The sequence below is a fragment of the Ambystoma mexicanum genome, chromosome 6q (genome assembly GCF_040938575.1).
Source record: "Ambystoma mexicanum isolate Mex_15411 chromosome 6q, UKY_AmexF1_1, whole genome shotgun sequence".
Lineage (NCBI taxonomy): Eukaryota > Metazoa > Chordata > Amphibia > Caudata > Ambystomatidae > Ambystoma > Ambystoma mexicanum.
Window position 1 is genome coordinate 990,071,817 of NC_090937.1, and position 487,587 is coordinate 990,559,403.

Consider the following 487,587-nt stretch of genomic DNA (forward strand, 5'->3'; position numbering starts at 1 on the left):
GTAGGACACTTCGCAGGGGCACAAGGGAGGACAACGGGAGGACTTCGATGAGTGCATTGCCCCCATCCAGGTGGGATAGGCCCAGTGTTCGAACAGTGGATCTAAAGCTGTCCGGAGGGAGGAAGGGCTTGACTTTTCCCAGGAGGGAGAGTTGATACCAAGCTGTCTGAGTTCTCTTAGATATGTGTGTCTTGAAGGAGAGGTGTTTGTCGATGTGGAACCCGAGGGCTTGGGTTCCACAAAAGTTGTTGTACATTTATATTGACTGATTTGTATTGAGCTTGGGTGAGAAGCCCTCAGAGTTCATGGTTGATAGCCAGATCTGTATGTCTGGGTGTTCGGTAATGTTGGTGAGGAGTAGGAATTTGTACTGGACTGGATAAGCGAGAGGCAGGTTTTGAGCCTAAGGATGTCCTTGATGCAGTTGATCTTGAGGTATAGGTGTGTGCCATCGGCGTATTGGTGGATGTGGATGTTTTGTGTGGCTAGGAGGCTCCAAGCGGATTCATGCATAGACTGAGGATCACTGGGGAGAGGATGGAACCATACTGGACTCCACAGGTGACGGGTAACATTGGTGATCTAGAAGAGTCCATCTGAACAAACTGCTGGCAGTTGGTGAGGTAGGATGGAACAAGCGTAGGACTAGGTTGCTGATACCCATGCGCCAATGTAGGGTGTTCGTAAGCACCTGGTGGTGTACTGTGTCAAATGTGGCCGAGAGGTCGAGTAGAGCCAGGAGGCAGGGGTGGTCGTCATCAAGGATGTTGAAGGTGTCGTCGACCACCTTTATGGTTGTTCTCTGTGCTGCATCTGGGTCTGAAACCGGATTGGTAGGTTTGGAGGAGTTTGTTGGTGTCGATGTGTTGCTGCAGTTGTGGGGCCACAGCTTTCTCAATTATCTTACCTAGGAAGGGAAGATGGTTGATGGGGCGATAGTTACCTAGGTTGTTAGGATCCAGAGTGGGTTTCTTTATAAAAGAGGGAGAATGTGTCCTATTTGTAGGGTCGATGGGAAAGTGCCTTGAGTTAGGAAGCTGTTGATGATCTCCAGGTAGGGAAAGGGAGCTTCTGTGGGGGGGTCTTGAGGATGGATGCAGGGGGGATGTCATCTGTATACAATGTGGCTTTGAGGGCGGCCAGGGTTACTACAAGGTCCTCTGTCGAGAGTGTCTTGATTGCTGCAATTTAACGAGGAGGGACGTGAGGTGGGTCTGTAGATGCAGAGCATGTGTCTGTGTGCTGGTGAATCTTGCTGATTTTGTCGATGAAGGTGATGATTGCGGTGGATTTTTTCGAGGAAGTATGGTATAGCAGGGGCAGGTAGCGGGTTGATGCAGTGCTCGACTGCTTTGAAGAGGGCTCTGCTTTTGTTGTCGGTTTCTGCTATGGTGTTCTGCTATTAGGAGGCCTTGGCTGTTTTTTTTGTTTTTTTTAATGCAACATTTTTTATTACTTTCATCGACAAGACAAAAAGGAAAAATAACAAGAACATTATGAACAAAATCCTCATTGCTTGACATAGTGACACAAACAAGTTGATAGAAAATAAATTGCTGGACGTTCTGTGGAATTCCGGCGAGAACATTGGATACAACTTTTCGGGCATCAGTATCAGCCCGATAACCGGTTCTACTCACCACCCCTCTCCACCCATTTACCCCCAAACCTTCATAAACTTTGCAAGACACCCCCTGGCATTATACACCTGTTTTTCCAGGGCCATACATATGTCCATCTCGTCTCCCATCGGGCCATCAGAGGCCTGTCCGGGGAACCCCACACTGAAGCAATAACTTTCTTTGTTAGTCCCACTGCTACTGCCAGGAATTTCCTTTCATGCTTAGAAAGCCCCTCCTCACCCCATATTCCTAGTATTACACATGTTGGGACCCTAGGAACCTCCACATTCAGTATGTTCATCCCTGTCTCCCACACCGTAAACAACAATCATTGTCAGCTCGCCCCCACCTGCACAGCTTGGAAGCGGAGTAGTAGACCCTATGCAAATTCTTAAACTGTACAAGACGAAGCTTGGCCAAAATACAAATCTCCCATGGGAATATCAACGCCTCCACCCATTCCTCGGACTCCATGGAGCCTACATCCATCTCCCACCTTTCCCTGAGGTGGGACAGTTCCTGAGCCCCATATGCAGATATTACTTGATATAGCGTTGATGTACCTTTGTCTCGAGTCACACAGAGGGAGTAGGTTTGCTTCCAGTTGGGAACACTGTGGGATCTCGCTCAAGGCTGGAAACTGGGCTCTCACCAGATGCGACCACTGCATATACCTAAAGTGTTTGCCACCGCCAAGGGAGAACCTCTCCTGCAACTCCCCAAAGGGAAGGAGACCATCCCCCTGCACCACATTCACCAATTTACGAATCCCCAAGTTCTCCCAGTGTCTAAAGTAACCCACCTTGAGGAGCTCTGGGAGATGTGCATTGCCCCATACGGGTTGACTTAGAGTTGGCCTCCCCCTCCAACCAATATGCGCATGTGCCTCCTCCCACACCTGTCGCACATGCTTTGACCTAAGTGGAAGTACCCCTCCTCTCTTCTTGTCTCCAAATAGAACCTGCACCGGGGTCCTCCCACCCATCCAACCCTGTTTAGGTACAATATGAGGCAAACCGGGTTCACTGTGCAGCCAGTCGTTCAGGACTCCTAACTGCGCCGCCCAATAATATTGCTGCAGACGGGGTAGGCCAATCCCTCCCTCCCAAACTGACCGCTAGAGAGTCCTAAGGGCAATGCAAGCTTGTTTATCCCCCCCCCCCAAAGAAGCCCCCTAAGCACCCCATCGATCCCGCATGACAGAATACTGCTGGGGCACCCATATAGATCAGTAGGCCATCTGCGTATAAAGATACTCTCTCCTTGCCTCCCCAGGGCCACCTGAAGCCCACCCACTCCAGGCTTGACCTAAGCTGCACTTCCTGCAGTTCCACTACTATGGTAAAGCACAGGGACTAGAGGGGGCAGACAGGAGCCACAGAATTCTGGTGGCTCACCCGGCTTGGGAAGAACTACTATACGCGCCTTCCTCGGATCATCCGGCAATACATCTCTTCTGCACTGCAGAAACAGCCTATGGAGTGGCCCAACCACTGCCTCCCCCAGTCTCTTCAAAACTTCCACAGGGAAGCCATTGGGGCCCAAACACTTTCCAGACTGCATTTGGGAGATAGCTGCCGGACCATCATCCTCCACCCACATTTCCCTGTCGGCAAGACGGGGCACTGTATAATGTAGGGGAGGCATGGTATTACATGTATGACACTGACACAAAAGATATAAGAGAAAAGCGAAAATTGCCATTTTGAAAGCATCAAGAAATCTGGAGAAATATGGTCTAAAAGTCTATTCAAATATGCCAATGGAGACTAAAGTAAGCAAGATTCAAATATGGGACAGCCTAGAAGCCCTTTGTCCAGGGGAACGACTGAACTTGGAGAAAACTGACTCAGTCACTAGAAAACCTGCTGTTGGAGGCCCAGTCCAGGAAAATGTCCTGGCACGTATCCCAGAATTACTCTCGCACATTTTGCAGAAACTGGGGGTGGGAGCTCAGCCACTTTAGTAAGAACACCTTAAGAGTGGCAAGTTGGAATACGCAGGGTCCCAGCATCTTTAAATCTAAACTTGGGAGAGAGTATTTTCACGCTAAATTACATATTTTGCTCCAGGAAACCTGGTTGGTTAATCCAGTGGAAATTGAGAGATAAACATCTTTCTGCCTTTCTGCATTACAAAAAGCAATGGGCAGACCATCAGGGGGCTTATTGATGGCTTTTAAAAGTCTCTCATTTAAAGACATAATCCCTTTCTTTAACAATGCAATAAGAATCCAGGCGTGTAAAGTCCATCTAAATTATGTCATGCCAGACCCTGCACTAATTACTATTAACATCTACTGGAATCTCGCCAGCTCCGAATCTGTTTTTTTGGACAATTTTGTCCTCACTATTGGAACTAACCAAGCTGAACTATACTGTCGCCAACATAATCATTGCAGGAGACTTTAACACTGATTGTTCACCCCAAAAAAGGTTGACAAAGAAGGGTCGAATTTGGCTTGATTTCCTGGACTCTTGGGGGTTGAAAATGTTTAATATGTCATCAGAGGGAGACTTGGGTGCCACTGTCACGTGGCATCGCCGTCAGTCCTCATCACATCTTTGTCTCCCCAGGCCTGTATTCCCGGCGTTCCCTTCTCGTCATCAAGCAGGACGACATAAGCGACTATTCACGCTTAGAGCTACTCTACAGCTGATAGTAGCAGGTCACGGAAGAACAATATCCACGAAAAATAATAGGTACCAACTAAGGCAAAGTACGTTTGGCTAAATATAGGCAATAAGGGAAAAAATTAAACAATGGGCTGACGGGAATACCTGGATCCATCCTATTAGATTACTGCTCTCCGGAAAACTTTGTCAAATCAATCTGGTCAGTCCTTCCCCCCTGCCCCCCATCCCCCACGTGAACCTGGGAAAGGCAAACAATGTAATCATGTACATTGTTTTGACAAAGAAACCCGGGATAGGAAGAGAGCCCTTAGAATTAAAATCAGAAGCCTCAAAACTTTGCTCCTTAGTCCGTGTCATTACAAGGCAGAAGTTAAAAAGGCACGGCAAACATACAAAAACTGGTCCAAAGAATGCTTTGGATGCACCAAGATGGAGAACACGTGCTGAGGTTAAGTGAAAGTAATACCAGAAACTTTTGGTCTGTGATTGGACAGATGGAGAAAAACCGCAGTAGGACGCTCTGTAATTTAGTTCCCGAATCAAAATGGGTGGACCATCTAACCAAATCATTTACCCAGGCCAACAGGCAGAAATCGCACAACCTAATGTTGCATGGCATCTGTCGTTTGAGGAAGATGATATCAAGGAGATTATAGCTAAATCCTCAGTTTCCAGAGCGGCCGCCCCGAATGGCCAGACCTATCAGGTACTTAAAAATTAACCAGAATTATGGTCCAGACTCATGTATAGTCTTTTTAAGGAAATACTTAACTGATGTCAACTTCCCCCCTCATGGAAGATCGCAATAATTATACCTTTCTACAAGGGGGGGGCGACAGATTAGACCCGGCGAATTATCGCCCTCCTTGAGATAGAAAGTAAAATCTTTATGAAACTGCTATTGAGGGAAGTTACCAAATGGGTAGACACTGCGCAAATCCTTTCTTGCCATCAGACAGATTTTAGGCGGGGCATCTCTACCACCTTGAACGGCCTTATCCAGAATCTGGTGAATGAACGAACAATGGCCAAGGGAGAACTGCCACTCTATGGTGCCTTGTTAGATCTTTCCATAGCTTTCGATCAGGTGGATAGAGCTCTCTTGTGGAAAAAATTGAGGGAATTGGGAACCTCTGAATCACTCCTTGCAATGCTAATTGAATTTCATGGGGAGACTTCGTGGACACAAGGTGGAGACAGATGTGGAGACAAAGATTCTTCAACACATTCCCCAGATGAAGAAGATCTATTATAAATACTGTCGGTTCTCAATTCTTCCCCTCATAGATACTACAGGGCAAAGGTGATTGCAACTATTCTTTATGGCTTAGAGGCCAAGCCGTTACTTTGGACTTCAAACTGGAATAAATGGGAATCACTCGTCTGGAAGACAGTTTTGTGTCTGCCATTTAGTACACCGTCCTGGAACTTGAGGTTTGAACTGGGCCTGAATTCCCTAGATTTTTCGGCAAGTTGGAAGTTGGTATCACTATCCCCTGACAATAACAGCAGATCGCAATTCATTGTATGGGGACGTCAAGGCTCATTTGGAATGCTTAAAATCTGAACTCCTAATCCATCTGGAAAGTAAAAGATTTTCTGTTAGAACATGACTTAAAACTCAAGACCTTGATTAATATACCCCAGAAAGTGAAAGTCTCTGGTGAAACAAGTAATTGCATAAAAACAATTGCAAAGTTCAGAAATGCGAATAGACCAAATGTCTTCCCATCTGTGGACAAAAAGTTGGGGTTCCTAGCGAGATACCTCATACAATTTCTAGACAGGCAGGTGTGAAATGTTCTTAGGGTAAGGCTAAACCTTTTACCAATTGGGGAAGTACTGGTACAGAGAAGACAAGGGGAAGACTCGAAGAAACGATTCCATGTGTTAATATCCCTGCAAAAATATCACCATACAATAATATCGGCATATTTTTGCAGTGATATTAAGCCATGGAACCTGCGGGGGACACCCCCGCAACTCCCATATTATTTTAAAGGGAACGGGGGACACCCCCACAACATCTGCTCCCAAAAACCCCAAATATTATCCCCACTAAAAATATTGCCTATGGCCGTTCCCGACTACCATATATATGGTGATATTTTTGGTGGGGATAACATTACCTGATACCGAAGAAACTATGTAAAGTGTGTGAGAATCCCTCAAACCAGTCTCTGAAACACCTGCTAATGGAATGTGAAGGCACCTGGAAGCTGAGATATTTGCTTCTCAGGAAATACGTAGAAAAAGATGAAGGGCTGATCTCCAATGTCTTTTGGAACAGAATTATTTCCGGTCATAAGACCCTTTTGACATTCTCTGTAGTTGATTTACTAAAAATGTTGGATTCATACAGTAGGCCTTTTAACATCCATGGCTAAGGACCCTAAAATTAAAACTAAGTAAATACTGGAAAGACAGACACTTAATACTCAAAAACAGCTTAAGGTACGATTATTGTCTCCAGAAGGGTTCATGGAAAAATTGACTACAGACTTTGTTTGGCACTGCCGTTGGTGCATAGGCAGAAGAACTGTTTTTGATATGAATAGTTTTATTGTGACAATTTGAATTTTATGTTTTGATTTCTTTCTTTTTTTTGGTGCTCATTTTGTAAAGGTTTTGTAAAACCAACACAATCAAAAAAAATAATAATAATTGTAAAACCTTTATTAACTTTGGGGGGGTTGGAAAAACTCCTACTTTGCCCTATAACTAAGATGGGAGTCGTCTGGACCATCAAATAATAATTAAATCAGTCTAAGTCATGTCTGTCAAATCAAAATGGGCTGTGCTAACAAAAACCTAATGCCTGCCCTATCTCTTGTACAAAAAAGTGTGTAAAAGATGTATGTATATAAAAGGAAAGTCAGTGTTAAACAAAGAATAAATGTGGCTGAATCAGCTCTCCTCCCCACGTTTAGACAGCACAGAATAAGCCAGTCTCTGTAGGCAGGATGACACACTCTGGCTCAGGCTTTAACGCTGAAACAGTTTGGAACATGGGTCGAGGCCTGCCTGGCCTTCACAGTTAAAGGCTCCTGTTCCCCAAATCTCTAAACACCGGTCTTCCTCAGTCGGGCTCAGACCTTTTCAAAAGAAAACAAAAGTTCAATGTTGGTCCCCCTCTGCCGGGCTCAGACCTTACACAGTTCAACAACACTTGCCAGAGCTCTCTTCCCGAAGTCTTTTACACTTCGGGTCTCCCTCTGCTGGGCTCAGACTGCTTTTCGAATGTTCAGGGCTTCTTCTACTGCCCACTGCAGGACGACTTCGACTCAGTATTCAATCCTTAGCTTTTTCCTCTCCCTTTCTGTATCAAACAATGTACCTTTCACAGAGACTTTCGAGTGGGCTACTCCTTTTCGCCTGACCAATCCGTTACTCAGTATCGCTGATACCACAGCTGTTCTTGATTTAAAGTTCATTCGCAGGTCTGCCTTTCCTTGCACCTCATCCACACGCGTGCAGCCTTCATTTGCAATATTTTGTGGCAAACTTCAATCTTTCTTAGCACACACCGGTCTCTCAGGTCACTTGCCAACTCACCGGCTGTGCGAGGTTCTTTTGCTTTTTTGATTTCAAATTCACGAGTCAAGGTTAGAACCATAGGCTTGGCCTCACCTCCCAAACTCTGTCCTTCACACGGGAGGGTTGCTAATGTCCTTGAAACACAATGCAGTCTTCGATATTGGGATCTGGCCTTCTCCACGATTCTTTCGTGGCCTTGTGGAGGCAATTGCCTCCTGCAGGGAACTCTTGGGGTTTTCGGCCTGCTGCTCTCATCCCCTGGTCCATCGCTCTGCTCCAATAGGTTCGCCTTTGCCCCGAAAGTTCTGATAGTACTCGTCTTCCACCTCCCTCAGAGTGTCTCTCTAGGTTCCTCCTTTTAACAATGTGAGTAGAGCTAGTTGGAATCGGGTGTATGAACTTGAAGTCAAGTGCCTGACCCGATTAGCGGGACATGTCCAGTACGCTATATGAGTTAGTCTGTCGCCCTCTTCCTCGGCCTAGTGTTTGTGCAGAAAGGCGGGGGTGTTGGGACATCGGATCCTACAAAATAGGAGGGGTTGGCTGTGCAAAAAAGGAGGGAATACTGCATCTCCCCATCGGCTGTCTCACCCCCACTTCCCGAAGACTCCTCACCCAGGTGATCCTCTCGCAGTGGTCCACCCCAAAGGTCTGGATCCAGAGGCGATGGCCGTACCCTGGCCACCTGAGAGAGATCTCACAATAGGGACTCGTAATACCCTGTGAATGCCTGCGCGATATCAGCGTCTCATCACCACCTCACCGGTATCATTGTGCAGGGCTCTCACAAGTCTGCTTCCCCTTTCCCTGCGCTCCAGCCTTGCGAGAATCTTCCCTGCCTTGACAACAGCCTCATGAATCTGGCAGCGCTTGAGCCAGTGTGCCTGACTCGCGTTGTCTAATGCTACATTTCTGGGGGTTTCCTGGGCTGTCCACAAATTGAGTTGTGCCTCTGGGGGCCCAGATGTGACCACGTCCGCCTACGCTCTCGCTGAGGCCGCCTCTGTCTCCCCCCACGCCAAGATTCTGTTTAGGGTGTGAGAGTCTTTGCTGTGGTTGCCTGTGAGTGTTAGGAGAATTTGAGTGTCATTGGCATAGTTTGTATAGGAAATACCGATGGAGACCAGGAGGTTGGAAAGGGGCTTGGCGAAAATGTTGTATTGTGTCGGGGACACACAGGATCCTTGAGGCACCCTGCAAGATATGGGGGATGGTTGGGCACAGGCAACGTCGGAGAAAACTCTGATAGATCTGCCAGCCAGGAAGGAGACGATCCAGGATGTGACTTGAGGAGAGAAGTTGGCAGCTTAAGATAGGTGATGGCAGAGCGTTTTGTGGTCCACTAGGTCGAAGGTGGCCGATAGGTCTAATAGGAGGAGGAGGGTGGGCTTGCCTTCATCTTTAATTTTGTGAAGTTGATTTTTGAGGTCTAATAGGGCTGAGTCTGTACCGTGACCTGGTTCGAGCCCTGATTGAAGTAGACCTAGGATATGGTTGTTCTCCAGAAAATGTTGGATTTGGGTGTAGGCGGTTTTATGTAAGATTTTTAGCAGGAAGGGAACTGTGGTAAAGGGCCAGTAGTTACTAGGGATTGCTGGGTCTAGCATAGGTTTCTTTAACAAAGGAAGAACCCAGGCTTCTTTGAGAGAGGCAGGGCCACGCTTGAGGTGAAGGGAGGCATTGATGAAACTCCTGATAAATGGAGTGAGGGCTACAGCACAGTCCTTAATGATGGGGGCTAGGCAGGCGTCCCCTTTGCATTTGCATTTTGAGGGCTTGAGGTTCTTGAGGATGGCAGCCACCTGTTTCTGATACTTGGTGAAACTGGAATGAGGTGGGAGGGTGAACAATATACAGATTGTTCCGGTGTATCTAAAGTTAGAAAGTCTGAAGAATATATCATATTATCTACAGATCTTTCATATATGATTTTTTTACATACATACATTTATTTTGGTAATACTATAAAACATATATATTAAAATGTATAATACATTATTAGATTTCACCAGTTAAGACACCAAATTCATGATTTTCAATCAGGTATTTAAACGACCATGGACCAATATAAAGTGCCTAGTACAAGTGCGTACATTAGATACAATATTATCCTCTCAATAATTCAACCATGTTTATTAATATAAATTACCATTTTCATTAACCCTACTTCAGGTCAAGTCTAGAAATTGTACAATTTCATCATTTATAATGCGTAATTAGACCTCACCAGTTAAAATACACAATACATGATTTTCGAATTATAGTAAAGACCATGGACTGATATATCATAAAGGGCTTAGCGCAAGTACATACATTAAATACAATAGTATCAGCTCAGTAATTCGAGCATGTCTGTTACAATAAAATGCAATTTTCATTAACCCAATTCAGGTCAAGATTGGATTTCATAAAGTAATAAAGAAAAAACTATATTAAAAAAAAAAAATCTCCCATATTACTAAATTCGTTAAAACAAGAAGTCATCCGATATTTAATTTCAGCATTCGGACCAGCCAAAATAGTAAAAAACTCAGAGAATACTTGAGCTGTTTCAATTAATGCCACTATACAAACCTTACTAGAGAAATTCCTACTAAGTATAGAGCTGAATACTATATAGCCGCACTAGTGTGACACCAGAGATATATATTGTATTGTTTATTTTCCAGGCTGCTTCCAAAAGCAGGGCTACACCATATTAAAATCCTTTGTAACCTTGCAAAGGCAAATTGGTCTGATTCTGCTTGCTTTAAGCAGTGGTTTGAGCCATCTCTCACTCTACTTTCTGTAGAAAGGGCACAACAATAAAAAGCGAACTACTGTTTCGTCATGGATTAAACAATATTTGCATCTTTCAAACTGATTTCTTGCCCACTTGTTTGTAAAAGCTTGCAGAGCGAGGATCCCAAATAGAAATGTAATTAAATGCAAGTGTTCATTAGTTTACAAATTATAGAGGTAGTCCTGAAATCCATGTCTACACGTCAACTCCAGATAATCACTAGATAGGCGGGCACCAACACCACTTGACCAGGACATTTTCATTGTCTACTTCTTGTACACCCCCTTAGTCACCAATTTAGCACTTGTTCCATAGCATTGTGGAATATCCCACAGTTCCGGAACACGGATATTGCTTAACATAGATTTAATATAGAGGAGCAGGTCAGTTGACCAGCACCTGCCGTCGGCATCCGGTCTTGAACAGATCCGCAATACACCCCGAGATCCACACAGTTCCAGATGTTTACCCAATATATGAGCAATTTTAATCTCAGGGTGTATGCTATTCCATTCAATCTCAACTCCATTGTTGTCAGTAGCGATGGAGAACTATATTGAAACCCCAACACCTTTCTTAAGGAATTTATTCTTTTTGATTTCCTGCGTTTTTATATTACTGTGACCACATAATGCTGCTCCATATGCAGAGGCTGCTATTGCTTGCTGTTTATAAACCTCAAAGGCACTTGAAATTGCCATGTCAACATTTTTTATTTTATTCCTGCTTCCCCGCCTGTTTATAAGGATGTTGCTTTCCAGCTTATTGCATTGTCTATTTATATCCGTAAGCAGTCATAGATAATGGTTTGTCGTATTGACTGCCAATTTGGTCGACAAACTCTCTCTCTCTATCTCGATCTCTATCTCGATCTCTCTCCTCAGTTGGCAGACCATGGCTTTTGATTTTACTAATGTTCTACTAAAGCCCTATTTTCTTTGGTAGATCATTAAAATGTAAATCTGTCGCTGTCGGCCAATTGGTATTTTTGATATTAAAATAGCATCGTTGGCAAAGAAGAGGGCTGCTAGTTTCCGCCCGCTAAGGCTCAGTGCATTAGTATCAAAATTAGCAATTTTCTCCAGCACGCCATTAAGAGATGCTGTATGCATCTGCGACTGCTTGTGTGAATAGTGTGATTGTGCATATGAATGGTATGAATCTGAATGTGTATGTGATTGCGTGTATCTTTTCTGGTGGGTGCCATATAAATGGTAAGAAAACATATTGTTGCTGGCTGCATGCAGTACACACAGTCGGCAAGTGCATGTTTTCTTACTATGGAATGGCATTTTTCTCTTGGCATCTGTGATAAAGAAAACATGATCAAGTGCTATTACGTGACTGGACTGGCATATTTTGGTGCAGTCGGTCTAGCTATGATTTCTTTCTGTGGCACGTCTTTTTTTTACTGGGCATCAATGGTAAAGCAAGCATGGTAAGTGTTATTATGTGCCTAGACTGGCTTACTTTCATGTATAAACTTTGGACTTTTTATTTTATTTTCGCATAGCGTTTTAATTGGCAAAGCCAACAGTAGTATTTAGTATGAGGGGATACTGGCATTATTCGCAAATAAAACGGGAGTATTTTCTTATATGGAAATTGTTAGGAAAGATTTTCTTTTTGCAACTTAACCTCTATAGGTTCCCATGGAACCCCATTCATTTTGCTCTGTTTTTGATCCCGTCCTGACTTTTTGAAGTGAAGTAGAACCTTCAACTTCACTGCCCTTGCCTGTTGCTCACATGGTATGGAGAAACTAATCAGTCCTTCGAGCTTTCAGTACTGGGGAACTTGTACACTTTTTAATTCTTGTATTTGTACAATTCCACACAGCACCTTGCAGTGCAGTGGAATGGGGATACCTTTGTATCCCCCTAGGTTTTTACACAGAGGATTTTTGGTTACTTTTATATGTGCCTAAAGACAAACTGGTGGCAGCAGTTCAATTTTGACAGTTTTTGTCATTATTTTTGGTATGCACATTCGCGCTTACCCGCGTATGGCTACTAAACCTGGCTAATGCCCTAAAATAGCCATGCCATAAGATTTTTGCTTGTTCTTTAACCATATTGTGGTTTGGCCTTTTTCCGGCCCTCTCAGTCCTTATAAGATCCTGCACTTGCCCGGTAAAGCTTCTGCTTTCGGGGGCCAGTAAGCATTTGTGTATGTGTGGTCCAGAAAAGGGGGTGGGACTGTCTAGTCCAGGGTTTTCCAACTCCGGGGCTCGAGGGCTGGGATCCTGATGGGTTTTCAGGATATCTATCATTAATATTCATGAGGAAAGATTTGCATACATTTAGAATCATTAAGTGCAAATGTATCTCATGAATATTGATGAGGGGTATCCTGAAAACCCACCATGGATGCGGTCCCCGAGGCATGCAATTGGACAACCCTGGTCAAGTCCTAGTTCACATCTTTGGTGCCAAAAAGTCTGCTTCTGGGGCGGATGTGAAACCAGTAGATGTCCCTGATTGGACAATTAATGGTTGTTTGAATGGTGCAGATCGTTAACATTCCAACTTGGATAAGAGGAAGACCTCTGCAGCTATTCTGGAGATATACGTTGAAGCCAAGAATCCCCAGACCACTGATGACTCCATTGATGACTTTGATGTGGCCCAGCATCCCATCTGGCACGGTGAAGCCCTGCTCCTCTGCTTGATCTCTGAAGACACTCGGCGGTGCTTCAGCCCCCTGCACTAGTCGGGCCACACCTTCTCGAGAATCCAACCCTTCAAAGCCTTCAGAAGTGTCCCTGGACTGCCCGGTGGACTGATCAGCTTTCTCGTGGGCTACCTCACAAGAACCATCGCCATTACGAGTTGAAGCCCAGAACTTTGGTATTCACCAGCCTGTGCCACAAGTCCCCTTCTCCCTGAATTCCAGCTTCCTACCTTTAAGGGAACCTGTCGTGAAGCAGCTGCTGGGACCGCGACTGAAACAATGCCTGTCATCGCCTGCAAATGGAAATGTCGCTAGAACTTGCCTTCCACCATCCAGTGAAGCGTAATAAGGAGGTCAGCATCATTGAAATCTGCATTTCCTCACTGCCAGGGGTTGCATCTTGCATTTCCATCTGACCAGATAAATCCTTGAACCCGCAACACCTGGGCACCTCTCACTGGAACAAATGGCAGAAGATCGAGCACACAGCGACCTCACAGATGATCCACAAAGAAGACATCTGGGAAAATCGGAGTCGGGGGGGGGGGGGGGGGCGGGTATGTAAGCAACAGTGTGCCTATCCTGTAGGATAACATTGGGAACAAGTTCCTTTGTTGCCTATCTCCATTCCACTCACCTTTGGTTGTCGAACCTGGGTTGGGTATCCTGGCCCTGGGTTAGCTTTGGGTCAGGAAGAAAGGAGACACTTACCCTTCCTTAGGTAAATTGCTGTATAACTATTAAATAGTTTGAAACGTATTACCACCACAAGCTTATTGCATCCTTTCTGAAGAGAACCCGTACTGATAAGAAACACTGTGACTTTTGGGCACAAGGCCCTGTTCATGTCCGGGGTTGGATTTCTAAAGCTAGAATAGTGTTCTTGGGATTAGTTCCCAACATTAACTGCATGTAACCTACTTAACTGCACTGCTGACTAAGTTTTCTGATGTCTATTGAGTGAACCCAATGGTGATTGTATATATTTGTATTATAGATGATTGTGTGATAGTACTACCTGCTAGTTTCACTTTTCAGTGTGTTTTCAAAGCCAAAAATAAATAACTGGATTTTTATAATGGGTTGTCTAAATTGAATGATGTTGTGCTATTCTGTGTGGGTTCATTGAGGACCCCTGACCCCACTCACATTCTCCTGAGACTAAGCCTTGACTGCTCATCCCCCAACCTTGATTGGGTTTTAGCTAACCTCCTCAAAGCTCAAAGGAATTAGAAAGCCCCGCCCACCTGGTGCCTTTCTGGTTGCTGCTCTTTTTCCCGACTGAAGGAGCCATCCAGCCTCTTTTCCTTTGCAGATGGGGAGCAGGTGCAAGTGGATCTAGGTCACCTGGCCTAAGCACCGCCCACCTTCTTAGACCTGCCTCTTCCTTCCTGCTCTTAACTCTTACATCAAGTGCGTCTCTCGCCCGGGTGTCCGAAGGGAAGGGCAGTCGAAGAAAAGGGCAATTTCTGTTTGGCACTGTTCAGTCCAGGAGGACCCAGGGCCCGAACCCCTGCTCAGACAACAGATAAGCATGCACCAACATGTGTTTACTCCCTCTGTCCCCACAGGCCATCACCACCCCTCTGGTACCCCTGTGATGTTTACTTGTGCCCCCCCCTTCTTGCACACATGTTTTGCTTGATTCGTCTACCCTGCTCCCCTTCCCTCCCTCCAGCCTACTTCTGCATGAGTCTGTCCTGATGCATCATGGTTTCACCATCATCGTGGCCAATGCTGAATTTGACTTTTATGGACTTCATTGATTCAGGGTGTGTCACCCTTTCTCATCTTCAACTTGTATCCAGGCTTGCAACATTATGTGCTACTACTGACTTCTGCATTTGTGTTTGCTCTCCTCTCTTGCTTCTCCACTCTTTTGACTGCTTACTCTCTGTTCTCTCCTCCTATCCCTTTCTCCCTTTTCCTATCTCCTACCCTCCTCCCCTTACTTTCTTCTATGCACTTACTCTATCAGAATTGTCCCTGGACCTAGTATGATAGCAACCTCGTCTGTCTCGTCCCCCTTCCCTTACTTGTTTCCCCCTCACCCCTCATACTCCCTCCAGCACTATCTGAAATGTTGTCAGGCCTAGTACGATAGTCGCCTGTTTTGTTCCTTCCCTCACCTTTTGTTTTCTCTGGCTCTACCCGAAACATCATCAGGCCTAGTACGGTAGTCGCCTGTCTGTTCCCATCTGTCTGTTTCCATTTCCTTTCCACTCTCCTCCTCCCTTCCTTATCTATGTCTTAGCTCTTGCACTATCTGAAATGTCGTCAGGCCGAGTACAATAGTTAATTTCACATCCTTGTTCCCTCCCTTGCCTTGAAGCCCTTTGAAGCACATTGTGCTATATAAATAAACTATCATATCATAGCACAGTCAGGGTGACAATGTTTTTTATATTGGCACATATTGTGGGGTTAAGGAATGAAAATACCTTGCCAAAAAGGTCCTGTGACTTTTAAAGGGTGCTGCATAATATGCCATTTTAACCCATTATTCAAAATTATTTCTCATGAAGATAAACCCCCTTGGACCCTCTTGGTTTGTTTGAGGTCCTGCGCTAAGCACGGTTGCTCTCTCAGGTTGTTGCTATATCTATCGTTCCCTCTTTTGCCTTCTCAGAGGGGCATTGCATAGCTGTCCTCTTATGGGGGCTTTCTCCTCTGATGTCATGGCCATCCCTCTCTCCTGGTCAGATCACTTTTCTCCACAACGCTTTCTAGACGAGGAAAAGTTTCACAACGCTCAGAGCACTGCCCTTCAAGATAGTCCCATGAGACATGTTATCACAATACATTTAGTTGACACCTTCCACAGTTCCGCCCTCTCTTTGGGGAACCCAATGGATGTCCTCTCTTGCTGATACAATGGGATCACCAGATTTGCAAAATGATCCTTGCTAAATGAACTGGTGTGACACACAATATGCAATTTTGAAAAGAAAAAGAAACTTTAAGGACTATATCACAAGACTTGCTTACAAGAAGACAAAATTAATTGCTTACGGCTCACAAGAGGATGCCCCTCCACCCTAAATCATAATACGAAAGCCTGCTTCATAATCACATCATGCAGGCCCACAATTATGTCTGCAGAATTGTTGAAAATCTATAAAGAACTGTGTTCCCTGTTTGCTCCACTGTGCACCTGAAAGCTCATCAGTCCCCCTTGCCCCCCAAAAGCTGGCTGACAACCTATCCTCTTTCTTCTAGGAAAAAGTGAAATTAATTCAAATCAGCATTTAACATCACTTGCGCTCTGCGGATCCTCAGCTTCTTACCACGTCCCCAGAATCCTACTTTGCACCCTTCAACCAAATGACACTCCAGACATCATCAGGACGATTCGGAAAACAAGGTCCTCATCCGAGTAGTGCCACTCCTGCTCTGAAGCCACAAACAAAGATAATATCGAGACCCGGGCAGCACAGATTAAAAGCCTCAGGTCATGTATTTCCTGCAAGCTCCCAAAAAAACCTGCATCAACCCACTCCTAAAAAGAAATCCATTGGGTGGCCCTGCTGTCCTAGCTAACTGCAGACCACTTGCTATCACTCCCTTCCAGGGGAAAATCATCATGAACGTGGTACAACTTATGACCTACTGCACGATTGGCAATCTGGGTTTGAGGCCTACCAGTGAAAATCTCCACTACTTTATGAAGGATGAACTGCTACACTAAAAAAAAGGCATTTGTGCAAACCTCAGCCTCCTTGACCTTTCAGCAGCATTTCACACTGTGATCCTCTCCATGCATATCATCTTCCCATGATTTTGCAAGTGAGATCCGACTCTTTACTTTCCAGGCTATTTTTCCTGAATTGTGGAATACCACAAAGCTCTGCCCTATCACTGTGGCTGTTTGACACCTACCTTAAAACATTTGCTGACCTGATCACTCCTTACTTCACTTCCTCCTGGACTGAATCTAGGTAGACCATTGAATGGCCTGTTTTTTTCTTTATCCCTCTCCAGATGTCACCAAAAAATATCATTACCGTCTCCACATGTTAAAATGTATCCTGCCTTTCCTCAATTTGTGACACAAGGCTACGACGGCAAGGACTTTGGACCTCTGCTGCTCTCCTTATTGAAACAGCCTCTATTTAAGTCTCCCAAAAAACCTAACTCACCAGTATTAAATCATCCACAACAAAGCTACCTTATGCCCTGAAGGCTAGAAAACCTATTGCGCCAGCTGTCAAATATAAATATCTTTTATAATCTTATGCTTCCGTCACTATGCCTCCTAGGTTGGAGGCCTAGGTAACATTAGCCAGAAAATCACCAAGTACTGACCCACCACGTCTTTAAGATGGGCCAACTCCTCCTCCCTTACTCTGGCTCTTGCTTAGAAAAAGGACGGACATTGGTGGATGGCTGTAGAATACTGCAGGTGCATCCTTAAGTAACAACCTCCATATGGTCTTGCGGTCCATGGACAATCCTCGCTTTTTCAAGTATGCCTTTGCTAACCCTTGAGGAAGTTGCCCCCTGGTACATTGACGCTTAAAGACACTGAATCCTGTGCTTTTGATGAACTCACAAGAATAAAGCACAAGAACGGACACACTTCAAATATTATTGGAGTGTTTTTCTTGGCTTGTACAGCCCTTCCCTCTCCCTTGCACTTACATGTTCCTAAATGTTCAGAGACATCTATAGATCACGGTCCTCCACAACTCATTGTCCCTTCCACTTGGGGTGCTACAAAGTGACTGTGCTCGTGGTTCGCAGCTTAATTCATGCATGATATCTTAAAGGTGATGTGGCCTTTGAAGGTTAGCAAATGAAGTTCCTTGGGGATGTGTGTAATGTGGGCATATTTCTTTGTTCATTTAATTAGACAATCTGTGGCATGCTGGATAGTTCTCATGTGGTCATAGTGGCAATGGGGACATCTGTGAGGATGCTGTTGCCACAGTGCAGGTGGGAGAGGACAAGAGCTTCAATCATGGTTCTGAGGTCAGTAAGCAGGGATGAAGGTCTTGATTCAGTAGAGGGAGATGGTACCAGGTGTAAGGATTCCGAGGATGTTATCACTCCTTTCCCTGGGATAGCCTCCCACTATGTGGCATGGGGACGGCTGCCGCTACCTGATCCTGATTCTGGGGGCGGCTATATGAGGGAGAACCACCTGGGGGGAGGTGACTTTTGGGGAGATTTGTTGACATTGTTGAAGAAAAACACATACCCTTCTTTTCCCTTCAGGGATGTCTCTTGAGTCCCTCATGCCTTAATGGCATATTGTCACACTCATCCCCCACCTCGGTATAAGGCTAGTGTGTCTAAATCCCAAACTCCGATTTGGGAGAATATATTGCTGACTGGGACGCGGAAGAGGCAGGGAGTAGTGAAGATCACTCGCCGGGAAGCTCAGTATCCACTTGCCCCAAGTCATTCAGAAACCAATTACAGAACAACTGACACAAGGAAGAGTGACCGAGCAATGATGATTATAAAGACTGGGAAGCGAGCGCCGCAGTCTAGTTGTTGGGAAATGAGTAAGCCGACCGGGAAGTTTAAATACAGGCAGGTCGTAGCTGACAGCAGGCAGGAGAGAGGAAAGCTGCAGATGCCAACTCACCTTGGGAACTGTAACCTTGCTGAGCACTGCATTGAAATCGGGGACACCATGGCAGATGCAGAGAGGCAGACCCAACAAAGGAGCGGAGAAGCCAAGGTGTGGTCGATCCACAGCTAAGAGAGCGAAAGCTGTGGGATCCACGCTTCCTGAAGACGTGCCAGCACAAGACCGCAGCGCTGGATGAAGCACACGCAAAGGCAGTAAAATAAGGTGGACCAAGGTGTTTATGATATAATAGTCCTGTCAGGAGAGTATACCAGGAGAAGGTTAATCTTTAAGTAATTAAGTCCTGGTAGGAAGGTGCACCAGGTGAAGGTGAAACAATTGTGTAATGTGACCTGGCAGAAGTATGCCCAGGTGGAGATAGATAAAGACCTGCAAAGGAAAGGTCCTTAGTTTAATGAATTATTGGGGGAAACTGTAAAGAGAAGAGGGAAGTCCTTAGGAATAGATATATCCCTAAAGGACTGTAAAATATTAAAGGAAGAGAAAGCTTCGGGAAGGGAACTAATTTCCCAAATGAAGTGAAAATACTGAGGGGAGAGAGTAACCCCCCCCCCCCCCCCTCCGGAAGTTGATTAATCTTTTGTTGCCCTGATGAAGGTTTATCTAAGGAGCATAGGGAAGAAGGCTAATTTCTGGGAGGAGGAGCATTGTTCATGTGAAAAGCCTTTTTGGTTGAGTTGGAACTTTTATGTTGAATTTGTAATTTGAGTACTTGGCGAAGTCAAGAACACATTGTTCACGAAGAGTGCCTTTTTGTTGGATTTGAACTTGTGTTGAACTTGAACATTTCAGCACTTGGAAAAGTCAAGAAACAATCCCATATGCACCTTTATAATGTATTAAGAGTTTGACGGCCAGATTAGGATTACAGATAAAGGACAGATCGTTTCTTTGGACATCTTGACACTGGACAGACGTCATAGTTTTGGTTTGAGGTAGGAAAACCACTACTAGAATAGGGATGGTGAGGCATTTTCCAACCCTAATTATTTTAATAAAAGTGTATAACCATAAATATGCCTCCTCTGTGTCAGTTTCTCATTCCTGGCTCCTCACATAGGCTATTGTCTTTTCTTGATTGTGCATCATTGGAGACAGATAGCCGTTGATGGTTAATGAAAATGATTTTGTACTGGGTGTAAGTTGAGTAGTAAATCTGTTACGCTCTGTTATGTTGGGCAGTTTTTTGCCTGGGTGTGCTTGGTCGTGTTCTTATGGTCGATGAATTCCGTCTTCATGGAGGGTTTGCTTTAAGTAGGAACTGGGTCATCCAGGCACGTATAGGGGAAAGAAATTGTTTTGGACACTGTGTGTCATCGATGAAGTTTGCCTTTAGGTTGAACTTTGTGAAATAAGCATATTCATTTATATTGATTGAGAATGTGGGCACAAGCTTCTGTATATGCCCAGTTACTCCATGTAGGGTTGAATGTGACCTTTGAGAGGATGGAATCCTTTGCGATTCTACATTTCAAAGGTGATGCAGGGACTTGTTGGTGCCCTTGCACTTGCGCGATCTGAATGACACCTAGCCTAGTAGGATCGTTGTCTGTCTCCCCTTGTTTCCCCCCCCGCCTCGTCGCACCTTGAAACACTTCTGTATAGGCGTGTTACAAATGCCATATCATATCATATATCATACCATTTGGATCGCCTGGACAGTCAGCAAGGTAGATTGTGAAATATTGCAAGACTGATATGTTGAAGGCCAAGTAGGTGGCGAAGATATTGAGGTGTGCTTTGTACCATGAAAAAGGCAACAGAGAGGTCAAGGGGGAACAGCACGCAAGTCACCCTTGTCCAAGATGTGGTGGGTGGTATTGACGACGAGGTTGGTTATTATTGACTTCATTTTAGATGAAAGCTAGTTCGGTAATTCCCTAGGAGATTCTGATCAGTGATTGTTTTTTCTTTTATTTTTTTCAGCAAAATGTCATGGTTTTAGTGATGATCTCGAATTGTAGGCTGGTAATGGCATGGTAGTTGTCCAGATTCTCCTGATTGAGAGGAGGCTTTTTCTTCAAGGGGACGACATGCCTTGTATCCACAATATCATGGAAGAGGACGTGTGTGAGAGAGGTGGTAAAGATATTTCGTATTTCCGTAAGTGTGTCCCCCCCTAAGTTGGTTTGACATGTTCGTAGGAGGTGGACTTGATTGCAGGTCTTCGAGGCCTATGGTTTTGAACTTGGTCCATCTTTGGGCATCATGTGAGTGGATGATTGCCGGTGGTGAGCCTTAAACTGTGATGAAATGATTATTCCTCTGCAGTACTACAGGGATGACAAGTGGTTAAAGTGCCTACTCAGCCCTACACTACACTACTAAACCAGCAGTGGTCTCAATCATAAAGGTGAAACAAACACAGCACAACAGGTATACCTCCTTTGCCTTTTTGGTAATCTGGCCCGAGGCCAGGCAGTAGTCTTTAGCAGGGGTGTGAGCTGGTACAGATGCAGCACAAACAACAATAGTACGGTGGCACTAAATAAAAGAATGCCCATCCAAGATCTTATAACAAAAATAAGAACTTTAGTAAAGCTAGCAATGCACCCAACTAATTAAAACATTAAAGACCCACCCCTATAAAGGAAACACAGGCAATGCAGACTTTGAGGGCAAAGGGAGCACCCTAAGTGGAGACAGGGGTGCAGGCAATTAATGTGAACCGCAAAGGCCAAATATACTTGCAAGCGTCATGAAAAGGCAAAGAGTGGGGTTTTATAAGTCACCAGGGCCCTTCACGGCGGACCAGGTAGAGGGGACCACTACAGAACCTTTATTGCTTGTCTTGGTGGCTCGACAGTATTGCGCCAGGCTTCTTGCCACTTTTTTGTAGTCAAGCTAGTGTTGAGACATTCGCTGTTCCATTGACGAGTTGGCTTCAAGACTAGGCCCCTTGAGGATCGCTTCAGGGTTGGGTTGAAGACTAGTCATGTCGATGGCTCCCAAAGGGTCTGGTTCAGATAATGCTTCTGCTAGGTTGAGTCGACACTCATGATGGGGCGAGTCAGGTGCTTCCACAACGGCAAGGGCGGTCGAATCGTGGTGCTGATGCACTTCACTGGGTCAAGTCAGTGTCCGGACAGAATGAAGAAGCAGGTAAGTGGTCTGATGTTCTTAGTGGCAAAAGCAGCAGTGCAGATCCAGTAGTAGATTCAGGTGCGTCGAAGGCTTGAAGATGGCTTGAGGTGGTAAACCGGGTTCTAGGCAGCTTCTGAGTTGCTGCGGCCCAATTCAGGGTCTCCAGGGACAAGGTGAGTCCTTTGTTTCTGCACCTCCACTCCAAGAAGCTTGTCTGGCACCTTCAGGGTTCCATTAACTCCAGTGAGCAGGATCCTGGTTTCAGTGCACAGGCAGCAGAGAAACCTTAGTTCCTAGCAGTTTCACCCCACATATGCCATTGAAGTGGTTAGGGAGAAAAATGTTCCTCTTTCTTGAAGCCTTCCGTATTCACCTCTTCTGCAGAGGTCTTTGGAATAGACCGTATCCTCAACAAAGTTGCAGGTGAATCCTTCTTCTCTTAGAATTCAAAGATTAATCCATTATGGGTGGTGTGCCCCTACCCCCTTAAAAAGGCAAAAGACTGCAGAGGATTGGTCCATTGCAAGCCTGTTTTCAGTGGTCCACATCAGGCTGCTGTATCAAGTGTCCTTCAGATGTCATCCCCAGAGAGCTTCGTCTGCCTGAAGTGGAGAGGGTGCAAGGTGTTTTTAGAGCCCCAGCCAAATCCAAGATGGTGGAACCCCTCTCTGGACTAACCCTCTATTTGAGGCTACTCTTATTCCACTCCCTTCCTGTGGCTGCCTATTTTAAAAGGACTCTAGTGATGAGCACTCTGGTGTTGAAAGGCCATTGTCATGTCAGGACTGTCCTTGAAGCACTCGGTTCCCAGGGGATCAGCCAATAAGGGTTCCTGGGTGCTTAAGGAAGGGGTAGCCTTCCTCAGGGTATCAAAGGAGCAGTTTTATGGGTAGGGCACCACATGGTTGTTGTCGGTACACCAGAGCCAGGCGGCTAGTACACATCGAACACTGTCACGCACAGTACTATTACATCCAAATGCTGTGGTTGTATAATTGTGTAACTGTAGCAGCCACCATCTCATAATTAGACATGGCTTATAGTTAGTTTACTGTGCTGCCAGGTGGCTGTGGTATACAATTATTATCTTTTGAACCAGCAGCGCGATGATTAAAAAGCAGCCTCTGTCTGTTGGAACTTTGTGCTCCAGTTGCTGTCATTCATCCCCATGTGAGCTTTGACCCTGCCCTTCTGCCTCAGCACGGCAGTGGCTGGAGATACCCGGAGACGGTAATGGCAAAGTCACATGAGTGCACTGATTTTGGCATGCAGCATTATGAAAGGTGGTCTGATTAGCAGGCCACCCTTTCAGAAATAGAGTTTATTGCAACATGTTATATCTAAAAAATCAGAACAGCTCAGGCTATTCCACCCTCACCAGATGGCATTCTGTCACCATTTGGTGGTCTGATGTTAGCTATCTTTTCCTCACTGATAACGGTGTGCTTGTCTATTAATTGAAGTACTGCGTTGTTAGGCAAGATTGTATGCCGTACTCTTTGGGTGCACCACAATAACCCTGACTGCCTGGCAATAGGGACACAACCTAGGTTGGTAGTGTGGCTGAGCAGCAAGGCTTATCTCAAGAGGGGTCAGCGCGAGCAGTAATTTTGTGACAGAGTTTCACAGAACAGTTATCCAAATAAACACTTACACTCAAGGTTTCTTGATAAAACAGTTATTCATTTATTTCACAGTCAGTTGTATAAGCCTTCTTCAGAAGGGAGCAATATATATGTAACAATTAAAATACACTTCAAAACACACTCTTAGTTTCTCTAAATCAGATGATACCCATTGGGATGGCACACAGACACGTCCTACACCCTCAGGTGACTTAAATAGCTAGGACACTGTGGACATTGATATCACTGGTACATTTAGAGCAATACTGGGTTTGGTGAAAAGGATAGAATAGAGGAATAAAACAAGGGTTAACAAATAATTCATAAATAGGTAAGTACTTTTGAAACCTTCCAATGTTCAATAGATTAACCCTTTCCTGGGGAAAAGGTAAAACACAGAGTCAGAGGTAAAGTAGAGTCTCTCAGGGCCAGGACAGCCAATGTTAATTGCACAACGTCAAGGGGAGCTGAAGATCTTCTTTGCAGATAGGTAAAAAGTCTTGCACAATGTTTTTAGAAAATGTTTGTGGAAAATAGAACACTTGAAGGGCTACAAGCTGAGAGGCTTGTGAGGGGCAAAGCTTTATCAACTCTGCAAGGTAACCTAGACAGGTATCAACTGAGAGCAAGTAAGGCTACACAACAAGAGTTAAGTTCTCTTAGACTTTACAGTACCTCTGGTTAGAAGAAATGGTTCCAGCTGGCTTCTTTTTCTGTACAGCTCTGCAGATCCTGTTGTTTCTGAACCTCAGTCGTGGGGACAAGAGGGAGGACGTTTGGGGACTCCTGCTCTGCAATGGGATGGTCAGCAGCAGCAATGTGCAAACTTCAATTCAGCGGTCCTTCAGTGTTTCAGCTCCTCGTGTCTGACAGCAAATAGCAACACCACAGCTCTCGGATACCACTTCAGACCCTCCTTGCCTCTGGTGTCCAGCACTCTGTTGAGGTGGCTCAGGCTTGGTCAGTCCTGCATCTGGGAATCCGGAGGATCTTCCTAGCGCTCGGGTCTGACTTAAAAGCAGCGCACACAATCCGGTGTTCCTCTCCCTGGCTCTTCGGTTCCAGCAGCAGCAGTGGAAATGCAACCAGTTTCGAGAGGATGTCTAGACGGGCTTACTTTGGAGTTGATTGGTCCCACTAACTCAAATGGAGAAGTCGTCCTTGCAAGGCTTCTCTGGTCGAGGCAAATTTGGAGCTTCAGCACAGCAGCAGGGCTTCCCTGGGCAAACCAATGGTCCAGGAGTTGTAGCAGGCGTCTCTTCCAAGTTCTTCTTCGGGTTCCTTCGTCCAGTGGTCGAATCTGCCTTCCAAGCCAAAAAGCCTCGCCTTTTATGCAGGTTTCTCCCATTCATTCCATCCTAGCTGTCAATCACACAGCAGGGTGGCTGTCCTTGCCGGACAGCCAGCCGTCCATTCACATTTGAGTGCATTCCTGTAACCGAGGGGATTAAGCACAGGGGGTTTCAGACACCTCCCTCCCTTCCTGCCCTTGCCAGACATACTGGAGCTAGAGGCGGGCTTCACTTGTGAATCCCGCCAAAGACAAAATAAAAAAAAGGATCAAACCTGGTTTGGCGCGCAGAGTAAATCTCAAGAAGGATCTTTCCAGCAAGAAATGGTGAAAAAAGACGGCCAGGGCCATTTTGACGAAATGGGCACCCGTGGGGGCCAATCTGTGGCTGCAATTTCACGTCACTGCTCTTGGAAACAGAAGTTTCACCAAGAGAAGGTATTTAAACCTTTGGGAAATCTAAGAGACTTCCCTGTGCCACTGCACTGAAGGTGCTGTGTGACAATGTAAAGATGATGCCTATGGAGTTTGTCAGACTCCAAAGTCAAAAGAAACGTAGAGAATAAACCACATTAAAATTACATGAGAGATGAAAAGTTCTTAAGTCCAGCAAAAAGAGCTGGCAGTCTCTAAGGTAGAAGGGAATTAGCACATTTCTGAGAATTCTCCCTAACATGCATGTTCATGTAGCAGGCCGTCACCATGTTTGACAACCTTGAAGAGGACTCTGCTTTTCTTGGATGCCTTTACAATGTTTCAGTAATAATGTCTTTACTGAGTTTTATACCTGTGGATGATGCATTTACTGTCAATTATTGTTTGTGTATGCCATGGTAAAGCGGGCGTTGCCGGTGTATGGATGTTGACTGTATCCAAGTGGGTGGTATTGGGAGCAAGGTGTTGACATTTCAAGAGGTATTGAAACTGGATGTCGGAGACATTATTTCTTCTAGTGCATCTTTCACCCCAGAAGAGTAAATGGTGCAGATCTTTCCAAGGACCTGGCACCTCCAGTCCCAATATCACTGGTGGTGTTCAGGTCCATTGTGTACACTTGGGATTGTGAAGGCCCTTCTTCCTCCTCCCACCTCAACACACTCAAGAGCATGCGCCTGGGGGTCAGAAGACGGTCTTGGTGATGCAGCGGCTCTTACGATGATCTAAGTGCTTATGCTCCATTGGCATCTATCTCGGCTCCATTCTCTGGCTTCTTCTATTTGCTTGATCTGAGGGTCTTGTAATGCTCTTGGCTTCCATAAGTCAGTCTCCCACTGGGTTTGAGTGAATCTTTGATGAGTAAAGCCATCCTATCCCATTCAGCTTTTAGACCCTGATGTCATGTGATCCAGGTGGCCCGCTTCAGAGTTATGTACCTAAAATACTAAGATTGTCATTTATTACACATTCTTGGTTGCACTCTTATTCTTTAACTGTTTCCTTTATGATGAGCAGTATGTCTGTTTATGGCTAAACACCCCTCATCCTCAAGAATATAAAGAGGCAAACATATTCTATGTTTCATTACTGTTCATTCTAAAACATCAGGGTTGCTAAATCCATGTTTTCACCCCACAAAATGTTCATATGTGTTTCCCGAAATATAAAATACACAAACATTTAATCCTAGAAACTCTATCAAACTACAGTGAAAATACGAATCCACGTATTTCTGTAAAACATAATACTTCTGCGCATGCCATGCTTACTGTGCAGAATTTATTCTCAGATTTCATCAGTGGAGGCATCAAGGTTTTGGTTTGCACCTCCTTACGTGACATCTTCAGTGTCTAACATGAAACAAAAATATCAAGGTAGGACCGAACATGCTCATTAAGATTTGGTATTAAGATTTGGTATGCTCAGAAAATGGCATTCCTAAACAATTTCCTTTGTATGCAAGCCCACATGGTAACTTTAATGAAAAAAATATTAATTAAGCATAATATATGGTATAACGTACAGCCAGCGTTTTAATTACTAACAAAATACCTCAATTCAATGTGATATTCTGTTAATGAAGTGAGCCATAACTGTCTTAATACACATACAAAAGGACAAAAATGATGATAAAACAAACCAAATTGACTAAATATAATCACCCTGTATCAAAAATTCATAATGATCGATTAAATTAAACTTAGTCAATTCAACAAGTGCCTGCTTACAAGCTTAATTCCATAAGAAATTTCGGAATGCTCCAATCTTCGTTCCTTTTCAAGAGAAACATTTGAAGTCTATGTATTCAGTAGTCTCCTCTACACAAGTTTTTTTCTCGATTCCCTTCCCTTGGGTGCTTCTCAATGACTTCAATATTTTGCAATCTCAATTGACTGATTTGGTGTCTAGCTTCTATATAATGTTGTGCTATTATTTTGAGTTTGTTTTTCTTATGTGATGTTGATGTTCATCTATACGTTCCTTTGTAGCGCACATTCATTCACCTGTGAAAACATTCCCACATTGATATTTAAGAAATTACACCGTGAATTTAGTGCTTCATGTATATTATTTTAAATATATTCCTTCACCTTCTGGCCCGTTGATAAATAATTGATCCACTAATGACATTACAATGAATCAATTTCAACATGGGTACGTTCCTATTTTCGGTGTCACCAGATAACAGCAATCAGTGGTAGCTAGTTGGGTCTTATTAGTTTACCACTCATTGTTTCTGGAGAAACACATTTAGGTGATGTCTGAATGTTTGTTGGAAGTCATATCAGGGTTAGAACATGTTTCAATTACTATGGATAATGTTCTGAATATCCTATTCTTTAGGTGTATAGCTGGTTATAATAACAGATCATATTATGTCTTCAATTTTCTTGTAGTTAACAAAATTGTTTCAGAAATTTCTGTTTCATTACAGTGAAGATCTTTACACCATATTTACAAGTTAAAAATCTTTCAGTTTTATGCATAATCTTTACATCTTAATAATTGCAGGTATAGTAGGTCTTCGATAGATGCTTGTGGGTGGAAAAAGTCCCTCCTCAAAAATGTATTAGTCAATGGCTTTATGAAAACTTTAAAGACAAATTGTTTTCCACTGATAGTTATTGTAATATCCAGATAATTATTGTTGGTTTAATTAATTTCACCAGTACATTTAATTGTATGCTCTAATGATTTATATGTTCTAACAATACTTCTGATGTATTTATGAAATGTGTGCCAGAACTGAAACACGTTGTCAATACATCAAATATCCTCTAGTCTTACTAAGATTTTTCTGCCTTTATTCCGGTAAAAATTGATAATATTTTTTCTTCACTAAATAATTTAAACTCAGACTGCTTCTGTGTTCCCTGATTGTTCCGTTTCTTTGCTGGATGATCGTTCCGGCCCTGTTGAGTCTCCCTCTTCGTCCTATTCTCCATTGTCGCAAGGTGATATGGCTCTGATTTCGCGCACACATCCTACCACCGCTCCCTCTGATCCTCTTCCAACTTCTTTGGTTAAGTCTATTTTTCCAGCTCTTGTTCTGATTCTTACTTATTTGTTTTACTCATCTCTGTGCTCACTACATCTCACCCCTCTGAATTCCAGCCCATTTCTTTGCTTCCATATCTTTCTAAACCGTTAGAACAATTTTTTCATGTGCTACTCTCCTCTTATATTCTTCATAATTGTCTTCCATCTCAACAATCTGGCTTTTCTATGGACACAACACTTCTGTCTGTTTCTAACTACATTCTTCACGTGTGTCATCATAAGCTCTCCTTGCTACCGATCTTGCTTGATCTCAGTGCCACATTCAACACTGTTGATCGTTCTTTTTTACTTTCTACTCCTTGGGTTTTCTGGTACTGTTCTAAAATGGTTTTCCTCCTATCTTTCCAATTCATCCTGTGCTGTTTCTTGGAAAGTTCGTTTTTCACACTTTTATTTCTCCCTCATGGTGTTCCTCAGAGGTCAATCTTAGCCCTGTTCTATTCACGGCCTATACTTCTCTTGCTTCTTTAATCTCTGACTTTGATTTTCAAATACATCTTTATGCGGGCACCACTCAGATTCTTTTACCTTTTCCTCCATTTAATGTATCCATACATCACTGTCTTTCGTCTTATTTTATAGCTATTTCTTCCTGCTTTCTTTGTCTTAATTCTAAGAAAACAGAAAATATGTTTTCCTGCCTCTAAGTTTTCTCCTCCTTTAACAATTATCTTTTCCCTGCTCCATCTGCCTATGTCATCTTAAAAACGTAATTTAGTTTATTTTGATTGATCCTTCTTTTTCATTTCAGATTCAAATTACAACAGTGGTTCATTCCTGTCGTTTATTCGATATTAAGAAAATGTCCTTTGCTCACTTTTTCTTCTGCTAAAACATTACTTCTATTCCTGGTTCTTTCATGGCTATATTATTGTTGGTCACTTTCCTGGTCTTCCTAATTATGTTTTTCTTCCTTTACACTCGCTTTTACACTCTGCTGTTAGGCTTCCTTATTCCGTACCTCCTGCTACCCATATTTCTCCATTTGGGGCCCGTCTCAATGGCTAGCAGTTCAGAGCCATTGTGAATTTCATTTTCTTTGTCTAGTCTTTAAATGCATTCATAGCCTTGCCCCTTCCTTTCTCTGTGCTTTGATTTCACTTTACCTTCCATCTCGTACTCTTGATTATAACCTTTTTAATTACTGTACCTCACCCCCCTTGTGCTCCTCTCGTTTCGGTTCATTTCAACTTCTCACACCCAAATTGTGGAATTGTTTACCCATTGACACTCACTCCTTCATGCTCTACTCTTACACAATTTAAAAAGCACTTTAAAAATCATTTACTATTGATCTTCTTTCCGAATAATGTCTTTGGATCCCAACATATTTCCAATGTCTTGTGTACTTTTGTTACCTCCTTGTTAAGTGCTTTGCATAAAAGCACTATATGAATTCTGCAAATACATATAACATATCCATAATGAGCAACCTATTTTTCATTCATGTAATGTCCAAATCATTTGTTATTGTAGTATCTGCATGGTTATACTGGCAAAGGTGTCAAAGTGTACTCCCATCAACGTTCACTTGGTGAACTTGTTTCACTTGCTTAGTGTAAACATTCTTTGATAGCAAAAAACACTTTCAGATGTGGAATATTTGAATAGAATGGTAACATCCAATTGATGCCTCGATATAATCTTTTAAAAATGAGAAGTTTTCTAATAAAATTATATAATTAATGGTGTCTTTCACGTAGTGGGGCTCTTTAATCAAAAGTATTGCAGTATATCATTGATTTAACCACATACTTCATCAAATAGTGAATCATTTAGTGCTACTTTTGGTCTCCCTGGGGAGTTGGCTAAATCCCTATGAATATTCAGAGTACACTAAAAGAGGAATGTTCCACTCATTACTAACTGCAAAATTCAATAATCTCCGAGAACCTTGAGTGTCCAATGTAGGAACATGGTCCAGAGGTTGGTATTTTGTGGCATTATTCAATTGTCTGAAACATTCCTGTTGGTAGGTACACATTATTGTAATCCCCCCTTCCTTACCAGCTTTTTTAATGGTTAGGTTATTGTTTGGTTATTTGGTAATGGTAATCTGTAATGCTGGTAATTATATGTTCAGAATGAGCACGCTTTACGTTCTCTTCTTTATAAGGGGGGGTTCATTCATGTATTGCTCTGTGGTTGTCACAAGATGAGGTTTCAAATGTAGGAAACTAGCAATGACACAAAACAAGCCAAGTCTGTTAACTAATCTTTTGTATTCATAGATTGGGGGTTGGGGAAAATGTCTATCAGTACAAGGGGAATAATCTGAAACTAATATGTTTATGGGCGGCTGCACCCGATGTATAGAACGTAACTTCCCCTACCTTTTCCAGGCTTCTCCATTACCTCTTGTCTTTATCAGACAGAAAGATTATTTCTCCCTCTTTGATCTGGGTCTTTTATCAGACAGTCGATATTCTCACCCTCTTGCAAAGACTTTCTTCTCTGTGTTTCTTCTTGTGCATGCTTCCCGTGGGAGGACACAATCCTCCGGCCTTCCGACTGGTATCTGTGACAACACTACTTTGGGTACCACATCCTGTCCACCATGGGTCCTTAATGATGGTGCTTCTGTATTGTATCTGATATTTGCTCCAGTACTGCTTGCAGATGGGTTATCTCTGTCCCTCTGTTTCTCCAGGGCGCTGTGAGCTGCATATTTGCTTCATCTTCGCCTGTATTGATGGTTTTCCCTGGCTGTTTTTAAAAACACCTGTGCAGCGGGGTTTTGACTAAGCTCCTCTGACATTGGTCTGTCCTATGATTGACCTATCTCAGGTCTTTTGATTGACCCTTTCTCCACTGATCCTTTAATTGGTTTGTAATTACACTATTGCTACCCTCTTCATATTGAATGAAAGTTAACTGGACTCTATAGTTGTCAATATCCTGCTCTGGGGCTTTTGAAAATTTACCATGACCTCTGCATCATTTTGAAACAACTGTGTTTGTTTGCAATTACGCTGTACTCCAGTGCTGTCAGCGTATGCAGGGAGAGCTGGTGTGGCATTTTCACCTGAACCCGTGATTAATCTAAATTTTTACCAAACTTCTTCCTGAGATTATTTGTTAATTAATAACTGTTTGTGTTTAAAAGCCTCAATTAACCCCTTAAGAGCCAAGGACGAGTATGCTCGTCCTTTTTGCATAGACTTGCATAATAGCCTGGCACTTAAGAGGCGAGATGTACAGGCACTACAGTGAGAGGAATCAGTGCCTTTTGTTTTTGGTGCATAAGGAACTACAATGTTCTTTTGTTCCAGTAGGTTTCGATCCCTTTCATTTTCGCCATGCGGAACTCAGATAACCTGACAGTTACACATCATGTCAGGGTCTTAACCTCTCCTAGATGCTTACACTTAACATTTACTCCCGATGCAGATGTCCAATCCCAACAACCTCATTGTTCTAAATGGGGACTACTTCCAGCCCCAAATAGGTTTTATAATCTCAGCTGGTTGCCATTCAGAATTAATTCCCACTGGACTTCTCCGACTTATCCATTCCAGACATGCATGATCCCATCAGTTCCAGTTTAAGTAAAGTGTCAAAACGAGTCAAAGTGCAAATTAAAATGGACCAGTGATCGCACCTGTAAAGTGTTGCTACTGCATTCATATTTGGAAATACGAACCCTATGTTGGGTGTTAACATTTGAATGTACGGCACATCCACGGAAGAGTCTCATGACTACAGTTTGTGATAACCTATATATTGATTCTTTTAAGCATAGAAGATAAAATGCATACATGTGGAAATTATCCCCTCCCAGCTATGATTGTGCATGTAAGAGTGCTTGTAAAAGTTCACCTTTTAGAAGTAATAGAAACGAATTCACCCAAGTTTATTTATTTTTTCTGTTTTGTACCTGTTTCAGATGTGTTCCAGAACCTTGTTGGACAGCAGAATGCCCGGCATGGGATCATTAAAATCTTCAATGCATTGCAAGAAAATAAAGCTAACAAGCACCTGCTCTATGTAAGTAACATGCAGGGCACTTCATGCATTTTGTGTTTTTGTTTGTAGATTATTGGTTATGAGCAAAGCAGTACTGCCAGTAATGGAAGATATGGCATGTGTCCTTGAGGTTTCTGATCTGGTAAAACCTCTGAAAAGAATAGTTACATGTATAAGTAGTTGGACAGGAGAACATACCCATTGTTGAAAAAACGGTAAGGTTAGAAAGGTGAAATACGTTTATTTATACATAGCATTCTAACAGACTCCATCTATAATGCATTGCGAGTGCCTATTTTGCCTGGGGGAATGGCAGGGTTTCCGTTTGATGCAGGGGCTACCCGGATGCTAGAAAATGTTGTAACTAACGCTTCTTGGGGATAAATAAAAGAGCAGCACTCTCCAGTCGCTCTGTGCGGGATGATGATTCCAAAAAGAATTTGGCAACCTTAATATACCAGTGAATGATAAATGCATAGGGATGTAGTTATGGGGCAGTGTTCTTTACCTGTTCATCCTGAATAAGGGGAACCAAGCTTAATGGATTGGGATCTGGACATGGGGCCTGCAAAGGAAACACGGACGCACATAGATCTCAAACCTCACACTGGAGCAGCTAGAGGGAAAAACCAGGTAAGAGCCCTGCAACAAGTTATCAATGCAGATAACTGCCCCCTCCATCTTACACTTCAAAAAGGATCTGAAGACTATCTTGCTGATCGCTCCATTCAACCCTATTTCTAACCCTCTGGAGTTCCACTCTCCCCTCCGTTGCTCCCCGTACCCATCCCAGCTCTTCTGCTACCCCTTACTTTAACCCCCTTTGTACAGCGCTCCACTGCTTCCCAGTTTAGGTTTACGCTTTATTAATTCCATAGATGCATAAATACAGGAAAGCACAGTAAACACTGCAGTGTAATAACTGATGTGTGTTCTACACTGCAACCAACTAAATATATATCTGCAGGACTCAAAAGGTCTGGCATGGATTAAGATATTAAGAACCTAAATCTTTCTATTCATAAAATTGCTTGAATCAAAGTCACACAAAATATGTTAAATTCAACATTTTGCTTAAGGAATATGTGACTGCTCAGCAATAGAGGAAGAGCAAATCGTTCTATTCAATTCATTGGGGGTTCTTTAAACAAAGGCTTAAACTGATGATCCACTCTGACACAAAGTAATTTCTCTTTTTTCTTGGCAGAGGATGGTCACTTCTTCGTAGACTAGCCCATAATCCTATGAAACCTCCAAAATGAGATAGGAAAAACATAGGTTTTTGATCTTAGCAGGAGGTAGCCACCACACTGAGTACAGGCTCAGTGAAGAGCGATCTTTAGCATCTCAAAAGGCGGTGCGCAATCCATAGCAGAGATAGATTGTGGCCAAACCAGCGCCAAGACATATGGCAGTTTCTTTTTAAAGCAATTTGTTCGGCGCTTGCTAATAGGTACTGTACAACTCTATCCAAGCTAGTATTGTCTATGACTTTATTTGTGCACTCTTTATTTTGACATATTCGGTATTTTGGAATCTTTAATATGACCCATCTCATTTTCAAATCAACATTCGAGGGGATTGTGTCCTCCGACGTATTCCAGATCTATGACAGGTAATGTCCACAGCTGTACTGCTTTGGAATATTTTCGGCAGAGGGCGTCCTGCGTCGATAGCGTTGATCCCATGTCCCTCGAGGGCCTCCGTCGAGGGGTGACGTCACCGGTGGTTATATATCAAGGACGCACAGCGCCTGTAGCCTCAGTTCTGTTTTTTCCGCAAACGTGTTTGCTTTGGAATCTCAGCACGTTCAATTCTTCTCTTCGAACGATGTCTTTGCCTTCCTCTACTAAGCCGAGGCCGGGCTTTAAGAAGTGTCGGGACTGCAGGTCGAAAATGTCCATCACGGATCTGCACAACATCTGCCTCTGGTGCCTCAGCGAAAGCCACGCCACCAATGGGAAATTGAAGGTAGGTAGGGGGTCCAAACCCCGTAAATCGAAGTCTGCTAGGCTTTCGACCGATGATCCGAGAGGCGACTCTTGGTGTCGGTGAAAATCCAGGGGGTCTCGGTCTAGGAGTGGTTCCTGCCATTCCTCTGCCTCGAGGAATTCTAGAAAACGCCGGCACCGGTCGCCTTCCCCGTCCTCGTCAGAGGAGGAATCCGCCAGATGGTTGACTTGTCCCACCAAGTCTTTGTCGCCGGCCGAATGGGATTAATTCCGCCAGCAGAAGTTAGCAATTTTTCTGTCGCAAGGCATAGTTCCGTCCGCACCTTCGAAGGAAGCCAGCAAGGAACGGGCTCGGTCCACCACTACGCCTTTGAGCTCGGGAGGTTGGCACGACCATCGGGAGCCGTCGCGGACCCGATCGGACAAGAGAGATTGCCATAGCCGTGCCAGGTCCAGGTGCCGGTCCTCGACGCTATCGAGGCCGTCAAAACCTGTGAAGCCTTCGAAGAAGGCATCAAAGCCATCGGGGCTGTGTCCGTCGATGGACGATCTTGAGGTTCCGACCTCAAAGAAGTCGTCGGCGCCATGCCCGTCGAGGGACCCTCTCGGGACTCCGCCCTCGAAGAATTCGTCGGCGCCTCGGTCGACGCCAATTCCCTCAGTGCCCTCGACGCCATTTGTGGAGGATTTGCCAGGGGTGCCCCTGAGGGCTGTGGAACTTCAGAGAAAGACTCTCAGTAAGTCTGTGAGGCCTGTTTGTGAGCCCAGGTCTGTTCCTCCTCCTAGATTGGATTTTTTCCAACCTTTGCAAGAAATTTCAGAGGTTGATGAACTGCCTGTACAGGAGTTGGGCTTGCCTGTGCATCGTGACGTACCTGATGACCTTTTATCTGGGCATAGTCAGATGGAGGAACTCCATCAGTCATTGCATGACGCCAGTGGCCTCAACACCTCTCCAGAGGTGGAGTTTGGACGGCCTGAACCAGGGGCGCATGCTGAGTCTTCCTATCGGCGTCTCATGTCTAGGGTGACGGAGTAGTTGGGGTGGTCGGCCCCGCCAGTGTAGTTTGATCAGGATGACTTGACTGATATCCTGGATCAGGGTCCGTCCACTGACCCGGTGTTGCCGTTTCACATGGATTTGCAAAAGAGGGTGGCAGCGGCTTGGACTGCTCCGGAGAGTCTGTCGGCAGTTAACAGGTCGTTCCCGAAAAAAATACCGCCCATCAGTAGTGACCCCTGCTACTTATCGTCGCACACTACTCCGGAGAGTTTGGTGGTGCAGGTGCCTACGACCTCCTTGAAGCAGGCTGCGCACCCTACCATCCCTCCTGATAGGGACGACAAGCGCTTTGATGGTTGGGCAAGGAAGGTATTTTCTGCTGGGAGTATGGCGTTGAAGTCGGCCAACTCCACTTGTACCTTGGCAAAGTTTACACACACTCTGTGGAACTGTGCGTCTTTGACGGCTGAGCATATTCCCGAGGGGGATGAAAGGGATGGCTTTCTGGCCCTCATGCAAGACGGCAAGGATGCTATGTGCGAATCCCTTCAGTCGGGTTTGGACACGGCAGATAGTGTCAGCCGGTCCATGGCTGCGAGCACCGTGATACGCAGGATTGCGTGGTTGCGGAAGTCGGGTTTTGCTCTGGTATGCAGTATGCAGCTCTGGTTCTGGGCCATCGAACAAGGTCTTTCGATCTTGGCAGTTCATCTGGCCGGAGACGAAAACGTGGCAGCGGATGCTCTGAGCAGGCAAAACGCAGTCTCTCACGAATGGGAGTTGGCTCAGTAAGTCCTTCTGGAGATCTTTGCCCTTTGGGGAACCCTGCAAGTGGATCCCTGCGCCACGAGTGTCAACGGGAAGTGCGAGAGATTCTGCTCAAGGGAATTTCCTCCGAGTGGAGCCTTAGGAGACGCGTTCGTGGTGGATTAGTCATTCCCGCTGCTGTACATGTTTTTTCCAGTCCCTGTCATTCCTCAAGTGTTGCGGAGGTTGCAGAGGTTCGGGACCGGCATTATCCTTGTGGCTCCGGATTGGGACAATAGAGCGTGGTACCCGGACCTTCTAGAATTGTCCATCTGCCCTCCACAATGTCTTCCTTACCGAGAGGATCTTCTCTCGAGGGAGGGGGGGTTCAGGTTCTCCATCCAGAGGTCAGGACTCTCAACCTTCACGCTTGGTATCTGAAAGGTTGAGATACAAGGATTGGGACCTCACGGGTGACGTGATGGAGGTGTTGCTTTCGGCCAGCAACAAAGTCCCTGTACCGTTGCTGTAGGCGCAAGTTCTGTGACTGGTGCAGGAGACAGAATGTTGATCCTTTCCAATGTTCCATTCCTATGGTTTTGTCTTTTCTGCTTTCTTTAGCCCACAAGGGCCTTCAAGTGGGTATCATTAAGGGTTACCTGGCGGTGCTGTCCATATTTAAGCGCTCGTCTAAAGAGTGTTCTTACTTTAAGATACCTTTGATTTAGCAGTTTCTAAAAGGGCTGACTAATTTGTTTCCACTGTCCCCTTTCCAGGTGCCAGTATGGGATTTGAATTTGGTTTTTAAGTTTCTGATGGGTGCTCCGTTTGAGCCCTTGCTCTCTTGTCCTTTGAGACTGTTGTCTTTCAAGACAGTGTTTTTAGTTGCGGTTACTTCCGCTCGCAGAGTGAGTGAGTTGCAGGCACTTTTGGCCAAGCCACCCTTTACTGTTTTCCATAAGGACAGGGTTGTCCTTCGGGTGCGGCCTTCTTTTCTGCCGAAGGTCGTGTCTGATTTAAGCCAGAAGGTAGCTCTTCCGGCGTTTTATCCTCCTCCGCATCCTGGCAAGGATGAGTAGAGGCTCCATAGGTTGGATCCTAGGAGAGCTCTGAGCTTTTACATTTCACAGATGTCCCGGGTCAGAGTGGACGATCAGCTCTTTATCGGTTATGCTGGACACCGGTTGGGCCATGCTTTTACCAAACAGACTTTGTCCAGGTGGATTATCCTCACTATAACTGAGTGTTACCGTTTGGCGGGTAAGGACCCTCCAGTAGGATTACGTCCTCACTCTACTAGGGGCGTAGCTACCTCCACTGCCCTTCAGCAGGGTGTTCATATTCGGAATATTTGTGAAGCAGCCACATGGGCTTCTTTACATAGAGAACAAGGAAGTTTACAGCTTGGTTACATACATTACAAGTTACAGGTTACAGAGCATGTGGAGTGGCCATTACTTGACTTTACAAGGTAAAACAAGTGCAGACAATCAATCAAATCCAAGGCGAGCGAGCAATATAGCAGGTCGGTAGTGAACGAGCAATATAGCAGGTCATTGCGTGTCAGGTGAAATGTGAAGTACATGTGGAAGTGCAAGGGTAGAGAGTCATTTAAATCTCATTCTCAGTAAGCCATTTTATGGAGTTCTTTCTGAAGTTGTTGAACGTTTGGTTAGCTCTGAGTGCATGAGGTAGGGCGTTCCATAGTTGCGCTGCCTTGACTGGGAAGCTGGATCCTCCAATAGTGGCTAGTTTAAATCTGGGCACTAGTAGGCAGTTAGGGCTGACTGTCCTTGTAAGTCTAGTGGGATTTTTTCTGTTGAAGCGTTCTGAGAGGTAGCGGGGGGCTTTGTTGTTTAAGCATTTGTGGATAAGGGAGGCAGATTTGAGGTTGATTTTTTTCTTGGGTGATAACCATTTGTGTTTACGTCTTATTTCTGAGATATGTACTCTTCTAGGGATACTTAGTGCCGCTCTAAGTGCATTGTTTTGGAGCACTTGGATTCTATTGATGATTTGTTTGGTTGTCCCTATGTAAAGGGCGTTGCAATAGTCTAATTTTGATAAGATGAGGGCTCTAGCTAGGATAAGACAGCTGTCATCTGATAGGAATTGTTTCCCAGCTCGTATTAGTTTGCATGTATAAGCCGTGGATGAGGCCAATGCGTTCACCTGTTTGGTAAAAGATAGTGTCGCATCAAGGTAAAAACCTAGGGTTTTTACTTCTCTAGCGACTTTGATGGTGTTACCATCGATGATGAAGGCTGAGTAATTTTGGTTGAGTTTGGAAATGCGGGCTGCCGTACCTAGGATAATGAGCTCTGTTTTGTCATTGTTCAAGCATAGGCCATGGTTGGCCATCCAAGCTTGAACGATGCTGTAGACTCTGTTCACCAAAGCCAGATCTTCAACGTAATCCCCAGTGAGTGGTAGGAGAATCTGGGTATCGTCTGCGTAGTTGGTATAGGTGATACCCAGATTATCAAGATCGTCCAAGAGTGGCTTAGTGAAGATATTATAGAGTGTCGGCGAGACACAGGATCCCTGGGGCACTCCGCAGGTGATGGGAATCGGGTCTGCTGCCGCTGCGGGGGAAAACACCCTCATGGTCCTGTCACTAAGGAATGACTGTATCCAGACTATAGCTTCCCCTGAGAAATGGGCCGCCGAATCCAGGTGATTGCATAGGACTCTGTGGTCCACCAAATCAAAGGCGGCAGACAGGTCTAGGAGGAGGAGGAGAGCTAATTTGCCCTGATCTCTGAGTGAGTCTATTTGGGCCTTTAAGTCGATAAGGGCAGTTTCTGTGCCGTGTTGTGGACGGAAACCGGATTGGCGGGTGCCAAGGAGATGGTTCATCTCAAGGAAGTTCTGGATTTGGGTGTATGCTATCTTGTCTAATATTTTTAGTAAGAAAGGCACCGTGGTGATGGGTCTATAATTTGTAGGAATGTTGGGGTCCAATGTTTGCTTTTTTAGAAAGGGGAGTACCCAGGATTCCTTTAGATTACGAGGGATGGTGCCCGTAGTGAAGGAGGCATTAATAAGTTTTGTAATGAAGGGGGCTAGATCTCTAGCCGCGTCCTTGATCAGTTGTGCAGGGCATTGGTCACCTTTGCAATTAGAGGGTTTAAGAGTCAGGATGGTCTTCTCTACCTCAATTACCGAGACCTTGGAGAAGCGGAATAGGGTAGATTCTTTGGGTGTGGGAATTTTGTCCAACGGAGGTTGAGTTGGTAAAGAGGCTTTCTTTAGGGCAATTTTGGTTTGGAGGTTGGCCACTTTGTTGGTTAGTGCCAGTTGTATGTCTGTACACCAGGTTTTATCTTTGATGGAGTCATCCTGTACTGCGATAGGGGTTTCCAATTCTTTTAAGATGGAGAATAGCTCCTTCATACTGGAGTTGGCTTGGGTGATCCTGTTATTGTAAGTTTCTTGTTTGGCCAGGATAATATCTTTTTTGTATTGCGAAGAGATGTTTATTAGGTTGGTTTTATTTTCAGCGGTCGGGTGCCGGTTCCATGCTGTTTCGCATTTTCTCTTCTGTAGTCTTAAGTTTTTTAGGTGGGGTGTAAACCAGGGGTTCAGGTGCTTTTTTGGTTTACTGTTCCTAAGTTTGAACGGAGCAACTCTGTCAAGAGCAGAGGACATGGCATTATTGAATTCATCCACTAGGGTGTCTGGGTCAGTGTGATCAGGAAGAGAATTCAGTTTGGGTAGGATATAGGGCAAAATATTAACAGCTGTGATGTTTTTCTTGTTTCTGGTTAAGGTGGGTATGGCGGGCGTGGGTGTAGAAACTGTGGGTCTTTTAGTATTGAGGGTAAAGGAGATAAGATGATGGTCTGACCATGTTTGGGGGGCAATGTCTGTTATAGAAGGGTTACAGTTGTGACTGGCAATCCAGTCAAGGGTTCTTCCTTTGGTGTGTGTGGGAATATTCACGATCTGCGTGAAACCTAGTTCCGAGAGGGTATTGGCTACAGCAGTAGCCTGGTGGTCATTGAAATCGTTGAACCCTAGGTTGAAGTCACCTAACACTAAGGTTTGAGAGGAATTTTTTAGCTTCTCAGAGATAACAGTGGTGATATCTTCATTGAAAGTGCTGATGGGGCCAGGGGGTCTATAGAGGAGGTAGATATTTAGTGTTTGAGAGTTGGCGGTGGGTAGTTTGATGGAGAGAAGCTCACAGGATTTAAGGTAAGGTGTGGAGGTGATTCGCATAGAGAGATCAGATTTGGCGATAATTGCTATTCCTCCACCACGTGCGTCTGGTCTGTCAGCTCTGAGGATGGTGTAGTTTTCTGGGACTGCCAGAGTGAGTGCCGGACCTGCTGCCTCGTGAAGCCATGATTCGGTAATGGCGATGAAGTCAAGGTCATTTTCCCGTATGGCATCTGCTATGTCGATAGCATGAGCGACTAATGATCTGGCATTGATTAAGGCAGCTTTTAATTCAGGTTCTGGCAGCAATGAGAGAGGGAGATTGGCAGTAGGTTTGTGAGTTTTATGGTAGAGTTGGCTACTGGGAGGGGCGGTGGCTGCCAAAGGTCGAAGTAGTTTGGGACGAAGGTGTTCCAGGTTGATATTATATTTAATGATAGGTTCGAATATTTTGGGTAGTCGAGCACGGAGTCTAAGGTTCCTCTGTGCTAGGTTGCAAGGTTTGGAGATAGGTTGTATGTAGGCTCCTGGGCCCTCTGTGGGCAGAAGTGTTGGCATGGTCATAAAGATAATGGTGAGTATGACTGTCAGATTGGTGAGCGATGCTTGGTGGGCTGGGTTAGGCAGGAAGGAGTACATAATGTTGCTACTAGATAAACTAGGGAGACTAGACTTGGATGCCGTAGTTGGATGCTGGGCAGAGTGGGCTAAGTGCAGTCATCAGATACTAGACGAGATAAATGCAACAGTCAAGAACTAGGCTAAAAGCAATAGTCAGATACAAGTCTAGAACTAGGCTAAAAGTCTAGAACTAGGCTAAAAGCAATAGTCAGATACAAGTCTAGGGCAGCAGTCAAATACTAAATGAAGATAAGGCTAAATACAGTGATAGGAGTATTTGTGCTAAGTGCGTCAATTGGTGGTGCAAAGGGGTATTTGAACAAAAATCCTATCCTTTTCTAAGCCGCTCCTGGACGGCTAAGAATGGGCACTCTTTACGAGAAGGGGCCTGCATTGAGCAGGATTTTAACAGAGAACCATGACTTCATCATTTACTGATAATCACCTTTTAATGTGATTTCTCCTCTTCCTCTTGAAGTGTATATTATCTAGACAGCATGACATGACTTGTGTTATGTATTTCGTTTGTGTATCCGAAGGGAAATAAGAGTTACCATTCCTTTGTGGACATAGCCAGTACACACCATCTTCCAGGAGCCAAAAGCTACAGTATCATTTATAGCTAGACTGGACGAGCAGACTGCTTTAACATTGTTTTAATTCAGCAATGCCTTATTCCACAAAATGACAATCTTCAACTGTACAGGTCCATTTCGCAATTCTGTAGACAATGTAAGTAGCTGCAGATGTATAGATTGTATCCAACACTTGTTTGGACCATCTACTTTCCCTTTTTTTTTTAAAAATGTGCTAAGCACAATTATAGGCTGTTTTATACAGTTATTCTGTGGTTTTATAAAAGTAAATTACTACATGGGTAACTTTGTCAAAATCACTATGTTGAGGAAGTAAATAAATACATGTTTTTAGGGTTGGGGGGATTTCTACTACAACATCAGAAATGTGAAGGTGATCGTTACGGTCTAAACCCTGAATGTCAGGAGACTGAACTTTGCAAATAAACGGTCCGGGGTGCTAAAATTCCTGAAAGACGCAAACCTAGATTGTACTTTAAAGAGGAACACATCTTTTAAAGAGTGACAAACATACACCAAAATGTAGAGCTATTCCATTTCAGGTTTTTACCTCTGGGACAGTCAAAACAGTAAGAGTGCAATCCTTTTCAAATAAAATTCCTTGTTGGTGTACTGGTGAAAGGCCTTCCTGAGGGAACACTGGCAGTAGGCGCCATGTATGCCCCAAACTTGGGAAAAGAAGAATGTTACTTGACTTTCTCAGAAAGAGATTTTTTTTTTGCAAAAGGAGAGCTAGTTCTTTGGGGGGGTTAGGGGATACTGGGGTGTATCTTAATATTTTGATGAATAAAACCGTAACCACTCAAAAGGGTCTTCTGCAGGCCAAGTGTAATTCTGAGGTGGTAAAGGTTAACAGATAGGGGTAGAGGACATATGGCGATCTTTACATAAAACAGAAAATGACTTGTACTCTTCACATGTACCTTTCTCATATACCCCAAACACTTTTTTTTACTTCATTTACATTACAGTAGTGTGTGGTTGAGGTGAACATTTGAAGCTTTACCATCTCTGACCATTGTCCCATTACACTCTGCTTGACATTCACATAGAAGGCCTTGTCCCAGAGGGAAGTGGGTCTTACCAAAACACATTTTAAGGTCTGCTGATCTCTGGTGTAATAATTGTGCAAATAAAAGGATGGTTTCACTACTGATACCTTTTTCTTTGCAAATTGGGACATGTTTAAGGCAGTCTTTAGAGCTAAAATACTAGTTGAGGGTTCAAATGTATCCATATTGATCTCCCGGGGAGTAGAGAAATGAAGAGAAGAACTTCGGGAGCTGGAGTCCAACGATAAGGAAAGTCTGGAGGATATTATAAAATGGATCTTCATGCTTTACTGACTGCATAGATGTATTGATTTGCTCTCTGACTAGACTGACTCTGCCTTCTGACTAGAGCGAGTCTCCACCATAGCGATCAGTGAAGCATAGAGATCCATTTGTATATCTAAAACAAACATATTATGAAAAAGTAACAAGATGTACACCTTCTTCCTTCACTACCTGAGGACCAAATATACCACATGCATTTGTTCAATCGAAGGTGGTTCAGGGTGTCAGCGAATAGATGAGAGCTTTCTATGAATAATATAGTAAACTTTGGAACCACGAAGTGATGAACTAAGAGGAGCAAACAAGATTTAAGATATTGGAGGGGAAAATAAGGTTCATAGATTGTCCCATCCAAAAGGAACAAGTGGTCAAAGCTGTCAGTTTGTTATATTATATTCTTTCCCCTTTGCCTCCTGATTATTCTTTCTTAGTCACTTTCTGCTTCTGACTTTGCCTCTTTTCCTCCAAAGTTACTTTTCTTTGCTCCTCTATTGCCCTTTCTTTCTCCTCCTCCTCGTCCTACACTGAGGCCTCTTCTCCTCTTATGTCTTCCTTTCTTTCTCTCTCCTCCTCTGATATCTCTTCCTTTCTTTCTAAAACCAACTCTATGGCTGCTTGTTCTCATCCTTTACCTTGATTAGCTGTAAGGTCTATCCCAGTCTCTTTCCATACCTGGCCTCCCTTTTTATTTTTTTTCCAACAGTCTTCTAGCTTTCTTTCCTAGTTTAAACATGCTACCATTCTCCCGATACTTAACAAACCCTCCTTGGTTTTTTCTCTCCCTTCCAACTATCGTATAATCTCACTCTTATCTTTCCTTTCTAAATGACTACAATGCATCATCTACTCTCACGTTTCCTCCCATATTAGACTGCTTCTCTGCTCTTTTTTCTGTCTGTGGCTCACTTCTTTCTGCTCATCACTCTCGTCAATCTTCTCTCCTGGTCTTACTCGACTTATCAGCCATCATTGACACTGTCGATTACTCTTTCACTCTTTTTCTGATCTTGGTTTCGGTGGTCCAGTCTTAAATTGGTTTCACTCCTATCTCACTAATCGCACTTTCTGTTTCCTGTGCTGGTCTAACTTTCTCTGTTCTCCTGATGCACTATGGTGTGCCTCAGGGCTCGGGTCGTGGCCCCTGCTCTTTTTTCTTCTTTACACCATCCCTCTTGGTTTTCTCTGATCTCTTCTTTTGGCCTTTCCCATCAGTTCTATGCAGATGATACACAGCTCTGTGTTTCTTTCTCCTTGTTTACCCCTTCTATTAACTCAACTCAGCTCTTAAAATATCTCCATACTATCCAGTCTTGGATATCGGCTCACTGCCTACATCTAAACCCATCTAAGACCAAAGTTTTCTTTTTTCGTGCTATCACTGGGCCTCTTCCTCTGCCCCTCCTTCTATCTCATTCCCTCCTACTCCTCTCCCTATCTCTGTAATTTCAACATTATCCTTGACTCATCTCTTGCATTCTCTTCTCATATCTCTGCCCATGCCCATTCCTGTAGTTTCCAGCTTTTTAGTATCCGCAAAGCAATTCCTTTTCTTGTCTTTACTGCTACTAAAATTCATATCTCTTCCCTTGTCTTTTCCCGTCTGTTTTACTAATCGTCTCTTCTTCTTGGCCACACTGCTACCCATCTTTCTCCTCTCTGTCTTCAATGGCTCCCCTTTGAGCCACGCTTGCTATTTAACTTTCTCTGATTGGTTTTTAAATGCCTTCATGGCCTTGTTCACCCTAATCTTTCTTCCCTTATCTCCTTCTATGTCCTGTCTCGATCCATTTACTCTCAATCCCCTTTCTTGCTCACTGTTGTTCCTCCCCCTGTGCTAAATCTTGTTTCCACTTGTTTTCCTTGTCGGCCCCCAAAGTTTGGAACACCCTTCCTCTGTCTCTTCCCTTCCGCTCTTTTGCTCATGTCTCAAAGCTCACTTGCTCAACTGCTGATTTGTTTTGCTCATTTTGTTCTGTATGATTTGTACCATCTTTTTATTTTGTGTACAGTGCCTTGATGTACAGCACTATATAAATCAAATCAAAATTGAATAATGCACTGTGACTTGATGGCTTTACTGCTCAATTTAATAATGAATCTGCAGTACCTTGGCAATTTGGTAGGCCCTCGGACCAAGTATCAGGAAGAGTAACACAGTGAATGAGTCAGGCTAATCATGTGATAGGATAGCTAAAGGAAGGACGGATATGAAGAAATGTGGGTCTTACAGACCCACAGCATTTTTAAACGGGACTATAATGTATTCATCAAAGTACTGGTGAATGGACTTGAAAGCCTACTCCCGATCCTAATCAGACAGGATTCATTGTGTGCAGAGACTTTCGATAACATCAAGCAAATCTAACTAGATAAATCCCATCCATCCATCCTGTTGCCGATAGATGCTGGAAAAGCATTTGACAGGGTACATTAGGACTTCCTCCGTAAATCCTTCAAAGATATAGGCATAGTGGATTGATTTCCAAAATGGATCCTAGTGATTTATGCAAATCCCTCATCAAAAGTTGAAGGAAATTGGGATTTTTCAAGAGGTAAAGATGGGAAGAGGCACAAGCACTGTCTCCCCTGTTGTTTGCCATGATTATAGAGCCATTGGTTTGAAGAGATAGGGCTTATGATGACATAAAAAGCGCATAATTTGGTGGGTGCAAGCACAGGCTCTCAATCTGTGCAGATGATATTTGTATATCCATGTTGAATCCTGTTACTCAAGCATATCAAAATGTATTAGGCCTCAAAGAGAATCATGAGAAGTCTAAAATACTCCCACTGTCTCTTACAGAGGGGAAAATAGCCTCCGTCAGATATCAAATGAGAAGCTAACTATCCACATTTGAATGAATCCAGTAAACAAATTGTCAAAATGGAGAAAATTGTCCCTTTAGTGGCTTGGGAAAATTAATAGTCAAAATTGTAGGTTTGTACTTTTTTTAGTTCCTGCTAAGACATACTTCAAGGACAACATCTATACAGATTACAAAGGGATGTTGCTCGCTTTATCTTGTGAGACAAAAGTGCTAAAGTGCATACAAAAACTCTTTTGGTGCAATGTGTTGGTCTCACCGAGAGTGTGGTGCAAAATAGTTGGATAAATACTGATGGCCCATGCATTAGGCAGTAAGGGGTTGAGGATACTATGGCTACCTGAAGGTTTACGCCGGCCCTCGCTCTATAAATTGATTCAGTTACAAAATCAATATTGAAGGTTTGGGATGAGGTTGCTCTGTGCCTGAATCTCAAATGTTTCTCTTCACCACATACTCCAATCCTGATTTCTCCCCAGCCAAAGTGATACATTTCTTCCTGAAATTGAGAGAAAATACAAGGTGATGTATATTGGATTTGTTTAGAAATGAGCACTTAAAATAGTTCCAAGAATATAAAAGTTCTTTTGGTCTCGAAGAAATAAATGGGTTTCAATACCTTCAGATACACCACAGGGTAATGCATGGGCTCTACAGAGAAGTAGCCATGCGGTCCCCCACACTTTTGAAAACTGTCTTGATACTAAGACATCCCCCATGGGCCTCCTCTCAGGTGATTTAGAAGTATATTCTTTGGTCAAAGGGGCAGCATCATGGAGATGCATGGCAAAATGGAAAACCGGCTTGGGTTGGACCTTATCTGATGAATACTCTGAAGACGTGGGATCACAGGGCAAGAATTGTATCAATATATCAAATACAGAGAATGTTTATACTGAATGGTTCATAGACCTTATATGAATCCACTCAGTGCGTCGAAGCTTGGACCACAAAATGTGGATAGATTTTGGAGATGATGTGGGGAAATACTTGCCTTAAAACATATAAAGTGGCCTTTTCCGAAATTTAAGGCAATTTTGGATCATTAAGGAGATCTTGGAAGCATTAGGTGTAGCCCTTCCTTGGGATCGAAGGCAGGTTCTGCTGGATTTACCTTTGAAATGGATATATCCACTACACGCTCCTAGTGAAAATGTCAACACCACTGTGCTCTTAGCGGTAATGGAGTTAATAGGAGCATCATGGCGTACAGTGTAAATGCCCCCATAGTAAGCAACTGTGGCAAAAGATGTGGTTCCTCTTGGCCATTGAGCAACTGATGACAAACATCACTGATACAAATATGACATTTACACACCATTGGAACCAGGTCTTAAATGATTTAGCTAAAGATAATGGAGAGATGTGGTACCGAACACACCAGAGGGAATTAAATCAGATTGATCTCCAAGAATTTGTATAATAGGGCTGAATTACTAGACATCCAATGTCTCTTCTGACCTGCGATTAACAGTTAAATCATTTTAGAAGATTATCTTTGTAGTACATCCACAATGTATTTGAAATGCAAGGAAAACCCTCTAGAACAAGCCTGTCCTTACCCTGATGATTTAAGCATGTTTCTAACAGAATAGGGAGAGAGAAGAGTTAAGTAGTTAAGGAATGTTCGAGTCAGCAACGCCTTAGTCAGTTTGAAAATGCAGAATATATTGTATGCATATATTATGATATATTTTTTAAACTTTTGGCAATATGTATCTTAATGAAAATACCAGTAAAATGTCTTTGGATACAACAAAGCTGTCATTCATCCTGGGTCAATTATTTAACCCCAACACCATCGTAAACAGACTATTGGTTTGGTGGTCAGCACAACCTACTACTATCCAATGGGTGCTAAGCAGTAGTGAGAACCACCATAAATTGCACATCGGGTTTGGCTTTGCCTACTCTTTCTGCATTGTCTCTTACACCAACTTTCCTTTATCCGGGTGATCGATATCACTGTGGGAAGACTGGTACCTGAGAAGACCAGACTGAATTTTACCAACACTAAATTCAACACGCTGCCTTCTCATTAGCCTCTCTAATGCGTTTAAGCCCTCCACATCATCCGCAAATGCAGTGATGAAAAGCTAGAAGAATACAAGTGGACTTGGTAGTTCATCTATGTGTTACCCATTTGCAAAGTACCTGCATGTGAGCTGCAAGACCCACAGCCCAAATGCCACTATGCAATCGTGAAATCCTTCATGGATGTATAGTCATCCCTGTGCGAAACCCCCCACCTCTCCTTTTCCCCACCTTCCCTACCATCCTCCCCCCAGTTTTTATTCTGCCCCTTTTGTCTCCCCCAAGTCACTTCCCCCATCATCCCATCCGACTTGAAACTCTTGCAGGATTAAAATGTCATACAGTTATGTATGTGAGGGTTGTGCAAGACTTTCTGTATGGATTCTGTTATATGATGGTTAACAGCTGCGAGATGATGATATGGTTTTGTTCCCTAATGTGGTGTTGCTGAAATCAAATAGTCTTATTCAAAAAGAAAAACTCATCACACAAAAATAAGCTACAAGTGAAGTATGGCTCAGACGCTTTGCAATCCTGGAAATTTCAACACATCTACAATGGACCAATGATCCGTCTTCAAAAGAAAATCTAAAAATTACAATTTCCCAGTCTGTCTGCCATTCTAGAAGGAAGTGCCCATTCAGTTTGCAAAGTCTTTGATTCAGGACCTTCCTGTCCCTGCCAGTCAATTATAGATGGTTAAGTGGGACAAATAACATAAACAGGAAAGAATTTGAAATGTATGATGACCTCTCCCCATTTTTCACAATTGTTGATTGATTTTGCACATCATGTTAAGTGTATTTGGAAGTTTGCTCCTTAATTTTAAGCTTTTCCGTTTCAGTAGAATGGTCGCCATTTCGTGATCGTGACTTTACAGCTGTAGCCTGTTATGCATGATGAAAATAGGTCTGTGGTCCTCAGGATTGTAGCAGCTGAAACACCATTGCATACGAGAGCAAGTCTGCAGCTTGTGGACATGTGAATGAATTCTTATTCAGAACATTTGTATAAACTAGCACAGCATTCTTGGAAAATCCAGATTCTACAGAAATATTGAGGGAAGGAAACCTCTTTCATCTGTGGATTTCAAACGAAATATCCTACAGCACCTCAGTGGGCTTGCAAACTTCCTGTTCAATATCATCTTTGTTGCAAATGATCATAGAAGATCTGAGTTACTTTCATAGAGAGGATCATGAGATTAGGTCAGCCCAGCACCTGACGTAGGGTGCATCCATGTGAACATGTTTTGCCTGTGTTGGTCTGACGCTCGCTCTTCTTGTTTTGTATTACCTCAGGTGCTGATGGAACTGCTGCTAATAGAACTGTGCCCAGAGCTGCGGTCGCATCTGGATCAGTTTAAGGCTGGTCAAGTTTTAGAACGCACAACATGAACCACTACTTATATGTCTATGGCTACAAATAGACATGGAACTTATTTTCCTCTTTTCGTGGAGGACTGATCGAAGACTACTGATTTGTAACCTTTTGGTACATTTTTCCTTTCGTTTCATGTGAAGTATCCAGACTTGGAAAAGACTTGCTGTCGTGTATCTGTGTAGAAATGAAGGAAACAATGCTGCATAGTTGGTAGTTTATTTTTAACTGTTAATTGAATACACATTTGTGTTCATAATGTTGGTTGAAATCCCGATGTTAATATGAGTTGTCAGACTGTACAAACTATTTTAAGTGTCTTTAAAAGCCAGAGTTTTTGTTTGACATTGATGAAACAAACGAATGTTGTACAGATATTTTCCTCATTGAGGACCTCGAACATTCCTTTATCCATTCCTGTGTATTATTGAAAAACCTTGTTGTGCAATACTTTCTGTAATGTTCTTTTTGTGTGAAAGTTTTACTGTTGATTGATTTTATTTTGACCAAAGATCTCCCGTTGTTTGAAGAACATTTGTAAGCAATAAATGACAAAAATGGATGGCAGTATTTGACAATTAGGGTATATTTATAATCCAGCCATAGCCGGTTCTAGGGCAACGTGGGCGGGCCAGAGGGTATAAAATTGATGCTACCAGGGGGAAATTTAGAAAAATTGCCCTTTAAGGAGACAGCAAAATTTCACTTTTCCTAGGCTCGCAAACATTTGTGCACCTGCCCGGAATCCGGCTTGGTGCCTCTGCGATACATATATACTAGTAACAGACTAAATCAATTTACTCAGTGTACAGATGGGTCCTAGCTCAGACATATCTGGATAAATGTCGATTCAAGATAATCAGTGATTGTAAATAGCCCATGGATGAATTTAAATTGCAAAGTTCTTAATTGCACTCTACTCAGGGCATAGCACACCACTTTGTATAACATCCTGTCTTGTGAATGACTCCTGCGCCACCCTGAATTTTATATTAAAGAAACAAATCTAGAAGTACAGTTTCTGCACTGTCTTTTTAATTCATCATGTTTGTTGTGTAAAACCTATTGCAATCAATGAAATGTGACTTGCTTACTTTTAAGACAATTCAATACTTGGATACCTGGATGTACATGGAACTGTTGATTGGTAGTACATTTAACAATGACTCTACAATTATTTGTTTTACTATTCCTGTTCTGTGAATTTAGGTGTTGCAAATTACAAATGGTTAGAACCATATTCATTCATAGAAAGAAATTGCTTAATGAGGGTTACTCAATGGTTTAATTTGTCATCCCATAATGTTATTTACAGTAAATGTCTCCAATTGCTGTAGGTCATTAAATTGCTGGAAAAACAGCTTTTAAAAAGAATCACAAAACTTCAATTACATTTAGATAAACAACGTTTAGATACGTTGTGCCACCTAGTGGTTGACACTTATGGCATAAAAAGACAGTTAAACAATATATAGAAACTCATTCCAGACACCTTTTATTATATAATTTGTCTAATATAGTACCTATTATTTTTGACGGATACCCCACAATCCCCCCTTACAGCTCCTCCCCTCACACTGCAAGCCCCATCCTACATCTTTACTGCCCCTTCCCAAACCACACAACCCAACGCCTTTACTTGAGAATGATATCCACCCATATTATTGTTGCTAAACACAATATTACAATGTTTTTTTTCAAAAGAAATGTTTACAAAATGATATTTTTACACTGCGTTTTCCAAATAAAGATTTTTTCCACCGATAATGTGACTGGATACCACAGGGACTTACATTGTGCAGCCTACCAAAGCCTTAGTTCCCTTTAACACTCTTTGAAACGCTTTAAGGAATGCATTCTGCTGGAGCTTTTCCCTTGAACCTCCGTTTAACTAAACTCTGAGTTGTGGATATTTTCTGCACCAATTGTGTGGTTGTCTCAGATGTCTCACTGTTATTGCAAAAAGTCTCATTCCTTTAATGCACTCTAAGCCAGTTGGAGGTGGAACCTCATGAGAAACTCATTGAAAAGGTATCTCTGAATGCCTCTGTGAATTTTAAATGTAACTGTGTTGTAAACATGTTTTTTTTATAGCATGCCCATGCAGTTGGATAATTGCTTCATTGTGTTGGAGTCAGCAAAATGGGAAGGAATGGTAGGATGAGGAAACGCAGACATTAAAATGCATGCAAGAAAAGGAAGGGTCTTGAGGGAACGTTCTGAGGCAACAGCAATTATCTTCAGAGATGGGACGGCAGTGAGTTCCAAAGAGTAGGGAGCTTGAGACTGCTTCCCAATCATTGTTTAAAGAATCTCACAATATTTAGGAGGGTAGAGTTTGATTGTGGGGAGTCCTGCTGATTGGTAGGTCTTGAGGAATGACTTGAGATACACAGGTCCTTGGTCGTGGTTAGCTCTGTGGAACATGCAGAGAAGCTTGAATTTGAATTGGGGGCAACAGGGAGCTACTAAAGTTGCGCGAGAGATGGATGGAGAATTCAGGGGCTGTCGAGTATGATCATGCAGTTTAACCCCTTAAATGCTGAGGGTTTTCCCTCTCAGTGCTGAGCCCTTTCTTGGAGATTTCTGTATGTCAGATTTAATCCCTTGAAATATTTTTGTTACAAGAGATATCTCGGCCAAATTTGGCCCCTTTTCTTCCCACATTTAGGCACTCATAACACCACCAAGGAATCCGACCTTGTTATAGGGGGTGAAAGAAAAGAACAAAAAAAAATGGCACATTTTGTGTTTTTTCAGAAAATGCCAATAAAATGATGTACAAAGAAGCCTGTGTTTTTTTCCTTGAAAGAGCTAGGAACCAAATGGTTTCCTGTTATTGAAAGCTTGAAAAATTGTGAATTCAGAAGAGGTTGCGTGGAAATAAAAAAAACATTTTTATAAGGTTAACATCAGTTTTGTGAGAGGTAGGTGATTTTGGCATCTTTTAACAATAGGACATGCACGGATGGAATGGAAGAGGAGGGTAGGAAAGCTGAATTGGAAGACAGACAAGCATACATTTCTGAAAGGTAGACACAATTCCAAGTTTAGGAAGAGGTGATTTACACAGGTCAGGCAACAAGTATGTAGGTAAAATTCCCATAGTTCGGAAAAAATTGGAAAAATGACAGAAAAAAGGTATGCGCTGGTCATGTTTGGACCTATAAGGTCAAACGCTTGTGTGAGTATTGAGAAAAGCAATGTACCACTATAATCTCCAGACTCTTCTAGTTAGGAAATCTCTAATTTTTCGTAATGTTTCACAAAACAAGCAATACCACAAGCCAATAACAGCCATGGTACACAGGATTCTTATGCTCACGGCCTAAACAGACGTACTTAGCATTTGAAAATAAGGAAAACAAATGTGGTGAGGAATGGCAAGCATACTTTTTTTTGAAAAAGCACAGGTAGATCTTTTGAAGGATAGGTGACTTGAGCAGGTTACAAAAGGGTACAGTGCCTAAAGCAGTGACTAAATATAGGTTACATTTGGGAAATGAAAGGGTTGTGTAACTAAGTGCGGTAGCAAATGTATGAAAATGTTATCAAAACCAAGAGAAAACAACAAATGACCTACCTTTCCACATTCCCATAGGTGTCACTACGAAAACGGTACCTCACATGTGTGGGTGTGCCTACCTGGGTGCAAAGGGAGAAGGCTAATGCACTGGTACATCAAATGCCCTGTGGAAGACTGGATTTGGCTTTGTGGATAACCCACAGATTTGGGCTTGGGCTGTCGCAGCCACTAAGGAAAATGGGGAACCCCATGCATTTCTGAAAAGACACCCATGGGAATCCAAAGAGGTCTGACTTGGGCACATTTTCAGACATTTGCCAGCAGGAAACCACTGAAACACACCGGCAACAACACATGTCCTACTTTCCCACATTTCCACAGGTGTCACGCTGAAAACAGTACCTCACATGTGTTGGTGCCCCTACCTGGGTGCAAAGGGAAAAGACTAAACCACTGATATCCCAAAAGGTTTGGGAAGAGGACATTTTTAGGATTTTGGTCTTCTGGACAACCTACAGATTTGGGCCTGGGGTGTCGCAGCCACTAAGGAAAACAGGGAACCCCATGCATTTCTGAAAAGAAGACACCCGTTAGAATCCAAAGAGGTCTGACTTGCGTGAATCACCCTAGAATTTATTACCCACAATACCTCACAAATTCCAAAATGTAGGGAACACGACAAAATTTCTCAATCATTTGCCACCAGGAACCCATTGAAATATAGCAGCAACAACACATGTCCTACCTTTCCACGTTCCCACAGGTGTTCCGATGAAAACGGTACCTCCCATGTGTGGGTGTACCTACCTGGGCGCAAAGGGAAAAGGCTAAGCCACTGGTATCCCAAAGGGTTTGGGAAGAGGACATTTTAAAGATTTTGGTCTTGTGGACAACCTACAGATTTGGGTCTGTTGTGTCGCAGCGACCAAAGAAACCGGGGAACCCCATGCATTTCTGAAAAGAAGACACCCGTGGGAATCCAAAGAGGTCTGACATGCGCAAATCGTCCTAGAATGGATTACCCACAATGCCTGGCAAAGTCCAAAATTTAGGAGGAAAAACTAAATGTTGAGACATTTGCCACCAGGAAACCACCGAAACACGCCGACAACAGCACATGTTCTACCTTCCGTATGGGAGGCATGGTATCAAAGCAAGACAGACACAAGTGATCACAGTTAAAAGGTGTTTATTAAACTGTAACAATGAGTGAGATAAACGCCTAATCTAAACCTAAATCTAAGATGGGAGCAAGCTACGACCATCAACTAATAATAATACATTCCTAGTGGAGTCTAGTCAAATAGGGCATATACTGAGAAAAACCTATTGCCAGTCCTTACCTCTAAATACAAAATAGCGTGGGATAATGTTCACATAGAAAGAAAGAAGTGTTCTCAAAAGGATAAGTCAGGATGTAGTAGCCGGGGTCTCCCTTCCCCACTTTTGAAGCAAAGGCAGGGTTTGTGAGCATAACACACTTCTAGGCTTCTCCAGCCTGAGTTCACAGTTCCTTTTCTTCTAGTAGGCCTTCTGTGCCCAAGTCTCTTTATGCAAAGTCTCTTGCTTCGGAGGTCCTGATGCATCACAAACAAATCCTTCTGTTTCTTCACATTGGGTGATTACTCTTCACCCAAGGATTCCCCCTCAGCTTGGCTCCAATCCCTTTCACAACGTCAGCCTCCCTCAATTGTGCTCAGACCAACAACTCACTGTGGACATCCTTCAGTCTTCACGTTTATCACCACAATGCAGTTCACTTGGCTTTTCATTTCCCCACGTGTCAGACTTTCGACTGTACAAGGGGTTTTGACTTGACCCTTGTATGACCACTTTGACCTTGCTTGCTGGACTCCCCTGGGGTCTATTGGTTCTTGTAGTTTTCTCAGTTCAACATATCCTCCTTGTTCAGGAGCGGGGTATTTGTTTGAGTCTTTCAAATGAGCGCCCACGCAGCGCCGGACAACTCTTAACTTTAATACCTCGGTTTCACAAAAGACCTTATTCTATTATCTTCTTTCCTTTAAGTAAATGTTGCCACTGCAACCTTGAGCTTAACTACATCCGGTCTACTATTAGTTTCTTCCGACTCACCAGCTGTGCTGAACTTGTTTGCTTTTCTTCCGCTGGAGTCAAGGACGGTACCACAGCAGCAAGATCTTTTCCCCGCCCTGGCTTTCATTGCAGGAGGGCCCTGTATAGAGAGATCTGCCACAACAATCGCCAGCTGCAATTCCCGGTCTTAGTGTTCCTTTATCGAAGGCTTTGTGGGTCTGGGTTGAAAAGGGCAATAGTAATTCCCTCCTTGTCGTCCTTTTGGTTTCTTTCGCCTTCCTCTTTCGTTTGAACTGCCATCCAGGAATAGCTGCTTCCTCATGCTTTCGGCCTTGCTCAAAGTGTGCTCTCGTGCTCTGCATTTTATCCCTGTGGGGAAGGGAAAGGGCCGTCAGGTGTGGTAGTTATCGGCAATTGCCTGACTCTGCCTGACCCTTGTGTTGGGACATGTCAGGTAAACGGCTCTGGTGTTAGTCCCTTGTCTTCTGCGGTGCAAGAAAGTGTTTGTGTAGGAAAAGTGGGGGTAGAACTTTTGAATATCCTGCGGGGTAAGATGGGGAAAAGGCGATATAAGGTATGGGGTACTGTGTCTCACCCATTGGTGTCTCACTTCCACTCCCCGAAGACCCACCCCATTCAGGTGATCCTCCCGCACTGGTCCACGCCCAGGAACTGGAGCCAATAGCAATGGCGGTGTCCTGGACACATAGATGACAGATCCCTGTGGACTAGCGGTTGAGACACCTTCAGGTTTCTCACACTTCCCACATTCCCAAAGGTGTCCCGACGAAAAAGGGACCTCACGTGTGGGTGCACTTACCGGGGCGCAAAGGGAAAAGGCTAAATCACTGGTATCCCAAAGGTTTTGGGACGAGGACAGTTTTAGGATTTTGGTCTGAAAAGAAGACACCTGTGGAAATCCACAGAGGTCTTACTTGCCCAAATCACCCTAGAATATATTCCCCATAATGCCCAGCAAAGTCCAAAATTGCCGGGACTCACTGGGACTGCTGCAGAACTTGAAGACGGTCGACCAACAAGGGATACAGGTGCCAAAGGCCGGGGCCATCACTCCCAACCGTCCTGAAGCTCTGGCTAGGCTTTGTTACAGCTCTTACCTCTGAGGAGTGATGAGGACCTTGCTGGGGCACCCTGGGACCACCGCAGAACTAGGACGGTCGACCAACAAGGGAGATAGGCGCAAAAGGCCAGGGCCATCACCCCTAACCATCATGAAGCTCTGGCTAGGTTGTGTTACAGCCTTTCCCTCTCTGAGGAGCGATGGGGACCCTGCCAGGGCTCCTTGGGAGTGCCGCTGGGCTTGGAGACGGTCGACCTACATGGAAGACAGGTGCCCAAGGCTAAGGGCAGCAGCCCCGACCATCCTGGAGCTCTAGCTGATCTGCGTTACAACTTTTCTCTGCAGGGAGGAATTGGCACACTGCCAGAGCTCCCTGGGACCGCTGCTGAACTAGGGGACGGTTGACCAACACAGGAGACAGGTGCCCAAGCCGGGAGGCAACACCCCCAGCCGTCCCAGCGCTCTGGCTGGGCTCCGTTACAGCTTTTCCTTCCAGGAAAGGACAGGGACCCTTTTGGGGCTCCCTGGGACCGGCGCTGAACTTGGGGATGGTCGCCCAACATGGGACACAGGTGCCAAGGCCGGGAACATTTCCCCCAACCATCCAGGAGTTCTGGCTGGCCTCCGTTACAGGTTTTCCGTCCAGGGAGGGATAGGGACGCTACAGGGGCTCACTGGGACCGCTGCTGAACTGGGGGATGGTCGACCAACAAGTGAGACAGGCGCCCAAGCCTGGAGGCAACACTGCCGGCTGTCCCGGAGCTCGACTGGCCTAAGTCACAGCACCCTGCCGGGGCTCACTGGGACTGCTGCTGGACTTGGGGACGGTTGCCCAACATGGGAGACAGGTGCCCAAGTCCAGGAGCAGCAGCCGTGACCGTCCTGGAGCTCTGGCTGGGCTGTTAGCTTTTCTCTCCAGGGAGGCATTGGCACACTGCTAGGGCTCCCTGGGACCACCGCCGAAGTTAGGGACGGTCGACCAACAAGGAAGACAGGCGCCAAAGTCTGGGGTCATTACCCCCGACCATCCTAGAGCTCTGGCTGGGCTGTGTTACAGCTTTTCAATCCGTGGATGCCTTGGCACACTGCCAGGGCTCCCTGTGACCGCCGCTGAACTTGGGGACGGTCGACCAACATGGGAGACAGGCGCCCAAGGTTGGAGCCATCACCCCCGACCATCCTAGAGCTTTATCCGGGCTGCGTTACAGCTTTTCCCTCTGGGAAGGGATGGGGGACCCTGCCAGGCTCACTGGGACCAGCGCTGGACTTAGGGATGGTCACCCAACATTGAAGACAGGTGCCAAAGGCCAGGCACTTCACCCCGACCATCCTGGAGTTCTGTCTGGCCTGTGTTACAACTTTTCCCTCTGGGGATGGATGGTGTCCCTGCTGGGGCCTCCCTGGGACTGCTGCTGAACTTGGGAATGGTGGACCAACAAGGGAGATAGGTACCCAAGTCCGGGAGATCACCCCCGACCACCCTAGAGCTCTGGCTGGGTTGCGTTACAGCTTTTCCCTCTGGGCAAGGACAAGGACCCTGCTGGGGCTCCCTGGGACTGCTGCTGGACGTGGAGACGGTCGGCCCACATGGGAAACAGGTGCCCAAGTCCAGGGGCAGCAGCCTGACCATCCTGGAGCTCTAGCTGGGCTGTGTTGCAGCTTTTCTCTCTGGGGAGGCATTGGCACACTGCCAGGGTTCCCTGGGGCCACCACTGAAATCGGGGACGGTCGACCGACAAGGGAGACAGGAGCCCAAAGCCGGCGGCAGCAGCCCTGACTGTCCTGGAGCTCTGGTACAGCTGTGTTACAGATTTTCCCTCAGGGAAGGGATGGGGACCTTGCCTGGGCTCTCTGGGACCACCGCTGAACTTGTGGATGGTCGACCAACAAGGGAAGACAGGTGCCCAAGCCATCCCAGAGCTTTGGCTGGCCTGCCTTACAGCATTTTCCTCCGGGAAGGGATGAACACCCTGCCGGGCTCAATGGGACTGCCGCTGAACTTGGGGACCGTCACCCAACATGGGAGACAGGTGCGCAAGCCCAGAGGCAGCAACCCTGGCCGTCACAGATCTCTGGCTGGCCTGCCTTACAGCTTTTCCCTCTGTTAAGGGATGGGCACTTTGCTGGGGCTCCCTGGGACCGCTGCTGAAGTTCGGGATGGTCAACCAACAAGGGAGACAGGCACCAAAGGCCAGGTACATCAACCCGACCATCCAGGAGTTTTGGATGGCCCGAGTTACAGGTTTTCCCTCCAGGGAGGGATGAGCACCTTGCCGGGGCTCACTGGGACCGCCGCAGAACTTGGGAACGGTCGATCAAGGTAGACAGGTGCTCAAGGCTGGGTCCATCACCCCTGACCATCCTAGAGCTCTGGCTGGGCTGAATTACAGCTTTTCTCTCTGGGAAGGGATGGGGACCCTGGCAGGGGTTCACTGGGACTTATTGTAATTGTGGGAGAAGCCCAGTCTGTGAAGAGAGTGGTGGGTGACGTTGAGATCATCCAGGACTTGTTCGGGAGAATGCACCCTGATCAGCCAATCGTCGAGGTAGGGGTAGATGTGAATCCCACCCACTCTCCTGAGACTCGCTGCCATCACTGCTATCAGCTTGGGGGAAACCCTCGGGCGGAGGTCAGCCCGAATGGCAGAACTCGAAACTGATAATGAGAACCGCCAACCGTGAACCTCGGGTATTTTCTTGTGATTGAGATGGATTGGCAAATGAAAATAAGCATCCCAAAGGTCCAATTACACCATCCAATCCTGGAGGTGGAGGGCCTGAAAGATCAGAGAAAGTGTGACCATCTTGAACTTGTCCTTCCTGAGGAACTTATTCAAATATGTCAAGTCCAATATCCATCTCAGTCCTCCGTCCTTCTTTGGGATTAGGAAATATGGTGAGTATCATCCTTTGTTCCTCTCTGCTACAGCAACTGGTTCTATAGCACCTTTCTATAGCAGGGTCAACATTTCCTGCAAAGGAGCAGATCTGGAACCCTCAAAAAATGGCTGCCGGTGGATGGTTCTGAGGTCTCTGAACGAAGGGAAGGCAGTAACCTTGGGCTATGGTTTTCAACGCCCAAGCCTCCAAAGTAATGACTCGCCCTTCTTTCAGATGTTGAGACAGCCTGCCTCCCACTGGTGTTTTGTGACTCAAGACCTCATGGAGGTTTTTGGGAGGCTGAAGCAGTGGCTGTTGGTAAGGCCATTGCTTCAGCAGGCTTTGCACCTCTTCCTCCACCACGAGGGAAACTACTTAGGCCGCTTTGACCAGCCATTCCTCTCGCTCTTCCAACGGAGGAGTAGTAGCGAAAAGATCTACCCCTCCACTGGGGCGAAAGGGCTGAGACTACCTAATAGCAGCACCTAAAGATTTGGCTGCCGCCTTCGAGGTCTGCAACTTCTCAAGGCTTTTGTCAGCCTTGCTGCCAAAAAGGTGACACCCACAAGAGTCTGGACTGCACAGCCGGCGCAAATCCAGACTTCCTCAACCACACATCTGCATATTACGGTGCTTGTTGCCATGGCTCTGCTGATGCTGTCAGCAGAATCCAGACCCGACTGAAGAGACTCACACATGGCTTCTTTGTCATCTCTAACAATAGCCAAGAATCTGTCTCTTTCCTCCCCCTCAGGAATGTGCTCAGCCGCCATGGAAATACAGTCCAATAGAGTGAATGAAAACTTTGCTAAGGCACATGTGGAGTTGGCCGATTTAAGAGCCATGCTCCCTGCAGTAAATACTTTCCTTGCCCGTGCATCTACTCTCTTGTCATCTCTATGTGGAGGGATGGTTGCCTAAGCTGCCTGTTTGGAAGTTGCCGCAGCTGCCTGCACCACCAGACTTTGTTGGGTGGGGTGTTTTGAGAAGTAGTTAGGGTCACTAATAGATGGGCAGTATTTTCGAGTTAGGTTTTTGTTTACTGCCAGACTTGACTCTGGCATTTACCAATTTACTGTCACCGTTTGCACAGCAATGTGGAATGGTAAAATGGGATCCATTTGTGGACCTTTATCAAGGATGTCTGTTAAATCATCCTGCTCGAAGGGGGAGAGTAGGTCTACTCCATCCCAAGAAATCTACAACCTTAGACATTAACTGTCTATATGATGCATCTGCATGCTCACCAGCTTCAGGTTTACCAAACTCTTGTTCTGGTGAAGTGTCCACTCCACTGGCTGTTTGCAAGTTGGCATAAAGATCTTTTAGTCTTGACTCTTCTGATATACATCCTTCAGGCACATTTGATGTATGTAGCCCCAATGGGGCATTGTTATCCAGTGGCTCATTTGCCTCATAAGTTGGGGTTAGTGATTTGAAATAATAGTTTCTTGGTAAAGGAGTGTAAGCCTTACCTGTAATGGGCATGAAAGGCTTCAGAAATGTTGAACTCAACTCTCGAGGAGTCGTCGATAAGTGGTTTTTCAGCATCGAAGGCTTTGATGGTGTCGAAGGTGCCAATGGTGCCATTGGTGTCGATGGTGCGGCTAGCGTCTATGGTGCAGTTGGTATCGATGATGCCGCCGGTGTCGAGGCCGCCGGTGTCGAGGGTGCAGTTGGCACTGATGATGCCGGCGGTGTCGAGGGCGCAGCCGGTGTCAAAGGCACAGCTGGCGTTGATGGTGTTCACGACCTCGATCTCGACTTATGCTTCGATTTATGTCTCGAAGGATCCTTCAATGATTTCTCATTGCATCGAGGCGTCGACGGCTCTCGATGAGGATCTGGCCGTTGTCCCAGGCTCGAGGGCACATGGGAAATGGTCGAGCCCTTTCCTTACCGGCTTTAGAAGGCGCAGTAGGAACATGGCTTTTTGAGTTTTTTTGTTTCTCGAATATTGTTAGCATTTCTAACCTAAATGCTTCACATTTGGCAGGAGTGGAGGCCTTTGTGGGACAGGATAAAGCTCTATCCGGAGAAGAGTCTGACAACAAAGTCGAAGAGGGTGGCCTTTGGTGCCTCTTTTTCGACTCCCTCGACGACGATGAGCAGTGGTGGGAGCCACTCCTCAACCTGGACTTTTTACCTTCTTCCTTCGAGGAGAGTCGCCTCTTGCATCGTCCGAAGAAGGTTTTGTCGATGGGGATTTGGTGGAGTTTCTACCTACCGCCAATTTCCCCTTTCGCCCCTTAAGAGCTTTTCTGGTATTCGACTGGCATTTCGAGCAGGCCGAGTTCATGTGCTACACGCCGAGACACCACAAGCATACCCAATGTGGGTTGGTTATCGACATCTTGGAGCCGCAGTCCTGACACTTCTTGAACCCGGTCTTAGCGTTAATGGATGTCGAGGACAAAGACATTTTCGCAAATAAACAATAGAAGCATGCCGTAGTTCTCGAAGTGTAAGCTTACTCTGAAAAACTGAACTGAAACCAACGGGTGCTGCGCATGCTATATGTACCTTCAATGATATCACCCTCGAGACTGAGGCCCTCGAGGGACATCAATGGACTGCATTGACGCACAGCACCCTATGCCTAAAATGTTTTCCAAAGCAGCGTAACTGGATATCGTATATCAAAGATGAGGAATATGTGGGAGGACACAATCAATTCAAAGTGTGTACCAACCAGCTACAGTTACCCAGATAGAGCATCAGGTTCAAAGATAGTGGAGACTTTGACTCCCACAGTAGTGGTTCAATACATTGCAAAAGTATATCTTTGGCTTTTCTTTCATCCTCAATTCATTTGACTCTACCAACCAGTCAAGCCACTAATGCTTTTTTTCTACATGCACCCAGTGGACCACGCCCTCCCTCTGTTTACCTGCCTCTTGCTCGATCATCTGGAGGAGGTTAGGGCGGGGCAAGTGCTTTACCATGGCATCAACTGTAACTTCTCATCCAGCTCGCACCTACAGATTGAGGTCAGGCATTTCAAGCAGTATATCCTTGAATTCCTCATTTTGTCTTGTCTGTTCTGCCCAAGTGGCACCACACTCTGGCTCTACTAGTGCCAAAAGGGGGCTGAGCTGCTAGTGGTGGTAAAGTTGATTATGCCGCTGGTTCAGGCTGTGCTCGGCCAGACATTCGGAGGAGGGATTTTTGTAGAGTAGTTTGGTTGGCCTGGCCTAGAGCCAGGGAGGATGAAGGGTGCTTAATAGAGCATAACAGGTGATGAGCTGGCATGTCATTTGGTACTCCTTTGCAGCCGTCACAACTGCAGGAGAGTGGTACGCTAGCTGCATCTGTGCACATATGTGCTCCTTGAAAACAGCATTTGCCACTGCCTAAAGCGTTTGCCCATCAAGGAGGTGCCCCATGTACTCGTACTTGAGATACCCTAATTAACTGTCTTCTAGTAGAGGCTGCATATTACACTGCCTGCCTCTCCCTGACAGTCAGACCCTCTGGGAAGCTGAAGTAGTCGTACACCCATGACCAGATGGGATGGTACTATTATGGGTGAGTATACCTTCTGAGCAGACTCCACACTTTTGAGGAAAACCCAAGCCCACCTTTCACCCTCCACACAAACGAACAATAGTGCAGTGGCCCAGTCTCCTCCTAAACCTGCTTGGAGACCATCTCTGGCTCTGCCACATGGTGCTCATAAGTCCCCTACAGCACCACCACCTCTCCCCCTCTGTCGCCTTGCGCCTCTGTGGCTAGCTCTCCCTGCTGCTCTTGGAGTACCTCCTGCTTCCCGCCAACCTTGTGCAGGTACCCCTCAAGTGACAATGCAGGCACTACATAATGCTCCAAATCAGTAGCCATATCCTCCTGCTCAACCACCGTTTCCCATTCCTCCATAACTGTCTTCTCCTCAACTGTCTTACCTTCTTAACACTCCATCTCAGTATACTTGAGCTTCTGACATAGAGGAAGATATGTACTCGAGGCTCTCATTTTCTCCCCAGTGCACCTACAAATAAAACAGGTTGCCTAAGGTATTAATGTACACAACTCAAATTGCCTAATGTGCATAAAGTGCCAATGTGCAAAATAAGTGACAAGCAAAATAATTCTGGGAAGACTCAAACTTGGGAAAGGGTTCTCGAGACACAAACAGTAGGGAAGGTGACTGATCAGAGCTTAGGAAGACTTCTTGTGTTCACACACAAAGGTTTCTTACAAGCATAGCAGGAAAGGTGTTAGGAAACTATAATTGTATTATAATTTCTGTTGCACAAAGGTAACAGGGGAAGTACAAGAGGAACGTTGGGGGTGGAGAGATTAAAAAGATGTTTGTTTGAAAACGGAGTAAAGGTCAAAAAGGAGTATGTGGGGAGGGGGTGGAAGCCTAAAGAACACACAGCCTGACAAAAGGGGATAAGACCGGGATCAATGGACACCAAAAACTAACAAACCCCTCCAAAACACTCCTAAAATTGCCAAAAGCAGCAGAACGCCTCAAACTACCAATTTGTGACCTTGTCCTGCTTACTCTTAACTTGACAAGGAAGCAGGAATTAAGCTGGGCCTTTTTAAGGCCCTCAAGCCGGTTTTACAATGGGGCCTCTGATTGGCTGGTCAATCTCCCCCCTCAATTCTCACATCTTGCAATTGGATGGTGGGCCTCTAAGAAGACCTGTCATAGGGTTTGACCTTGGGTAAATCCTTTAGGAATTCCCTAGAATCTGCCCAGTAAAGATGGACCTTCCTGTGGGGGCACATTATATCACCCCTAGGTGGCAGTATTTTGCATTGTGGAACTTGAAGTTTTTTTTTATAGTGTGGAAAATTGTAAGCTGGATGGTGGGGCTGTAGCCCGCGTGAGGTGGGCTTCAATAAAGCAGTTGTACTTTTTGTACAGTTTATCTGCAATGCGCGTGTGTGGCAAACTAGTAATGCTGTGTTTCTATTAAATTCCAAGCTGCCCGCTCTGACCTGTGGCGTTCCCAAGGAGAAGTAGGTGTGTCACAAAAGCGTGGATCAAAACAGGCGAGGACTTCAACATGCTCTTCAGGGATGAAACATCTGTCTCGTTTGAAGCAACAACCAGATGGCGTATTGGAAGCGAGGGCACCTGGCACATAAACTACAGTCAAAGCACCCAGCGAAAGACCACGTCTGTGGGGGCATCTGCAAGAATGGCTCAGGACCCATCATCATCATCATCTCTGAGGACATAATGGACACTCTCTTCTTCAAGTACCTCATTGTGTGTGGGGCGCATGGTAATAAGTATTATGCCCAGGACTGCCAAAAATGGAGAACAATACAGGAAAATTAACCCAAAATTCCCATGATGCAAGATTTAAAGCATGCCACTGTCATTTTTTGATATTAGACTCAGCCTGAGGCTCTGGAGTAAAATCAGATCGAAATGGTGTGGGCACACTTCAAGGGATATTTAATGTGGGTGCATAAACCCATGAGCAAGCGAGTACTAATGGAGAGCTAATTGACAGCATCTACAGGATTTGGTAGCAAGGACTTACACAAGACATTTACTAACGTTCAATTGCCTATAATAAAAAGGTGCTTCAAGTGGGCATCAAATTTAAAGGGGGCTGGGACGAATGTGTAACCGCTAATGTTTGTGTATTATTTAAACGTTACAAAATGGAATTGGGTTCATCCAGATAAAACAGGAAGAAGAAAAAATTATACAGCATACCGAAAAGTACAATAGAAGTATGAGTATTCACAGCCGGTATCCAGTGATGTAATCGCTGGAAAAAAACATTGAGGGTGACTAGATTATTTATTTTAAGGCACTATACATCACTTATTCCAAATATTCTAGCACCGTAGTTTGTTTATATAATTGCACCAGTCCTAAAATATGTTGGGATGGGTGTTTAGTGCCTTTATACCCTTGATGTATTTTCCAGAGATTATATCACATATAGGCTTCACAACCCTGTGCCTACAGGCAGAATCAAGCACTAAAAACATAACCGTTGAAAGAATCGATAACCCCATTGTTCTCGCTAGCCTCCTTCCAGGTACATCATAGTGTACTCCACTATCTTGGTGCACTAGTAATTCCCACAGCCCCCATCATACTGCATCAAAAAACTAAATACAGGCAAGACAACACATTTTTTTTTTTTAATGTTATGGTTGAAAACAATTCAACCTTTAATATATATCACATTACAATACAATTTAATACACAAATAACGTTTTATATAATAATAATAATAACTTTAGATATAAAATAAAGTCCATAAAACGTCACACATTTCAATTCCACAAAAATGACAGAATCATCTTAATGAGTTTATAAACAGAAAAAAAATGGATTCAACATTCGCCCTTTATCCAGAAGCAGCAATCTCTACCAATGTCAGTGCATTAATAAATCCTACAGCTGGTACCACTGTAGCAGTGGTGCACCGAGCTAAGCACATGGTCCACAGTTGATTAGTTAAATCACACAATGAAAAAAGAGACTTTTTTTAGATACAGGGATCTTAACCCAGTTAGTGCCTCACATTCAATTAACCAGTGTCTAAGTGTCTCCCTAATTCCTACCGAATTCCATAACGGCAGGCATTTGTTCAGGCGCAGTCTGAACCTCACTAAAATCTGTTTTGACAAGATCAAGTTCCAGCAGAATCAGAAAAAAAGTAGATTGTGTTCATTTATGTAGATGGCTAACCAAAAAATGGTGCCAGTATTCCCAGCTTTTTGTGTTCACCCTAGAGATGTACCAGCAAAGAATAAATATGCATGGACTTCTGTGTTCTAATCCAATTGATTTGGGCTAATGTACTTTTTACTTTCGTTGGGACATAGATCAGATATGGGAAAGAGCAGCCAAGATTATCCAAGATATTAGTATACAGTTCCTGGATTGCTTTAATCCAAACGCATCCCTCTTGTAAATAAATAGAATTAAAATCTACATACAAAGACTTACTGGGAGGAGATATAATTTTTGACAGAAATATCCAGTGTGCTTGCGCTCTTAAAGAGACAATTCCCAATTCATATCGAATTGCATCCATTGGGAGGGATTTTGGTGCTCTCAAGGTCTTCTCCCAAATACTTTCCCCTCCAATGCCGGCAAATCTTCTAACATTCTTAGAGGATAGGTCTCAATGCCGTACAAGAATTTAGGGCCAATTTTGGTTTCGTAGTAATGCACCACAGGTTTCAAATTGAACTGTCCATATCTTGTTTCCACCCTAGTTAACTGATTAGCAGCAGCAGCTGAAACAGGAATATGTATCAATACGGCCTATGCTCTGCATCCTTTCAGAAGCCTGGTATAAACTAAAAAGAAAATGTTCCTAGGCAGTTGCGAAATAAGGTCCTTTTTAGTGCAGACAAACTCCATGCCCCAGTGCTCTCACTCATCTACTAGCTTGTATTTCATAGTTCAGGGTTGCCTTCCACTTATGTCATAGCCAGTCCCACATATAACATGTACCTTTTTCCCAGGCATGAGGTTAAGAAATGTAGCAACCAATTTCGGAGGAGATTTAAACAGTCAACACAGCTCAGGTTTCCTCTCTAGAATTTTGTTTGTCATCTGTAGCCTGTGGACCAGTAGATCTTTCAAGATATTATATCTAGTCAATCGCAACCACGCAAATTGAATCTCTTCCACAGCTGTCACAATATACCCAAATTTCATCATATTTCTGGAAACCCAATTTTTCCAGTACAACATTTTAGTCCTGATCTGTAAGGCCGGGTTGTACCCCAGCAGGGACTAATGCACCCAAAATGTATAATTTTCCTCTAACCATTTGACTAGAGTTTTCTGCCAAACTTTAACAGGGGGGAGCATTTTCCCAGCATGGGGGAGCCGGTATCCGTACAAAATCTTGTAAAGAAACCAGAATCGACGAACATGACGAATTTGGCACTGGAAAAATGAGCTAATTCCCATGATGTTGATTAAGGGAAGCGGGGGACACCCCCGCCACACACACTCCCCTTGATTGACATTATGGAACTTTGTGGGTGGCGGGATGTCCCCTGCTTCCATAAAAAGGAAAGTGAGGGGGGAAAACAAAGTGTAAAAGAAAAGGAAAAGGACCCTGCAGCGCTGGTTCCCAACCACGTAAGTGAAGGGAACTGGCTCCCAGGGAGAAGGGGAGTCGGCGGCACACAGTGAAGTGTGCCGCCAAAAGGTAAGTAAGGGAGGGGGAACGGGTTAAAAGTGTGGCATTTTTCTGCAGGTGATGTTTGAGATTATTGCGATTTCGAAAATGTCAAATTCGTAATTTTTGAATTTGAAATGTTCGTAATTGAAATAATCATAGACATCTGGGGGAGTCTGCCTAATGAATACAAGTAACTCAGACTAAATGGTTGAACTGAGTGAGCTTCCATGTCCACCCAGTATGGTTTATCCATTGCAACAGAACCCAGCCATTTGCAGGCTTTCCTGAGCATGAATCCTCTGTGGTATCTCAACATCTAGATCTAGCTATTCAAACCTGCCCTCCTTGATATACTACGCATGAGAATATTTGAATATCTTATCCATCTTTTTAAAGATATCTTTACCAAATGTCAGGGTGAGCGACTGAAATGTATTGAGTGCTTATGGTAGAAGTGTCATTTTAATTGCATTTATCTTAGGCTGGTGAAAATGTGTTCAACCTCCCAACAGCTCTCTCCATGCTCCCATTCAACTCACTGTCTTCTTCGGGCGGGTCTCAGACCAGCTATACAGCCAAGTACTCCACCCTCCAGTTCCTCCCTCCGACTACGGAGGGGTTTGACAGCGCTCATAAGGATCAGAGTCGGATCAGACTCGGACATCCGCATATGTCATTTTGTATTCTACCTCCACGCACATAATTCACTTTGCTGCGCCATCTTGTCTTATGTAATCTGCAAGTGGCTGGGACGCAATATTATAATGTCAAACGGGACATCCTTGTCTAGTTCCCCTCTCTAAATTAAATTCATCCAACATTACCTCATTAACTTAAGCCCTTTCCCCTGCACCACTATACAGAGAGTTGAAGCTTACTCTGGAGCATTTTCCAAATCACAACCTATGCGGAGTGAACGCTAGAAACCTCCAGTTGACCTTGCCTGTTGACTTCTTAGCACTGGAAAAAAATCAATGCTGCGGCTGGCGTATACTTAAGTGTTAGCAACCCGTCAGTCAGACGCTCATTGTCATGCCCATAACACTGCCCAATGAAGCCGCTTTCTGAACAGCGATTTATCTTAATTATACTGTCTTCTATCCTATCAGCAAATACTTTAGCAAGTAGCTTCATTAAGCAAATATGTGGTGCTAATTTTTGCATCAACTTTGATACCTATCGGGCTTCAGGGTCCACATTATCAGTAACTCTCCGCATATGAAATGAGGTAGGCAAACAACTGGCACAGGACAAGGGAAAGGCAACCCAAGAGGGCCTGGTAAAACTCAAATGATATCCAATCAAGACTCAAGGACTTGCCAGTATTCAGTTGACCAAGTGCAGCAATAACCTCCTGTAGGCCAAACTGCTCTTCCAATTGAACACTTTCATGCAGAGTTAGATGTGGGGATCTCAGTGTCCAGGTCTGATGTGGTCGGCATCATAGCCTCCGGGTAAAGTGCCTTATAGTAGGTCTGAAAACATTCACAAATGCTATTCAGAGAATCATTACCATCCATAGAAGTCTTCTATTTGTCTACATTATCACATCTCTACTAGCCACCTAGCTTGCTGCCTACCTCCTCTGTCCGCTGCTCCTAGAAGGATTGCCTAATATAATAAAAGAAAGAAATAATGAATGAATAGGAAATAACAGTAGCTGAGAGATACTGTACTGTATCATTCCCTTATTTTGGGGATTTGTGGTAACTCACTGTGGTAGATGTTTTTCCGTATCAATTTTATGGGCCGGGGCAGCTTCTCATAATCATATTTTACCCCTTTACTCCCTGTTTTACTACTCTATGACCCATTAGAACCCAGAGAAATGTAGTATAATATCCCTTCCTTAAATGCAGTGAACTAGCCATGGTGATTTGGAGGGGTACTGGTTATGGGACAGAGTCACAAATATCAAAATGAAAGACTGTCACTTCAGTGGTCACGAGACATAGGAAAGAATCACAGGTGCTTCCTTCAGAGAAAGTAAGTATTTCTTACAATGGGGGAAAGTCAAGTGTGAATGGGTGGTTAAGGGTGGCAATGGGAGGGCAGGTTTAGCTCAACAGGTATTTTGAAAGAGCTGTTGCTGATAGAACGTCTGTTGAAGTGACAATGATCTAGGTACTGCTTAAAACAAACAAAAGATTCCAGGTCCTACCTCTACTGCTGGTTCAATTTTAAACAAAGTATTGGGCCTGACCCGATTTGTTAATGGCCATGATCTCCTAATGGGTGCAAAACAGGAGAGAATGTGACCCTAAAGACCAAACCTAAGAGGAAGAACCAGGTCCCTTTAATTACAGAGGTTAGGTTACTTTACTCTGCAGAACCGGTGTGTGTCTTCCTATTGATGTTAGTATATATTCCATTCTTTTTTTCCAATATAATTATTATAATTATAATTGTTTTTTTATAGCACGCTTTAAACCAAGAGGTTTCTAAGCACGACCGTCATCTTGCTTTCAAGATGAGTATGTTGCCACTGAGCTATAATACCTGCATAGGCTTTAGAAGGGTTTTCTACGATAGTGTGTGTTTTGTCCTTCCCATTTTAGAGTTCGTCATTCCTTTTAATTGGCTTTCAAAGACTTTGATATGTAGTTACATTACTGTTTGTTGTCTTTTGGTGATTTCCCATTTGTAAGGGATCATGCCACTAGCATGCTGCATGTTTGTTTTCTTTCACGGCAAATGGAGCCAAGGACTAGCCCCCTAAAGCAAATTGATAGTGAAAACATGTGCTGCTTCTTTTTAATGTAGCGTGTTTTGGAAACTTAATGGAAACATGTTTGAATACAAAGGAGAGTAGTTATCACCTTATATAATGAACAATGCCCAACGAGAGATGTGGAGATACCCCACATACTGTTTGAGAATAAAAACTCACCAGGAACAATCACGGAATCAAGCCCAAAAGGGAAGGGAATTGTAATTATTTTGAACTGCAACAACAGAAAAAGCCCATTTTGCATTCAAATGAACCAAGGCCCGGGGTGAGAATGACTATTTAACTAAATAATGCAATCCGTGTTGCAAGAAATGAACTGGAAAAGTGTGAAGATTGAAATAAATCATTGTGATTTAATGGGAAGTTGCCCTTTCAGAAACCAAGTTAATAACAATATGCACTTGTAAATTCTAAAATAACATATTTGCTTTCAACTGAAACACAACTAAAATGATAAGTGGATTGCATCTTGTAATGTATTTCATTTAATGCAGGTGAAATAATGTTAAAAGAAAAGTTATGCAATGTTGAAGGAAAGAAATGCCATTTAAGACCAGATGTTTGTCATTGAATAATCTTGCAGTGACTTCACTAGCATAAATCCGGAGACCACCTGTGTTTGGATTGACTTTAATTTTCTTTAAATACATTTGAGTTTTACAAACACTGTCTAATTCTTGCCTGGAATAATGGGGTGGGACTAGATTAGCATGGCATGTTAGATTGGAGGTGTCCACATAATGTAGAATCTATAGTTTAAACCAAATATATGTGCCAAAACCTTGGCTGCAAGGACCTTTAAGCTCCAGCCGCTCGCTGGGCTGAGCATGTGCCAAGAGAATTATCAATGGATTGTGTCGCAAAGAAGAGTCATCTGCATATCATAAGAACCAAATTGTGCCTTTTAAATGTAACTGTCCAAAACTGCATGGTGAGTTGGCTGCACAAGTCAATTGGCTACTAGAGGTTTAAGACAGGATATGGATATATATATATATATATATATATATATATATATATATATATATATATATGCTGTTGTATGTTATCATGAGCCAATTTCAGAGACAGTTGCAGAGACAGATATATCCATTATCCATATTATTCTGCCATTCGTATGCATTTGCTAGAGAAATAGGCTTGTTATATGAAGAGACATGTTTAGACATATGTTATTATGTATGCAATTAGACATGCATGGGGGTGTGCACTTAGTATGTACATTGAGCCATTATGTAGCGCTTGGTTTGAGTGAGTGAATGTTGTTAAGCACTATAGAGAAAGAATGGAACTGGCATTCTGAAGCCATTCTGACACAGTTAGCAGCTCCTCTTTGTACGCGGAGACATTGTTTTGAGTTACACTGCTACATGGAATGTCAACAGTTTCTTGGCAGGAAGGTTGTAACTCTTGGCCGAGCAGAGGGAAGAGGGCCTGGCTTTATCAGCATCTTGGAGGCCTTGTGTTCGCAGAGTGCAGACAGACAGAAAGGTGGGAGAGAGTGCTGCCTTGCACAGACACAGAGCGGTGTGGAGAGAGAAAGGGATTTTAGCTTGCAAAGAGCTGACAATGGATCAGAGCATGTTTTCGTAACACACAGAGGAGAAGGCCATTGGACATGTACAAGATATGCTCTGAAATGTCACGATGACTAGAACACACTGTACCAGAGAGAGTACAACATTGACGTAACAGACCTTCAGGCGCTGTCCGCTTTTAGAAATGCTGGTTTGACAGAAAGAGTGACGTGATTTGACACTATAACTGGGAGCCTGAAATGAGCAGTAAGAAGAAGTGTTTTGTTACGCTCACCTGATATCCACTGGGACTCCACCCAGCCAGTTGGTCATTGGTGCCCTTCCCAATGATTCCCTGGTGTGGTCTCGGTGTCGATGGGATTCCGCCTGGTTGTCGGAATTAGTGGGCTCTCCGTCCTACTCTCTGGGCAGGGGAGCGTTGTCTTTTGTGGGCGCGGGCGGTCCAGTTACTTCACTGACTGCTGCCCTTGTAGTGTCTTTCAGGTAGGTCTTATTGCGATTGATGGCATCGTAATTCTTGCATGCCTTTTCTCTGTTCTAAATGTCTTTTTTTTATCTCCCTAGAAGCGCAGCGTGTCCGCTTGGAGAACTGGATATGCTGGTTCTCACCGGGAGATGATGGCGCGCTATAGCGCTATGATGCGGTAAGGAGGCACTTTGCGTAGTGCAGCGATGTCTTGTCCTCACTGACCTGTGCTTTTCTCTTTTCGTAGGTCGCAGTGAGTTCCCAGCGCAGATGGAGTTCCGGAGCTATGCCGGCCGAAAAGCAACCAACCAGGTAAGTCTTTAAGCGCTTTGTGGTTGTAATGTCTCCACTACCTCCTTTAATGATGTCTTCCTCCTTTTCTCAGGTCCTTCGATCCGGGCGGTGAACTCCACCAACAGAGCTGCTCAGGAGCTGCGAGCAGTGAAGGATGATGAATGCAGGTAAGATTCTGCTGCTAACGATGTTCTTGGTTTTTCTGCAGGTCCGGAATTCACCAGGCTCGTGAGAAAGCTGGACACGGTGAGCGTCACGTTGCTAGAAGCAAAGTAACACGAAGCGTGTTGTCTTGTTCGGGTGTGGTTTAAATAGCGACTGTAAAGTAGTCCAGGTAAAGTAGTCCCTAGGCCAACACACCCAAAACACTAGACCGCATAGCTTGGTTCTAGGAATCAAGCTATGTGGATGCCTCCAAGTTGGCTGAAAGCCTAAATAAAGTAGTTCCTCAAGCAGATGTCTTTCCTTACTGATGAGCCTGGCGCCAAAGGCGCCAGGACTGGCCCCAAGAGGGCCTGAGAAGTGGATGCCAGGCCTTATTAGTGATCCGAGCCCTGATTCCACCTGGCCAATGGGCTTGCCAGTGGGGATCAGAGCTGAAGGTCGTGACAGCACTCCCCCCGCCCCCCAAGGCCCACCCAAGGTGTGTCTCCGGCCTGGTCCAGGTTTAGTTGGGAAGTTCTGATGAAACTTCTTGATCAGACGTGGTGCATGGATGTTCTCACTGGGTTCCCAGGGTCTATCTTGAGGCCCAAACCCCTTCCAATCGACGAGATAGTACAACTTGGCTCTAGAGTACTTAGAGTCCAGGATGCCCTTGACTTCAAATTCTGGTTCTCCATCTATTAGTATAGGTTGAGGTGGTGTCTTGATTCGTGTACCGGGTTGCATTGGTTTTAAGAGGGACACATGGAATACCGGATGGATTTGAAGATTAGGTAGTAAGTCCAATTTGACGGCTGCTGGGTTGATAATTGCCTTGATGGCATAGGGTCCCAAATATCGAGGATGGAAGGTCCGGGTCCCTTTAATGGGTACGTATTTGGCGGCTAATCAAACCTGGTCTCCTACTTGATAGTCTGGGGCCTTTTTCCAAAGCTGGTCGGCGAAGTGCTTTTGTTTTTCTTTAGCATGTATAAGATGTTCCTTCGCCTTTCTGAATGCCTGAGTGATGGTTGTATAACGAGTCTTTTCTGCAGGCATTTCCATGCTGCCGGGAAGATCAAGTTCTGATGTACGTGGATTTCTTCCATACAAGGTGTAAAAAGGTGTTTGGCCCGTGCTAGAATGTACAGAGTTGTTATATGCGTACTCGGCTATCCACAGTAAATCCTTCCAATCTCTCAATTCATGGTGCAGCATGCACCGTAAATATTGCTCGAGGGTCTGGTTGGTCCTCTCGGTTTGGCCGACCGTCTGGGGGTGGTGACTGGTGGATAGCCGGACGTCAATCTGTGCGATTACGCCACATTTTCTCCAAAAATTGGATACAAATTGGCTGCCTCGATCAGAGACCAGAACTGATGGAAAGCCATGCAGCTTGACAATGTTTTTCAGAAATACTTCTGCTAAGGTGGATGCGTCCGGGAGACCCTTGAGAGGAATAAAATGTAAGTACAAGGCAGAGACCCAGTTGGCTACCCTTGGATGTAACAATAGTCGGGGACTTGTAATCAAACCAGTAATGTGGAAGAAACCATCTTTCTAAACATATATCAAAGACGGTAGAAACCGGAAATATAGAAAAATACAATTTATTCGGACAACACACCCAGGGTCCTCAACCTGGTCGAGATTGCTAAGCGAGACTCTCGGAAACTCGCCCTGCTGGCTCTGGACACGACCAAGGCCTTCGACAAGGTAGATTGGTCGTGCCTTCGTCTTACCTTGGAAGCGTTCCGTGTCGGGCCATCCTTCTCGAAGCTTGTCTTAGCGAATTATCAAACCCTGGTGACTCTCCTCCGAGTGAACGGCCTACTGACCGGCCCGATCCCCCTAACATGCGGCACCAGACAGGGGTGTCCCCTCTCCCCCCTCCTCTTTGCCGTGGTTCTGGAACCCTTGGCCCAGCGGATTCGCCTCAGTGCCAGAATCAAAGGCCTCCAAGTGGGCCCTACCCAGCATAAGATCGCGCTATACGCCGATGACGTGATGCTGACCATAACAGACACTTCCCGGTCCCTGAGGGCCTCCCTAGTGGAAATCCATAGATTCGGAAAGGTCTCTGGATTTGCCATCAATTTTGCGAAATCTTCAGCCCTTGGGATAGGCTTAGACCAGAGAGATAAGGAGTCCTTCAGGTCCCAGTGCGCGATCCCACTAAGCGAAAAGTCTATCCTCGGGGTGCAGATCCCCGCTTCTCCTGCAGACACCTACCGGACAAACTTCCCGATTCTACTTAGCCTTAGAAAAAGACCTGGACAGTTGGCTCAAGCAGGAAATCTCGCTAATAGGTTGCATTACGGCTTGTAAGATGAATTTACTACCACGATTTCTTTACGCCTGCTCGGCCCTCCCCATTATAGTCCCTCGTCCACCACTACAGCGACTTCAAAGGAAGATATTCCGATTTATATGGAAGGGGAAGAAAGCCCGCATCCCGAGGAATACCATGTTACGTGCCCCGATCCAGGGAGGCCTCGGGGTCCCCGACCTCCAACGGTATCAGATGCCAGCACAGATAGCTCACACTCGGGCCTGGACTATTGCCTCAGGGCGCCCCAAATGGATGGACATAAAACAATCCCGATTACCTCTCCCCCTGCGCTTTCTCCTACACCTTCCTGCCTCTCTGCGGCGCACGTGGCCGTCCATCCTATCATCGACCAAGCAGATATTAAAGGCATGGGATTGGGCACGCAAATCCAGAGGCATCCCGAGGGACCTGAGCCCGTCAGCCCCAGTGTTCCACAACCCGGCCTTTTCCCCCGGATTCTCCCCCTCGAACTTTATAAACTGAATCGCTGGAGGCCTTAGCTCCCTGAGTCAGCTATTCGAAGGCACCCAGCCGCTAACGTTCATCCAATGCAAAAAGAGTCTTTAATCTCTCGGAGTCAGACAGGTTTTCGTATATCCAACTCAGGCACTGGTGCTCACATCCCCAGACTCGGTTGGCGGCCACACGGGAGCTTGATGGTCTGGAACTAACTGCGGCTGACCACCCAGCCAGAGGGCGTATTTCAACGTTGTACCGTCTGTTCCAGGCAAACCCATTGGCACCTAAAGCAACATATATGTCGTAGTGGGAGAGAGACCTGGGACACCCGATCCAGGATCAAGACTGGACTGACATTTGGTCATGCACGCATTCGTCCTCTTTCTGCATTACCAATTGGGAATGCGCGCATAAACTTCTCTTGAGATGGTACTACCCGCCGATCCGACTGCACCACTTCAATCAATCCCTGGACCCGCAATGCTGGCGCCGCTGTGGCTCACCAGGCTCTTACCTACACATGTGGTGGACTTGCCCAGTGGCGGTGGACTTTTGGACTCAGGGCATGGCCACCATTACAGACATTACCCAGATCACGCTGCCACTAGAGCCGGAGCCACTCCTAATGGGGACCCTGATCCCAGGCATCATTCCAAGATCAGGCCCGCTAGCGGCCCTCATCACACAACTCCTCCTGGCTGTGAAAATCACAATAGCCAGGACATGGAAATCCCCAGAGGGCCCCCTAATGGTACTGTGGTGGTTGAAGCTCTGGGACATCTTCCACATCCACAAGAGAACCATGAAATTTGAAGTCATTAAAATGCAACACAGTCACCATGATATGGTAAAATTGTCTTTCCTTCGTCCCTGTTCGGGCGAGCAGAATTGTTGGCCATTTGCGGTGTGCACTGGGACCGGTAGAATACGTCTAAACCTTTTGGACACTGAAGTAGCAGCCATTTATAATGCCTTTCAACACACTGCTAATTCTCTGGAATACCAAAATCTCCTGTCCAGCTTTGAAGAACACAAACGAAACCTAAAACACGTTGAGTTTCGCCCAAAGCATAAATTCAACGTGTCTATTCTTCAACGCAAAAGAGAGATGAGACAAGAAATAAGAAAACTAAAAGGTCCGTACACCAACAATATGAGAGAGAGCAAAAGAGTAATCAAGTCCAAATATCGAAATTGGCTTAAATCACATGCAGTGATTATGCTACAAAATGATTCAGAAGAGATGCTGCATAAAATGGCTGGTAAAAACTCAGCAGCATACTGGAAACTGTTAAACAACACTATGGCTCCACAACAAGCCCTGCGGGCAAATGCAGTTACTGAAGCTGAGTGGTCGACGTTCTACACAAATCTCTTTTGCAGAGACAAACCTGTACCACATTGGGTACCCTTGACGTCGAATAAGTGGGATTTGGTGTTTGACAGAAGCGACATCTTGGATATAATCAAGAATGTGCACGACTCCAAAGCGCCTGGCCCGGATGGCCTAACTAACTACACACTGAAAAAAACCCCAGCCTTATGGGCAGATTTCTGCGTTATTCTGTTTGATCGGGTCATTGCGAGCCGATCAACCCCCAAGTCTTGGAAAAGTGCTGTGGTGGTCCCAATCTTCAAAAAGGGAGACCGCTTAAATCCAAAAAACTATCGGCCCATAGCGCTTCTCGACGTGTTGGGGAAGATTTACGCCATCCTTCTGCAACATAAACTGTTAAAATGGGCGACAGACAATAATCATGTAGACCCCAGACAAGCGGGGTTTGTAAAGGGAGTCGGCTGCAGCCTGAACTTGTTGGGATTGAACCTCTTAAAGATGGAGGCAATCAGAACCAACACCAGGATCTATCTGGCTCTGATTGACCTGTCCTATGCGTTCGATAGCATAGACAGAGAGCTGTTATGGAAGAAACTCATTAGATGGAATTGCCCTCCAAGCCTAGTGAAAGCCATCCATGAACTACACACAGATACCACTATTAAGATCTGCATGGACACTAAAGGCACGTTATCCGCTCCGATCATTACACAGAAAGGTGTGAAACAAGGCTGCCCTTTGGCAGCCATTATTTTTAATCTCTTTATATCTGACATAAAAGAGGGATTTAATGGTACAACAATGTTTCCTCCGAAACTACATGGATCGCCTATCAACTATCTGGTCTATGCGGATGATCTTATTCTGTTTGATCTGACCCCCATAGGTCTTCAGCGGAAACTAAACTGTCTTGACACCTATACTACAGATAACGGCCTTAGAATCAACAAACAAAAATGTGAAATCTTAATCCTGGAGAAACTGCAAGGGTGTAGCTCTCGACAAAAGAAGACCAGATGGTATCTTGATAAAGAGCAACTTCAGATCGTAAAACACTCGACATATCTGGGCATGAAGATCAGTGCCAGTAGAAATGACGCACCATGGGCAGAATTGGCAAAGAGCAAATGCCGTCAGATGGCTTGTCAAGCGATCCTAATTAACACAAAATTTGGAAAATTCAGTTTAAAACCAGTAATTGAATTTTTCCAACAAAAAGCGGTACCAGCATTAATTTATGGCGGTGAAAACGCGTTTGGCTGTTCATGTGAACTGTGGAACTCACTCGAGAACATATTTTGGACGCAAGTTCTACAGCTTCCCAGGGGCACCTCGACGGTCTGTATCCGCTATGAACTGGGCCTCATCTCGATAAATGCAAGAGTCACCTGGAACCTATTGAGTTTGTTTAGGAAAACAATGACAAAAGATCCAGCGATCCAATTTAAAATACTCCACAAGCCGGATACTGCCAAACAATACACGATTCTCTTTCAGTGGAATCTCCTCTGTCAAACAATTCTAAAGGAGTTTGATATTTCCACTATAATGCTAACTGAGAATCCTGAGTTGGCAAAGACAAAAATCTAGAGATCTGACTGGATCAAAACTTGCGATTTAAGAGCCAAATCAACCCTAATGCAAGAGGTCCCAGGAGAAGCTAAAGCATACCATCAGAGACACAATTATCTAACCCTCCTGCCAGATCAGCATGTAAGATCCCTATACATGCGCTTCAGGTTAAACATGCTAGAAACAAAAGAGCGTATGAGCAGTTGGGTGAAGTGTGCGGATTCTGATCTAAGGTGTAGATTCTGCAGCAAAAACAAGGAAACTTTAAAACATCTAACGCTGTATTGTGAAACATTTCAACATCAAATCCACTTTGGAGTGCTGATTAATGAGCATCGATGTATGACGGTTGACGATTGTTGGGCAGCTTTATTTGAGGGATCCAACAGAGCAGTCTTATTTGCACTAATAAACCTTCTTCGTGCAGTAAAAGGAGGTCTGGACGACCAAAAAGTAAATCTAATGAAACCAAAGAGATGAAATCTCTAGTAGCTCATGGACCTAACCCTAACATGACTTGATGAATGTGCTAACACAGCTGCCAAAACGATAAATGGGGGAGGGAGGGATGGAGGGAGAGAAAAAAGATAACTTGTATGTGATGTAGTCTTGTGTTTGTTTTGGTTGATTTTGCTGTTTTATTTTTTTTTAAAGGTTGAACAAACCAATAAAAAAATAATTTAAAAAAAAGAAGCTCTGGGACATCTTCATCTCCGAGAAAATCATGGTGGCAAGCAGAGGCCGCCTCCACCGCTTCACAAATGTGGTCTCCGGTGATAGACTATGACCAACGCTTTCCAGCCCTGACACATAAACCACCTCTGGTGTCGAATGCACTGCGGGCAGCAGACCGGAACAGGACTTCATTGGTCGATGAGCAGGTCCCAGAAGGTAGCCAGAACTAAGGGGTGGGGGGCGGAAGCTCAGAGACACATGAAAAGGACCTAATGAGGTACATGACTCGGAGGGCTGGAGAGCCGGTGTTTGGACTCAATTGGCGAGGGAACAGGCTTCTGGGGACAGCCAGTAACAAAGTACGGGGGCGGGTACAGGGGGATGCACGTTTATGAGTCAAAGTTGTAAAGAAGTGCTGATTTGATGTGATACTTTGTTTTCCTGTGTGCTAACTAAAATAAATGTTAAAAAAAAAAAATACAATTTATTAAGAAGCAAAATAAAAAGCCACCATAGAGTGGTCTTCAAAAAAGGATCAATCGGAGAAAATCAAACCAATATTTCATGTGTGATCAAATATACAAGGGACACACCCATTATTTTCATTTTTGTATGGTTGATCATATCATACAGTACTGTTCATAGTTCGTGGACGACACAATCAAATTCTTGTCAAATCCCACATCTACAAAAGATGTGGGATTTGACAAGAATTGGATTGTGTCGTCCACTGGTTTGATTACAAGTCCCCGACTATTGTTACATCCAAGGGAAGCCAACTGGGTCTCTGCCTTGTACTTACATTTTTTGTCCTCTCCCTGGTTGGCCCCCTATAAAAAAAGAGGATCCCCCCTATACATGCTTGTTTAAGCTATCTACAAGGAATAAAATGTGCCATCTTTGAGAACAAATCCATGATTACAAGAATGGTGTTAACGCCTTGACTCGGTGGCAGATCAGTGATAGTCGAGGGAAAGAGTGTGCCATGGAGCGGGAGGGATGTCCAGTGGTTGTAGGAGACCCGATGGTTTCTGTTTCTGTGATTTATTTTGTGCACAGATGCCGCAGGACTGAACATACTGGGCAATGTCCTTACACCAGGTAGGCCACTAAAAGTTATTTTTTACCTTGGCTAATGTTTTAGCGATTCCAGGGTGTCCTTCGATAAGAGAGTCATGATAACCTGAAATAATATGCTGTTGTAACTCCTTCTCGGGTACATATAGCCGGTCCCTAAAATAAGGTAACTGATCCTTAATGCAATATTGTTCTCCTTGAGTTTGCCATGCGAGGAAAGCATCCGGGTTCATTGACTGTCAAATTTTGTTTTGTAATTCGGCTTGTGATAACGCTGTTGTGATACCCAAGAGTTTGTCTTCAGGTATGATGGGTACCGGGTCTGGAGTTGTATACACCGTTTCATCGATGCCCATTCGAGATAGGGTGTCAGCTTTCCCATTGCAATACTGGAAGCATCAGTTTCTGCGACATAAGAGAGGTCTGGACGCGGGTGCCGCAGGATTGGAGCGGTGGTGAACCTTTGTTTCAGTTCCTGAAAGGCTCTTTCTGCTTCCTCAGTCCAAGCAAACTTTTTATTGCTTTTTCATAGCAGTACTGTGATCGGGTGCACAACCTGAGAGAAGTCTGTAATAAACTGGTGGTAAAAGTTTGTAAAGCCTAGCATTCTCTGTATCCCCTTCAGAGATGTTGGTGATGGCCATTTTAGAATAACGTCAACCTTATGTACGTCCATTCTGATGCCTTTCGGTGAAAGGATGAAACCAAGGAATTCTACTTCGCTGACGTGAAAAAAACATTTCTCCAGCTTTGCATACAAACGATGTTGGCGGAGCTTGGTGAGGACTGAACGAACATGCCTGATATGATCTTGTTTTGAGGCTGAGTAGACCAAGATGTCATCAATGTACACTAAGGCGCAAACGTCAATCAGTTCTCTCAAGACCTCATTCATGAAATATTGAAACGCTGCGGGAGCGTTACATAAGCCAAAAGGCATGACTTGATATTCAAACAAGCCATATTTGGTACGGAAAGCAGTTTTCCACTCATCTCCGCTTCTGACCCGGACCAGGTGGTATTCTCCCCGAAGGTCTAATTTGGTATAGATCTGGGCATCTTTGACTTGGTCTAGCATTTCCGGGATAAGAGGCAAGGGGTAGCGGTTCTTCACGGTTATCTGGTTTATTGCGCGGTAATCAATACAGGACCTCAAGTCCCCTTCCTTTTTCGGTACGAAGAACAAAGGACTGGCTTCTGGGGACTTAGATGGGTGGATAAATCCATTTGCAAGGTACTGGTCCAAATAGGATTTCAGGTGAAGGTTTTCTGGTTCGGTAAGAGCGTAGAACTGCCGCAAGGGATTTGTGCCCCAGGAATAGAGTCAATTTGACAATCATAAGGCCTATGCGGCGTCAATGTGTTAGCCTGGTCTTTTTGGAATACGTCCTGAAAGTCACGATATTCATCTGGCAAAGTATTAGTTACTCCCAGAGTAGAGGCTCTAGTATTGGAAGTCTTGGAGACACAGGAGCCGGGTTCGGGTCAGGAGAGTAGCAAGTTAGGGAGCAGTTGCTGGAGAAGGTTAATTTTCGTGCCCGCCAGTCTATCAAAGGGTTGTGAGCAACCAACCATGGCATCCCTAGTATCAACCAGAACTGAGGTGCCTTTATAAGATCGAACAAAATACACTCCCGATGTCCATCCTGGCACAGCAAGGTTACTACTGCTGTGCACTGGGTTACTGGTCCGGAGGCGATTTCTGTCCCATCCACGGTAGTCACCTTGTCCCTGGTAGACTTAGAACACAAAGGGAGCCCCATCTCTGCTGCCAACTCTTGATCTATATAGTTCCCAACTGCTCCGCTGTCGATGTACGCTTCTACGGCATGCATGCATGTTTGACGATTGTTGGTGATTTATTAAGATCACGGGTATCGCAAAGTGTGAGATCAGTGGCTCTTTGTCACCACTCGACAAACTGACCTCTACGGTTGCAGAGCCTGGTAGATCTGTGGCACCGACTGTCCTCCTTGGGGGTTTTATTGGGCAGTATTTCAGAAAATGTCCTGGTTTTCCACAATACAAACAAAGTTGCTGTTGTCTTTTTTAATCCAGCTCTTGTTTTGTTAATGGAGGTCGTATCCCTCCAATCTGCATGGGTTGTATGGCGTTGTCTGGCCCCCGTGGTGCATTGTCTTTAGGCTGAACATAAACTACTTGAGAGTCTGCTTTGGACCGGTCTGCTTTTCGTTCCTGCAACCGATGGTCTAGCTGCACGACCAGATTTATGAATTCGGTACAGTCTCTGGGGGGGATCAACTACCTAGGCCAAGACGTCCTTTAATTCGCCTCGTTAACCTCGATGGAATAATGTGGTTCTTTTGTTTTCTGGCCACCTGGCTTCAGCAACCAGTCTATTGAAGGTCGCAATGTATGTTAACAAGTCTTGGTTCCCCTGCCGGAGGGATAAAAGCTCGTTATCCACTGCTTGTTCCTGGGTATGGCGAGCAAACAGTTTTTTCATTTCTCTCTGGAACCCCCATAGTCCTATAACAACGGATCATTAGGGGTCACCAACGGCACCGACCAATCCGCTGCACTTCCACTCAAGTATGATAGGATGAAAGCTACCCGAGCTTGGTCATTTGGAAATGCCCCAGGGCGACAAAGGAAGTGAAGGCGACACTGATTTATGAATGCTGCATACTTCCGTGGGTCGCCCGAAAAACTTTCTGGTGTTGCCAGGGGAACTGTTCCAGGCAGCGTGATCTGTACTGGTGTGGGGGTATAAGATGGTGAGATAGGATTTTGCATCAGTGGATTTCCTCCAGGCAGAGGAGTCTGCCCTGCCTGCGATTGCAAGAATTGTCTGATGATTTTATCGGTGTGCTCCTTGGTCACTATTAGGTCTCTCCATAGTGAATTAGTCTCTTGTCGGGCTGAATGAACATCAGCACGAAGGTCCCCCAACAATTGAGCCAATTGGTCTATTTCTGATGTTTCCATGGTGCCCAGATGGATTATTTATGTGAGGCTTCGCATTCTGTTACGCTCACCTGGTATCCACGGGGACGCCAGCCAGTTGGTCGTTGGTGCCCTTCCCAATGATTCCCTGGTGTGGTCTCGGTGTCGATGGGATTCCGCCTGGTTGTCGGAATCGGTGGGCTCTCCGTCCTGCTGTCTGGGCAGAGGCGCGTTGTCTTTTGTGGGTGCGAGCGGTTCAGTTACTTCACTGACTGCTGCCCTTGTAGAGTCTTTCAGGTAGGTCTTATTGCGATTGATGGCGTCGTAATTCTTGCATGCCTTTTCTCTATGATGCGGTAACGAGGCACTTTGCGTAGCGCAGCGATGTCTTGTCCTCACTGACCTGTGCTTATCTCTTTTCGTAAGTCGCGGTGAGTTCCCAGCGCAGATGGAGTTCCAGAGCTATGCCGGCCGAAAAGCAACCAACCAGGTAAGTCTTTAAGCGCTTTGTGGTTGTAATGTCTCCACTACCTCCTTTAATGATGTCTTCCACCTTTTCTCAGGTCCTTCGATCCGGGGCGGTGGACTCCACCAACAGAGCTGCTCAGGAGCTGCGAGCAGTGAAGGATGATGAATGCAGGTAAGATTCTGCTGCTAACGATGTTCTTGGTTTTTCTGCAGGTCCGGAATTCACCAGGCTCATGAGAAAGCTGGACACGGTGAGCGTCACGTTGCTAGAAGCAAAGTAACGCAAGCAAAGCGTGTTGTCTTGTTCGGGTGTGGTTTAAATAGCGACTGTAAAGTAGTCCAGGTAAAGTAGTCCCTAGGCCACCACACCCAAAACACTAAACCGCATAGCTTGGTTCCAGGAATCAAGCTAAGAGGATGCCTCTATGTTGGCTGAAAGCCTAAATAAAGTAGTTCCTCAAGCAGATGTCTTTCCTTACTGATGAGCCTGGCGCCAAAGGCCCCAGGATTGGCCCCAAGAGGGCCTGAGAAGTGGATGCCAGGCCTTATTAGTGATCCGAGCCCTGATACCACCTGGCCGATGGGCTTGCCAGTGGGGATCAGGGCTGAGGGTCGTGACAGTTTTGGGTGCAGCAGATTTGGATGGCTTTGGGAGATCGGAAGCATTTTGGGATGCAGATGAGAGCAGAGTTCGAGAGCGTTCTGGGAGAGCAGTTGGCAGGCGATCAGATGAGCTTTGCAGAGGCTTGAGGCAGTTCAGGTGGCTGTTCGAGGGAGCTGGAGAGGAGCGAGAGGTCTGATAGATGCAGATCGTTGGGGGCTACCTGCAGTCCATGCAAATGGGGAGTATTGCTGATTGAGACTTAGGCCTAACTGATTGACTGGCTTGTTGGGACATGGGAGATTTGCACACACATTAGATGGGGTGTTGACATATGGAGGGAAGGGGAGATCAGACAGAGATTGTTTTATGAGAGAGAGAGCTGATGTGCGATGTGTGTGGTGATGGGAATGAGAGCTTGCTGACAAATAGCTTGCCACACTTTGTTATTAGCATTGTTACTAGGCCGCATTGCTGTTATTGGGATACAATGCATGTAGAATGGTAATAGGTTGCTATGCACAGAATTTGCATTATAGTTAGAACCCATGTAGAAAGGGTTACAAATTCGCTTTGCTAATACTGATTGTAATGTCTTGTTATGAATAAAAGTGTGTTTATTGTTGAATAGATTAATGTGTTTTCTTTGTGTCTTATGTTATTTCATCTTGTGTCTATTCTTAGCATTAGGGTATGTTTGTGTGTCTATAGCATAGCAACTTGGCAGTAACACAGTGCACAACCGCCCTGAGATTTACTTGTAGGAGGGCCAGAGTGGTCCACCCCTCCTGAGGTAGAGTTGCAGTTTGACAGAGGGGGAACCAAAGGAGCAGAAACCTACTACTTCTCATCCAGCCCTCCATGCAATTAACTCCACCTCCGCCACATATCAAAACAGTCATCCAAGTGCCGACCTTTATTTTATTCATTTGTATACAGCAGAAACAATGCTCTTTTGATCACAAAATAATATACCATAGATAAGAAATCAGATTTGATGGGAAGCCGTGAGGTTCTTACAATGGGGTGAGTTTGAGGGAAATTCTGACTAGGTTGTAGAGGGGTTAAATGGAACAGTCACCGGGGACAATACATAAGTAAATTAAGGATAATGAAAATTTTACATTTTTAAGTGCAGGTAGGCGGTACAGCCAGCTGTGCGCGGGATGCTACCATGATGGGTGAAGTGCTAGAGTGGAGGCAGAAGAAGTGGGGACAGAGGCAGGTTAGAGGCGAGGCAAAAATGTTAACCTACCTCATCTGCCTGCGAGCTAAGAGGGTAACTCGGAGGCGAGGAGGTAGGGTTTTAGTTTGATTTTAACAAATACATGTGTACTGTTTCTTGGATGTCTGTAGGAAGATAATTTCATGCAAGTGGGGCAGGAAGAGAGGAGGTGCGGAAGTGTGAGGAAGCACAGGGAGGATGAGGAGCCACAAAGGTAGTAGATGAGGTAAAGAGGAGATTAAGAGAAGGCTTGTAGAGTTTGATAGAGGATATATACAGTGGTGCCTTACCATGGATAGATTTGTAACCAGGAGAAGACGTTTAAATCTGGCCCTGTTTTGCATCATCAGCCATGCAGCCTAGTGACGGTATGAGGAAATAGGTGTGAATTGAGAGTCCATGGTGAAGTTAAGGATCTTGTCGAGAGGACAGAAAGCATAGTTGGGGAGACCAAAGAGGATGCTGGCAAAGTAGTCCCGTTTAGAGAAGACAAGAGTGGTTAAGAGATGCTTGGCAGTGTTGAAAGGAAGGTGATGCCTGATTTGCCTAATGTTTAGGAAGTTGAGGCGAGCTGATTTTCCAGTTTTGGAGATGAAAGTAGAGAAGGTGTGTGAACGGTCATAGATGACGCTGAGTTTTCTAGGTGAAGAAGAGTAGGTGAGAGTGTCAGATGGGAATTGGTTAGGCAGAGGAAGAGAAGAAAGAGAGCTTTTTGCAGGGAAGAAGAGCACCTCTGTTTTGGTAGAATATAACATCAGGGAGTGGGAAGACATTCCAATATTTAATGGCAGAGAGACAGTTGGATATTTTGATCAGAGGAGAATTCTGAAAAGATAAGATCTGCGATCAGCTCCATGAAGAGTTGGTATGAGAACCCAAAGGAGATTAGTGCCCCAAAAGCAGAGGTGTAGATTGTTCAGAGGAGCGGACTCAAGACAGAGCCTTGTTTATGTTTATTGAATTTATGTAGCGCTTTACGCCAAAGTGCTTGTGGAACACCTACAGTTGGAGGATTGAGTTGAGAAGTGTTGTTACTCTAGGAGATGGGAATTGGCGAAGTGCAAACTAGGATTGAATCCAGGCAGGGCTTGATCGTGAATCCCAAGAAGAAAGAGAGTATTAAGGAGATCAGGGTGATTAACAATGTAAAAGGCAGCACACAGGTCAATGAAAATTAGGATAGAGGATAGGTTAGAGTGCTAAGCAGAGGCAATGAAGTTTGAGCAGTTTCCGTGGAGTGACAGGAGCAGAAACCTGCTTGTAGGGGGTCTTGAAGGTTGTGGATGTCTAAGAAATTGGTAACATGGTTGAACACAACCCTTTTGAGCACTTTAGAGTAGTGCGGAAGGAGAGAGACGGGGCGAAAGTTAGCCAGTAGGTTTGGGTCAGCCCCTTGGTTTTTTAGGAGAGGGATGACCGTGGCTGTTTTGAAACACAGGGAAAGCAAGCTGAGTCGAAGGACAGGTTGAAGAGTTCAGGGAGTGAGAGGCCACTAAAGGGGCGATTGGCTTGACTAGCTGAGGAGCAGGAGGCTCCGATGTGGCACATGAGGGGATAGCTTTAATAAGTAGAGATATCACTTTGTCTGTATTAGTGTGACTAAAGTGGGAGATAGAGGCAGAGGATGGTAGAGTAGGCGGAATGAAACATGCAGGAGGAGAGAATGTGAGGAAGGTTAGGAGAGAGTCTCTAATTTTAGAAAGTTTTGCAGCCAGTCAATAGCTGTGAGAGTGGAGTTGATAGTCATAGACTCAGGAGGAGTGATGAGTGAGTCTAGGGTGCACTGCAGCTGGCGAGGATGGATGGAGTGAGTGTCAATGCCTATCCTCAACATCCTGCTAATGACTTCTACCTCAACACTGCAAGCCCTCAACCCCAGAACCCTCCAATAACAATGGCAGTACTCCTCACACTGCGCACCTCCCATTAGAATGTACACTATGTAATTATATACTGCTTGAATTTCAGGATGCATCAATATATTTACAGTAAATTAAACATAAAACAAAAGGCTAAACTATGTGTGTCTGCGTTTATGGTTTTCCATACACTCAACTCCTGCAACTCGTAGTGCTATTCACCATTCCATCGTGCAGGTCAAAATGCTGCATTGCCAAAGCCCTTCCATGACCCACTCCCTCGCACTCACTCATAACAGCACCAAAGTGAGAACAACATACAGTATGGAAAAAAAGATCACATATTCGTAGCTGTCCCATTCCGTTCAACGACCACAGGCACAAGATGAAGAAATAATATATGTAGCTAATCCTGAACACAGTCACCTGGAACCCATGCTTATTTTCTGAACCGCAAAAAAAATTGAGTATGTAAAACCACAACCAATAAAAATCAATTGATGAGGCACACACCAGTTTCAAACATTGGTATCCAATCGATCAAGGGTACACAGGTAAGCACTCATCCCCACTCTTGCAGAGATTGACGGGAGCTTGAAAGCCTACGTGCTTGGAAGGATTGCCTACGCCACACTCCAGAAACAGCATTACCTCCACGTCCACTCTTCCTCGTCCCAGTACTTACCTCATGAGGCACCCGCCTCCGACACAGGACCTTCTTCTATTTCTTCTTATTTCTATAACTCCTCCCCCACACCCACGTTACTTAGTTTAATTTTTCCTGCCTCTGGCAGGTTGGGCTTGTTTTTTCTTCCCGGCGCGGGGCGCTGGGGAGCTCCGAATGCTGGCCCCCTGATGGGGCTGTGTGGCGGGGCCTTCGGCTCCTTCAGGTGTGGCAAGACTCCTGGGTTCCCTGCGGGGCTTGGGACCCGGTTGAGTCAGGCTGCCTTGCCTGGTTTCTGCTGGGCTTTGGCCAGCGCAGGGCATCGTGGCCCGGGTTCTAGGAGAACGGACCCGGGTTAAGGTAAGGAGAAGGGGGGGCATGTTTTTCCTGTTGCATGGCCATGCGGCATGGGCAGCTGTGCACGGATTGGCGGCTCCTTTTTCTTGTTTGAGCCACGTGCTCCGGAGGAGGGTGGGCTCCTCCTCTGGTGCTGCAGGCATGTTGCCATAGGAATTAATTGATGTTGTTCCTATTGGTTGTTGTTCTTTCTGGCCTCTATTTGAATGTGGGAGAGGCACGTTAGCAATTGTTTGTATGTGGAGCCTTGATTCGGTGTACAGGGGTCTTTGGTGAAGCAGGCTTCCTTGGTCACTGTTTTTGAGCTTACTCAACATGGGAAAACATTCTGCAAAGAGCAGGCATCTGGGCCTGTCTTCTTCTTCTTTGTCTTCCTCTTCTCCTGATTTACACAGAAAGAGAAAGAAGAAGGCTAAGCGTTTTTCCCTGACCAGAAAGGAGTTGAAGAAGCTGCTTAAGCATCATAGAGGGAGTCGCACACGTGCTCATGGACACAAGCGCAGGTGTGTCTTCCTCATCCTCCTCTTCTTCTGGCGCTGAGTCATCGGCCTCTTCTTGTTCCTCTTCGGCTGATGCTGAAGGGAAGTATCTGGACAGAGAGGGAGTGGAGGAGCTGCTGGCTCAAGTTGGGGATTGCATGGGATTTTCAGAGCCCCTGGTGCCGGTGGAGGGGGCCGACCCTTCTATTCGCCAGTATAGGCATACACCTAGGGAAGGGGTTGCCATTGGTATCCGATATCCGGGAAAAAATCCTCCGGGAATGGCATGACCCGGAGAAGATTGCAATGCCCGCTTCATGTCCAAACTTTACCCTTTGAAGGGCGAGACTTTGCTGTCTGATCCAGTTGAGGTCGACGATATCCTCGCCAGCCTGGTGGGTCGCTCCTCTATGTCGGCCGAGGAGACGGCCGTCCAGGATCCAGTGGACCGCCAAGTTAATTCCGGCCTTAAGAAGGTTCATGCAGGGGCGCATCTGGCCCTTCGAGCAAATATCTATGGTTCCTACACAGCTGAAACAGTGTTGAATGGTTTCAGGGAGTTGAAAAAGGCTGTCAATGAAGGCTCTGATTGTGCCCCTTTGCTTACAGACATGCAGAGACAGGTTGAGTTTTTGGCCGATTTGGCTTTTGATGGGGTACGTCGTTCAGCCATGGCCATGGGGGCTGGTATATCTGCCCGGAGGCATTTGCACCTAAGGGACTGGAAGACTGATGGGTCTCAGAAGGCGGCTGCCCTGAAACTTCCTTTCACTGGGTCCAGGCTTTTTGGTGATTGCCTTGAGGATAAGGTGCACAAAGTTTTTAGGGCGGACAAACATGCTGACAAACTTCGACGCAAGCCTCCTTCAACGGCCAAGAAATCTTCCTCTGGCGCTGGTCCAGTGACCAGCAGGTCTTTTCCTGGCTCCTCATCACATTCTTTTCGGAGAGCTAGGCGGGGGTCGGGGTCCTCCACGCTCTTCACGTCCTGGGCCGGCACCTAAGTCCTGACGGTTTGGAATTGCCGGTGGGCGGGCGGCTCTGGCAGTTTTTTCCAGTATGGGAAAGGTGGTGTTCCGACTCATGGGTTCTGGACACAGTACAATGGGGGTATCGAGTGCATTTCCTCTCTCCTCCTGTCCAGCATTGCATGGTTCGGACTGTGGTTCCCAGGTCTCGTCTCAAAAGGTTGGCCATGGACGCCGCGCTCTCCGAATTAGTGCTGAATGCGGCCATCATGCCCGTTCCTCTCCCTGTGCAGGGTCAGGGGTTCTACTCACAGGTGTTCCTGGTCCCCAAACCTTCGGGGAAGTACCGTCTAATTCTGGACCTCAAAGCCCTGAACTGCTTCGTCCAAAAGGAACACTTCAAGATGGAGACTTTACAGAACATTCTTCCGATGTTATTAAAGGGGGATTGGATGACATCTCTGGATCTCCAGGACGCTTATTACCATGTGGCTCTCCGTCCCTGGCACATGCAGTTCTTCCGCTTTGCAGTGGGATCCCGACATTTTCAGTTCAGGGTGCTCCCGTTCGGACTGCGATCTGCCCCCAGAGTTTTCACCAAGCTGGTGGCTCCCCTGGTGGCGCACTTACATCTGCGGGGCATTCAGATATTTCCCTACCTGGACGATTGGTTGATCAAAGCGTCCTGCCGGCAGACTGTCATTTCTCATCTCCGATTGGTCTGCCAGGCATTGCAGGACTGGGGTTTCCTGGTGAACTGGCAGAAGTCACAACTGGAGGCTTCTCAGGATCTAGTTTTCATTGGTGCACAGGTTTGCACCAGGATGGGGAAGGTGTTCCTGTCCCTGGAGAGGGTCCGTCGCTTGCTGACTGTCCTGGGCAGGGTTCTCGGGAGGCAGTATGTCCCGGCCCGCCTATTGCTGAAATTGCAGGGGCACATGGCTTCGTGCGTGTTTCTAGTTCCCTGGGCCCGTCTTCATCTACTACCGATGCCAATGGAAGGGGCTGGGGAGCTACGTTGGGAGTCCTCTCTGCTCAGGGGTTGTGGGATCTGGAAGAGAGCCATCGGACATCCAATTGGCGAGAGTTGTGTGCAATTCTCCGGGCTCTGGTGTACTTCAGGAGGTTGCTGATGGGCCGGGCAGTTTTGGTCCGGACGGACAATACGACAGCTTTGGCTTACGTCAACCGCCAAGGGGGTTCCGGCCGCTCCTTAAATGCCCTGGCAGCTCAGATAGGTGCTTGGGGGGGAATCACATCTGGTGTCCCTGGTGGCTTCACATATCAGGGGGTGGACGATGTTCGGGCGGATCTACTCAGCCGCCGGTTTCCCTCCTCGGTGGAACTGGTCCTCTCGACCCAGGTTTTTGCAGAGATCTGTGTCAGGTTCGGGACCCCTATTCTGGACCTGTTTGCGTCTCCAGCCTCAGCAAAAGTTCCCCTCTTCTGCTCTCGTTTTCAGACAGAGGGTGCGTGGGGGGTGGACGCCCTCTCTGTGCAGTGGCCTCAGGGTCTCCTTTATGCTTTTCCACCTATTCCTCTTCTGCCTCGGGTGGTTCAGCGCATCAGAATATCCAGGGTGACTGTATTGTTGTTCGCTCCGTACTGGCCCCGCCGGAGTTGGTTCCCCTCTCTGTTGGAGCTTTGGTGTCAGGAGCCTTGGCTGGTTCCGAAGTGGCCTTGTCCCCTTCTGGGGGAGCTACGGTTGGGGGTCCGCCAGATACAATGGGCAGTGTGGATATTGCACGGGCTAGGCTGATATCTCAGGGGTTTTCTGGTCCTGTGGTGGATTCCATAATGATTGCTCTTAGACCCTCCACTCTGAAGGCTTACGGCAGACATTGGAGCCATTTCCGGGACTGGTGTAGGCGGTCTGGGATACCCCCCCTGCGTTCTGGCCTCCCCGCTATCCTTCAATTCCTCCGGGATGGGTTTGACAAGGGCCTGGCGGTTTCCACGCTTTGCTCTCAGTGGGCCTCCATAAAATTCCTTTTGGGGGACTCTGATGGGCACTTGGATGGGGAGGTGTTGGTGGGGAAGTTGCTCAGGGGTTTTTCTTCTTCCAGTCCCTTCCAGTCCTTGTACTTATAAGGGGCTTCCTCCTTGGGATCTCCCTCTTGTCTTAAAGTTTCTTCAAGGGCCCCGCTGTGAGCCCATTTCCGAAATTGATATGAAACATCTGACGCTGAAGACTGCTTTTCTGATTGCCATAACTTCTGCCCGTAGGCTTGGGGAGATTGGGGCTCTGTTATGTCACCCCCCTTTCCTGAGGGTTCTGCCAGACTCGGTGGTGCTGAGGTGTGATCCGAAGTTTCTCCCTAAAGTTGTTTCTCGTTTTCACACCTCTCAGGATCTGGTTCTCCCTGCCTTTTTTCAAAATCCGCAAACGCCAGAGGAAGTGGCTTGGCATAACATTGATGTGAGGCGGGCGGTGTTGGAGTACTTGGCTAGAACTGCCCCTTTCCGCCGCTCTGACAGTCTTCTGATTACTTTTGGCCCGGCTGGGGCTGGGCGTAAGGCATCTGTAGTGTCCATTAGCCGATGGATCCGTCTTATGGTCTCCATCCATAGCCTATGTGGCTTCGGGCGGTCCACCAGAGGTTTGGCGGCCTCATGGGCCGATGCTAAGGGGGTTTCTCTACAGGAGATATGTAGAGCTGCCACTTGGGCTGGTCAGAGCACCTTCATCAACCACTATAGGTTGAATGTCTTCCACTCGGGGGTTGGTTCCTTCGGGGTTGGAGTTTTGTCTGTGGGGATGTAAAATTGGAGTTATTAAAGGTGTGTGTTTCTGCACTGTTTTGACTCTGTCTCTCATTGGGACCTTTTTCCCCGTTTGTTGCTTTGGTATACCTCATGAGGTAAGTACTGGGACGAGGAAGAGTGGACGTGGAGGTAATGTTCTGATTACTTACCAATAATCTTCATTACTCCTAGTCCTACTCTTCCTCGTCACAGTACTGACGACCCTCCTCACCCTCCCTGCGGGGAAGGTCCCATGCTACGGCTTGGTAATATGAAACTAAGTAACGTGGGGGAGGAGTTATAGAAATAAGAAGAAATAGAAGAAGGTCCTGTGTCGGAGGCGGGTGTCTCATGAGGTAAGTACTGTGACGAGGAAGAGTAGGACTAGGAGTAATGACGATTACCGGTAAGTAATCAGAACATTAGAGTGCTGTGGCGCCAAAATGTAAGATGCACCACTTAGCATTCAGCCATATGTGAACTGGTGGGAGAGCGGAGGCATGGGGATGAGAGCAAGGGAGAGCAGCGTGCTGCTGATCAGCACTTTTGAAAAAGCTGTTGCTATGGGGCTGGAGGTCTTTTTCTGTGTACACTGTGATGCCGTCACAAACGCCTCTACAAGCTCCATTCAGGATGTGTAATGTGTGCTGTAAATACCAATAATGCCTCGAGCATATTGGGACCTGCAGTGCTCTAATGGGGGAAAAACAGAAAAGCAATTGTGAGAGTGTCTCTCATAAAAACAAGAAATAGTAAATATGCTAATACTATTTATGTTAAAACATCAGAGTATGAATACAAATAAATGGTAAAACACACTGCATACGTTAGCCGAGGCTTATTTTTAGCACCCAGACCAAATAGCTGAGCATACTTTTAAAATAATAAATAAACATATCATGCATTAAACCTGGGCCCCAGTGATTTAGGGCTCATCCTGTTGATGGGGTTTTCATCAAGTTCAAAACCTAGTCCCCAATCTACTGGGGAGTACACCAGGTAGGCTTCAACTCTTCACCCACCACTTGAAAAGAAGGTCACAGTAATTTGTCAGGGACAATAAATGGCAAGACTGTGCTATGTCAATGAGCCACCAAGTGGTGAAATGATGAACAGCATCTTTGATGCCTATGTCCAAAATTGGGTCCAATAAAGTGCTGAGATGTGTATGAGGAATGGCTGATTCGTGCGACAGATTGATCTGTACAAATGTTGCTCTCAAGTATAGTACAGTGATTTAAAAAAGCTAAAGAAAGGCATATCCACCAGAAATGTAAATGTGTTCAAATATCAAATCCATTTTTTTTTACTTTATTTACATTTTTCATAGTTACAACAAGCCAAGAAAAGAGAACAAATTAAAAATTGATAATCAAAATATCATGAAAACAATAATTTAACATCAATAAGTTCAGGCAATAAAGAATAAGGTAACTAAGATATAATCAGCAACAATCTGACTATCAAACAGTATGTAGACATCATATCAGCATAAGTATATACATTATATGCAAAAACAAAAGACACTAGACATGACGAACATCAACCCCCCCCTTACTCATTCCCCCCTCAATTGGAAATTCAAAAAATAATTAAAATCCACTCTGTCAGAATTCAAGCATAAAACTCATTGAATACACTCCATTGTTCTTTATAAAATTCCTCTCTATGTAGTATCATATTTGATTTTTGCAAAACGTGAAAGAATCTGCACCTGCACAAGCCAATCTTCTACACATGGCTTTTTTCTAGTTTTCCAGAGACGCAAGATTTGTCGGCTCGCCACCAGAAGAAATTTATTGACCAAACATCCAATCATTTTATTTTCACAAAGTGCTATTAATTGATGCACTAGCAGATGCATAACATATATTATCCAGCAGAAGAGTCAAATATAAATATTGCTTTGGGTTAGATATTCCAGGGTTTTATTGCATAACCCCTCAAATGAGGTTCCCTGGAGATAGGCATGGCTACTTTGTGCTGGCTTTATTCAATACACATCACCAAAGTTTTTATGAAATGAATAGGCGTGGAGAGTGCAGCAATACCTTTTGGTTTCTAATGTAAAAAAAAGAAAAACACTGGTTTATGAAGACATGATTTAAATCAAAACCATGATCAGTCACATCCCCAGACTCATTGCAAAGTAACCTTCCTAATGAAAGTTGTGCTTCAGAAGAGGGAGAATGGATGGGACGTTCTAAATTGATCCATAGACCACTTCCAACTGAAGATCAGCCGCTACATCTGCATCCAGGTGGAAGGCCTACAAGCAAACAGAGAGAGTTTAGGAAAGAATGAACATCAGAACACATTGTTCTTCTAAGTGAAGGGCATGAATACTGACAGAGCATACATTTTCAAAACCAGTTTACAATGTCAAATGTCCTCTGCATAAAATGTAAGAATATGGTCTTTTAAAGGAAACACGAGGTTCAAGATGTGACAAAAGGCATCTTTTGTGGTAGAAATCCACCAAACTGTGAAATATATGTGGACACACATTAATAAGGCACCTATTGAATATTACATTCCAAAGTCATTGAGCACCCTCTTCTTATTGTTAGATTGCTGTTTTAACGTAAACATCTAGACTGTCAAGTATGTGACATGGAGACAAATTTATCTCCAATCTACTTAAACAATAGAAAACTGATTCTGTAAGGTGGGTTACATTGTTTATATAACTGATATCTCTTGGATCGGGCAGATCACCACAGAGGTGAAGATTAACTTGATTCCCAAGTTTCTTTATCACTGCCTGTCGTTCCCTGTGAGAATCCCCAAATCCATTGTTCAGGGGCTATAGAATAAAATCTTCTTGTTCATTTGGGGGTGGGGTGGCGGCAGGAAGCCAGAATCCTCAAAAAAATACCTCTTCTGAAGTGCAAAATTGGGAGGCAAGGGTATCCCTGACACATACAAGTAGAATCTGGCAGCACAAATATCACAAGTACTATGCTCCTCTGGGCAACAAGCTGACTCGCTTATTAAATGGAGGCAGACGGAACAAGCAGCATCTTGGCCTCCCTTCCCCGATCTCCTTAGTCCCAGAGGGACACACCGTCTCCCTTGACCATGACTCGTAACACATTATATTATTGGAACAAAGCGACAACGAGATGAGGGACCGCATCCGGCCCTGGTCTGCTTTCCCCATTCCTAAATAACCCTAAGTTCCAGCCGGGCACGGTTGAAAGAAGATTCATGGGTTGGAGGTCTCGAAACCCTGCATCAGGTATATCACAATGACACTCCCCTGTTGTTCGCTGAATCAAAAACCAAATTCCAGCTGCACGAATCAAGACAGATTTCAATACATACAATGTAGGCATTAGATTACGTACCCCAGGGTTAAACTCTATAACACCAGACCACTGAATGTTTGCAAGCTCACCTTGCAAGCGAGCATACCAAAGCTAGTGACGCCACCCTATACAGACTTCTAGAACGCTCATACCCCTCTGACAAACCAGATGGGAGGAGAACATAGGAGAACCCCTGGACAAAGATAGTTGGGGTCGCAAATGTTGCATATGCATAAGTCATCCAGATGCACCACAAACAATGTGTATATAAGCTGTGCTGTAGGTGGTAATTGCCCTCGACCATACTCCCTAAAACTAAACCTGCTAATTCGCCAAATTTCTGGAGGGGATGTTCAGACCCTGCTACAATATTCCACATGTGGTAGTCAAGCCCTGAAGCAGTCCTCTTTTGGAAAGCGGTCTTATTACATATTAATGTTGCAATCAGGGTCACAAATACCATAAGACCCGCCTAATTCTGGGCATCAGGTGACCCTCATTACTCACCTCCTGGTGGCAGCCAGGCTTAAGAACGAACGAAACTGGAAAGCTGCGGAAGGTCCATACCCGCAGATATGCTGGGGTACCGTGTGGGACATCCTAGTGGCAAAGAAATCTCAGTTCTGATCTTAAATCAGTACAGGAAGGTTGTCAACAAATGGCTTCCTTTCATTTAATAAACACTTAGCTATTCTCAAATTGCACGGAGACCGATACGTATTGCATACATTGACTTATTGTAATACCACCCCTTTCGCCCTTCGCGGGTCCCCTTTGTGATTAGTTAAGTGATAGCTCTAAATTCAGTACCTAGAATTATGTGTACCTTTTCAACTATACACTGAGAACTCATACTCACCTCTGGTTGAAATTAATGTGCATGCTTTTTCTACCCTGCATCGATTATACTTGAAGCTGTAATCAATGGCGATCGTGGATTTAAAATGGTTTTAAAAAAATAAATAAAAGAACCTCTGTGCGCTGCTAATGGCAATGTCTTGGATGTCTACCGATTGCCAGGCTTCGTGTTTACTATTGGCTGCAGCCTGGAAGGTTGCTCAGAAGGAGATTCCTGCCCAGGACAGAGGTGTCACAGAGATCATCTTTCGGCATGAAATGGAGGACCTCAGCAGGCAGACTGACAGTGCAGGCACATCAGGCAGCGACCAATGCTGATAATGGTATCTCTAGGATAGGCTATAGAGGAACATGCTGCTCCCAGTTATCTGCTTGAGGAGTCAATCTGAAAGCATATTTCCCTAATAAGGCGGCCTTTTTCCTGTAATTAACATATAGACATAGACAGCGAAAGCAGAAAAATACCATAAGGCATAGAGAGTTGGTCCATCAAAAAAAGTAGAACTTTTTTTCTGATTGGATGTTAATCCAGTGTTTTACGTTTTGTGCCAAGCCATACCTGATGTGGACGCAGAACCCCCAGAGTTTCTTAGGCCCATTTCTCATTACAATTAGGAACTGAATCCAGTAACTGGTCAGATAGCACAGTAGAGCGCTCGCTTTGACATCTGTGCAGAGCCTGGCGACGCAGGTTCAAATCCCGGTAGGGCCAAACTCAGCCTTTCATCCGATAAATGAGGACCACACACCGTGGGTAAAAATAAACAGCACTCAGATACCTGACGGTTCGTAGCGCTATATAAATGCTAAATTATTATTATAGTGCTGGCAGGGTTTCCACCATGTTTGAGGTCACTGCGGCTTCAGATCAAATTACAGGGAACGATGTTTACAGACGTCGCCTCTGTGAGGTCAGTGTTTACCACACTTTTTCATATTTTAAAGACTTATAGGATACGATTTGGGCTAGGTTTGGAGCCATAGACTTTTTGCTTTCAATTGCAGGATTACTACATGAATGAGAAGACAGATTCTTATACCCACACTTATGTGTTCTTAACCCCCAGTAGATGGACACTTGATAAGGTACAATATTTGAATATCTGGGCAACAAAAGTTTACATACTACAGACTGATGGATCAGAGAGAGAATTGACGTTACAATTTGTGATTACATACGCCAGGGATGGTCCCAGTGTTACCTTTCATTTAACTATGATGTTATCTGATTTACAGGGTACATTATGTTATAGTGCTACATGTCTCATAGGTGGACACTAATGTTAGTTTGTACAAAATTACAGTTTTAGTAGATGATGTTAGAGAATGTTTGACAACGTCCCTTTTGAAGAAATGAATTGATTTAATTAATTATTTTATAGATTTAAAAGTACTTGAAGACTCCTGATGAAGTGTATAAAGCTCGAGACGCGTTTGGTCGCCATTTGTTATTGCAATAAAAACATTTATGTTCAATTAAATTTGTAACGCTTGTTTTACATATATCCACGAAACTGGTATTTCATGAATATTGAAAATATATTGTACAGATATTAGATATTTAGATATCGACAACTGTTTGGCTTTTTGATAAAGCCAGTGATAGAGTGCAGGGGACTGGAGTTCCCTAATCCTTGGGAACTTTATTCGTTTTATAATGTTTCGCATATCCATGTACCAGGATCAATCTTTCTCCCCTGCACCTTGAATTCCATTGGACTATTACAAGTAAGAGCAAGATCAAACCTCTTTTTGTTACTATTATTTCTTAGGTAGTGCACTGTGGGATATTTTGTATTGGGCTTCAGGTCAAAGCCAGAACATTGTGTTAGGATCCCTGCTAGAAATGGCAGCACCACATGCTCTCGTTTCACTATTATTAAAGACAAAAACACAGCATAGGGCAAGTAAATTATTTCCAATACCACATGGACTAGGTACCCTGAATCAAAGCCAGCCTCTCTGCCCCAACAGATGGTACTCCATGTCACTGTGTAGCTATTACAGATTGTCTATTGATTCCCTGCACTGACATCACAGATGTACCACTGCTTTTAGATCAAAATGGCAGATTGGTATCTGGATACGGAGTATGTGCCGCCAAGGAAGTGGTGGAAAACAGAAAATTACCCAGAGTCACCTCAGCTCAAGTGGCAGAGTTGGGAGCCCTCACTAGAGCCTGTTTGGCTGCATAGCAGTCAGTCAATATATATACCAAATCAAAGTATGCCGTTGAGGGGCCCACAACCATGGCCAACCCTGGAAACAGTGAGGAAGGATTTTTTAAATCAAAAGGCACATCTATTAGGAATGGGCATTATGTAAAAGTATTGCTAGCCTCGATCATGTTTCCTGAACGGATAGCCATTATTAAGCATGCAGCTTATGAATCCCTAATTGATCCAATAAGTTGCAGAAATTATTTTACAGGAAAAATGGTCAAATTGGCTGCTTCACTGGAGTCAGAAGATGCCTATATACTTCCTGTTAGGGTGATCAGTCTTACTCTTACGTCCAGTTCCCTTTCCTCCATCCTTGTGAGCATCCGTCAAAATGGCGGACAATTTAGTACACATGCGGGGGCGCGGCCACACTCCCCAAGACCCTGCGCTCTGGTCCCTCGCCCTGGTCCCTATCTCCGCACGGACGGTGTCGGACCTGGCAGCTACGTACTGAGACTTTTTAACTTTCCATTTGTTCCTGGTTATTGTTTTCATTTTCAATCTTCTTCACCTCCCTTCGGTGCCTCCTCTCCCCTGGCGCATGTTGGCTGCAGGAGGATTCACGAGATGTGCGTCCTGCAAGCGCTCCTTCCCGGTTTAGGACCCCCATGCACTCTGTGTTGAGTGCCTGGGGCCCGACAACCGCTGTGACGCATGCGCAGCTTAAAGCTCTCTCCGTCAATGGGCATTGAAGAATCGTCTTTCACACCAGAGGGAGATCTTCCATGCTTCTCTTCCAGGTCATCTTAAAGAATTTGTCTCCAGGACCCCACATCATGACAAGGTAGGCCTTTATTTTAATAAAGCTCCTCAGCGCAGCGACTGCTTCCTGGGGCGTCCACGTGGAAGGGTACATTACACTCTGGTTCTTGCAGTTCGAAGGCCGCTAAGGCTACCGGCTTCCAAGCCTAGGGATCCGGGGGCTCTTCTGGGTGATCTGTTGACAGACCTGAGGCCGTCATGGCTACCGGCTCTCAAGCCGAGGGATTTAGGAGCTCTACCGGACATCCACGAAGGGGCGATTAAGTTTGTCCTCCTTCGGCCTCAGTGGGCAAGGGATAGTCGTGTTCAAACTGTAAGAGTCAGTCCTTAGCACGATCCAGCACGAATACCAGCTCTGTTGGTGAGGGTGCACAGCCTACCGGAGCCACCTCTGAGGTCGTGGGTCAGGATGATTCGACTACCGGCCAGCAGGCCGAGGGTACTGAGCCTACCAGAGCTATCTCTGTGGTTGACACTTCTGTTTCAGGTTTGAGGGCCATGTCTGAGCCAGCACATGGCACGGGTCCTTGGCACCCTCCCACCCAAGGCATGCCGCAAGGTCCCAAGATGGTGGACAAGCACGTGGCTGAGCCTGCTAGCTTGGCAGCATTCTTGGATTCGGGTCAGAGCCTACCCGGTCCCTCGCTCCATTGAGTGGGCCATGCATGAAGGTTCCAGTCCCCTTCCCTTTGGGAATCAGTGGCAGACTCTATGGTAAAGGCAGTTGGTCTTCACAGCAATACATCTACCAATCGCAGCCTCACAGCTACACTCCACAGCTGCCCCAGTGCTTCAATCGGGAACAAAGACCCAGCGCTGCTGAGGGCCGTCCCCCTTGGGATCTGGCTGCTTGCGAGGACTGCTTCTTTGAGCGCTTCCACCTCATGCGCTCCCCGCAGATGACAGGGCTCTTCAAGGATATAGTCAAGGAAGTGATACCACAGGTCATGCCTCCTAGGCCTCTGGCGGTGCCACTGCCTGTTCCTTCTATGGTCCAGGCCCTACTGGCTCTTCAAAACCCTCGGCCTCCTCCTGTACTGCCAATGCCTGCCCTGCAGCAGCCACTGGATCCACAGCCATCTTCGGGTCAGGATCAAGGAGGGACCCCTCTGGCGTCTCGGGACGCAGACTCCCCTCCATCTGGAAAAATGGGGGGAGGGGACGATGACAGCGATGATGAGGACACCCAGGATGATGAACACTTGGCATCTGTAAAGGCCTTTCATGACCGCCTGCAGGGCCTTGCAGAATTTGTGGGGGTCCCCCAGCCAGAGGAGTCAGGAGTGCTAGCAGGGGGTTTGGACAGGTGCACCACGAGCCGCTCAGGCATTCTGCTCCAGAAGGATGTCCTGCAGGGGGGTAAACAAGCCTGGGAGAAGCCCGGGGCCAACACCCAGATGAACAAGAAATTGGACAGCTGGTTTAGGCTTTTGGATGGGGAGCCAGTCTTACTGGCTTTTCATCCCCAGCCTCACTCTTCAGTTGCTTAAGAGATAGGCGCTGGCAAATGTGAATACGCTGTCACAATTGAATTTCACTGCACAGAAAGCTAAACAGAGACATGTAGCATTCAGTGTTGATATTGAAGAGGACTGGAAAACGGTATCTACTCTGAAATTCTTGAAACTGTTCTTTACACTGAGACAAGTCAATCTGCGAGGAGGTGAAGTATGTACATTTTCATCACCGGAAATTCATGATGATACTTATAAACATACTCCCCTTAAATGCACTTATTAAATGGAGGTCGGGAGCATGGTCAATTACCTGTTTTTGCAACATGGCCGCTCAGGAAGACTTATGTCATTTCCTATTGATTTGTAAGTGTTTTATGGACTTATGAAAGAAATTGCTAAAACCGCATTTCATCACTAATATGATTCGGTATTGCGGGGAGGCTTTGCGGCTTATTATGAACTGTAATGATGCTGATTTTATTCATGACTTGTGCGATTATCAAGTGTGTTATGTTATGCCGTGCTATTATTATGCATGCTTAAGTGGATTTATTACAGGGTTTTCCTAGAACAAGTTTCAGATGAGTTGTCTGATGGTTTGTATGATACTGTGTGGGTGGAAGGGCTGTTTAATAGATTTGTTTGGTTCTATTGGGTGTTTTACTGACTTGTATTGATTGTATTTGGTATTTTATTTGTTTTTATTGTTTGTATTTAATGTTAATGGAGAAATCCAACTTAATAAATAACTCATTCATTCACTCTTCAGTGGTGGCTGCAGCCTCGCTGTATTCTAAACCATTGTCTTTGTCTTCCTCTGTTTGAGCCACCTCCAGTTGTCTGTCCACGTCATCTCAGGGTTGCATTTGCGGCAAGCTAACGCAGACGCCCTCCTAGCCGTGGCAAACCAGAAGCTGTGGTGAGAGTTCGGGGAGTTTCTGCCTGATATCCTTCTGGAGAGGCAGGCCTCCTTTAAGGATGGCCTGGCGGAAGCCCGGGCAGTTAAGCAGGCCCTTATGGAGTCTTCGGTCTCCCACATTGACACAGCCAGCAGAGGGCGAGATGAGAACGACGGCGTAGATGCATGCCACTAAATTCACATCAGATGTGCAAGAGCAGATCCTGGATCTTCCTTTAGAGGGCTCAGGCCTTTTTCATTTGTCCACCGATGGCGAGCTGACAAGAAGACCTCTTCACAGACCACCAAGTCCTTGGCCATCATGACTAAGGCAGGGCAGAAGTCCTTCCCTCAGTCTCAGAGCAGGACTGAGTGCAAACTCTGCGCTTTCACTGGTTTCAAGGGGTTTCGAGACTGTGGTGCACGGAGACCTGACAGGTCGCCCAGTGACCACCGGAGGAAGCATCAGAGAACTTCATACAATTAATTCTGCTTCCTATCCTCCGCTCCAACCTCAGTGATGTAACGGTCAGGGAACACAGCTGGCCTGTAGGGGGCCAGCTTGCTCTCTTCCAGTAACGCTGGAAGTGTTATTTTGAGAGTCCTTGGATCCTTTCTATAGTCACAGGCTTCAGTCTTCCTCTTCCTTTTCCTCTACCATCCTCTCCTCCCCTACGTCAGATAGGCTCCTCGGCCCTTTTACGGGAGATCCTTTCTCTTTTGGAGATGTATTCAGTGGATCTGGTTCCTCAGACAGGAGCTCCAGCTTCCTACTCCAGGATTTTTGTGGTACCCAAGAACAACCAGGCTGGCCTCAGGGTAGTCCTGGACCTTTCATTTCTCAAACTGTTTTTACCGTTCAAATGCTTCAAGATGATTACTCTCGCGCACATAGCAGAGCCTCTGTGTGCAGGGGACTGGATACGTTCCCTAGACCTCAAGGATGCGTACCTTCGTGTCCCCCATCTACCAGCAACATCGGAAATGCTTGTGGTTCACGATTGTCGTACCACTTCCAGGACAAGGTGCTACCTTTCAGGGTCAATTCGGCTCCTCCTGTTTTTGCAAAGCTGATAAATGCAGCGGCTGGTCTCCGCCTGCAGGGCCACCACCAATACCCTTACCTGGACGACTGGCTGGTCAGGGCGAGCTCACCTGAGGGGGCGTTGCACTCATGCCAACGGCTGGCAGACGTTCTTCACCAGCTGGGCTTTTCCCTCAACCGGCGAAAGTCGCAGCTGACTCCCGTCCCGGATCTGGTTTTCTTTGGAGTGCTCTGGGACACGGCTGTGCAGCAGGTGTTCCCCACGCCCGAAAGGATCCTTTACTCCGCAAGGCAATACGGCACTTTCTGGCCAACTTTACCACCTCTGCATGGTGGTTCCAGCACATTCTAGTCGCTCAAGGGAATAGGGTGAGTACATGTTGACTTTTACTCCTATCCCTGTGAGCTGGTTTAGCTCTGTATTATAATCGCTGGTCCAACACAGCTAACATGGCGTTTCAACACGCCCCTTTTTTGCCTTTGTGTCACTCTTATTTCAGAGACACATAGCTCAGACGAGTACCCAGCTATCTAACGGCGGCACGCTGACTTTGATATGTGTTGACTTCAGTGCCCAGATAAGCTAATTACTACAGGTACAGACCTCTCTAATCTATTTTTTTACTTCAGCTATGTATCCCAAGTACATTTGTCAATTTTTGGAACTCTGGATATGGATTTCAGAGATATATCCATTTTATGTGACATACATTTGTGTTTCTCCCTAGATAAGTGAAGTGCGTACACACGTGACTGGGCCCTCCGGTTATCAATATCTTCCGGAATACAGATATTATTCAATCTGGTAACACTGCATGTGACTTCTGACCCTTGTTCGATTGCCCCAGTTGAGGTAAAGATATCCCCTTGATACTGAGTACAAGATTTTAACTTAGTGGTGAGATCTCACCAGCGGGTGCCACAAAAATGTTCCCATATCTGACTCTACTCGGAACTTTTGGTTCTAATATTCATATCTATTACTTCGTCTTACTCTACGATCTGGCCTACGATTGTTTCTTGCTTAATTTATTATCTACACACTGTAATATCCCTTCACGGTGCTGGACTATGCACATATATTGTATCTTGTCATGAACAACATTCTTTAATATTTGGTTCATGACTCTGTGATGGGATTGGGTGTCTTCTTTTCTTTTCTCTTTCCTTTTCTTGCCTGGCTTTTTTCCTTTACATTTATTATTTGAATAGAAACTGGCACGTTTCTAGCTTTTTAGCAGTCGCATTAGGTTGGACTTTTAATCTTCCTAGAACTCCCCTTAACGTTATTTTTTGTTTCTCTTTCTTGTCCTCCTTGTTTTTGCTTGCTTTCATAGGGGCTATAATTCTTACACATCTGACTTTTGGTCCTGAGGAAGGCGTTTTCTATCCAGATCTCCACGCCGAAACGTATTTCAACTACATCTGCCTGACTCTCTTTGGCCGACAATGTTGACCACTGGACCTACATCAGCTAGGCCAGTTTGTATATACGTAGACCTGAGCAGTACTGTAAGAAACAGTAGTCTAGTGTGAATACATAAGTTTAGTTGACACTAGCTATCTATTCCTAAACCCCATAAAGGAACAATAATTGGTTTTTGTTTTCCTTTGTTTGGGGTCTCTTGGCGAACACATATGTGGATTTTCAGAACCACAACAGGTTGAAAACTAAGTAATGTAAAACCAAAATAGGGTGAAAACCAAGTAATGTTATAATATCCCTCTGCCACAGGAATAGAATTTACTTTTTGTGTTATTCATAGTTTTTGTTTAAATGAAAACTTTGTCTCATTGGATCTTCTTGTCAAAAATGTTTGTATGGTTTTTTTGTTTTATTTGTACTTAACCTTTTATTGCTTTCTATGGCGCATGATTAATTCAAATGCTGACACTCTGATCGAAAGATCATATTCAAATTAATGTATCTTTTGAGAAATAATAATTTTTGTGCAAAATGTCACTGAAGTTTTTGCACCAAAAGTTGTTTTATGTTTTCTATTAAAATAATGAGAATTATAGGCAAGACTCTGGTCAATATTTAAGTGTTAAATGTATAGCAATGATGATATGACCACTTGCTAACCAGAGGTAAATCACATAGAGCCAGAGCCAATTAGGATACTCTTTGGAATCAGCAAATAGTAGACCTAAGTGAGAGTGATCCCTCAAGGGAAACCTTGTGCTAGACCTGTTGACTAGTCTGTGGCATTTTTTCTTGTATGCTACAGTGTTGTATATCAGCTTGTTTGCGTTTTGAGGTTTGAAAAAGTGAGGTGAGTATCGTTAATTGGTATACCACATCACCTGTATTTTACAACCTGTGGGGTCATTATTGTTTGCTTTTTGTTGCATTCTGGGGCTGATGGCATCTTACGTGCTCAGGGTTCAACATGTCCGCCTGAAGATGAGATGCCTCCAGCTCCACCTGGCGGCCAATTGGGACCAGGAGACGGGGTCTCAATCATACAGCATCCGAATACACCCTCTCCTCCTCCTGGACCGTTGCTGGTGGTTGATGGATGACAATGTGGCAGTAGGAGCCCCTTTTACCTGGCCGGCGTCAACTATGGTGGTGACGACAGAGTCCTCATTTTCTGGCTGGGGGAGCTACTCAGGAGGGCTCCTCCATTCATGGTGCATGGTCCAGGGAAAAGACACTCCTGCATATCACCTGCTCAAACTCAGAGCAGTGGGCCTGTTGCTCAAGGCTTTACTGCCTCTCATCAGGGACATATCGGTTCTGGTGAGGACCGACAATTCAACAACATTTTACCTGAACAAGCAGGGTGGCACCCGTTCTCCTTCTCCTGTGCATGAGGGCAGAGATCTGGGAATGTGCCCTTACGGAAGGGATTTGGATTTCCTCAGCCCACCTCCGGGGAACAGCAATGCTGAAGTGGACGAGCTCAGCCGCTTATGGTTCAACACCTATGAGTGGGAGTTACACATCAACTCCTTGTTGCCCTTGTTCCAGAGGGTGGCGGTTTCCAGATGTGGACTTATTTGCATCTCCTCTGAACTTCAAGTGCCCCAGGTTTGCCTCTTGGGCGGGCCAGGGGTCTCTTGGGTCTCTTGAAGCTACAAAACCATTATATTAAAAAAAGACAGTCACAAGGGGGCTCTGCTGGCTTGGCCGCTGGTACTATGTGTTTCCTCCACAACCGTTGCTCCAGCAGACCCTCCGTAAATTCCGGATGTCGGTGTGGCTACAGCTTCACCCTGATCGCCCTGCACTGGCCGTCGAGGGGGTTTGGTTCTCAGATCTACTGCAGTTGTGCTCCCAGGGACCGGTCTGCCTTTTGACCCCCAGCAGGGGCTTCCTGACGCAGCAGGACAGAGGAGCACCCGAACTCGGCCAGGCTGGCCCTAGCGGCCTGCTTCCTGACCAGCTTACACTCCACAATGCTCAGTTCTCTGAGGCCGACTGGGGCATAATTCAGGAGGCTGTCTACACGGGTGCAGTACAAGAGAATGTGGACAAGATTTTACCACTGGGCTTCCGACAAGGGGCGTGACCCCGTTACCTGTTCCATGAACGATGTGCTGCCTTTTTCCGCACATCTAGCTCGTTCCAGCGTTCAGGTTGATACCTGCCGCACGTAGCTGGTGGCCATTGGTGCCTACAAGAATTCCCTGGAGCACGTTTTTTCAGTGGCCAACCCGGTGGTTAAGGCCCACCTGAAGGAAGGCCCACCTGAAGGGGTTGTCCAGGCTTTTTCCTCCAGTGCACAGGCCTCATCCGGTCTGGGACCGCAACGTGGTTTTTGCGGCCTTGCAGCGCAAAGCCTTTCAGCTGATGGCCTTGGTGGACATCAGGCTGGTGACACTGAAGACAGTGTTGCTGGTGGAGCTCACCTCGGCACGCAGGGTCAGAGAGCTGCAGGCCATGTGATTATGCAAGCCTTTCACCACATTTCATAGTGACAAGGGCATCTTGCGCACTCACACTAATCCTTTGCACAAAATGCTCACTCCATTCCATTTGTTTCAGGAAATCTGGGGCATTGTTCGTCATGTTTGGGGGCAAGTCTCCCGGCACCCAGGCTTCCAAAGCTTCTATCACCCAGTGGATGGTCAAGGCCATTTCCAAGGCATATACAGCCATGGGCAAACCAGTTCGTTGAGGTCAGAGCTAGGACCACGGCTGTAGCTTTTCAGAGACATGCTTCCTGGGATGTCATCAGCAGGGCAGCTACTTGGGCCACTCTGCGTGCTGTAAGCACTATTCCCTGGAGACCAGCTGCAGGCGAGATGCAGAGTTCGGTCCTGCAGTTCTGTAGACCGTTTTTGCTCTGTCCTATATATGAGGCAGGTTGTCACAGCTCCACGCTATGGTCTTTTTTGGTGGAATCACCCACTAGGATGTAGGAAAGAGTTACTCACTGTAGAGACTATTAGGTTCAGGGCTGGGATGTTGGTCGTCTATTGAAAAAAACGATTTATGTATAGAAAAGAAACCTTTGCCTGTTCATTCCAGATGACTAACACGACTCGTTCTTGATTCCAATGATACCGAGATCACAAAACAAAAAGATTCTGGCACAAATCTAACTTCTTAGCATGCCTGCACAGAGAGAACAATAGAAGTATATATTATTATTTCTTATAATTTAGCAAATGGCTGAAAATAATACATGGTATCAAGTGCATACAAATAATTGGAGTTTAAACATCTTACTGTCTCCCTTTTCTAACCGCACTCCTATCTAACCCCAACTTCACCTTTCAAAGTTACACCTGTCATTATGGTAGTCCCAGAAAATTGCCTTGAGCTTTAATGGGCAACTTAAAATATTTAGAAATCCCAATCTCGAAAAAGGCCTATCATTTGCACTTCTGCCTAATGGAAGTTTCAAAGATATGCATATACATTCATTCCAATCTGGACACAAGTTGAAGCTCAAACATTTGCTAAAAATATGACCATCAGGCCCCACCCAGAACTACCTGTGCCAAAACAAATCAACAATAGGAACGTAAGATGTGCATTGAGTACATATCTAACATTCCTAGAAAATAATGCACCAGCTGTTCCAACATTGTTAGATGACAAGGATAGACTGCTTTCCAGCATAGTCAATTTAAAGTAAAATCCAAAAGAATACCGCCAAATACAAAAAATCCCCAGATTCACACATTCACATTGGCAGTTACCAAAGATCTCCATAGATTAGAGGACAATAAAAAACCATTGTCCAGAAACTATAAAAAAGTAGGTGCTGTAATTATGCTACTACGCAATCTTATGCCATCACGGGGACTCTGCAATGGAACAAGGTTGACAATTACGTGTCTACAAAGACACATAATAGACGAACGTGTATTAGATGGATTAAACTCAGATACTGTTTTTAAACCGCGCATACCTCTCATTCCATCTGATACAAATATGCCTTTCAAGTGCAAAAGGAGAGCGTTTCCTATACGTGTAGCTTTTTTAATGACCATCAATAAGTCACAGGGACCTAAGTCTCCTTCCTGGAAGCGATCAGTGGTGAGTCCGAGATTTAAGAAGGGGGACAGTAGTGACCCTATGAATTACCGATCGATATTGACCTTTAAGATATGCTAGAACGGCGTATGTTACACCGGGAACAGCTAGTGAAATGAATGTTTCTCTAAATTGCTTTTTTGATTTATTTTGCGGGTCATTTATAAATATTCCTGGCGCACTAGTACCCTTTATTTGCACAATTGTGAGAACACAAGGTACCGGTCCAGTTTGATTGAAAAATGCATCTTAAGTATATGCTCAGCTAATTAAAAGGGAAGAGTATATGTGTTATGATGGATGATCGTTTCAATCACGGGAGGATAACTCGGGGGCAACGCGCTCGTCTTGAAAGCAAGACGACGCGGAGCAAGACAGGTTCAATCCCTGGGTCCGCGCTAGGTATTAAGCACGTTATAAATAACCCATTACAATTACATATTCTGTTGCATGTATGATTTTTATTTGTGATACCTATTAAAATGTTTTATACTTTTATGTGGCTTTGTCCTAATTTCTAATAACAGTTGAAAATGGACACGATATTGTTCATTGTTGTGTGATGTTATAGTGGTGTAGGGGATCGATATAAAGCGACTTGTTTAACACAATGAATACTTGAAACATGCATTATCATTTGATCTTGATACTGTTGATCCCATATTAGTTAAAGACTCCATTTACAGAGATTCATTTCACATAATGAACGTTGGAAACCGTCATCAAAAAGCTTTCTTAGGGTGTCATGTCCCCCAAAGAAGACATTGCAAAGACGGGATTGGCTTGAATTGCACTTTTGATCAAGTAGGTCCGCTCTGTGCAAGTGTACTCCTTTCCACCACTTAGTGAACAAGTAAAGAGTAAAACAAAGGCAAAATCACTTTCCTCTTCACTTTTCCACTACGTGTTTGGAAAAGTGCAAATACCTCATGCAGTTAATGATTGCAGGAGACATTTACGATGGATTCCTATCGAATCTGTCTGTTTTTATCAGATGATCTATTCATGCAGATTCCATGGGAATCCATTGATTCACTTTCAGCATGGAAATCTCATGCTAATGGGAAACACAGTGGATTTTTCATGTGCAGTGCAAAAGGAGTTTCCCCCTCCATTCCCCAACTCAGTCTTACAAAACCTACAAAATGCCCAGGATCAGATTAGTGAAAGTGGCAGGGAAAGTAGCAGTAATGAATACCAACACTTTTTAGTAATCCAAGGGTTTGGATAAATGACCCATGTAGTGATTAGCAAAACTAGTTTCCTTCAACAAATGTAATTTCTTTCATGATATCCACTTCAATAACTTAAATTAAATTATGACCATGTGAATGTTGCAATCAGTGTCACTTCTGGCCATATATAAAGCATATATACATGACGTGCCACTTTGTCTGTTATCACCACACTAATGTAAATTACATCTTTATCAAATAGGTCACATTTACCTACCACAAATTTGGACGAACAAAAGTTTATAACATTTTATTCGTTGATGACATTGATTTTATTTCTCAATAAATTAATGTGGAAACCTGGGAATAAAACCAATATGCAACTGAGTGAGCAAAGGTAAAGTCAGATTTTCTTTCCATACAGTTGGGCAGAAATGGACTGGTAAACTTGTAAAGTTTCGCTGGCCCAGAAATGTGGCCTTTAAGCTCGCAGGCCTCAGCGTTTCACAGGGTTTTACACAATGGGGCTCAAACAGAAAATCAGTAAGATACATTTGGTTGGTTACATTAACAATGAGTTTCCTAAAAGATATCATCTGGCTTTAAAATTCCCTACGAGACCTATACAATTCAACTCAGCTTGCCACGTGCCATAACATCCACCTGTAGCAGATCTTAACATTACAGGTAACAGAACCTAATCTGGTGACTAGCACCCACTTGATTGCCGTTACGCTTCTAAGTGGAGAAAACCTTGCCTTCATAGGTGACTTCTCATGTGTCGCCTGTCTTGCCAGCATCCCGGGCAGTGACTAAAGTCATGGCCACCAGGCCACACAGCCTTATGGGCTTCTCATTTTGTGTTAGCCAATCACAACTGCTTAAACTTTTAATGATGTTATCTCCCCAGCTAGGGCTGCGATATGGCTCTGCTGTGGCTCAGAACATCTGGGGGCCTATGAAAAATACAAAATATGATATGAGATGGCATTCATAACGCGCCCATACATAAGTGTTTCAAGGCGTGACGAGGCAAGGGAGGGGGAACAAAGGGAAGACCGAGACAACGATCTTACTAGGCCAGGTGACATTGAGATCGCGCAAGTGCAGGGGAGAGGGGTGGGGAAAAGTGCGAGGGGAAAGGGGAGGGGACAGTGCAGTACATGGGATCAAACAATAAAAGAAGTGCGGCTAGCTGGTGGCAAGTGCAAGGGTAGGTGCACACAGCAGGTGTCCAAAGTGCAGATAGGGGGTGTGATGCTGGAAATGCATCGGAGGGACAGGGCCTCCGTATCCTTGTCCTTTATTGCTTTTTATTGTGTGTTCTATCGTGTTTCCCGCGCAGGAGTTCATGTGGGACTCCTGGCGGTGCAGCTCTCTCTTTTGGTTTGGTGAACGGTCCCGTGGGATACCCTTATGGCACCCATGGGTGGGGTTACAACCCTGTGCCCCTAGTGTATGTTTTTGGGCACCTGTGGGTGGCCCACAGAGCAGGGTATGGGCTGCTGGCAGCTCCATGCTGAAATCGACAGGTGCGCGGAATATCCTCCATTTTGGGATACCCCGGCCCTGCCATTGGGATCAGTTGATTCCTGATGGAAAACCAGATGGCCCCTGTGGCCTCTTGCTTTCTATTACCCATTAGCTTGTTTTCCCAAAGTCCTGGGAAGCCCTGACTCTGTCCCTTCCCCCTGACTGGCTGTTGGATGGAAGTGCCATATATGGTGTTGTTGTGAAGGCCCGGCCAGACTAGCTGGAGCCTTCCCGGTGATGTATGTTGTGGGTACCTCCTGTGGGTGGGACCTGGGTGAATAGAGTGTGTGACGAATATGCATTCTGTGTGGTGGGTGTCTAGTATCTGGTGGTTGACACAATGACTGAGACAACCCTGCCCGAAACCGGTATGAATGCAGCTTGGAGTGTTGAATGGCTCGGTACTTGTCCCAATACTCATAACCTGTTGTGAGTGTCTGGAGAGAAGTGAATGGCCTGAATACCTTGTGTGCCTGATTGGCTGCCTGCCTGCATGAATGCCCGTAGTCGTATATCTGGGGACCTCGCACTGCTAGGACTCGTGTTCAGAAGCTGAAGTCCACTACAACGAGTAACTGGAGTAACTGACGCTTGACCTTGAAGCCCTGCTGGACGTGAAGAATTGCTGTTGCTCTCCTTCACAATCTGAAAGCTGTTGTGCCTCCAAGGACTGACCCAGAGAGGACCTGGTAAGGCGCCCTCTTCCCGAGCTACGAGGGACCATCGTGCACAGCTGATCTTTGCCAACGCTCCCTGGTAGACAGACCTTCGACAGGCTGCCGACCCGATACGGGGACTGCTGCGGAACTCCAAGGAGAAGCACTCGGACTGTTGTCCGCCACTGTCGACGACTGCCGTCGCCGACCGGAGCCGCCATGCTCCCGTTTGCCTAAGAACTTCAATTGATCATCGGACGCTCTCGCCTGCATCGTCATCCGCTTGTCTCCCGCTGGAGAAGGCCCGACCGTCGACGTGCCGAGGAGCATCTACCGGTGGGTTTCCCACCACCTAAGGACCACAGAGACGCCGACGACTCGACGCCCTTGCTGGGCCACAGTTCTTCATCATCTCTTTGCGGTCCAGAACTATCGTCACCGAGGTGCCCCGCACGCCTCTTCCTTGCAGGACGCCAACGCTCTGTCGTCCACGAACACCGCTTGGAACAAAGCTGCCACTTCCCTGCCGTAGTTCACCCTGTTCACCGTCGGACGTTCGACGACCCGTGACTCCTACCTGAAAGGGAGGGCACTCAAGAAGGGCCGTCGATTCCCCGACACCGAACGCCAAGTTACCTGACACCTCTCGACGATCCGTGGCTCCTGCCTGAAAGGGAGGCACTCAAGAAGGATCGGTTGATGCATCATCGGAGAACTCTACTCCACCAGGTACATTGGGGGGGTAAAACCTTAATAGGAAGAAGTGAGACCATTGAACATATGGACTGGGCTTGTGCGATATATCTTATTTTACAGGTTGCCCCGGTGGGGGGATCTCCACACAGAACTGTGTCTAGGTAACGGGGCCAGCATTCTGCCTATTGTTTCAACCATCTTACGTTCCTGCCTATCTCTATTGCTGGTTTCCTCGTTATTAATCTGTGTGACATTTTAACTGTACAGTTAATGCACTTTAATGAGATTGGATAACATTAGTGGTACCACTTTAGAATTGTATATATTTATCATTATTGACTGCCGAGTACAAAGTGCGTTATTGTGATCGTGTACATACCTTTGAATATTAATTATATAAAAACTGTGTTTTCGGTAATACAGTGTGTGGACATTCCTTTGTGGGGTTCGGGGACTACCAGCCCGCATAACCTCCTGAGAAGCTAGGCCTTGATTGCTCGTCCATTGCTACTTTATAGAGAATCTTAGCTGGGGTCTTCTGTGCCTCTCCTCTACCATATAGAGAGCAGACGTACAGACACCCCCTACCAGTCTTTACAGGGGGACTGTAGGGTTACAGATACAGACCCAACTGCAAGGGCTGCCAGGGGGGCATTGCATGTGTGCAACTGGCGGGGAGGGTTCCTGGGCCCGAGATCGGAGGGTAGCCAGGTGACTAGTGCAGTGTCAGGAATTCAGCAGGGGAGAGGAAGAGAGAAGGCAGAAGCAAAGAGGAAAGTCTTGAGGTGCTTCCGGAACTGGAGACGGTTCTCCTTAAGTTTCAGAGGCAGAGAGGCTGTTCCAGAGGGAGTGCCCAGCCGAAAAAAGAGATCTACCAACCACCTGTTGCTTGGAGAAGCGACTGACTCTGAGGGAGTTGGAGGCGAAGGAGCAAAGAGCTCAAGTAGGAAGATATTTACTAAAAGAGAGTTGGAGTTACTGAGGCCCCAGAAGGCCTTGTGGACAATACAGAGGGTCTTGAAAATTAATCCTCGCAACCACTGGGAGCCAGTGCAGAGATTTCAGTGCTGGAGAGATACAATCCCTGGGCTTGAGGCCAAGGACAAGTCTCGCAGTCCTGTTCTGGATGAGTTGCACAGGGCGGAGAGTAAAAGCAGACAGATTTAGAAAGAGGCTGTTGCAGTAGTCCAGCCTAGAGAGAACCAGAGCTCTGGAGACAGTGAGCTTCTGGGGGAAGGAGAGGAAAGGTTCATTAAGTAGTGTGAATTCTTCGAGACGTCAGAGATGTGAGGAGAAAAGGAGAGTGTGGAGTCAAAGATGACCCCGAGGTTCTTGGCCTGAAAGGCGGCAGCAGGAAGAGGGCCAAGGGAGGACGGCCAGAGAGTGACAAGAAAGGATGGAGCAGGTGTGCCGATGAGGAGAATCTGTCTTACTGGCATTAAGGCAGAGATCGTTGGTGGCACACCACTCCTGGATAGCAGATAGACAGAGATGAGAGAAGGAGAAGGGGTAGCAGAAGGGAGCCTGAAATCCGCATAGCACTGAAAGTTAGGGCAGAGAGCGGCAATGTGGTGGGCAAGAGGTGCCAGGTATTGGTTAACAGCCAAGGAGAGATGTTAGACCCCTGGGGAACACCACAGGTAGAGAGAGAGATAGAGGAGAGGAAGGACCCTAGTTGTCCCTGGGAGTGTCGATCAGAGAGGAAAGAGGCCAGCCAGGCCAGGGCCTGATCGGTGGTACCCAGGTTATCACGGAGCCGGTTGAGCAGGATGGCATGGTTGACCAATTCAAAGGCAGAAAAGAGATTGAGTAAGATCAGGACAGTAGGGGTATTAGAATCAAGGTTGGAGAGCAGGTCTTCACGGATGTTCAGGAGAGCAGTTTCCGTACTTATGGCTGCTCTGAAGCCAGACTGATGATCTATTTCTTGAATTCAACCACACCATGAATTCATCCAGGGCGACTAGGTCGCCTGTGAAGATTGTGAAAATATCATCAATGTATCAAGTCCATACTGCGATGTTAGGCAGGAATGGATTGGTCAGAGGAGAGTGAGAGTCAAAGGCTACCCTAGTCATGGACGTAAAGGGAGGTCACTTATGTGGTGGCAGCGGAGCTAGATGGTTGCTAGCTCAAAGGAGATCACCGTGAGACGAAAAAATATCATAAAGAGAAAGTTTTATTCAGACTAACACGAGAGAAGCAGAGAAATGCTGCTTCTTGAGTACTGATATGACCTTCACATGCTGCTTCTTCCACAATCCCTGTGATCAGAGTGCAGAGAGTTTCAGTGGGATCACAAGATAATGTGTCCTATTGTCTAGGAGTTTAGTCACCATCTGTTCACAATCAGTGATGGAGATGTTCTGAAAATTAATTTCTTCATTTTCTTCTATACTTTCCAGTTTTTTCATGATCGCCTTTTCAAAGGTGATGGATTCAGCAGTTATATTCTCTGGGTAGAAACTCGATTTTGGATGGAGTCCAGTAGTATCCTTCTTTCTGTTGAGATCGTGTTCAGTATCGTGTTCACCAAAATGTTGTCTTAATCGAATGTTTCTCATGAGTTTCGCTGGATCAATCCTTGTTTGGAATGCATCATGTCGTGCCTAGAGATACTCTAGTTCATTCCTATCAGGAACCAGGTGACAGCACACAACAAACCACACTATGGGACACTACACCCACAGTTGGACACTCGCCCTGTGGTCACTGCAATGTGTGTACCCTCACTACACGCACAAAAACCCTGGATTTGGGCCTCCGTACAGAATGGAGACAAAACTCACTAACAACCTGCAATGCGGCAAATGTTATATATATGATCACATGCCCCTGTAACCTCATCTATATAGGGATGACCAGCAGACCAATAAAAAAACAAATACAAGAACACATGTCTTGTATAAGGACAAAACGAGAAAATGCCCCTCTGGTGGCACACTTCCTACAAGAAAAACATACAACACATTATATAAGATGGAATATTGTGGAAAAGGTTAAATGCCCAAGAAGAGGAGGAGACGTTCCTAGCATGCTGTTAAAATGCGAGCAGAATTGGATTTTCCGTCTGAAAACAGACCTTGGTGGACTCAACGAGTGCATCCCGTGGCAAGCAGTGTCTGTCATAGCAGAAACTTTCATCACACTTGCTAAACAGGATAAGAAATAACTAACTTTACCCCTCAATAGTGTAGGTGCCCCTTAATCTGATTGCACTGGTATATGCAATAATGGGTCCTTCAAACTTGACCCCATGAGCACAAGTAATAATAAGGGATCACCTTATAATAGATTATAATATTTACAACATGACATCTGTTGCATAGACGCTCGATTTATCAATTTTCTAATAAGGAAGGCTTGCCAGACTTTTAGACTTTCATTGTCTGTGCAACATCTAAGTGCATTCACCACACTGCCTGACCTGCCTGGTTGACCTCAGATCGACTAGGCAGTATCTTTTTGAGACAGCTCTTTTGGGTCAGTGAGGACGCCAGCACGCAAATCACACGCAAACATGTGACTGATACACGTGACCCGTCGATCCTGATGTACATCTGACTTTCAGAAACCGGTGCGTACAGCTCCGGATACCGTGGTGATCTGCTCATCGGTTCATCTTGACAAGCAAGTAAGTACCTTCACCGGCACCGCATGATCGAGTGTGTGGTGTCTTTACCCTCGCCCTCCCTCTCTTTGAACATACATCTCCGCCGCCCCTCACAGCAAAACACATGTAGGTGCTTCCACAGACGTATTGTCAATATGCAAAACAGTCTATGTAAAAAAACGTATTAGACCGTTGTTTTTGGCAGTGCTACAGTCATTTTGCAATCTAACCTCACTAGACATCCTCCGATCATATCCGGACTATGTACCATTGCAATAAGGGTCAGAATGGCATCACTATGGATATCGGCAAGTTCGAGTTGGGAGTCCCTGCCCTACTTGCACTTCGCCTGATCCCATAACTTAGGTAATAATAATAATAATCGCCCTAGGTGTCGCCCTATGAAGACAACAGACACCTAGATATTAATATAGATCTTCTATATACCAATTTGGGTACTGTTAGCCTGGACTTATAATGATATTTTAAGAGGGAAGGGGATTCACACCAACCCGGGCCACACTTCTAGTGACTCTATTCCTCGTTTTTACAGTAACCTTACCGTGATTTTTTCACTGAACGAACGCGGACAACTGTTCTCTCAGATTTTTCTACAAAAAACGTGACGCATGGCAGATGGAAGGTCAGTACACTATTACACCTATTGTACCTTGACATCTCCATCCACATAGATGAGAGAACAAAAACGCACATGTTGGTAGCCTTGTACACGTGCCTTTTTCATCTTGGTTTCCATTTGAGCTACCTTTAACTATTTGAACTAAATATGTGGATGTGTCTCATCCTCACTGAACTATTTAGAGATACATAACTTATACTGTATTCTCTAAGCATCTGAGCCTGTAGCAGTGATTGAGGAGTGACTATGGATTATCTCTGTTTGTCCATAGGTTCTTCTCTTGAACTTCCCTGCATATGGCGATGAGAAGCATGGTAAAATATACACCCTGTGGCAAAACTGGTGATTGATTGCTTAAAATTACCTGTATCTTTTTAAAGAAGACTGTCTTGAAGAAAGTGGTCTCACTCATGTTTACACCACTGAAACCGGTAGACAGTGGTTGTGACATGGTGGAGGTCAAAACCAAACCTACCCATACCATGAACAACCTTTGTATGTTTTTTTTACTTTCCCATACTCTGTCGAATACTCAGCATCTTCTAGACGGGTGTTGTGGGTTGTTATCTGTTTGTGTTTGTCTAAAAAGCTCACCCAGATAGGGAGTGCCCGTTACATCTCTTTCATAGCAACCCGCTGGAGGTTTGAGCTACTAGTTCTTAAGTTGAAGCTACTCTAGGACTGTTCAGCCTGTCTACGGGATATTAGAACACTGTGTACCCTAAGTAGAAGGTTGACCATTGTTTGCCTTAGATGTTGACTCTTTTTAAACACTTACTCGCCCATATCTATCCAGTAGGATACCAGTGACCTGGGACAGACAGGAGTATAACAATTCTCTGATTGTTATGTTTTTAAAAAAATGATTTCTCTTCATCCTCTTTTCCTGTCCCTTTTAGATAAGCGGTCCATCAGCGCTCTCTAGGGATGTCTTTCCCCTAGGGACCAGGCAGGGATAGTGAGTTTCTCCTATCTATCCTTCTGTCTATTCAAAAAATTACGAAACAATGGCAGATGTGTTCCTATGTTCCTGGCCACCTAATCAAACATATAGCAGGTGTTAAAATCCATGGCGCTAAGGGACCTTGTTGTTAATTACACCACCGTAATTTACGGTGGCGTAATTAACGCCTTCCCCACTCCCATTATGCCCTATGGGGTAAAAATGGGAATGGGGAAGGGTAAATGGGGATTGGGGACTTACCGCCCCGCCAACCTCGGAATGGGGCGGTAAGTCCGCCAACCACCATGGCGTAAACGTAGTTTACGAATGAGATTTGTACATAACTGGGTTGCAGATGTTTAAAATATACTCATATGTTTGATTAGGTGGCCAGGAACATAGGAACACATCTGCCATTGTTTCGTAATTTTTTGAATTGATATAAGACTCTGTTAGCTTCAATTACTTAATGTATAATGGAGGGATGTGTCCAAAGAATTTCCTTGAGATGTACAGGTGATACTCCTCATCTTCCTAAAATCGCGTACAGAATCTACTGTGAAACAGTCCACTCTAACGAGATGGACACCCCTTTAAAATAAATACTGCAGTTCTGATTATAGGTCTAGCGCCTATACAGTTGACTTATAGAACTACATATATGGGTATTTTTTTTTCTTCCGCACTACATTACCCAGAATCCGGACGCGTGCGTCAACGTGATGACGTCGCGTAGATGTTGGCCCACGGCGTGATGACGTCATCACGTCCGCCGCGAGTGCGATCCCGGGATTAAAATTTTTTAAAAAACAGCTCTTGCTATAGGCATACCCCGGATCAAGCTACTGGCCAGTTTAAGAGTTGCTCAGTGAGTATTTTACAAAATAAGTACTTTTGTTTTTCCTCATGGTTAAAAGACCAGTTGGCCTCATGAGGTTTCTTTGTGTTTTGTGACTTTACAGCTACCTAGAACGAAGAGGATAACTCCATTTGGGGAGTGCCTAATTTGAAAATAACAACTAGCCTTATAAGCCGGGGGTTTTGGATACTTTCCTGCCTATACTGTGTGACAAGTAAATGGATGCTTTTAATATAATAAGCACACTAGCTTAAAATTTCTTGAGTGGACAAACCACTGAGGGGAGTTTTTTCTCTATAAATTATATATTTCAGGGAACAGACACCTACTTGGAGAAGTAAACCCTTTTTCTGAGAAGTAGGAACATACCATGTTTGGATAGAGTGACACTTGGATCATGTGTTTATAATAAATGGTAAGCCCCCTTGTTATGGAACCAGGATATGGTAACACAATATATCAAGCTACTATAAGTCTAATGTCAATATATGTTGTACACTAGGACAGAAGATTGAGGAAACAAGGCATCTATTTCTATAGTAATTGGAATTTTGCCAGTACGAGAACCAATCAAGGTTAGAGCAGACTCCAGGATATTGAGCCCTCGAGTTAGAGAAGTATGTAAATCAATAGCATTCTTTTCACCCTTATGGGGATAAGGGGTACACAACTAGTCTAATTAATGGATTAGGATTGTGACATTAGGTAGTAACTCAGCGCCTCCTTTTTATTAACAGGGTACATCGTCTTTGCAAGAAGACGGAGGTTTGGTAATACAGTTTCATCTTGAATAGAATCGACACAAGATACTTCACACCCCCGAAGAATGTCCTACATTGTTGTGCTAATGGGACAGAACTTGTACAAGTTGGGAATCTACAAATTCAAAATACGCAATAGCCATTAACATCTAAGGCTAAGGGATCTCAGTGGAATTAGACTACACAGGTTGACCCAAGATTGAATTCATGAATAGAACCCATTTAGGTTGATTCACTTGTGTTGTTTTACAATAGACTGATTGTTTTACAGAATATGATCATTTTTTATGATGATTTTTTTAATTATTTCGTATGGCAAATAAAATTTGTATTTTTTGAGTATCATAGCATTACTTAACCACCAGATAGGATACCCATGTGTGTTTGGCACCTTTTAAGGAATTGAACTTCTTTTTGTAGATAACCGATCTCAGTATATACCATGGAAACACGCTGACAAGGAGAATGTGAAGTGCAGCCTACCCTCATTAAGTGTGGGGGTGGGGAAAGGGATTTATGAGATGGAAAGGATGACAGGGGGAAACAGGCTAGCAGTGGGAGACATAAAGGGACTACTAGTGGTGATCCTCGGGGACGCTGCTGATGACGTATGGAAAAGGGCAGGGTTCCCTGGAGTGGCAACACAAAACACGGCGCACAATGGTTCGCTGTTTGCAAACTGGAGAGCTGCCGTATGGCAAGCATTAAGGACACAATACCCAGACACCGCAGACATTGGAGCAATTATCTCACGGAAAATGAGGGAAGATGAAGACCCCTTACAGTATATTCAGAAGATTCAAGAGCTTTGGCACCTTGAAACTTGACAGCTGTGGGATAAAACAGTAGCAATATTCTATCATATACTAGTGGAGGGGCTACCAGAGCCCGTCCAGAAAAATCTAAAGAAGTTGGTAGGAATGGAAGCAAGAAGATGGACAGAAATACAACTCGCGATAGTTCACCATTGTAGGCTATGGCAGGAGAAGCTTAAGAAAAAGGCAGAGAACAAGAAGATAGACGAAGCGAAACTAGTGCAGAAAAAACTATCGAAGTACGCACTGGAAGGGGCGGTAGTAACCAGTCCCACCACACAGGAACAGCAGCACCAACAACCACAGCAGTTTGCACCGCCCACAGGAGGAGGGTTCATGGGGTGGGGAGAACACGCCACAAGAGTTTTGAGGAAGAGGGGGCAACTGAGAGGACGCAGGTTTGGACCACAGCTGCATCATAACCAATGGAGGGTCTCTGGGATTTGGGCAGCAGATGCAGCAGGGCCCAGGAGATTTGTCAGGGGGGTTACAAGGGCAAGGAAGGGAACAACCACAGTGTTGGACGTGTGGGAATTTAGGACACATTTCAAGAGTGTGTAGCAGCCGCGGGGGATGCATCAGAATTGGGGAGCATAGGGCCAGCAGCCCTATCAAGGGGACCAGGACGATTATTATAAACAGGACCAACAACAGCAAGGACAAATGCAGGGCACCCACCAGCAGATAGTTTAGAAGAAAAGTAAGGTAGCATTACCTTACTAAAGGCTAGAGCTCTCAGTTGACCCTTGGCAGGGTTGCGAAATTTTATTCAGATATACAATCAAGTATTAAATATTGATTCAAAGATATGAAATAGTTGTAGTGAATTCTTCAACAAGAAATGTTTTATTCACATTTCTAGGTTTAGTATCGCCAATTCGATTTTCATATAGTGAGGCAACTTCGAAAAACATAGGTAGTTTCATCAGTAAGCACATATGCCAATGCATTTCGGTCTATGACCATCGTCAGGGGCATGCTTTAGTGAATATACCAACAACTAATCATTCATAGAACAATACAGTATTTCAACACAAAACATATATCAATGATTCAAGGATAATGCAAAAACAGATAAAGCACATACCCCCAGGTGGATCCGTGTGAGTGAACAAGGGAGAAAATAAATGGAAAGTATGTCAATATTGTTAAACAACTAAGTGTTTCCAGTGTTTAACTATTCCCAACGTGCGGCAGTCTGTACCTGCTTTAAATTGGTTGTCCTCTCGTATCGGTATTCTCAATAGTTGTCTCCAACATTCCTGTTGATTAACAGTAGGAGAGTCTGAGTACTTCTATCTATTCATTTACATATAACCAATATCTCTGCACTAAAGAGAATCTTACCTTTGTGCGCGGAGCTCGCACGCAGAACCGATCGCGTTGAAAGCGAAAGTGTAATGCGCGCGAACCCAGACGCTATCTAAGATCGCCATGGGAACGCGGGCGGGGCGACGCTGAGCAGCGCGAGCACTGCTGCACGTACGCCTCGGGTCCCACCTCTCTGCAGAGCTGCAGAGGGGCGGGATTGTTGCCACGGCGATCCGTGTTATAGAGCGTTAAAGAAAAAGTGTATTTTACTGTGCGCAAATGTCAGGTACAACAGAGACCCCCAACAGAGATAGAGTGCCTTTTTTAGGAGAAGGAAGAAGAGAACACGAAGGGGCAAGAGAAAAACAAAAAGGAAAACCAAACACGAGATTACAACAGAGGAAAATATAGTGATTAATCTATCCTCTAGAACTTTGACCTCAAGTGAGATCACAACGCTACAAAAAGGACTAAGTTTTGTTCCCACTTACGATAGCACTCTGTTTGATTCAAAAATTGAATTATACAAACTAGTTCGTAAAATGAAATTGAAGGTGTTTTTCAGCGAATTGGAAGAAAGCAATCCAAGAGATATAGTGGACTCAGATCTCAAAGAATTCAGAGGCAAGAGTAACTTTATACCTCCAATATCTGTCCCTTCCGTGGACATCTTTCAAAAACAGGTCACAAGAGACCTAGAGAAGGTGAAATTTAAGCAATCAAGGAATCATAATATGAAACCCCATGAACTTAAACTCATCAAGAATCTGTATGGAGATGATAAAATAACAATAAGGTCCGCAGACAAAGGAGGAGCCCTAGTATTACTGAACACAAGTGACTATGAAGAAGAGTGCCTTAGGCAACTCAGTGACAGTAACACCTATGCCATACTTGAATCAGATCCCACAGAAGAAATCCGTTGCAACTTGGGAAAATTCCTTGAAAGGGCTGAAGAACTCGAATGGATTAGTCACAACACAAAGAAATTTTTGATGAACACACATCCTAAGATTCCACACTTCTATACTCTCCCAAAGATCCATAAAGATATGCAAAAACCTCCAGGAAGACCTATAGTAGCGGGGATCAACAGCATTCTTGAACCACTCGGCAAATGCATTGATTATTTTTTACAGCCATTAATTCAGAAAACGAGCACTTACATCAAAGACTCTACACATTTCCTACAGTATTTACATAGCATCGCATTTGGCAACAACAACATCTGCTTCACGGTGGATGTGAAAAGCCTATATACTTCAATTCCCCATGATCTCGGCAGAGAAGTAGTGGAGTGGATGCTTTTGAAAGAGGGAGATATAGCTGCACAAAAAGAATTCATCATGGGACTTCTTGAATTTATTAGTAATAACTCATACTTCCAATACAAGAATTCATATTATCTACAAGTCGCAGGTACGGCCATGGGGGCAACCATGGCCCCTTCATATGCGAACTCATTTATGCATAAATTCGAAACAGAATATGTCCTATTAAATCATCTGTGGTATCAAGATCTTATTATTTGGATCAGATATATCGATGATATTTTTGGCATTTGGAAGAACACAGAAGTACGCCTCTTAGAATTTTTCGGATATATCAACAGTATAGACCCTCGGATACAGTTTACATATGAATACTCACAGAAATCTATCCACTTTCTAGATGTGGAGATTAACATCACACAAACTGAATATCAGACAACAATCCATCGGAAGAGCACAGACAGGAACAGTCTGTTACAACGGCTCAGCTTTCACCAACCAAGTTTGATTAGAAATCTACCCCATAGCCAAATGCTTAGAGTTAAAAGAATTGTCAGCAACCAAAGTGAATACGAAGTAGCTGTTAAGGCAATGGGCAGCAAATTTCTTGCACGTGGCTACTCACAGGAAGAAATTGCATCGGCAGAAGCACGGACAATTACACAAAATCGAGAAGATCTACTCAAACCAAGAGAAACCAAGAAAGATACTTCACCTCCACTAGTCTTTGTTTCCAAATATTCACGCCAAAGTAATCGCAGTAAGGAATTATAAAGAAAAATTGGAACACCGTCACATGCAATAAAAGGGTTGAACATCTATTTAAAGAAAGTCCCACGTTTGCCTACCAAAGAAGCTCCAACCTCAAAGACAGATTAGTTCACATGAGACCACCACAGAAAAAGAAGAACACAGACCGAATAGGTAGTTTCCCATGTTTGAACTGCAGCAACTGCAGTTATATCATGAAAGGAGAAACAATCAATCACCTCTATACTGGAGAGAAGATAAGATTAAAATGCTATGCAACATGTGACACTCCAGGAATCATATATGGGATCAAATGCCCATGCGGATTGTATTACGTTGGACAAACGCAACATACTGCTAAAATAAGGTGGAACGAACACAGATCGTGTATTAGGAACAATACTGTAAGCTCGGCGGTGGCAAGACATTGGCAGAACAAACAACACAATTTGGCACAGATAAAATTTGTGATCTTAGAGAGGGTCCAAAGAAGAGAAAAACATGAAGATTTACAGAAAAGACTGGATCAACGTGAGACGTTTTGGATTGATAGATTGAGTTCTCTCACCCCAAAAGGAATTAATGAAGACATCAATTATATGTGTTTCCTGTAATAAACATAACCAGATGTTGCTTCGGGACGGATATTCTGGGAAGCAGTATCAATCACATGTGTTTTCTCTAATTTAGATAACAAGTGTATGTCTGTAGCTCCCAACTGTAGCACTGCGAACCAGAACATTGTGGACGCAATTTTTTGCAAAGAAATTTTGTTCCATACACAGCATAAGGACATTATAATAACGTACAGTAGATGTATTCCGGATATGGCTATACGTTCTTTCCTTAATTAAGATGTTCCTTTTGGATTAGCATTTGCATATGGTTTAAACATTAATATTCTTCTTTCTTATTTCTTATGTCTAACTTTTTATTACTGGATCCAGGATCCAAGATCAAAGAATGAAGTGATCGTATATACACTGACATTTGCGCACAGTAAAATACACTTTTTCTTTAATGCTCTATAACACGGATCGCCGTGGCAACAATCCCGCCCCTCTGCAGCTCTGCAGAGAGGTGGGACCCGAGGCATACGTGCAGCAGTGCGCGCGCTGCTCAGCGTCGCCCCGCCCGCGTTCCCATGGCGATCTTAGATAGCGTCTGGGTTCGCGCGCATTACACTTTCGCTTTCAACGCGATCGGTTCTGCGTGCGAGCTCCGCGCACAAAGGTAAGATTCTCTTTAGTGCGGAGATATTGGTTATATGTAAATGAATAGATAGAAGTACTCAGACTCTCCTACTGTTAATCAACAGGAATGTTGGAGACAACTATTGAGAATACCGATACGAGAGGACAACCAATTTAAAGCAGGTACAGACTGCCGCACGTTGGGAATAGTTAAACACTGGAAACACTTAGTTGTTTAACAATATTGACATACTTTCCATTTATTTTCTCCCTTGTTCACTCACACGGATCCACCTGGGGGTATGTGCTTTATCTGTTTTTACATTATCCTTGAATCATTGATATATGTTTTGTGTTGAAATACTGTATTGTTCTATGAATGATTAGTTGTTGGTATATTCACTAAAGCATGGCCCTGACGATGTTCATAGACCGAAATGCATTGGCATATGTGCTTACTGATGAAACTACCTATGTTTTTCGAAGTTGCCTCACTATATGAAAATCGAATTGGCGATACTAAACCTAGAAATGTGAATAAAACATTTCTTGTTGAAGAATTCACTACAACTATTTCATATCTTTGAATCAATATTTAATACTAGATTGTATATCTGAATAAAATTTTGCAACCCTGCCAAGGGTCAACTGAGAGCTCTAGCCTTTAGTAAGGTAATGCTACCTTACTTTTCTTCTAAACTGTTCATCGAGATCCGGATGCCATAGGATCTTTTTTCAGACTGGCAGCTCCAGGTTAAAACATCTATAAAAATCACGGAATAAGCAATATATTGTCATTGTAGCAGAAATCCCTGTGGTGCCCGCCGAAACTCTGTACACCCACCAGCAGATGCCACACAGATACCACAGATGCCAGCACCAGTAACACAATATTTACAAGCAACACAGGCTCGCGGAAACACACAGCAATTGGCACAAATACAGACATATGAAGCAGCAGCACACATGGACTCCATGGCAACAGTTCCCGTTAGAGAACTGGGAGGAGTTACCATGGTGGGGAACAACCCCTTTACAGGCAATGGGATGTCCTTATACCCTCAATAGGACAGCCCACAGAAGAACTTGATGTGTCCCATCCTGTCGATCACACCCAACCTCGCATATGGGTGGCGATAGGTGACACAAAGTTTTCCTTTCTTGTTGACACAGGGGCGACTAGGTCCTGCATTAAGGAAGGAGCATTTAAGTTGTCAGGCGATGCCATTAACATTCAAGGATTCTCTGGGGCACGGAAAGTGTTTCCTTTCACAGAAAACATTTCACTCTCTATAGGAGATCACGATTTATCACTGATTTTACTTTTCTCCCGACAGACACCTGTAAACATACTGGGACGAGACATTATGAACATGACCATTTCATTCACAGATAAGGGAACAGTGTGCTCCACGCCAGGAATACACATGCTCAATGCAAGACAGATTGTTCAAGCTTATTGTGGACGCAAGGTACAGAGGGGGTGCCAGTGGACGCAGAAATGTCCCAGTATGGGACTGACATTGTTAGTGCAAGTATTCCAGGCATTGGAGGCAAGGTGTGGCGGATTCCTAACTAATACCTATTCAGGCCTGAGCTTCCGTTGAACGAGGAAGAGGGAGCCATAGTGCCAATAGAAAAAGAGGCAGTGGTCACAAGAGAGGACTGAATAGCGGTGCATGGGATGGATGACACAGGCCGAGCATGGAAGGCACTGATCACAGTGGTAGAAGGGTGCAGGTTGACCACAGTAACAGACAAAGAGCTATTCAGGGAAGAGAGATTAGAAATAGAGATGGTGTTTGAGATGAGTGTGACTTAATGGTTAAGGGTACACTACAGGGAGGTGCCACAGAGGAGGGCCATGCCTCGAGGTGCCACACCCTCTTTGTGAGGAGGACCTGGCCAAGGCACCCAGCACCCTATGGACAGCAAGTCCCCATGATGTGGGTCACATAACGAGCATTAGGGCAGTGAAGATCAAGCTGCAGCCAGGAGCGATTTTAACAAGAGTGAAACAGTACCCACCAACAAAGGAGGCGGATGAGGGCATTTATGAGACAATCAGAGCACTGATAGAGAGAGGCATTCTTGTATCATTAGAGTCCCCAAGCAACACCGCAGCGTATGTTATGTTAAGATCATTTATAAAGTGCACGGTCACCTCAGAGCATCATGGCACTGAGAGGGAGGGAATCAGCTGGCAGGCTCCATCTAAAACAAATAAGTCTTCGGAGAACTTCTGAATACAAAATGATTAAGCAGATATTTTAGCGAGAGCGGCAGATTGTTCCACAGCTGGGCTGCAGCCACTGAAAAGTCTCGGCCACCCATGCGGGAACGGCGGAAAGGCAGCACACAGAGCAGACCGGCAGAAGCAGATCGCAATGTACGGTTCAGGCAGTAGCGGGTAAAGTTGACCCGCAGATATTCTGCAACTACATCATTCAAGGCACGGTGAACCAAGCAGAGTGCCTTGAATTTTATATTTTGGGCCAGAGGTATCCAGTGGACAGAGTGTAGAACCGGCGTGATATATGTCCCATAAGGGGATCCCCTAGCCACTCATGCAGCCAGATTTTGGAAGCGCTGGAGCCGCTGGAGAAGGCCCTTTGGCTGAGCCAAGTAATCCTGATGGCTCACAACCAGAGCTGCTACCACCGGGGGCCTAAGCTCCAAAGGTAGAAAGGGGAGTACCTTACGTAGCATTCTAAGATGGTAGTTGCCAGATTTACAGACAGCAGACACCTGTGCATCCATTGCCAGATTAGAAGAGATAACCACTCTCAAATTTTTAACTGTGGCAGCTGGAACAGGAAGTGGGCCCGGGGAAGACCCTAGTGAGGAAGGCAAAGGGGGGTCATGGCATTTCATACAGGATTTAAGGCATTTTAACCGCATTGTAGAAGCAGAATATCCCTTGTTTGCAAACCCAGTGACGATTTTGTGCAACATTCCAGCATAAGCTTACTGTTTCACAGTCAATGATTTGAAGAATGCGTTCTTCTCAGTACCACTACACCCAGACTCAAAGACTTGACCAGCTTTATGTATAGAAACCAGAAGTGTAAACATACAAGACTTCCCCAAGGTCACCATCTATCTTTAACAAAGTGATACAGATGGACTTGAGCAACATACAGATGGAGAGTACAGTTTTGCAATACGTAGATGACATTTTGATTTGCAGCCAGACAGAAGATCCGTGTAGGCAGGACTCAGAGGGAGGTGCAATGCATTGGACAGACAATATCCCAATTTGGCTGAAAGATCACCCCAGAGAGAGCAGAGACAATACGCAAGACACCTAAACCCAAGACAGTGAGATAAATTCAACAATTCTTAGGGTTATGCAACTACTGCCGAGCATGGGTCTTTGACTACAGCACATGCACGAGGCCCCTACTTGGCACCCTGAAGGAAGCACAGAAGGGACACAATACACTGACATGGACAACAGAGATGACGGATGCATTTGACATGTTGAAGGAGGAAATATGCACAACACCAGTGCTGGGGATCCCAGATTACAAAAAGGAATTTTTCCTGTTCTCACACACTGACGGTGTAGTGATGAAGGCAGTATTGACACAGAAGACAGGCATGGGATACAATCCAATAGATTACTACAGTGGAAAGCTTGACCTAGTAATGAGAGGACACTATCAGTGAAAACAAGCTTTGGCAACTGCCACATTTCCAGTGGAGATGTCAGCAGCAATACCCATGGGGTGCACTATCACTCCTTATGTGGAGCATGCCCCCTTTGCGATACTGCAGAAGCAAAAGAGCACACTGACCAGACAAAGAGCATTAGGGTATGAGGTGATATATCAAATTCAGTGCTGAAGATAGTGAGGTGCAGACTTGTCAACCCAGCAATATGCCTATCGGATGTTTTACAGGAAGGAGACTATGCGCATGACTGCACAGAACATCTAAAGATGTTCAGTGATACATGCTCTACATTGACGGATCTTCAGCCATTGACCAGACGGATGGGGTCAGGCATCCAGGAAGTGCAGGTATAAGACTGAAGGAAGGTGGGACGAGTGAGGTAGTAGCCAGTGCATGATTAACATCCCATTATTCAGCACAAGCAGCATAACTAGTGACCCTAATAATAGCACTAATAACAGCATAGACAAGGAGGTGACAGTGCACTCTGACTCCGCCTATGTGACGTTCACAGTGCACTCAGGACTCATGGCTCAAAAGAGGATTCAGGAGGGAGGACGGGACACCAGTACATCTATTAGGCAGACTGATTGAAGTTATTAATTACCCAGCCTGGATAGCAATAGTGAAGTGCCAAGCATCTCAAGGGGAAACGAAGCAGCTGATTTTGAGGCAAAATGTGCAGCATATTTTGAAGAGCTATTTGAAATGGAGACAGCTACACATGCTCGAGAGTGCACCTGGAATATGGTGCTAAAGGAAAGGTACAATGTATTGCAGATGCACATATTATGACATCACTACATACATGGATAGGCTTAGAGACCTCACAGGATGAAGGAAGGGGGAGACAGCCATGGCATGCTCAAGGGGAAGGTTAACCAGGAGATATGACGACACGGTTCAGGTTCCTATATTTGAACCAATAGATGTATGCACATGCATCAAAAGTGAGAGAGGGGAAAGGCAGGTCAGGCTGACTAGAGGCACATGGGGAAGGAGGGGTTCACACAGATGCCCTTACTGGAGAGAGAAGAAGTACGATCTCAGTATATACCATGGAAACACGCTGACAAGGAGAATGTGAAGTGCAGCCTACCCTCATTAAGTGTGGGGGCGGGGAAAAGGATTTATGAGATGGAAAGGATGACAGGGGAAAACAGGCTAGCAGTGGGAGACATAAAAGGACTACTAGTGGTGATCCTCAGGGACGCTGCTGATGACGTATGGAAAAGGGCAGGGTTCCCTGGAGTTGGTTCGCTGTTTGCAAACTGGAGAGCTGCTGTATGGCAAGCATTAAGGACACAATACCCAGACACTGCAGACATTGGGGCAATTAAGTCGCGGAAAATGTGGGAAGATGTAGACCCCTTACAGTATATTCAGAAGATTCAAGAGCTTTGGCACCTTGAAACTTGACAGCTGTGGGATAAAACAGTAGCAATATTCTATCATATACTAGTGGAGGAGCTACCAGAGCCCGTCCAGAAAAATCTAAAGAAGTTGGTAGGAATGGAAGCAAGAAGATGGACAGAAATACAACTCGCGATAGTTCACCATTGTAGGCGATGGCAGGAGAAGCTTAAGAAAAAGGTAGAGAACAAAAAGATAGACAAAGCAAAATTGGTGCAGAAAAAACTATCGAAGTACGCACTGGAAGGGGCGGTAGTAACCAGTCCCACCACACAGGCACAGCAGCAGCAACAACCACAGCAGTTTGCATCGCCCACATGAGGAGGGTTCATGGGGCGTGGAGAACACGCCACAAGAGTTTTGCGGAAGAGGGGGCAACTGAGAGGATGCAGGTTTGGACCACAGCTGCATCATAACCAATAGGGCTTTCCAGGAGGGTTTCAGGGATTTGGGCAGCAGATGCAGCAGGGCCCAGGAGAATTTTCAGGGGGGTTACAAGGGCAAGGAAGGGAACAACCACAGTGTTGGATGTGTGGGAATTTAGGACACATTTCAAGAGTGTGTAGCAGCCGGGGATGCAGCAGAATTGGGGAGCACAGGGCCAGCAGCCCTATCAAGGGGACCAGGACGATTATTATACACAGGACCAACAACAGCAAGGACAAATGCAGGGCACCCACAGCAAATGCCACAAGCACAAGTACAAGCACCACAGATGCAAACGCAGATACCACAGATGCCAGCACCAGTAACACAATATTTACAAGCAACACAGGCTTGCGGAAACACACAGCAATTGGCACAGGTACAGACATATGAAGCAGCAGCACACGTGGACTCCATGGCAACAGTTCCCGTTAGAGAACTGGGAGGAGTTACCATGGTGGGGAACAACCCCTTTACAGGCAATGGGATGTCCTTATACCCTCAATAGGACAGCCCACAGAAGAACTTGATGTGTCCCATCCTGTCGATCACACCCAACCTCGCATAGGGGTGGCGATAGGTGACACAAAGTTTTCCTTTCTTGTTGACACATGGGCGACTAGGTCCTGCATTAAGGAAGGAACATTTAAGTTGTCAGACAATGCCATGAACATTCAAGGATTCTCTGGGGCACGGGAAGTGGTTCCTTTCACAGACAACATTTCACTCTCTATAGAAGATCACAATTTATCACTGCCTTTACTTTTCTCCCGACAGACACATGTAAACATACTGGGACGAGAAATTATGAGCAAACTGAACATGATCATTTCATTCACAAACAAGGGAACAGTGTGCTCCACGCCAGGAATACACATGCTCAATGCAAGACAGATTGTTCTAGCTTATTGTGGACGCAAGGTACAGAGGGGGTGCCAGTGGACGCAGAAATGTCCCAGTATGGGACTGACATTGTTAGTGCATGTATTCCAGGCATTGGCGGCACGGTGTGGCGGGTTCCAAACGAACACCTATTCAGGCCTGAGCTTCCGTTGAACGAGGAAGAGTGAGCCATAGTGCCAATAGAAAAAGAGGCAGTGGTCGCAAGAGAGGACTGAATAGCGGTGCATGGGATGGATGACACAGGACGAGCATGGAGGGCAGTGATCACAGTGGTAGAAGGGTGCAAGTTGACCACAGTGACAGACAAAGAGCTATTCAGGGAAGAGAGATTAGAAATAGAGATGGGGTTTGAGATGAGTGTGACTTACTGGTTAAGGGTACACTACAGGGAGGTGCCACAGAGGAGGGCCATGGCGCTGGAGGTGCCACACCCATTTTGTATGGAGGACCTGGCCAAGGTACCCAGCACCCTCTGGACAGAAAGTCCCCATGATGTGGGTCACATAACGAGCATAGGGGAAGTGAAGATCAAGCTGAAGCCAGGAGCGATTTTAACAAGAGTGAGACAGTACCCACTAACAAAGGAGGCGGATGAGGGCATTTATGAGACAATCAGAGCACTGATAGAGAGAGGCATTCTTGTACCATTAGAGTCCCCATGCAACACTGCAGTCTATGTTATGTTAAGATAATTTATAAAGTTCACGGTTACCTGAAAGCATCATGGCACTGAGAGGGAGGGAATCAGCTGGTAGGCTCCATCTAAAACAAATAAGTCTTCAGAGATCTTATGAACACAAAATGATTAAGCAGATGTTTTAGCGAGAGCGGCCGATCGTTCCACAGCTGGGCTGCAGCCACTGAAAAGTCTCGGCCACCCATGCGGGAACGGAGGAAAGGCGGCACACAGAGCAGACCGGCAGAAGCAGATCACAATGTACGGTTCAGGCAGTAGTGGGTAAAGTTGACCCGCAGATATTCTGCACCTACATCATTCATGGCACGGTGAACCAAGCAGAGTGCCTTGCATTTGATATGTTGGGCCACATGTAACCAGTGGACAGAGTGTAGAACCGGTGTGATATGTGTCCCATAAGGGGATCCCCTCGCCACTCATGCAGCCAGATTTTGGAAGCGCTGGAGCCGCTGGAGGAGGCCCTTTGGCTGGGCCAAGTAATCCTGCCGGCTCACAACCAGAGCTGCTACCACCGGGGGCCTAAGCTCCAAAGGTAGAAAAGGGAGTACCTTATGTAGTATTCTAAGATGGTAGTGGCCAGCTTTACAGACAGCAGACACCTGTGCATCCATTGCCAGAGTAGAAGAGATAACCACTCTCAAATTTTTAGCTGGGACAGGAAACGGGCCCGGGAAAGACCCTAATGAGGAAGGCAAAGGGGGGGGTCATGGCATTTCATACAGGATTTAAGGCATTTTCACCGCATTGTAGAAGCAGAATATCCCTTGGTTGCAAATCCAGTGACGATTTTGTGCAACATTCCAGCATAAGCTTACTGTTTCACAGTCAATGATTTGAAGAATATCTTCTTCTCAGTACCACTACACCCAGACTCATAAGGCTTGACCAGCTTTATGTATCAAAACCAGAAGTGTAAACATACAAGACTTCCCCAGGGTCACCATCTATCTTTAACAGAGTGATACAGATGGACTTGAGCAACATACAGATGGAGAGTACAGTTTTGCAATACGTAGATGACATTTTGATTTGCAGCCAGACAGAAGGTCCGTGTAGGTAGGACTCAGAGGGAGGTGCAATGCATAGGACAGACAATATCCCAAATTGGCAGACAGATCACCCCAGAGAGAGCAGAGACAATACGCAAGACACCTAAGCCCAAGACATTGAGAGAAATTCAACAATTCCTAGGGTTATGCAACTACTGCCGAGCATGGGTCTTTGACTACAGCACATGCACAAGGCCCCTACTTGGCACCCTGAAGGAAGCACAGAAGGGACACAATACACTGACATGGACAACAGAGATGACGGATGCATTTGACATGTTGAAGGAGGAAATATGCACAACACCAGTGCTAGGGATCCCAGATTAGAAAAGGATTTTTTCCTGTTCTCACACACTGACGGTGTAGTGATGAAGGCAGTATTGACACAGAAGACAAGCATGGGATACAATCCAATAGCTTAATACAGTGGAAAGCTTGACCTAGTAATGAGAGGACACTATCAGTGAAAACAAGCTTTGGCAACTGCCAGATTTGCAGTGGAGATTTCAGCATCAATACCCATGGGGTGCACTATCACTCCTTGGGCCTCATTCCGAGTACGGCGCTAACCAATGGCGCTATTAACGCCTTGGTTGACGCTGTACCCGGACCGGCAGCGCCTTGGTGGATGGCGGAATTACCGCCCCATTCCAAGGTTGGCGGGGTGGTAATTCCCCATTCACCAAGGCTCTTCCCCATTCCCAAATGAGCCCCCAAAGGGCTCAATGGGAATGGGGAAGATGCAAAAAACGGTGACCGTTCATTACGTCACCGTTTTTGGCTTGGAGGCCCTTTTGCGCCCTCGACTTTAACACCTGCTCAAAGCAGGCGTTAAGGGCGAGGGCGCAAAGGGAACTCGGAGTATGGCGGTAAGGGATCACCGCCACCGGTCTCGTTACTGGTGGCCGCTATCCCTTACCGCCATACTCGGAATGAGGCCCCTTATGTGGGGCATGCCCTCTTTGTGATACTGCAGAAGCAAAAGAGCACACTGACAAGACAAAGGGCATTAGGGTATGAGGTGATATATCGAATTCAGTGCTGAAGATAGTGAGGTGCAGACTTGTCAACCCAGCAATATGCCTATCAGATGTTTTACAGGAAGGAGACTATGCACATGACTGCACAGAAAATATAAAGATGTTCAGTGATACGTGCTCTACATTGACGGATCTTCAACCATTGACCAGTCGGATGGGGTCAGGCATCCAGGAAGTGCAGTTATAAGACTGAAGGAAGGTGGGATGAGTGAGGTAGTAGCCAGTGCATGATTAACATCCCATTATTCAGCACAAGCTGCATAACTAGTGGCCCCAATAATAGCACTAATAACAGCATAGACAAGGTGGTGACAGTGCACTCTGACTCCGCCTATGTAACGTCCACAGTGCACTCAGGACTCATGGCTCAAAAGAGGATTCAGGAGGGCGGACGGGACACCAGTACAACTATTGGACAGACTGATTGAAGTTATTAATTACCCAGCCCGGATAGCAATAGTGAAGTGCCAAGCATCTCAAGGGGAAACGAAGCAGCAGATTTTGAGGCAAAATGTGCAGCATATTTTGAGGAGCTATTTGAAATGGAGACAGCTACACATGCTCGAGAGTGCACCCGGAATATGGTGCTAAAGGAAGGGTACAATGTATTGCAGATGCACATATTATGGCATTGCAGGGAGCTGCACCCAGGGAAGAGAAGGAGGTATGGATAAAAAGGGGATGTACAATATCTCTGACAGATGCCATATGGCGCCAGAATAACACAGGGAAGGTGGTTATGCCACTAACATTACTGAACACTGCACTGACACATTTGCACCCTCCAACACACATGGGAAAGGAGGTAATTGCAGCCCGAATTGGAGAAACATGGTTCTGTCCTAATTTGGCAGAACACATGGCTGAATTTGTCAGTAATTGCTTGACATGCGAACAGTTTACAGCAGGACATACCTTGAGGGTTGTGATAGAAGCCATACCTTGGCCAGTGAGCCCATTCCAGCATTTACATGTAGATTACATTGACATGATCCAAGTGTGTCAAGGATACCGCTACATGATAGTGGTTGCATGCCCTTTCTCCAGGAGGATTGAGGCAGGCCTCTGTTCACATGATGACACTCTCAGAGCAGCAAAACTCTTGGTCAGGGAAGTGTTCCCACTATGGGGCGTGTGTGAGGTCCTGCGGTCTGACAATGGCCCTCACTTCGCCAATGAGATGTTCCAGCGCATCAGCACACTACTTGGCATTCAAAGCACATTTGCCTGTGCATACAACCTGCAAGTGAATGGGGTGTGTGAACGCCTGAATGACCTTCTGGAGTCCATAGCCAAAACACAGCAGAGCATAAAAAATATTTGGCTTCACTGCTTACCTCTCGCCTTGTTTGCATTGCGCAATAAGCCTGTCTCCGACCACCGTTTAACGCCCATGCGGTGGTGATGGGACGGCGCATGTATCTCCCACTGGCTTCTCTCACAAGAGCACTGAAAGACTGTGAGAATAGTGCAGATGTGTTAGGACAAGAAATGCATTTGTACATTACTTCCTTGATTGATAGCGCCTCTTTTATCTCTCGCCAGATACAACAAAACCGGGGAGGCCCAGAAGACGGCGAGAACAACTGCAACAGCGCCACACCACAAGACTCCGGATTTAAAAACCCAGGGAATGTAGGGAATAGTGTACTTTTAAGGTACTTTGTGCAACGCTGGAATGCGCACGATTTACGGGACCCCATATCTTCGGGCAGGTGGCAGACCGTGCTGTCCAACTGGAGGGGAAGTCGGACTGGAACCACCTTGCAGACATCAAGACCTACAAAGCAGCTGCCTCACCTGGCAACGTGATCCAAAAATCCAACGTTCAGCAACTGAAAGAGATGGAAGCGGACTTTGAGCGTACATGGCCGATTGGAGGACATCCAATGCTTACTCGTTCACGGGCAGCAGAGTTAGAGACAGAACTTTTGATCAACTTAGAGTGAGGAGACACTGTCTGTTTGTTGTTTCATCTACTATGCACTTTCAACAAGTAAGCCGATGTAATTGTTTATAATTGTTCATTTTGCCCTATGCCCATCACCCAGATGCTTTCTCAAACCAATTTGTCCATACTGTGAGAAGTCCCAATAGATTTCGAGCACGATCCCCTGGAGAATACTACCTTGCCTTTATAGAGTATCTGGCCCAAACATACCCACAGCTTGAGCATGGCAATCTCCCTATCCTCACCACACTGAGAGGCGCGTCTGTAAGAAAAGTGTGGGAAGAAGTGTTTGCATTCGCGATAAGCGATTACTTGGTCCGCGGAGCTTAGGAGTCACTCACTATACTAAAACAGTAAGGCTTTTCTTCGCGCATTCCAGGCGGGCAACTATATCTCCAGGCTGCAGGAGGTTCGGCAGCACAGGTAAAAATGAACGACATATTAAAAAATGTAATGGTTCTGTTGGACTTACTTATTCCTAGCAGTGTTATTGTGTTTGTATTTTGGAAGATTACCTGCGTTTCGAGTGCTACTGCTGTACCCTCTACTAATATTCCCCCGCCCCAAGCAGGTGGAACGACCATGGCACGCGGACAGGAGAAAACTGCAGTAACGGTTAGGAGAGGTAAGCACAGTGTTGACACAGACATGAAGGGGGTAGACATGTATCTGACCGACACTGCTAGAGTGTCTAATAACATGTGGTACAAACACATGACCAATGTAGGTAAGGAAACCACTGGGGAGAGCTGTTATGTCTGCTCGTTAATCCCCTATGCAACGCCTGCCTCCCTAGAACATTCATAGCTAATGAAATACCTGCAGCAAGAGCACAATGCTTAATGTATCTCTCGATGGTGACAACTCGAGTAAGGTTTCAAGGGAAGACAGCGACATTAGGATGGATGTCCAGAGCAACCTTCCCTTATGAAGATAATTACATAAAAACATTAGACATGATGAACAATTATTGGCAGCTAGATGAGGCTGTACGGTACATAACTGACGGGCCTGACAAGGGAGAAATAAAGACTATCACCCGAAAGGAATTGCCTTTTCCCTGGACGAGAGTGAAGGAAACAGGAGGGGAGCCTGGCTGCTGGGAAAGACTGCAGATACTTGTGTATGGACAAGTGTACACGGAAGATGGATGGAAGGATGGAGTGGTAGGAGCAAGGCACTGACACTAGCACAATCACCAGTAAACAAGGTGCAAGAAGAAAAGACAAGTGCCTTAAGGAGTGAGAGGTGAGTGCAAAGTTACTGACATGGGTGGAGAATGAAGCGGCAGCAATGCCGATAATACCCCTGAAGACACCAGCACTCTGCTATCAGAACAACAGTGAAGTTGAGGTTATCGAGAATGTTGGGTGCAGAAGCATTGAAAAACATGCAGCTATGAAGTGAGGCACAGCAGTACTGATGAGCGTGCGGATCAAAGGCAAACGAGAAGCTGCCATCCGAATGGGGAGGAGTTTGTTCGTTGGTACACATCAATATGCCTTCATTGGTCGTGCCTTGCAAGGTTATGAAGCTCGATGAGTTCCCGAAGATGAACAATAGCAAAAGGAAGAAGTCGGTGCAAGGGGAACCGACAGCCAAGACAGAGAAGCAAGCTGAACTGAGCAGAGTAAAGAGAGGAGGAATTTACTTCTCAGAGACAGCATTAGATGAAATTCAAGCTGAACACAGACTATTCAGCAGGACACAAATGTTCTTCGCCTCAGTAATACCATTTGTACAATCATACATGAATGCAAAATGGCTACAGAATACCCACTGGGAGCTGATGGTCACAAACTCCACAGTGAATGGGTTCAACACAATAAAAGAAGAACTCCGAGCAGTGAAGTTGGTGGCACGCCACAATTGATACATTTTGGATCTGCTCACAGCTATGGAAGGAGGAGTTTGCACAAAGATAGGGAGTTCCTGTTGCACGTTCACACCTGCCAACGATGAACATCACAGTACCCTGTCAGAGGCGATGTACCAGTTAGTTCAGATGCATTCCAAACTGGAAGAAGAAGCAAAGGGGACAGAAAAGGACCAGAGCTGGATAGCGTACATATGGTCATGGATGCCGTCATGGCTATCAGGTGGCCTAAAGGTGATAATGGGAGCACTTGTACTGGCATGAGTGTCAACGTGTGGAATAAAAATATGCCTCACCAGGTGTAAAAAGACGGCGGAAGAAGCTATCAGCATGCAGGTCCTGATGGATGTAAATATAGGAGGAGCAAAGGACGAGATTGTGGCAGAAAGAAACAAGATAAGTGAGAGAATAGCAACATGTTGGCTGTTCCCGCTAGGGTCAATCTAGTTGGACAACCCATTTGATGCAAAGTACTATGAAGGAAAGTGGGTGTGGTGCAACCCCGAAGGAGTGTGCTGTTCTATTAACTGGTCCTTCGATGATCATACAAACTACTATGGACACCTCGGAGGGATAAGGTAGAGATGGCAGCCAAGAGCAAAAGGACTGTTGTATAAGGATGTGGTCGACAGGACGACCAGAAGGGGGGGACTGAAGAAGGAGTTGGGATCCTGCCACCACCCCCGTTGAGAGGTATGCCCTCAGCCAGCTGTACAGACCTCTGTTCCCCTTCCACTCTGCACTGCCTCTTGCACCTTCACCCTTCTTGCCCTCTACCGCTGGAACACCCTACTGCCTGATATTAGGATCATATGCAACGTACAGCCTCCGACACTGCACCTCCTACACACAGAGGGCACACCACAAACCTCCAGTGACATCACTCCCCTCTTTCCAATCCACAACCTTGCCCACCATGGCACATGTATTTAAAAAGTGGGTTTTGTGGTCTGTGATACCTTCAGTCCATGTTCCTACTTGAATCAACCCCCTCCAAACGCCCTAACCATATTCTTCTCACTAATCACTCTCGACCCTTGTAAAGAAGGCGATAAAGGGATTGCGCCACTCACTGGTAATAACATCCTTTGTTAGAAGTGATCCCCTGTCTTTCCAATAAATTCAAAATACATGTAGCTGTTCTGCACCCCCTGCAAATCCACAATTGCCAGAGAATACTGATTTGGTCATCCAGGATGGAAACCCTCTCTGCATTCTGCTGCTTGACTTCAGTGGCTGATGAAGGTAATGAACCGGTTCCTTTATCCAGATGCTTAAAGGTGTTCCCTTTCTCAGCAGAGAATGTATGACCCTTACAATATGAAAAATTTAAGTTCCACAACAACATCTCTAGTATTTTGTCACTTTCCCAATGCCACAATGTGACCTAGTTTGTATTATTAATAATATTGATTGTTCAGAAATCTCTGTAAAGGTCTGGGAGTTGATAAGTCCTTTGGTCAGTGGTACTAATCTCTTATGAGAACATAACAGCCATAACCCAACAGCTGAGCTTGCACTGAAGGCTCCACAACTAAACTGGAATTCCTTTCTGCATCGGTTGAGGCTGGGAGCAAGAGCCCCACCGGCTGACATGCTGGTGTGAAATGTATATCACACAGTACTTCTATTATGCCCCCCATCGTTGCACTTGCTGAAGCAGATGAGCTGATAGAGTACAGTCACACAAATAACTCCCCTACAACCAGGGCTTGGGTAGGGAAGTACCACTGAAAATGCCCTAAATTATGTGATATCTATCCAAAACAGAGGGCCTTTCTAAATATTCTCCACATTCCACAGGTCTTGCTAGGTCTATTAGCCAGGGATTACACATCTTGCCCTGGGTGTCCCGACAAAAGGCCCATAGCCGCCCTCCCCATATACCTGTATGTGAACACAATTATGTGCAAGCCAAAGTGAACTAACATTTTGCAGCACCCTCAAAGCCAATTGAGGTCACGATTTGCTACCTATATAGGTAATCTGACAAGCAGATGCAGTTGGTCCCCTAGGTGGCTGTCTAGTCTTCCACTGTCCAACCCTACAACGGACCACCACCGACTAAAATACAGCAACACTTATATTATTGCCCAAAATGCTGTGAGACACCCCCACAAGAAAATAAATCAAAGCCCCTATACAAACGACCTTGAATTAAAACCAATACAACATTAGTAAGGGAAGTCCTCTTTTATGCCCTTTTCCCTGCTAGGTTACCTTACAGCACAGCTGTGATCACCTTGTTGATCCACTAATCTTACCATGTAGCATGGGATTCCCTAAGCCAGAAGGACGTCTATGGCCACTGCGGTTACAGTAGGGAGGTGTTCCCTCCACATTCCAACCTAGTAACCCCAAAAAAGCTGATACCAATTAGCAAAAGCATTTTTAATCCAAACGATTTAAATTACTTTGTAAGAAAAAAAAGAGGATGGCGAGGCGCGCACTCTGGTTCCCAGTCAAAATGTACCTGATGCAAAAAGTAACTGGGTTAGATCCCAAAAACAAATTAACAAGTATTAACATGGTTGGATCCCATCTGCTGTTCAGTTGCTTTGTTTTTCTTCTCCTCCTAGCGCTTTCTTGTCACAAACAATCAGTCGGTTCCTGGTCACCTGATTTGGAAACATGTTAACACTACAGCTACCAGAATCCGTAGAGACCAAAAGAGCTGCTAATTGGAATCACCTGGATGATTGTTTGTGACGAGAAAGCGCTAGGAGGAGAAGAGAAACAGAGCAACTGAACAGCAGATGGGATACAACCCTGTTAATACTTAGTAAAATATTTTTTTGGGATCTAACCCAGTTACTTTTGCATCAGGTCTATTTTGACTGGGAACTGGAGTGCGTGCCTCGCCATCCCCCCTTTTTAAAAAAAATTAAATTACATGTTCACAGCTTTTCACCAATCGCAGCCCTATGTTTCTTAAAAGCAGATATCCTGGGAAGTCTAAGGTGCTATGAATAACACTGTCCTTTTTCACTTCCATACATGTAATATCCTTGGAGAAAACCATTTTAAGTCATCGCATTCCTCAAGATGAAAATTATAGCATGGCCTGAGCTCGAGCAATTTGTATGTTTTAGATACTACACCCAAATAGACAAAGAGTCCACAATTGATGGACACTCTCTTAATACGGGTTACTGCCAGTCAGCAATTTTGAGAGATTTGTGATGATTTGATTTATGTCAGTAGTTGTCATTCTGATACACGATCATGTAAGAAATACATGTTTATGTAAATAAACAGTATTTTGACAATTGATATTTTTTAAAACAAAGATATGTTCAACAATACATTTAGGTCAACACGTTTCGGGAAACTTATATCCCCTCATTAGAGGAAAATAAGTGTTAAATTCATTAAATTAAGCAATGATTCTTCAAACTCCAAAATCATCTACAATGTAAACAAAGAATTTGTATCAGTGAGTTGTACAATAGTTACTATGTTTGACAATTTGTGTTGAGGTAGGTAGCAGCTTCAGAATTCACCTGTATAGTAGAATGTCCCCATGACTAATGTACATCTGTTGCATAAGTCCCACTTTTGTTAAGTCTATTCCTGGAAGATTGCTCTGTCTGTTGGGTTGGTAAAAGAAGTAAAGAAACAGTTGTTTCATTATGGTAACATAGAGCTAAATTGAAAGTATAGGGAATCGTAGGATTTGAATGACACCTGGCCTAGTAGGATCGTTGTCTGTCCTCCCTCTGTTCCCCTCCCTTGCCTCGTCGTGCCTTGAAACACTTGAGTATAGGCACGTTATAAATGCCATATCATATCATAGGAGTGACAGGGAACAAATACCTCATAGGTAGTGATCACTTGGAACCCAACATGCTTGTCCCGATGTAGCCTGATCTGTATTTAATGCACAATCTATCTCATTGTAATATTCGTCTATGGAACACTGATTGGATGCCGTCTGTATGAGTATACATAAGAAAATGTCCGAGTATGTGGTCAATGAGATGATTTTCCTTATTGAACACTGGTTCAGTGAGAGGATTCTTACCCCGATCTGTCATGGACGAAGGTGCGTTGTCAGGGGATGTGACGCTGTGCACCAGCTTCGGTGTTGTGTAATTGAACGGGAGATGTCATTTTGAGTAAGGGTAACGTGGTCCTCTATGTCAATATGTCGGGTGTGAGGTTGCCAACTTACATGAGCGGTCGTTTTCCACAGTGGTCTGTCTAGGTTACAGCAAGAACAGCAGCGTCCTAGGTTACGGCAAGGGAAGAGGCGTTTAGGAAACATTGAGAGTGGTTCACTAATGTTGTGCATGTTTTAGTTGTCTAGGTCACTAAAGGTCCCCGGACTGTGTATCAGGCTGAGAAGGATCTCATTGTTTTGTATTACAAGAGCCATGAATGATGTTGGTATACTCTAAGTGTATGTGTATATGCCATCAGTACATGTATAATCACTAGTATGCTATACTAATTAGATTATGGCATGAGGTCTTTTGCTCAATTGTCAACGTAAATCTCTGTGGTTACAGGGATACTCTACATTTCAGAGGAAGTTTGAAAAGTTAGAATTGGAGCAACCCTATTGTTTTACTATGTACTATTCTATATATATAGCAGGTTCGTCTAAATCTGTGAGTTGATATTAAATAAGTCACACAAGAAATTAACAAGACATCCAATTTGTCACAAAAGAAATTGCCAAAACAAATACATTCGACATTTCACTTATGATTAGAAACAACTCAGAGATAGTTAATCTAACAGTTGAGTAGAGGTCGTCTACTTACATACATAATTACTCCCACAGCAGATGGTGGTTTTGAAGTACAGAGCACATGCATGCAATTTTACTGCATAGACGATATCAAAAGAAATGTTGGATCTTGTCAAGACAACATCATGCTCAATTCTCTCACGTTGAACAGTGGTTTATCTCTCTGTATGAGGACGATGTTTATCTTTTGTCCTGTATTTGGATGTCTAATGTGTTCTCTTTTCGGAACAATGTTACCGTCACTACAGTGTAAACATGGGAAGGTCCCAAATTTTGGTTTGCCCAAAAACATTGGTCTCTCACAGGATACTCTCACACCCTTTACCAGATTGTCTTTGACGTTTCTCCCTCTGGTGCATGTCATCATTGGTGGTTTGGGAAATAGTTTACATAGTTGTGGATCCAACCTTGCGATTTTCCAATTATTCTTCAGGAGTCGGTTTATATTATGACTCTGTTTGGAGTATCTGATTAAGTGCACAAACGGTGGATCTGTGTCATGAATTTGGTGTCAGGAGCTTAGTTATTGATTGTCCTGATCATCTATCTTTTGCGTGTTCCAGTATATTGTCTGGGTAGCCTCTTTTATTGATTCCTTTGATCATTTTCCCCATATTTGTGTGGTATGTCTGATCTCCTGTGTTGAGTCTGCGTATTCTTACAAATTGGCTCAGTAGTAAATTATCTTTCAGATGATCTGGATGAAAGCTTGTGTAGTGTGATGTATTATTTACGTCTGTTGGTTTTTGGTACATGGAGGTGGTGAGAGTATTCCCACTGGGCGTGATTAGTAAATCTAGCAAATGGATGGTCGGTGTTCCGATTTCCATAGTAAACTTGATCCTTCGGTGGTGTGTATTTCGGTAATTCAGAAAGGTGTCCAATTCTTCTGTGGGATCTCTCCAGATCCCAAAGATGTCGTCAATGTACCGTTTCCGTAGGCCTAGTTTAAATTTCCATTGGGGATGTGCCAGTATGTTATCTGTCTCAAAGGCGTACATAAACAGGTTAATGACACTTTGTCTATTTGCAATTAGCCTTATGACTTTTAGTGTCAGAGTGGTTTTTTCTCCCCTGCACCCTAGAATTGCATAACCTTATCTACTCTTTACACAAATCATTACTAATCCCATAAACTAAGGTGTGAACTAGTCTATCTTTGTTGCGTTTGTTAGATAGTACACCCACCCAGATCCCTGTTAATTAAAATGTTTCCATTGTAGCCCTACCCTGGTAAGTGCATGGTCTGCATAAGAACAGGGAACAGCAGGTTGAGTTTACATGGAGCTGGGATAAATTAGAGTTTGAACTGATCGCATGAACCTCCTGCATTACAGAATGAATGTATAGGTTTGTGGTAGGCTTGATGACTGCACCCTTCATTGGCACTATGCACCCAGACTCGGAATGGCCAACCGGGCCAAATTAGGCCAGTATTACGAGTTACTGCATTATGAAGCTGGTAGTTTTAAACAATGCTGCTGCTGTATTTACAGCCAACGTTAACAAAAACGCCCCTTAAGTAGTACTCAGTATGTCTTGAAAAGTAAGGAATAGTTGTTTGCGAGTCACTTACTTACTTGTGCACAGCCCTGATCTATGTCCCTTCATACACCCACCCTCTCTGCACTGCGAATTTGTACTTACCCTGACCCAGGACAAGAGGCTGGTTAAGGGATGCAGAATGGCATGTTTGTTGGGTGGTCTGCCCCAGCAGAGGATTTGATTGGTGTAGAAGACAGGTCAGTTAAGGATTCCATTAGAAGATACTGGTTGAATGTAAAAGTGGGGGGTAGTACTTGAAGTACTTCTAGTATTACATCCCTCCCCCGGTCCAACCAGATGCTGTTATAAATCACAGGATCCATGTGTAAAGGGGGAGAATAATGAAAGAAAAGGACAAGAACTAGGTACCCACTGAAATTGGAGCTGCAATGACTTAGAACCAAATATTTGTATTGTTTAAAAAGCGTATAATTAACTCTCCTTTTGTACATATGCATAATGCACCAATGTTCTCAAAAGGAAATACTTATATTGTTAAACAATAGATCAGTCAAAACAACACGCTTTGCTTTCATAATCATAAGCCTACAATTCTGCTGCTAAAAAAAGGTTTGCAAAATGACAGTAAAATTAAATAAAGCACCACAGGAAAATAAAGAAAAAACTAGGATAAAAATTAAAAACACATTAAAAAGGGAGTGAAAAACAAAGTGGCAATGGATGGATGAAAACAGTGAGGACCTCCCCATCTCATGTATCCCCATCAGGACCATGGGAGGTACTGCCAATAAGAACACTAAAAGCACACAAAGCAAAAAAGCACATGGACATGGTATATTGTGTTATTTGGGCCAATGATTGCACACGTCATGTCACTGAATGGTTGCACCCTCCGACACAATAATGATTTGTTATTTATATAGCACTTGCTATAAATATTGTTAAGTATACTAAAATAAAAAATGTATCAAAAGAGGTCAACAAAAATATTCCTATTTTAAATTATTTAATCAGTAACACCACATTTGATGTAATTATTGATCTCATTGGTGAAGTCATGTATGGTGTAATTAGTGATGCCACCAGTGATGTCATCATTGTGGTCAGACACTGCACAGCAGGGGGCACATAGTTAAGGTAGACTTGCTCGAAATGCGATTGCTGAATTTCAGGGGTTTTGTTGTGTTAAATCTGATCACCATTACTCCCTCTTAAACAAGGTTTTTCTGACTGAATTTCAAGGGTTTTGTTATACTATAGTTTCTTCGAGGCCCACTAGTCATGTCCTTCTGCCATGGCCATTGTCCACGGCTTTCGCACTTGGCCACTGTACATGTTGCACCAATGGGTTTCTTTGGGACCCACTAGCCATGGCCTTAAGCCATGGCCATTGTCCACAGCTTTTGCATGTGGCCACTGTACATATTGCACCAATTGGTTTCTCTGGGGTCCACTGGCCATGGCCAAATCAATAGCGTTATATGGGGCCCACTGGCCATGGCTGAACCAATAGCCTTCTTTGCGGCCCACTAGAAATGGCCTTAAGGCAAGGCCAGTGCCCTCAGCTTTCAGCCATGGTCACTGTACATGTTGCATCAATAGGTTTCTTTGGGCCCACTAGCCATGGCCTTCAGTCGTGGCCACTGTACATGTTGCACCAATAGGTTTCTTTGGGGCCCACTAGCCATGACCTTCGGTTGTGGACACTGTACATGTTAAACCAATAGGTTTTCTTCTGAGCCCACTAGCAATGGCCTTTGGCCGTGACCTCTGTACATGTTGCACCAATAGGTTTCTTTGGGGCCCACTAGCCATGGCCTTCGGCACAGAAACCCATTACCCCCTACCTAGAAGATGTGATCAGTATAGGTGTAAATATCCCAAAAAAAGGTAGCAGGAGCTCCTCTCCAGAAAGAACATGGCATGATAACCTGTTCTGAGATGAGAGTTTGCAGCACACGCTTTTTGCTCACTCTACCTTTCACAGATGGGAAATACCCATTTGCATATCAGTCTTTGTCCCGCCCACATGGGCAGTCCAGCACCGAAATGCTATGGCAATTCCTCTCTGAACAGGAGTCCCAACAGCAACCCCATACACGTGTTTCAGCCTTGTTGGGACTCATCAATGAGGTGAAGCTGTGCCTCTCTGAGCACAGTGAGCCGGGAGTCCACATCTGGTTGCCCCCAGGCAACTCAGGGTGACCAACCCCAAGTTCCTTCCTTGTTCAGAAAGGAAAGCGTGTGCTGCAAACTCTCATCTCAGAACAGGTTATCATGCCATGTTCATTCTGGAGAGGAGCGCCTGCTACCTTTTTTTTTTTAAATATGTGCAAGGAACTTGGGGTTGGGCACCCTGAGTTACCTGGGGGCAACCAGACATGGACTCCCTGCTCAATGTGCTCAGAGAGGCACAGCTTCACCTCACTGATGAGGCCCAACAAGGCTGAAACACGTGTATGGGGTTGCTGTTGGTACTCTTGTTCAGAAAGGAATTGCCATAGCATTTCAGTGCTGGACTGCCCATGTGGGCGGGGCAAAGACTGATATGCAAATGGATATTTCCTATCTGTGAAAGGTACAGTGAGCAAAAAGCGTGTGCTGCAAACTCTCATCTCAGACCAGGTTATCATGCCATGTTCATTCTGGAGAGGAGCGCCTGCTCCCTTTCTTTGCAGTATAGGTGTAAAATAACGTTTTTATTTCTCACTCTCTCCCCATTCCCACGGTATTCTCCCGATAACGGCAATGACCTACACATACAGCAGTATTGAACTACCCATGCCTGCAGGATTCCTCCGGTATTCCCCTGATTACTCTCGAACATCCTTACAGGCACTTACCAAGTACCCCCTCTCCTCTTTCCATGGTCCCCCCCACTCCCTTTCATAGTTATTTCCTCCCTAGCCTTCACCCCCTATCACTGTTTGGTTTGTGTGATGAAGTTTCTTCTGAGATGGACTTGATAAAAATGCGTGTGGTAATTTTCAGGGTATTTGTTGCGTTAAATCTGATCTCCTTAATGAATGGTGTTTCACTGAATGTCAAGGGTTTTGCTCTACCTTAGCTTTTTCAGGGCCCACTAGCCATGAACTTCAGCCGTGGCCAGTGGCCACAACCGAGCATGTTGCATAGTTTCTTGAGGTCTCACTATTTTTGAACGTGGCCGCTGTACGTGTTGCACCAATATCTTTCTTTTGGGCCCACTGGCCATGTCACACCATTAATTTATTAGCAAACACCCATTGCATGATATAGGCACTGCAGATGTCAACCCTTTTTTTTTTCTAGCTCCTTATTCCCGCGATCATTTCACGGTAATAATTTCCAATAACAGAAACTTCTGCGGTAGAGTGGCGGTTCACTGATTCCCACGATAACATGAAAAATGACTCTGAATTAAAAGATATTCCACTTCCTCACAGGCATTCAACAGGTGTCCCCCCTCACTCCACTCAATTTCTTTTTCCCTGCCTAACCATTCCCATTACACCCTAGCACTCATCGCTTCGTGAGATGCAAAAATAATTCGGAGTGCGTAATCTCGTGAGATTCACATGGCCTTCCCCTGATAAACCAAAAATGTTCTACCACTTACTGGCTCCCCAAATCCCCAACTTCACTTATCTTCTGTCCGACTCCGACCTCTAGCCTGACGTGATTGCAATTGCTATCAGTATTTGCATAGCGCCTATGGCCAAGCCATCCAAGTGCTGTCGTTCAAAACAATTATGGTTCCAGTTGGAGTGATTACATAAACAGAAGAGTTTTGAGTCTCGTTCTGATGGTGAGAACGTTATTAGACTCTGTAAGGCTGTGGGGGAGTTCATTCCAAAGTTTGATGGCATCCTTTTTCCTCCTCCAAATAGTGTTTTGAGTTCTTTCATTTCTGGCTTCTCCCGGTAACATTGCGGGAATCACTTGCATCGAGCAAAAAAAGTAGCTTTTCATTTCTGAAAATCATTTCACCCTCTCTCTGTTGCAAAACACGTAGGCTGATATATATATATGAAGGTTTTTTTAATTTTTTTTATTGTTTATGGTTAAAAAAACCCTTTACAATTAAAGTCAGTAAGACAACACAATTAATATAAACAAACATTTACAATTATATATAATCAACAACCATAATTAAAACAACTGTATCAACGGATACCTATATACAATTATTCAAAAACATACATTCTTAAATTCATTGAGTAGTTACAGACAACATTATTGGAAATCACAGTTAATCTTAACAATTCATAAATAAAATTTTCCAAATTCAATCATGATCATCTCATTATTTACAAAATCAATAAACATAACAGTACATAAGTTAAGAGTAATAGCAAGAGTAGTAAGAGAATTTACACCAAACAACAACTTATAATAAACACGTCCCTGATCATTGTTCACTTCATGCTAATTCTGAACCAGGGGTGACTACTGATTTTTCCAGTATTTTACTTTCAAGAATTATCAGAAAATTAATTAGACTCAAAATAAGACTTTGAGACTTGCCCCACATGCATCTTTGCCATAAATTCTCCCTGCTCACATTTGATTCTGAGTAGAGATACTCTCCAAACATAACTTTCCTTTTAGGTTCAAAATACCCACAATAAACAGTTAGATGTTTCAACGATTCATTAATATTATTAGTTTTACAGAATCTACAGTACCCCCTATTGGTCTTACTTTTATATTGGTTCCAATGCATCAATTTTTCATTTGTTTGTAGCTGGTTTAAACGAAATCTTAGATATTGTGTCCTGGCTAAGTGACATGGAAAGATTTCATGATACTTCGGACGATAGCCCCACTGCTTTGGAAATTTAGCATATTCAGAGAAGGATTTATAGGTATTTATTTTATCAACCAAAAGACACCAGTAGAAGCGACAATATTTGAGTTTACCTGAGGGGAGTCCTAATATCAGGTCCTCATGACTAATCATGGTGGCAGATAGTAATTCCTCCATCTTAGTTCTAAATTTCAAAAAGGAAGGTGGATAGCCATGGGCAATCATCATCCCTAGATCTACATATAACGAATCTTTGGGAGGCGACAACATTTTACCATAATTTACAAGTAAACGCCAATGCCATTTGATGGATAATGGCAGCAAACCCAACTCATGGCAGATGATTGCATTTGGCGTAGACAGAGCCAGGCCTAAAACTCTCTTCCACATTTTACCCTGGATTACGTCTAATGTTCCCTCCAAGTGATAAAGACATATATCTAAGGCATAAAGTAGAATCGGCTCCACTTTTTGTAAATAAGATTTAAGAATTGGAAGCAGAGAGAATTTCCCCAATCGATTGTATATTATTTTCATCTGTGCAGTCAACGGTTGCACTTTGTTGTCTATGATAATCTTCCAGCCATCAAGAGAATATGTACTCGATAGGTGGTAACCCAGATATCGAATAGAGGATGACTTTGGAATCGAGATACCATTAAGGCACCAATTAAAATTTGGCCGATCTTTTTCGACCTTCAGCAAAAACAACAATGAAGGACTTTTCAGGGTTCAATTGTAGGTTATGTTTACTAGCAAAGGAATAAAATAAACCCAGCTTTGTCTGTAGCCCAAAGGGGGTCCGATCGAAAAACAATAAGTCATCGGCAAAACTTAACCAATTCAGAGACAAAGCTCCCAATTTTACGGGAAAAATACAAGCCTCCTTCGATTCTTCATCTAGATCCAATAGATATAGATTAAATAGTACTGCCGCAAGATTACAGCCCCGTCTGAGTCCTATTTCCGTGAGGATAGGCTGGGTCAGTGCATCAGCCTTTGTCAGCCGAATCCTATAAGTAGTTTGTTTGTGCAGAACTGCAATCGTTGCAACCAATTGGGCAGAAAAAACATATTTAATCAATTTAGCCCACAATATTACTCTAATAACTGAGTCAAAGGCCGCAGTAAGATCAAGGGCTGCCATATAAATTGGACCGGAAGTAAAGAACCTAGCCAGCTGATATAAATGAGCAACTACGGTAGCATTTAATTGGCAGCCCATGTGACGGCGGAATCCTATCTGAAACTTGGGCAACAGATTATGATTACTGATGTGTTGATGGATAGATTGTAATATTAATTCCGTAAAAATTTTAGCAGCAGAATCCGTAAGTGCTATGGGCCTAAAATTGGCTGTCTCGTTCATAGGGCCCTTCTTATAGGCCGTCATAATAATGGTCGAACACCATGAAATAGGAGTTCTTCGTAAGTACTGAATAGAATCACATTTGATAAAGGTTTTAAGGAACAGGGGGCACCCCCATGTCTTTGTCACATATTTTTAAAACAAATGGATGGATTTAACCCAAACCAGTCAAGGAAATTAAGTCAATGCTTTGTGCCCAAATTGTTTCTTATTTGATCAAAATCTGCACAGCGGTTTTCATGCTACGGCTGGTCAAAAACAACACTTTTTCTCTATTGGACAATGAATGGGAGCAGGCTGAAAACTGTGTTTTTATGTTTTCTTAATAATTTTTCATTTTATACCATATTGTTGCCAAAGTTTGCAGTTAGGAGGGACCTTCACAACCTTTTCTGTTTGGAAACATTCATCCAAATCCATCTAGTAAGTCCAAAGTTATTAGCCTCTCTGCTGCAAAGCACGAAGAACGGTATAAAGGTTTTAAGGAGCAGGGGCACCCCGTTCTCTGTTGAATATTTTTAAAACTACTGGATGGATTTACCCCAAACCAGTCAAGGAAATTAGGTTAACACTTTTTACTTAAATTGTTTCTTATTTGGTCCAAATATGCCAAGCGGGTTTCATGCTACGGCTGTTCAAAAACTGCACATTTTCTCTATGGGGAAAATAAATGGGAGTAGGCCGAAAACTGTGTTTCTATATTTTCTTAGTAACCTTTTCATTTTATAATGTACTAGCAAAAGTAGCTGTTCTCTGAACGGGTTCTGTAGACAGACATGATAACACTCTCTTTAATTGTTGAAAATTAATAATCCTGTAGGTGGCTGTTCCAGCTTACCCTGGCGTGGTGCAGTTCGTTGTGGTGCATTGCCGTGCAAATATCTTGAAAATTGTGCATCCTAGGGCCTTGAAACTTGTTTTTGGAGTTTTGTCCCTCCCGCCAGGACCGGTTGAGAAACAAAAATGTTCTTTCCCTTCCCGGTGGACATGGTTTACGGCTTTGTCAGCAGGCACCATCTCGCAGAAATCCTCTGGAAAAGTAATTTCTCCTGATGCAGCAAACATTTTTGTTTCCGTTCCCGGTGAACATGGTTTTGAGTTCTGAGAGGAGGGGGTTGTGATCTAGTTCTGAGAATTGAACAAAAATTGATTTTCAGATTAGACTCCGTAAATAAAGGTTTAAATACAATGATTGAATGGAGCCTATTTATTTGCTAACTGAGGTAAGGTACCAATTGATTTAAGGTATGGCAGTGTGGAGTATTATCCTAGTTTTACCATCTTATATGGATAAGATCTATCATCAAATCTATTTAGTGCACTGATTGTGTATTCCGTAGTGCCTGTGGCATAGCTCACTGTTGAATAAGTATACTGTTGTTTCTAGTGAGCAGTAAGTGGTGCAAGGTATTCCTATGTGTGTTTTAAATAAACTGATGGAAGAATGAGTAAGTCCCTTCTGAAACCTTTTTTCTAAATCCTTTTTTCTGACAGACTGTGAAACAACAAACATCTAGAAACAGCCCTGTGAGTTCAATGCCCCTGGCATAGCTTACTGAATATATATTGTCATTGAGCAATACTAAGAAGGGGGAGGTATCGATCTCTTAAAAATGGCTGAGCAAACCCGCCTAATGGTTGGTCAAATAAAAAACAACATCCTGGAATGATCAACATTATAATGCTGTTTTCAAATATATTTAAGGTTAAGGTTTTTTTTATATAAATCTGTTCTCAAAGAATTTCCCAAATTCTTTTTGCAAATATGTTTTGGTGTGAACAAACTAGGTTTAAAAGATATAGCAAAATATATAATTTTGCTGAGTTAAGAGCAGAAAACCGCTTCATTTGAATATAGAGCAACACGCTCTTGGATTTCTTTTAAACATGGCGGCTGTGATGGTGAGTAAAGAGCTGAATTAAACCAAATTCACATATACGTGCAGGTACATAAGTAGCAGTGTTTTGTCGCTGCCACTTCTCACACCTGCCTGACAAGAATCGGACCGGGCGATACTCAGTAGAAACCATAAGTATATACAGTTTTTGTCATGGTTTCTCACTAATTTGTTAATAATAACCATGTTCATAGGTACGTTGCATGGTCAAGTAAGATCAGAGACATAATTTCGGAAAACACTGCAAAAAAAAACATGTTGGTTTTAAACACGAGAAGTGTGTTACATAGTTTAGCAAAATTATGTATGATTTCAATACAAACATAATATCAGTACAAAACCAATTATGAAATCATATTGCGCAGGCATTATTCCATCATGCCGCAACACGCGTGTATACATCACAATAAAAGTAAAAATAAAATGATAAGATGACAGAAAAACAAGGATTGGTGAGAGGGAGGATTCAAGGGTGTGGAGAAAAACACATTATGTATGCACATTATTCCAAAATCAAAGACATAAAAAAGACAGATCAAAGGGAAGAAAAATTTAAAACATAATCAATAACTTGGTTCAAGGGTAATTGGTCCATAATGGTGTATGGGAGCGAGGGGTCCTCAGGCCCCCTCACATCCTACGCTCCTCAGTACAAGGCTTGGACCGCGTGCCTCCGGTAGTGGTATTGTCCCTTGCCCTTATGTAAAGTTAACCACGGTTGACTGCTACATAGATGGGACTACTGAGCAGGACACGGGACATCCATCTTTTGTGCTCCCTTTCGACTCCATCTTGGGTAAACAGGCCTCACTGCGATAGTATAGCAATGCTCAGCTCCCCTTTCCACCGCAGCAGCCAAGGACAGAGACACACACACAAGGCGCGCAGGCAGCTGGCTGGCCCCCACCCTTGCACTCCCCCTGCGAAGGAAAGCTCTGCGCTTCCATTCTCACGCTGAAGCTGGAGAAAGTTGCAACAATCAATATGCTACAGTTTTCTTCCTCTGAGATCACTGTTCATCTGAGAACCGGCATGTGAACCAGGATGAGCTAAGCACTTTCTGCTTGATTCGTCCTCATAAACGTGCAAGCCACCCACCCCCATTAGAACAATTTATTGCCATCCTGACCCTGTACCCCCTGTAAGGTATTTCTTTTAATTGCCAGACCCTCGCCTGTGCTGCGAAACCCACCCAACACACCCATTACTAACCTTAAGCATTTTTATTATTATATATGCTTTTACTTGCACTAATGAGTTTGAAACCTAGGAAGAGATGCGAAACATAGCCTGATTCTTTTACATGCACAATAAAGGTCAAGGCCTTCAATTAAAGCCACAAATGTCCCAATTGTACTGACAATGATGATTGTGTGTGACTTACGTAGAAATGTGACAAGTAGCATAAAATGTTTTAAATAATTTGTTATTTAGTATGTAACATTTTAGCTTAGGTAGTGACCACAGTGACCAGATCCTGACCTGCATGGAGCACAAGATGTTTGACGTCCGTCAGCTACTCAGCCAACCAGGAGGAAGAGATGCTACCCACACCTACAGCACCTACAGCACCACACCGTCTGGCCAATCGGGTCCATTTAGTATTTTTTGTTAGAGTTACTTTAACTAATATAAATGTTGGCACTGATGTAATGTGGTAGAGGTTTTTTGGGTTATTTCCTAGCTGGAGAAATAAACCATCCTTTGAACTCTTGCAGCCGGGTCTCAGTGCCTCTTTCCCCAACAAGGGGTTTTGTCTGCTATTTTATTTTTTCTCTCTCGCTTGGTTGGGGGACGGACCTGAGCGAGGTCCGGCCGTGAGCGGTGACCCTCGGAGTACCTGACTGAACACGTTGAGTCCCGGTTGCAAAGACCCCAAAGGAAGGTAAGGGGAAATACGGGAAGAAGGGACTTAGCAACAAAGGGAAGGTAGCCAAGAATAGGGTCTGCGTGAGTGACAGTGAGGCTTTTCTGATGTATCCTTTATATGGCCATTAGGTGTTGGAAGAAGTGAGAAGAAGAAGAGAAGTGGTATCCTAGCCCGTAGGGGGTAGAAGGCGGCGCCGCGTAGCATTTGTCCCGACCAATTGCAGAATAGAGATAAAGAGAAAAATAGTAGGGGTCTCGTGTAGGCTCGGAGTAGTTTTTAGAATATTCTTTTTCCGTGGAAGTAAGAAATCTTGAGACATAATAAAGGTGAAAGAGGTAGGGAGTGAATGCGAAATAGTAGGTAGTATAGGGAAGAAGAAGAAAGAAAAAAAACAGGGACAGTAACGGGAATAGGGAAAGAACAAATGCGCGCAGGCAGTGCATGTGTATATCGCATGATTACATGTTTGTCGGTCTGCTTTTATATATATGACTTGTTGAACACGCTAAAGTATTTTAATACAAGTAATTTGTGATTGATATAAGGTAAAGCAGAAGAAATAAACTGTGAGGGGTGATCAGGTAACACCTCCCAAAAAGCTAATGTGACATATGGTAATTGTGAGCATTGATAAAGAACGTATTATTTCTACATATTGTAACTGATATACCAAGTTAGAGGTGGGATGAGATTCAAAGGTACTGGAATGCACAAGAAAGGAAAAGAAACATTGCCATGGGGGGAGTAACACCACTGGCACATATTTGCCAGCACCTTCCACTTTATAGCGACCGAAGTATCACGATCAGTGGATTACTGAGATAAAGGGAGACGGGGTTACACCAATTTGGCCAGAAGGAGGATCATTTGACAAAAGAGTCTTGGACCTAGTATCAACACATTTGCTAGCGCGATAGAAAGGGAAACAGTTACAGAACCGGAGAGAAGTGTTAGATTTATGGCGAATGTTTGAGGAAGTTTCCCCCACGGCAGAGGTAGGTACAAGCCGAATGACAGAAAAGCAGAAAAACCCTGAAGTAGTAGGTGGGACACCAAAAGGGGAATGCTCAACAACTACAACCGAAAACGAAGTAACAAAAATCCATCCCTTAATGACTGTGCCAGCGGTAGCGTTTAGTGAACCCCTGTATATACCACCCACCGCCGCTGCCCAGAGCGGGGCAACAGCCCCCGAACCTCCACCATATGGCAAAGGAGGCCTGTATGGCCCCACAAGTGCAACTCCTGTGTAAATAGCACGTTTAACAGGTGATTTGAACCGTCAGCTAGCACACGCACAAATGGAAATAACACGGTTAAGAGCTTTATGTGACAAAGGGCAAATGCTGTCAGGGGGAGGGGAGGTACCCCCGCTGTCACTGGCAGATCTCACACCTCCGATCGGGGCAGCAAGCAATGCAACCCCAGCAGCCTCGGTATCAGGGCAGTCTATAGTATCGCAAGGGACGTCATCGCAGCAGAGGCAAGAACAAGAGTGGCAGTCAGGACAGTTCCTGTTCCAATTGAATAACAAGCCAGTGAGAATTATACGCCCAGATACACCAGAGAGTCTACAAAGTGGAGACCAGGGTGAAAGACAAGAAAGTGAACCCAAGGAAAACTGGGAGGATAATAACGAGTTAGAGTCAGAAATAGAAGAAATGTGGGACGATTTAGATGAATACGAAGAGGCAGCTTCCGCGGAGCGTTCTCCACTGCCAAACCGCTGTTACCCAGATACACTATCGCCACCATTATGGCAAGGTAGATTAAGACAACGAACAGGGAGGATAGGAAACATATTGGTAAGTAAAACGAAAAAAGGGAAGACAAGCAGAACGGGAAAGAAACAAAAACTACAAATGCCACTGATACATAAAGGAGCAGGTAGGCCAAACTACATTCCGTGGGCCCAAATGGACAAAACCAACTTGTTAATACTCCTCCCCCCGCTGACGGGAGGGGCAGGTAAGTGGATACATGTATTTGAGAAGAATACGGCAGGCGTGCCGTAAGCTATAGGTGATGTAAAAAGTCTATTAGTTTCAGCAATCGGGGACCAAGCAGACACAATCTGGGAAAGGGCAGGGTTCCCAGGAGTAACGATGAGCTGTGACCGACACGACGGATCACCATTTAACAATGTTCGAGCACAAGTATGGGATGCATTGCGGTGTGCATTTCCAGACGTTCCAGATTTACATGCAGTGATGCAGTGTACAATGGAGGAGAACGAGGATCCTGCGCAATTCATTTTGCGAGTGCAAGATTTATGGAGAAGCGAAACTGGTACGGCAAGGAATCAATCAACATCTTTATTCTATTTTATTATTAAAAAGGGGTTGCCGAAAGAGGTGCAGAAGGCCTTGGACAAAATAGCTGGGATCGAAGCCAAAGGGTGGCCTGAAATTCAGAGCATAATTGTACACCACTGGAGGAGGATCAAAGAGAAGGAAAAGGAGGTCGCGCAAAAGAGACTGGCTGACGAAGCAAAATTAGTAGAGACAAAATTATTGAAGGTCGCTGCCAGTACAACAGCAGACAGAGGAAACGAAGGAGAGGAAAACGCGGGAGGAAGGCCCGTTGGGATAGCAGCGCAGTGGGTTGGAGAAGATCAGGGACAGTGGAACGGAGAGGAACAGCCATGCCAAGGATCGCAATGGCAGAACAGGAAGAGGTGGGTATCGCGGGCAAAGGGGAGGATACGGAGGAATGGGAAACAGAGGGTATGGTGGGCAAGGACCAAGGGGAGGACAACAGGGGTCGTGTTGGAATTGTGGAAGATGGGGACATTATTCACGAGATTGTAGAATGCGACCATCAGGGTATTTTCAACAGCAGCAGCAACAGCCCGTGTACAATGAACAGGGGTGGGCTGCCCACACCCAGGTAGCCCTTTTGGAGCTCCAATGGGGAGGGAGGGACAACAGGATCAATACTGCTATGACCCCCAAATGCAACAGAGACAGCCAGCCCCACAACAGCAGCAACAGCAGCAGCAGCCACAACAGCAAAACGCACTACAGCCCATGGCGAGACAAAACCCAGTAGGGAACATAAACAATAACCCTTTTGCAGCGGCCGCAAACGGTGCCCCTGCACCATTCCGCAGAGTAACGGTCGTGGGTGACAATGTTTTTTCAATGCCAGGTCAGCAAAGATACCAAGACTAGGACAGCCCACAGGGAGCACTTGCGTGTCCAGTCCTATCCACCACACAAAGTGCAAATGAGGAACCACTAGTGGCGGCAGAGATAGGAAACAAGCAGTTTATCTTTATGGTAGACTCTGGAGCAGAAAAATCATGCCTCACAGAAGGGCAGTTTCAGCTCTCGGGAAGAAATTTGGAGACGCAGGGGTTCTCTGGGGCTATTTTAAAAGTTCCTTATACAAAAGATCTTGATGTAACAGTGGGGGGAAAAACAGTGCGTGCACCCTTATTGTATTACGAAGACGCGCCAATCATTTTGATGGGACGAGACCTACTCAGTAAGTTAAACATGACCATAGCCTTTACTGAAAGAGGAATAGTGTGCTCGACGCCAGGGGTATGCCCCGTACGGGCACTCTTGATAATAAGCACGATTACAAAGGAAGTTGCAGTAAGAGGGATTCCCATTGACATGGACATGCTCGTCTAAGGAATACAGGTATTAGCCTGAGTAGTGCCTGAAATAACACAAAAAGAGTGGAGAATACCATCCGACTTCATATTCCGCCCAATCACACCAACAGATGTAGTGCCAGGCACAATGATGTCTGTAGACATTGAGGCAGTTCAAGTTTCCAACAAACGCATTGTGGTCATAGGCCTGGACACGCAAGGACGCGAGTGGAGAAGTGTGCTATGTATAGAGCCAAAAACAATGCTAAAAGATATTACTGATGAAGAATTGTTTACTGATTATGAAGGGGATGGAGAAATAATAATGGAAATAAGCATACCATGTGACATTATGATTCAATACAGAGAAATACACAACCCACTCATGGCTAACATAAAGGCCCCACTGACAATATTTGAAGAAGACATGGCCAGGGTAGCACCTGAAATTTGGACTACAGGACCACACGATGTAGGATTGTTGCATGAGGTAACTCCCATAAAAATAAAACTGAAACCAGGTGCCCTCCCACCCAGAGTGAAACAATACCCAATATCCAAAGAAGCAGAGGAAGGTATTAGAGAAACAGTGAATGCACTCCTAAGCCAAGGTATCTTAGTGCCATCAACTTCCCCATGCAACACAGCGATTTTTCCGATTAAGAAAGCAAAAGGAGGGGCGTGGAGAATGGTCCAGGACCTCCGCCCACTCAATGACATCATCCAAAAAGAGTTCCCTTTAGTGCCTAACCCGTCATCAATATTGTGCATTATACCAAAAGAAGCAACTTGCTTCACTGTCATTGATCTGAAAAATGCTTTTTTCTCTGTGCCACTCGCACCAGAGTCGCAGTACCTTGCAGCTTTTACATTAGGAAACAGCAGATATGAACATCGCAGACTCCCACAGGGGTATTGCGAGAGCCCAAGCATTTTTAACAGAGTACTACGAGAAGACATTGGCAACATAGATGTAGGGAGCACCATTATACAGTACGTAGATGATTTAATCGTCTGCAGCAAAACAGAAGAAGAGTGTAGAGAAGACTCGATAACACTGCTTAACGTATTGGCTGCCAAGGGATACAAGGTGGACAAAGGAAAGTTACAATACTGCCTTGCTGACGTTGTGTATCTTGGCCAGCAAATATCTAAAGATGGAAAAAGAATACTACCAGACAGAGCAGCAGCCATTCGACACATTATCATACCAAAAACAGTGAAGGACATGCAGAAATTTCTTGGCATATGTAACTATTGCCGAGCGTGGATCCTCGATTACGCAGCATACACACGGCCAATGCTACAAGCACTAAAAGAAGCACAAAAGAACAGAGCCCCAATAAAATGGACACAGGAGACAATTGCTCAATTCTCTCGATTAAAATACCTTATTTCAGATGCCTCAGCCCTTGCAAATCCAGATTATGAAAGGGAATTTTTCCTGTTTTCACACAGCAATGGAACATTAATGACAGCAGTATTGACACAAAAGACATCGCTAGGCCACAAACCATTAGCGTAATACAGTGGAATATTAGACCCAGTAATGCAGGGACATTTCGCTTGCGAACAGGCCCTCGCTGCAGCGGCCTTCGCCATTGAGAAAAGTGCCACGATCGTAATGGGATGTTCAGTGACGCTATATGCGGAACACTCGTTATTTGCCATCTTGGAAAGATCAAAATCTACCCTCACAACACAAAAAGCCTCTGCTTATGAAATAATAATATCAAGTCCAAATGTACATGTGGTCAGATGCAAGACAATGAACCCAGCTACTTTCATTACAGAGCTATGCACAACTGAGGATTTACAGGAACATGATTGTAGCACATATGAGGGAGAGGGTGATGACATTCCCAAAGCAAGCGAAAACGCCCTTACAGAAGGAGAAATGTATTTCATAGACAGGTCAGCATCCATAAACTCAGAGACAGGAGAGGAACATGTGGGGATGGCGGTAGTGCGCATGGAAGAAGACATATACGAAGTGATTGTTCAAAAACGCCTCCCCTCACACTACTCTGCACAAGCAGCCGAACTGACTGCGCTAATCAGCGCGTTACACACAGCCAAAGATTGTGCCGTGACCATATATTCAGATTCAGCTTATGTTACCACCACAGTTCACTCAGGGCTATCACGTTGGCGAAGGAGAGGGTTCAGAAGAGCAGACGGGTCCCCTGTACAACATGCCACGTTGCTAAATGAACTAATAGAAGCTTTAGCAGAACCATCGGTAGTAGCGGTGGTTAAATGCCAAGCCCATACCCATAACACAGACGCCGTCTCATTGGGGAACGCGGCAGCCGACGCGGCAGCGAAAGAAGCCTCGTACTTTAATAAGACACCAACATCAGAGTACATTGTAAAAACAACCACAGCAGAACAACCAGCAGATGCATACAATAACACCCCCATAGCACAATTGATAGAACTCCAGAGAAGGGCCCCACCGGAAGAGCAGGAGTTGTGGGGCAAACGAGAGTGTAAGCAATCAGCCACAGATCTCATTTGGAGACAGGAAACGACAGGCAAGGTAGTGATGCCTGTGGAATTATTAGAAGTAGCATTCCAACAACTGCATTTTCCAGCTCACGTTGCAAAACAACACATTGCCTCAGATATTCAAGAGGATTGGTTTGTTCCTAATCTACACAAATACTTGTCTAAATTTGTGATTGAATGTACTACATGCCAAACTTACAATTCAGGAATGACATTACGAACCCTGTGTGGCACTTTGCCACGCCCTACAGGTCCATTTAGAGAACTACATATCGATTATGCCGATATGGGAGAAAGATGTAACGGAGCAAGATACTTGATTGTGGTGGTATGCCCTTTTTCACGGTGGGTGGAAGTGGGCCCCTGTCCCCATCCTGATGCAAAATGTGCTGCCAAGTTCCTTGTGCGAGAAGTATTCTCACGGTGGGGAATCTGTGACGTGATTCGTTCAGACAAAGGCACGCACTTTGTGAATGACCTCTTCAAAGAAGTAACCTCCCTTCTGGGGGTGAAACACAAACTATGTTCGATTTATCATCCAATGGCCAATGGAGTTGTGGAGAGGATCAACGGGCTGCTCAAAAGCAATTTATCGAAATTATGCAGCATGTTGAAAAAAATTGGGTATATTGTCTGCCCCTAGCACTGTTCCAACTCAGAAACCAACCATGCAAGGATCATCATTTAAGCCCGCACAAAATTGTGTCGGGAAGGAGAATGCACACACCGCTCTCCCCTGTTAGGAGGGCGTCTGATGCGCACAGGGCTGCCACAGTGCTGGGAGAAGAGTTTAAGGAATACCTAACACAGCTAACGCGTGCAGTACGCAGCATAGCAAAACAAATTGTTTCACCATTTACTGAAGATGTATCAACAGACACCTCCATGCCGACAGCAGACAGCCCGGAGGGGCCTTTAATGCCAGGGGAGCAAATTCTTGTCAGAAACTTTGTAAGAAGGTGGAATTCACCAAGATTTCATGGTCCTTACACAGTGGTGTACAGCACCCCAACTGCAGTTAAGGTTACAGGGTTAAAGTACTGGGTGCACCTCTCAGACGTAAGAAGGGCACACAGTGTTACACCTTCCCCAAAATAAAACTGACTGTGTGGATGCCATCACTGGCACAGGTTGACATGATGAAAATTGCAACTTAGACAGGGAAAGAAAGTATAGGGGAAAAGCAAAGGTTTTACATATTTTGTCTCTCTCTCTCTCTCTCTCTCTCTCTCCCCCTCACTTTCTTTTCTTTTCATATAAATCGTGTTGTTTTTTCTATTTTTTCCTCATTATTTGCATTATGAAATGAAAAGGAATTGTTAAATGCCTAACTGAGTAAAGAAATGAAAAAGAATGAACAATTGCAATTATGTTTCTTTTCATATGACTTAACGAATTTGTCTCGCCCACATAGGTTCAACATGAGCCAATGCGACGAAATGGCTGAGCAAGCTGAAATGTTAGATAGAAATAGGGATGCCACTAGGGCCAGTAGATTAAATAATTTGGAATGTGTTATAAAATATGCTGCCATACGATTTGCAGTCATGATGTTTTATCTTATTTGGTATAATGTTGTTTTATATGTGGCAAATGAAATGAACAAAGGGGGGAGCAGAACTGATATGACAAAACCAGGGTCTAAACTAATATGGACTGAAGCAACGGCTATTTTGAAGGACACTTATAACATTGAATTGAATGATAAAAATATAACTTTGCCCCTTGAACAAATGCACGTAAACAAACTGCTATTCCATTGTTGAATAATACTGGAGCCAAGGAAATAGAGCTTGGATGGCATGTAAATGATGATTACTATTGGTTAACTAATTCCAGAAATACAAGCATGCGTACACACACTGCACCAGAAACCACTACTGAATACACACATGTCACCATGAACAATATAGATGAAGCATGCTCTAGAATATTCCCACTGCAATATCCACGAGTTGGCACCCAATTAAAAAACAGAAGGAGGAGAAAAAGGGGGGTGGGAAAAAACAGATACAATATTTATCATAACCTGGGGTTAGATGAAATAGAGGACCCCCGACACCCTGACCAATCAAACAAATGGTATTCAGACATGAGCGCCGCAGCAAAGCAAGCAAGTAACGAAAGTTGTTACGTGTGCTCACTTATTCCTCACGCAACTGTAACCCCAAAAATGTTAATCCCACAGGAAGTTCCCTTGTCTGAGGCCCAATGTTTGATTCATCTGATGCCGTGTAGAATAAAAAAGACATTTCAAGCACACACAGTCACTATGGAAAAATTGAAAAACGAACAAACTTGCACCAGCAGACGACAAGGAGTAATCTGCCTCCAGGAGCCATTTTTCGTTATAAAAGGGACAAGATATGCAGATGACAAGTGGCATGATGAAACGATTGAATGCAAAGCGGAGGGGCTTCGAGGGCTGCCAGATGAAACATACGAATGGGCAAAAGCAACATGCATCCCCATTTGGACACAGCATATCACCAAGCTGACATGGGTCACACCCCTGGAGAGACCCATAAAGATTCAGAAGGAAATACTGCACGAACTTTGCTTCCATGGAGAAGGGAAGGTGAACATGGGAACCGTGCGGCAGTGCAATAAGACTTTAATAATGCCAGTCATGAAAAAAGGCACTGCTGCATTAATGGACATGTACTGGATCTGTGGCAAACGAGCTTACCTGCATCTCCCAGCATCCTGGAGGGGCACTTGTGCCCTAGCCACACTTCACTCAGCACTAATGGTGATACCAGAGAGCCACGTCCAGTTTACAGCAAGGCCTTCGGCTGACACATTGGCAGCAGGGCAATCGGCTGAACCATCGACAGCGCCCGATGAGACAGTCACAGAGCCCCCAGCATACAAACTATTGTCAGAAGAAACTTTGAAAACCAAGTTGTCACGCAGCAAAAGATCCAATTATATTTCGTCCAAATCATCAGAACTTCTTGCTGAAATCCCACAACAGTACAAGCTTTTCTCATCTGAAGAAACATTCTTTGCATCGTTCCTAGCAGCAGGCGTTCAAGCAAGGGCAAACGCGAAATGGCTGCAGATAACACGCTGGGAGCTCATTCAGCTGGCCAACGACACTGAAGAAGGATTCAACATCATAAAAATAGAGCTCTGTGCACTGCGCCTGATGACGATGCAAAACAGATATGTCTTAGATCTTATCACAGCGATGGACGGTGGTCTTTGCAAAATAATTGGGGGGGCGTGTTGCACGTTTGTACCAACTTCCGATGCTGATAACGGGACACTGTCACATGTGATAACAGCAGTGCATAATTTAGGAGAAAGAATGAGAGCAGAAGGTGGAGTAGACAACACGTGGTTGGACGATCTGTTCAGCTGGATACCATCATGGGTGAACATCGCAGCAAAGATACTCATTCCCATCATAGTCTTTCTTCTCCTAATATTCTGTGTGTGCCAACTGGGACTAAGATGCTGTTAAAATAATATGCCTAATTCAGCAATGATGATGGTAACAGTGGGCCGACAGACAACGGTGGCTACCATGATAGATGCCCAAGTACAAACCGGAGAATACACCACACCACAATATAGGATGACTGCCATCTATAGACAGTATGGGGACGTGGTCGATAATCGACATTACACTACCATTAGAGAACCAAAAAACTTGCTGTGGTATAACGAGGTATGGATAGATTTAGATGGGGATGGTGGGATATACTTAATGGTCACCCCAGAAGAATACGCAAGAAGAGGTAAGAGCTTAAGAAGTGTGTGTAAAGCATGGATGCCAATAAAGGGTACACCAGCTTGGGATGAGGCTGTGGTTGAAGCTGAGCGCTACCGAAGGGAGAACGGAAAGAACGAGATAAAGTAGTTTGTTACTTTAGATGTAACGAAAGGGGGGAATGTATGGGGGCGAGGGGTCCTCAGGCCCCCTCGCATCCTACGCTCCTCAGTACAAGGCTTGGACCGCGTGCCTCCGGTAGTGGTATTGCCCCTTGCCCTTATATAAAGTTAACCACGGTTGACTGCTACATAGATGGGACTACTGAGCAGGACACGGGGCATCCATCTTTTGTGCCCCCTTTTGACTCCATCTTGGGTAAACAGGTCTCACTGCGATAGTACAGCAATGCTCAGCTCCCCTTTCCACCGCAGCAGCCAAGGACAGAGACGCATACACAAGGCGCGCAGGCAGCTGGCTGGCCCCCACCCTTGCACTCCCCCTGCGAAGGAAAGCTCTGCGCTTCCATTCTCACGCTGAAGCAGGAGAAAGTTGCAACAATCAATATGCTACAGTTTTCTACCTCTGAGATCACTGTTCATCTGAGAACCGGCATGTGAACCAGGATGAGCTAAGCACTTTCTGCTCGATTCGTCCTCATAAACGTGCAAGCCACCCACCCCCATTAGAACAATTTATTGCCATCCTGACCCTGCACCCCCTGTAAGGTATTTCTTTTAAGTGCCAGACCCTCGCCTGTGCTGCAAAACCCACCCAACACACCCACTACTAACCTTAAGCATTTTTATTATTATATATGCTTTTACTTGCACTAATGAGTTTGAAACCTAGGAAGAGATGCGAAACATAGCCTGATTCTTTTACATGCACAATAAAGGTCAAGGCCTTCAATTAAAGCCACGAATGACCCAATTGTACTGACAATGATCATTGTGTGTGGCTTATGTAGAAATGTGACAAGTAGCATAAAATGTTTTAAATAATTTGTTATTTAGTATGTAACATTTTAGCTTAGGTAGTGACCACAGTTACCGGACCCTGACCTGCATGGAGCACAAGACGTTTGACGTCCGTCAGCTACTCAGCCAACCAGGAGGAAGAGATGCTACCCACACCTACAGCATCACACCGTCTGGCCAATCGGGTCCATTTAGTATTTTTTGTTAGAGTTACTTTACCTAATATAAATGTTGGCACTGATGTAATGTGTTTTTTTTTGGGTTATTTCCTAGCTGGAGAAATAAACCATCCTTTGAACTCTTTCAGCCGGGTCTCAGTGCCTCTTTCCACGACAAGGGGTTTTGTCTGCTATTTTATTTTTTCTCTCACACGTAGTAAGACGGGGAAAGGCACCTACAATGATCAACTGACCGACATATTATCCCAATGATATTTCGAGCAGGTATGCTTACCCTTAATGTCTTGTAATATATCCATAGGACTGTTGTACCTGTAGTAATAACTGGGTATAATCCCCAATAGGAAGTCGGAAATCAAGTTAATATAGGATCAGATCTCTGGTGATATGGATATCGGCTGGACACTAAGGCCCTCATTACAACTCAGGCGTTAAGGGTTAACGCCACCGGTAACCCTTAACGCCTGATTCTGATTTTAACGCCTGCTTTTAGCAGGCGTTAAAATCCATGGCGCTAACCCGCCATGGTGCTAATTACGCTGCCGTAATTTACGGCGGCGTAATTAGCGCCTTCCCCACTCCCATTATGCCCTATGGGGCAAAAATGGGAATGGGGAAGGGAAAATGGGAAATGGGGATTTACTGCCCCACTCACCTTGGAATGGGGCGGTAAATCCACCATCCACCATGGTGTAAACTCCGTTTACACCATGGTGGTAAAGTTGGTGCACTTAGCACCAAGGTCGTAATGACCTCCCAATTCTTAAAATGGACGTAGTTAACCTCTCTCCTCTGTGACATACGTACTAAGCATTGCAATTCAACTTGTTTCTTATTCCAAAAGTGTCCATGCAATATAACTGAAATCCCTCATCAAGTGCGTTAGGCTAAGTAGAAACCCCAACACCAAGCTAATATAGTGTAAAATCACACATCGAATCCTAAAACCATGTTGGATTACGTGTTAGTAAAAACCAACATTATTACCATACTACGCTCTACCTAGACCGTTGGATGCAAGCGGTCCATCGAGAGTTGCTCACGCTTACGTGATTCCTACGGACTGAAAAATAACACGCGTCGGCAGAGATACAGCGCCATCTGCGTCCACCATTTTGATAACTAAGTTGTACACAGTAGCCATGGCAACGCGTGAAGCGTCGCATGGTGATCCGTGTCTGATGGCACGTTGCGAAACATCCGCCGTCATTCGCGCAATTATGACTGCCATCGTGTGTTCGTAGGCCGCCATTGCTAAATGGTTCTTACGCCCATAGAAGAACAAGTTACTTCTTACCTTGTAACGTTCTTTCGACGGGATGTTCCTCCGACGTATTCCTCATCTTAGATATCTCCTTCCAGCTCTGCTGGCCTCGGAAATTTTTTTCTCTAGAGGGCGCTGCGCGTCGACGTCCTTCGAGTCGATGTCCCTCGACAGCCGCCGTATCGACGTTCAACGTCATCCTGCCTATAAAGGCCGCGCGCAGCGTCCGTTGCTCAGTTCCGTTTTGTAGCCCACAGTATTACTGTCTGGACTAGACTAATCACCCTGAAGGAGCGTAAGCTGCAACAACAAGGGAAGTAGAACTGCGGGGATGGATGGGAGGGTCGATGAGGAATACGTCGGAGGAACATCCCGTCGAAAGAACGTTACAAGGTAAGAAGTAACTTGTTCTTCGAAGGGATTGTGTCCTCCGACGTATTCCTCATCTTAGATAGGCTCCCATAGCAGTATTCTATATTCGGAGGAGGGAGTACTGACTTCACGCTGTCTTCTATTGATGAATAGAATGCAGTACAGCCCTTCCAAACCTAATCTCTTGACTGGAGGAGGAATCCAGATTGTAAAAACGTGTAAAGGTATGGACAGACGACCATGTAGCGGCCGCACATATGTCTTTAACCGGCACGCCTCTTTTGAGGGCCGATGAAGCTGCAATACCTCTGGTCGAATGAGCCCTAAGGTTTTGAGGGGGCTCTTTCCCTGCCAGTTTATAACATTCCAGAATGGCTAGAATGATCCATCTGGAAATGGTCTGCTTAGTTATTGGTAACCCCAGCTTGTGACCTGTGTAACCTACAAACAGCTGGTCTGCCTGTCTTATCCTGGCTAGTCTACTAATGTAAAAACTTAAAACCCTCCTAGGGTCTAGTCTGTGTAACCTCTCTTCCTCTTTCCCCGGGTGAAGAGGAGGATAGAAAGATGGTAGGGTAATCTTCTGAGTGATATGGAATTCAGAAACCACCTTTGGGAGGAAATTAGGCTTCACTTGCAGGACAACTTTGTCTTTGTGAAAGATTGTATGAGGGGGTTTACAAGAAAGAGCTTGTAATTCGCTCACCCTTCTAGCAGATGTAAGTGCTATTAATAAAACAGTTTTAAGGGTAAGGAATTTTAACGAACAAGAATGGAGAGGTTCGAAAGGTGTACCCATCAGCAAAGTTAGTACTAAGTTTAAATCCCATAGGGGAACTTGGAATGGTCTTGGGGGATAAACATTGGTTAACCCCTTTAGAAACTGTATTACCAAGGGTAATTTGAAATAGGATGGTTCTTCCGCAGTACGCTTAAAGATGGATAGCGCTGCGAGATAGCCCTTAATGGTGCCAACTTGAAGGCCTGAATTTGCCAAATATAGTAGGAAGGACAAAACCATTGGTGTACCACATGAAAATGGGTCGATATTCTGTTCTCTACACCAGCTGCAAAATCTGTTCCAACGGCAGCGGTATAAAGACTTTGTTGCTGGCCTCCTTGCCGAAAGCAACACCTCCATAACATCATCAGGGAGGTCCCAATCCTTGTACCTCAGCCGTTCAGAAGCCAAGCGTGAAGGTTGAGGGTTTTGATGTCTGGATGGAGAACCTGACCTCCCTTCTGTGAGAGTAGGTTCTCTCTGAGTGGAAGTCGAATTGGAGGGCAGATGGACAAGTCTAGAAGGTCCGGGTACCACGTTCTCCTGGCCCAATCCGGGGCAATTAGGATCATGGTTCGCCGGAATCTTCTCAACCTCCTGATCATTTGAGGAATGACAGGGACCGGTGGGAACGCGTACAGAAGCGGAAACTCCCAGTCCACTATGAACGCGTCTCCCAGAGCTCCTCTTGGAGGAAATTCCCTTGAGCAGAACAGGTCGCATTTCCTGTTTAGGCTGGTGGCGAACAGATCTACCTGAGGGGTTCCCCAAAGGGCGAAGATCTCTTGAAGGACTTCCTGAGCTAGCTCCCACTCGTGGGACACTGTGTTCTGCCTGCTCAGAGCGTCCGCTGTCAAGTTCTTCTCTCCGGCTAGGTGAACTGCCGATAGAGAGATTCCTTCTTGGATTGCCCAAAACCAGAGCTGCATCGCCTCTCTGCACAGGGGTAGTGATCCTACGCCTCCTCTTTTGTTTAGGTAATGCATGGCCACCGTGTTGTCCGTCATTACCAGGACGTTCTTCCCTTGTACAGCTGGCAGGAAAGCCTTCAGCGCAGGTCTGATGGCTCTCAGCTCTAACAGGTTGATGTGTAGTCTGGACTCCGATGGAGATCAACGACCGCTGATGGTCAAGTCGTTGGCGTGGGCTCCCCACCCCGTGAGTGAGGCATCCGTGACTACTGTTATCTCCGGCCAGGGTTGCCAAAACTGTTCTCCTTTCAGAATGTTCTCCTGACAGGCCCACCACTGAAGGTCTTGAGCCACCCTGCCGGGAACCTGAAGAAGATCTGTCATTCTCCCTGAGAATTGTGACCACTGAGTCCTCAGTGCCCACTGGAGGGATCTCATTCTCAGGCGAGCCTCTGGCACAAGGAAAATGCAGGATGCCATGAGGCCTAGCAACCTCAAAAAGTCGAAGGCTGGGAGACGTTGGGCATGCTGGAACTTGGTAACCATCTGTAGAATATCTTGAGCCCTCACCTCTGGTGGCGAGGCTTTTCCCAGGGAAGTATCCAGGATCGCTCCTATGAACTGGAGTCTCTGCGATGGTATCATTTGTGACTTCTTTAAATTGAGGGAGAAACCCAGTCTGTGAAGAAAGTGGCACACGTGATTTAGCTGGATCTGAGCTTGTTCCGGAGAAACAGCCCTGATCAGCCAATCATCCAGGTAGGGGTAGACGTGAATCCCTTCCCTCCTTAGACTTGCAGCCACTACCGACATTAACTTGGTGAAGACCCTCGGGGCGGAGGTCAGCCCAAAGGGCAGCACTCGAAATTGATAGTGAGAGTTGCCAATTGCGAACCTCATGTATTTCCTGTGTTTGAGATGGATAGGCACATGGAAATAAGCGTCCTGAAGGTCCAGAGATACCAACCAGTCCTGGAACTGAAGGGCCTGGAGGATCTGAGAAAGTGTGACCATCTTGAATTTGTCTTTTCTGAGGAATTTGTTCAATTCTCACAAGTCCAAGATGGGTCTCACTCCTCCGTCTTTCTTCGGAATGAGAAAGTAAGGGGAGTACCAGCCCTTGTTCCTCTCCGCTACAGGTACCGGTTCTATGGCACCTTTCTCTAGCAGGTCCAAAATTTCCTGCAAGAGGAGCGGATCTGGAGCTTTCTGAGAGCTGATCCCCGGTGGATGACTCTGAGGTATACGTAGGAAAGGCAGGCAGTAACCTTGGCCGACTGTTTCCAATGCCCAAGCATCTGACGTGATAGCCTGCCATACCGTCAGATGTTGAGTCAACCTGCCTCCTACAGGTGTCCTGTGAGGGGAGTCCTCAGAGTGGTTTTGGGGCGGCTGATGCAGATGCCGATGGTAAAGAGGCACCTGCTGTTGCTGCGGCTTTAGAATATCTACCCCGTCCACCTCGGGTAGTTCTTCTTTGACCCCTTTGAGTCGGTCGTCCTCTACCTCTTCCGAATGCGGAGTAGAAGCGAAAGGACTTGCCCCTCGCAGAGGTTCCAGTGGGACGAAAAGGAGTCTGATGGATTGCAGCTCCTAGGGATTTTGCTGCAGCTTTTGAAGTTTGCAGTTTCTCTAAACTGTCATCCGCCTTTTTCCCGAACAAAGAAGAGCCATCGAATGGCATGTTCAAGAGCCTGGCTTGCACATCTGGGGCAAAACCCGACTTTCTCAACCAAGCGAATCTCCTGGTTGATGTACTTGCCGCCATTGCTCTGCTGATACTGTCAGCCGAATCAATGCCCGTCTGGAGGGATTCGCACATAGCATCTTTACCGTCCTGTATAATATTCAGGAACGCATCCCTTTCTTCTCCCTCCGGGATGCAGTCAGCCGCTGTAGAAGCACACTCCCAAAGTGTATGGCTGAACCTAGCAAGGGTGCAAGTAGCATTAACAGACTTTAACGCCATGCTACATGCTGAAAAGACTTTCTTTGCCATAGCATCATATTTTTTATCGTCCCTGTCCTGTGCGACTGTAGGATAAGCCGTCTTGACATCGGTAGAGGATGCTGCTTGTACCACCAGATTTTCTGGGGATGGGTGTTTAGACAAAAACTCTGGGTCTGTGGAAGATACCCTGTACTTTGTAGACAGTTTTTTATTTACTGCTGGTATTACATCTGGGGTTTCCCAGTTTGTCATGATCTTTCTCTGAAGAGCTTTATGAAAGGGCACCACAGGATCCTCTTGTATGCCTTTGGCAAGAATATCCGTGAGGTCATCTTGTTGGAAAGATTGTGAAGGTGCAGACCACCCCATGAACTCTGTAATCCTGGCCATTAAGGCTCTGTAGGGGGTTTCAGCATGCTCCCCCGGGTCTGGCTTAGCAAACTCCACCTCAGGGGAAGTGTCTAACCCACTTGCCTCATGTAAAGAATCATGAAGATCCTTTAATCTGCGCTCTTCAGAGGAAAATTCCTCTCTAACTGGGGTTACAGGTCCCTGTAACTCAAATGTGTCTTGTTCAGACAAATCACCCTCTTCTAAAATTGAGGATATAGTTCTCAATTGTTCTGAACTCATAAAGGGAGTAAATCCCATTTCCAAGGCAGAGGGTGCCGAACTTGTCATTATTGGCCTCGAAAGCGTCGATGTCGTCGACGCCGACGTCGAAGGCTTCGAGCGTGGCATCGAAAACAGAGGTGGAGGCCTCGAGGACCTCGACAGAATTGGAATTCTACTCGACAATATCGAAGCCATCGACGTCGAGGGCCTGGGGATAGTCACTGGATGTGTGGTAACCGTGACTTTTCTTGGCGTCGACGCCGGTGTCGAGGCCGGCGTCGAGTCGACAGACCCGTGTGTCGAAGGTCCCCTCGACAACGGCGTCGAAGACATCGACTTCGACGTCGACGGAACCTTCGTCGACGGCGTCGACGGAACCTTCGAGGAAGGTTTGGAGGTCATAGTCCTGCTCGAGGGTTCGAAACGCGCTCGAGAGGTTTCTTTCGCCGGGTACTGCGACTCGCGGCGTTTTTGACCTTCGGGTCTTTCGACCAGAGCATCGCTCTCGGCAGTCTTCGAGGGGGTCGAGGCCGCTTTCTCGAAGACGCTCATCATATTCTTTCGGAATTCCTCCCATTCAGCCCGGGAACTATGTTTCGTGGGGCAAGGGATTCTTTTTGGCGAAACAGAGGAAGAGGAAGACGGAGAAGGGGATCTTCGATGTCTCCTCTTCGAGTGCTTCGATCTCGAGGAGTGATGAGACCCACTCCGAGACCTGGAGCGCGAATGGTGACGAGGAGACGAATGTCTCGACTTCGTCGACGAAGAAGAAGCTTTAAAAGTCTTACCTTTCTCCAGCTTCCCCCTACGCTCCTTCAGGGCCTTAGCTGTCATGGACATACAGTCCTCGCATTCCGAACAATGGTGTTCAGCTCCCAAGCACCACAGACAAATTCTGTGAGGATCGGTCAACGACATCTTTTTCCCACAATCTCGACATTTTTTGAAGCCGGATCGAGGAGTTGTCGGTTCCGACGAGGAAGCCATCGAGTACGGATCGAATAACTCGAGGTAAATAGGATTAATCTGACTAAGAACTGAGCAACGGTATTCCGAGGCACTGAGTAAGCGCGGAAAAACGGAACTGAGCAACGGACGCTGCGCGCGGCCTTTATAGGCAGGATGACGTCGAACGTCGATACGGCGGCTGTCGAGGGACATCGACTCGAAGGACGTCGACGCGCAGCGCCCTCTAGAGAAAAAATTTTCCGAGGCCAGCAGAGCTGGAAGGAGATATCTAAGATGAGGAATACGTCGGAGGACACAATCCCTTCGAAAATGCCTTACTGCCTTTCAAGTCTCTTTGAGATTCTGCTTTAATGATCAAGTTTAATCAAAAATTAAGAATTAGCTTTTCCCGGAGAAATTTTTATGTGTAAGTACGTAAAATTCCCGTTTTTATTAAAGTCTTAATACGTGCTCTCACCCAATAATAACATGTCATGAGACTAGCAAGTATCCTTGGGTAATATCTGAGTGGAAATACATTACAATGAGACTACGACTAATTGCACCTATTATGTTGCACTTCCGACAAACGAAAAACCTCTTTAAAGCTGAGCGGTACTACAGGTACTGTCGGGACTATGTTACAATGGGCTAACACTACAAGAATGACACCATTTCACTGTCACTGTTGAGACCTGTGACAGTCGTATTGAAATAACAGATAGCTCGTGCTTCAGCTTGTCTTAGAGCTTTTAACCTATCCCCACCCCTTTTGTTCAGAGTCACTTGTTGTAGACCAATAAATTTGATCTCGGATTTGTTATGCAGTTGATGCACCTGCTGCCAATGATCGGCTAGTGGGATTGATGAGTCCTGGCTACCAATTTTCGCCAGATGCTCACGTATTCTGATTCTCAAGTCTCTCTTCGTGCTCCCTATATACAATTTCTTGCATACACAAACAATACTGTAAACAACTAATTTAGTCTTACAATTTATCCCTTGTTTAATTGACCAATGCTTGCCGTTAATGTCTTCGAATTCAGTAGTTTGCTCATATGCATATTTACATTGTGGGCAAGTACCACATTTTCTGAAACCAAATTCTTTTTTGTTTAGCCATGTACCTCGACTGTCCCTTGCTGTGTCCGGCAGAAGGGATGGACTGAGAATAGACTTAAGTGTACTGGCTCTTTTATACGTTAAACGTGGATGGTCACCCACGAAATCGCTAATGTGATCATCCAGTTTCAGCAGGTACCAATGTCTTTTCAATATTTTCTGAATTCTCTGGTGATCAGAACAGTATTGAGTGATGAAACGTATTGCCCTGTTCGAATCTGGATTAACCTTGGGTCGGCATCCCAACGTGTCTTGTTGATTCATCAGTCTGGTTTTCTTGTATGCAGTTCTTATGGATTTCTGAAGAAATCCATAAGATGGATTTCTGAAGAAATCCATAAGATTGCCGACCCAAGGCATTTTCTATGGGCGTAAGAACCATTTAGCAATGGCGGCCTACGAACAGACAATGGCAGTTATAATTGCGCGAATGACGGTGGACGTTTCGCAATGTGCCGTCAGACATGGATCACCATGGCGACGCTTCACGCGTTGCCATGGCTACTGTGAACAACTTAGTTATCAAAATGGTGTATGCAGACGGCGCTGTATCTCTGCCGACGCGTGTTATTTTTCAGTCCGTAGGAATCAGGTAAGTGTGAGCAACTCTCGATGGACCGCTTGCATCCAACGGTCAAGGTAGAGCATAGTATGGTAATAATGTTGGTTTTTACTAACACGTAATCCAACATGGTTTTAGGATTCGATGTGTGATTTGACACTATATTAGCTTGGTGTTGGGGTTTCTACTTAGCCCAACGCACTTGATGAGGGATTTCAGTTATAGTGCATGGACACTTTTGGACTAAGAAACAAGTTGAATTGCAATGCTTAGTACGTATGTCACAGAGGAGAGAGGTTAACTACGTCCACTTTAAGAATTAGTGTCCAGCTGATATCCATATCACCAGAGATCTGATCCTATATTAACTTGATTTCAGACTTCCTATTGGGGATTATAGCCAGTTATTACTACAGGGACAACAGTCCTATGGATATATTACAAGACATTAAGGGTAAGCATACCTGCTCGAAATATCATTGGGATAATATGTCGGTCAGTTGACCGTTATGGACCAATTACCCTTGAACCGAGTTATTGATTATGTTTTCAATTTTTCTTCCCTTTGTTCTGTCTTTTTTATGTCTTTGATTTTGGAATAATGTGCATACATAATGTGTTTTTCTCCACACCCTTGAATCCTCCCTCTCACCAATCCTTGGTTTTCTGTCATCTTATCATTTTATTTTTACTTTTATTGTGATGTATACACGCGTGTTGCGGCATGATGGAATAATGCCTGCGCAATATGATTTCATAATTGGTTTTGTACTGATATTATGTTTGTATTGAAATCATACATAATTTTGCTAAACTATGTAACACACTTCTGATGTTTTGCTGTGAAATTATAAGTAGCCCAGATTTGAAAAAGGCTCAGCAGAGCCGAAACATGTTATCGTTTATGGGCTTTTGCTCAAGAAGAGTGAATATGTGACATAATTAAACATACACACATTTCTGATGGTGCTGAGTCCTGGAGTCTCTTCTATTTTACACTTTTTATGGTGACGGTTAGGTTTTATTACCGTCCGGATCCAGTGACCTGCGACATCCGTAATCTCATCCTATGCTTGAAGACACAGCATTATATGGCCAATTCAATACTGATATTTATATAAGGGATTGTGAGGTGTCGCCCTACAGAGCCACTTTTTCCAAAGCCATTTTCTTCCGTTTGGTTTTAAACACACTACACGGTAATATGTGTCTCTATTTGGTTCAGAGCCTCGCCATTTCATATTAACCTAATAGTTGGCCTGCCGAATATGGTGTTTTCAGGGCTCCTATCACGGGCGAATTTCTGAATGTTCAGGCTTTCCTAGAAATGTCTTCAAGGTAGCTAGTATGTTGAGCACATAAATAAGTTTATGCAGTGCCAGTATTCCAACACAGGCATGATACAAAATAATATACTTAGAGAAATAAATAGTTAAAGAGATCAAAGTAGCAAGCCATCAGCAATATGCTACAATAGGAATATATGTCGATACACATGCAGTGTCAGTTTGGACAACGGACATTACATGAATCAATATATAATGAAAAGTCAATGACTTCTGGGACAGAATGAGTGACTGATCAGTAAAATGTGAATGTAAAATAAATGCTGAGGAAGATTATACAACATAGTGAACCAACTATAGACAGCTTTCCGATTAAAAAAATCTTTGTTTTCTTTGTTTTCTTGACAGAGTACTGGCAGTAGTCAAGAAATAAGAAAATAAACAGAAGAAAGACATTAGTAGTGGTTGGATGTAGAAAAGAAGGTAAATATAACTACTAACACACACTGTATGGCTCTACAGTAAAGGTTTCGCCCCTAAAAACAATAGAATAACAGATGGTGGATCGGATGTGTATGTCTTATAAGAAGCAAGAAAATATTGTTGGCGCGCTTGATTCTACCATAAGAAGAAGTCATATATATAAAAAATTGCCCTACACATGCGTAAATAGGAAAGAGGTTAGTGTTGAGCTATGTTTTTTAGCTCTGATTCGTCCTTGTTGTTTGTGTCTTTCACAGTTCTCGACACAAGGAAAAAGTGTTTTGAAAAACGATAAAACCCACATCCACAATTAGAAATGTTATGTCCTGATGAAGGCCCAGTTGGTGATCAACTGAGAATGTCTTGTTGGACAGACATGTTTCATATTAGGGGCCGAAACACTATGTGCCGACCTACAGTCTGACTAGATATACACAGTAGTCAGTTTTCCTATTTGGTTGATTCATTCATGCCCACAATGTGCCGTCTCTCTGTACAAGATAAAAATTCGAGTAACATTGAGAATGAGTTTTAGAAAACATCCAGAGACCATGATCTGAAAACCCCAGTTTTGGTACATGAGAGATGTCACGTGTGGTTGGTTCTATTTTGTGTTTTCAGTAGAACCATACTTTTGTTGTGGTATTAAAATAAGAGAATATTGACACTATCTGTATACTAACCCCACAGTGTGATTAGTTTTAAATGTGTCGGGTGTATATGCAAATTGGCAAGTGGACGTTACCCATAATGTGTTTCATTGTTATGCGAACAGTTTTTTATAACTAAGAATGAATTATTAAACTGTATTTAACAGATTTCTGGTGTGTTTGCTAATATTAAAAGCATGGAAAAGGGAGGGGTAGCCTGTGTCCTTTTCTCTGTTCTCGATTGTATTGCCTCTTCCCCTCACCACACAGGCCCCCGTTATCAAACAAGGTGGGAAGTACCCATAGTATATTCTATGTGAAAATCATTATCAAAAAGGCACATGTAAACATTAAGTAGTACAGTGGAGAGCACAGGCAATAGGAGGTGAGGGGGACTACAATATTTTGCAATATAGTTGTTGCTTCCCTCCAACAAGTAAGGATTTCAGCCAGCATCTGTCAAGTGCACTGTATTCTGAAGGTCGTTGTCAATAAATCAGCCGACCTTGAATGGTTCACAGCATCAAATGCTCAAATAGTTAGAGCACTAAAGTATTCCTCCATTATCCTGGTTTTGCTCTTTCAATAACTATTCACTCGGCTCCATTCTGTGTATGAGCAGAATTTATATTGATAGAGGTGCAGATGTTGCTTGTGTGCAAAATACCTATTTTGTGACCAGTTTTCCAGGACTTTGGAGTTGCATGAAATGTACAATGTAGGCTTATAATTCACTAATTGAGCTGCGTCACTGAGAGCTTCTCAGGTAGGACTGAACCACTACATGCTTCAGGGCCTAACTACCAGACTTTGTGGTCAGGTTTGACGACCTATGCTTGTAAACCATGGGTCGTGTGCTCCAGGCAAGCTTTGATTCCAGCCATTTCACATGAGCCGTAAGTGGAGGCTACAGACTATGTTGGTACCATGACCTGCTCCATATCTTCTGGATTAAATGAAGATCAGATGCAGTTCCTTGGAGTATGAGCAGTGTCTAGGCTCAAGTCACACATTTATTTAGCATTCAGCCATTGTGTAAAAGCATGTTAAAAAAACTAAAAAAAGGTTGTATACCCAAAATAACGCAGTGTATTTGTAAAGCTTCCCTAGGTCTGCAGTCGTCTACTGTAAAAAAAAAGATAATCTTTGCAAAGCTCTTGTGACTCCAGTGTGGTGGAATTAATACTGACTGTATTATTTTAAATGTGTTGTGTCATTGTAAGCCTCTGCTTTCAGGGTTGAAAAGTTAACAGTTATAGCTCCGAGTATAGCCCTCTACAACATCTGGCACCACACCTTATCAGCTGTCTACTTTGTCCACAAATCTACCCGATGTCCCTTAATCAATTTAAAAACCTTTTGTTTGTGCTTTGTAGAGTTCAATTTGAGCATTCTTTTTGTTACCATTTTCAAGGGTCTCAAGCAATCCTACAAATCAAAAGCTGGCCTGGTGTTTACATCTGGTAGATCCTGTAGATTAACCATGTTTTACGCCAGACACACCCTCGATGCTCTCAGAGTGATCAGCTTACAATTGCATGCCCAGGGTTTTGCCAAGGGCAACCCATCAGATAGTCTTATGGCAGGACCTGGACAAAAGGATAACGATTCTAACAACAATGTTTAGGCTCCATGTTATGACCAGGTACAAAGTCTGACCTGCTATGCGCATGCTCTGAGTGTTAAACTGGAAAAAGCTATAAATTGTTCACAAAAGTAAAAAAGATCAGATGGTCAGGCCATTGCTGGAAGTTGGTAGCAGTCTGGCCATCAGGTAGTCAAATAAACATACAATGCTAGGCAAGGAATGACTGTCATCCATCACACGGGAGGGAGAATAAATCACTTGACATATGGTTACAGATGAGAGCTTCAAGCATCCTATCCCATGATAGGACCACCAAGAAAACAAAGGTCACAAGCTATGGGACAGCACACAATGTTCGTTTAAAGTGACTCCCACGGCTATAATGCGTACATAGACACAGAACATATTATGGGATTTAGCCAACATTCAACCATTCACACTAACATCTGTTAGTGTGCTATTCCTTTGCTGGCAGTGCGTTTCCCAATACATCTATTGATTTTACTCCACTGTCTGCATTTGTAGGGGACCATGCTGCATCTCACAGTAGAGATGGGTGCTGTAGGGAGAATGTCTTTCCACGCAGGTTGACAGAGGAGACCACCACCATCTCCTAGTTTCCAATGTAACCAATAACACCCAGTTTAAAGATGCCATACCAATGTGAAAAGTAGCTGAATAGGTCGTGGACACTGCAGCAGAAGGGGCATTCCCAGCTTGTAAGTTGAGGTTGGGAATGCAGGCATCCTGGCATTGGTGAGCGACAAAAATCTGCAACATCTCAAACTGATCCAGAAAGTCCTATTCAGAGTGTTTAATCTCCCACGAATGGGAAAGCAGTTGAGCAAATAATGTTCAGTGAAAGCGAAATGTCAAAGGTGGCTAAAAGGGTTGAGTAACCCATTAAATTTGTATTTCAATTACGAAATCAGGGGTATGCGTTTGGAGCAGCGGTCTGCAACCTTTGGCTCATCAGATGTTTTGGACAACAAATCCCACCAGTCTGAGCCAGGATAGACAATGGTGAGCCTCCTCCGAAGGATTGAAAAATGGGCTACTAACGAAAAGGTTTATTCATTGTCTCAATTCGGTTTGGGAAAGGGTATTGGTACACTAGCAGGAGGAATGTATCTCCTTGCTGCAAGAATTGGATTGGCAAAAGGGCGCAAGTCCGGTATATTTGGCGAGCATGGATCTGTCCCTCGCCTTCGATAGAGTGAATCGAATTACTCTATGGAAGAAGTTGGCCTTAATGGCACTCCCGAATGACATCTTGGATACCCTGATCCATTTACATGAAGGATCAATGATCCAAGTCAGCTTGAGCAACGACGGGCGGCTTTCAGAGCCAATCAAGACATTGAATGGACTCCGACAGGGGTGTATTTTTGCCCAGACATTATACAATCTATATACATCTGATATAGGCCCAGCACTCGAGAACGCTGCATTTATACAACCAAATTTAGAAGGCAAGAAATTCTGCTGGTGCTCATACGCTGATGACTTTCTGTTATTTGATAGATCACCGGTAGGACTCCAGCGTATGTTAGGGGCATTTGCTAACTATATGACAAATAACGGCCTAGTGGCCAACCCATTAAAATCACACATTCTATGCTTCAGCGGAAAAAGATCTTCAATCTCCAAAAGCTGGTACTTGGACAAATCCAAATTAGTTATTAAAAATGCAATGATTTATTTGGGTTTCTTTGTAAATGCAAAAGCAAATAGTGCTCAAATATTAAATCACTATCTATCAAAAGTCAAAGTTTGTAGCACCCAACTGCGAGTAGTGGACCACAAATTCAGAGGATTTTCTTACACTCCTGCCATGAGATTTTATAAATTAAAAGCTTCACCGAAAATAAGTATGGGAGTGAAATCCCTTTCATTATGGGTAAACTGGATGTGAGCAGGCTAGAGTCAACTTTGCTCAGAAAATCTATCTCCTGCTTACCCAATTGCGTCCCAATAGTAGCGATCCGTTACGAATTTGGACTCCAATTCTTCAAAAGTATTGTGGAGTGGAAATGCTTACAATTATTTTGGAATTTAATTGTACAAACAGAAAACAATCTGTATAATGATCTCTCAGTAAGGTTGAAGCAAGGTAGTCCGAAATCAAAATTTCTATTGAAATTGATGGAAATATGGAACACATTGCTGGCAGGTGTATCTTTGATAACACCTATGGTGAATCCAAAAAAAAAGTAAAACAGCTTTTACAAAATATTGATTGGGCAATGACAGTCCAAAAACAAACCCAATTCAAGCTATATGCTCATATGGTCTTGTACTATAACTATATGGGGCCTATGGAACTATACTTGTATCTTTTTCTCAATAGAGGGTGGAGAAACTGTTTCTTAAGATTCAGACTCAATGTCATGCTCTCAGGAGAAATCGTCGCTGTAAGAACAAAAACAGTGAGCTCCATAATAACCTGCAGACACTGCAATGTAGATGCGTTGTTGCTTGAGTGCCCCACTTTATTGTCAAGGAGATTGTCTTATTTTTCTAGATTTGTATCAGATGTATCTAATGTGGATCTAGAACCAGTCTGGAAATGGATATTATTCGATAAGCAAGTTCCGCTGCAATTGGCAGTAATCAGATTCTTGAAAGACGATGTGATTCATCATAAAATGGTTATATAAGTGGACAGTCTTTTTGTAGTTATATTAATTACACGTCTAAAAGTCATGAATCTTCTCTTTAAGTTATGAAGTTTGTACTCTGAGTATTTTGTATATTTTGATATCTTGAATTGTTAAACTGTTTATATGGAGGATTTTAGCTTGTCTGCTATGATACAGTTTGTATGACATTGCAACTAAATATTAATATATTAGAATGATTTTAAATAATGTAGTTCGATATTATTAGTTAATCGCGAAGTACCAGGAAGTACCTCTTGGCCTCGGCACGCTGATCCCTTGATCCTGGACACTGCACTACTACTGTTCGAGATATCCATTTGGATGAACTTTTGCTTGGACTAACGCATGCTATCAGTGAAGCCACGCCTACTTACCAACTCCGCCTATTTAATTGGTGGCTCATGCGCACCAGCGCACGAAGTACCAGGAAGTACCTCTTGGCCTTGGCACGCTGATCCCTTGATCGACCTTGATCTGAATGATTCTGTATTTTCAAATAAAATGCTACCTGAAAAAGTATCTCAATCCCCGATGATGTTCACTGAGGCATCGCAGTCAACAATTGAAACTGTTTCCTCTATTTCAGTTATAGAAAGTAGTAGGATACAAACCACCACACATGGTACAAATATATCAGTATGTGTACGCCACACAGAAACTTGAATAGATGTTGCTATGCATGCTATAAACTTGGCTACCCAAACACTGGGGAATATATATCAAACAGTGGACAAATGATTAAGAAATCGAGAGACGTTAATGAAGCAAGTGTTAGCAGCTTGTGAGATGACAAAGCTTGAAGTGAAGCAACTTATAACAGCTGTCGTGCCGCTCAGAGCCATCTCACGCTCTGTAACATGCCAAACCGACAAAGATGTAAAACGAAGACCAGTTGGAATAATCCCGATGAGAAATGACGGGCAAAATGGGCTCACGTCTGTTTTACCTTGCATCGACTCGATTATCTATGACCCATTATCAAATCGTAATCCACATTCGCAGCAGTTGAGCACAGAAATGCATATTGAACCAGTTGTGGGTTCTCAAAAGAATTATTATCCCATGTTTACTACTGCCACTGCGCATTCCAGTAAAAACGTAACGTCACCAAGTGCAGAGGGAACCCAACAACCTATAAATAAGGAAAATTAAAAAAAACCAAAAACAAAATAAATGCTAAGATCCTTGATGGTAAACTATCTAAAAACAAAGCTAGTGCAAAGCACACGGGAGGCTTGTCAACAAAGCAATTCTTTAAATCGATAACTTTACCAAATAAAAATAATAATAAGGTGATGGCCTCCCAGGCAATCAAGGAAAAGTATTTGATGCAAATGCACACTAAAAAGAGAATGGGTTCTCTGAATTTTCAGGCTGCACATCCATTAAACTATCCCCCATTAGATGAACTACTCAAGATGGTGACGCAACTGATCTCAACACCTCCTAGCCATGTTGGCGATGTTGCAGATAATAGTAATCTTGCTCAAGGTAAGGTGCAGACTAGTAATCCAAAGAAGGTACCGGATAATAGTCAAAACAAAGACGCAATAAGACAGGCGGTTGATGCGTACATGTCTGGCCGCTCACAACTGCCTATTGAGGTCCCAAAGATAGCATGCAATCACGCTCAGCCAGTACCTGTAACTGGTTCCGCTTGTAATGAGAATATGATCACTCAGAAATTACATTCGGAGGGAGGTGACCCTAAAACAGCTTCAAAGTCAAAAGAAGTTCAGAACACACTTGAGATAGGGCTTGAATCATCTGGTCAGAATGAATGCCCCTGTGATAAGATCATAGGCGTGAGCGGAGGATACCCTGCCCATGAGTGATCTTTCAGGGGTGGTCATTCGGCTGATAGAGTGCGCCTTGGGAAATCTCAAATTTGGCAATTCCCTTAACCCACGACTGGGTGAAACAGAAAAACCTCAGATTGAAACATCGAAAAAAGTGATACCTGACAAAGTTAAATCCTGCTCCATACTCCTTAATACTAGCGTGCAATCCAGCTCCCTGCACTCAATATGATCTAAATCGCAGGGCTGTGATGGCAATTTTTTCAGAAATTCAACAGTTGGAAGACATTGTGTCGGCCGACGTGCTCTAGTTGAATTCATCAACGAAAACAATCTAAATGCAGTAAAAATATGGGTACACTCCAGAGTTGTGCAGAATCTGATATGGAAGGCAAAGGATTCTTTGTTCAAACTAAGTTTTGATTTAAGCGTTGATCACTCCAATACGCAACTGGCCGTAACTACCTGCAATAACAGCCATTTAAATATCGTAACAGCCGCTAAAGGAGCTCATGCAACACCCACAGACACGCAATGTGGCTGTCACTGCAATGTACAGCAGAGATAATTAGATTCATCATCAAGTTCCCATATCCTTTCCCTTGTTAGTTGGAATTCGAGAGGACACAAGCACTTGGTAAACAACTATCAACAACATTTCATTAACTACGATGTCCTCTTGCAAGAGACGTGGCTAATTGTCCCGCCCATTTTGGGAAGGATATGAAGTGTACTTGAATGCTATCGAATCAGCAGTGGGAAGACCAATGTCAGGGCTTATAATTGCTGTGAAAAGGCATTGTGGCTTAACCTCAACATTGTGGGCGGCCCCTAACAAATTTATGATGTTAGCTAAAGTTGAGACGCAAAATGCTGGTTACGCTGTCTTGAATGTGCATTGGAATACTGCAGTCTTGAGTGATGAATGCTTCTTTAAAGACTTGAATCTCCTATTAGATCTGGAATTGGAAGAACAGCACATCAAATTCCTCATACTTGCTAGTGGTTTGAATTTGAGGTGTATGGATGACATCAGTAGACCCAACGATCAGAGATTAATGTGTTGGAAAAATCTGTATATCATAGAGGTTTTCATGTTCTTAATAGTGCCTTCTCATCAGACATCTCTCCTCTGCCAACCTGGCATAAAGGTCAATTGGCAACCACCATTGACTACATATATGTGAATAAGTCATTGTGGCCGGATGTGCAAAAATTAAAAGTCATTTCTTCAGATGCCAGTGATCACAACATGTTGGCAATGGAATGGGGTGCTCAGATGACCCTTAACTCGATCATTAAACAACCCAGAAAAGGATGTCTGGTGGTTAATACAGGTGGAAACCATCTCTGATGGTAAGAGGAAGCTTTAATTCATTTTATGGAGCTATTAGGAAAATCGAATATGCGGGAGGACTATGCACTAGAAAGTGTTGGCATTGTCTACAGCAATGCGATACAGGCCTTTCATCAAACAAAAATATTTGATAAGAAAAGGAAAAATCATATACATACATTTGATAACATAATTTGATTAAAGAAAACTATGTATTGCGCTGAATTCCTCCTGCCATCAGATCGGTAGAATCCAAAAAACTGCGTAACAACTACACGAACTGGATAAAAGGTCATAGGATGTTGCTCTATCAGCGAGATGGAGCGAATATGTTGAGCACTTTGGCCAGTAAAAACATATCCAAAATGTGGGCGGTAATGAATCAAGCAATGGGTCAACATCAGATTTGTTCACAGACTTCTGCAGTCAACCTGCATCTTTGGGTCACACATTTTAACCAACTATACGCAGCCCCTGCCCATATTACAAATGTAGATGAATTAAACATGCCAGTCGCCTTTGAATTGCTTTTTGACAAAGGCGACATATTGTGCTTCATAAAAACTGCCAGCAAATCCAAAGCTGTTGGCCCTAACGGGATATCAAATTTTGTTATGCAACAACACCCTGAGCTCTGGTCTACCATCTTATTTCATATATTCACTGCTGTTAATAATATGGACCTAGGCGATAACTGTCGCAATTTATAAGAAAGGTGATCGGCAAGTGCCTGACAGTTATCGCCCAATTTCATTACTGGATGCACCTGGAAAAATGTACTGCAGGATGATACTCAAAGAACTGAAGACTTGGGTCGAAAAAAATTCATTATTAGACTGTTTTCAGTCCGGTTTTGTAAAGGGATTAGGTACGATCCGCAACATATTTACAATTACCATGATTCAAGCCCACAAACTGACTCAAAAGTGCCCCTTATATCTGGTTTTTGTAGATTTCAGAGATGCATTTGACTCTGTTGATCGTTCGTCGCTGCTAATGAAATTAAAAAAAACACAACTGTCCTGACTTTCTATTAGCATTAATAACACTGTTTCATTCAAACACAACAACGCGTGTACGTGTCTCTATAGACGGAACTCTTTCACCAGCGATAGCAACGCACAGAGGTTTGAAACAAGGTTGTGCACTAGCCTCTTTTCTATTTAACTTCTACATCTTGGACATAGGTGACTCTCTGAGAGGTTGTGTTGGCGATCCCCCAAACATTGGAATACAACAAATCCCATACTTGTTATATGCGGACGACTTTGTCCTTTTGTCCCAGACTCCAATGGTTTTACAGAACATGTTAAATCAACTCGATGTATATGCTCAAGCTAACCATCTAAGCATAAACACTGACAAAACTCAAATAATGATTTGCAATCCTAGTCAGAAGGCCAAGATCCACAATCACAAATGGTATTTACAGCAGCATCAATTGGTCAATACATGTCAGTATAGATACCTTGGTGTGCCGATCCAACATAGAAAATCTCAAGCGAAGTACACGTGTGAAGTGAAAACAAAATTGTTATCTTTGGTGTCGCAAACCAAAATACTCTGTAAGAAATTTGGAAAATTATCTATGACACATACCATCTTTTTTTTATAAAATGAAAGTTACACCAATCTTGTTGTATGCAGTGGAAGCCACGATGCCGAAGAAGCGCAAGTTCTGGGACAATATCGAATCCATTTATTGGAAAAGAGTGCTGCAGTTACCGAATAGCACACATTTAGCGTTGATTCGGTATGAGTTGGGACTTACCTCACTCTACTCTCATGTAATCTGGAAGCAATGTGCTTTTTTTTTGGAAAGCACTAGAGGGCTTGGACAAACCTTCCATCCTGCAAACTGTAGTGTTCAGTCTAGCTTTGTCAAAAAATAATTTTCCAAGAATATGGCGGGAGCATGTTATTGATGCCATGAGTAATGCAACTGTAACCATACCACTTCTCATAGAAAACCCAGGTCGAGCGAAAATTAAGATTTTTCAGCATGATTGGGTAGAGAATATCACAAAGTGCATGTTGCACAAAGACTTTGATATCTTTCTGTTTGGTCACAAAAGGCACGGGGCAGTGGCAGCTTACTTGGAAAAGTATCCTTGTTCGACTCTTCATAGTAAATGCATGAGATTTAGGCTAAATTTGTGGCCCACTCGTGATATTTTGAATAGGACAGGAATGATAACTACTGAGCAAAATTACTGTCGCTATTGTTTGAATATGAAACAGGCTGAAACTCTGCAACATCTATTGGTAGACTGTGAAGCTGTGAGAAGTGTAAGAAGTAGGTGTTTTAAGGACAAACTAGTGTTTCAGAAACATGTGACCCAGTACCAAAAATGGCAAAAGTTTTTTTCTAACCCAAGAGTCGCAATACAGATTGCAATTGTACAGTTTTTGGACATTGTTTTACCACACTTAGCTTGTGACGAATAGTGTAATGGTAAACTATGTTTGTGTATGCATAGCAAAGTTGTAAAGGAAAAGGCTTAGAATGAAATTACTTTCGTAATGCGACAACCATATTGATATTGGGGATAAAACTTGACATATAGATGATGAAGTTTAGTGGAACAATAATGAAATGATAATTTTTGTTCAATTTGAAATGGTTGTATACTTTTTTCTGTTCATTTTATTTTTCCATTCCTTTTAAAATATCTGTGTATGAAATTTGATGAGAATTTTTAAACACCTATAATGTAATGTAATTGGTATTATAAAACATTTTGTATTGTTTATTTGAAAAGTTGATGTGTCAACTAAGCAAATTAATAATAATAATAAAAAAAAAACAATGGTGAGGAATCTTGGGAGTTTTAGTTCAAAACAGCTGGAGAGAAGAAGGTTGTGGACCTCTGGCTTAGAGTCGCGTGATTCTTATGCAAATGTTTTACCGAAATGGATCATAATGATGCCACATTTATACATTTGCTGGAAAACAAATTGGTCGTTTTTGTGAATGCCTCTTTGGGGTTCACAAAAGGTTAATACATCTGCACCATGTCTTGTGCCTTTTCAGCACATCCTGTTATACAAATCTACGCATACTTTTGATTACCATATTGTGAATCATGAGGCTTACCTTAGAATAATATTTGTGTGCTGTTGCCTGATCTTCTCTTACACCTAGGCCAAGCTGAAGACATCTGGCTAAGTAAAAGTTAGCAATGGCAGCACCTTTAGCTGTATATAAAGGGAGGCAATCTGTCACCTTAGCTACCATGGGGATGTTATCCAATGGCACAATCCTGTAATGAAAGAGCAGAATAAGGCTCTGTAAAATGAAACTCCTAGACTAAGTAAACCACAAGGTGCAATTATCAATGTTACACAATGAAATATTAAATTACCTTTACACGGTCTCTAATACTATTAGTACATCTCCAATTATCACCTGGAAACTGCTCTTGAACATATTCAATCATAAGCTTTAATGTGGTGTCATGTGTAAAGTGCACAGGGTCCTAGATGAAACTAACCACACGTGCCATTTGGTAGGTGACAGTTTAAGACCCAGCATCTATGGCAAGATTGATGGCTAAGTGTACTTCTTTCCGACCCGACTCAGAGATACCCTGTTACTACAAGTCCAGCCTGTAGACCAGAGTTCTACTATGAAGCTCAGAGCTCTTCTTAGGTGATCTGCATAGGAGCCTGATTCTAGGTTTTACTCTTCTTTTTTGGGGATGTATACAGCACTACAGACTTCTTAACAGCAGTCTCAGAATACAAGGGACTGCTGGAGGAAGACAAGGGGAAGTTGCAGGGAGGTCCGTTCCGAAATCGATTGCAATCACCATTGCAGTGGACAGAAGATGGCACAGTCTGTTGGCATGAACTGTGCTTATGTGTCCATTGGTTGTGGGGAGAGGTGGCAAAGACTTGCTGTAGATGAGACCATGGATGGTCAACACGTAAACAGGTGTTGGGGCTAAGCATCTCACCAGTTTGATGCACCAACGTGCTGGGGTATAAGCATCCTACAGCTATAGCAATGTAATTCGATGGAAGCTCAATCAGAATTCCACAATTGGACCATGGCAGTCTTGTGAAATTAGATCTGTTCACTGTACGTTTGACAGAAGCGGATGGCCTTTAATTCCTTCTGGAATCTGAGATGCCTTCTGCTCACAGCTGTAGTTTTAGGGCATTACAGAGAGTAGAGCCCAGAGTGCTTAAAAATCTGCCACCAAATCTCGTATTATTTGGATTGATGTGTGGTAAGTTCGGGTCGGCCAATCTCTGGTGGGATGATAGGGCAAGAACGACATGGAGAGGTAACCCGTGAGGGATTGATTTGTGAATAGACTTAGGGTCTTAAAATTAGCCTTCTATTATATTGGGAGTAAAGCATCAATGCTGGCATTCTGAGGTCCCAATAATGAAGGCTGAATACAACCTGCCTGCCACCCTTCCCGAAAAAGGAGGAATACACGAGAGTAGTAAACCAGTTTATAAATTGGGGGAATACACAACAATAGTCAGACGATAAGCGCAGTATGTTTAAGCTAAACTTAAAGCATTATATGGAGTTTAACAAACTTTAGAGTACATTCTATGTTTACTTAATATAACTATTTAAACCATCAATCCATAGGTCCAACACAAATGGACAATAAGAAAACAGAAAAAATAGAAGTTATGACAAACAGTTTAATTCAAATTAACTTTTACTTATGATAAAATGGCATACTTTATAGAAAAATAATTTTCGTTTCATATTAAAATTCTTTGGACAGGTCACGAGGGAAAGGCTTCTCTTTTGCAATTATATACATTTAAAATAACATGAAATGATAGCATGTGTAAGTACTTACAGTTTGGCAAGTTCTGCAGCTTTTCTGTACATCTTTCGAGCATAGTAAAACTTCACAAGATAGCCCTGGGCATAGACATTTCCGCGTGCCGCGGCTTCCTTCAGGCACTCTATGGCAGATGCTATATTCTTCCTTATGCCGTAGCCATGCAGATACATAACACCAAGGGCCGCCTGGGACTCCAGATTGCCATTACCGCAGGCCTCCGAATGCCAAAAGAATGCCTATAGGAAAAAGCAGTTCCCGTTAGCAGCACTCTGCTACGAATAAAAACCTGTTCAGGTTATACATCATTCAGCAATGCCTATGCAAATCTCAAGTTGCCCGAGGTCACTGATGGCCAAGTGGCATGATGTGTTATTACTAAGGCTTCCAGTTTTCCGTTTTTACTGATTTTTATACATAAACGCAGAGGGAAATCAATGTGCTTTCTGTCTGTATTTATTTATAAAAATTTAAAAAAACAGAAAAACAGGGCTTTCTGTCTGGTTCTCTATGATGTCAATCATGCATCACAGGCCAATCATATTGCAGATTGGCGGCATGGAGAGTGTAAACGTTGTTTAAAAGTAGCATTAAGGTTCTTCAAATTGCTGACAGCATATAGCTTAAGGAAGCAGCAGTCACAGGAGCAACCATTTGTTGTTATGGAAAACTAAGCTAGCATTTCTTTTCCTTTATAGATGCATGTGTACTTTAATACATGATTTTTTTTATTAGAATACATTCAGAAAAATACTGGTTGCGAATTATCTTTTTATATGACAAAAAATAAATCTGGATAAATACAGACGGAAATGGCAGAAAAATAAACACCATAAAACCAGAAGCTTGAGTTATTATCATTCCGTGTTCTCAAAATAGACCTAAGAAAGAACAAAACTGCGTTTTGAAAGAACAAAACACTATGTTGACAGGCTATCTGCAAGTATTCATCATGTCATTACTAATTTGTACTGCTGTGATCTTTGGCCTTGAATTACACTTGCCGAATACAACATGTTGATCTATTGTTTATTACAATATCTCCCTGTTGAAGTGCATACATTAAAAAAACTAAAAAAAAACAAAAAATGTAATGGAAATGTGAAAAAGCTCAGTCTATGCTTTTGTTTTGTTGGTGAGAGGCTATCAGTTGTTCTGCCCTAAGAAATAGCATGTGTGAGCCTCTCTCTGCCATTCCAGAAGTGTGCTCAACATAAGCAAACCAGACCAACCATCCCTCAAAAGAAGCATTCTGCTCAAACAGCTGGGCCACGTTCCTACTGCACTTGAGTAGTAGTAAATCATTTTTATTCGGCCGTAGCCTTAACATATGAAACGATAAAACATACAATATAAAAACACACAAAAGAAAGACACACCATCCCTAGCCCCAGTTATAAATCATTATGATCTAAAACTGTCCACCATAGCTTTAAAAAGCTGCTTTTACATAAATCTGGTATACAACTAATATTATCACAATTCATCAGGAGAAACATGGCTTCCGTGGTAGCCCTAACGTTTGTAAGTAAGAGTAAGACTCTGACACAGTGGCATCTTAAGTGTTGGTTACAGACTTTTATTTATCACAAAAGAGAAATGGATTTGGAGAAATCCCTTGCTCTAAAAGGGGTTTCCCTGCCTCAATAAATCTAAGGCACATCTGTGTCAGGGTGTGTTAACCGAAAAGCGTCCTCCGTCCTGTGTCCAAAATCCTAAGCTGACCCTTTACATGCTAAAAACTCAATGTAATGTGCAAATCGGATATTTCTGTAAGCTATACACCAGTAGCTTTCTTTAAAAGTTCCAAACAAAGTTCCAAGGTGCAGAAAAGAAAACCAATAAAGTTCCACCAGAAAAGGGGTCTTCCCTTTGCCTAAATTTCTCCTGGCAGTTCGAATGCCACTTTAACACATTCGAAGTTTACTTAAGGGGGATGATTCTTCCCTTGAGTCCTCTCTCATGCCAGGACTTTTCTGTTCACCATTTACTCTCCTTTGTATCCAGGTAAATAAAGCTTTTCATGCATTGGGTCACCAACCCTTTCTCAACAATGTTTGTAACAATTGTTGCAGTTCCGTTAATTGGGTTCTCTTGCGTTATCAACAGTACGCAGCATTTTCCCTAAAGCACCCTAGTATCCCACTTGCTTTCCCTGGGCTGACCAGTCTTAATCGGCGGTTTTGGCGTCCCTCGCTTCTCACTGTCTCCTTTGCTCTCGCCCCACTGCTGGAAGTGCGTTTTGTAAGCCCCTCGGTTCTTGATTTGCCTTCCCCGTCATTCAGCAGCTCCAGCTGCCCGTGCCAATTATGCAGCAGACTCCTCTTGGATCAACCTTTCTGAACGCCGTTCTCGTCAGCCTCCTCACTGCACCCTGCAGTCTGCTCTCCTCCCATGTCCCAACCACCATCAGGACAGGTCAGTCTCTCGTACTATTCAGCTGTGTAGGTTTTGATCGTCCAGACATTGATTAGCATTTTCCATTGACTAGAACGCAGGATGGGCTTTTCCTGCTTCTAGTCATCCTCATTACTCCATCCCTCTTTTTCGTCTTAGTATTATTGAAGTGGGGGGGTAAGTTTAAAAAAGGTTGATGGGTAGGATGACCTGGGAATTCTTTGTCTACAATACAATAAGCCATACAAGAATGTTGAAAAGGCCAATGGGCATCACTAAGAAATGCAGATGAAGGATTATGCCGATACAGTGTTTTTATTCGATCTCCCTGGAGTTTGCGATCCCCTACGTGGTCTTTCCGCAAATAGCCACCCAACCAGGTCGGAGTGGGTAGCTTCTACCTTTCCCTGACCACATAAGAGATGCTTCCCTCCAGGGAATCAGTGACGATGTTGCTAGATTCATCACATGTTATAATGGATAACATTTCTCCTAAACCAGAACCTCCTCAAATCAGTGAGAATATTACAACACCATAAAATGGTTTAAGTATTCCTCAAAATGTGATCCAAAAGCACAGGCCTTAATGCCTCGAAGTCAACTCTTCGAGCCCTTCAACGATAAGATATTCAGTCTAATAATAAGTATGATCCTCCCATGCTCGTGGTGGGGGGGGGGGGTTAAACATATTATGGCACTTTCACCAAGTACAAACGGCTGGGAAGCTGCACAATATTTCAAAGATGTTAAATTGCAGAACTGCTTCAACGTAGCAGCACGATCTAAACCTTTCGTCCTACTTTTAAGTACTGGCCTATTTTGGCTACCATTAAGGACCTGCTTATACTCAAAACCCCATTTCCTCATTAATTCTTCACCCTTTTTAAGCCATCAATATTTAGCCTGCGTTGATGACGACATTTTCCCTACTGCATTTGTAATATTAGGGTTTTAAGCAATTAAAAAGAAATCTAAAAATGTGAACTCGGCCACAAACTTCCAATTCAAGCCTCAATGCCTCACTACGCGTATGGGACAGGCTTGGGGAGTTGGTGTACCCCCATATTTCACTGCCTTAGAGAGCGAAAAGTGCACTTTATACTCAAGCATCTCCATTCTATTACTGCCAAACTTGTAATAAAATCCTAAGTCTGGCCTGCACCCTTTTTTGTTTTGTCACATACCAATGTAAGGTGTTCAGCTACAATTCTTAGAGAACACAAGGCCAAGATAACTATAGGAATCCTGGACTTATTAATGGACCACACATATTTTTGGACTTCCTTCCCAAAAACCACAATACTGGTTTCTGACAGGTTCAGATCTAGGCCATGCCTCAGGAATGTAGCTGCGTACAGCAGACTATGTTCTAGACCACTATAGGTGAGGTCTATTAATACCATGTCATCCGCATACAGTAAGGAGGGATAACTGACCCCTTTGAAAGCTGGTGGGTGTATTCGTGTTCAAGCATTTAGTGAATTAAAATCTGCAAGAAAAATAATAAATAATAATGGTGCTAATGGGCAACTCTGCTTGACTCCCTTGTTTGTACTAAAAGTAGTGTACAAACCATGTAAACCGGCACAATGGATCGAGGCATAGGTTTCCGAGAGCATGCCTACTATAAAATGTAAAAGCCCTTCAGGGATCCTCAACTTGTGCAATTTCCGCCAAAGAACCGCTCGGTCAAGGGAGTCAAAAGCTTTGGCCAGATCCAGAAAAGTAGCACAGTGTCTGGAACCTCTACATTAAGTCCTTCTTGGGAGCTGCTGAACCCCACAGTCCCTCTCTGACTGCTCTGTTGCTTACTGATTTTATCTTCCAGCAAGACTCAGGTCTTGCTAGAAACTATTTTATTTAATTTATTTATTTATTTATTTAAATGAATAAGGCACACAACAGCCCTTGGGCATCGTGGCGCTGTTACAGTATGCTTACTTATTTGCAGTTGGATGACAGTGGAGACAATAATTACAACAGGAGAGAGGACATTGCAGGTTCCTTGGTTACAGTCGAATAAGATAACAAGACGGGTCCAGGGTTACAGTGGAGCCGGGACAAATGACAGAGACAGTTATTAGTGATAAGTTATTAACATTACATAGGACTGCCGGAGCTGTTTAACATTAGATAGGGTGGTGGCAGGTCTATATAGCATGATTATTTGAAGAGTTTGGTTTTCAGTACTTTACGGAAGACTGTATAACATATTTCATTTCTGAGTGCTGTGGGAAGGGCATTCTAGTTTTTGGGTGAAAGATGTAGGAAGCTGCAGCCTCCAGCTTTAGTTCTTTTGAAGGAGGGGATGTAGATCTGGTTAGAGTAGTGTGTTCTAATGGGTCCGGATGATGTGGTAAGGGGGATCTTTTCATATAGATGGGGGGCAGTATGGGAGAGGCACTTGTGTGTGATGGCCATGGTTTTGAATAGGATGCACCCTTTGACTGGCAGCCAGTGCACATGCACATCTCTTCTAGCCTGAGAAATGTGTTCCCTTTTACGGATGCTCAGTGCTGCTCCGAGGGTGTTGTTTTGTGTGACTTGCAGCTTATTAAGGTTTTTGGAGGCGGCGCCCAGGAAAAGGGAATTACAGTAGTCGAGTTTGGCACTGACTGTAGCCCTGGCTATTGCAAGGCAGTTTTTGGTTGACAAGAAAGGTTTGACTGCGTTGATGATTTTAGTGGTGAGTGCTGCCGAGGAGGCAATGGCACTAACTTGGCACATAATGGACAAGGAGGAGTCAAGGAATACCCCTCGGGTTTTGACTGAAGGTGATACAGTGATAGGTGTATTGTCAATGTTGAAGGTACTGTATTGGGGGTTGAGTTTATTCTATTCAGCGTCTCTTTGGAGCCTACTAAGTGGATCTCTGTTTTGTCTCCATTGAGACAAAGGCCATTTGCTGACATCCATGTCTGGATGGCTGTGTAAATTCTTGCTAGGGCCTCTGAGTCTTGTTCGTAGGAGCCGGTTAGGGGGAGTAAGACTTGGGTGCCGTTGGCATAGTTTGTGTAAGCTATGCCGCAATCGTCCAAGTCATTGAAGAGTGGTAAAGTGAAAATATTATATAAGGTGGGTGCAGTGCAGAAGCCCTGCTGGTCTCCACAGTGTATGGTAGTGGGTGCCACGCAGGCAGTGTCCGAGAAGACCCTCATAACTCTCCCTTTGAGGAAGGATGAGATCCTCGCTATGGATTCGGTAGAGAAGTGGGCAGCATTTTTGAGTTGTTTATAGAGGGTATCATGGTTAACGAGATCAAAGGCAGCCGATATCTCTAGCAGGTGGAGAAGTGCCGGCTTGCCTTTGTCCATAATGTCACAAGCTGTATCTTGAGATCAGGTAGGACGGATTCTGTCCCATGACCCGGGTGGAAGCCCGATTGCCTCTTGCCTAGGATGCTGTTTGCTTCAAAGCTGGATTGGGGTATAAGCAACTTTGTCCAGGATTTTCAGCAGGAATAGGACGGCAGTTATAGGTCTGTAGTTGTTGGCTATCTCAGGGTCTAGTGAAGGTTTTTTCAGAAGTGGGTGAACCCATGCCTCTTCTAGCCATGCAGGGACTGTGTTAGAGTTGAAAGAGGCATTAATGAAACGTTTAAGGAATGGGGCTAAGGTGTCTGCACATTCTTTGACCAGCATGGCTGGGCAAGCATTGCCTTTGCAATTGGATGGTCTGATTTTCCGCACGATATCCAGTGCTTCAGACTCTGTTACTTCCCTACACAAGAAGAGTGTTTTCTCTTTAGTGTCCTTGCTAGTGGTGTAAGGTGCTGTCATGTTATATTTGGAGAGGTCCTTGTGATGATCATTGATCTTTTTCTGTAAGAGTTCAATTTTATGAATCAGGGCTGTTTGTACACTGGTGCATCAGGCTTTGTCTTTGACAACTTCTTGTGAGTTGGTGACTGGTGTGGATAGTTCCTTAAAGATGGCAAAGAGCTCTTTAGATTCTGAGGTAGCGTTAGTGATCCTGTTGTTGTAAGATGAGGATTCTGCTAGGACTATGGCTTTTTTGTATTGAGGGGCTTGAGTTCTATAGACAGTTAGCGTGGAGTTCTGTGGGGATCTTTGCCTGTTGCTTAGGGCTTTGCGCTTGAGGGCACGTAGCTCTTTCAGTTCGGAGGAAAACCAAGAGTTAGAGTGTTTTCTTTTTTTCGCTTTTTTGTTCTCGGGTGTTGCTATGGTGTCAATAGCTGTTTTTAGCGTGGTATTGTAGATATTAGCCAACACAGAAGGGTCTGATGAGAGTGGGTGCTTGACAGCTGGAGAATCTAGGTAAGGATGGATCCTTTCTTTGGTTAGGTTGTGTGCACATCTAGCTAGAGCAGGTGGGACAGGCAGTGGTGTTTTAGGTGTGTTGGAGCTGGTCGGGATAAGGAAGTGGATAAGGTGGTGGTTGGTCCAAGGGGTCGGAGTATTGGAACTGATATCTACACCGCAGTTATGGTCTACTAACCAATCTAGTGTGCGCCCTTTGCAGTGGGTGTGATTTAATTTTTTTAGGTGAAAGCCAAGTTCCTGTAGAGCTTTGGCTAAGACCTTTGATGGTTTATCTTTCTGATAATTGAAGCCCAGATTGAAGTCTCCCAGAAGAACGGATTTAGAGGTGGTTTTCAATTTTTCACCAAGGTGATGGATTAGGTTATCATGGAAGTCCGCTATTGGTCCTGGCGGGTCGGTAAGCTATGTGAATAGCAATGGTGGTGTTGGGAGAGATGGAGATCTTGACTGCAAGGGAGTCGACGTTCTCTCCGAGATGTGAGATGGTTTGTCTTACTGCTAGAGTCTCCTTAACTATGAGGGCTACTCCCCCACCTTTGGTAGTAGGTCTATCTTGTTGGAAATTGGTGTATCTTGGTGGCAGGGCTAGGGAGAGGGCCAGTCCCAAGGCTTCATGGAGCCATGTTTCCATAATGGCAATGGCATTAAGGTCCGAATTGGTGATAAGGTTGTGAATTTCTATGGCATGTGCTGGGAGGGATCTAGCATTAATCAGTGGACATTGCAGTGGAGAGGGCGTGGGACTGGATTTAATGTTGCCTTTGTATGTCTGGGTGGTAATAGCGACATTTGTAGCTTTGGGCGGGGCAGGTGTCATGGCTTTGGTAGTTCCAGGCGAGGCTGGTGTCTTTGTCACAGCGTGTTGTGTACGTTGTAGGCTTTAGTCGGGACATATGGCAGCAGAGACATAACGGGAGCGCTGACCTAGGAGTTTGTTTCTGGTTTGGATAGATCTAGGGTGTTTGTGGAGATGGATTGTTTTGATGAGGCTGCCAAACCTGTTGAGCCTAGTATTTGAGGAGAGAATTGTTATAGTTTCCACTTATTCGGCGTGTGTGTAATTTCTTATGCTGGGATTTATCCCATTGTCTTTTTCTGCGTTTGAAAAATGTAGTTCCACAAGGTTTGTGATTTTCATTTTTTCTAACCTTTTATTGTCTCGAATTCATCAATTGATGATATAACAGGTGGTGCCGACACATGTTTCGACCTAACAGGTCTTTTTCTAGGCTGGTAGGTAAGATAGAGGGATTGTCCTGGTTCCTGCTTGTTACACTCCCCAGTTGTACTTGAACTCGGAGGCAAAAAGATACAACTCGAGAGGTATTGACCTCTGCTAAACCAGGCACTGGGCGGACTGAGCCCTTGCTATTACCACTACCCAGTAACTAATTGACCTACCTGCAACAAGCAGGAACCAGGACAATCCCTCTATCTTACCTACCAGCCTAGAAAAAGACCTGTTAGGTTGAAACACGTGTCGGCACCACCTGTCATATCTCGAGACAATAAAAGATTGGAAAAAATGAAAATCACAAACCCTGTGGAACTACATTTTTCAAACGCAGCAAAAGACAATGGGGTAAATCCCAGCATAAGAAATTACACACGCGCCGAATGAGTGGAAACTATAACAATTCTCTCTAGATACACACAATAGGCACCACGAGCACGGGCCTTTTTACAAGTTTCCACCAACTGGCTGCTAGTGCACCGATAACAAAGATGGAGGGCGCGGCAACCCATGGTCCCTGGTGCTCTTAACGCAGCTGGTATTTGAGGAGTTATGGTGGTGCATGGTCGACCTGCAATGTGGGGCGTTTTAGTTAAGGGGTTTGGAGAAAAAAGAAAGTAGGAAGTGGGTGTGGGGAATGTCCACTAATTTGGGAAGTTCCATAACCACCCTGATAGGTTCCATTGCGAGAGGTCAGCAGTGAAAGATTGTTAGGAAGCTGCTGTGCTATCTCATGTGATGTGTGACACAGCATAGTCAAGTTACTGTATCTGGTTATGGTACGGGTCTATGCTCAGTGGGAGCAGTACAGTTTAATGATGAGCCAGTGTGATGCCCGCAGACAAAAAGCCACAGCGTACTGTAGTTGAGATACTGGATTTTTGTGCAGGTACATATTGATAGCGTGCAGAACAGATCAAACCCAATGACCATTACCTGATAATGAGATAGGGCTCACCAATGTAAACAAAATGACAGGCTGGGCTAGTACATGCATATAGATGACAGAGCAGTTTTAGGAGCATATATGCTATGGCAGTAATATTCTTCAGACATTTTACTTTACATTATCCAAGTGAAACATTTTTAGAAAAACAAATTAGTATGAGAACAGTGGACTATTGAAACAATTGAAAAATAGGATTGCAGTGATAGGGCGTGTTAGTGTATGGTGTCACAGTCTATCAATTTCACAGACACGCACATTCTTTCTTCCAGATCTCAGTACAATGAGGAGTAAGATTGCAGCACACAACTCCTTTCTACGAGCTCTGGACCGAGTGAAACAATGAGGGGTTGACGCAGTAGCATTGCCCCTGCAAATGGATGAGCCAAGGCTTGCACAAATTCTGATGCTCACACTACAGGATTATTTCACATGCAATGGATTCAATGCATACAATAGTTGCAAACCAATTTTTTGTATGGGGTTAACAAATAACATTTTGTTAAATTCCAAGTTGCTGCTTTTCACAACATAAAATAAACATCTCCACAGTTTGTGTTCTAAGCCAGCAGTGCATGCCTTCAGTGAGTAAGGCTGGGGGCGTCATTAAATGGTGAAAATGTTATTTGCAGAAGAAGGCACAGTTAGGAAAACCTACCAAGAATTAAAACTACATTAAAGAAAAAAGGATGTGGACACAGTAGGCTCCATGCTAGTAAACCACATGTCTGTGTTGTGGAGGGGGGTAGAACTTTGGAAATTCGTCAGAATAAATGCAGAACTGGAGACTAAATGGAGTACCTGGTGTTGCTGCAAGCATATAAATGAACAGTTAATATGTACATGACCCATGCTTGCCATAGTTACCTATTAAGCAAAGAATATTTCCTATATATTTAAGAGGTCAGACAAAAACATAGCATGACACTAGGTAGGGTGTAGGTTTTTCTGTCAAAAAGCTGATTAGATGGTTTGTTAATCTATACTTAAGTAAACATTTAGTTATCTCTGAATTCATGATATATAATGTAAAAGCCAAGACGGAGATTTAGACTATTGGATGATGGTGTTATAGGCAAGGAACTGTGCAGATTAGGTAGGGCCTTATTGTAGTCTGTGGATGTTTGTCATCGGTTGGTGAACAGGAAAAGAGTCTGATGAGTGAAAGAGGATAGAGACGAGATTCAGATAACTCACTGTTGTGGTCACCTGGCTCCCACAGGGGCGTCGTTCGGACCCGGACGAAGGGCAGCGATGATTGACTGGATCTGCCCTCCTAATCTTGTCTGCTTTGCCCGTAGAAATATTCTCCTACAAGTGGAGAGATAGATTTAGCCACTTGTGGATTCAAGTGATAGCACCCCCACTGTCCTCCCCACTAATCACCTCTGAAGCACCCTCAGCAATCTCACCTTATATTCTTGAAGGATGAGCCCTCCATCCTGCGAAGCACGCAGGGGCGCGTTGATGACCAGTTACTTCACTGGCCTGAAGATATTGGAAGAGTTGTAGACGAATCCTAACTCCAAAAGGTCCTGGCGAAGAGACGTAAGTATATAGTTCGTAAGAGTTCAAAATGTCTGGAATTCACTCCTATCCAATTCCTCTTTTATCTTGCAGCTTTGACCCAATAAGAAGATTGACAGCTGAAAGCGCTCCGGTAAAAGTCTGTGTTACCCGAAACTGTCCGGTAAATAATGCCAAGGGTTAAACTTGCTGCTTTCTCCTTATCTTACAGGTGCGGCATTAGAAGATGTGGCGTGCTGATGAATTATACCTCCGGCGGTAAAATCAGGTAAGCACATGGCGGCTAAAGAGATTGTCTCTGTCTGTTCTCTCTGCTCACCTTGTTGTTTCTTGTCCCCCTTAGGTGCCGGGATTCGGCGATGTAACGATGGAGACAGCACCTAATCGAAGAGATGCTGCCTGGAATGGTGAGTGTGGCGCGGCGCTGCTGCTGGCGAGGCGACGTGTTTAAAACAAAGTCTTTCCACTGGTTTGAAGATGCGTTGAATCTGGAATCAGGTAAGAAATTAGGTAATATTCTTGTTCTAACCTTTGCTTTGTCCTTCTTTCTAGGTGCTCGAGGCGGCCGTGGCAGAAGGCTGGATGCTGCTGCTGGCACGGTGAGCGTTACAATGCTGGATGCAGAATAACGCGAAGCATGTGCTGCTCTTCGGACGTGGTTTAAATAGCCTCCAAAGTAGTTCCAGGTAGGTATTCCTCCCCGACCACACCCGAGTAACAAAATAGTCCCTAAGGTAAAGTAGTCCCTTCCAGGCCTCACATGGGCTTGGATCATCTTGCAGCATGGTCTGCATCAGGTAAGTGTGCACCTATGAGCCTGGGCCTGTGGCGCCTGGACTGATGCCCCATATGAGCCTGGCGCCATAGGCACCAGGACTGAACCCAGATAGCTCCTAGCAGGGGTTGCTGGGTTTTCTCAAGGCGACATGATGCCCGGGGGTATGCATCATGACACTCACTGCTATGGAGCTCCTGCAACAACGGTGTGTGTATGTATTGTAGAGAAGTCTCCACTGAATATAGGTGGTACCTTGAGGAGACAAGATGCGGGCTGCAACATGTTCACAGCAGTTTGAAAAAAAAACACACATGCAAGCAAAAGGTGTCATTTTCAGAAATAAAGCATCAGGACTAAGGAATCTTCAGATGTTAAGAATATGGAATGTTGATAGGCGTTTGATAGGCCAATACATTATAAACGGTGGTGTTTTATGAAAGTAGGCACATTAAAAAGATGCAATTGTGACTAAAACTAACTTTAAATGGAGCCAGCACTGAATTCTGACATATGGGAATCCGTTCAACTCACAAAGATCCTCAACCCCCACCATACAGGATGGGAGGACAGATAATTTCGCTTCCCAAGCTAATAAGCTCTTGGAAGCCTGGCAATTTCAGATAAGGATGATCCTGCAAAAGGGTGAAGCAAACCATGTTGAGTTATAGAGTTAAGTGTTGAATTTTACTACTTGCTCTGTGTGTATGTTACATTAAATTCATACAGATCATATGAGCCAGGCCTGTGTCAAAAATAGCAGATTTTCAGTGCTGACTCAATAGAAAAAGACATTTGGGGTTTGAAACCCTTCACACTCGCATCAGGTACAAAATCATCAATGCGGTCAAACCTATAATTAAGGTGAGAGCATGTTCTCTCTAATAATGAATAGGAAGTTGCTGGTTTTTATGGGTGCAACAAGTGTTTATTTGTGTAGCTGACACGTGTTTCGACCTTCAACCTTCCTTGTTGTATGAAGGAAAATGCCTTTTATATGTACATTACATTGTTGATATTACTTGTATCGCTGAAACCAAACCTCTTATAGAACTCATTTAGGTATTGAAACATTCAGCTGCACATTCTCTATTAGATGGAGCAAAACAATTTTATTAAATGTAGTTTTAATATGCAAATGTGAATTTTGTTGCATAGAAATGATGCATGCCAGTAGTTCAGGTAGCCTAGCATTCGCAGTGACAAGACTGCTATTTTGAGATGGAAAAATCATTTGTACAGATAGATATCTATAGGTTATGAGCCAAAAAAGGAGTTGTATGTCAAGTAATTGACTATTTATGCTATTATGATAAAAGTTGCAACATTTGATTCGCACCAGAGAGAGGCATCTGGTGAGCGAATTGGGGAAAGTGGTCATGTGTGGAATTCATTATATAAGAAAAGGCAACATGTAATGCAAGAAATTCCTGAAATCACATCACATTAGAAGGGAGGCAAACTGAATTTAGAAGTTACTCCCATCAGACTGCCCTCTTCATTAATATGCCAATGACAGTGTGGGCTATGTCTACTATGATGCCACTTTGGGAACAATGTCCAATCATATACATTGACCAATTAGATTGGGCAAAGTATACACACCTCAAAAGGTGGGGTTACTGTTGTATATATGATTCAAAACACATTCACTCAACAACAAAACAGGACAAAATGAAAGGACAGAAGCAGACAGAGAGACACAGACAGACTCGCTCACTCACTGACTGATGGGGAAGAAAGAGAGAAAGGAGGATCAAAAACAACCAGCAGGAGATTGAATAGTTTGCTCTCTTTTTGGACCCTTTTGGATTATCATCAGAGCCCTGAAAGTGAGGCCTAGAAGGAGTTAAAGTCCCAGGCCTTTTTCAGTGCAAGAGAAAGCAGGCAGGCTGTGGAGAAAGGCTTGTCCTATCTTACTGGTTTATGCCCACCTGTTCCTGGAGGGTGAGGATTGAAGAAGTCCTTAAGAGGTGGTGCCCGCCTCTCTGTGATTCAGCCAAATTAAATCCTGATGTGAGTATTATCTAAATGTAACCAACAGGGCAAGGGTTACTATATCACAGACAGCTCTGTGGATTGAGCACCTGGTAGCACCTGTGAGCACCTCGAGATCTGTGTAAGCTGCAAGTCACAGGCTCGCAGCTCCTTGAGATTGCAAAGGGTGCCTAGCCTACTAAGATGAGGATCCATGTGATAATATGTGATAACTGGCTGCTTATATAGTGCTTTATCACCCAATGCTTAAATTGCTTTAATAACAGGTTTTACAATTATCCCATTAAATGATACACATTTTAATGACAGTGGAAGAATAAAAAGCTGAGTTGACCCTCTGAGATTTGAAACCATGACCTTCTACCTATAGACAAATGTCTCTAGTGAATTCATTAGTCTACAGAACTATAATTTTTAATGTCACTGGAAACTGCAGTATTGAATAGCGGATATATGATCCAATCATATCTGTAAGAGGAGGGAGGAAATATGAAGGCATGGGTTAGTTATTAGAAGTGGGGGTTGGTAATCCAGGTCCTTGTCTGGGGCGGTAGGTCCTTGGAGACGATTAAAGGTTAAGTAGGTCCCAGGTTCCTCAAGATGTTCTGGTGGCTACTATCAATAGTGTTATGCAATTTAATTGGTGAAGGTGGTGTCTGTTCTTCCCGTTCTTGCCAAATTGTCATTATCAGGTATTTAAGGTTATTTGACCCATTTATGGGTATCAGTATCTGGCTTACTTAATGGCCAATAAGACATCACTATCCTGATGGGCGATGTACCAGGGGGAGCGTACACATTTCCCCACTTGTTGATAAACAGTCATGGTTCTATTATGCTTATTTAATCTTGTTTCCAGCTGTCTGAGGTCACATCATCATTGAAAGTGGAAAACTGAGGTCAATTCTCAGTTACTAGACACTTTTCATGTGTCAGACTTTTTTTAAGAGCATTCTCTGTGTTTATGTATTACTTGGCCATGAATTTCTAGCACTATCCACTGACTAGGGCTTCCTTAATGCCCAGCAGTAAATCAGAGTCCGGATTGGGAGGGCAAAGGGGGTGTGAGGTGAAGGGTAGACCCAGAGAGACCCAAAAAATATTCTATATTGGCAGAGAGGCCACCTCGATAGTGTCTGGTGGCGTGACACACAAACTGTTATTGTCATACCAAAGCACCTAAGTAATAAATAAACACAGGGACTGCTCTTAAAACAGTCCGACACATGAAAAGTGTCTAGTAACTGAGAATTTACGTCTGTTTTCCACTTTTCTCTCCCTAGAGGACGGAGACACCGCCTGATCCTTCATAGCGGACCTTTCACGGAGCGACGCCCAAGATAAACCACCTGGTCCTGAAGATGACCCTAATTGGAGTGGTCATCGAAACCGATCTACCGTAGGTTCATGAGCTCTCTCATGGCCATGATGAGGTTCCAATCAGTCAAAGTGAACACGCTAGAACAATAAGTAGCCCTAGTAGGGTTCATGGCTACTAGGGGCTCCCACACTGTTTTTGTGGGTGTTTGCTGTTTTAACGATCCAGTACTAGGTCTGTTGTTGAGAAGGTCTTGAATTTATTGGTGATTAAACATTATAGAGACATTCCTACGAGAAGTAACCTCCCATACGAAATAACACAAAAGAGATATGATCTAATGCTAACATTCTCTATTGGTGCTTTTTAATTGTTTGTGATTAAGTACAATGTGATCTCTAGATGAGGGAAAGCGCTCTTGCTATCCCTATTAGATAGGGGGCACACCACCGGTCTTTCTAGGGAGTGTGCGCCCTGGCAGGGTCAGGGTGTGCTTCCGAACAGGGACACTCTTTATGTGTGTGTGTTTTTTGACAGCCACTTTGTGAGTTACACTTATCATAGATATATACTCCACTGCCCGTTTTTTTGTGATGAAATATGCCGACCATAATGGGAGGAATATAATAGAGGTGTATTACGCTTGTAGTTTTGCCCTAGGTGTTTTTGAGTACAAAATAAGCAGCACCATTAAAACAGGCCTCAAGAAATCTTTAAAATCGGATTAAACATGCAGGTTGTGTAAAACTTATTTCATCTACTCGACTGAAAAGAAATTAACATGAACGACAAACTTGATGGCATACTGTTTTTGTACTGAAGAATCATCGTGACACATGAAGAAAAACATTACCAGCAAACTGGTGCAGAGATATATTATTATGACTAACAGAGCATAACAGAGCATGTATTTATTTAAAGAGTTAATCCTTTCTACCCTCACAATGAAGCCGCTCACCAATTATATGTGTCCTATTATACAACAGAATTGAAAGAGGCACTCAGAAGGGACTACAGTCTGCTGCCTACTGTCGCCTTAATATACATTCATAAAAAAAGGGATGAGCAGAGCCATCCATGAATACAGATGAGCCTGAGAGTCGGCTGCTCCAATCTAACCACACTCGAAGAGCCACAATGTAATCATCTATTTTGATGCTCAACATTTGGTAACTCGTGTGCCCCCTTCCAGGGTAGGGGCTGGGTGGGTTGTGGGCTGCAATAGCCAGGGAAGCCAGACTTGCTGGACTCCATTGCAGCTACCACTCCTCCCCAATCCCTCACTTAAGATCTGTCCTATTAGGATTGCTTTGTTGGGATGCACGTACAGCATCCCATCCAGGCAAAAAGCTTCAGGCTGAGAACAACCTATTATCACGTACAATCGTGGGAGCAGACTAAGGTTTGCACTGCAGAAGGTGCATGTGTTGTTTTAGTTAGGTTTGACACATATTAGCTATTCACATATAGCAACACAGAAAGAGCAACAAATGTATTGATGTTGTGGTTGCAGAGATCATAGATAGGGCAGCATTATAGGCCATGTGTTTTGTTGTTATATCCCTAGTTATGTTGTGTAGTAAGATTTGTGGAAAGAGTTGAAACAGGTGGAAGATGGAGTCAGAAAGGTGCTGTGGTAGAAGCAAGGTCAGTGTGTAAATATGGCAGAAAGGTTGTCATATTGGATGTTAAGGCCTAATACACGATGAACAGAATAGAGCGGAGGCCCTGATATGGAGCTGCAGCTCTGTTTTAGCTCAGCTCCAAAAACAAATCCCCATTCCCATTCCCCAGTAGAAAAGTCGAGGTTAGAGGGACCCCTGGTAGACAGATAAGCGCTAATTACATCCAGCTGCAAGGTCTGAATGTGCTTGGAATAGATTGTTAGTTGAAAGAAGAACAGGAAGGGATGCGCCTTTTAAGAGCAAATTCATGAGAATAGGGCATGAGGTCTTGTGATGCCAAAAGGCCAGGCAAAGAGCTAGAGTAAGACTGCCCCTACCCAAGAGCGTCATCCCATTGGAATTACAATCACATGTACAACCAAATACCAATAAATCCACGAAATTCAGACTTGAGAGCGGTCCCCTGGTCACATCATTATGGGGCACTTGGGTTGGAAGGAGATAGGGGGACCCGTGTCTGGAACATTCAGTGATTTGTGATAGGAAGAGCAGAGGGGATGCAAATTGATTTAGTACAAGGTTGGGGGTGCAGCTTGTGTGAGTCTGTAGTGGAGGGGTGCACATCACGTGACTATCTCAATTTATTAGTGTGTCAATACGTGAAACGGACCAATCCCGTACCTGCATTTGCTAGTGACGATGTAGTAGGCCACGCATCTAGGGAAATCGGTTTAGATTATATGGGGCCAATCGGTCAAGGGACTATGGGCGTATTACCATGTTCTGTAGGTGGTAGCCAATGTGGGCAGTGGGATAACATTGTAACCTACTTATTCAAATCCTGCGGTTTTGCGCTATATAACCTGTAACTTCTTGAGATGTGACGAGATCTGTGTCAGTTTGGTCCTACAGGACCATCTGAGACCCTTTTGCATGTAATAAACCTTGTTTTCCCTTGCAAAGAGGTGCAGTGGTTATTTGGCCTTTTGGATTATTTTTACTGTTTGGTTTTTGGGTTGCTGTTTCTCTTTACAGTATAAAAAACATATGCCTAATGTCTATGTTGACAATGCAATGTTCTTACCACTTCCTCAGATTTCTTATATTCTCCATATTGCACAGTACTTTCACTGGAAACTCAGCAAGCCTCCACTCTGGGTCCTTGCTTTCCACACTGAACCTATAGTGATAGTTTTGGTGCTTGCTGCTGAAGCTTCTGACCTTTGAGCCTGGGGAGCTGAGGTTGTCACTCTCTCTGCCTCACTCAGGGTTTGACAGGTGCCACCTAGACTGCTGCTGGCAGCAGCTGTATCTAGCAATACATTGCCTTTCATAGACACATCTGACTTCATTGTCCGACACAATCCTGAGCTTTGGCCTTTCCCAGATACACTACCCTTATCACAATACCAGTAAGTAACTCTTTTACGGACAATTGCTAATTTTTCAGAACCCAATCAATGCTTCCCTTCAGCAACACCAGAGTATGGGCCACAAAGCCTGCTGCAGTCTTGGGTACAAGCTTAACAACTCTAAATATACATAAATTCGATAGCGAATTATTTTCCTGACTAATTATCAATGCTATAATAAGACACAATTACAAAATCAAATTAATCATGAGCAGGCCTGGAGCATGTAACCAAAGACTTCATTCAGCAAGCTGCAGTGTGGACATTTTACAGGGTCTGATGTGCAGTATATTGACATACTGGCTAGCTCAATGTAATATCTTTGTCGTAACACACGAGTTCTAGGCCATATGAATACTTTTTTGTACTAACTAGTTACAGGTCTCAGTGACCGATTCTCTCTGATCTCTTTTTAAAGAAAGCAATGGCTTAAAATTAAATGTGGTGTGACCTTGCAGGTTTCGAGCAGTGCCGTAGAGACCATCCATTCCACATTGGTAGAATTCAGTGATCAGAATGAGAATGAGTAGGTGTACATTTGCTTTGGGGACAATGTTTAGAAATATCTGGCTCTAGTATATGGCAAATTTGCTATAGGGATGTGATGTTAAATCGATATTATTTTTAACCAAATGAATAGAAGCGAAGATTGGCAGTGCAGCAATAATACATTTTTTACATTTAATTAATTATTCATGGAAAAAAGGTCTATGGAAAGCGTCAATGATTAAGAAGAAGGCTGAAGGATGTAGTTAGTACAACCAATGAAATATAGGTAAGCCATTCATGAAATAGTTGTTTGGATAATAGAATTTTATAAATAGTGCGTCAGGTCTCATAGTTGGGGATAGGTTTAAGACGAGAATGATATAGGTTTTAATAGTGAATAGGAATCTTAGCTCTGTGAGGTAAAGTGTTAGTAATATATGTTTCTTTGTTATGCCATGCATGATCACTTCATCTAGTACCGGTCAAAGTAGAGAATAAGAATGTTAGCAATGTGAAGTGAAGTTCCACATGAAGATGAGTTGATTATAAATCCATGTTTGTACTGTAATGCAGAAGCACTTTAGTTTTATTAACACTTTATCTGTCTTTGTAAAACTTGTATTTATTGTACTATTGTAAAATAATGTGTGGTTAATATGTAAGAGATTTGGAGGGAATAATTTAATATGTTGTATAGGGACTGAGGTACATGCAGTCACTTTATTTGCAAATATACATATATAGGGGCTCATAATCAATGTTCAATTAATTTTACCTTTGCTTGTTTTAATAAAATATAAGTGTTTTGTGTGAGGGTGAGAATTAGTTTTGATTGATAACCTTCACCCCGTTGCTAAATTATGGAATAATTGAAAAGGAAAATAATTGGATAATTAAGGGGTTATGTTAATTTATCCCATCTTGAACACACATGTGTTCTTAAGTGTGTATTGTCCTTGCTTTCGATGAGCGTTTGGGATTGTTGGAATCCATAGATTTTTTCATGTGTTAGCCTTGTCTATGACGTGCCAAGTCAGCCCAATTGCTGCATCTGCAGCTCTCACCACTAAAATCATCAATGCGGTCAAACCTTATTTGTCAACCAAAAACTGCCTCACAATTGCCAGGGCCACCATCGGGGCCAAACTGGACTACTGTAACGCACTCTTCATGGACACCTCTGCCAAAAACATCAACAGGCTACAAGTCACTCAAAATAATGCCCTCAGAGCCGCGCTGAGCATTCCTAAAAGAGAACATCTTTCACAAGCTAGAAGAGATGCGCACTGGCTGCCAGTTCCAGAGCGCATTCTAGTTTAAACCATGGCCATCACACACAAGTGCCTCGTTCGCACTGCCCCCCCTTACCTAGCAGAGAAAATAATACAGTTCACCACCTCCAGACACATTCGTGCTCACCTCTCCAACCAGATTTACGTCCACACATTCAAAAGAAACAAAACGGGTGGTTCCAGCTTCCAGCACATGGCGCCAAAAAATTGAAATGCCTTGCCTACTTTACTCAGAAATGAAGCTTCCTATACCGCTTTCCGTAAAGCACTCAAGACAAAACATTTCAACTAACACTAGCGTGCTATTCCATCCTGACTAGACCCCTGGCACTCCACCTGTTCCATTGTGGAGCATACTTCTCATAATTATAGGTGCAACACCCTTATTATGTTACTTTACATCTTATGTCCTCCTATCTCTCTCCCTGCATTGTATCCCTCCACCTCATTAGCCACTACGATCTTATTCCACTGTAACCAAGGAACAGCTCGCAAACTCTAACATGCAATTGTTTCTCTCACTGTATTTACCAACCTTAATTGTTAGCTATCACCATCTTGTATTCCTACAGCAAATAAGTAAGCATACTGTAACTAACTGTACATATTCACTGTGACTGTGTACTCCTCCAGCAACTAAGCAAACCTTCTGTAACAGCGCCACGATGCGGAAGGGCTGTTGTGCGCGCTATACATTTAAATAAATAAATAAATACTTATAGAATAGATTATAAATGCTTTGCTTTCTACCATATTTTTAACAAAAGGTGTGATGTGAAATGCAAGATTGTATTCCCTGTCATCCTCCACATGCCCCACCAACAACCTTGTTTGGCCTCCTTCGCTACGTTTATCTCTTGCTCAATACTGAGAAATATAAGTGTTGTTATATATGCCTTTAAACATTTGTGAAAGAGTTTGCAATATTGTTCCACTCTACGTCCGGATTGGGCACTAGGCCCTATTTGATTCCTGCGTCCATGCAGCCCCTCTGCCCGTGCAGCCCCCTCGCGGCATAGGGCCCTGAAGGCTAAGGGCGACACCTGAAGCAGCTCCTGATGGTGTCTGCCGGTGTCCGCTGCAGTAGCGTAGGTAGTGTGAGACCTGCAGCCGTCAACCTGCAGCAACTTTCCACGTAAACTGAATCTCTGTGTTTTGCACTGTGCTGTGTTTAAAAACTGAGCCTTTTTCCCCTTTCTAGGAAAGTTGAATATGGGTGGTTTGCACTGTGCTGTGTTTATAAACTGAGCCTTTTTCCCCCTTCTAGGAAAGTTGAATCTGGGTGTTTTGCACTCTGCTGTGTTTAAAAACAGAGCCCTTTTAATCCTTCTAGGAAAGTTGAATCTGGGTGTTTTGCACTGTGCTGTGCTTAAAAAATAGAGCCTTTTGCCCCTTCTAGGAAAGTTGAATCTGGGTGTTTTGCATTCTGGTAACTGGGGCACTGTCACTGGGTCTCATTATGCTCTCTCCCACCATTGATCTCCCCCACATGGTGTGCAATCCCTTGCTTCCCTAGCCGCGTGCTCTCCCTCGCATCGTAGGTCCCTGCATCCTGTTTTGTCCCCCCCCCCTGCGTTTCCCTTCCTTACTCTCGCATTTCAGCCCTTCCCTCTTCGATCTATTGTGTGCTCTTCTCGCAATGTCTCGTGCTCCACTGTTATTTTGGCATTACTTTGCACGGCCTGCATTCTTCTTCTAGGTTCCTGTTGTGTTCTGTGCCTTGTTGACTGTACTGACTTCGTGTTTGCTCTCTACGGTTCTTGATATTGTGTTGGTATCCACGGTTTGTGGCACACATTGCAATTACCTGCATTCTTCACTTCTAGGTTCCCTGCTTATCTCTGTGTTTTGCCTTTGGTCCTGTATTGCATCTGCATTCTTTACTTGCAGGTTCCCTGTTGTGCTTTGTGCATTGCCTTAGTTCTGTACTACAACTGGTTCCCCGTTGTGCTCTGTTCTTTGCTGAGGGTTCTGTACTGCATCTGAGTTGTAGGTCTGTTCTTGTTCTTTGTTGTACACCCCCTCCCATTTGGGCCCCACCTGTGCCTCCCTCCTGTCTGCCCCCCAACACAACTTCTCCTCCAACCCCCCTCCCTCTCCCCTGCTTGGGCTCCCCTCTCCATACCCCCCTCTTTCCTTCCCACACCCCCTATGGTGCCCTCTGTCCCACCTATCTTTTCGAATTGCTTTTCTATTGACTATCCTATCTCTCGCATTAGGTCTGGCAGGAAGAAGCTCAAAAGGGACATCCTGGTCTCCAAGCCAGGCCCCTCTATCACTGATACCTATATCGCTTCCTCCATACAGACCCTTACTGACATACTCTGTCGTTCCCTCTTCAGGCCTATGTTGGCACTCGGTGGGAGACCCTCCGGGCCCCTTTCCACTCCTCTAAGGCCAACATTAATGTCTACTTAAATGGCACAGTCTTGGTCCAGGGCCCTCAGCCTAATCTCCTCCTCGTTGTTAGACGCTTTCCATGCCTTATCGACTTCCTTTCCTCTCCTGCTATCCCTTCCTACCCCTCTCTGGCTCCTCTGCCTCCTCCTTCCTCTGCCACCTCTTCGGCACCCCTTGCTGCTTCTTTGGCCACCCTGTTGCCTCCCTCCTCCACCACCCCTCTGGCACTCTCTTCTCCCTCTCCGACTACCCAGCCTTCTCTTGCTTCCTCCTCTGCCCATCCTCAGGCACCTCCAACACTTCCACCGGGTGTACCTCTGGCCTGTACCCCTCCCCTGAAGTCCTTCAAATGTGCCAACCTGCTCCACATCGCTACTCTCAACTCTTGTTCAGCTATCAAACACTTCTCTGACATATGCCGTCTCTTGGAAGAGCTTGATTTTGATGTAATCGGTCTCACCAAGACTTGGTTCATGGCCAGCTCTGTCACAAGTTTCAACACTCTCCTTCCCAATGGCTACAAGATCCTCTCTGAACCAAGAACCAACTGTCCCGGTGTGGGGGGGGCGGGTGCAGCCTTGATTTTCCCAGAGTGGATCCCTGCTTCTATCCTTCCAATGCAGTACTACTACTCCTTTGAATGCCTGTTCTGCAGGCTCGCTATCTCTCCTGACAACTATCTACAGGCCGCCCTCTTCCTCTCTGAGTGGGCTGATCTCTCCTCCTCGCTCCTTGCCTCTACCTCTCAGCTTCTCCTCCTCTGAGACTTGAACATACACCTGGATGCGACCAGCCCTTCTTCTGGACTCTTTCGCAACCTCTGCGATTCTCTCTCTCTCTCTCTCTCTCTCTCTCTAGTCTTCCCTCTGGCCCGACTAACTCTACAGGGCATACTCTGGACAGGGCATACCCTGGATGTTCTGATCTCCTCAGACCTCCCCTTCTCTAACCCTCTCACCACTCCTCTCTCTTGGAGTGATCACTTTCTCCTTTCTTCCAACCTTTCTCTCTCTTCCCCGCAGGTCAAGCAGACTGCAGCAGTGCCCCCTACCTTCCCGGTCATCTGACCCATGAAGCATGTATCAGTTGAGGCTTTCGCCGCTACTTTCTCTCTTCCTCCTGCACTTTTGGCTGACTCACACCCTGACACAGCCCTGCCTAACCTTCATCTTACTATCTCTAACACTCTGGATGCCCTTGCCCCTGTCATGAGGATCCGCTTGTAGCCCAAGTCCAAGTGCAACTCTTGGTATGATTCCGACCTTGCCGCCCTTAAACATAAGTGTAGGGCGGCGGAGAGGAAGTGGGTGGCATCGGGTGCACCCCCTGACAAACTGGCCTGCCGCCTGCTCCAAAGGCAGTACAGTCTCTCTATGACCATAGCCTACATCTAAGCCTGCAACTCTGCGGCATCTAAAACCTCAGCAGAACTTTTGAAAATCTGCAAGTAGATGGCCAATCCTGCTGCAGCCTTGGCCTCTCATTTCACCACTAAACCCAGGATACCCTGTCCACCCTCTCTTCCTCTACCTCCTCTTTCTCCTCCTCTACCACTCCTGGCCCATCTGAGGCGTCTCTCCTCCTTTCTTCTTCTTTCCCCTGTTAACCCCTCACGATGTTTCTAGACAAGTTCGATCTATGAAAGTCTTGTCAAAGCAGGTTCTCCCCTGCTCATCCAGAACCATCAAGGACCACATCGGCACTCTTGCTCCAGCCTTGGCCAATTTCTGGAATCACTCCTTTTTCCACTGGGACTTTCCCCTCCTCCTTAAGCACTCCCTTGTGCACCCACTTCTAAAGAAACCATCGGCCGATCTTTCTTCTCCGGCTAACTATCGCCCGATCTCCATCACTCCTTTCCTGGGCAAATTCTTGGAAAAACTGGCCATCTCCCAGTTTAATCTACATACTGAATCTGTTGATTGCCTCTGTGACCACCAGACTGCCTCCAATGATCCCTGCATTAATGCGAGTAAGACAGAGATCCCCCTCACTGGGACACCCGCTCCCTCCTTTCCTCTCTCTCTCTGGCTGCCCACTCTGAGCCCTTTTCCTGCTCCTTCCTGTGAGGCTAAGAACCTTGGTGTCATCTTCGACTCCACCCTCTCCTACTCTCCTCACATCTCTGACGTCTCTAAGAAGTCAAAATATCAGCTGCACCTCCTCAGAGGTATTCTTCCTTTTCTCAATTCCCCCAGGAGCTCACTGTTCTCCAGAGCTCTGGTCCTCTCTAAGTTGGACTATTCCAACAGCCTCTTTCTAAATCTTCCTGCCCCTACTGTTCGACCTTTACAACTTATCCAGAACAGGACTGCAAGACTTATCCATGGCCTCAATCCCAGGGATTGTATCTCTCTACCACTCTGAAATCTCTTTACTGGCTCCCCGTGGCTGCAAGGATCTCGTTCAAGACCCTCTGCATCGTCCACAAGGCTTTCTGGGGCCTGGGACCGCTCTACCTCCAACTTTCTCTTCCAAACATCTTTCTTCTCGAGGTCTCTGCTGATCCACCTCCAACTCTCAGAGGGTCAGAGGATTCTCCAAGCAGAGAGCTGAGGGCAGATCTATCTCCTCAGCTGGGGCCTCCCTCTGGAACAGCCTCCCTGCCTCTCTCAAACTTCAGCAGAACCACCTTCGGTCCCGGATGCAACTCAAGTCCTTCCTTTTCACTTACACTTTTTCTCTTTCTCTCCCCTGCTGACTGCTACGTGCACTGGTCACCCTCTGAACTCAGGCCCAGGCTCCTGAATGTCCAGTTGCCCTCGCACTGCCTCTGCGCTCTCCAGCACTTAAGGGTCTGTATCTGCAACCCTACAGTCCCTTTTCTCTGCACTTATGAGCCACCCGCTGGCAGCACTTTTGAGTTAACAGCACTTCCCCCATCCCCCCTCCCCTGGCATTTCTCACCTTCTCTCTTCCCCGCACTTGCACGATCTAAATGACACAGTGCCTAATAAGATTGTTATGTTGTCCTCCCTTTGTTTCCTCCACCTTGTCTTGTCTCACCTAGAAACACTTGTGTACAGGCGTGTTATAAATGCCACATCATATCATATATCCTATGTAGAGTTGGAAGCTGGATAGGAGCTTAATGGCAAAGTCTTTAACCCTCGTGTTCTGAGGTCAAACGTTCAAATCTCCCTTGAACTACTTTTACCATCAACATTTACAAGATGTTTTAATACACAACAGTGCAGCTGCTTGCATTATTATCCATTTTAATATTGTGTTAATGCTGTAGGTGCCTGTGGTTTTCTCAGCCCTGAACTCATTTTTTTAGGACGGGTGATGTGATGAACCAGGAATGCGACACGGCTACAGAGGACTCATGTTTTGCTTATAAACTTTTATTCAAATAATAAAGGGGTTGAATAATGCCTGACATTACCTAAGCTAAGAGGTATTTCCCTACCTGAGCCAAAAACAAAGGGTCTGTCCTTCGTCAAGATGTCCAAAGCAAAACGTTCCTGGTTCCAAAGTCCAATATTGGCCCTCACACTCTGAAGGTAACTCTAAGGTGCTAAGGGTAATGTCTTTGGCCTTCAACATTGACAAATGTTCAAGTTCTAAAGAAAGTTGTAACTCCAACACTAAAGGTCCCAATAGAGAGGGTTCACAGTTCTAGGGAATGGCTCTATTCCCCGGGTTTCTTTTCACCAATAATACAACAGATCAACAAAAATAGTCAACCTTCCTTTTAGCCCAAGAGGATAACTCCTTCCTCTTGGCGTTGCACTTCACTCCTAGGGAAATGTCTCCCTTCCCCAGGTCTGTTCAACCAATTCAAAATCCTAAGGGCATGAGTCTTCCTTGAGATTCTTTGTTCAACAAAATAACGTGGATGGAAAAACAACTTGGATGAGGGTCCCAGCCTGGCAGGATCCCCTGCCATGTTCTCCTTCACCTTTAATGCAATTTGTCCCACAAGTTTGTCTTTTCCTGGTGTACTTTCCTGCCAGGCCTTTATCATAGGTTACTTTGAGAAAGGCCTGGGCCTTTAGACACCTGCCACGCCAGCTCTGGGGAGTCTTTCAAGGTCTCCCCCGAGCTGGCATGGTGGGAGAATGCGAGGCAGGCACCCTCTTGAAATTAAATGTGCCCCGCTCTTGGGAGCAAGGGACATTTAATAACAATAGGCCGCTGATGCTTTCATCTACACCTATTGAAAAATGTGGCATCGCCCCCACTCCCTGCATGACCTAGGGAACGTGGGGGGAGGGGCCACCAAATTTCTGTTTTGCTGCCCGGAGCACTGCCACAGCTAAGACCAGCCCTGCTCTCCTGCTTTCTCAAGTGATTCACTTTATTCACTTTGCAAACGTGCCTTTGCCTGGTATACTATCCTGCCAGGGCTTTCTCGTACAGTTCACTTTTTGCACTTTTCAAGCTTGATTTTTGTTACTATCCATTTTGACATATCAGGTTTCAAAAATCCCTTTGATTCACTTCACTGTCTTTTATCTGTGCTTGATAGCGTTGCCGAAGCGCCCTGGTGTCCCAGCATCCCTATTCAGGACCGTCTTTTTGTGGCATTCACCGATCCCTTTGCAGTAAATGTATAGCTTCGCTCTGGCGTCCTATCTCCACTTCATGGGTTCACCGGTTTCGTCTTGCAGCTACCACGTCCTTCATGGCTCCAGCTCTGCTATTGAGCCCCTCTCTGTGTTCGGGCGGCGTTGGTACTGCTCTTCTGCCATCAGGAAAACTTCTCTTCTCTTCCTGGTACGGTCCCAGCACGGTGAACCCACTCCAGCACTCCTTCTGCCGTCTCCTCGCGTCTACAGGCTCCACGGTCTCTTCTGCAGCCCCACAGTCCCTCGTCAACACCGAGAGTATGCAGCTTCTTCCCACAGCGTTTTTCTCTTCTAGGATGGCCGGAGTTTCAAATCCCCTGGCACCTATCATACACTTGCAACCACAAGAGCCATTCTGGGCTTCACGGATACTCATTGCTCCTTTCAGACTCCCCTTACCAGTGATTCCTTCACTTGTTATCTGACATTAAGGAATACTGTCAGTATATTTGTCCAGATGTTGAGGGGAAATATATGGCAATATGCCATTAGGGCATGCGGAATGGAGAGATCATCCCTAAAAAGGAAAGGGGGATACCATTTTACACCTTCTGATGTCATGTCATCCCCCTGATGGTTGCCTCCCCCCATGTGGTGCTACCTCGATTAGCTGCCCCCAGGGTCAGGATCAGGTAGTGGCTTCCGCCCCTTGGCCACATGACGAGAGACTACCTCAGGGAAAGGAGTGACGACATCATCAGATTCATCATAGTGGCCAGGCACATCCTGGACAGAGCTCCCAAGATGGCTTATGTCACTGTAGAGTGGCTGGTCATTGTAATTCTGCAATTCTGTATTCATGCTTTTATGATTGTAACAGCAAAACTGCAAGTGCCAAAATGCAATCAGTTAAACTATAATTGCTTAGGTTAGCCATGACTGACACCTGGAAGCTTTACTAGGCTGCTGCATATCGGCCTGATAGCATATGCACAAACAGCTAGTTTATCACAGTTTCTTCCCAAAGCAGCTGCAGAAAGCGTTTCTTCCATTTTACTTTTAGTTTGCATGAAGAAACTCAGAGCAATGAGGTATGCTTCGGGGAGAGAATGGGCTAACAAGGTGCTGAAGAGGTTAAATGAGTACAGCCGCACAGGACCATCATAATACCATGAGGTAGAGAAAGAAGTGTCAATGGTACCCCTTGATTTCATTTCCGCCTCATTCAGTGAAAGGCAGTGCTGAATCTTCCTGCCAGTCTTTCGGGCAGTGTCCACTGCTCTACACAGTGTGCCATTCCCGATCATTCCCGAGGTATCTGGTCAAAGTTCCTTTGGCCCCCTGTGCTGCATGAAATCAAAGGCTGGGAACGGGTCAATTACACAGCTTTGCACAGACACTGTAAGGGCATAGGCTGTTTTAGAGCAAACGCGTGGATGCAGGGCATCAGCTTCTTAGCTTGCTGGAATTTGGAAAACACCCTATGCATTCTATCCAAAGTGCAGTTTATTGCTGATTCTACACCCAGGATTTGGTGGTACAGACACTGATGTATCTGCACAGATTTTCAGTAGCCACTTTCTGTTGGATCCTCTGGATCCACATATTATTGCAGTCACTGAATGGATGGTTTCTTCCAGTTCTATATGTGCTGGGGGAGATTCTCCTGTTCGTTTGAGTGGGCACGCAGGCTGCTTCATTCTCCTCCTCCTGACGTGTAGGCGCTGAAACGTTCTTCGCCCAGCTCAAGAATGGCCTCGGATTTGCAGAACTGGTTGCCTACAACGTTTTAAGAGAAATGTTGGACACGCTCAAATGAACTTTCTTCTGTCTTTGTTCTTTCTCTTTTTCTTGGTTTGTTTGTTTAGGTATTAATGGATGTGGACGCTGTTGAGGAATTTTGTATGAATTTTTTATATTGTGATTTTCACTTTTCTTTTGTGAAAGGCTTGCATTGTACTTTTACTCTGCCAATGCTGTAGCACAATAATTAAAAAAAGAGCTGGTTGCCATGTCCTGCAGAATAACCGAAGCAAAAGGGCAAAGTGGTCTTTAGTGGCCGTTTTGGCTTCATCTTTGAAGTCCAGTGTGTTATAGATATCTATGCCACCGTGGCTATCTTAGAATGAATCCAGGATGCCTAGCTTGGGATCCCTAAGGGGTAGTAACATGCCCTTAGTGTAAGCAGATTTGTACTGTTGATCTGCAGCCTCAAGCAGATCTCTTTTGATCCTTCTGGTGTTTTGCTCTGGGGGGGCCTCATGATTGACAAAGCAATATATGCGTGTGGATGAGTGCCCTGAAGAAAATTATAAGTGTGAGTAAGGTGTGAGGCAATACCAGGCAATGCCCATGCTCTGCAGTCTGAAGGCAAGACCCCAAAATGACTTCCCTGTAAATCTGCTTCCAGAGAAATCTCCCTGTTGCAGGAAAACATGCTAACCTTAGTCTAATATGACTCAGTGGCTCATGAGAGGAATGACCCACACTTGTCTCGGGAGGATAGCTCAGGGGCAACGAGCTCGCCTTGGAAGCAAGACGACGCGGAGCAACAGGTTCGATCCCCAGGCCTGTTCTTAGAAACCTCTGGGTATTAAGTGTGTTATAAATAACCAATTACAATGAGTTCATGAACATTTAAAGCACTCTGTATATATGTCCTTGTCGAGATGTAACTCTTCCCAGACTCATCCACAGGTGGGCCCTGGGTACCTAATGCTGGGGCCTGTAAAATCACTGTGTATCTGGCACAGGTTATACCATCCAGCAGTAATGCTATAGTGGTGAGGCTTCCATGAATGCCCATTGGCAAAATGCCATGTGGAGGGGGCCATCATTTCAAAAAGGGCCTCACCGCACTGTCCTTGAAGAATGCACCACATATCAGCAGCACACTACCAGTTATTCTTTAATGGAACTGCCTGCCACCCCTCCTCATCCCCAGGGGTGAAGGGTATGGAGCTCGTGGCCTTCTGATGAGAAGCAGCAGGACAGGGAGGCCTCCCAGAGAAGTGCAGCCACCTAGTAGATGCCTCTATTCAGGAAATGTTGTTATAGGCAGTGCCTGCACCCTCTCTTCCCCCAGTGCCCCATGTGCCGAAGCACATTCAGGGAAATATATCACCACAGGAGCCGCGGGGCCAAGGATACACACTTATCAAAACTCAGATAAAGTTGGGTCATCGTGTGGCGACAGGAGGAGGCACCACACTAGCGACACCCTGAGGGCTCTTCCAACTACAGGTATCCCACAAGCATGGACCCCACTGGGTCAACATCATTTTGCTTGGCTGCAGCAATCCCACTCTCTGCACCTTTCTCCAGATTAGCCAAGCAATTTGTCCCCATTCACATTACACTTGTGTGGGAGGGGTATATGCTCCAGGGCCCCTAGGGGGTGACGTACTGCTGAAAAGCGCCATGCCATGGCTGGCTTCCATGTTGCTTGCAGAAGTCTCAGCTTCATGCTTCTCCCAGCCAGGTGTTGAGCATAGATGAGACTTTGGAAGTCCTGTCCTAATTGCGATTCATGCTTTTTGATACCAAAAGCAAGCATGGTCACTCTAGGTATTACATGCATTGACATGAAAAGGTATTTTGCTGATTCTCTCGACTCTGAATCTTGCTTATGTGTATTTTGTTCTCAGAGGTGTGAGTGATCAAGAGTAAGACTCAGACACAGTAACAGATTTCAAGTAAGTACCTGTTATGACCTGTGCAGCCTTGTGCTGCAAATATAACCGACCTATCATGGCCTGTGCTGCAATTGCAACCTACCTATTAAGACCTGTGCTGCAAATGTAACCTACCTATTATGACATTTGAAGCCTGTGCTGCAAATGTAACCCATGACCTGTGCAGCCTTGTGTTGCAAATGCAACCTATTATGACTTGAGCACCCCTGTGCTGCAAATGTAACTTCTTGCAATATACTTTATGCCTGGGTGCCATCAACAAATGTAATGAATAAAGAAATAAGTTGAAAGAAGGCTTTTAATATTTAAAAACAAAAAATGGGTTGGGAAACCTACCTGTCCCTAATTCTGAGGGGGTTCCCTACCTCAACAAAACTAATGAATGTCTGTCTTAGGAAGTATAAATCAAAAGAGTTCTCCGTCCTGTGTCCAAAAATCCTAAACTGACCCTCACACACTGAACTCAATATAATTTGAAAGGGGAATGTCTTTGAGCTGTACGCCAACTGCTTCCTCCCAAAGTACCAAACATAAAAGTCTCTTACAGTGAAGAAAAGGGTGCAACGTTCCATTGGAAAAGGGAGTCTTCCCTTCCCCAAGGATTTCTCTTGTTATCCAATGGTTTCAGTTTCTAATATTCCACAGTCCCAAGATGGATGGCTTTTCCCTTTGGTTTATCTTCTTTCGTGCAACTCTTTCTCAGTGTCTTTCTGAATATTTACAATATCTCTTATTTATATCCCATAGATCCAAGGTGGAGGGTTTTCCCCTTAGATTCTCTTTGTTCACACAAATATTCACAATGTCAATTATAGATATATTTCACAGTTCTTTCTTTGGACCTCTGACATTTTGTGACAGAGAAAAGGGGCATGGCTCTTCCCTTATGATCCACAAAAAACAAAGTAGGGGGATCTCTTCCCCAGCTCTCTCAGCTTTCCACAATTTCAAAAGAGGGGACGGACCTCTGTCTCGATTTTCCAATTCCTGGTTTACTCTCATGCCAGGTTTTTTTTTTTGTTAACTTCTCTTTATTGGTTTACAACAGAATACACTTTCCCTCCCACATCCACCCCCCTAGGCAGCATTGATATCCCATCTTCTCTTAGTTTGAGCCTCTCCGTGAACGTTAGCTCAAGTCCAATAGTTTCAGTCTTTGGGGGAACCATTGTACCCTAAAGTCTCCTTTCAGGAAGGTCAGCATTTCCCTCCATTCCGATGCAAATTTCTGAAGATTATTGTTCATGGCATATGTAGCCCATTCTAGGGCAATCAACTCCCATAATTTCCTTAATCATTCTTCTGCTGTCAGAATTACCGGGCTCTTCCAGTTCTGGCCGATGAGGGTCATTACTGCTATTGTTAGAATCACCTTAGCTTTCTCTCTTCCCCGGGACCTCACATCTGTCCTCTCCTCCCTCAATCCCATCAGAATGTGCTTAGGGTCCTCTACCTGCTCTTCCCCAAATGCTTGGTCCTGCACTAGACCAATCACCCTCCAAAATGGCTTAATCTTCGGACACTCCCACCAAATATATGCTGCCGTACCCACTTTCCCACAGCCCCTCCAGCAATCTTTGGGGACAACCGGATAAATTCTATGAAGGCCTGGCGGCATGTAATGCCACCCAAACAGACATTTATACCAGGCTTCCTGGAGTTGAGCTGCCCTCGCCACCCTCAGGAGTTTCCTTCATAACCTTTCCCAGTCCTCTCTCGAGATCTCTTTGCCTAGCATCTTCTCCCACTGTGTCATATATGGCCGTTTCTGCTGCTGCGGCTTCATCTAGTATTTTGTATAGCCCTGATATCAAGCCCTTGGCCCCCGTCGTTCGTCACCAGGTATTTCTTGAATTGAGGCAGCTGCCGGGTGGCGGCTTGTTTAATCGTCCCACTCATCACCCAATGCCTTATTTGAAAGTACCTATGTCTTTCCCCCTCCCCTAAACCAAAGTCCTGCTTACATTCTTGGAATGTTTTCATTCTGTCCTCTAAGAACATATCCCTAATCTTCAACAGCCTCCCTTCATCCACGTCGTAATTGCCCCCCCTCCAGCCAGGGTGTGAAGTCCCTGTTGTTGAATATCAGGATGAACGGGGAGGGGAAAGTCGTAATTCCCTTCTGCTGCACTACTTTGTCCCAAGTGTCTGCCAGTGCTTTGGTAATTTTGCTCCTATATAAGTGTTTGGGCATTTCCTGCCGCGGGAGCCACAGGACCTCCCCTAGGTCATGCTTCGCCAGCACCCTGTCCATTAGCGTCCATTGTTTAGCTTGCCCCTGGGAGAACCATTCCCTTATCACCCGGAGTATAGCTGCCTCTTGGTATTGTTGAAAATTGGGAAATACCAATCCTCCTCTCCCCCTCTGAGTCGTCAGGAGACGGCAGTTTATCCTTGCTCTTTCCACCCTAATACAAACTCCCTAGTTGCCTTCCCCAATTCCCTGAAGAACTCCTGGGGCACCCACAGGGGCATCGCCTGAAAGAGGTAAAGCAACCTTGGCAGCGTAATCATTTTTACACCCTTCATCCTTCCCATTCACGAGACCCTTCGACTCTTCCATCTTTGATAATCTAGCCTGATTGCCCTCAATGTGGGAGGGTAATTTGCTGCATACCACCCTGACAATGACGAGGTGATTTTAATCCCCAGGTATTTGATCCCTGCGGGGCTCCATTGAAATGGGGTTGCTATTTTCAGCTCCCTGGCGCTTTCCTTCCCCATTGTTATATTCATCAGTTCTGTTTTGCCCAGGCTAATTTTCAGGCCACATATCTCTCCGAATCTAGCCAATAGGTGTCTACATGCATCTGTCGAGTTCTTGGGGTCCGCTAGGGACACGAGCATTGTTAGGGAGAATTCTCATTCTATGGCTAATTTCCCTTACCTATAGAGTCCCCCAGCAGCTTTGCTGGATTTGAAGGATTTGTTTCTTTTCTCCTGCTAAGAGTGAGACTCTTTTTCCCACTCTTAGACATTTTTGCTATGTGTGTTCTAGGCTATTTTTGTGTTTAATGTCTATGGGATTTTCTCAACCCCATAGGAACCATCTTTATTCACATGTGTTGCACAGCACCCTCCGTGCAGTGACACAGGGGTGTCATAGCGACCCCCAAACATAGACTCCATACCCTGGGACTGACTACTGTCTCCCAGGGCATGTCAAGTCCCCATTGACTTTACTAGTCAATTTTTGTGAACTAAACCAGTACAACCCATCTTACTATGGAGGTACTGGGAAGGGTTAATAGTTTTTACCTTATGTTCATTTTCGAGAGGACACCATACAGTCTCTCTCTCAAAAGTTTCTGGCTGGTGGCAGTGGTTACTACCGTAAATATTCTACCACAAATATTTTCCTATGGGATTTTCCCATTTTTCGAGGCTACCACATTTTCTGACAGCCTCTAACATACCGCCAGTGTATTTTAATACTTTACTCCGGTAGGTTTTATTTGCCAGAACCTTAATATAACTTCTTTCTCGTGTCTTTCTCTAAACTCCTAACCCAGGTCGGGAATACTTTGTTCGCCTTTTTGGCGGGCTTCTGCCAAGAAACCCTCCTTTCGGTGCCACTGAGCATGGGGTGGGTGCGTTGTGTGGCACGGGGAGTAGGACCCCTGGACAGGGTTGCCTCCGCAACCCATGTCGCACTCTATCCTAATAGGCTGGAGGGTCTCCCGCCAAGATGACCACTCCACTGTGTGAGTGACAGCTAGGCTGTATGAATGGGGCTCCTTTTGCATAAAAGCAGGGTCCTGAGGACTGGAAGAGCAAGACGTCGCCACTGGAACTAAGAAGCCGAAGAGGAGGGAAGACAAAGACATCTGCAACAACTGAACCACCGGTGAAGCCCTGCTGCAGCATCTCACCACTTTTCTCCACACGACAAGAGAAGATCTTCATCTGCAAGAGCCTTCTTCCTTTTTCATCTGGTGGGGCCAACCAGTTTGCCAATCGCCTTCCTGGACCTGCCTTGATCGAATCGCCAGTACCCTGTACTCGGAGGCCAGATAGCCAGGCACCAGTCCACCTGGACCGCGATTTAAAGGAGCGTACCTTTTATTCGTCGGGCAGCACCGCGGCTGGTTTCATCCCTGGGTAGTGCAGTAACTCGAACCTTCCTCCACGACGAGAGCCTCTCTTTCTCTGCTGGATCCCCTCAAATGCAGGAACTACCAGGAACAACCGCCACTGCAGGAGCCACTTCTTCATTTTAAAGGTACATTGTTCCGCCAGGCTGCCCTTTCTTCGCGGTAGAACTAAAGGTGTTTTAAATCCTTCACCCACCTGTTGGGTTGGCTGCCCCTCTCTCAACATTGTCTTTCACCTTCTGCATCCACCTTTTCAAAATCGTTAACCAAAGACTTGACTGCAGCTACAAGAACATTTTGCTCCTGGGCCCTTGCCCTGTACCACTGACTCTGGCACAGGCCTTTTGACTCTGGCTACATTTGTTAGAACTGACTTCTTTAGATTGCTTCTCAACTAGAACTGTGTTGGTGCACCTGCTTCTTATAACCCCCTTTTCATTTTCCTTTCTAAACCTTGTGAAATGCCATTTTGCTCAGTTTTCATTTAAGTATATTCTATACTGATGCACTGTCTTACTTAAACTGGTTCACAAACTTATGGGAAGTGTTGATAGAGTGTGTAAGAAGCTATTCCTGGATAACTTGTGCTTTCCCTCCCTTGTGAGAAATTGCTAGAATATCCCTTGTGTGTGGTTTTTACGGTGCCGTTTTGCTCAGTTCTCACTCTGGTTCACTTGGTCTACAATTTAACTAGGGAGTGTGTATATTTTTCGTTGACTTATTTTAACTTGCTTGATAACTGTGATAAATGTGTTTTACCAGAAGTAATAAAATAAATATATATCTACTTTTTAATACAAAGCTTTGGTCAGTGTTTCCTTGTGCCATAAGTACTGTAGACCTATTGTGTAAACCCTAAATATTGCTCATCTCCCTCTTGAGATAAGTCTGACTGCTCAGCCACAGCTACCAACTAAATCTTTATGGTACAGACTAATACCAAAGGGGATTTATTGCTCTCGCCTGTAGTCCTAATCTTCTGTAGTGCTCCCTAAGGGAACTGCACAGGATTCCCCCTAACAAGCAGATCATCAGCAAACGCTGCTGCTTTATGTTGCACCCCCGCAAAGGGGATCCCCTGTATTTTCTCCTCCTCCCTTATTGCCTGAATCAGGGGTTCCAGGTATAATGCATATAGGAGGCGGGGAGAGGGAGCGGACAGCCCTGCTTGGTTCCTCTATCCAGTCCCACCAATCGAGACTCGGTTCCATTCACTGTCAGGCGCACCTTAGGGCTCCTGTAGTTTGCTTGCCCCATCTTGTGGAACTCACCCCCCCCACGCCCATTTTCTCCATTACCTTAAATGGGAACGTCCACTCCACCCGGTCGAACGCTTTCTCAGCATCTAATGCCAGCAAGAACGCCGGAGTGGACGTTTTGTGAGCTTTTTTCACCAAATGCGCAACTCTCCTTATATTGTCCGCCATTTGTCTGCCTAGCATGAAACCCGCCTTGATACCCCTTGACTATTAGGATCTCCCCCCAGCATCCCTTATGATTTCCCACGCCCGGAAGTCAAGGCTATTCTTATGTACCAGCATAGGGAGCAATACTTCCAGGCTTTTCACCAGGATTTTCGTATATATTTTTGCATCTACTTTAATAAGAGCAATGGGCCTATATGAAGCACATTCTAAGAGGTCCTTTTTGGGTTTTGGGATGAGTGTGATCTTGGCTTGCTCCATTGTTGCACTAATGGCCCCGTGGTTCTAAATGTGTTAAACAGCTGTGCTAGGTGTGGGCTAAATATACTAGCATAGGTTTTATAGAACGCAGCTGTGTAGCCGTCAGGGCCCGAGTCTTTATTCCGGGGTAGATCCCGAATTGCCCTGTGCACTTCTTCTGTCGTAATTTTCCACCCCAAGGTCTCCTTCTCCTCTAAGGGGATTGTGGGTAATTGTATGGTCTCCAAGAAGTCTGCTTGTTTCTGGGTTAGCGTGTTCTGTGATGCGCACAAAAGCCCATAGTATTGGGCCAGTCGCTCTTGTATTTCCTCAGTTCGGGTGAGTCCTTGTCCCCTTCATACCCTATCGCCACTATAGTATTTTGCCCTAGGGTTTCCCTCAGTAATCTGGCGAGGAGGGTGTCTGCCTTGATGGCTTTGGCGTAATATTTCTGCCTCATAAATAGCAAAGCGCTTTCCGCCTTTTTAGTCCTCAGTAACTCCAACTGTCCCACTGTGCCCCTATGCTCCCTCAGGGCTTTTCTTGAGTTGGCCCTACAAAAGCTTTAGTTGTTTCTCCCTTTGGGCTTTATGTGCTATGAATAACCCTCTTATAGTGGCCTTGAACGCATCCCACTGTGTGTTCGCGCTCATTTCCGTGCCCTTATTCTCTTCAAAGAAACTCCTGATCTTAACCCCTATTTCATCCCTCCTCACCTGGTCTCTAAGTATCTCCACCGGGAGCTTCCATTTCCATAATCCAGTTTTGCGGTTTGGGACGTTCACCTTCATTGTTACCACTTTGTGGTCGGCAATCCCCAGGGGCCCCACTTCCACTCCCTCTACTCTCCCCACCAGGCGGGCTGTTACCCATATGTAATCTATCATTGATTGGGTACCATATACTCTTGAAAGGAAGGTATGCCCCTCCCTGCCCCCCTCTAGCGTCCTCCAGACATCCTTAAGGCCCTATCTCTCGAACTTATCCCGCATCTGCGGTGAGGACACTGCTCCCCCTCATCCCCCTCGGCCCTCTCTCGCAGTCCTATCAGCCCTCCTATCCCAAGCCAGGTTGAGGTCCCCCATTAGAATTATGTATCTCATAGCGGCTTCTTCCACCTTCCTTAGATGATCCCCCAGGAATTGTTCCTGGCCTGAGTTTGGTGCATAAGCCTTGATACCCCTTGACTATTAGGATCTCCCCCCAGCATCCCTTATGATTTCCCACGCCCGGAAGTCAAGGCTATTCTTAAACGCCAAGGCCACCCCCCTGCCTTAGTGGGTCCCGATGCTAAGAACACGTGCGTATACACCCTTGGTCTTGCTTTAGGAGATGGGTTTCCTGTAGGGCCAGAACCTCCGGCCCTGATGCCTTAGTGAACCTTTCATGTTTTTTCTGTTGAGAGGGGTGTTAAGCCATCTTACATTATGGTTCATGCATTTGAATTAGTTCTGTCCCGTCCCCTGCCCATACCTCCCACTTTGCCATTTAGTTCCCTTTTCCCTTCGGCAGTCTTTCTCCTTGCCTCTCCCATCCTAGGTGTGCTCCCCTCCCTTTTTGACCATCCTACTTGCTCGCTCTCCCCCCTATCCCTGACGTCCCGCTGCCTACCCTCTTTCCCCCCTCATTCCCTCCCAACTTTGGAATGAGCCTAGCTTTCCCCCCATTCCCCCTTCTCTCCAGGTGCTTTCACCTTCTCTGGTTCCAATATGTTTTATACTACCTGTTCCCCTGCCCAGTAACTATTCCTCAGGTCCACCACTCCCTTCCAATACCTTCATGTAGATTGTCTGGGAGTGACGTACAAAGAAGTGAAAGTGTCCACGGTCTGTGGATCACTCGCGTCCCCTGCACACTCAGAGGATTGTACAGCGACAAACAATAGATATAGTAGGTTAAGGTAGACGTTAATTAACTGTTTAGAAAATATTCTAGACCGCAGTTTATTCAATGTGCTCAATTATAAGGAATCAAAAGGAATCCCAAACATTGCTTATGAAATTGGTTCTTAGAGATGCTTGCTCTTGGACAATTCAAAAATCGGATAATATATTCAAAATAGTTTTAATATGATACAAATTTCATGGAGCAAAAGCGAAAGAGAAAACATTTCAGGTGATAATACAAAGTCTACAATGTTCATTTCATATTGTCACAGTACAATCAAAGCCGATTATTCATAGTAAAAACTCAACACGTTTCGGAAATACCATTTCTTCATCAGGAGTGGTCATTTGTGAATGTGTTCAACATAATCTGTATTCCAAATTTCTGATATCTGGCATAGGTACCACACTGCTATACTGCTTATGGATAATAATCCAATTTCTCACATAAAGTGTTAGCCTCTATGCAAGAAGTCGGTTTGTGGGTGAAAATTGTAGGTTAGCCCCAAACAGTGAGGGGTCCTTTGTTGTTTGATCAGATCTTCTATTTCGATCAATAAAGTCTTCAGCATTAGCAGTAAATGCAAGACAGTTACCGAACTACCATTTGCATACTCGAACTGTTGTTCGAAATAAAGAATAATTCTTCCAAAAGAACATGAGTAATTTGTTCGCTCCAGTGACGTCAGTTGCTGCCGCCCGTTCATACTGGCACACAACAGTTCGAGGCGCTGGTGGCTTTCCGCTGTTCTTTCCCTCAGTTCCTGGCCTTCAAGGGTGGTGGAGGCCACCTACAGCTGTATTGGGGTGGAGGAGCAGACGTCGGCACTTCTACTCTGCGCCGGCGGCCATTTTGGAATCATGCCAGGGTTTTTAACTCCTCATTTGTGTGTGAGTCTCAGACTTGCTCTTTGCCTAGTTCACTCTCATGCCAGACTTTTCCATTCACTTTGCACATATTGGGTCCCTGCCACTTTCTCAATGATTTCAGTTTTCTGTCATGTAGCTTACATAGACTTGGTCACCGACCCTTTTCTCAATATTCTCTCAAGGGGTATGGGTCTTCCCGTGAGCCCTCTCCTTTGTATAGTACAATTGGGTGTGGGTCCCAGACTTGCAATTCTTCCGCCTGGTTTACTCTCCTGCCAGGACTTTTGCTCAAACCAATACTGTGTTCCTTTTCCTTCAAATATATACAGTTCCACATACCACGTTCAGTCTCTCATATGTTGGATAAAAGTTCCACTATTCTCATGCAAAACATAACTCCTTCTTCTGGTTATGTACAGGGTCCAGACCCTGTTTTACTGCTTATCTTTTGAAAGGGGTAGCGTGCTTGCGTCCCATCTCCCTTCTCTGGGCTCGCTAGAGTTGCTTGGCGCTCCCCTGGCCTCTCGCATCAAATGTCTTGAAGTGTCCCGGGTTCCCACTTCCCTGCTATGACTCACTGGTTTTCTGTGGCAGCTTTCACGTCCTTCTCGGCACCGGCCTTGCTCCAGAGCTCTTTTCCATGTTCAAGTGGTGTCAGCACTGATTCTCGATTCCCGTAGTCGGCAGAAGGGATCTTCCCCCCCCCATTGCCTGACCTCGCCATGGCGAACATGCTCCTGCAGCTCTTGCTCTCATGCAGTCTTCCCGGTCCTCTTTGCGCCACAGTCTTCTCTGCGGCTCTGTGCCTTCCCTTCAGCTGCTGAGAAAACCAAGTTTGTTTCTTTCTTCCGGCCCTTGGATTTTAAATGTCCCGGCATCAATTCCATTGTTACAACCACTAGACCGCACAGCTTGCTTCTCGCAGCCAATCTTCTTTCTTCAATCTCTCGTCCTCGTTGTAGTACTTTTAGGTCTTGTAAATGGGAAATAAGTATGATCTGCACAAGAAGAGTCTACATTAGTAAAACAACAAAGCATAGAGGAGACAGGAGTTGATTTGTGGCTGTTTTTATCAACTGGATAAAGTAAATACCATGCCTCATCTGGTAAGCCTCTGTAAGGGTCGCCTCCCTCAAATATCATGTGGTTCTCCCTGAAATATCCTCCCTCAAGGTCAGGATCAGGCATTTTCTGCCTTTCCCTGGCCACACAGGGAGAGACTCTCCCCAGGGAAGGAATGACAATAGCACCAGATTCACCACGCAGGGCGGCTCCTGGGGTTCTTATTTACATAGTTAGCATAGATACATAGTTATCTCCTGTGGAAGAGAACATAATTATTATGCTGGCAAACATGTCCATAGTCTGGAGACAGATGTATAAAATGAGACTTGAGCGGAACCATGCAGAGATGTTGTCATTTCTGGAAAGTCTCCAGCAGCATTAATTGTACATTCGATACCCAAACTTGGGTACGCTCCATCATATTTCCATTTGAGACTAGTGGCACTATGCCCCCAAGAAAATATATAGCTAAATATATATCTAATTATGCTTGTGGCAATCCTTGCATGAACACCCATTCACCATTAGATGGATGCGCTCTATATATGCACACTTTCCGCGTTCAGCGTCTGCCGCCACATCTCCACAGATCTGGTACAATTCACTGAGGTACCAATTTCAGAGCAATTTTCGGTGACATTTTCTTTCGGGACAAGTCCCCTCTCATAGCTTCCTTCTAATCTCCCTTGCCAGACCTTGCCCCCAAAGCCCTAAAACCCCAATAAACAAAATACCCTTACCCTGCTCCCCTCAAAAATATGGTAAAATGTCCCTTCACCGAATGTAGTGAAAATGCAGAAGTGAGTTGGCCGTGTAACATCTTCGGATCTGCTACAACTCACCACGGTGACCATAACACTGTGTGAGCACGTTCAGCAATGCAACTTGCAACTTGTGTGCATTTACAGTAGAGTCATGTGCATTTACCGGGGAGTCCTGTGCATTTGCAGGAGAGCAATGTGCTTTTGCAAGCGCCGGTTCATATAGAAGGTTATGCTAAGAGTGTCATATTCACAGAGTCAGCCAGAAAGACACTGTGCATTCACAGATACTCACAGTAAGTAGAGCGCCCTCTCACACATCCAGATAGGCAAGGATTCAGCAAGGTAGAGGAGGCATACCCCAACCCTCCCACCCAAAAAGCTCTCTCCGTCAGAGGCCAACAGGGGAAAAGCTTTCTATAACCCAGTTCCTTCACTAAGCTGCCTCAAGGCCCACAGTCTGAGCACAATCTGCCTCAGGCCCACAACACGCCTATGCCTTACCAATGCAAGTCACAGCACACTGGCTAAAAAAGTGTTTCCTGGATTCACCAAACGATGGTCAATGGAACATGCTTTGTTAATAACCTTTTGGTTCACATAGGTTGGTGTATGTTATGCCACAGACAGATAGTACCATCATAATTTCACTTCCTCCCTCTGAAGAACAAACTTGTGAGTTAGCTTTGTTTACGAACATAGAATAAGAGCAAGTTTCAAAGTTCCCAGATAAACCATTATTTTTAAGAAATAAATTACCAAAACAGCCATAGTTTCAGACATAACTGGGTCAGACAGATACCCCATGCAATAAGGCGAAACACATTCAAAGTATGCTGTGAAGAATATCAGGGATGAAATGTTGGATTGGGAAGACCACCTCACTTTACTTTGTTCACCTCTGTAGATGTACATAGCAAAGTGAGAGCGAATGTTGTGGGGATAGGGGCATACCCTAGTGTTGAAAGAAAGAGGCATGTATTAAGTTACAGAAACCACTAAAACTGTGTCCTTGTCATCCTGTGCTTTATCCAAATCTTGGATGCTTTCTTTTGGACCAGGATTCACATTCTTCAGCTATGGTTCCAGTGAGTCCAATGATGCCTAAGGCAAGGTAACAGTCAAGGCGCTACATTAGTGACCTTGTGAACAGGATGAAGTGGTATCGGGATGAGTTGAAAAGGTTGCCAGCAATTCATTCAGAGGAAAGAAATGACATCCTTGACTTTCCATACTATCTCAATAATGCTTCTGTGGGGAAGCACAAGAAGGAAGAACAGCTCGGTGTCTGCCCAGGATCTCAGATTTCCTGAGATTCTTCCTTGAAATCCATGTGACGTGTCACTGATTCAATATTTTTTAACAGCGGAGCACTGATGCAAGGTCAACAAGTTAAAAACCATTAATGGAGTGCAACAGAACCTACCCAGAACGCATTCCCTGCAGCAAATGTATGCAGGGCAGACCTCAAATAGAGAATTCACCTGCATAAATTCTTTCTTCTGTGCCACAAATTATTCTCCTCTGGGCCTGATGTTCAGCTAGAGTGTCTACAAAGAAGGGAGATGGGCCAGAGGAGGAGCAGCAGCCTGAAAACAAGGTTAGCAGGAAAGGTGGATAGCCTTTGCGGTGCATGACAGGAGAGAGGTGTGACCATAGGTAGGCATGTATGATATTTTGACGTGTTTAGGGAAGGGAAGAGGAGAAGGGGGTTGATCGAATGTCGGAATAGGACACCTGCAGCAGTTCACAAATTAGAGAGAGTCACACGGTGGGCCTCTGCTAGCTGATCGTATGATTGCCTGGAGGACAGGCAAAGTGGTGCTGATGGTCTAATCATTTGCGAATATTCACAGAACAAATTCCCAGTCTGCTAGGACTACAGCGTTTTTTACAATAATTACTTTCCAGGCTCTTAAAGTGCATATTTAAAAATATAACTGCAGTAATTGTGGCCTACAGAATGTTGCAAGAGCTGCGGGTGAAAGGATATAACTCCAAAGTTTCAGTGAGGAGAATGGATTATGTCTGCTAAGTGTGTATAGGAGTCCCCAGATAAGAGAAAATATAATACAGGGCCACAGCTTTTAAATACAACATCACAAATTGCATAGATATACTAACATGTTTCACAATGTCAAACTCTTCTTTCAGAGATAGTTATGTGTGAGACAAAACTTGACCTTTTTTAAATCTTTGGTTTCCGGTCTAGAATAAAACATTCCCAGGACACACTGAGCCTTCACACTTGCATTGGGATTCCCATCATCTGCAGCAATGATCCACCATCTACAGAAGAAAAATGCATTAGCAAAAGTGGCAACAAATACAGTGTAAGATATCTTAGAAATCCTTGCTGCACATCCATACTTGGCTTTTACATCCACTTCCAAGTTGTCTACCTCCCTGGTTATGCCTCCCTTAATGTAAGCCTTTGCCATGGCGTCTATCTGGGACACATCGTCATTTCATGTAACTTTCTTCCTTCTAGAGGCCCTCCATTCATTGGAAGTGGCCAGTTGAGTGTGCCGATAATACCTATGCTGTGCCCAGTATGATTCAGCGTATTTTTATGTCACATCCCATAGTTGAACGCTGACATGATTTTCAGACATGCCAGTTTTGAGAAGATACAAAGCTTGGTCATAAGGTTGATACACCACAAGGGAAGGAAACATTAGCCTTCATTTAGAAATGCTGAAATTGGTCTATAAGGTGGTATACATTTAGGGCAAACACATCTCCATGAGCAGTAAAGGATGGAAAGTAATGTTCCAAAGGTGATGTATCAGGAGAGGGGAAATAAGGGTCATCATACTGAAATACATCAGAGTAGCAAATCAGAGAGAAGGCTGTTGACAAACATGAGTAGCAGAGCGCTATCTAACATTCATGGCAATGTATAGCCACCAAGGAAAGCAGATTGTGTTCCCACTGTACAAATTACAAACAATGTCTCATCTGTAGACTGTGTCAAGCCGTGGAGGCATATTTTCAGACTAGGCCAAGCCAATTGAACCACTTTTTTGCCAAAAAATAGGAATGGTTTATGTATTGCAAAATTCAGAAGGAACAAGGATGTGTTCTTGCAATGCTGGTGCAAGAAGCTTGTAAGAAACCCCAGAGACCTGTGAGAAATTCAACCGACAGACCCGTAAGTCAAAAGAAGCCACGGTACCAAAGTATGATGGCAATAAGGAGGCGGAGTGAGTTGCAGATTGACTGCAGACATTGGCAGACCACTATCAGAGTCTTTCTACGGGCTCCATTGTAGAGGCAGAACCTGTTCACTCCTTCAAGTATTGGGCTGGCCGCGGAGCAGCAGCGGAGTGAGTTACAGAGTGACTGCAGACATTGGCAGACCACTATCAGAGTCTATCTACGGGCTCCATTGAAGAGGCAGAACCTATTTACTCCTTCAAGTACTGGGGTTGGCCGCGGAGTGAGTTGCAGAGTGACTGCAGACGTTGGCAGGCCACTATCAGAGTCTTTCTATGGGCTCCATTGAAGAGGTGGAACCTGTTCATTCCTTCAAGTACTGGGGCTGGCCGCGGAGCTGCCGCAGAGTGAGTTGCAGAGTGACTGCAGATGTTGGCAGGCCACTATCAGAGTCTTTCTATGGGCTCCATTGAAGAGGCGGAACCTGTTCACTCCTACAAGTACTGGGGCTCGCCGCGGAGCAGCTGCTGAGTGCTTTTCAGAGTGACAGCAGACGTTGGCAGACCACTATCAGATTCTTTCTACGGGCTCCATTGAAGAGGCGGAACCTGTTCACTCCTTCAAGTACTGGGGCTGGGCGCGGAGCGGTCGCGGAGCGAGTTGCAGACTGACTGCAGACATTGACAGACTGTGGCAGGCTGCAAGGGCACTCACTTTGTATCAACGTGCACCCGGTGTAAAACTAAAATCTATCGAGAAAGGAGGGTAAGGAGTCCTGTGAAGTCCTGTCAAGTAAAGACAGCCAGCCGCTGACAAAAGACCAATCCGATGAAGTTTGCCCAGCAGAGAAAACAGTGGAGAAAACAGCCAGAGCTATTGCAAGTAAGGACATTTTCTCTCCCCACCCTGTGTCGCAATCCCTCGACTTACCTGCAGGCAGTAGCTCAACAGAACCCAGCGCACCGGAAACCAACAGGCGCGTACTACGGCCCCCCAAAGAATCGACGACTTTCAAAGCAAACTTTAAGAAACAATCCGAAAAACTGGCCGCAACGAAGTGCTCCCTTGGGAAAAATTCTCCAGAGAAACCAGAGAAACCAACGACCCTACCGACCATGAAAGGCAGGGGGGCGGGATTGGGGAAACGAGTGAGGAAAGAACCTTGTTGTCGCTGTTACCAAGCAACGCTTCATTTACCTCAGCGGTCCAGTGCTTGCCTGTCAAGCCCCGGTCAATTGCAACTGTGTCGTCGCGCCCCTCCTTAGAAAATGAGAGACCCCCACAGTTTGGGGGTAACACCACAACACTGAGTGCTCCATGTGAAAACCACGAGCCAGACACAATTATACAGCTGGCTGAGAGGGAAATAACACCAGACCATTCTGGTCCAACGAGTCCAAGTATTCTGGTCAGAGCCAGAGAACGCGTACGGTCTCCCAAGCACAGCATAATTACTCAACTTTCGAAAGCCTGCACATCGTGTATGATAGATATCCATGCGACAACGGCTTGTGTAGACCTGAGGAACCCAGGGGATGGGCCAACTCCTCTACTGATGAAGGTGCCGTCAATGCAGAGAAATCACGGACCTATCGATCTGGAGGAGCCAAACGCAGAAGCATCCCACACCCTTAATATGGAGAAAACCATCACGGCACAATCTCCAAAGCAACTAACCCAAGGAACACGAAACGAACCGGCAAAAGCACAGGGTACATCGCAGGAACAACTCAATGGCTTTTGACAAACTTGTAAATACACCACATACCCCGATTCAGTCGAGAAGGCTGAGTGAGCTCCAACAACCCTCGACAAAAGACTCCCCGCAAAAAAAAATAGACTTACTTACCCTCAAGTCCACGGTCACAATTGCACTTGCTCCTATCAGCAAACTGTACGAGGCGTTAAAAAACACCTTGCACGACCAAACATCCCTCATAGCCATGATGCACACGAAATTGAACTATCTGGAGGGCTTTAACATGGGTAACGAGGGGAGCATTGTGTCTCAGATCGATAAGTCGATACGGCAGGACCAATTCAGAAACAGGAAATGGACAAACTCTACAAAAAACCACTCTGTAGAACAGAACCCCGTAACACTGAATCCAACGAAATCAGGAAACAAAGACATGGATTCTGAGTTGAAAGAAGCCTCCCGGCCTGACGAACAACAAGCTTCAACACACACGATTCCTGAACAAGCAGACACATCAGATCCAATGTCCGAAAATTATCACTTTAATTGACAAAGAGGAAGCGAATAAGGATGAATCATTGATGGTCCTCAAGAACAGTGGACTTGACGCAGAGCAAGTAAACCCCGTTTCTGCCAATAAACCAACGTCCAACAGAAATGACAAGCCGCCCATTGGTGGACAAAAATCAAACTTCACTTACCGTATATTTAAACAAAACAAACTTCACAAACCAGTACCTGCTCAAAAAAGGGCCTTAATACTTTCAAAGAACAAATGGCCCTGCAAACAAAAGAGCAACGCAAACAGAAGGACAAAAGAACAGGTATAAAAACTATTGAACTAACAAATCATAAACAAATGACTAACAAGTGGAAGGACACTGCCACTAAAACATGGCACACAACACAGAAAGACCAGTTGTGTTCGGCTGACGAGCAACTGGACTGGAGCACGTACACGATAGAAGGGTCTGAGTCAGAGATCAATGTGGCAGCAAGTCACAAGAGGAAAGCAGAAACACTGGACGATAGGACTTCAAGATGGGAGCCATCGAAGAAGGTCTAAATACACGAACCAGTACCCCCAGAGATTATAACACTACAAATAAATAGGGACAAAAACAACACAAGAACTGAGAAAGTTGAAAAACCTTTTTTTTAAAAAGAGGAAACAGAAACGATTGAATGTTCACCGAAACAGAGAAGAGCGAGTCATGATCGCAGTCCAGAAAGAAGGAGCCCCAACAACCACCAATATAAAGAGGAAACTAAAAAGCTCGATATGAAGACGAACCTGTACCAGAAAAGAGAAAAAGGCCATTGCCACTTCGGACTAAACGGCAACGCGAACGTAGTGAATCACGAACGCACACTGACGATAAGCAACAAGAAACCTTCTCAAGGAAAATCAAGAGCTCATGCATTTTCAAACGGAAACGTATACATCACCAAGGAGATGGCCTGACCTTGAACAGAACCACCATACCATATTCGAATTATTTAAAAAAAATACCAAGGCTCAGACACATACAGAACGTGGACCTATGGATGGTTGAGCCATGCAAGTTAGGGCGAAGAGACTGCTCTTACCTGCACATAGCCTCCAAAGTCATTGAACATTTACTAACAAAAGAGAGAGAAAGTTTATCAGTGTTGGGCTACGATATTTCATAAGTTACCGCTCCCCAGAGGAATACACCTGAGGCAAAATACCTGATGAAATAGGGGATTCTGAGAATACAAAAACAATATACAACCGAACAACTGTGGACGACAAATCCCTGAGACGCGCTATTACAGCAAGAAAAAACTACAACAGCGCGATGAGAGCCAGTGAGACAGAAGGCACGTACACGAAATACACAAGCAGGACTGAATGTTACCAGACCAACAACAAAGAACAACAACGAGATGGGTGCCGAGAAGAATAAGTAGAACAACAGGAAACAAAACAAGGAGAGACCCTAACCGAAGACCGACGGGCCCAATTGGAGACCTTCACAGAGCACCTCGGACTCCAACACAAAAGGTCAACCATCGAAGATGCCTAAAGGATACTCTGTTAAAGACCCTGAAAACTGGACATGGTCAAAGGCCCCTGTAGAACCCCAACGCAAAAACTAGCCACCACCTCTGAGGATAACAAGATGGATAGACACCTCGGAGAGTGTACTTTGGCCAGTAAAAATCACATACAGGGGATACTGGAATACCCGGGGATTCGAGCACCTGACAAGGAAAAATGACATCAACCTGGGCCTTTACGACATACTATGTCTGCAAGAGATGTGGTTGACCACCAAACCCCAATGGACAGGTACAACCTAGTTTTCACTGCTGTAAAAAAGGGGGCAACCGGGCGCCCATCTGCAGGTCTCTTGACCACAATACGATCTGGCTCTGGCTTAGACATTCATGAAGTGATATACTTGTCACACTGGATCCAGGCCGTCATACTAAATTGGAAGCGGCTGATTGAAGGCCCACACAAACGGAAGCTGGAGACGATTTTAATAATAAAAGTGAACTGGAACCCGGAAATAACATCAAATGATGAATTTCTACACGAGATGGGAAAGTTCATGGATGAAGCGTTCGCTATACACCATAATAAACGGCGACTTTAACGCCTCTTGTGAAGGTGTGGTGGTCCAGGCGAACCACCTAGAAAATAACCCCCCTGGTGCGGATCCGAAGCAAACTACTGGAAGACTTTATGGCAGCCCACAACATGCATAATCTCCATTGGCTGAGATCTAAAACCAACTTAAAGACACCACTTGGCAGAGAGGAGTTCAGCAAGGCACGATCGGTCATGTGTATGTGTCAAAGGATCTCCTATCGGAGATTAACGACTTCAAAATCGATCAAACCCTAAACAGCGACCATAACATACTAATCACATTGTGCTTCGCGCCTTTAGACCAGCACTTTTCTACAATGCCAGAAACAACATGGGGGACGGGAGGTACGCGTTTGAAGATCACAGAAAGAGCATTACAACAAATAGCAAATCAGTATAAAAGAATAAGCACGGACAACCTGAATGCTTTAAACGACAGAGAGGACGACCTGGATTACACCCAATTGCTAACAAGATACACTGTGAGCACTAATAAAACTCCAAAACCAACGACTTAACACTCACATAGTTACAATCCGGAATTAGTTAAAAAAAGACAAATACTTTTCAGACTCAAGAAAACTTTCAAAAGAAGCCAGACAGCCGAAAACAAGGGGAGGTGGAGAAGGGGCCACCAAGATTACAGGAATTGGCTAATCCAGCATTGGCATAATCTATACAAGCAAGACTCTGAACAAATGCTGCGTGCAATTTGCAGCAACAAATCCAAAGTCTTCTGGAGTATGATCAAAGACACATCAAAATCCATGCACGATCATATACAAAACAATATCGGGGAAGATCGGTGGATAACCCACTTTTCGCACCTATATGCCCTGATAATTGCTGAAAAAGACCAGAGTGGAAATACTAGTGAAGCTGGGCAAAGGAAAAGACCGAGCTGGAACATTCCTTGCGATGAGGAGACGATCCTAAGCAAAATCAGTAAACTAAATAACTCCAGGGCACCCGGACCTGGCGGGATCTGTAACTTACAACTGAAAAAACATCCAGAGCTATGGGCTAACATGATGAGCAACATCTTCATAAACTGCAACAACATCCAGGCGGTTCCCCAGTCATGGAGAAAAGCAACCATCATGCCTATCTTTAAAAGAGGAGCTACGGACTACCCCAACCAATACGGACCAATTGCTCTTCTTGATGTGATAGGCAAAGTCTTTGCCTCATTGGCTTTGGACGCCTTTCAAAGCTGGCTCTGCAACTCTGAATGTACAGATCCATTTCAGAGTGGTTTTGTAAAGAACTCGGGAACTACGACTAACATTTTACTGATAAGCACCATCAAGGCTAAGGTAATGCAGGGAGGATCACCAGTTTACATGGCCTTTATTGACCTGGTCTAAGCTTTGGACCAGGTCAACAGACACCGTTTATGGAACAAACTTCGATCTAAGAACTGCCCCGCATCGATTCTTGTGCCGATTCAAGCATTATACCATGAAACAACTAGAAGGGTACACTTAAGCAGAGAGGGTTGCTTGTCGGAAGAAATTCAGACAGCTACGGGAGTAAAGCAGGGCTGTCCACTTGCTCCCTCGCTGTATAATGCATACATAGCAGCCTACGAAGACTCCGCAGTAGAAGTCAGACGTTTTCCACCGACAATAGGAGGAGCAAAGATATCCAGACTCTTATACGCCGATGACATTATCCTGCTGGACCTAACATCTATCGGTCTGCAGCGGCAATTGGACAACCTGGTGACTTACTTAAAAAAGAACAACCTTCAACTAAAACTTCAACTAAACAATGGAAAAACTAAAATCATGATTTTGAGAAAAAGCACAAAAAACACAGCAAAGACCACGTGGCACTGTGATGGTCTACTCCTGGAAAAAGTAACTAAGTTCAAATACTTGGGAGTAATGATCAGATGCCTTATGGAGCAAACTAAAAAGCTTGATGGTGCAAGCCAAGGCCGTCGACAGAAAATACGGCCGATTTACCTTCATTCCAGCTTTAAATTTCTTTAAAATGAAGGTTGCTACTGCACTAATTTACAGAGTGGACATAATGCTGCAAGTTCCGAACACGCTCTGGACGGAATTCGAGACCTACTATTGGAGAGGCGTATTGGTTCTGCGAAATCAACATCGATGGTGCTTATCAGAAGAGAACTATGTTTATCGACGCTAACAGCCATCAAAACGAGAGCTACTTTAATGTTATACAGGAAAGTGCTCTGTGTTCCAACATCACAAATATTTGAATTAATCAAAAAAGAGATGGAGGGGGGACGAACCAAATGCTAAACAAATGGGAGCAGACAAATTTGAAAACACTAGAAGAAGTGGACATGCCCGTAGAAACACTGATAAACAAAAAAACTGTTTGAGATCGATTGGATTAACACCCTAGAAGCAGCTAACATCTATTCCCTGTCTTTGACATTTCCAACAACTCCAATGAAAGTCAACGAAGTGAGAGGGTATTTAAAGCAGTTTCCTGACAAAAATTTAAGCAGAACATTTTTAAGATTCCGCCTAAATCAGGTGAAAACGAACGAAATACTAGTATTAAGGAAACAAGTACCATCAAACAAATGCCGTTTTTGTGACGATAATTCACAAGTTGAAACCAGTCGGCACCTATTACTAGAATGCGACAGACTTAAAACAGTAAGAACTAATTTTTTCTCCGATCAGATGAAAAACTTTGCAACTTTGGTCCCTCCTGACCAGCGGAAACGACAGACAATGTGTGATTGGCGTGGCTTTGTTTCTGAAACATCTTGACCTTAAGCAACCTACAACGTGAAAACCCGGGTTGAGAACATATGCAAGAAGTTGACTTTTCTTTTTCTTTTGTGTGAACACGGAAGGATGAATCGTAGGTTTTAAACTTTTGTAAAAATTGCATTGCAATTAAATCAAAATAAAAAAATAAAAAAAATAAGGAGCCAGAGTTGCAGCACTTGCCAAACACCTCTTCGGAGGAAAGGAAGTTGACAGGAGTGCAAGGGATTGAGAAGGGAACATTGCTTGGCTGGATTGGGCTGGGCTGGCTGACACTTAGTGGGTCATAACGACCCAGGCGGTAACCATGGCGCTAGTAGCCCATACATGTTTGGATGTTTATCTCATCCTACCGTGTTGCCTAACAGCACTACCTCTAATATATATCAGACTTTGGCAGCACACACCCCCAACCAGTATGCAACCCCTGTGCGTAAGCTTTGTGCTCTGGCTGCATCCTTGGGTAAGAGATATTCCTCAGTACATTCCATGAGCATCTACCTAGGGTTTAGGTGTAGGGATCTGAGGCTAGGGTTTGGGCAATCTACCCACACCATCGACAGACCTCAGATGCCTTAGGGGAGTACCTTTTTCTAGGACACATCCAAACGGTTCCCAGTTTACGCCATTGTTCTACCTAGTCTCATGGATATGTAAGGCATGTGCTCTCATATCACTGTTACCCCATTGTGCTTTTTAAATAGTACGGCATGCTAAATCCCAATTATGAAAGCATTGCACTCAAGTAAATGACATGTTCTAAACAGAGCTGAGAGGAGTGTGTGTTTTCTGGGGTGAAAGTGTTCTAGAGCCTGCACATACTGCTAAAACTATCTACACCCGTTATTCACTCTCACTGTTTTTTCAATACCCTCAGACCGCTCTCCATCTGCATATTAAGCATGTAGACCATTCAATATTCAAGCCTATTTTGTTAGTAAAAGGAAGCAATGAGGGACTTTTGTGAGTGATGGGTTCAGGAACTTGAAGAGTGGGTATGGCTAGTTAGAATTGATTGAGTGAAATAATGGGTTAATGGATAAATGAGTCAGTGGATGAGTGGGTGGAGGTGCGAGTGCAGAAGTGGGCAAGAGTATGAGCGGGTGGATGGGCGAGTTAGTTGGCGAATATATTAGTGGATTGGTGGATTGATGACTGGGGGTGTGTGACAAAGTCCATTCCTTGAAGCTAGAGGAAGGGACTGTAGTTAACTTGGGGGTTAAGGACGACCACCCACTCTGTGATTCAGGTTACGGAGAAGGTATATGGTGGAGACACCCTAGCCCGTCTCTAGCCTTCTGGTTCTAACCAACCCTATTGGCCCAGGAACTCCTTGGCATCAAGAGAAGAAATACTAAAGTTCGGAGAAGGACCATTCCGTCCACAGAGCCACTCCAGTGGGCATCCACAAACCCCACAATACAGTCAGAAAGGTCTGGTTCCTGACACAACAAAGGTTCATGAGCGCTACCGGTGCCAGGGACCACTGACCCGACGTGCTACTGTTGTCTATGGAAAGTCAAAACTGAAGACTCTTATGCTGTTATAGAACAAGTGAAATACTGACTGCTATACAGAACTGCAACCACATGGGGAATGATTCCAAGATGGTGGACATGTCTAATTTAACAACTGCTGACCTGTTTCAAGGGCCTGGGAATTCTTCAGTCTACATGAACACTGTCCAATCCTGACACATTCGCAAGACACATACATCTGTACTTACTCGAGTCCCAACCCAATCTCGTGCAGAGGAGGTGGGCTGAAGAGCAGTGTGGGAGTACAGAAGGAGGGGTGCAAGACATAGCATTGCAGTGCACCAAGGATGAAAGGACGAGAGAAAGAGTAGGTAGTAGACAGTAGACAGTGAGAGAGAGAAGAGTGGTAGAGAAAACTGACGTGGAGGAGAAAAAGAGAAAGGAGATATGGAGAGGAGGAAGAATGGAGAAAGTGGAGGAAATAAATGATCAGAGGAGGTAGAGAAGGAGGCAAAAGAGGGAAGGGAGCGGAGGAGGTGTTAAGGAGAAAGAGGGGTTTGGAGAAGGTAGAGCAAAAAGAGAGACAGTCAGATGAGAAGGGCAAGAAAGGAAAAGTGGAGTGAGTACAAGCCAAGAGAAAAATTGAAGAGCTGGTAGAGAAAGAGAGCGAGGCAAAGGAGATGGTCAGGGGAATACATAAAAATGAGAGTGGTAGGAGGTGGTAGAAAGCGAAAGGGAGAAGGAGGAGAAGAGGGAGATAGAGAGTATGTGGTGGTATGGTGAGGATGCCAGAAGCAAGAGAGAGTGCTGAAGAGAGGAATAAAGAAATAAGAAAGGAGAAGAGTAAGAAATGAGGAATGAGAGAGGAGTCAAAAAGCGATTAGGAGGAGAGGGGGTCCTCAAACGCTTGATTCTGTGTAAAGTATAGCAGTGGCGGAAAGGCCTTGTGTTAAGAGTGAGGGCTTAGGAGACTCACCAGTGAAAGATATCACCACTATTCGAGGAGATGGGAGAAGCCAGATGACCAGAGTCAAACGTCAAAGAGTCTAATGCCTGACCTCTGTACATCTGTACAGATGGCTCATGGAACCAGGGTTTGATGGTGCTTGGTATCCAACCAATCCAGGAGGACAACGTGACATACTGACCATCCCAAGAACAGCTAAGAAAGAAGTGTGGGGCACTATAAACCCTAGAAACCCAGGGTGACTGTTACCTGACAAGAAGATGGATCTTTCTGGGGAGAGATGGAAGGACTGAGGAACACTGTTCTTTGGAAAACCTAAGCAAAATGTAATGCTTCAAAATCCAACTCTATGGACTCAAACAGAATACCGTCATTGGATCTTTCATATATTCGTATGCTGTTAAATGGTGTGTCAAATAAGTAGTTTCAAACAAATAACAGAAAATGCGCTCATTTTAGTGTTCTATTAGTCTTGATTTTGGGTTATTAACCCTTTATTTAACAGGCAGCACCTCACTTAGCGCCGCCCCTGAAAGACCTCTTCATGTTCTTCGTCACACATTTAGAATTGGGAGTCCTCTTCAAAACTCACACTTAATTCAACATTTTCTCTAAGAGTCTTCATACCACAGCTTCAACTTTGACATTATTTGAAAGCTACAGACGAGTACTTTACTATTGTGGGGTTTGAGAGCTTCGTCACTTATTTGGTGCTTCCCTAAAAGGGCAAAAGTTCACTCTGCTCCTCTGTTCCGCCCCTGTGCTACTGGGGTCAGCCCAGTGTAGTGCCCTTCTCTTCCTCACAATGGCTTATACCAAAGACAAGAAGAGCCTTTTGAAAGCCTGCTCTACTTGCATACTAAAAAACATATATATATATATATATATATATGATAGACAGGCATCAAGAGTGACTTTACTGCTTTTACCCAGATCATAATATGGAGTCATGGACTATTTGCCAGTCTTTCTCCAAGACTTTAAAAGATAGGTACAGGCTGGTTTCCTGGCTCAATGAAGGCACCATGGCCTCTGACTCTGCTTCAGTGAGTAGCTGTGCTTCACTGCACCTTAGCAGGCACCCAGAAGTAGCTACCTCGTCAAAAAGAGCAAGGTCCCATGAGAAGGCTGTAGTGTAAAAAGTGTGAAGAGGGTTGATTCCACCCGGGCTCATAACAGTTCAGTAAAAAAAAACATGCCTGAAAATCCTGCCTCTTCTTCCTCGCAAAAAGCATTTGCTTTGTCGATGAGGGACTTGCCACAAAATCCTCAATAACGACTACATCCATGATAGACTTGTCTGCAATAATACTCTCCTATGGCTCTGCTTTCAAGCCACAACAATTCTCATATGTCTATGACTTTGTCTACGGCTAGAGCGCCGACTCCTTCGTCTACGAAACACGAACCGCCTTTGGCTCCATCAACTGCTTCGAGAAACAGGATTCTGCCATATGGGCCACAGGACAGTCCCGCGTCGCCAAGCCTGACTGAAGGCCACACATTTTTCACCCAATATACAGGTGAAAGTAGTCAATGTCCAATTGATGGAGAATACCGCTTTGGAAAAAAAGTCAATGATACTTTGAAACCGATTAAGACCAACACAGACACAACCAAATCTCTGGGTGCTCTTCAATAAAGGCATCCTCTTTTCAGTCCTTTTGCTCCAAGCAGCACCACTTCTCGAGGTCCAGCATAATCAACCGCTCTTCATACCGCTCACAGTCTTACAAGGTGGCATAGCACGCCTTCAGTCGAGCAGTACAAGGCTCGGTCCAAATCTTACTAAGGGGCCTATAGGCGACAATACTCATCTGTGCCCATGGGCCAGCCCAAAAAGCAAGCTTGACCCCTTTCTAGCTCCACCCTCCCTTTTCAGCACTGCAGTGGGAGGTAGCCTGTCCTCTTTCTACATTCATGGAGGGAAATAACATTGGACAAATGGGAGCTTTCGATAGTGGCCCACAGCCGCACCCTGGAACTTGTCCAAAGGCTGAAACCAACTCCCCCTGCCGGTAAACAAGGAAAACAACTACATGTGCTTCAATTAGAACGCCATTCACTCAAGGTGTCTACTTGCACTACGTCTTGGTCAGAAAAAAGTCAGGTGGATGTAGACTCACCCTCGACCTCCAATACCGCAACACATTTCTCTGGTCACTAGCCTTCTAAATGATTACGCTGCAAAAGATTTTCTGAAGGTTTTGCAAAGGAGATTGACTGCATCCTTAGAAATTGAGGACGCCTACTTCTTCATTCCCACTTACCAGCATGATCGCAAGTTCCTGCACCTCATGGTGTCCTGCGCCTCAGAAAATCATCTATGATTCCAATTCAAGGTCCTCCCTTTCAGCCTGCTGTTTGCCGCAAGGGTTTGTATGAAATGCCTTGCGCCAGCTGTGGCACATCTCAGGAAATCAGGGATGCCTGTCTACCCATACTTGGACAACTGGCTGATCCGGTACCCAACCCTCGACCTGAGCCTGCAATAGATGAATACCACAGTATTATGTCTAACTTTGTTGGGTTGCTCACTAGATTGCAAAAATTATCTATGATTCCATCTCAGCTGATGGTATTGCTGTGAGTGAACCTGGATACCATAACTTTAGACTGCAACCATTCCCACCGGCAGGGTCAGCACGATACTGTCCAAAGTTCACTAAAACAGGTTGCCTCAGTAGGAAAGATCAGGTCTCACTTGGGCATGTTGTCTTCATGCATTCCACTCATCAGGAATTGCAGTCTTCATATGCCTCCCTGTAGGAACCTCTAGATGCCTGTTCAACTCAGGTCTCCAGGCATTCGGACTAAAAACTCTATTTAACCAGCACTTTCTGCAATGCTTTTCTTTGATGGGTGAACAGCGCCATTCTCAACAGCAGAGCACCTTTTGCAATCCCATATCAACGAGTAACGTTGTCGACGGATATGTTCACGGAAGACTGGGGATCCCACACTGCCAATTTTCACACCAGAAGCCTCTTGACAACAAAAGAAGAATTGTTGCACATGTTACACCTCAGAGCAGTGTTTTTAGGCCATCAAGCCTTTCTTGCCCCAGCAGCAGAGCAAAGTAGTGTGTGTGTTCATAGACAACTCTATCATGATGTTCTACATCTGAAAACAGGGTGTCGCCAAATCTCAGATCATATTCTCCGAGGCTCAGGTACTCTGGAAATGGGCTCTTGCCCTCAGAGTGTTTCTTTCACCTTTTCACCTTACCAGAATACACATTTGGTGGCTGATTCCCTCAGCAGGGAACTCCGCTCCTGCCATGAGTTGGAGCTCCTACAGAGCCAAATTGACATTTTCTGGACATGGTGGAAACCGGACATGGACCTGTTCGGTGAAAAGGACAACTCTAAGTGTAACTTGTTCGCCAGCTGGTTCCCATGGCAAGCCAGCCTCATGGATGCTTTAACATTTTCATGTAAAGAAAGGTTCCTTTTTGCTTTTCCACCATTTCTTCTCATTCCAAGAATCCTCCACACAGTCAAACGGGAGCCGTGCAGACTGATCCTTGTGGTGCCAGAATGGCCGAGATAGTTCTGATTCTTGGTGTTTCTAGCTCTCTCCACAACCCCCCCCCCAATCACACTCTTGCTTGTCCACAACCTATTCTGAAGAGAAAAAAGTGGGGTTTTCTACCAAAACGCCTCCTTTCAACCTCCTTATAATTTGGCCACATCGACATGCCCCAGAACTGCAGGGACTTCCGATCCATGGCTAGAGCCTCCCACCATTTCCTGGAATGACACAAAATGAAAGAGGTTGACTGTGTGGTGTTCCAGACACAGTCTTGATGTCCTTCATTTCCAGCCTCAGCAGACCTTTCCATAACTGCTCTCCTTGGCTATCAGTGACATTACCTTTTCATCAATCACAATCCATTTTGCTGCCATTTCCCGCTGCATGTGCACATCTGCAGTGCCCTCTCTATAATCACACAGACCCGTTCAGGAGTTCATGAAAGGACTTTCTTTGAACTTTTCCTCCAGCATGCAAGCCTGCCCCTTCTTGGGAGTTGAACGCTGTTCTCTCCATGTTGATTGGACCCCCGTTCGAGTCAATGCAAAAAGACAGCGCTTTTGGTGGCCATCGCTTCAGCCAAAAGAGTGAGTGATATTCAGGTGCTTTCCTTGCAACTGCCTTACCTCATGTTTCACAAGGACAAGGCCCTCCAACCGCCCAATTCCTGGTTTAGACCTAAAGTGTGTGTCCTTTTTTCACCTGAATGAGCCTTTGGTCCTGCCTGTTTTCTTTAGCAATCCGAGTACCCCTTCTGAACACTCACTCTACTCCTTGATTAGTACTATGTTGATAATGCCAAGGACTTGGACAGGATGAATGAAGGGTGCCATTTCTGAGTTACATATAACCTAAAATATAACTTGACATCATTTAGCTCTCATTAACTAAAGGCTGCGGACAATTATATAAGGATGTGAGGCCAAATATTTGAAAAGTTATGTCTAAAGAGCTGTTTGTCACACCAGTTCTAGAGCAGATGGGAATTTGCACATATGTCTAGGATTTTATTGGGGCAGAGGAAAGTGGTTTATAGAGCACTGTTGTATGTGGGGGAAATAAGGTAGCTACACAGATGGTCTGGATTACAGGACACTTTGGTGTGAGAGATCTATAGAACACAGTTATAATGAGGGGGGTTTAGGGACGTAATATACATAATAGGCTACACTACAAAGATATGCAGATTGAAAAGGTTTTAAGACAGAAGTTGGGAAGTGGTTTGGGTACAGTACAGTCTGACAGCCCTATAGCTAAGCTTTTTACTCCTGACAAATACTATGAACGACAACAAATAGGGGTTAGGAAGTGGCAACAACGGACACATACCCTGGCCCCTGCTTTCATATGAAAAATGACATGTAAATATTCAGATCAGTGGCATCAACAGAGAAGTGACACAGGAAGGTGCTGCAATATTACAGGCGTCATCTGAAGTGAAACTTCCAAGGTAAAAATTATTCTTTTGATTTGCCTGAATTCTCAGGTGCAAAGAAGTATGGATTATTAGTATAGAATTTACAAGAAAAAGTGCTTGGATTACATGAAAAGGGCACGCCTAAGGGAATTCAAATCAATTATTACTATCATTACAGATCAAATTGGGTAAACTTGCTGCAAAGTATTTACTATAAAGAAAACCTAATAGGATGTGTTTGAAACGACATTCTTTGAAGTGATATATTTTATTTAAAAAATATATACTCGTTGGGAATGGGAATATCTTTTTTGCTCCCTAAAAATGGTTTCACTCCCAATTTAAAAGAAATAGTGAGTAAAATGCTCCCACTTCAAAATATTATCTGGTGCCCTGGGTACAGAGATGGTCGTACTGTTGGGAAGGAGGCGACCCGGTCCCACCCCCCCTAAGCGCTTTAGAGTAAGGTTAGCGGCATTCGAAACACTATGATGGGCCAGGGGGCAGGGGGACAGTGGTATGATCCCACCCCAATATAATCAACCCACATAGTATAGCCTAAGGCACGAGCAAGACTGCCATTTTGTATAGATGTTAGTGAATTCTGTGTAAGATGTTAGCAAACATGGTTTGTAGACCAGGCCTGCGCGGCGAATGCAACATTTCATGCAGTAGGCCCTAATTGCCTGAACTCCGGTGAGGACAACCCACACCCCCAACCACCATAAAGTTAATTCATTGTTCTAACAGTGTTGCAAAGATGTTTTTTAACTGCAAGGAATGTGCCCTACAAGGCCGATCATAGACCGGCGCATGGTGTGCTTGTTATCTCACACTGGCCAAAGCATGACCCAGCCCATCCCCAAGCGACCACGAGTTATAGCCCATATTACTGACTAAACTTCAATATCCCTGAATTACATGGCCCCAGGTGCCCTTTGACCACCAACCCCAAAATAACAAGTCCTGAAATGTTCAAAAAGGACGGACAGCTCACGTCTTTGAGCGACAATCGTATGATTTGTATTGCGAGGTGCTGGGAGGAATCCATTATAGTACAAAATGAGGGTGGAGACCTTGGAGCCGGATGAAATGTGTGTGTGAAGGGTAGAGTGCCCTAAATCCTCTTTTGTGCCTGCCTTGTGCACAGTATACATTATAAAGTAGCATTGTGTTAAGAGTGTAGTTAATTTCTTTGTTGACCTTCATTAGTGAGAAGATGATCTCCGTGGCACCCACATGATGGAAGATTGACAGACTGGGCTGGAACCAATGACCTGGCATCCCTTATGATTGATTACTTGGGCCTTTCTTTCCTAGCGGGCTGTATTCTCTCTTGTGTGAGCGTTCAGGGACTTGCCTTCAAGACCCCGACGTGATCTCAGAGACGCCTGTATTTGTGGAGGCTTCCAGGCTGCTTCTCCAGAAGGAGCCGTGCCCACCTACAGTGACTGGCCCTGAAAAATCACATGTTCCGAGTGGTTTAGCAGGAGCATTATAAGAGATGTCCGCTCTGCTCTCTCTCTGGAGTTCGGGTGCGCACGCACATGTGAGTAGACTCTTGTAAGCTATAACAAGTAGGGGACAGATGTATGGGGAAGTGTGAGAGGTGTAACCACGTGGAGAGCAAGGTTGTTGATGTGACGTGGGTGTTGATTGTGTTATTTCTGATTGCCGTTTGTACTGTGAAGAGATTATAAGGTAAGGTAAAGGTAAGGTAAAGGTAAGGCAGGGAGCTCCTCCTTGGAAGGGGAGGGAAGGGGGTACCACGATAAAATATATTATTTAAAGGAGGAATACGGAAATAAAAGTAGTGGTCTCATATATGTAGTAGGCCTGGAACAAGTAGTGGTTGTTATTTTAGCTTGTTATTTTTGTTTATTGTATTCGTGTTTTATTGGATGCAGAACAGGCCCTGTGTGTCGCAGCGCGGTGTGGCAATGATTGCTTGTGTGAAGTAGGGTGTGTATACGCAGGAGAGGGGGGCAGAAAAGGGTGGGGGTGACTTTGTTGCTGTCGACTTTCACAAGCAGCGTCAGCATGCGCAGTGAGTCAGTGGGGCACTGCAGGGTTAGTAAAACTCAGACAGCACTAGTATGGAGGGAGGAAGGCCACTAGAGTATATGTATAAGGCCCTGCCACTTTATCATGACAGGGTGGAGAAATACCATAAGCTGTGGATCGCGGAGACGGAGACGGGAGGAGAGGGGATGCCCTGCCTGTGGCCAGAGCAGGGCTCCCCCAATAAGAGCATCTTGGAACACATGTCCACATTTGTAATAGCTAGGTATAAGGGGAAACAGCTACAGAAGAGAAAAGACATTCTGGACCTCTGGCTAATGTTAGAAGACACAGAGGCCAAGGGGACGGAGCAGGGGTGCAGATACAGAAAGATGGAAGGTGTCAGAGAGGATAAGGAGAGAGTGGGACGTCCGCAGAGCACGGGGGGATTATATCCCTTGGCAGCGTGTTCCGCAGACGAGCTCACCAATCCAACTTACATACCCACTGTGGTAGGCACACCTTCAGCACCAGTAATACCACCGGCTACTGCTCCCCCAGCCCCATATGCACACCCAACCGAAGTATCGGCATCTGCAGGTGTCAGGTCAAGGGAGTTCGAAGATAGGTTGGCAGAGTTGTTAACAGAACTGAAAAGGATACAGACATCCTCAAGAGCAGTGAGGGATGTGGGGGCATCAGGAGAAGGGTCAGGAGAATGGAGATCAGGGGAGGTGCTGCTCAGGATGGATACTGAAGGAATAAGACATGTGTGTGCTGACAAGGAGGGAAACAAGGGTGAGTGAACAATCCATGGACAAGAGAATATGTTGTTGGGAAACAATGTGAGGGAGGAAGACAATGATACGTGTGATGAGGGTCAGGGTGAAGAAGAAGAAAGGGGTGATAAGGCAGTTGAGAGTAGCCCCAAGTAGAAGGTTTGTGGGGGTGGGGGCAGGTTGAGGAATAGGGACTGCCGGATGTCGTTGGTAAAGAGAAGGGGCATTGTGAGGAGGGGTGTGGGAAGTGGGGCGAAGATGCAGATGCCCCTCATCCATAAGGGGGCAGGGAGGACACAGTACGTGTTCTGGCCACAGATGGTTAAAAATGATTTGATTAAGGCCCTCCCACATCCGGGGCAAGCAAGTGGATACATGAGTTAGAAAAGCAAATAGCAGGGGTACCCCTGGAAATAAGGGAAATCAAGAGTTTGATGGTTGCTATAATTGGGGACCAGGCCGGGGATATGTGGTTAAAAGCTGGGTATCCAGGAATAACCCTGGGGAACGATACACATGATGGAGCATCCTTCAATAGAATTAGAGCACAGGTGTGGGATGTGCTACGAAGGGCTTTTCCAGACACCCCTGATTTACAGTCCCTGATGCAGTGTACAATGGGTGACGATGAGGACCCAGGAAAATGTGTTCTTAAATTACAAGAGATGTGGAGAGTTGAAACAGGAGGACCGTGGGATCGTTCGATACCATTTTTCTATTTATTGTAAAGGAGGGCTTGCCAAACGAGGTGCAGAAGGCGTTAGATAAGATTGTGGGTATCGAAGCAAAGGGGAGGCCAGAAATACAGAGTATGATAGTGCACCATTGCAAAATAATCAAAACAGCCCAAAGGCGCCAAACGGAGGAGGCAAAATTGGTAGAAAATAAATTGGCAAAAGTTGTTGTACAGGTACCTGTGTCGATGCCAGTACAGATGGAGGGGACAGAAGTGCCCAGCAGGTCGTGAGCACCACTACTGATGTGCTGTGGGCTGAAGGAGGACAAGGACAGTGGGGCGGGGGGCAACAGTATCCTGGCCCACAGCAGCAGCAAGGAGGAGAGAAGTGAGGAAGAGGGGGCTTCCGAAGAAGAAGGGGAGGGGGATTGAGACCCATAGCGGGTGGGTTTGGACCATCACAATGTTGGAATTTTTCGAGGTGGGAGCATTTTGCAAAGGAAGGCAGGAGCAGGTCTGCAATGGGGTATAATTACGGGTCACTGCAGCAGGGCCATGGGCCCCAAGGACCCCAAGGGCCCAAAGGACTAGGGTATCCGCAACAGGGTCAAGGGTATCAAAATCAAGGGTATCTACAGGGGCAGCCCCAGACATACAACCAACAGCCTCAAGTATCTGATATACAGGTACGGCACCCTCCACAGCAACAGCAGGGCGGTGTGGCCCCGGTCAATAGGGTACGAAGCAGAAACCCTGTCCCCTTTGGAGGAGCAACAGTGATGGGGGGTAACCCCTTCTCATACCCCGGAACGAACACATATACCGATTAGGACAGCCCACAGAGAGCACCCGGGTGTCAGGTCTTGTCAACGACCATCCACCCTGAAGAGGAACCCTTGGTGGGGGCAGAGATAGGAGACAAACAGTTCATATTTATGGTGGACAACAAAATCGTGCATAATCGAAGGTAATTTCCGATTATCAGGAAAATAGGGATTCTCTGGGACTATTTCCATGGTTCCATAAACTGAGGAGCTGGGTGTTGAAGGCAAGTCCCTGTTTACGCCAGAAGGAATACAACCCTCTAGGGAAAAAGGCCAAGAGATTGCTTGCAAGGATAACAAGGTTTAATTGTAGAGCATACAAAGGTATCAGCAAAGAACTCTGCTGCTCGAGAACGTTCTAATTCAACTTAGTACAAGTAGAAGTTTAAAAGGCATTACATCATCATCAATAGACAGTAAAACCTAGCGTCACTGATTGGCGAGACCATATACATGGGCCGGCTCCATAGGGGATGCCAGGCTACGATTGGTTCACATTCCTGCCGCCTGTTAGTTCCCACATGGGTCAGCTGGGCTCATCTCTCCGAGGAGTGAAGGTCAGATTCCTCTTAAGTTACAGTATCAAAACTGCTATGATACACTAAGACTACTACTATATCACTGTGGCATGCACCTGGGAGGCTCGGGACTGGTGTCTGGGGGAAGGGAGGAAGAAATACAGTCACACTGACCCACACATTCTGTGCTTTGTTGATATTGCACCCCTCGTACCACTTGCACCCAAGGCCTCCACACTCGTTTTGATCTATAATTTATCCTTCCCTGTACCTCATTTTAAAAAGGATGTATTTATGTGGGGAGGTGAAATGGCCACACATACTCAGATCTTTTATGGGTATTGGTTTTATGACTGGCCGCTAGGGTCACTCATTATCAGGGAATGCAGGGGATCTTGGACTGGGTCAGTGGGTATCCCTACATATTATCCCCACCAAAAATATTGCCGTATATATGGTCGCCTGTCACGCCATAGGTGATATTTTTGGGGGGGTCATTTGTGGGAGCAGGGGTTGCGGGGGTGTCCCCTGCACATTTAAAAATATGGTGGTATTTTTGTATCGCAATATTTTTGCAGGGATATTAACACATGGAACCGGTCAGTGGTGTGGGCCATTATTCCTGGAAGGCTGGGTGGAGGTTATGGGTCTGTAGAGAGTTCGGCTGTGATGAATGGGTGCTGCGAGGAGCCTGGTGTTGCCTCCTGGCCTTGCAGGGTGCATTACTCTCAGTGATACTAAGTAATTGCAACAAGGAAGGGACAAGGAGAAGCTTCCGTGAGAACTGGCCCTGCAGGCTCATCCCGTCTTAATGTTTTAGGCCTAGTCGAGTTCTTCCGTTGAGCTAATGTTGTGCCACACAGCCATGCTCCTATCATAACTACAAAATGGCATTTCTTTCTATGTGCGCACTGAATCTATGCATCTATTATTCTCACTTACATTAATTTGTGCTGAGTTTATCAGCACAGCTCCTTCCCCCTAGCACACTACACAGCTACTTATGGGATCCGCCTCACTCTAAAGCACCCAGGGGGGTGGGATAGACTCATTTCCATTACAACAATGTAAAGGTGGGAGGGAAGGTGGTCCAGGCTCCCTTACTATATTCTGAAAGTTCCCCAGTCAATTTGCTGGGCAGGGACCTGCTCAGCAAATTAAACATGACAATATCATTTACAGATCGTGGTATAGTCTGCTCCACGCCTGGGATGTGCGCAATAAGGGCAATGTTGATAATACACACAATGACAAAGGAGGCGGTGGTCCGCGGGACTCCTGTGGACCGAACATGTTCATTTATGGTTTTACTGTGCTCGTGGAGGCAGTGCCTCAGATTGCTAAACAGTACTGGCGAGTGATCACAGATTTCATCTTTCGTCGAGTTGTGTCACCTGAGGTGGTGGCGGGAACAATATTGTTGCTGGATTTACAGGGATTGTTGGTCTCTGACAAGAGGGTTGTCGTGTTAGGAGTTGACAGGGACAGGTGTGAGTGGCGCACAGTGCTCTGTATAGATCCAACAGTACAATTAAAGGAAGTGACGATGACATGCTGTTTGAGAACTATGACAAAAATGAGGAGATAATATTAGAGATCTGTATGCCTGTGACATAATGGTACTAATTCGAAGGGTGCAGTACCCCCTGATGGCAGCACTAAGTCCACCTCTATTTCTTGATGAAGACTTACAACACGTGCCTTCACAGTTGTGGACTACAAATCCACATGGTGTAGGACTACTGAAAGAAGGGACCCCTGTGCGTAGAACACTGAAGCCAGGTGCAGTGCTACCCAGGGTAAAACAATATCCATTATCGACAGAGGTTATTAGAAAGACAATACATGCCCTACTGGACCAAGAGATCATTGTGCCATCGAAGTCTCTGTGTAACACAGAGATATACCCTGTCAAAGAATCAGCATTGAGCAATTTGGAGAATGATCCAGGACTTGCCCCCCACCCCCCGCATGACGGTACAAGAAGAATTTCCAGTCGCCCCGAATCCTGCGACAATTGTATGCAGTATCCCCAAAGAAGCCACATACTTCACTGTAGTGGACTTGAAAAATGCATTCTTCTTGATTCCATGCCATCTTGAGTTGAGGTACCTCACGGCACTTACACAGTGCCAGATGCGGTTCAAACATACTAGCTTACCTCAGGGGTACTGTGAGAGCCTGAGCATATTTAACAGAATACTGCACGCTTTATTTGGGGAATATTCAGGTGCCCAGCACGATAATCCAGTATGTGAACGATCTGTTAGTGTGCAGTGACAGTGAGCAGTACTGCCGAAGGGATTCCATTACACTCTTACAATTGCTGACCAATAAGGAGTACAAGGTTGACAAGGCTAAATTGCAGTACTGACAACAGGCGATGCTCTCTCTGGGACAGATAATATCAGCAAATGGCAAAAGGATACTACCAGATAGGGCAGCATCAGTACGCGCCACCCCCAGACCTGCCTCAGTTAAAGAAATGTAGAAGTTTCTAGGGCTATGCAACTACTATAGGGTATGGATCTTAGATTACGCGGCATATACAAGACCATTTCTGCAGGCCCTTAGGGAAGCACAAAAAACAAAGGATCATAAGTTACAGTGAACTGCGAATATGATGAAACAGTTTGAAGATCTAAAAAGGCATTAGGTTCAGCACCTGTACTGGCCACCCCAGACTACACATAGGAATTTTACTTGTTCTCACATTCAGGTGGCCAACTCATGACTGCAATGCAAACAAGCTTTACCAGCTGCTGCATTTGCAATAGAAAATAATTCTACTATTGTAATGGGGTGCTCAGTTATGTTGTATGTGGAACATTCTGTATTTGCGATCCTAGAAAGGTCAAAGTCTACCCTGACTACTAAGAGATCTTCGATATACGAGATTATTATCTCAAAGCCCCACATTCATGTGGTTAGATGCAAAACAGTGAATCGGGCCACCTTTCTAACAGTTATGCCCACTGCCGAAGATCTGGCATTGCACGACTGCGCCACATACGAGGGGGGGGATGCCATCCCCAAGCCATAGGAATGCACAGTGGCGGAGGGTGAGGTACTCTTCATTGATGGGTAGTCCACAATTGACCAGGAGGGTGGACAAGAAATACAGGGGCAGCAGTGGTACGACTTGAGGAAGGGGATTATGAGATGATGGTTATGAAAAGATTGCCCCTGCATCATTCTGCACAGGCGTCGGAACTCATAGCGCTTAGAGTGTCTCGAGGGTGCCATGTCACAATATATTCGGACTCAGGGTACGTCAAAACATGTGTGCACGCCTGTATATCCCGCTGAAAGAGGAGGGGGTTTCGAAGGGAGGATGGATCCCCAGTGCAGCATACAGCACTGCTAGGAATACTGATAGAAGCATTATCCCAGCCATCTGTTGTGGCGGCCGTCAGTTGCGTCGCCCACACTAGCAGAACAGACAAAATATCAATGGGGAGCGCAGCCGCCAATGCAGCAGCGTATCTGCCAAATGAAATGCCTGCTGAGTATATTGTAGTTGTCCCACCAGCCAGTGAACATCCAACACCTTATACAGCATTGCCCATCTCCCAGATAATAGAGTTCGAGGGTAGGGCACCAGAAGGAGAAAAGGAATTGTGGCTACGAAGGGGATGCAAGCAATCCCCAACTAATCCATTATGGAGACAAGAGAGCTCTGGGAAGACAGTAATGCCCCAAGAGCTGCTAGCAGTAGCATTTGAGCAGTTACACTATAAGTCCCACAGTTCAAAGCAGCACATTCCAAGAGATATACAGGAGGACTGGTTTATACCAAGCATCCAGGAAAGCATCACAGAAATGGTCATACACTGCACCACATGTCAAAGTTTCAGTAGAGGGATGACATTATGGACGTTATGGGGCATATTGCCCCACCCTACTGGGCTGTTCCGTGAATTACACATATATTATGACGATATGGATGAACTTTGCAATGGCTCCAGATACCTCATAGTAGTGGTTTGCTCTTTCTCAAGGTGGGTGGATGCAGGGCCTTGCACACATCTGGATGCCAAATGTGCTGCTAGATTTTTGGTACGTGAGGTTTTCCCTCGATTGGGTGTGTGCAAGGTTTTAAGGTCAGACAAAGGCGCACATGTTTTCAATGCACTGTTTCAGCATGTCACATCACTACTTAGTATTAAGCACTGGATGTGTTCAATTTACCACCCCCAGGCCAATGCCGTTGTGCAGAGGATCAACGGGCTCCTCAAAAGCAAATTGTCCAAACTGTGAACCATGTTGAAAAAGAACTGGGTGCACTGTTTGCCCCTGGCCCTCTTCAGTCTATGTACGCTGCAGAGCAAAGAACACCATTTGGCACCTCACGAGGTGTTCAATGGTCGGCGTATGTAAACCCCCACATCCCCTGTAAGAAGAGCTTCAGACGCACTTAGGGCAGTAGCGGTGTTAGGTGATGTGTTCAAACATTATTTGACCACACTAACGCGGGCGATTAAATGCATCTCCCGACAGATTGCACCTCCCAGAATTGAGATGACAGATGCACCGCACGTAGCAACAATGCTGGTGACAGATCCTGAGTACATGACCGCACAACCGCTGCTGCCTCATGACTTTGTGTACATTTGCAATTTCATGCATAGGTGGAACAACCCTCGGTTCCACGGGCCCTACGAGGTGGTGTTTTGCACTCCCCTCGCTGTTAAGGTAAAGGGCTTGTGATATTGGGTACACCTCTCTGACGTCCGAAGGGCACCTCCAGACAGCACGCTGGCACATCAGTTATCTTTAAAGGAGGGATAGCAGTACCTGCCCCCTATCTACCTCACCGGCCTGTCCAGGCACAATACGTGTGTGGTATCACACTAAATTGATGGGCTGAAGCCCAGCTGCTAGCTCCATATCCTTCTTTTCTCAGGAGCTCTCTCTTGCTCTCTCTCTCTATCTCCTTCTCGCTCTCTCTTCTCTCGTTTTCTCTCTCTCTATCTCTCTCTCTCCTCTCTCTCTCTCTCTCCCTCTATCTCTCGCTCTAGGGTAAAAGTACGTCTTATACGTCTCTCCGTTTTATTTTTTTGGTGGTATTTTAGCTTCCTATTCATGCGGGAAGATGATGAATCTCACGACTGCAAATAATTGTTTATTAAGTAGGGATACGCAGTGTAGATGCACAAATTACAATATATGGGCCTATGCTTACTATTCTGGGTTGACCATTATTGCAGTTCTATGTATGATATTGATGGTACTATTGGGGCTGTATTGGGGGGAGTATGTTATAGGTGGAGGTCCTATAAAGGGGGGGGGGAATGGGATTGCATATTATCCAAATGGGGCAGTAGATATAAATGTTAATAATATGAGTGGATTTACATATATTAGTAGCAATATGAATGCTAACAATAAAAATGGAAATTAATATAGGAGTAACAATAGTGTTGATATAAGTGTTAGTGATGATTATAACAGGTACAACACGACAGTGAGAGTACGGGCACAATTGAATTGGCAATGGGGTAACGGTGAAAAGGTCGTTTTCAGCACAACAATATAATGTTATTTTTGATAGCACTGTTAAAGCTGGCACCCCTGAGAGCATGTATAGAATAGGCAAAAGAGAAATATGAAAAAAGTATGATACCTATCAAGGGTTGTGTTTGGATGCGATTGAGGATATATGCCATCCCAGGTTTACCAACTTGTGGTAGACAGGCATGAGTGGTGTGGGAGAAAACGTTGTGAATGGAAGTTATGTGAGTTCACTCATTCCACTCGCGTCAGGTGCTTCAAAGGGGTTAGTACCGCAAGCATTCCCAATTATAGAGGCACATAGTTCATCTTGCGCTATACAGAATAAAAGGAACGTTCCAGGCACAGTGTGCAACTGCAATTGGTGGGTCCAGATTTTTTAAGTGCAATGAGAATCCAAATAACATCAAGTATGGAGTTGCCCTATTTGATGGTGAAAGGATGCAAACATGTTGATAACAAATGGCAGGACACTACACTACGTTGCCTGGAAGAAGGACGGGTAACATAAAACAAGGACATGATAGCACGAGTGGAAAATTTCTGTGCATAAATATGGACAGATCATATCACAAAGCTGACGTGGATTGCAGCAATGGAAAAGCTGGTGCGAGTGCATAGGGAAGAAGTATATGGACTATGTTTTCAAAGCAAGCGTACAGTCTTTATCGGCACGAACGAACGCTGCAATAAGACACTCAAGATTGCAGACATGGAGATGGGAATGGCGGAGGTGATGATTATTACTGGATCTGTGGTCAACAAGCTTACTTGCACCTCCCGCCATCATGGAGGGTCTGTTGTTCGCTAACCACGCTGCACTCAGCAGTACTAGTAATCCCAGAAGAACACCTGAAGTGGAGAGCACTGCCTGCCGAGGAACCAACTGGCCCCCATGTATTCGAAGAAGAAGAGAAAAACCTGTTAGCTACACAAGAGCTCCACATCCTGCCAGGAAAAGGACAGTTCGAACAACTAAAGAGGACGAAAAGATTGAATTACATATCCAAAGACTCTTCCGCATTGCATGCTGAAAGAATACAAGCTCTTCAGCCCAGCAAAATCTTTTTTCGCATCTTTACTGTTGCTGGGAGTGCAGGCTGCAGCAAAGACCAAATGGTTGCAGATCGTGTGCTGGGAGCTGGTCCAGCTTGCGAACGATACAGAGAATGGGTTCAACGTTATTAAAGTTGAGTTGCGTGCATTAAGACTTATGATGATGCAAAACCGATATGCAAAACCGATATGTGTTGGACATGTTGACAGCAATGGAAGGCTGGGTTTGCAAAAGGTTTGGCAATTCCTGTTGCACATTCATGCCTTCAGAGGATACGTTGTTATCCCACATCATTACAGCCGTCCATGGCCTGGGTGGTCGCATGAAGGAGGGAGGAATACAGGAGAGTGGATGGCTCACCATGGCATTTGACTGGGGCCCGTCGTGGCTCCAGTGGTCATGAAGATTTTGATGGCGATCATTGTGTTCATCCTTTTTATCTTCTTTACTTGTCAACTGGGCCTTCGATGCTGTGCCAATGTGGCACCCAATAGCGCAAGAATGATGGTATCAGTTGGGGTTTCAAAAGCACCTCGTGAGACAAAAGATATTTGAGTACAGACTGATTTCCTACAGTGTGGCCCTAAGCATGAAATGATCCCCATCCCGTATGGAAATGAAGTTGACCATCTATATCACACTATCATTACTCAGCCCCCTAATGTTGAGAATTACACAGAGGTGTGGGTGGACCTGGCACGGCATGGGGGATGCATCTATATGACTTGCTCACCTAAGGAATATGCACATAGAGGGGAGAGTTTGCGGTCAGTATGCAGGGCGTAGGTAGCAATAAAGGGGACACAGCCATATGTGGGGGCAAAAAGGAGACAGCGGGAGTGGAGTGCTATTAAAGAATGTGTTACTGTAGAAGTAACAAAAGGGCGAATGTTCGGGGGGGAGGCCCCGTCCCACTCCCTTAAGCGCTTTAAAGTAAGGCGAGTGGCAATCAAAACACTATGAAGGGCCAGGGGGCAGTGATATGATCCCACCCCAATATAATGAACCCACATAGTATAGCCAAAGGCGCAAGCAAGACTGCCATTTGGTGTAGATGTTAGTGCATTCTGTGTAAGATATTAGTAACCATAGTTTGGAGACACGGCCTGCGTGAAGAATGCAGCATTTAATGCACTAGGCCCTAATTGTGAGACGAGGGCAATCTCCAGTCATGTCCGAGCTCCTGTGAGGACAACCAACACCAACAACCTCCATAAAGTTCATTTATTGTTCTAACAGTGTTGCAAAGATGTTTTTTATCCACAAGGAATGTTCCCTACAAGGCCGCGATCATAGACCGGCGACTGGTGTGCATGTTATCTCACACTGGCCAAAGCATGACCCGGCCCATCCCCAGGAGACCACGAGTTATAGCCCATATATCTGACTAAACCTCAAGATCCTTGAATTTCATGGCACCAGTTGCACTTTGACCACCAACCCCAAAGTGACAAGTCTTGAAATCTTCAAAGAGGGCGTGCATCATACGTCTTTGAGCGACAATCGTATGATTTGTATTGTGAGGTGCTGGGAGGGATAAATTATAGTTCAAAATGAGGGTCGAGACCTTGGACCCGGACGGCATGGAAGGCAGTGAGTGAAATGTTTGTGTGAAGATTAGAGTGCCCCAGAACCTCCTTTGTGCCAGTATTAAGGCCTGCCAGGTGCACAGTATAAATGATAAAGTAGCATTGTGTTAGGAGTGTAGTTAATTTGTTTGTTGACATTCGTCAGTGAGAAGAAGATGATCTCCACGGCACCCACGTGATAGAAGATGGATGGGCTGGGCTGGAATCAATGACCTGGCATCCGTTATGGGGCAGTTGGATCTTGTATGGGCACACACCAACCAGTCGCGCATGTTTTTACTGTATACATTGCGTCACTATGTAAATGTGTCTCTTTTTAAGCCTCTGCTTGTACCCTCTTTCTGCAGAATGCTCTTAGCAGCAGAGTTATTTGCTGTTGCTCTCCTCTGTGTGTGTGTGTGTTGCCTTTCTTTCATAGCGTGTTGTAATCTCTCTGGTGTGAGAGTTAAGGGACTTTCATTGAGTATGCGGGACATGGTAGCATGAATGGGTCAGAGTGTACAATACAATGGGTTAATTACACGACAGTGGGTGAATTAATGTGTTACAGAACACTGCTATAAGGGGTGGGAGTGCAGGACAGTGGTAGGAATGCCTAAGAGGAAACTATGATGTACAGGTGTCGGAGGGTTACAGTCCACATTTTATAAAGAGGTTACATGACAAAGCCATACAGAGGTGGTTGGTTTAAGTACCCCTAATGTAGAAGATTTATTAATTTATTTATGGAATTTATAGAGCACTTACGTTTAAGCACTGTAAAAACATTCAAAAGTGCGGGAACAATAAAAGTTGGTGAGCAAATTGAGGCAAACTACGCAGTATTACATTCTTAATGATTGATGCAGCACGAAGGCAAGTTTTAAGAGAACACACCATGGAAGCAAAAGTGAATGGAGAGTGGAATGAATAGGGAAAGAAATGACAGAGTTTGGGAGCAAGAAGGGAGAAAGAACGGAAATGATGACGTGCATTCCTCATAACTATTAGGAGTTAGAGCAAAGGGTCCTCAAACGGACAGATGGCTTGAGGCGTGCTCTCCCTTAAGGAACGAGAGGTGACAAAGCTGTTTCGGAGCGAGAGAGTGCACTGGGTAAGGTCTGACTAAAGAAACGTATTACACCAACATCTCAAATGTAAATGGGAGAGGAGAAGTTTCAACAGCAAAGAACATTTGATTCAAGTAGTTCTATGATGGACATTGTGGATTTGTGGATTGATCGATACAACAAGCATGTAGGGAGGAGCTGAGGTGTATAACCCCAGACCATAGGGAATTGTACATGTGGCAGGGGGTAGGGGTCTAGGTAGGATCTTGTGAACGAATTTGATAGTATATGTGGTGTAAGGAACTCGTGGTGACAACAGTAAAGACAGACACACGTGATCACAGTTCAAGGGTGTTCACTGAACTATAAATGCAGGGTGCAAAACGCCTAAACTAAACCTAAATCTGAGATGGGAGCAGGCGTCGACCATCAAATTAAAAATAATGCAGTCCAAGTGGCGTCTTGTCAAAATAAAAAGGCCTATTCTAAGAAAAACCTATTGGCAATTCCTTACAACTAATTACAGAAAGAGTTTGGGATAGGGTATCAAAATAAAGAAACAAGTGTTCTCAAATAATAAGTCAGGATGTGATTGCCTTGAGGTCTCCCTTCCCGATATTTTTACCACGGGACAAGGTGGGACTTTGAAGCACAGCACAGGCTCAAACCTTCCCAGCATGAGCTAACAGTTCCGTTTCAGCTATCAGATTCTTCGATGGTTAAGTCTCTTTATAATGAAAAAGTCTCTTGCCTGAAGGGCCTGATACTCTCAACAAACAAACACAAAGTTCTGCTCTACGAACACTTTGGGTAATGGCTTTACCCCTGGGTGCCCCTCTTCTGGGCGCTGACCATTCAGAAGACATATTCAACAAATTAACAAGACAGTTCCTTTCTCAGCGAACTTTGGGTGGTAACTTTCCACCCCTGGATATCCCTAGAAAACAAGGGGAACACTAATCTTTATCTCTTAGCCTTTCAGAAACCCGGCGTATAGGTTCAGTGTTCTGAATCCTGGGTGAAGATGACCTCCCTCTTACAAAAGTAGTCCACTCTATGGGGAAGACGGAATGGAGGGCAGATGGACATGTCCAGAAGGTCTGGGGTACCAAGTCCTCCTGACCCAACCTGGGGCAATCAGGATCATGGCTTTCCCAAACTTCCCCAACCTCCTGATGACATGAGGGTTGACGGGGACTGATGGGAACAGGTACAGGAGTGGAAATTCCCAGTTCACTATGAATGCGTCCCCCAGAGCGCATCTCTGAGAAAATTCCCTGAAGCAGAAAAGGTTGCATTTCCTGTTGATACTGGATGCAAACAGATCCACTTGAGGGGTTTCCCAATGGGTGAAGATCTCTAAAAAGACTTCCTGAGTCAACTCCCACTTGTGGGAGATCATGCTCTGCCTGCTCACAGCATCCGCCATTGTATTCTCTTTCCTGGCTAGATGAGCAGCCGAGAGAGTGATTCTGTTTTGTAGAGCCCAAAACCAGACCTCCATTGCCTCCTTGTACAGTGGTGGTGACCCTAGACAACCTCGTTTGTCATGGTAATGCATGGCAACCATGTTGTCCATCATTATCAGGATGTTCCTTCCCTGGATGGAAGGCAAAAAGGTCATCAGCTCTTACAGGTTTACAAGTAGTTTTGATTCTGATGGGGTCGAATGTCAGCTCATCGTCAGATCGCTCATATGTGCTCCCCATCCCATGAAGGAAGCATCCATACCTACAGTTATCTCTGTCCAGGGTTACGAAAAGGGTTCCCTTCTCATCAAATTCTCCTTGCAAGCCCACCACAGGAGATCCTGTGCTACCCTGTAGAAGGTCCATCATATTGCCTGAGAACTGTGACCATTGGGATCTGAGGACCCACTGGAGGGACCTCATCCAGCACCAAGAAAGTCTTAGTTACTTACCTGTAACTGTATTTCTCCAGCATTGGTATCTTACATAGATTTGCATGCTTGAATACTCACAATCTGACGGCTGGGAATATTCAAGCATGTGAATCTATGAAAGATCCAATGCTGGAGAAATGAAGAATGCCATGATGCCCAGCAACTTCAAAAAGTCAAATGCCAGTAGGTATTGGGTGTTTTGAAGTCTCATTACAATCTGCAAGATATGTAGAGCCCTCAACTCATGAGGCAAAGCCTTCCTGAGGGAGAGTCTAGGACCGCTCCAATAAATTGAAGCTTTTGAGAAGATGTCACTTGGGATTTTTGAAGTTGAGGGAGAAGCCAGTTTGTGGAGGGAATGGCAGGTGCTGCTGAGATGGTCCAGAGCCCATTTGGGAGAACAAGCTCTGATCAACTTGTCGTCTAGGTAAGGAAAGATGTGAATCTCTCCCCACCTTAGACTCGCTGCCACCACCACCTCCAACTTAGTCAAGGTCCTCAGATGGAGGTAAGCCCGAAAGGAAGAGCTAGAAATTGATAGTGAGAACTGCCAATGGCGAACATCGGATACTTTCTGTGCTTGGGATATATAGGCAAATGAAAGTAAGCATCCTGAAGATCGACTGATACCGGTCAGTCCTGTATCTTAAGGACCTGGAGAATCTGCAAAAGAGTGACCATCTTGAATGTTTCCTTCCTGAGGAACTTGTTGAAACACCTCAGGTTCAAGGTGGGTTGCAATCCTCCGTCTTTCTTGGTGACCAGGAAATAGGTGGAGTACCAACCCTGGTTGCGTTCCACTACAGGTACCTTCTCCAGGGCACCTTTCTCAAGTAGGGAGAGAATCTCCTGTAAGAGGAGTGGATCTGGATCCCAAAGGGAGTGTTGGCTCAGGGGACAATCTGGAGGCCTTTGCAGAAATGGGAGGCTGTGACCTTGGGCTACTGTTTGTAGCGGCCATGCATCGAAAGTCAATCTGAGTCAATCTGCCTCCCAGTGGACTCTTGTAAAAAAAATGCTCGGAGTGTTTCTGTGGTTGTGGCTGAGGGCAAAGTGGGGGTTGCTGCCTGGGCAGTCTTTCCTCCATGACTTCTTGGGGCATGTGTACATCTTCTTTGCCAAAGCTTTTGTACTGTCTGACCTCTTCCCCTTTGACTGCAACAAGAGATGTATTGAAAGGACCACCCTCTGCAGTTTTGTGGAGGCGTGTGCTGTTGTTGCTGGCAGATGGCTGCCCTCAAAGATTTTGCTGCAGCCTTTGAAGCCTGTAGTTTTTCCAGGCAATCGTCCACTTTGGGCCAAAATAAATTGGCCCCATCAAAGGGCATAACTAGGAGCCTTGATTGAATATTGGGGCAAACCCATATTTGTGTAGCCATGCAAATCATCTGACTACAGCACTAGACCACATGCATCTTCCAACACAGTCTGAAATATCCAATCCCGATTGTAAAGATGACAGGAAGCCTCCTTTCTGTCATTAATCAGGTAATTCAATACTTCGCTCATTAGCCCTTCTGGAATATTATCCACATCTTGTGCAACCAAATTCCATAATCTGTAACTAGATGTTGCCAAAGCACATGATGCGTTGATGGCTTTCAATGAAATGCTTCCTCCCAAAAAGACCCTTTTTGCAAGGATGTCATAACACTTACTATCCCAATCTGGGGGGATGGTAGGATAAGCTGCGGCTTTGGAAGTTGAAGTAGCCGCCTGCACGACTAAGCTCTAGTGTAAGGTGCATAGAAAGAAAATCAGGGTTCACAGAAGAAGGCTTATATATTTTCACCAACTCCTTATTTAGAGCAGAAGTGGTGTGTGGTTTCTTCCAGAAATTCATTATTGGGTTTCAGAGTGCTGTATGAAAGGGCAGCACAGGCTCCTTCGGAGGGCCCTTATCCAGGGCCGGTCTTTGTGTCAGGCAGCCCAGGCAGCTGCCTGACGTCAGTCAGCCTCGAGGGGACGCTGCACCAGCAGGCCACAGTGCCAGTGCTAGAATACATGTGTAACACGTTTGTTTCCTAACATTATAAAATTGAATGTGCCTGTTCATTTTTATAATGTTAGGAAACGAACGTGTTACACGTGTATTCTACCACTGGCACTGCTGCAGGCTGTGGCCTCGGAGAGGGCAGTTTCTAGTCCATTTGGTTCCCAGGGCGAAACACTAGGTATGCGCCCCCGCACCCCATCCCATGCGCCACTCCCACCGCACCCCACGCTCCACACCCGCCGCACCCTGCGTACCACTCCCACCGCACCCCGTGCACCACTCCCACTACACCCTGTGCGCCATTCTCAAACTACACCGTTAAGGAACTCCTTCCCAAAGTCAAACCGTCCGTCACACAAGGAATGAATTGCCATTTTCAACGGTGGGCCACTTTTTCACTGGTGCCCAAGACAATTTTATGCCCCAGTCCCACTTAGGCTGCAGATAATGAGGACTGGGCACACCAACCAAGAGACCATGAATATGGCACAGGATGCAGTATATAGAACCAACAAAGAACACAACATGTTGAAGGGGATTTGGAGGCAACCTAAGCCAAAAGGGCAATGACAGGGAGACACCAGATCCCAATAAACAATCACTTTAACATTCTTTGAATGGGAATCAAGTGTATGCTTTGATACAGTAAAGTCTTGACTGTTGTAAGGATACATGGACCAGGATTATTTATTTATTCATGCAATGTTTGTCGGGTACCTGCATATTTATTTATGCAATGTGTGTCGGATACAGGTAAATAAATTATCTGTCTCCATGTACCTGACAAACATTTCATAAATAAATAAATAAACTGGTTCGTGACTTAAAGAATATTTACTCAGCAACACTGGTCAAAACTGTTATAATGTAATTGATATATAGTTTGGAAAAGAAGCGACATGAAAGAAATAGCGCTGCTTTTAACTATTATTTTGGCAATTTTCTGGGCTTGCAGGGATGCACCATGGGCCCAAATGGGTCTCCTTTTGTACCGTGTTGCGGCCCACGGTGCGTCCCTGTGAGGCACGCCCACAGCCCACTGCACCTCCCCTCCCATCTCAATGCCAGCACGAAACCATTTAGTGGCTAATGGGCCACAATTAGCAGTTTCCTGCTGGCATTGTGATGGAAGGGGCTGGTTTTAGCTGCAGGGGGACCTAAAGTATTTTTATTGGTGTGCTTATGCCCCCCACCCAAAGTGGCGCGAAAGTGGTCAGAGGGAGCCTCTGACTTCTGTAATGTCACGTAGTACTTTTGTACTACGTGACATTACAGTCGGAAGGGGCAGCGCCAGCACCTGACCTGCAGAACTTTCCTCACGTCAATGCGCCGCCCCACAAACTGGGGAATTCCATCACCTCCAGAGGCTCCAGGGACAAATGACAAATAAATTTGCAACATTTGTTGCTTTATTACCTTCCCCCGGCCCCGGGTGGCGCCTGGCCCATGGGCGCACATGCGGTGTGCCCTCCTCCAGGCTATGGGCGTGCACTGACACTGAAGTGTGGATCGATTGGGGCTGGCTGGAGCGAGTGGGTCACTAAATCCTGAAGTTGTTCCCATCATAAGCACGCACTGCCAAGCAGCAGCAGAATTAGAAAATACAAACAGTTGCTGCATCTTGCCCTGACTGATTGGCCTTGTTTCAGGAAACCCGGCAGTAACTACAGCCTGCCGAGGCAAGCACACTTCTTTCCTCCTGCTCCCGTCCTCGCAGGTGAGGCGTTTTATTTATTTTAAAATGGTATTGCAGAGATGACTGGGCCATCCAAGAACAGCCTCTGGAGGCCACAAAGCTAGACACGTTTGTCAAGGCTCAAGTAGTCATGAAAAAGGAAGCGAGCACTGGTGGTGGACTCTCCTCAGGAGATCAAAAGGCCGGTTCTCGGAAGACCTGGGCAGAGTGTCACCGTCAGCAGATCTTAGACAGTTGCACGTTCCAGCGGGGTTGCATTGGTTGGTCTGTTGGCTGGGCCAAAATCACTTCGAGGGCGAGGTCCTGGGGGCCGGTAACACGCTTGGGCCAGTTTGGGGGTTCCTACTCCCCCCTAGTTCCCGCTCCCGATCATATTATTCGTTGTTCCCTCTTTCCTGGGCATGCACTGCTGACTTTATTTTAGTGCAAGAGTTTCATACATTTCACTGTTCGCTCAGACTTGTCTTATACTCTTCTTTGTCGTTGTGCTTCTTTAGTTTGGAATAGCAATCATGCTAGCCTAACGAGATAAACAAACACCTACACGAACGATGGTGTGAAGGAATGATGCAGGCGCTGGACGAAAAGCTGAGCGAAGTCTGCACAGCAGCTGGCTTAGGAAAGCGACTCAGCAACTACAGTAGAAACCGTCTCCGTGGACGGTTGGCCTGTCTTCCGTATAATGCAAATACCCAGATTTGCAGGATGCATGCTTCACTTTCTTTGTTTCATTGGGGGCGACATGCTGTAGCATTAATACATGGCCTTTAAAATACCCTGCACGGTGAAGCTTCCGATCTCCTTTAACACAAATGCTGGGAAATGGCCACGACTAGCTAACGCCACATTAATCAAAGCCAGGGCTCTAAAGAATGGTTCAAGTGTTGGGGAATCACCTGCTCGCACTTTCTGTCGTGTGACCAACCAGTGCGCAGAAGATATTTCAGAGCATGGGGCTCTTCATGCCACCCTTTCTACATTTGATACACCAGCAGCTAAACACACCCTGGGGAGGCAGCTCCTTCTGCATAGTCCATTTCTCTCCCACGCTCGGGACAATGTTCTTTACCATAACAGAGAATGTGAAAAAGCGCAGGGCTGCAAGGCTAGGGGGTGAGGGTGGAGGGCAAAGCGCACTAGGCTTGGGGTACACTGGAGATGCTTCCCCTGATACCCGCAGTACTCCAAGTCCCTTGAAATTAAATTCGTCTATACACTGCACAATGTGCAAGGGCCGCTGGTTTTCAAGCAGCACGCGACTAGTAATTTGCTAAAAGTAAACTTAACGAGTCCCAAGAAAAGGTCATCTTCCACCCTTTAAGAATTTGATTGTTTTTGTTTTTATGTTGGGATGGTAGACATCGTTTTTCTTTGCGATCTTACAGTTTCATGGTGCTGTCGGGAGCTAAAATGAGTGATCACGAAGGAAACATTTAAGAATTTTGAGAGTTCACGAGCATGAGCGAAACAAACCCCAATACTCAAACTGCCATTTCTCTGCCGCGGTAATGCACTGCAGTGTGTTTCAATATAAAGTCCACATTGTAATGTCATAATTCTAGAAAGCCACCTCTCCAACATTGACATTGGGCGCTATGTTGAATTGTACATGCATGTTAACTCTCTGCATATGTTTAAAGTAGACTTTACCACTCACATGGAGTAGTGATATTGTTTACGTGAGTCCCTCCTAAATATATTTAACTTCCCGTGAAATATTTGATGCAATACATATTGCATAAATGCATGTATTTTAATGCTGAGATAGACGGGCTTGTATAGCTATCGGTGGGTATGTTGCTGGTGCTTGTTCTTGGAGGTTTGAGTAACACTGTTCATCACCTTTTAAGAGTGACGAAATGTTTGAGGTCATACGAATGACATTAGTTTAGATCTGAAATTGTCGATTCTCTGACCTGAGTCACAGCAGCAAACTGGTCATTGTTACTAAAAATGAAGAGCAAAAGCAGAGTAACATAACCAGGCCTGTTCGGGTTTAAACCTCTTATTGCTGTTTCCTAAGGTTCATGAAATTCAGTAGATGCCAGCATTGACAATTTTGTTAACTCATAGTCCCCACTACCGCTGCTCAGCCCATGACACATGCATGAGACCACAGGTCGGGGGCGGGGGGTGCCAACAATGCTTCCCGCCTGAGGTGCAATCTGTTGTAAGACCGGCCCTGCCCTTATCCAAGATGCCCTGAATAATGTCCTTTGCAGGACGACCCCATCCAATGTGTTTATGTGTTTATGTTTATTGTGTTTATATAGCACTTTTCGCAAAAGCGCTTTACATTATAACAACAAGAATACAATAACAGTAGAAGCAATTACAAAATATGAGTCAAACCAGTAATACAGCAATTAGAACAATTTGCCAGTGAAGATAAATGAGGGAAGAGGGGGTGGAGAGGGGAAGGAAGTGGGGAACAGGAAGTGGAATAAGCTGAAGGCGAGAGAGGAGGAGAGGGGACTTAAGAGGAAACGAAGCAGGGAGAGAGAGGTAGGAGGAGGAAGATAAAAAGGGTTGGCAGAGGGGAAGGTGGCGGAGGGAATCAGAGTATCATAGAGGGGAGTGGAGAAGAAGAGATTTTAAGGAGACACGAAAAGAGGAATAGGTGGGGATGGAACGGATAGAGAGAGGAAGGGAGTTCCAGTGGATGGGGGCAAGGAGCTGAAAGGAGCGAAAACGAGAGGAGGCGCATGGGGACGGGGGAACAAAGAGAAGGAAGAGGTCTGCAGATCGGAGAGAACGGGAGGGAGTGTAGAATGAGATGAGAGAGGAGAGATATCGGGGAGCAAGATCATGAATAGATTTAAAGACAAGACAGAGGAAGTGGAAGTTGAGTTGGGAATGAAAGGAAAGCTAGCCAAGTTGAGAGAGTGAGGAGGAGATGGAGTTGTGAGGAAAGAGAAGACAGGGGATACGAATGGCAGAGAGGTAGAGGGATCTGAGGGGGGCAAGTTGAGAAGCAAAGAGTCCAAAGAGGAGAGAAGAGCAGTAGAAAAGATGAGAGAAGAAAAGGGAGGACATTAAAAGTTTAGTGGCGTGGAAGGTGAGAGAGGAGCGTACTTTGCAAATATTGAAAAGGTGGTAGCGACATGCGCGGAATGTGAGAGAAATATGGTGGGTGAAGGAGAGGGAGGAGTCAAAGGAAATGCCTAGATTACGAGCCTGGGCAGAGAGAGGAAGATTAGCGGGAGGAAAGTGAATAGAAGGAGGGGGAGAAGGAGGAGGAATAGTGTTGGAGGGGAAGAATAAGACTTCAGTCTTTTCTGTACTGAGAGAGAGAAAGTGGGATGACATCCAGTTTTTAATGGCAGTAAGACAAGAAGAGAGTTTAAGATGGAGGTCAGGTGTGAAGAAGAAAATGAGAGGAAAAGCTGGGTGTCATCGGCGTAGAAGTGGTGAGAAATACCGAAGGAAGAGATGATAGGGGCGAGAAGGGAGGTGTAAAGAGAGAAAAGACAATTGCCAAGGACAGAGCCTTGGGGTACACAATAGTCCAAGGGAAGAGTAGAAGAGGTATGATCTCCCCAGGAGACGGTAAAAGAGCGGTAAAAGATCCTAGATACTCTATCACCCTGTTCATTACAGTCTGATAGGATGCATTTGGATGTGAATGCACATCTCAACTCAGATGAGGTATCTAGGCCACTGGCTTGTTTGTTTGTTTAGTATTTATTATGTGCACCAAACCGGTAGGTGTAAGGGCGCAGGAGAGTAAGAAGACGTACAGCTTAGATCAAAGGTTACAGGTTACTGAGTGTCAATGGTGAGCAAGATTAAACAGTCAATAATTTTAACAATTAATAATATTGGAATAACAGTTATAAACAGGAGCAGTAATTCTATGTAATCAAGTATATTGATTGTGCATTTATTAGTAATTTTTCTCTATTAGCCAACTGATCATGTTTAGCCTGAATTTGGTGAAGGATTGTTACATTCTCAAAGTGGTGGGTAACTCGTTCCACAATTGGGCTGCTTTGACTGGGAAACTGGAGCCTCCAATAGTGGGAAGTTTGAATCGGGAAACCTGGAGGCGATTAGTGTTAGCTAATCTCGTTAGTCTAGAAGATGTTTTTCTAGAGAGTTTGTCAACTAGGTATTGTGGGGCTTTATTGTTTAGACATTTGTGTGTGAGGGAAGCAGTTTTGAGTCTAATTTTCTCATCAGTGGAAAGCCATTTGTGCTTCCTTCTTGTATCAGAGATGTGTTCTCTTAGGGATATTCAGTGCTGCTCGAAGAGCATTATTTTGCTGTATCTGTATTTTGTTGATAGTAGATTTAGTCGCTCCAATGTAGAGGGCATTGCAATAATCTAGTTTGGAAATGATCAAGGCTCGGGCTAAGGTCATGCAACTCTTTGGGGATAGGAATTGTTTGCCTGCTCTAATTAATTTGCAAGTATAAGCTGTTGATGAAGCTAGAGAATTTACCTGTTTGGTGAATGATAGAGTGGAATCTAAATATAGACCTAGCGTTTTCACTTCCTTAGCTACTTGAATATGATTCTCATCGATAATGAAGGAAGAGTAGCTTGTGCTTAGTCTGTTGAGGAGGGGTGTCGTGCCTAGGATGAGAAGCTCTGTTTTATCATCGTTCAGGCAGAGACCATGGGTGGCCATCCATGCCTGAACGATGCTGTAGATTCTGTTCACCATTGCTAGGTCCTCACTGTAGTCCCCAATAAGTGGGAGGAGGATCTGGGTATCATCTGCATAATTAGTGTAGGTGATACCCAGATGGTCCAAGTCATCAAACATGGGCTTAGTGAAGATATTATATAATGTTGGCGAAACACATGAGCCCTGTGGGACTCCACAAGTGATAGGAATGGGGTCAGCCGCTGCAGATGGTGAGAAGACCCTCATGGTACGGTCACTAAGAAATTATTGAATCCACGCTATTGCCTCACTGGAGAAGTGGGCTGCTGAGTCCAGGTGGTTGCATTAGACTTTATGATCCACTAGATCGAACGCTGCAGATCGGACCAGTAGGAGAAGTAATGAGGGTTTGCCATTGTCTCTTAGTTTATCTATTTGGGCTTTAAGATCAATGAGTGCAGTTTCGGTGCCATGTAAGGGACGGAAGCTGGATTGCAGAGAGCCCAGTAGCTGATTAAGTTCTAGAAAGTTCTGGATATGCCACCTTGTCCAAAATCTTCAGCAAGAACGGCACAGTTGTAATCAGTCTATAATTAGTGGGTATAGCCGGGTCTAGAGTTTGCTTTTTAAGGAGTGAGAGTACCCATGATTCCTTTAGGTTACTGGGGATGGTGCCGGTGGTGAAGGAGGCATTGATCAACTTAGTGATGAATGGTGCTAGGTCCCTAGCGGCATCTTTAATCAATTGTGCTGGGCAAAGATCACCTTTGCAATTGGAAGGTTTGAGTCCAAGTATTACTTTCTCAACCTCGATTATGGAGACTTTAGAGAAATGGAATTGGGTGGACGGTTTAGTTTTAGTAGGTACTGTGGTATTGGCCAGAGAAGCAGTGGCTAATGACTCCTTTTTTAACTCTATTTTCTTTTGAAGGTTTAGGACTTTATTGGCTAGCGCATGCTGGATATCAGACCACCATGTTTTATCTTTGACACAGTTGTCTTGAGCAGTTATGGGATTTTCAAGTTCTCTAAGTATGGAGAACAGCTCTTTCATGCTAGAGTTAGCTTGTGTAATTCCATTGTTATAAGTCTCTTGTTTTGCAGAGAGGATCTCTTTCTTATATTGAGATGAAATGTTGATTAGTTTAAATTTATTTTCTGGCGTGGGGTGAAGTTTCCAAGTATTTTCACATGTTCTTTTATCTAGTCTGAGGTTTTTTAGGTGGGGGGTGAACCAATTGTTCAGATAACTAAAAGGTTTACTATTTGTAAGTTTTAACGGGGCGATGTTATCAAGTTTTATTCATGATTTTGTTATATACCTCATCTAGGAAGTTAGGATTTAAGTTGTCAGGTAGAATGTTAAGGGTAGGCAAGATACCCGGAAGAAGTTTGTCTGCTGTCATATTTTTTTGTTTCTGGTGAGTATAGGTGGTGCATAGGGTTGTTGTGGGGTGGGAAGTTTAGTCTCTAATGTAAAGGATATCAGGTGGTGGTCTGTCCAAATTTGGGGTGAGATTGTTAGGGTGGAGATGTTGCAGTTATGGTCGGCGACCCAATTTAAGGTTCTCCCTTTGATGTGAGTTGGCTCATTCACTCTTTGGGTGAAGCCAAGTTCTGTCAGGATGTTAGATGCTGCTGTGGCTTGTAGGTCATTAATGTCATTGAAACCTATATTAAGGTCACGGAGCAGTAATGGTGTCTTTCAGGAATGGGACTAGGGCCTCATTACGGGTCGGGCGGTCCGGAAATAACAGTGGCGGTTAACCCGCCCCACTGTTAATTCCGGACCGCCCGATCTCGAGTCCTGCAGGCGGGAGGTGGCGTTCCCGCAAGGTCTGACCTGGCGGGTTTAACACCTACCCGCCTGCAGGCGGACGTGGAAACACCAGCACCATCATGAGATGGTGCCAGTGTTTACACTTCCACATTCCCATTGACTCCTATAGTCATATAGGACTCAATGGGAATGGGGATTTACTGAATTCCGCCTCCTGAATTCTCGGGACACCAGGGTCCTAATGCCCTGGTAATTCCGGGAGTCACGGAGGCGGAATGGTAATACGAGTCCGGCAGTAACCGAGCCGTAAAAACGGGCTGGTTGCCGCCGGACTTGTAATGAGTCCCAAGGTCTTCCAGCCGTGACACCTCTGAAATGAATTCCTCTGGATCATTTGGTGTTCCAAAACGTTTATACCAAAATGGGATGATCCCATCTTCTTCCTCTTCCTCCTAGAAAATGGATGCAATGGATTTAAAGAAATACGTTTTCGGCCGAGGTGTATATTTTGAAATTGACTCCAAAGTTGATGTCGAAGGTTCCTTCGATTTCAACTCCTTCAAGGAGGATGTCATTGAAGCATTTTGCATCAATGCTAATTTGGAGGTTGGCGTCAAAGCCACTCGAGTAGATACTACAGAGCTTCTAGGTGAGTGGGTTGAAACCCTAATCGATTCCATGCTGGTTTTGGAGTACGCTGTGGGATCAACAGCCTTCTTAGGCTCTTTCGAGGGAACAGGAGGAGCCGTCTTCGAGAATACCTTCAACATTTTTTCACAGAAATGTTCCTATTCAGCCACTAAGGCGGCCTTCTTGGGAAAACGTACCCAACGTCTGTCGGGCGAGGAATACGATGAAGATGAACGATGGCGCCATTTCTTACTACTCTTCTTTGAAGATGAAGATAAAGAGTGACCCGAATCACTCCTGGATCTCGATCTCTCAAAACGTTTGGATCGTTTTTTGGGCCTTTCTGGAGATTTGTCTCTGGTGGAACTCCTACCTTCGGAGGATCTTCTTTTTGAAGGGGTGGAGCACGGAGACTCCGAAACCGACCGACATAGGGTGAGCTTTGACTTTCTCTCCTTTAAGGCCTTATTGGTCACTGATTGGCATGAGCCACATTGGATGACATCATGGGTTTCACTGAGGCACCAGAGACAAATCCTGTGTCGATTAGTGATCAATATCGTCGAATCACAGTCGGCACAATTGTTGAAGCTTGTTTTCGGCATAGACAAAGTAACAAAAAATTTGAAAATAGTAGTACGTTTGTTGAAGAAAATCGATGAGGCGTGTCGAACTGTTCCGAGAGTGCAGCTGTGTATGCGGAAAGACAGAATGCAGGCAAAAGGGCACAGTGTGTGCAGCTTATACAACCATGGAAGTCATGACCACACATCTGAATGATAACCGTGGAGGGCATTGATGCCGCGCGGCACCCCTTGCTGTTGACATTTTGTTTTCCAAGACAGCAAAGCAGGATACGAATACATCTAAGATGACGAATCCATGGGAGGATACAATCCATTAGAAGTGCATGTATTGGATGTGTGCGTGCCTTTATTGGATGCTTTGGGTGTATATTTATGGTCTGGTGTATGACGAGCAGAATGTGATATTACCATGGATTGGAGAATGTATTGAAGCTGGATAAAATCCCTTTCATGGGGTGATTAAGGGTAAGTACAGATGCATATATACATGTGTGTGTGTGTTTGGTGTGTTAGTGCATGGGTGTAGATTGTTTGATTGAGAAAGTGCACTTGGGAAAGAAGGGAGGTTTGCTGTGTCTGCCTTACCAATTCCAGTCTGTGTGGTTGAATGCTGAGTGAGAATGATGTCAGAGTGAGTGATGTCTTGCGTGGAATCTGTGTGTGTGTATATGATTGTTAGAATGCCTAACCTAGGATTCCACTAACAGCTGGAAAGATGAAGCCTGGGAGGTGAACACCGGTGGGGCCTCCACTTGATATATTATGGGCCTACTGGATGTATTTTATAAATGGACATATGCAATGTACATGTGTCTGTGAGTACCATTTATACAACAGTACCTGCAAGAGCTCTGACAAAGAGGTGATAGCCAGGCCAATAGAACAGTCTCTTCAGAGGGGTAGGTCTAACATTAACGACTACTGCTTCCCCTGCCTGGGTGCCTTCCCAGTAGAGACACCGCTGATGACGCATGATCACTGCTAACTATGGGGGACATAATGAGTTGGGCAGAGCGGAGAAATGCGGCAGTAACGCTATTACCAACGCTATTACCACAGCATTTACTGCTCTGCCCAATCCCTGGTTCCGGGGCATTCGCCTCCAGCTGTGAACTGGAGGTGAATGCGCTGCCTTCAAGGTCACATTCGGCACTAATAGCGCCCCGAAAAGGACTCAATGGGAATGAGGACTTACCGCAACATCCGCCACAACTCGGAATCCACTGCTAAGAGCGCTGGACCGAGTTGCGGTAACGCTCTAAGCGTTGGGCGGTATCCCGGCACAATTACGCTATTAGCGTTGACCAGTATCCCGGCACAATTAGCGCCGGGATTCCGCCCAACTCGTGATAGAGCCTTATGTCTCCTGCTAAAACTGACACCAACAGACAACTTCCTCCGACTCACTGTGAGAGCAAATGCAGAGCCCCCCCTTGTTTTCCTCTCCATAAACATCCTTCAGTCAGGGACACTAAACAATCAACATGCACAACACCAAGGGTGTGTTCCTTAACCACTGCCAACCTGACTACGAGAATATACGCAGGTACCTTTCAGAATATGTTACCAAAATTCCTTGGCAACCAAGTGGCCAGACAGAGTGATATGTCCAAAATGTATTGCCATTAGCGTCCATTTTGAAACATTCCCTGCATTTTCTGAATACATTTAATAGCGCTACGACTCAAGATAATAAGGCAAACAAATGTACTTTTTTGTGGGAACAATGTGATATTGATTACCTTTCAGCCTCTGCATCTGAATGTGTAACGCCGTAACCTTCAAAGTAGGCTCTGCCAAGGTTGTATGCTGCAGCATAGCGTAAGTGCTTAGCCTGGGGACTGTCAGAGTTCACGACCATCTTCATGTACTCTACCCCTTTAGCCTTTTAGTAAGAGAGAAAGGCACATGCTTGAAAAAACACAGACCAGTGTAGTGGCTGTACAATGCTATCAGAGAGATTTCAAGTTCTGAAAATCATCAGGGGTGAATATTAGTGACCGTGTCCACAACACTGAAGGAAGTACTAGCACATAATGAATGACACCCCACAATCACATCAAAGGAGTATCTGAAATTCCCCACCATCCTGCCCACATATTATAATTACTGTGCCCAGTAAAAGAGAAATCTATTAATTATTACAGTAATAACCATGACCCTGAGTAACTACGTTAGTAATTGCTTTATAACGCATGGCAGCCTGCAATACCAGCATACAAACCTGTAAATCATGTTCTTATTACAGGCTAGTTGGGACATCACTTCTGACCGCTAATAAGAAAACGATGACACTACTGCAACTGTAATCAGAGTTGGTTGTGGCGCCACAATGCCCGCTGCTTGTGGCAGCACAGAGCAGAATTCCAGCAGTCAATGCAGCACTTAATTAAAGCCATGACTGGCTTTTCAGATACCGTTCTCCTAAACGAGCTTTTATGATATGATAGGTTATTTGAAACGCACTTAATATCCGGACCCGGGGATCGAACCTGTGTTGCTCCATGTCGTCTTGCTTCCAAGGCGAGCCCATTGCCCCTGAGCTATCCTCCCGAGACACTTTGCAGCCATCAAGTGATTAGGAGCTGTTTATTGTGGTATGATTTGATTAGTTTGTTCCCTGCTGGAGGATAGCAAGAATCTATCTGTAAGTTGTAATTTATTTTAAAACACAAAACGGTTTAATATGCATTTTATTAAACAGCATAAAATATTTTCTGCAACACATTACAATCTGCCTATTATGTTTTGCTTTTTATCCAAATAGATTCCACATTGATTATATGTATCAACTGGAAGATCTCGTAGGTTAGATTAAGCAAGGGGCTATGTGTCAAACGGGATGACAGTGTGTGCGACAACGTATTATAAGAAATAAAATACAGCCTACCATGTGTAAAGGATATTGCAAGTCAACTCAAGAGTTCCTTGCCCTTATAAAACACGTCATCCGTAATCCTGGTGTCTCTGCTTGGTCCCTGACCTCCTGTGTGTCTTGCAGTCTCCTTATAATGTACAGTAGGGGGCCTTTTCGTCCATATATCTGTAGAAAGATGTGTGCAGTAATATTATAAGCATTGAACGGACCACATTGGGAAGCAAAACAAGCCCTTGAAACACGTGTGTGTGTGTGTGTTTTGCGCAACTAGGAGATTCAGCCTAAATTACCAAGAGCAATTCAGATGTGGACTCGCGGTTCACCGGGCTGAGAAAGACACTGCTTCACCTCTCCCTACAAGGCTAAAACACATGTCTGGGTTGCTGATAACTGCCTAGCAAGTCGGTGCTGGGCTGCCCTTCTAAGGGGGCGAGACTGCTATGCAAATGGAGAGTTATTTCTCCTTTGTGAAAGGCACAGCGAGCTAAAACGGGGTTGAAGACCTTCCTGAGTGGGAATCCTGCCATAGAATAAGATATGTGACTGTGTTCATTACTTTTAATACTAGCCCAACACACAGCACACACGTATAATTCTCCATTTAAGGGAGCGCAGCAAGACAGCCCAGCCCTCTTGCACAGGGGAGTTTTCTTATCCTTAAAAGGGTTCCAAACTGAGTGAACTGGCACATATGTGTTCACGTATGATGTTCTGAAAGACATTGGTTTTAGATACGGCCTGTAAGAAAAATCAGGAAAAGACAACACTTAAAGTGTGCACAGTAGTCAGGTGAGCTCCCCTTTCTCAGACTACGTAGACTACGTACCCCGTTTGGGGGAGCCTTTGCTACTTTATTCTCCAGACAGCACACTCTTCTATATCCTTGACTAAGGCAGGTCCCTGGTGCTTCACTTACATTAGATGAGACCCTTAGATAGATTGAATGATCTATTTTTGGAATGAGCGTCATCCCACAGCACTACTTCTGTGTGCAATGGACAGCCAACACCTTCGTCACAACCATTAGCCCATCTTTTACTCCTTATTGCCACAAAAGAAATAAACAGAGAAAGATTTAAATTCCCATTTCTAATGTCCATTTATAGAGTTAAATAATTGGTGCAAGCAGGTCTGAGTAAAATAAATGAGTGCCAGGGCCCAAATATGTTCTAGCACTCCTGTGACAACGTGGGTGGCCAGTTCCCCACCACTGCTGCCTCCACCCATAGCTGCTCCCCACAGTGTTGACAAGCTTGGGGTTTCACGACGGCTCGCACCTGCTCGTGTTGGTTGATGGATGCACTGACTATTAAAGTGAGTCTGAGACAATAAGTTCCCGGGGCTCAAACATAAGTGCCAGGGCTGAGCCCCGTCAAACACCCCTACAAATTAAGCAAGGATTTTAACAAACAGCAATAGACAGTTCCAAATGAACATACGCCATTTCACCAAAATAAAGGCTGGAAAGCAATGTTAACAGAGCGCATGCTCAGGCCTACAGGCAACATATTTTCAGATCATTTATGTATAGACCAAGTCAGAGGCTTTTTTTCACAACTAAGAAATCTACCGACAGAAGAGCCTTGTGGACCAAGTTCCTAAAATCTCTTCCCTAACCGGAATTTCCAATCTATTCTGCGAACAACGGATTATTACATGAAATGCCTCTGCCCTATTAACCCAACTTTTATTACATTTGGGGTTTTGAACCTCAAAAGTTACTTTCTTGCCCTTCAAAGGCATGTTCAGTGCCTTCCAAAGGCAAAAAACGCACGGCCACCTCCGACCTTTGGCTTATCTATGAAATGTTTCCTAGACCTTGATTTGGTGCCTAGATTGGACTAGCTACAATTGTAATGGGTGTGGACAGTTCAGGACTGGGACATAACATAGGCGGGGCACCAATACCGACCCCAATTGAATGTAAAGGAGGTTCACCTTCGCTTTCATTTTTTGAGAATATTATTTTGTATTTTATTTATTTATTTAATGGTTTTTTTATAACGCCAGAATATTTTTTATAAGAAGAATATTTTAATAGTGAATGTGTTATTATATTTATGTGCTTCTTTTTCATATATTTGTTTTTAATATTCGCATGGTTGCTGTAGAAACCTGGCAACAAATAAACTAGAAAATAAACTAATGGCAATTGGTTACTTATCCTTTCAACCTGTTTCAGCACTACCAAAAGGGGCGTTTTGGGTGAAATATGTTGCTAAGAGTGGACTCTTTTGCTTGTGACCTTCACGTTCTAAATTGGCCCTTCAGGCAGGGAGGGCCGAGGTGGAGTGCCGCAGGAGTGCAGTCTGAGCTGTCAGTGGCTGCAGTTTGCCTGAGCCTCCATACTGCTCCTGGTAAGACTCAGTTATTACCCTGCATACACAACTAGATCCAGTATATTTGATTGTGGGATCTAGTGGCAGCTGACGTGGCGCTCTGGACCCTTCTTCGCACTCTGCAGTAAATCAGCCCCTAAGGCTCCTCTAAACACACCGCAGGATCGCCCTTTTACTCCTGTGGGAGAGATAGTTTCCATCCATAAATTAGTGGCTTCCCGGCTTGGACGGCTTACATCAAATTAAACACTCCCTGAAGGGATAACACTCCATAGACAAAAGATAACGAGTTTCTTTCCAAGTAAAGCAGATGTTAACTCTATGTAACAAGAGCAGATCTTACTAAAGTCTTCTAATACTCCAGCTTTGTTGCTGACGGAAACACTCATCAACTTGAACATGCCAGAGACCATACATTCTTCTGTGTCTGCAAAGGGTGTGGGAGTGCGGATGACTTCTGCTAAAAATAAAGTTTCTTCTGAGGAACTCAGCAGATCACCAACATTATTTATATCTATTAACTCGCATGTGTTAGAAGCTTCAGCATTCTCTTATGAACCAACTCCAATGCCCTCTTTTCATTGTTTACATCTGCACAATCATTGCCCCCTTAGGACTGTGATTCGATAAACTGCCTTGTCTTAACCAGGCTCAAGGAGGCTTCTGATCTCCAACTAGTGGTTTTTGAAAAATCTGCAATGGAATGTGAGTAAAAATCCAAAAGTATGAAAAATCTACTGCCTCGTTAAAACTTGGGCTCTATGAAATTTCTACTGAAATTGAAAGCCTCGTTGTCTGAAGCTTCTGTTAAAGAGCCTACCTCCAAGGAACAAAATGCCAAAAAAATCGAAACACAGTAAGCTCAAATTGGCAAAGCAGGTAGACCCTATGACCGAGTGCAATGAGGCTCCTTCTACTTCAGAGATGATTCAAACCATAAAGGGTTCCATTAACCCCTTAAGTGCTAAGGACGAATATGCTTGTCCTTTTTGCATAGACTTGTTTAATGCTCAGCAGTTAAGGGGTTGAACATTATATGTTGCCTGTGTGTGACAAAAAAGAGGAAGAGCCTGATTTTCACAACTTGAGCCAACTCTCCACTTACTCAGATGGCATTGACGGCGACGTTCCTATTTCAGCCCGGGTGCCTTTGGTTGTTCAATCTAAATTTAACAAGGTCTCTGCGTCTGTGACGATGGTAGATAAAAGAGCTCTGTAAGGCTCCCACAGCTTGTCTGTAGATAGATCCCTTCGTCAAGATTGGGGGCGACTGAACAGGGTATGCGTAGAGCAATTATTTGGCTCAGATCAGAAGATAACTCTGAATAGACCAAACATTCTAAGTCTGTTTTTTTTAATCCCTCGTGTGAGGATGATAACATCAAAGGGAATTCTTCAAGTAGAATTCATATTAGTCATCAAAAATGATAGAGCAATTGTTCATTTTGACTCTAACTTACTGGCTTAGATTTTATTGGAAGAAGCCTCGTCATTCCTATCTCTTGGATACAACATCTTAAGCTGCTTTCCATTAGATTGGACAAAAACAAGGCTTATAATCGTACTGTGCATTCATGTACAGATTGTTTGTCTTTGGTTAGCTCGAATGAGGATGAGAAATGCCGGGCTCTATCATTGGCTGTGCATAGCTTAGATCCTAGTTCATCCAAGTCTACATGATCGGCCCAGTGACCGGCGCTGACCTTGATTTCATGGAATGCCATTGGACACTATCATCTCGTGAATGCCACTACTAAATCTATTAACTTATCAAAGTTAAGTTTGATATTCTACTTTTACAATAAATGTGTCTTATAGACAAACCTCAGCTTGACGGCTATTCCGTCTATCATAAACCGGCCCAGCGAGGTCCAGTGGGTAGGCCTACAGGAGGTGCTCTTATTGCCATAAAGTTTAAACTACCTTGTCCAACACAATCTTTTGCCCACATTGATAGCCATATTCTGGCTATTAATTATTCATGGAGGGACTCTAAGTGGGGTGTCCACAGACAATGTTTGATATTGACATCTACTGGAATCCCCATGCCATCACCATACATGTTTTTGTATTTTGTAGACTCTCTTAACAGTCTTATAGAATCCTTGATGATGACCTCAAAGGGGGGCATAGTAGTGGCGAGGGATTCTCATGCTTCTTGCTTATGTATTCCATTGTATGGTGAAGCCTCTGATCATGTTGCATCTAAAAATAAGGGTTTACAAATACTTTATTTTCTGACTATATGGGGATATGTTAAATGAAAAGTTCATGTCAGATATTCCACTTTGAACTACATGGTCTAAAGGACAGTCTTCATCTATAATTGACTATGGGCCTCATCAAGACCTTGGCAGTATCTCGGGGATACCGCCAATGCAAATAGCGATAGCGCAATTCGGTCCAGCGCTGTTAGGGCTGGATCCTGATTTGTGCTAAGGCTGTTACTCCCCAGTTTTTGTAGACTCCATAGGACCCTATGGGGCAGTAACAACGCTATTACCGCCAGGGGTATTAGCACTACAATAATGGTGCTGCAAATGGGCAAAAAGTGGAGAGTTTTACCTCCAGCAAAAACTCCCAAACTCTGGATTGGGCAAAGCAGTAATGTGGCAGTTATAGCATTACCTCCACATTTCTGCCACTCCGCCCAACCCCTGATGAGGCCTTTTGTCTTTGTGACTCCTTTCCTTTTACTTCCTGCTGGGACTAATGATCATGCCTCCTTACAATTTCCTCTTTGCTTGGATTTGGCACAGGATTTAAAACCCATGAAACTCATAGCAGTAAATTATCAGTCAACGAGATTGACTTGGACTCAATCTACCGTGATCAAATATAACGATAAACTCGAAGAATTATTAAGACAAAATTCGGAAGCCTCCTTTGAGCCAATAAAACTTGGGAGGATGATACATTCACTAATGACTACAATTTCTTTAGAAAATAATCTGAGAGGCTCCCTTCACAGGCAATCTACAGATACACATCATTACAACATGGTGGTACATGACAGGAAACAAATCTTAACATTAAAATTGAGACATCTTTGTAAGCAGAACCCATTCTTCTATACATTTGCAGAAATGACTTAAAAATTAGTACACAAATTGGATAAAATCAAAAACATTTAATGCTACAAAGGAAGAGGAAAATATGCCGATTCTGCTATGTTTGTAACAGAAGAAAAGTTTCTGGTGTTTAATTAACAGCCTGGACTCCTGGCAAATCTATACTCAAGCAAATGCGATAGCACAACACAATTGTAAAAATCATTTTTCACAGGTATATGCATTGCCTGTGCCTCCTAAATGCTACAGTTCTTTAATACACAAAAATGCAGTATGGTCCTTAAAATTTGACAAAAATTATATTTTACAGATAATCCACAAAGCTAACCTTTCCGGGGCCGCTGTGCCAGACGGTCTGGCGATGGTCACTTTTAGAAGTAACCCTTTCATGTGGTCCAATGTTCTATTTTCGCTATTCAATTTAACCATGCCCCTTTGGACACTTCCAGCAAAATGTTTTCGCCTCTTATCCTAAAGAATCTGAGGAATGGCTTGAGGTGTCCAAAATTAGAGATGCCTACCAATCAGGCTTTAGAAAGGATCTAGGCAGCTCACTTAATTTTAACCTGTCCATTCTCCAACAAAAAGCAAGGGCTAATGGTACCCCGTTATACTTGGCTCTTAATGATTTAACCAAGCTTTTGACATGGTAAACAGAGCCACGTTTTGGAGGAAATTAGATAGTCTAGGTTGCCCTGGTTCCCTAATAGTTTTCAGTTGACACCTACACACAGATACTCAAGTCCAAATTTGCGTGAATATGAAAGGTATATCGTCAGGTGGGGTTGCCACCTTCAGAGGGCTGAGACACTGAGGTGTTCTGGCACCAGCCCTTTTCAATTTATATGTTTCAGATTTGGGCACCAGGCCAGCCAGGGCTCATCCTTTCCTCCGAGATTAGGCCATGTTCACATAGAAGATTTAGTGTACGCGGATGACATATATAGTTGGTACATAGGAAACCGAAAACTGGAAGAAGTATGTCAGTTAAAATTAATGGGTGTCACGATCAGAAATCGTAGTTCATTAAGATCGATGAAGGACCTTCTCACTTCAATCATGGCATATTCGGCTCAACTTCACAAAATAGATTCTAAATATGGCAAGTTTTCCACAATGCCATTGCTAAAATATTATAAAGGGGAAATTGTACCCTGTCTTATCCATGGTGTGTAAACTTGTCCTTCTTATACTCCATGGTCAAAAATAGAGGGAAATCTTTGGAAGTGAATATTGAATCTGCCGAAGGGAGTTCCAGTGGCTATCATTCGGTTTGAGTTAGGCTTGCTTTCTTTGAAAGCATTGATAGGCTGGAAGTCCTTGTCAAAAAATACTGAAATAATCTTACCCCCTCCTGATTCTCTATATTGCATTCTTAACAAATGTATGATCAAATCCTCTTGCCCCACTTTGAACAAGTGGTTGGCGGGCTGGAATGGGCTTCTGGATAAAATTGATGTTGCCACCTAACAGAGAATCCAACACTTGTTAAACAAAAGATTATGGCACATGGACAGGATACACACAATTGATATGTGCAAATCCTATAAACCTTTTATGTACACTTGAGAAAACTTTTAATGCAATTTTTCCTTACCTAATGAAATCCCCTAAGGGTTGATTAACCTTTTTACGTTTAAGATGAAACCTACTTCCTACTATGGAGGCCTTGGGTGCTTGTCAAAGGTTGCCTGCCAACCAGCTTATATCTAGATTTTGTAGGGACCTGGACTGCATGAAGTCCTTAGAAGATTTATTTACTATGTCTCCATTCATAGATTCTATTCAGGATATGTATTTTGCTCGTTTAATTTCTAATGTTTCCACAGTAGACTAAAAAAAACGTTGGTTCCACATTCTGGGTGGCTCTCATACACCTCTGACTACTGTGACCTTAAAGTTTGTCCATTGCATGTTATGCTTTGTTGAAACGTATTTTTAAACTTTCATCAATTATATTACTTTTAAGAATGTGTTAATTAAGGCAAACAATGTATTTGACTTTGTATATTTGTAGAAGGTTTACTTATCAAAACATAACACAATTTAAAAAAGAGTGGATGTTTTTGGTTAATACGATGGTTAGTACGATGGTCAAGTACCTTCCATGTTGCTTGTTAGGCCAGACCAAGTCTGGGTATAGAAGATCTTTTTTTTTAAACAGTTGGCTTGGTCTGACCGGTTAATGAGGGTCCTGCCATGCCGTATTTTCGTGCCGCTTTACCTAGACGTTTAGAGCCAAAATCCCACAAAACGGTCTTTCTAGAATACCTGCCATGGGGTCTTGTTTCCAGGTCATAAAGCAGATGTGCTGGAGTTCTCCTTTCACACACACATGGCACCAATTAGAAGTCAATTAATGTTGCTCTAAATGTAACAGAAACTCCCATTTGGATTTACAAAACACACACTTCATTAAAATCTGTCCGAGTTTTCTGGGCCCCCTCCTGTGATATCGATATGCTTGAGTGTGCGTCTGCTGCGTCACTAATGCATTTCATCAGGGACTCATTACTTTATTGTAGCAAATCTGTCCAGGTCGGGAGAGCATCTTGGATGATTCAGCGATGGAAAGAGCAGCTCAGAGGTTCCAGGCCCACTGTTACGCTCACCTGGTCTCCACAGGGGCGCGGAACAAAGCTGGACTGCAGCGGTCTCCACCAGCGTGACTCGTAGCAAAGTGATGAATGACTGCACTTGCCCGCTTAGTTTCGTCTTTCTGGCACGAAGGAAAATTTGCCTTCATGTCATGAGGGGCGGCTCTCCATCCTGCGACTGTATGCAGGGGTGCGTTGAGATTCAGGGATCCAGTTAACTTCACTGATCATGTAGCTTTATGGCAGAGTTTCAGACAACGATGACTCTGAGGTAGGTTTTTATGCCAATACTAGATAGCATGAATTGCTTTAGAGTTCAGGTTGCCCAAAGTTCACTCTTGTGCCTTTTCTTTGCAGATTCCCCTTTGGGATGCACCAGATGAAAAGCAACTCCCCTCCGGAAATGGTGAGTAGAATGCCAAGGTAAGTTACTATACTTGCATGATGCAATAATATCTAAACATGCAATATTGTTCTTCTGTGCAACTAATCTGCTGTCCCTTTTCTATTCTGCAGGTGCGGTGCCTCCGGAGCGAAGATCGTGTGATGGTGACTCGTGGAACCGCAAGCGAATGCAGCTTCAGGTGAGTATCTATGCTGCGTGAGATTGAATGTCTTTAGAGAGGTGCAGCTCACCTGATGTTTTCTTTTCCTTTCAGCAGATGCGGCAGCTCCGGGACGGCGATCGCGTGCGTGGGCATCGTTGGATCGCAAGAACAAACAGCATTCAGGTGAGTATCACGCTGCACAATGCTCAATGTCTTTAAAGTGGTTCTTACTCTGCGCGGTTAACCTGGTGTTCCTTTTCTGCAGATGCAGAGACCCCTGGACGATCAAGATGGAGAATCACTCTCTCCTTCCTTTGCAGGCACGGATCGCGATGACCAGGACGGGTGTGGCTGAAGACAGGAGCTTGCAGACACGGTGAGCGTTACGCTGCAGGAGTGCATAATAACGCAAAGCATGTTCTGTTCTGCGGGCGTCGTTTAAATAGCTTCCCAGAAGTAGTTCCCAGGTAAAGTAGTCCCTTCAACCACACCCTATAAAATAGTCCCCAGGTAAAGTAATCCCTTCAACCAGCCTCAGACTGGGCTGCACGTGGTTCTGTTACTCAGTAACATGCCTTGCCTGAGAAGGCAGTATGAGCCTGGCGCCAACAGCGCCAGGACTGAGTCCAGAAAGCCCTTAGGCAATCCTTTGTGGCCTTAAAGGTCCCCATGGGTGCCAGTGTCCTGGGCAGGCTGGTCTGCTCCTCATGCCTGGGGGCAAGCACCGTGACACCCACTGGCACAGCAGAAAGTTCAAGCAGGTTCACCGACATAAAGAAAGACATTATTGCTCATATCTTGCACCAGGTCCTCTCTGCGCATGTTCATGAAGTAAGAGCATCTCACGCTTAAGGTTGCTCAGCAACTATAAAAATAAGAAGCGGTTGCAAGGATCTAAGGTCCGTACCATTGGATCAGCTTGCGTTAGCAGACCAGGGTGCAGAAATTCTAAAAAGGGTAGCAACAAAAACAAAGACTAGCTTGTTCTCAATCCATCATGAACAGATTTATTAAAATGCACCTGCCATTTAGTTGCTTACTGAAAATGTATTAGGAGGCTTCTAAAATAAAGAAGGTTCTGTGTATATAAACATGGATGTACTGTAACTAAGATCTGTCTCTGGGTCCCATCACCTGTTGGGTGACCACTCGATGGCTTGGCTGTTCCACCATTTTTTCAGGTGAGGTGGCAGCCACATGTTGGAATGGTACCATCGAAATGAGGTGGATACACAGGTTTCTGTTCTGTCCAGTTATGCACAGCAGTCAGACGTGTATGTCATTTCTTTAAAGGATTGCCATATCTAGTAGCTGTCATTATGCCCCCCAACTCCCTCCCCCGGCAAATAGGTTCCTATGTTGGAAGATTAGTAAAGACCCACTGCAGTAAAATCTCTAAAAGTCACTGTCAGGGAATGGCCTTGTCACTTAATAAAGGAAGGACCTTTGTCGCTTAATAAAGGAATGGTCCCCCTCTCATTGTTTCTCCATAAATCATCTGTGCACCTGCTCCACACCTCAGAGATATATATTGAAGCAGTGTTTTCTACGGAGCCTCACTTAACTTAATCATAGCACTAAACCCTGTTGCTGATGTACGCACCCTCTGAAGCTCTACGCTCTCCCAACATCTTCACACAATACATGCATCAAACATGAATGTTAAATTAAGTTGTTTTACTGCAACTGAAAGTTACGACTCCTCACAAGGGCCTTGTAATTCTGATAGCTCTTTGGGTGCAAAGTCAAGACAAGAAATACTTCCACGTGCACTATTAGATACATTTTTAAAAAGGCATGCATTTCATTTGCCAAAACATCTGAGTGATTAAAATGAGACATTGATTTGGTTTTGGGAAAGTCTACTCCTGGGAGTGCACATGACTTCATAATTTCCAATTAAATATTCAAACATTCTAGCTAATACTCGAATGAAAAATTAATTAAGTAGCAGTGGTGGGTGGATCAAATTCTTGGACGCACTTAATTTGGGGGTCATCTCATTGACAAGGCAAATCAACAGATGCGACTACTGTTCCCCAATCTATTAGTGGTAGCCAGGAAGGCTTCAACCACGCATGCAACCGCTGCTACACAAAGCGTCCTGTTTGTGAATTGGATTTGAGGGAATGTGGCGATTTGGAAGCTCGATGACCGCAGTAATGTGTCAGAGGGTTCAGAAGCAAAGCCCAATATTGAATGCACAGCAAAGCAAGCAGGTGGCAGAAACGCGAGCGAAAGGAGGAACTCGTGACAGTCCACCAGAATTAGTCACCATTCTCTTTTTAGGTCGCCCGACAAATTTCAATTCCATCTGATGAATTAGCTTCTCATAATTAACCATACACATTTTGGTAAGCGGGTCTCTCTCTGATACGTCAGATATTTTTTTTTAAATTATATTTGTTTGTTGCTAACATGTAGTTGACTTCAGCGTCCAGCTTTACCGCCAGCATTAAACCACAACAAATACGAATAGACATAACATTACAAACATATACCCTATATATTTCCATTTAAAATCTACATTGCTAATATCTCAATGTGTCTAATTTGTACCTTAAGTTATCCTTGACAGTCGCATCCTCGATGAAGTCATAGATCAAGGCATGAATCATGCATGTAGGCAATATTAAAGAAATAAATCATGTCCTACGTGGGGGGATTCACAGTGGTTTATCATCTGACAGATAGGAAACAGAGTCTATAAGGGCCTTCCAAGATTCAAAGTTAAATGTTACATCCCGCCATGAGCTTATACCTTCTCACTCCATGTGATTGTCTGAACTGTAAACCAGCGTGCAAATTCTCTAAACCACTCACCAAATTGTGGGCACTTCTTCGATTTCCATTTCGTAGCCAAGCATCTCTTATCTATTATGCATGCCAAATCCATGAATTTGGTGACGTGCTTATGCTTGCTCAGTCTAGGCTATCTGCCAAATAGACACTGAAGTGGATTCCAATTATATCTTTTTATCCCAGCATCTTTACAAGTTTGCCTAATTCGAGACCAGAAGCGCTGTACCACAACACATGTCCACAACACATGCAAAAGGTGGCCACCGTCCTGATGGCACCAGTGGCAATTGGAAGGTGCATTTTCTTAAATTTGGCAACTCTAGAGTGGGCCATATATGTACGATGCAGCACATTGACCTGTATAAGCCTAAATCTAGCGTTACGCGATACGTTCTTAACAAAGCTCAGCACAAATGTCCACTGTTTGTCTGTGATTTCTAGGCCGAATTCGGCCTCCCAGCGCATCTTCAAATTAATTGATTTTACATTAACCCCCTCCAGCAAGCTCCTATATAGTCTAGATACAGGTCTCCAACCATCCTCCAATGAGTACATTAACGTCAGAAAAGCATATGCTTGTGGCGCAGAAGGCCATCCGTTCCAGTTGCGCTTAGCAGCCTTCACCACCCTCATATAGCTCAAGAATTGTCCCTTATGTAGTCCCGCCCATTGGATTAGATTAGTCAAGTCTCTAAATGTTCAATTTTCATACATGTCACCCCAAGAGCTAATACAGGCTCGTTCCCAACATCTTACTTCTTTTAGCTCATCTAAAGTGTTGCGTATGTCTGTAAGGATTGGGGCATTGGGAGAATAAGGGTGTCGGAGACTGAGTAGTTATAATGTTCTAGCTGAAATCCGCCTACCCACAGTTAATGCCAGGTGTTGAAGTCCCTGATGGTCCTTAATGAGCCATAAAACCTCTCTGAGCCAAGCGGGTTTCACCAGTGTATTAAGCAGCTCATGCTCAGATGTGAATTCGTCTGACAGCCATTTCGTAGAGAAGTTTAACTGAGCGGCCAGAGAATGAACTCTAGGTGTGGGAGTTGTACTCCTCCTTCCTCATAAGGCAAAGACAGAACACTGATTGCCCGCCTATGTCTGTTCGGTCCCCAAAGGAAGTCTCAGAGTATGCTTTCAAGGTTGCGGAAAAAAGGAGTGTCTATATACAAAAGTACATTAGTAAAACCGTACAAAAGTCTAGGGAGGGTCATCATTCTAGTTATAGCAACCCTGCCCATGAGAGATAAGGGCAGGCGGGACCAAAATGCCATTGATTATTTAATACCCTCCACTGCCCGTCTAGTGTTTAGTTTATGCATTTCTTCTGGGGAGTGTGCAATCTGTACGCCCAGATATTTGCAAGTGTATGGTTCCCAACACAAACCCAACTCAGGCAGTTCTGCTGTAACTATTTCTTGTAAACCGGCTAAAGGGAAAAGGCATGATTTTTGTCTATTAAATGTAATCCCAGATAGCCTAGTAAAGCTATCTAATACATCTAATATCAATGGCAAATTATGTTGTGGTTGACATGCGTACAGCAATACGTCATCTGCATACAGAGAGACAAGATGCATGGCACAACCTATATTAATTTCCACCTCTGAATATTCCTGCCTCAGATAAAATATGATTGGTTCTAGGGTGAGTGTGGACATCACTGTTGCATCCCCCTCTGAATAGTCCATTGCCCCGATATCTGCCGGCCAGTTCTTACTCTAGCTGTAGGGTTAGTATATAATAATTTGACCCAGCGAGTAAAATTAACACCAAACCCAAAGCCCTGCAACGCTGCATCTATCCATTCCCATTATACTGCATCAAAGGCTTTAATTGCATTCAATGACGCCACCGCATATTGTTCAGTGCGGGCATTGGTCTGGTCGATCGTGTGTTGTAATCTCCGTAGATTCAAAGTAGTGTTGCGGCCAGGCACAAAACTATTTTGATCCGCATGGATCAAAATTGGACCACATCTGCAGAGGCATGCAGCAAGCATTGTAGTAAGCAATTTGATGTCATAGTTTTGTCTGTATGAATCACACCATTCGGCTGGCTTTCCAGGCTTAAGGATCAGTACCACCATAGTTCCCGCAAGGTGCATGGAAGTATGTCTGTTTTTGAAGGATTCCTTGAATACCTTTAGTAGTATGGGTGCTGATGTATATTGGTATGTTTTATAAAATTCTTCTGGGAGGTTGTCGCTTCCCAGCGTTTTGCCCATAGAAAGGGAGGTCATTATTTGCGTAGTAATCAGCAAATACATTATTGATTAACCCCTGAGCTCGCCACGGGGCCTCACATTCATCATATATCAAAGTGGTCTGTGTTCTGGGTTGTTCCCTCTTGCATTGCCAACAAGCATTTTTCCAGATCTGTCGCCCTCTTGCATTGCCAACAAGCATTTTTCCAGATCTGTCGCCCTCACTGTGTGCACGTGCTGTTCTATTGGCATAGTCGCACCTTGATAACCACCCCCATGCCGTTAGGCACTGGGTTCTAGCCTTCTTAAATTCTCCTTCAGTCGCCTGTGTGCCAGGTTGTTCCCTCTCAAGTTTACTTACTTCAGCTGCCAGAGTTTCCAGCTCCTCCTTCAGCTTCCAACGTATGCCGTCAGCTCCAGCAATAACTTCACCCCTTGTCACTACTTTCAAAGTTTCCCAAACCATCCCCCAACTGCCCACACGACTAATTTTATCTTACAAAAAGGAGCCCAGCATTACACAGAGTTGTTCCCTGAAGAGGGGATCCGATACAATTTCTGTGGGCATATGCCATGCAGGCATAGAGGTCCGAGGGGTTCCATCATCCCATATAACCAATATGGGAGAGTGATTGGATATTGTACTTCTGTACTGCTGTATATTTCTTCACGGTTCAAGTATAATTACACCCTGTTCCTGCGCATATAAGTGCCTAGCCCCACGCACATTCCATGTCAGTAGCCTAATTTGTGTCATAGCATATTATATATAACTTGTGCAGCAATAATATGAAGCATTTTAGGCTCATCTCCCCTCTTAGCAGAACACACCCGACAACTTTGTATCTATTATAAGCGCACATGACACTATCATATTTGTATTGCGAGAAGAAGCCCACTTCAGCTCAGGTCTCTACCAATAATGAGATACAACATAAGCATCTTTTCACTGATAGGGTATTGTAAACATAACACAAACACCAAGCCCCTAAACATGGGGCACAAACAATGTCCAACGGTGTTCTCCTGCTCAGACAAACCAGTACCTGACCAGATTGACTGTATCGTCAGGCACCAGTTCAGTAGGCCGGCAACAATGTGATGCTGACAATCCATATAGGTCGGGGTTGCCTGGTCAACACTCATTAGACAATGCTGCCCACACCCACTAATTAGTAACACTTCCAACAGAAATTAGCAAGTGTTATCATGGATCTTTTCCCAGGTTGTCCATACTGCTTCTTCCATACGTTTTTTCCATGCCGGCAAGTATCGCAAATGTAGGTCAGGGTGACATGCGGTCCAGATGGCAGCTCTGCAGTCTCAGCCAGAAATCTTCAAGTCTCAGCAAACTCTGATACCTATTGATAATCTGTGCTAAGGAGGTCTAACTCATCCATCTCAGGATTATGCAGTGTTGTTGACTACTAGATTATTATGTTCCATCCACATGGACTCTGCCTCTGGGCTCTCAAAGAAATGCGTCTTGGCTTCATATAGTACTTTTAGTCTGGTCGGATAAATGATTATGTATTTCAGCCCCCTTTGCCAGAGACGCGCCTTGCCTGGGACAAATCTGTTCCTCTGTTTTTGCACAAGGTGGGTATACCCCGAATATATTGCAATATTAGAGCTGTCTCTCTGTATTTTCCACCCATCTCTCGAGAATTGGAGGAGCACTTTTCTATCCCTAAAATGTAATATTACAGCTATTATCAGGCGAGGATGCGACCAAGGTGGGGGTCTTTTTTGAAGGGATCGATGAGCCCGTTCCACAGTGAATCCCTGCGATAATTTCCCAGGAAGTGGACACATTTTCAATATAAGTCGTTGGATCTCTCCCCTTGATGCCCTCTGGAATTCCTAGTACCCGCACATTGTTTCCATGAAAGCGTCCTTGTGCTTCTTCGGCTCTTCGTTCCAGAATATTATTTCTGGTTTCCAGTTTTTTCATCCGAACGACCAAATCCTCAGTGGTAGTGGCAGTGTCTTTTAGTAGCGACTCTGCAGACGTCACTCTCTCTCTGCAAGCGATCTCGCATCCTGGCAAAGGAGTTGAACATCAACCTTCATCTCCTCGATTTTACTTTCCAATGAGGTTCGTAGTGCAGCTATAGCCACCAGCACTTTGGCCCTCAATACAAGTCAGGCGTTAAGGGGTTAACCGCGCCGTCGGCGCCGTTAACCCTTAACGCCTGATTCACACTTTAACGTCTGCTTTTTGCAGGCGTTAAAGTCCAGGGCCCTAAGCGACCTTGATGCTAATTACGGCACCGTAATTTACGGTGCCGTAATTAGCGCCTTCCCCATCCCCATTATGCCCTATGGGGCAAAAATGGGAATGGGGAAGGGCAAATGGTGAATGGGGAATTACCGCCCCACTCACCTTGGAATGGGGCGGTAATTCCGCCATCCACCATGGCGGAATCCGGCATGGACCATGTTGCTATTAGCACCATGGTCCAGCGTCGGACTTGTAATGAGGGCCTTTGTCTTCCTGTGCGTCGAGTCGCGATTTCTGTGTTTCAACTGACGTTGTTCCTGGTATGTCTTCAGAAGTGCGTAGTGTCCCTTGACTAACAAAAGAATCCATGGTTGGACCCTTGTGTTTATTCTTGATTGGTGACATAACCGGAGATGATGATGCACTAATGATGGTACTCTAATCAGCACAATTATCCTTCAAAAGTGGATATACATGATTACATCAGGATCAACTAGGGTATTGCGCACATACATTTTTGTTCACCAGCACCTTAGGGACAAGTTTAAGTAACAAAGTTTGCCCCAAGGGATCCAAACCCACAAAGGCAGAGTCTGGTTCAAAACCAGCTTCACCTTTGCTATTTAATTAGTTGCCACCAAATGGGAGCTCAAGCACATACCAATCATTAGCCAGTGCATTCAGTGTCTCAGCATGCATCAGCACATCGTACGGTATTTCAGGATCAGGGCAGTGCATATTATTTTGCATATTGCAGATGTGCCTTGGGGGCAGTATCTCGTGTCTCAGGCAGTTAGTGTCCATTCCCAGTCAGTGTTTGTGGAGCCCCTGTGGTCGCACCCAGTGTCAAAGTGAAGCAGTTTGCAGCTATGTCAGCAAGCACTCGCTGCTGAAAAAACAGCGATCGGAGGCCAAACAAAGGTTCTGTAAGAAATATTGTGCATCAGGAGGAGCATATTCTCCTCGCTAAGTATCTCCAGCCTCCAGCGCCCTGCGCGCCCAGACCAGCTGTGGCGCCCTCTTCCCGGTACAATCCGTGTTATGCCTAAATTCAGGCGTTCTTCCACTGGCTGCAGTTCTGATTCAGCTAGCACCAGTGGCTGCTAATCCCTCACAGCCGCCGCTGTTAACCGGCTACCAAGCCGCTCAACCACGCGTCTGCGCGGGCTTCCCTATCACTGACTTGCAACACAGTGAGGTTCGTGCAGCCTCTCCATACTTCCTAATCCAGCAGCCACGGATATCCCTAAAGCAGCAGCAAGGACTCCAGCCCCCTCAGCGCCGACAGGGACCCGCAGTCGCCATTTTAGATCTCTCTTCCAGGTGACAGTGTGATCCCTCTCTGAGCCGACAAGCACCAGTTCTGCTGTCGGGATGTCCCTCATTCAGCTCTCCAACTTCAGCTTACGCCTGGGCAGCCCATGAGTGCTGTTTTCATGCGTTGATGATTGCTGTATGCAGAATTAATGTAAGGATCGTAGTGGGAGCTCAGTTCCAGCACGTCCTCACTACATGAGAGCAGGCCACGCCCCCCAAAAAGTGAATATCTTTATAATCCAGCTCTACAAATATACCGCAGTCATCTCTCGGTGACAGAGAACTAGAAAAAGACTTATAAGTCTTTATAAGTGGTCCAGTGCTTAACAGTGGAGAGCAGTGGTATGAGTTTCCCTCCAATGGCGAACAGTTGGTAGATATAAATGTAGGGGCTTCTTGGGACTTTTTCATACAAGTTGTAAATAATGCGCACTGAAAGAGGAATATTGAATAATACATGTCCCATCTGGATAGATGGACCCACAAATTGGTTTCCTTTGATCCTGAACAATGCAACTAATCTTTTGTTTGCAGAAACCAGTCAACCTAGATATAGCAGAACATCCATAAATAAAGAGGATGTCCCCCTTTAGAATCCCCATTCACAAACTTTACACACTCATAGGGTAGTTAAATACAAGGTTAAAATCTCCCTTTGTATCTATATGGTTTTGAACTTAAGATCTGTTTTCATGTTTTGTTTTGATGAAAAACGTTGTTGGTCAATGTCGAGACAGTAGTCTATTGTGTGTAAGTGATATTCATGTCTATCCCTTTTAGGGGGGTGTCACACCCAGTCCTTTAGGGAAAGGAATAATCACTATGGACGGTACAGTTCTTCTTTATGAATGAATATGCAATAGAATGTCATGATTGAAATGGATACGCCCCCTTTCTTTGAAAAAAATAAGGACATCTGAGGTAGGGATGTGGAACTCCCAGTACAGCCCTGTGTTGTGAGTGTTTATTATTCACCAAAGCAGTACTATTTATTGACACAGTGATTTCAACATCTTTAAAATATCAAATAGTACTCAAAAACTATGTATTTTGATTCCAACAACAGGCCCTCATTTGGCCTTTAACTATCTTTAACTTCAAACGTTGAAGTAATTTCCTCGACACTAGAGAGTCCGTAGCCTGGGTCAAGTTCTTGATTCTCAACAATACTTTCAAGAGCTTCTCAAGCTTCTAGAAGGGATTTTATGAATGAAGGTGATGTAATTGGTGATAATGGCAAAATGTTAATTTCACAATGCAAAATGAAATTGAATGGCACCCTTTGTGAATTAAATTGACCTGCATCAAATTTCATAACTATTTCTGTAAGTACTATTTGCAAGGATTGGAGACATTTGACAATAGCAACATTTGACAATAGCAGTGATCTTTAAGAATCTTCTGTAGTTCTGCACTGGTGTTTAATTCAAATTCTGGCCAATACACAGAGGCATCTTCCGTGACTATAGTTGCTGAAGGTTGTTGATGTTGCAAGAGCACATCTGCCCAAGTAAATGTCGTTTGACAGCTGGTGTCCCTTGTTTGTGGTGAGATCTGTGTTTTGGGGTCTTTTTTTTCCTAAGAATCTATGAAGAATTAGAATATTTTACAGAGCATTGTGGGACAGATGCCTTTACTTTTTAAAATGGTATGTTTGAATAGAAACGATCTTGAAAGATCGAGAGGATTTTGTATTTGAAAGTAAAGCCTGACGGTGTATGTGATCGTGTAAACATGGCAATTTGAAAATGTTCTTTTTCACAAGTGATAATAATAGTACAAGTACAATCCCTTGGTGTGGACTCTTGATTTTCTTTGACACAAGGTTTACAACAGGCATTCTGCTCTTGTCAGTCTCAGGCTAGAACCAGAAATGTGAAAAATCCGAATTATTTGCAAATGTTATTTGTGTGCAGCAACTCTGAAGAGAGTTGATGGAGAGGGTGGGCATAGAGATTGTTGATTTGGGTGTCCCCTCTTGCAGAAAAGAAACGAAAGGGCCCAAAGCAAAGGGCATCATTCATGAATCTCAGTACTGCACAGCCTTCTTGGTAAAAGGCAAGACATTTATTGACCAGACATAAACCATCAACCCTGGCTTTAAAATAATGTGGTTCTTTAACAAAACAACCATGCCCGGCAAACCTGCAATGACTGTGAGATGTTAGAAGGCACGAACAGGACACTAAAGAAATTGATGGGTTAACAGAAAAGGGACACATTAGACATATAAAGTACACTACGAGTGACGCTACACTTACCATTTCTTGAAAATTATTCATATTATACTAACTGGCCAGTGTTTAGGTGGAAAGAGTGTTATTAAAGCATTAGCTAGTCATTTTTAAATCATTCTTTATAGCCTTATTTGGTCAATTCGACAGACACTGATATGATAAGATTTCATTTGTATGTCTATCCATGTCCTCTGGTTGAACCCCACAGTTGATTGTCAATAACCCCACAGTTGATTGTCAATGTGCAGATTATTGAAATATGTGTGGGGAAAAACATGTGGTGTAGTGCCTGACCTACTGGTATTCATAGTGTTAGGACAACCAATATTGGAAGATGGCATTTTACTAACAAATGTAAAGTCTCAATAAAAAATATATAAATTTTATAGTAACTAATATTTACATTGAGAACATAAAACATTTTAATAAAAATGTGTACACGGTTAAAACTAGTTTACAAGCAATGTATATCACAATAAACACGTTATATATCGTGACCAGGCCCCAGTTCACAATAATCTCTTTTCCATTTAGAACAAGGATGAAGAGAACTATTAGTATGTGAATGTAACTTGAGCCGAGAAAAGAAACCTATAAAAAATGTTGGTTACCTTTCGTGCTTGTTGATGAACAAAAATGCTGCCTTTCCCAGTGCCGTGCAGCTAATTGAGTCTGCAGCAGTGAATGCACCATTTTTCCCCGAAGTGCTATTCTCGTGATGATTCCCAATGTGTATTGCTGTTTACAAATGTGCATAGAGTCTTGGATCGCTTTGAAGCCATTGCTCCTTTGATAAGTAATTGACCCAAGCGCTCAATGGCATGCTAAATTACATCCAAAAAACACTATTGGTAAAGAAACAACTCCCATAACATCAAAATCCTTTTCCTATAGTTTGTTATGCTCGCAAAGTCATAACAAAATCGTTATTATATATATATACTTCCAAACCAAATAAGGCAAACATTGTTTTTATTTTTATATATAAATATATACATTTTATTCATAAACAAATTTAGAAAAACTTAATTATGATTTTGAGAGAGCATCATCACTAAGAACAAAGTTGATATATGTGATGTCTCTCATATACAACCCACAACAACAATATGCTAATCACACAGAAAATACCTATATGTAAATGCGGAATGAAAAATGAAAAACAATCACCACTAAACCTTCACGGTTACCAGTCAAATGGTCGAAAACATTTGGTCGACAGATAATTTGGTCGACACCATTTGGTCGAATGCCAAATGGTCGAAATATTTTTTTTTTTTTTTTTACCCATTTTTTGGTTTTTTTTGGGGGGTCCCCCCTCCAACCCCCTTTTTTTTCTTTTTTATTTTTTTTCCCCACACGAAAACCCACAAAACACATATATATATATATAAAAAAAAAAAAATTCGATCATTTGGCATTCGACCAAATGGTGTCGACCAAATTGCAGTCGACCAGTTTGTTGTCGACCAGTTGACTGGACACCAACCTTCACCAAGTGACATGCGTGCAGAAAATGCTCTAAGTACACATAACAACAATCCCACTTCAGCAGATGATTTTGAAAAAGACAAGAGTATACATAACCCACATATTTATTCCATATATTCCATGTAAAATTCAGATAGAAACAATCTAAAATTCTAAAACCGATATCACGGCTGCCATCCAATAATTTCCATCCACTAGCCCAACATGTTTCTGTTCTCTTTTTATTGTAGAACATTCTGCAGGGGCAGATGATGTAAAATATTATTTTTTTCTAAACACTGAATGCCAATAATCTGTGTGGCGAACTTCTCAACGTTCTGCAACATGAAACCGTGTATACTAGTTTTATTAAAAAGTTGTTTTCAAGCTGGAAGTATATTGCAAGATAAATCTTCCATATATCTTCCATATATGTGTTGATTTATATTACTCTTATACATTTCACCAAAACAAGTGTGAGGGGCTTATTCTACATTATTTATAGTTAAACCCATCTATGGTTTCTAAAAAGTGTGAAACCTTTGGTTAGTGGTTCACACATGCATATTCAGCCTCCTCGGAGAGGATGGCGAATTATAATCAATCCAGAAATCAAAGAAAACTCATGCACCCTTACCATCTATCAATATCATGTGTGGAAAATGGATGCACTTTACTTCAACATCGTCATAATAAATGCCTGAATCACCCTAGAGGTCACGTGGGTCTGTGGATTGAAAGGGTTAAAAATATGCCACATGCTCCTTAGTGCATTGCAAAACACTGACCATAAACGCTTAATACGAACAAAGAGAGTTTAAGCGCATCATTCATCCTGTTGAATTTGTATAATTTAATAAGACAATTAACAAGCTTGATGGTCACATGGCTGTGGAGAATGATAAACCTTAATGTTAATCATATTCAAACAACATCAAGATACGCATAAATATTGAGCTCTGACATATTAATTATGTTAATTCAGCCTGAACCTGCACCTTATCTATAATGAAGACAAGAGCAGATATGTAGTTACCTTATAAATATTGTTTTAATTCTAATAAGTGTGAGCTCTCCTCCATCTCCATGTAAATTCCTGACTCATCTAATCAATGCTGGTTTCGGGCATCTGTATATTCAAAACAAATATACACACTTGTGTATAGGCGGGTTACAAATGCCATATCATCAAAATGAAAAGGTGTTCTTGTAAGGGAACCATTTTCTTAAATGACAGGCAGTTCTATAAAGCTACCTGTGAGAATATTAGCCACTATGCTGTCTCGAGAGAATGCAAGGCTTCATACCTGTGCCGGGTGATCCCGTTCGCTCTAGATGACACCGTGGAGTGAAGGTATTTCCATAAAGCCGCGCCAAAGAGAACATTGCGACTGTTCGGCATTCATATGGAGATCGGGCGTCACGCGACTCGATGCGCTGAGTAGATCAGATGTCTTACATCTGAATGGAAGTTGATACCTAGCACTCAGAAAAGGGGGCTGATGTTGTTGGAGTTAGCATCTACTACCTACCGGGATGCTGTGCCTCTAGGAAATGTGACAGCATGTTAAATTTGAACATACTGCTCCAAAATATTTGTTTGTTGTGTATTTCTTTAGTTTTCATTTGCATCTTCCCTATCTGACTATATAGAGTACCACTGCAGATGGAAATATGTTGCAGATGGAAAGATGTATGGACACATACCCTAAACATATTAAAACATCCATGCTCACACATGTATTGTAGTCACAAAAAATATATATACTAAGGGAATAATGAATGGGTTTGGACCCATACCTAATTCAGAGTGGAATATTTCACACCTATGGCCTGAGAAGATAATAGACCTATACGTTTAGATGCTAGTGCAAACACAAAAATTTTGACAAACCAAACAGAATTATCACTAGCACCTATCTGTATTCTTAAGAAGATGTTGGTACTATACACTTCCGATGACCCTATGATGGTACACACAACTTCTGCAGATGGAAAAATCTATGGTTTGAAACAATGTCCCATGCTCATAGATGTATGTACATTCATCCACATAAATCTATGCCCAAAGTTGTATATAGGGTGGATATAGGGTGGATATAGGAAGTGACACTACTAGTGCTGGAGGTTAGACTAGTCTTGCATTTAACCAATTTCGCTTTCTTCATTTAGATCCCTAATATAGCTTCCAGTTAGAAAGATTAATTTTTGTTCTCAATATGTTAATGCATCTGCTTTGTCGGCCCCTTGAATTGTAAAAGGACTGTCCACCTCAAATCATTTTCAGAATGTTTTAAATCCTGATAGCGTTGTACCAACAGAACATTTAAATTGCCCGTTTGAATGCAGATCCTGTGTTTACTCATCCTTAGTTTGATTTTTGCACGTAGTCTTCCCTATGTATATTTTATCGCCTGGGCATTTGATGCAGCATACGAACATGTGTAAATTACAATTAGACAATGTACGTGGTTGCCAAGTACGTGCCATGCCAATATCCACCAAAGTAAAACAGGGTGTGAACTTACATGTGCTGGAACATCCACATGGGGTATGTCCTATGATCTTAGGTAGGCCCCATATCTCAGGACGGGTTCTTTCCCTTTCCTCTTTTCCTCTGCAAATGTCTGTTCTTACCACTGCATTCTTTAAATGTTTTGCTTTTCTTAAAAGCAAACAGCAGGCAGGGTAAAGCTAAAGGTCCCTTCTCTAACAAATGCCAATGCTTGGCGATACTTCTTTTTAGTTTAAAGGATAGATGTGAGAATGTAGATACACATAGTAATCTGTCTTCGGGATTCTTCTTTTTAGATTCTAAAAAGATTTCCCTCGGTATATTGGACACCCGTTTCTTTGCATGACGTATGATCTTCTGGGGTAAGCTTTAGCTTGCAGTTTCTTGGTAAGAATGCTTGCTGATTCCTCAAAATGAACTCTATTGGTGCTGTTCCACCTTAGCCTCACAAACTGGCTAAAGAGTTGATTTTTAGGATGATAGCTGTGAAAATTCCAAAGGGCATTAGAATCTGTGGGTTTACTGTAGGGTTTCACTTTGAGTACTTTGTCTTCACTAAATATAGTGATGTCCAAAATGCGATCCCTGTCGCACTGTGATTTTGAGTGAAATGGAGTTTTGGATCCAACCGATTTATCCAGACAAAAAAATCTCCATTGTGTCCAGCGAACCTTCCCAAATGTTGAAAACATTGTCGATAATTGCCACATTTTAATGTGGCAATGATAGGGATGGTTGGCAACATATAGATGAGTTTATTCAAAATTATTCACATATAGATTAGCTACGTTTGGGGCCACCGTAGAGCCCATTACTGTTCCTTCAATTTGGTGATATAATGGCTATGGAAATCTAAAAAAATGTTTAGTGAGACATGTCTTGGTACACCATGCAATAAAATCCCTCATATCCTGTGTGAGCTGTTCAAAGTTGGAGTCTAGATGTTCCGTTATTATCTCTACAATTCCTGTATGAGGTACATTTGTATAGAACGCCTCTATGCTGGTCAAGTGGCACAGCGAGTAGAGCGCTCGCTTTGACATCAGTGCAGAGCCTGCGAACGCAGGTTCGAATCCCGGCAGCGCCAAACTCAGCGTTTCATCCTTCCGAGAGCACCACACACCGTGGGTAATAATAAGCAGCGCTCAGATACCTAAGGGTTCGTAGCGCTATATAAATGCCAAATTATTATGTCCATGCATATAAGGAATGTCTGTTGGAATCAAAATTCATGCCTTCAATGGTGTTGATAAAATGCCCAGTGTCCCTGACATGATTGCATTTCAGGTATTTTTGTTTCAAAAAGAAATCTGCAAATTTGGATAATGGTTCCAATACAGAATCATTGCCAGAAACTATGGCTCATCCAGATGGAGGCACTTTCCCCTTATGTATTTTAGGGACTGTATAAAAAATAGGAATCCTGACTTTACTAGGTGTTAGAAACTCTGCTTCTTGTAGCAAAATTATACTCTTATCAAATACTTCTTGTACCTTATCTCCAATAAATGATTTTAAGGTTATGGTGAGATCATGATCAAGAATGGAATACACATTTCTGCTGGTGACATGTTGGAGGCAATCCACAATATAGTCTTCTGTGTTAAGAATCACAATGGCTCTGCCCTTGTCCACAGGCTTGATACTAATCAGATTGTTGTCCTTAAGAGTTTTTAAGAGTTTTTAAAGCTCTTTCTTTTCTGCTATTCATGTTGTTTAACGCATCTAAGACTGTATTTTCTATATTCTGCACATCTTTGAGCATCTAGGTTACATACCAAAATCAAGATATGATAGTTCCTAGCAGAGGTGTGTGCTGGCATGAAAAAGTGTAAACCAGTCCCTGGTGTGATATCCTAGTCTGCTAATTTGCAAATCCAAGAATTCAAGACACATTAAACAGACAAAGCACATATATCAGCCAATAGTAGGTGCCATAATCAAACAGTTGTTTTGTGGTTATATTCAGAGAGCAATAGAGAAATGTCCTGCAGATAAACAGCCCCTGTAGTTCATTGGAAATAACACAAGAAAATATGTTTAAAGCACTGCCGCAACTAATTGACGAGGCAGAGCTTCCTAAATCATATTTCTGGATAAATGTCTTCAGAGACACGGGCGTAATTCATCACAGAAGAGTTGAGACAACTCACCGGAGAATCAGCTTTTTCCCTACTGAGGTATTTACGATATCCTGGTAATTCACAGACATTAGGGGAGAGAATGGGCAATGGACGTGTGAGCATGTAAAACATTGTACACCTATGTTGAAATGCTCTAGGTCATTGTTTTTGTAGGTCGGCTATTTGTTGCTTTATACTTTTCATTCTACAGCTGTACTTGCATTGCTTTCCGTCTAATATCTCCCAACACTTATTTGGCCGGTACAAGTGGACCAGCAATCCAGAGGGTGTGGAGTGGATGCATGAAATTGCCATAACATAAAAACATCCACGACAATTCCCCGCCCCACCATAAATGGTTATAAACAAATCCATGCCATCCTACAACCATCCCACATCGACCTTTTGCATTCCCCACCCCTCCCTAGCACCTATAAGAAAAAAACATACCCAGCATTATCATCTAGGTTCCTGTGACTCAATGCAACCTGTTTCAACTCTTTCCACAGCCTACATGGAGCAGGTGCAGTGTTTGAACTCTGCATCAGTTTCCAACCCATATAGTCCTGCCACGCAGTAAACACCTGCTCTGTGAGACCATCCAGAGCATGGATAAGCCTAGTTGCAAGTCTCTGTGGGCGAGAAACGGCTGTAGAGAGCAGACAGTGCCTTTGAAATGTGCCCTTCCCCTTACCCCGAATAAATGTATCAAGCAGGACAGGGTGCAAAGCTGAAACCTGCTTTCTGGTATTTGAAACATGGACTTGCTGCTCACATATACATACAGACCTATTGGGTGCTACGGCAGCGCCCAAAGTCTTGGAGCATCTGGCAAGTTGGGACAATCATTTCTGGGATATGTGGGACAGTATTACAAGTTGGTGAACTGTGCAGCTTGTCGTTTTAACACTGAGTATTTTATCCTCTGGTGCGATTTTAAAAGAGCAGAGCACAATGGATGAACAGCAAGACGCTGCAATGAAAGTTTCCAAACTTGTAATAGCTATGCATAAAATGAGGAGGATTTAAACTTTAAAATTCACTTAATAAAATGACAAAATTAGATCACTTGATCTTTTAAAAAGTATGGCTATAGACTCCGTGATGTTGGAATGTCTTCTTGTTAGGTAGAATTTCCACCTTGTGTGTAATTCTCCCCACCTAGTGAGTCCCACAGCACTTTTGCTGGACTCTCCTGAGTGAATGGGAACCTTTTTCCTCACTCAATCATTCATTTTATGTGACTCTGGGAACCCTTTTTGGTTATCTTTGAAGGAGTCTGCTTTCCTCCATCCTTTTGAGGCATCTGTATTTTACTATTGCAGTACGCAGCTCCTTGAGCTTCCCTCATTGGTTTTCTTTTATTTGCCTGTGCTAACTTAATGTAACCAAGATAGGGGGATACTTTTTATCGTACCTATGCTTTTCTTTTGTGAGATCAGCACACCCCACCTTATGTGGAGTTCTGAGGGGACACATTGTACCCCTTTTCTAACTTCTTGTACAACTTTCTAGCTACTCTAACGCTCACCTGATTCCCGCAGAGGCGCCGGTCTTGACTGGGTGAAGGCCGTATCTTCAAAGGTGATGTGTAACACACGGTTGGCTCTTTGGGCTGGACCTCTGTGCACTGTATGTCTGACTCGAAGAGTAAGATGTCTGCAGATAGAAAATATGGGATTAATGAATTGGGGTTATTGGGTGCCTCTCTCCTCTTCCCTTTCTCTTCTCCTGTAGAACCCCAAAGGTTAATGCCCTTACCTTAGGTAAGTGAACGCCGAGCTCTCCATCTGCCTCGGGGCAGGGTGCCGTAACCAGTTTCTTCACTGGATAAGGGTGCAGGCCTCTTGACCTCAGAGGACTGCTGTCCGTCGTAACTGCACGAACGGTAAGTTCTGGGCACTTCAAATGTCTTAAAAGTCTTTTGTAATGATATCTCTTGTTTTGCAGGGTTCCGGCGATGACGGATGGTGGGCTGATGAGAGTTGAGGATCGAACCCGCGTGAGGAATAGAAGCGCCTGGAAGCACGTAAGTAAGCGCTTGTAGCCTGCTTCACGAAGCGCACTAACTGTCCCTTTTATCTTGCAGGTACAAGTTCGGAGCTTTAGAGAAGCTGAAGGGTGCTGGAATACCCACTGGATTCGGCATGGGAAGGAGTAATGGCACGTGAGTAATAAAGTTGCCCAATGTCTTTAAACGCACCTTCTTTTGTCTTTCAGATGCGGGATGCAGCGCCGAAGGCCTCCGGAGCGTGCGAAGAGCTGGTAAGCTTTTGTCTTTCAGATGCCGGAATGCAGTGCGAAGACCTCCGGAGCATGCGAAGAGTAGGTAAGCCTTTGTCTTTCAGATGCCGGAATGCAGCGCGAGGTGTTGGTGACAGCCGATGGACCAGGTAAGAGATGCGCTGCCACTGAAGACCATAGTGCTAACCTGTTCTTTCTTTGTCTTTACAGGTGCTGCTGAAGACTGGATTCCAGGATGGTAAGCCTTTGTTCCCTTAGGCCCAGGATCAGAAGCAGAAGACACGATGAGCGTTCTGCTGCAGAGAATGCAGGATAACGCAAAGCAAGATTCATCCATCGGGTGTGGTTTAAATAGCCTCCTGTAGTGCTTAGGTGTCTCCTTCCACAGCCACGCCTAGGTAAGAAAAGAGTTCCTGCTTTCCAGAAGAGTTCCAGTGTTCTGAACCTAGGGAGTGGCTCCTGCCCCACCCAACAGGAAAAGTAGTCCCAAACAGAAGAGGATCAGGGGTTCAACTGGCAGGTAAGTAAGCAGCATGGTCTGCTGCAGGTAAGTCCACCCAAGCATTATGAGCCCGGCGCTTCCAGCGCTGGGACTGGGCATCTTTATGAGCAGAGATCATGACAGCTACAGTGGCAAGTCTATCTGAGAAGCTGGTGTCAGTGGATAATTTCTACCGATTCTATTCTGATTTTTACACACAGGCTGCTTACTCAGCTGCAGTAAAGGGTTTATAGTGATTTCCTCGGAAAAAAATGGTCAACATGCTAAGGCAACAAATACAAACAGTCGAATGCCAAAGCATCGACAACCTATATTTTATATGTAAAAGGGCAATTCCATCGAAACCAGTCCATCGACAACATACATGGACTGGTTTCAATGGAAATGCACTTTTACCTGTAAAAAGTAGCATTTCCATGCATTTTTGTGTAACTTTAAAAGATTACACGGCACTGTCCGGTGCTGACATTTCAGCACTGGCCAGCCCCTTGTAATGTTTATTTTTTTTTTTATATTGGGGGTTCTCCTCCCCAGCACCCCAACCCCCACGCCTACCCTCCCAGCCCCCCACCATAACCCAAGCCCCAACCCTAACCCTAACCCTAGCCCTGGCCCCAACCCTAACCCTAACCCTAATGTAACCCTTAAACTAACCAAAGCCCCAACCTTAACCATAACCCTAATTTACCCCTTAAACTAACCCTAGCCCCATCCCTAACCCCAACCCTAACCCTAGCCTCAGCCATAACCCTAATTGAACCCTTAAACTATCCCAAGCCCCAACCCTAACCATAGCCCCAGCCCTAATCCTAATTTAACCCTTAAACTAATCCAAGCCCCAACCCCAACCCTAAACCTAACCCTAGCCCCAGCCCTAACCCTAATTTAACCCTTAAACTAACCCAAGCCCCAACCCAACGTCTTAAACTAACCCAAGCCCCAACTCCAACCCTAATACTTACCATTACATGTTGATGGAACCATCAAATCAATTTATTTTCAACAAAATGGCTATTCGATGGAATGGTATTTCAATGAAAAAAATGTGATGGTTTGAAATTCAATGGTTTGGGTATAGATGGAATGACCGGACACCGCAGTAAAGGACACATGGGTCATCATTGACCTAAATTGGTGTCTGTCTTCTTTTTTCACCAACTCACAATGGCTTGCCTTTTAATGAGCCTTCCTCTGCTAACATGGGTCGGAGAAGTCCTGCTCACTCCTTTGTCTTTGAAGAGCTCCCATTGGGAAGCCTGCCCAGAGGCGCCAGTGTGTCTGAGAGGACAGGAAGCTGGCAGGACAGAGAAACTCCTCAGGTCTTTGTCCTCCAGTGTGTCTGCTTTCATCCAGTTCTAACTGGGTGCCTGGCTGTCACTTGGGACAGTCACCACCCAAAGTGTGAATGTTGCATGCATGTGTACAGGAGGGCGGAGCGACCTCTGACGGGCCCATGGGATCAGAACTTACCCTCGAGTACCTTAAGACGAGATAGCTGCACCTTGAGGTGGATGGGGTGCAGGATTCTCTTACTCCAACACCAATCAATAAGGACAACTCAAATGGTTTGGCAAAGGGAAGTCTGTTTAATGACAAATACAAAAAATGGGGAAACATTAGGAAATCATCAGTGATGCGATCGCCCGTCTTGTTTCAACTTCCACAATCTTCATTCAAACAGCAATTCTTATAGGCAATATTTGTCATCATTGACGTGTAACACTCCAAAGTTTGTTATGCAATTCTATTGGTTGGAATAGGTAACTTAAGAATAGGTACTATAATTGTATATGGTAACGGGGTGTGAGGATTGGATAACTCATATCGGGTGGGCGTCTATGCCCATCCCTCTACATCACTCGTGCTAGATGTCACTACAAGTACAACGTCTCATTGGTTCTACTAGCTATTAGACCCTAGATTATTTGGTCCATTTTGATTGGGTCGGTTACACCCCTAGACATAAATCTCCACTTTAATTAGCAGCTTGCATAATGGTTACTCAGATGCGGCATGCCCCAAGATTCACCCTGCCTCCCTTCCATCAATCAGTACTTTAGGGCTATGTGTCAATTAGTTGGCTGAGGCTGGCCTCGAAACTGTAGCTTCTTATCAGGGAAAGTTATGGCATCCTCTGGTTTTGGGTGACATCAGACGTTGGTACCTCTTCGCGCTTGGCTCGTCACATGTCAGTACACCGTGAAGCTGCTTCATTTTCCATCTATTCACGTATTTGATTCTCTCTTCGGTCTCGCCATCTGCCTGGGCCTCCTTATCTCGACCTTCACCGGCAGGCTGCTATGCTCTTAAGTTTCGATTCTTCAGAGTTGCCGCTCTCCTCCCTTCCTTGGGTTGACCTCTGGCTTTGTGCTGGTATATGAATCCTGGCCTGTTTGACCTTTAACATACTGGGCTTAGTTCTGCTTTCATGTAAAGGGGACTAGACTTATATAATGTGTGTCATTGAGGTAGATATATATATATATATATATATATATAAATATATATAGTTGGCACTTGCCGCTCTATTCTTCTACTAAGCATAGCAAGCCATACTGTTTTCTTAGCTTCTTGCGTTACAAGCCTATGTACAGGCGTTAGCTGGTTGGATACTTTCATCCTGTTTTATGGTTACGTTTCTTTATATTTCGACATCGTCTCATCTTCTATGTCTGTGATATCTTTATCCATGATGTTTCATCTTAGTGTGTCATCTTTTGGTTGTTGTTTGTTCATCTGTACGTCTGTCCGGGCCCTTGTGACGTCACCATTCGCCTTCGATTAAGGCCCGTTGGGTCTCTTCTGGGACAGTTTGAAAGAAGTCTTCATGTCGTGTCAGCTGTTGGTACGGTTGTCTCAATGGGTATCGTGCTGCCCATGGTTGTCTGGTAATTGGCACTTCAATAGGCATTGCTCTTCCGATGGGCGCTGGACAAAGCCCTAGCGCGGCTCTCTGCTGGTTTATTTGCTCATCATAGGTCACATATCTCGGCGAGTATGTTCCTGGTATTTCAAAATGGGTGGCTGGAGTACAGGCCATATCTGGGACCTCCTCTACACTCCCCCCTCTGGTCGGTTCATCAACCACTTCTGCTTCCTTCTTTGGATTCAACTTACTTGGTTCTTCTGTATTCACTTCTTCATCTTCTGGGTTTGTACATGATGGTGCGAAGGAGTATCTCTTTGGAGTCCAAATTTGTATCACTCCTTTCAAACTTCCTGCTGTTTTTACATGTTCGTCTTTGTTCTAGGTCATTAGCTGGCATTGTCTATTTGGGCTACAATAAATCCATTTTCCTTCATACATTCTTGGTTTCCTGGGATACACACATTTTTCCTTCTGGAGTATATTCGCTGGCCTTCACAAATTCTCTTATTTCTTCATCAGTCAGGTCCCTGGGCTTCCATCCTGGTTTGACATCGATCATGATCTTCATCCCTATGGCTTTCTTTGCAGTTTTCTGGCATTGTGAGATAATTATCGTGATAACACAAAATCCTAATATCATCAGTAGCAGGGCTCCCAGGAACTGTTAAAGTTCCATTTTCTTCGTCATGAGAAGGTATAAATGTGCAACATGATTCTCCGATTTTTTCACAAACTCCTCCATCCATCACTGTGATCATGTCAAGCACATATCTGTTCTGTAGAGTCATCAGTCGGATTGCTCTTAACTCTTCCTTGATTGCGTTGAATCCCTTTATTGTCGAGTTGATGGTTTGAGGTAATTCCCATCTGGTGACTTGTAACCACTTAATATTTGCTCCAACCTGGAATCTTGGCATGATGATCGTTGTGACCACAGATGAGATGAGGCTGAAGAGCCTGTGCTCATACGGGATAGCATGGAATGCTTCTTCTGATTTGGCAGAAAAGTAATTTTCTCTCTTCCTTCGGGATGCCAGCCCCACGGATCTCCTTTTCCTCAGGTGAGCATCTGCTTTCGGGAAACTGTCAATATTCAGGTCGCTTTTCGGGATCACTAGTGCAGGAACGTGGACGCTCACTATTGTGCATATGCCTCGCCAGTTTTTCGGCAGTCTTATGTATGCTTTATATCCACACGCCCAGTAATGATCCATAATTACTGCGGTTCCGTGAGTCATTCCTGGAGCTTCAAAGATTTGTCCGCAGTTCTGATTCTCTCCCATCTTCCTCGTGCCATTGTTCCTCAAGCACAATTTCGGGTTTTCCAGTGGCACTATCTGCAGGGGTCCTCCTCTGTCTTCGACCCATGTTAGTAATTTTGTGAGTTTCGGCCATAAAGGTTTGCACAACCTCAGAGTTCTCTATTGCTTCCTTGTAGGCTCCAAAGACCATCTATGCTCGGCAAATCACCACTCCTTCTTCCCATCCGTCTGGTGAAAGCACTGTTCCCCAAATCTGCATTTTGCCTCTGTTCTTCCAATTATTTGCCTCTTCTGGAGTTTTTCCTTGGACATTTAGCTTTGGGTTCACTTCCCACCTGATTGCTGCTCCTTTAACACCAGGCTTCTCGTACCTGATCACATAATTCCTTGTATGGGCTCTGTTTCTCGTCTTAATGTCCTGTAAATAATCATTTTCATCGGGGTTATTTGTCTCGGTTGCCCATATCAATGAGGCGTCTCTCCCCATAAACTGTCCTCTGGTGTTGCACATTGCTACGTGTGAAAGACAGTGTGCTGTCGGGACATCAATTTCTACAGCCACGAAGATCGTGGATTTCCCCATGCTGTACGGTAGGAGTGCACAAACAAAGCATTCTTCTTCTGATTTTCTTCTTCCAACTTCTTTCATGTGCTGGTACCAAATGTTGTTTCCTGGATGTGCTGTGCTGTCCAGGTAGTCATTCAGTTCACTGTTATCTTCATGCAGGCTCCTCTGGATCCTTAGTGTCTTCCTGTAGTTTGCTATAACTACATCTCTAAACGGGTCTATGTGGCTTTTCCTTGCTGGAGGACACTCGGGCATGCTGGTCGATGGAGCAGGTTTCCTTATCTGCATCGATGTGGTAGGTTGAGGTTTTGCAATTCTCTCCTTCTCTTCTTGCATTCTTTTCCTGCCCTATAAAAGTGGCTTTTTTAGCCACCAGCCTGTCACCGGCCCAGTGTATGGCTGCATCGTGGGCCTGGTACTGGTTCCTTGTGTTGGAACTTGTGCGATTGTCAGTACAGTCTCTGCGGTTTTATTTTTCAGTTCCTCATGCCGTTTCTTCGCTCTAGCTATAAACGGGAATAAATGATTTATTAACATTTGTGTCTTTGCAGTGAATTCTCCTACAGCTGCTTCTGTCTTTTTAAAGGCTTGTGTTGAGTCTTCTTTTGTTGGCTTTTCTCTTGATTCTTTTCGGTTTCTCCCATTATTTTCTGGGGCTGAATGTTCAGTAGGCAGTCTCGTGCTCTCGATTGCCTTCGCTTGAGGTCTTGTGGCCATTGACACATACCCTGGTTTGTGTGCATTCAGTGTGTCGGTGCGTGTAGTTGTCAGTGCTATGTTTTCATTCATTCCGTGCTGACCCTGTCTCCAGCTCTTCTTTTCATTCGTTACCTCAAGTGTGTATGTGTCACTGTTAATCACATTCATTTTCAGTTCATTTACTTTCCCATCGGATTTTCTCGGGACTGGAATAACTATATAGGGTCTGGGTGCTTTTGTGGGACTCATGTGTACATCATCAGGTGGGTGCACTGAAATTGGAATGCTTTGTGCACCAAGAAGAAATGCAGTTCTGATTGTTAATGACAGCAAAGAAAGATGAAGTGCTTGCCTCGGCTTCCTCGATATGTCCCTCGGCGTAAGGATGAAGTGCTTGCCTCGGCTTCCTCGATCTGTCCCTCGGCAGAAGGTTTCACTGGAATCTCCCAAGAAATCAATGGACATTAGTATTTTTAATCTGAGCTATAATGGCATGCAAGAGCATGTTTAGTTGAGTACTCTTCACTGGATCTCCGAGAAATGTAAGTACGTCAACATTTGTTGGTCTTCCAACTAGCTCTGGAAAGTTCTCAATGAGGTGAAAGAAGACATGGTATGCATATCTGTTGTCTTCTGGTGATAACAACATTCGTCCTGTCTTGCTGGGTTCGGGATTATAGGCTCTTCCCTTGACGTGAACAATGCTTGCACTTTCCTGACACGTGGATTGCGACCAAATAACTTAGCTTGGTCCACAGCTGGCTCAAAAGTTCAGAGTTTGCTGGATCTCGAAGAAACGTGAGAGTGTCTGTGGTTCTCCCGACAATAGCTGGGCACTCCTCTATGATGCAAAAGAAAAGCATATTGACGAGTTCATCTATAATTGTCTGTGGTGGAAGCATTTGTGTCTTATCACTGTATTCAGGCAGTCCAATGAAGGCTTCCGCTATGACGGTAACTAGTTGCCAGATTATCTTCTTGTTTGCAGGATATTGGATAAAGTCTATGACACTGCTAACCCTCCCTACCAGCGACGGATATGATACCAATACTAACTGGAAGTAGGTGTGCACGTCCTCTGTGATGTTTCTGCTGGGGGATACCATAGATGCTGCCAAACAAAGTCTTGATATTTGATGATTCAGGATATTGGCCCTCATTACGACCCTGGCGGAGATCCATGGTGCAATTTGCACCATGGACCATGGCGCAGAGCTGCCAACTCCGCCATGGGGGTTGGCGGACTTACCGCCCCATTCCGACCTTGGCGGGGCGGTAAGTCCCCAATCCCCATTTACCCTTCCCCATTCCCATTTTTGCCCCATAGGGTATAATGGGAGTGGGGAAGGCGTTAATTACGCCACCGTAGAATACGGTGGCGTAATTAACGAGGGGACCCGTAGCGCCATGGATTTTTCCGCCCGGAAAATCCGGGCGTAAAAATCGCCATGGCGCTACGGAAAGTCCTAATCTGGCGGAGAGGTACGCCATGCATTACGCTGGCGTAAACCCCTCTCCGCCAGGGTCGTAATGAGGGCCATTGTGTTTTAGCTGTTAAGGTAAAAGTCCTTGATCAATGTCTGTTAGAGTCTTGTTTCTCAACAACCTTAAGTGTGGTTCGGTTTACAAGTTCGTGTCCACAAAACGTGTTGTGGCTTAAATGCGCAATTTTCTTCTTTACCCTGCAACTAGGATGCACAGAGTGTCTGTTTTATGTCCTTATCCCCCTTTTTGCTGAGAGGAAATGTCCAATTTAAGCCACAATTTGCTGAATAGTTCTTTGTCTTGGCTTTGCTGCTCATGCATCCTTCTTCTTCGTCATGGATCTCGTCTGCACGTGCTGAGGTTCTTCCCCATTGTCTGGAGTTTCTTCGCAGTGGGGTTCAGCTAGAGGACTTTCTCCGATATAGGGTTTAATGTCATTGAGAAAAATCCATGCTCTCCTACCCTGCAGTTTTACAGCTGAAGGAGTGCAGTCCTCTACGATGAAAGGGCCATTGAATGTTGGCTCGTCCCACCTCTTCCTCGTGTGGTTTTTTACTTACACTACATCTCCAAGAAAGATGAGTGGAACACGTAGACTTTGAGCTTGGTCTTTTGTAGTGTCTCCTGCTGCGTTTTGTGCTGTGCTGCACCCTCTTCGTCGTCGCTGCAGTTGGTCTGAAATTACAGTAAGACTGGATGTCATGCAGTTAAGGTATTTTTGTAATTCGGATCCCAGGACCTCTCGGGTTGGCTGGGCATCACATCTAGCTCTGTCTCGAGGGGTTAGGGGAGCATTCATTCTCCTTCCTGTGACTATCTCGTGCGGCGTAAGATGATGGTCGGAGCCTGGTTGGTTCCGAAGAGCATAGAATGCCAGTAGAAGGCAGTGCAACCATCCTCTCTTTAGAGTAAGATTCAACTTGGCTATCCTTTCTTTTAACAAGCCATTGAGCCTCTCACAGATACCATTATCTTCCGGATGATACGCCGATGAGAACTTGTACTTTATACCAAGCAACAAGCTAATCTGTTCAAAGACGGAATTTACAAAATGAGCCCCAATATCTGATCTCATCACTTCAAACCCCCCCCCCCCCACCTAGTGAACACTTCCCTCACTAGGAATTTGGCCACACAGGTAGAGTCTGGGTGTGTACATGGACCTGCTTTTATCCATCTAGAGAATGGACACACCACTACAATTAAGTATCTGTACCCGTTGCACACTTGAATCATGTTGACATAGTCGATATGTAGTTGCTGAAAAGGCCCATTTGGCCTGGGGATGACTCCTCTCACTACTTACTTTTAATGTGTGCCCAGCAGTGAATTGCTGGCAGATTATGCAGTTCACCATAAAGAATGCAACATGCTCAGCTAAATTCAGTATAAACCAGTCTTCTGCGAGCATTGCTGCTAGATTCTCTTTTGACATGTGTAGTGGGTAATGCAATTGCTCCAATGCTATTTTTAGTAAGGCTACAGGCATTACTGGTTTACCAGTGCTGTCTTGCTGCCACAATTCATCAGAGGGGTTTAAAGAACACCCTCAACGTTTCCATAGGTTCTTCTCGTCCTGTGGTGCCTCCCCTTGAAGCTCCATTAGTTGCGCCTGCCCCAGATTACTATAGGCTTTAGGTGTGGTACATGCCACCATCATTCTCTCATGGGTGCACTCCACTTCCACTTCCATGACCGTCTCACTTTTGGAGGCCATGCGCTTGGCTTCCGTGTCTGCTGCATGGTTCCCGTGTGACACGAAATCTGTCCCTTTGGTGAGGGCGGTGCATTTCACAACTGCTATGCCCACTGGGAGCTGTAGTGACTTGATCAGCCTGTCCAATAAGGCTGCATGTTGCACTGGCGTGCCGTCTGCTCGGAGGTAGCCCCTCCTTTTCTATCGCGCTAGTCCTGCGTGCACTGTGGACGTCACACAGGCGGAGTCACTGTACACCGTTACATCCTGGTCTGCGTCATAGAATTCTTCATAGTTTGCACAGTCATGCATCGGCTCTCCTTCAGTGACTGGCTCTGCTATGAATGTAGCTGGGTTCACTGTTTTATATCAAACTATTTTGATCGATGGATTAGATATGATCACTTCATATGCAGAGGCTCTCTGAGATGTCAACGTGCCTTTAGGTTTCTCTAAAATAGCGAATAGTGAATGTTTGACGTATAACATCATGGAACATCCCATCACAATAGTGGTTGCCTTTTCTATGGCGAACGCTGCGGCAGCTAAACTTTGTTCGCATAGGAAGTGGCCCCTCATTAATGGGTCCAGGATCCCACTGTAATATGCCAGTGGCTTGTATCCCAACAAAGTTTTTTGAGCGAGCGCTGCCGTCATAACGTTGCCATCTGCGTGCGAAAATAGGTAGAATTCTCTGCATAATTAGAAATTCCCTTTGAGTTCAGCAAACCCTTTTTCCATTACCTCAATCTTTTCCTTTGTCACCTGGGCTTTCTTTAGAGCCTGAAGCAAAGGCATGGTGTATGAGCTGTAATCGAAGACCCATCCTCTAACATAGTTACATAGGCCTAGAAAGCTCTGCATTTGCTTTATTGTGTGTGGCTTAGCTGTGTTCAATATGGCTTCAGCCCTTTCTGGGGTCACCTTCTTGCCTTCATGTGAGATCAACTGGCCTATGTATAGCACTTCCTGTTGACAATATTTTAACTTTTCCTTGTCAACCTTATAACCTTTCTCAGCCAGTATAGTTAATAGCCGAATAGAATCGCGTCTGCATTGTTCTTCTGTGGAGCTGCAGATCAAGATGTCGTCCACATATTGCAAGACGACACTTTCTAATGCAATATTGCTTAGGTCCATCTGTAGGACTCTATTGAAAATGGACGTGGCAACCTCGTGCTTTTCAGACGCATTTGTCAGAAAGTGAATGACGTCAGATCCTGAGAGTCACGGTGCAACGGGATTGAGAAAAAGGCATTTTTCAAGTCAATCACCGTAAAATATTTTGCCCTGGTGGTTATATCACATAAGATTGTAGATGGATTAGGGACCAGAGGGAACTCGGCTTCAACAATATTGTTTAATGCTCTTAACTCTTGAATTAAACACCAAGACCCTCCCTTTGATTTCTTGACAGGATAAATCACTGTATTACATGGTGACTCTGACGTCACCAAGATGCCCTGGTCCATCTTGGCAGGAATTGTCTTCGCAATCCCTTCATATGCCTGTCTGGACATGGGGTATTGTCGCGCTCTCAGTAAAATTGCTCCTGGTTTCAGCTTAATTTTCACTTCTCCCACCCCCTTCAGGAGGCCTATGGTCCTGTAGTCCATACTGAGACAGGCACCTGGGCCATGTCGTCATCAAAGTATTCCGGACGTGTCAGTGCCAACATCATTCTCTGAGGCACTTCTCTTTTGATCATTTTTACCCAAAATATCAGGCTCACTTCCACCCTTGTCTCTTCTGAGTCTGGTTGTTCTTCAAACAGATCGTCATCAGTGACATCAGTCACTCGACACCCTTCTTCAATGGCGATAATTGATCACCATTGTCTGCCTTCCTCGTCGTAGCCTTCAACCCCGGGAGGATAGCTCAGTGGCAGCGTGTGCGTCTTGGAAGCAAGACGACACGAAGCAACAACAGGTTCGATCCCCGGGTCCGCGCTTAGAAACCTCTGGGTGTTTAAGCGCGTTATAAATACGTAACTAAGAAAAAACAAAAAAAAACACAACTACGCAACTAAGAAAAACAAATAATTCCTGTAACAGCGCCTCAATGCCTGCGGGCTGTGTGAGCGCTTTATAAATGTAAAATAAATAAAAAATAAATAAACCAATGCTATTTTCCCTCGCACAGCTGCAGTATGTATCATCAAGGGAAATACTTGTCCCTCCACTTCATACATAGGTATTCTTGGTCTGAATAAAAATTAATCGGGGGTTCTCATGGTCCTTTCTGCAAGGCCTGGCAATCCTGCCATGAGCACACGCATGCCATATGTGAAAACCTCTGGCTCTAATGGTATAGGTCTCATGGCTATATGTCTTAAGTATGCCCTGATCATTTCGCACACGTTTGAATAATGCATTCCTGGAGTGGAGCATACTATGCCCTCCTCCGTGAACGAGATTGTCATGTTCGACTTTGTCATTAAGTCTCGACCCCAAAATGTTTACTGGGGTCTGACGTGAATATAGTAAAGGTACATTCATCTCGCACTCTCCTACGGAGACTGGGAGTGCGTCTGTAAAGTGAACTCGACTGTGAGCTCTTGTAAAACTCTGAGTATCTATGGCCTCGCCGGACAAGGAAAACTTGCCTTCACGTATGCACGAGCATGTTGCACCTGTGTCATGTAAGAAGGAATATTCTTTACCCCCTATGACGACATTCACCCTAGGTTCTCTATCAGGGTCTTGAGTCACTGATAGGATAGAGCACATCAGGGTTCCCAGTGAGCTGTCCTAGTTCATATATATGTTCTGCCCACTGTACACTTGTGCATTCCCTCCACTCCCTGGGCTGCCTCCCTTTCCGGAGTTTGTGCCCTGAGGGGATTGCAGTGGTGCCTGTTGAAATTGCCCTTTTGGCAAATTCCCCATGTTCGGGGGTTGAACCCCTTGTTGCGCACCTTGCTGCACGCCTTGTGCTTGTTGCTGCACTGTGTGGTTTTGCGCATTGCCCTGTTGCGAGATCACAGGTGGATTTGCCCTGCCTGCTCCCATTCCTTGGCTATTCAGCCACACGTCTTGACTCCTGCATGTGCGCGCCAAATGCCCGTCATTCCACACAGCCAACATACTGACGGTGGTCGGATTATTTGTCCGTTTGACAGATCTGGGTTGCCCATTTGCTCGTTTTGAAAACCTCCTTGATTACTCTGTAAACCTCCTTGATTACTTTGCCATCCTCTTCCTCTAAATCCCCTTCCCCTCGGGAACAGTCCTACGTTACCCTGGCTGTTCTGCTGTGGATTAGACACCTGTTGTAAGTTCTGTTCAGCTGGGCTAGTTAGCATGGCTCCTTCGAGAGCATACTTTGGTAATTTCTTTTGCACCAGCTTCACTTCCTCACCCTTTCGTGTTGCCTCCTTTTTCCGATTCTTTTCTTGCAACAATCTACAGTAATGTGTGATAGTTAACTGTATCTCAGCCCAATGTTTAGCCTCAACCCCTACCAATTTCTTGAGCTGTTTCTGCACCGGTTCTGGCAACCCTTGGCACAATATGTGGTAAAACACGGGTATAGATTTTGTCCAAGATTCATGTGTTTCGAGCACCCACGCGTCTTGGAAATTCTGGATATAAATCAACGGATCTTCTGACTCCTTCATTTTTTGAGGCATTATAACTGCCACATCGGAAGTGTCCGGGTAAAGCACTCGTAGCACTTTCCATACTGCTGCTCTGCAATTATTAAATGGCGCTCCGTCGTGAGCTGTGTTAATTATGGTTACACCAGGGTACCCTGCGCGTGTCCACACATCATCTGCTCTCTCACCAAGTATGGCGATCTGGAGACCTTTAATTTCCCCTATAGCTAACGTGACACCCCCCTGTCAATTTTTTCTAACTCATGTATCCACTTCCCGGCTCCCGATGTCAGCATTGGAAGCTTATTTTTTTAGGTTTTCGCGATCCATGTGTGGCCATGGAATATATTGCGGTGTTGCTCCCCCCTTTACTAGTAGCGGAAATTGGAATGTGCAGCCTTCCTTCTCTTCTCTCATAGCTCTCCTGTCTACCGCTGGGGTAATATTCCTGCATCGTCATCTGCCTGGCAATGTCCTCAACCTGTCTACATAGGTGGGTGCTGACACCCCCTTCTGACCATAGGGTGTTCCATCATGCCGGTCCAACTGTGTGGCAGACTCTGATGTCCTCGGTGCGGACTCACTAGCATCCGACCATCCTACCCCTTTGTCCCTTGGGAGCCGTTTTTCGCTCCGTCTCCCTTCTTCATTTGTCTCGCGCTCCATTTCCTCTCTGGAGTCGGACATTGATTGTTCCCAATTCACGCAACTCCTTGTGTCATCATCGTTTTTACAGATGTCTGGTCTGTCCAGGGACAGTCTCCAGCTCCCACTACTTCGGGTGATATCCTCAGTGTCATACAGCTGAGTGCTCTCCAGGCGCTCGTCTTCCCTTTCCCCTTGGGATATTTGTTCTAACCCCATTCGTCATATATCTTATCGATCGTTTCCCCGATGCTTCTGGTGTCGAAGTCATCTTCAATATTTGCCCTAGTCGTTCCCGGTACGCAGGTAAAAATTCTTCATTGTCTCCCCATTCTACGACAGGATTGGGTTTTTTAACTTCCCGCTCCAAATATTCGAGATCGCATGCCCTCTGTCTATGCTTAAGTTCTATGACATCATCACATTCTTTGCGCTTGCTCGCCTCCTCTCTGGCCTTATCTTCTTATATTCTCCTTTCATTGCTACATTCATTTTCCCTTCGAACTTCCTCATCCCTTCGTCTCGTTATCTTGTCACATACTCTTTGCTCTTCTTCTAAACCTTGCTTTTTCTTTCTGTCCAAGGCATAGACTGCTCTCTGTTTGCGATCGAGCTGTTTCTCTTGTTCTTCGCGATATAGATGTTCACACCTCAGTCTATCCTTCCGTCTTATCCTTTCATCCCTTGACTCCTTGTCTTTCTCCTTTCTCTGTGCCTCATCTAACCTCTCTATAGGTCTCACATCATCACTTCCTTTTCCATCGAGTTTCAACAATATCTGGCCTCCCATCCATTCGTCTTTTGCGAATGCTATCTCATCAGTTCTGCTTTCAACTTCTTTCCATTTCTTTCCCTCTCTCTCCTTGTCGAGAGATGCACTAATCTGTGCCTGATCCTTCCTCTCATCATCTCGTCTCTCCTTGTCCCTCGGGACTGCGGAGGTAAGAATCTTGTCCTGATCCTTCCCTCGGTTTTCGTCACTACTGTTGTCACTACTGTAAATAGGTGACTCATATGCGGGGTTGCTGTACCCTGTGGCTGCTTTAAGCTCTCTTAATGGGTAGAGTCCCTCAGGCTTACTTCCCTCGGTTTCTGTTTCAGGCGGGGCAGGAGGTGCAGTAGGTGTCTCACGCGGTTCTAGGTCATTTGGTCGAATCTAAATGGTCGACAGGACAAATGGTCGACACCAAAAGGTCGACAGGTCAAATGGTCGAATTTTTATTTTTTGTTTTTGCACATTTTTTTTTTGGGGGGGTCCCCCCAAACCCCTTTTTTTTGCTGAAAACCTCCTTTTTTCCCTAAACGAAAATCTAAAAAATATATATATAAATAAAAAAAAATTCGACCATTTGACCTGTCGACCAAATTGTGTCGACCATTTGTCTGTCGACCATTTGTCTGTCCACCAATTGACTAGACACTGTCTCACCCCCCTCCGTGCATACGTTTAATATCCAGTCAGCAGTTGGCTCTTCTTCCTTTGACTGTTCGAACATTTTCCAAAGTTCTAGGACAGCCAGGCATTTCTCTAGTTTTTTTCCTGTATATGTGGCATGCAAGTAAGTCGTCATGTGCTGTAAGACGGCTTTAGATAAAGACCCATTTTGTGGCCACGGCATAAACATCTTGTGGGCGGTGCCCTTAACCCACTTGGTGTTATATTTCTTAAGCTTGGGTGCATGTTTCGGCAGTTACTTACATAAGTGTGCTAATGGTGTAATTTCTTCCATGCTTAAATCTGTTCTACTTTCCTCTTAAACACCACTTTTCAATGCTTCTGTGCAATTTAACACTATAAACAATATGAGCGAGCACCAAACACTGCAAGCTCCAATCCAATTTTTTCCCGCCAAACTTTTTATCACCAATTTACTCAAGAACATCAATCCATGTGTGATTCCCTCTCAACTATAGAATCGCGTAAAACCCTATTTGATTTTAACCAATACAAGACAACATTTCTTACATGTGACATACAACAGAACCGGTACAACAGACATTTGACGGACTAGACAGGCATCAGTTGGACACAAATATCTCTGCCTCTAATTTGTACCCCGACAGAGTTTAAACAAACTCCTTTTATGGCGTCTTTAAACGTGGTAGTAGCCTAGTCGTCCCCTATTATGTGGGCTCTGAGTTCATGTTTCTTCTGACCGCTATATTAAAGCGCAGGAACAAGGCGTATCCTCTCTCTCCTCAGGTGTGTGCCCTGGAATCTTCTCTCTTCTCGGGTGTCTACCCCGGTATTCTTTAATATCTCAATTATTCTTGAGTCATTATCCCCTTATATATATATATATATATATATATATATATATATACAGTCTTCTCTACTTCTGACTATTTTGTGTTTTGCCCCTCCCTCCGTTACCTTTTCCCTTACTTGTTCTAATGCCTATGACATTTGCCAAAGCATTCAATTTTTTGTTTCACTCACCGCTTGTAACGCTCACCTGATTCCCACGGAGGCGCAGGTCTGGCTTCGAGTGCTGATGCTCAGGGGCGTTGCTAGGGGGGGGCTAAGGGGGCTATAGCCCCTGATCTTTTGGCTGTAGCCCCGGATAGAATCTCAGGAGCTGCAGCCAAAAGACTAGCTAGCCCCCAGTCCCAACAGTTCCGACATAAGCTTAGCCCCAGGTCTTTTCCAGACCTAGCAACTCCCCTGCTGATGCTTCTTCAATGGTGAAGAGCAGGACTCTGAAGATGGACAGGAAGGGCCCCTCTACTCTGGCTTCTCCGGCTCGCAGGAATATTCCCCTGTGCGTGAAAAGGGAGTATTACCTACTGACTGAATTATGCTCAAACCTCCCACTCTCTTCCAACCCTCCACGATACCCTTCCACGATTCCCCGTGAAGTCTCACCTTAGGGTCAGGAAGGATGAGCTCTCCATCCTGCTTCTGATGCAGGGGCGCGTTGAAACCCAGTTACTTCACTGGATTGAGGATTATGGGAGTTCAGGTAAGCTTGACTATTCAGGTAAGGCTCCGTAAAAGTTCTGTTGCAAGTTCAAAAGTCCAAGCTTAATAATAATGTTCATAGTCTTTTTCCCCTTAGGGGCCGGGGTTCGGAATGCCGGAGATATGGCGCCGACCCGAAGTGAAACGTGCAGTTCCATTAAATGACAGGTAAGTTCTGGATGAGCGCTCGGGTAATGTCTTTGCATTCGCTCATTCAATGTCTTTGTCTTTTTTCCCCATAGGGGCCGGGGTCCGGATGCCTGGAAGCGGCAAGACCCGAAATGAAATGGGAATGACCCAACAGGTAAGACTTAGAAGGAAACTGAGCTTTTCCTATTCCCTTCCGTCTCTCACCTTGTTCTTGTCTTTCTCTCTAGGTTCTGGGAAGTGGCTGTGGATCCGGATGATCGCTGCTGAAGATGGTGGCGTCCAGGAAAGGTGAGTGAAATGCAGCGCTGCAGCGATCGTAGCGAAATGCTTTTAAAATGATGTCTTCCTTTTCAGGATCGTCGGTGTGATGTCTCTGTGTTGCTGATTTAGCAGGTAAGGTCTTTTGTCTCCCTTTGCAGGTGACCCAGGATACTGACAGGCGTGGCTGAGGTCCAGATGCAGGAGCTGACACGGTGAGCGTCCAGCTGCGAGGAGCAGAACAACGCGAAGCGTGAGTTGCTGATCGGGTGTGGTTTAAATAACTTTGGAAGAAGTTCCAAGTGTGTATCCTTCCTCCGATCAGGTGTGTATCCTTCCCCGACCACACCCGGGTGGAAAGAAATCCCACAGGTAAAGTAGTTCCATTCAGGCCTCAGAGGGCCTGGATGTGGCAGCATGGTCTGCATCAGGTAAGTGCACATTAAAACACTTGAACACATGATATGATATGATATGATATGATATGATGATATGATATGATATGATATGGTATTTGTAACGCGCCTATACACGAGTGTTTCAAGGCGCGACGAGGCAGGGAGGGGGGGAAACAAGGTGAAGACAGACAAACGATCCTACTAGGCCAGGTGTCATTCAGATCGCGCAAGTGCAGAGGTAAGGGGAAAAGGAGAAGTGCAGGGGGAGGAGGTGGGGGGGAAAGTGCAATACAAGGTAAGTAGCGTAATAAAATAATAAATAATAAATAAAAGGGCCAGCTGGTGGCAAGTGCGAGGTAAGTGCAGAGCAAGTGCTGGGAAGGGGGCTGTAGGGATGCAGTGACAGTCCCGCAGTGCAGGGGGAGCCAGGGAGGCAGTGCAAGTGGAGAGTGGCTGGGCCCTGGGCCGAGGTCACAGAGTGGCCCAGATGCAGGTTAAGTGCAGACTTCGGAGGGGAGTTAAGCAGGTTTAGCAGGGGAGAGGGAGAGAGAAGGCAGAAGCGAAGAGGAAGGTTTTGAGGTGCTTCCGGAACCGGAGATGGTTCTCCTCAAGTTTCAGGGAAGCAGGAAGGCTGTTCCAGAGGGAGGCCCCTGCTGCGGAGAGAGATCTGCCCCCAGCTCGTTGCTTCGAGAAGCGGCTGACCATGAGGGAGTTGGAGACGGATGAGCGAAGGGCTCGTGAAGGCAGATATTTAGGAAGAGAGAGTTGAAGGTATTGTGGCCCCAGGCCCCAGAAGGCCTTGTGGACAATGCAGAGGGTTTTGAACTTAATCCTCGCAGCCACTGGGAGCCAGTGAAGAGATTTCAGTCCTGGAGAGATACGGTCCCTGGGCTTGAGGCCAAGGACAAGTCTCGCAGTTCTGTTCTGGATAAGTTGCAGAGGGCGGAGAGTGGAGGCAGGCAGATTAAGATAGAGGCTATTACAGTAGTCCAGCCTTGAGAGAACCAGGGCTCGGGAGACAGTGAGCTTCTGGGGGAAGGAGAGGAAGGGAAGAATACCTCTGAGGAGGTGCAGTTGGTAATGTGACTTCTTAGAGACGTCGGAAATATGAGGAGAGAAGGAGAGTGTGGAGTCGAAGATGACCCCGAGGTTTTTAGCTTTGCAGGTAGTGGCAGGAAGGGGGCCTAGGGAGGCCGGCCAGAGAGCTGCAGGAAAGGAGGGAGTGGGTGTGCCGATGAGTAGAATCTCAGTCTTACTGGCGTTAAGGCAGAGGTCATTGGCGGCACACCATTCCTGGATAGCAGACAGACAGTCGGAGATGAGGGAAGGAGAGGAGGAGGCCGAGGGTAGCCTGAAAATGAGCTGGGTATCGTCCGCATAGCACTGAAAGTGGGGGCAGAGAGCGGCGATGCGGTGGGCAAGGAGTGCCAGATACTGATTGAAAAGCCAGGGAGAGAGGTTGGATCCCTGGGGGACACCACAGGTGGAGAAAAAGATGTCAGAGAGGAAGGAGCCCATTTGGACCTGGGAGGGTCGACCAGAAAGGAAAGAGGTCAGCCATGCCAGAGCCTGACCAGTGATACCCAGGTTATCACGGAGACGGTTGAGCAGGATGGCATGGTTGACAGTGTCAAAGGCAGAGGAGAGATCGAGCAGAATGAGAACACAGGGAGTGTTGGAATCGAGGTTCAGGAGCAGGTCCTCACGGATGTTCAGGAGAGCAGTTTCCGTGCTTCTGGCCGCTCTGAAGCCGGATTGATGGTCATGAAGATTACCAACATATTCAGCATGGAGGTTAAGCTGGGAGATGGCCAATTTCTCCAGGAGCTTGCCCAGGAAGGGAGTAATGGAGATTGGGCGATAGTTGGCCGGGCAGGAGGGGTCAGAAGAGGGTTTCTTGAGGAGGGGGTGCACAAGGGAGTGCTTGAGGGGGGATGGGAAGACTCCAGAGGCGAATGAGTGGTTGCAAAAGTCAGCCAGGGCAGGAGCCAGGGAGTCGATGTGGTCCTTGATGGTTTTGGAGGAACAGGGGTGAACCTGTTTAGACGAGGTTTTCATAGATCGGACTTGTCTGGAAACCTCATCAGCAGAAAAAGGTGGAAAAGCAGAGAAGGAGGGCGGAGGGGCGGCTGCAGGAGAGCAAGAGGAAGAGCAGGGAAGAGAGGGAGGGAGGAGAGAGGAGGAGAGCGAGGACAGGATGTCCTGAGTTTTTGAGATGAAGTGCGAGGCCAGTGCAGTGCAGAGGGCCTGGGAGGGGACAGGAGAGGTAGAGACTGCAGCAGGGTTGGCCAGCTCCTTGCAGATTTTAAAGAGTTCGGCCGAGTTGTTAGATGCCTCAGAGATGCGGGCTTGGATAAGGGCTCTCTTCTTGGTGAGAACGGAGAGCCGGTATTGCCTTTGGAGCAGGCGGCAGGCCAGTTTGTCAGAGGATAAACATGAAGCACGCCATTTCCTCTCTGCCACCCTGCACTTGCGTTTTAGGGTGACGAGATCCGAGTCATACCAGGAGTTGCATTTGGCTTTGGGCTTCAGGCGGATTCTCATGACGGGGGCAAGGATATCGAGAGTATCAGATATAGAGGAGTAGAGCATGGAGAGGGCTGCGTCAGGGTGGGAGTCAGCCGAGGGGGGAGAAGGGGCTGAGAAGGTAGCAGCGAAGGCCTCAGCTGACACGCGCTTCATGGGTCGGATGACCGAGAAGGTGGGTGGCAGTGAGGAGGGTGGCTTTGCCTGTGGGGTAGGGAGGGAGAGGTGGGAGGATAGGAGAAAGTGATCGCTCCAAGAGAGAGGAGTGGAGAGAGGGAGGGAGAGGGGAAGGTCAGAAGAGATCAGAGCATCAAGAGTGTGCCCTGCAGAGTGAGTAGGCCCAGACGGGAGAATAGAGAGTGAGAGAGAGTTGCAGAGTTCGCGGAAGAGACCTGAGGGGGGACAGGAGGCATCGAGATGGATGTTGAAGTCACCGAGAAAGAGGAGTTGGGTGGTTGAGGACAGGAGTGAGGAGGAGAGGTCAGCCCACTCCGAGAGGAAGGAGGAAATTTGGCCAGGTGGCCGATAGATAGTAGCCACGGTAAGGGAATGGCTAGGAGAGAGAGAAAGTCGGCAGACAAGGCATTCAAAAGAGGAGTAGGTCTGCGTAGGAGTGACAGTGGCAGGAATCCACTCAGGGAAGATAAGGGCAACACCACCCCCTGAACGGTTGGGCCTGGGCACGGAGAGGTGTCTAGCTTTATGAGCCTGGCGCCTAAGGCGCCAGGACAGGGGTCCAACATGAGCCTGGCGCCTAAGGCGCCAGGACTGCGTCCAAAGGGCCCTAGCTTGGGCCCGCTGGCACTCCCCTGGGCGAAATGATGCCTGCCTCTGGGGTTGCTGGGTTGGACCTGGCTCCTTGGAGGTAGGCATCATGACACCGCTCGCATGGTTCCTCTCTGGATCCTCAGGATCACCGCCTCCGTTACCGCCTTCTTTAGTCTTTCGTCTGTTCCGCTGCCCGTAGGAATGGGAGGGTTTATGTTAATAAAACGGGTTCCTTCAGACCCACTAGAGATTTCGGATAGTTTTACACTATCATTGTCCACAGGAAGCTTCACACTCTACTCGGCCAAATGGCGAAGGACTCGTGATATTGCCGAAGACCTAGAGTTACTTTGTGTCGACGGTCAATAGGTGTCTTATTTTAATCAATAATCAATAATCGATGGTCAAAACTATCCTCACAGCTACCAAGTGTAGAGGAGGGCGGAGCTACCTCCGACGGGCCCATGGGATCAGAGATTACCCTTGAGTACTTTAAGATGAGATAGCTGCACCTTGAGGTGGATGGGGTGCAGGATTCTCTTACTCCAACACCAATCAATAAGGCCAACTTAAATGATTTGGAAAAGGGAAGTCTGTTTAATGACAAGTACAAAAAATGGGGAAACATTAGGAAATCATCAATGATGCGATCGCCCGTCTCGCTTCAACTTCCACAATCTTCATTCAAACAGCAATTCTTATAGGCATATTTGTCATCATTGACGTGTAACACTCGAAGGTTTGTCATGCAATTCTATTGGTTGGAAAAGTTAACTTAAGTATAGGTACTATAACTGTATATGGTAACGGGGTGTGAGGATTGGATAACTCTTATCGGGTGGGTGTCTACGCCCATCCCTCTACATCACTCGTGCTAGATGTCACTACAAGTATGACGTCTCATTGGTTCTATTAGTTATAGGACCCTAGATTATTTGGTCCATTGTGATTGGGTCTGTTACACCCCTAGACATAAATCTCCACTTTAATTAGCAGCTTGCAGAATGGTTACCCAGATGCGGCATGCCCCAAGATTCACCCTGCCTCCCTTCCCTCAATCGGTAGTTTAGGGCTATGTGTCAATTAGTTGGCTGAGGATGGCCTCGAAACTGTAGCTTCTTATCAGGGAAAGTAATGGCATCCTCTGGTTTTGGGTGACATCAGACGTTGGTAACTCTTCGCGCTTGGCTGGTCACGTGTCAGTACACCGTGAAGCTGCTTCATTTTCCATCTATTTGCGTATTTGATTCTCTCGTCGGTCTCGCCATCTGCCTGGGCCTCCTTATCTCGACCTTCACCGGCAGGCTGCTATGCTCCTAAGTTTCGATTCTTCGGAGTTGCCGCTCTCCTCTCTTCCTTGGGTTGACCTCGAATTCCTAGGCATGAGCTGCTTCTTGCTAAGTTTCGATTCCGCTCTTTCGTCTGGCTTTGTGCTGGTATATGAATCCTGGCCTGTTTGACCTCTAACATCCTGGGCTTAATTCTGCTTTAATGTAAAGTGGACTACACTTATATGTACAGGCGTTAGCTGGTTGCATACTTTCATCCTGTTTTATGGTTACGTTTCTTTATATTTCGACATCGTCTCGTCTTCTATGTCTGTGATATCTTTATCCATGGTGTTTCATTTTAGTGTGTCATCTTTTGGTTGTTGTTCGTTCATCTGTACGTCTGTCCGGGCCCTCGTGACGTCACCATTCGCCTTCGATTAAGGCCGTTTGGGTCTCTTCTGGGACAGTTTAAAAGTAGTCTTCATGTCGTGTCAGCTGTTGGTACGGTTCGGTTGTCTCAATGGGTATCGTACTGCCCATGGTTGTCTGGTAATTGGCACTTCAACAGGTATTGCTCTTCCGATGTGCACTGGACAAAGCCCTAGCGCGGCTCTCTGCTGGTGTATTTGCTCATCATACATCACATATCTCGGCGAGTATGTTCCTGGTATTTCAAAATGGGTGGCTGGGGTGCAGGCCATATCTGGGATCTCCTCTACACATGGTGATTGGCTCAGTTTCTGCATGAAAGGCGAGCGTCTTGATGCTGAACCCAGAGTCAACCACTGGAAGAAATATTGCAAAGAAGGAAGAGGGAGGGCATCTGCAGCCACCTCAAGCGACCACCAAGCCGACTGAGTGACTGCTCATCTCCTGACCTTTCCACTGTGCAACAGGGAAGATCCAGACTGGATGAGTTCCTCCATTGGACTGGTGGGCCTAGCCAGTCTAAAGACCAGCTACAGTTTGAGCCCTCCCATGAAGTGCTGCGCCCTTCCAAGCCTGCAATACCTGAATACGCTTGGGCCTCTGACACTGCTGCAGTTCATCGTCTCATCAAATGCAGTTCCGGCTGCAAACTTGTGGGCATCTGTCTGGGCCTACAGTGACTCCATCATGACCATAGAAGTACCCTCAGAGGAGTCGAGGATCGGGAGAAGGAAGAAAGTCTGCCAGGTGACAACAGTCACTGCTACAAAGCCTATGTCGAACCTCCACAACCAACTGCTGCGAAGATCCTCTGCTGGACATTCCTGTGACAAAGTCTGACCGTCTACACCTGCCAAAGGTTCTTCTTCCAGACGCCAAGGCCAGTTACCTGGAAGCTGTCGTCTTACCTTGGGGACCAGCCGGTGACATTGTTTCCCTTTGACAGTCCAGTTCCCCGGCTGCACATGCTCACTGAGCCATGCAAGGCTGGGTGGCGTTTTGCTTAGCTCATTGGAAATGCTGGCTGGGGCACTGCATGTCTGTATGTGCGAGGGGGAGCTACCACGCTTCCTCGCACATACGGACAGATCAACTTGGAGCGGGACATTTCAGCAACCAGACAAAGGCCCCTGCAGAAGGTACGTTTATGTTCATTTATTTTTTATTTAAATATGTGTATGGATGCGTGTATGCTTGTGTTATGAGTGAGTATGGTGATGGGTGCTCGTATGAATCATAGTGTGTGTGTGTGTTTGTGTGTGTGTGTGTGTGTGTGTGTGTGTTTGTTTGTTTTGGTCCATTGAGCTGATTTTGGCGAGTGGGGGGTAGACGGGGAAGGAGGGCTGTACAACAAAGGCATTTTAAAAATGCCTTTGTTGCACAATCCCCCTATCCACCTGCCAAAATGAGTTCCCCTTCTGAGGCGCTGTGGAGTCCAGGGGACAAGGACGGTATTATTTTTTACTGGATATCGATCATAGGTATCCAGTCAAAAATACCATGCTTTCCCCTTGGCCTCCCAGCACTAATTGCAAACTGTTTGGCTTTTTACCCATTTTTTTTAAAGTATGCTCTAAAATGCAAACTTTTAACCCATTATTAAAAAAAAATCACGGGAGCCTCCCTTGATTGGTCTGGGCTCCCTTGCTGCGCTCGGTCGCTATGCAATTTTTGTGGGAAACATTTATGCCCCTCCACTTAAAAAAAATCACCAGCAATTGTTATGGTATAAACGGTCCAGCTTGATGGGTTACTTCACAGTGCAGCTACCACTTTTGACCAGGGCTAGTGAACAAATATTTAATAAAAATACCATTTAATACATTTTACCAGAAAAGTCCACCTTGGGTAATACTTTGTCACAAAAGGAGCTAATTGCCATTTACAAGTGTGGGCCAACTTTTCCATTGGTGAGAGTCAATTTTATGCTGCAGTCCGAACTTGGGAAATGATCCAAATAACATATCTTAATTAAGAGTCATTAAAAAGTATACACACAAAACTAAGATAGAACTATACTACCGTTGAAGATGTCAAGTGTGACAAATGTATGAGGATATGGGTTAGTAAAGTAATACATTGCTCCATCAAACAGATGACTGCCTGTTGGGCTAGTGAGACAACAGTACATTTTCGTATTATTATTCGTAATGTAATGCAAAACTGGCTCATTTGTGTGGACTGTGGATGAACAGCACCCCCATAGATCATGCATTAGAAATATCAGCATTTAATGAACGGTACGAGTAAATTATGCTGCCTAAAGTCCTTTTGAAACCCAAGAGATTATTGTTGGTAACTTCGTTGGCTAGATAAGTACAACACGACAAATTCTCTATACAACCGATTTTTGAATGGGGTGTTAATGCCATTAGCAAAGCGGTAACCTGGGGTGCTCAAAAAAAGTATTTTCATTCATTGAACGACACACGTGTCCCGTTCAATTAATGAAAATACTGATCCAAAATGGCCACCATGGTAGTAGAAGGCGGGTCTCCATTTGGAAAAGGGAGGAGGGAAGCTGCTGTGGCGGTGGTACAAGCCGCCGCCACCGCAACAAGCTACCGCCGCAACAATAAGGTAGGTGGGGCGGGGGGGGGGATGGGAAATGGAAATAACAGGAGGGTGTGGGAGGATGGAAGGAATGGTGGCCTGCAGTGGGGGAGGCAGCCTGTGGATTCTGTGGAACGTGGGCTGAGATCAGATATCAGCCCACGATCCGCAGAACCCGATTGGCTGCGCCCCCCGCCCAAGGTGCTAATGTAATGCAGGCATCAGTTGACACTTCTGGACAATGGCACCAAGATGATATAGCAACCATAAGTCTGGGTTGAGTAACAAGTATGTTACATTTACTGCAACTGCTTTGCATCTGGAGTTCTTCCACTTGTCATGCTCCATTATCAGTATATATATAGGTGCAAACTGTTCATACTAAAATGTATAGATAGGGGAAGGTCAAAAATAATTCAGTAGCGTGGCTGACCTATGAGAAAAGGTATAGACAAACAATTTATTAACGAAAAGGATGATAAATGATTCAACAATGGAAATCACACTGTAAAAATAACGCATCGAGAGAGATATTGTGACAACCTGCTTCTCATAGAATTTCTTTCCACATGTACATGTGAGAGGGCATCTGTCTCCCCAAAGCGCCAGGCTGATGACGATTGTGTTGGGCGACAGGCATGTCCAGCAGGCATTGTGGGGGACAGGTAAGGCCGGATCGCGTGGACAATACTTAGGGCCCGACTCTCATCTTGGCGCAGTGAGCGTGCTAAATAGCACGACTCACTGCGCCATTTCTTGACGCCCAGGCACCACTGCTATTCTCATGTGGGCCTGGGCGTCTTCGCAAAGCACGACAGTGCTTTTGCTGTAATCCGCCTGTTTCTAATGGAAACAGGCGGATTGCAGAATCTCGGCAGCATTTTCGTTAAATAACGAGGGAATCGTTATTTAACGAAAATGCTGCCAATACACCAAAGTGAGCAGCTTCAACATTGCAGGATGTTGAAGCTGCTTACTTTGGTGTATAGGAAAGTGTTCATATACACCCGTGTGGTGTATATGAACACTTTCATTTAAAGCGAGCAGCTTCAACGTTGCATCCTGCAATGTTGAAGCTGCTGACTTTGGTGTAAATTAAAGTGTTCATATGCACCCGTGCGGTGTACATGAACACTTTAATTTACACCAAAGCGAGCAGCTTCAACGTTGCAAGATGCAACGTTGAAGCTGTTGCAACAACGTTGAAGCTGCTTGCTTTGGTGTACATGAAAGTGTCCATATACAAGACGGGTGTATATGGACACTTCCATTTACACCAAACAAGGCTTCTTGTGGCACTCCTCCAGTTTAACAGCACCAAAAGGGTACCGCATATGTGCGCTAGTTTAGCGCACATATTAAACTGGAGGAGTGCCACAAGAATAGGCTTCCAAAAAGCCAGTTTACAAATGTGGCAGTTGCTAGGTTGGTTTCCAACCCATCCTAGCAACCGCCACATGTATTCTGAAAGTGGCGCATTCCTTCCGACATCGGAAGAATACGCCACCTTTAAGTACCGAAAAGGTCGTTAACCCTTTTAACGTCCTTTTCGTTACTTAACACCTTGATGCGAATCGGGGCCTGAATGTTAATGCTCCAAACGACTCATTGGGTGGGTATTCACCATAGTCACTAGCGTCCGCAGCGGTGACACCACCCATCTCCGCCTTAGCCTATCGCTGGGACCATGAGGCTGATCGAGCTTGGCTCTCCCCTGAGAGTCACTCAGCAGGCCCTGCAATAGGCCCCGGACCCCGCTGCATGTAGCTACCACCAGATAGGACCAGCTTTCGCTCGGGGCATCTTAAGAGTGTTCAGAAGGTGATCATCAGCATCCATCTGGGTACATGATGGTTTGTTGTTCCCTTTGTCACAGGAGGTACTGAGGCGGGCATGTTATTCCATCACGCGCCAAGTCACACCCCCAATGCTCTTTTATTTTCATGTTTCCAAAGACCCTTTGTCACCACCATGCTTTGAAGCCATAACAATGGCAGTCGGTCCTATACAAATACCAGAAAATAACGTAACAGAACAGTCCAAGGAGTGGGAAATTCCTGGACATGAGCAGCCCCAACAAAGGAGTAACCACGGTGCACGGGCAGACCCTTGCACAAGGCACATTTTTCAAATAAAAAATACTTCATTCTACAACCTTGGACGCAGAGATCGTGAGAAATCTCCCTCCACTAATGGGCAACTTAGATTTTATCTTTACTAAGACACCTTGAGAAGCCGATCTAAACTTACGATTAGGGTTACACAGCTTGAGGACATTCTCTCTATGACTTGGGCAGGTTACTGCATTCAGCACCTTCTGCACTAGATAGAATGACTGTTTGGGGAGTCCAAGATGAAGTGCGGGCTGGGCTGCTACCTTCGGTGGCGGCAGCTGCTGACTGATTTGCACATGGCTGGTCCCCTTTTGCAATGGCGCAGACGGGCTAAAAAACGGTGGTGTGGAAGGTTGCCCAGACCAATTGCCAGTGGTTTAGATTCATTTGAAACATTCCACCCAGCACTTTTGTGGTCAAGATGAAGTGCATTGCATAGTATTAACTTATATTGACTACTGATCCAATCAATGCTGCTGTTTGGATTGCAAGTGTGAGCCCGATTTATTTTCTCAGCTGCTTCAGCCGGAAGAAGATAGTCTTCCCTACTATATTTACTTTCTGGGAAATATACATATCCTCATTCAGGATTAATCCTAAATATTTTGCGAACTATAAGGTTTTTCATCAAATAAAAGGTCCAAAGGGAAGTGCTTACTTTTATCAGAGTAAATGCATGAAGATCCAACGAGGATTAACTCTGAGATTTTTAACATCGTTTTAATTTTATTTTATTGCAATTTTTGTTCATCGCTGGACCTACCCAGAGGGTCTTGGAGCACCTTACAAGGTTCAAAGGTTGAAGAGGTGGGAAATGAAACTGAAATTATTTTACATTTTCAAAATACGATAGGAAGATGAGGATAGGTAAGTGGTAGCAGAGGATGTGAAGGGGCAGGTTTATGAGTGGGGAAACCGATATATTTGGAGTTTCTTTCTGAAAGTGGTGATGGAAGGGGCAGTGCAGACATGAAGAGGTAGGGTGTTCCATGCTCTGGGTGCCCACTGAGTAAATACTTGTTTATGTGTGTATGTTAGTTTGCAGGGTGGGATGTGTAGGAGATGCTGGTTTGCTTTTCTGGTGTTTGTGTGGGTGATGGGTTTGAGCTTGTCGTGAAGGTAAGATGGTGTTTTGTGGTGGAAGGCTTTGAAAGAAATGCAGTCCTTTGAAGGTAATTCTCTGACGATATTTGGGCAAGTGGAGGATCAGTCTGGCTGCTGTATGGCTTGCAGGGGGGCATGGGTGCTGTTGCAGAGTCCAGTGAGAACAGCATTGACGTAGTCCATCTTGGAAAGAACCAGTGTGGATGTAGTCAGGAGGAGGTGTAGTTACAGGTTGCATATTTTGTTGACAGCGGCTATGTAGTGTGTGAAGGAAAGGTGGGGTTGTTGATGAAGGGTTGTTGGTGAAGGGCTGTTGGTGAAGCCAAGGGATTTGACAGTTGTGGAGGGGAATATGTGTGGGTTGCTGTGGCAAACTGTTTGATTCAGGCGGGTGTTTGTATCTGGAGGGCAGATGAGAAGGTACTATTTTGGAAAGGTTGAGCTTGAGGAAGTGGGTGTCCACCTAGGTGGTGATAATGGAGAGACAGCTTTGGAGGGTGTGAGGTTGTGATGGGGGTGAGGTTTAGAAGTATACTTGTGTCATCATTGTATTGGTGGAAATGGACATTGTTTTTGTTAAGGATCTGTCAAAGGAATTCACCACATAGGTTGAAGAGGAGTGGACATAGGGAGGGGCCTTGCAGATGCCACCATTGAACGGGGTCAGATCGAAAAGGGGGCATGGAGACAAAGGGTGTCCTGTAAGTAAGGAGGGAGGGAGGTACACCAGTCTAGCATGTGCCTGAAAGTTTCATCCAGTGGGCTAGGAAGTTGAGTAGAATGGTGTGGTCAATGGCATCAACGGATGCAGAGAGGTTGAGAAGTACAAGTAGTGCTGTGTGTCCTCTATCAGTGATGTTATGAAGGTCATCAATGATGTGAAGTGTAATGGTCTCAGTGCTGTGTCATAGTCGAAAGCCAGATTGGAAGGGGCTGAATAGGTTCTTTGTGGTGATGTATTGTTACAGTTTTGTAGTGACAAAGCGTTCCATGATTCTGGCGAGGTTTGGCAGTAGAGTGATGTGGCAGCAATTTTCAGGGAGCGTGAGGTCAAGGGATGTTTTCTTGAGGAGTGTGAGATTTGTCCAGTTTTGAGTGCAGAGGAGATGGTGCATTGTGTGATGCAGGAGCTGATGATGTTGAGCCAGTGGGGAGTGAGGGTGATGATGCAAGTGGATGCAGCTTGAGGTGGGCATTCATCATCTAGGAAGTGTGCAGGTTTGGTTTTGGCAAGAAGGATGATGAGGGTGTCTGTGTCAATGGGGTAAAGGTGCCCCTTATGTCAGTATGTTTGGGGGGGGAGTGGGAGAGCAGAGGGGAGGGCTTTCCTGATGTCCATTTTGGCATTGAAGTAGTTCATGAGTTGCATACTTCAATGGATGGGGGTGTGGAAGGTGTGGATGTTGGTTTGGAGAGGGGTTTACAAAGATGAATAGTTTGGTATTATTGGTGGCAAATTGGAGTTCTTGGAGGTAATGGGTGGCTTTGGCATTGCATATGTCTGTTTTATATGCAGTTTCTGAATGATGGTCTGGTGGCTGGGCATGAGTTCTTTGGCCAGTCTTTTTCTAATCATCTGGATTCCTACTTGATAGAGCAGAGAGAACTGTTGAACCATGGTTGGTGATGCTGGCTGCTGGCTTTTTGTGTTTTGAGAGGGGCCCTTTTGTCAAGTGCTTGTGTGGTGATGGTGTTGTAATTGTTGAGAATGGAGGCATGTTCATCTGGGTGTAGATGGCTGGTCATGAGAATCGAAGGCTCACTAGTGGTTAGCTGTTCCTCCAAATTTCAGACAAATCTAGGTATCACACATAAGCAAGTGCTAACAGCAATTTAAGAAAGGTTTACTCTGTGACTTGCTGTATTTGTACTCTCAGAGCGGTGACACAAAGTGTTGCATCAGCATATTTAGTAAATGCATTAGAAAACAATAAATATACACACAGAAATAACAAAATAATATGGTATTTTAGATGGCACCACAAGAACACATTACTTACAGGGTTTTCTGCAATCCCGAGTCCATCATAGTACATCACTCCTGCTTGATACAAAGCTTGAAAGTCATTCTTGTTCTTCTCAAACTGTAACAGTGCATCTTCATACCACCCCTATCGAAACAAGCAAAATGTGTTACACATTATTCACACACACACTGGGTGTTCCATGCTCAGCTCTAGCATCCCCCACAAAGCAGATACACCAAGACATTGGCTTCACAAATGCCTTTCTCAGAATATTTTCTTGTAGTGGCATGACGTATGGGCATGTCCAAACACTGTGGAGAACTAAAAATGCACTTCTCACTCCAGTGACGTGTACTTGTATTGCATACTCCCCATCTCTCCTTGCGAATGGCAGTACCTACGGCACCAGTGCCTGGACCAGTATTCAGGATCGGGATGCACATGAGTGGCTGCAGACTTTGCCCCACTATTACCCCATGAGGTGAGGCGAGAGGAAGTGGATGGATCCCTTCATCTTGTCGAAGACAGATTAAGGGATGGTAAGAAGAGTCACTGCATCAAACTGAAGTTAAGATTTAAAAGAGAAGTCTCTGCACAACTAAGTCGCACCACACACCATCGAAAGGCAGTACAGAAGCCCTTTCAATGTCGAATCTCTGTGCAGGAAATCCACAATATCATGGATATAAAGAAATCATGTTCACGCCATGTGGATTTACATCAGTAGCGCCCACTGCCCAAATATTCAGCGTTTCAACAGAATCCTCAATTTTCTTCCGGGAGGAAACACCATACAATGCTACCCATCATGCACCTATTGAAAAGGAACTTAACACATTATCAGCCATGTCATTCCTTTTCCACATTTTGTCAATTCATCTCATTATACATCTCATCTAAATCATCAATGATACATATACAGTGAATAATGTGTGCCCAAATTATTGAATATACAAGTTTAAATACCTACACCACTGAAATAAAAAGCTATAAAAAAGACCTGCATGATGAAAAAAGAATTTATCCAGACCCTTAACTTCCCTCTGTATGCTCAAAACTACTGTTACCCTCATGAGAACAGGCATGTGGGGTACAATCTATAGTAAAAAGAGTAATTTCAATTGGTGGCAATTACCGAAATGTGATGGTTTAATTATTTAGTCAGGCACAAAACCTGTTTATCATATGGCTGTGGTAATATGAATTATTCTCACCTTACATCGAACATTGCCAATGGAATTAAATAACTTCCATAGATGATCATGTGTCCAAACTACATTTGTTGTCCTTTTACATTACCCCTTTATTGAACAAGATGTCGCGGCCACTTCCAAATACCTGTCTGCAGCCCCATCTAGCCAAAAAAGAAAGCTTTTGGGAAGGGATATACTTACGGTACAGAAATTAGAATGGTCCTTAGATCCCGTTCCTTTGTACACATCTGCACAGAAACAATTGCAAATGCCAGCCGCTGTGTTTTTTGTGCAGGGACGACAGCATTTACATGAATCAATCCAGATTCCGCCTAGTTTATGCAGGTGCACAAAGCAGGTGTAATCCATAAGGATTCCTGGATCTCCGCCCACATGCAAATGTAACATGGGCGAAGTGTCATGTGGATTTGCTGCACAGAGCATCTAGGGAACCAAATGCATGCATTATGCTCCATCTCCCAGCTGCGGGCAGAAAATCTGTGCACCCACTCTATCCCCCATCAAAATTACCCAAACTATATAATCTTCACTGTAAAGTAAGGTGGAACAGTGGGGGAAGGAGTATGTATGTGATGTTCCCTTTCTATGCGCTCAAATTTGACCCTCCATGAACTGGTTCAAGTTTTATCAATCTCTTCAGCCCCCCATCACCATACATTACCTATTTGTTATTTTAATTTACAAAGCTTATATAGAGCTTTTACCCAAAGTGCTGAACAAATGCAAAAAAAGAGAGTAAAAGGGGGCGCTGTTGAGCAGCCGTCAAGATGGCTGCCTAGCCTGATAGCTCCGTGTACGGCCGCTTCCTATCCTTATACATCTGCGGTTTGCGACTCCTATAAGCCCTTATTCCTGCTCCTTTGCCTCCCTGACATCTGGGGCTGCGTCTCAGTGTGTTTTAAGCGAGAATCGGCCCTCCGACGCCGAGATACGGCGTGTTGTGGTGTCAGCTTCTGAGGCCGGGAGTTACGTGGCCTCCCACCCCTTTCATCCTGCTGGGGCCGCCTCACCATAGTGCTTCGGATGCCGCCTGCTCCTCCACGCAGAGACTGCGGACTTGCCTCCCCGGCTTCGGAGGCCCTGGGCCGCTGGCGGCCCCGAACTGCACCGCCGGAGGCCGCTCGGCGGCGGATCGCCTGCTTCTGTCTCCGCCTTCATCTGGGGCCGTGGGCTGCCCGGCCGCCTACGCCTGCGGCGCCGAGCTGCTGCTGGCCTGTCCCTCTGCACCAGGCGGCGGCTCCCGAGGGCCGCCTGAAGATCCGGACGCCTGCGGCCTGTGTCTTGGGCCCTGCGCCGGCGGGGGGGCCGGGTGGACGCTGCCCGACCTGGTTGGCGCCCGGCTACCGCTCCTGGGATCTGGCTGGGTCGCTGGCCCCCGCTCGTCCCCGGCGCTCCTGGGCGGCTCCTGGTGGCTGGTCGGGCCCCGCTGGGTGTGCTGTGGCCGCGGGGGGACCGGGCTTGCTGGATTCGGCGGATGCAGGTGAGGAGCCAGGGATTATTTCAACTGGGACCGCTGCTCCCGTACCGCCCCTGCTTCCCTCCCAGCGCTCCCTCATGACCCTGGGCTGAGCTCACCGCCGAATTGAACGTCTTGTGTTCCCTGCCACCGACGGATCTTCCCAGCGGTCTCTGCCCTCCGTCCCCTGGCTCCTGGCGCCGACACTGCCTGCCTGTAATTTTACCCCGACCTCGGCTGCACAGACTCATCAAGATAGCGCTCACCTTTACCCTTGTGACACGTATCATATGCAGACATACCACTCATAGTGGTTATATGTATTTCTAGTGCCGTATAGCGCCATGCCCAATAGATCTAGGAATACTAGTAAAACCGGAGCCATGGACAGATTTGCAAGAGCCACCCCGAGATCTGGCTCGCCCCGTGCACCTGGGGACCGGGCGGACTCACTGCCTGCCGCTGAAGCACCTCCCGCAGACCTACAAGCTATGATGGAGTCAATGGCCAAGAATTTTGCTGCCTTCCACGAAAAGCTAGACGATATTAATGCAAACGTAGCGTCTCTCAAAGCCACATTGGACCAGCACGGCTCAAGAATTACAGAGGCTGAAAATAGAGTCAGCACTAACGAGGACAACATAGCCACGCTGCAGGGCACTGTATCCACTCTGGTCATGGACATGAAGTCAGTCAAGGCCAAATGCGACGACTTAGAATCCAGGTCGCGGAGGAACAATGTACGCATCGTTGGAGTCCCGGAAAATGCGCTTAAGGGCCGACTCGAGCTGGCGGTCGAGATCCTTTTGAAAGACCTCCTGGGCAACCCCGACATGTCCCCCTTCTTCACAGTGGAGAGAGCCCACAGGGCACTGTTGCCTCGCCCTAAGCCTGGAGATTTCCCGAGGCCCATTATTGCAAAGATCCTCAGTTTCAAGGACCGTGACCTGATTCTCCGGGTTGCACGCGAAAAAGGGGAGCTCAGATTGGATTCGCAGGTAATCCGGATTTTCCCTGACTTCTCAGTGGGTGTTCAGCAGGAACGCCGGCAATTTCTCGGTGTTAAGAAGCTGCTCAGAGAGAGAAATATCCCGTATGCCATACTGTTCCCAGCGCGATTGAAGTTCACATTTGATAACAAACTCTATTTTTTCACGGTCCCCTCGGAAGCAGTGAAATTCATAGAGGCACATGTTCCTCTTCATCGCCCTGCCGAAGACATCATGGACAATGACTAAAACTGGTCTGGACCCTGCTCTTTCTAACTGTTCTGTCTACAGGGTGCTGTGAGGGCTGTTGGCCGCCGATCACATTGATGGTTCTATTGTTATGTCATTTAACCAGACATGCGGCTTTGACAGCTTGCATGTAGGTCGGAGTCCCCAATTCTTACTGCTAGTTTAACTACAACAATTCCGATGTCAATCTTGAGTTTTCCTGGTGGTATGGGTGTTCGGCGGCGGAGCCCCGGGGCCTGGCGGGCAGACCTTGCCGATTCTTACCCTTATACACTTGCACTATGATACCGCAGTCCACTGCTTGTTTTTTGTAACGACCCTCTGGGCCTTAAGCGCGCCGGTGCACGGCAATGGCGCACCCCACTGCGATTGCAATGTTCTTTATGCTATGGTTGTGTGTTAGCCCTGGTTGGGCCTTTGGACAGTTCGGGCCAAGTTGGGGATGGCCCAGCGGTTTACAGTTAAGGGTGGGTAATGTACACACTGCTGCCTATTGGGCGGTAGTGAGGGAGGGGGGTGGGAACTGGGTGTTATTTAAAAAAGGCACACGAGGTTGCATGGCGCACGCATTATCTGGCTATGATTGCACTCTCAGCACCACGGTTGGTAACTCATGCTATCGCTGGATTTGGGAGGTACACTAACTATGCATCACGAGATTGGCTGTCTGACACTGTAATGTCCACTCTCATCATGTCCTGGAACATCAGGGGGTTGAGCAACCACACTAAGGCCCGCAAGATTATGGCATATGCCAACAGGCATGCGTGTAAGATACTGTTCTTGCAGGAGACACACTCTGCGGGACACTTGCCAAGGACCATAGCCCCGACCTGGGGCCCCGCTAGGTTCTTCACCGCGTATTCGACCCAGGCTAGGGGCGTTCTCACGCTGATCCACAAATCCATCAAGTTTATCTTACATAAAAGCTACATTGACCCGGAGGGTCGCTATGTCATACTCCATTGCACACTGGTAAATAGCGAATATCTGCTTGTTAATACCTATTGCCCTAACGTCGACTCTCCTGAATTCTTTGACACTATCGCCTCTATATTGCTGGGTTATGTTGGCATTCAGATAATATGGGGTGGCGACCTGAATCTCATTCTGGACACTGTCCTGGATAGAACTGGCACGGCTGTTCGGGCACTGTCAAGAGCTGCCCGCAGACTGCGAGACCACATCGGGACGCTCAGTGTTTGTGACGTCTGGAGGACACTAAACCCCCAGCAGAGGGAATATACGTATCATTCGTCTGTACATAACAGTTGGTCCAGAATAGATCTGTTCTTGGTGTCGGGGGACACAATGGGCAGAGTAGAGGGTGCCCAGATTCTATCCCGCACACTCTCAGACCACGCCCCAATTACACTGACCGTTGGGCTAGGGATCCCTGTCCCCAAGTTTCCCACCTGGCGCTTTAAATCCGACGCCCTCCGGGACATTGTGTTCAGAGCTGAGATACTGGCGGATATCGAATCCTTCTTTGTCCATAACTCCCTCCAGGACACCTCAGCGGCGGTTAGATGGGACGCCTTCAAAGTATATATTAGAGGTATGTCTATTTCACGGGAGGCGGGAGTACTAAAATCAATCAGGGCCGCCCTCGGTCGCTCTGAAACCAAACTTAAGCAATTGGAACTCCTAGGCTCCACTGGGACAGATCCCACCGTCCTCGCTCAGATCAGTGACGAGCTCCATACTTATAATGCCCTTGCCGCCAGTGAGGTTCGATATTTCAGCCGCCCGCAGGCCGCCAGGAAATATGGGGAGGGGGACAGACCTGGGAGAACGTTAGCCACTCTTGTGAGGGGGGAGTCTGGGCGTACTCAGATCACCTCAGTCAAAGATAAACAGGGGAACACATTGTGGACCGACCAACAAATTCTTGATGTCTTCACTGAATTCTACAATTCCCTCTATACCAAGCCTGTAGAGCATACCGAGCAAAACACCCGCGACCTCCTTGACCAGATTCCCACTACGGAGATCTCCCCTTCCACCCGGGAGTTGCTAGATTCCCCAATCACCTTGGACGAAGTGGTGACCGTCATTTCGGACCTGCCTAAAGGTAAGGCACCGGGTCCAGACGGTCTCACTGCCGAATTTTATCAAGAGCACATCGCCATACTAGCCCCTAGGTTGCTCGAGGTCTGGACCGAATCATTACGGGTCTCAGCTCTTCCCCCCTCCATGCGGGAGGCAGTCATAACGGTCCTGCTCAAGCCCGGTAAGCCCGAAAATGAATGTGGTTCCTATAGACCTCTCTCTCTCATGAACCTTGACACCAAAGTCTTCGCTAAAGTTAAAGCGAATCGATTCCTACCCGTCATGACTTATTTAGTTCACGAAGACCAGTCCGGCTTCGTCCCTGGGAGGGCTACCTCCCACAATATCAGGAGACTAACTAACGTTATGTCTCGGATGGACCAGGACGCGCAGGCTGTGGCAGTCACGCTCGATGCCCAGAAGGCCTTTGATATGGTCTCCTGGCGGTACATGTGGCTGGTACTGGAGACAATGGGTGTTGGCCCAAATATGATCAAGTTCATTAAGTTGCTGTACACCTCTCCTGTGGCGCGGGTCCGGGTCAACTCCCTAACCTCTGTCCCCTTCACACTTTCTAGAGGCACCCGCCAGGGTTGCCCCTTCTCACCCATTCTATTTGCCCTAGTGATAGAACCAATGGCAGACTGGGTCCGTGCCCGCCACGTTCACAGGGGGATCAGGCTGAAGGGTAACCCTGAGATCATCTCTCTGTACGCAGATGATGTCTTATTGTACATCAGAAACCCCACAACGCACCTCGACCCCATTTTGAGGGACATTACCCGTATCGGCACCCACTCTGGCTTCACAATTAATTATTCCAAGTCCGAGATCCTTCCACTGACTAGCTCAACTAAACAACCCGCTACCGAATTCCCTCTCCGCTGGTCCCCGGAAGGTATCAAATATCTGGGCGTCCACATCTCCCTGGCGAAGCCTGCTCTACTGGCCAACAACTATACGGCTGTGGCGCAGACCGTTGAGGCCAAACTGTTGCGATGGCGCACTCTCCCTCTGTCCATAGCTGGCAGACTCTCCCTCATTAAAATGATCCTACTCCCCAAGCTCCTTTATGTCTTTACCAACATACCCGTTTGGCCCGGGAAGGCCTACTTCTCCAAACTCCACTCGCTCTGCGCGCAGTTTCTGTGGCACTCCGGTGCGGTGCGCAAGAAGTGGACCGACATGGCACTTTCATACAAACGAGGAGGTCTCACGGCCCCAAATCTGACTCTATATTGGACGGCGGCACAAGCCCAACACGCCACGCATTGGTACCCAGGTTCCCAAGAGCGCCCGCATGTCAAGCTCGAGCGGCTTGCTGCCGCTGGTGTCAACATAATGCCCCTCATTCTCCATCGACAGTACACACCCGATTCCCCTATTGATCCACTCAATGCGACCCTCCGTGCCTGGACGCGCCTGCTTAATGCGTCGCCTGAGTCCTCTCCATATTACAAATGGCTCCCTGCATGGTCCTTCCCCGGGCTGGAACCTACACATGATACTGCCTTGGTTCGACACTGGAGCTCACTGGGCTATCTGGCCTTATCCGACTTTTACCCCGAGGGCAGGTTTATTGAACCCCAGACGTGGAAACCGGGGCACTCTGGTTCCGCAGTGGAAACTCTTCAATACTATAGACTCCGGGCAGCGTTTCGTGCCATGTGGCCCTCATTCCCAGTCGAGCCCCCGGAGGCCCCGGCAGTTGCATACATTGCTAATTCTGGCGGCGCCGGCGGCGTTGTATCCTCTCTATATAGGATCCTACAGGACACTACCCCGACTCTGGCCCCGAGGGCACGCGGCGAATGGGCGGACGAACTGGGTCTGGAGATCTCCGATGAGATTTGGGAGAGGATGTGTCTCCACACCCAGAGAGTCTCTCTAAACTTTCGGTATCGTGCCATGCAATACAAGCTTTTAAACAGGCTATACTACACTCCACATCGCACCTCAAGGTTCGCCCATGCCACTGTGCGTGCCTGCCCACGCTGCGGGGCCCAAGAAGCTGATCATTTACATATGTTTTGGTCCTGCGACAAATTGTCAGAGTTCTGGAGGCGCATCCTAGAAACACTCGCTGCAATAACAGACACGGTGCTTGACCCGGATCCCTTGGCGGTTCTGTTTGGGGTGTGGGGGGGGGTCTGCACCGGGGGCCTGGCTAAGTTCTTGAACATAGGCTGTATGGTGGCCAAGAAATGCGTGCTCCAGGGCTGGAGGAGCTCCTCCCCTCCGGCCTTCCGGACTTGGCTGCAGCTGCTCACCTGGTCACGAAACTGTGAAGAGGAATATCTGACAATGCTCCCAGGCCATTCACGCCCTAAGAACATTTGGGTTAAATTTAATGCGTACCTCAACAGCCAGGGTGAGGACGCGCCCGGGTCGGGCTCGTCCCCTACTCCAACGGAATCTACTCCTGCACCCTGAACCCATTCTCCCACTTCTCCTATGTGTAGCTAGGTTGATTGTTGTGACCACTGTGAGTTGCTCTCCTCATGTACCGTATAACAATGTGACTGTACTGTTCACTTGCTGGATTGTTGCGTGTATCTAATGTATACCTCTGCCTCCAAAAATAAAAGTTTAAAAAAAAAAAAAAAAAAAGAGAGTAAAAGAAACATGAGCCACAGTCTAACACAGCAACAATTATTCCTGGGAAAGTTAAGAGACAGATGGTAAAAGGTGGAGCTTCAGATGTTTTTTAAACAGAGAGACTAGAGCAGAACGAATCTGAAGAGGAAGAGAATTCCAGAGAGAGGGGGCATGAAGTTGAAATGAGCAGAACCGAGAAGAATCAGAGGGTGGACACAAAGTGAATGGCGAAATTGGGAAACCGAATGTAAGTCTCTACGGGGTGATACGAGGGACTCAAAGAACAAAAATAGGCTTGAGGTGCTGGGCATGAATGCACCTAAAAACTAAATACAAGAATTGAAACTCAAATCATTGTTCAATTGGCTTATTGTAAGAGCCTCTTCCCACTTCCCACAAAACCTACTGATAACCTCTTCCAGTATCATGTGAAAAGAAAACAAAGAACTGCCCAACATTTTCATGCATACGAGAATACTGAAACGAGAAGGCTGAATGGAGCAATGAGGATCGATGAGGCTGAGAAGTGCAGAATGTGCTCTAGTGGTTAAAAGCGTATAACAGGTGCCAGGACATTTAAAAGGCAGAACCTGAATGGAGGAAGAAAGAGCTACCCGGGGAAGCAGTGTCTTCGCGGCATAGAGTGGGGGACTACCGAACCGCGTGGAGCGAGCCGGTTCCAGGGGAAGGCAGAAGGAAGAAGACTGCAGGAAATGGTTTGCCATGGTAGGACCGCACCAGAAGAAGAAGGCAAGTCTGGTTGGCAGCTTTGGGAACCGAAGTGCAGCACCTATGCCACCCGTACGCGGAAAAGAGTTCATCAACCAGGCGGGAGCCACGAAAGATGTGGAAGCCAGCAGGTGAAGCCAGAGAGCCTGTGAGATGGAGGCGGGACACCGAATCGCCACCTCCCGTTTACCACAAGGGAACCGAAAAACACCAAAGAAAGCCGGTGAGTCCTAAGGAGGGAGATTGGGACACCGGGGTGCTAAGGCAACGTTATCAAAGAACGTTAAAAGACAGTGAAGTGAATGAAAGAGAATATGAAATTCAATATCACAGAAAGAGAACTAATAGAGGTGAATATAACAAAGCCTTGTTTGCAAGTGTGTAAAGCGAATCACATTAAAAGCCCTGGCGGAAGAGTATACCAGGCCAAAGTCCAGTTTGCAAGTATATAAAACAAATCATGTAAAGAAGTCCTGGTAAAAATACACCAGGTGAAAGTAAAGACTGTAAGTAAAGTTAAATTGAAATAGAAAAGAACCTGGTGTTCTATGAAGTTGGGAATCACATCTAAGTTGTGTTGAATACAGGGTATTTTTATTTTGTGTGTTGACCAGAGAACTCCAAGGAGGATATGTGTCCTTGAAGTTGCATGAAGAGAAACCCGGGGAAGGGAGCCATTCCCTGGGACTGTGAACCTTATGCATTTGGAACATTTGTGTGGGAGTACATATACATATTTCTTTTTGTACATCTGTGCACCTTTCAAGACCGGAGACATCATCCTAGCACCTTAGAGTTACTTTTTGAATATTAAGGCGAGGATAGGATTTCATACACAGGACAGTTTTCTTGGCATATCTTGACATTGGACAGACCCTTAGTTTTGGTTGAGGTACCTCCTAGAGTAGGGACAGTAAGGCATTTCCAACCCCTCTTTATTTAACTATAACCACAACCATGAATCCTCTGTGTCCGCTGCTCATTCCTGGCTCCTCACATATGGTCTCAGAGTGAGGTTAGGCTAAGTTGATACAAACTGGGGAACACTCAGGTTTGAAAACTTAGCAACCAAGCGTCCAGTCCATAAGTAGCTACAGAGGGATATATCGGGTTTGACTTGTGCAGTAGCAGGGGAGAATTGGTGCAACCCAGTGACAGAATCTTGATACCCACCAACCTGGTTCTAATACCCCCTCCAGGCACTTACAATAGGTTAACATGTAAGTCCGGCCTAGTCTGCCAATATGGCCTGGATGTACTAGCAGACCTCATAGAGCCCGACCATAGAAGCAACTTCAAAAATCCTGATACAGAACAGTGAAAAAGAAGCATATCAAATAAAGGCAGGAGAGAAGGTGGCACAGGGAATCCAGGAACAGGCTTTGTTTTCCAAAGTGGAAGAAATCAGAAATGCTGACCAAACTAAAAGACTAAAACTAACAACCAAAAACCCTAGGCGAGGAAACTGAAAACATTCCCGATTTAGCATTTGCCCAAAGGAATGATCCCTTGCTAGCAGAAGCTTTTCTACATGTGGTAGCTGAAAAAGAGGGACGAGTAAAAGGGTATTCCTAGATCTCAGAATATGGTATCAAAAAGTCACAAGAGGATGGTATTAGAGATGACCCACTGCCATTTAACAGGTTGTGTTAGGTATAGACATAGTTTGACCCCTTGAGCCATCCAAATTGTGGGATCACTATATATTGGTCATTGTGGATTATGGCACTCGATACCCTGATGCCTTCCCATTATGCAATAATACGTCCCTACAAATCTTGAAACACGTGATCCCATTTTTTTCATGGAATGGATTCTCAAAGGAGTTCCTAACAGACCAGGAGACAACTTGTCTTTCGTACTTAGTTTCCCCATATGTGCCTCTAATTTGTATGAATTGTGGGTCTTTATATGCATTGTTTGTACTAACACAAGTATGTAGTAAGTCTTGATTTATTAGCTATGTATTAGCTATGTATTCCATGTGTAATAATACTCAAAACTCTCCAAGGATAGCTTTGATTATTTTACAAGCCAAAATTACCAGTATAAAAATATTGTACTTCTATAGTGTATGCTGCAACCATTGCCTATGTGTATGTACAATTAGGTTCCTGTATCAACGACGGCACTCCAATCTAATATTTTCTTTAGAGAAGTACATTCTTTAATACATTAAGTAGTTTGTGATGTCTCCTGATCACCCCTGACATCTTGTTACGAACATTATAAACACAACCCCTTATAAGGTTTTCATCAAAATGTATTTCATAGGTGATGTCATCAGTGATGTCATCAATGAAAATGGTGAAGTCATCTTCGATGTCCTGGGTGTTAGTCTTAGCAGTGCCCAGTGGTGGCGTGAGTTATGGTTGCTTACCTTACCATAACTGGCGAATTTCTGGGGGTTTTCGAATTTACTTGTAACCATAACGTCCCTTTAACAACGTTTTTTCACTGAATTTGATAGGTTTTAATTAGTGCAACTTAACCATACCGTCCCTTTAACAACGTTTTTCTCCTGAATTTCATTGGTTTTTATTAGTACAACTTAACCAAAACGTCCCTTTAACAATGTTTTTTCACTGCATTTCATGGGTTTCCAAAAGGATACCCTTAATTTATCTCCATGTCCCTTACATCATACTGACCCCCCTGCTTGCATCGTGATAGCCGCAGAATCTGCACCCCGCGCGAATGTCTGCAGACGTCGGACAGCATTCACACTGCCCAAAAGCACAGGGGTTACCTTACAATGTTGTATCCTACAACGGACAAAGACATATACATGAAACAATAATAGATATATGGACTGCATTCAGAAATAATATTTATAGGAAATCTGTGTCATGATCTCTGCTTCCAAAAGGTCAGGGTTTTCCCAACTCCCTTGGCAGCAGATCCATAACCCAGGTTCCGAGTGCCAACCAGTCCCAATTGGGACCTTTTGGACCCAGTCCTGGCGCCAGTGGCACCAGGCTCATAAATATGCCCAGTCCCAGCGCTGGAAGCGCCGGGCTCATAATGCTTGGGTGGACTTACCTGCAGCAGACCATGCTGCTTACTTGCCTGCCAGTTCAGCCTCTGATCCTCTTCTGTTTGGAACTACTTTTCCTGTTGGGTGGGGCTGGAGCCACTCCCTAGATTCAGAACACTGGAACTCTTCTGGAAGGCAGGAACTCTTTTCTTACCAGGAACTCTTTTCTTACTTAGGCGTGGCTGTGGAAGGAGACACCTAAGCACTACAGGAGGCTATTTAAACCACACCCGGTGGATGAATCTTGCTTTGCGTTATTCTGCACCCTCTGCAGCAGAACGCTCATCGTGTCTTCTGCATCCGGTCCTGGGCCTAAGGAAAAAGGCTTACCATCCTGAATCCAGTCTTCAGCAACACCTATAAAGACAAGAAAGAACAGGTTAGCATTCCGGCATCTGAAAGGCAAAGGCTTACCTACTCTTCGTGCGCTCCGGAGGTCTTCACACTGCATTCCGGCATCTGAAAGACAAAAGCTTACCAACTCTTCGCACGCTCCGGAGGCCGTCGGCGCTGCATCCCGCATCTGAAAGACAAAACAAGGTGCGTTTAAAGACATTGGGGAACTTTAATACTCACGTGCCATTACTCCTTTCCACATCTAACCCAGTGGGTATCCCAGCACCCTGCAGCCGCTCCGAACTTGTACCTGCAAAATAAAAAGACAGTTAGAGCGCATCGTGAAGCTGGCAACAAGCGCTTACTTACGTGCTTACAGGCGCTTCTATCCATCACACGGGCTCCATCTTCAACTCACTTCAGCCCGTCATCCGCCATCGCCGGAACCCTGCAAAACAAGAGACATCATTATTAAAGACTTTAAAGACATTTGAGTTACTCAAAACTTACCGTTCGTGCAGTAAACGACGGACAGCAGTCCTCTGAAGTCAAGAGGCCTGCGCTACCTATCCAGTGAAGAAACTGGTTACAGCACCCTGCCCCGAGGCAGATGGAGAGCTCGGCATTCACTTACCTAAGGTGAGAGCGTTAACCTGTGGGGGTCTACAGGAGAGGAGAAGGGGAAAGAGATAGGGACACCCCAATAACCCCAGTTCATTAACCCCGTATTTTCTATCTGCAGACATCTTACTCTGCACGTCAGGCATACAGGGCACAGAGGTCCAGCCCAAAGAGCCCACCGGGTGCTGCACATCACCTTTGAAGATACGGTAGTCGCCCAGTCAAGACCGGCGCCTCTGCGAGAATCAGGTGAGCGTTACAGAACGCAAAGCCTACCGCAAAACTCTCGCCCAGGCGCTATGGAAACCTCGGATACTGACCACCTAGCCCGGTTACTTGGGGAACTAAGGGCAGAAGTGCATGCAGCTCGTCAGGAAACGAACGCTCTAAGAAGGGAACTAATTATTTCCAAGGAGAGAACAGATGATCTTGCTAGACAATTGCTACAGTCACAAGCCGGACAGACCCCGCTACCCGCATCAGGGGCAAATCTTCCTTCAACATCCTCTATGAATCCAGTGCAGATCAACCTACCTGGGAATGTACCTCTGGCTCCGCCCGAACGATTTTCTGGTGACCCAAAGAGGTTTGCGGTATTTATCAATCAGTGCCGGTTGCACTTCTTATGCCGGCCAGCAGCCTTTCCAACTGATCAAGCTAAAGTAGCTTTTGTACTTTCGTACCTTAGTGGCAATGCGGCAGACTGGTCGATCCCTCTAGTTAATCAAGATGATCCGGTTCTCCATGATTTTCAAGCTTTTCAACTTAGTATGGAAAAACTGTTCGCAAGACATGCACAGGGGCAGGCCTTGGACAATGAGCTTCTTTCGTTGCGACAGGGTAATCAAGACCTTTTGGCTTATATTGCATCTTTCAATAGACTAATAGTTGAAACTCAATGGCCTGAGGACAAAAGGATTACGCTGTTTTATAGAGGTCTACGTGGAGAGCTCAAAGACGTTTTAGCCCAAGTAGTGAATCCCCCACAAGACTGTTCGGATTATATAGACTTCGTCGTTCAAATAGATCACAGACTGCAGAACAGGAAGGCCGATCGTTCCAAGTTTGATGCTCGAGTATTTTCCAAACCGCCAACTCCTTCCAAAGGAGTAGACTCCGGGGAACCCATGCAAATAGGGGGTCTGAAAGGTCCTCTAACACAAAGGGAGCGGGAAAGGAGAAAACAGTTGCAATTATGCCTATATTGCGGAAACTCAGGGCACTTTCTTCGAGACTGTCCGGTGAAACCTGCCAAGAAGGCAGTAGGAGCTGCAGTTACCACAGTTGCAAACTCTGAGCAGGGAAACGACCTCGCCCGACAAGAATAGAGGTCCTCTTGCCGAGCGTGAAAACCAGTTCCGTGACCTCGCATTTCGTGGACCTATGGTCCTCATTAGCCCTGATAATCCGGATCGATTACATGCAATTGAAGCTTACGTCGACAGCGGTGCCATCGGCAATTATGTGGATCATGAAATGGTTTTGAGGATGAATCTAACTCTTTGTCCCAAGGCTGTAAAGGACGTCATTACTACGGTGGATGGTACGGAGATAGCCTCCGGGCCAGTAACGCATACCACTCAAGAGGTGACGCTAGTAAGTCAAGATGGACACCATGAGAAGATCGTGTTCGATGTGATCAAGGCCCCTCAGTTCCAGATTATTCTAGGAATACCTTGGTTAGAGAAACACAATCCTCTGATCGATTGGCGAGCAAGAACGGTCCAGTTTCCAGAATGTGTCTCTACTTGTCACCCTCCACCTGGTGTTGCACTGGCAGCAATTTCTTCAGAGACTCCCCAGTTACCTCCCGAATACCTAGAATACCAAGATGTTTTCCGGAAGGAGCAGGCTAACTCTCTACCTCCTCATAGGTCTTATGACTGCCAGATAGACCTGATACCTGGATCTACTCCTCCTTGTAGTAGAATTTATGCCCTCACCGAGCCTGAGAACCTTCACCTTCGACAATACCTGGATCAATACCTAGCAAATGGGTTTATTCGTCCTTCCAAGTCCCCTGCCTCTTCAGCTTTGTTCTTCGTTCCAAAAAAGGAAGGAGACCTTAGAACTTGTATCGATTATCGCTCCCTGAACCAGATCACCGTTAAGAATAGATATCCGTTACCTTTGATCCCTGAACTCCTGGACCAAGTCAGAAAAGCATGCATATATACAAAGCTGGATCTTAGAGGAACTTACTACTTAGTACGAGTAAAAGAGGGCGATGAATGGAAGACGGCCTTCCGCACCAAGTATGGGCTATTTGAATATCAGGTCATGCCCTTCGGACTTTGCAATGCCCCGGCCGCCTTTCAATATTTTATGAACGATGTCCTCAGAGAGCTCATAGATGTGTGTGTTGTTGTTTACATCGACGACATTTTCGTTTATTCTTCATCGGAATCTGAACATCGGAAACACGTGAAAATAGTCCTCGAAAGATTGCGTCAACACAAACTTTTCGCTAAGTTGGAAAAATGTGTTTTCAACGTGACTGAAGTTGAATTCTTGGAATTCATATTATCACCTGGCGGAGTGCGTATGGATTCAAAGAAGGTCGATGCAGTTCTCAAATGGCCATCACCATCCTCCGTAAAAGGTGTGCAAAGCATGTTAGGCTTCGCTAACTTTTACCGCAGGTTTATCCCCGAGTTCTCTCGAATAGTCCAGCCCATCACTGCCTTGTTAAAGAAAAACAAACGTTTTGAATGGTCTACCGAGGCGGAACAAGCTTTCCAGGATTTGAAGACTAAATTTATCTCTGCACCAATCTTAAAACACCCTCGCCCCGAACTCCCCAACATCGTGGAAACTGATACTTCAAGCCTTGCCATGGGGGCAGTTCTATCACAAAAGGACCCGGTAACCAATCAGTTGCATCCCGTGGCATTTTGGTCCCGCAAATTCTCGCCTCCTGAAGTCAATTACACGATTACTGACAAGGAACTTCTGGCTATCAAGTCTGCCTTTAAGGCTTGGCGGCATTATCTGCTGGGGGCCCGACACACCGTTACTGTGATTACGGATCACCGAAACCTGCAATATTTGAAAACCGCAAAAGCCCAATCCTCTAGACAACTCCGTTGGGCATTATTCTTTGCCGAGTTTGACTTCATAATTACCTATCGACCTGGTACAAAGAACGGTAAAGCCGATGCCCTTTCTCGGATGGGATGGGAGTGGAAGAACACTTGATCAACCCTAAACCTGTACCAATCATTCCCGAACAAAGAATTCTGGGTGTAATCGCCACAGAATCCATAGAGGAAGTTCAGGATAAAGCCAGGCAACTTGTAACTCCAGCAGACATACAGAATTGGCATCTGCAGGGAAAGGACTTTGCAGTAAAGGACAACTTATTGTATTTCCAAGAACGATTATACCTACCCAGCACAGATTTACAGAAAAAAGTAATCTCTTGTTATCACGACTCTTTAATGGAAGGTCATCCTGGTATAGCCAAGACCTCAGAAAAGATCAAGCGCTACTTCTGGTGGCCGTCTTTGAAAAAAGATATCAGAGACTTTCTAATGTCCTGTGGAGTATGCGCCCAAAACAAGAGTCAAAAGGAAAGACCAGCAGGCCTCTTACGCCCTATTGACATCCCACCTCGCCCTTGGCATACGCTTTCTATGGACTTCATCACCGATCTACCTCCATGCTCCGGATACAATACGATTCTAGTAATCGTGGACTTATTCTCCAAGATGGCGCATTTCATTCCGCTCAAAGGCTTGCCAACAGCAGCAACTCTGGCCCGAGAATTTCTCGAAAACATCGTCCGACTGCACGGTTTTCCTTCGGTTCTAATTTCGGATCGAGGTAGTCAATTTATTTCTCATTTTTGGCGAAGTTGCTGTTGGTCGGCTCAAATTGATGTGAGACTATCGACCAGTCACCACCCTCAGACCGACGGACAAACCAAGAGGACCAATCAAACTCTGGAACAGTATTTACGCTGCATGCTGCAACAAACTGAAAAAACTTGGAAAGATATCCTTTGGATAGCCGAGTATGCCTACAATAACTCTGTCCATTCGGGAACTGGAAAAACCCCGTTTTTTCTTTTGTACGGCAGTCACCCTCGAACCTCGGAGTTGGATCCCCTCCAAGATCTTGAAACACCAGCAGTAGACTACCTGCATTGTACAATCACCCAAGCCTTTAAGGAAGCTGTTTCTCACCTTCAAAGGGCTAAAGAACAATACAAGAAAGGAGCAGATCAACATCGGAAGGAAGCCCCTCACTATCAAGTAGGGGATCAAGTCTGGTTATCCACCAAATATCTATCTCTAAAAGGGCCACGCACATTCAACCCAAGATATCTTGGTCCCTATTCCATCACTACCATAGTAAACCCAGTAGCGGTCAAGTTGGACTTGCCCCCGCACATGAAGATACATCCGGTCTTCCACGTTTCTCTATTAAAACCCGTGCAACCTCAAACCCGACTAACCAAATCTCCAAAACCTATCCTAGTTGATGGAGAACTCGAGTTTGAAGTCAAAAGCATTCTGGACTCCAAGATCTCCAAATCTAAACTATTCTACCTAATTGACTGGAAACGCTACGGCCCCCAAGAGAGATCATGGGAACCTGCTGAATATGTCCACGCTCCTCGCCTAATCAAAAGATTTCACCGAACATTTCCTGACAAGCCAAAACCCCCGGAGAAGCCCGGTTTGGGAGGGGCCTTGAGGGGGGGTACTGTCATGATCTCTGCTTCCAAAAGGTCAGGGTTTTCCCAACTCCCTTGGCAGCAGATCCATAACCCAGGTTCCGAGTGCCAACCAGTCCCAATTGGGACCTTTTGGACCCAGTCCTGGCGCCAGTGGCACCAGGCTCATAAATATGCCCAGTCCCAGCGCTGGAAGCGCCGGGCTCATAATGCTTGGGTGGACTTACCTGCAGCAGACCATGCTGCTTACTTGCCTGCCAGTTGAGCCTCTGATCCTCTTCTGTTTGGAACTACTTTTCCTGTTGGGTGGGGCTGGAGCCACTCCCTAGATTCAGAACACTGGAACTCTTCTGGAAGGCAGGAACTCTTTTCTTACCAGGAACTCTTTTCTTACTTAGGCGTGGCTGTGGAAGGAGACACCTAAGCACTACAGGAGGCTATTTAAACCACACCCGGTGGATGAATCTTGCTTTGCGTTATTCTGCACCCTCTGCAGCAGAACGCTCATCGTGTCTTCTGCATCCGGTCCTGGGCCTAAGGAAAAAGGCTTACCATCCTGAATCCAGTCTTCAGCAACACCTATAAAGACAAGAAAGAACAGGTTAGCATTCCGGCATCTGAAAGGCAAAGGCTTACCTACTCTTCGTGGGCTCCGGAGGTCTTCACACTGCATTCCGGCATCTGAAAGACAAAAGCTTACCAACTCTTCGCACGCTCCGGAGGCCGTCGGCCCTGCATCCCGCATCTGAAAGACAAAACAAGGTGCGTTTAAAGACATTGGGGAACTTTAATACTCACGTGCCATTACTCCTTTCCACATCTAACCCAGTGGGTATCCCGGCACCCTGCAGCCGCTCCGAACTTGTACCTGCAAAATAAAAAGACAGTTAGAGCGCATCGTGAAGCTGGCAACAAGCGCTTACTTACGTGCTTCCAGGCGCTTCTATCCATCACACGGGCTCCATCTTCAACTCACTTCAGCCCATCATCCGCCATCGCCGGAACCCTGCAAAACAAGAGACATCATTATTAAAGACTTTAAAGACATTTGAGTTACTCGAAACTTACCGTTCGTGCAGTAAACGACGGACAGCAGTCCTCTGAAGTCAAGAGGCCTGCGCTACCTATTCAGTGAAGAAATTGGTTACAGCACCCTGCCCCGAGGCAGATGGAGAGCTCGGCATTCACTTACCTAAGGTGAGAGCGTTAACCTGTGGGGGTCTACAGGAGAGGAGAAGGGGAAAGAGATAGGGACACCCCAATAACCCCAGTTCATTAACCCCGTATTTTCTATCTGCAGACATCTTACTCTGCACGTCAGGCATACAGGGCACAGAGGTCCAGCCCAAAGAGCCCACCGGGTGCTGCACATCACCTTTGAAGATACGGTAGTCGCCCAGTCAAGACCGGCGCCTCTGCGAGAATCAGGTGAGCGTTACAATCTGTACTTCAGAAACCACAAGTATGTTTTCATGTAATGCCCAATATAATGGAATGCACCCAGCGCAAAGCTTAACTGTACACATCACAGTATCATCTCAGTGCAATCTTGCTTACAGGCTGACAAGTACCTGGCACTTTTTTCGGAAGAAGCTCTTAGAAAATAGTAAGTACACTGTATTTCTTTTTGTATTATTACCATTTGTTATGTGGACATAACTTATAAGAAATAGCACTATTGTTTTATTTGAACAGAAATGGCAAGCACACTGGAATGGTTGGAGGGATATTTCCCCAAAGACGAAATGACTGAAGAAAACAACAGTAATGGTATATAATACATTTTTGAAAAGATAAAAGTGATGTAATTTGTTCAAATTTCACCATAATATGCTTTTATTTTTTAACAGTACATAGTGGTGATGAGGAAACGAGGGCCCAATTCCATTTTAGTTAACCTGAAGATGTGCACAGACAGCCCCTCACCCCAAATGTACATAATGAACTGATGAAGTTATCATCCAAAAATGGATGAACTGGATAATGATTTCATGCAGCTGATGACATTTGTGAAAAATAATGTCAAGGAAAATGTTCGATATCACTGCCCTACTTGTACCTGTACCCAATCACCTTGTTCCAACCAAACATCCCCATCAAATTCCCTGAATGTAATTGAAAGACGCTATGATGACACTCAGTCCCTTCCTCCCCTCAAGAACATTTTATAGAAAATCCCAACTCTCCCATGTATGCTCCCCATTCCAATTCCCCATCTCTTTCTTAGTTGAATGAATGTTTTTTTCAATAAATATGTGTTTGTGTAGTCTTGCTGTCAGTTTTTTTGTTCTTATTCCAATTATGGGTCAGCGGACTGCACGACTGTCCGCAACCAAAATGGAGGTGCCCCCGGACACCACGCCTGTCTGGACATTTCAGCTCTCGTGTGGTGTACTTTTAATTAGTTCAGAAAGTTTGTCCCTGTCCTGTAGACAGAGGTGCACAATCACACCTCTTCTGACTGTGGTGCCCCCGGACACTGCACCTGTCCGGACACGTCTGCTTGTGCGTGGCACACTTTTAATTCGTTTGGAAACTCTGCCCCGTCCCGCGGACACTGGCACGCATGCGCACATCATCACTGGCCCAATAGGTGTCCGCAGGACAGCCGTCGTGTCCCCGGACGTACAGGGTTGTCATCATGTGACCGCACCCGCGTGACGGAAGTGTTTGCGGACAGTGTCCATACCCCGAGATAGTTTAAAACTGCATTTTTGGCCAATCTAGGGTGTTTCAAGACGAAATGTTACCCTTGCAGAGCTCCTAGACCGTGTCTTAGTTGATCTGGAAACTTTTTATAACTTTTTAAGCCCCACTTGTGGTTCGATAGTCCATGGACAGGTGCGCGGCCCGCGGACTGCCCCTCTGAAAGGACCCACCCATTAGTGTTCCTCATTCTCAATCTGGCTATCCAGGAGCCTGTTGGTTTTCTTTGCAGAAAATGTATTGGAGACAGAATGGCATCTGCTATGGCCACTGCAGCTCCCCAAACACCACCATCTGGAGGGCCTGGAGAGGGGAACAGGCATGGTGCTACAGAGGAGGATCAAGAGGAGGATGAAGATAAGGTACTGGAAGTCCCTCTCTCCAGCTTCTGTCGTGAGTCCTGAGTGTGGCAGCTGTTTACCACCATAGGCGGTGTACCAAAGGCCCAGGTAGACAAGGCTCGATGCACTAAGTGCAAGGTTGTACTCAGTCACCGAAAACCAGGTATGTACTCCTACGGGACCACCTCCATGCAGCGCCACCTCAAGTTGAATCGCAAGGGAGCAGTGAGAAAGGTGGTACCTTTCGAAGGGATGAGTAGGCTGACACCCTCTACCTCATCCGCATTATCTGCTCCTGTAAGCACAAGAGGCCCTCCTGTGGGGTAGAGGATCCCAGCTGAACCCTCACAGGCCATACATAACACTGTCGACCCTTACCTTTCGAGGGTCACAGTACTGTGTATGTATTGCGACACACTGCTCTCTAGAGGGGAGCCATTTCTGAGTGCTTTCGAGGCCACAGTCAAGGAGCATGAGAAACACTGTCCCCTCCCTGATTAAGGCCCACCCAACATCTTCCTCTCTCCACCTGCCCATTCGTCCCTGCGGTGGGTGGCCCTTCCCTCCTTTCCCTCCACTCCCTTACCTCTCCTGCAAAAGAAATGACAAATAATAATATAAAACACAAAAAAACAGTTCCTTTAGGAGCCACCTTTCACAGTTGAAAAATAGAACTACCAAAAAAAGTTACAGGCCCCTACGTAGCATGTGGAGTCCGTGGACAGCGCTGTAGTCCATGGACATGTGTGTGGTGGTGGAATCAAAAACATTTAACTGTTTTGCTTGGGAAAGTGGTGGCTCTGAAAAGAACCTTTTTTGTATTTTTAGTTTTTTATCATTTTTTTCAATTTTTAAAGTAAACTAAAGAACATCCTACTAAACAGAACTATTTCTTTAAACTTGCAAAAAATTTGGCATTTTGTTTTCCCAGTGTTTCCCCATGTTTTTGTTTGCACCTACTGAGAAATGCTTTGTATATTTACAAAATCTGCTTCAAAGCATTCTGAATGTTTTGCAGAAAAATCTGATTACCCACATCAGTAAGATTTACTGCATCTGTGCGGAAAATGTTGGCAATGTCAAATTTAATATTTTCATTATGGGAAGACCTCATGCCAACATCTCCCAAAAACGCACAAAAAGCCCTGGTTCTCTCTAAGATGGACTACTGTAACAGCCTCTATCTAAATCTGCCTGCCTCTACTCTCTGCCCTCTGCAACTCATCCAGAACAGGACTGCGCGACTTATCTTTGGCCTCAAGCCCAGGGACCGTATTTCTCCAGGTCTGAAATCTCTGCACTGGCTCCCAGTGGCTGTGAGGATTAAGTTCAAAACCCTCTGCATTGTCCACAAGGCCTTCTGGGGCCTGGGGCCAAAATACCTTCACCTCTCTCTTCCTAAATATCTTCCTTCTCGAGCTCTTCACTCTTCCGCATCCAACTCCTTCAGGGTCAGCCGCTTCTCCAAGCAACGAGTTGGGGGTAGATCTCTCTCCGCGGCAGGGTTCTCCCTCTGGAACAGCCTTCCTGCCTCCCTGAAACTTGAGGAGAACCATCTCCAGTTCTGGAAGCACCTCAAAACCTTCCTCTTTGCTTCTGCTTTCTCTCCCCCCTCTCCCCTGCTAAATTCCTGACTTAAACTGCACTGAATCTGCAACTGGGCCACTCTCACCGATCTCGGTCCTTGGCCCAGCCACTCTCCCCTTGCACTGCCTCCCTGGCAACCCCTGCACTGCGGGACTGTCTCTGTATCCCTACAGCCCCGCTTCCCAGCACTTGTCTGCACTTACCTTGCACTTGCTACCAGCTAGCCCTTATTATTTATCTTGTTATTCTACTACCCCTTTACTGCACTTTCCCCTCTCCCTTTCCCCTTGCACTTTCCCTTCCCCTCTACCCATGCACTTGCGTGATCTGAATGACACCTGGCCTAGTAGGATCGTTGTCTGTCTTCCCTGTGTCCCCCCTCCCTGCCTCGTCGCGCCTTGAAACACTTGTGTATAGGCGCATTACAAATGCCATATCATATCATATCATATCATGACATTGCGCCTCGCTTTCTCCATTTTTGGACCAAATGAACTCGAGCGCATCCACATCTGTCTTTGGGCAATGCGAGAATTGGGGAACATTTCCTCAAATTTTCCAAATGTCTCCTACATTGCAAACTGCAATGAATTTCCAGTCACATACCCTAAACTGTTCCCTCCACAATGAACAATGATAATGTCCGGATGATTCAGTGTGACCATATTTACATAAAATGGGAGCAAGTTCACCCACTTCATGCCACGCACTCCATACCATTCTACATGAAAATCATCAAATGCAAGATTTTCAGCCACTCCAAAGTGCTCAGCATGTACCTTCAGCCAATGGATCCACGAGTCCCCCAATATCCATACACTCTGCCTCCTGATAGGCATAGCCATAGCCATAGCCATCTGCAGTCGTCTCAACAAAGCTTCTGTCCGACTCTCTCTTTGCATACCATACCCAGGAAACCTGATTGGCTAATCCCCTGGGCTGCACAGTCCCATTTCCATGCCTGGCATCCTCAAAAGACCCGTATGTGGCACGTGCCCTCCACGGACAGAACACCTAATTCAAGGGGGTGGGGAGGTTTACAGTTCTGCACACTTCAAACAAACATACTGTGAAAGTTAAACTCACATAAATGTAGTCGCTTTTTAAAATGCTGTATAGATCTTTTTCCCAATGACTCAATGATTATGCAAACAGAAACAACAACCATGCTGAACACACAGTAATGTTGTTTCAAACATGGTACTTAAAATGTACTGATTATGAGGGTCTAAAATGTTTAGTCACTGACCTGTAGAACTATAAACAGTTAGAAAACACCAACTGGTATCTAATGGTATCTAACGGCATCCATAATACTGCAATGCTACTTTTGAATAGTAAAATAGTTAGAATAAGCCAACAAGTATCGAACTGCTTAAAAAAAAAACTTCTGAATTATAAAACTATCAACAGTTAGAATACGCCAACTGGTATTTTAATGCATCCAATCCATAATACTGCAATGCTACTTTTGAATAGCAAAATAGTTAGAATACGCCAACAGGTATCTAACTGCTTTAAAAAATACCTTTCGGAACTATAAAACTATCAACAGTTAGAATACGGCAACTGGTATCTAACTACATCTATAGTACTGCAATGCTGCTTTTGAAATACAAAACAGTTTCAATACACCAACAGGTATCTAACTAAGAAAATGTAAGTCTGTGGGTTTGATATATTTGCTCTGTGTGCTAGTGACCACTCTAGATTTAAGTCTTTACTATAGTCTGTCCAGGCAGCAAACACTTTTCTCTCCAGCCCGCCCACTGGGGTTGGAAATATGTTAAACAACAAATTTGGGGTATGGGAAGGTGACTCGCAATCAGGTAAAAAATATTAGAGTTTTGCTATTAGTATGAATTATGATATACAAAACAAATAATTTGAATGCAGTGAGGTATTTATTCCAAGTTGTGAACAGCCGACACGTGCTTTGACCAACTGGTCGTTCTCAAGGCCTATTTCTTAAACTCAGAGTACATTATTCTGTACGGACTAGCCAGTCCTGAAAGACAAGAGTTTCTAATGAGCTGGTAGGTTCCAAAATTATTTTTGAGAATAATTATTGATAAGATAAGTCACCAGGTTACTGTAACCTCATCTAAAACCTGGTAGAAAACGCTTAGTCCCAGTTGTAAGCGAGCTATGGACACGTTACTACGGTTTCAGGGATTGGGCCCTTTACTCATTGTTTTTTGCCTAATACAGGTATTCATATAGTGCGGCAACTACAATTTTTTTCCAATTTTAAAGGGTTTTGAGAGTGTGCAACATAACCGTTTGCCTTATGAAGGTTCGCTTACCACTGGGACTAAGCGTTTTTCTACCAGGTCTCAGATGAGGTTACAGTAACCTGGTGACTTATTTTATCAACAATTATTCTCAAAAATAATTTTGGAATTGTGGAATCTGTCCACTCAAGACTCTGTCTACGGACTACTGCAGTGTCTGTGCACTACCGCGCCGCCCGTATGCTCTTTTTCCACCTATACAAAGAGCACTAGATCAACCCCCACCCTTCTCAGCCTTCTCGCCCTTCTTTCCAGCACCAAATGACCCAAAATGTGTTTTCTAGACTTTTCTGAAAACAATAGACCATAAAGGCTCCCCTACCTACTCAGGGTTTGGACACTCAATTAGCTGGTTGAACACGAATTATCACACTAAAACATGATTCAGAACAATTGTGCTTAGAAGTTCGTGGAAAATACAACCTAACTTCATTGCTAATTCTGTTAAAAATGTTTTTAATATAAAGCATATTAAGTTAAAAAAATATACACATAAAAATTGGTCGATGAATTGACAAATAAAGTGACCAGTGCTGTTGAATAAAGTGCTGTTGAATAAAGTGCTGTGTGCTGATCACCAAAAAGTGCTAATAAAATACAAAATACATAAAATAACTATAACTCACTTACAAGCGTATTCAAGTTCTAAGCTAACAGATGCTTAATTACAAATTTGGTATAGAAGCTTGTAAGAGAAAGCAACCTTTGACTTGTTACAGTAAACAAAAAAAGGGAAGAGCCACACGAAGTACAACACATGAGACCTGTCTTTTTCGAATGTCTCATCACATGGTGTTTTGGTTGCAAAATACCTAAAATACACCTTGGTAGGTTTTTAGTCCTTGTAGAGGTACTTAGTGTTAGTATCTAATTTAACCCTACATGTTTCGTTCCTGTAGTCCTTAGGAGTGGTTTTAGGAACTTCTTCAGGGGTGTGTGGAAGCTGAGGCTAAAAGGTACTCAGCTTAAGTCAGGATGGAAGCTTAATAAAGCAGAACTTGTTCAGGCTGTTACAGCAGTGTAGAGTCCTTGAACGTGTTTGTAGAGGATAAGTCTAGATTGGTAATTGTTCACAGAATCTTGTTCTTAATACTGGTTAAAAGCACCAGGACAAACCTAATCGTAAAAACAGAAAACCACATTAGAATTATTGTGGTCTCTTAATCAACGCTTAGTCATTGTAATAAAAAGAAACCACCCTATAATTGGGGGCTTACCGTCTCTTTTAGTATCGGTAAATGGTGCCTAGGTACTGCCCAGATTCATAGTGTTGCAGTCCCAGGGATGTCCCTGTAAACACACAAACATAAAACTCATTATTCTCTAATCCGTAGGTAAAGTAGTTCTCCACAATACAGCTTGCATAATGGTTAGGTATCTGACGCCCTCTTAGTAATGCTCCTATTAGGCTCTCAAAAGAGACTTAAGATTCCAATTTGTGGTTGATTTGTGTTTCCTATGTCTTCTGATGTAGTGATGGTGAAGATCAGTTTGGACAGACTGGAAATTATGACGACTACTAATAGTCTAAAAAATAGAAAGTAACATAGAATCACTGAAATGCTGCAGACGGATTGACCATAATTTCATCAGCGATCCTCAATAATTATGAGACAGCAACAATCTATTGTAGGGGGAGCTTGCTACAGTATAAATCCAGATGACGTATATAAAATATACTGGAAGTCTAGAGTGTCCACATAATTAAATCACAAAGTACTGCAATAAAAGTGTATGTGGCCTCGTTCAGTTATTAATTTATACAGGATAATATATTGCAGACGAATGTATATCTTATAGTGCCGCTTGAAAAGCAATGACGCACAGGGATTACATAAAATAACGTGAGCTCAACGCTAGAAGTATATCATATGGAGCCGCTCGAAAAGTCGTGCCCCACAGATGTTATGAAAAATAACGGGAGTTCAATGCTTACTTAAAGTTCAGGGGTAACGAGGCTCTGCGACTGCAATTTTGCTGGTGCGGACAGTGTTGTGGTGTGTGTTTGTAAGTAGCTAGGGTGGCATATTCACCCTGGAACAACTATGTAGCTCCAAAAAAAGTGCATGCGCGTAGATGGAGATACTAATACTAGATGGAAGTCACATTGCTAATCAGGCATGTAATGCTCGAACACGGCCGCATACATGGCCATGTAAAATAGCTGAAAAATGGTCGTGGCTACACAATGGGATATCATATGTGGATCCAGGCATAGGGTTTGTTAAAATCGCGTTGGAAAAAACCGAGCGCGGTCCCGTCGTGACTGCACTGGTGTCTGTTGCTATAGGAACCGGCCACGCTAGTACTGACAACCGGAACTAGCTGCGCATGTGCGCATGGTGAAACGCTGGTCCATGAGTGAACACTCTCATTGGTTTGTGCAGAGAGTGTGCGGAAGACAGCAAAGCGGAGGCTAGCTTATGTTTAAAGACCCCTATGATGCTCCCAAGTCAAGTAGTATGTGTAAATACACAGCACCATTATGTATACCGATGTAGCACGTTGAATATGGCGAGTTGGATGTCGTGAGCATACATCTCAGAGGAGTAATGCCTCATTGTAAAAGTATAATAACACCCTTAGTTACTAATAATAGTATACTAGGTGTATGAGGTATATGAGATGTAAAGTGGGGGGGCCGATGGATGGGAGTAGGCTGGTGCGTTTGGAGGCTGGGCAGCTAAAGACCTTCACTAATGTTAGCCTCATTAGGAGTTACGGTTGTCTAGTCTTACAGTAGGTCATATGTATAACTAAAAGAAGATTGAGTCATCATCTCGATGGTAATCTAGCGCGTCCCATAGGTGAACAGAAAAAATGCTCAGAGGCATAGTCTCACTAGATGTAACGTGTCATCACGTGCAGCAAGTGGCTTATTGGGACAAGCTTGTAAATCAATATCGGCATTCTATAGGGGTACGGTTAAGGTATTATTTAATGAATATACTCCAATCAATATTCTCATTTAGTTCACTGACTCAAGACTCGCGGTTGTGGTGAACTGCAAAACGGGATTTTGTGAATTCAGCCACTGTACAAATGCATTGAAATTCGATAAATCACCAGACCAAATCATCAACATGTCATCAATATATCTTTTCCATAATTGAATATATTGTCTGAATGGGTTCAGGTCAGTCAAGATGGTATGTACTTCAATAGTTTCTACGTATAGGTTCGCAAGTGTAGGGGCTACTGCTGAGCCCATGGCAGTTCCATGTATTTGTTTATAAAACCGATTGTTAAAGGAAAAATAATTTTCACACAGTGCCATCTCTGTACACCAGAGGATAAATGAGTTTGGGGTTTTACCTGTCGTTCTAGAGTGTAACAATTTTTCTTCCACCATACTTAAAGTTGCTGCCTGGGAAATTTTGGTGTAGAGAGAGACTACATCTAAGGTAACTAGTAAACTAGTAAAACTAGACTTTTCCCCCACCGATCCGCACGCGGGCAGTTGCGGCTGTCCGCGGATCCAACATAGCCGGCGTTTTGGAAAATATGCCGCACCTCACGCTTTTCACCATCCAATTGGTTAGCACCATTGGTGTCCGGGGACATCAGGGTAGCCCCTGGGCCAATTGGGGGCCTGTCTGCAGAGCAAACAGGGAAGTAGGTCCGCAGACCGAACCCAGATATCACTCTTTTTTTTAACTTACTTTTGAGCCGTTTTATGAATAAACCACTGAACGGATTTACACCAAATTTACAAAAGCACGCTTCCGGGACCAAGCCGCCGCTCCTGCTGCAATTTTGGTGAAAATCTGTCCCCCATCTTGGGCTGTACACGTTAGCAAAAATGTGTTTCCATTGCGTCTATGAAAAGAAACAGACATTTTGGAACCGCCCTATAACTTTGCAGCCCTAGACGAAACCTCACCAAACTCCATAAGATCGATCTGATGGGCCCATATACTTCACTCGCAAAGTTTGGTGAGGATTCTTCCAGGGGGGCACATTTATAAGCCTCCCAAAAAGTGCTCTTCCTATGGATTGACCAACTTAACCATAAATACAAGGCCGCTGTTCTGGCAGCCATGCGATAGAGACGCAGCTTTCCAGAGCTCCTGCACGATCCGTACAATTGATCCGATAAGCTGGCACACAAGACGGCAACGAACAGAGAGACAGAGAAAGAAGGGAAGAGCCCGCAGTGAGATCTGACCCATGCGGCCTAGCAAAATGACGGATGCATCATGGAGCTGGTGAACCCCGGAGCGAGCGGCCCTAGCGTGGGACGCATAAGTCAGGAGAAGAGCCGAACACAAGTTGCCAGCGAGGGAGGGCAAGCTCAAAGTTGCGCCAGATCCCCAACACAAGAAGAGGGCGGATTGTGAACACCCCAGACAGGCTGACTGTTTGCGACACCGGCAGGGCAAGGGCAGGGAGGACCAAGACAAGGGAGCGCTTGCGAAAGTGGACATGAGGCAGGGACGCCAGGTGAGGCAGACCTAAGAGAACCTGCAACACCGGAGTAGCGAGGTGGAGGGGAGAGGCGAAAAGCGAGACCGCCGAACCCGGACATTGCGGGAAGCAAGGTCAGGCAGCCCCTGGAGATCGCGCACTGACCTCACACTAACACCGATCGAGGCAAAGGGAGAAGCCGGTGGCGGGAGACCAGACCTGGCAGGTGGACCCGCTGGGACGCGACAGCAACTGCACAGCAGGTTTCCCAGGTGGGTTCGACACACTGCCCCAGGATAGACAGAGGAGTGGTGAGACTCCCAGCATGGAGAGGGACAGGCGGAGCACAGCAGTGCACTGGGGAACGGTAAGAGAAGGCGGTGTACACAGGGGGCCTCGGCTTGGACTGCGATGGCCATGTAAGACAATTTTGCAGGCGAACCTCCCAGGGAACCACCAAAACGAAACACCCCCTGGAGGAAAGAGAGTCAGAGAGAGCACAGAGATGCCCAACAGACATTGCGGAGAGGCAGCGGAAAACATCAGAGCCAGTGCTGGGTAGGCAAGCTGAGTTGGCCGGTGGCCCATAGGAGCCTGCAGCCGCGACCAGACATGGAGATCCGAACAGCGAGACAACAAACACGAGAATGGACACAGCTTCGGCCAAGGTGGAGGGGGACTCTGCAAGGACCAGTAGCAGGCCCCATGAACGAGGGAGAAGGCCCACAGAGGGTCTAACTAATACAAACAGCTGGAGGAAGGCTGGGGACCACTCAGACAAGAGACACGCAAGTACACTATCGGAGCAACTGAGGGCATTAGGTATCCTCTCTGGACGTCAGACAGAGAAAGGCTGACCATTGTCCCCGCACCGAACTCCAGGAGCAAGGTGAGTGACCCATAAACGGCCCTCAGAGCACCATCGTAAGGTGAGTCAAACTGTTGCCAGTCCGTGAGGAGGCCACTGTGACACAACAGGGTGCATCCGCAGTATGAGAGAGGCCACAGCTCATTGACACACAGTCTCACACTAGCCAGCCATAGAGAGTGGGCCTGGACTCGAAGGGGCCCAGAAATAAGGGTATAGACAACCCATACAAAGATTGTGTGAGTAGAGGCCCAGCCCACACCCAACCCGGCAGATCAGACAATGGCAAAGGCAAGCATGTACACGTAGGAGGGCACAGTCCATCGATCAGGACGCTGTAGCCCTCGCTGCGAGGAAAGCCTGTTAAGGCCCAAGCGGCTTCTAGAAGGAAGCGCATAGACTAAAGACGGGCATGCATCCCAGAGCCCATACAGCAGCGGGCAGACCGCGGACCAGCAGAAGGTGGGCGGAGCAGGGACAACACGGCCCTCGCTACGGGAAGCCGGCTGAGGGTCGTGGTGGGCCCCAGGAGGGAAGGACCAGGGAGGGAAAACACCCCGAAACCACCACGACGCAGCGGGCCATCCAACAACTGGAAGGAGGAAGAAGGAAGTACTGGAAGCCCAGGGGTGTCCAGACTGTTCAGTAACACAGAACCCCGCAACAGACTCACACATGGAGGCGTCAAGACAAGCCCATAACAGGGAAGATAAGAATGAGGCTTGACAACTAGACAGCAGCAGCAGGGCTAAGACAAAGGCAAGGGGACCCAAAGACTGCGGTGATACAGCACTTGGCAGGGTGGATTAGCTTTGCAATGCAAAATAAACACTACCTGGGAAGCCACAGACCATTGGCACACAATCACGCACCGGCTAGCAGGAATAAGGCGAACCTGGCATCAAAGACACAGATATAGAACACTCCCTGATAAAGGCCTACATAAGTAGAGGCCTAGCCTAACAGACCAGAGCATCACAGCAAACGCTAAAAAGGGCTCTTGGGCCCAGGAAAGGTGAGCATACGGCAGAAGGGAGTTGAATCAAACGTGCAGGCACCACATCACGGTCGCCCACCACCAACAGGGCCCTGTCCGAACAAGAGGATCGAGGCCCCAGCGGGGCAAGAAGGACGGACAAACGAGCACACGGACCAGGAAGCCCGGAGTGTCACAGCGGCATGGACCCACAAGGGGCAACATCAGTGAGTAGAAAATAGCATCAAGATGCTGACCGAACACAGAGCAGTGGCAGGGAGGAAGCAAGACTGGAGCCCCGACCCAAGAGACAAAGCGCCCCCAGCGCAGACATGTCGGAAAAGCAGAAAGGGGGGAAAGGAAAACAAATAAGCATGGATGCGTTTGCCCAGAAGACCGAAGCGCCCCAGGCGGAGGTGCCAGAACTTAGCTCCAACATGACTGATACTGCGCAGGCTGAGAAGGGGAAGGAAGAGGGCCGCGTCCTTGAGGCCATAGCAGCGCTAAAAACCTCACTCGAATTTAAAATGGATGCACTGATAGTGGATGTGGGACGCCTACAGCAAGATGTAAGGAACCTATCAGAAAGGGTTGGCATGGCAGAACAGCAAGTGTAGAGTAACACAGCAAACATAGCTGCTACCCAGAGTCAAATGGCAGAGGCGTTGGACCGAATACGTACCTTGGAGCAGAAGGAAGAGCCAGGCGCACAATGTGCGTATAGTGCGGCTGCCGGAGGGTGAAGAAGGCAGGGACCCCACGGGATACGCAGAGAACCTACTGCTCCAAGAAGTGGGGGCAGGAAATCTATCTGAGGGATTCGTGGTGGAGAGAGCGCACATGGCTCTAAAAAGGAAACCTCGCCTAGGGGCGCTCCCAAGACCCATGAAAGCAAACATCATGAATTTCAGAGACAGAGAAAAGATCTTGACATTTCCGAGAGCGGGCGGGGTTATAACAAGGAACACTGCCAGAATAACTATCTACCCAGATTATATGGCGCAAATGCAAAAGTGCAGAGTACAATTTTGGTCAACAAAGGAATGCTCCCGGGTCACCAAGGTACGATTCAGGTACGATTCATGCGGCTGTACCCGACCAAATTGAAAGTGTTAAAAGTGTTATACAATGGCATGCCACACTTCTTCGAGACCACGACAGAGGCCCAAGAATGGATGGACCAACAAGGGATCCCGCAACTGAGAGACAGGGACGAACGCGGCGACAGGAATGCCCCCCGATGACCCACAAAATCAAGCACCGGACAGAAGAGTGACAGTTCAGAGATTCAAACCAGCAGTTTGTTAGACACGGGAGACTGCAGTCTCTAAATGGGGTAAGGTCCAGCTGAATGATGTCATTTGTGTATCCCAGCCATTTGAGGGAAAAATCACCCAATTTAGGGAGAATCGATGAGGGGTTTGCCAAGTCAATGCCCATATCTGCAATGTATAAGTTAAACAGAAGGGGCGCAAGAATGCAGCCCTGTTTCAAGCCACGTGTCGCGGAAATCCAACAAGAGGTGTTACCCATTTGGTCCAATTGCACCTTTACCCTAGTGTCAGAATGAAGGCGAATTATCATGGACAAGAGACCTGCAGGAATATTCCAGGCAGAAAATGTCCGCCAAAGCTTATTGCGATTGACAAAATCGAATGCCGTGCTGTAATCGATGAATGCAGTGTAAACAGTGCACTGATAAATAAGCCAAGCCTGCTGGATGACATTCTGAAGTGCAAGACAATTAGGCGTTGTGCTTAATCCCCTTTGAAAGCCGGTCTGATTAAGTGGAATAAGCTTGGCCACAACAGCCCCCGACCAGAGATCGTTAAGAAGCATGCAGGCAAAAATTTGAGATGAGGCATCAAGCATCGCAAGAAGGCGATAGTTACCATGGTCAGACCGATCACCCTACTTTGAAATGGGGACCATGATACTGTCTCTCCATGAAGAAGGTATAAATTGGGATTTGCCAATGCAGTGGAAAAGGCAGTCCAACGCGGTGGCCCCACTGTCAGTATCTTACTTGATGACCGCACTACAGATGCTGTCAGGGCCAGGAGCTTGCGAGGAATTACTGCTAGTGATGATCCTCAAGATTTCATCAAAGCTGTGTGTATAATGCCATCTGCCCGAAAGGACACAAGGGACATTGGATGTAGCATCCCCTTCTCCCAAAATGTTCACAACGTGCGCGACCCAAACAGATTAAGTGGCACCCAGAGGATTGCGCACAGAGGAGTGACCATCAACCATCTTCCAAAATTGGCATGCATCGTTGGTGAGAGCTAGGTTGACCAGCTTCCACCAACGCGAGTACTCAGAAATATAACAGTGCTGTTTCAACCATTTCCAGTATAGATGTTTGGCTTTATTCAATCGTGATGTACGTCCACTGGGTGCAAGGTGCATTCCCACTGTAGTATGCAATTTCCCGTGCAAATAGTACCTCTTAGCAGCAATGATAGCATCATACAGGTGATGATGAGGCAGTGAAGGGAATGGGGGTCTCTTAGTCCCAGAAGCTCTCCTACTAAATATGGTGGTAACAAAGGCCGTAATAACCTCCCTCTAGTCCCGAATCACCTCAAAGGTGCAAACACTAGAACTTTCTAAACCCCCAATCGCAGATCGTTCGACAAAGGAAGGCAAGGCAGCAGATAAGTATACACAGGCTTCGTCCAGTCTTCACTCGTTCCAAGATATGCGGTTTAAGGAAGGGTTAACCCTTAGGGCCCCAGTGGTCTCAAGGACAGGTATTGGCTGGACAAAATTGAGAGTAAACACAAGAGGTAAGTGTTCGCTCTCTAGACAGGGAACACTGCCCATGTTGTCCACCAAGTGAGGATCATTTGCCATAAAACCATAATCCAAAATGCTTCTAGATTTGGGGCCAAATCGAGTGCATTTGGGTGGACAATCAGACAAAGAAGAACCATTAATCATGGTTAAACCGAAAGAGTAACATAGGTAAGCCCACTCCAAATCCCTACTGCAGAAGTGAGAGAGCAAGTCTCCATATATAGGGGGAAATGATGAATGCCCCTCTGTGTCAACCAGGTACGATGGGCCATGGATCCGAGAATTGAAGTCCCCACAGATGATACAAAGAGGATCAGTAGACAAGTTAGCAATTGAGATCTCAATTTTGAGCAAGACCAAGGCATGGGTCTGCCTATACAAGGGGTTGTAAAGATTAATAATCACAGCCTCCCTACTACCCCTGCCAAAAGGAACGGCAATCCCAGCCGTTAAGATGTTTGGAGAACGAGTCAGTATTTCCACAAATCTAAAAGAGTTCTTAGCATCCAAAAGCAAACCTCCCCTTGGTCGCCCAAGGGTGCCCTGGATTGATGGTTTGTAAATTAAATGCCACCCATCCACTATGACTGGTTCAACCAGCCATGTCTCTTGGAGGGTGACCAAAGCATACCGATCCAGTTCATTCATGAGGCCACCTTCATTGAATATATATGTGAAGATCCATGAATGTTCCAACTAATGAACTAGGCAACACATGACAAAGCCTGAGCTAAAGGCCCGTAATCCCCCTTTGTGCAGCCAACTTGGTCAACCATGCCCAGTGGCTCTCTTCCCACCAATGAAACCACCCCAGTCCCTGCTCGAAATGGTAAGCTAGGTATGGCTGGAGAACCGTTGGGAACCAGAGCAACAGGGAGGCCCCAACTCGACTCCACTGGCTGGTATCTTCTTCCATATAAGGAATCAATTAATGAGCACTCATATCCTAACTGATTAGGTTAGACAGTGTGCTCTAAGATATAAACCATAGTTTCCCTAAAATAGAAGTATACTACAGCTGTAGCTTTTCGTGAAGATTCACAAAGGTCAACTGTTTTAATATCATTGCTTTGGACAAAATGAAGCAGGATAACACAGTGAAATAAGTCAAGCAAGCAAGCACGAATTAGGAACTGGCCACTGGCGTTACCAAAGAGGCACTGGATTAAAAGCACCTTAGTGTCAGCATTACAAGGCAAAGGGCCTTGTTCGTGTCACTGAGCCTGCCTAGTCAAATCTTGTAGGCGAGAGACAGGGCCCCTCCCAAAGGAAGGGTCCACAGTTACCATGGGGGAGCAGCAAGACCAATTTTACACTCTGTCTGAGCAGAGGAGTTGGTGATGGCTTTGCTAATCAAATTTAGAACTGATGCTGCGGCTGGTTTGTCAATACTAGTTTCCATGTCTGCCAATGATTACGCAGGCAGAGGTTTAATCAATGGATCAATTTTAACACCACTAGTCAAGGTATTACCAGAGAATATTGGGTTTTGCACAGGGGAATCATTTTCAATCAGCAAGAGGCCCTCATTGGCGTCCCCAGGTAACACACAGATGAAATTACGGCCCATCCAAGAGCCGCAACATTTGGGTCAGGGCACAGACTAGGATGAAAAAATGGGGAAAGGGCTGCAGGAATTTCCTCAGGCAAGTCCAAAATGTTGCACTAAAACTTGCAGCCATCGTGGCCTTTCTCTTTTTTTTGTCAGTCAGTGGTTCGTACATCAGTGCTTGACTGACAAACTTTCGAGGCCACCTCTTTTTAAGGTTTCCCGGGGCCAGATGAGAAAAGGGTAAGTCAATGTTAAGGAACCTAGAGGCATGCACCGAAGAATTGGAAGACACGGCAAAGGAATGTAATTTGGCAAGGTAGAAGTATAAGCAGACATGTGGGTCAAGACCTCAGTCCAATAAGATTTGTGCCAGTTCAAAACCCTAGCTAGCCCATCCACCAGGTCCAAGGTCTTAATAAGTTGTAAGTCCTGCACATCCAATTTAGCTGCAATCACATTGCATTTGGAAGAAAAGTCAGACAGCAATAACTCCAAAACATTAAACATAACTGCAGATGAGCTACTAGCATCTGCTTAATCCATGGACACAGTGGAGCAAACAGATACTGGTGAAGAAAAACTATTATGTCGGCGGACAGAAACAGGGTGCGATTCGCCGGGATGGAGATTATAAGGCAACTCACAAAATGCAAGCAGGAAATCTGAAGAGGGATCAGGGCCAAGAAGGACTGGGTGGGGGGAATATCCTCAGGCTCGCTAGATGCGAGCAGGGGATCCGAGGAGGGACCAGGGAAAAATTGTCTTCAGTCAAAGAGGCGTTAGCAAGGAATTGACATGAGTGCACCATGCACACATTTTCCCCCACATTCCTAACGGAAAAAGGTTTATGGCCAGATGGAGAAGAAAGCGACATAGAACACACACAGCCTTAGGTGAATTGACATTTCCACCTGGTAAACGTTGAGGCAAAATGATGGAGGTATCAGCAGAGGTTGTCGCCGAGGTTGTAGTAAATACCCTGGCCACTTGTTCAATAGTCATAGATCCCAAGCACTGGAGAGGAGCAGAGAGTTCATGGACCAAATTCTCAGATAGTACCTGGCTATAGGAGGCAATATCTGTTAGAGGCGGGGCGCACCCCGGGTGGCCCACACGCACGTGCACACTTGCACACAAGAAGGCACGGAACGCGTGTTGCTCGCACGGAGTCCCGGCGGCGAATGCCGTTCCGGGGACCTCCCTTTATTTAACACGCATGCGTAAGCCCAACTGAGGCTTGCGCATGCTCACAAGGGATGCGCGCTGCGCAATATCCCTCTTTTTCCCCAACAAAATGAAACAGTTAACCATACTTTAACAGCAACACAAACTTGGCTTGCACAAACAGTTCTGGTCTCCTACGAGACGGGGTCCATGACAAAATCTCGGAACCTTGATGGGCGACGATGCCCTTCTCTGCTCGGGTACCTTCTCCGGGTGTCCCTGGAGCGTCCGGGGATCCTTCCTCCTCCGGTGCTGCTATCGGCGGGTTCCTCCTGAGGACACCTCGGCCGGAGCCCTCTGTGTCCCTTCTGGCAGGTTGCCCTCTATCCTCTTGAAGTAGTATACATTCCTCGTGACCGTCCTCCTCTCATTGGCCGCCGTGACCATAGACGCTTTTACATGGGTCACTCCTAGCAGTAGGGTCTCGTACGTGAGGGACAACTTCCCCTCCGGACGCCTATTTCGCACTAGCACAGTGTCCCCTACTTCAGTTGTCTTCTCTTGGAGGTTCCTTCGTGCACTTTCGTTCTCATTCTTGGCCCGTCGCTCCAGGCTGATGCAGCGGTTGTCAATCACTCCTCGGTCTCGTCCCTCTACCTCTGGCAGCAGTCTTCTGGGGCAGCAGCTTAAAAGGGCCTCCACCGGTGCAACCCCTGTGGACTGGTGGGGGGCAGTTCGATATTCTCGGAGGAACTCGAAAAGGTTCTGACGCAGTTCCCCTCCCCTGTCCAACGAGATTCTGAAGATTTTATTGAGCGTTCTCATGAACCTCTCGGCCTCCCAATTTGCCCTTGGCCATAACGGCATAACTTTCCTGTGTTTGATACCCCTTTCCTCCAAATATTTGGTGAATCGCTGCCCCTGGAAGCGTGGGCCGTTATCAGAGCACAGTTCAATTGGAAAGCCATGGGTGGCGAACATCTTCTCGAGTGCCAAGATGGTGTGATCACATGCTGTAGATTCTACCAGTTCCACCTCCGGGTATCTCAACTACTGGTCTACAACCGCCAAAAAGTACATGCCTCTTCCCGTTGAGCCAAAGTCGGCGTGCGCCGTCCCCCACGGCTGCTCACTTCTCTCCATGGCTCTAATCGGTGGGCCCCTCTCAGTGGGACTGGCCGCTTGGCACGGAATGCAAGCATGCACAAAGTCGTCTTCTCTTCATTCCAGGTCGGGGAACCAGACTTTCAGTCTCAGGCGCGCCTTCGTTTTAGCGGCACCCTGGTGCCCTTTGTGGGCCAGTTGTAGCACCTTGGTCACCAAGAGCTGCGGGATGACAATTTGATGGCCCCGCAACAGGAGACCATCCTCGGTCACTGAGAGCTCATTACGTGTTTTCCACAGTGCTTGAATATCTCTCTGGGCTCCAGCCTCCCACCTGGCATTGTTGTTGAGGACGTCTCTCCACTCGGCATTGCTCATAGCTCCCTTGATGACCTGAACTATTTCGTCTTCCTCTGATGCATCGGCTATCTCCTGGTGTGAGAGTGCCACCGGCAGAGCTGCCTCTACTACGTTGTGGACCATGTCGATGCAGTCTACCACCTCGCCCTTATCATGGACACGCCCGGCCCCAGGATGCCTGGATATATAGTCTGCCGGGTTATGGATGCCTGGACGATATTGCAATTTGACACCATACTCGATCAGCGATAGCATCCACTGTTCGATGCGTGGAGGTGGTTTGGAGGATGCCCCAGCCATGATTGGAATGAGCGGCTTGTGATCGGTGGTGACAACTACAGGCTTTCCTAGGATGTATGACCTGAAATGCTTGCGCTACGGGGCGCATCAGACCATGTGAGTCCGCTTGCATCAGAACTGCACCCAGTCTCACCGGGCTGGTGTCCACAACAATCTCTGACTCCTTGTCCGGGCTAAAGTATGCCATTGTCTCTTGGCCCGATAGTGCATTCTTGATATCGATAAATGCCCTCTGTTCCTTGGACGTCCACACCAAGGCCACGTCGTTCTTCGTCAGTGTCCGTAAGGGTTCTGATAACGATGCCAGGTCGCGATTAAACCTCCCGCAATAATTCACCATGCCAAGAAAGCTTCTTAACCCTGCTGGTGACTCTGTGGGGGGGCGCCTCGCGAATGTCCCGCACCTTCTCCGGGTCAGGAGAAATGCTCCCAGCGTGGAAAACAAATCCGAACAACTCTATGCGATTCTTAAGAAACTCGCACTTCTTCCTTTGTAATGTGAGTTGTAGACTTTTCAGTCTGTCCAATGCACATTCCAGCCTTCTTAGGTGTTCAGAATCCGACTGCGCGAACACCAGGATGTTGTCAGACATATTGAGGACACCTTTTAGTCCCACCAGGGCTCCACGGATGGCATTTTGGAAAACTTCTGCCGCTGACGAGACACCAAAACGGAGTCTTTTGAATTGGTGTAGTCCTTCGTGAGTGGTGAATGTTGTTATGTAACGTGAGTCTGGGTGGAGCTCCAGCTGGTGATACCCAGACCTTAGATCAAGCTTAGAAAACACTTTCGCTCCTTGCAGCTCGCCCACGATGTCATCCAGTGTGGGCGTTAGGTGTCTTTCCCTTTTAATGGCGGCATTTGCCAGTCTCATGTCCACACAGATGCAGAAAGCCCTGGGCTGTTTGGGCTTGGGAGCTACCGCTATGGGGGAGACCCACGGTGTCGGGCCTTCCACCCTTTCAATGATGTCCATGTCGACCAGCGATTGAAGCTCTTTTTCCACTTGTGCCTGAAGATGGAATGGTATCCTTCTGTGCTTGAGGGCTGTTCGTCTCACGGACCCATCAATGTACAGTCTGATAGGGTCACCTTTCAGTTTGCCCACACCCTGGAAGACGCTTTCGAATCGATTCAGCAGCCGGTCAATGTCAGACTGGTATACCGCCATAGTGAAATGCACAATGTCTAGGGCTTCAGAGGCGGCACAACTCAAAAAGTGAATGCGGGCTTACGTGGGTCACAAAAAATCTGGCCTTGATCTTATTCATTCCGTATGAGACTGGCGCACAAGACTCCCTGGATCGACAGCAGTGTGTCACCACCGAAAGTGTATATTCTGGCCCTGGACTCTTCTAATTTGGGTGGACCTGGGAGGGCCTGGTAGTGTTCTGCTGCTAGGACACAAACTGACGCCTCTGTGTTGATAAGAACAGGTGTAGTTACATCTCCAATGTTTACCGTGCAGGTTGGTTGTCTTCTCTGTTTCGCCCCTGAAACAATATTTTAGATGAAAAAATACCTCCTCTTCATCTTCCTCTTCCTTGGCAATGTGTAACTCTTGCACACCCTGTTCAACCATCGACACACTCCTGAAACGTCTGGGGTTTCCCCCACTTGCTCTTGCTTGTCCCCTTGACACAGCCACTGGATTCGCTGACCTACACACCCTCGCATAGTGTCCAGGCGTGTTGCACCTTCCGCAGACTCTCATTTTTGCGGGACATTCCCCTGAGTGCGGTAGGTCGTACCCACAGTACTGACAGGACTGTGAGCCCATAGATGAGGAGGAACTGTCCGCTCGCTTCTGTCCCCAGTGTGTCTTACCTAGGGCTGGGCGACCAATGGCAAATGCATCCTCACTCTTACCAGGATGTACGGCCGCGTCCATTCTAGCGCCTCTGTTTTCAGGCAGTTCGTAAGCGTGCCCTGTGTCCAGGATTTGGGTAAGTGTTAGGCCGGGCTCTCGAAGTACTTGTCTCCGCAGCTTCCCGGAGCTACAACCTTGTATTAACTGATTACGCACCATCTCTTCTTTGTTCCCCCATCTGCAGGTACTTGCCAGGTGTCTCAGTCTTGCACAAAACTGGTCAAGTGATTCATCGCCCAGTTGCCTTTCCACACCCATTACGAATCTGTCGAAGTCTACATTTGCCATGAGTAGGAAATGGTCCTGGAGGGCTTGTTTGACAGCATCATAAGTGTTCATCTGAAGGTTTAGCGAATCGAAGATCTTGTGGACCTCTGCACCAGCTGAGTAAACCATCATGGCCACCCTCGCATCGTCATCCATTTCACCCGTGGCCCTGAAAAACATCTCAAGTCTTTTGACCCACAACAGCCATTTGGGACCCAATTTGGATGGCGGACCAGAGGTATCAAATTCAGGCATGGGTGCCAGGATGCTGCTTAGCCTGCATGGTATTGGTATGGGTGCAGCACCTTCTTCTTCCTGTTCCCCCATTGCAATGATCTGTGTGAGGTTGTAGGTGAAGGGTCAGCCCTGGGCCTTGTGGTTGTGTTCACTCAATATCTGCTTCACTGACCTCTGCTTGCTGGGAGAAACTGCTGGTGTCTGGTGGTCCAGTTGGGTTGGTTGGGCCTGGTTGTGATGCAGGCGGCTACACAGCACACTTGTTGTGCTTCTTACCCCATCAAAACACGGTGTCCATGGCCATTAGTTCTGTAACAGCCATGGAATGTCCAAAAATTACACAAACATTGATTACAGACAGCGCACGAGCACCCGTGTGGGCCGCTACTGTCGTAATCTGTTCAGCCAAGATGGCCGCCGGCAACTGCGTAGGGTCCGTGGCCACGTAGTGAAGGAGAAAAACACTTTCTCCGACATAAGTTATTGCTGGAGCAGAGTTACATTCACCTCCCTGCGGCACCTCCTTGTCGCCAGTGTTAGAGGTGGGGCGCACCCCGGGTGGCCCCACACGCACACGCACACACTTGCACACAAGAAGGTACGGGACTCGTGTTGCTCACAGGGAGTCCCAGCTGCGAATGCCATTCCGGGGACCTCCCTTTATTTAAAACGCATGCGCAAGCCCAACTGAGGCTCGCGCATGCTCACATCCGTTGTGCGTTGTGCAACAATATCATCACGGTTCTTTTTAGGCGCCAAATAGAAAGTGGTGATTTTAGATTCTGATAAAGCACTTTTAAGCAATTTCAAAGTAAATTGGGGACAGGCGCGCTTAGTGCAGCGTGTGTTTTTAGCCGGGATGTCAGAAGAACCAAAATCAGAGGCTTCCAGTGTGCTAGTTTCCAAGGCCTCTTCCAGTGTGATATTCAGGAGCACAGAGTCCTCCATATAACCCAACAAGGAAAAAGCCACATGCTTGTCCGGGCGATACAAAACAAGGGTAGAGGCTTGACGCTTCAGCATGAGCTCAGAGGAAGGAAGTTCCTTCGAATGTCAAGTTAAAAGCAAGGAGCAATAGCCAAACCAGAAAGGGCCGAGTCCTCAATGCAGTGACGTTACCATCTCAAAGTTAAGAAAGTGCAACAAAAGTAGCAGAGCAGAGCCCCGTACTCACCAACTAGCCAAACTGTGTCTTCACTTCCTCCTCACTTACACACTTGCGCTTGCATTCACACATGCATCAAGGTTTTATGGGGGAAGTGTAAGCTTAGCCAGCCGAGCACCGAACTTCCAGGCAGACCAAGAAAGTCAATGGCAGATCGAAATGGTGCCGTTGCAAGCAGCAATCAGGGAAAAGCAGGCAAGCTGAAATCCAATAGGAACCATTGCCAAACTGTGTCTACACTTTCTCCTGACTTACAGACTTGCGTCGGAAAAATATACAATGCCACAGCGAGAAACGTCTAGACTGGCAGCACTTAAATGCCAGTCTAGCCAGGTAATTACATTTAGCAGGACTGCTTTATCAGAGAAGCCGAGTTAAAAAAAATCAAACCAAACTAAAAAGTGCTAGACTGGCTGCACTAAAATGCCTCTCTGGGCACTAATAATACATATCATGCCTTCTTAGCCAGGACATGGTAGACCATTAAGATTTATTGCACAATCGCCCCCACACACAGCCTCTCCTTCCCACCCCCTGCCCCAACCTCCAAAATTAGCTTCTTGGTCCAGAATTACCTCCACGTCCCTCTTCCTTGTCCCAGTGCTTACGTATGAGGCCCCTTACCTCATAGGTACGTACTGCGATTAGGAAGAGTGGGACTAGAAGTAATGAAGATTACAGGTAACTAAGCCAGGCATTACCTCCAGGTCCTCTACCTCATCCAAGTAATTGTGCATGAGGCAAAGTGCCTCATACACAAGTACTGGGATGATGAATAATATGGCTAGCAGTAATGAAGATTACCAATAAGTCATCAAAGCATTTAACACAAGCAGTGGCACAACACCATTGAGCTGATTGGGCTAGATGTTAAACGTTGCCTGGGTTTCGCTGTTAACAAAGGCCTGGCAATTACTAACATAAAGCATTACAATGTTAGTGCCTGTATTCAAATGCTTACTTTTTTAGGCAATTGAAATCGTGATGTGGGTTTAGTACTTGCATAACAGGGGAGTGATTCGAAGGGTAGAGTGGGACAGGAGACCAATCATTCTCACAGCAGTCCATAAGTGGGTGTTTTCAGTCTTAAAGGACCGAGGTAACTGCTTGTAACACTGAAGCTGCACTAGAATAATCTCATTAGAATGCCTAACGAAGTTAGATGGCCCCAAAATGTAGGTTTCGTTGCGCCCCTGAAAGCAAGCACACACACCATTCACCATACACACACGCACACCCAGCCACCCCATTTATTTAAGTGTGCTCCCTTTCACCATACACTCACACAGGCACACCTAGGCAGCCACCCATACATTTCAGTGTGCACCCTTTCACCATAAACTCGCACACACACACACCCAGCCACCCATACATTTAAGTGTGCACCCTTTCACCATGAACTCACACAAGCACACCCAGACAGCCACCCATACATCATGCACTCACTCATTCATGCACATTACATTATATGAATATATACACACACACTTACATGCACACACTCACATTTAAAGAAAATACATGTTCTTAAATTGAATCTGCTGGTCCACGGAACGAGACCTTCAGCTCCCTGCGGCAGCTAGGAACGTGTGTTCCAGTCATCTGCAGAGGATCCATGGGGTGGAGGGGGGCCCTATTACTTCCGAAAGAAATGGTTTCTTTTTGAAGTCACTCTGACTTCATAAATCAAATATTTCCGTTAGAGAACCAAACCATGACTTAAAAAATGTACTATTTATTTTTGAAGTCAAAGGGCTCTCCCACCCCATGACATGGAGGCCTCCAGCCTGGAGGCTTCCATGTTATGGGTGGGTGCAGCCCTGGGACTTGAAAAAGAAAGTTTCTTTTTGAAGTCACTCTGCCTTCATAAAAATGATTTCTGTTACTCTGTAACAGAAATAATTTCGTTATGAAGGCAGTGTGACTTTAAAAATAAACTATTTAATTTCTCTTTTTGACATTTTTTGGGTTTTTCTTTCTCCCAGGTGCCCCACTCCCAGCACAAGTACAGTGAAAGTGGTGTGATGATAACTCATAGAAAACAAAGTAAAAGAAAAAAAAGCACAACCACCAGGTTTGTTCATGGTTTCTTAGCACAAAATAAAGGAGAGTGGTCATCGATGAGCTGCAAAAATGAAAGTAGCGGATGCTAGCTTTTTAGCAAAAGAAGGGGGCTGCTGCTAAATTGACATTCAGGGCAAAAGCTGGAAAAGAGCTGATACTTTAATGACATCAGAAAAAGGAGGCGTACAATTGGAGGTCCAGCGTAGATGCCAACGGTCTACTTCTGATAGGGGGTGCACTCACGTATGCCCATGGCTTCATGCATATAACATACAAAATACAGTTAAAACCGTTTGGAGGTAAACAGGCTGCCTTCTATTGTGAAAACATTTTGCACAACATGACGGGGACCACCGCATTGCTACCTTGTAAAACAAGTTACCATGATAACACGACCATGTCCCCAGCAGCCCCTTCTGATCCACCAGCAGCCTGTTGGCCTACGAGCTGTCTGAGATCTTCCGGGGTGAATGAAAAGTCAAATGTTAAGCAGACAAACAAAGACCCCAGCCTGGGATACTGCTTTCGCCTTTCTCTCCGATGTGCAATCGAGGGGCCAGCCAAACATCCACGCCTGCTTGCTGGCCTATTGGGCGGGAGAGGACGCCTCATCCCAGCCCAGCTGGCACAACAAAAATTCATAGAGTAACTTAAAAAAAATGTATCATGGTCATAAAATCTCCATATGCATTGGGTAGGTCTCCGTCTAAGGAGCCAACAATTAAATCAAAAAGCTTGACAGCTGGCGGGACAGATATCCATCACACTCGTACATCAAAATTCACTTCAAATACTTATATGTCACAACCCGGAGAACCAGCATGTGGGATGGGAGGGTGGGCAAACATCCAGTGAGCCAGTGAGGAAAGAGGGAGAGGTGAAGGTCAACCCTCTTTTAAGGGTGGTCATCGAAAGACAGGTAATCTCCCTTAGTCCACCGCGCCCTCTAAATCTCGTGCCCAGATGCAGCCCTCCCCTGGATGTGTTCCCCATGGGGGTCAAAGACCCGACCCCCAACACACCAGCATTCGCCATGGCCCACAAGGCTGCCTCCTAATGGCGCCCTCTCTTGTAGGGCCATGGCGGCACCACGAGTAGGGAGCTTTCTTTGGTGGTCGTTAACAGTACTAGAGTGATTTGAAAAGGTAGAGCTGCAAGGCTGAGAGCAGGCCATCTTCTCCCTAATTTAGGGGGTGGGGGGAATCACATTAAGAAATAAAGTAAAACTTGCTTTCTTTTTCAAAATTGAATGTGTGTTTGACTGTCAGTCTAATAATAAAAGATGAAACTAACCTCTTCAAAGTACAGCTGGCCCAATAGGAATAGTGCTTGGGAATCCCCAGCCACGATCCTTTGCTTTAGATATTTTTCCGCCCTTTCCAAAAGATCAGCGTGGGTAGTTTGTGATGCTGCAAAGTAATATACATATTAGCGGGACAAATAACAGGTGGTGTAGGGCTGCAAAAAAATCATCATCAGGCAAGGTCATGGCTAAAAATGGTTGGCATCCATGCCCGCATCAACTAAGTCTATATCCTAACCCCTTGACTAGGTCTATTGCCTAACCCCTTGTTCCTTGCACTTGCCTACTACCACAGCCTTCTGCAAATAATCAAAATACTCTGACTTCAAAAAGTTTGTAAAAACCTGACTGTTGGACAAATACGACTAACTTTTTTATCTGTTACCGATGGCTACTGTCTACTGTACCAAACGCTGTGATACCCCAGGGTCGGGGATTCCAAAAATGGGATAAATAAATAAATAACATAAAATCGCTAAGTAGGAAAGTCTTATTTGGATGTTCTGCAACCATTACACATCTTGCGCATATGAATGAGATTTAGATGGGCCATTTTGCACATTGTTGTTCGTGTAAAAGGTTAACCAAGGCTGGGGAACAGTTAGTTACTTAGTCGATGTGACTGTAACAAAGCTGAAACATTAGCACGCGTTCTATTTCCTTATCTGTTACATGTCTCTGAGTGGAAAAATGTGCTTTTTGCAGTGTTAACATGTTCACAAGACGTGACGACAGCATTGTTATTTTGTAAAGGGTGGAATTTGTGTTGGTTCAATTTGTTGTTGCTACCTACATACATTTATCATGACTGAAAAAAGAGGATATGTTATGATAACTAGGCAATAGAACCTATGGCGGGGGCATTATCATGTCAGATAATGCCCCGGGGGCTTAACGTTAGCCACGGGGGATTACCAGATAAGGTAATGCCCCCGCCCGGAGGGGTTTATTGCTATTAGCCTCCTGAAATGCTTTTCTACTCAGTTTTTCCCGGCGAGGGACGAGGCAGCTGCAGGTAAGTGTGGTGCGGAATGGGGCAGGGAAAAGAGGTGTCGGGGAGGGAGGTGAAATTGAGAGTGGAGGTGAGTGAGGAGAAAGGCCATGGGTGAGTACTTACCTGCATCCCGGCAAGGAAGATGGTGGCCTACCGCTTATGAGGAGTCTAGGAACGTGGGCTTTACCTTGAGGTAAAGTTCTGGGTCCGAGCGCTCAGATTGGCTTGGAGCCTGCCCCCCCCTCCTATCCTCCCACCAGAATGCTAATGGAATCTATACCGTGCAATGTGGTCATTTTTATGTTGTGGAGGCGTTCCTATCCTATAAGAACAATGGGTGTTCAATTGGGTGGGTAGGGGGTATTTTTGCACAATTGCAGCTCTTTTTTCGTTTTTTAAAGTGGTGTACGTAAGGATGACAATACATTGCAGTCATGTTTTCCTATTCCAATATACTTATTGCCCTTTTTGATATTTACAAGGATTCATTGAAGTCTTGAATACACTATTGAATCATCAGTCTACACAAAAGGCGTATAGAGAAAAGAGGACTATGGATTAGGAGCACAGCAGTCACTATGGTGAGTAACTTTTACAAATGTCTGCACTGCACTGCTGCCTAAGGCAGACTCTTTCCTTATTCGCAACATGCGCAATGGATGGAGATGTTCCTGTAAATGAACATTTATTCAGACGGACTTAGAAAAGAGCACTCCATCCATATCTAATCATGCGTTAGATGTCTATGACCTCATTTATAACGTGCTACCTCTTAAGGGTTACTCCAAGGTACTCCCTGTGTATCTGACACTGACCTTCATTCAGGGCAGTGGGTAGGCCTTCTACATTATTTGTTTTACACAGTGTGATAAAGCAGCCTCTTTTTTGTCAGTATGATGTGGAGGAATGCTGGAAGGCTGCCATGTTTATGAGCATGTGACCCCCAAGCCACGTGACGAGAAAGAAAAACTCGGAGAAAAGAGTCTTGCAGTGGGAGTAGGTTGGTTGAAAGTACATGGCTGAGGAGGCAGTGTAGATCAAATGATGAGAGAACCATGAACACCTGAGAGGCGGACAGAACAGAAGGCTGCTGAGGAGCAACTGGACAGTCTGCCTGACCCACAAGCAGCCTTCAAGGACGAATGCCATGTAGAAACGACTTTGGTGAAATTAAAAGAAATTTGAGATGCCAACAAGTGAGGGGGAGCTTGTAAACCAAGAGACCAAGAGGCAGAGAGAGGAGAGGATACATAGCCAATTGCTGGTTCCCAAGAACTGAAGACATTCACGATGCACCTCGGACACCCAAGGCATGTCTGATGCAGAAATCCTTGCAAGAGCTAACAGCAGGAGGTGACAAGCAAACGCTGGCACCAAGAGAGCTACAGAATAGAGAGGGAGAGGTGGGGAACAATGCGAGTAGTGACAACTGACCCCAGGTCACAACATGTCGGAGCCAAGGAGAGAGTACCAAATTGACATAAGTCTTGGAGGTCTGACACCCCAAGAGGATAGCGGGGAGGCACTATCAAGTGAAAGTGAACTAAGAAGAATTGTGTGTTGGGAGTTTTGGTTATAACACTCCAAAGGTAAAGCACAAGGATGCAGACAAGTGAAAAAAGAACCAATAAAAATTGCATGTTGGGAGTTGGGATTCTAACACTCCAATGGTATAGCGGACAGTCACTAACAAGAGTAAGAGACCAACAAAATAATTAATGTTGTAAGCTCCGAATCTATTTCTTCAAGATTAGTAGCACGTTAGTGCTGACAGACGAATGTGAACCCCGAAGGAGTATTGTACTTTGGGAATTTGGAATCCAAAACTCCAGGAACATGACATAGTGGCACTGACAGGCGAGGGGGATCAGGGAAAAGGGGGACATGAACATTGTCACCAAAGGCTAGAATAGCCGCCAAAGTATGAGAAGTTAGGAAAATGAAATGGACACAAGGTTCCAGTAAATGAGAGTGAAAAAGAAACACACACATTTTATCAAAGTTGAAACAACGGCTAACAGTACCAAGGAAGCAGAGAGACAGGTCCTTGAGTGAAGGGAAGTGGAACACTCTGTAACATTGACAGGAAAGAGCATGACCTCATGGGAGGTTGTATTCCCCGTCTGGGCAGAAGCCCTAAGTTAAGTTTGTACCGAGAAATAAGATATCTAACCACTGAGCTACCGGACTTTGGGAAGTTCCACTGCTAGGAAGGTAGGAAAGCCTTGCTGGAAGGATTGGAACACTTAAAAATCAGAAATATTTTCCTTATCAAAGGGAGAAAGAAACCCAGACTGATGGTAATTGTTAGTTTTCTCAAAAGGATTGAATACGAAAGCTGTGAAGACAATCTGCAAGAACTGTAAGAATGAGGACAAGTCGAATACAAGTGAACCAGGCAGAAGTCCATACCAAGCCTATTATGCTAGCCTCCCTTTTCTTTTTAGTTAGGCATTTTTTAAAGTGGTAGGGCCAGTTAGGTAATCAGGATTTGGACCGAAGACTTTTTCTTTGGACTTGATATGCACCCTCAGTTTTTCTTTTGCTAAGTAGGGAACTTCCCTCATATAGATAAGGCAAGTTAGGAGTTTTCTTTTAATTTAAATAAAATCCCTTGTGAACTATCACTAAATTGTCTGACTCCTTCTGGTCCGCTACATACAGCACAGATTCATACTATGGACTCTTGATCCATGATGTAGCCAGCATTCTTATTCACAAGGATCAAAGATGCCTGCTAAATTAATGAATGCAGATTAGTCCTCTCAGGAGGTCCTAAACCTGGACCTCACCTTACTGAAATCAAGGGGCGGAAACCTCAAGTTATGCGCCATGGCATGTTTGGTAAGGAAAGGGGAAGGCAGCTGCCCCCTCCACCTTGCTACCCCCTGGTGCCCAGTGGGCCCCCAACCTCCCGCTGACACCCTGTTAGCCGTGCCCCCCCTGCCACTAAAAGCTGCCTCCACTACTGGAATGCAACCATAATTCCAGGTAGCTGTGCTATCTACGTACCTGGTGGAAATGATAACCTCCTTTCTCTGTCCACCTGCTCACATATGTCCTCGCTTTCTTCAAATGAGCAGCCGCACGCCCGAGACACAGTGTGCAGAATGTCCGATGCATCAGAACCGTCCCTGCAGGGCAGGGGCTCAGAGTTCAGCTTCTTCATCCCTCTCGCGCCTCCTGTGGCATCTGCCACACCACTCCACCGCCAAAGCCTATTGGAAGAACAGCATGCACGTCAGTCAGAGGCGCCTCTGGTCACAATCAGGCATTTACACACTGCCCCTTTCTGGGGCAGATATACCTTTGCTGATCTGAATACATAAATGCAGATTCTGAATAGCAGAAGTTGCGACATAAAACCAGCAACTGGAGGGAGTGGGAAAATGGGCAGCGATACAGTATAGTGGTTCAAATCCACCACCTGAAAAGCCATGCACTAGAGCACAGACGCCCACAGAGAATGTGCAGGGTAAGAAGTGAGACATTACAGATATGTGACCTTGACAATTTCATCAGTGTATACTCATAAGTGATGTTCGTTTTGCCATAGTGGGGACTCCAATCTGAATTTTAGGGTGCAAAGGTTATGTTACCAACTGCATCACTACTAGTTGTTATTTATCTGTTTTGTTAAAAAAGGCTGATCACCCCTTTGCCCTTGTAGCTGTGCTTTATGAATGTTTTTAGTAAAAGAAAAATAATAATGTTTGAGTTGAAATAGAACATATGGATACAGCTGGGCAGCAATGTTACACATCACTGAAAGCCAACTTCGCACCTAGGCCATACCCTGCCTTCTGTCCCTGTCCATATTTTGCTGCAGTTTTTAGGGAAATGGCCGGCAGACTTGGAGGTACATCTCTTAGCTCAGCGAAGCTGAGCAGCTCAAAGTAAATCTCTAGCTAAATGAAATGCATACACAGCTAGTGAGGGGCCATATCCTATCAGACTGATTACAGTGACGAATCACAAGCCCAGGGAGCTGATGATCAAGTTGTACAGGTCAGTGAACACAAACTATAACTGAAACAGGACGTAATGATAGACCTGGGCTGTGGAGCAACACAAGATCTGCCAGCAATGTGCTGTGAGTCTGATGGAAGACTACGCACCTCCCCTTTACAGTACCCATACTATGAAACCACAAGAGCACACTACTATGAAGATGCCTCCAGCAATACCAACTGTTTCACAAAGCTCAGCGATGGACAAACGATGCAAATACAGCTGGGGAAATCCCAGAGACAGCCCAAAATGCTGTGAATAATCACCAACACCATCAGGAACTCAAGGACTCAACATTCTATACGTGCCATCTGAGGGGATTGCAGTTTAGCGAGATAGTTGACAATCCTGAGTTTCATCCAACCGTAACCCCTTGAGTGTCCTTAAGGGATACATCTGTTATAGTCCGGCGCTAATCGTCCTATAGTTAAGGTGAAACCTCTGATCTATCGTAAGTGCGAAAAGGTCTATGGGCCTGAATGTGTGGTGGTAACAGTAAAATATTAAATATCTGCAAACACTAGATTATGTACAGAACTCTTAGTCACTGCATGTGAAAATATTGGACACAAAGCATCTGAAAATAATGGATGCAGGAACCATGCATTACCGCATCCGCACAATACCGAATGCAGTAAACATCCAATTATTCCGACTACCATTACAGAGAGAAATAACATATGAAACAAATACTATACTGTTGGGATGAACATCCAACATCCCACACCTGAGAGCAAATTAAGAAAACACAAGTCTGAAACCACATTGAAGGCCAAAGGACCAGACGTCAGGTATAACACACTGAAACTCCTGCCATCCCGCTTTGATGTGAGGTAGATAGTAGACAGCAAGACACACACACCCACACACATACACACACATACACATACACACACACACACATTTAGGCTCATTTAAGTAGGATGATGGAAACAATTGACGTGTATGCAAATATTATGCTTAGCAAGATATGCACACAGAAGTAAGCAAGACAAAGACATGAAGAGAGCTTCAAGTAGTCATGTAGCATTCAATTCCTCGGGAGCAATAGTCTCGGGAGGATAGCTCAGTGGCAAGGTGCTCGCCTTGGAAGCAAGATGACACAGAGCAACACAGGTTCGATCCCCGGGTCCGTGCTTAGAGAGCTCTGGCTAAAAGCGCGTTATAAATAACCTATCATATCCTATCATAGCATTAGAAACACTAAACGGTAGCAACTATAAGCCACGACAAACATACATTTAACATCTCTTAGGCGTGTGACAAACAGAGTAGGCCTCAGAATAAAGGTAGTTTCATGAGCCATTTAGAGTTACAAGGCCTCAGAAATCCATGGATTATACCACACAGTAAAAATGTATTCAGTTTCAGATCACATTGGAGAGACACAGACAAGGTCATCAGTACCAGACAGGGTGTATAGTCGTGCTGTGATTGGTCAGAATTATGAGGTGAATTTCTTTCCAGGTACAGAATGAGAAAGCATGATTTAATCAGATGTTACAACCATGAGCAGACCCTGTGAGGGGAAGCTGTAAAAGCTTCACAGGGATTGGTTATCAACAGTAAGGTGCAGCAAGGTCCCACACATCTAATAAAGGAAACATAAAACCAATGAAGTTCCTGCCCATGTTCATAGAAACTAGCAAATACAAAGCCGCAGTTTGGTGGGAACGAGGCAATGTGCAGAGACATGCACATGCACAAAACAAAGTCAATCAGGCAGAAGACTCACACTGCCCCCTGTTGGAAAACATCCACCTAGGAGTGAAAGCACAAACACTGAGCAACATGAGCCCTCAGCCCAAGAAGAGATCAATATCCTAGATCAAGAGAGACCAAGCAGGCCTACTACATAACAGAGAGCATATTAAAAATTATGCAGTGATTCCTGACAAGTCCCCGAATTATAGATAGGTAGAAGTAATAGGGCCATTCACTTACACACATTTAGAAATGCACCATTTAATCATGCTCATGGTCCCAGAGCAAGAGGCCAAGAAGCATGCCCCATGAAGTCATGTAGGCACACCACGAGAAAGGAATCAGAAGGGTAACATATTTCCAATGGAAAGTTGCAGTTGAACAAGGGTGTGAACGGTAAGTTGGTGCCAACCTTTTTAGGTCTCATGGGAAAGGATGTGAAGTATTCTTTTCTGTTGCCACACTGTTCACACCTCACAATTCTATTGGTCGACTATGACAGAAGCATGGCAACCCCCTGGATAACCAAAGGGACCAAGACAATCAACCATTGAGTTGTATATGAAACATTTTAACATGTCAGGCATCCAATTCAGTTAATGTAAAAATTGATGATCCCACCATGAGATCCTTACCATGAGGTAGTCATTAGAAAGGCCATGAGGGATAGGATAGGCCAATATGGCTAGGAATTATTTAGAATCAGCTATGGAGAAATCAAGACTGTCCGAACAGCAGATATGAATTTGAATGCATTTTGAAACACTGGGTAAAACTTCACTCCGCTTCTCACTATATAAACAACATTTTATGAGCTAACATTGAATGATTCGTGGATTATTCCCAGCTGCGGTTGCATGTAATAAACCTTTGTTTTTTCTTGCACTCCGTAAACTTTTTTATTGGCCTTTGAATGACTTTTATAGTATTGATTTGGGGTCTTACCCTACAGTACGAAACACCATAAGAAATTACCGGCATGAAATAGCATATGGACATGAAGTGCAGGTGTAGCAAAATCAATCACGGGTGCACATAATCAGCCCTCCCAAACTAAAACGTTTACACCAGACCACACCCAAGAACAAAGGCAACATGCAGCCCAGTGGAGCACTGCCAATATACCAAGGGGAGCTGTATCTGCTAATGGATGCCCAGAGGAATTCAGCAATCATGCTGAAGGTGGGCGAACAAGGACAGAGGAGGCGGAAGAGGCCGCCATTACCCAGGATCAGAATAACTCCATGTGCACTAACGGAAACACAAATCCTGAGTACTTAGCAGCTGGATAGGGCAACCATAATCAATTTATTCCAGCTCGTTCAGTATGACCCTGAGAGCCAAATTGAAATATGAACTGCCATCCCCCCTCTAATGATGTTAGTCGCTGTATTATAATGTCATGTTATAGGCAGCTATCAGCACCCTGTCGGCATTGTGCAAAGCAAGGCTAAGCCCACATTTTCAAAAATACTGACAGGTGCTGACTGTCCTACTCCACCATGCTTCAGCACATATTTCCCTTTCAACAAGCCAAGAGGCTATACATGCCATCACAGGAAACTTCTATGATGTTGAATAATTTCCCATCATAATTGATGTACACATTTGCCATTTGTGCCCGCCCCCCATGCAACACTGGAATCGGAATCAGCAGCATACACTGACTGTGCAAATGGCATGTTACACTGACGTGACCATCACACACTGCTGTGCAAGGATACCTGACTCTACATATTACACAATGGTTACATATTACAAAAAGGTACTGTGCAACAATACCCTCCCTGTGTACATTGCCACACACAGGGGTAAATAACATTGCTCATAGGTAAGTACAACACTGGGGTTGTGTGCCATTCTAAAGGGGTGCTGTGTTCATAAAGAGCCTACATCAGCCATGCACAACCAAACATATGCCACCACATCATTTCCCACATCCCACAACAAAGCTAATGGACCAGGTCATGCATACAAAATACCCCTATAAGTGGCTGGTTATCCAATCAAAGTGCAAGCATTGGGTAATGTCTCACTCACGTCCTTACAGGTGATGCTGGCTATTGTGAGAAACTAGAAGGTGTCTCACCCACTAGTCCCGGTGATCTGTCATAAAGGTGGCCAGGACACAGCCATCGCTTTTGGATCTAGTTCCTTGGGGTGGACCAGTGCAGGAGTATCACCTGGGGGAGGGGATTTCGGGGAGTAGGACACTGTATGGTGAGACGCGGTATCCCCTTCCCTATAACACATTTACTCCATCCTACAAAGTAGGGTATTTAGGAACTCTACACCGCCGCCCACTTTACAACATGAACACTTTCTCACAGACAGCCCGCTATGAAAGAAAAAGGACTAACACCTGAGCCGTATACCTGACATGCCCCAATACAATGGTAAAGCAAGGTCAGGCAATTACTGACCATCACACACACCTGACTTCCATTAAGCTTCCCCACATGTATAAAAGGTGGAGCACGAGAGCTCACTCTGACGGAGGCAAAATACACAGGGAAACAGCAGTCCCAAGATGGCAGTTTAACGGGAGAAGAAAGACAGCAGAAGAGAAGGGGTTCGCAAAGAGTGAAGTTCCCTTGACCTTTTCGACAAGGACCTGTTTCTTTCATGAACACGAGATTGTGAAAGCTTAAGACCAGGAAAACAGAATGAAGTATCCTGCATTATGTGTCTGAAATACCTGGGGCCCTCCCTTGTCAATAGAGGCGGGGAGAATCACCAGCCGCGTGGTACTGTCCTTGGTGCCATGAACAAAGCAGCATTAATGAAATTAACCCAGCCAGTGTGTTGGGGAGACCGATACCAGACCAATGTGTGTTGCAGCCAAGGTTGCAAGCAGTGGCAACATTGTATGGCAAGTGCTGGAATGAACTGCTGATGAGTGAGTGAACTTTGAAAGCAAGATATGATACCTTTTGACAGAGTGGTCCAGCACCGAGTGTGTGCTCAATCGAAGGACTCTGTAACGTATCCAGCTGGAAAGTGAAAGAGTTGTAGAGAATTGTGAATCGAAGTGTTCCTGCGATGGGTCAAGTTAATCCTATGCACAGTCAAAAGTCTTCGATGTTGATACAGTAAAGACTGTTAGTGGCAAAGTGGATAAAGTTGGTCCGAGCCTGGCAGCGGGAGATCAATTGAAAGCTTTGTGTTAAAGTGAGTCTGAGCCCGGCGGAGGGCGACCCGGGGTGAAGTGAAAATCACCCAAGTAGATTTTGGGTTAAAGTGGGTCTGAGCCCAGCGGAGGCAGACCCGGGGTGAACAGAAAATTACCTGAGAATTTGTACATGTGAAGTCCTAAGAAAGGAACTTTGATGTTTGTCGTCTTGCATCAGGCCCTCTCAAGAAGAGACTTTGAATGGCAAAGAGCCTTTGGCACAGAAGGCCATGATGTTGAAGTTCTGAACTGCACTCTCGTGCTAGAGAAGCCAGACACTGTGCTAAGCTCCAATTTGCCACCTTGTCCCGTGCTGAAAACGTGGGGAAGGAAAGCCAATGGCTTGAATATCCTGACATATAATTTCTTGAAAACTTTTCTTTTGCATAACATTGTTTCACACACTATTTGTATTTAGAAGTAACGATTGGCAATAGGTTTATTAGTATAGGCCCATTTATTTTGAAAAGACACCACTAGGACTGCATTATTTATTATTTGATGGTCGTAGCTTGCTCCCATCTTTAGATTTAGGATTAGATGGGTCTTTTTCAAACCCAGTTAAAGTTGAATAAACACCCTTGAACTGTGTTCACTTGTGTCTGTCTTACTGTTTGATACCATGCCTTACTTATACTATCCACTGCTCCATGGCTACTGACACTATTCTCAAAACGGCTTGATCCACAGTGGGGGGGTTCACAACTTCTTACTCCATGGAGAAGTACTTATATTATACAAAAAGAAGTTAAACAATTCGAAAGTGCCTATTTGAAAGGATATCCTAACTAGCAAACAATAACATACCATATTATTTCATTAACATATACTTCAATTTTATTACTCACATGTAGTGAAAATTCTCAATAAAAACAATCATAAAAAATGATCATATCACATAAAACAATTACAAAAGTAAAAAAGCAACACAAGTATATCTGTATAAGTGGGTCCTAATGGTACGGTTTTTCTAAGGTCAATAACAGTGTCAACAATTCACACTCAGATCCTTACACCACAGAATAATCTGGATGTTTCATATTCTTTGATGTATTCAATAGGTTCCCAACTTGCACTAGTTTCTGTCCCTTAGACACACAGAATGTAGGACATTCTTCAGGGGTATAAAATGCCTTGTGTTGATTGTATTCAAAAAAGCTTCTAACATTGAGGGGATACCCTGCAGGTCAAAAAAGAAGGCACTAATTAGTACTGCATCTCTCTATATAGGTCATTTTAATTTAACCATTTAATGGCTACTGGCCCCATAACAAAACCCCCAGAGGCTTGTAGCTTGTAGAGAGGCTCTATAATGTGACATACACCTAAACCCACAACACTATACAGAAGGCCTTTGGACTACTGAAAAGTAGGTTCAGTTTCCTAAAGAGGACTGGTGGAGAACTGATGTATGCCCCCAAAAATCTCTGCCGCATTGTTCTGGCATGTTGCATACATCACAATCTGTGCTTACGGCATAATGTACCAATGCCCAGAATGTCATCATTCCACAAGACAGTGATAAGGATAAGGACGAAGAAGAAGGCCCAGACATACAGCCAGCATGGGATTTGTGGAAATGCCAGATCACAAGGCAGTGTTTAGTGAACTCATTTCTCTGAGTGTATATGTGGGTGGTCACTGATCAAAAGAGGGCAATACTGTGTATGAATTGTGCAGTTGTAGAAAATGTGAACAAGTATTAATTCAATACTGTAACAGCTAGACATGCAACCTGATGAGAACCATCATTAAAGTGTTATAATTATCACTAGACACATATGGAGTCACCAACACACCTCACAACCTCCCTTCTCCCCAACACACCCCTCAACCTCCAAAACAGGGGAACAATAATCAACCGTCCACATTTGCGCCCGATTTTCTTTCCCTTGGCAGATGGGTTTGGGTTGTGGGGGTGTATTAGTCTTGTAGACCTATGGGTTGGGCAGCAGGGAACTGATTCATCTGTGATGTTGACAGAGGGGGATGTGTTGGGTTTGTGCCCACCAAGGATTTCACTCGGACTAGTGTGCTCTCTGCATGCTCCAAAATGCTGATATCAGTGCGAAGTCATGGTTGGTTGCCTCAGTGCTCCCCCAAATGCACAGGCTCTGGAGAGAGATAGCACCGACCATGCTCTCCAGTTTCCCACACAGGCGTGACATATGTTGTCCTGTCTTCTTCCCATGACATGTTATGGTTTTTGGATGTCTTGCAGGACATGGACATAAAAGTGTTCATTTGACAAGTCCTCCTGCTGCAGTCTGGTCTCCATCTCTCCGATTTCTTGGTTGACTGCCTGGTGTTGGGCCTAAATAATCTTTTGTTGGCCTGTGGCTTGAGCACCTGCAGCTACCAAGTGGGATGCAGGGGGAGCATATGCAGACAAGGTTACACAAGCCAATAGTTTTTCCATTATTGTCAGGCCCTTGTGTATTAGGTGACCACACTCCAATATCACCCTGGACAGCATCAGAGTTGTCTGTGCCAATTCCAGTAGGTGTGCTCAGTGAATTATCTTTGTTCTCCTTGCCCTGGTCATGCCCAAGTTCAATTGACAATACTTTTGAGTGTGGGATGAGTGCCATGACGTCTTGGTCAACTTCTACAAGGATAATAATGGGCACACTTGCTGGCATACTTTGGTTCTCGTGTTTTACCAACAGGTATGGTGGAGTGGCAGACATTTATATGCAGGCTAGCAAAGTGTTGGGGACTTGTCTGGGTTGGTGTGCTGTGTATGGTTGAACACCTTCCCTCCTCCCTTTACAGTGGACGGTGGGTCACACAGACATGCTGTGGGGTTTACTTCTATGCACTTTCTATCATCAATTGTGGGAACATATATTGTCTACTCACCGGATCCTGTGATACAACTGATGTCCACTACAATGGCTGCCTTTGCCTCACATGGTTGTAATATGGGTCTGGCACGTTCTCCCTACAGTTGCTAGGCCCTCCTGCTGGTAGTCTGAGATGATAGAGTGGACCTTTTACTTCAGGTTATACTACCAGGTTTCAGGTTATACTACCAGGGTATTACCACCTCTTGACATCCCTGGCTGGACAGGGATGTACAGACAAAGCTTGGACCTTGTTTCACAAACAGTCCTAAAGTGCTGCATGTTTGGCTGGGGCAGTTTTCACCATCAAGTGGCCCTCGAGCCCGGGTGCCTACTTGGCAACCTTATCCACAAGGACTATGAGCCCCTGCTCTGAGAATGTTGGCTTCCTCTGCCTACCATCTTGTCCCTTCCGTCTGCCAGGGTCCCCAGACTTATGTCTGCTTCTCATTCTGTACAGAAGGAATACAGGGACTCAAATTTGCTATAGATTGCCTTCCTGTAATGGCCGCATAGACGTGTGTTCTTTTCCAGAAATGCAGAATTTTGCAGTGTCAGATTGTTACCGGATCCAGTAACTACAGTTAACGTATGCATTACGGTAATGCAGTAATCATACTGTGTGCCTCCATTTACTGCATCCGCTAACAGTCTTTACCGGATTGTCTTTGACCAGATGTTTTTCCCGCCACACTCCTAATCAGGTCCATGCCTAATACCTTTTGATATGTAGGACGGATCAACTTGAAAACATTTTATTGGCCCGGGCCCCCCAAAACTGTAAAATATGGTACAAGTATTTGTTACGGTTCAAAATATACAATTGATTAAAAAAAGTTTTTTTTTACTTTTTGCATTGCTTTTCCTGTATGTATGAAAATAATGATAGGCCATCATTTACCAGATGCCATTTGGGAGGTCCTATGCGATGACATATGTGATGTCTTCATTGTGCTCTAATTTCCAGTTGTCACTGATGTCATAAGTGATGCCATTAGAGATGTCTTCAGTATCAGTGCGTTTATGGGCTGCGCAATTTAGATTCAGTTAAAATGACATAGCTGCTAATACCTGGCCAATTCCAGGGGTTCTGATGTGTTAAACGTGCACCTTAACATCACTTCAACAATTTTTTTTCATTGATAATATATATATTACTGGGCCACGGTAGTGGCTGTGTAGTTATGGTTAAATTGCTGTTTCCATAGGAAGAGCACTTTTTGGGCGCCTTATAACTCCGCTCCCCCTGGACGAATCCTCACCAAACTTTGCGGAATAAGTATATGGGCCACTCTGACGTTTTCTGCAAAGTTTGGTGATGTTTGGTCCAGGGGGGGAAAGGTTATAGCGGGGGTCCCAAAACATCTTTTTTTCCTATAGACTGAATGGGGGAAAAGTTTGCGCACATCTACAGCCTAAACGGTTGTACGGATTTTCACCAAATTTCCAGCAGGAGCTTGGTCCCAAACGTGTGCTTTTATAAATTTGGTGCCAATTCGTCCACTACTTTTCTTTAAAACAACAAAAAAGTATGTCTGAAAAAATTAGTGATATCTATGTCCGCTCCACGGACACACTACCCTGTTCGCTCCGCGGACAAGATACCGATTGGCTAATCCGTAGCGTCATGTTCGCGGACATGTGGCACATTCACTGATTGGGTGTTGAACATCGTGAAGTGCGTCAGATTCTGTTGCTGCGCCCGCCATATTTTCTTCGTGTTTTGGAGTACGCGGACATCGCCGGTAACACATATAAAACACCACAACAATGCACTTGTTAAACTTATGAAAAATTGTATCGGAAGGTGAGGGTTAATGAGGGTGGGATGGGATGTGGAGCAGGATGGCAAAAAGTGCTGTTTTCTTGTCTTCTAAGTCATATGGTAAATTGCGTCGTACAGTTGGAAATCTGAGGCAGCCACCTGCAGTGTTTGATGGAAAGAGCGGGTTTGCAAGTGTATGGGAGTACCACTTCTCATGAATGCGTTCAGACATGTTGTTGAAAAGTCAGAATGTATTTGCATTCTGAGCGAAGGTCGCTTGGTTTGCTTTTGTGGTTGCAAGCTCAGTAGGCCCGCGCATCTCACTGTACCCATAAGGGTCAATTGTTTTTTGACCTTGAGCGAAAGGGAAACATTCACTAAGAATGCAGGGAGTGCAAGTTTGGTAAAAATACCATTTGATAAGGTTATGTATTCAAAACGTTTGTTAAAACACATGTAATATCAGTTGAAGAAGATTCTTTGCTGCAAGTACTTCGCTGTCTGGATTATAACAAAGACAATGGAGACGGTAAATATCGTGTAAGTTTACTTTTGCCCACTCTACACCAGAACAAGTTTTAATTTGTTTTTACCACAAGAGTAATTTTGGCATTATAACTGAGGTACTATCTTTCTGTGTAGCTGTCAATTTTTTAAAAACGTTATGGAGAATGCAGAATCTCAACCTTTGTAGGCTATCGTTAGGTTCAACCATGTGCCACACTATTATTTCTTTAAAATCTCATGTAAGGCCACATCGATTTGTGTACCAGTTTCCACATTTTTTTTGTTTTTTTTTGCAATTGTTTGGTAAAGGTTGGGTATTGATACGTATTTTCTGTTACGTTTTCCGAACAGCTACATTCAGCCGTTCTGTGATTGCCATGGATTCCAGCTGCCAAGTGATGGGTTCTTTGGACGCCAAATCCACGTACTCGTGACCGGCTGCCTAACCGTGACTGTATTGTGGGACGACAGGGCGGGCACCATTTGTCCATACGCTGGAGTGGCCATTAGGAGTAACATAACATCTTTTATGGTGGTGTAGTCCAAAGTTCATGCCAACGTCTTGGAAATCACTGTGCGACCGAAGTGGCTGCTTTATCAAAAGTGAATACACTTCGTGTATGCGAAAAGATCAACATGTGCCTCACGATTAACATTTTCGATGGCGACGGAACAAACAGTTACTATTTCATTGCAAATGGAAATAGTCCGATGGTCTCGGACAGTTTATTGTGAAATTAAAGTACTGTTAATGTTTTCCTTTAAAAACAGTTTATTATTTCATAATGTAAAGTGCTACGTTCTATGTCGCTGTGTGTTCATTTGCAAGTTCTGCGTCATGGCACGTAGGTGCTTTTGGGCGCATTTGGCTACGCTGGAGAGGAACGTCATCCAGAAAGGTGTTGAATATCACTAGGGTTGGCTATGTGACAAGATGTGGGAGTGTTTTCGTATTACACAAGTTTCGTAATGTAGTTAAAAAACATTGTGGTATACGTTTATTGACTGAGGGGTAGGCTGCAGCCATGGGGACTGGGCAGAATGTCGGGGTCATGGTATAAGGTCATGATCCGCACAATGTGGCTACTGGTCATGACCAGAAGGGAGAAAAGATAGGATTACAGTGGCCATGTCCACCTGGGACTGGCTTTGTGGTAAAGTTGTTCGACATTACCATACATTTGAAAGGGAGGAAAAAAGTGCTGGTGGTAATATGTTAACAGCGTTTCCTTTGTACTATTTGGAGGCGGCCATGGAAAGCGAAGAGGGGCCATGTATGGAACAACCGCATTTCCTTCTATGGTGGCCATGTTGGAAATCGAAAGTGAATACTTTGTGTATGCGAAAAGATCAACGTGTGCCTCACGATTAACATTTTCGATGACGACGGAACAAACAGTTACTATTTCATTGCAAATGGAAATAGTCTGATGGTCTCAGACACTTAATTGTGAAATTAAAGTACTTTACAAATTTTAAAATTGTAAATGTTTTCCTTTAAAAAACTGTTTATTATTTCATAATGTAAAGTGGTACGTTCTACGTCGCTGTGTGTTCATTTGCAGGTTCTGCCTCACGGCACATACTTGCTTATGGGCGCATTTGGCTACGCTGGAGAGGAATGTCATCCGGAAAGGTGTTGAATATCACTAGGGTTGGTTATGTGACGAGATGTGGGAGTGTTTTCGTATTACACAAGTTTCCTAATGTAGTTTAAAAATGTCACGGTATACGTTTATTGACTGAGGGATAGGCTGCAGCCATGGGGACTGGGCAGAATGTCAGGGTCATGGTATAAGGTCATGATCCGCACAATGTGGCTACTGGTCATGACCAGAAGGGAGAAAAGATAGGATTACAGTGCCCTTGTCCATCTGGGACTGGCTTGGTGGTAAAGTTGTTCGACATTACCATACATTTGAAAGGGAGGAAAAAAGTGCTGGTGGTAATATGTTAACAGCGTTTCCTTTGTACTATTTGTAGGCTGCCATGGAAAGCACAGAGGGGCCATGTATGGAACAACCGCCTTTGCTTTCTATGGGGGCCATGTTGGGAAAGGATTTTGTTTTGTATGCGATTTTTTTTTTCCTATTCTTAAACTGTGAAAGGTAGGTCTTAGAGGAACATTTAATTTGTTTATGGATGGCTTTTTTTTTGGAAGGACAGCTAAGAAGGAAAGTTGCCAACGGAAATGAGCAAAGAGGCACCAAACAGTAATATGGGGGGCTAGGCGGATGGGGGAAAATGTAGCACGTGTGTTCTTTCGAAGGTAGGGCCAATGTTTCTCATGCTCCATCATCACAGTAGTGCTGCTGTTTTTTGGGGAGGAGGGCTGGCCTTAGCTCATGTTGTTTTCAGATAAATAGTATTTTTGCTAAAAATATGTACTGTGTGCTACATTGTTAATGGCTCACTACAAATAGGTGTTGGAGCTGTGCAAGGGAAATGTTCAAGGTGGCAGATCCTACATCAGTAAAAAATTTACTTCCACACTGTCCATGCGGGATAGATCTTATTGTTAAGTGTGTACGGATTCATGGACACCTCACCGTACTCTGCACCAGTATATGGTCATGTGCTGGGCCGGCCTTTGGGGCAGCCGCACCCTGGCTGAATTGGCGCCACCCTCCCCGTGTGTCCCTGGTCAACAGGGCCCGTGGGTACGGAGTGTTTTTTTTTCCCCATCTCCTCGCTCCGGTGAGGAGGTAATTCTATTAATAGGGTGTATTAGCACCCTATTGTTCCTCAATGCGCTCCGCTGCCGCGGACGCATTGACCAAAAATGAGCCACCTGCCGCCACTATGCCAGCTCGGGGGAGCCATTGAAAGACTCCTCCGAGTTGGCGTGGGGCTAACGGTCCCTTTTCTTGGTTATGGTGCCTGCGGCAGAGGGGCGCATTTGGTGGTAATCGGGTGCTAAGCACCCGATTGACATTGAATGCGCCCGCCTGCTGAGACTTCTACCGCTACGCCAGCTTCACTGAGCCCTTGAAAGAGTCCCCCGAGCTGGCGTGGCGGGGGGCTAATGGCGCTCTGGGGAGCGCGGCACCCCGGCCGGTCGGCCGGCTTGCCCCCACCCCCCAAGGCCGGTTCTGGTCATGTGGCATTCTCCACAAGGTGTGCAATGAAGTCAGATGTTACTTTACATTATGGTTACGTGCCACTACTAGAAACCGATGAGCTTTAGTAAAAAAGCTTTGTTACAGGGACATTATAGGTAAGTTGCGCTACTTAAAACCTATCAAATTCAGTAAAAAACTTTATTAAAGGGACGTTATGGTTAATTGCGCAACTAAAAACCTATTAAATTCTCTAAAAAAACATTGTTACCGGGACGTTATGGTTCAACGTAAAATCGAAAACCCTTGAAATTCACCAGTTATGGTAAGCTAAGCAACCATAACTCGCACCAACACAGTGCACTGCTAAGACTAACACCCAGGCCATCAAACATGACACAAATGTCATTTGACATCACTGACTTTAATGCAAGTTTTCATATGTAAAACTGGGAAAATGTACAAACTGAGGAGTAAATGACTTCTCTAGTTCATTCTTGTATGCAATTTACAGCTCCTGAATACTTAACTCAAAGTAAGCCCCGACTTTCATATATTTTCAAAAGGTGCAAATTGGGCAATGCACAAACTGTGAAACTCATGCGACCTTTGGTACAGTTGGATGAAAAGAATAAATTGCTTACCCGTGGTAAATTTTTTCGATAGGATGTTTCTCTCACATATTCCTCACCTTTTGATATCTCCAGATCCACCTTTAGCTGGTTTGGAAATAAATTCCAGCAGGGTGTTGTGCGCGTCGATCCATGTCCCTCGAGGGCATCTGACTCTGGTATCACTGGTATACAGCACGCGCAGCGAGCATTGGCTTCAGTTCCGTTTTTATGCGTATTTCCAATTATCTTATGGGTGTACCTTACGCCTGACAGTTACTCACTGTGAAAGGGCATAAACTGCAATAACAAGGACATTTTACTGCAGGGTAGGTTGGGAAGGGTGATGAGGAATATGTGGGAGGAACATCCAATAGAAAGAACATTACCACGTGTAAGTAGTTTGTTCTTTGAATGTATACTGTCCTTCCACGTATTGCATTTTATGGAGGAGGGAGTCTGAATTTTCGTTTCAAGTGAGAATTCAGGAGTTCCTTATTGGGCTGTGTGTGCTGAATGTAACACTGTCTTCTCAAAATCACCTTCCCGGCCTGAAGAAGAGTCCAGACTATAATGCTTGGTGAATGTGTGGAGGGAGAACCATGTGGCTGCTGCACAAATATCCTGAATTTGGACTCCCCTCTGTAAAGTAGAGGAAGTTGCCATGCCCCTGGTCGAATGAGCTGTGAGACTTTCAGGAGGATTTTTTCAATAGCATTCAGAAATTCCTAAAATGATTAGGTTTGTTTTGTGACCGCCATACCCAAGTAATGGCCCGTGTAACCAACGAAAGGTTGATCATCCTGTCTTAACTTAGACATCATGGATAAGTAGAAGGTAAGTGCACACCTTGGGTCAAGCATGTGTAATTTCTCATCTTCCCAGGATGAGGTGGAGGATAAAATGACAGAAATATGATTTTTTGAGTTAAATTAAGCTCAGAAACAATTTTTTGTAAAAATGTAGGTTTGACCTTAAGGACTACTCTATCCTTAAAGAAGACTGTGTAAGGGGGCTTGCAAGACAAGGCTTGAAGTTCACTCACCCTACGAGCTGATTAAAGAGCAACGAAAAGGATAGTATTTAGTGTTAGCAATCTTAGAGGGCAGGAATGAATAGGCTAGAATAGAGCACACATGAGAAATTTCAAAACTAAGTTAAGACTTGAAATGGGATAAGAGGGAATACATTTGCCAATCCCTTCAGAAATGGTACCACTGGTGGTATTTTGAAGAAAGAGAGCTCTTCAGAGGAGCACTTCAAAATAGATAGTGCTGCCAGATACCCCTTTATTGTGCCAACCTGGAGCCCCAGATTAGCCAGGTGTAACAAGAATGATAACATCATGGGTGTGCTGCATGTAAAAGGGTCCACATTCTTATCCCTGCACCAGCTGCAGAACTTGTTCCAACGGCAGAGGATATAAGGATTTTGCTGCTGGCCTTCTAGCCAAAAGCAAAATCTCCATTACATCTTCCGGGAGTTCCCAATCCTTATATCTCAACCTCTCAGAAACCATGCATGAAGGTTGAGTGTCGTGACCTCTGGATGGAGAACCTGGTCCTTCTCTCATGAGAGAAGGTCCTCTCTTTGTGGAAGACTATTGTAGGGCAAATCGACATGTCCAGAAGATCCGGGTACCACGTCCTCCAGGCCCAATCTGGAGCAATTAGGATAATTGATTTCCCAAACTTTTTCAACCTCCTGATCACTTGAGGAATGACGGGGACTGGAGGAAACGCGTAAAGGAGTCGAAACACCCAGTCCACTATGAACGCGACCCCTAGAGCTCCTTTTGGGGGAAATTCCCTTGAGCAGTACAGCCCGCACTTCCGGATGACACGGGTGGCGAACAAATCCACTTGAGGGGTTCCCCAAAGGGTGAAGCTCTCTTGAGGAATTTGTGCGCTAGTTCCCACTCGTGGGAGACTGTGCTCTGCCTGCCGAGAGCATCCGCTGCTGTGTTCTCCTCTCCGGCTAGGTGAACTACTGATAGGGAGATTCCTTCTTGAATTGCCTGGAACCAGAGCTGCATTGCTTCTCTGCACAGTGGCAGTGACCCTACGCTGCCTCTCTTGTTGAGGTGGTACATGGCCACTGTGTTGTCCATCATTATCAGGACATGCCTTCCCCATACAGAGGGAAGAAAGGTCTTCACTGCTAGTCTGATTGCCCTCAGCTCTAAAAGGTTGATGTGTATTTTGGACTGCAATGGAGACCAACGACCACTGATTGTCAGATGGCATGTGCTCCACACCCTGTGAGTGAGGCGTCCGTAACTACTGTTATCTCTGGCCATGGTTGCCAAAAGGGTTCTCCCTTCAGAATGTTTTCCTTGCAGGCCCACCACAGAAGGTCCTGTGCTCTCTGCTCAGAACCGTAAGAAGGTCTGTCATCCTGCCTGAGAATTGGGACCATTGAGTCCTGAGAGCCGCTTGGAGAGATCTCATTCTCAGGCGAGCCTCTGACACTATGAAAATGCAGGATGCCATGAGGCCGAGCAACCTCAAAAAGTCGAAAGCCGAAAGAGGCTGCGCACTCTGGAATTTTGTGACCATCTGCAGAATGTCTTGAGCCCTCACCTCCGGTGGTGAGGCTTTTCCCAAGGATTCATCTAGGACTGCCCCAGTAAATTGAAGCCTTTCAGATGGTATCATGCAGGACTTCTTGAAGTTGAGGGAGAAGGCCAGTCTGTGGAGGGGTGGCAGGTTACGCTGAGATGCTCCAGCACCTGTTTGGGAGAGCGGGCCCTGATCAGCCAATCATCCAGGTAGGGAAAGACGTGAATCCCCCTCTCCCGACTCTCACTGCCACCACCGCCATCAACTTGGTGAAAACCCTCGGGGAGGTCAGCTCAAATGGGAAGATAGTAAGAACCGCCAACGGCGAACCTCAGGTACCTTCTGCGCTTGTGATGGATAGGCACATGAAAGTAAGCATCCTGAAGGTTCAATGATACCATCCAGTCCTGAAGCTGGAGAGCCTGAAGGGACTGAGAAAGGGTAACCATCTTGAACTTGTCCTCCCTAAGGCACTTGTTCAAGTCTCTTAAATCCAAGATGGGTCTCAATCCTCCCTCGTTCTTGGGGATTAGAATGTAAGGGGAGCACCAACCCTTGTTCCTCTCTGCTACAGGTACTGGTTCTATAGCCAACTTATTAAAGGGAAAAAATAACCCTTTTCGAATGCTCGCTCTCTCACACGGTCAGGGGGTGACCACAAATATATATATATATATATATATATATATATATATATATATATATACATATATATATATATATATATACATATATATATATATATATATATATATATATATATAGGAGACAGATTTAATATTTTCAAAGATGGCTGATCTATACAAATGGTATGATGTAACAAACCCTCCCTGTACAGCTAGTCTTGAAAAAATAGACCCAGTACGTAATGTTTATCCACAGTATCAAAAAATATTATTTTAATAAAGATATTTAACCAACCTGGTGAATAAAAAACAATACAAATCACTAATTTTGCAAATATATAAAAACATACAATAAACACAACATAGTACAACACCACACTAATGACTTTAACACTTCTTCCAAGACCTGAGCGCTATTAACTCAGGCATAACAATGATCCCGACATGTTTCAGTTCTTAATTGCACTATTTGCACAAACTTTCTTCAGGGGAAAAGATCGATTTTCTTAGTTTCCACCATGTAATCCAGGGCCCCGCATGGAGATTTCAATAATTCTCCTAAAGTCAGAAAATGAAAGACGAGGGGGGCCATCACTGTACGTCACCATTATCCATATTAGCAAGTCAGTATAAGCTCAAAAAACTTAGCTCAACAACCCAGTAAATATGCCAATTAATTGCAAAGTGCTGGGTGAGGTCCATAGGTTGCTGTCAACCCTGCCTCATACTCTCTGTAACAACTACCTACCTCCTACTGGGTTGTTAGTAGTGCTCGTGTAACAATACACACATAAGTAGCTGTAGACTCCAATTTATCAAGTCTTTATGATTTTCTTAATGGCTCATGAGTAGCCCAGGGTCCTCAAAAGTGCTGCAAAAAACACCCCATTGTTGTAAGAACAGGGGATTACATCCAAGCACCTAATGCCATCACCAAACAACTAACACCATTATTTTCACCATTAAAGTGTATCCTTCATTTTATAAATACAAAATCACTGACCACCTGACACCTCACGCCACCACACTATGTGTGCCAGAAGATGTGTCTCGCATTTCAAATCATGCTGTAGTGCTTGCTGAGCCCATCACCTCATCAGCGTTAATGTTGTCCTAGTACCTCCTATACCGTGATACATTAGCTAACTGCAATGTTTCCGCCACGGTCCTTTTCACCGCCACACCCGATTTTTCAATCAAACGCCTTCAAAGTAAGATCCCTTTTAAATAGGAGAAACAAAACAATCATGACAGTCACCAGGGAGTAACTTGGAGGCATTTCAATATGACTAAAAACACACACAAGAGTTGCTTTGACCATGAGCGCAAAGGAAATATATATACCTTGTTCGTGAGTGGTCGCCAATGACTATAATCTGAATGGGCAAGGACACCCCGATCGTCCGTCTGCCTCGTATTTCACACCGGCACGCTATTAGTGCTACGCGCAGGATTATATCAACCCGTTACATTGTGGTACCGCGATCGAAAACGGACTATACACAAACAACCTCCATGTGTATAGAGAGAGGACTATGCACACTCGGCAGCACTATTAGTGCATTCCGGTCACTCAATAAAGGCCAATCTGATGTAGCCCACTCTATAAATAGGAATAATTGAAGCGTACAATCGCCCAATGGAAGGAACAAATAATCCAATGTAAAGGAAATTTTTAGGAACCTTTGATCATTGTCATCAGTGATGTCATCATTGCAGTCATACACCGTGAAATAGGGGGTGCAAAGTTAAGGTGGACTTACTTCAAATGCAAGTGCTGAATTACAAGGGTTTTGTTGCATTACATCTGAATACCTTTACTCGCTCTTAACCAAGGTTTTTTCATTGAATTTCAAAGGTTTTTGTTGCTATGTTTTTTTATGTTAAATCTGATCACCTTAACTCTCTCATAACTAAAGTTTTTCACATGTATACATATATATATATACACACAGGTCGCAACATTTGCACTCACCATTGGCTAGTGCTAACTGACTCCTGGCAAATAAGACATTGGGCTTCATTACAACTCTGGTGGTAGCCGTGCCGGTTAAATGGCAGGCTGCTGCTGGAGTTGTGTTTTTTTCCGGCGCCGGAAAATGTAACTCCCCATTGCCCATTCAAGTCCCATAGGACACAATGGGAATGAAGAGGACGGAAGCACTGGCACCGTGTGCAACAGTGCCGGTGCTTCCATCAAAGTCTGTGAGCGGCTGCCGTCCCGTCCCCAAAGTATGACCTGGTGTGCGGGACGGCAGCCGCTCACAGAATTCAGAGTGTGCCGGTCTGGTATCAATGGTGGCGGTACGCTTACTGTCACTGTTGTTACCGGACCGGCACACTCGTAATGAGGACCATTGTCTGCTGGGTGCAGCCCTCCAGATAAGGTGCGTATTAGGCCTTTTTACGCACAGAAATCTTTGCAATACGGCCCTTTTAATTCTTCCTTGCGTACCACTTACACAGGCTATTTATGACAGCACCCCCATAAATCATGGAGCTCACTGGTGACAGCCTGGCCAGCAGCAGCTTGCAAATCCACTCTTTACTTTAGCAATCCACACAGTTCCTTGAAAGGAGAAACTGGGATGAGTCCTGGTCTGTTTAATTTTTTTTAGCACTCTCCTCTGTTAAGGATTCTATCAAGATAATACTTTCAGAGTAATGTAAAAGGGAATTTGTGTTTTGTTCACTTTGTTCAACTGGCTGCATTTTCTAGGTTACAGTGTTATTAAAGCATCTTGAATCATGAACATGCTTTTCACTTTGTAAAATGAAAACTATCTTAAACAAGGGCTGCATTTCTGCTTAATTTGCTGTCACAGTACCTGCCCCCAGACATCAGGAACAGACCAACCAGCCCAGGGTATTGGCACCAATGGTGACCTTCAAGGTCCCAAAGGATTCCCTAAGGGATTCCTGGACTCGGTCCTGGCGCCGTTGGCGCCAGGCTCATGCTGCCATCTCAAGTAAGGCAGGTTTCAAAGAGAGAGAACCACGTGCAGACCAGTCTGAGGCAGGCTGAAGGGACTATTTTACCAAGGGACTACTTGCTAGGGTGTGGTTGGAGGGACTACTTTATCTGGGAACTACTTCTTGAAGGCTATATAAACCACATCTTCAGTACAGAACACGCTTCGCGTTATTCTGCACTCCTGCAGCGTAACGTTCACCGTGTCTGCAAACTCCAGGCCTGTCTTCAGCCACGCACCCGTCCCGTCCTCTCGAGTTACCTGCAAGGAAGAAAGAGAGAGAAGAGAACAGAACAAGACTCTTACCTGATGCTCCATCTTGGTCGCTCTGGAGTCGCCGCTTCTGCAGCGCAACGCTAATACTTATCAGAATGCTGCTCATTCCAGCGGTGCATAGAAGCACCATCACTCGATCACCGCCCCATCAAGCGATCGCCGCTCCAGAGCTGCTGCATCTGTAGAACACAAAAGAAGACATCAGGTTAGCCGCGCAGTGGGGGAAAGGCCTCATTCAGACTCAAAAATCTTGCGCAGCGCCGCTACTCACCTGAAGGCAGCCCATCCTCGCGGTCCCGCAAGACATCACCAGGCACTCTCTGTCTTGGATATACCGCACCTGCAGAATACAAGAACAGCAGGTGAGGTGCGCAGAGGACCAATACCTTGTGGAAAGATTATTGCATAACGCTGCTGCTAGACCTACCTTGGAAGCCAGCTACCATTTCCGGAAGGGACCCCGCTCCATATTAAGCACCAAGGGGAAGCCTGTAAGGAAGCGGCACAGCAGTGAACTTTTGGCAACCTGAACTCTTAAGCAATCCATACTTTGGAATAAAGACTTACCCATTGAGTCACTGTTGTCTGGAACTCTGCAGGATCAGTGGATTAACTAGATCCTTGATCTACTACGCACCCCTGCACACAGTCGCAGGATGGAGAGTCCGCCATTCATAACATAAAGGTGAGAAATCGCGGAGGGGTGCAAGAAGAGGTCATGGGAGGCGGGAGTTGCCCTTGTCTTTATGGTTGGTTAACATTTGGTTTAACCTTTTAGGCAACCTGCTTTTGTGACGAAAAGGGGAATCAGAGGGGGACACAAGGAACCAATCAACACCGGACCATCCGGCTCCGTTCGGCGCCCCTGTGGAGACCAGGTGAGCGTAACATTTCCCTTGGTCTTAATCCGCTTTAATAGAGGCTGCACAGTTGCAGCAGCATAGACATTTCATACTTTGTTTTCTTTTCATCACATAAGCACATCCCGCCCACCGCAAGCAGGTATAATGGATACAGGTAGAAGCAGTGCTGTATATATTTTCAGTGGCACAGATTGTACCGGTACCTCTCAACTGGACTGCTATATATTCAGGCAAAGTAGCCTAATTTATCAATGGAGCTGTTGTATGCATGTCATGCACAATGCCAAATATTCACAGCAGGGCTGATTGCATCATGCCCACATTTCTTAGCAGGACTGCTTTGTTTTGGGACAGTACCTGAATTTCTTAGCAGAGCTACTAAGAAATCATGAACATGTGTTGGCATTTTCTGCAGCAAGCTAAAGTACTGAGCAAGAACAGTGTATGAGCTCTTCCGACCAACCTCCGACAGTGTGAGAAGATAGCATTGCTATCATATACTTCAATCCCTTCTACTCGGTCTTGCGCTTTTCAAAACTTCTGCTTCTCCCATGTCCGATTACTGAGTCCCACTGCCAGAAAACTAGCACATTTCAAAGCCTCATTATGAATCTCTTGACTAATGTAGGATAGTCCAAACCGGCTTAAAGCTTTTGACAAGCCATGTATGTCATACAAGCCTCACATGGAACTGAAAGTGCCCTAGCCCTATGTGCCTTTCAGTATCAACAGCCTGTTGGGAAAGGCAGGTCAGTGGGTCAATAACCCTGCTACAAAGATTATTGTGTAACCTGTTGGTTCAAATCCTGTTGATAGGTGAGTTAATGAGTCTGCATCAGAGATACGCATTTAAGATGCAGGCAACATTTAATTGTAACAGAGTTGACTTGCATCTGTGTGATTTTTCCGTCGCGGAAAAGACTGCGACGGAAAGGTTTGCATGGGAAATGAAAGCACCACAAAATGTTCGTACATTTCCCATGCAAACATACATTGCAAAACCCTACAAACCTACACCCCCACCCACACCCACAACACCCAACCCGCAACACCAACACACCCCCACCCACACCCCAACATACCCCCACGCACACCCTACTTACCTTTCAAGATACGCTGTGTCCCTGCAGCGCCAGTTCCCTTTCACTTCCGTGATTGGGAACCGGCAACACAGAGACCTTTTCTTTTGTTTTTTTCGGGCAGCTGCAGGGGTTTCCCCTGCAACCCCGCTCACTATACTGCGTAGTATAGTGAGCAGGGTGTTGCGAAGGGACACCGCCGCAGCCCCCGTTTTTGTTTTCTTTTGTCGGGTGTGCTGCAGGGGTGTCCCCCGCAACAACCCGCTCACTACACTGTAAAGTATAGTGAGTGGGTGTTGCCGGGACACCCCCACAGCCCCTGCAATCTTTTTTTTTGTTTTAACTACCTAAAATGCATACCACCAAAGGTTTGAACATTTGGTGTTCGAACATTTGGTAGTATGCATTTTAGGACTTTTTGATAGGTCAGACTTTTGGATTCAGTAATTTCTTCCGATTCCAGTTGACTTAACTTTCGACTTATCAAAAGGACTAATAAATGTTCAGTGATTCAGAACACACACTTTTCATCCGGGATGCTTCTCTACTTGTAATGGCTCAGAACACATAACTCACCAGGACTGCCTTACCTGTGATTGCCCAGAACACAAGTCATCAGGGCTGCTATACCTGTGATGGCTCAGAACACACACCTCATCAGGGTTGCAATACCTGTGATGGCTCAGATCACACACCTCATCAGGGTTGCAATGCCTGTGTTTGCTCAGAACACAAATCGTCAGTGTTGCTTGTAATGGCTCAGAGCACACTCCTCATCTGGGCTGCTATGCCTGTAATGGCGCAGCAGAAGCACATCCCATGAGGACTGATATATGTGCAATGGCTTAGAACACACACCTCATCACGGCTGCTATACCTGTGATGGCTCAGAACACACACCTTTTCAGGGCTGCTTTACTTGTAATGGCTCAGAATACACACCTCATCGGGGCTGCTATACCTGTAATGGCTCAGAAGTAGAACACACAGATCCCATGAGGACCACTATACTTGTAATGGCTCAGAACTGTTACGCGCACCTGGTATCCACAGGGACGCCACCCAGCCGGGTTACTCGCTGGTATGCTTCTCAGCTTTGCCCAGATGTTGTCTGCGGGGAAGGTTCTGCCTGAAAATACAGGAGGACTGTGTTCAAGACTGACCGACTGGGGTAAGTATCCTCCCTCCACCCCCGTATGATTTCAGTCCCTCTGGCGCCCTCTCCTCACCTTGTGGTAGAATTAGGCGTGCTCTCCGTCCTGCCTTCTTTGCAGGGGCGTGTGGTCTTTCATGGGCGAGTGCCGTCCAGTTACTTCACTGACGCCGGTCCGTTTCATATTGTTCAGGTAGGTCTTATTGCTGTTCTTTAGTTTTGTTGCTATCCTGCATGCCTTTCTTTGTTTAAAATGTCTCTTTTCTTCTCCCTTAGGTATGCAGAACTTCAGCGCGGTGAACTGGCTTGGTTGAGCCCCGCTGGTAAATGATGGCGCATTAAGAACGCTATGATGCGGTAAGTAAGCGCTATGCGCAGCGCTGCGAAGTCTTGCCTTTGCTAACCTGTGTTTTCCTTCCTTGTAGGGTGCGGTGTTCTTCAGCGCGAGTGGAATGTCCGGAGTGGTGCCAGCCGAGAGGCGACCAGCCAGGTAAGCCTTTTGAGCAGTTCATAATTTGTAAATGTCTCTACTGCTTTCTTTAACGTTGCCTCTATCTTCCTCTTTCAGGTTGTTCTGTCCGGGAGGCGTGCAGATTCGAGGAAGCTGTTCTCAGTAGCTGCGAGTGTTTAAAGATGAAGACTGCAGGTAAGATGCTGCTGCTAATGATGTTCCTTTTGTCTCCTTGCAGGTTCTGCTTCTTCGGGGTTCGAGGGAATAGCTGGACACGGTGAGCGTCACGTTCTAAGCTGCAAAGTAACGCGAAGCATGTTGTCTTGCTCGGGTGTGGTTTGAATAGCCCCAACAAAATAGTCCAGGTAAAGTAGTCCCTAGGCTACTACACCCAAAACACTAGACCGCATAGCTTGGTTCTTAGGAACCAAGCTATGTGGATGCCTCCATGTTGGCTGACAATACAATAAAGTAGTTCCCAAGCACATTGTTTTTCATGGTGTATGAGCCTAGGCGCCAGGACTGGCCCCATGAGGGCTTCTGAAGAGGATGCCAGGCTCTAGAGGCCCGAGTTCTGACTCCACTTGGCCAATGGGCTTGCCAGAGGGGGTTTTGGGCGAGGGTCGTGACAAGAACAGACACATCTCATCTGAGCTGCTATACTTGTAATGGTTCAGAAAACACAGCTCATTTGGGCTCTTATACTTGTAATGGGATGCAGTGTTGGGAAAGCATTCAAGCAAGTGCTGCATCTAGTCAGACAAATCTCTAACTCTATCATTCCCAGCCTAATGGCCAAAAGAAGGTTTGCACACATCTAAAAAGGAGCACCCAATGGTAAAGCTGCACTAGATTTTTAAATAGAAAAGGCATTTTTATCTGTTGGGATATTTATTGGTGCTATGTTAAAAGGCAAACAGAAAAACCGGGGAGGAAGAAAAACTCTGAACCGAAGCAATACAGGAGAACGAAGGTGTGGCGGGTGGGGGCAAAGTGACAGAGAACATACTATACAATCCAAAACAGGAATTTGAGCAACAGGAAGAGAGAGCAATGAGCTACATGATAGGGCAACAAAGAAAGTGAGAAGGGAAACAGAGTTAATACTAGGACAAAAACACATTAGGAGTGAGGGATAGAAGCGGAGCAAAAGAGACATTTAGAGACAATAAAATAAAACACAGATCAACAGCAGGTGGAGAGAGATGGAAATAGAAAAGCAAGACTAGAGAAGGGCAGGTCACTAACATAAGAGATAGTGCAAGAAAGAACATCAAAAGGAGTATCAACCACAACCCAGAACATGAAAAAACAGATATAGCCAGAGTAATGACATGAGAGAGGAAGAGGAGTTCTAGCAATCGATACACCGACATATATAGGAGGAAAACCGCAACAATAATATGCAGAGATGGGAGAGGCAGAGTGACAGAGAAACAGACCGCAAAACTTGGCATCGCAACACTTAAGGGTGAGAGGCAGAGGGTCAAAGTGAGAGACAGGGGAAACAGAGTAGCAAAGAGAAGGAGAGATGGAGCACTGTCAAGGAGGTAGTGCCATGCAGCAATAGTAGGCCTGAGAGTCAGAGAAGTGATGCTGGTAGAGTGAGGGACTTGATTCATGAATCACCCATGTAACTTGCTGGCATCTGTAGTAGCTCTTAACAGAGGTTGTGCCCAAGTTTCATGAGGATGAAGCTGGGTAGTATGTATGTACAAGTTTCTTGTGTGGGGAAAATGTTTTCCACAGGTGCAATACATTATTTAGAACCACTTTGAAATACAGGTGTTTTGTCACTGTTTTCGAAGAAAAAAGAATTATTTTACACTCTTGCGAAGGAGGAAACACATTTTTACTCTCTTGAAATTAGATTTACTCTCTAATTTTTTTAAATTTTATTTTATAATTTAAATCTTTAGTTTGCTTTAAACATTGCTTTTAATGCGACAGCAACACCAGCTTTGTAGAAGGGACAGGGGCTTTGGAGGAATATTCATAGCAGCACACACTTGCGCTTCTTCTTGGGCTCCGGAGGCTCCAAGGCAGCCAATATCGCCTCGTCAAACACATTCTTGAGGCCTTTCTGTGTGAGTGCAGAACACTCCACGTATTTCACTGCCTTCAAATCCCGGGCCAGCTTCTCTGCAGTTTCTGGAGTAATAGGCTTCTGTTTATTCTTGGCAAGTTTCTCACACGTTGAGGGATCATCTCTTAAATCAATTTGGGTGCCAAACTGTTTTCTTAGCTCTTCAAACTTTAGGGCAACCTTGTTTTCATACTCACTCCTTTAACCTCCACTTTCATTAATTATACAGCCTTTTTAAAGTGGCTTTAAACGTTTGAACTTAGCAATGCTGAACTGTCCTTTTCTTGAACTACAGAAAAATATCCAAGCAAAAAACGACAACTCCCTAATGTCAAAGAAAATGGCTAGCGGAGTCTTCAAAAGAGCAATGAGCTCCAAAGTGACTACGAGGCTTCAATTTCATGGAGTTATCCACCCTGTGGGATCCCGCATTATTTACTACCTAAGGCAAGTGTATAACTTTACTATTTACAAACTATTCCAAATGTAGGCCTTGTTCGTGCAAGCCGCGGCTTCCTACGCCATCAAAGGGCGAACACGCGTAGTTCCAGTTCACTTTAATTTCATTTAAAAATACAAGTATTTCAACGGCAAGTCGTCAAAGATTTCCCTCCACATTTCTGAATGCGTCTTTTCCTTTCAAAGCAAGAGTGAGTGCGGATTTAAATCATTAAGCTTTCCTACTCATAAAAATGGTCTTGCTCCTTTCATACTGGAATCTTCCCTCTCTCACAAACTTTGCTTCCTTTATACTGTTCAATAAAATGTTCGATGGTAAAGGAAGATCAGAACATTAGTCTCTTGCCAGTAATTCAGTCACAGAAGCAAATTAGAAATGCAAAAAAAAAAAACAATTAAGCAATCTCTCTAATTGCAGCGCTCGCACCATTAAGTAGTTGCTACAGCTGTTTTTCTATTTACTTCAACTTCTGTCCAGATCACTTTTCAAAGGTAGGCCGCATAGGAGCAAACTTAAAACAGGACTGCTTCTTGTGGTAATTTTGATGAAAGGCAGTTGGAAAAATAGTTCACCTCCAACCTGTCCTTAACATTCCATTATGGAATGTCACTGAGGGGAAACTCCATCTTGCCCTGGGTTAATGCCCAATCCTCCATCTTCATAACAGATTGCTGCAGATCTCTGGATTAAAAGGTTAAGGAACTTGGTATGCATTTTCTTTTGCTCCCACCCCCCCAAAACTGTCTGCGCACAATTAATCCTGCATGTCCTCACTCCCAACCTAGATCTTGTACCCAGCCTACCTAGAACCCTGACAGTACCCCCACCGCAAGGCCCTGTTCCAGGGCCTGACTTCAAAGGAAACCTCTTATGAAATCTAGTCACTAAAAACAGGGCATGGACATCCTCTGCAAATTCCCAGGATCACTCGCCAGGACCAAATCCCCTCCAGTAAAATACTGCAACTTCCCCCTACTGTGACGAGAATATAGAATGTTTTGAACTTCATACTCGTCTCCTTCCGAATCAATTATCTCAGGAGCAGCTTGCACAGCGAAGAGAGTATCTTTCACTACTGGTTCAATGACACTTACATGAAAGGTGTTATGTATTTTTAGGCTAGCAGGCAGTTTTAGTTTGATTGATACTGGACTTCTCAACCTCAAATGGCCCTATGAATCTAGGACTGAACTTGTTTCTAGCTTTGCATTTCAAATGTTTAGTTGATAACCACTCCTTGTCCCCAATTTTATACTCTGAGCTGTTCTGCAGAAGCCGATCTGCAAAATGTTTCATACTTTCTTTACTGCTATGTAAAGCCAATCTAGCCCGTTCCAAAATTTTCCTCATGATGTTCAATCTTTCTTCTACTTCAGGGCAAGAGACTTCATTGATGGGCTCACTGCGTAGTAATTGAGGGTAAAAACCTTGGTTGCAGAATAAAGGCAACATTTTAATTGAATCCTTAGTTGTGTTATTATAGCAGAACTCTTCCAACCACAACAGATCAACACCCACCCGCCATTGGACTGAATGTAACATTGCAGATATTTTTCAAGCTCCGGATTGACTCCGTTGGTCTGAGGGTGGTATGCAGAAGATTAGCTGACTTCCATTCCGAGTCCCTTACAAAAAAGTTGTCCAAAACCACGATCAGAAATTATACAAGTTGGCGGTCTGTGCAATGTCACGATTTCCTGCAAAGATGATGTGATGCTGATGCCTTTCCTTTCATTGGAATGAAATGCCCGACAAATGATCCACAACTACTAATATTGAGGTGCACCCTTGATCTGGTGGTAAATCAACAATAAAATGGAGTGATATCGTATGCCAAGGGCAAGGTGGCACCAGTAAAGGATGTAATAAGCCGGCAGGTTCACCATTATGTCCTTTAGCTCGAGCACAAACTTCACACGTTTTTATGAAATTGAGCACATCAGTTCTCATCTTGGGCCACCAAAAATGCCTTCGGACCAGCTCCAATGTTTTCCTATAACTCGGGGGTCCAGCCAGGCAGGTTTTGTGGCATTCTCTCAGAGCCTCCTCTCCAAACTCCTCACTCAGCAGGAAAAGGCGATCATCCACCTTGGGTAATCCATCCTGGATGCTTCAGGCCGATCTTCCCTACCCCAAACTTGCATCTGTTCCTGATTCATTAGTTCTTTTGCTCTAGCTCCGAAATCTGACTTTTCTCTCAAGGTAGCACAGGAAAAATGGTCTTCTGAAATCAAAGGAGCTGATTTATCCTCCAACAGCTTCAAACTCCCTGGGTACTGACGTGAGGTGCATCAGCCTTTCCGTTTTGTCTTCCTGGTTTAAAAGTTATAATGAAATCAAATTCTAAGAAGAATAAAGACCACCGCAGTTGTCTCAAGGTAAGTGTCTTTGCTAACTTCAAAAACAAAAGATTCCGATGATTAGTTAGTTTGTGACAGTATGTCTTGCACCTAACAGATAGTGTCTCCATTCTTGGAAGGGCGCCTTAATGGCCAATAACTTGCGATCTGTAATAATGTAGTTCGTATCATCTGGAGCCCACTTCTTAGAAATATGCCACTGGATGGAGCTGGGCTGTTTCTTTATATCGTTGAGACAATACTGCTCCTACAGCCAAATTTGAAGCATCAGCCTCTGCGATAATACAGTTGATCTGGGTCAGGATTAATCACAATAGGCCCTGAAACAAAACTCTTCTTCAATTCTTGAAATGCCTGATGTTTCTCTGCCGACCAAAGAAACGTAACCCCCTTTCTGAGTAACCGGGTGACTGGTGTAACTTTTAAGGAAAAATCCTTAATGAATCGCCGATAAATATTGGCAAAGCCCAGAAAATGTTGAACCTCTTTGACGTGAGGGGGAGGAGGCCAACTTGCTATAGCCTGATCCTTTCGAGTGTCCATTTCCAATCCTCGAGGCAAGATCACAACACCCAGGAATTTTTAACATGTTCTTGGTGCTTAACCTAATTCATAGAGTAGATTAAAATATCATCTATGTATACTATTACGAAGACATCCAAATATTCTCTCAACACCTCATTTATAAAGAACTGAAATGCTGCGGGTGCATTGCACAATCCAAACGGCATCACCAAATATTCCAACAGCCCAAATTTTGTCTAGAATGCCGTCTTCCATTCATCTTCTTGTCACACTCTAATAAGATGGTACGCCCCACGCAGATCCAACTTGGTGAAAATCTTTGAGCCCTGAATTTGATCAAGCAGCACTGAGATTAAAGGAAGAGGATAGAGATTTTTGATGGTAATGCTATTTAATGCACGGTTATCCATGCATTAACTCAAGATTTTATCTTTCATCGGATGAAAAACAGAGGTGATGCTGCTGGTGACTGAGATGGGCGAATAAACCCCTTAGCTACAGTCTCCTACAGATAACCCTTTAAATGTTAATTTTCTTTTTCAGTAAGCGTGTATATCCTACTACAAGGAATTGGAGCTCCCGCTTCCAGATCTATTTTACAACTGTAGGGCCTATGTGGTGGGGGTTCTCCAGCTTCTTTCTCATCAAACACGCTCCAAAAGTCTTCGTAACAGCTCAGCAACTCTCCTATTACTACGACTATGGTGATAGTCTTGTCACCACCTTCCTCAATCCAAAGCGCCTCATTACCTTCGCTGTTTACTAACGACAACTTCTCATGTCGAAGTCTCCCACTCAGACAGTGCATGATGCAGAAATTAGATTTCAATTGAATTCCTCGCTTTCCCCAATCTACAAAGGGATTGTGTAGTGTAAGCCATGGCATGCCTAAAATCAGCAACAATTGTGGTGTATCAATTAACTCCCACACTAACTCCTCCTCATGTCCCCCTTCTATCTCCATCCAAAGAGGAACCATCTCGTGAGTGATTGGTCCTGAAGTGGGTTCTGAGCCATCTACTGCCCTTACTTGTTATGGACTAGACTTTTGTACCACAGGAATTCCCAAAGACTTGGCCAAACCCCAATCCATAACATTTCCTGTCTCCCCCAAATCCAGCATCACGGGACCCTGACCCTTTATTTTCCCAGCCAAGTACAAGGATACATTCAATGTGTGATGAAGAACTGCTGATTGTAATGTATTTGCCACCACCTGGGAGTTAACCCTCGGACAATCTTTCAACATATGCCCTGCTCTTCCACAATACATACAGAGACCTTCTCTCGTTCTCTTCTCACGCTCTTCCTTAGACAACAGGCCCCTAGATTTGGATAAAATGTCCTTGTTCTCCACTGAGGGTCTACATTTTCGACCTCCTACTACCCCCTTGACTTTCTCAAATCAGAAATTCTGTCTGACTTCAGGACTACTTTTTCTACATTCACCTTTTTGTTCACTGAGACGGAAATCTAGTTGCATAACTAGAGCAATCAGATCCTCACACGAAGAAGGTCTATCCATCCCCACTGAAAGAGCATCATTGAGTTAATCTCTCAAACCTCTATAGAATAGGGTTGCCCTCTTCTCCTCTTGCCATTATGGGGGTAATTCATAGAATTCAGCGTACAAGTGGTGCACGCGGCTGGCGCACAGTGTGCGCATGCGCCAGACTGCGCCAGCCGCATGCGCCAAAATCAATTTCCACACACAGCGTATTCATGGATTTCAACATCCATAACCAGCCGTGGCGCAGAGTAGCGCAGCGACCCTGCAGCAGCGCCAGTTACGTCTCCAACCCCTCCCCGTGCCCCATGAACAGCGCACAAATCCCATACACGGCGCACAGGCCAGTGGACCAGCATACAGCCCCCCAACCACGAAAACTCCCCGCTCACCCCTCCGAATACATGTACCCCGCTGTGTGGGGAAAGTTTCAGATGCGATTGGCCCTGTGCGAGCGGGGTACGTGTATTTCTGGGGTGCGTGGGAAGTTTCTCACGCGATTGGCCCAGTGCGCGTGGGGTACGTGTATTTTGGGGGTGCGCGGGAAGTTTCATACGCGATCGGCCCTGTGCGAGCGGGGTACGTGTACTTCTGGGGTGCGTGGGAAATTTCACACACGATCGGCCGTGTGTAAGCGGGGTATGTGTATTTCAGGGGTGCGCTGGAACTTTCACACGCGATTGGCCCTGTGCGAGCGCGTTATGTGTATTTTGGGGGTGCGCAGGAACTATCACACGCGATTGCCCTGTGCGAGCGGGGTACGTGTATTTCGGGGGTGCGTGGGAAGTTTCACACGCTATTTCGCTGTCTGAGCGGGGTACGTGTATCCGGTGCGGTGCGCGGGGTGTTACAGACATGAATCGCCAGTGTGGGTCCTCCCAGGTGTGCCCTCAACCCCCTCCCCAGCACGTGCAGGCAGCCCACACCATAGGGGACTACCCTGCATCCCTGGTCATGTCCCGCAGGCAGCCCATCCACCATGGGCATGCCCCCCAGCCAGCCCACATGTCACCTTGCACTAGTGATCACCGACTCATGTCCCTCAGCACCACCACCCATCCAGCATTGACGGGCACCTGCCAGCAGGCCCCGACTCATATCCCTCAGCACCCCCACGCACCCAGCATTGACGTGCACCTGCCAGCAGGCCCCGACTCATGTCCCTCACCTACCCAGCATTGACGGGCACCTGCCAGCAGGCCCAGACTCATGTCCCTCAGCACCCCCACCCACCCAGCCTTGACGGGCACCTGCCAGCAGGCTCCGACTCATGTCCCTCAGCGCCCCCACCCACCCAGCATTGAGGGCCACTTGCCAGCAGGCCCCGACTCATGTCCCTCAGCACCCCCACCCACCCAGCATTGCGGGCACCTGCCAGCAGGCCCTGACTCATGTCCCTCCCAACACGTTATAAAGATGCACAATCATGGGCCTCATGTGCACCAAAATCCCACAGCACGCCACCCCAGTCTTGAGAGGCAATCAAGTCCCCGATCCACCCCACACTGAAATGGCTATTCCATGACACAAAACGAAAGTGAACTATGGACATCAAAACATGTCCCTCACACACACACTGTAACGCTCACCTGGTTCCCACGGAGGCGCGGCGTCGAAGGCGCAGAACTCTGAAGATGGACAGGAAGGGCCCCTCTATTCTGGCTTCCCTGGCTCGTTGGATACCCTCCTGTGCGTGAAAAGGGAGTATTACCAACTGTGGAACAATGCTCAAGCCTCCCACTCCCTTCCAACCCTCCACGATGCCTCCTCCACGATTCCCCGTGAAGCCTCACCTTAGGGTTTGGAAGGATGAGCTCTCCATCCTGCTTCTGATGCAGGGGCGCGTTGAAACCCAGTTACTTCACTGGATTAAGGATTGATGGGAGTTCAGGTAAGCTTGACTGTTCAGGTAAGGCGCTGTAAAAGTTCTGTTCAAAAGTTCAAGCTTAATAATAATGTTCGTTGTCTAATTGCAGCAAGCGCTAATGCTTATGTCTTTTTCCCCTTAGGGGCCGGGGTTCGGAGTGCCGGAGATATGGCGCCGACCCGAAGTGAAACAGTTCTGGATGAGCGCTCAGGTAATGTCTTTGCATTCGCTCATTCAATGTCTTTGTCTTTTTTCCCCATAGGGGCCGGGGTCCGGAGATGCCAGGAAGCGGCAGGACCCGAAATGCAGTGGGAATAATCCAACAGGTAAGACTTAAAAGGAAACTGAGCTTTCCTTATTCCTTTTCTCCCTCTCACCTTTGTTCTTGTCTTTTTTCCTCTAGGCGCCGGGGCGTAGCTGAATCCGGAAGATCGCTGCTGAAGATGGAAGCGCCTTGCAAAGGTGAGTAAAATGCAGCGCTGCAGCGATCTAAACGAAATGCCTTTAAAATGATGTCTTCCTTTTCAGGGCCGTTGGAGAAATGACTCCGGGATGCAGATTTAGCAGGTAAGGGCTTTTCTTCTCCTATTCTCTTCCTTTCTCCCCTTGCAGGTGTTCCAGGGTGCTGGCAGGCGTGGCTGAAGTCAGGATGCTGGAGCTGACACGGTGAGCGTCTAGCTGCTAGGTGCAGAACAACGCGAAGCATGTGTGGCTGTTCGGGTGGGGTTTAAATAGCCTTGGAAGAAGTTCCTGGTATGTATCCTTCCACCAATCAGGTATGTATCCTTCCCCGACCACACCCGGGTGGTGAAGTAGTCCTACAGGTTTAAGTAGTCCCATTCAGGCCTCAAGAGGGCCTGGATGAAGCAGCAAGGTCTGCATCAGGTAAGTGTGCACCCAAGCACTTAAACACATATCCTCTTCTATGAGCCTGGCGCCTAAGGCGCCAGGACTGGGGTCCGCTATGAGCCTGGCGCCTAAGGCGCCAGGACTGAGTCCAAAGGGCCCCGACTTGGGCCTGCTGAGACTTCCCTGGGGAAAATGATGTCTGCCTCTGGGGTTGCTGGGCCCGGCCTGGCTCCTTAGAGGTAGGCATCATGACAGTACTCCCCCTCAAGGCCCCTCCCAAGGTCTTTTCCTCGGGGGGTTTTGGTTTGTGCGGGAATCTTCGATGGAATCTTTGAATTAATCGTGGTGCGTGAACATAGTTACTGGGTTCCCAAGATCTTTCCTGAGGTCCATATCCTTTCCAATCAACAAGATAGAAGAGTTTCGACTTAACTATCTTGGAATCTAAAATGTCTTTCACTTCAAATTCTAATTCTCCATCAATTTGGACAGGGCCTGGGGGCTCAGACAGTCTGGTTCCAGGTTGTACTGGTTTTAGAAGAGATGCGTGAAAAACGGGATGAATCCGCATGTTGGATGGTAAATCGAGTTTAAAGGCCACTGGGTTGATAATAGCTTTGATGGGGTAAGGCCCAATGAATCTGGGACTAAAAGTTCGCTGACCCTTGAGGGGTAGATGTTTAGTTGCTAGCCATACCTGATCTCCTACTTGGTAAGGAGGAGTTTTACTTCGGTGCAAATCAGCGTTTTCTTTATACTTTTTCTTGGCTTGCTGTAAGTGGGTTGTAGCTTCTTTGAAGGCTTGGGTTATTGTGGAATGTAGGTGATTTACTGCAGGCATCTCCAGGGTCAGAGGTGGATCTAGGTCAGAGGTCCGAGGATGGTGACCATACAGGGTATAAAAAGGAGTCTGTCCGGTTCCAGAATGCACTGAATTGTTGTATGCATATTCTGCAATCCAAAGGATGTCCTTCCAATTCAACTCGGATTGGTGTAACATGCAACGCAGATATTGCTCGAGAGTCTGATTGGTTCTCTCGGTTTGTCCGTCGGTCTGGGGGTGGTGGCTGGTGGATAACCGCACGTCTATTTGTGCTAGTTGGCAACATTTCTTCCAAAAGTGGGAGATAAATTGACTTCCACGGTCTGAGACTAATATGGAAGGGAAACCATGTAACCGCACTATATTTTCCATAAATTCCTTGGCCAAGGTGGAAGCTGACGGCAATCCTTTTAAAGGGATAAAATGGGCCATTTTGGAGAATAGATCCACTATTACGAGAATCGTGTTGTAACCACCACAAGGAGGCAGGTCAGTTATAAAGTCCATTGACAAGGTGTGCCAAGGTGCTGGTGGAATGTCCAAAGGTTGAAGTAGGCCGGCTGGCCTTTTCTTTTGACTCTTATTTTGGGCACAGATTCCGCAAGACAACACAAATGACTTTATGTCTTTTCTCCAAGAAGGCCACCAGAAGTGGCGTTTGATCTTTTCTTCTGTTTTCGCGATACCGGGGTGTCCTTCCATTAATGATTCATGATGACGGGTAATGACAAGTTCCTGTAATTCTTTACTTGGCAGAAATAACCGCTCTTGGAAGTAGGGTAAATCATCCTTAACGGTGTAGTGAGGGCCCTTTTGACTCCATTCCAGTAAGGCAGAAGAGTCAAAAAGCTGTTTTACTTGAGCTTGGATGTCCTCAATGGTTTGCAATGAAGTCAAGCCCAGAATTCTTTGTTCCGGTATGATTGGCACAGGTTCTAAACTCGAATTGGGTTCTTCCATGCCTATCCGGGATAAGGCATCTGCCTTACCATTCTTGCAGCCAGGGCGATAGGTAATTACAAAATCAAATTCCGCAAAGAATAAAGCCCATCGGAGTTGTCGCGAAGATTGAGCTTTGGCCGTCTTTAAATACTGCAAATTTCTGTGGTCCGTAATTACGGTGATGGTGTGTCTTGCACCGAGAAGATAGTGACGCCAAGCCTTGAAAGCTGATTTAATAGCCAGTAGTTCTTTGTCGGTAATTGCGTAATTGAGTTCAGGTGGAGAGAATTTTCTGGACCAAAAGGCTACAGGGTGTAGTTGGTTAGTTTCTGGGTCTCTTTGCGACAGGACAGCTCCCATGGCCGAACTGGATGCATCGGTTTCCACGATGTAAGGGAGATCTGGGCGCGGGTGCTTCAATACAGGTGCAGAGGTGAATTTGGTTTTCAGGTCCTGAAAGGCTTGTTCAGCCTCAAGAGTCCATTCAAAGCGTTTATTTTTCTTTAGGAGAGCTGTGATGGGTTGAACAGTTCGAGAAAATTCCGGGATGAACCTTCGATAGAAATTGGCAAAGCCAAGCATGCTTTGCACTCCCTTCACAGAGCTAGGAGATGGCCATTTGAGAATGGCGTCCACTTTCCGCGAGTCCATTCGGATTCCTTGAGGTGTCAGGATGAATCCGAGAAACTCCACTTCTGTGGTATGAAAAACGCATTTTTCGAGCTTGGCAAATAATTTGTGCTGGCGCAATTTTCCAAGAACTGCCCTAACATGGTTTCTGTGATCAGATTCTGAGGAGGAATACACCAGGATGTCGTCAATATAAACGATGACACAAACATCGATAAGTTCCCGAAGAACATCATTCATGAAGTAATGAAAGGCGGCAGGTGCGTTGCACAAACCGAAGGGCATTACTTGATATTCGAAGAGCCCAAATTTGGTGCGGAATGCAGTCTTCCACTCGTCGCCCTCTTTTATACGTACCAGGTGGTAAGCTCCTCGGAGATCTAGCTTGGTGTACACACGAGCATCTTTTACTTGGTCGATAAGCTCAGGTATCAGGGGCAAAGGGTAACGATTCTTAATCGTTATCTGATTTAGGGCGCGGTAGTCAATACAGGCCCTAAGGTCTCCTTCCTTTTTAGGTACGAAGAACAAAACTGAAGAGACTGGTGACTTTGATGGGCGAATGAAACCATTGGCCAGGTATTGATCCAAATACTGGCGCAAATGCAGGTTCTCAGGTTCAGTAAGAGCATAAATCCTACTACAAGGTAGTTGTGCATTGGGTACCAAGTCGATTTGGCAATCGTAAGATCGATGGGGAGGTAAGGTGTTAGCCTGCTCTTTCTGAAAAACGTCTTGGAATTCTTGGTATTCAGATGGTAGCTGTACAGGGGTGGAAGTTACAGAGGCTCGACCCATAGCTGGATTCCTTGGGTAACAGGTTGGTTCACAATCAGGAAAAGTTATCTTCTTTGCTCGCCAGTCTATTCTCGGATTATGTGTTTCTAACCAAGGGATTCCAAGAAGTACTTGAAATTGTGGGGCCTTGATCACATCAAACACGATTGCTTCCCGATGTCCGTCCTGACCCACCAGAGTGATTTCAACTGTGGAATGCGTTACAGGCCCTGAGGCTATTTCGGTTCCATCAACTGTAGTAATTACATCTTGGGTTACTTTCGGGCGGAGAGGAAGCTTAATCCTGGAAGCCAATTCACGGTCTATGTAATTTCCAATAGCTCCACTGTCTATGTATGCTTTTATAGCATGCAACTGCTGAGGCTGTTTTGGGTTCACAAGCACCATTGGCATGACAAAATGCGAGGTCAAAGAGTTTGTTTTCAAGCTCGGCAAGCGGACCCCTACGCTTGTCGGGCTAGGTCGTTTCCCGAACCAGGTGTCAATAACTCGTTATCAGTGGCTCCAACCACCTTCTTGGGTGGTTTAACTGGACAACTTTGAAGAAAGTGACCGGAAGTTCCGCAATACAGACAAAGTTGCATTTGTCGCCTTCTCTCTCGTTCCTTCTGCGTTAATGGTCCTTTAACACTGCCAATTTGCATAGGTCCGGAAACGTCAGTACTCTTGGAGTTAACGTGGGTCTTGATAGGTACTCTGGTTTCATACTTGAGCCGATCTGCTTTTCTATTTTGAAGTCTGTGATCAAGTTGAACCACTAAGTCTATGTAGTCTGCGCAGGCCTGGGGTGGATCTACTATCTGAGCTATAACATCTTTAAGCTCTCCGCGCAGGCCTCGATGAAACAATGTGATCCTTTTATTTTCAGGCCATCCGGTTTCCACAACTAGTCTATTAAAGGTGGCGATATAGGACAAAAGATCCTGATTACCTTGTCGTAAGGATAGCAGTTCGTTGTCAAGGGCCTGTCCCTGCGAGTGTCGAGCGAACAATCTTTCCATGCTGGCCTGGAAGCCCTGGAAATCCCGGAGAATGGGATCATCCTGATTTACCAATGGAATAGACCAATCGGCAGCACAGCCACTGAGGTAAGATAGTACAAAGGCTACTTTGGTCTGGTCGTTGGGGAAGGCCCCGGGCCTGCATAAAAAGTGTAAACGGCATTGGTTCATAAAAACGGCATATTTCTTGGGATCCCCCGCAAAACGTTCTGGCGGGGCCAAAGGCATGTGTCCAGGTAGATTGATTTGTACCGGGTTATTCGAACCCATTGTTGTAGAAATATCTCCGGAAACAGGTAAAGGAGTGTGCTCTGCCTGGCCCTGCAATAACCTTTTGGCCAGATCATCAGTTCTTTCCTTGGATAGGATTAGTTCCCTTCTGAGAGCATTAGTCTCCTGGCGGGCTGAGTGCACTTCTGCCCGTAATTCCCCTAAAAGATGGGCCAGCTGATCTGTCTCGGAAGTCTCCATAGCGCCCAGGTGGGAAATTGTGGTAAGGCTTCGCGTTCTGTAACGCTCACCTGGTTCCCACGGAGGCGCGGCGTCGAAGGCGCAGAACTCTGAAGATGGACAGGAAGGGCCCCTCTATTCTGGCTTCCCTGGCTCGTTGGATACCCTCCTGTGCGTGAAAAGGGAGTATTACCAACTGTGGAACAATGCTCAAGCCTCCCACTCCCTTCCAACCCTCCACGATGCCTCCTCCACGATTCCCTGTGAAGCCTCACCTTAGGGTTTGGAAGGATGAGCTCTCCATCCTGCTTCTGATGCAGGGGCGCATTGAAACCCAGTTACTTCACTGGATTAAGGATTGATGGGAGTTCAGGTAAGCTTGACTGTTCAGGTAAGGCGCTGTAAAAGTTCTGTTCAAAAGTTCAAGCTTAATAATAATGTTCGTTGTCTAATTGCAGCAAGCGCTAATGCTTATGTCTTTTTCCCCTTAGGGGCCGGGGTTCGGAGTGCCGGAGATATGGCGCCGACCCGAAGTGAAACAGTTCTGGATGAGCGCTCAGGTAATGTCTTTGCATTCGCTCATTCAATGTCTTTGTCTTTTTTCCCCATAGGGGCCGGGGTCCGGAGATGCCAGGAAGCGGCTGATGAAGCTGCAAGGTCTGCACCCAAGCACTTAAACACATATCCTCTTCTATGAGCCTGGCGCCTAAGGCGCCAGGACTGGGGTCCGCTATGAGCCTGGCGCCTAAGGCGCCAGGACTGAGTCCAAAGGGCCCCGACTTGGGCCTGCTGAGACTTCCCTGGGGAAAATTATGTCTGCCTCTGGGGTTGCTGGGCCCGGCCTGGCTCCTTAGAGGTAGGCATCATGACACACACACACACTGGGTGCAAGTGATTGTCTAAATCCACTTTTTCACATGCAGTAACCCAATTAGCAAATACCACACATGAAAGTAAGAAACAAAAATGCATTATTCACAAAATGAATGAAATGAAAGCATAAAACATATTTCAAACGATGAAATGAAATGTATGTCCGAAACAGAATAAAAAAACATATGAAGAACCAATCCAAAGTGATGAAAATAAAACATGTGTCCAATCTCACGGTCCACCCAATGAATTCCATAGGAAACGTAAATTGAAAAATCCATTGATCCATGGTGATTAATAAAATAAAATCCTCACATGATCCACTGTTCAACTATAAATCCTCACATGATCCACTGTTCAACTATAAATCCTCACATGATCCACTGTTCAACTATGTACACCAAGTTCATCCAGGGTCCATGAGCCCAACGAAAGAAATGAAACCTATCCAAAAAACTACCTAAGAAAAGAACTATATAAAAAAGTGTGGGGCATAGTCCAATCACCCCAAAATAAATCAAAACGAAAAGGAAACCTAACACTAAAAACTATTTACAATGGCGGCAGGCTAGTCCGACGGCTCACTTTCCGATGTCCCGGGCCAGGGCATCATCGAACTCCTGCTCAATGTACTGGAGGCGGCCCTCTTCCATGGCCCCGAGGGTTTGCAGGGTTGATGCCATGTTGGACTCCAACTCCCTGCGAATAGCCTCGAAACACTCGGCCCGCCTCAGTGCCCTCCGCATGGAGTTCTCCACCCTGACCATTGTGAGCCGTGCCTCTTCTGCCCGCCACCGCTCTTCACCTATGGCCTGGCCCAACTGCTGCCACACGGAAGACACTTCCAATCCTGGGTCCTCCTGCCCTGTGGCCGATGCCTGCCCCTCCGATGTTGATGGCCCCGAGCCATCATCGCTCCCACCTTGTTGCTGCTGCTGCTGCTGTGCCTGTGCCCTGGCTCTTGCTGCCTGCACGTCCTTCTCCGGCTGGGGTGCAGTTGTCGTGGTGGCCAACCCTGCTGGACGTCCGACTCCCGACTGTGGCAGGGATATGTCCTCCACCAGCCTGGTCGCTGGGTCAGAGGCAGCTCCAGAGGGTACCCAGGTGATACATGGGTGGGAGGATGGCATGGAGGACTGGCGCATAGGGGGTTCAGGTGAGGATGGGGTCGGAATAAGGTCCAGCATACGGAGGAATCCAGCCCTGGTGATCCGTCCCAGTAGGTCAACGCGGTCAACGAGGCATCTGAGATGACGTGCAGTGTCTTCACAAAAACACTGCAGGTCACCTTGCATGCCCCGTTGACGCAACGCCATCCCAGCCAGGACAGGCTCAACCCGGTCCCGGATTGCCACGTCCGCAGGGAGAGGAAGGCCAGTTGTTGTGCGCTCATCCCCTCCCTGAAAACGGGTCTGGACGTAGGCATCCCTGCTGGTGCAGGATGATGCAGTCACAGGATCGGGGACAGGATTACACACAGGCACCTCGACAGCGGCCTGTGCTGCCTCCTGTCCCTGCCCCTGCAATGCACCACTATCACCAGTGGAATCCCCGCCTCGAGACCCTGTGTGTGTCCCTTCCACAGCCTCCTCCTCCACCAAACCCCCCACCAACCTGGATGACTCCATGCCATCTTCCTCCGTCGGACCCTGTGGGGTCTCAGCTGCCCCTTCTGCTGCCGAGGAGTCCACCTCCGACCTCCGCCTCTTGGACATACCCTCAGCAGCTGCGGCCTGGGACACGGCACCAGACTCCTCACTCCCCGACGAGATGACAACGTGGGAGGGGAGCCGGGCCTTGCGTCTCCGGCTGGTGGTGCGATCCCTGATGCTTTGCTCCACAGCACCCTCTCCACCCTCTTCATCAGTTGACGCTGAAGACAGGGAGAGATAGAACACAGGCATCAGGGCACTGTACAATGGACTGATACACACATGACAGTTTCACATGTGTGGCAGTGTAAAGCTACAGACATGGCATCACACTCCCCAACACACATGTCATTTCAACTCACACACATGAGCAAATCAACAGGAATCTTGCACCAGGCAGCACCGTCCATACACAAACAACAGCACGAGCAGCCGAAGGTGAACCTGACGTCACATGAAACACAGGGAGTGCATAACACATGCACACATGCCACCAGACTTACATGAATGTGTACATCTCCACCAAGTGTTGCAGTGATGAGATCGCCATCCATGTCACATCTCGCATTCAGCCTTCTACATGTCAGTGTCACATGCATCCATGTTGCATCACAGTTGCACACTTGTCAAATACACCCACATGCACATGTGCATAGTGCATATACATGCAACATGAACCAGCATCCACGTGTGACACCACAACCATGCCACAGTACATACTCATAATTCATTACATGTGTGCACCCACACATACATTTGCACAGCATCCATACCAACACATACACCATCGATGTGTCTTACACTTGATATGAATCACATGTGGCAGGTTCACGTCCCTGTACATACGCAGCCATACATGTCCCTACAAAGACATATGTGCAACCTGCACACTCCTGGCACACCACAACACACACAGCGTCCGATCAGTATGCATGTACACTTACTGCTCGACTCCAGACGGGTCTGCCCCTCAAGGACCTGGACATGGAGCGCTGGGCGTATGCATTCCAGGACCCTCATCTGGTTGTCAGTCAGGTGGACCCGGCACCCCTTGGCATCCGCTGCCTTCAAGAGGTGCTGGGCCTTGTTGAGGGTCCTGGACCTGAAGTCCTCCCAGCACTTCTGGACATGTTTGATCTCACGGACTGCCACCCCCTCCTCGTTGATGGCAGTCACGATGTCCATCCAGATCCTCTTCCGTCCTTCATTGACGGCACGCAAACTTCCAAAGAGGGCATCATACTGCCCCAGGACTTGCTCCACCAGGACACCAACTTCACTGGCACTGAAGCTGGTGGCCCTCTGCCTCTCTGCCTGGGGGTTGCCAGTGGTACCAGATGGTGTAGTGTCCGCCATGGCAACCCGAGAGGCAGGTGTGGGTGGGCAACTGGGTCCTGGGGCTGGGCTGTGGAGCGATGGTATCCCAGTCGGGAGTCTTCAGTTCCAGCAGGGGTGGTCACAGCAACTGCACCCCTGGCTGATGTGCAGGCACCAAATAGCAGGGCACGTGGGCAGCAGGCAGGCAGCAGCAGATGGCAGGTGGGAGCTGGCTCGGGACTCTGGGGGGCAGGAATATGGCCTTCTGGGCAGGAGCATTGTCTTCCATGTGTTTTCGCGTGGCCAGCTTGATACGGAGTGATTTGGCACGTGAAAAAAGTGCACGTCAGCGTGAAATCCGAGGAATGGCCCTTAGCGCACAAGCGCGTAAGTGACGTTACGCGTGCGGGCGTTCCCCACAACACGGGTGCATAGTGAGACAGCACATGAGATAACTGCACGTCACCATGCTATTGGAGGAAAGGCCCTTAGCGCGTAAGTGATGTTGAACGTGTGGGCTGGCTTAAAAGGTATGATTATGATGCTATTTTCTTGTATGTGCTTTTTGTGGAGAGCGAGCGGGTGATTCTTGTACTTCTTGTCGGTTCACACGCGATTACTTCACGTTTCCAGTTTGTACTCCCTGTTTCCTCAGACTGTGTTCTTTTCTTTTTTTGGCGGGACTGTTGCCAACGCGCACACGCCCGTCTTTTTCACGTTCTTTTTTCAAGGCAGACGGTGAGTCACGCATGCATTTTCCAACTGTGGTTGCCCCCGTATGTCGCGTACCCCTTCAGAGCTCATTGTAGGCTGCGTGTAACACGCGTACGCTTATTTTTGTATTTCTGGGTGCCACAGCGTAGTGCGGGTTCATTTTTCCATGTGGTCTACCAGGGGTTGCGTGCATGTGTACTTTTGTTTTAGGGGTGCCTGTGCGTTGCGTGACCCGTCATCTTCCCCCAGGGGTCACAGACAGCCTTGCTAGAGCACTAGGATACGAATTCCATCTAGTACCCTACCCCTTTCACCCCAATTGCCCAGGACAATTGTTTACTACAACTCCCATACGCACAACAACATCAGTGCCATGGTTGGGAGGCGACCAAGCAGTAAGGGAGGCAAAGGTGGCCGATCTCAAAGAGGTGGGCGTGGTGGTCGCGGTAGGGGTCATGGCCAGGATTTGCGGGGTGCCTCTAGAGCCCAGTGTGTGGAGGACCAATCAGGGCCACCTATGCCCCCCCAATGGTTGTGGGAAACGTAGCTGACACCATCCCAACTCAGCCCTTGTTGGACCGGCCCATTTTGTCAACTGAACCGGCACAGGATGACTCCCAGGCTGACTTCCAGGTCACCAAGTCTAAGCCAGGTGTGGCGGTGAAAGTTGCTGTTCCCAGGCCACATGGATCTGGGGCAGCAATGTCATCTGCTGCCCCAAGTAGCCAGGGTGGGGAGGCTGCAGAGGCAGCTGCAGCTCAATCCACCCCAGCTCCAAGTCTCCCAGCCGGGACAGTGTCGGTCCAGGTCCATCACACCGATGTTGGCCCTGCCACCATCACCCTGCAGCCAATGTCTGCACCAAGACCTTTGGTCATTGTGCCTTTACAGGCTTCAAGTACCCAGTCCACCTGCGCTTGTGCCCCTACTGACTAGAGCGGCGTAAGCCACTCAGGATCCGCACCACCTTACAAGAAGAAGAAGAAGGGTGCTCTTGCACTACAGGCTGAGACCCCAGACACGGCTACACACTCAGGCACGTCAAGGAAGCCTAGCTTCAATGACGCCGAACTTGATGCACTTGTGGCCTATGTGTTGGCACATAGCCGCGAAATGGTGGTGACTGCAGGCTGCAAGACTACACCTGCTCAACATAGGGCCCACTGGCAGACCATCGCGGACCACATTAATGCCTTGGATTTGTGAGGCGCACAGCTGATGATTGCTACAAGCGGTGGAATTACCTGAAACGCAGAGCAAAGAACAAGCTGGCTTCCAATCATGCCTCTACTCTGGTGACTGGCGGTGGGTCTCCACCAGAGGACGACCAACTCACTGACCATGAGTCTGTTGCTGGAACCTTTGTAACAGAGGAACAGATCCAAGGCGTGGGAGACCTACCAGATTATGAAGCATTGTCCGGTGAGTGCCCATGCATGTGTGTGTAATCCATATGTATGTTGCTTGGGTGATGTGTTATGATTGAGTGCCAGGTGAGGGTGTGTACTCATGAGTGGTATGGGTCACCCATGTGCTTCCTCCAAACCATTCACCGGCCTTGCATTTGGGTATGAAAGTATCCCTTCTGACCACAGTGGCCAATTAGCACCACATTACTGCAGTTGGCCTTGAAATGTCATCTTGCAACAACATTGTTTGGAATTTTCAGTGTTCATTCAGCCTGATTGTTTCAATCCTCCCATTTTTGCAACACATTTTTCTGCCCTAATGCCACGTATGTGACATGCTTCTGTCATAGATTAGACCCCACAATGTCCCACATTTATTACCATGTTATGGGAATGATTTGATCATTCAAGCTGATTGAGTAAGTGCCTGCTCACATTATTTTTTGCAGCCTGTTTGAATGTGGAACATGATTGTTGTTTCCTGTCATGTTGAAGTGACCAACCATTGATGTATCCATCATCTGCCTGGTATCACTGTATAATTGTACATTGGTTGTGTTGCAGTGTGTGGCACATGCGTATTTTGTCACACTATTTTGCATTTTTCATCTCATCATGTCCATCTCACAGTGACAGTACTCATTCACTAACATATGGCTGTACTTGCTATGTGCTGGCATGTGTCATGTATGTGTATTGGACATGCCACTCACAGGCTAATGTGTGATGCTAGTGCTATCCAGCATGCATCAAATGTGTTGCTTTTCCATCTTGGAGTCCTCAGTGTCTGCTTTTTGCCTCCCCTTCAAACTCATTGACAGTGCATGCATGCCAGGGTTATTGTCATGTGGTGTTGCTATGTTACATGTGTAATTCATGAACTGGATCTCTAGCTTGCCAGGCCTATGTGTGTGCTATGGTGCTCATGCCTGTTTCCATTTCTTGTCTTTCATATTTTTGCAGGTGATGAGACACTTGATGCTGTTGAGGTGGAGGAGATGGAGCAGACCCAGGAGGAATCTCAGCCACAACCGGGCACCAGTGGAGGACGTGGGGTGGTGGTGGGTGAAAACCCAATCCTCCTGCAGACCATACTGTCCACGGGTGTCTCTGGGTGCACCTCCCCAGACCTCTATGATTCAGGTGCTGAATCGGACAGTGAGACATATGTGGCGTTGCACGTGAGTGTTACTGGGAGGGATGCTGTTCTGTCCAACCCACCTGCACCAGGGGGAGACCCCTCTATGGGGATGTCAGAGTTGGTAACTCTGCCTTTGGCGGTTACGGATGCAGGGTCACGCTCCACAACATCTGATCCTGTTCCTGGGCCAGCAGATCAGAGGGGGAATGCAGTCCTGCAGCCTCAGGCAGTGCCAGCACAGCAAGGTGCAGATCGCCTTGCCCCAAACAGGTGTGGTGCCCGCCGACGCAGTGGCCGTACGCCACCAGGCAATACTGTATGGGAAAACTCCATGTACAGTATAGCAGCACAACAGAGAGCATTGGTTGAAATGATGGCTCAGGCAATGGATAGGGTGGCCACTTCCATTCTCCCCCCTGAAAGGCAGATGGAGCAAAAACAGCAGGCAACAGACTCCATTTGCCAATCACACAGGGAAGACATGTTGGCGTCCAACAGGGACTGACGGGCGGCACTGGAGACTCTGCGCAAAGCCATATCTGTAGAGTCACAGGGCCACAGGGAAGCCCTGAGGTTAGAACTCCATTTCCTCAGGGAGACTCTGGGTGAACGTGAGGCTTTACGAAATTTTAGATCAGAACAGCAGCTGGAGCAGCTCACACATTCACTCTGAGCAGAGCTCCAGGCAACCCGTGCGGAGATCCGGGCATCATGCGAGTAGAAATGCAGGCTACCTGTGAGGTGCTGCATGGGATCTCCGCACCATCATCCTCCAGAACGAAACCTTCCACGCCCGCATGCTTGCTGCCATGGAGGACCATACCAGGGCTTTGCGTGGGCTGCCTCCCATAGCACAGCCACCTCCTGATGTAGCAGCAGAGGGTGAAGAGAGCGACAGCAGTTCTCCCACAATAGCGTAGCCATGCAGGAGGTATTTCTTTTTTTCGTAACATCCACGCATGTGGGTGTTGGTGTGCACCCTGTCCTTGAACCTCCTGGGTGGCCTCCCCCCCTCCCTGGGACACACATGGCCATTTTAGATTTTCTTTTTTTGTTTGCCTTGTGTGGCTCCCATGGGCATCCACTGTGTATTCCAGCTGGGCACATGCAGGCTTGTCCTGTCTTTGGGTTAGATGCTTGGATTCCTGACACACACACCCCTCCTGCTTCCCCTTTCCATGGGCTTGCAAAGGGTGTGGCCAAGTGACAGTAACTTACACAGTGACATTGGGCTCCCATGAGCCGTGTGGGCAGTCTGTAGTCAAAACTGTGTGTACATCCCTAGTGGGGATTGTTGTTGGATTGAACGCTGCATGGTGTATTGGTATGTGCTTGTGCATCCATGACTTTCTCCTTATTCACATGTACCTTCTTCATGTCTTCACAAGGCCGTCTCCTTTGCAGATGCAGTTCATGTTGTATGCAGTACACTGACACATTTGCCTGACAGCAACACTTTGCAGTTGGAAGGGGTCGATGTGCTGCCTTAGTCAAGTTGTGAGACTTGCACTACTTTGATTTTGTACTGTCGTATTTTGACACTGTTTCATCCTGTGTTGCTGTTCTGTGTTGCTGGTAAGTATTTGTTCATGTGTGCTGTTTCTTATTGATTACTGGGAGCATATTGTCTGCGGCCTGTTTACATTTGGAACAGTGCACTTTGTGACACTTGTGTCATGTGTTGTGCATTCATTTTGTTGCTTTCACATTGCATGACATGCCATGGTGTGTTGGGTAGCTGAGATGGGGAGGGGTTGGGTGACATGGCACTATTTTCATGTTGTATTTTTCAAGGGGGTAGTCCTTCATGCAGCAAGAATGTGTTTTTTTTTATCACACAGCATTGGTTGTCTATAAGTAGGTAGGGATGCACACAATGTAACACTTCCAGGTGACCAATCTCAGGCTGGTATGGTTGTGACAGTTGACTGTCCCTTATGCCATCATCATTGATTGTCAGCTGGTATGTGCCAGGGCTGTGTGCACTCCACAGGGGTAGGATTTTAGGTGAAGTAATTAGCCACCAGCTGTGTACGGGCTGCCTCACCACGTGCCCTTTCACCTCCCATGCGCAGCGGCCGTGCATGTGGTTGGAGATGTGGGGGCACCGGCAGGCACCGGCGGGTTGCAACGCTGTGCAGGACACATGCTGCCACTATGATCCTGCACACTACTGGGGGTGCGTATAGCAGCTGCCCACCAGAGCGGTCAAGGGAGCGAAAGCGTGACTTGAGCACTCCGAATGTACACTCCACTATGCCCCGGGTTGCAATATGGGCTGTGTTGTATCTTACCTCAGGTGGTGTGGTGGGGTTCCGAATTGGCGTCATCATGTGGGTGCTCAGAGGGTAGGCACTGTCCCCTGGGGAGGTGATGATGGGTATCATTAGTGGGGTTGTGACATTACTCAGTATCTGACATGCATGCATGTGCAGAGGCATTTATACTCACCAAGCAGCCATGTATCGCCATGCCGCCCAGCTTCTGGGTCCCGGTTTAGGGGTGACATTCTGAAAATGAAACTATCATGGGTGGACCCTGGATAGTTGGCATATACTGAGGTGATGATTCCCTTGGCATCACATACTACCTGCACGTTGATGGAATGCCAGTGCTTGCGGTTTCTATAGATGTGCTCAGTTGCCGTGGGTGGACGTAGTGCCACATGGGTGCAATCAATAGCACCAAGCACTTTGGGGAAGTGTGCCACCCCGTAAAAGTCCTGGATGGCAGTCTGCCTTTCTGCAGGTGTTCTGGGCATGTATATGTGCCTGCGGACTGAGGAGCATGCAGTCATGGTGGCCAACACCTGGTGTAGGCAGCGTCACTGCATGGCCTGTGACACCCCCCCCACTATGGCACTTGTCCGCTGAAATGAACCAGTGGCCAAGAAGTGGAGTACATTGCGCACCTTTTCCAAGGACCTCAGTGCTTGGGAGCACAGGGTGGGTGACGTGAGGTCATCCTCGCACTCACTCACCAGGTCGAGTATTATGTGTGGTGGAAACCTGTTCCTCCCATACACCTGGTCATCAGGCATCCCAAAAAGGCTGGTCCCGGGTGTAAAAATTCGGGGCCTGGCTATCCTCCTCCTCCTCCTGCGGTGTCCCACGACCACTGCTGCGAGGAACAGTATTATTCATCGTAGCGTCTGAGCTTGTTTGTTGTTTGCGCGCACTTTGATGCTGCGCGAGGCCGCGTACACCTGCTTCCTGCGTACGTGTTTCCGGATTAGCGCGTCTTTTTTGGCGCACGCGTTTCCCCTTTTCGATTCCATGAATATGTGTTGTAGGCGCGCATTTGGGCGTTGCGATGATTTAGCCTTCTACATGTCAGTGTCACATGCATCCATGTTGCATCACAGTTGCACACTTGTCAAATACACCCACATGCACATGTGCATAGTGCAGATACATGCAACATGAACCAGCATCCACGTGTGACACCACAACCATGCCACAGTACATACTCATAATTCATTACATGTGTGCACCCACACATACATTTGCACAGCATGCATACCAACACATACACCATCGATGTGTCTTACACTTGATATGAATCACATGTGGCAGGTTCACGTCCCTGTACATACGCAGCCATACATGTCCCTACAAAGACATATGTGCAACCTGCACACTCCTGGCACACCACAACACACACAGCGTCCGATCAGTATGCATGTACACTTACTGCTCGACTCCAGACGGGTCTGCCCCTCAAGGACCTGGACGTGGAGCACTGGGCGTTTGCATTCCAGGACCCTCATCTGGTTGTCGGTCAGGTGGACCCGGCACCCCTTGGCATCCGCTGCCTTCAAGAGGTGCTGGGCCTTGTTGAGGGTCCTGGACCTGAAGTCCTCCCAGCACTTCCGGACATGTTTGATCTCACGGACTGCCACCCCCTCCTCGTTGATGGCAGTCACAATGTCCATCCAGATCCTCTTCCGTCCTTCATTGACGGCGCGCAAACTTCCAAAGAGGGCATCATACTGCCCCAGGACTTGCTCCACCAGGACACCAACTTCACTGGCACTGAAGCTGGTGGCCCTCTGCCTCTCTGCCTGGGGGTTGCCAGTGGTACCAGATGGTGTAGTGTCGACATGGCAACCCCAGAGGCGGGTGTGGGTGGGCAACTGGGTCCTGGGGCTGGGCTGTGGAGCGATGGTATCCCAGTCGGGAGTCTTCAGTTCCAGCAGGGGTGGTCACAGCAACTGCACCCCCTGGCTGACGTGCAGGCACCAAATAGCAGGGCACGTGGGCAGCAGGCAGGCAGCAGCAGATGGCAGGTGGGAGCCTGCTCGGGACTCTGGGGGGCAGGAATATGGCCTTCCCGGCAGGAGCGTGGTCTTCCATGTGTTTTCGCGTGGCCAGCTTCATACGGAGTGATTTGGCATGTGAAAAAAGTGCACGTCAGCGTGAAATCCGAGGAACGGCCCTTAGCGCATAAGCGCGTAAGTGACGTTACGCGTGCGGGCGTTCCCCACAACACGGGTGCATAGTGAGACAGCACATGAGATAACTGCACGTCACCATGCTATTGGAGGAAAAGGCCTTAGAGCGTAAGTGATGTTGAACGTGTGGGCTGGCTTAAAAGGTATGATTATGATGCTATTTTCTTGTATGTGCTTTTTGTGGAGAGCGAGCGGGTGATTCTTGTACTTCTTGTCGGTTCACACGCGATTACTTCACAACGTTTCCAGTTTGTACTCCCTGTTTCCTCAGACTGTGTTCTTTTCTTTTTTTGGCGGGACTGTTGCCAACGCGCACACGCCCGTCTTTTTCACGTTCTTTTTTCAAGGCAGACGGTGAGTCACGCATGCATTTTCCAACTGTGGTTGCCCCCGTATGTCGCGTACCCCTTCAGAGCTCATTGTAGGCTGCGTGTAACACGCGTACGCTTATTTTTGTGTTTCTGGGTGCCACAGCGTAGTGCGGGTTCATTTTCCCATGTGGTCTACCAGGGGTTGCGTGCACGTGTACTTTTGTTTTAGGGGTGCCTGTGCGTTACGTGACCCGTCATCTTCCCCCAGGGGTCACAGACAGCCTTGCTAGAGCACTAGGATACGAATTCCATCTAGTACCCTGCCCCTTTCACCCCAATTGCCCAGGACAATTGTTTACTACAACTCCCATACGCACAACAACATCAGTGCCATGGTTGGGAGGCGACCAAGCAGTAAGGGAGGCAAAGGTGGCCGATCTCAAAGAGGTGGGCGTGGTCGCGGTAGGGGTCGTGGCCAGGATTTGCGGGGTGCCCCTAGAGCCCAGTGTGTGGAGGACCAATCAGGGCCACCAATGCCCCCCCAATGGTTGTGGGAAACGTAGCTGACACCATCCCAGCTCAGCCCTTGTTGGACCGGCCCATTTTGTCAACTGAACCGGCACAGGATGACTCCCAGGATGACTTCCAGGTCACCAAGTCTAAGCCACGTGTGGCGGTGAGAGTTGCTGTCACCAGGCCACATGGATCTGGGGCAGCAATGTCATCTGCTGCCCCAAGTAGCCAGGGTGGGGAGGCTGCAGGGGCAGCTGCAGCTCAATCCACCCCAGCTCCAAGTCTCCCAGCCGGGACAGTGTCGGTCCAGGTCCATCACACCGATGTTGGCCCTGCCACCATCACCCTGCAGCCAATGCCTGCACCAAGACCTTTGGTCATTGTGCCTTTACAGGCTTCAAGTACCCAGTCCACCTGCGCTTGTGCCCCTACTGACAAGAGCGGCGTAAGCCACTCAGGATCCGCACCACCTTACAAGAAGAAGAAGAAGGGTGCTCTTGCACTACAGGCTGAGACCCCAGACACGGCTACACACTCAGGCACGTCAAGGAAGCCTAGCTTCAATGACGCCGAACTTGATGCACTTGTGGCCTATGTGTTGGCACATAGCCGCGAAATGGTGGTGACTGCAGGCTGCAAGACTACGCCTGCTCAACATAGGGCCCACTGGCAGACCATCGCGGACCACATTAATGCCTTGGATTTGTGAGGCGCACAGCTGATGATTGCTACAAGTGGTGGAATTACCTGAAACGCAGAGCAAAGAACAAGCTGGCTTCCAATCATGCCTCTACTCTGGTGACTGGCAGTGGGTCTCCACCAGAGGACGACCAACTCACTGACCATGAGTCTGTTGCTGGAACCTTCGTCACAGAGGAACAGATCCAAGGCGTGGGAGACCTACCAGATTATGAAGCATTGTCCGGTGAGTGCCCATGCATGTGTGTGTAATCCATATCTATGTTGCTTGGGTGATGTGTTATGATTGAGTGCCAGGTGAGGGTGTGTACTCATGAGTGGTATGGGTCACCCATGTGCTTCCTCCAAACCATTCACCGGCCTTGCATTTGGGTATGAAAGTATCCCTTCTGACCACAGTGGCCAATTAGCACCACATTACTGCAGTTGGCCTTGAAATGTCATCTTGCAACAACATTGTTTGGAATTTTCAGTGTTCATTCAGCCTGATTATTTCAATCCTCCCATTTTTGCAACACATTTTTCTGCCCTAATGCCACGTATGTGACATGCTTCTGTCATAGATTAGACCCCACAATGTCCCACAATTATTACCATGTTATGGGAATGATTTGATCATTCAGGCTGATTGAGTAAGTGCCTGCTCACATTAATTTTTGCGGCCTGTTTGAATGTGGAACATGATTGTTGTTTCCTGTCATGTTGAAGTGACCAACCATTGATGTATCCATCATCTACCTGCCATCACTGTATAATTGTACATTGGATGTGTTGCAGTGTGTGGGACATGCGTATTTTGTCACACTATTTTGCATTTTTCATCTCATCATGTCCATCTCACAGTGACAGTACTCATTCACTAACATATGGCTGTACTTGCTATGTGCTGGCATGTGTCATGTATGTGTATTGGACATGCCACTCACAGGCTAATGTGTGATGCTAGTGCTATCCAGCATGCATCAAATGTGTTGCTTTTCCATCTTGGAGTCCTCAGTGTCTGCTTTTTGCCTCCCCTTCAAACTCATTGACAGTGCATGCATGCCAGGGTTATTGTCATGTGGTGTTGCTATGTTACATGTGTAATTCATGTACTGGATCTCTAGCTTGCCAGGCCTATGCGTGTGCTATGGTGCTCATGCCTGTTTCCATTTCTTGTCTTTCATATTTTTGCAGGTGATGAGACACTTGATGCTGTTGAGGTGGAGGAGATGGAGCAGACCCAGGAGGAATCTCAGCCACAACCGGGCACCAGTGGAGGATGTGGGGTGGTGGTGGGTGAAAACCCAATCCTCCTGCAGACCATACTGTCCACGGGTGTCTCTGGGTGCACCTCCCCAGACCTCTATGATTCAGGTGCTGAATCGGACAGTGAGACATATGTGGCGTTGCAGGTGAGTGTTACTGGGAGGGATGCTGTTCTGTCCAACCCACCTGCACCAGGGGGAGACCCCTCTATGGGGATGTCAGTGTTGGTAACTCTGCCTTTGGCGGTTACGCATGCAGGGCACGCTCCACAACATCTGATCCTGTTCCTGGGCCAGCAGATCAGAGGGGGAATGCAGTCCTGCAGCCTCAGGCAGTGCCAGCACAGCAAGGTGTGCCCCAAACAGGTGTGGTGCCCGCCGACGCAGTGGCCGTACGCCACCAGGCAATACTGTATGGGAAAACTCCATGTACAGTATAGCAGCACAACAGAGAGCATTGGTTGAAATGATGGCTCAGGCAATGGATAGGGTGGCCACTTACATTCTCCCCCCTGAAAGGCAGATGGAGCAAAAACAGCAGGCAACAGACTCCATTTGCCAATCACACAGGGAAGACATGTTGGCGTCCAACAGGGACTGACGGGCGGCACTGGAGACTCTGCGCAAAGCCATATCTGTAGAGTCACAGGGCCACAGGGAAGCCCTGAGGTTAGAACTCCATTTCCTCAGGGAGACTCTGGGTGAACGTGAGGCTTTCCGAAATTTTAGATCAGAACAGCAGCTGGAGCAGCTCACACGTTCACTCTGAGCAGAGCTCCAGGCAACCCGTGCGGAGATCCGGGCATCACGCGAGTAGAAATGCAGGCTACCTGTGAGGTGCTGCATGGGATCTCCGCACCATCATCCTCCAGAACGAAACCTTCCACGCCCGCATGCTTGCTGCCATGGAGGACCATACCAGGGCTTTGCGTGGGCTGCCTCCCATAGCACAGCCACCTCCTGATGTAGCAGCAGAGGGTGAAGAGAGCGACAGCAGTTCTCCCACAATAGCGTAGCCATGAAGGAGGTATTTTTTTTTTGTAACATCCACGCATGTGGGTGTTGGTGTGCACCCTGTCCTTGAACCTCCTGGGTGGCCTCCCCCCCTCCCTGGGCCACACATGGCCATTTTTGATTTTCTTTTTTTGTTTGCCTTGTGTGGCTCCCATGGGCATCCACTGTGTATTCCAGCTGGGCACATGCAGGCTTGTCCTGTCTTTGGGTTAGATGCTTGGGTTCCTGACACACACACCCCTCTTGCTTCCCCTTTCCATGGGCTTGCAAAGGGTGTGGCCAAGTGACAGTAACTTACACAGTGACATTGGGCTCCCATGAGCCGTGTGGGCAGTCTGTAGTCAAAACTGTGTGTACATCCCTAGTGGGGATTGTTGTTGGATTGAACGCTGCATGGTGTATTGGTATGTGCTTGTGCATCCATGACTTTCTCCTTATTCACATGTACCTTCTTCATGTCTTCACAAGGCCGTCTCCTTTGCAGATGCAGTTCATGTTGTATGCAGTACACTGACACATTTGCCTGACAGCAACACTTTGCAGTTGGAAGGGGTCGATGTGCTGCCTTAGTCAGGTTGTGAGACTTGCACTACTTTGATTTTGTACTGCCGTATTTTGACACTGTTTCATCCTGTGTTGCTGTTCTGTGTTGCTGGTAAGTATTTGTTCATGTGTGCTGTTTCTTATTGATTACTGGGAGCATATTGTCTGCGGCCTGTTTACATTTGGAACAGTGCACTTTGTGACACTTGTGTCATGTGTTGTGCATTCATTTTGTTGCTTTCACATTGCATGACATGCCATGGTGTGTTGGGTAGCTGAGATGGGGAGGGGTTGGGTGACATGGCACTATTTTCATGTTGTATTTTTCAAGGGGGTAGTCCTTCATGCAGCAAGAATGTGTTTTTTTTTATCACACAGCATTGGTTGTCTATAAGTAGGTAGGGATGCACACAATGTAACACTTCCAGGTGACCAATCTCAGGCTGGTATGGTTGTGACAGTTGACTGTCCCTTATGCCATCATCATTGATTGTCAGCTGGTATGTGCCAGGGCTGTGTGCACTCCACAGGGGTAGGATTTTAGGTGAAGTAATTAGCCACCAGCTGTGTACGGGCTGCCTCACCACGTGCCCTTTCACCTCCCATGCGCAGCGGCCGTGCATGTGGTTGGAGATGTGGGGGCACCGGCAGGCACCGGCGGGTTGCAACGTTGTGCAGGACACATGCTGCCACTATGATCCTGCACACTACTGGTGGTGCGTATAGCAGCTGCCCACCAGAGCGGTCAAGGGAGCGAAAGCGTGACTTGAGCACTCCGAATGTACGCTCCACTATGCCCCGGGTTGCAATATGGGCTGTGTTGTATCTTACCTCAGGTGGTGTGGTGGGGTTCCGAATTGGCGTCATCATGTGGGTGCTCAGAGGGTAGGCACTGTCCCCTGGGGAGGTGATGATGGGTATCATTAGTGGGGTTGTGACATTACTCAGTATCTGACATGCATGCATGTGCAGAGGCATTTATACTCACCAAGCAGCCATGTATCGCCATGCCGCCCAGCTTCTGGGTCCCGGTTTAGGGGTGACATTCTGAAAATGAAACTATCATGGGTGGACCCTGGATAGTTGGCATATACTGAGGTGATGATTCCCTTGGCATCACATACTACCTGCACGTTGATGGAATGCCAGTGCTTGCGGTTTCTATAGATGTGCTCAGTTGCCGTGGGTGGACGTAGTGCCACATGGGTGCAATCAATAGCACCAAGCACTTTGGGGAAGTGTGCCACCCCGTAAAAGTCCTGGATGGCAGTCTGCCTTTCTGCAGGTGTTCTGGGCATGTATATGTGCCTGCGGACTGAGGAGCATGCAGTGATGGTGGCCAACACCTGGTGTAGGCAGCGTGACTGCGTGGCCTGTGACACCCCCCCCCCCCACTATGGCACTTGTCCGCTGAAATGAACCAGTGGCCAAGAAGTGGAGTACATTGCGCACCTTTTCCAAGGAGCTCAGTGCTTGGGAGCACAGGGTGGGTGACGTGAGGTCATCCTCGCACTCACTCACCAGGTCGAGTATTATGTGTGGTGGAAACCTGTTCCTCCCATACACCTGGTCATCAGGCATCCCAAAAAGGCTGGTCCCGGGTGTAAAAATTCGGGGCCTGGCTATCCTCCTCCTCCTCCTGCGGTGTCCCACGACCACTGCTGCGAGGAACAGTATATTCATCGTAGCGTCTGAGCTTGTTTGTTGTTTGCGCGCACTTTGATGCTGCGCGAGGCCGCGTACACCTGCTTCCTGCGTACGTGTTTCCGGATTAGCGCGTCTTTTTTGGCGCACGCGTTTCCCCTTTTCGATTCCATGAATATGTGTTGTAGGCGCGCATTTGGGCGTTGCGATGATTTACCTCCTGTACTTCCCCGTAACGCCCACATTTTTATGCGTTGTTCCCCATTCCGCGTGTTACGCCCCGTATTCCGCCCACTTTTGTTGTGTGCGCTATGCGCGCATAGCGCACGCCGTTTGATGACGTGTGCACCCGTGTGCGCCACCCACGATATTAGCGCACATCCCAGGATTTACACGCGCACAGACTTCCAAGAATCGATGTGCGCGGCTTTGGCACGCTTGCGCTGCGATTTTCACACTTGCGCTGTGATTTTCACGCTTGCGCTGCGATTTTCCGCACACATTAATTCCATGAATCGGCCTGTTAGTCTCTAACACCAAAGTATTCAATTGAGTGATGTAACTAACCAACTCCTTACCTCCCTGTCTTAGTTCCCACAACTCGCCATCTACTTCCTGGGATACCTGTCGCTTGTTAAACATCTTTCCAAACTCTTTCAAAAATTCATCAAAATCACCTAGAAAGTGGACTCTTCTGAGTAACCAACAGCACTGCCCAAGAAGCAGCATCACCAACCAGATAGGAAAGGATGAAGGCTACTTTCGAAGCTCCTGAAGGGAAAGCCTCAGGGCGACACAAATAATATAATTTGCATTGAGTAACAAAGACAGTTAACTTCCTTGAGTCTCCCCGTAACGTTCGGGAACATCTAGAGGAATTGGATAGTGTCATTTCCTGCCAATGTATAACTTAGATAAATTAAATTCCTATTGCCGCTCCTCTTGAGTAAAATCCAGAGGCTCAAGGTCATCAAATTTGTCTAATGGTGAAGGAATTGACTGGGTCCGCATCTCTTTCATCTGATCTCCCATACTTTCAACCTTCTCAGTTAAAGCTAAATTTCCGCTCCTGACCACTCTCAATTCTTGGCGTATCTCACTCAGAACATCACCCAACGCACTCAAGTGAAAACCCTGTGGGGTCCATAGCAGCTTGGATGGAAAGATCTACTTGGGCCTTTCATTCTGCCTGGTGCTTATTCATTATTCCTCGTGGAAGCTGCTGAACCCCACAGTTCCTCACTGACTGCTGTGTCCTACTGATTCTATAATTCCAGCAAGACTCAGGTAAGCCTGGTTGGAGAGGGGAATTGGATAAAATAACAAGACACCGGAGCTCTTCCTGATTCGCCGCTGTGCTCCCTGTACAAGAATTAGGCAAAGTTATTACAAAGCACTTTTAACTCACCACCTTTCTCTCATCCCTGCCGAATTACCTGTGTATCCTGTGCCTATGCCAAGAGGATTTAACTCAACTGTAGTTGCACTGGATAAACACTGTACGCCTGTTATTCCTGTTACTAAAAAACATTTGTGCATACTTCTGTCCAATTTTTTTAATGGAAAGTCTTATTTATTTTAGTCTTACATTTGCGACAATCATAACCTTGTTTTTCTTAATGAAAACTGTTTTCTTATCTCTTCAAACTTTAGGGAAACTTTCTTTTCTTACTCCTTTAACCTCCACTTTCATTATTTGTGCTGCCTCTTAAAAGTGGCTTTAAACGTTTGAACCTAGCAATGCTGAACTGTTCTGTTCTTTTCTTTTCTTGAACTACAGAAACAACAACACTACCTTAAATTATCTAAGCAAAAAACTACAACTCCCTAATGTCAAAGAAAATGGCTGCCAGCGTTTTCAGAAGAGCAATGAGCTCCAAAGTATCTATGACGCTTCAATTTTTATGGAGTTAATGACTCCGTGGTATCCTCAATTATTTTCTACCTAAGGTAACTTTAGTATTTACAAACTATTCTAAATGTAGGCCTTGTTCGTGCGAGCTGCTGCTTCCTACTCCACCTAGTGGTGAACACGCGTAATTGCAGTTCACTTTAATGTCATTTAAAAATAGTTCACCGGAAAGCCATCAAAGATTTCCCTGGGTATTTCTTAATGCCTCTTTTAGTTTCAAAGCAAGGGCGGATTTAAATTATTAAGCTTTCCTAGTCATAAAAACAGTCTTGCTCCTGTCATACTGGACTCTTCTCTCTCTCTCTCACAAACTTCACTTCCTTTACACTGTTCAATAAAATGTTTGAAGCTAAAGGAAGATCAGAACATTAGTCTCTTGCCAGTAATTCAGTCACAGAGGCAAATTAGAAATACAAAAAAAATAAACACTAAGCAATCTCTCTAATTGCAGCACTCCCATTGGTAAATAGTTGCTGCAGCTGTTCTTCTATTTTCTTCAACTTCTGTCCTAATCACTTTTCAAAAGTAGGCCTCATAGGGGCAAACTTAAAATAGGACTGCTTCTTGTGGTAATTTTGATGAAAGGCAGTTGGAAAAAGAATTCACCTCCAACGTATCCTTAACGTTCCATTATGGAATGTTACTAAGGGGAAACTCCATCTTGCCCTGGGTTAATGCCCAATCCTCCATCTTGAGAACAGACTGCTGCAGAGTTCTGGATTAAAAGGTTAAGGAACTTGGAATGCATTTTCTTTTGCTCCCAACCCCCTGAAACTGTCTGCGCACAATTAATCCTGCATGTCCTCACTCCCAAAATAGATCTTGTAACCCTCCTACCTAGAACCCTGACACTTGTTTTTTGGAACCTTATTTTGCATCACTTTATTACCAGCGAAAGTGGGAACTTTTCTGTTGGATGAAAAGTCAAAGAACACATTATACTTTGAGAAGAGATCGTCCTTGCACAGTTCGCTTAGAATATTAGTGTTAGGGGCGGAAGTAGTTTTTGAGACACGGCAGTGACAGTCTTTTTAGTTTCTGACTTCCTGACAATTTCACTAGTTTCCTTTGAGGTAGGGAATCCCCTCTTAGCTTTAGGGATAGAGAGGGATTGTCCCAAACCTCGTTTGATGAATAAAAGTCTATATCCAAAACCATACCACCACTGTGTCCGGGCTATACTTCTGCACCCTTACAGAGACCAAACCAATTAATTGTGGTGTGGTGTTCTCCTCCACGCAAGAATTATTTTTAAATAATTGCTTTAAAAGGTGCATTTTACAGTACACTTTCTGTGACAAATAAAGTAAAAAAGCCACAAACTTTACAATCTGTTTTGTAGGGTCAGGCATTTATTTTACATCTATTAGATGCCAAGTCACCAACAATGCACAGGAGCATTTTGCAACACATTTTCATTATGCTTTTGCCTACTATATGCCAGTACTCTGCCAGTATAAAAAAAACATTTCATGCTGATTGTGCACATACATGTCCATGCGGGTGAACCTATGCATGCCAGTATGCCAGTATTTGGGTTTGCATTGCCCATAATTCCAGTAATGACTTTATAGCAAAACATGTTCATGCGGGCTCTGCCACTATATGTCAGTATCCCCACGTAAGAACATACTCCTATTGGTTTTGCCTTAATGGCAGTAAAAAAAGCCAAGCCAGAGTAAAATAAACATGCCTCCAAACACATCAGACCACTCATGTTGTATTTGCCCCATAACACCAGTATAAATGCCATAACACATTAAGAAATCATTGCTGTGAGAGCTGAACAACTGGACCACACAAGTTAGAACATTCATCATGCTGTTTTCGGCCTTAACACAGTAAGGAAACATGCCCTCCCCATGTAAGAACACTGACCGTGTTGGCTTTGCCCTTAATGTCAGTACAAAATTCAATGCCACAGTATAAAAAGATCCAGGCTGCCAGTCCCACTGTAGTAGACTTCCTCTCCCCAACCCTTCCGCAAAGTAATAACACTCATCAAGTTGTTCTTTGCTTTGCCCAAAAATGCCAATAAAGCCTGCCATGCCCCAGTTAAAGAATGGTAATGCTCCAATGTGCCCCTAGGCCCATCCTCACATACATCCGCACATTCATACACATTCACCCTCTGGTAAACCACCCACACAGCTTTTCTGTCATTCACACAAGCACCCACAACATTCAAAATGCATTCCCGCTAACACACCCACATTCACCCATGCAGCCCATTCACACTGCATTCATATGCATGCACTTACACAGACACCCCCTTGCATGCATTTATTCATACATACTTACATTCCTTGCACACATGCATACACACAGACAAAAATTTTTTTTTCCTTACCCGTTTCCCTCCAGACTCAAAATGATGCTGCTCCCTCATCAGGTGTGCAACCCCATTGAGCTGTCCGGGCTTCAGCCCCCTCACCCTGAAATGTGAGCTAAGTAGCAGGGCTTTTTGTTAGTCATAGGAGGGAGAGAAGCCTTTCGTAAAACCGGCGGCTTTAGAGTGTTATTGTGTTCATGCATAAACATTTATTTGCACAAACGCAGCAACACCTTAAAGCTGCTAGTTTCAGGAAAGGCTGGCCGCAGGCCCAGGGACACGGCGCACTAATAAAGGAGCTAGGTGACAAGCGGATCACCACAGAGTAACAGGGTATAAAACACCCAAAGGAAAATTAAAAAGCTAACCAACAGGAAGTACATAAAGCAAAAGTTGAATGGTAAAATTGAGGCAAAACAAACCCAAAGTTCGTAAAATTGAAAAGACAGCAATTATATCTCTCCTGAAGATCCTTTGTGAAACTAACAAAGGTGAAACACGTGTAGAAAGAAAAAATTGAAAAAAGTGCTGTATATGAAATAAATGAGAGAAGTAATTGAAAAAAGTGCTGAATATTAAATAAATACACCAAAGATTTTGAAAAAGTAATCAAGTGTGAAGAAAATTATTTGACACTCATAAGAATTTGAATATTTTAAGGGGGGTCGCAAGTGGAAATGTATAAAAATTTGAAAAATGACTTAACCCTACCTAGGGCAATCTAGGTATTGACACAATACCACAGCTGACAAACCCTACAATCATAAAAAAGCTAAAAAGAAAGAATTTGTCGGGAACAAAGTCCAGTAAAGGTTGCCAAAAGAGTGTTTAAAACAAGGCCGCTATTACTCTCGGCAGCTCTGCTGCGAGAGTCAGGATCCAGCAAGACAGAGAGGAAGACCCCACCGACTGGAGAGACACCAGAGTGTCCCCCTCTGCTGCCAGCAATAGCTGCGTGCCACGAGGAGTCCGGCCTCAGCAAAATGGCTGACTGTCACCAAGGCAACGCAGAACAACATCGCAGCCTGCGGGAGCCTCACCGCCGCAGGCCTGGGCTGCAATAGGCTTACCCTGCTTGGAAGCTCCTCCCCTCCTGCCTTAAAGGGAGAGGAGGGAGACCGCCAGTACTCTTGTCAGCTCTCTGCTGCTCGAGGCTGCCACCTAAGAAGATTTGCCACCGAAGATCCCAACAAGGTAAGGGTACCCCTCCAGAACATAGCCCTGTGAGTGTTGCCGTAAGGACTGCTCGGCTCTGTGTCCGTATCCATGCCCTGCAGCCCATCTCCAAACCCATTCCTTGAGTCTTCAGGAATGAGCGTCTTGGTTCCAGGCTCATCTGCCCATCTAGCGCCCCACACGTCCCGCTCGCCTCCATCACACGTAGCAGTACTACGACAAGCTACTTGGCACCTATGCCGTCCTGCGCCACTCCACGTCTCTTTCAGTGGTCATCCCAAAAATCACATCGGCCCTCCCGCTCACCAGCACCGTAAAAAGTGGCCTTCTGCGCTCCACATAGACGGTGTTCATCATATGTGCCCTCTAACGCCCTTCTGGCTTTGTCCGATCGTGCACCGACCTTTGCCTGTCTTCGCACCCACTCTGAGGAAACACCATCCGCACTGCGACCAAAACCGAAGGTAACTTCCAGCATTGGTGATTGTTCCCCCATGCAGACTGTGTTTGCACCCTCTGAGGCCACTGGTGCCCCTACAAACTGTGCTGATCCCCCAACGTATATCATGGCTGCCCCCATTAAAGCTGCAGGTGCATCCCTGATTAATGATTGTGCTCCCATTGATGCCTCTGGTGCCCCCATGATTAATGTGAATTCTGATTGTACTCCCATTGATACCTCCGGTGTCCCCATGGTTAAAGTGAACTCCGATTGCACTCCCCTTGATGCCTTCGGTGCCCCCATGATTAATGTGAACTCTGATTGTACTCCAATTGCTGCTTCCGGTGCCCCCATTATTAATGTGAACTCTGATTGTGCTCCCATTGATGCCTCCGGTGCACCCATAGTTTACGTGGCTGACCCCTTTAAAGTTGCCAATGCATCCATTACTGCTGGTTGTGCCCCGATTGAAGCTGCTGGTTCCCCCACGAACATTGTTGTTGCCCTCATCAATATTAGGGCCACCCCTATTATTGCTGCTGGGGCTTCCTTGAAAGCCGACTGCACCCCCTTCAATGTTGCAGGTGCCCCCATGGTTTAAGTGGCTGCCCCTGTTAATGCTGCGAAAGCCTCCATTACTGTTCATCTTGCACCAATTAATGCTGCTGGTGTCCCCATTCAAGTTGCTAATGCCTCCATTGATAAGGCTGCTGCCCCCTTTCGTAGTGTTGTTGTTGTTGCTGATGCATCCATTAATGATGTCTGTGCCCCCATAGAGGCTGGTGATGATATTATCTACATTTTGCAATCAAATTTAGGTTCTCCCATTGTGCCCATTGTGCCTACTTTCCCATCACAGCCTGATGCTGATGCTGCCCCCATGGCACCCGCTCACTCCACCCACCCTCACCAGTTAGATCGCTCAGGTGCGCTCTCATCAACGCACGGTCACCCCCTGCCCATGCTCTGGACATTCATGACCTGATCACTAGACCTTCTAATCATCAGCGAAACCTGGCTCCACAAGGCTTTGGGACCAGCTCTTGCCCTGGCACTCCCTGAAGGCTACACAATTTTCAGACAAGATTGTTGCTTTCAGAAAGGAGGGGGAGTAGCCCTCATTGCAAAGGAGTCCATCCTCATCAGGAGAGTACAAGGATACCAAGGACACAATAGTGACTACCTGCTCCTCTCAACCCTTCACCAACTGTACTATTAACCTAAACATTGTGTACCACCCTCCTGGGCCTGTCACAGACTTCCAAGATGCCCTCCTACACGCCATTGTTGACAGCCTATGCCTAAATGACCCTGCTGATGGCCATACAGCCTCCCTCAACAAAGCCCTCTCCATACTGGGCTTCAAAGAAGCTGTGACAAAATCCACCCACATTAAAGGACGCACCTTGGATTGGATCGCCCATCATACCTGCCCTCCCGCTACCTCTTCCATTTTACCCATTCCGTGGTCCGATCACTCTGCCATCCACTTCAACCTCAACATAACTAAAGGGCACTCCACTTCCCCAACATCGCTGCTGCCTGCTCTCACTGGAAGTTTGCGGCAACTCACCAAGGAAAGATTCATACCACACCTCTTGGTTCCTGAACTCAAACCACCCTTCGACAATAACTCTGACATCCTTGCTGCCACTTACAATTCCATCATCTCACAAGCAGTTGACACCATAGCCCCACTCACCCGCAGAAAAGCCAAGCATACCAAGCATACCAACTCCTGGTCTCATCAGTTTCTTAAATTAAATTACGCACCAAGAAAAGGGTAGCTCTCGCGACTTGGGTAGCCAGACCTAGTGACTCCACTAAACTTGCATTCAAAACCATCTCTAAAGAATACAAAGCTGCCATCATTAAAGCTAAAGCCAATTCCTTCACCACTAGGATAGCAAATGCTAAATCAGGCTCCAGAGAAATCTTTGCCATCTTTAGAGAGTTGGAAACACCCTCTCCCACCACCTCTTTCCCCCACTAAATATCCAGTATGCTATGCTTGTCAAGTTAAACATCCTTTAAAACAAAATCATCAGCCACCAAAAGGCCTTAAAACATTAGCTACCCAACCTCCTGCAGAATACATGTGACGCCCCGGCCTTCTCGTTCAAAGAAAGTAATGAACAGGAGGTCACTGCACTCCTTAATTTGATAAAGCCCTCCAACTGTAAGGGGGATACCTGTCCAGCACAGCTCATCAAGGACAGTGTGTCCACCCTGGCACCCTTCAACACGGCCTTTATTAACGCCTCCTTTAAAACAAATCATGTCCCCTCCTGCCTCAAAGAAGCATGGGTTTGTCAATCCCTGGGAATTACAGACCTATCACCACAGTCCTTTTCCTACTGAAGATTCTCGATAAAGCAGTGTACCTTCAGGTCCACATATACCTGGAGACTTATCACCTGCTTGGTCTCCGACAATCGGGCTTCCGTCCAAACCATGGGACTGAAACTGCTTTATTGGACCTTAAAAACCAGATCGATGACCTCAGAGATGCAGGCAAACCCACCCTCCTGCTGCTCCTCGATCTGTCCGCGACCTTTGATCTGGTGGACCATGCTACCCTATGCCACCACCTCTCCACACAGCGGCAAGTTTATTCCTCAAATGCCACGGCCTGGATTTCATCCTTTCTCAAGGAGAGAGCAATGAAAGTCTTCTCGGACCAAGCCAGTGCGAAGCCCAAACTAATGAAATGTGGAGTCCCTCAAGGATCCTGTATCTCGCCCACTCTCTACAACCTCTTCATGAGGTCCCTATTTAAATTTCTTAGACTCTCTAGGCATCGCATATACCAATTATGCTGATGATACACAGGTCTTCATCCCCTTAACTGGCGATTATGAGGCTGACAAGGAATCCCTTAATTCCATCTACACCACGATTCAAACGTGGATGGCCGAAAATTGGTTGTGTTTAAACAGTGAGAAGACTGAACTTCTACTCATTGGCTCACCAGGAACACTCAAGAAACTTGATGTAAAATGCTGCTCCTTCTAGATCGATAACACCTCCATGCCTGTGTCACAGGTAGGAAAAACTCTTGGGGTTTACCTAGACTCTAACCTTACAATGGTTAGACAGATTAACGCCATTTCATCTGCCTCGGCCTACCACTCGAAATTAATCACTGCAGCCAGACCATTCTTGACTCAATAGAACTGCTACACCATCACCAGAACAATAATTGGGTACTGACTTGATTATTGCAATGCACGTATGGTAGGAACCTCTGCAAAAATATCAGGAAACTTCAGACTGTACAAAACAGTTCAAGGAGGGACCACATCTCAGCCAGCAGGAAATCTGTTAATTGGCTCCCCATCAAGGAACGTATCATCTTTAAGACTCTCGAACTCACCCACAAATGTCTCCATAACTCAGACCCCCATTAACTATCTCAAAGATTCACCTTACCCTCCTCAATCAGACCCACAAGAACAGCCTACAATAACCATGTCTCCAACCCCAAGAGCGTCAGGGCGCGAGCAGGTGGGACGATTTTCCCAGTCATTGCACCTAGCAACTGGAACTCACTACCTCCTACCCCCCGATTTAGGGGCATCGAGTCACACACAGCATTTAGGAAAGCAATTAAAACGCTTCTGTTTGTATAGAACCAATCCCAATACACTGTGTGCCTGACCATATATACTAACCTATGTGTTCTGTTACACTTCTAGCTAAGTTTGAATTGAGTTTTCTCAATCACCTGTGTATCATGTATGTATCACTGTATTCCTTTAGGCTTTTGCTCCCCGTAACCTAAGCATTGCCTCTTGTCTTTGTAACTAAGACATATCCTTGAAACAGTGCCTCGATGCCTCTGGGCTTTAGTGCGCTTTATAAATCCAAAAGTACAAAAAATACAAAAAAATGTATTCACTACACTGCCTTACAAAAATGAAATGCACACATCGGCCCCCTCTCCACGGATGCAAGCAAACATAACAAGGTTATGTGTTTTTTCACATCTAAGTGGAGGGTGGCTGGAGTGAGAACTTGCTTTTTTTATGCAGAGAAGTGAGGGAAGGCTTTTCTGAAACTAGAAGTGTTAAAGTGTGTTGCATGTTAGTTAATTGTGTATGTATGCAAGGAGTGCGTTTGTAATGTATGTGTGAATGAGTATGTATGGGGTTAGGTGTGCATGTAAATGAGCGAAGTGTGTGTGTGTGTAAGTGTGTAAGTGTGTGTGTGTGTGTGTGTGTGTGTGTGTGTGTGTGTGTGCGTGCGTGCGTGCGTGCGTGCGTCCAAGGAGGAGCTGATTTTCTGGGCCAGAGGTCGGGGGTGGGGCCCGGGGCCGGTCTTACAACAGATTGCACCTCAGGCAGGAAGCATTGTTGGCACCCCCCACCCCCGACCTGTGATCTCATGCATGTGTTATGGGCTGAGCAGCGGTAGTGGGGACTATGAGTTAACAAACTTGTCAATGCTGGCATCTGCTGAATTTCATGAACCTCAGAAAACAGCAATAAGAGGGTTAAACCCGAACAGGCCTGGTTATGTTAGTCCGCTTTTGCTCTTCATTTTTAGTAACAATGACCAGTTTGCTGCTGTGACTCGGGTCAGAGAATCGATAATTTCAGATCTACACTAATGTCATTCGTGTGACCTCAAACATTTAGCCACTCTTAAAAGGTGATGAACTGGTCTTGAACAGTGTTACTCAAACCTCCAAGAACAAGCACCAGCAACATACCCACCGATAGCTGTACAAGCCCGTCTATCTCAGCATTAAAATACATGCATTTATGCAATATGTATTGCATCAAATATTTCACGGGAAGTTAAATATATTTAGGAGGGACACGCGTAAACAATATCACTACTCCATGTGAGTGGTAAAGTCTACTTTAAACATATGCAGAGAGTTAACATGCATGTAGAATTCAACATAGCTCTCAATGTCAATGTTGGAGAGGTGGCTTTCTAGAATTATGACATTACAATGTGGACTTTATATTGAAACACACTGCAGTGCAATACCGCGGCAAAGAAATGGCAGTTTGAGTATTGGGGTTTGTTTCGCTCATGCTCGTGAACTCTCAAAATTCTTAAATGTTTCCTTCATGATCACTCATTGTAGCTCCCAACAGCACCATGAAACTGTAAGATCGCAAAGAAAAACGATGTCTACCATCCCAGCATAAAAACAAAAACAATCAAATTCTTAAAGGGTGGAAGATTACCTTTTCTTGGGACTCGTTAAGTTTACTTTTTGCAAATTACTAGTCGCGTGCTGCTTGAAAACCAGTGGCCCTTGCACATTGTGCAGTGTATTGACAAATTTCATTTCAAGGGACTTGGAGTACTGCGGGTATCAGGGGAAGCATCTCCAGTGTAGCCCAAGCGTAGTGCGCTTTGCCCTCCACCCTCACCCCCAGCTTTGCAGCCCTGCGCTTTTTCACATTCTCCATTATGGTAAAGAACATTGTCCCGAGCTTGGGAGAGAAATGGACTATGCAGAAGGAGCTGCCTTCCAAGGGTGTGTTTAGCTGCTGGTGTATCAAATGCAGAAATGGGTGGCATCAAGAGCCCCACGCTCTGAAACATCTTTTGCGCACTGGTTGGTCACACGATAGAAAGTGTGAGCAGGTGATTCCCCAACACTTGAACCATTCTTTAGAGCCCTGGCTTTGATTAATGTGGCGTTAGCTAGTCATGGCCATTTCCCAGCGTTTGTGTTAAAGGAGATCGGAAGCTGCACCGTGCAGGGTATTTTAAAGGCCATGTATTGATGCTACAGCATGTCGCCCCCAATGGAACAAAGAAAGTGAAGCATGCATCCTGCAAGTCTGGGTATTTGCATTATACGGAAGACGGGCCAACCGTCCACGGAGACGGTTTCTACTGTAGTTGCTGAGTCGCTTTCCCAAGCCAGCTGCTGTGCAGACTTCGCTCAGCTTTTGGTCCAGCGCCTGCATCATTCCTTCACACCATCGTTCGTGTAGGTGTTTGTTTATCTCGTTAGACTAGCATGATTGCTATTCCAAACTAAAGAAGCACAGCGACAAAGAAGAGTATAAGACAAGTCTGAGCGAACAGTGAAATGTATGAAACTCTTGCACTAAAATAAAGTCAGCAGTGCATGCCCAGTGTGGGATGTATTTACCCATGCATCCGAGCCCTACCTCAAAACTGTGCAGTACTGACATGAAAACATCATGATGGCCAGAGCTTCCCAGAAAATGCACAGGGAAATGCATGAAGAATAGGCTGCCATTCATTTTTGCCGATGTTATGGGCACAGAAGGAAACTGCCTAAAACCACCATTGGACTACCCGCACAGTAGTCTGAAACCATTGGGAATGGCAATGCTGATTGCCAAATGCAACCTAGAATTGTTGGGAATTCATTTTCTTAAATCCCAAAAATGGGTGCAGTACCAGTACTCACCACTATCCAAAAGCCGGCGTTTTAAAACCACTCTGTTTCCCTGAAGGCAAGTCAAAATGCCTATTTTCAAACATTGCAATATGTGCAAAATATTTACTGAACACCAGCAGACATTTGGCAGAATGGAGTTTTGTGTGCCTACAAAATCTGGGAAATGAAGATCATAAGACAAGGTTTATAACAAGACTGGCTGCGCTGTGGATTTCAGCAGTTTAAGTTGCACTGGATTGAAAGACACTAAAAAAAAATCTAAATGTTTAAATTGACTGAGTGACCTACTTTTGAGTGTCACATAGGTTGCAATTGTTTAAATGTCATAGTTTTGCACTTAGAATCAGCATTCTAGCTGCATGTGTAAAATTGCAAGTTAATTTAAAAAGCAACAAATAACATGACAGTAGCTGAAAGTCTGGCTTAAGGAACTTGATTCTGCCTGGCAACTACCCCCATCAGCAGTGAAACTTGAGTCACCACTGTGTTCCCAGGCCAACCTTCCTTTTGCTGCCCCCACTAAGGATATGCCATCTATCTGATAATTGAATTACCTGTGCTCTGCAAGAGAGTGAACAAAGCCCTCTTCACTCAGGCAAAGGTTTTTATTACCGCAGTCGTAAAATGTAGCTTCCTCTTGGCAAGAGCTGGGAGGGGCACTGCCTGTGAGAGCAAGCTGGCTTGGCAGAAACTGGAAAGACTGGTTTCTATACCATGTGACCTGGGAAACCACACCCCTTTGGAGCCAGAACATAACTTTAAAAAGATGAATAACTCATAGAGCGGACATGTGAAAATTTTATAAATGATACCATAATTCTTGTGATTTTTCTGCCCACATTTTAAGAGGTTTTTCGACCCGGTGGCATGTTCAGGGGGGTTTTAGCGGAAAAGTGGATATTACTCTAAATGTATGCATGTTAAAAATCTGAAACTTCATCAGTTAATGTCCCTACTCCCTGCACACATGTATGTAAAGTTGGGTCAATGTCAGAAATTGCAAAATCAGTTAAAAAGTGAAATATGTGCCATTTCTGAATGCAAGCTCCCAGGAAGAGCAGAGTTTGAACAGGGTATACCTCCTGTAATGCATGATGGGTGCATATGATTTTAAAACAATATGTACCTCTGCAAATATGTATTTGTTTCAAATCTAGATTTGTGTGTAAGTTGACAGGAGGAGTGGACTTTCTGCAGGCTGTAAAATGACATCCCTCTGACTCACAGTTCATTCCCCAATCAAATGATAAATGGAAGTTTGACCAATTAGAAGCTGAGAGAGAGGTAGGGTCAGTGATGCTAGAACACACCCACATTCTAAACACATAAAAGCAGACAGACAGGACAGATAGGGACTTTCCAAATCCATCTGCAGCGGGACGCTCTGCCGGAAAAATCCATACTTACCTTCATCAACCTCCAGAAAGCCAAACTAGAGACTTCAATCTATCCAGAACTAAGAGACCAGACCAGAGAGAAAGCAGTGCTGTACCCAGAGAGACCCAGACCAGCAGAGAGAGCTGACCCAGATCACTGTGAAGTGCAGAGGCCAGACCAGACCAGACCAGAGTCCAGTCCAAAACCCTGACCAGATCCATGGCGAGGCCCATTTCACTCAAGAATATAGTGTGAGTACCCAGCAGAACTGTGTAGAACCAATCTCTTAGTTTAAATTCATCTAATTCAATCTATTTAACCTAAGGAGAACTGCCTCCTAGCTGTCACCTGTCATTTCTAGTTGCAAGCTGCACTTGTCATTTTGAGCTTTTGAAATTTGCAAACCCAAAAACGACCTTTATTAAATCGCTCATATCTCCGCGGCCGTTTGGGCTAGAGACTTGCAGTAACTTTCCTCTGATAGCTTAGAATCGTAGCTTTGAATCGCACCAAGAACCGCATTCCTACCCCTTATAGTTTTACCGCAATCGCGGAACACGCATCCGCGAATTTTACCGCGATTTGCAATTTCTTCACATGTAAAAACTGCTGCTGCTTGCCTTCCATTTGCCAGAAATTCGTTTAACCTGTTAACTATCCCTGCCTCATTGCTAGTGTGAGCCTGGACTAATATTAACTAGACACCACTCACCCTGAACCTCTGAAAAGGGAATTAACAGCATTTCCAGCATATTTCTCATCCATTGCTAACACATATAAAAGCATTTGGGCCTGTGATTTCAAAACTCCTATCTGTTTTCTGTTGTCTAAGCTTGCTGGATTGAACTGATTACATTGATTGCATTTCTGAGAACTGTGTGCTTTCCTCCCATTTCCTTGCATTGCATAAAGAGGGGGGGAGTGAATAGCCAGAGAAAAGTGATTACATTGTTTGGTTGAAATCATATTGCGTATTTTCTGTACTGCATTCATTGAATATTGCATCCATCTGAGCTTACATAAAGCATCCTCTACCACATTATACTTTTGTTCCTATTTACCAGGGTGCTACCTTATCCATTTCATGTCAACTCCTTATTGATTATAGAGAAGCGTGTTAGTGCCAGATTCTCCGTTATTAATCTTTATCATATCAGATTAAGTGTGCTATTCAATTATTAATTTATTATAAAGTGTGATCTATATATCTCTTGTTTAAATTATCAAATAAACCTTTTAACTTGTAAAACAGAACTACTTCTTGGCTCAGTGGGGTCAGGGGGATTCCAAGAGAGGGGTGTTATATAGGGGTAGTCATCCAGAACGCATGAACTGGACCTAAAGATATATCAATAAGGGTTTTCATTCAGTATTCTAGACTAGGCGTTAACTTAGCTGTAGTGCTGAATTGAATCCTCTTACAAAGTGGGGGCTCGAGCCGAGACGTTGGGTTAGATTTACCATTTGTGCAGCTTAATACAGTGTGCTAACTGACGGGATACATACATCCGGTCGGATCACCACGCTGCATTACGCTGTGAAGCATTCCTCAAAAGGGACACTCCAAGAAAAGTTCTGTTCTGCAAAACTAAAATACTAACTTCTGTAAGTCAGGACAGAGACCAATCTCTAGAATGACGACCTTGGTAGATATGAAAATAGCAAGAGAGCACTTCTTACATAAGTTATTTGTGAGAGGTGAGTGGACTCACCAGGACCAAACAGTCTGGTTGCAGGCCATCATGCAACAGGTCACGGAAACAGGGTCAGACTTATGGAGAGATCAGGGTCCATTACATGTGGCCCTGAGTGAACTATATATGGCTCCTAAGGCCAAAGATGAGCACGACAAGATTGTTAGGATAGCGGCATATTTATATTTATACATGGGAGCCATACAGGATAAATGTGCTGAAGGCCATGATCTGGCAAAAAGGCAACAGATGGCGTTAGAGAAGGCCCAATCTGATCTGGACTCTTCTGAGCAAAGGCTGCACAGAAGCCAGGAGTCAGAAAATGAGACCAGACAGTACATCACTAAAATAAAGGAGGATATGGATGTGCTGCAAAAGGAAAAGTCAGAACAGGATACCAGATTTCTGGCCTTGCAGAAGGAACACCAAGAAGGTTTGGACTCCCTACTGCAAAGCCAGAAAAAGCTGGAGCAACAGCTAGACTTCAATAGGGCATGTGCTGAGCAGGTAGTCACCCTGCAAGGCCACCTAGATAGAGTGAAGGAGGAGAGCAATAAACTGATTCTGAAAGACCTGGATACCCAGGCAGAGTTTGATCAGGAGCGCCAGAAAGCTGGTGCCTTCCAAAGGCAAAGGGACGACCTGGCGGCACAAATGCAGGCTCTTAGTCAGGAAAGAGACGCCTTAGGCCAGGAAGTCTGCCATTTAAAAAGAAAAATGGAAGAAAATCACCTGGCCCACCAGGGGCTGGGTGACCTCCAAAAAGAAAACCAGAACTTGTTAGAGCACACCAGAAGGGTGGAGGATGCTCTAGCAAGAAAGGAGCAGGCCAATAGGGACATTGCCCAGGAGGTAACCCTCCTGCAGCAAAGACTGGCCCAGTTCTCCAGGACCAATCAGGAAACACAGAGGGAAAATGAGGCCCTCTGTCAACACAATGATAGGCTCCAACAACAGGTAGCGATGCAGGAGAAACTGATAGAGTCGAGTAAGGCCTTAACAGAGGAACTGAAAGCACAACTGCAGGCTCTTGCATTGCAACAGGGAGCAGGGGCGGATAGAGATGAGGTCCGCTGGGAAAGAGAGACTCCTGACCATAACCGCAGGAGCCCTAACACCAGGGGCCTTCATCTCCCCCAGTCCCTGGGCTCTACCACCCCTATGTCCCCTGGCGCACATGAGCACAGGGCCGCAGGGATGGCAGATTACTATCCAGCTAAGAGTATGGGGCTCATAGGCCAGTACCACTCAGGAATGGAGGGGTGGGCATCCGGGTATGGGCACCCAAGTACAGTACAGTTCAATGGGGAACCCCAGGAGAGTAGGCCCATTAAGGGCATCCTAAAAACCTCTGCCCAGTTAGGTCAGTGGAGGGGGTACCCATCAAATCCTGGCAGCAAGGAGGAATCTGAAGACTCCTCTGAACTGCGCAGGACACAGGAGACCAGGTCCCCACATTCTGCCAGCCATTCCCAGGCTCGCAGAATCCGGGAAAACCTGGAAGAACAGACGGGAACCTCTGGGAGCAGTGCCTCTGAGTCCGAGGAAGAATGGACAAGGGTTACCCGAACCAAAAAGGCCAATAAGGCAAAAAGGGCCTTGCTTAAGGACCCTTTAAAGCAGATTAAGGCGATCAGGAGCGTCATCACGCCTTACCATAAGAACGCTAAGTATTCTGTTTGGGAGCACTTAGAGTTGTTTGAGCAAATGATGGAGACTTTCCATATGAAGGACAGCCAAAGCTGTATTCAATATGTAAAGTGGACCTTCTCCCCGGAATACTCCAGTTTCTTTGCGGGGCTGGAGGACCAAAATCATTTAAGATGGTCCACATATAAGGCGGCCATCCTGAAACATTTTTCTGTTCACAGAAATCCTCAAGAGGCTCGCAAGGCAGCCTACAATTTGCAATGTGGGGAGGATCAGGCCCCACAAGAATTTGTGCAGGAGTTAAAGCGTGCTTTTGCACAGACCACAAGAAGGGTGCGCACGGACAGCAGGGAATTTATAAATACGTTTTTCCATGCCTTGCCCAAATATATCATGACCCAGCTCGTGAGGGATTTTCACGAGAAAAGATCTTTAGACTGGGTCATTGAACAGGCTACCCGGATCTATGAGGTGCAGAAACCGGTAGATAGCAAAAGTAATGCCCAGAAAAACCCCAAAGCCAACAGCACCCCTGCTGCTGCCAAGGTGGCAGAGGTAAAGGTCACCCCCGTTTTGGATTTGGAGATGGGGGGGCCTAAAAACCTGCCTGCACCTAATAATGCTAGGCCCAGGAGGTCCTCGGGTCAGTCACAGACAGGGAGCCAAGGAGGCAGCCCCACAAATGGGGTCCCTCGCTCTCCTGATTATGTAAGTCCCCGTTACAAGGGAAATCGACCCATCCTGGGTTATGTGTGGACTCCTCCAGCCCAAGGGGGGGGATCCAGACAAGCACCTAACCCAGGGAACTTCCCTCCAAACTTCCCACAGGAGGGCAGAAATTTACCAAACCCTGGGCAGAACTTTTTCCCCAGATATCCACCCGACTTTCAGCCCCAAAACCATCCATCCTTCTTTCCCCAATTCCCTGAGCCCAGACCACTGAATCCGGGAGAGGGGAGGCCAAGGGTGGAGGGGTACCCAAATCTTCCCAACCCGGGGTATTACCAGAGGAGGGACAGCTACCCTTCCCGGGATCAGCCCAGGGGAGAAAACAGGGCCCCGTATCAGCCTGAGCGGGTTTCCCAGTTAGAGCGCCAGGTTCAAAACATGGCGCGGGATCTGGGTCACGTACTGAGGGCTCAGCAGAACCCTCAGATGGGCGTGCCGGCGCAGAACGCACCCAACTCTGGACCTGGTGCTCCAGAACAATGACGGGGGCAGCACCCCGATAACTCACCGGTTCCCAGGGAGGAGGCACAAAGGGAAGGGGGGTGTAAAGCCTTGGAGGAAGCTTCCTTCCTCACTTGGAAACAGCCCCTGGAAACCCCGGAACCGGAAACAAAATCTCTTGCCCCTGAAAGTCTGCCTCCTAAGGAGCAGAGGGGGGGTAGGAGAAACAAAAGACCCAAACAGACTCAGTTTGAGGAGGAGGTACAGATCTTCCAATTTGAGGGAGAGGGATCCTCAGAGGATCCTGAGAAAAGGATCTTCTCCTTCAGAGAGGGGGAAACTCCTCCCAAAGAAAAATGGGTCCCTAGGAATGCAAATCCAGACTGGGGAGATGTGGAGACTGAGCTACCGCCGCCCACCATCTCATCCCAGAACCAACCGCAAGAAAATCCCCTGGTTCAAACCCATCCTGGTGACTGCCTCCAAAAAGGGGGGTGCGGCCCGGAACCGGAGCCAGCGGAACCCACAATGGCTCTGATCTCCAGTTGCCAAATTTTTCTTTCAGATTCCCAAGACTCTCCACAGAATTCTGCCCAAATCTCTTCGCTATCGATGTCCAAAACCAGAAAGTTAGCCCACCAGTTGTCCAAAAATGTACATTATCTGTGCCCCCTTGAGGAGAAGGAGGGAAGATATTATGCCCCGGTACAAGTACAGGGGCAGGGTACAATCTCGGCACTGGTGGACACTGGATCTCAAGCTACCCTTCTGTCCAGAAGGGCCTTTGATGAACTGAATGCAGGAAGGGGAGAGGATTACCAAATTCCTCTCACCTCTCTTCCGGGACAACTACAGAACTTTGACGGGAAGGAAATTCCCGTTGAGGGGACTGCAGACTTGGACATTAAAATTGGGCGACATAAGTTGAAACACCCGGTCATGGTTGTGACCCCAGAGGGCACCCCTTGTTTACTAGGGAATGACCTCCTGAGAAGGTTGTCACCCCTAATAGATTGTGTAAACAAGGTCCTCTGGACCCAGACTAGCCGACCAATAAAATTAAAACAGAGTGTTAACCATGTTAGTTTAAACGGCACCTGCCACATGGTTGAACAAAAATCTGACCAAGTAGAATTTCACTTCCAGAACAACCAGATTCCAGACGTGACAGTAATAGCGGTAGGACAACAGACTGGTGATGGGGGGTCCTCTCTATTTCTGAAAATCAACCTTCCTTCCAGTCTAAAGTGGTATTCCACGCTGGAAGGAAACACTCTGAAATTCTATACTAATCCACAATCAGAAACTCCCACTCCTATAGTCCAGAAAGATGTGAAATCAGCTCAGAGCCTGGCTGATATTCAGCAAATTGAAGAGCAGTTGTTCATCCCTGTTCAGTTAAATGATGGGAAGGACTCTGTTCTCGCTCGAGTGTGTGTGAACAACGGTAAGAGCTTCATCAGCGAAGCCATGTTTCGCCAACTCCCAAAAGATCCAGCCATTCCCACCTTCAAACTGATAGACAAATGGGAAATGGACCTGGAAGCACCTAATTCCAAACATCTCCTGCCAAGCAGGTGTATGCTCAAAATCTCCATTGGCAACAAGAGCATAGTCCACAATTGTTGGGTCGTGCGAGACGTCCCTGCCGCCTTTTACTTAGGCAGTGACATTCTCAATCGCTTTGCCATTAGTTTGGACCTAATAAACTTCAAAGCTTGGTCCCGATTAGCGGATAATCCCATGGGCTTTGATGATCCAGAAAAAGCATTTAGGTCAGCTCAATTACTACCTTATGCAGTTGAAATTCAGATTAAAGAGGAAGTCACCATCCCAGAAAGGACCCGACAATTCTCCCTGGAAGTGAAAGTTAAAAGGGGACAAGAGTTGAAAAACCCTGATGCTTACATACATCTAAATGCTTCTCTCCAACAGCAAGGGTTGGGGGTAAACCCAACACCATTAGTCAACATAGAACATGACACCATTCTAATAGAGGTGGATAACAGCGACTTAAAGAGTATTACTCTAGCCGCAGGCACCATTATTGGAATGGCGGTTGATGACCGACATTTCTCCATTGATCTTGTAAATGAACTGTTAGGACCAATCCCCAAGGACTGTGTTGACAGTGACAGTGAGGACAATACAACACCAGACAGGATTTTCACCCGGCATGGGGGGAACTTCCTGGTGTACACTTCCTGCCCCTATGGTAAGGAAGATGTGACGTGTGACTTCAGGAGGGATGAGGTGATTTTCCAGGTCCATGAGGGCTGCCTTTCCCACCTGAGGCCTCCGGTCCAAATCAGCACTCTGACCAGGGACTTCTCCACCCAGCTGGAGGAGGCCGCGGAGATAGCCAGACCAGAAGTCTTTCCAGGCTTCAGGCAGATGGTGGAAGAGAGAGTCAATCTAGCTGATGCCTGTGTGACTCTGGAACAAAAGCAAAAGTTGAAACAAGTTTTCTTGGATTTCCAAGATCTCTTTGCGGTAGACTCATATGACTGTGGTCGCACTGACATCCACACCACAACAATCCCCACGGACCCTGGCATGACTCCTGTGTTTGTGAAGCAATATCATTTGCCTCTCGCATCCATGGAGTCCCTTACTGAAATAATTAAGAACCTTGAGTCCCGGGGAATAATCCGTCCAGTCCACAGCACCTTCAATAATCCGGTGCTGGGGATATTGAAGCCAAACGGCCAGTGGAGACTCTGCCCCGACCTTAGGGAGCTCAACAAACGGGTCCATACTTCCCGATGGCCTCTGCCCTACATTGACCAAGGGCTGGCCCAGATCCAGGGGTCACAGGTATTCACTGCAATAGACCTGACCAATGGATACTGGACCGTGCCTGTCAGCAGGGAGGACCAATACAAACTGGCTTTTACCTTTGGGGGCCAGCAGTATACATGGACCCGGACTCCCTTCGGATACCTCAACTCCGGCAATGAATTCAACATTTTTCTACACAAGGCCATGCCCGACTTGGGTGCAAGGGGTAACCTGGCTTATGTAGATGATGTCCTCATCAAAAGTTCATCTGTGGAGGAACACATAGCGGAGATCCGTTATGTTCTGACGCAGTTGAGGGCCGCCGGAGCAAAACTTTCCTTTCAGAAAGCACAGTGGTGTAGAACCCGTGTTAATTTCTTGGGGCATGAGATTACTCCTCAGGGCCTCTGTCCCCAGGAAAAGAAAGTGGAAGCACTTCAGAAACTGAAAGACCCCACAACTCTGCGGGAACTAAGGAGCCTCCTTGGACTGACTAATTACAGCAGAAAGTTCATTGAGGGCTACGCAGAGATCACCAGACCCCTGATTCATCTCCTGAAGGGGGGGGTCAAGTGGGAATGGGGTCCAGAACAAGCCGAGGCAGTAAAACAACTCAAAAGAAGCCTCTCACAAGCGCCTTGCCTAGCTTACCCTGTCAGAAACAAGGAGTTCTTCCTGGAGACGGGGTTCTCTAATACGTGCTTGACGGCAGTATTATACCAAAAGCATGACAAGGTCAATAAAGTAATCTCCTATGCGAGCAAAACTTTATCCTCTGTGGAGGAAAAATTCAACGATTGTGAGAAGGCACTCCTGGCAACGGTGTGGGCATTGAAGAATTACCGCCCGTTTATCCAGGGGGAACACATCATAGTGGAGACTCCACAACAGCCTCTGCAATATCTCCAAAGTGACAGAATCCGGGCCGGAAATGTGAGTAATTCCCGAATTACTTCCTGGATTCTGTCAATGCAAGGCTTTCCTGTGGAGGTCCGATATGGCCAAAACAAGAAGAGTCCCCTCGCGCAAGGTCTGGCTGACTTGCATGATTGTGCCAGAGAAAACTGTCTCGAGGACGAAAGTCTAAAAATAAAGGACAACATGGAGGCATACCTTAATTCCCCACACAAAGTCTTTGAAGAAGACAAGTGTGAGGGAATGCCCACTGTCTATGTGGATGGATGCTCTTACCATGTTGACAACGACGGGGAGAAAGAACTGGTGGCTGGCGTAGGGAATGCATGGGTGAATGAGTCCCCAGAACCCTCCGCTGGATACAAAATTGGTCCCCGAAGTAGTCAGGTGGCAGAATTGATGGCTGTGCATCAGGCCATCCTCACTGCTGTCCAGCATCAACTCCACGAACTGGTCATAATCACAGATTCGGATTATGTACGGAACGGGTTCGTGGAGCACCTGGTTAATTGGAAAACCAGAGGCATGTTATGTGCTAACAACAAACCCTTGAAACATGGGAAGTTGATCCAAAACATTGATGATCTGGTCACATCGAATGGGATGACCATCCACTGGAAAAAGATCAAGGGTCATTCCAAAGTAGAGGGACCAGACAAAACTGGAAATGACTTAGCTGACCAGCTGGCCAAAACCGGGGCCATCCAAGGGGATCTAATTGAGATTGAGTCCCTATTGGGGGAAATTCAGGTCACTGCTATCACTAGGTCCCAGACAAATGCTCACAACGACCTTTCAATTGCACAATGGAGTAAGGAGACCCCTGATGCTGATTTGATTACTGCTCAGAAGGGGGATCCAATAATTGGTAAATTTTACCAGCACCTTGAGGACCCTGAGAACTTTCCCCTGACGGATACCGATTACATTGGGAAAGAGGACCTAAGAGTGTTGATGAAATGTCCAAAAATGTTCCGGATTCAAGACGGTTTGCTGGTAAGGAAATCCAAAGCTGGCCACGAGCAGTGGGTGGTTCCTACCTCATTCCGAAGCCTGATGTTAAGTCACGCCCATGATGCGGCCACTGCCGGTCACCGGGGGTTTCACACAACATTGGAAATCTTAAGAGAGGTTGCATACTGGCCACACATGGGCCAGGACCTCAACCAATACTTGAAGGGGTGTCTTGTGTGTGCACAATTTCAGCCATCATCCCTCACGCACCGTGCGCCTCTCCAAAAGAGGGGGATGACACTGCCATGGTCAGATTTACAAATCGACTTTGTAGGCCCTGTGATTCGCTCGGCTAGGGGGAATAAGTACATGTTGACTGTGACATGCTTGTTTACCAAGTGGGTGGAATGTCTCCCAGCCCCAAACTGCAAGGCAGAAACTGCAGCTGCCTTGATGATTAACCACATCTTTTCCCGTTTTGGTCTACCTCAAAGGATTGAGTCAGACAGAGGTAGCCACTTCACCAGTGAAGTAATGACAAAGATGTGGGAGATACTGGGGGTCAAGAGAAAGCTACATATTGCTTATCGGCCAGCTTCTTCTGGGGCAGTAGAGAGATATAACCGGACAATTGTGAGCATATTAAAGAAGTTTGTGGCAGATTCTGGGCCAAGTTGGGATATCCGATTACCTCTGGTCCTAATGGCCATCAGATCTACCCCTTCATCTGCAACCAAAATGTCACCATTTGAGTTGATGACTGGGCGCAAGATGGTGCTTCCTCAGCATTTGCTCTACAGGACCCAAGAGCAGACACTGATAAATGCCTCCACTACTCATGAGTATGTGGAGAATTTAAGGAAACACCTCCAACATGCTTTTGCTTATGCTCAGCGGAATCTAGAAAGATCAGCTGATAGCATGAAGACCCACTATGACCTGAAAACTTCCAGGAAGGAATATCAGGTGGGAGACCGGGTCTATCTATACAACTTCCAAAGGAACCAGGCCAAGCAGCGCAAATTTTTGCCTACATGGAAGGGACCCTTTGAGATCATCGACAAGATCTCTCCTGTGGCCTACAAAATCCACATCCCCAAAGGTCCTTTGGCAGCGGGGGAAGACAAGTGGGTCCACATAAACCAGTTGAAATGTTGCCATCCCAGGCACACTCTGCAACAACTGGAGGAATCCTCTGGAATCCTAGCGGGTACTGTCTCAGACTAATTCAGTTCCAATCATAAAACATACCACATCTAGTCTCTAAAATATTGTGATTTGCATGAAACTGTCTCTTAGTTATACTGTTTTTTTTTTTCAAAATAAGAATGTAATGTTTCGTGATGATGAAATGCATATGCTGCCCCACTATCTCAACGGTGGTGGAAAAACGTCTATGAATAGGTATTGCCGCTCTTCCTTTGTCGTCCTAGGAGAAAGAAAACCTTGAGACGGGCCAAGGAGGACGATCCGGAGACCGGGAGCAGAGACGCAACGGGCTCGGGGTACCGCCCAATATTCCCATCAGGACCGGCGAGGAGAACCGATCGATCCGACCGGATGGAGGAAAAGATGCTGAACTGTGCCATCTATTGGAAGAAGATGAGGAAACATCCCAGATCTTGCGAGTCCCATCAGTGAAACCGAATGGCCATCGCAAGAGGGGGGCTTGTGGGATGTATTTACCCATGCATCCGAGCCCTACCTCAAAACTGTGCAGTACTGACATGAAAACATCATGATGGCCAGAGCTTCCCAGAAAATGCACAGGGAAATGCATGAAGAATAGGCTGCCATTCATTTTTGCCGATGTTATGGGCACAGAAGGAAACTGCCTAAAACCACCATTGGACTACCCGCACAGTAGTCTGAAACCATTGGGAATGGCAATGCTGATTGCCAAATGCAACCTAGAATTGTTGGGAATTCATTTTCTTAAATCCCAAAAATGGGTGCAGTACCAGTACTCACCACTATCCAAAAGCCGGCGTTTTAAAACCACTCTGTTTCCCTGAAGGCAAGTCAAAATGCCTATTTTCAAACATTGCAATATGTGCAAAATATTTACTGAACACCAGCAGACATTTGGCAGAATGGAGTTTTGTGTGCCTACAAAATCTGGGAAATGAAGATCATAAGACAAGGTTTATAACAAGACTGGCTGCGCTGTGGATTTCAGCAGTTTAAGTTGCACTGGATTGAAAGACACTAAAAAAAAATCTAAATGTTTAAATTGACTGAGTGACCTACTTTTGAGTGTCACATAGGTTGCAATTGTTTAAATGTCATAGTTTTGCACTTAGAATCAGCATTCTAGCTGCATGTGTAAAATTGCAAGTTAATTTAAAAAGCAACAAATAACATGACAGTAGCTGAAAGTCTGGCTTAAGGAACTTGATTCTGCCTGGCAACTACCCCCATCAGCAGTGAAACTTGAGTCACCACTGTGTTCCCAGGCCAACCTTCCTTTTGCTGCCCCCACTAAGGATATGCCATCTATCTGATAATTGAATTACCTGTGCTCTGCAAGAGAGTGAACAAAGCCCTCTTCACTCAGGCAAAGGTTTTTATTACCGCAGTCGTAAAATGTAGCTTCCTCTTGGCAAGAGCTGGGAGGGGCACTGCCTGTGAGAGCAAGCTGGCTTGGCAGAAACTGGAAAGACTGGTTTCTATACCATGTGACCTGGGAAACCACACCCCTTTGGAGCCAGAACATAACTTTAAAAAGATGAATAACTCATAGAGCGGACATGTGAAAATTTTATAAATGATACCATAATTCTTGTGATTTTTCTGCCCACATTTTAAGAGGTTTTTCGACCCGGTGGCATGTTCAGGGGGGTTTTAGCGGAAAAGTGGATATTACTCTAAATGTATGCATGTTAAAAATCTGAAACTTCATCAGTTAATGTCCCTACTCCCTGCACACATGTATGTAAAGTTGGGTCAATGTCAGAAATTGCAAAATCAGTTAAAAAGTGAAATATGTGCCATTTCTGAATGCAAGCTCCCAGGAAGAGCAGAGTTTGAACAGGGTATACCTCCTGTAATGCATGATGGGTGCATATGATTTTAAAACAATATGTACCTCTGCAAATATGTATTTGTTTCAAATCTAGATTTGTGTGTAAGTTGACAGGAGGAGTGGACTTTCTGCAGGCTGTAAAATGACATCCCTCTGACTCACAGTTCATTCCCCAATCAAATGATAAATGGAAGTTTGACCAATTAGAAGCTGAGAGAGAGGTAGGGTCAGTGATGCTAGAACACACCCACATTCTAAACACATAAAAGCAGACAGACAGGACAGATAGGGACTTTCCAAATCCATCTGCAGCGGGACGCTCTGCCGGAAAAATCCATACTTACCTTCATCAACCTCCAGAAAGCCAAACTAGAGACTTCAATCTATCCAGAACTAAGAGACCAGACCAGAGAGAAAGCAGTGCTGTACCCAGAGAGACCCAGACCAGCAGAGAGAGCTGACCCAGATCACTGTGAAGTGCAGAGGCCAGACCAGACCAGACCAGAGTCCAGTCCAAAACCCTGACCAGATCCATGGCGAGGCCCATTTCACTCAAGAATATAGTGTGAGTACCCAGCAGAACTGTGTAGAACCAATCTCTTAGTTTAAATTCATCTAATTCAATCTATTTAACCTAAGGAGAACTGCCTCCTAGCTGTCACCTGTCATTTCTAGTTGCAAGCTGCACTTGTCATTTTGAGCTTTTGAAATTTGCAAACCCAAAAACGACCTTTATTAAATCGCTCATATCTCCGCGGCCGTTTGGGCTAGAGACTTGCAGTAACTTTCCTCTGATAGCTTAGAATCGTAGCTTTGAATCGCACCAAGAACCGCATTCCTACCCCTTATAGTTTTACCGCAATCGCGGAACACGCATCCGCGAATTTTACCGCGATTTGCAATTTCTTCACATGTAAAAACTGCTGCTGCTTGCCTTCCATTTGCCAGAAATTCGTTTAACCTGTTAACTATCCCTGCCTCATTGCTAGTGTGAGCCTGGACTAATATTAACTAGACACCACTCACCCTGAACCTCTGAAAAGGGAATTAACAGCATTTCCAGCATATTTCTCATCCATTGCTAACACATATAAAAGCATTTGGGCCTGTGATTTCAAAACTCCTATCTGTTTTCTGTTGTCTAAGCTTGCTGGATTGAACTGATTACATTGATTGCATTTCTGAGAACTGTGTGCTTTCCTCCCATTTCCTTGCATTGCATAAAGAGGGGGGGAGTGAATAGCCAGAGAAAAGTGATTACATTGTTTGGTTGAAATCATATTGCGTATTTTCTGTACTGCATTCATTGAATATTGCATCCATCTGAGCTTACATAAAGCATCCTCTACCACATTATACTTTTGTTCCTATTTACCAGGGTGCTACCTTATCCATTTCATGTCAACTCCTTATTGATTATAGAGAAGCGTGTTAGTGCCAGATTCTCCGTTATTAATCTTTATCATATCAGATTAAGTGTGCTATTCAATTATTAATTTATTATAAAGTGTGATCTATATATCTCTTGTTTAAATTATCAAATAAACCTTTTAACTTGTAAAACAGAACTACTTCTTGGCTCAGTGGGGTCAGGGGGATTCCAAGAGAGGGGTGTTATATAGGGGTAGTCATCCAGAACGCATGAACTGGACCTAAAGATATATCAATAAGGGTTTTCATTCAGTATTCTAGACTAGGCGTTAACTTAGCTGTAGTGCTGAATTGAATCCTCTTACACCAGGAAAGAGGGAACAACGAATAATATGATCGGGAGCGGGAACTAGGGGGGCGTAGGAACCCCCAAACCGGCCCAAGCGTGGTACCAGCCCCCAGGACCTCGCCCTCGGAGTGATTTTGGCCCAGCCAACGGACCAACCAATCCAACCCCGCTGGAACGTGCAACTGTCTAAGTCTGCTGACGGTGACACTCTGCCCAGGTCTTCCGAGAACCGGCCTTTTGATCTCCTGAGGAGAGACCACCACCAGTGCTCGCTTCCTTTTTCATGACTACTTGAGCCCTGACAAAAGTGTCTAGCTTTGTGGCCTCCAGAGGCTGTTCTTGGATGGCCCAGTCATCTCTGCAATACCATTTTAAAATAAATAAAACGCCTCACCTGCGAGGACGGGAGCAGGAGGAAAGAAGTGTGCTTGCCTCGGCAGGTTGTAGTTACTGCCGGGTTTCCTGGAACAAGGCCAATCAGCGAGGGCAAGATGCAGCAACTGTTTGTATTTGCTGATTCTGCTGCTGCTTGGCAGTGTGTGATTATGATGGGAACAACTTCAGGATTTAGTGACCCACTCACTCCAGCCAGCCCCAATCGATCCACACTTCAGTGTCAGTGCACGCCCATAGCCTGGAGGAGGGCACACCGCACGTGCGCCCATGGGCCTGGCTGGCGCCAGCAGCACCGGCGCCACCCGGGGCCGGGGGAAGGTAATAAAGCAACAAATGTTGCTAATTTATTTGCCAATTGCCCTGCCCTGCCTGAGGGCCGACGCCGGGCCCGTTTCTTGGCCCGGGCGAGACGGGCAACTGTCCGGGGCACAATTGCCCCGGTCCCTGGAGCCTCTGGAGGTGATGGAATTCCCCAGTTTGTGGGGCGGCGCATTGACGTGGGGAAAGTTCTGCAGGTCAGGTGCTGGCGCTGCCCCTTCCGACTGTAATGTCACGTAGTACAAAAGTACTACGTGACATTACAGAAGTCAGAGGCTCCCTCTGACCACTTTCGCGCCACGTTGGGTGGGGGGCATAAGCACACCAATAAAAATACTGTAGGTCCCCCTTCAGCTAAGACAGCCCCTTCCATCACAATGCCGGCAGGAAACTGCTAATTATGGCCCATTAGTCACTAAATGGTTTTGTGCTGGCATTGAGATGGGAGGGGAGGTGCAGTGGGCTGTGGGCGTGCCTCACAGGGACGCACCGTGGGCCGCAACACGGTACAAAAGGAGAACACATTTGGGCCCATGGTGCGTCCCTGCAAGCCCAGAAAATTGCCAAAATAATAGTTAAAAGCAGCGCTATTTCTTTCATGCCGCTTCTTTTCCAAACTATATATCAATTACACTTTAAACCACTTCCATGGCACTGGTGATGAGTTACTTCACTATGCGGATAACAGTTTTGACCAGTGTTGCTGAGTAAATATTCTTTAAGTCACGAACCGGTTTATTTATTTATTTATGCAATGTTTGTCAGGTACATGGAGACGGATAATTTATTTACCTGTATCCGACACACATTCCATAAATAAATATGCAGGTACCCGACAAACATTGCATGAATAAATAAATAATCCTGGTCCATGTATCCTTACAACAGTCCAGACTTTACTGTATCAAAGCATACACTTGATTCCCATTCAAAGAATGTTAAAGTGATTGTTTATTGGGTTCTGGTGCCTCCTTGTCATTGCCCTTTTGGCTTAAGTTGCCTCCAAACCCCCTTCAGCATCTTGTGTTCTTTGTTGGTTGTATATACTGCATCCTGTGCCATATTCATGGTCTCTTGGGTTGGTGTGCCCAGTCCTCATTATCTGCAGCCTAAGTGGGACTGGGGCATAAAATTGTCTTGGGCACCAGTGAAAAAGTGGCCCACCGTTGAAAATGGCAATTCATTCCTTGTGTGAAGGACTGTTTGACTTTGGGAAGGAGTTTCTTAACGGTGTAGTTTGGGAATGGCGCGCAGGGTGTAGTGGGAGTGGTGCGCAGGGTGTAGTGGGAGTGGTGCGCGGGGTGCAGTGGGAGTGGTGCGCGGGGTGCGGTGGGAGTGGTGCGCGGGGTGCGGCGGGTGTGGAGCGTGGGGTGCGGTGGGAGTGGCGCATGGGATGAGGTGCGGGGGGGTGCATTCCTAGTGTTTCGCCCTGGGCACCAAATGGACTAGAAACTGCCCTGGCCGAGGCAACAGCCTGCAGCAGTGCCAGTGGTAGAATACACGTGTAACACGTTCGTTTCCTAACATTATAAAAATGAACAGGCACATTCAATTTTATAATGTTAGGAAACAAACGTGTTACACGTGTTTTCTAGCACTGGCACTGTGGACTGCTGGTGCAGCGCCCCCTCGAGGCTGACTGACATCAGGCAGCCATCTGGGCTGCCTGACGCAAAGACCGGCCCTGGGTGGAGGGGGGGTGTACCGTGTGTGGTGGTTGGTAGGAGAGTGATGGATATGGGCTCCTCACCAGACAACCCTTGGCGGTAGAACAGAGGGTGTAGGGTCTCTCTTCGCCCTGCCCAGTTTCTGAAGTGGCCCCGCCCATCACCAGTTAGCCCCCTCCCCCAAAATGTAGGGTTCCTTGCACTCCTACGCCTCATCTCCTGTCTTTGCCTCCTGAGCTCCATGCAGACAGTAACAAGGAAGCAGGGAGAGCTTCCTGGTTCCTGACATGCACGGAAGTGCCAGACAGTGACTCCTGCTGGTCATCTGGGATATGGACAACTTTAAATGCCCACACAGAGCTGCAGAGTGGGCATTTACAGATTTTGGGTGGGGTTTCCCTGCCCCCAACCTAAGTACTGCACCTATGTTGAACAGAATTCATTGTTCCTATTCCTTATATAGGATGTGCGATCAGATAAGTATGTGCTCTGGGCAAAACTTCACATTTTAAAGTGCTTGTGACCCCCAGCAAATATTTCGAGTTTTCAAATGCATAGGGCCATGGAAAAATGGTAAATGACACCAGATGAACGCATTTGTGTTGTTAACAGATGCATGCAGCTTTCCCAAGCTGTAGGCAAGTCCACCCCCACCCCAAAAAAAAAAACAAATAAACGAGCAGGTGCGCATCTTCAGGCGGTAGTGCTAACTGTTCAGAGGACAAATTGCTGCGCATGATTATTCGTTAAAAGTTGTTGATGCTACTCGACTTAATTGTCCACTACTTACTATGATTTACTTAATCCGCTCATTTCAACGTGTACATCTCCGCCGATGACTGCACGCCACCATCTTTGATCCTGCTACCAGCTGGCAATGGCTTGCGTTGCTGACATCACGCGCTACTGCCTCATTTAACATGATGCAGTTACGCGTGATGTCAGCAATGGATAGCACCGCAAGGTCAGCTCATTGGTGCCACAGAAAACGGCTTCCCTGGCATTATAGCTTCTGAAAGATTTCACACACATCCCGGATGGTAATCTCTGTAAAGTTACAGGAGCGGTCAAGCGTGCCATTGTGACACACATCGAATAAAACGTACGAATCTGTCCGTGTGTGCGCTCTGCTCAGAAGCGCAGTGGGTTTAGTTACTACAGTTAGTGCGCTACGTTGCCCCCATTCACCGCCCCCTCCCTTCATGTCATGTTGGCAATGGTTACCATACCTGTCGGTGCTGTTGGGCGCTGCTCCCGCTGCTTCTAATGTGTGTCTTTTCTCTACCTCCCCGGGACACGGGCGAGCGCTTGACCGGCCCTCTCTCTTTCTCTTTCACCTGTTGCTTGGTGACCGATCTCAGCAACTGTTTACACACACAGCCTCGCCACAATAATGGAACAGAGCGCCACCTCCCGGCTGCCTGCAACAGGAGAAAAGAGGAGCCAAAAGCTGCCGTCTGCAGCTGACTGTTGTTGCCTCTAGAAAAGATCAGGGGCTAAGCTAATGTTGGGACTGTCGGAATTCGGGGCTAGCTATAGTCTTTTGGTTGTATCCCCTGAGCTTCTATCCGGGGCTACAACCAAAAGACCCGGGGCTATTGCCCCCTCAGCCACCCCCTAGCAACGCTTCTGAGAGTTAAAGACTGTAATCGTGGTTTCCTAGTCATTACTATTGCAGTCTTTGCAAAGGATTATACCGAATGTGTGTCCTACTTTATATAATGACCACTGATACACACATGTAACTTCAAGGGCAAGTATTAGCTGTAGGGTGCATGCACTGAACTTAGGTGGGTGGGGAGGCAGATGGTTCATGCATGGGTAGAGTCGGCCATCTACTTGGCTTGGCCCCAACAGCCAAATACGAACCAAGCAAGAACAATATCACAATTGGCCTTTCAACACCCAAACCCCCTAGCTTGTGTTTTATCTACGCAAGACACATACCTGGCACCTCAAATTTGGCAGATACTGACTAATGAGATAAAAATGATTTACCCCGGATTGCACACGTTTGTTAACAAGTATTGCAAGGAGTTTAGCCTAGGCTGCATTTTAGACACTTGAGCACTTATCTTCTGAGTTCTTATACAAATATGTGTTACTGTATGGCTTTAAAATGCTTAAAATAGTACTGTTTTATAGAGAGATGCCTTGAAAAGTATCCACTAATCACACTATAAAGCAACCTGAACAAATATATACATCTTTATGCTAGCTTAGTTTTTCCCCGTTAGGACAAGTATGCAAACTAATGCCAGTCAAAACATCTCCTCTGGTTTTTTCAATTGCACTTTCAAATCTTAAAGAAACACAACAGAAAACAAAACTGTGTGACAAGGACATTTGTATGTAGTTGTAGTTGACCCAGATGTATCAGGGGTCCTCCGAAGGCAAGTAACGACTGGAAAACCAAAGTAATCAAAAAATAGGGAGTGTATACCAAGCAGGAAGTAACACGGTTTATTATAGGCCCAAAGCAGCTGGGAGAGCACAGTTCAAACAGCACGGTGGATCAGAACTGTGTGAAGAGAATTGCCAACACCACCCACTGCGGGCAAACATTTTATACCCACACGACATGTTAAGCATACATAAAGTTGATACAGTTGTTAGAGCATCATGCAAAGCTGATTTGTGGGACTACATCAGTCCCCTATATTGAACCATACATTGAATACTTATGATTGGTCCAGGCCATCCTGACCCCCATTGCTGAACACCACCTCTTGTGACATCACAAACCTTCCCACACTGCCTCATAATAACGTTTATTAACATTATGTGATTGCGGTGACCACTGGAACTTTATTCATCTGCCATTGGTCAGTTCCCATCGAACACACAAGACAACCTGGGCTTGGTAAAGGGGAGACATTCACACGGCATCCGACAAATTAAGTGTCCTGCGGACATCGACAAGAACACAAAACGTTGTCACACCATAGGGACACTGAAACCTCTTCCCGGATTCGTTCCCCGTTGCTCGCCCCACAGCCCTCATCCCATGACTATCTGCCAAGGGGCGATTTGAAACTGCTTACTCCGCCATGGGTTGGACTTCAATTGCCTGCATTACATTTTTTTATTCTCTACACTACACTTCTCAATGAGTGCGCAGGTGCCTGGCTCGCTGGCTTCGAAAGTATCTGCTGGTTACATTCCCCTGTGGCTATGTTCTCCTGGGAACGGCCAACTTGCAACATTTCTCCAGCACACTGCTACAGCAGGGCACTCGAGAAATTCATGTTTGCTCAGTGTTCAAGGCCTATGGCTGCAAAAAGACAAATGTTTTACTCACCTGTTGCCTGTACTCCAAAATTGCTGCTGTGTTGTTCATATTGTGCTACACTACCACTTCTACCCACTACCCCTTATCCCTATCCCCAGCATTCCCCTGTGCCCCCTGCCTACTAGGTGCCTCCAATTCCTGTTCTTCCCCAAGGACTTCTCTAGATGCACCTGCACACACTGCGCATGACTGACATAGCGCAGTTTTAATATGATGTCCTCATCTCCCCTTCCCCTGCCCCACTTTGTCACCCCAATCAGTCACATAGTTGATAGGTGCGCCCCCCTTGGCAGTGCTGAATTTGCAGCTTTACTGCATTCCCCCCCTTGATAGATCTATCGATCAACACTTACTTGCTCGCCATGTTTTTACTTACCATCCTGGGAATCCATAACCTTGTTCCCCAATCCATGCTTCCCCCTTCTTTCTCATATTCCCCCAGGGATGATTCTATTATCACACACTCCTGTCCATCAGCAGAGCATGCTACCCAAAAAGAGCTGCACTCGTCTATGTTTGCAGGCGGCACTGTAAGTACCTTCTTCCCCCAGCATTTTTCTTTTCAATATCACAGTATTGAAAGGCATCAGATCTGCACGGGACACTACCAGGGCTGGGCTGTGCAGAGGGACAAGGGAGCATCGTCCTCCCCAATCGGAAGGCAGCTGGGCATACGCCTGCATCCCAATCGACCACCAGTAGGCCATCACTGCTGCTGTTTTGCTCTTCAGTGCTGGAATGCTCATCTCCTGCAGTTCGGCATTGCAGTCTGCTGTGTGTTGTGAACAGATGTTCCCCCACTTCTCGCCCCCTCTGTTACATATTCCAATATAATATGTTTGGTTCTTCTTTTTATTCCATTCTCTTCAGCTGAATATAATTGTCAGCGTACATCCCTTTCCCCGTCATCAATCCAGTTGACGGACACTGACTGTCCCTGAACAGGCCCTTTGTTTTACACAGTGACAAGTACATTAAGCACCCCCTTCCTCAACCGTTACTTCATGGGGAAGGAAAAGCTTGGGCGTCCCAGTGACGTGTGGGATGAGAGAGCACACATAACAAGTGTCATTAGCCCTCTCCCATTCCACATGCCTCATATCATCATACCACACATTTCCAGATGCTGTGTCCTGCCTGCCCCAATGCCACCGTGAAACACATCTGCATTAAATAAGCTCCTTTTGTTTCGCATTATCATTATTTTTGATAGTGCTTCCTGATCCTTTACATGATAGAAACCAAAGAAGAGAAAAAAACAAGAAAATACACACAAATATCACACTATTCCACAAGACATTATTTTTCTGCCTTCTATCATTACCAACACTACTGCGAGGTATATCGTCCATCTCCTCCACAGTCCTTCTGTATAACCTAATAGCAGAGAAGAAAGTCAAAGAAAGCTGATGTATGCTCCCCATCAGCTTGGTGTCCTCTGCTCTCCTTCGGGGGAGCCAGTGCTGTTGTCTCTGCGGACGTCGGCATGGTGGATCCATGCTTTGTGGTCATCACCTTGACGGCAGTAGGTGTGGAGTAAACCACGGTGTGCAGCCCCATGAAGGGAGGCTCTATCAAGTTTCTTGTAAAGTTCCTGATGAAAACTTGATCCCCTGTGCAGAGAGGCTGCAGGTGGAAAGACGAGATAGATATTTTAGAGGCTTTGTAAGTTCCTTCAAGTAGTTATTGTACTCTTCACCAAGGAGTTGGGCTGAGCTGTTAGCATCTGAAATTGTACATGCAGGAGTGAGAGGTGCATGCATTCTCCTGCCAGTAACAATTTCATGCAGAGTCAAATGATGATCCGGACCAGAAGAGTTGCATAAGGAAAATAGAGCAAGAGGCTGGCAATAGAGCCCCTTTTTGGCAAGTGTCGCCGACAGCTTGGTCAAGCGCTCTTTAAGCAAGCCTTTCAAACGATCAAGCAAACCATTGGCTTGAGGGTGGTACACAGACGATAGGCAGTGCTTTATCCCCTGGAGGGCTGTAACCTCCTCAGAGAGATCATTTGAAAAGTGTTGCCCATTGTCTGATCTTAATTCACCACATATTCCCCACCTTGGGAATACCTCTTGCACAGAAAATGTGGCCACAGATTTGGCATCATTATGGGCAGAGGGTCCCGCCTCAAGCCAACTTGAAAAAAGGACAAGCTACTACTATCATCTACCTATAAGAGGTACATCTATCTTGCATGTCAAAATAGTTAATATGGAAGTGCCGGAAGGGGTCCTCCGGGTGCCGTAATGCTGCCCTGACAGTTTTTAATGTGTGTCCTGCCAAGAATTTCTGGCAGGTCGTGCAATTACACGTACATTCAGCAACTAGTTCATAAAGGTTGGGCATGAACCAATCCTTACTTATCTCTGCAGCCACGTGTTCTTTCAACACATAGACAGGGTAATGGAGATGCTCAAGTTCTACATTAAGTAATTGTTTGGCCATTACGGGGTTGCCTGTACTGTTCTGTCGCCACACTAAATCTGTGGAAGAGAGGGAACACCCTCTCTTAATCCACGGCTCTTTTTACTCTTGGGGCTTCGCCCTATAACTCTATTAGTTGGACAGTGGGTTAAAGGCCTCAGTAGTATTAGTGTTTTCAGGTCGTTTGGAGCAGAGTGCCATGATAGGTACCTTTTCTTTTTTACCTGGGAGTAATTTGGTAGTTCCCTCAGGCAGATAGGGCACTTCTTTTGCTGATCTGTCAGTCATGTCATTAGCCTGCAAAACGAAATCCTGGCCACCTGACTGGGTGGCACATTTTATTATTTCTACCTGTGAGAAACCTGAGGGTATTCTCACTCCTACTCCCCTTGTATCCTCTGTGCAGGTGTCCAGGGAAAGGCCATCACTCTTGGATCCTGACCATGGGGTGGAGAAGTGAGGGAGGATCACTTGGGAGGAGGGTCCTTGAGAATAGGGAGTGGGGTGCCCTCAAGCGAGACATGGTTCCCCCCTTTCCCTACTGACAACCAACCTAACCCTACCACAACCTTTATGGGCTATTATAAGCCAGCTCCCCTCATTGTCCCGCATGTAACACTTGACAGTACTGGGACTAAGAAGAGGCAACTAAGATTAATGAAGACTATACTTTCACCGCTCTATTACTGAGACGAAGATGCCTGCTAAGAGCTGTGAGGGTCAGGCATGTCTTTTTAATTATGGTCAGGCATGGCTAATTAAACATTCACCCGCAGCCTGTCAAGGGGCTGCAGGTGTATAAACCCAGCCCAGCAGGGCAGAGAGCGACAGGGGAAACAACAGGGAGGCCTGTGTATGGAAGAACAGCAGGAGACCCTTGTAAGGAGGCAGCCATGGTGGGACCAGAGAAAAAGCCAGGACACCGGCAGTTAACTTAGAGAACTTGTGGGACCGATGTGAGTGGGCTGTGTACTTCCCACAAGTCTGGGGGCCTCTGAAACCGAGAGCAAGCAGCAGGAGCTGCTGAGGAGCCCAGAGCACAGAGGATGCCCTCCAGCGTCCAGGATGAAATATTGGAGGTGCTGCAGTGTGGAAAGAATACACAGAAAGAGAGTGGGGCACGTACCAGCGGATTTTCCGTCTTCTGAAACCTGAAAGGAAGTCGCAGGAAGCACTGGCAGGGGGCATAGAAGGCTGGTGAGTGCCAGAAGGGTGCTTAAGTGCCGGGTACACTCCTATAGGACCACAAGGGAGTAACAGTCCATGAAAACAAGCAAACATATTAATGTCAAACTAAATGGAAACTTAATATTGAAGCAAACCAATGCATATTGAATACCAAACTAAATGGAAACTTAACATTGAAGCAAACAAATGCATATTGAATACCGAACTGAAAGTTAACAATATTGAATATATGTTGCACAGCGATTTAACTCAAACCTTGAAATCAAATACATTAAAGGCTGAAGGGAGCCAAACAGTGAACTTTTATGAATGAATGCAGGGCAGCAAGGCCCCAGTTTGGCAAGAGGTGTGTGACACGTGATGGCAGAACCACAAGGCCATCAAGGAGAAGTCAAAGGAGTGCAAGACTGAACATTAAGCCAAGAGGCCAATAAAAGGAAATGAGTGAAGGTGACTTGGTGCACAGGAGCACATGCCAGGGAACCTGGGTGGGCTGAGAAGTCCAGGGATCCTGGTTGTGTGACCTCTGATGGGTGGACTGTGTGGTCTAACAACTGCGCCTAGATCAGAGAGCCCTGAATGGTGAAAGATAAGGGCACTGTGAAACAGCCCAATGAAACCACTGTAAATTAACTGCAAGGCAGGCCAGAAAGAGGGTCCGGTTGACTTGGTGCTTTTCTTAAGACTTTTGAAAAGCAAGTGTAAGTGATGAAATTGAAGTCTTGGGGAAGGGAACCCTGAGACTTAAAGGACCACACTTGTTGTCTTGGGAACTCAAGACACTTTTGTTTTGGATTGTGTTACTTGAAAGTTGGGGAAGGGAACCCCAGGGATTGGTTCTGAACTATATTATCTTGGACTGGAGAAAGGTAAACTTTGAGACTTTGGGCCTCATCACGACTTGGGCGGTAAATGTGGCGGATTATCTGCCGGACCTAATTAGCGCTAACGCCAAGGCCCCCGGCGGATAACCGCCATGTCGCGCTCATAGCGCGCGCTATGAGTGCACACGCTTTTAGCGCATGCTTTTAGCGCGCGGGAAACGCGTAACCGCGGGAACGGGAAATAAAGCGACGGCCATCTTGGAAATCACAATCCGTCGGATATCACAGCTACCGGAAGCCATCCACGCGATCCAAGGCCGGAAAATGTCTCAGGAGCGCACTAGGGGCAAGTCTGCACTGGACAGGGTGAGGAAACCCAAATTCAGTGATCAGGAGCTCGAGGTACTTGTTGAGGAGGCGCTCATATACCATGATGAGCTGCAGCAGCGGAAAACCAGTGCACAGCGCAGAGGCCAAATATGGCGATTCATCGCCCAAAGGGTCAGTGCTGTGGGGTGTGTGCCCCGGGATGGTGAGGACTGCCGCAAGCGGCTGAATGGCCTGCGCGTGCGAGTCCGTGGCATCCTGTCACAGCACAGGAGTGCAAGCAGGGGCACTGGAGGAGGCCCACCACCACCCCCACCCGACCTCACACCATGGGAGGAGAAATTGACGGCCCTGATCGACGTCGGAACCATCGAGGGCATTGGTGGAGAGGAGGCAGGGACTGGCATCAACCCAACGACAGGTGAGTCCCATCCCCAAATACATGCAGCTGAATGAAAGTGAAGACATGTGTCTGAGGCATTGCATACACCTAGTATGTAAGTGAGGCCCACATCCCTAGAACGGTACTGCTGCCTAGATGACCCCGTACGTGCAGTGCATGAATGACAGGGGCAGAGGATAGACTTCCATAGCCATAGGGCAGCTACGTAGAGTTGTAGTGTGCATCAACACACCCACAAAAGCCTGAGCGCAGTTCACCCCAAACACGCATTCCCATGCAGTGTACCTCCATGCACATCCACAACAAGCACCACATGGCGACTGAACAGAATGCAAGTTGAATGCGTCATTGTTACTGTCTTCAATCACACTTGTTGGCATGACCTGCATCATACAAATGTATGTGGCATTGAACTCAAACCACCCCCTATGTACCCCACAGGCACACATCAATCCCAACGGCCCAAAGATGATGGGGAGGAGGCCACACCAACACTGCGCCCACAACACCGGGCCTCCACCAGCACCAGCACCCCACAAAAACGCTGCACACAAGGGACACAACCCAGGCCAACACCCACCTCACCCCAACGCAGCCCCGCCAGACAGCAGCGGCAGCCACATGGCCGCAGGGAGGCGACCGCCAGCTCACCCCAAGCCACCATCCACAGCCCCGATGCTGAGGGAGAGAGGTCTGCATCGGAGCCCGACGTGGGAGCAACACCTCCACGTGGCCATCATGCCACAGGACAACACTCTCCCAGTAGTAGTGATGGTGAAGGGGTGTCAACACCCCAGGGAAGGCCAAGACCAGGCAGACAGCATGCAGGGAGTCGTCATGTGCCTGTGCGTCGTTGTAGCACACCGCAGCAGGATGTGGACACACCATCCTATGGGAGCCCAGAGGAGCAGCACTCTGAGCCAGGCAGCCGAGTCCAGGGTGGCGGCATGTCGCCATGCAGCACCCCCCACCGACAGCACACAAGTAGTGGTCCACCACGGGACGCACCAGGGGAGCCCTTTGTCACTAGGGTAGCAGTCATGGGCCGACTGGACATCATTGAGGCCAAACAGGCCCGTGTGGAAGCAATGGCAAAGGTACAGAGCAGGCACATAAAGGCCATCAGTCAATCCATCAGGCATGGGTGCAAGTACTTAGCCAAGTTCTCCAACAATGCACCGCTGCCCTGACAGGCTTTGGCCAATGAGTCCGGGAGTTCACGGAGGCAGTCTCAGCACTTGCTGAACAGACACGCGAATCGAACAACCTCATGCGACAGCACATGATGGCCACCGCTTCTGTCCCCTCCACTTCGACCACACCCACGGAGGGTTCCCTAGAGCCATCTCTGAGGCGCCGATCCATGCGCCACCTAAGGGCACGCACACCGGAGGGGCCTGGGAGAGGGAAGCGCCCGCACCCATCCTAGTGGTGCATGGCATTGTTGTTGTTGGCCTGATGAGACAACTGCACAGTTGGGGGTTGTTCACTGGAGGGGGGGATTGTGTGCTGGGTGTTCACTGGGGGGAGGGGGGATTGTGTGCTGGGTGTTCACTGGGGGGAGGGGGGATTGTGTGCTCGGTGTTAACTGGGGGAGGGGGGATTGTTGGATGTTAAATAAATCACATTAGAAAAATCAAAATGCATGGACAGTAGTGATTTTCACTGATGAAATTCAATGTGGAAGTGACTTATTTCCGACTTACCCATTACCCATTTCTAATATAATCCATCAATCAATCCCTGTCTGGCCAACCTCCCCTCCCTCAGCCCAATCCTTTGTGCATGTGCAACACATTACGGCACTTCCTCGCCCTCACTACCATCCTCAGGTGGATGCACATGAGCATCAGGGGTCAGTGGCACATTTCTGCAACAGCAGATGTTGTGCAGCATGGCACATGTCAGTTCAATTTAGCCAACTCATTCTGGTGCATACATCATTGCCCCTCCCGTACGGTCGAGGCACCGGAAGTGTGCCTACGCCAGTCAAAATGCACTCTCCACGCTGATACTTGTACGGGCATGGGCAAGGTTGTATGCCCGCTCCACCGCCATGTGTGGATGACACACAGGGGTCATGTGCCTCGTGTACTGGGAATATGCAGAATCACCTGCAGGGGAGAGGGAGACGGTATGGGGACAAGGTAAGTCCAGTGGGTGTACAGGGCTCTGTCATCAGTGTCATTTAGCCTTTCATATCATTTGGACTATAACATTGTGGAGTGTGCTGTCCTACGGGCACGATTGAATCAATGGGGTACTCGCCACTTGGTATGCCTATGTATCTGTATGCAAGAGTACTCATTCAGTTGGCGCAGGATAAGGGGGCACTTCCATCTACTTCTGCATGACAGAAGTGGCTGCCTCATCTGTCATTGCAAATCCATTTGGCTACAGTTGCATTTGCTGGTTGTCACTGCTCTGTATTGTTCTCCATGCATTTCCCTGCACATTTTGGGGACAGTGTTAGTGGGATGAGCATCGTCATTACTCGGCCTACTTATGTGTGGTGTGTTTGTGGTTGTGCCAGCTTATGTTTTGAAAAAGAATCATTGTCGGGTGGCCAGGTTGGGAATTCTGTACTGTGTCAGTGTTCAGAGCCATGGTGTAACGCACACAGGTGGGTTTATTGTGGTGGGTTTTGCAAATGTCACTGTGCCACCACATGTCTTACATCCTGCATGGGCGTGTTCTGCTGTGTGGCACGTGTCCATGGTTTATCGTGCAAGATGCTTGATTGTGTATGCTGCAGTAATCCTGCTGACTATTGGGTCTGATGGATTCTGTGACAGTCACCATCTGTTGTCGATTGACATGCTTCATGGTATGCATTTGTACCCACCCAGTAGCGATGTGTTTTGCACTCGATGCATTTTCATGTACGCCAGCAGGGTACTGTTATGCAGGGCCATGGAGTCGTGGGTGGATCCTGGGTAGCGGCCAGAGCAGTGGATGAAGGTATGGTCGGATATCATCTGCACGTTGAGGGAATGGTATTGATTCAGGTTTCTGTAGGCAGCCTCATGTGCCTGGGGTGGTACGTGTGCCACATGTGTGCAGTACAGGGCTGCTGTTACATTCGTGACTTGGCCAATGGCATTATATTGACACTTCAGCTGGTGCAACTGTGCCTGTGTGGCTGGCAATGCAATGTCTACGTTCACATGATTCAACAGTGCATCAGGCACCTGTCCAAGCATGGCACTGAATGTGGACTGGGCCATTCCATGCATCATGTCAACGGTATGTTGGTAGCTGCCAGTCCCAAGTAATTGTGGCACAGACACGAGCTTCACTAGGGGAGGTACTGCCGTGCTGGTGCCTATGCGGCTGCCAATGTCAGCCTGGATTGTGTCCAGCTACTGGGTGATGGTCGCCCTGTCTATCCGATGATCTGTCACCAACTGGCCATCAGTCAGGGCCCAGAGTGTTGGCCTGACCCTGGGGATGGCTGGCTGCCTTGCTGGTGCTGCTCTTCAACTCCTTTTCCTCATCCCCACTGACCCCTGCACTCCCATGGCCCTGGCCTGGTTGGCTGGCCTCTGTAGCTCCAGGCGCAGCAGCTAGTAGTCAACCTCAAGGCTCCCAGCTCAATATGGCAGCATGGTGTTGGGGAGGGTGTGTTGTGCATGGGTGGCTCCTTTGTAGGCCTCTGATTTGCATTGGTTTCACCTGGACCCTTATTGCTGTCTCCTCCCTGCTCCTCCTGGTGGAATGGTGTTGGGGAGGGTGTATTGTGCATGGGTGGCTCCTTTGTAGGCCTTTGATTTGCAGTGGGTCCACCTGGGTCCTTATTGCTGTGGCCTGTGTTCTGTTACCTCCAGCTTCTTGCTGGAGGTATTTTCGGCGGATTGTCCGCCGCTTTTATGGCGCTAATAGCGCCAACGCCGTACTCGTGATTGGTGATGTTTTAGCGCGAACGGTTCCTGGCGCTGTTATGGCCGGCGCTTGTACAGCCGGCTGAACTTGCGCCGGCTGTAATGGCGCCGGCGGTATTTGGAGCCGTGATCCGACGGACCCTTAAAATCGGCGCTAAGAGCGTTACCGCCGATTTTAAGGGTTACCGCCCAAGTCATGATGAGGCCATTTGCTATGGAAATGTCTTACCCTTGGGGAAGGTGAGCTGAAAGTAAGCTGTGAGCAGGAAAAGAGGTTCAGAACTTTGAGTTAAACACTATTTCTTTTAACTTTGACATCCCTATACATTGGTTAGCTTTAGTTGTGAGGGCAAGGATAGGTTTTGGACACAGACAGACTTTTAAGTAGACCTCTTTGACTCAGACTTTCCTTAGTTTCGTTCAGGCAGGAAAATCCCACCTTAGCATAGGGCAAGTTAGGCCTTCAGTCATCCTGCCATTTAAGTTAATACAAATCTTTAGTTTGAACCTTAAGTCTGTTGTCTGGGTCTTACTTCATGATGTCATCACATGCCTCTACTGGAAGGGGCCTTACCTGCACTCCTTTTAAACCCCCTCCTTTCCCATTGAGCCAACCCTGAGTGCACTGTGGGAGTGGTGTATGCAGAATCTGAAAATATGTTTACCACATGCCCTTCTAAAACATTTAATGCTGACATGAAAGCCACCAATTACGTAGCCTGTGCCGAATAATGGTCTGGCAGCCGTATTTGACACCATATCTGAAATTCTCCTTCTCGATGGTACACTACTGCAGCACCAGTATGCCTGCATCCAGGTGGGGCGTGGCCTGAACTCATGCAGTAAGGACTTCTCTCTTCTGAGCTCCCACTGAGATCCTTTATATTGATCCTTAAGTGGTTTTCGAGCTACGAACCTGGCATGTATTGGGCGTATCGTTTATCTTTAGTTTGTGTCCGTATTTTTGAGGGAATTAGGTGATTGCGGAGCCGAAACGAAAGCCGTGGACTTCGAATGCGGGTGCTCTAGATGGCGGCCCGATGAGCTCTCTGCAGCTGATTGAACTGGATGCGGTCTGAGGGAGAGGTGATGGCCCTGTACACCTGGCGGTACTCCGGAGAGAAGGTGGGAGGTGCTGCGGTGGAGTAATTTCTCTGGCCCCGATCTACCTTTACCATCAGTGGCGCAGCAGAGTGACTGCAGGGGCGGCAGAGGTCTGGGCGGAGGCGCGTCCTTCTGCAGTAGGGGTTGGAGCCGAATATGGCATGTGTCATATGCCAGTGACACGTGCCACTGCATGTCACCACTACAAGTGACACGTGCCACTGGCAGGTGTCACATGCCATGCCCCAAGAATAGGTTTCACGTGTCACAGTAAGTCTGTCTCTTCGTTTTTCAAATTATAATCCTCCTTTTTAAAAATAAAAATATGAAACACCAATTTTAATCCTTTTTTGTAAAAATAAAATGGAAAGTCTCCACGGAAGATTCAAACTCATGACCTCATGTTATCAGGCCTAACTCCTTTAACCACTGCACCATTACATCTCATGACATTACATGTTCAAATTCTACCTCTAATGTGAACTCTTACATGGTTCAAAGCAGCTCCTTTTCTTATTTTAAGTCACATCTGAAAACAAACTGCATGTGCAATTCTGAAAGTTTGTAGGATTGAAACAATTTACTGAAAGTATTTGCATCTTGTGCTTTTGTTGCATAATACTAAATGTAAAAAACAGTTCAATCCAAAACCTGTGTAATGCTTTAAATGTCAAACATGTATTGTGTACATGTTTTCCAAAACAGTATGGTTGCAATATTAAAGTGTGTGTGTTTGTACATTAATTCATGTGTTTCACACTTGACTGTACGAACTGTGATAAATACAGTACAACCATATCCTACTGATAATATGTATAACTTATATATCAGAGTATATACAGGATCATGAAAACATAATTTACAAATGTTGCTAAATCTTCAGATTTAGGGCCCAATTCATACAATCCAGCGCAGAAGCAGCACAAGTGCTGCACGCCGAGAAGGAGCGTGTGCCATGCGTGCACCAGCTGTGGCACGCGTATTCATGGATTTTCTGAGGCATCAGTAACCGCGGTGCAGAGAACATCAAGTAACGCCAGCAACGCCCCCAACACACCCCCATGCGCAGGCAAAAACCAGTGAAATGCCCAATACGGCGCAACACCCCGCACCATCCGTGACCCAGCACACATCCCCCCATTGTAATTGCGTGAAAAATCAGAGCGTAACCCGCTCGCACGAGCCAAATCACGTGAAAAGGCCCATGCGTACCCCGTCTGCACCCCAGCAAAATCGCGTACCCCGCCCGCACCAGCTAAATCGTGTGGGACGGCCCGCGTGTACCCCATCCACACCCCACCAAAATCATTTACCCCACTCGCGAAATCGCGTGGGAAGGCCCGCGTGTACCCCGTCCGCGCCCCAGCGAAATCGCGTACCCTGCTCGCACCAGCCAAATCACGTGGGAAGGCCCGCGTGTACCCTGTGATACATGCACAACTCCCCTGGAAGCAGACGCCTCCTCAAAGAACAGCCAGACCCCAGCAGTGGACCATACCCCGCAGGCAGCCCATACCACATGGTCCCCCCATCACCCGTTACCACACCCCGCAGGCAGCCTACACCAAATGGGATCTCCACCATCACCCGTGAACATACCCTGCAGGCAGCCCACACCACATGGCCACCCCATCACATGTGACCACACCTTGCAGGCAGCCCACACCACATGGGACCCCCACCATCACCCGTGACCATACCCCGTGGCAGCCCACACCACATGGGCACCCCATCACCCGTGACCATACCCTGCAGGCAGGCCCCACCTCATGTCCCCACATCCCACCAGTGACGGCAACCTCCAGGCAGGCCCCGCCTCATGTTCCCACGCCCCAACAGAGACGGCAACCATCAGGCAGGCCCCGCCGCATGTCCCCATTAGTGACAGCAACCTGCAGGCAGGCCCAGCCTCATGTCCACACCCCCCACCCCTCAACAGTGACGGCAACCTGCAGGCAGGCCCCGCTTCATGTCCCCAACCCCCACCAGTGACGGCAACCTGCAGGCAGGCCCTGCCACATGGCCCCACCCCAAAACACATTGGACCAACATACAATCACGCAGCACATGACAACTAAAATGCCACCACACGCTGCATCCCGTTGGTGCACCTCAACACCCATCCATTAGTCATGCTCCCTATGTCATGTGAATCCTAACCTCACACATGCATGCATGTGCACACACATGAACAACATTGGTGAACAGCAGGGACACGCAAATGTGTCAAGGAGGAGTGAAACATGCACTAAACCGTTGAGACCAGATACCACTTCGATTTCAATGTCAAAAAATTATATTGAAAAACATGTATCTAAGTCACACACAGTTAAAACAACAAATTAAACATACATGAACCAAATGAAAAATCAAAATAAATTGAAAACCAAAATCAATGTGATGTAAAAAAATGAAAGAGTCAAAAATGTGGTCCTTGTCCATTTACAAGATCATGGACCCTGGTCCCAAAACATGTAGACAAATCCTAAAAATACAATACAAAAATAACTATATACAAGATGCAGAGCAAAGTCCAGGAACTCCAAATAAAAAGAAAAAAACAAATGAAACCTACTCCTAAATAACTATATACAAAGGCAGCAGGCTAGTCCATCTCCTCACCATGCTCTCTCATAGTCTCCGCCAGGGCGTCATCGAACACTGCGTCCACTTTCAGTAGGCGGGCCTCGGCTTCCCCCTCGAGGGATTGCAGGGACTCCTTCATGCTCCTCTCGAACTCCCTGCGAGTCTCCTCGAGGACCTCCGCCCGCCTCTCTGCCCGACGCAGTGAATTCTCCGCCCTGGCCATGGTGAGTTGCGCCTCCTGTGCCCGCTGCTGCTCTTCCCCGTTTTGGCGGTCCAAACGCTCCAACACAGAAGACATCTTTGACGTAAGGTCCACGTTTGTCTCCTGCCCGATGGCCGATACCTGCCCCTCTGATGATGAACGCCCCGAGTCCTGTTGCCTCCTTTCTTGAGCCTGCTGCTGCCAAAATGCCAGGTGCCTGCACCACAAGGACAGCCTCCGGGATGATGACACAACCCGGGGCTGTCATGCACGTGCCCTCCTTCTTCATGCCTGCACGTCCTCCCTTGCCATAGCTCCTGTCGCTGCAGTGACAACCTCTGCTGATCCTCCTTCGACTCCTGACTGTGGCAGGGATGTGATCTCCACCAGACTGGCCGCCGGGGTTGGGACAGGTACACAGGGGGCCCTGGTGGTATTTGGGCCAGAAGACGGCATGGAGGACGACTGGCGCACAGAGGATTAAAAGGAAGAGGGGGTTGCAGCAGTGGCCAGCACATGTACCAGATTTGTGACCAGGAACTGAGCTAGCCAGTTAATGAGGCGATAGACCTCATCGTGATGATGTGCAAGCCCCCGATTGAAAGCCTGAACATCATCACGAATGGTGGCTGTATGCCTCGCAATACTGGCTAGCAACGGCTAGCAACGGTTCCACCCTGTGACAAATTGCTTCATCCACAGGTAGTGGAGGATCTGTTTGCGTGGATACATCTGCCACCTGTGGAGGGGTCCAGCCTGAGGCATGCCCGCAGGTGCATACTGGTGCAGTCTCAGTTCCAGGGACAAGATCAGTCACAGGCCCCTCCACGGTGACCTGCACTGCCTCCGGCCCCTGATCCTGGACTGCACACTCACACCTACCTCATCACCCCTGCTGGGCCCCATGTGCTAGGCTGATATGGCCTCCTCCTCCACCACCACCAACCTGGATGACTCCCCACTGTCTTCTGCATCGGATTGCCCCTGTGTGGGCTCACCTGTCCCTCCCACTCTCGAGGTGCCCACGCCCAGCTTCACCCTCTTGGGCCTCCCCTCAGCAGCTGAGGCCATTTTCATGGACGCGTCACCAGTCACCTCGCTCCCGGAAGATGACGGTACCTGGGAGGAGGACTGGGCCCTGCGTCTGTGCCTGATGGAGGCATCCCTGCTGCGGTGCTCCACAGCGCCTTCTCCGCCCTCTTCTTCCATCGTCACTGTGGATAGGGAAACATAGAACACAAACATCAGGCTACTGAACATATGTGTGTATGTGTGTTTGTCACAATGCAAATGTACATCAGTGGCACTGTCAAAGGTCACAACCATCATCACCCTCCACTACACACAGGGAAGTGCCATTCACACACATTCACAAACATGTCTATCATTCACAACAGACATTCACATCCATGGACAAGGCACTGACACAAGATCATAATTCTGTATTCAGCTCACACACATCATGGGACATACACATCTCATTCACACACATCACCTGACAGTCATGAGGCAGGCCATGGAGCTATCACGTCACAGTGCACTCAAGGGAAAATTGGCAGCGTGAGGCAATCACAAATCAAGAACTCAAGTAACATACGTGCGGAGTGTTGGGCAGTTACACACTCACTACTCAGACACACACACATGTACACCATGCATGTCCATGATGACATAAACACCCATGTCTCACACTTCTCGCATGCCCCAGACCAGACACAAGTATGCAAACATGTGCGCATCGTTGCATGCCGGTGCGCAACACAGACACCATTGATGTGGGACACGGTTGAATGGACTCTCATGCAGCACTGTCAGGGACATGCACACAGACATCTGTACAGGAGGCATGCCAGACATAAGGCCAAGGTGCACACTCCAGCCACATGTCAACATGCACATGCTCAATGGTGGGCAAGAACACATGAAGCATTCGACTCCAGATGGAGCACCAACTCCTGGGGGTACAGCACTGGGTAGGCTCCAGGACCCTCATCTCGTCGGTGGTCAAACGGCCCTGGCACCTCACTCGATCATCACCAGCCTTAATGAGGCACCGGGCCTTGTTGTGGGTCCTGGACTTGAAGTCTTCCCAGCACTTGTGGACATGATGATAGTCGTGGGGTGCCAGCCCCTCTGCATTGATGGCACCCACGATGTCCCCCTAGATCTTCTTCCGTCCTTCATTGCCAACTTGCGATGGGCCGTGGAAGAGGGCATCATGATGCCCAAGGACTTGCTCTACCAGGATGCCAACTTCCCTGGGTGTGAAGCTGACAGCCCTCTGCCTCTCTGCCGGGGGGTTGCCACTTGCCTCAGATGGTGTGGTGTCAGACATGGCAACCCCTGAGGCAGGTGTGGGTGGGCAAGGTGGTCCTGGGGCTGGGCTATGGAGCGGTGGTATGACAGTCAGGAGTCTTCAGGATCAGCAGAGGTGGTCACAACGACAGGATCACTGGCAATGGCTGATGAGCAGGCACCAAAATGCAGGGCATGTGGGCAGCAGGCACACAGAGTGGGCTGGCATCAGCAGATGGCTCGTAGGAGGCAGCTTGGGCAGTTGGAGGCAGGTAAATGGCCTTGTAGGCAGGAGCGTGGGTTTTCCATATTCTTTCACGTGGCCAGCCGGAAACAGAGTGACTCCGCACATGCGTAAACAGCACGTTAGCGTGTAATCAGAGGAAAGGCTCTAAGCGCGTAAGTTACGTGACATGTGCTGGACGTTGAGCGTTGTCATTCAGTATCGGGGTAAAGGTCTGCGTAGGACAACAGTTCACAGTACATGCTTTTCGTGGGGACGGATGCGTGAACTTCATATTTTTGAGGGTTCACACGCAAATAGTTCACTACTGTGGCAGTGCGTACTTCTTGTTTTGGCGCAGGAGTTGCCTACACGCACATACACGTGTGATTTTCTTTCATTCTACGAGACAGACGGTGAGTGGTGCACACATTTTTCCCACT

The 487,587-nt window shown here is 45.7% G+C and overlaps 2 protein-coding genes across 4 annotated transcripts in view; one reads left to right on the plus strand and one right to left on the minus strand.

Moving 5' to 3' along the window:
* Window positions 1-51,761, plus strand: part of SNX25 (sorting nexin 25) — a 1,900,476-nt gene extending 1,848,715 nt beyond the window's left edge. For both annotated transcript variants that reach the window (XM_069631510.1, XM_069631509.1), the window contains 2 exons: window positions 32,234-32,334; window positions 48,894-51,761. In XM_069631510.1, coding sequence (XP_069487611.1) covers window positions 32,234-32,334; window positions 48,894-48,989 — 197 coding nt within the window. In that variant the 3' untranslated portion in view covers window positions 48,990-51,761. The remainder of the gene's footprint in view (window positions 1-32,233; window positions 32,335-48,893) is intronic.
* A 41,693-nt stretch (window positions 51,762-93,454) lies between these two features.
* Window positions 93,455-469,744, minus strand: LRP2BP (LRP2 binding protein). Of its 2 annotated transcripts, none has more exons than XM_069631511.1 (9): window positions 469,625-469,744; window positions 381,992-382,197; window positions 377,976-378,091; window positions 332,689-332,799; window positions 274,003-274,145; window positions 229,596-229,701; window positions 187,183-187,406; window positions 185,448-185,613; window positions 93,455-93,812 (listed from the first exon to the last, which is right to left on the minus strand). In XM_069631511.1, the coding sequence occupies exons 2-9, from the start codon at window positions 382,146-382,148 to the stop codon at window positions 93,747-93,749; spliced, it is 1,089 nt and encodes a 362-aa protein (XP_069487612.1). In that variant the 5' UTR covers window positions 382,149-382,197; window positions 469,625-469,744; the 3' UTR covers window positions 93,455-93,746. The 2 variants fall into 2 exon arrangements, with proteins under 2 accessions (XP_069487612.1, XP_069487613.1); XM_069631512.1 differs by lacking the exon at window positions 469,625-469,744 and adding an exon at window positions 469,186-469,292.
* Between the last annotated feature and the right edge of the window lie 17,843 nt (window positions 469,745-487,587).

Bases quoted from the DNA above. Each gene is read 5' to 3' on its own strand.
- LRP2BP (XM_069631511.1), bottom strand. From the start codon at position 382,148: ATGAAGAAGCTGAACTCTGAGCCCCTGCCCTGCAGGGACGGTTCTGAT. The intron at 378,092-381,991 runs GTACGTAGATAG...ATTACTTTGCAG, and splicing joins GAGGTTATCATTTCCACCAG to CATCACAAACTACCCACGCT. The intron at 93,813-185,447 runs GTAAGCCTCATG...GTTTGCTTGTAG, and splicing joins CACACAAATATTATTCTAAG to GCCTTCCACCTGGATGCAGA.